The 576716-nt window shown below is 38.3% G+C and overlaps 1 protein-coding gene and 2 non-coding genes across 12 annotated transcripts; 1 reads left to right on the forward strand and 2 right to left on the reverse strand.

Moving 5' to 3' along the window:
* Nucleotides 1-40110: 40110 nt before the first annotated feature.
* On the reverse strand, nt 40111-380899 carry SLC8A1 (solute carrier family 8 member A1). 10 transcript variants are annotated; one of them, XM_053589065.1, is made up of 10 exons: nt 379316-379504; nt 358483-360310; nt 106471-106577; nt 103372-103392; nt 102933-102950; nt 98578-98646; nt 93681-93811; nt 89707-89806; nt 67795-68070; nt 40111-43566 (listed from the first exon to the last, which is right to left on the reverse strand). In XM_053589065.1, the coding sequence occupies exons 2-10, from the start codon at nt 360276-360278 to the stop codon at nt 43190-43192; spliced, it is 2895 nt and encodes a 964-aa protein (XP_053445040.1). In that variant the 5' UTR covers nt 360279-360310; nt 379316-379504; the 3' UTR covers nt 40111-43189. The 10 variants fall into 10 exon arrangements, with proteins under 10 accessions (XP_053445040.1, XP_053445036.1, XP_053445035.1 ...); XM_053589061.1 differs by having other exon boundaries at nt 358483-360307; nt 379316-379431; XM_053589060.1 differs by lacking the exon at nt 379316-379504 and adding an exon at nt 378914-379073.
* LOC128585067 (U6 spliceosomal RNA) lies at nt 52824-52930 on the forward strand. The gene has a single exon (XR_008379816.1). It is a non-coding gene; the product is annotated as a U6 spliceosomal RNA (small nuclear RNA).
* A 124828-nt stretch (nt 380900-505727) lies between the features above and the next one.
* On the reverse strand, nt 505728-505888 carry LOC128585225 (U1 spliceosomal RNA). Its single transcript, XR_008379949.1, has one exon. It is a non-coding gene; the product is annotated as a U1 spliceosomal RNA (small nuclear RNA).
* Nucleotides 505889-576716: the final 70828 nt, after the last annotated feature.

Genomic DNA, 576716 nt, shown 5'->3' on the forward strand with positions numbered 1-576716 from the left:
GCAAGGGCAGGGAGAGGAATTTGAGCAACAGGAGGGCCTGAAAGTGAGCATCTGCATTCCCCCAGCGCTGATTCCCCCTAGCTGTGAGGCAGTGTGAGGCTGCGTTCAGCAAGGCAAGATGTAAACGCATGCCTCTCACCATCAGGGCTTCTCCCAGAAACAGCAGGTCTGTAGTATTGAGGGTCTGTTTTCCTTCTGGAGAGTGAATTAGCTCCTTTATACAGTCTTGGTTTACATTGCCTTATTCTCCAAGAACTGCTTCCCCTGAATTTCTTCCCTCTACAATTTCTTTTATTCGCATGCAGTTTTTCTCCTTGAAATCTGGCTAGCATCAGATGGAGGCGTGACTGCTTGGGTGTGTGCCCACAGAGCCCTCGGAGCTGTGCTTGATCAGACTCACTCAGCATTCTTTGATTGTCCTCACTATTGTGGCTAACTGGTTTGTAATTCTGCTGTTTTCTCTCATTTTTTTTCCTCCCCTTCTCAAGATGTGCTATGGATTTTCTTCTGACTTTACTAATTAGCTCAATTCCACAAGCTAAATTTGATTTCCATTTTTATATCACAGATCACCCTTCTGATCAATCTTTCACACTGATATTAGCACATGACACATTTTCTCTGTTAGTCTCAGTAAATGAGAAGGAGCGCGGTCCTGAGACCTGAGGGACTGTGGGACTGTGTGTGGCTGACTCCTACCAATTGCAGCCCTGCCCAGGGTCATGAGGGCACGGGAGAGCTCAGGGAGTGAAGGCCACCTGCACCACCCAGGGACTGGAAGGCAAGGGAATGCTATTCAGGATTATTTCCGCTAGATAGCCTCCCTGTTACCTTCTGAGGCCTTCAAACCAGAGCCTCTTCTTAGTTATGGAGCTATGTTTACTAGCACACAGAGCGGTGTTGACAGGGCATCCATGTGTGTGCGCGCGCGCGTGTGTATGTGTGTGTGTGTGTGTGGTGGAGGTGGGGGCGTGGGAAATGATGGTGAGAATTCGAAACCAATCTTTTGTTTTACTTCCCTCATAAAGAATGATCTCCTGGCCACACACCTGCCTGGCTCTTGATGGCACTGCCCACCCCCCAGAGCTAACCTGGGAAAGCTGGCATTTGAACTGTGAGGAATTGACCATCTCCAAAGAAGAACATTGCTGCTATCTTTCTTCTTTTTCTCTCTGTCATTCATGTGGCTTTTTTTTTCTTTTTTTTTGAGACGGAGTCTTGTCTGTCCCCTGGGCTTACTGCCTGCTTCAAACTTCTGGGTCGAGCAATCTTCCTGCCTTAGCTTCTCAAGTATCTGGGAAGACTACAGTGCTGACCACCAAATCTAGCACCACATCCAGCTAATTTTAAGTGTTTTTGTTTGTATTTTAGAGACAGAGTCTTGCTATGTTGCCCAGGCTGGTCTCACACTCTGGACCTCACATAATCCTCTGACCTCAGCCTCCGGAAGCACCGGCATACAGGCCTGTGTAGCATTTTGATGAAAGCACACCTCTCCTTTCTTTGCCATAGCTGTTCATCTCAGACAAAGTGAAAAAAGAACTTCAGTCGTTGTCCTCAGAATTGCATGGTACAGGTTAGAAGAAGCGACCATTTAGAACTGCAGTTCTCAACCTGTGGGTCGCAACCCATAGGAACTGTATTAAATGGCCATGGCATTAGGAAGGTTGAGAACCACCAATTTAGATCAAATGTGGCTCCCAAATTCACTGCTTGTTTTCCACCTCCTCCTCAATGTATTGCATCCTTCACAATAGACCTCTAGCAAAAGTGTCAACAATTAGTCAAGATGAAACCATGAGTCATCAGCTGTGACAGACCCAGTCTGCAAGAATAATGAGTCTCTGTCCCTTCCCCCAGGAATTTCTCTGTTCTACTATGAAGGGCTTCAATTCTAGCTCTTCCACCTCCCATGTTACATTGTAACACAGAAGAGGAAAGAGGCCTCTCTGAACCACAGTTCATTCATAAAAAGACAATAACATTTACAGACCAGGTGGTTGCAATAATGAAATAGCACAGTGGAGACAGATGCCAAGCAGACTGCCTACACACTTAGAAAACACTGAAAAGATGGTTCTTTTTTCACTGTAAGTGGGAGCCATTTATGGTTTAGGGGACCTTACATCTCAGTCCCGGTGATGACCTGGAGACCAGGTGCACTAAAATACAGGAGCTGTCGCTTCCTTCAGCCTCTCATAGTCTCCTCCTCCTGCAGATTCCATTTGTAAAGAGGTTGCCAGGCTAATACATCACATTTAAAACCACTGGTCTCAGGTAATGACCAGGTAGCAGTTGAAAGGCTGAAGGGGGTGGAACATGAAAGGTTAACTCAAATGAAACCACCTGTTATTGGAAATGTGGCCTGTGACAAAGTAAAACCATGCCACCTTGGTTGTGGTGGGGATTTCAGCAGGGAACATGAGACCTCACGTGTCTGCACACCTGGGCTCTGTGTGTGGACCTGTCCTTCTCGGGTTGTATATTGTATCTAACAGCATCTACTAATTCCAGGAAGAGCTGTTAGAAATCATGTCCCTTTTACAGTAAAAAGGAGCAAATGCCTCACAACAGATAAATGGTTTTACTCATCTCCCACAGAGAGATTTGTTTTTTTTTAACTGAAGAGTCCCTTGTCGAGAGAGAATCCCTTCTCAGGTTTCTGGAATTCCCAGGAGTGATGAAGGTCTGTCTGTGTTCAACTTCTGCCTTCAGGCTGGGATCGCTGCCTGGCTGAACGGAAGGGGAATCACATTGAGAAAGGTCTGAAAGGAGCTCCGGATACAGGCTGTTACTAGATGAGAGGTGAGCTGAGGGGGAATCAGCTGGGGAGGAACGATCAATTTATATTTGGATTAAAGAGTAGGTTTAAATAAGAGCATGAACCTAAGGCCATGAAAGCTGAAGGAATAATGTGATTTCAAAACTTCTACTCTTCAGAGGCCAAGGCCACAACCTTTTATATAACAAGGCTAATTTTACATAATCGGACATAAGCAGGAAAATCTATGTAGCTGCAATATGTGTATATTGCTAGCAAAAATGCTTTTATTAAACAGTATATTTCCACCTGCAATTTGTGTGCAAGTGTTTGTGTGTATGTGTGTCCATTCCTGGTTGGTGACTTTGCTTGGTTTTTCTTCTTTGTGACTATCTGTATTGTCCCCAGTATATGTCTAAAACTTGGTTTAAATAAAATAGGAACTTAGGGGATCATGTGACTGGGACGTCTAGAGGCAGCAGTGGCTCCGTTTCATTAGTTTCCCAACCTGTTTCCCCCTGAGCATTGGCCTCTTTTTCTCTCACTGAAGATGAGCTTCAACCACCTGATCAAGAAACATGGCTGCTGACAACACCAGCTGTTATTTTCACTCACTACCCCCAGGAGAAAGAGGGTTTCTCGAGAATGATGCTAATTGGCTCCTTTGGATCACCTGACCCATGCATGTAGCTTCGTAACTGTGTTCAGAAGCGAGGGACATACCACACCAGGGTTCTCACTTGTTGCTGAGGGAACAACTCCAGAGTAGATGGCCCTGGTGATACTTTACAGAGTGTGTGAAGACCCCTCCACAAAAGAATGGAGACCAAGCCACCTTTCTATATGTACCATGTCTTAGTTTTTGAGGTAGAAAAATAGAATATAGTTATTTTTCTAGAGACTATAAGAAACAATAATCTTGTGACTTTTCTGGTCTCCTCCCACCATCTTACAGAGCCTCTCAATTTTCAGTCATCACTACTCTCTACTCCCACGACACTGAGTCCTGTCTCTATAATGTTGTTGGGATTTCTCTCTCTGATTACAATGGCATCCTTCTGTCTGAACAGAGACCTGAGTTCTAGTCCAACCTCTGCCATTAACTGCTTTGTGTTAATGTAACAGTCAGATGAATGTGACTGTAACATATTCTTGGGTTTCAGCTTTCTTCATTGTGTGAATTCTTGGTATGAAGAGGGACTGTAATAACTATTATATGACCCAAGTAGAAGGAGATTCCAAATAAAGTGTCTCCCATTTTCCCAGTGGGAAAGTACCATAAGCACACACAATAGTTAGAACGTGGAAACTTTTCAGCATGCAGATGAATGTCAAAAATATATTTATGTTTAATTTATTTGGTTATACAGATGTATTAAAATAGCATGTTTTATAAACTAATTAGCAGTACAGCATTTTCTACTCTTCTGTTTCATAAGTAATTTTATCTAAACACCTAAAATAGTCAGCATTAGCACCGTTTTCAATGAGGCCACTTTTGAATCATCTAATAGCTTTCCAGAGTATGTCATCTTCATTTCTGTCTACATATATTGAGCAACAATCCATGCTGATCTCTATGTGAAACTGCTCTCACTGGCATTTATTACCCTGGTCACAAATACCCAGTCAGAAAGCATTAATAGACTTGATTTTCATTTCTTTTGTGAATGTGTGCTTATGATCAGCACAATGTAACTTATCATTATGTTGATCTTCAAGTGATCTTTAAAAGGCATCCGGCACCCAGTTATGAGCTCATGCCCCACGGATAATTACTACTTCTTTATAGCTTTCTTATTTCCTTACTGTCCACAACCTAATTCTCATGTTAGCTCTCTCTATAAGCAACCAAGCTAATAGTGACTGTGTGTGTTTCATGCTAACCTGTCACCCCAAAAGGTATTTTGTTGTTTAAATAAAGTTATGTAGATTGTACCCACTCTTTTGAGACTTTCCAAGCATGTGAATAAATGTGATTCCCCATTTACTGATAGATAATTTTGGGGGAAACCTTCATTTTAATATTTGTGATGTCAAGAGACACAAGAGGAACAACTGATTGAAGGCAACTTTTTAAACTGTGCACACAGGAGAGGAAGAGCAGGGCATTGGAGGACTTGTGGTGGGGAATTAATTGATGTCCTGCTACAGAGGCAGGGCTGGCTTGCATCGAGCCAGCAGAAGCCTAAGAGGGACCACTGGCATCTGGAAGGGTCACTTGGCATGAGTTAAAGAAAAGGAAGATGAGGGATGTTTTAGAAGTAAATTTCTGTAGTGAGTGAGCAGAAACAGAAATAAATCACTGGTTGGACTTCAATTTACTTTAGTATTAAAACTATGAATTAGGGCAGTGAGGTGATGGTTCAAGATAGTTGCCAAAATAATTGAAGAGAACAAGAGCAAGGAAAGTTCTAGCAAGAAAGGCAAAGTTTGTTCTAATGGTTTGGGCAGCAGATCAGACTCTACTTTAGCAGCTGTAGACCTTAAAGAAAGCACAGTGTCTAGATTTTACACACAGTTTTTGAGAGTATCAGCATTTCTTGGAAATTTCCCATGGTCTTGATCAACTCCATTCCCATAAGAATTCATATGTATCTGTCCATATCAGAAAGTCTCAGGAACATGAATCAGTCTGCCAAAACAAGCAGTTCCCCAAGACAACCCACCTGCAAGATCCTGCATCTGCAAGGTCCTCTGTAGCCATTAGTCCCATTCCCACAGTAGCCCCGTCAGCCTGACCCATGTCAGTCCTAAGTAGCCACACCCCATCCACCACCCACCCTGCTCCTGTCTAACTAACTGCCTAACTAACAACATGTTACAGGATCTTTTCTCTAGTATACTTTGTGGTTCAAAAAATGTCGTATTTTAAGTCTAAAAGGATCTAAAAAATGTTGACAAAAAATGTTTCCTATCACTGGGAAAAACTGAAAGGTAGATAAATAGTGAAGACAGGAATATGGTGAACCATCTACTTAATTTTCTGCGAGGTTATGTAAAATTCTTCACTGGTATAGGGGCGAGACATGCTGATGACTGCCGTATGTGAAAGTTAAGACTGTTGAAATTCATATACTTAACATAAAATGAGAGAACATTAATCTGTACTCATCTTGGTTTATTTGTGTAATGATAGAAAGTACTTCTGTGACATCTCTGTCAGAAAATGTATTACTGATATATACAACTAAACTAATGTTTTTGACAAGTGGGTTTCAAATGAATAATAAATGAATAATAAACATGATAATAATTGGTTGATGAAGCACTTTCAGGAGCATGATTTCATTTGATTACACAAAACTGTGAAGTAGGTAGGCATTATCCTAATTTATATTTTGTAGATAGATGCAAAACAGAGGTGTGGAGTGGTTAAGTGTTTAAATCTATCCCTGTGAGAAAAGCTCAGAGAGTACTTGACTTCCCTGGTGCTATGACCTCTCAGGCTGACAGTTCTAGAACGATTACTTGGCATGGTGTTGAGGGGGGGGGGAAGACAGTGACATTTTCCCCACCTTTTTTGCCAAGAAGACTTGAGGCAGTCTAGCTGCTGGGAAGAATACCTTCCTCTGCTTATGAAAAAAATGTCCAGGTGATAATTCATCCATATTCAAAGATAAGAGAGTTATTTTGATTTAATGTTTTCTTTTTTTGTTGTTGGTGGTGGTTTAGTGGCAAAATTTCAAACAGTGCAAAAGGTTACAGTTAAAAAATATGTTATAGTTAAAAATATGTTCCTTATCCTTTATCTGTCAGTTCTAATCCCAAGAGATATTTCTCAAAACATGTTCTAGTGAATGCTTCCACAGAAAATCTCTGTATATCCAAGCACATCACTGTTTATTACTACTACCTACCACATACACACGCACACATAGAAAAAGGATGAACAATTAAGTTCGTGAACTTGCCACTCTGTGCTCATATTGGCAGCACTGTACAAACAACTCAGTAAGGCTTCATAACCTTGTATATCAATGTCTCACTGTTGTTCTGGTGTTAACGTGTAGTGGAGTCGTGCTGAGTGGAGTTCTTTTTCTTTGGTATGTGTTTTTGTGTCCTGACATGAGAGAATATTGGAGCTTGAATTAGAACAATGAACAAACATTACATTTCTTGTCAAACTGGGCAAGAGGGGAAGTGAAATCAGGAAGATATTAATCCAAGTGTATGGGAGCAATGCCATGAAAAAACATCAGAGTACAAACGGGTTAAACATTTTTCTGAGGGAAGAGAAAGTGTCACTGATGAAGAGAAGATAATGCTGCCAGTGATGAGTAGAACTGGTGAAGAATTGCACGAATTCTTCAAATTGTGCATTAAAATCGACAGCTGACTGTGAGAAGCATAGCAGAGCATGTAAATATCAATAGGAAAACTTGAACTGAAAATGTTGGCATGACAGAGGTGTGTGCAAAAGTGATCCCCAAGGAGCTTGCTGATGAACTCTGGGAGGGAGTTATTAGCCAGTAAACAAACAACTGTATTGGAACACCCTCCCCACTCACCTCATCTGGCCCCCAGTGATTTTTTTCTCTACCCAGAGATAAAGACATAAAGGAAATAGAAATTGTCTGAAAGGAAGACTTTTTTTTTTTTTGTAGAGACAGAGTCTTACTTTATTGCCCTTGGTTGAGTGCCATGGCGTCACATAGTTCACAGCAACCTCCAACTCCTGGGCTTAGTCAATTCTCTTGCTTCAGCCTCCTGACTAGCTGGGACTACAGGCACCCGCCACAATGCCTGGTTCTTTTTTTGTTGCAGTTTGGCTGGGGTCGGGTTTGAACCTGCCACCCTTGGCATATGGGGCCGGTACCCTACCCACTGAGCCACAGGCACTGCCCAAAAGGAAGACATTTTAATGGCATTCAAGACATCAAAGACAACAGCTTGATGGCCATTCCAGAAAAAGAGTTCCAAAATTGCTTTGAAAGGTAGACTAGGTACTGGAGCTGAAGTTGGTGCATAGCTTCCCAAGGGGAGTATTTCCAAGGTCACCACCACAGGGACATTCAACAATGAGGTAGGTAGCACTTTTTCTAGGATAAGTTCACAAACTTAATTGTCAGACTTCATATCATACACACACTTTTTTTTTTTAACACAGAAATGTTAGCATTGAATTATGAACCTTCTAATTTATCTCTAAAGTCATTACAGATCTTTACACAAAAATAACCTTATAATTTTTAGGGGCTGCTCAAGTCTTTTATTAAATATATACAAGATAATTTATTTATGGACATTTCATTTCCATAGCATTACCAAACCAGATATATTTTATAAGTCCATATACATAAGTGAACATATCTTTTCAGAAAAAAGAATATCAGCGAAAATGCTGTATCAAAAAATCAATGCTTTTAAAATTTGGAAGATCATACGAAGTTGCCAAAGAGCATAATCTAAGTTTCCCTTGCCATTGAGGTATATAAGCAAATATTTGACCATGGCCAATTCATTGGGTAAAAAATTTGCAGTTTTAATTTTGTATTCTATAAATTAGGAGTCTGTATGTGTGGAGATATGTTTCATAACAATGTGAATATACTTAACATTATCACACTTAACCCTTAAAAATAGTTAAGATGCTTTTCTACAGTCACTATAAATTTATGTATCTTTATATATTTAAGCCCTATTTATATTATTTGTTCCTGTCTTTTGGTCACTTTTCTCTTAGCTTGGTGCCTTTTTCCTTAGTAATTTGCAAGAGCCCATTCTATAGGAAGGGAAATAGTCCTTTACCATCTCCTACCAATATTTCTCCAAGTTTTCATTTTTACATAATTATGTTATTTTTTCCACACAGATCTAAAATTTTTTGTGTGTATAATTCAAGCTACCAATTTATATTTTAAGGACAGTTGATGGTCTGTTTATGTAATCCTTTTTTGTAATTATTTACAGTATCTTGTTTTAGGGAGTGAGATAAATTTAATATTTTTTCCAGATGAATATACAGTTGGTCCCATGAGCTCTATTAAATAATCAATTTCTTTCACTTAGAATGCTACCAATTTTTCATATAGTCATTAAGTCTATTTCTGGACTTTCAATTCCATTCAGCTTTTTATATCAGCCTCTCTATGTGTATCCAAGTCCTAAACTGTTTTTATTATTGCGATTTTATAAAAAATTTTCTTTTTTCTTTTGAGAGAGAGCGTTCCACTCCATCCCCCACGCTAGAGTACAGTGACATCATCATAGCTCACTTCAAGCTCCAACTCCTGAGCTCAAGCAATCTTCCTATCTTAGTCTCCCAAGTAGTTGGGACTATAGGTGGGTGCCACCAAACCCAGCTTTTTTTTTTTTTTTTTTTTGATATAGATAGGCTCTTCCTGGTTTCAGGTTGTTCTCAAAACTCCTGACTTACCAAACCTCCTGCCTCTGCCTCCCAGAGTGCTTGGATAAAAGACATGAGCCATTGCGCCCATCCTATAACATATGAACATCTTATATACTTAGAAATTTGTTTAGTAAAACTTTTTTTACTTGTTTTACTAAGAAATGTTTTCTACCCATCTTCATTCTTCATATTTTAAATACCCTGAGTTAGTCTATTCTGTAGTTTTTTAATGTGAACATAGGTATCATCTTCTGACCTTACCCTTACTCTAAAAAAAGCTGTCGGTATTTTGATTCAGATTACATTACAGTTATAGATTATTTAATGCTATAATCTGAATGTTTGTGTCCCCCTTCGAAATCCATATTTTGGAACTTAACTCCTAAGGAGATGAAATTTAGGGTGGGGCCTTTGGGAGGGGATTAGATCATGAGGGCCCCATCCACACCAATGGGATTAATGCCATTACAAAGGGCTTTGGGGGCAGGGAGTGCTCTGCCTCTTCCACTGTATAAAGATAGCTACAAGGTGCCATTATGAAGCACAGAGTGAGCCATATAAGACTCTAAATCTGAGAGAATGATCCGGTTTTGCTCTCCATTTCTCTTCCTCTTTGAGAGTTTGAGAGTGTTCAAGGGCTTTTTCTTCAATGTCAGAGATCCTTTCTTCTGCTTGCTCCACTCTGTTACTGAGGGATTCTACTGTATTTTTCAGATCTTTGAGGGCTGCAAATTCTTGCTTCAGTGTGTCTAAGTCTTTGGTGGTTTTGTCTTTAAATTCGTTGAATTCTTGAGACGACTTTCAAATTTCTCCTCGAATTCCTAATTCCGACTTTTGAATTGCTGCTTGAAGTTTTAATTCCAAATTTTCCTCCACTTTGTTAATCTTGTTTGCAATCCAAATTCTGAATTCGATTTCTGAAACTTGGACCTCTCAGCCTCAAAAACTATAAGAAATAAATTTTTATTATTTATAAATTACCGAATCTAGGTTATTTTGTTACAGCAGCAAGAATGGACTAAGACATTTAAGATTTGTCATCTTTGTAAAAAGTTTTTCTATACCCAAAGAGGACATTTAAATTTATGCAAATATTCTTTTGCATTCCAAATTAACTATTTTTTAAAAGCTTTTTATTAAAATATGGCATAAATAGAGAAAAGTAAAATGATCAAAAATTTATCCCAAAGTTCACATACCCATATAATTAATACCAGGACAATAAGTAAAGCATTACCAGAATTCCTGATATTTCTGTCATAAATCTTCACAGTTGCCACTCCGTGCTTTTTTTTTTAATTAATATTCTATCATAGCTGTGTACATTAATGTGATCATGGGGCACCATACATTGGTTTTATAAAAGTTTGACACATTTTCATCACACTGGTTAACATAGCCTTCCTGGCATTTTCTTAGTTATTGTGTTAAGACAATTATATTCTACATTTACTAAGTTTCACATGTATCCTTGTAAGATGCACCGCAGGTGTAATCCCACCAATCACCCTCCCTCCGCCCATCCTCCCCCCTCCCTCCCCCTCCCCATTCCCCATATTCTTAGGTTATAATTGGGTTATAGCTTTCATATGAAAGCCAAAAATTAGTTTCATATTAGGGCTGAGTACATTGGATATTCTTTCTTCCATTCTTGAGATACTTTACTAAGAAGAATATGTTCCAGCTCCATCCATGTAAACATGAAAGAGGTAAAATCTTTCTTTAAGGCTGCATAATATTCCATGGTGTACATATACCACAATTTATTTATCTATTCATGCATCGATGGGCACTTGGGCTTTTTCCATGACTTAGCAATTATGAATTGGGCTGCAATAAACATTCTGGTGCAAATATCTTTTATAATGTGATTTGTGGTCTTCTGGGTATATAGCTAGTAGAGGAATTATAGGATTGAATGGCAGGTCTATTTTTAGATCTCTAAGTGTTCTCCAAACATCTTTCCAAAAGGAATGTATTAATTTGCATTCCCACCAGCAGTGTAGAAGTGTTCCCTTTTCTCCACATCCAGACCAACATCTCTGGTCTTGGGATTTTGTGATATAGGCTAATCTTACTGGAGTTAGATGGTATCTCAAAGTAGTTTTGTTTTGCATTTCTCTGATGATTAAAGATGATGAGCATTTTTTCATATGTCTGTAGGCCACGTGCCTGTCTTCAGAGAAGTTTCTCTTCAAGTCTCTTGCCCAGATTGCGATGCGATCACTTGTTCTCTTGCTTATACGTTTGAGTTCTCTGTGGATTCTGGTTATTAAATCTTTGGTGGAGACATAACCTACAATATCTTCTCCCATTCTGAGGCCTGTCTGCTTGCTTTACTTACTGTGTTCTTGGCTGTGCAGAAGCTTTTTAGTTTGATCAGGTCCCAGTAGTGTATTTTTGAAGCTGCTTCAATTGCCCGGGGGATCTTCTTCATAAAATACTCGCCCAGACCAATTTCTTCAAGGGATTTCCCTGCACTCTCTTCTAGTATTTTTATAGTCTCATGTCTTAAGTTTAAATCTTTAATCCAGTGAGAGTCTATCTTAGTTAATGGGAAAGGTGTGGGTCCAGTTTCAGTCTTCTGCAGGTTGCCAATCAGTTCACCCAGCACCATTTGTTAAATAGGGAATCTTTTCCCCACTGAATGTTTTTAATTGGCTTGTCAAAGATCAGATAACAGTAAGTAGCTGGATTCATCTCTTGGTTCTCTATTCTGTTCCAGACATCTACTTCTCTGTTTTTGTGCCAATACCATGCTGTGCTTTTTCATATTCAGCCTTATGTTTGTGAGTTCATAAAATGATTGTAAATAGTTGTAGTTTATTCATTTTCATCTCTACATTGTGTCCGTTGTATAAATATTCCACAATTTATTGAACCACTCTATTGCTGTACAGTTGAGTTTTTCTAGCTTGGGTTAATATGCATGCATATGAGTTTTTGTGCATTTTGCACCCATTTGTGTTGAGTATGTAGGAGTGAAATTGATGAACCATAGGATATGTATCTTTATAAATTTATCAGGTAATGTCAAATGATTTTTTAAAGTGATTGAACTAATCCCCACTCTTCAAGGCATGGGTTCCAATTACTCATATTCTCACCAACACTTGAAATTGTTGGATTTTTCATTTTAGCTAATTTGGTGTGTATGCAGTGTTATTACTGAGTGGTTAGGTAACAGTAATAGTCACTCCATCTAAGAATGAACAAATAACACTTTCCTTTTTAATGCCTAACAGAGTGCTTGCATAAGAATTCTCAGGATTTGGCCTTGACAGCTGACTGAAATCAAGATTGCAGGACTCCCTCAACTCCCACCACCAAAGAAAAGTGCTGAGAAATTAACCAATTCTCAATGGCCACTACTCAAGATAGCTATCAGAACAAGATATTCTGACCTTCAGGTAGCCAACCTCTATACATACTTTCCCGCAACTTCCTCCCTATGACTACTTCTCCTTTAAAATCTCCCTGACAGCCTACAAAAATATTGAGACTGCCTTTGCAACCACAAGTCACCAATTCCTTCATGTCTCAGGTTGTGGTACTTTGGGTAATGGGCAGCTGAACTTGGGTTCAGTTACAGTTTTAATATGTATTTTCCTGCCTCTTAGAGTGGTTACATTCCTTTTCTTACTTTTTGGAAACTCTTGTGCAAGTGTGTGTTCAATTCTCTTGCCCATTTTTCTGCTAACATCTTTTTTTCTATTTATATATGAAATTAATTGGGAGTTTTAAAATAGACTTTATATATTTCTTGTGAAGATTGTTCCTATATTTTTTCACTGCCATTTCAAATAAGATATATTCTATCCTTATATTTTCTAATGAGTTTTGCCAGAATACCGTTGGATTTTTTCAAAGTGAGAAAGACTCCTTAAATCTTTTCTTCTTTGATACTTCCATTACTGTCAAAAATCTACTTTCATTTTGCCATTTTCAGTTCACAAAAGAAAATTCTTACAGATAGTGACTGGCATTTATTTTGTTCAAGGGTTAACTTCTTAACAGTGTATTCATCTGGGATACTGCCTTGATGTGAATACTGGTCAGTAGAGATACTTTTAAGGGTTATCAATATCAATGCTGGATTGCTAGCTGTTTCTGCCACAGTGAGATGTCTGTCTCTCACTGTATACCCCCAAAGACTTCCGATGACAAAACTAATGTCACTTCAGAACTATCTTGTAATTACACACCCCAGACTCTGGGATGACTTCATTCATTGGTAAAGAAAGCATTGGGCTTCTGGATCCAGAATTGGGTGATGAAGTGAAGGCTCTTGCCTATTTGTGAATTTGGTTCTCACCTTTTAACTTAGCTTTCACAACAGTGTTCTGGCCATTAAAACTGATAGTGTATATAAAATATTATATACCCATGATAATTGACAAAAAAATTTTTTTTAAACCCCATAGTACATCATAGTAAAGAGTTAGGTCTTGTTCCCTTAAACCTGAGTTTCTTTTAGGCTTCTTATCTAATGATACAATTTTGATTTACTTTGACCACATTTGTCTTTCCAGAACCTATTGTGCTTCTGAACTTGTGTCCTCACCATTGGCTTACAAATGCTGGGTGTCCTGGACATCCTGGTTTGCTTACATCACATTTTTTTAATGTCACACTCTCTACACTTGTCTCAACTTAGTAACATTCAATGGTTCTCAATACTGTTAGAATCATTAGAATCAGTTGGATAATAATGTGGCCAGATAGAATAAGGAGTCCTAGTTAAACCTGAATTTCAGAAATGCAACAAATAATTTTATAGTATATGTATGTCCCATGCAATATTCGGGATATATTAGAATTATTTATTTTTATTATTTTACCATGTACGTTTATTATTTATCCTGTAGTTTTCTTTGCAGAATCTAGAAACTCTGCTTGAGAAACTTTTTTTTTTTTTTTATTAAATCATAGCTGTGTACAATAATGCAATCATGAGGTACAATGTGCTGGTTCCATATACAGTCTGAAATATTTTCACCGAACTGGTTAACATAGCCTTCATGGCATTTTCTTAATTATTGTGTTCAAACCCTTATACTCTACACTTACTAAACTTCACCTGCACCCTTCTAAGATGCACCCTAGATGTGGACCCACCAATCACCCTCCCTCCACCCTTCCTTCCCCTCCCGTCCCCTCCCATACCCCCTTCCCCATATTCTTATACTGAGATTGGGTTATAGCCTTCGTATGAATGCTATAAATTAGTTTCATATTAGGGCTGAGTACATTGGGTACTTTTTCTTCCACTCTTGGGAAGAAGAATATTTTCTTGCTAAGAAGAATATTTTCCAGCTCCATCCATGTAAACATGAAAGAGGTATAGTCTCCATCTTTCTTTACGGCTGCATAATATCCCATGGTGTACATATACCACAATTTATTAATTCATTCATGAGTCGATGGGCACTTGGGTTTTTTCCATGACTTAGCAATTATGAATTGGCCTGCAATAAACATTTTGGTACAAATATCTTTGTTATAGTGCGATTTTTGGTCTTCTGAGGATATATACCTAGTAGAAGAATTATAGGATTGAATGGCAGATCTACTTTTAGATCTCTAAGTATTCTCCAAACATCTTTCCAAAAGGACCGTATTAGTTTGCATTCCCACCAGCAGTGCAGAAGTGTTCCCTTTTCTCCACATCCGCGCCAACATCTCTGGTTTTGGGATTTTGTGATGTAGGCTAACCTTACTGGAGTTAGATGATATCTCAAAGTAGTTTTGATTTGCATTTCTCTGATGGTTAAGGACGATGAGCATTTTTTCATGTGTCTGTAGGCCGTGCGCCTGTCTTCTTGCCCCAATTTTCACATTCAACAAGAACAAAGGGGAACGGGGGATGACGGCTGATTGGAGCCAGCTCTCAATAGAAGCTCCAGTCCGGAGGGAGAGATAACAACCAGAAAGAACCCAACAAAGCTGAAGGAGGGGAGCCGAGCTGAGAAATGAGATAGATAATTGCTTGTCTTCCCTGCTGAGGCAAGCTTTGACTCCAAAGAAACTATTTTCAGGTATAGACCTCATCCCAAAGAGGTTGTGTGGCTGTCCCCTCCCCTAAAAGAGTTGCTTGCTTGCTGTGGGATCTCTACTAGTGAGCGATAAACTGAGGCTCTCCTTCCTCACCCCACTGAAGGGAATTGCTGGAAGTTGGGACTCCTTCTCAAGAGAGCCCCTGAGGTGAGTCTAGGAATTCCCTTGTCTGGCAGGAAATTTGAACAAATATTTTCCTTGCCACCTTGACCCTTCAGTCTACCCCATCCCCACCTTGGCCTGGCAGTCTAGAAGTCCAACTCCTCCAGAATCCAGAATGTCTGCATTTCTTGGCTGGGATTGGGCATTGCATAGATGGTGGCAGTACAGCTGTGCTGTACCTGTGAATCCAGTAACTGCACAGAAAGACATAGAGGGAAAGGTGACTGACCTGGCCCCGCAAAAGAGTATCTCAGCAGCAGACGGAGGCTTGGGTTCCTGCACTGCAGATGGAGGCTCAGAAACTGCTGAGGTGCATGAACCCAAGAGGAAGCATCTCCCATCCAACTTCAGCATTAGTAGAGTGATCCTGCTGGGGTCTAACTCTGGAGAGTCATATCCCCAACTCTGTGGCCTGCCAGAGGGAACCAGACCTCACCCTATAGGGATTCCAGAGCTCCAGAACAGCAGCAACAAAGGTGCAGTGGCTGAGGGAGAAATTCTTTTGCTGTCTGGATATCCTCAGGTTTGGACTGAGCTCAGGTGGAACTTTCTTCACCTGCCATTGAGCACCTGAGGCAGGAAGACCTCAGCTTCCCCTGATGGATGGTAGTAGACTGTGGTAACCATGAGGAGGAGGCAACGACCTCACTTTGACTCTGGCAGGCACATAGCCCTGGCACATTTGCTTATTGGACAGAACAGGGCCACAGAGACTGGGTTAACAGAGACTGTGGGTGGGAATACTAGAGACTGGGGCAACCGAAGTTCCGTAGTGAAGGACAACCAAGGTGGGGTAAGAGGCATCAACCCCCTGGCTCTAAACCTCGTACTGGACGGGCCTCTCTAACCCCTAAGAGCACCAGAGGTGCTCAAATCACACTTGAGCTGGCAACAGAGCTCTAACATCTAGTTGCTGGAGTCCTCTTGAACTCTCTAGCTAGAGAAACTTTTGAAAAATACTCATGCTTAAGTGCTACTACTACTTACTTCCATGTGAAAGATTTTGATTTAATTTGTCTGTGGTGGGTCCTTTGTATTAAACATGCCTTAGGACAGGTGCTATTAATGTGTGGCCAGGGCTAAAACCAGTACTCCAACTGCTTGGGACTGTAATCTTCCCTAATAATTTGAGCAATCACCATTGGTCCCATCTAGTCTTCAGACCCTCAATAAGCCTGAGCTTTCTATTTATCTATTCATCCATTCAACGCATGAGTGCCAATCCTAAGTTAAGCAGATGTTGAGGCTTTGAGTTAATTTTCTGAACATATGCATTTTGTATATGTAGTAACAAATATAATAATTTAGTAAAAATGAAACCCCCCAAAAGAAGTCAAGAAAGACTTCTATACTCTGGTAGATGAGAAAAAAAGTAAATCATGTCTGTATGGGTTCTAAAACTTTCTAACTCATCTTTAATTCCGTTTAGTCAATCACATAAAGACAGTAGTTTATTAAATGCTTCTAATTATGAGTAGATCAAAAGAAAATGCTCTATCTTGGTCATAGTAGGTTTAGTCTTAAATTATTCTAGGCAGTCTTTAATGTAAAGTAATTACCCTTAAAGCACTTTGCCTATTAAGCATATGTTATTCCTAAGAGATTCTCCTATGCAGCGTGTAAGTGATCATTTGTCATCTTGCCAGCTGGAAGGAATTAATCTCAACTTTTAACAATGACTTGTACTTTTATGCCTACCCTGAAGATAGTACTACAATATCATTACAACAGATGAAGATGACAATGTATATATTTACTTAAACAATTAAGCAACTCTGCATCTTTCCCAGGGACTCTTCACAGATTTAGGTGAAATTTTTCACCTAAATGACACAATTAATATTTTATTCACCTTCTGACATGTTGCAATATAATATATTGAAAGAACTGTGAAAGAATTTGTAAGATATGAATTTCATCAAGCATACTACAATGCAATGTCAACTTCAATATAGTTTTCTGCAATTAAATAGTTGGTTTAGTTGTGAAAAGGTTTATATGCATCTTAGAAAACTTTATGCATTAATTTAGAAAGTGTGATTTCAGTCTTCTGGAATGTAATGGTTTACCAAGTGTATGTGTTTATGAACCTAATCTCCCTGTTTTTTTTTTTTTTACACTTTTTTCATCCTTGTGAAAAAATTAGGCTTGATTTATAATATTTTGATACATATACAGGGTGGCCATAAGGTTTGTGTGCAATTTAAAATAGTGTGCAATTTGAACTTTATGGACACGAGGTATATGGAGCTTTTTATAAAATAGAACCATAATGTAAAAATTACTTTTCTTCTGCCCATGCCAGAGGTCTTGTCCTCCAATTATGCAATTTTCTGTAGCAGTATACTGCTCTTTTCCTACATAAATACCATAGTGCAAATAATAAATGTAGAGATTCATTGAGACTCTCATCAAGTAAGAAGCTATTGCTAGTGGTGGAGTTATACAACATGAAACCATTAATACAGTACAAAAAAATTCTGCAAGGTGAAGAACAGAAGAGAAAATTTCAGGGACAGGTCTCTGTATAGCTGGTACTAATTTCATACATTCAACATTTGGATTTTTCTAGACTTACACCCCTGTGTCCTCCTATCTGTGTGGGAGGGGGTGATCCCAGGTGATGAATGTGGAGCCTCTCATTCCACACTGGTCCTGGAGCTGGCTCTGCATTTATTGGCCATGTAAGCCAATACTGACCTCTTTAATTCTCAAGTGTTTTCATTTGAAATGTGGGGATAATATTTGACTCACAGGCTTTTTTGGTGAAGGCTGAATGAGATAACGTGTGTCAGGCACATACGGTGGTACTTAGTAAAGGTGAACTTTTGATGCTATTATTGTTTATAATACAACAATAAAGCAGAAGTCACTGGCGTCCTTTAGTGGGCATTGTTTATACCAGCACTTTAACCCTTTAAATTTCCTTAGTTGTTCCCCCTTTTAAGAAAAGTCTTCTTTTCTCATTTTGCATTAAAGTGAATCGCTTCCGTGAGCATTTCCAGGTCCTCTCTTTCTTTTACTTTTGTATCTTCCCAGTTGTGTCTCAGTGGCTCCTGTCAGTCTTGGTTTCTGTCCGTTTTCTTAGACATGCAGTAAGAATCAAGTCGCACTTCCCTATTGCAGCTCCGTATCTTTTGCGCAGTGGTCATAGTGTATAGCACTTACATGAAACTGACTAGGTGCCAGGCACTATCTAAGGGCTTTGAGCCTATGACCCATTTCATCTTTACAAGAACTCCATGAGATAGATGCTATTTTTCTTCTTCCCACTTTACTGATGAGGAAACTGAGGCTCAGAGATAGTAAATTATTTGACCCTGATCCCACAGCTTGGTGGGGCCAGGATGTGAATTAAGGTAGTCTGGCTCCAGAATTTAGCTCTTAACCATTACTCTACAGGGCTCCTTTGGAGAAATATTAGAAGTTGGGAAACTATAGCACAGTGACGCTTAGACTCACAAGATTACAGACTGAAAACTCAGGGCTGGGTGATTTTTTCAAAGGTCACAGTAGGTGGAGCACCAGGGCCTCCTATGACTATATAACATGCTGTTCCATCCAGGCTTTCTTCACCTCAAGTCAAATAGTGTCCTGGTCAATTGACCTTTAAGGGTCTGATATTTTACCTATTTTTTTTTTTTTTCTGTAATCCTTCATCAATTCTAAAAGGCCCTGATACTGTCTTTGTTATTTTAGCCTATGTGTGTGTGTGTGTTTAAATCATTTTTGACACTGGTGAATTTCTTGATAAACAGAGCCACTGTGTGAGCTTTGCTTAAAATTGGATTCAGAAAGACGTAGGCATTCTGGTAATTTGTTTTTATTAAACTGAAAAGCTTTTCAGAAAAAATGTTTGAGAGAAAGGATGTTAAGAGAAATCTCTATGTTCTGGTTTGTCAACTGAAGATTCCTTAGGAGTTTTGAGTTAATCTGTCCTTTGGAATTTATGAAACCCTGGCTTGGAGGAATCCACACTCATGTCAGACGTGGAAGGATGAGGCATTATGGTGACTTCAGTTACGAAAATACAGATTTTCTAGTCACTAATGGCAGGGACCATGATTTTTGGCTCCTTTCTCGTCACATTGTACCCTGATACAAGTGCCTTCAGGTTAATTAAGAAAAAGATTGTTTTCATTTGTATCTTTGGGTCCCAGCTTCTTCAGGGCTAGGACTTACATACACTTGGAATTTGTTGGCTGGAGTTTTAAAGCAGATGGACACAGGCTTTTCCCCTCTAGTAAATTTGCTTAGTTGTTTGTCCTCTAGTTCTCATGGTAACGTTTTTTTCTCACTGAGTGAAATCAGCATAGTGGTCAGACCTTTGCAGCTGTTTGAGGAAGGCCTGCCTTTTCGTTTTGTTTTTCTAGTTTGTGTTAATGGAGTCTTATATATTACATGCTGTTTTTGGTGACAAATAGTAAGGAAAATAACCTAAAAGGAATATGTTTTTGCCTTAGCCTATTTAAAAATGTGGCATTGCTATAAGAAAATAAAAATTATCCTGCTGTATCAAGTCCTTGATAATGAAAGCCAATGTTATATGTGGCTCAGATAGATAGAACATGCCTGGGACTGTTATAGATCACGTCATGGATTTATCAGCTCGGGGTTTTGAAAATATTTCATTGTATTCTATTTTCACCCAGTATATGAGATGTGGAGACAGAACCCCTTAAAAAGATCTGGGGCTGGGCATGGTGGCTCAAACCTATAATCCTAGCATCTGAGGAGGCCAATGCAGGAGCATAGCTTGAGGTCAGAAATTCCAGACCAGCCTGGGTAACATAGTGAGACCTCATCTCTACAAAAAGTAAAGAAATCAGTCAGGCTTATTGGCTTATGCTTGTAATCTCAGAGCTTTGGGAGGTGGAGACAAGAGAATCACTTAAGCTAAGGAGTCTGAGACAGCAATGACCACTGCAATTCAGCCTGGGAGACAGAACAAGACCTTATCTCTTTTAAAAAAAAAATGAAGGAAAAGGATCTGAGTAAGATGCCAATCAATGGTTGAATGTGACATTTTACTAATTGTATATTTCCAGTGTGTCCAGCATTTTTCCTTGAAATGGGCGAAATTTCATCTGCCACTAAATGGCTGAGCACAGATCCTAGAAAGAGCTCCTTATGGTTCCACATAAATAAAGAACCTGGGAGCCTACAAGTCAATGTGTTCAATTATAGGAATCTAAATAAAAAGAAAATCAAGAATTTCCTGGCAAATCCCTGGATTTCATTATATTATTTTTCCCTGTAGCCAATAAGTACAGAAAGTAGGCACAATTAGAGAATCACAGTGGTTCCTAGATGATGAAAATAGTGTTGCAACATAGCTAATGTTATGGGCAAATCTTAAAACAAATAAGTCATTTTCAATAAGAGAAAATTCCTAGCATCCCCAAGCCCAGTTTGGAGCTGGTAATTATTATCACTCATGAATTATCTACCACAGTCAACATCCCTTTTGTCATTGCTGTTGTTCTACATAATCTTGTAGCTTGCTTTGTAAAAAGAAAAGAATTATATTGCAAATTTGTGAGTGAAATTAGATGTGTTTTTGTTCCCAAATCAGATGTCTATAGATAAGCCAGGCCAAAACAGCAAGAATAAATATATCCATTCTCCATGGTTATCTGAAAAAATTGAAAGTGACGTTGGATAAGCTGTTTCCAAGGTGACTTTGATGAAGCATGAACACTTTAGTGTGCTTTCCTTGCATCTAGGGGATATTACCTAAAAATTTCTTAGTGACAGTGTCATGTGATCTCATAAATCATAAGAGCTATGATAATGACAATGTAGGATGATTTTTACTATGGAGTTGTTCATCAAATCCAGGTAGATATTTTTGATCTGATGTATATGGTCATTGCATCGGCTATACATGTTGGAGGACTTTTGCTATCATTGTATGCCACCTTGAAAGTTTGCTCAAACCAAGTGGATAAAGTTTTTAGGTTTGATAAAGTGAGCAGAATAATATAATGATTGTAGGCTTGAGCTTTTGAGTCATAATTCAAATTCTGGTTCTGCCACTTAGTGGGATTTTGAGCAAGTACTTAACTTGTCTAAGCTTCCAGTTCTCAGAAGTAGACAGGAGTGGAAGTTGTTCTTCTTTTAGAGGGTTCTTGCTGAAATCAGGGTTGTAACCCAAGTAAAGTGCTTAGTAAGTTGCCTGGTTGTTAGCAAACACTCAATCAATATTGGCTAAAGCTACCACAGGGAACAGAGTTAGAATTTAGCTCACCTGGTCTTTTCCTCTTTCAGCATGGAAAATATTTCTGATGTAAATAGAAAAATGTATTGAGACTTCTTAAAGGTAGTAAGCAAGACTTTATTCCAGAAGAGGACTACTGCAATGGGGTTGTGCAGTAGAGGAAAGACACTGAGCTGAACTCCAAATAAGAACAAGCACAAGTAAATTTACAGCCAAGGAGTAGGGGGGTGGGGTGGGCTCAATGGATGGAAAATCACCAAGAAAAAACTTTAAATCTGGGGATATTCTCTTTAGAGCAATTTAAGAGTATTTTTGCTGAAGGCAAAATAGGCTAGTAAGATATGAAGCACAGGGAATGAAGAATTCAATTAGATGTCAAGGATGAGAGATTCTTGCTAAATTGACCAGAAGGATTCTTGCTAAAACTGGATAAAGCTGGCTAAGAACAGAGCCCAAGTTTGAGCCTGACTCAAGTTCATTCAAGGAGAGAGTCTTTGTCACCAACGTAAGGGACATATGTGCTACATAGGGCATAAACACCAACTAACATTTATTGAATGTCTCACGGATATTAGGCACTGTGTCAGGCACTTAGCAAATGTTGATTGTTTTAGTCAATCTTTATGCCAACACTGAAGAGTAGGTACTGTTAGTTTCATCCTATAAGCAAAGAAATTGAGGTTCAGCATGGTGAAGAAACTTTCCAAAGATGACTCACGTAGACTGACAGAGCTGGAGTTTGAATCCAGTTTTCTGACTTGGAACAGCCAGCAGTGATGGGCAGCAGTCTTCTATCTCGTGTGAGTATGGCTGTAGGGACAGACGTAATCTCACTTGCAGTGTTTTGCACATACTTACAGGGAATGAATTAAAGAAGGCCCATAAGAATGGCAAGTTACAATTGCTTTCAGTAGGTTCAGAGGAATTTCAAATATTGCAAAAATTAATTTATGATACCAGGATCATTGTATAGACCAGTTGCCCATTACATTACCCTAAGGGCCATCATGGCAGAAACCACCAGGCTTCATTTTTTTTTCAGAATATCCAATTGTCCTGGGGCTCAGAGCTTCGATCTTTTAGGGTACTGACCAGGCATTTTGCCCGGGATGAATCTGACACACACTTATCTCTGTTATGATCACAACTCACCTCGAAAGGCAGTGGAGGCATCTCTTTGAATAAGGGAAATAGGAATGTGGTGGGAGATGCAAATCCAGCTGTGAGTGTTACATGTGTATATGTGTGCACAAGCAGTTAAAAAAACTGTTACACAGAGGCAAAGGCAGGAGGGTCACTTGAGCTCAGGACTTTGAAATCATCTTGGGCAACATACCAAGAGTCCATCTCAAAAAAAAAAAAAGTGTGATACACAGATATAGTTCCTATAAGGAAAGGCATCATTGAGAAAATATTCTGGAGTGTTTCTCTCCTCTTTTCTGAACTTATGTATTTATTCTCCCATCAACCATTTTTTTTCTTCTTCTTTTACAGACTTCCTTGATTGACGATAGGAGCACTGTTTTAGGAAATTGGATCTGGTGCTAAGTTTTATGTGCAGCATGGAACATTAGGACAATATTTTGAAACAGATGAGATACATAATGATTCAAAAGGGAGTCTTTAAAGTATTTCTCCCAGATTAGGGTCAGATCTCTTTAACTGTTTTTTTTTTTTTTTTTTTCTAATTTATTTTAAAATTTGACTTTAAGACTCAATACCTCTATAAATGATCGTTGTATTTTCCTGGACCAAATGTATTATATTTGAATCCAAGGCTCTTTTGTGGATAATTTCAATCTTTGTTATAGGAAAAATTTAAAAAAAAAATCATTTCTAAACTCCACGTAAGTCACAGAAAAATGGTTTAAAAATCCTCCCTGAGGGATAGAGGTCTGTGATGTCTTGCTTTTTAAGAATTTTTGCAAAAATTTAACTTCTTCTTAGTAAAGTATCACAAGAATGGAAAAGCAAGTATCCAGTGTCCTCAATACTAATATGAAGTCAATAGATGACCAACTACATACCCACAGGAGAGGAAAACACAGTTAAGTTTAAGTGGGAGGGACAGGAGAGGGAAAAGAGAGATGGGAGGAGGGAGAGGGATTGGTAAACTCTCACCTAATGGGTTCAGTGTAAGGGTACATAGCACACCCCTGGGTGAAGGGCTCTACTATTACTTGAACTTTACCTAACAAACACAGATAATGTAACCTACTCATTTGTAACCCCACATTAATAAGGAATTCTTGCAAAATGTTGTATAGGGCCTGATTCACAGCGTATGCTCAATAAATATTTGTTGACTGAATGAAAGAATGAAGTCTGGCCATAAGCTAAGATGTCCTTGAGTCTGTGACAAGAACAGCTTTGATTTTGTCAGGTTAGTGAATGGAGTCACACTACCCATAGATAAAAGAATATGGATGGCTCATTTACAAACATTTATATTTCAGTGTTAGGAAATATGGTAAGATTAGGAAAACAGTTAAGACAATGATTTGTACAGAATTGACCAGTCCAGGCAATGAAAACTTCACAGATTACAGTTTAACAAGATTAAACATCACACAGAACATACGTGTATGACAGACAATGCTTCTGATTTTGATATTAACATACCATCAATTGTATATATGAGAAATATTGCCAGTTCAATTTTGAGTTGTGAAATATATAGTATTCTGATGTGACATTTCAAATTACACATATCTCAGGCAGCATGCAGGAAAAGTCATTTATTCTATATGTTGGGACATACCTTACCACAAGCTTCCAGTTTTTGGTATTTAGATCAAGAATATAGAAACCATTCAAATGATAGTATATTTGAAACCAGCAGTTGTATTTGCTGGCTGAGAGCATTTCTGGTAAAAATAAAACTCTCTGAATTCATTCGTTAACAAAATGCACAGTGATCCTAAACTCAATTCTTTAAAAATCGTTTTTCACAATTAATTCTCATTTATTGGTCATACAGCAGCTGCAGGAAATCTGAATTCTGAGAGTTGGTTGTATACAACAGTGGGAATTTTTTTCTCCTGAAGACTCCCATGATTACAACAAAGATGCTTACTCTTTGAAATCACATATTATAACAACAGTGCTATATAAAGATCACAAATATTTGGTGTTTTCGAGTCTTAACAAATATTGTACTGTGGTTTTTTCACAAAGAGACTAAATTAACAGGCAGTGTAAATCACATATATCTTAAGATTTAAAAAATACATTTTATACAATAGGTTTCTAATTTTTTCACTAACATTTCATTTTGGTGGGTTTTTTGTTGTTGTTGTTTTTTCATGTGTTTGTTTTTCATCTTCATACTTACAAGTCCTTAAATAAACTATGAATCTCTGGCTCATGCCAAGAAAGTCAATAGGATTGATATTTTCCCACAGGAATATGGCTGAGTGTACATTGAATCACATAGTCAACAAAGCAACATCTCATTTATAACATTATTTCAAATAAAATCTAATTATTTTAAAAGATACCATTTGAACAAAACCATAAGAAACTTTATTTACAAGACATTTGAATATATTTTTAAATGGCTAGTTCTTTCTAACTGCACAACTTATATATCCTTGGTGCACATAGTCTGTGCAACATTGCTAGACCTCTGAGTTAACTTACGTGAAATGATTATGTGGGAAAATTAGACGGTCATTTCTGTTCACTCAGGGTACTTGAAAGGAAGTATTTTAACACCTTTCCTGTTAGACAAGATCTGTCATTAATGTTGGTGCCTTTAATTTGAAAAGATTAGTTGAAATTCTCAAAATGTAATTTAGTCCAGTATAAGAATTATAGGAAAGGTTGATAAATTTACCATTAAATGTTGGAATTCTAATTTAGTATTATGCAGTTGATCCAAGTCTTTGTACCTCTCATTTACAAGGCTTCTGTGTATTACATTGGCTTAAAAAATATTTTTCTTGGTCCTTAGAAATACAAAATATTGATTTTTTGAAAGACAGGGGAAGATAGGGCGAGCATTTCTTAACAATCACATTCATAATAAAAGAAGTGATCTACACTTTATAGGTCATTAAACAATGGTCTTTGGCAGAAGACTTTATAAATAACTTCCTCCACTTTTAACCTTTCATTTAAGCCATTTTCCTTTTTAATGGTATCAGGTACATGGTCACCTTCTTCACTAATATAGCGTAATAGGAAACACCACAGATATAAAAATATTTAAGTTTAACACGTATTATTTTTTGACATTAAATTCAAAGCATATCGATTCATTGATACTAGAGAAGATATTTTACACAAGCATTTCTAAGAGTGTCGCTTAAGATCATAATTTTGACAATACAATCGGCAAAGAGGGTATGTGTACTTTTACTCCCCACAAAATTTTTTTCACTGGAACACATGGAAACAATGTGTTGGAATCTTTTGATTATTATACATGTGTTTCCCATAGAAGAGTAATATATGATGCATATATCATTGTAAGTGTGTGTGTGTGTGTGTGTGTGTGTGTACTCCAATGGCAAGTTTTAGAGATTACATTCATTGACACAAAAGACTAAAAACTGAAAAAATCAGTTAAGTATCCAAACGTGTCACTGACATACCACCACTCAGGAATTTCAAAGTGTAGTGAAGTTATTTAAAAAAGAGCTTTCCCCCTGCGAACAGTCTTCGGGATCAACTAGAGGAACACGCGGGTTGCTTACTTCGTTTTTCGCAGTAAGCCCTCCTCTCCACGTGGCCTCTCTTCCCTGTACTCCCTCTCTGTCTTTGGAGGCTCTCTGCGATGGGTCCGTTAAACTGGGAATGTGGAATATGAACAGGCTTCCCTTTCCTTTTTGCCCTGCATAGGGAATTCGTGATCACTTTTTAGAGAGAGAGGAGGCTTCTGCCTGTGATCTGCCATCCTTTTCTTTATCGAGTGCTTGTTGTTCTGGCTCAGTATGAGTTCAGTTTGTGATGAAATTTACCCACCAAGCTTATTCAATGGGAAAGTGCCATCAAAGGTGAGAGAGACAGTCTGGAGTTGTTTCCTGCCTGGATTCTCCCTTCTCGCCGGCCCCTCTGAGAACTCCCCCAGAGGCACAGATCAGTGCTGTGTGTGCGCCTAATGTATGTGCAACATGCAGTGTCTTCCTCAGTCCGGGTCTAGGAGGCTACGATTGTCTCCTCAGTGTGAGCTTCCTACTGTCCACAGAAATTAATGGATGAAACCCAGGGAAGTCCTGTTGTGATAACAGTTGTGCCGACAGTTACTATTATGGCTTATTGAAATAGTGTTGAATTGCACCACCGACCTACAAAAATCACAAGGAGTGACGTTGAGAGGCAAAGCTTTGGGGGAGTAGAGACAGGAATTCGTTACCTTCTGATATCAAAGTCGTCTTAACAGACAACGTACATGAAGAACTCAAGACTACGTAACTTTTTCCCTAAGCTTTCTGAGAGAAATTTCTAATCTAGGCTTGTTTAAAGATTTTAGTACAAAAGCCAGTAACATCAACTCTGGATTGTGGACGACAGCAAGCTGCCAGTGTAATCTAACCTTGGGTTTAACGGCTTCTGTAAGAAACAAAACAAAACAAAAACAAAACCCCACTATGGATCACAAAGTTCAGGAAGGAGGTGGAGGCTCTGGTTCTTTGTGGATCTGAACGAATCCCAGTTAGTCTGATCCAACTCCTCCCCCTGCAATAAAGGTGTATTTCCCATGACTATAGCCCCCAGATACACGCACTGGTGGTTATCCTAAGAAGTATCTTTTTGGTGAGGCTTTGTGTCCAAGACGGGGGGAGCAGATGGAGATGTGCACAATGCTGGGAATGGAGGAAGGCGGGACTGTGCTGTAGTCTGGAGCTATTTGGTGATCAGGTGTGTGAGAGAGGGATGATGGTCAATGGAAAAGAACCGGTGAGCAAACAGCCCTGGTGACGGAACACGGACATTCAAACACGTAAGCTTTGAAAAGCAACAGAGAGGAACACAGATTTCAGAGAAGCGGGTAGAAGATAAAATGACATGCCAGTTAGTCTAGTTCCTGAAAAAAAGCAGCATTCCAAAATATCTGACAAGTTTGGCTTGGCGTGTCCTGAGGGAGGCTTAGAGTGACAGTCGTAGTATTTCTTTCTAGACTATCACTGTTGAGCTTACATTTTAGGCCTCCTTTTGCGTGTTTTGTATTACTTTTCTGTATCAAAATGAAGGGTCACATATATAGGTGACCCTTTTAAGTGCCTATTGATGTGATTTTTTCAGGATATATTTAAGGAAACATACACATAGGTGCACACGTGGGTGCGTAACTCATAAGCTTAAGCTCCTCTGCCATTTTTAGGACCAAGTTCACTTTCTGACTCTCCCATCCAGTTATGCACCAATTCAAATGAGAGACCCTAGGAAGACCCTCCCAAGGGACTCGGGGTAACGGCTACATCCTGTACTGTTTTCAAGCATTATCAGCCATATGTGTTTTTGAAAATGTCTTCTAAAACTAAAACTCATAACTACTAGTCCTCTGAGGGCCGTCAGTACCCACTTTTTAAACCAGTGGGCTGCAGCATTAAGTATAACTCAGTACTTTCACACAATGGCTTAACAGGAAGGCAAATGAACCTAGAACATCAGTTAGGAAAAAGGAGTCTAAGGCCATTTTCTAGGCTCTGGGGCAGTCAGGCAAAACAGAGCAGTTGTTGGTTTTTAAAAGAACTAGAAAAGCTGATTAGAAAACTCTCTGGTTGGAAAAGCTGCTTGAAGCTCAGTTATACCATAAAATAATATATTTGTAGAGATTAATTTTCATTAAAATTATATTTTAAGTCTGAATGGTGGAAATTTCTGCTCATGTATCTGAATGTGTTGTGTTTAGGCGGACTCTACCAATTAGGCTTTTAGGGTCTCTGCCTAAGAGACAGCAGCATTAAGTGGTGGGCGACTCTTCTTGGCCACGCCGAGCCCTGGTTCTCAAACTTGAGCATGTGTGAGAATTTTCCGAAGGGCTTGGTTAAAACACATATTGCTGGACCGTACCCACTCCCAGAATTTCTGATTCACAGATCTGGGTGGGACTGATAATCTATATATCTAGCAGATTTGCAAGTTGTTGCTGATCCTGCTTTTGTTTGGGGACCAAAGTTTAAGAAATCACAATAGTAGCTTATTTTAAGTCACCTTAATTGCATTCCTAGGACAAAGCTTTTCCGTGTGGAATGTGAAGATCAATATTGGATTCCGCCCCCCCACCTCCAGACATTCTTATAATACATGTAAGGACAGATTCTATTGGTACTAGTTTAATTATAGAGAATTTTCAAGTTCAGAAGTTTATCAACATGTAGAACAAACATATTAAGTAAAATATGATTCAAGCTCAAGACCTTCCTATAAAGAGAATATCATTTTTCTGTATTATCATGTATGAGTGCCTAGAAGGCTATTTGTAGGAAATTTTGGGGATCTCTTTATAGACTATTATTTTAGTAATAGCATTGAAATTCTCTCTTACTCCATGGGTAGTATTCTATCATCTCAGAATGACTACATAACAGCTAAATTTGTTCACCATTTGCTGAGTGAACATGAACAAGGGCTTGTTGACTTTATTTTTTTCTTATAAGATCCTTTTAAAGTATATCAAGTGCAAGGACCTATACAAAAAAGTACACAGAGGGGAATAACATTGGGGGTAATCTACGCAATTCAGTAGGTGAAGAATTAAGTTGAACAAACTATTGGCACACATAATTAAAAAGCACAGTTTATTTGGCCGATGGGTGCACTTGAGTCAATTCAAGACTCAGGATTGGTGCAAGGGGTCGAGGGAGAAGCAAGATGAGAGTTTGTGTGAATGAGCATCTGTCTGTGTGGGGGAAGGAAGGGCAAATGTATTCCCAGGCTCGCAGCCTTCCACAAACGCCTGCTGTTCGTTGACAGCTCCACCAGGATTGCTTAAGGCGGTTAGCAAAAAATGCTTACAGTGCATATTTGCTTTAAAAAAAAGATGAAAAAAAGCTGTCTTCGATGTAATATTTCCTAATCAAATTTGAAATGGGGGTCAAATTTAATGTGAGGGGCTTATTGAAATACGGAAATACAACGCCTACTGCAACTGAACAGAGGCTTTATATAGAAATTTATAATGAGAGAAGGAAAAGGAGTTTTATCCATAGGCAGAAGTCATAGAAATTACTATAGTGATAACAAAAATATCTATGTCAATTCTCTGTCTCACCATTGAGGCTCGAAAGATCACCTTTTTTGTAGCAATGTCAGTAATTTTTGTTTACCTCTCCCCTGGACAAATTTAGCTCTGTGTCTCAGTGCTAACAAAGCTGGAATATGTTACTGCTATGATGTTGAAATGATTTTTGCCATCTCTGATGACGATCTAATGGGGATTCCTTCAAGAGGAAGCTTACATTCATTCATTCCACTCAAACCATTCTTTGTTTACATAAGCAGAGTTCACCAGGGTTGATTTTTCTTTATTTCCTTTCCCCATGGAAATGTCTACATTCTCTTGCTATATTTTATCTGTGCACAATTTCATATTGCTAATGAGGCATTTGGGCTGTGGCAGACCAGTTGATTGGTAGGGGCAGGATTTAAGTCTATTTGCTATCTTTTTGAGTAGTCATTTTCTCTGTACCAAGGGAGGCATTTAAAAGACAGTCAACTCTGTAGCAAATGAATTTTTCCCCCCTAATATTCCTTTGGAATACTTGCATCTGTAACTATCTTTCTGGTTGGTTGTTGCACATCCTGTTTGTAATTCACATACTTTAGTAAAAAATAACTGTTGTCAGTCTATTTCACTTAAAAGGTGAAGCACAAAGTAGAATTATAATGGGAAACTGAACTTAAAGTTTGCATTTAGAAGACTAGTGGCTTCAGCTTTAAGAAGGTCACTGATACAGAATCTATTTTAATCTCATTACATTTTCTATTTTATGCCTCTTGCAAAGGAGAAAGCTTCTCACTTCCTTTGGGGTATGGAGACATTTTTCCAGCAATGCATGTAGAATTATTTTAAAATAAACATCTGGCTAAATTTCTATCAGATTTCATGTTATTTTATTGGTTTGAAACTTGCACTGGCAATCACATACTTTGGGGAATGAAAGGCTAACAACTTAAAGCACCTTTAACTCATACCCACAAGCAGGTGATATCAGGGAAGTACTGATCATGCTGGGCTTACTGCATTCTGGAAAATCAAGCTCATGGCAAAGCCCTTTCATTTAATGATGAGGAAACTCAAATCTAGAAAGATCTGAAGATTCATAACCCTGTGAAACAAACACCTATTTTCAAAAGAGAAAATCCCCTGGGTCTCCTCTCTGGTGATTATTTGATGTTAAAATGAAGAGAACATTGTGTACTCAGATATAGGGACTGAGTCTATTTAGCCATTAAAAGATGAGCACTGGAGTAGTAACTCACTGAGATAAAGCCAGATGCCTCCAAGTTAAAAGAGCATAGGAAGAGTTAAGAAAATCCAGTGACGAACTCTTATCAACACCCAATAAAAAATTCAGCAATGGTGAGACAAATGATCTTTGTAAGAAGCTTTTCCTAACCTGAAATGTTAAATAAAAGACCATGTGTCAACCTTATACAAGGCTTGGCTCATGGTAGACTGTAGCCATGTTAGTTGAGTCTGAATCCATTTATCTCATTAGAGAAAGACAGAAAGTGAAATTAAGAAAATTAATATTTCTATTTCTATTAAAAGTTTTCTAGATAGGTTCACAATGGCCCCATTAAGCAGTCTCAAATTGATAAAATGCCTTTTAGCCAAAAATGGAAGGTTAATTTAATTAGAATGCCATAGTGGGCCTCTTCCTGTCTAAATCCAAGACTAGTGTTAATTTTCTTAAATCACTCTGTCTTGAATGCTTCACACCATTTTAGGATGCCTAATACAATAATTTGCACAATATAAATGCTTGGGATTTATGGAATTGCATGTATGTCTGAAAAAATATAATAAACTCTGACTTTTGATTTTAAAATTGCTCCACTGTCTTAACTGTATGTTTTTTTCTTGTGTGTTGGGTTTTTTAAAAATTTTTAATTGAATATAAAGTCAGTCAATGATCTGGGAAGACAGGCTTGCTAGGCTGATTAATTTAATGCTTTTTATTCAGTAAACTTCTTTGTGATTCTCCTTCCTTGGGTGATTATCCAGTTGATTTTCATCTAGCTCCAATAACTTTAAGAATGCTGTTTGGTGAGTACAGTGTGGAAATAGAGACAATCAGAAAGGTTTGTGCTTTTGTGCAAATTCCTGGATCAATAGAACACCTGCCATTTTTTTCTTTTTTTTGTTCTATACATTACAAGTTCTGGAATGGCTGTTCTGATTCTCCTGGGAGAATTAGAAAATACAAGACAGAGTCTCCAGGTATCCTCTTGGTATCTTCCCACAGAGTAAGTTTGTGGAATATTCCAGCTGGGAACAATGATAGGTAAAAACTTAACCAGGAAAAGCAAAGCATCAAGAGAGTGTGACAAAGTCTCTGCCTTCCTCTGTACCCCAGCAGGCTGTGCAGAACCTCTTTCTATTCTTTATTGTTTTCAGTTGTTCAAATGTCTTGTCTGTTGCTTTAAAGGGACCCATACCAATTCAGATTTCTTCACAAAACAAATCCAGTCTTTGGGTTAAAGTATAATAATATTATCTATGGATCCGATGTGGGTTAGTGGAGGCTTCAAAATGTGAAGGTGTGAAGAGGTTTGAATTAATTCTAAACAGTGATAAAGAGATTATTATTTTCACTTTACGAATGGCATGACTTCTAAAGTTGGAATGTCAGAAGGTTGTCTAGGAGGAAAAAAATGCAAGGTTAGACTCCTTGTTGATAGGTTCAATTTACTTTGTGCTGGTCTGAGTGTTTTTAAAAATTGGTCCATGGCAACACATTTGAAATGACAGGTTTGGTCTCCATGCAGGCAAAGCGGCAACAAGCATGTGACTGAACTACATGACTCTGGAAAGGTTTGAGTCATGCAAAACAGTCTGGTTCAGAGCAGAAAGGAGTCACTGTCGGGAATGTTCGTGTCAAGAGGAAAAAAAATACTTCTGGCATTGATCTAATGGTCGGTCGTAAGCCACATCCAACAAGGGGGTGAGCTGAGGTGGTGGCATGGCTTGAGGACTGAGTTGGACCATCTACTCTGCCTCGTTCCTGACCCCATCTAGTAATCCACCGTGGTGTGGCTATGACATTAACAGTGCTGTGTCTCCCCTGTGTAGCTGCTTGCTCTAGATACTGAATGAATGTGATAGAAGAGGCAGAAGTTGGGCACTGATGCACTGCTAAATCCCAGGTCTTCATTTTCTGGATAGCTTTGCAAAAATGCAATCTTCTGCTTCAGATTTGACATTTAAAAGCATCTCTCTTTGCTTTGTGTTTATACAGTCACACACCAATAGGGGAGGGCAGTCAGGGACATGTAAAAACAAATAGTCCCTGACCCCCCACGTGCCTGACATCACCTTGATATGCAACTGTGAAAGCATAATGATTTGTTCAAAATGTTAGAGGTGATAAGCAAATTTAGTTCATTTTACAAGGAAGGACAACTCTGCTTTTGACTTTTCTCCCACATTTGCAGTGATTTCTGAAGAATGTACACGGGGATTAAGAGTGGGAAGTAGGACGGGGCAAAGAAGAGCTGCGATGCAACAGCTGCTCACAGCCCCTTTGGGTGCTAACCTCGCTTTGCAACAGTTATGGAAAAATTTCTAAACCATTTGGATGAGAAAGGCAACCTTTTTTTTTTTTTTAAGTAAATCTATGTAGAATTTATGAGCACAATTTGAGAATATCAAGAATATTGTATGCCTCATACATACACTTACCAGAGCATTATCTGTCTCAAAGAAGTTATGTAGTTTCAAATTGCCTTTAGAATTATTGCTGGCAGTAGAAATCTTGTTCTCTTTACAGTTTTGGATTGAAACTACAAATTTAATAGCAGTTGCAGCTAATAAAAACAACTTTTGGTTTTCATCTGATGTTATCCTATGCTTAGAGTCAATGCCACAGAAGTTGTATTGATGAAATAGTGATAAAACAGTCTTTCCACTTTCCAAGGGTCAGTGTCCCAAACAGGATTCAAAATGTAATGAAGCAGTCGGTTAAATAGGTTCCAGTGACTTGGGATTGACATTGCTGCCCTTTCTGCAACCTCACTCCTTGGAAAAGGACTAGACTCCTTGGAAATCTCAGGTACAAACTGCCTGAAAGGGCCAGTTTGCTAGTAAGACCTTGCAGGGAAAATGTTAGGGGCAAAATGGTCAGTGTATGTGAAAGTCAAGGGTTGGTTCAGCTGAGAAAGTGTAAGCTAAACTTCAGCCAGCATGGAATACTCATGGCGGTAGATGATTGGGTCTCTAAGGCAGGACTGAGTGGAGCTCCTATTCCTTTTCTCCCAATTTGCCAAAACACATTTTTAGAAAATGCTGACTGGCTGCAGGCATGGGAATCTGCCTTCTCAGTGCCATGTTTCAAGGGAAATTATAAAATCTCAATCCCCTAGGATTAGACTTTGACCAGGATGGTGTTTTTAAGAGCTGTTTCTAGCAATCCCCCAAAGGCAGAGGGTAATTGGAAAAGTCAGAAAGAAACCCTGATCAATCCTAAAGATGTTCTATCAGAAATCCTTGCTAAATAAAGTAACATGAGTTTTTTTTTTTAAATTTACTTCTGCTTCATATAATTAATATTATCCTAAGCAGTTTTCAAACACCTTTGAATTTGCATCTTTAGCTGAAAAGGGAAAAGAATCAGGAATGGGCTTTCTTCTTTGCCTCTTCTCCTTTTTCTATGTCTAAAAGAAATCTGATGAAAAGGAATACGAATCTGACATGAGCTTTTCAATCAATCCTAGACATCCAAAAATGCAGTTCAAGATATTTGACAAACATCTTCTATTTCTGTGTTTGTGTGTCCATCTCTATGCTCTTGGGAGATAGAGAGGATTTAATGCTGAATGTCTGATCCCCATGAAATTCCTTTTCTAACTACCATTCCAACCTTTTCTGTTATTTTTGCTTTGGTTGAAAAGGAAGTTTATGATAGAAAGAACACTGGAAATAACAGTGTTATTTGCTATTCCATTAGTATTTGCTATGCATTAAAAAGCCAGTGTTTCAGAGGCATTTAATTAATTACTGATAGATTTGTCTGGGCCTTGAATTTTTTGGGGTAGACTCAAGCTTAATATCTCATCTCAAGTATCAATTAAATATTAAAATTAATTCTGAAATGCAAATGACAACATCAAAATGGAATCAACATTTTTATGGATGAAAATGTTAAATTATCAAGCCATAAAGCTTTATGGCTTAAACATATCTTGAGAGCCTAAGAAAAGGAAAAAGGAAAAGTTACTGAAGGCTTCTTTCATGAGATATCCACAGAGGTCCAGGTTATTCTATAGAATTACTCCATAATATGGAAACGTGCACCAAAAGCGTACTTTGGTTGCCAAAGCTAACAATTATGTATACCCAGTTTGATTTTCATATAAAACCTGAGAATGAAAGTTGAAATGGTACCATTGTTTCTGTAAAATGGGAATCTATCTCACTTGTGTATAACTGAAATATCTCAGACAAGGGTAATCTATGATTAAATCCTACTTAATATATTTCCTTTGTGCCAATTCTTTCAATTTTAAATACGTTCTTGTCAACAACATAGGTAATTTGCATCCCAAATGCTAGCTTACTCAATTATATGAGCATTATTTGAATATAAGATCTTTCCAGATTTTTCCCTTGGAGTATTTTTCAAACTTTAATGTTAAAATGAGTATAGAAAGGTAGAGAAATGAACTTATAGAGAACATTATTTTTTTCTCAAAATTAGCCATCTGGATCACATTATTTTAATCTTTAATATTTATATAATTTAGTTTATTCTTTGTCTTGTAGGTAAAATGTTTCAAAAAGTGGTTTCATGCTTCGTTATTTAATGTGTGTAGAATTGTTCTTTCTATTAAGAAAGAATGGTTGTGGTATATTTACACCATGGAATATTATGCAGCCTTAAAGAAAGATGGAGACTTTACCGCTTTCATATTTACATGGATGGAGCTGGAACATATTCTTCTTAGTAAAGTATCTCAAGAATGGAAGAAAAAGTATCCAATGTACTCAGCCCTACTATGAAACTAATTTATGGCTTTCATATGAAAGCTATAACCCAGTTATAACCTAAGAATGGGGGGAAGGAGGGGAGGCAGGAGAGGGAGTGGGGAGGATGGACGGAGGGAGGGTAATAGGTGGGATTACACCTGCGGTGCATCTTACAAGGGTACATGTGAAATTTAGTAAATGTAGAATGTAAATGTCTTAACACAAGAACTAAGAAAATGCCAGGAAGGCTATGTTAACCACTATGATGAAAATGTGTCAAACAGTCTATAAAACCAGTGTATGGTGCCCCATGATTGCATTAATGTACTATGGTTTAGTAAAAAACAAAGCTATGATTTAATAAAAAAAAAAAAAAGAAAGAAAGAATGGAATATAGAGTCAAGTATTTGAGCTTCACACCAGAAGGTGGGTCAAAAGTTCTTAGATAATTTATCTGTTATGCTACTACATGACTTCAAGGGGCCTAATAAAAATTTCTGTAAATTAAAAAAGTATATTAGGAATGGAGGGAAAGGGCTCCAAAAATCTCTGGGCTGGATCTTTCCAGGTGAATAAATAATTTCCAGTATACAGGGATGTATAATCATTCTAGTAAATTAATTCCCCCTCCCTTGAGCTGAATTCCTTCTTGAATTTCTCCAGGTATATCTGTCTTTGCAGTCAATAAATGAGGAGGGGAGGGCTATGTATTCTCTCAAAATTGACAGAGTGATATTTAAGTTAGCTAATTTATCTCTTGGTATGTTTTGGGTTATCAAAATGTGAACTTTCTTACTAATTATGAATCAGGAATGTAATACCCACAAAAATGCATTTGACCCACTCATATTTCTTAGATGCATGGAAACTATGTTTTTGATGTTTACATATTACAGCTTTGTAGAAACTCTCATGGGAATTGGGGCTGTGTCTGGTGTCTTCATTCCCAATCCATACCTACATAAATTTTGATAGAATAAAAAGCGGATGAGTATTGAAGCATGATAAATGTGATTCAAGGGGTATAATCAAGAGGGTTACCGTGTTAACTGGCGTTATTGTAGTACGTAACTGTTGGGTGTAATCTGTCCTACACATTGATGGAGGTACCATACTATGTTCTAATGTTTTCTAGGTGGAATATCATCATATTTTTTTTTTGTGTGTGTGATAAGTTTACTTTCAGAAAAACATGCCCCAAATAATGAGCTTTTTTCCCATGCTGAGAGGTAATAGCATCACTAAAGGTAATTGAGGATAATGAAATTAATCATAGAAGAACTACAAATTTTGAAATTAGGGAAAGGAAAGATTAAGGTTGCGATTCCCAAGGGAACAACTCTTTAACTCTTTGAAAATCCTTAGGGCAGCATGTTTCTAAAGAATGAGAAAAAGCCACAGGCAGTGCCCTGGCCAAACTGCAACAACAACAGCAAGATAGCCGGGTGTTGTGGCGGGCACTGGTAGTCCCAGCTACTTGGGAGACTGAGGCAAGAGAATCGCCTAAGCCCAAGAGCTGGAGGTTGCTGTGAGCTGTGACGCCATGGCACTCTACCCAGGGTGACAAAATAAGACTCTGTCTCAAAAAAACAAACAAACAAAAAAAAATGAGAAACAGCCAAGCATCTGAAATGCTAACACAGATAGACAAGGCAATTTCAGGCAAGTAAGTCTTCCTGAAAAGATATGAATTACACATTTAACAACTCAAAGTCATTAAGTGACAAAGTAATGCTCTTTCCTCAAAATAAATAAATCAAAAGAAACAATTTATATGACCACTGTTTTAAATGTCCCTTAGGAGATTAAGGCAGAGGACCTTGGACAAAACTGAAAATTTGGAGACCCCATGAGTGCATCTTTTTGGCTTGTTGGCAGGCAGGGAGAAAGTCACAGAACGCTAGATGCTTATCATGTCTTGTGGGCTGGAAGGCTGCAGCACTCTTTCAGTTGGGGGTACCAAATCTCATTGGTTGTTCTTTCTTTCTTTAAGATACTGCTTTGTGAGATGATTACCCAGGGCTTGAATAAGATCCAAAATTGAAATATCTAACTATCAGGTGGCCATAAAGTTCATGTACAATTTAAAATAGACAAGTATTTTAAATTACGCACGAACTTTATAGACGGCCTGTATTTCAATTGTTTATCCTTCCTATGCTATCCTTGTACATGTAATACCATTAGGATCACCCAACACTTGAGATACTGTGGGTGATTTGAAGACAATGATATGGCCAGAAATGATAAGTACATAATGATAAAAAAAAAAAAAAAGCAGAAATGCAATCCATTGACAAAAGTCTGCAGGTAGCTCTGAAGAAAATTGAATGAATACACTCAAAACAGCATGTTTCTTTTTCTGTAAGATAAACATGATTTTTTTTATGTATTTTGTATTTGTTGATTAAAATTTGCATTTATCTGTGCTCAGTTTTACTGGCAGCTAGAATGCCTTAGCCAAGTGAAATGATTACCAGATGAGTAGAGTGCCAGTTGTAGGTTGGGGTGAGATCCAATATTAGCCATCGGTAATCATAAAATGGCCAAATGTTCTTGAATTAGGAAGCTACATTTAAGACTTGCTCTGGATGCAATTGTCCAGAATCAGAATCAAAAGAGAGACTCTGCATCTCAACCCCAGAAACATTGAAATAAGCTTTCAAGGGGATGACTTAGGTTCTTAAGAAGGTGAAGTTTTGTCACTATAGTATTACAGAATGGAGGGCTTCAACATCTACCAGTGGAATTTCCTAATTGCTTCCATAGAGCTTATCAAACACCTGCAGAGAAAACTAGTTACTCTCACTTTACTTTGGCAGGCTAGAATCAGGTGCCTTGGGCTGTGGAGAAAGGCAGTAGGGATGGCGAGCTTCATTAACGGTGAGGCCACCTGGGAAAGGGGCTGCGTCAAGGATTCTCACAGGGGGCCAATACCACCTACCAGAATCTCTGCAGGGTCATTTACAACAGAAAATTTTGTAATTTAATTTTCTAATTGATAAAACAACAAAAAGTAGTGGAATTATGCTTTGACCCACAGAGAGCAAAGAAGGGTGGAATTAGAAAATCTGAACAGAATAAAATTTACTTAGAGCAGGTTGAGAATCATTGGGCCACACCCTTTTGCAGAAGGAATGTTAGACAGTCAAGGACTTTCTGGTCATTGAATTACTCCTTTTTCTGTTTAAAGAAATATATTTTGGCTGCTCATTTTGTGATAAGACAGAGGTTGGTACCTAGGAGATTTATCAATTGTTTAATATAATAAAATATTTAGTGCTGGGCTCCGTGCTGCGTGCCTATAATCTCAGCACTCTGGGAGGCTGAAGTGGATAGATTGCTTGAATTTTGGAGTTTGAGACAGGCCTGAGCAAGAGCGAGACATGGTTTCTAAAAAATAGCTAGGCGCTATAGCGGGTGCCTGTAGTCCCAGCTACTCAGGAGGCTGAGGCAAGAGGATCACTTGAGCCTAAGAGTTTGAGGTTGCTGTGAGCCATGACACTACAGCACTCTACCAAGGGCAACAAAGTGAGACTCTGTCTCAAAAAAATGAAAAGAAAACACTATTTAAATTGTACCTGATTTTTTTCTCACATGACAGTGTGCCAAATATGACCACATAAGTATATGAGGAATTTTAAAGAAAACTTTAAAGATGATAAGATGAATAAAGCATCATTTGCACATACATAGTGGACAGATTCTATTTATTGTAGTAAGAACTAAATCCACTGTCATCAACATAAACTTGTAAATAAGTACCTGAACTTTAGAAGTCATAGTCTTTCCCCGGAAATGGTTATTCTATTTCTGACGCCCACTCTTCTACTACTTTGCACGATACATGAATTCAATAACTTACATGATTAGACATTATTGATGTAAGGCAGAAGTTCTACTGGGAATTAAGAGGAATATAGTATATCAAATTAGCAATTTACTTAAGTATCCCTGGGAAAGCAACTATACTTCCCATGCTCAGTTTTGGGGAGATTGATTTGACAGACTACTCTGCATGCTGAACAGTTGTACAACATGGATCTCTTTGTGGGTTCATGTTCTTGGATGCAGAAAGGATGTAAGGAGAATCATACTCAACAATGTCAAAAAAGAACGGTGAAATGGAGGCATGCCCAACATTGATCTTAGACCTAAAGAATAGACCAATATTCTGACACCATGTTCTCTTGGGACGTCCTAAAGAGAACCTCACATAACCAAAGGGGTCATTCACAAAGAGTGTGAACACTGGGGGTCTGCTGTCTTTCTTTCGGATGAGGATACCAACTGCACGATAATACCTTTTTGATCTTTATTTCTTCAAAACATGAAAACAAACAAAAAAAAAATGAAGTAGATGACAATGAGAAGAGGGAAAACATTCCATACAGAAAATGCTGTATTACTAGTGATTAAATCAGAAACAATTAGAAACTTTATTTGTCTGTGTCAATGATGTGTACCATTTATAAGGAACAGCACAATGAGTGCACTTTCCCCCCTAAAGCTGTGCACAACACACACAAAATAAAATAGTCAAACAAATCAATGAAATAATTTTACAGAACTATCATAATTAATAACAACCCTGAACATCCAGAATCATATTCTTCTACAGCATGAAAATTTAAAAAGCTTTGAAGTTGAAATTGACCGACAGAAAGAATTTCTTAAAGTCCTCTGTGAAAATTTGCTACGGTATTATTGACATTCCTAATATGGCTAAAAAATGAGTGCAAAATCTTTCTAATGTTTCAACAACTTATATCCCTTGGTGTTTACTTGGTGTTTCTAGGCTAGCTTTCCACTTAGTAAATCTCTCCCCCCCCCAAAAAAAATGCCTGGGTTAAAAAAAAATAAGGTCACCAATGTTGGTGGGCCGTGACAGGTTAGTGATAGATCTCTAAGACAGATAAGGAGTCATAAAGGTGTGGGTCATAGAGAAGCACTTGGCCAACAACTATAAAAACTGTGATTAACTGGACGCAGGAGTTGTTATGTGATAAGTATCCCCATCACCAACATGATTGCCTTTCTTGGTTTAAAAGTGGGAAATGTACTTACCTGCAAGTTGGCCAGTGGTAGAGAGGGTGCTTTTACAAACCTATGCTTTATACTTTCTTAGTTAAGAAATCTTGATGATATATGGACAATTGTATTTGTATACTTTCAGTGTGTTTATGTTAAAAAGGTTTTGTAAGTGTGTTTTTCCTTGTAAGATAAAACTGTTTCCATATGGCTTAATGTTTACTCGTAAAAATGGCAATCACATGAACTGTCATCCCCTGAAGGGCAGTGATCTGGGCTGTCTTGTTCATGATTTTAGTCCCTGGAAATATCATATCACCTGGCATATTGAGTGGGTAAACAGCATTTAATTATTCATTCTGTTATCAAATGATGTTTACTAAATGTTGGATGATTGTGATTACTGAGTGGAAGAAGGAAAAATAAACCTCAACAGCTTCAATTTCTCAAGTATCTTTGAATCAATCTACAGTGCCAGGGATGTCTCCAGCCTGAGATTCCTTATAAATAGAGACATCTCTGGGAGGTGACCCAAGTCATTCTATTTTTTCTCATTAGTGGACTCACTACTTTGGAATGTTGGGTTTTTCCATATTCTTTGGTATTCTGCAATAGAAAGAGCCATTCCTTTTAAAGAGCTAAACCTTCCCAGTGCAATCCTCCTGAGAGGCACTAAGAACATCTACTTGCCGTCTCTTCCATCACAAGTAGAAAATACACACTTCCAAAGGCCCACTGGTTACCCTGGCTTCTTTCTGAGTCAGGAACTACCAATATAATCAGAGGGGTCTAGACTGGACAGTGAAATAAACAGGGATGGAAATAGCCTTTTATATATTAAAAAAAAAAAAAAAGAACAAACCATCACTATCTACAATCTGTGCCAGACAGAGCAGATGTGAAATAAATACTTCGGAGGGAAGGGTGTCCAGGAAAGGGTGGCTCTGAAAGCCCAGGCACATCTAATGCAGCCACTTTTCTACAAGGCCTTTCCCTGTGACTTTCCCAAACTAATGGGTGATTCTTAGAGGCCTCTGATGTGCTCTACATGGCTAATTTTCCATGAAGATCTTTGTACAGTTTGCCTGTTATCCTCTCAATAACTTTAATTTCTCCCCACCTGACAGTTATTGCTACTTAGAAATGCATGTGTGGATTCATACACAATAAGCCATTTTTTCCCTCCTTTGTCCCTAGTAATAATCAAAGTCAATAACAACACAAAAGTAACAACTCAGGTGAAAAGAAAACTCGCTTATGTCTTCAATGTCCAATCAACATCGCTGAATGGGAGAACAGTATATGCTCTACTCTACTATGTACAGATATGCTTTGTTTTATTTGTTTTTCATCCATGCACTGTGTAACAGGTATCACAACAACATTTCCAAACAGGCACATGAAGAAGGAGCCAAGGTTCGGTTATGGCTGGGACGGGATTGTGCAAGCCATGGATGCCTTTGAAAAGAAAACCGATGGGCAATCCCAGGCGACAGCAACATGGGACTGGGACACATATTAATGCAAATGGAGAAGGATGGTTGTTTTTTTTTGAATGGGATGATTCTTCCTGTTTTCATGGGGGATGGCAGGTGGCCAGGAGGAAGAGGATGGGAATGGGACACTTAGGGGCTTAGCTGGTCTGGAATGCTGGAATAAGGGCCTTGCTAATCAGAGTCCAGAGCTAAAGAGATAAGAAATAAAGGATTTTGCATGTTCCTGGGAATCTAGGCTCATTATCCCTATACCTGTTGAACAAGAGTGCCAGGCATATACCCTTAAATGTCAAACTGTATCTAGAGCCATCACATTTCCCGGCTCTATTCTAGGTCCTATGTTTCTTCTTGGAGGCAGTTTCACTTCTGCTCACATTCCGGAGATAAGCACGAAATTTGGTAATATGGTGAAGACATGCTTCTTTCTTCTTCCATGCCCAGATCCTTTCTTAATCCAAAATAATGCTTTAAAGTGTTTGAAGGAGGTGAGGGGAATCTTAACAAGTTAAATTTTTTATCAAAAAACCATTTACATTTGGATGGTTCATCACTTCCCACAAAGAGAAGCAACAGCCTTGACCCTCCCAACAAAACAAAACAAAACAACAGAACAAAATAAAACAAAACTATCAACAAAAGCCAAAGATCAACCACCTCCCCAATCCCATGGAAACAAAATCGAAAACAAGAAAATAAATCAAAGCCTTCACAATTTGTGAACCTGGAGAGAGTGTGCCCCTCCCAGGCCTTTGTAAGGAGGACCCTGCCTCCGCGCTGTAGGACGATGCCCCTGGGGGTGGGAGGTGATGGTTTCTTACTTCAGCCCTAGTACAGAGTATGCTCTTGAAGCTGGATTCCATCAGCAGGTAGGTGAACATGACAAATGTCAGTTTCCTCTGTTCGTTATACATAATTTTTTATGTATATATATGTATATATATATATAAATTTACTATATCTGGTTGTTCCTTTAGAAGCCTTTTATGTGGCAGTAGGCCTCCAGGGAGGAGAAGAAAATGTACAAGAGCCACAGGAGCACAAAGAGGGAGGATGTGAGGAGCTTGGCAGTCCGGGGCCCACCCAGCTCACCTCCAATTTCTGGCCTCCGCCGATACAGCAGCACCCCCACATTGATGAAAGCAAAAATAGTGAAGAGAGTGACAGAGAAAGCTAGCGTGCCAGGGGACACTTTGAACTGTTCCCCGTTGGCTGCGTGGTAGATGGCAGCAATGGACCAGGCCACGCCGATTCCCAGAAAGACATTCACCGCGTTGCTGCCCGTGACGTTACCTATGGACGCATCTGCATACTGGTCCTGGGTGGCCGCCACTTTGCTGGCAAATGTGTCTGCAGAGGAAGAAGAAAAAGGCAATGACATTCAATTAAACTTTCAGAGATGTCTGTGGAGGGCTGGAAGCTTCAACTGGGTACTGTTGATCTGTGGTTCCCAACGCTGGGGCTACAGACACATCCTGGCCCACAGAGTATTAGGAAGCTGGTGGCACAGCTGGTGAGTGGTGGGTGAGTGAGTGAAGCTTCATCTGTATCTACAGCCGCTCCGCATTGCTCACATCCCTGCTTGAGCTCTGCCTCTTGTCACGCCAGGGGCAGCATTAGATTCTCTTGAGAGCACGAATCCTACTGTAAACTGCTCATGCCAGGGATCGAGGCTGCACGCTCCTTATGAGAATCTAATGCCTGCTTATCTGAGGTGGAGAGGTAATGCGCTTGTATCATCCTCAAACTATTCCCTCTACCCCCCTCAGGATATGAAAAAATTACCTTCCATGAAATGGTCTCTGGTGCCAAAAATGTTGAGGACCACTGCTGTTGTTCAGATTAAACTAAATATAAACACAGTGACCAAGAGTGGGGTTTGATGCTCCTTTGAGACAGAGTCATGTGGTCAAAAGAACAGGATCTAGATACTGGGAGTTATGGATTTGGTGCTGGCTGTGTTATAGACTGAGAAAGGGATCCACAGATACCACAGTTTTTTGTAATATTGAGCCCGCCAGGCATTATTTTTCAGAGAGTAATCACAGCTGACCTACATCAGAATCAAGTGGGATTGTTTAGAAGAGTGACAATTACAAGGCTTCATCCAGCTGTGCAAGGTCGTAATAACTGGGGCCCAGGAATCTATTTTAACAGCATCCCAAAAGATTCTAGGTCACTGAAAATGTCTGCTGCAGGATATTACTAAAAGATGCTGTAACAGCAGCTCTGGTTGACAAATAAGAAAGGTAAGGTTTTCGGAGAGATTTCCAAAGATTCAAGAGCAAGTCAACAGTGGAATTGAAAAGAACTGAACTGTGATAACAGCTGATGTTTGCTTAGCACCTTACAAATTTGCCTATATTCTGCATTGATTGTGATGATTCTGAAGGTGAGGGAGTCAGGCTTAGAGACGATTAGTCATGGGAGCAACGTCCCACAACTGGGAAGGAGCCACGTGAGGGCCTGAGCTCTGGCCGCCGTCTTCAAGGCCAACGCCTGCTCATTGAGCCATCTCTCCTTTTGCTGTGTCTCAGGTAGCAGAGACCATCGTCACTATTTAACCCTCTGCACTAGATGTTATTATTCCCCCTTTATAATTTTGGAAGCTACGATGTTGTGATATCACGCCTGTTGGACAGGCTTTTAGTCCGGATTGAATGAGAATTTTTAAACCAAGACTGTTTGATTTCAGATCCCATTCTCAGTTTACACCACACTGTCCTTCCCAGGAAGGCTAAAGTTTTCCATTCCTTCCACTCAGAAACTCCGAATTCTCTTTCCTATAGCAGGGGAACAAAAACTATAGGCGGTCCGGTACCATACTGACATACCCTCATGGATTTCTGCTGATCACACATCCATGCAGCCCAGTCAGGACTATTCCAGAGACTGATGAGTATAAGCAAAACGAGACAAATTGTAATGGTCTCTAACTTCATTATTAAGAGTTAATAGGAGCTGCTGCAGCTGCAGCATCAAAAAGAAAAAAAATTACTTATTTTTCTTCTATTTTTCAAGGGCAGGCAGCAGAGCAAGGAAGGTCAGGAAGTGAGCCTGAGTTGGGAGGAAGCAGCTTCCAGCTCAGCTGCTGCTGAGGAACACCTGGAATGTTATTCTGAGGGGAAATGGCTGCTAACCGGCCGGGGAGAACAGATGGCCAGGGTGGGTGGGTCACTCGGGGAGGGAGTAGTCCCTCCTGCTGCTGCGGGGCCGGGTGACCTGGAGCTGTTCTGTATTACACACCTGCTTACTTCTCCTGGCACCTGCAGCGTGGCACACTGGTCTTCCTTTGTAGATGATACCTCTGCCACTTCATCAGAAGGGAAGGAGATACAGAAAGAAAGATTTCTGGGCTGGGGATTGTGAACATCCAAACCAGTCCCAAGGCAGGGGACAGACTTGGGTCTGCAGCCATTTCCTCTTTCCTAAGACATTTTTCAATAGCATATTACTATGTATGTGAACATTGCGTGTGAAAATTTGTATTTGTAATAATAGGGTCCTCTTTTCGAATGTCTCTCTTTGGATTCCCTAAGAAATAGTAGCCAAAGTGACTACCTTGTCACATAAATGAAACAAGTTTGGGGTCTCTTTGAGTTGGGTAGGTTTTCTATACCTGGTTAGCCTTCGGGCCTTATGTCTTCTTTTATTTCCAATTCAAAAGCTGTGTTTGGAAAGTACTCTGAAGATACCTCAAAGAACTAAAGGTGGGACTACCATTTGATACAGTAATCCTATTAACAGGTATTTACCCAAAGGAAAAAAAAGACATTTTATCAAAAAGATGCTTGCACTCAATTGTTTATAGCAGCAAAATTTATAATCCCAAAGATGTGGAAAAACCCTAGTGCCCATCAATCTCTTAATGGATTAATGAAGTGTGGTCCATGTATATGACGTCACTAAAAATGATGACCTTGGATCTTTTGTACCAATGTGGATGGAAATGGAGACCATTCTTCTAAGTGAAGTATCGGAAGAATGGAAAGACAAACATCACATGTACTCAGTACCAAATTGGAACTAGTTGATCAACCTGTGTGCACATCTGGACACAAAACTCAACAGAATTCCAGTAGGTAGGAGGAAGGAAGAGGGGATGGGTCAATTCACATCTGACGGTGTATTACACACTTTCTGAGTAAAGGGCACACTTATAGCTTTCACTTAAAATATACAAAAGCAAACTATGTGAGTAAAATATATGTAATCCCATAATATTCTGAAATAAAAAAAAATCTTAAAAGCTATATAAAAAAATTATAGGAACACACACAAAATCTAAATGATTAACCTTTGCCCTGACAGAGATAACTACTTTCCAAAGGAAATCCGATGGCTCCTCTCAAAATTTCCTTTTTTTCTGCTTTGTTGCTTTGTGCATAGAACACACATCACATATGATATGTTAGCTCCTTCCAAGCCCAACCCTGAATACTACGCCTATAAGGTGCCTGTGGTTGAACAAGGAAAATACCATTCCTTAAAGTAAAACTCAAGAAGTAACTACTGGCTCGGTGCCCGTAGCACAGTGGGTACGGTGCCAGCCACATACACCGAGGCTGGCGGGTTCAGATCCTGCCTGGGCCGGCTAAACAATGACTTCTGCAACAAAAAATAGCTGGGCATGTGGCGGGCGCCTGTAGGCCCAGCTACTTGGGAGGCTGAGGCAAGAGAATTGCTTACGCCCAATAGTTTGAGGTTGCCGTGAGCTGTGACACCACAGCACTCTACTGAGGGTGACATAGTGAGACTCTGTCTCAAAAAAAAAAAAAAGTAACTACAGTCTTGGTCTCAGAAGGGATACAATCATATTCAGAAGTTGGCCCATTAAGTACAAACATAAGCATTTCTTCAATGCGATTGGGATAAACTGAGACATATTAGCAATAATATATATGCGTTTTTCCTATGTATATACCTTGGGGCAGGTTTCTAATAGGGATCTTTGCTATTAACTTCCACCGTGAATTCTAATGAATTTTAAATCAGTTGCATAGACTCAGATTTTTGGTCCTGTCTCCTTAATACATATGACTATAAATCAAGAAGAGTGATGATTTTGGGGGGAGAGAGAGCATGGCTGGAATTAAACTACACATCACAAATCAGGATATAATTTTCTCTGCAGATTGCTGTTAACAACCTTGCCCAAGTCATCTAATCAATATGCAAGAAAAGGTTAACACTCTCCCCTTTCCTTCAGACATTATTTTTTACCTGAGTTTCTACAACTTAACATATAGACTAAGCCTCAAACTTTACATATAGACTAACATCCCTTCTGTCAAAGGTGTTGTTCTTATAGACCTGCAGGCTGGACATAAGGTTTATGTATGATCTAGAGTGAGAATTTTACCCCAGATGGTTCATCTTATTTTCGATTCTTAGCACACTTTGGGGACCAGCTGTTCAGCTCTAAATTGATTTGTGCCCAGGAACTGACATGGCAGTGATTTTAACTGGAGTCCAGCATGGTTGTGAAGGTATGGTTATTTCCCCCAACACCTGCGAATTACTCACAATTAATGACACAGTCTGGTGTACAGAGCTTCAGGAGCAGCAGTGGGAAAAGCCCCGTCAAAGAGACATTCTTGCCCCTTCCAACTATCTATATGGTTTTGGGCAAGTCACGTCACGTTTTTAGATTCCAGGGTCCTCATTCAAAATGAGGAATTGAGTTGAGAATATCTCTAAGAGTCTAACTTTCCTACCTGAGTGCATGGGATATACCAAAATGCTAACTTTATGTACAGTATGTAATTTTTTTTTTGTAGGAGTTTGTACATGATCACGCTTCTTTATAAAAATTGACTAATGATCATAATTATCTTCCCATGTGAAATAATAAATGACCCAAATGAAATATTTGAAGATCCAAGGAAAAAAGATCTTAAGATCTGAAGATATTGCCATTGACCAAACATTGGCAACATTTATGAAATTGAACTATACAGCGCAGTCATTTATGTTTCAAAATCAGATAAGCAATGTTGGCAAAATTCTTAGCTTCAGGTCACACTGACCAGCCATCCATTCATATAAATGAGCCATGGTATAAATGGTGACAGAGATTACTATGTTTCCAAGGCTGTATCTGATGCCAATGTAGTCTGCACATCGCTGGCATCAGAAGTACCTGGGGACAGTGGTGCCTGTGGCTCAGTCGGTAGGGTGCCGGCCCCATATACCGAGGGTGGCGGGTTCAGGCCTGGCCCCAGCTGAACTGCAACCAAAAATAGCTGGGCATTGTGGCGGGCGCCTGTAGTCCCAGCTACTCGGGAGGCTGAGGCAAGAGAATCGCTTAAGCCCAGGAGTTGGAGGTTGCTGTGAGCTGTGTGAGGCCACGGCACTCTACCGAGGGCCAAAAAGTGAGACTGTGTCTCTACAAAAAAAAAAAAAGAAATACCTGGGGAACGTTGTTTAAAAAATATGTAGATCTGGGGATAAAATATGTAGATTCTACCCTAGACCATTTAGTCATATTCTCTGAGGAAGGAATACAAGAATATGCATCTTAACAAGTGCTTTCTGTTACTCTTGTTTACAACAAGGTTTGAGAACCGCAGTGCTCAGACCGGAAAATGGGAGCTATTGCTCCAAGTGCCCGCAGTCTGTGAGGGGCTTCCTGGGAGTAATACATACCTGTTTAGGGAAGCAGCTACCTGGGAAGAGGTTAGAAGCAGCTTGTTTCTTTTAGAAACATTGATGCCCTCAGAGATCAGCGGTCATTTGCTTGTAAAACTACTTGGGTGGGCTCGGTGGGGATGCTGGGTCTATTTAATTGTAACTCCTTCCTCGTTCAAATTATGAGATGCTCCTATTTTTTTTTTTTTTTTTAACCCAGCACAGTTACCTTAAAAAGCTAAGGGAGAGAGGGAATCTGCCTAAATTCACTGGATTAGGGCTGCTCTACTTGCCAGATTGGAAGCTTCTGTACTTTCTAGGAGTTTGAAGGGAATGAGTTTACATGAATGGCATTCAGAATAGGGCCTGGCACTTAATGAGTGCTAAAGTATTATTAGCTATCTTTATACCATAACGGAGCCCGATCCCAAGAGAATCCATATATGGTAGGGAATTCTTACTTATGTTAATGATTCTAAACTTTTAAGGAAATATAACATCCTTTAAAAAGAATTATTAACTTTATAATCCTTTGCATTTAAAGTACAATACAACATAAAATTATTCTTAAAATCAAAAAAATGCTTACTTATGTTACTTTGAAAATTTCATATAACCATACTTTACAGAAAGACGTTAGAGAGCTGCTTGTTTAAGGCCCTCATCTTCCCAGTGGCGGTAAAGCAGGTGTCTTTGCTAAACAAGGCATATTCTCCTGTCTATCTGTCCCCCGTGTATGCACACTTCAGTTTTACTCTTCTAGAATTAAAACAGAGATGCTGGTTTTTTTATGTGCTAATTCTGCTGCCACTGAGGACCTTGAATAAACTTTTGTCTTGAGTTGTGATTATTTATTTTCTGAGTAAATATGAAGACCACATTCCCTCGCTCACATGCATGCATTTCACTGGTTCATGTGAAAAAAAAGTCTTGCTCGGCTTCCAAGGAAAGTGATAGAGATAAGGGAGTTGCTGTTGTTTGGTTGATTAATAACCAGGTAGGAGAGGAGTTGAAAAAATTGAAAGAGGAAAACACATGAAATTTCTGCCCATAAAAGTTGTCCCTGGAGAGAGTGAAAAAGAAATGGGGAAAGTGACATAACCTAGTTTTGGAAGAGAAGGAAACAAAGTAAAAAAACTCAAGAGGATCTGTGTTGGCAGGATCGAAGAACCTACTTCCAGTCATTTTTATCCTCAGCTACAAATCAGCATCAGCAAGATGACTTGAAATTACTGACTTCCTAGTCCACCCTGAGTTTCCATTTTCTTGGTCTGAGATGTGGCTGAAGCATTGTTTTTTCTGTTTGTTTTGTTTTTGTTATTTTGAGGCAGAGTCTCACTCTGTGCCCTAGGTAGAGTGTTGTGGCATCATAGCTCACAGCAACCTCTAACTCTTGGGTTCAAGTGATCCCCTTGCCTCAGCCTCCTGAGTAGCTGGAACCATGGGCACCCACCACTACACCCAGCTAGTTTTTTTCTATTTTTAGTAGAGATTGGGGTCTCACTCAGGCTGGTCTCAAACCCCTGAGCTCAAGCAATCCACACACTTGAGCCTCTTGGAGTGCTGAGATTACAGATGTGAGTCACCATGCCTGGCTTCGTTGGTGTTTTTAAAGCTCCCCCAACCAGACTGAGGTCCCACTCACTAACAATTTGTAGGCGTGGTTTCTTCACACCTGGGGAAGATTGTGGCTCTCCCCTGGATTAACAGCGGTGATGATGTGTAGACTGGTGTTCACACATAGACTAAAAGAAGCAGGCCATTCTGTTATCAAACAATGAATTAATTATTTTTGCTTTTTTACTTGTTAACTGGAAGGTTTGCACTTTGCAGAGGGTACCCCTAGGGGTTGGTTTTCCTATTATGTACCTGAAATCCTGCTATTTTAAGTTCAAAAAGAGATTAATTCTAATTAAAAGAGAAAAATAATGTGGATTTATTTTACAGGGGATGTAAGACAGAGAAGAGAGAGAGCATAAACCGGCAGTCCTACTTATTTGATTTCCAAACTGTGATTCGATACATGTCTCAAAAGAAAATGATAATACTCTACTCTCCAACACACCTAGAATAGGATTATTTTCCAGTGCAATGTTCACAAATGTCCAGGAGAGATCCAAGGAGTGTTGACAAGGACTAGAGAATGGACAGTTTTGAAAATGGACAAAAGGTTTAAAGAAAATTTCAAGAAACTTTATTATGTTCAACTCTGTCACTGTACGATGGCAAAGTGGTTGATCATTTGTAAAAGAAATGAATAAATTTGTTCTCTATAAAAACATCAGCCTGACTCCTTTAGAAAAGTATTATATTGACATGGATCTGAAAGATATTAAAAAGGAGCTATTTTTATGAAAGACACCTCATTCTTTAAGAACAATAAGAAAGATCATTGACTGATAAGGAAATTGTTTTATTCCTTATGTTCTTGGCCTCTCCTGACATTACGTTTTCACTATCTTCAGAGGACTTAAAAATGGACTTGAATAAATGTACTTTTAAAAATAGCATCACGTTTTTTATCTTTGCAATTTTGATCTATGATTCTATCACTTTTATCACAACTCTTTATTTTAATAATGCCAGGCCTATGGGGGCAAAAAGATTTAGTCAAGCAATAATGGCTTAATTTTGAAAAGGAAAAAGGCAAGAGTAGATTTGAGGTTAAAACAAAGAGCTGCATTAATTGTCATTTTCCCAAGCCAGATTGTTATTACATTGATGTAATTGGAACTAACTGCCTGCCTCAAACACAACTTAGGGTAAACTTGTACAGGACAGTGTCCTTGGGTTTCCTTCTCCTCCCTTCCCAATAACCTTTCTCTTTTTCTCTCTCAACCTCCTTGCATTTTAAGATTCTCTTTCTTCAATGCTTTGGGCTATTTCTCGAAAATCTATCTTCTATGTGAACCTTCTCAAATTCTCTTCTCTTCTTTCCTACTGTAGAGATGGTTGAACTATAGGTAACCAAGGTTGTGCTAGAGCTAGAGATAGCTGAGATGGACCAGAAAAAAAAAGTGCACTTTAACTTTGAAAAAAAATAAAGAAAACCAAAACCCTCATTGTAGCAGGTACTCTTAATGGGTTATGAAGGAAGGTCATTGTCAGATGGATTATACGAGTATGAATGGGATCCTGAGTCTGTGGATCCAGATAATACACTGATGACACCTGACACATACACTTGCCCTCTGGATATCCCCCCAGTTATTTATTCCAGATAGAATTCTCTTTTTGAAGGCAGTGCTTTCTGCAGCATAAGTTCGTAAGAGCACAGAAACTATTAAAAGCAGGCAAATGGAGGCAACTCAACACACAGAAAATGTCCCTGCATACAACTCCAATCTGGCACTGAAGGCAGCAGGTAGTACTTGAGGACAGGGGAGTCTTGAGGGACTTTTTTTTTTTTTTTGTAGAGACAGAGTCTCACTTTATCGCCCTTGGTAGAGTGCCGTGGCGTCACACAGCTCACAGCAACCTCCAACTCCTAGGCTTAGGCGATTCTCTTGCCTCAGCCTCCCAAGTAGCTAGGATTATAGGCGCCTGCCACAACACCGGCTATTTTTTTTGTTGTTGTTGCAGTTTGGCCGGGGCCGGGTTTGAACCCACCACCCTCGGCATGTGGGGCCGGCGCCCTACCCGCTGAGCCACAGGCGCCGCCCTTGAGGGACTTTTGAACAATTCTGATAATTCATCCATTTTGGCTCCAATCTTGTTGTTATTTGGTATGAAATTTTCCCCATTGACTGGTACCTATGGATTAATCATATTTTACAAAACAGCATATGTGTCTATCCAAAGTTTGAAAAGTCCTCAGACTCCTTGGTCCAGCAATTCTACTTCTGAGGATTTAGAAATAATTTTACAAGTGTATATACAAATTAATGTAAGTAAGCGATTAGTCCAAGTACAGTTTTTACATAAGAAAAAGTAGAAACACTGAATTATCCATTATTTTTGATAAAAGAAATTGTAACGTGCTCGCTTCGGCAGCACATATACTAAAATTGGAACGATACAGAGAAGATTAGCATGGCCCCTGCGCAAGGATGACACGCAAATTCGTGAAGCGTTCCATATTTAAAAAAAAAAAAAAAAAGAAATTGTAACTTCATATAATATTATACAACTGTTAAAATCATGATGTACAGGTACACTAACAAAAACGTCCATGACAATCTGCTAAGTAAGAAGGAAGGTGACTTAACCAGGCCTAGCATCACTCCGTTAAAAATATGAACCTCTGTGCAATTTATATAAATGTCCTAGGATTTTAAAATTTGAAAGATAGATATAAGAATGAAAATAGATAGCCTTATCCCAGAATTCCTTTTTCACTGTTTGGTTATTAGTATTTCCTATTTTATTCACAAGAAGAATGTATTGTGTATTATGCTATCAAAAGACGTATCTATATATGTATATGTATATGTACACTAATACACCATATTATACACTAATATAAATAATAGGGTTTGTCTAGGAATGAGTAGAGGGTTGAATTTCAGACTTTTCATGATACTTTGGATATGTCATTAGTCATGGTTCTGCTAGCTGAATCCTTAGATGGAAAGCATCCTGCATCCTACACACAGAGCTGGTGCATCTTAAGGGATGTGGAGAGTGAGGAGGGGTGAGTGGAAGGGAAGAAGAGGAGCTATCATAGTCCTCAAGGGCTGCCCTGGAGGATAGGACCAGGAAGATGCCCAGGACAGGCCACAAAGTGGAACAAGAATCCTATAAAACATCTTCACCTACAATGAAAGTTTGCCCAACTTCAGTTGTGTCTTACTTTCTTTTTAACTACTCATGTTAAGCAATGATGGACTGCAGAGCAACACCAAAATCCTCTCTTTATGTTCTATTTTGTGTTACACTTATAAGTTATTTGCTAACAGTATGTTTTATTGACTTCAACCACCAAATTGCTTTGCATATTAACATGAAAAATATTTTTACAAGCTTGTTAAGATATTCATGTCCTTGAGATTTCTGGGAAGGGAATATAATGCCCAAGTTTTTTTTATCATTTGTACTTGGGTTCTTACTAGATATGTAATTTGTAATGCGAAGACTAGAAAATAAGGCAGGCAGCCCGCTATCCAAGCTGCTAAGCATATGCGACAAGGCTGAGCTCTTATGTAAGAGTATAGGCGAAAAGCCTATAAGTAAACCTTTAAATGGTTCCATTTTGTGAAAGGAAAAAATCCTGGATAGAACTCCATATGTGGCTTAGAACCTAATCATGTAAAAGTGATTTAGGGCGGAGCTTCGTGGAAGCAGGGCTGCAGGCAGTTACCTGTATATTTCAGGATTTTCCAGACTACTCCCTAAGATGATGAACAGCCTTCAGATGGTCAAGCATTCAAACAGCTTATTTCCCCAGAATCTTGTTTTGTTTTTGATTACTTAGCATAAGAATAACTTCAGTGAAGTAGTTATCAGTTAAACTGTTTAAACTTTAGCCCATAAGGATAGCTTTAGATAATGTTAGTAAAATGGTTATCAGTTAATCTGATTTATCCATAGGCCCATAAGTACCAGGCAGTAAAAGGCCTGGGGCCAAGGTTTAAGTCATGTGTTTATTGATTAAGTTATGTGCCTATATAAGCTTTGGTGGAAGAAATAAAGATTGCCACTTGCCATGAGAGTGTAAGTGGTCCTCCTTGTTACTCAGACTATTTCACTGTGCGACTCATGCTCTGCGTCGTTGGCCAATTGGGAGACAGTCACGCAACTTAAGAGTTCCTCCTTGTCTGTCTCATTGGCACCTGACATAGCTCCTTGTAGCTAATACATCATTTTTGGCAGATATCTCTTACAAAGTTGTATAATTTTCAGAGCACTTCCATGGATGTGACGCTACTTGCTATTCCTTACAATTCTGAGGTGAGAGGTGGCTGGGACCAGCTACCCTCAGGACTATATTTTTTTCAAGGAAAGAAACTGAAGCTCCTTAGGGGTTTGACGGAATGTGAATGCAGGGCGTGGGACTAGGACCCACGTCCTGTGATTCCCAGGGTCCAGGTTATGCTGCTGGCTCGTTTCCAGGGTCCTTCATCAACTTGCCAGATATTACCCCCGATACTCTGAACCCGAAAACACATCTCTACTACCTCCCAGGCCTGCTGTCAGTGTTCACGAGATCGAAACACTGAAGCTGTGCACATACAGTTAGTATTGAACTGATTAAATGCACAGACTCTGCCTTCATGGAACCCTCGCTAATCACTGGTGGCTTAGCATGATCTTTGTCAGCTATGTGAAAGACATCACTAATCCAGAATATTTAGATTGGGGAGAGACAGGGTGTTGGGGAGAACTCCAGGGTACTGTGTACTGTCATTGAGAAGACGTGGTGGAGATGACCTGAGAATACCAGCTGCCAGAGACAGTCGGAAAAATAATTCAAAGGCTCTTTCAGAGTTTGTAAGACCTGCCTGAGTGAGTCTTCATGGGTCTGAGTTGTGGTAAGAACCAGAGGTTTGAAGTATAATTTTATAAAGTTTAGCAGTGCATGGAATCAAGCCTCCCTGTTAAAATACTCTCTCTCCCAGATAAACACTCTCTGTTCCATGACTCCAAGGTCTTGTTTTATTTTCTCCTTAACAATGTTCATCATCATTGCTATCTGCAAGTTCACCATATTTTTGATGCTGTTCATCCCTCTACCTCCGCCAGGCAGAACAGTACAGTGTGTAGAGGGTGCTCAGGAAATAAGTGTGGTGGATGGATGAGAAGTACTGCAGCATGGCTGGAAGCCTGTGCTTTGACCACTAGATCATGCTACTTCCTTTTTCAAAACGGTCTTCTCTCTTGCTCTCTGTCTCTTTAATTTTTTTAGAGATAGGTTTTTACTCTGTTACCTTGGCTGAAGTACACTGGTAAATCATACTTCGCGGCAGTCTCCAACTTCCTAGACTCAAGTCACCCTCCCCTCTTGACCTCCCAAAGGTCTGGGTTTATAAGTGAGAGCAATTGTACCAACCTCGTCTTCTTTCTAATGCCTTTGTGACTTGTGGAGAGGGAAAACTATGTGAGAATTTGATAATCAAGAATGTCTCATTGCTTCAGAGACCCAGTTCGGGATTCCTAGTTAGCTATGAGCATTGTCAAAATATAGATTTTTTTTTTTTATTCTGAATATTTCTTGTCACTAATATTCTACTGTAGAATCAATTCAGGTAAAGAAGCTACAGAACATAAAGCTTCATTCTTCCTCAAAGGACAACAATACTTCATATGGCAGAAGTTACTGATGTGGGGTTCTTCTGTGAGGACAATTAAGTTCATGAACTCGTCCAAAAAAATGTGCTGCATACCCCATTGCTGAGTACCACAATGGTCATCTCTGAAGTCCTCCCCTTGGGAAGCTGTGCACCAACGCCAGCACTGAGTCCACGCTTTAAATCACTTTTTCCAGGAGGAGTTTGTGAACTTAATTGTCAGACTTAATTGTTGTACAGTGACAGCCTTCATGGCTGTTCCAGATAAAGAGTTTCAAAATTGCTTGGAGGGTGGGCTAGGCACTGGTGTCAGTGCACAGCTTAGGCAAACCTAGTGATATTTGGCACTGAGGTGTGTAGCACTTTTTCTAGGATGAGTTTGTGGGCTTCATTATCTGACTTTGTTTGTGGTTTGTCCCCTTTTCCCCTAAAACACAGACTAAAAGGCAGACAGCACCCCAACAATTTCCAGTGCAGCCTCATACCAAGTGCCAGCTTCCCTTGAGCAACCTGAGCTGCGGTCCTCTGGTTTGACACATGGGCCAGTTTGGGGGTTCTGGTTTTCCATTTTCAGCTATCTGAAGCCTCACCACATAGCATCCTCCAGAGAAGGACATTTCATGATCATTTGGCACTTCTGTGTTTAGTTGTCATTTTGCAGCTGTAACTCAGGATTGACAGACTATGATTAATCCTTTGCTGGGCCCATTTGCAGACCCCATTGGGGATTATTTTAGCTTGGAGCCATAGTCAGTTTTGCTTGTTGTCTTGACCCGTGATTTTTTCACAGTGATGACCTAATAATAACTTATAATTCATGGAGGGCCATGCCAAAAAGCCCCCTGGGCTCCAGAGGGGATGGGGAGGGGAGGGCTAACAGAACACATAATTTCACGGTTGTAAATAATAAAGCCAAAATAAGCTATTTTCTCCTTGTCCACAAAATATCGAGTTTATGTGTGCTGCGTTAAACAAGGGTTATCAAATATGGTCACTAATAAAGTTAGCATTTTGGGATCATGTGCTAGAAAAGGTAGCTGACCAGTGCAAGACATTTTATGAATTTAAATCCTTCCCTGGAATGAAGTGGAGTATAAACAAGTAATACAGAGCTTATGTTTTGTTCCTGAGAAAAGGCAGGATGTGAGGTCTGTATGCTGAGGAGTGGGGATGGCCTTCCAGCTGGCATTCTGCATAAATGCCAAGCACCATGATTTCACAGCTATAATATGCAGTATCCCAAACAGATACTAAAATTCTCTTTTGGCCACACATAAGATTTTCCTTTTAAATTGAGTTAGCATTTTATTTGCCCTCTCTTCTAAAAATACCAATTGGCTTACATTCATTTTATTGTCTGTGCAGGACCCATGACATAATAATTAAGTTATGCCCACATTTCCTTCCCTCAGATTTAGCAACAATGTGTCTTTCTTGTGCAGGGTGCCCATAGCCCCTGATTAATAGGTCTTGATCTCTGTGCTCTCTTCCTAATGGTTGGAATGGATTTGTATTGATCCAGGGGCCAACAGCCAGCATCTACAGGATGATACTCCAGGATCATGGATGAGAGTTAAGGAGCTGAATTTATGAGAGCTGCCTCATTAGCACTGGGTTGTGTTCAGCTGACTGGTCAATGCTGTAAACATGTATGTTCCCCTATGATTCTGTAGTCCTAACATGAAGTGCTATTGTGTGATTTCCACATCTAGTGATCTGTAATCTGGGAACCAAGACTGCTCTTGAGGGGAGGGAAGTGGGACTGTTTTTAAAAAGATATACAAATCCATCTCTGCACAAATTAAGACCAAAAAATATGTGTAGTTTATAAATGTCTACAGAGATTTTATGACAAAACAATTTTAACATTTTATAGAACCCTGAGTTTTGACATATAAGAGTAAGTACAAGTACTATCCTGTAAAGGACCCATGACATTGTATATCAAAATTGTCTTGAGAAAAGACAAGTCTATTGAGTCACAAGGTATAGCAGTGGTTGCCTGGGGCTGGAGGTGTGAACGGGGATTACCTGTAAATGGCCATGAGAGGTTTGACTGAGGTTATCTGATCAAATGTTCTCAAACTGGATTAGGGTAATGGCAGCAAGACTTAGTGAATTTTTTTTTTTAATTCCAAGTTGTTTTTTTTTAATTAAATCATAGCTGTGTACATTAACGCAATCATGGGGTACAATGTGCTGGTTTTATATACAGTTTGAAATGTTTTCATCAAACTGGTTAACATAGCCTTCACGGCATTTTCTTAGTTATTGTGTTAAGACATTTATATTCTACCCCTAGTAAATTGCACATGTACCCTTGTAAGATGCACCGTGAAGGCATACATTTCAAATTGTATATAAAACCCAGCACATTGTACCCCATGATTGCATTAATATACACAGCTATGATTTAATAAAAAAAAAATAGAATAGCTTGGAACATTTTTAGCTCTTTTTTCTCATCCTGTGACTTTTATGGGACAGAGCGGAGTTGGCTGGTGTGGGGTTGAGGCACTCATCCAAAGACTCTGCAGATCCAGATAGGGCACACCACATGCTGAGCACCCCGCTCCCTGGAGCACCTCCTGGGCAATGACGTCAGTGCTGTCATCCTGGTCCCCTTCCAGCCTGGCACTCAATGCCAGGTGCCATGCAGTACTGCCCTCTGAGAAAAAGAAATGGAGCCTAGCTGCCAGCAAAAAAAACCCTTAAAAGTATTTAATGCAAACTCTTCTTTTGAGTAGAAAGAATAAAGGATGGAAATAATTTCGAAATGGATCTTCCCCAGCGTCTTACAAATGCTCTGCACGTAGCCCGTTCTCCAGTGTTTTTAGCATGGGCTAACAGGCAGTCACGGTGCCAATTATGGAGCAACTCTTGTGAAATATGGTGTCTAGCCTTCCTTGGTTTCTCTCGCTCCTTGTAACTTTTTGCTTTTATAGGCTTCCTGCAACTCTAATCACATCACTTATTTGTGGGAAAGGGTGTCGGCAGGCACAGAACATTTTACCTACAGACAGATCCCTGCTGGGGTGAGGTTAAGATAAGGTCCTATGGAAAGACATTTGAGTTATTAGGGCTGTCTAGCACTGCTCCCCTGGCGTGTCCCCGGCTGGCCTTGCCTCTTGGCCTGACTATAGTTTGGAGGGTCCATTTTCAGTAGTGTCCAACTTCAGTGGCAGTGAAGAAAATGGTCACTTATTAGATTATCCGAAAACAAAATATGCCTGCCTTTGGGATCCTCTTTGGCTCAGGGTAAAGAAATTCTGTTTTCATTTCCATTTAAGCTGATGTGAAATGTTAATCGCCCAACTAAACATCTATGCGCAATGTAGCGACGGCACTTCTGTGGCTGGCTGACGTGAAATGCCAGTGATCAGGGGGTAAAGCTCATAGATAGTGAAACTGCAGGGAACAGAAAGGGTGATGATGGAGAGAGGCTGAAAATTCACTTGGTTTTCTATTTTTCAACTGCTGTGATATAGCCGAGCTAAGAACCTCCAGAGGCTTAACCAGTTTATCACTGTGTTGAAATAGAAGGAAAAAGAGAGCTAACATTTTTTTCCAGGGTCTACGAGATACCAGCCTATGTGCTGGGTACTTTATAAATACACTCTCACTGCAACTCTGTGAGGTAGAGTTCTGTGTTCCCATCATTCATGCTAAGAAACTAAGGCTTCGAGGAGTGAAGCAATTTACCTCTCAGGAGTGTCACACATCTCTAAGCAGAGGAGGGAGGACTGGGTTTGAACTCAGGTGCACCTGACTCTGAAGCTCCTGTTCTCTGATACCCTCTCGGCGTTTAGTGGTTGCACTAAGACTCTGCATAATATTTCTGAGACTGACTCTGTTAACTGTGAATCTATCTGTGAGCTCTGCACTGGAACACCAAATCTATCTGAAGTGGGATGGATGAGAAGAAAGGACCGAGTTAATCAAAATCCCTGCTGTTTCCCCAGGGAGCTGAGATGACACTGAGATTTCAGAATGACTGCATTTAATTTCCCACTGGGAAGAGTGTTTGTTTCAGTGGGGATGCTGGGGTTCCCTCTTGATGGAATTTCTATAGTTATGCCAAGAGTAGGTTAAGCATGTTTTCTGATGCGGCCTTGGACGGCAACCTCTAGCTGTCCTACTCCCAGCCTCCAAAATCCGCTCAGAGACCTAGAATGCTGGAACTTGATTCCCAAAGTTACCTGTAAGCCTCTGCAGAAGGGGACTGCTAGGAGAGCATCCTGTGTGCCCTGCCTGGGCCCCTCTGACCCATGCCAGGTGGCCGTGTATCACAGGCGGTGAGGTCTGGCCCAAGGTGACATTCACTGTGCCGATGAGCATTGCTTTGGGATTCTGGGTTTTGCCAGCTGGGTCAGGGCTAAACATGTTTAAAAGAGTTTCCAGTTGTCTTAGTGTTTAAATGTTTACATATACGAAATGCTAAGAGTTTATGAGTGTAGAATTGGACCTTTATTCATTTCTGAAACTTTTGAAGCATGGACTCTACGAGGTGTTTTCCATACCTGTGGGAATAATAATAGGTGCACGGCCTCAAGGAGCTTAACTATAATCCCATTGCTGCATGCTTTAAAAGTGTGAAATACTAAACTTGAAGCAAAGAGAGAAATTAGTAATTTCCAAAAACCTGTAAGGCATATGGGAAAGAGCATATGTAATATTTTAAAAACAAACCCAAGGTGGCATGATAGAGTAGCTAAGTACCAGATCATAAAAATGAGAGATAATATGGATTCCACAATTGCAAACCATTTAAACTTTGGCTTAATATGCACACATCAGTTATTCTCGTTGAACCTTTATTTCCTCATGTAACATGAGGGGACACTGGTGCTCACTATCCTACGGGCTATTCCATGACTTTGAACAGGGCTATCACTGTCATACCCATGGATGTGGCACCCCATAAATATGTAGGGGTGTCATTCAGATTAGGGGGCTGCCTTGAGATTGTAGTATACAACCGTACAAGTTAGTTTAGGTTCCACTGATAAACAACAGGACAAAGCAAATTGTAAAGTACTTGCTACTTAAGTATTAAAAGCTAGGAAATTAAAAACAGCAAAATTGAAACCACCAATCACTAGTAATTTTTTCCATTAAAAAATAATATAGTGTTTTCTAGCGCAGTGCTGAACAAATAGAAAAAAAAAATCTCAAGTTTTCAGGGGAAGAACCTAAGGGACCAAAATAATAAAGGCTGAAAGGAGGCAAAATCTATTCCTGTCACTTAATGATATAACTAAAATGAGCAGATAATGTGTATCCTGCGCTTATGTCTAGCACACACCGGAGCTTGGTGGTAGATTTTAAACATTTCTTCTTTGGTCAAAATAGTTCCCATTTATTCTTCCTTTCTGATGGTTTTCATTTCTTTTCATGTTTTTAAAAATTGATCCCAGTTTAAATAATGATAACTGCCTCCTGCATTTGATACCAACTTGGGGCTGACGAAGTGTTCTGAGATCTGTGATATCACTTCAATCTTTCATCAGCTCTGTTTGAACTGCCGTATATAATTTCTCTCCAGATAGTGAAACTGAGGCTCAGAGAGTCAAGAAGTTGGTTGAAGCAGTACAGTAAACGATGGTTAGAAGTCCACCTCTTGAATTCAGTTCCAAAGCTCCTGTTCCTCCCTTTCCTGGTACGTATCAGCACTGCGCTGAGAGAACGTATGGAACAAGCAATCCAGTTTTACATCAAATTCTTCTTATGGTATCTATAAGTTTTAAAATATTGTAACTTTAAAAATGACATACATTTTCCCTCAGATAGTTTTTTTTTTTTAAAAAAAACATTTCTGTATACAAAATGGGGGGAAACTTCCCCAAATTGACAATTTTTTCCCTCTTATGCCTTAAAATCTCTAGAGGGAAATAATTCCTGCTTGACAGAATTCAAAAGATAAAAGGATAGTCAAAACATAGGAAGGAAACAGAAATCTTACAGTGCCAGGCACTCAGGGGACAGCCTGGCCTATGTAATTTTTTAATTTTTTGGAACTAGAGGGGTGGTAGGCAAATATCAGTCACAAACCCAATCAAGATGTGTGCAGGAAGACCAAGGCAAGACTCACACAAAAATGTCTCCAACTCTGTCATTAAAGAAGAAAACTTATTTCTATTTGAACCCCACAGGAGCAAGAGTTGAAAGGAAAGTCCCTATTGTGAATCTGGATATAAGCTGGAATTTCTTGGCCCAACATACCTAAGGCTTATCCAGTAAAAAAGTATAAGCTAAAAGAATGTGCAATTACAGGTGGTCCCCACTACAAAAAAGGCTGAGTTCCAAATGCTCCCTCTTACATCTTTTAAAATTTTGAACCTGAATTTTTTCCATAGAAACTATAACATAACATGCTTACGGACTCACGTCAAGCTACTTCAGAATGCCTTAGCACTCTACAAAGTGTCTCCAAAGTTTTTAAAGAACTGGCCTCAGATCTGAGTCTTAGAAACAGAGATCACAGGAAGAGAAATGAATCAAGAAGAGATCAACAAGTATCTTGCTACTCATCACAGTTTCTCGCATAGTCAAAATTATGGAAGAGGAAAACCTCCCTGGTCTTGATTTTTGCCCCTTCTCACTGTAATAACTTTCTCAGATATGTCCTAGTCCTCAAGAACAAGCCACACTATAAAAATATCTACTATTTATCTCCCCCACTAATCATAACTTTAATTCTTAGCTGTCTCTAGACAACTGATATGTACCTTATATATGTATGAATACAACACATATGTGCACACACACATACACACACACAGAATTGCAGTACGTATGTGTCTAAGCAGCATTCTAAGAGCTGGTGATGGAGCATGGAGAAAAAAAGAACAAGGCTTCTGCTCCCATGAAGCTTACATTTTAAGTGGGGAGGGTGAGACAATAATAGAATCCAAAAATGAATAAACCAAAAAAAAAAATCCAAAAGGTAATAAATACTCTACAAAAATAGAGTGAGATATTACAAGATAATTGCAGGACCACTTCACATTTGGTGGTTAGAAAAGACCTCTTTGAAGGTGTCATTTCAGAAGAGATAGAAATGAAGACAAACAGCCAGTCTTGTGTAAGTGAAGGGAAAAAGCATGCTAGATAGCTAGTGAAACCCTGAGCAAGGAGCCAACTTGGTTCATGGAGGATAGAAATTAGGCTGGTAGGTGCAAAAACCAGTGGGCCAGGAGGAAAACAGAATGGAAATACAGATAGGAGCCCAATCACATAGATCTTTTGGAAGTCAGAATAATGCTTTTGCAGTTTATCTTAAGTGAAATAAGATTGTGGTCATATTTACATCTTAAAGTGATCTTTAGCTGGGAGACTGGTAGGAGGCTACTGTAGGAGTCTGGGTGGGAGAGAATGAATGGCTGTGTAGACCAGGGTGGTGGCTGCGGAAAGACAGCTAAGTGGGCCTGATCGTGCTTTATAGGAAGGATCTGAAGGACTTGCAAATGGATAGATTGGGGGGAGGAGGAAAAAGCAGCCAAGGATACCAGGGTGGATTATGATACTGTTTTCCGGAGAAAGGCCAGATCTGGAAAGAATAGGTTAGATGGAATAGGGCCTTTGGCCAGTAGGAATCGGCAGTTCTGTTTTGAATATAGTAACTCTGAGCTGCAGATTACACATCCAGCATCAATATAGGAAAGGCAGTTACTATATGGATCTAGCACTCAGGGGAAAGTTGAGGCTGGAGCTATACATCTGGCTATCATTGGCACACAGGTGACAATTAAACCATGGGGACTGATGTCCAGGAAGTGAGTATGGACCAGAAGGAAAAGAGGGATGGAGACCAGTCTCCGGCTTACTCCAATATTTAAAAGTAGGAATAGGTTGTTAGAGAAGCCTCTTCCTCCAGACAGATAGGTTTGAAGAATGATGATTCAGGATAAAAAGGCCCTTCCCGTACTGATAGATATGTCTTCAAGCTCCTGAAGGTGTCGAAGATGGAGGGTGAGAGATGACCTTTATGAGGAGATGAACTTTATGAGTCCTTCTCTGCCAGTTGATCACAATGAGAATTTTAAACCAGCTGGTAAGAGAAAGAAGCTCCATCTCACTCAAAAAATCTTAAGCCTTTTCCCATACATTTTGAACAGTGTGCTAAAAAATACTTTTAATGGGATATGCAGATATTAAATCCTGCCTTGCGGCACGAGGGCTAGCAGGTGGGGGTGGGGGGAGGTGCATCGCCCATCTGGCCACACAGTCTAAGGAGCTAAGAGTCTTATGGAGAAGGAGGCAGCAGCACATCAGACACCAGGCAGGAGCCCTTCTATTTTAGGAAAGGTGCCAAGATATCAGCTGAGAGAAGCTGGACCCCAGGACCAATGCTGATTGATGGTAGGCTGCAAGTGAAGACAATCAGTTTTCTTTCTTCTTCTTCTGCCTATAGCAACTGGGCTTTGTCATCCAGAAACAATAGCATCATTTTCATTTTTAGAAGTCAAAGGCTGTAATAAAGCATGCTCTGAATCTTCAGGGTGGAAGAACAAAGTCAGAAATATTATGTTCATCTAGCATATTGTTCAATTCTCAGAGCTTTGTTTGGAAAAAAATAGTCTTTTTATATAGAGATGATTATCTGAGATTACCTGAGAATATATTGGTTGGGGAGCATGCTGCACAGTTAATATTGCAGCAATTACAGAATTCTTCCAATAATAGAGCAAAGAAATCTGTACCCCAATGGGAAGCATTTCCGGCAGTGTAGGGAAACCATTTCTAAAACGAATGATTCTGCTGTATTCTTCCCAAAGTGGTTTTCTTACCTCTTGACGTCTCCACCTGGGTTCTGCATTGGCTTTAAGTGTCAGAGCAAGTGACTCCCCTAACATTAAGGTCTGCTATAATCCACATTTCACGTAACAGGGGAAAAAGTGGATTTTAATCATATGGGTGCCACAATTTTCTTTTTTTTTTTTTTTTTTTTTTTGTAGAGACAGAGTCCCACTTTATGGCCCTCGGTAGAGTGCCGTGGCCTCACGCAGCTCACAGCAATCTCCAACTCCTGGGCTTAAGCGATTCTCTTGCCTCAGCCTCCCGAGCAGCTGGGACTACAGGCGCCCGCCACAACGCCCGGCTATTTTTTGGTTGCAGTTTGGCCGGGGCCGGGTTTGAACCCGCCACCCTCGGTATATGGGGCCGGCGCCTTACCGACTGAGCCACAGGCGCCGCCCGGGTGCCACAATTTTCAAGAGCTTATTAAAACAAGAGATACCAAGATACATTTGGACAGACTCGCAGTTAGATAAAGGAGTCAGTTGGTGTTTTTTGCAGAAGAGGCATTGGGGAATAAGAAAATACTTCCAGGAATGAGAAATTTGATCTCTTCAGAGAATTTCCTACATCAAATGAGGATTTAATGCAGGAAAAGTATCTTTTATCCTTTTGAAAAGAAGAAATGCATTTGATAGGATAAACTTCTGCCTTTCCAGAATGACAGGCTGATGTTGGATAACTGTCAGAAGAGGCCTACTTTTGCCTTTATTATCATAATTTGCACATATTCTCCTTAGGGGTTAAACCCACGGCCAAGAGTGTGTGCCAACTTGAACACCATTTGATACAGTGACTTAAGCCTTAGGAAAAGTGGACCCCAAAATATAATTTCCTGTGCTGATCTCAGATAGAAGCAATGGACAGCCATGATATTTAGTTCCTTTGGTTTTATATATATTCTCTAAACAAAACAATTTAAGATACGGATTTTTTTTTTTTTTTAAAATAAAACAGGGTCTTGCTATGTCTCCCTAGTAGGATGCAATGGCATGAGCTTAACTCACAGCAACCTCAAACTCCTGGGCTCAAGTGACCCTCCTGCCTCAGTCTCCTAAGTAGCCAGTAGTTTTCTTTTTTTTTTTTTAATTTTTCTATTTTTAGTAGAGAAAAGTTCTCACTCTTGCTCAGGCTGGTCTTGAACTCCTGACTTCAAGCAATTCTCCTGCTTCAGACTCCCCAAGTGCTAGGATTACAGGAGTGAGCCACCATGCCTGGCCCTAAGATATGAATATTTTAACTTTTTCCTCCTCTCTTATAAATTTCTGTTAAATTTTGGAAAAAAATTCAGAGCAAAGACCAAACATGGAACTGTTGGGACACAGGTGGGCTTGAGGGGGGGCCTGCTGTCTGCTGAGGATCAACTGGGGACTTGGAATAGCTTGCTCACTGAGGTGGGAGGAAAGGTGCTCTCTGAGATTGCTGCCCCTGCCCCCATTTCCTCAGCAGGACACTAAAACCACACAGGGCCTCTAACTTGGAGCCCCCTAGTGGGTGGATAACACCATGTGACCAGTATAAATCTGGACACTTGTTCATGGTCACTCAGGGTAACTCAGGGTAAGGGATAAAGTATTCAGATGTATACTGGTCACCTAATCCTAAATTATTCAACATAAACGATAATCATGAGAGCTACTGTTTAATTAAATTCCTTCTGTGTCCCGGATGCTTTACTAGATGCACCATTTATGGGTGTTTTGTCCAAGCCTTTCCACAATTATGCATGTTAAGGATCGTTGTCCCTGTTTGACAAATGAAGAAATTAAGACTTGGGAAGGTGAAGTAATGACCACACTCACCAAGGTGGTGGCTGTCTGAAGAACAGCTTGTGAATCCCAGTGGAAAGAAGTACATGACTTAAACTGTAATTGCTCTCAGCTTAAATGGAAAGCCAAGGCTGCCAAGGATGGCAAGTTTTCATAGAAACCATGGTGTCCATCTGAGGGCTAAGGTAAGGCAGGACAATGGGCAGTGAATCGCACAGTGTCAGAGCTACGTTTGCTCCAAGTCCTGGCTTTTTTGCAATGCTTGTCCTTGGCCTGCTATGCCGTAGAGAACACTAGCCTTCTTGCTCAAAGTTAAGGCTGCATGTCTTCCAAGATGCCAACTAGAACTGGGAGTAGGTCCAGAATTTCATGTACAGAAAAGTCTGGCACGCACCAGAACAACTTGTGAGCCATAACCCACATTTCTGGTCCCTCTCCCTAGATCTTCCTAATGTTGATGGTGGGTCTCAGGCTTTTGCATTTTTTAACAAGCTCCTAGGTAATGCAGGTAACCACCAAAGTTTAAAAATTACAGCTGTCAATATTATGTTTGGGGAGATGACGCCTTACTCAGGAATCCGAGTAAACATAATAAACTCCTGTTGCAGCTGGGGAGAATAATTCACTTTATACAGAAAGCATCAAGGGATGTGTCCGTGAAATGTATACTCCATCCACTCACTTTTATCAGCATTACTTTTTTCTGTCCTGACCAATGTTTTTTTCTATTTACTTCCATTAATATTGGGGTCAAGAGAATATTTTATCACGTTTCTAGTAAGCATATTATCTCAGCTACCCAAATGCTACAAGCTTCCTGGAAATCATGTGAAACTTATGACTACAAAGACAATTCCGTATTTTTGTTTTGTCTTTTTGAAAGTGCTTATTGTAATGGGAAGCTGATCTGAAAATCTGTCCATCAAACCCATCTGCTCCCTCCATACAGGCCACAGAGACCCCCTGGGAATGCTTTCTGCCATCACAGTGAGACTGACCAGCTTTCTAAACTTGAGACATGACATGACAATGTTCTGGCGGTGACATTATCTGTGTCTTTGGGCTATGAGCCTTACACAGCCCTGTAGGAAAGAAAAAGTCAAGAAGGCAAACGAACGTCAGCTTCTGGGGGGGTCAGATAGGGACACATTAACTACCTGGCACTGACGTTCCCAGTGCGACGAACACGACTGCGGTCACAGAATCTTTCAGGCCAATGGTGCAGCCAAAGTGCGAAGCCAGGTCTCCGATGAAAGCTGTCAGGACGCCGATCATGAGGATGGAGACGATGAAACACGCCCAGCCGTTCCAGTACTCTGTAGGGGGCACGAAGGCGAAGAGAACCTTCCAGAACACCGTCAGAAAGTGCATCACGTAATCGAAACAGGAGGGCAGCTTTTCCTCCCCACATTCATCATCATCGTCATCTTCCCCTAAAGAGAAAAGTATGAAGCACATTTCATTAACATCTGTGCGGCCAGGGTCGTCTTCTCTCCCAATCTCTCCTTCCCAGACCTGTCATCCCTCCACTCCGAGTGACGGGCAGCTGCCAAAGGTGAGTGAAGCTTAGAGCTTTCCAATTTGTTCTAAAGCTACTGAGATACTTCCTCACTGTGGCCCAGGGGCCGGTGGTAAAAACCTAACTCCTACCCAGTCTGTGGACATGCAATCAACACCCCCCTTTTACGTTCATATCACCTCTCCTGAGATTTGTCACTTCAGATAAATGGAAAGGATTTCTTCCGAAAGGCAGGAAATTCCTGGGCTAGGCTGAGAAAGAAGCCTCTTTTGAAGGACAACTATAAACTGAGTTCTACCAGGGCTCTCTCCTTCCAGCTTAACGTCCAGCTCTGGGGTTCACAGTTACATAATCACCTATAGGACAACATTCAAACAAAGTCTGTAATCACAGGTCTGGGTCTTGTATCTTTCATCAGCTTCATCACCTTCCTGCAACTATTTCAAACTCAAACTTTAGAATTATTTGCAAAATACTTATATATGCTCAATGAAATTATTTGCATTTTTCCAACTGTACCATTTTCTCCTAGTTTTGTATGTCCGAACTAAGTCTACTTGCTATGTCCCAATCCTTCCATCCTTATATCCTCCACTTGTCTTTTTTTGTAATTTCAGATTAAAATGAGGGTACATTTTAATTTTTGCATTTGTTAGGTGAAGTCCAAGTTGTACTTGAGTCCTTCACCCAGGGAGTGGGCTGTAAACCCTAACATCGTCCCCACTCCGTGAGAGTTAACCAACCCCCTCTCTCCTCTCTCTGTTCTCTCTCCTGTCCCTTCTTTCCCAGTTGAAATGAATTATGTTTTTCTCTCCTATGGGCATGTGGGTAACATATTAGTATTGAGCACGTTGCTTTTTCATTCATGTGATACTTTATTAAGGAGAATGTGAACATTTGCACTAGAATGTTCATCATAGCCCACTTGTCTTTTAAAACTTGCTCCCTCTGTAAGCTCTCTCTGCCTTCCCCAAACAGAGCTGGGAACTCCTTCTCAGGGCTTCCACAGCCCCCAACCCTTATAATTCTCCATCAGCCCTTCTCAAAGTATGCTTCCTGCACCAGCAGTACAGGAAACTTGTTAGAAATGCAAGTTCTTAGCCTCACTGAATCAGCGCTGAAGAGGGGAAGGGCAGCAGTCTGGATATGCTATGCTTGAGACTGAGAACCACGAATCTAAATTCTATCTGGGTATCCATTCACTTCTCGCTCCTCTCGAGTTGACTGAGTGATTCTAGGGCAGAGATTCATTTCTTTTTATGTCCCTAGTGTGTGGTACTGTAGACAATCTCTGTTTGCTGAGTTCTTGGTCTCAGAGTTGAAGAATGAACCCACAGACCACATAAATAAGTGACAGGACAGGATTTATTGAAAGATAAAAGATAGATAGCTAAGGAAGCCTCCATGTGGTGAAGGGGGCACCCGAGTGGGTTTAGGGGTTTATCTACTTCTTTTCTGATCCTGTGAGCAGGAGATTTTGGGGAGATGGAATGTATGTCTGGAATATGTCAGAACACTTGGCACCAAGGCTTTGGGACTAAGTTAATATCAAAACTGCCATAGTGTGGAGGGAAGACGTTAATTTCAAAACTGCCACAATGCAGAGCAATGCAGTTGGTGCTTTAGGCTAGCTCTTCTCTGCCCTGGGAGAGGCCGCAGGGTGTTCCCTGCTCTGGAAGGGGCAGCCCAGATGAGATACTGGTCACGGTGCTTTTTATGAGCTTGTTTGTGTCCAGAGAATGTGGCCTACAAAGGGCCTGTTTGTGCTTAGCGATGGGGTCTGTGATGAGATTGATTTCCAAGCTCACCCAGGCCTAGAAAATGTAGGGCCCCTGTGCAAGTCTGAGTGGGGGAACACGGTATCAGTACCATCTCCAGTATGTGTGTTAAAGTGCTTAAGTGCTCATTAAATGAAAGTATGCATGCTGCATACATTTCTACTGACTTCACAGAGCAATGTAATTACAGGATAAATATATATATTACAGATAACAATTTCTATCAGTGCACAAAGAAATGCCCACAGCTTGCACAAGGAAAGGCACAAAGCTTGCTATTAGGAACCAGGAAATCAATACTATTATTCTATTATTTTAAAATGGAGATTTCACTTATGATGTGACAATAATTCTCATTCATATGTTTTAAAATCAGGATATTCAATGTCCACTTTTCTTGAAGTGGAAGTGAATTCACGTGCTTTGTCACCACTTTGGAAAGAAGAACATCTCCTTGAAGATGCTGCTCACCCACTCCAACCTTGTCGCCAGCATCTACTCGGCTTGGCCGACTCAGTGCAGCTGGAAGCAGCTGGGGCTGTGACTTTCCAGCTGACGATGTGATCTGGTATTGCCACATGGAGAGGCAGTGTGTGCTTCCCCGGAGATACTACCTGGTGGGGAGGTCATCTGGTGCAGATCATCATTGGAAAAACCCTCCCTAAGCACAGGATATTTGCAGGAAAAGTGCCTCTCACAAAATGCAAAAAGAGGAATTTCTGGATTTGTCATCTATGGTTTTAGAGAAAGAGAAGAAATAGCCTGCTCTTCCATGAACACATGCTCAGAATTATTATGAAAATAGACTTTGGGGATATGCACAGAAAAAGCCCCATCTTGGAAGCTTTGGATACACTGTTGTGAGAAGCCCCCAGCAGATGAAGGGACTTGCCTTTGGGGACCACCTTGGTGCCAGGTCACCTGATCCAACTCAAACTTGTTTGAGTTTCCTTCAGTGTTCAGACCGTAGGTTTATTACATCTTTATAATATCAACCTTTCTTTGCAGAAGATAATTTTTAATAAAAGCACCTGTTACAATGAATGGACAACAAACACATGGAAAATGCTCAGTTTCTAACCATCAGAGAAATGCAAATCAAAACCACTCTGAGGCTCAGTACCTGTGGCTCAAGTGGTTAAGACGCCAGCTATATACACTGAGCTAGCAGGTTCGCGTCTAGCCTCGCCCGGGGCCCGCCAAACAACAGTGATGGCTGCAACCAAAAAATAGCTGGGTGTGGTGGCAGGCGCCTGTAGTCCCAGCTACTTGGGAGGCGGAGGCAGGAGAATCGCTTGAGCCCAGGAGTTGGAGGTTGCTGTGATACCACAGCACTCTACCCAGGGCAACAGCTTGAGGCTCTGTCTCAAAATAAACAAACAAGCAAGCAAACAAACAAACAAAAAAACCACTCTGAGATGTCACCTAATTCCAGTGAGATTAGCAACATCACAAAATTCCAAATGTGCAGATGCTGGTGTGGATGTGGAGAGAAGGGAACACTTCTACACTGCTGGGGGGATTGAAAACTAATACAACCTTCATGGAAAGAAGTATGGAGAATTCTTAAAGATCTAAAAGTCCACCTTCCATTTGATCCTGCAATTCTATTACTAGGTATCTACCCAGAAGAACAAAAATCAAAAAGATAACAAGGAAGATTTGCACCAGAACATTTACTGCAGCTCAATTCATAGTTGCTATGTCATGGAAACAACCCAAGTGCCCATCAACCCATGAATAGATTAACAAACTGTGGTGTATGTACATCATGGAGTATTACTCAGCTATAAGAAAAGATGGAGACTTTATATCTTCTGTATTTACCTGGACAGATTTGAAACACATTCTTCTTAGTAAAATATCTCAAGAATGGGAAAAAAAATCCAATGTACTCAATTCTAATTTGAAACCAATATATAAACAACTACATACTCACATGAATAACAAAACACAAATATTGTCTAGTAAGGGGAAGGGGAGGGAAGGGGGGAGGACGGTGGGCAAGTGGTGACATCTCTCCTAATGTGGTGCATAATGTGGGGGTGTTCAGCACCCCTCCTGGGTGAGGGGCTCAACTGCAACTTGAACTTTACCTTAGAATCAAAGACAGTGTAATCTAAAAATTTGTACCCTCATATTATTTTGAAAGAAAAAAAGCACCTGTTATAAGCTGCTTTGTGTCTCCCCCCCCAATTCATATGTTGAAGGCCTAAGCTCAGACTGTGACCTTATTTGGACATAGAACCTGTGAAAAGGTAATTAAGGTAAATGAGGTCAGTAGGGTGGGCCTCAGTCCAGTAGGCCTGGTGTCCTTTTAAAAAGAGGCAATGAGAACACAGAGAGACACCATGGATGTGTGTTCACAAAGCACAGACCACGTGATGACCCAAGGAAAAGACAGACATTTGCAAGTCAAGGAGATAGAGGCCTCAGAGAAACAAGACCTGTCAACACCTTAGACTTCCAACATCCAGAATGGTGAGAAAATAAATTTCTGTTGTTTAGGCTGCCCAGTCTGTAGTAGTTGTTTTGGCAGCCCTGGCTATTGAACATAGCAGCCCTTTGGAGTCTCCTGTGTCATGGCATGTAGACGTGGGAACCACCATTCAACGTTTCCACTGTTTCCTTCTTACTTGTTTCCTTATACTACATTTCTTCTTTTTCCTTCTTGGATTTTTCTCCCCACTTGTCTTTTGCCCTTTCGCTTTAGTTCCAGGTAGAACGTAATGTGAGAGCTACAATATTCCAGGCTATTTAAGGAGAGAGGGAGAAGCCTGCTAGTTCTTCAGCACCTCCTCAGCCTCCTCTCCTCCCCACCCCCCATTCCAAGGGGGACTGTGTGCATGGACCCAGGAAAGTTCAGAAAAAGCACCGCAATTTCTGGTGAATTTCTAATTTTGTATCAGATCCTTTTTAGTTTCCGTATTTGTGGATATTTTATAACTTCACAGAGCATATGATTAAAATAGTTTAGAAAACATTAAATTTTAATTAGTTATTCATAGAAACCGACTATTCTGCCTCTGATTCTCCACAAAATTACTTAATAGGGGGTGTCTAATCTCATATTTTCAAGATGAACAAGAAAACAAATAAGGAAGCTTCTCAGAAGAAACGACACACCAATCCAGAGTAGATATATTTGTCTTCAAGATGGAAATAATAATACCTTTCCCACGAGAGTTATGTGCAGGAATAATGAGATCATCTTTGCAAAATGTCTGAGACTATTTCAAGATAATATTATCATGGTTCATCATTATTTCCCTTCACTTAGGATTGTTACTGGGTTTCCCTCTTATTATTTAATTGCTTATGCAAAATGCTGGGTCCTCAGGTTACACTCGAGTTTTTAAAAACACAATTTAATCTTGCCTTCTGAAACTAGCTTTATGATCACATGATCAGTTAAGGCAAAACAAGTGTGTGTGGTGGGGAGAGACAGAGAAATAAAAAGAGAGATGGAGAGAGAGAGACTGAAGATTCCTCCTGTCATAGGCTTCTAGCATCACAAACAATCTTAAGCATTTAATGCTTAAGTCTGGAATGGGAGGCCCATCTGTTTTATAGCATTTGAAAGTAGAAGTGGCTCCATCCTTTTCCTTGGAATCTCACTGCTCCTTATAAATTTTAATCCCCAACTCAGATGTCATTTAAATATTAAAAATGGCCACAGCCTGCCATGCATGATGCACAATTTTCCTGAGCTGGGGAAGGACAAAGAAATGTTATGTTCATCCATCACCATCTGCACCCTACTTAAAAGTCAGCTCCTTGCAAAAAACATTGGAATATTAAAAAAAAAAGAAAAACTTAGGAACATATTTTATGTGACACCAAGATGATAGTAATCTGCCGGTTCCGTGGTTCTGGATGTGTGCCAGCTCTGGGTTACTGGAGGCTGTGTAATTCTTTCAAGTCAGTCCTTGTGTTAGCAAAGAAACTGGTTGGTGGGTTTGCTTTTATAGGATCCCAAGTAAATTGCTTTTATCTCAGAATCCTTCTTTTGAGCTTTATGGATTCTACTAATGGAAAAATAGCAAAGAAGCTATATTCAATTAATCCCCCCCACAGCTTTTTAAATGGCTTTCTAGATACATTTTGGACTTCCTAAATGTAACTTACAAAAAAAAAAAAAAGACAAACCATTACGAGTGCAGGTAGTGGAGAGGGCGTCCTTTCATCTATTGAGGAGCAGAATTTGCACTGCCCCTGCCCCAGAGCAGGAGAACAACGGCATCACCAGCACAACTGACCCTTAAAGGCGACATCTGGGCTTGGCACTTGCAGATAACCTATGTTATAAAGTAAACCAGTGTTTGCTTACAGCCTTCGCTAGGTGTTCACAGTTTGGCCCCAGGGAGAGCTTTGAGAGCCATGAAAAGAAACTGCTGGGTTGTGATGGACTCTCAGGTTAGAAGACTAAAGCCAATTTCTAGTTCTGACAACTTGTTTTGGAGCAAGACACTTCAACTTCCTGAGTCTCAGTTCCTTACTTTTCAAATGGGTTTCCTAACTCCCACGTGGCAGCTGCTGTGAGGACCAGAAGAGGAAATAAAGTCCTTAGAAAACCGTAACCCCCTTAACAGATAAATGTGCCATATTTCATTATTGTTATTTGTCACACATAACCTGAATATCCTGATTCACTGAATTGATATTCTATTCCAATGAGCCATTATCACTAGTTTCCCCGAGGAGCATAATTTTAAGAAAAGAAAGGAAGACAGAGGGAGGGACCATGGTGTGCTGTCTACCCAGTGACAAGCACGGAGCTAAGTTCTTCCACACTCCTGACCTTATTGCATCCTTACAATGACCCTGCAAGGTAGGCATTATTAATCCTGTTGTACATATTAAGAACCTGAAGTTCAGAGTTTTAAATGACTTTAAAAAATAACCATACAGTTGGTAAGTTGGGATTTGCTGAGTTGGGATTTGCTCCAACTGCCCAGGGAATGTTTTACTACATCTGATGCCTTATTGAGGGAAGTTGAAGAGTTTAGCCTCTATCATACTGATTTAAAGTTTGAATCTCAGAATTCTTTTAATTCCTGGTGCTATATAGTTATGATGCTGCCCTTCTTAGGAATATGAAAAGACATACCATCAGTATATTCATATTCTAATACTTTCTAAATAAATATATATATATATATTTTTTTTTCCAGAACCACCTATTTTCTTTTTGAAACCCGAAAGACTAAGTAAACATGGGAAACAGGACAGTCAGGTAAAGGGAACACATCATAGTTGTGATCACTTTGGTATAGTCATTTTTTTTGAGACCGAGTCTTGCTGTGTTGCCTGGGCTTGAGTGTGGTGGTGTGACCACAGCTCACTGCAGCCTCAAACTCCTGGGTTCAAGTGATCTCCTGGCTCAGCCTCTAGCATACCTGGAACTTCAGGTACGCACTGCCATAGCCAGTTATTTTTATTACTATTTTTAAGAGCCAGGCTCTTGCTGTGTTGCCCAGGCTGGTCTTGAACTCCCAAGGCCAAGTGATTCTCTTACATCAACCTCCCAAAATTCTAGGATTATAGGCATGAGCCACTGTACCTGTGCTAATTTAAACATTTTTTAAAATAAATTTTATTGTGCATATTTGAACTTCACGACATGATATTATGATATTCACACAGATAGTAAAATGGTTATTACAGTAAAACAGATTCACATATCTGTTGTCTCACATACGTACTTTTTCTGTGACAAGAGCAGCTATAAACGATTTTTAAAAATCTCTAATATAATAGAATACAATTTTATTAACTTTAATCCTCTTGTTGCAAATATGATCTCTAAAGTCGTCCATCCTACATATCTGCTATTTTGTGTCCTTTGACCCTTTATCTCTCCATGTACTTCCTCCCTGACGGTGTAACACAGTGACTACTGTCTATTCTCCACCTTTGGGTATTGGAGCTCTTTTACGAGAGTCCTTATACATACGTATATATAAATAAAACATCGTCAAAATTATCATTTCTTTGCAACTTGCTATACAGTAATTACAAATCAAGTTCTACTCTCCTGTTGTTCATCTTTCCATTTTGTTTTCAAAGGTTCTGACAGAATCATAAAATGCAAACGATGAAAGAAACCTTAGTAATCAGCTAATTCAGCTCTTCTCTTTTTAAGAAAAACTCCCCCTGAGAACTGTGATTCAAAAGCGCAATTTTTATTCCCTGGTTTCTTCTGCCTGTGTCTGTCTATGGGTGTGTTTTTGTGGGGAGGAGGTGGCTAACCTGTAAGGGCTCGAGTTAAACACAGTGGCTTTATCGCGTTGCTCAGTAATCTAAACTTCTTTCTTTCTCTTTCCTCTCTTATGTGACTGTTATCTTATTTCTAGTAAGACAGTATCATCTCTTCCCACTCTTAATGGTTTCTATATGCCACTAAATTTAGTAACCCTAAGATTTATTCTCAAACACAAATTTATTTCTTGTTCTGGATTTTGGAGAAGTGCAATAAACACTTTCCTATAATCTAGTTGGTGGGAAGTACATACTCTCTGATGCAAAGTAGTTAATGTCAACCACTTTCTTCCAAATATACTGAAAGACACTTCCTTGTCTGAGATGTCTCAAAACACAATTTCCTCAAATTTCTAGATCTCTGAGTTTCCAAAGCATGTGCACACACACACACACATACACACACCCCACAAGCATTTGCTTCCATCAGCTGAAAAACAAGTAGATATTAGAATATATCTGAACTTAAGGCTTTAGGAGGGTCTCAGAGCTTACTAAGCTCAACCCCCTGCTTAAGGTGAATGCCTTTAAATTTTCTCTGCCAAATGTTCACCTGTGTAATTTGGGTACTCATGAGCTAACATGTAGGTTCAGCAGCTCTGGTGGTCGGCTTAGGAGGTGAGGTCCCACTCACTTGTCCACATCCTGTCCCCTAGGCCATAAGGGAGTAAGTCTGACCCTGCTCCACAGACATTCCTGCAGGCATGCGAGGCTGGCAACTTTCACAGAACCCTCAGTGTTTGCTCCAAGTTCCTTGGTCAGGCAGGTCATGCTCCCCCTGGTCCCCTCTTAGCTGGCCACATCCATGTCCTTTAAAATACGGTGCTTAGAGCTGAATACAACTCCAAAGGGCACCTAATTCATTTGCAGAAGGAAGGTCTTTCCCCTTTCTATTCCAGACACATGAACCTGCACTGTGGGTTTCTAGTGGCCACAGAGCACAGTGGCACACATTACCTTACTCACACCTGCACATCAACAACAACTCAGTGTCAAATCCACTTCTAGGGCACGGCTTCCACTTCTCATGCTAGTATAACTGATTATTAGGGTTACAAAACTATGATCTTTCTCATCCGTCATTATCAGGCTCTTTAAGAGAAATAATGACTCACTTTCTTTACAGTCCATGACAACTTTGTCATTAAAAAACTCCAAAATCTATACCTTGACATAATTCCAGCTTTTCTAAGAACTTGTCTTTTTGAATCCTTCTTATGTATTTGAACTGTTTAAAAGTCCTTTGGTGTGGCCAGTTGCCCTTGGGAAACTGTCCTGCTGTTGGAAGCTGGTCTTGCTGCCCTAGCCCCATGCAGCCCAAGGCACGAGACAAGGCCTAGTGTTATACTAAGAGGCCTTTCTTCACTAGCTAGTAAAGATCAGAATCGGTGGAGAGACGCCATGCCTAGAATCTACTGTACCTGGGCACCCACACACATAGTAAGCTCTGATTTACTCCTAGAGACCCCACTGGTCTCTGGTTTTCATTCTTCTGCTCTTGATCAATGCATTGGATATTAATACCATTGTGCATGCAATTTAAATTCCAGATTGCTACAGATTTGTCACTTGAACTACTGACCTGTTCTTGGAATGGAGAGGACAATATAGAGGCCCTATTAACCTTCCCCACCTCCTAGTCCCTCCTACTCACCACCCTGTCCTGTAGGGCCAGTGCTCATTCTTGGGGGAGGGAGGTTGAGCTGGGCGATGTGTAACAATATTGAAAAGGGACTGAAGAGGGCAACTCTGTCTCTATGAATAACTCTCATTCCTGTCTGATAAATAAACCTCTAGATGACATTACCCACAGAGAACAGAATGCTTACCAGTCTAAGCAATTATGGACTTTGTTAGGGTGGTTAACATAGCACAAGAGATATTCAGTGTGACAGAAATATTTCTCAGGAAATGTAGCCACTGTCAAAATGAGAAAGAGATTCACTAAGGAGTTATAGCGCCACACAGGTTTGATTATTAGCAAAATGAGTCAGTTTAAAGCTGAAAATTGACTGTCTTAGCCTCTCTCTCTTTTAAAGACTTCTTCTATGTGAATTGAGGACTTCTAAATAATTACATCTTGACATAATTAGTCACGTGTATTTTTGCTCCAAGCTTTTTTTTTTTTAATTAACTCGATGTCACAGAAAGCATCTTGAAATTCAGAGTGTTCTCTTACTTTTTATTAATTGTCAGATTGAAAGAATTCCAGGCTTCTGAAATACAGAAACATATTCCCCGCAGACTTGAGCACCTAAGAAATGAAACTTCATCAAGTAGAACTGATACTCAGCAAGTGCAGATGCCTCCTGCTAGTTTAGAGGGTTTAGTTACAGTGGGTAGTAAGTAGGTGGGCACACCAGGTTCCAAGACTGGCCTGAGGGCTCTAATAACACTTTGTAAATATCAGCAGCTGTGTCTAAATTAGCCTCCTGCAGTGTGGGAAGCTGAGCCTTAGAGGAACTGTTTGGGCAGTGCAAACTCTGTAATTTTCAACAAATAAATCAATGTTGTGTCCTAGAAAATGTTAAAATTTATAGAAAGGGTGGATATGTACCACATGCAGGGGGCATAAACACTGCCCTAGAATCCCTTAAGATAACATTGTGGGGAAGGTATAAATTCAGGGTCGCTCACTGAGCATTACCTTCAAGTATATGGGTGAACATGGACATATCACTTATTTGTCATCTTCCCTGGAGCCTGCTGAAGTCAGTTTTTCTTTCCTCCATTTTAGAGATGAAGAATCCAAGGCTCAGGGAATTTATGTGATGTACTTATGAGATCTACAACTCTTTCCACCACTTCACGATACTTACTAGACCACCTGTTTCCATAGAGAAAAATCTCTGTGGTTTGTGTAGCAAAAATGCATTCAGCTAAAACCTGAGCTCACTTGGTACTGTTTTGTGAAAAGGGTAATAGGGAAATAACCATCTTCTTTAAATTAACCCTCTGTGTATGACATATAAAATATTGAATTGTTCTTTCAGAGTATGAGTATCTGGCTCTACTTTATTCCCTAGAATTTGATTTCTTTTAAATTTTTTTGGGGAAAATCTTCAGTTAGTGGTTTTTTCAGGCTCTGTTGGGATTTTCCTCATTTGGATGGCAAACATCTATTTCTCTGGATAGCAAATAGGAACGGGTGTGGCCCTTCATTCAGCAAAGACAACAGGCCTCTCCTGTGGCTGTTGGCCTCATCCCAGGAGCACCTAAAGGAGCTTTGGTCATGAAGTTTTTAGGCTGATTGGCCAGCAAAGTGGTTATACACGTCGAGTAAGACTCTATCACAGCCTCGGTTTGCATAATCCAAAGGAGATGCAAACCTTGCTTGTTCAGTGCCACCCTCAATTGCCGACCCTGCTGGGGTTTTTAATAAAATCCCAGTGAACAGGGCCCTTCTCTGATAACAAGGAAACGCCCATGATCTAACTGGTTCTTGGGCACCTTACAGATTCGCTGTGTGCCTCAATTCCTCTTATGGGAAAAGGGCAGAGCTAAGTTAGCCAAACCAATGCACTCTTCTGTGCTATTGAAAAGATAATTGAGATTTTAAAAGAGAAGATATGTGAACAAATATGATAATTTCATACACAGCTATGGCCCATGAAGTCGGATGACTGAGTGGTTGAGAAACCCCTCTGAGGAGGTGACGTGTGAACTATGACCTTCCTGAGGAGATGCAGGCAGACAGGGAAGACACAGCTTGTGCGTGACAGTGTGAGGAGGAGGAGTAAGTCTGGGAGGCACCAGTGTGACAAGATGGAGAGAGATGAACCCAGGTGGAATCTGAGCCCAGGGCTCGGAGTGTCATCCCCATTTTGTTCCCTCATTTCTGGTAAATGGGTTCACGAACATGCACGGGGTGGCTGTGAGGCTTGTGTGCACCTAAGCACCCGCTCCCCAGAGCTGAGCTCCCTCACCCATTCAGCTCCGCCCAGGAGTTGGCCTAGGGAAGGTTCAGTCTTTCCTCTGCCTAATCCTCAACCATCCCTGAGAAGCCCACTGGTCATTACATAACACCAGGGGGCAGACACAGAACTTCTGGGGGTTAAGGAACCATTTCTACAACTGCAAAAGAAAAGTGGAGCCGTGCTGTGGGGAGCTCTCACACAGGCTCTGTGTGACCTTGGAGGAAACTTCCCCTTTCTGGTCTTAGGTTCTTACCTATGAAAAAATAAAAGGGGGAAGGCTGGAAGAGCTGATTGGTAAGCTCCATTCTAGCTGTGCCAGGATTCTATGCTCTAACACACTGGTTCTCAACCTGTGGGTTGCGACCCCTTTCTAACAATGAAACTACATTGCAGCATTAGGAAGGTTGAGAACCACTGCTTCAACAGGACACCAGACATAACACCCAGGCAGACCTGCCCAGGCCAATGCAATGCAGGGGTGAAACATAGGTGGGGTGTGTGTATCAAAGCTGATCCAGGCAACTAGCTTTTCATGGCAGCAGCTGCAAGGACAAGGTCTTTATCAACTGAACAGTGAGAATTAATGCTGCAAGTCACTTTTACATGGCTCCACTCTGTCTGTGGGGAGTGTGTGGGCGTGTGTGGGGGATGGGTGGCTATTTTCCTATCCTTCCACTCCGGATTACACTAAGATATCCCTCCCACCCCCATCGCAGTATACAAAGGCTCCTGGCTGGGGATGAAAAGTCCCCCTGCCCTATGCATTGATTTGTAAGCAACCACTAAAAACTGTATCCACACGGCAGCAGCCCACACCAACAAAAGAGCTCCTGGATTCGGGGCTAGTGCATTGTCTGCAGAGCTCAGCCACTGCCTCTCCAGACAAAGCTGCATTCGAGACGTGACTCCAGCCTTACAAACAAGAGCGCTGAATCATTCCGGAACCCTTGAAGCTGGTGTTTTCCTCAAGATTTTGTAATAAGCAATTTAAGAGGAAAAACAGCCCAACAAGCCAATATTCTTTTCAGAAATATCAGCTAAGCATATCCAGGGGTGAAAAAATAATTGCTCTTTTCTCCTGCCCTCTGACACCCGCACTCCCGTGTGACTGGCCTTCCTCCTTTTGGAACTAGGGGCTGAGCAGACCTGATTCCACATTTTATTCTGCTGCCACGGACATGTTAAAATTGATAGATATCCTAGATTTGCTTTGCCTATTTACTAGTACGGCCTTAAAATATTGCCCATAAATAGTTTCTCTCTGGAACATACTCCCAGTCTCTTTTTCACCCATGCCCTGTACTTTTCCTCTTAGGAACACAATTAAATAAAAGTATAAAGTTCCAGTAAGACTATTTAAGAACCCTGACATACAATATTTAAAATGTGTATTTCATGCTCACAGATATATTTGTTTTATGTGTACAAATACATGAACGTACCTAGGTATGTGTCACCTGTATATACGGGTTTTTATATAGGAATTGCATGACTCAAGCTCCCTTTGAAACACGGCGTGTGTCTGTGTGAGAGTATGTATGTATTTGCATAGATAATTTTTCTAGATCAGACACAGAAGTATGATGGAGTGAAAACAGGTTTTGAATCCAGTTACATGTGGATGAGAAAACATTAATTCACACATACATGGATTCATTCTGTATTCAACCTAGACTTAGCATTGCCAAGCACCGTCTCAGGTGTTAGAGAGATAGTAATGACCAAGACAGAGTCGCTGTTTAAAATATATATTTCTTGAATTTAGAGTCTCCTACTTCTAAGAGGGCTTGAGCAGATCTATACCTATTAATAGAGCATAAGATAGTTTAAGATAAAATAGGGCAAAAATGTCTGAAGAAAGCAGAAATACAGGATACTTTTAAACACTGGTGTTGAGTGAATTTTGTACATTTAGACAAAAGACTTCACTAAGCTTTCTAATCGCCAAAGCAAATTAGAAAACATTGCATTACATGGTTATAATTTTCTAATTACAGAGGTAATAGAAACTAATTTTCTGGGGGGGATAAACCTCTTTTCTTTGAGATTAAGTAGAAATTTATCATGGTTTCTTTAAAGTATAACGAGTGACATCATGAATAATAACAAAGGTTTTTTTCAAAAGATAGAAAACTACTTTTTAAATGTTATACTTTAAAGTTAAAATTACAACTAAATTATCCTCCAGTAAGGGTGGTTTTGAAAGAGGCTCTGATAAGTCAGATTTACATTCTGATATCCTATTCAAAGCAAGTAAGAACAGCTACTGAATTTACTTGATGTGACCATTCAACAGTGTAGCTTAATCATCACATATCTTAAATGAGGTTTCGCCAAGTCAGTGATGTAATTACACAGGGTTCTATCACGTATTTGAATGCAGATATTCCATCTTGATTAAAGTAAGAACCCCAAATCTCAAATAGCAATATGGTGGAAAGCAAGTTGACCTTTTATCTATTAAAATGAAGGGTCCTTTAAGGGACAGGGATGCTTTAGTATTTCCATGCCCCAAAGACGACTCACAGGGTCATCTTTCCCTGGTGAGGTAAGAGGACTTGTCCAGAGCCACACAATCAGCTGGTAGCTCTTTGACCATTTGACTCAACTATCCAGAGAAACCAGAGATGCCAACATGCAGTGTTTAAAAAAAAATTAAACACATTGTCAACATATTATATTTACTCTCTATCGCAAACAACGCGATATCTTAGTTATAAAATGAAAGAAGGAATAGGAGGAGCCAAGTTGCTGAGCAACAGCATTGCTCATGTTTTCTGTCCAAGTTTCACATAATTACTATGCAGCCTTTGTTCCTATTTGCTCAGACATGCCAGTAATTCTTGTAAGTATGAAAAAGATCTACCTAGACAACTAATAATATTACAGGGAAAGATCAGGAGCTTGGGTGAAAGGCTGGGCATTGATTCCATTTTGTTTCAGAGGACCTCATGCAATTTTTAGCAGCAGATATAAAAACAATTCCTAGATCACAAAAACTATTTGGAAGTCCTTCTGGGTTCTTAATGATGGGATCTAACCTCAACTTTCTAGGAAATCCAGTGACTGATCCTGCCCTGACCTTTCAGGATTGACTCTTTTCTTTCTGCTCTTTCCGCACCTCTGTTCTAGGCTTGTACACTCACGCTCAAACCCTCAGCTTTCCCATGTATAACCAACATTAACAAACTTGTTAACGTCATACCTTTGTCCTGTATTAACCAATCTGACATGTGACTATTTAAGACCTGAAAGAAAGTCGTAGGTGGTACATCTAAGATTAAGCTGAAAGCTTGCTGGCGTTAGACTCACAGAGATGGGGTTCCTATTCCAGGTAGCCCCTTGCTAAATGTGTGACTCTAGACAACTCTGGGCTTCAGTGGCTGCAGTTGCAAACTTAGGACAAAAACTACATAGGTCAGAGTATAGCTGTGAGGAACAGAAATAATGCAGGCAAAATACTGCCCAAGTAGCAGACAGCCCCAAAATGCTAACATTATTTAAGCAAAAAGTGGGCCTAAATTTCATACATAAGCCTTTGACAAACTTTCTGAAAGGTCATTGTATCCACTTTTTCTCATGAAACTAGCACCCTTTTTTTTCATAACTCTCAGTCAGTTTGTGATTTTAGGCAAAGGATGGTTAAGAATCTTTATAGAATCTTGAATGGATTCTATCTTTATAGAATGGTTAAGAATCTTTATATGAGAACCCCCAATCCTTAACACTCTCTCCATTTCTGGTAGTCTTATAGTCCCACTGAGGTTGTATCAAGCCTGAACCTAGAAAGGTATTTTTTAACTGCTGAAATGGGATTTTCAGATGACCCAGGGTTAACAAATTAAATCATGAGAATGTTCCATGGTAATAACGCTAAATAACAGAGGAGATGCTAGAAAGATTCCTGCTTAGACCAGGTCGACCAGATTGCATAGCAATCCCTTAAAACTCATTCAAGGCACCATTTTTATTGGTTAGGACTTTTGGAGTGGCTCAGTCTTCAGGCTGACATTTATTTATTTCTTATTTTTTTCGTAGAGACAAAGTCTCACTTTCTCGCCCTCAGTAGATGCCATGGCATCACACAGCTCACAGCAACCTCCAACTCTTGAGCTTAGGGGATTCTCTTGCCTCAGCCTCCCAAGTAGCTGGGACTACAGGCGCCCGCCACAACGCCTGGCTATTTTTTGTTTTGTTGTTGTTGTTGTAATTTGGCCGGGGCTGGGTTTGAACCCGCCACCCTTGGTATATGGGGTTGGCACCCTACCCAGAGCACTAATCTACAGAGCACGCATGGATGAAGGACCCAAACTGAACCAGTCTCCGTACTGGTCGGGTATGATTGGCAGACCACGCCTTCCACTTCTTTACGCAGTGGAAGTTGGCTCATTGTAATTAACTGTGATCTGTATTGAGTATGGACAGGCGGCCTGTGTGCACCAGCCTGCCTCAGGTTGAACGTTGTCTCTTGTACTGTGGAAGATTCCACCGGCACTCCTGAGGTCCAATTATGGAACAGGAAGAAAACTAGATACTTACAAATCTTTATAATTTTACTTATTTTTCTTTGAGGCTATATTTTGACTGTCCACTCATTGCTGTCTTATAGGAACACAGATGTGGTATGCATGCTTTTTCTGCTGACTATTTTATTTAGACAAGCCAGGTGCATGGGAGGGGGATGCTTTTCCATCAGGTGGCCATGAAGCATGTCACCAGGGATGCTGTAGGACCATAATGGTCCTTGACAAAGCTCCCAAATTTCAATGTCGGATGGTATCTTAAAGCTAGCCTAGTCCGACTCTTTCATTCTCCGGATGATGAAATTAAAATTCAGAAAAGTTACTTTGCCAAGGTTATACAGTTGATAAGAGACAGAACCAAGGCAACAAGGTGTTTTTTTCTGGTCACTCTCGAGTGTTCCTTCATTCTGAAGATGTGAATGGGTGCTACATCTGACATGCACATGAATATCTACATCACAATAAACAAGATTTTTCAGCATCATCTTTAGTGCTGGGTATAAAATTATGATGTAAAGGAGAGTGTAGTGTGCAGACTTTCTTCAAAGAATGTTACAGGTTGGTATGCAGGAGAAGCCCAGGGCTGCACCTAGGAAAACAAACACTTCCCGCTCTTCTCTGGGGAACTGACTATTATCCTCCCCAAGGAACAATGAACTAGGCTGTGAAGAGACTTCACAAATATTAAGGGAAAAAAACCTTCTTATTTCAAGCTGCAGCTCAAATATCCAAACAAATCCGGGCCTTATCGTGTGCATGTTGCTATCTGCAGGCGTTCTGTGTGCCTGGGCCTCTGTGTGTCGACGTGGCTGTCCTAATAGGTGTTTGTGTGCATTCGTATGTTCACACATGTCTGCACACATGCATACATGTCTGTATGCGCTTCATCTGGGTGTATGTTCTACCGGTGTGTTTGCGTGTGTGTGTCTCTGAGTATACTCACATCCCAGACACAGCAAAGTGTCCCCTTCCTACTGGAGAAAATCTTGGGCCCATTTGGAGCTTGCCACTGCCCCTTACTGTTTTGCTTCTTGAGCAAGTAACATTATTTTTCTAAATCTCAGTATTCTTATCCAAAAAATGGCACGTGTGATACTCACTATGAAAGAAAAAGTACAGCCAGTGTGTTTTTATTCACTCAGCCATTTTAGTAATTAAACTGAATTAATGGCATCTGAACAAAGTTTGGTTCTATTTTATTGTACAATCTCAGTAGATTTGCCTCTCAAACCAATTTTGGTATCCAAATGTACAGATGGTCTTTATGAAAACATACATCGTTTTAATTAATCCTTACAGCAACTCCATGAGTGAAGTGCAGTTATCTCCACTTTCTGTGTGAGCAACTAAATTGCCACAGCGCCATGATCTGCCTAGAGTCACCCTGGGAGCGAGTCACCCAGCCTTGCAATTCTTCTCTCCTTCACCTCACATGGGTGCAAGGCTGTTGTGAAGAACAACAATATGGTGGTTTGGAACTGGCACCGGCATCCCGATCGTCTGTATCCAGCCAATGTTTGCCCCATTTCTCTGATACACATGTTGTCCTTTGTATCCCAGCTGGCACACAATTCCCTAATGTCCACCCACCATCCTGCCCACTGGAGATACTGAGAAGAAGAGGGAATTGGGGGGAAATTCAAACTGGACACTACGTGGCACCTGCGTTTCGAAGTGCATGTGCTAACCCATTTTAAAGGCACCTGGGGGTACAAGACTTGTTTTGCAAGTTTTGACAGTCATTTAACTACTGTCCGCCACAGCTTCTGGTATTCATCTCAGGACGCAACAGAAGGAGAACCGCTGGGACATGACTGTGAAATCCCTTCCTAATCTCTGGATTCTCATAAGTACTTTAACTCTTCAAATATTGAACTATAAGAATTTAGTTCATAGAAAACATTATGGTCATAGGAGGCCCAGATACTGAGCTTTGAAAACTAGGAAAAGCAGCGGAGCCAAAAGGCTGCCGGAGGGGGTTGAAACTTTGAAACTAGTTAGTGAGAAAGAGCAAAATCCTATTTACAAAATTATTATTTTGGTTTAGCAAGGTACATAGAATCAATATTGCACAGAAAATTGCATAGGAAAAAACTCTCAGTTGAGCCCTTTAAAAGCAATTTAATATTTTTAATTAGGCAAATCTTTCTGATTGTCAAGCATTTAGCCATGAAATTTTAAAATCCAATGAAAGTCGGTCTTCAATGAATGCTGCTCTGTAAATTTTATTGTCCATTTAACAACCTAAGAATATTAACATTCTTTAGACACTTAAATTTAATCATAATGACAAATGCTGCGCTTTTAAAACTGCCTTTCATGTAATTTTGTATAATTCGGTGCCTTTAACACATGGGTTTACTTTTCTGGTATGTTGTCTCTCCAAATTGTAAATAAGGCCAATTCACCCAGGAGCCTGCAAATTTCTAAGCAACTGTGCCTTATTCCCAAGCAGTCATTTAGAAACATAAGCACGATATATTGCATGGAAAATATTAACACTTGAGAGGTTTTGCACTTCACTTATTTTTATTTTTATTTTTATTTTTTTTGTAGAGACAGAGTCTCACTGTACCATCCTTGGATAGAGTGCCGTGGCGTCACACGGCTCACAGCAACCTCTAACTCTCGGGCTTACGCGATTCTCTTGCCTCAGCCTCCCGAGCAGCTGGGACTACAGGCGCCCGCCACAACACCCGGCTATTTTTTTGTTGCAGTTTGGCCGGGGCTGGGTTTGAACCCGCCACCCTCGGCATATGGGGCCCGTGCCCTACTCACTGAGCCACAGGTGCCGCCCTGCACTTCACTTATTGACAGTTCTTCGACGTTCAAGCAGGAGTTAGTCCCATTTCGAAATGATGACAATATGACACCAGAAGTCAGGACAAGGCCAGACACTCCATCCATGAGACACAAGTGGAGAGAAATTTTCCTCTTTTTGCAATTTCTCTTTCTCTTAAGGGCAGCTGAGGGCACTTTGGACTAGAATTCAGTAGATGAGGGCTCCGAGCTATCCTTCAAATCATGTTGCCTCCCTGAGACTCGGATTTTTCCTCAATAAGATGAGAACAATCATAATAGAAAAGGATTTAATTCAGCACAATGTGTGAAAGTGTTTGCAAACTGAAATCCATCATGTTCAAGTAGGGCACTCTTACCATGTTTTTAATTATTTCTCCGTATTCCTGTTCTCACCAAAACCAAATCAAATAAAATGACTTTGGCCTTGTTGGTGGCATAATCTCGCTCACTGTTTAAAGAGGCTGTTTTCCATTACCATAGACTGGGCATGAAACAGCTCCAGCATCCTTGAGAGTTAGAAACATATGTGAATGAATGCACACAAAACCATTTCACTGCTAGAAAAGCAAATTTGGCCTTAATGCATCTCTTGAGGGGGTCATCTCGACCATCTGTCTGAAATTGCAGCCTCTCCACATACTTCTTGCCTCCCTCCACAGCCAAATATTTTCCATGACAAGCTTACAATCATGTATACACTTTACTTTTATTCATTTCTCATATTTGCTTGTCCCCCATTTGACTGTAAGCTCCACTTGGGCAGGGGTATTTGTTTCATTCACCGTCATTTACTTTGTACCCAGAGCAATGACTGACATAGAAAAATGAATGAGTAATGACCAGCCTTTGACCATAACACTAACGTTCACGTATCTGCAGCTAAAGAAAACCTAGAAACTATTAGGAGTGGTTTACTATAAGGCTAATGTTACTTTTAAGGTTTCAATTTGGATATCGCAAAGTCCGTAAAATAATTTGTTCATTTTAAATGTTTTCTATGATTGGTTTCATCGGCAGTGTCTCATTCAAGCTACGTTCATCTGTTTGTTCTTCTCTTTGTTAAGACAGAGTATGGCTCATGCCTCAGATGCTAATCTTAGACTTATAGAAAAGCACGATGTATAAGATTTAGAGGGAGTTTCCCCACCCTCATTGGAACGTACGTGCAAATTTCAAATCTACTCTCCTAAGCAGTTACCAACCATTCAATGTTCATAAATTCTCACTGTATACTCAAATTCAAGAAATCAAAGCATGATTATAAATAGCACTACTAATAAACAGACCTAACATTTTTTTTCCACCCTCTGCTCCCACAGTGCTTGGGAAAATCTGTGAAATTATCCTGTAGCAGATTAGAAAGAGGGAGTTGCCTTAGAAGTCATGGTCTCACTGCTAGTGACGCTGTTTCCATATTTTACAGCTTGGGAATCACTGTGTACTTAGAAAACTCTAGTTTGCTCATTAGGTGTAAACTGTAGAAGGGGAGCCTATAGGGATCGTTCAGAGAAAGAACCAGTGTAGATGGGACAGGAGAACTGGGGGAAAACACCTCAAGACAATGCTGATTCTGTGACTCTTTAAGAGGGACTTTCCTCTGTTTTTATATAATTGCACAGAGAGTTGACAACGGCTGACAATAAAGGAAGAGGATACTGTTTTCTATATTTAATTTCCTCAGGTTTCTGACACCTTGAGTTTGAAAAACACTTCATTTTGTAGGATTTTCCTAAATAATACTCCACATTTTGCCTGTACACTAAGAAACAGAGTGTGATTCTATTTCCATGTCTAGAGCCAGTGCAGCCACTTATTTGTTAAATGTTGTTGAGGAAAGTGTAAAACGGTGCAGATGGTGGTGGTGAAATGCCTCCTGTCTTCCTTTCCCTCCCCTGATGCTGCTGCTTTCTTTCTGACCTTCACTTGGGCCCCTCTGTGCTGCTTTCAGGGAATTTTCCAGACAAAGCCTTGTGATTGGCTGCCAGCAAATGAGAGACACGAAAGGCTTTAAATTTCTTCATTTCTATTTCTGGAGAGAAAGATGCAATGTAGATGGAGAAAAAAATGCCATGTTTGAAGACATTTGTTTCATCTAGACGTCTAATTTAGTCTCCAAACTGTGCATGCATGTGATCAATGCATTTATGTCCCTTTTAATTTTTACCACAGAAGCCCTTGGATATTTTGCCACAAACCAAGGAGTCACAGCAGGAAAAGTGAGCTCAGACTGGGCCGTTTTAATTTGTGACACGCTGAGAAAGGCACTCACCCGCACTGACGGTGATAGCTTCGATGAACTGTTCCCTCCAGCTGTTTGTCCCAACCACGAGGGCCAGGTTTGTCTTCTTAATGAGTTTGTCCACAGTATTCTAGAAAGGTTGAAAACAATAATATAATAACTGTCAGGTTAGTTAAGGCCTCGGGAAATCTAAGACCTTGTTGATTTTGAAACCCCAGAGTTATAGAAAGGATAGCAGATGTTAGGCTCAGAACAACAGGATTGACATCAAACACTGTTATGATTATGCAAACAAGCATGGTTCTTAGTTGGAAACATTTTGAAATGGAAACTTCTCTGTAGCAAATATAAGCCTCCTTCACTGACTAAAGGCCGATGAATAGCCTCAGTGTTTAGAATAGCAGATGTTGCAAAAGCCCATCCATTGTCCTTGAAAGCTTTCCCAACTTCATTTATCTGTAGTGTGCAGTCTGCAAGTGAATTAATGTATCTTCTGCTCAGCACTACCTGTGAATAGCCGGAAGGAACAGACAGATTATGAAACCAAAAGCTGTTATTTTTGGTTTTTGTTTATCAATGAAATGCAGCCAGATAGCAGAGTCTCATGGCTGCTTGTCTCATCATCACCAGACTTTTTCTGGCTACCAGTTTGGTCAGCCTGCTGGCTGTTAAGAGAATCCCACTCTTACCCTACTTGTGTTACAAACAAGAACAGACAAGGTAAGGCAAGACAAGTTGATTGTTATGGGTTAAGGGACACTGCAATTTTCCTTGTTCTGCATCTCCCCTGGTTTACTGGCACTGTGGTGCATACCCCTTATTTTTCCTTAGAACTTTTAAAGCAATTTTTTTTGAGTACAATTAGCGTTCTCTAGCTTTCTAAATTCAGTTAATGTAACAGCACAAGTGGCCAAGCATTTGCAAGAAAACTAAGTAAGCAGATGCACCCAAAGCACTACCACAAATCAGGGCAACTGCAGGAAAAGGGGTCATGTCCGAGACACCGAGGTTGCTCCTCCCAGAGAAAGTACCATGTCAACTAGTCTACTAAACGTCCACACTTACTGTCAGAGCATCCTCGTATTTCCACTAATTGCAAAGAGGCAGAAAACACATATTATTTGTCTTAGATAAAATTCTTTATATGTTTAACGCAGTGTACCTGAACTGTCTACAGTTTGAGAGAGAGCACATTATCAGTGAGCTGGGAGTAAGGAAAAATGTAATTTGTGGGGCTTGTAGGAAAGGCCAAAACCAGATCATAATATCAAGCATGTTAGCTTAGGAAGAGTCATTAGAACTGACTTAAAACATTGAGAAGAGAACAAACATGAAATGGCCCATCTCCAACTGGCTCATTCTGTATTTTAAACATTATTCTTGGCTGGATTGTCTGTCCTTAGGGTGGTGACCTTTCAGCTGCTAGCCTTCTGTCTAGAACTGCTGGTGCCCCCGATAAAAGCTCTAGCAGTCTCTGCTCTTGGCCGTCATAACTTGAAGCACATGACAGGCGTCTGCCTTTCCTCTCTTGACTTAGCTACATCTCATCCAGCAGTCTTAGCATCATGGTTGATACAAATTCAAAGGGCTTGTGTGGAACGTAACAAGAAATGACCTCAGTGTTTCCTAATGTAATGGAAACTTAGGACAGCTCTTTCCAAAGGGGAACTCTCTCTTGTGCTGAAGCCAACTCAGAGAGAACTCTATGACCTGGGAGATAAACAGCTGCACAGATAAATAGTTGAACAAGGACTTTCCTCAAGAAATATATGCTAATGAACAAATTTTTAGGAAAATGTAAACATTTCTTTATATGTGTAAAAACTTAAGGTAGATTTTAAACGTTAATCTTAACTCTGGGGTACTGTGGGAGAGCCAGGGTTGTTCCTAGGACTTAATTCACATAGGAATCCTTTCTTGACCTATAGGAGAAGGAGAGTGAATTGAAGATGAATTTGAAGTTCAGACACCCCAACTCAGACATTGCTGTGTGTGTTTCCTGGAGGGTTCTTAGATGCCAATGATCAGCTCTTCACTGCTCTAGACTTTCAAGAGATTGCAAAGCTTCGGTCTTGGCCGTAGGTGTGAGTAAAGCATTGTCCTCAGTCACAACACAGTAAGCAAGAACTCAGCTGATAAAATAGAGTGGGACATCGGGAAGCGTCACCCAGGCGTGGGTTTCTAATGCAGTTCTGGGGACTTTGAACGAGTTCTTTAAAATAAATATGTTCTAGAAAAAGAAATTTCTTGGACAAATAATATAAAATCAAAATTGAGACTTGAGGGCATTTGGGAAACAAGTCCCCAAGGGTGCCCCTTAGCTACTAACAGTAACTGTACTGATGAACTTCGAGACAATGAGAAGAAATAGTCCATAGAAGCTGTTGTAAGGGGGTAAGTACTCCAAACATCTGGACTTACATAAAGAAAACGGGAGACTTTCACATGTTCAGATCATTGGACTGGTTACTAGAGTTTTGGATCTAAGAAAGCTTTGCTGCCTTGAAGTGTGAGCTAACTCATACTTTCCTAACTCAATACTTCTTGAAAGATGTCATCATGATTTCTCTGCCTATTAAGGGGACATGGAAAGAGAAGTTTATAGATTGTTCCATAAGGGTGAAGAACAAGGGAAGGGTCGGGGGAGAGCTTGCTTTATAGATGCCAACTCATATTAATAGAATCTTTATTGTAGCAAGAGGCACCAGGCCCTTTAATTCCAAATAAAAAGAGGAAGAGTGAGGCTGGACATGCCTGAACCAAAGATAAACAGACTGGTTCACAGAAATGGACAATCCGAGATTCCTGCCCTTCTGGAATTACAGGGAACAAGCCAGATTCCATATCATACTACAAGTGGGATCTTGCAATCAGGATCTCCCTCGGAAGCTTTGGTTTCAGTGTTGAGCCCTGCTCTCTCTTTCCATGGGAAAGAGTCAAAGGAAGCATTATCAGATTCTCAGTGGCCTGAAAAGGACAGTTTAATTGCATTTTTATCTTTTAAAAATTCCACTATAATTGCAAAGACATTTTGCTTTCTACCTGCCTCTTATCAGGCACCTCAATTTGTGAACTAAATTAAAAAAATAATTAACAAACCACTATTATTATCAAATGCAAATAAAATACTGAGGTCTTTTTGGGTCCGTCATCTGGTTCTCCCTTTTTTGGAATCTTCACTCTAGTTTTTCAAACAGGAGCAGAGTCAGCTTTAGGAAAAATAAATTGAGAAAACAGTGCTGTGCTCTGGGTTTGTAGTTCTAGAAAGAAAGCAGGAGAAGGGATGTACTTTCCCACGTCCCACTGCAGAACTGAGGTGTGGCTCTGTTCCCTGTCTTCACAGGTGTCAGGACTGTGTGGCTGAGAAGGGGTGGGGGAGCAGGGCTGAGGGGGCAGCTAAGGTCCCATAGGAAGTTTCATCTCAAAGTCTTGAGCTTCACCCCAAGGCCCAGGTACTCAACTTCTAGAAAAAATGGTGACTCATTATCTAGAGAATTGGGAATCCAGTTTCATCAGCTCAGCTATAAACTCTCTGGTTGAAGGCCGGATGGCTGGTCAATAGAATGCCCTGGAGAGAGATTGCCAGCCTCTCCTCCAGACAGAAGAGTCCTAATTTTCAGCAGTGTGAATGCTTTGCTTCCGACAGACTTAGTAACTTTTCCACATAGAGCCTGGTTTCTTTCACACATAACAATCTCCTGGATGTACCTTTACATCTCCCGTGTTATCCCCCTGGGTAGTGGCGTCCTTTGGGGGCACCTCTGACCTCATGCAGGGACAGATGCCTCTTGCTGGGTCTGATGCTGTTTAGTTTACAAGACCTGTTTGTTCCCTACTAACTCTGTAAGTCCCATTTGTCTCTGAAGGCTCTCCATTGATAAGCCCCTTCCTGAACTTACACCTGCCTCTCTTTCCACGGGGATCTTATATCTTAGCCCAACACTATAAACAGTTTTGGCCCAAGGTGGGCCTGGCTCCCTGGTGGGCGGTGTTGTTGGGTATACCTTGAATTCATAGGATTCCTCAATGATCACTTCCAGCTTGGTGTGCTCTCCCAGGACGGGGCGCCCCATTTCTGCAATGCGTCTCTCCTCTTCCTCTTTGCTGGTCAGGGGCTGCTTGTCATCATACTCCTCTGTGAAAGGGAAAGGCAAGAGAGTGAGCAACGCACTGTTTCATTCGGAAATCCCTAGATCTTGCCGCAAGGAAACCAAGGAGGAAGGAAGCCCCAAGGACCTACTAAAAAGTCCCTTGGGTGAGATTATGAGGCTGGAGTGGAGAACTGGACAGACACTTGTCACTCTGTGCAGTATGTCACTGTGACAGCAGGTGATTACAATGCCCCCAGACCCAAGCTCATGCAAAAGTAGTTGAGGAGAAGGAATGGCCAGTGCCTAGGACTGGGAAAGACCCTTCCTGCACATCATGTCGGAGGAATCCCCCATCCGGCCCTGCAAGGTGGGCTCTGCTGGCTGTTTGTACACATTCCTTCAGCACATGACCAAAGGGAAACACAATTAAAAGTGCCAGAGTGACCCTGAGGGGAGAAGAGTTTGGCCTCTTCCTCTCCATTTTCTAAGGACAAAAGAAAATGCCCCAGGACCAAAAAGATGGAAATGAGAATTCCTGATCTTAGCCTCTCACTTGCCAAGAGCCCTCCCTGCAAGTTAAGCAGCAAAACATCCCTTCCATGTTTCTGTAAGATGCCTGGGCTCCAGGGCTTCCTCTCTCTGGTGCACAGCCCAGTAATGTTAGGGAAACCTTGACCATGTTAATCTTAAAGTAAACAGCCAGCGGGAGGGTGCGTCCTCTGGAGAGTTAACACTCACTCACCATGTGAGCATGATTATTTCCAGACCCACCATGTAGCTCGCGCTCCAGGAGAGGCTGGTGGGTGCTGAGAAAATGTTAATGGATCCAAAGTCCATTAATGAGGGGAAGCTCACAGTTGGCTCTCTCTGCGTGAAGGTCATTAGGCTATGTCCCAGGCTGAAAAGGCCATGCACATAAGGACAAACACAAGCTCTGTAATTACCCTTATCCTTCAGGCCCAGGATGCTGGAACAAGACAGACTGCTTCCTCCCAGAGCCTAGTGGTATGAACATCACTTCTAAAGAAACAGTCTCAGTGATGCGGAAAGACCTCAGCCCTAATTCCTTCACCTCTCGGACTTCTGCACAGACGCCTGTCCTAAGAGTTTGTGATGGCAGAGCCATCCAAAATGGAGGGTCTTCTTGCCCAGGCTTCCTGCCTTTTGCCTCTAGACATCAGCTCTGCAGAAGTCCACACCTCCCGTTCCCTCCAAAGACCCCTGGCTTCCTCTCTGCTGGGGGACTGGGCTGTGATGGCTTCAGGGAATGATTCCTAGGCCAGTTGCTCACTGCATGGGCAGTGGGGCAGATGAGCTAGAGGCACTGGCAGCATTTTATATACTAAGTGTCAAAACCAACAAAAGGAAAAAGCAGAATGGAGCGTTTGGATGAATTGAATGGTGTCTTCCTTAAAGTCTATTTTAAAATTTGCTTTTCTATCCCCAGTGATCACAGGCACCAAGGAAATGAGACGAACACGAAACATAGGTGATTATGGACTGGCCAGAAGCTGCGGAACGTTAGCAGAGCCAAATGAGAGGGGCAAGGAGACTAGTATTAACTCGAATGGTGGCAATATTTTTAATAGTAGAATTGGGAAGTTATAGCCCTAAGGAAGTCAAAGCGTTTCTGGTTGGAGCCTCTAAGATTTGCCTTTGTGAAATTATGTCTCTAGTCAATGTATCTGTCTGAGATACTTGAAGTCCGATTTATCCAGCACTCTCATCAATCAAACTTTGACCGCCACTGCTTCCTAATCCCTGAACCCAGGATAACACTTTTCATTGTGGCAAGTGATACACGTATTAGTGTCTTTGTTCAGAGCTTTGGCTGCTGGGGATGTCTTGAAGACTTACATCAAATAAGAATTACTTTCCCAAAAGAAGAAATATTACAACGTGGATATCTATTTAAATTGTAAAGCCACTGGGGGAGGATATTTATTATAGCCTTCTTTTCTGAAGTTTGCTTCTAAATGATAAGTTTTCTTTAATGGGATTTAAGGCAATTTAAGTAGAAAAAAATGGAGAAATTATGAAAGAAAGGTGATGTGGTAGCATTGGTTAATGTAGTATTTCACAAAATGAAATTGCTTTGGCACACGAAATTAAATAAATGGAATTGGAAGGTTTTGACTATTTTAAGATAGAGAATAAAGTTCTTAGGTATACAGGATTTGACAGTATCTAGCTATTAATAGAATTTAATAACTTTTTTCCATTTAAAAAAATTTTCAGTTTTACTTATGTTCATGGCTTAAAAGTTTTCTTTTAAAAATGAACATAGTAAGTAAAAATATGAGGCAATTTCACAAATAATTACGTGAATAATATGGTTGGCATGCAACCAAAGCAAAAATCATAAAGAAGGTACATGAATGACAAATATCACTGTTTTAATAGTTTTCACAGAAACCTAAATAAAAATAAGGTACCTCGTTTCTGTCACTTGCTACACTCTTGCTCCAAACTGACCTGAATTTCTTAATTACACGTTTATCCCTTTGTGTCTCCACCTGGAAAAGCTTTGTTATCAACATCTGGTTAAATTCTCCTTTAAAAACCTTTCCTCTTTTTGCATTAAATATCTCCTGATTAATGATTAGGGATTTAGAAACTACCACTCTAACCTAAAATTAATTTCTAAATTTTAATTGTGTGTATCGAACATGGACACTCTCCTATACTGTTTTTATTTTATTTATTTTGTCTCAGTAAATTACCTTGACATACTAATACCCAACGTGAACTTGCTGAGATAGACTGGTATGCCTCCTTGTACTTGGAACTGCCCTCACATGCCCTAGGGCCTGTTAGAACATTTGGAATATACTAAGTGCCTGGTGTTTGTTGTGTGACTCTCCAACTCACTGTTAGCAAAGCCTCTTATTTGCTCTATCAATAAAAAAGGATCATTTATTCACTGAGAATGTGTCTACTCCATGTCAGCAGAGCCATTATCCTCTAGGGCTATCCTCCACTTTCTAGGAACTCAAGGTCTAATGGCAAGAGAGGCACTTAGACAAACAGAGACAGGGCAAGGGCTGAGGGACCAGGGTGAGGGGAGCAACTGACTCCACCTGAGCAAGTCGGGGAAGGCTTCAGCAAGGAGGAGCTACTTGAAATGGGCCTTGAAGAATGTATAAAAGCTTACCGGGTGAGGGTGATGGTAAGGATGGCTAGCAGGTGGTGGGGTGAACAGGAGGATTCCAGGCTGAAAGGTGCCAAATACAATGGCACAGAGTCATAGGAGGGGCAGGGCTATTTTTACTTAGTTAAGGTCATGAACTTAAATGTAACTGAGAGATGGCAACTGGACAGACCCTGTTATTGCTCTACAATGATATTAATGAATTAGGATTTGTGATCTAGATTTTTTATACTGCCGAAAATGAGAGCTGAGCGTATAATATATGTATATTTGAGTGTCCCCTCTTTGAACACATTTTACTGAATAGGGAAATAGTTGTAACACATTTTTAAAAAATTTTCGATCATCTACTATTTGTTTCCACTGTGAGCGTTATTTCCTTACTTATACAGAGTGACAACCTGTTGTTTTAGTTTGATTTCTCAGATAGATTTCTCTTTCTATATGCATGCACATATGTGTGTGTGTATACTTTTAAACCTCACAATATTTTATTGAGAAGTTAGAAACAAAATTACGTAACATCATAGTCATAACCAAGCAAAGCATCTTAAAGAGCAAATGCATGATTAACAGCCGCTGTTAAAATCAGTCTTGACAGGACATAAAACAATCCTGTGAGAAAACCTCTAGTGGGCAATCTCTCTTCTCCTGAGTAATTGATTTTTCAGCCAGCAACAAATGATAAAAGCTAAAAGGTACCCGGAGTCTGGGAAAAACAGAATCTTGAAGAAGCTGTTTCTAATGCTGTCTGGTTCAGGCTGCAGGTTAAAGCAGCATCTCTGGAAGAGACGAAGGGCTGAGAGTGGGAACTCTTTGCATTAGAAAACAGTGCTGGCTATCTCAGCATTGAGATTTGTCCCGAAGGAGCTACTGCTGGTATTCTTTAACGTGGTCACAACTTTTTAATCCAAGCCAAAAGGTCTGAGGCCAGCGGTGGGACAATTTGTCAAGATTCTTTTGATCCTTCCGTGGGAACTGTGCTGACACATCTGAAAGCAGAGATCTCTTAGACAGTTTTCAGCACCTGGGTGACCTCTCCGATTGGAGCCTAAGGAAACTGGTACGTTTATTTCTATGAGGAATATTCAGGAACAACTCTAGAGTCAGGCCTGAGTATCGTGATTATTGAACAGGGGTAGTAGGTGTGAGGATGAGGAAAGTTCCACTGGGTCAGGCAGAAGTGTTCAGACTGCCATCGCCAGAGACGAGCAATGGGATTAAAGAGAAAATCTCATCTTCCTGGGCATCTCTGGTTAACATCATGGTTCCTGGAGGCGGGACGTGCAGGCTTTGGGAGAAAGGAAGCTCAACTTTTAAAGAAACTTCATTATACGTGAATGACAAATTCATAAGTGAGAAGATACACTTGCAAGAAATCTGGAATGTATTGAAACGTGTGAGGGAGAAGCCATTGGATCAATTTTCTCTTTAGTCCATGCACCCCCCTTCCCTTCCACAGGGCCTCCTGTTCTGCCCCGATGAGGTTATGTTTGTTGCCGTCCACCACACCGCACCCCCAGCTGCCAGAGAAGCCACAGCATTATTTAGCAATGTTTTAGAGGAGACAAAGCGAAAATGCACAACTTTAATGTCTTTAAGAGTTAAAGAATATATTTGAAGGCTGTGATTTTTCAAGGAGCATGAGGAAATGAGTACCTGAAAAGGTGATTATAGTAGAGGGAATCGGATGTTCTCTAGCGTGAACTTTCCTGAAGACAGGTTGGCCTAGCAAAAGGACAGGAAGAAAATCAGTAGAATGGATTGCACTGGTTTGCTGTCAGAGCTCTGTGGGGTTAGCATGGTAAACATCACACCCAGAGGCACACATCACAAGCAATGTTAGTTGAGGGATTGAGAGCATATAGGTCACCCCTATATTAGGTCACAGGTTACAGAAGGGAACTCTGGTGGAGGTGACAATGGAGGTCACTTCCCAGAGATGGGGCAGGTGTTCCATGAGCCAGATCACACTATGTTGTTGAACCCCATGACTTATGGTAGGAAGTACAGCCAAATTGTTCAGGTGTCTGAAATGGGATATCCAGGTTCTGCAAGTTATTTCCTCCAGAGGCATCATGGAACAACAGAAAGCCCTTGGTGTAGTGACAAATGTCCCAGTTTTGAACCTATTAATGCCAAGAACATAACCTTGAGTGGGCTATTTCTCCAGTTTTTCCACATGTATTGAATCTTGAGAGGGAGAAGCCCACAAGGAAAATGAGGATTATAGTATCTGTTCTACATCGTAGGTATGTCTGCAGGTCAAATAACATAACATCTGAGAACTGTTTACATTTATTTATTCTTTGGGCGGTCAAAAGGGGAGAATGCTACATACACTTGCAGGTTTTGCAAGGATAAGCCATCATCACAACAATTGTTTGGATTAACCAGGCCTAGGGTTTCACTGAACTCCTAGTTCAATTGACTTCCAGCTTCAATTGCTGTTTGCTTCTACCAAGAGCTACCCATTACTGGCCTAGGAATCGTGAAACGTGGGACTCAGTGCCAACTCTGCCATATGTCTAAACTTGGTCAAGGCCTCTTTTTGTTCTCTGAGTCTCATTTTTCCCAACTGTAAAGTGAAATTGAATGTAAAGGGGCTTTGCTCCTCTAATCTATGTTTTCAACTCTCAGAATGGTTATGGTTTGGATTCCTTGAAAAGCCATGTGCTTTACTGAGTCCACTACATGATGAAAATAATATGATTGGAGGAGTGATATTAAAGAAGTATATTGACTGTTATGTAATTTTATTTCATTGGAGAACTCTATAGCTGCATGTCTTAGAAATCTGGGGAATCAAACATACTTTTTCCTCTCCATATTGAGCTACAATACTTAATTTATTCAAATATCCATTTACTTTATTTTACTTTCTTTACAGATAAGTCCTTATCACCTGGGCTGGAGTGCAGTGGTGTGATCATTGTTTACCACAGCCTGGAACTTCTGGCCTCAAGTGATCCCCCTACCTCAGCCTCTAAAAGTACTAGGATTATAGGCAAAGCCACCACACCCAGCCAAAATGATCACTTTTACATGCTTTATTTTCCTTTTTTTTCAGCATCCTTCTCATTTTTCATTTGTCTAGACTCCACAGTGATGGCATTTCTGAGACATACTAGGCTTTGGATTGAAAAGGGGTTCAGTGTGAACTTTCATGATATAGTTTAAAAAGGGGGATTGAGGGGAGGAAATCAGACAGTGTTGGGGTACAATCATCATCCTGTGGCCATGGACTTAAAAGCAGAGGGTCTGGCTGAGTCCTTGGATGGGTGATCTGGGTTAGACTGATTAATTCCTTTGAACCTATATTTCCTCCCCCTTCTAAGTGAGACCAATAAAGTCTTACTCCATAAAATTGGTAATAAAATGATATAATGAATAAGAAATCTTTTACAAACTCTTAATGAGCTATAATATATAGGGTGTGACCATGTCATATGACTGGAAGGTCAAGGGGAAATGAGATCATAGGTCCTCCTTTCAGTGAGGCAAGGTCTAGGAACAGCAGATAAAGATTTGCAAATTCTGAAAGCACCTTTAGAACTTAATGTCCATCACTAATGAGATCTCTGAAATACTGGTATTAGGCTGTGGATCAAATGGCTTTTCAATTTCCATATACCCTACTTCAAATTTAGATTTTCACACTCAGCCGCACAGGTTAATGTAAATGAAAGCTGCAGGCAGAGTCCAAGGGCTAGATTAATTCTTCTCTGCTGCCCCTGCATCTCAAAGCCTTGAATTCAAAGCCTCAAACTGACTTCAAAGGAAAGCTCTTTAGGGCTTAAAGATGCTTTTCACTGTGCAGACCTAAGTTTTAGAACTTTCCTCGGGAGCATCAGTAGAGGATAGATCCTGGGCCTTGTAGACTTATTCAGGAGAAGGGTCAATAAAGTGAGACAGCTTTTAGGAAAGTAGACAGGCCAATGTAGAAATTCCCAGAGAGTTCTGGAACATCCTCGTGTTTCTAACTGCATCAATTTCAAGTCTTGAGAAGAGGTGGTAACAATAGAAAAATTTCTATTTCAGATCAAAGTTTCATCCATAAGGAAGAACTTTGAACTACACGAAATGATAGAAACTTTGGAGGAAATGATTCTGTTATCTTGGAAGCAAGATATATAGCCAAGGTCAGAAATGTGACACGTTACTAATTGGATTCTATAGAACTTGATACGAAGAATTTCTGAGAAAAGAAAACTAGGATCCCATTACCTGAGATAATAAAAGGGAAGAAAGAAGGAAGGACTTAAAAAAAATCTAGACATATGCAGTGGTAACAAAAATAGAAAGATATCCAAACCCATTGGTATATGTTAATAAGGCATTCTACCGACAAATATCCTTTTTTAAGGTTTAATTATCAGGCTCCACAGGTGCTGCTAGGTAGTATACTATTCCTATGATAGTTGACTTTAAATTAATAATGACTTCAATGAATTCATAAAGGCTGGCTTGCCAAGTTCCAACCTTTCTGAAATCTCTCAAGGATAACTTATTGATCCTTGGGTGAGAGAATCAGAATTTCACAATAAGACTTCATTGAGTTAAAATGATGGAATGAAAAAAAGAAGTTGAAAGTTGTATTTTAAATGTATTTTCTTGCATGTTTTTGTATTAAAAAATAATCTTCCATGGTTTGGTGCAGAATTGGGCAGATATGGTCCGAGAAAGCTTCAGATATATCAGATTTTAAAAATCCATTCTAAGGGCTTGTTCCCTTTAACATTTTTATCTTTTTCCATTTCTGTGTCTCTGAGAGTCTATTAGTCATTTTGTCATTAAATGTTGTGTCTTGAGAGAAGCAGTAGATAGCAGCCCAAATGCAATTGCCCATATTTAGAAAATTCCACTTTGGACGGAATTATGTTGGAACTATTTGTTCGTGAGTTTACACTAATGGGTTTAAGTTAGCCCCAACTCCTGCCATGGCATTTTCACTAATGGAAATTTAAGAAATATTTTCTTCTAGATATTTTTGTTCAGATCTCAGACTTTAAAATTTTGATATCTGCACAATATATTGGAAAATTTTGATACTGGCACAATGTATTGGAAAATGCTGTATAGCAGCCTAGAACGTAGGCCATTAGAGGCATCTTCCACCTGCAGCTCAGGCCAATTAAAGCAACTGTTTGAATGTTTATTTCCCTGTTTAAACCTGCACAGATGACTCTGAAAAGGTGAGAAGACATATGTGGTTAAAGAGGGTACTGTAAGGAAGTATCTTCATTTTGTACACAAGAAAATAGCTTTAGAGTTGTGCTAAATAACACAATTCTCATCAACACAAACCGAGTACCACTGTGAATTTAGGGGTTTTAAACTATTTTATTGGCATCTTGAATTTTTATAGAGCACAATGAAATGCACGTCAAGTGGCAGAAATATTACTCATTACCATGGTATTAATACTAAACCCAAGTCTCCAAATATGGCTCAGACTGGAGTGGAGGGATGAGGGAGAGAGACTTGTCTGCGCTCTCCCAACATGGCATTATCTGTTCCTGGGATCCTGAGCATGGGCCATAGAGCAGTTTGGGATGGTAGCTCCTGTGTTTCTTTGAGGCCAGCAATTGTGTCTTATTTACTCTGGTAGCATCTATCAGGGTGCTGAATATCATCAGTGTCATATAAACATTCATAAATTGATCAGTGTTAAAATGTGAACAATTACAGTTTCTCCACATGAATTGCTTCCTACTAAACACAACACGCACACACTGTTAATTTGTAAAACGTTAAATGTGTAAAACCAGCAACAACATAGCATTGCTGAAGTTAAATGTGAATGAAGATTATAAGACGTGCATTTGGTTTGATTTTATAGGATATTTGGGGAAAAATAAAGAAAAAGTTTCAAAAACTGTCTTACCATACAGGCATTTTCCTTCATTAAAAGCAAATAAAAATGAGAAATGATTTTTAAGTATGTAACAACATATGGTGAGTGAGAACAGATAGCAAAACTAAAATTAGCACTAGACTTTAAAAATTCATACCTGTTATTGTGAAGCCACCTAAAAAAGAAAAAGAAAAACAATTGTTATAATTTAACTTACACTCTAACAAATACCAGTGACATCAGCTACCCACCCAAGGTACAAAAGCTTGCCCAATTCTATTTACAGTTCAGAAGAACAGGGAAGCATACCCATTCATGACTGAATCTCTAATCGCTCTTTTAAGATTACAGGATTTAGTGCACAAAGAACTCCCGTGCATACCTGAGAAAGCCCTGATATTTTAAAAGGTTATACTAAATTCAAAAAACGTAATAGAAACTGTGTGACCTTAACAAAAAATGAGGCCAATGGCCCTCAACGACAATTGTGCTAGCCAATCAATAGATATAAAAGTCAGAGAGCTACTGTATCACCTGACAGAAATGGAAAATAACCTAGAAAAATGGAAAGGAAATGCAAGAAATGAAATGCTTACCAAGCTCATTCAATAACAGGGCTGTGAAGGAAACAGACAAAGACAAACACAGAATAAGAGACCAGATGAATAATGAAAGTTAGAGGAATATCAGCAGAAAGAAATCCAGGCAGATCTGATCAGAGCGCTAGGGAGCCGCTGCTGTAAGAATTGGTGCACCCCAAGGAAATGTGGCATTGGGAATATTTCAAAATCAGCGATTCCAGCAGGTATTTCTGCAAATGTGTGTGATTGAGTACATACACATACATGTAACCATGTATCTCATTTCTTTATATTTAATAAGACATTTCACTATGTATGTTTACACATGGCGTATTTATCTAGTTTGCCAAATGCAGGAAAAACACTGTATGAAATTAATTCTTAACTGGATTTAAGTGAGTCTTCCTCTCTAAATATCGCCCTGATTTATTCAATCCAACATGTGGAAGTCTTAAATCACCCGGGATCGTAGGTATTGTACATTGGATTCAATGTGAACTGATGAAACATCCTGGGAATTCTATTTTGGCTGCCTTGTATGGGAGGGGACTTCGGCCCGTGGTAAATCTTTCTCTCGGAATGTTCTATTTGGATGATTTTTGGCCACCAAGAATGGATGTTTTTTAAATCCTTCGCATTTAATAGTCCCAGGAATTAATGCTTATTTGTGTTCTTACTTGAGACTTCTGCATATCATCAGATAACCGGAATCTTGTGGATGTGTAAGTCCATTTAACTGACAGGGGCGAGGGGGAGGGAGATGTACATAATTTGTCTTCCAGGTTATGGCTTTAAACCCAGACTGTCTGCAGCACTTGATTCTAGTAAAAGTGACTTGGCTAACTGCATCAAATAAATTACCTCCTGAGTTGTAGATGGGAGTGCTATAGTCACTGTTTTAGGCCTAGTTTTCTTTCTAATAATAGTGGCCTTAAAGGATACTTTTAAAAACAAGTCAGTAATTTACTTTCAGTGACAAGAGCCCCCTTGGTGGGTACCAGACTGGATAGTGCTATTAAGGAATTTTAATTTATTCTTACATAAGGGCATACTTTACTAAAAGGACAAATGTAAGAGCTGTATCCAAGATTCTTTTCCTTGAGTTAAAAGAGAATATATTTAGAAGTAAATGCTTTCTCCTGTATGTTAATGAGGCATTTTTGATCCCATCTTTGTACAAAATCAGTGCAATTTTCTGGTCTCTTTTCCTTCTGTCTGCTGTCTATGGAGCATATTAAATAGCCTGCATTAAAATGGGTCCCCCCCCCAAAAAAAAAGAAAAAAAAGAAAAGAAAATGGGTCCCCAGTATTCCTTTCATCATCATTCCTAAGGCTCTTGTTGTCATTTTGAACTTGATTAAGTCAGGGACATTCTTTTTTATCTTTTAATGGATTACGAGGCCAGTGAGTTCTCATAAATGTGGGATTAAATTTTCCCAAATGTTGGGTCTATGTAGGAATTTGTCCTATAAAAATTGTATTTCCTGCCCCACATATAAAAGTATAAATTTCTTTCATAGTGGTACATGTCACCACTTTCACCACCCTATCCCGCTTTCGCCAATTGTCCATATGCACATAGTAAAAGCAATTATTATATAGGCCATATAAAATAGATTAGAAATTAAAGATAGGAAGGAAAATTGGCTTATTTGTCCTAATATTCTAAAAACATAAGTATAAATCAACAAAATCTAGTTGTGAGGATACTGCTTTTATTTTTTTCTTTTTACTGTGTGTGTTAAAAATTTACTTCTATCAGGATCAAAAGATTTTGAAGCATGAGGCTGAAAAGGCTTTCAATATGGGTTAATGTCTTACTGAATAGCTTTCTGACTATAGAAAATTGTTATGGTTTCACATAAAGGGGACCATTTTAAAAAATGCCATGTTTGATAGTATGAAAAACATCATACCAATGTGAGTGCTGGACTATTGAGCATACTTGTTAAGGATTTTTATTCTTATTAATTTGTTTAACTGGATAAAGAAGCCTAATTATTGACTGCCTTGAAATTCCCTAGCAGTTGCTATCAGACTCATCTCCTACTGCGAATAAGTACTAAGTAGATGTTTTCCTTCCAGCTTTATCGATGAATGTTTGAAAAGATATTAAGTAGTCTTTATCACTAACGTTTTAGGGGAAATTTAACAATTGGAGCAACATTTTAGAATGAACCCTGAGCAGTGAAAGACTATATTATCATTTCTGAATTGCCAAGTATCTTCCTCATATTATGAAATTGGGTTGCAATCAAGGTTAGTTGGCATTTCTGAGGAGAATGGGCGTTGCTTGGTGCACTTGTCAATCAGGGAAGGGAAGGAAAGGCTAAAGCTTTGAAGGCAGTGGAGTGTAGTACTGGGAAGCTGAGGAAGAGGAGAGAGCTAAGTGTGAGAGTAAGGAGACACGGAGAGAGAAGAGCACAATTTCTCGCTGGTATGTCTTTGTATACTCTCACACCTTTCATTCCTCTTCTTATCCATATGGGTTCCTCAAGCACAAGGGAGAAACTGCACTCTTTCTCATATTCCTCATGGTCAAATATTCTAATGGTAATGATCTTCCTGTGGGAACACAAGACAAAGGCAAAACAATGGTTGGAGTCACATGCTCATGCTCTGGGTGTCCACCACGCTGAATGTTACTGTGATGTTATGGAGGGAGAACTGGCAGCACATGGGCCTCCTGAAGTATGTAAAAGGGCATCTTGGCTACTCTCGGCTGGCCACCTTTACATTTTCTTTGCTGATTTGCCACTTTCACCAATTCTCCCTGCTTTGGCTAGCAGTCAGGAAGTACCCCCCACATTAGGAAGAAAAATCAAAATGTTTGCTTCTTTTGGGCATTGCATGGTGTCTGCACCAACTTTTCCAGAAATTAGGGTTTGATTGACTGCCCAGAAAATCAAGCTCTCAGACTCTAATGTGCAGTGTGGCCAGAACTGGCCAAGGCAGCTACTGCCCTGCCTGCTGTAACCTAGCACGAGACTGATGCCCTGTTACACAGGTGGAGGGATGTGTGCATCCTAAGTCATGTTCTGAAGACTGCAGGCTTCCAGGGGTGGCACCGGCCAGCAGAAGCTGTTGGGCTCAGCCCTGGAGCAGCTCCCCCACCTTTCTTCTCACTCATCTCCACCAGGCGGGGCTCTCCAATCTCAAGGAAGAAGGTCTTGTTTTTCTCATACTCCTCATCATCAATTACCTTGACAGATATTGTTTTGCTGAAACAGAGAAGAATAGAAATTGACGAACAAGGGGAAGAGGAAAGAGAAGAGAAGGAACAGAGAAGAGGAAAGCGAGGTTAACGAGTTGCACTTAAAGACAAACAGCAATTGAGAAACTTCTGTACTGTGAGTTTTTTCCCTTCCAGAATGAGTATCAGATAGGACGGAAAGGTTGAAGAGATCACCCAAATAAGGCATAGCTCCCCTGCCCAAGGCTGTGGAATTATTTTGGACAAAATATAGCATTCAGTACTAATAGGTTTATAATCATCATCAGAAGGAAAAGCCGGAAAACACAGATCGCAATAGTAAGAAAAGAAAAATGTATTCATTTAGTGAATGCCTTAACCTTCCGATTGTCTAAGCTGTGCCCTGGACCTTAACTCTTTTAGAACAAATCAAGAAATCATAGCAAAATGTCAACAGAGGTTATCTCTGAGAGATTGGCTTATGGGTTATTCTTTTCTTTTATTGTTCTTTATTGAATTTCCAAACATAGTATTTGATCATAAAATTTTGTTGAAGCAATAAATGTATAAAACACCACAAAGAAAATAGGAAGTCTTTGATCTCACCCCACCCAGTGTCCTAGAATCACACTCTTATTTGGGTTAGTCAGATTTTCTTCCTAGGCCACAACAGGAAGTTGTTCCTGTTTTGTTTGCGTTTCTAAAGATGGGAGCTGTGGCCTCGCCACAGCTGTTTTGAAAGTGGGGTGGCGGCAGGTGGGAGTCGTGATGTCATGGTTATTTTTATCCCTTCCAAAGTTGAGTTTTAACTTTCACTAAATATGCCACTCACACTGCTTTCAGAGTCCGCTGATGCGACAAGGTGTAATCTAACCTTTCTCAGTTCTTGCACTGTAGTCCTGTGAGTGCAAATGACTGACAGGCAGGTAGGACAAATGCAAATATTATGCAAATTCAAACTTCCCATAATGATTCAAATTCAAACTTCCTTAATGATTCTGAAAATAAATCAATCTAATGTTACTTCAGTTAATAAGGGCTGAAACATTTCATGTATTACAACTTCCTCAGAGCTCCCATACACTGATTTGTCCTTGAAAAAAATTTTTTTTCAATAATTTTGGCCAAGAACATTTCTGATGAAAGTTTATGAAACAATCAGTTGGTACAGACACAAAGTTTTAATGACATACCATAGATATTCTTTAATTTTTGTGGCGTTCTCTAAGTCTTCTGGAAGGAAATTGGCTTACAATTTTGTTTTTATTTTATTGATCAAAGCCATCAAGTTTCACTTAGGGCTGAGCGTGCTGAGGAACATCAGTCTTTTTTCTTAGCATTGAAGGAGTGATAGGTGGAAGTTGCCTTTAGTTCTCTGCATTTCCCAGCCCTTAATGCCAATGCTTTAGTCTTACTTTCTTGGCGTGGCATTGTAGAAGTGAGACCAAGTGATCCGTACAGTCCCCTGCAGTCCCGTGAGTCCTCCCTACTCCTCAGCAAAAGCCCATCCCTGCATGAAGCTTAAATCCTACGTTCTCACTCCTGAGAAGTTGGAGCTCATGAAACTACCTTTCCTATCTCAGCTCTGCCCTTATGCTGAAATACTTATTCTTTTTTTTCATTATTATTAAATCATAGCTGTGTACATTAATGTGATCATGGGGCACCATACACTGGTTTTATAGACCGTTTGACACATTTTCATCACGCTGGTTAACATAGCTTTCCTGGCATTTTCTTAGTTATTGTGTTAAGACATTTACCTTCTACATTTACTAAGTTTCACATGTACCCTTGTAGGATGCACCACAGGTGTAATCCCACCAATCACCCTGAAATACTTATTCTTGATGAGTCATTTTAGTTATAAATGACTAAAGCAGCCATCATTTTTAGAGTAGTTTTAGAGTACTTAGATATTTACAAAACTGCCAACAGTATGACACAGTCCAGTTACATGGACACTATACCTAACTTTTAAAAGTATGTTTTTGGAATTCACCTATTTTTTTTAGTCTGCCATGAATGAAATGGGTTAATCATTCCCCAATTTTTTAAAAATATAAAATGTTAGGAAAAACATAAGAGGATGGATGTAAAGAATGATGATATTTAAACTTTTAATTTCAGAACTGGGTTTGATGTTGTTAAGATTGACCTTATCAATTTACTCTACGAGAATCTACTCAATGCTTCTTCTCCTTGACATCAAAACATACACATTTTAGGAATTTAATTTCCATCTTTTGATCTTCAAACTGTAAACTATAGTTGTACATTTCTACTAAAACCATGAGTATCAGGTGACTAAAGGTGGGAAAATATTGATGGACATTCAAACTCAGTTCGGCTGGACCTGATGGCCCCACATCCATTATCAACGCACTTCGTTGGAGGGCACATCAAACTGAAACCACTCTTGTTGAGACAAGCTGCAATATTCTTGCTTGTATTATTACAAATATTTGATGTTATAGTTCTCCATCTTGTATTCCCAGCCCAACCTGCATCTCATCACAGAATTATTGCATTGAAGAGATAAGGTGGAATGGTAGAAGTTACCTTATTAAGAGGGTGTTTGTGCAGGAAAGGTACCAGTTTCATGTCCACAGAACAATATGACAACATATTCACAAACAGATATAAACAACCAAACATCATTTTGTTTCTTATCTTTGCTGAATATCATAGATTTTAATTTATTGTGGCAATGACTTTATTTCCTATACTACAAGGAGCTTATGAGTGTGAGAAGTATAATTATATAGCCCCACACAATTTGTTTGTGTAATAAAATAAACATTTACCATTTATCATTAGAGTATCCATATTCACTAGGATAACAATTCTTAGAAAATATGTAAGTCTTAGATAACTGTGATTCTGCAAAATCAAAAATAAAGAGAAAGAAAAAACATACTTCCACAGGTGCCTAGCAAAAATTTCTAAAGTAGATGGAGTTTGCATAATGGCATATCATTTCAAAATCATTAGTAATAGAATCAATAATGGCCCTGACGGGAGGAGTCATTAAATTATATATCGATTTAGCTCTTCTTGCACAGTAAAGCTATTAATAGGAAACTCGATTATTTAAGGACATTTCAGTGTGTCTAAAGAGGCAGGATGAAGTTAGTCCTTATCAATTAGTACTTTGAATCAACAGAGTCAAAAAGCAGAAGGCATTGGTCATGTTCACCTTTTCTTTCAGAGCAGAACTATTCCTCCCCTTAGCAAAGGTAGCAAAGGTGAAATAAACCAATGTAACTATTGAAAGAACATATCCTTGGGAGGGCTTCTTCTCACTTTCCAGAGCACAATGCATACAGGATACTGTGGCTGGGTTTTCTACCACAGGGGCTAGTGCATGGGATGGGGTTGGGTTGGTGAAAATATGGCTTGATCATCAGCAGAAGCGTGGTGCTGCTCCTCACTGTTCTGGGGCGGAACCAGACTGTCAAGGATGGAACGGGGACCTCTTGTGTTTTCCAGTCTGCCCCATTGTCACACTTATCCCATGTCAACAGGCCTTCTGCATTGTCACAGGAACTGCATCTCCCTGAGGACACAGATCCATGTTGGCTATTCTGTTCTGTTTACCAAGGAAAGCAGTCAGACGGCTGTTGTTACTTCTTTAAATTGACAGGTTAACGAAAACAAAGACTGCAACAGTTGGGTACATGTAGCCCTTCATCCAAATATAATCTTACATTATTGTACTTAGGAGGAATGAATAGAAACACTGCTGTCATACAATTTTCAACTGCCATAATCATTATGAAGAAGGTTAGGAGAACTCACATTTTTTACATCTTTTTAAGTTTGAACAGTAGACTATAAAATTGTATGTTCTGGAAACTAGCAAAGCAGTTACAAATCTTATGATAATATTAAAGTATTTCTCAACATGGACAAGATTTTTATGGAGGTACATTTTGATTCTATTTCTTAAAATAAAATTTGGTTAAGGAAGATCAATTTATTCAGTGGAAAAATACAGATCATTTCTTTTGATTTTTGTAGTGCCTTTCATATGATGATAGCAAACCAACATCTACACTCTATTTCTCAGCCTCTTTCATATCTGATGAGTCTCAAAGGACCTGGGCACCTTCAAACAGACTAACAATGAGTCCTGTATCTGGTAGTGACTCAGGCAGATAGTCGGTAAAGAAATAAAGAGGTGGCTTTATTAGTGGTTGAAAAGGAAAATTTCTTCAAAATATATTTTAGTCTCATATTGTTAAGCTGAAGTGGTATCACAGTCTCTTTTCCAATTTAAGCCTCACTTGTCCTTCTATGGATTTCCCCCCCTAAGGATTCCCTTGATGTTGAGGGAAGATGAGAAGAAGATAAGTTGGAGGATGAGAGAGAAGAGACGCCTTTCTAAATCCTCATGCAAAAGATTTTAGTGAAGATTTCACATGTTCAGGTACAGTCATGACTTTTATTTTTAAAGATTCATCCTCTCCTTTGGCATACTCAGAGGTCAATAGAATGATGAGCTCTTAGCATTTCTTAATTTATAAATTTCCAAAACAGCCCTAGAAGTAATTCCTAGTACCTAAAATTATCAGAGAAAACAGTGACTCTTAGAGAAAGTTAGCAACTTCCAAGGTCACAACATGAATCTCCTGTGACTATCTCCAAGGACCAATACCTTTTAATTATAAGACTCACAGTCAACCACCAAGTCCTCTATTCATTCAACTGTGCTTTATTTTATGACCCCTTTAAAGGGTCTGGATCATTATTTTAAGTCAATATAGAGGTTTATTGTTTCACCTTTACATTAACAAAGACTGCAGATATGAATAATGATGGAATTTCAATTCTGTTTTTTTTTTTTAAAAAAACTGCAGCACATATTATACTCTGTGATGGCCGCCTCAAAAAGTTAAATGACATACAGGTTTAATTGAAAGGGGCCCTGAACATGTAGGGGGCTCACCAGCTCTGAGGACTTAGAATAGTTAACCAGCAGCATCAGTCTCAGCCTTGCCAGGTGCAGGAGACTTGTTAGAAATGCAGAATCTCAGGTTTATCCAGACCCAGTGGATCCAAATCTGCATTTTAACGAGATCTTCAGATGTCTCTTATGCATGTTGAAGTCTGACAAGCACCAATCTAGAGTGGAAAATGGGTTTCTCTACTCAAGGTGGATAACAAATTAAAAGGCTGATAATAGTTGGGCTTGTGTTTTGGACATGACTGCATATTAAAATCACAGACTTTCCAAACTATAAATGTCTAAACCCACTCCAGATCAGTTAAATCAAACTCTGTGATTGTAAGACCCCCAGCCTCAATATGGTTTTTAAAAGTTTTTTAAGTCATTCTAATATGCAACCAGGGCTGGGAACTGGATAAAGGAAAGTCAGAATGTATGTCCTGATCTTTACAAGGATACATAAGTGCCAAAGAAGATGAAATATTTGGAAATCTATCTAACAAAGGATGTGAAAGATCTCTATAAAGAGAACTATGAAACTCTAAGAAAAGAAATAGCTGAAAATATTAACAAATGGAAAAACATACCATGCTCATGGCTGGGAAGAATCAACATTGTTAAAATGTCCATACTACTCAAAGCAATATATAATTTCAATGTAATCCCTATTAAACCTCCACCATCATACTTTAAAGATCTTGAAAAAACAATACTTCATTTTATATGGAATCAGAAAAAATCTCATATAGCCAAGACATTACTCAGAAATAAAAACAAAACAGGAGGAATTACACAACCAGACCTCAGACTATACTACAAATCAATAGTGATCAAAACAGCATGGTTTGGCACAAAAACATAGAAGTAGATGTCTGGAACAGAATAGAGAACCAAGAGATGAATCCAGCTACTTACCATCATTTAATCTTTGACAAGCCAATTAAAAACATTCAGTGGGGAAAAGATTCCCTATTTAATAAATGGTGCTGGGTGAACTGGCTGGCAACCTGTAGAAGACTGAAAGTGGACCCACACCTTTCACCATTAACTAAGATAGACTCTCACTGGATTAAAGATTTAAACTTAAGACATGAAACTATAAAAATATTAGAGGAGAGTGTAGGGAAAACCCTTGAAGAAATTGGTCTGGGCGAGTATTTTATGAGGAGGACCCCCCAGGCTATTGAAGCAGCTTCAAAAATACACTACTGGGACTTGATCAAACTAAAAAGCTTCTGCACAGCCAAGAACACAGTAAGTAAAGCAAGCAAACAGCCCTCAGAATGGGAGAAGATATTTGCAGGTTATGTCTCCAACAAAGGTTTAATAACCAGAATCCACAGAGAATTCAAAACGCATTAGCAAGAATAGAACAAGGGATCCCATCGCAGGCTGGGCAAGGGACTTGAAGAGAAACTTCTCTGAAGAAGACAGGCGCACGGCCTTCAGACATACGAAAAAATGCTCATCATCTTTAATCATCAGAGAAATGCAAATCAAAACTACTTTGAGATATCATCTAACTCCAGTGAGACTAGCCTATATCACAAAATCCCAAGACCAGAGATGTTGGCGTGGATGTGGAGAAAAGGGAACACTTTTGCACTGCTGGTGGGAATGCAAATTAATACATTCCTTTTGGAAAGAGATATGGAGAACACTCAGAGATCTAAAAATAGATCTGCCATTCAATCCTGTAATCCCTCTACTGGGCATATACCCAGAAGACCAAAAATCACATCATAACAAAGATATTTGTACCAGAATGTTTATTGCAGCCCAATTCATAATTGCTAAGTCATGGAAAATGCCCAAGTGCCCATCGATCCACGAATGGATTAATAAATTGTGGTATATATACACCATGGAATATTATGCAGCCTTAAAGAAAGATGGAGACTTTACCTCTTTCATGTTTACATGGATGGAGCTGGAACATATTCTTCTTAGTAAAGTATCTCAAGAATGGAAGATACAGTACCCAATGTACTCAGCCCTACTATGAAACTAATTTATGGCTTTCACATGAAAGCTATAACCCAGTTACAACCTAAGAATAGGGGGAAGGGGGAAAGGGAGGGAAGGGAGGGGAGAGGTGGATAGAGGGAAGGGGATTGGTGGGATTACACCAGCGGTGCGTCTTACAAGGGTATATGTGAAACTTGGTAAATGTGGAATGTAAGTGTTTGGCACAGTAACTGAGAGAATGCCAGGAAGGCTATGTTAACCAGTGTGATGAAAGTGTGTCAAATGGTCTGTGAAGCTAGTGAATAATGCCCCATGATCATATCAATGTACACAGCTGTGATTTAATAAAAAAAAAAAAAGAAAAAAAAAGAATGGATAGAAATATGAGAAAAATCGTAGTCAAAACTGAATGATAAATCTAGCTAGCAATCTGGGTGGAAACAGGAGATAAACGTTTGGCTTTGTCCTCCACAAAGCTTTTCTTGATTATACAGTGTACTTAAAGTTGTCGTTTTCCCCTCTCAGGAAATGTTGGTTCCTGTAGGCAACTTTAATAGCATAGGTGAGAAAACACCTTTAGCATTCAGGCAGCAGAGTTTACACTCTTGCAGAGTAATTTCCTCTCAACAAAGTGATAGGAACTCTTGGTGATAAGTTTTTACACTAGAGTGGTTACATCTGGAGAGTAGACAAACTAAGAGTTTTAACTGTCACAGAAGACAGCAATGCCTCGTGTCTCCCACTCAGAGAGCCTCTGAGCTGTGTCAGTGAGAGAACATGTCTTGGAACTGGAACCTTGCACATGTCAGCCACCACACTCTCAGACTCAAGGAAGAAGTGACCCAGGCCTGACCACACATGGATCCAGCAACCTCTCTGACCACAGCGCAATGTCATCTGGTAAAATAAGCTTGAAAAGTGATCCACAGTATACCCAATGTCAAAAGCTTCAGAACGAATGCCTACAACTCAAGAAAGATAAACCAACCAAAAAATGGGCAAAAGATCTGATTCAGAACTTCTCCAAAGAAGATAAATAAATGGTTAACAATTACAAGAAAAGATTCTCTGCATCATTAGCTGCCAGAAAAATGTAATGAGATACCGTGTCACACCCCTAGGATGACTATAATCAAAAAGACAGACGGGGGAGACTGCAGAGAAATTAGAGCCCTCATCACACTGCTGGTAGCAATGTACACTGGTGCAGCCACTTTGGAGAAGTCCTCAAAAGTTTAAAAATAAGAGTTACCATATGACCCAGAAACCCCACTTTTAGGTATATGCCAATGAGAATTTAAAAACACATGTTTACATAAAATCTTCTACATGAAAACTCATAGCAACATTATTTATAAAAGCCAAAAATCTGGAGCAACTTAACATCCATCAACTGATGAATGGATAAGTCAAATGTGGTACATCCACATAATGGATTATTATTCAGCACTGAAAAAGGAATAGAACAGTGATGTGTGACAACATGGATGAACCATGAAAACATTGTTCTAAGTCAAAGAAACCAGACAAAATAGGCCACATGCTGTGTGATTCCGCGTATATGAAAAGTCCAGAATAGGCAAATCCAGAGACAGAAAGTAGATTAGTGGTTGCCTCGAGCTGGGCCCTTGAGGATAAAAGGATGGGGGTGGGGGCGGAGTGATTGCTAATGGGTATGGGATTTCATTTGAGGGTATTGAAAATGTTCTAAAATCGACTGCGTTGCTAGCTGCACAGTTCTAAGAACATGCTAAAACTTACTGAATTATATATTTTAAGATGAATTCTATGGGAGGTGAATTATGTCTTAATAAAGCCGTTACTTTACAAAAAACAGACTTTGGGCTGAATTTTAGTCTTTGGAAAGGCTGTTTCTTTGGGTGAGAAAAGGTTGTGAGAATATTTGATGTTTTCAATAAGGAGTTTCAAATTTTGCTAGCACTGCTAAATAGAAAACTCAGGTACTGTGTGCCACGTGACAGTGAAACCATTTACACCCTGGGTCTGTCAGCTCCGCTACCTCCATGCCATTCCTGGGGACTTCCCATGGAATGCTGGCTGCCTCCTCCGGGATCAGGGCCGTTGATAGCGGACCTTGACAGCTAAGTATTTCTGGTGGCTGTTACCCCAAGCTGGCTTCCGTGGCTTCTTTCTTTTCCCCAAAGTATAAAAGATATATAGCTGCGGTATCAACAGCTCTCATCTCACCTGGGCATTCCCCAGCTCCTTTGCTGGCTTTTATTTTCTCTACCTACCAGGAATGATAAGGTTGGCATGGGTTGCCTTTGTATCACTGGTGCATTTTAAGCCTTTTTTTTTTTTGTCCTTTAAAAAATGGATTAGTGAGTTGCTTAGTGATTTGGGGTTAGGAAAAGAAAGGGGCAAAGAAGATCCATGATCTATTCTTGTTATTTTTCTGTAAGGGACCCAAATCAACTCCCCCCTCTAGGAAACATTCCAAATAGGAAAAGAGCACACTGCTATTCACATTATGTCTGCTAATATTTTTATACCTTTTCTGGATTATCGGTGAGGAACACTGGGCATGGATTCACTTGGGAATTTGCTCAGTACCCATCTAGGATACTTATAGAAAAAGGAGACCATTGTTTCCTTTCTTGACATGTGAAACCGTTAAACTAGGACACAGATTACCCAGGTAATAACCTGGCTGTGCCCCATTTTAGCTGAGGTATTTGGGTCAGTTCTTGCATCTTTCTAAATACCACCATTATAATCTACCAAATAGGGATAATAAAACTCACATCACAGCAATTGCGGTGATCACCGTGTTGTGATGATCAAATGTGGGTGTCATCATTTATCAAATATAATAAAACTTCACAGGTTGTTGCAAAAATCAAATAATATAATGTATCCAAAAATTATTTACTAAAGGGCTATCAAATGTTAGGCACTGTTGTTATCATTAGATCAGAAGGAGTGTCTTATTTTGTGGTTCTTATTTGCCCTCCTTCCCCAGTCACCACAAGGAGCCATTGGCAGATGGGGAGGCAGGGGTCAGGAAATGGTCCACAGAGTAAATGAGCAATACCTTTAAGTCCATTAAAATAATTTTGGATTGAATACTGTATAGGGGGGTATCCAAGTACCAAACTCTAAATTCAAAGAAACGAGGAGCATAAGAGGTAGGTCTTTAGTTCCCCAGCTCCACCTCTGTCAGGTCCTTAGAATTTACCACTAGCTGGATGTGCACAGGTGTCTAAAGTCATCATTTTCCCACCATTCTTGCTACTGAAGCAGAGCATGACAAACAGTGATGGCGCTATTCTACAATTTAAATAGACTCCCAAGATGAGGGTTGCTAAAGTAGCCAAATCTCCAGGAGGTCTTCTCATCCACGCCCTGATCTCTTGACATTGCCAAGTAGTTATTGAAATCATTGTTACAAGCAGAGCAAGAGGCAGGGATAGTTGAAGTCCTACTGTTCCAGAGAGACCAGGGGAGTTTTAGAGAGCACCGGAGTGGGGGTTTTCAATATAACCTTGCTCTATTTTATTTTCCTCTGCTCACTTTTAAAACTGAATGACAAGGAATCCATTTTTTCAGATGCAAAATAGGAATAAATGTAATTCTGCTTTGTTTTTTCTCCTTTTATCAATCTATTGTCAGCTGTAGCCACAAAAGAACTTCTCTGACGAAATTTCAGGAACTTTCTTCTTCCATGAAAGGGGCACTTTGAAGAAAAAAGTGATGGAGGATTCTCAATTATTCTTAGCACTGAATCTTTGTCTATAATTTGAAATCTTAACTACTCCATGAATGGAGATTCTCTTGAAAAGAACTGTTTTAACAAATTGTTCAACTTGAAGGTTAAGGTTAAGAATGCTTTCTGGGCTGTAATAAACAATGTGGTGCAAATATCTTAATTGCTAAGTCATGGAAGAAGCCCAAGTGTCCATTGACACATGAATGGGTTAATAAATTGTGGTATATGTACATCATGGAATATTATGCAGCCTTAAAAAGATGGAGACTTTACCTCTTTTATGTTTACATGGATGGAGCTGGAACATATTCTTCTTAGCAAAGTATCTCAAGAACAGAAGAAAAAGTATCCAATGTACTCAGCTCTACTATGAAACCAATATATTAGCACCCACACTTCCATATGAAAGCTATAACCCAACTACAGCCCAAGATGAAGGGGTAAGAGGAAGGGGGGATGGGTGGAGGGAAGGTAATGGGTCAGACCACACCTATGGTGCATTTTACATGGGTACGTGTCAAATCTACCAAGTGTAGAATATTAATGTCTTAACACAATAATTAAGAAATTGTAGTAAAGGCTATGTTAAGCAGTTTGATGCAAGTATTTCAAATTGTATATAAAACCAGCACAATGTACCCCATAAATATTAATGTACACAGCTATGATTTAATAAAGAAAAGAATGCTTTCTGGCAAAGAACATTTTTTCTATAAATTGAAAACATAAACATCTTTGGTTCCATTTGAGAGACCACTTTCATTTCTCAATTCACCAGTGCCCCTTGTAAGAATTCAAATGATGATGAAATTGATGCTGTTGGATTTCAAAGAGACAGTTGGTTTCCCTTCTTCGTCAAAAATTTTCTTCTTCCTGAGCATTTTAAACATTCCTGGGTTGTCCATTACTCCCTTTCCAAAGATTATTTTGACCATTGGTCCTGCCTCCTTTGTTGAGTTTTTGTATTCAAAGTAGAGTTTTGTGGAAAACAAGGGAAGGATTTCAATTCTGCAAGGTTACAGGACAGCATCCTAGAATCCACTGAAAGCATCTCCGTCAGAAAGAGGCCAGAAACAACACCAGGAGGCAAGCTGGGCTTTCTTAAGTTTTTAAACTTATACTCTTCTCTCTTCTTTTTCCTTTCCCCTCCCTGTGTCCATGGCCATAAAATACACAGGGACAAATCAATCTTCCTCTGCTTGCATCTGTATAAAATACAGGGTGTCCCCAAATTTCTGTACCTAGGAAGATGGATATCTTGGGACATGTTCACCATGAGCAGGAAAGAAGACTTTGTCTGTGTGTGTGTAGAAAGAGGTGGCCAACACGTACAGAATATTTTGTAAAAATTTTTAATGAATATTTTGTAAATAAAGGTACATTTAGCTATAATTTCCCATTTTCCCTATGCATGGCAACTTTGAGGACAACCTATATTCTTAAAGAGGGAGGCCAGATATTTTCTCAAATTTAGCTAAAACAAATCAATTAGTGAACTGACACTTATTCTTTTTAATTTCACATTTTTACTCCATGTCTAATATTTTGTTGCTAGTTTACATTCGGTGAAGCAATCAACACGTGTGTCTTAATAGTATGAATTCTATAAATATGTCTGGATTTTAGGTTTGCATTTAACAATGGAGACCTATGATTTATAAAAAGTTAAATGATCAGAATATTTATCTACTGGGCTAAAAGGCTGGAAAGGCAGGTTGGGCTGAGTTTTTGTTACCCTAAATGTGTTCTATAGGAAGATCTCGCCAGGAAGTCCATTAAACTGCAGTCAGTCTATAGGCAACTGTAACACGGTGGTATTCGTTTATCTCTACCCACCTCAATATAAAAAAGTACAGTAAAAATACGGAATTATAATCTTATGGGATCAATGTCATACATGAGCTCTGTCACTGGCTGAAATGTCATGTCCTTATGTGGCACATAACGGTATTCCAGTCTTAATCTGTTTCCATAAATAACATAATTATTTAATCATGTCAATGTGACCAGAGGGATTTCATAGCACTGGTGAGTTACAATGACCTGAAACACTTCCTTAGAAAAGGGACTCAGGGTGCAGAATTCTTCCTCTGCCATTCACTATCTGCAGCTACCTATGCCTTCTAAGGCTATATTCCTGCTCTGCAAAATGGTTATAATAACAGTGGTTCCTTCATTTTATTTATGCAAGGATGAATTGTGATAATACACATAAAATGTTTAACACAGAGCTGACACGTATTAGGTGCTAAAGGAATATTATTTATTTCTATTATGACCATAAACCATGTTATGTCAAGTTGACAACTGGGAATTTTCGAATGGGACTGCCTGTGACCTCATGCGGGTGACCTTATGTCTTAGTTTTCTCATCTGTGAAAGTGGAATAATTATATTACAAGGTTGTAAATATACAAAGGGATAAGGGTGTTACATGGGAAAACAGAACAGGACCTAGAACATAGTAAGCGCTAGGGAGGGATGGTTATCATCAGAATAATTACTATCATTACAGAGAGCGAGGAGAAAAGAAAATAGTACTAAAGTATATCAGTAAAGCTAATGCACTGATATCATGGGGTAGGCCAATAAAAATCAATGACAGATTTTTTTTTTTTTTTAACCAAGTTGTCAGTGTATCCCTTTGGCTCTTGCCTTTCCTGATAACCTAGACAAAACTAAACTTGCTTCTAAATAGACTTTTGGCCTTGACTATGTGAAACATAATGAGTTGCCAGAATAAACAATAGTTTGTATTGGTAAGTTTGTATTTCATGGATTCCTTCTCACTAAATACAAATAAAATAATGTGGCTTGCTGTAGGATAATGTGTGCCCTTTTTCTTAAAGTATTTTTCTGCTTATTAAAGTGATACTTGTTCATTGTTGAGTACCTGGCAAATGGGGAAAAGAAGAAAAACTTCATCATAATCCAATCCCACAGCTAGAGATCAACATTTCACAATTAAAATTTTAAATTAAATTTCTCCAAATATTATAAACTTTTGTCTGGGTGTGGTGGCTCACGCCTATAATCCTAACACTCTCGGAGGCTGAGGCAGGAAGATAGCTTGAATTCAGGAGTTTGAGACTAGTCTGAGCAAGAACAAGACCCCTGAAAAATTAGCAAGGTGTGGTAGCACCTGCCTGTAGTCCTAGTAACTTGGGAGGACAAGGCAGGAGGATTGCTCGAACCCAGGAGTTTGAGGTTGCTGTGAGCTAGGCTTAGGCCATGGCACTGTAGCCCAGAGCAAGACTCCATCTAAAAAAAAAAAAAAAATTATGAACTTTTGACATTTTTCTTTGGATGAGCTACTTAGGATTAGTTTTAGAGGTGAATGTTTATTTTCCCTACAATCCTGTTTACATGCTTGAGCCTCTGCCTGGATTTTTATGTAGATGGTAACCTTCCCCATTTCCTTTCTCTATTGGCCTTTCTGGAAGTTCTTGTCTGAATTCTGCCATATGGAAAATTTGTATATCTTTTTTTTAAAAGGAGAAATTCTCTTCTCGATCATTACCAAACTTTTGGCTAGTTTTGCTGGAAATTTTTTCAGGATTCATCTGCCAATGTTGCTTCCCTAGAAGGCCATTCTGGCTACCTCACTAAGCCTCCTGTTTGTTCTGTAACAAATAATTCCTCCTGCTAAATCACTCACAAATACCAATGTTTAGTGCCCTTCCACTAACCACCCATTCCCATGTTTTTCATTAAAAGACCATTAGTCATTTTCCACTCAGATTCAGCCTTTGCCTTCCCAAACACACTTTTAAACCTAGAAGCATAATTCCCCAATATGTGCTCATAGTAATCTCCCTGTCCACCTCTCATTGTATAGATAAGCAAATGGAGACTGAATGAATTTAGTCAATGCTTCAAAGCTAGCGGATACCAGGCTCAGGATTAAAACTCCTATCCACTTTATGGGGGCAAGACATGATTGCAAGAGGGACTTTACGTAACAATTGCAATCAGTGTAACCTGGCTTATTGTACCCTCAATGAATCCCCAACAATAAAAAAAAACAAAAAACAAAAAACAAAACTCCTATCCAGACTGTAAATCTGCATCTGGTAATCATTTACTCTACCATTATCCTAGGGTTTTTCTTGTCTGGTGCTGCTGAAGTCTAATTCACCACTCTTCATAGAAAATCTTTACTCCACATCCACGCCAACACCTCTGGTCAAAGGGAACACTTCTACACCACTGTTGGGAATGCAAATTAATACATTCCTTTTGGAAAGAGATATGGAGAACACATAGAGATCTAAAAATAGATCTGCCATTCAATCCTATAATTCCTCTACTAGGTATACCCAGAAGACCAAAAATCACATTATAACAAAGATATTTGTACCAGAATGTTTATTGCAGCCCAATTCATAATTGCTAATTCATGGAAAAAGCCCAAGTGCCCATCGATCCACGAACGGATTAATAAATTGTGGTGTATGTACACCATGGAATATTATTCAGCCTTAAAGAAAGATGGAGACTTTACCTCTTTCATGTTTACATGGATGGAGCTGGAACATATTCTTCTTAGTAAAGTAATTCAAGAATGGAAGAAAAAGTATCCAATGTACTCAGCCTTACTATGAAACTAATTTATGGCTTTCATATGAAAGCTATAACCCAATTATAGCCTAAGAATATGGGGAAAAGGAGGGGAGAGGGAGGGGGAAGATGGGCAGAGGGAGGGTGATTGGTGGGATTACACCTGCCGTGCATCTTACAAGGGTACATGTGAAACTTAGTAAATATAGAATATAAATGTCTTAACATAATAACTAAGAAAATGCCAGGAAGGCTATGTTAACCAGTGTGATGAAAATATGTCAAACGGTCTATAAAACCAGTGTATAGTGCCCCATGATCGCATTAATGTACACAGTTATGATTTAAACAATAAAATGAAATTAAAATTAAAAAAAGAAAATCTTTACTTTCTTCTTCTCTTTTTAATTAAGAAAAAATGAATGCTAACAACAGAAGAAAATGCATAATTTTCTTTGCCTTTTCATCATTGACTCTCACGCAGAGGGGTGCTTTGTAAATTTCATGGCTCACACAGAGGAAACACACACCTTTAGTAAGATGGCTGTGCAGAATGGCCTCAAGAATCTTTGACCAGAAACAGTGAATGAAGAGTAAGGTAAAAAGCACCCAAGCCAAATCAAGCTTTCATCTTACTAGTTGCCCTTCCTCACACTTTTCTTTCTTTCTTTTTAAACCAGAGTCATTGTATACAGCTGCTGATTTATTTGTACCGAGGCGGGGCGGAAATGGTCAATAATTGTGTGTGGGTTTCCATTTAGAAAAATATTCTTCCACTTTTAAAAGAATCTCCATTTTCTTAATTCGAAGGGAATAATTATGAAAAGAGTTGGCTTTGCAGCAATCTGGCAAACCTCTTACGGTCAAATACTTCCTGAATGTCTAATCACAAGTAGGTAAGAATTAAAACTAGTATAAACTACGAATTAAAAATTACTAACAGAGTATCAATGGCCTCAACATGCACACTGCTTTCTACAGCTGCCTTCCACTCTGCATAGCACAGTAATTCCCTGACTGCGGGCTCTCACTGAACTTCTCACAACAGCACTCATTTCAATGATTAGATCTTTTTTGGATCTTCCACTTAGTTTAAAATCACAACAAACAGTTATCATTTTGGACATCGTATTCTTGGTAGAAAGTACCCAAGGCATTTTATCGGTAAGCACCACAAGGTAACATAAGCAAGAAGACAAATTATCTATTCCTTGACACCAGCAATTCAAAGCTTAGAATCAAAATTAACCAAAACCGAAAAGGATTTTATTGGCTTTAAACTGAAAATGGGTTTTGCTTTTTTCTCTCTTTTATGTTTCTTGTTCATAATGGAAGTTTTCCTCACTTAGATTTTATAGATCCAGAACAGGTTTACAGAATGCAAATAATGACATTGTTTAACAAAATGAATCCCTGGACCAAACACAGTAAAAAAAGGCTTAATTCTTGGATGAATTACAGGCTTCTGACAAGCTACGTTTACAGTGCATATTCATTGTAGGAGAAATTCTGTTAAGTAGGTTTTTAAAATTATTTTTTTAAATTTTACTACAGATTTTCTATAGTTCAGCAAGTGCTCAGAAAGCACATCTTCACCATTATTTCAGTTTTTGACCCAGGCGTAATCTTCCAGGAAAAGGTTATTATTTTTAGGATTTGGGTTATTTTGCAAATTTTGTAGAAAGTCTAATCTCACTTTTGTTCAGAGAAACATGTAGGTAGACGGGACCTTTGGGATCTAAACTTGCATTTGCAATACAGATTAATAGCTCTTAGCAGTATGACTCTGTCAAGCTACTTCCCCAAATTTCATTTTCATTAAAATAAGAAAAAAAGTCTATGTATCTCACAAGTTTCATATGAAAACACATGACATAATTCAGACACAAAGACTTTTCACACATTAAGCATTTTCAGATATAAAGTACTTTCATCATTATTATCTAACTTAATCTTCTCATTTTTGTAACCAAGCAAACTTAGGTTTCTTTATTCAGGCAATCTTTTCAGTAAACTGAAGCTTCCTCAGCTCCATTCTAAAATACGTATGGGGCAGAATATAAATATTAATATATTTATTTGGGAAAGTAACAGTTTTCTGTGTGAATGGGAAGGCAATGATATATGACGCCAATCATTAGGTCTCCTTTCAAGTTGTTGTTATGTTTATTGATAAAGGCTTTAGAAACTGTAGCAATAGGTGAGGTTCACTGCTAGCACATTAATAACACTTTATTAAATATTTATTATGATACTGTCCTATTGGATTTTAACATTTCTATTCATTTTAATCATGTACAATTGGACTTAATTCATATTAATTATGATATATGGTCCCCCTAAGTAAATGGAGAACTCAGGGAAAGCCTTGCAGTGGATCTCAAGGTTAGGTTTACGCATCCTGAATACATCCTATCAATTCAAGATGAATATGACTTTTTTCAGTTGTTGTGTTACTTAGACCAGAAAGTCCTTAGAAGGTTATTTATAGATTTCTCCCCACTTATTAACTTACTTTCTTGGTGTAACATTTAGAGTCCTGAATATGTTTCTATGGAATTATCTCTGAGTTTGCAGAATAATCAAAATCCTCTTTATAGTTTAATTAAATTTTGTTCACGAAGTCAGACTGCCTGAGATAGACAGTCATAGGTTGGTGAGACTGGTAACGGCATTAAAGAGAATCTATAAACATACAGTTCTGTGTCTTCAGGCCTCCTAATAATGTGAACTCTTTGGGCAGGGCTGTCTGTACTCAGCGGTAGCCATGCTGCCCTGGCAGAGGACACTTTTTGTGCGTTCTCCATGACAGGGAGCACAGTGTGGGCACACAGCCTTTGCCTTATAGATGTTTGTGATTGACACAGCTGAGCTCACTGTCACAAGTTTGGACTTGAGCGTGTGCTCATCCATCAAGGTCTCTTAGACATCTTAGAAAAGGTAACTCACATATTTTTTAAGATTAAAAGATAGGATTCTGAATGTGGATTTCCCCATGAGAGTGAGCAAAATGAATGGTATGTTGGTGATCTGGATAGCATCAGGGCGGCCCCATGAATTTATCAGCAACATGTTGGATTCCTACCCTGTATTTTCCCATCTAGCCATTCCACACACCTTTATTGAGTACCTATCTAATTGTGTGTCGGGCCCACAGTAGGAGTCAGAGATAAAAAGGGACTATGAATTCACGGCTCAGGAGGGACAGTTTTGTGAACCAGAGATTACCTGACCTCCATGCGCATTCATTGTACATATGGGCTCTCTGTGCGGTATAAGCACAGTGAGTACAGAACTTCACAAAAGCCATGAATAATTGGGCTGGGTTTTGAAGAAAGAATAGAGTTTTGCCAGGCAGAAATATGCTTAAGGCTCAGAGAAAATAAAGGAGGTAATCAAAACAAAAAATTTGTTGCAAATGAACAGAGGACTGGAAAGGCATGACTTATTGAAGAAGCATCAATTTCGACGTGACTTATGTTTATGGTGTGCACATGTGTGGTGCAAAATAGAGCTTGAGGTCAGAAGAGATGCTAAGTCAGGTGGGGCACAATTTTGTAAGAAGGAACCACAGGCCTTTTTGATGGACCCCCATGACTGATTCTGACTTACAGTACAATCACTCTAACTCTGGGATGAAGTTGGCATTGCAGCAGACTAGAAAGAAAGTGAAGGAGAAGGGCCAGGAACTCAGATATGGAGAAGATGCCATCTCCTGGACTGGCAAAGCCTAAGGTCCGCACTAGGTACCCCTCTAGTGGCATGTTTTCAAGAAGTATTTGGCTCTCATCTGCAGTCTGCCAAAGTGAAAGAAACAGAAAAGTTGCTTCAATTTCTGTTCAGCAATTTCTCTTTTCTGAAAACATGTCTATGGACTGGATAAAACAAATCGAAATTGCTTGAAATGTTCTCCCTGAGATCCTCTTTTAGCCTGCCAAGATCAATTTCTTACAGCAAGATGGAGGTAGTAAAATACAAATCTGCTGGAGAAAACATCATCAGATTGTAAAACTGACCTGATTTCCATGAACAGAAAATCTAATTATGTACCATAAATTCAGGTCTGAGCCCATATTCCATTTTATTTTTATCGGCCGTGAGTGGTGCTGGCAAGTTTTATGGCAAAATGATATCTTGTCATATATGTTCAGTTTTTAAATGAAATTATCACAAACTGAAGTCTTAGGTTGATAAATTACATGGCAAGTTGCTATCACATTACATTATCTTATACGGTATTGGCAAGAGGACTGATGAGAGAATTACAACCAAAATGATGTAATGAAATGGAAATTTACTAGTTGAAGTCTGAGGAAGGGTAAAAAGAAAATCATATCATTCTTTTTTGCATTGAATTTCTTTTTATTTTATTTTATTTATTTTTTTTTGTTGTTGGGGATTCACTGAGGGTACAGTAAGCCAGGTTACACTGATTGCAATTGTTAGGTAAAGTCCCTCTTGCAATCATGTCTTGTCTCCATAAAGTGTGACACACACCAAGGCCCCACCCACCTCCCTCCTTCCCTCTTTCTGTTCCCCCCCCATAACCATAATTGTCATTAATTGTCCTCATATCAAAATTGAGTACATAGGATTCATGCTTCTCCATTCTTGTGATGCTTTACTAAGAATAATGTCTTCCACGTCCATCCAGGTTAATACGAAGGATGTAAAGTCTCTATTTTTTTTAATGACTGAATAGTATTCCATGGTATACATATACCAAAGCTTGTTAATCCAGTCCTGGGTTGGTGGGCATTTAGGCTGTTTCCATATTTTGGCGATTGTAAATTGAGCTGCAATAAACAGTCTAGTACAAGTGTCCTTATGATAAAAGGATTTCTTTCCTTCTGGGTAGATGCCCAGTAATGGGATTGCAGGATCAAATGGGAGGTCTAGCTTGAGTGCTTTGAGGTTTCTCCATACTTCCTTCCAGAAAGGTCGTACTAGTCTGCAGTCCCACCAGCAGTGTAAAAGTGTTCCCTTCTCTCCACATCCACGCCAGCATCTGCAGTTTTGAGATTTTGTGATGTGGGCCATTCTCACTGGGGTTAGATGATATCTCAGGGTTGTTTTGATTTGCATTTCTCTAATATATAGAGATGATGAACATTTTTTCATGTGTTTGTTAGCCATTCGTCTGTCGTCTTTAGAGAAAGTTCTATTCATGTCTCTTGCCCATTGATATAAGGGATTGTTGGCTTTTTTCATGTGGATTAATTTGAGTTCTCTATAGATCCTAGTTATCAAGCTTTTGTCTGATTGAAAATATGCAAATATCCTTTCCCATTGTGTAGGTTGTCTCTTTGCTTTGGTTATTGTCTCCTTAGCTGTACAGAAGCTTTTCAGTTTAATGAAGTCCCATTTGTTTATTTTTGTTGTTGTTGCAATTGCCATGGCAGTCTTCTTCATGAAGTCTTTCCCCAGGCCAATCTCTTCCAGTGTTTTTCCTATGCTTTCTTGGAGGATTTTTATTGTTTCATGCCTTAAGTTTAAGTCCTTTATCCATCTTGAATCAATTTTTGTGAGTGGAGAAAGGTGTGGGTCCAGTTTCAGTCTTTTACATGTAGACATCCAGTTCTCCCAACACCATTTATTGAATAGGGAGTCTTTCCCCCAAGGTATGTTCTTGTTTGGTTTATCAAAGATTAGGTGGTTGTAAAATGTTAGTTTCATTTCTTGGTTTTCAATTCGATTCCAAGTGTCTATGTCTCTGTTTTTGTGCCAGTACCATGCTGTCTTGAGCACTATGGCTTTGTAGTACAGACTAAAATCTGGTATGCTGATGCCCCCAGCTTTATTTTTGTTACAGACAACTGCCTTAGCTATACGGGGGTTTTTCCGGTTCCATACAAAATGCAGAATCATTTTTTCCAAATCTTGAAAGTACAATGTTGGTATTCTGATAGGAATGGCATTGAATAGGTAGATTGCTTTGGGAAGTATAGACATTTTAACAATGTTGATTCTTCCCATCCATGAGCATGGTATGTTCTTCCATTTGTTAATATCCTCTGCTATTTCCTTTCTGAGGATTTCATAGTTTTCTTTATAGAGGTCCTTCACCTCCTTCGTTAGGTATATTCCTAGGTATTTCATTTTCTTTGAGACTATGGTGAAGGGAGTTGTGTCCTTAATTAGCTTCTCATCTTGACTGTTATTGGTGTACACAAAGGCTACTGACTTGTGGACATTGATTTTATATCCTGAAACATTACTGTATTTTTTGATGACTTCTAGGAGTCTTGTGGTTGAGTCTTTGGGGTTCTCTAAGTATAAGATCATGTCGTCAGCAAAGAGGGAGAGTTTGACCTCCTCTGCTCCCATTTGGATTCCCTTTATTTCCTTGTCTTGCCTAATTGTATTGGCTAGAACTTCCAGCACTATGTTGAATAGTAAAGGTGACAGAGGACAACCTTGTCTGGTTCCGGTTCTAAGAGGAAAAGCTTTCAGTTTTACTCCATTCAGTAAAATATTGGCTGTGGGTTTGTCATAGACAGCTTCAGTCAGTTTTAGAAATGTGCCACCTATGCCTATACTCTTCAGAGTTCTAATTAGAAAAGGATGCTGGATTTTATCAAATGCTTTTTCTGCATCTATTGAGAGGATCATGTGATCTTTATTTTTGCCTCTGTTAATATGGTGGATAATGTTTATAGACTTGCGTATGTTAAACCAGCCTTGCATCCCTGGGATGAAGCCTACTTGATCATGATGAATGACTTTTTTGATGATAAGCTGTAATCTATTGGCTAGGATTTTGTTGAGAATTTTTGCATCTATGTTCATGAGTGAGATTGGTCTGAAATTCTCCTTTTTGTTTGGGTCTTTTCCTGGTTTTGGTATCAGGGTGATGTTTGCTTCATAGAATGTGTTGGGGAAGATTCCTTCTTCCTCAGTTTTTTGGAATAAATTCTGCAGTACAGGAATAAGCTCTTCCTTGAAGGTTTGATAGAATTCTGGAGTGAAGCCATCTGGACCAGGGCATTTTTTGGTTGGAAGATTTTTTTATTGTTTCTTTGATCTCAGTGCTTGAAATTGGTCTGTTCAGGAGCTCTATTTCTTCCTGGCTGAGTCTAGGGAGAGGGTGTGATTCCAAATATTGATCCATTTCTTTCACATTGTCAAATTTCTGGACATAGAGTTTCTGGTAGTATTCAGAGATGATCTCTTGTATCTCTGTGGGATCAGTTGTTATTTCCCCTTTATCATTTCTGATTGAGGTTACTAGAGATTTTACTTTTCTATTTCTCATTAGTCTGGCCAATGGTTTATCTATTTTATTTATTTTTTCAAAAAACCAACTCCTTGTTTCATTAATTTTCTGAATGATTCTTTTGTTTTTAATTTCATTGATCTCTGATTTGATTTTGGATATTTCTTTTCTTCTACTGAGTTTAGGCTTAGATTGTTCTTCTTTTTCCAATTCCATAAGATCGCTTGTGAGATTGTTGATGTGCTCTCTTTCTGTTTTTCGAATGTAGGCATCTAAAGCGATGAATTTTCCTCTCAAAACTGCTTTTGCAGTATCCCACAGGTTTTGGTAGCTTGTGTCTTCATTGTTGTTATGCTCAAGGAAGTTAATGATTTCCTGTTTTATTTCTTCCTGCACCCATCTGTTATTCAACAGAAGATTGTTTAGTTTCCATGCCTTTGGGTGGGGTCGAGCATTTTTGTTAGAGTTGAGTTCCACCTTTAGTGCCTTATGGTCTGAGAAGATACAAGGTAAAATTTCAATTCTTTTGATTCTGTTGATATTTGTTTTGTGTCCCAGGATATGATCAATTTTGGAGAATGTTCCATGGGGCGATGAGAAGAATGTATTTTCTTTATCTTTGGGATGGAGTGTTCTATATCCGTCTATCAAGCGCAGTTGTTCTAGGGTCTCATTTAAGTCTCTTATATCCTTGTTTAATTTCTGTTTAGAGGATCTGTCCAGCTCTGTAAGAGGAGTGTTAAGGTCCCCTGTTATTATGGTGTTATCAGATATCACATTGCTCAGACTGAGTAAGGTCTGTTTCAAGAATCTGGGAGCTGGGCGGCACCTGTGGCTCAGCGGGTAGGGTGCCGGTCCCACATGCCGGAGGTGGCGGGTTCAAACCCAGCCCTGGCCAAATTAAAAAAAAAAAAAAAAAAAAAAAAAAGAATCTGGGAGCATTTAAATTGGGTGCATAGATATTTAGAATTGAAATGTCTTCTTGTTGTATTTTTCCCTTGACCAATATAAAGTGACCATCTTTGTCTTTTTTGACTTTAGTTGCTTTAAATCCACATGTATCTGAAAATAAGATTGCAACTCCTCTTTTCTTCTGAATTCCATTTGCCTGAAAAATTGTCTTCCAACCCTTGACTCGGAGCTTTAATTTGTCTTTTGAAGCCAGGTGTGTTTCTTGCAGACAGCAAATGGATGGCTTGTGTTTTTTAATCCAGTCAACCAATCTATGTCTCTTCAGTGGGGAATTCAAGCCATTAACATTTATTGAGATAATTGATAAGTGTGGTAGTATTCTATTCGTCTTATTTGGTGAGAGTCCATTGCTTAGTTTTATCTTTTGCATCAGTGTGGAGGTTTGGTTCTGTCCTTTAATTTCTGAGTTCTTACTTTGCTGCCGATCCATTGTGGTGGTCAGTGTGCAGAACAGGTTGAAGTGTTTCCTGTAGAGCTGGTCTTGTTGTGGCGAATTTCCTCAATGTTTGTATATCCGTAAATGATTTGATTTCTCCGTCAATTTTGAAGCTTAGCTTAGCAGGGTACAGAATTCTGGGCTGGAAATTGTTCTCTTTAAGTAGATTAAAGGTAGATGACCATTGTCTTCTTGCTTGGAAAGTTTCATTAGAGAAGTCTGCGGTCACTCTGATGGATTTGCCCCTGTAGGTCAACTGGCGCTTACTCCTGGCAGCTTGCAGAATCTTTTCTTTTGTCTTGACTTTGGACAGGTTCATCACAATGTGTCTTGGAGAAGCTCCGTTAGAGTTGAGGCGACCTGGGGTCTGATAGCCCTCTGAAAGCAGTGTGTCAGAATCTTTGGTGATATTTGGGAAATTTTTTTTTTATTATATTCTCTAGTATGGGTTCCATTCCTCTGGGGCATTCTTCTTCCCCTTCTGGAATTCCTATAACTCGTAGGTTGGAACGCTTCATAAAGTGCCATAATTCTGACAGTGAACGTTCTGCTTTCTCTCACTTTTTTTCTGCCTCTTTTACTATCTGAGTTATCTCAAGAACTTTGTCTTCTACCTCTGAAATTCTTTCTTCTGCATGGTCTAACCTGTTGCTGATACTTTCCATTGCATCTTTAAGTTCCCTGATTGACTGTTTCATTTCCTTCAGCTCTGCTATATCCTTTTTATATTCTTCATATTGTTCGTCTCTTATTTGATTCTGTTTTTGAATTTCCTTTTAGTTATTTTCCACTTTATTAGCAGTTTCCTTCATTGTTTCCATCATTTCTTTCATTGTTTTCAACATGTGTATTCTAAATCCCTTTCTGTCATCCTAACATTTCTGTATAGGTGGAATCCTCTGCAGTAGCTACCTCATGGTCCCTTGGCGGGGTTGTTGTGGACTGGTTCTTCATGTTGCCTGGAGTTTTCTGCTGATTCTTCCTCATGGGTGATTTCTTTTATCTGTTTCCTTGCCCTAATTTTCCTTTCACTTCCTCCTGCTCTTTAAGTTCTCGTGCCTGTGGAAGTTGCGGGCGGGTTTAGACGGATTGAACACACGCAACCACTTGCAGGTTTTCCACTGTTTTAGTCCTCCTCTTGGTGTCCAGAAGTCTCTCGCTTACTCCCTGTATCCTCTCAGGGGTGATGATAGGCAAATCCCACCAGCCAGAGATGCCTGGAGTCCTATATCCCCAGACTCATGGTGTCCAGATACAAGGAAGCTGTTACTCGGCTGCCATCTTGCTCCGCCTCCCCTATCAGATCATTCTTATGATATGGTGAATAGTCACTGAGAAAATGGCTCAGGTTTACTCGGCAGGCTGTGTGTATGTGTGTGTGTGTGCAGAAAGAGAACCGGAAAGAGAAATCGAAAGATAGAGAAGAGAAAGAATAAAATGTCTGGCATTTATGATAAGAAACAGTCATTTAATATTGAAGGCATGTGAAGTTTAAAAGGATTGGAGGTATGAATAAGATGATGCCCGTTCCTTGCTCTTCTTTGTGTTAGGCAGACCGAAGCAGTGAGAGGGTGGAGGTAAAGGATACAGTGGGGTTCAGTAGCAGCCACTGTCTTCCCGTCCGAGGGCCAGTCCTGGTTCATCGCATTAGGACGAGACAGACTAGAAGACTGGAACTTGACCTGCCCACCTGCAGTACAGCAGGGAGCTAGATATCAGGGTGTCTGTACAAAGGCATCAAAGGTGAAGGTCCACTCCAAAGACACAAAACACAGTCCCCAGAAAGTATGGAAATATACAATAAATGAAAACCAACTTACTCTCTGGGTTATGTAGGCAAGAAAGCTGAGTGCTGTGGAGCGGGGGAGAAAGCAGGACAAAGGGCTAGTGATCCCATCAAGGAGCAGAGCCCTGTCAGCACCTGTGCCAGCCGCCAGTTCCCTAGGGGATTTCTCCCAGGAAGAATGTGTCTTCCCTTAGGATGACTGAGTCTTGACATCAAGACGGGAGGCAGAAACCAGGTGGGAAATCAATCCTGATTTTCAGGTAGATTTCAAAAAGTGATTTAGTGCCTTTTTTTTTTTTTTTCCTTTAGTGCCTAGAAGAACACCTGGGATGTAGAAATTTGGTAGTACAGTATCTGGCATTGCATGATTCGACTTCTGGAACTGGAGAACATGTCAGAATCTGATGATGAGAAGCTATTGTGATGCTGAGGCCCAGAGGGCCGGGTCGGTGCTTCTGAAGTCCCTTCTGCTTAAGGTTAGGGTGGGGTGGGGCTGAGAAAACTGGTTGGGATCAGTGCAGGGTGTGTGGAGAACGAGAGTAAAGGAATAAAGCTGGAAAAAAAAAAAAAAACCTTGGAGAAAAATTTCAGCCACTACAGTGCCTTTTCTCTGGACTTTTTCTGCTTGCTTCCTTCCAAATCTCTTCCACACACTTAAGTCTTCCTACATGATCATCTATTTAGTTAGCTAAGTAAACGAGTGTCCACATGTCCAAACACTGGAGATAGATAAGATTACAATATGGGGTGCTAAGGAATTTTGTGGTGAGAAGATAAATTCTTATCTTGATATTTAATTCAATGTTTTAAAGAACGTATGGAATATTCCTGCATAATAGATGTGCAAAGATGAAGTATTTAGATGGGAGATCTCTATATATCTGTCGTGCACTTTGAGATAGTAATCAAAGACATTCATGTGAGCCGATACTTTTTCCAAAGGACTGACCTTAGAAGAAAAACAGAAGGACTGTGAAATCCAATCCTGCAATAATATCACTGGTAACATTGTAAAAGGATAAAGGGGCAGGAGAGAGAGAAAGAAAAAGAAGAGAGAGACAGACAAGTTATAGGAAGGCTGAGAAACCGTAGGATCCTTGAAGCTTAAGGTGGGATGTTTTTCAACTTGAAGGAAGACGCTCTAATATGTCAAAATCAGTGAAAGCGCCGACTTGTGTAGTGATTTCAAGAGGGATAAGGAAAGAATTTGAGTTGGTGGTGGTGTACTTGGAGTTTTTAAAACAAGAAAGAAGGGGAATGAGAAGGCATATGGTCGAGGCAGTTGTAGTGAATGGTGACTTTCCAAAGGAGATGTCATGAGAAAACTCAAATGCACAGATTAAGACTCAAGAAAAGGATTCCCAGGGAAAACAAGGCTCATTTCATCTTGAGAACGCAGCCTCTGACCCGTAAGGTCCTGAGGTTTATGGAAGGAATATAATATTAGGCCAGCAAGTTGTCAGATCTAGCTAGCCACTAGAATTTCCTATGGAGCTTTAAGAACAAACATAAATTTCTTGTCCTTAGCATTGATCAGAATCTCTGGCTGTATTCCATCAGAGTAAATAGATGGTGCTAGAAAGCTTCCTTAATAAATCTAATGCAATGAACCATCCATGGGCATTAGGAAAATATTTTACTAGCCCAAGTTAAGAGGCTCAACAGGAAATATCATTAAGAGCCTTAAATATCAGTCTTCATATCTATCTCACTCCCAACATCTAAAAATCTCATGAAATTTGTCATTTTTCATAACACTTTCTTAGACTGACCATGTATCAGATTCAGGGGCTGAAAGCAAAAGGCAGTTCTTCATGGCTGTTTGGAGTCTTCCCATTCAAATTTAAAAGGTAAATTTTCTATCACGTCTACCCTTAGTACATTGATTAGTGGTAAAAGTCTATTTATTATCTCATGAAATTACTAAGTATCTAGAGTATTCTGCAGAGGAGGTGTTCTTTATGGTAGATCAATTTGTTTTGTAACCTGTATAATTTTCCATTAGAGGATGTCATGAATGTGGTCCTGCACAGATCACACACATCAGTGGCTGCAAATGAAAGGAAGTCTGGCATTTATTAATGTGGAATTGGACCAGGTTTTTCTGACACTATTCCATGCAAAGCCATTTGCCCCAGTTCCCATTTGGGAGCCAGATGAAATAATTTTGAGTGCATTTCAACAGTGATAATCCCTCCTGATAAATTTAGCATTTACTGAGGGATCCACTTTCCATGCATGCATGTAACTGCTATTTTCTCTGAGCCCAGAGATCACTGGCAGAAGTGACAGCTGGTGCCTTGGGATGGAGCTATAATTTTATGGTGCAACGTCTAAGGCTGGAAATGGAGCTAGCAAACCACAAATGCCAAAGACATCACAAAGAAAAATGTTTCTTAGGAAGTACTTGCCAATTTCTGTGCAATTAATTATTCCCTAATGTACACATTGACTTTTATGAATAAAACAGCCTAGGAAATTAAATTGTAACAGTTTAATTAAGCAAACTGTTACAATAAAATAAGGTGCTTTCCCGCTTTAGCAGGAGCTCTCTCTGTTACATGCTCCTCTGGCTCGTATCCTCAGTCTCCAGGGGGTATATTCTTGGGTCCATTTTCATTTTCCAAATGTTGCTAAACAAAGACTCTTCAGTAAAATTCAGGGTTCTTAGGATGGGAAAGAACTGGTTATTCAGAGTGAAACTGATTGCCTTCAAAACTTTTTCCTGTTTGGAATTTTTTTTGCCTTGCTACACTTTTCTTCCCTCTCTGTGGGCCCCCCAAAATGGTGTTATCTATGAAGTTCAAGATTGGATCTGTTGCCAAAGCTCCAGGAGAGAATGGCTCTCCAAGAAGGCTCCTTGGGGGTGGCTTTGCAAAGGGAAAGCAGTGCCTCCCTCGCACATCTTTAGTTCTGTCAACTGCCTATAACACCAAGGTGCATGTTTGACAGAAGGACTCCAGTGAGTGAGAGACTCCAGGTGGGGATCAGCAGAGGAACATAAGATTTAGTCAGGTCCAAACATCTAGAAGGATTTGCTCACTCTGGTAGGGCCTTTGGAAGAAGGAAATATTGAAAGATCTTTGAGACTCTTTCTCTGAAAATACAAGATTAAATTATATAACTAAAATTTATTTCTTCCTTAATAATTAAAAAAAAACTCATTGAGTGCATATTGCAGTTCCTTCTTCTCTACTGAATGTGTGGAAAAAAATAAAAGCTATAGATACAATGGAACCAGGTAAACGTGGGTAAAAGGTAGGAATTAGAATAAAAAAGGGGCTAGTGTTAGAGAAGATAATGGTGGCAAAAAAATTCTTTGCGTGGGAAACAACTGTGTTTAAAACGAAGTATTAGTCATGTACACATCAGCTTAATTAAGTGGACAGTCTATGCCAGACGGCCACTGACCAATATTCTTATTTGCATTCCTCTCGCCTAGAAAAATGATATAAATGTCTACATGTGTATTTACATAGTATCCTTTCTGAAGGGTCCAAAATACTTTGTGGCATTATCTCATTAATTCATGTCAGTTCTACAAAACATTTTAGGTATTATTAATTTCATTTGTTTGAAAAAAATTACTTACTGACCAGAGTATAAGACCATGTCCTACAAGCTCCATCCAACTCAAGGCGGTGACTGCAAAGTGAAAAGTTGCCATTTCTACCACTATAATGGATCTGGGCAACACATATTTTCTTTTTCTTTTTCTTTTTTGAGAAAGAATCTCACTTTGTTGCCTTTGATAGAGTGCCATGGCATCACAGCTTACAGTAACCTCAAACTCTTGGGCTCAAGTGATCCTCCTCTCAGCCGAGGAAGGAGGATCACTTGAGCCCAAGAGTTTGAGGTTACTGTAAGCTGTGATGCCATGGCACTCTATAAATATAGAATGTAACTGGGTGGTGCCTGCGGCTTAAGGAGTAGGGCGCTGGCCCCATGCGCTGGAGGTGGTGGGTTCAAACCTGGCCCTGGCCAAAAACTGCAACAACAATAAATAAATAAATAAATATAGAGAATGTAACTGCAGTGAGAAATGGATTCATAGAGAATATGGCTAATATAGAGAATAAAACGCAAAGTCAGAGGCCCCAGTATGTGATCTATCCTGCAGTTGTATGGAAAGGGTGTTTTGGGCATGTTCATGTGAACACTAGCATGATACAGGGCGGGTGCCCTCTTCAAGGACCTAACTGTTCTGGGGAGTGACTCCAGAGTTTAGTCCCCAGAGTCCTCATTACTGCGTTAAAGTTCACACCAACTCAGGTGTCAATCTCCTTCCCTGCTGATACAGGGTTGAAGGGCTCATTGTGGCCAATTCTTTGAGCTTCCAGAGAGATCTTACAACTTTATGGAAAGTCCATTGAAGGAAAAATCAAAAAAGTTCAACTAGGATTTGCACAAGGCTGCGAACATGATTTTCCTTTGTAAAATTTCTGATGGAAGGCATTATATTTTATAATTCTTTTGTAATATAATTAAGAAATATAGAAATTGGCTGTGAATATAAATTTGTTCAATGTAAGACTCCAAAGATTAATTTGACCCCATTTTAGAATTAAGACATAAGAGTCAGGCACAGTGGCTCCTACCTATAATCCTAGCACTTTGGGAAACTTAGGTGGATGGATTACCTGAGCTCAGGAGTTCGAGACCTGCCTGTAAAAGAGTGAGGCTCTGTCTCTACCAAAAATAGACCTGGTGTCATGGTTGGGCACCTGTAGTCCCAGCTACTTGGCAGGCTGAGGAAGGAGGATCACTTGAGCCCAAGAGTTTGAGGTTACTGTAAGCTGTGATGCCATGGCACTCTATCAAAGGCAACAAAGTGAGATTCTTTCTCAAAAAAGAAAAAGAAAAAGAAAATATGTGTTGCCCAGATCCATTATAGTGGTAGAAATGGCAACTTTTCACTTTGCAGTCACCGCCTTGAGTTGGATGGAGCTTGTAGGACATGGTCTTCCCGCTGTCCTGAAGCAGCGCTACTCCTGACCCACACCTGATTCTCTTAATCCACCATGGTCACACTACAGAGGACTGACCTCAATGAGGACCATAAAGACAGCTTGCACGATACTGCAGGTGATCCAGACCCTGGCAGTCAGAAGGATTTATTTTTGAGAGCATAGATTCCAGAACAATAATAGACCACATAGGAAGGTGTTAAAATTTATGCAAAAATTTTCCTGGTGAGAATCCCTCTTTGTATTTCTAGGACTGTATGAGTTAAGATTCTGGAAGCAAGCAGGACAAATTTTCCTATACTATTTGCCAGGAAACTATGTCCTCAAAATTCCTCTCCTGATTTCGAAAAACACAACTATGAAAACTTAGCCACAGAGTTTGGGCGTTTTACTCATGTTGCTGATTCTACATGATAATCGATCACTTCTGAATTGACAGGACTTAACAATAGGCTCTTGTTCTTAGTTTTGGTTTGAACAGAGGAGCTAGGAAAGGAATAAAGAATTACTCATCAGTGGCCATGTTTGGCAAAGGCAAGTCTCTCTTCCCCCCACTATCATTCATTCTGACAGAGCTGTGACACAGACCAGATGTGATTCCAATGTTAAAATTACATTGTTTTCATAACAAAGTCAGCTTATATCACTTCTAAATAGATCACACCAATGTTCCTCTGTATACTGTCATGGAGAGGGTGAGTGAGATCTTTCCCGAGGGCCTGCCGAGCACAAACTATAGGAGGTATGAAGATTCCCTCAAGGCATTTACTAACTGGTTAACAACCTACGCATCCATGCATCTTTTTGCAGCACACAGAAAATTTTAAGTAACTGAGAAATAAAATTCCCTTTCTAGTAATTTCTTTTATTCCTGGACGAAATTATAGGTTCTTGTTGTAGGTAGAAGGCCTGAAATTTCATTGGCTGGAACTTAATTTGTTCCTTGTTTTCTTTGCCCTTCCTTCCTGGTTCATGGTGATCTTAATTTACTTTATGATTCCTGCACCTGAGAGTTTGATGTGCACTAGTTTCGCATTTAACATCTGGAACTTGGAAGGTAAGGATTCTAAATCGAGGGCCAGAATCCATGTGGCCTCAGCACCTGTCAAACACAATTCTGGAAGCTTAGTCCCTTCCTTTCCCCTTGTCTCAACTGTACCCCATTTGCTTTATCACCTCTGTGGCCTGGATGGTAGATGTGGGGACCAAGAACCACCCCCCTGCAAGCACTAACTGCAAGTCCTTGTCAGCCGACGGTCATGGGAAAGTGCCAGATGAGGATACTCCTTGCTGAGCAAGTTACTTGACTCTTCAAACTATTGCAGTGGGCCAGAAGCGAGAATTCTTTTTTTTGTTTTAAAGATTGTGCCTTTAATTGACCCCATGCTTCTAATTATCTACAACATCCATTTTTATACCATAGATTTATATTAAGAAAAAAGCCTACTTAAATTTACATATGATAAAGTAAGCAGGGTTAGTAAAACAAGGTAGGATGTTTAATATTACAAGAACTAGCATTTATTTATTTCTATAAAATACTTTCTTTTTTGTCCTTTGAGCAAAATATAAAAGGAAAGACTCAAAGTAGGGAATGAATTATATAAACAAAATGCTCAGGAATATTATTCCATTCTTAAATGTAGACTTCATTCCTTAAAAAAAAAAATAAGAAAAGATTATCCATAAATAATCCATGAATAATGTACTTCTCTTTCAAGATGACTAGCTTATGTAAGATAAATGCCACCTTGGTGTCTCATACTTCTTAGCCAAGAAGTTTAGTGATTTTCTATTTTTCAATCTCTTAAGACTTGGCTAAGGCATGATAAATTGTGATCTAAGTAGTGTTTTCTACTCAATGATCTTTGGCTCTATAACCAACACAAAACTGAATTTGCAAATTTATTTTATGTGTTTATTTTAGATTGTCTATTATTCCAACCAGAGATTGTAAGGTAGGTGTCCTATTTCTGGGGAGAAAATAAAATTAAGCTTGATCTAAATGATCAACTTCGGCAAAATTATCCCCAGCTGAGAACCACTGGTCTGGTTATGTTCCCACTTTCCTTGAATAACTGGGTGGTATTTTACTATGCTTTGGCTCTGTAAGTACAAACTTAAAGGTTCTTGAATATCTGCCTTGAAGAAACTTATGCAGATCTGAGTCATGTAAACCAAGGCCAAGAGTCATATAACCTGACACATGGAAAGCCGTTTGGTCATAGAACAAGATGGATGTTTTATATAGAAGAGAGTGTGTGTGTCTGTACATACATGTGTGCTTCAGACCTTTTTCTTGTTGTACTATTTTTAGAGGATGAGTTTCCAGAGATTAGATTAGCACCACGGGGCAAAGTGCCAGAAATGAAAATGAATCCAATATTGTCAATTCAGAAGAACATAGTCAGAAGAACAGGTCAAAGTGTTTAAAGTTCTCATTGGGATCGGACCATGACCAATTTTAGATGCCGCTCCTCCCAGATTAAACGTTCTTCTTTCACATCTCTGCATGTCCCAAACCTACTCAATCCTTTGAGTTACCACTATCAGGATACCCCCACCCCATCATTCAGAATTATCTCTTTTCTGAATTTACCATCCCACTTTTCCTCCAAATTCACATGGCATGTGCTGCATAGGACTTTATGACTTGCATAAAGGTGATTGTGTTGCTACCTTGAGAAAAAAATACCTGTCTGCTTCAACGTGGAGTTTCTGAAGAGAGGGGGAAACAAGAAATATTTAATGAACCAAATATACAATACAAGTTGTCTCGAAGGTCACGCCTAAAGTTGCCACACATTGAGAAAATGGAAAATTGTAGCTCAATGTATTTTATTTACAAAATATTCATTATAAAATTTTACAAAGAAGTGGCCAAAAAGAGAATATTCTGTAGATATCTTATAAAATTTTATAAAAAACAATTTGTATATAACAGTATATTTAGCCACAGTTTCCCATTTTCCCTATGGATAGTGACTTTGGGGTAACCCTATACTGGCCTTACATTTTAATTGTCTTTTAAGCTAATATCATTCCCTGACTCTAAAAAAAAAAGAACTTGCAGAAATCACCAAGACGCACAGCATAACCTTAGCAAGGCTTAAATGTGCAGGAAAACTGAGCTGTGGCTGCCCTTAGCAGGGAGAAACTCCTCTCATGGAGTCAGTGGAGTTGAGGCTCTGGAGAGCCAATATGTCATTTAATTAAAAAGTTACCGTTCCTGACTGCAATTACCCTTTGGTCTGAAACCATGTGTTCATGACTAAGACATTGTCTCTAGGCCCAGATAGAGTATTTTACTGGCTTTCCCAGAGAAAGCTAATGCCAACCAGAACAGCATCTACATAAGCAACTTTAGCCAGGCTTTAAAAAGTGCCCATGTGATGAGCCACGAGAAACGACACAGTGTTAAAGAACCCGGTGACTCTATCACTGTGCTATGCTTGGAGCCCACTCAGACGACGCAATGGGAATGCTGCTTGCGAGCCAAGTGCTCACAGTCGATAAAACAAATGGCTAAACTTTACACAGCCTTTCCCTCTTGTCACCAATTGGCAATGTTAGTGCTGCTTTGCTCAAGTCCTCCTTTGGGACGTTTATTTGCAATTTCTTCCAAATGTCACTTACTAGAAACTCTGCATTCCTGATCCTGGAGGTAATAAACCTGGAGACACTGCTTTCATCAACAAATGGAAAGAGGCTCAGAGTATATCCAAAGATAAAGAAATTAAAGGGCCTAGGAGATTGGAGCAGTTTACTGCTCAAGAACTTTACTGTAGCATCTTTAGAAATCAGGCATTCTGTTCCCCTGTAACATTGAGCTACTATTGATGTTTTCCATGTATTGGATTTGGTTGCTAGCAAAACCTAAACAGAAAATGTTCCACATCATGAACTATTCACAAATCATTGGTCTGAAAAAGTGTGATGCTGTAGTATGCCTACTGTTAGAGTTTCCAGTAGTTGCCCACAAAAGCTGTAAGAAGAGTCTTAGCCAAAAACTGTAATTCCAACATATGGAAAAAGAACTAATAGAATAATAAACGAAAAAAAGATTAACTGATAAAGTGCTTCTAGGGTTGGGGGATTATTTTATCTACACTTGAACACTGTGAGGTTTTAATACAATTTTACAAACCAAATTCCAAAGAGGAAGAAAAAACATGAAGAAAGATCTGTGTGTTCTTTAGATGACATTTGAAACACACACACGCTTTTCAAAGCCATTTGTTGAAGTTACTATCCAGGCAGTATGGTTGAACTTCTGTTCAGAAATCATCTTAAAATTTGTGGTACATTGTTCTATCTTGTAAGATTCATTGAGGCTGCTACTTTCTTGATAAGGATTGTGAAATTATTTCAGGTGCAATGTTTATCTAATATTTAAAGATCACATGATTCCTATAAGTGCATTTTAATGTATCATTTTTCCCTATGATTCTTTAAGAAAATTACAGATTTTCAGATTGTTTCTCCATCTGATGTGAGAGTAATCACAATAACAACTACGTACCTCAGTTTCTAACAGAAGCAACTGCAAATTTCTGCCTTTAGCTGCAGGAAAAACAACCATATGGACTCTATTCTTAGCCAGTGCTCCATTAACTAATTACATTTACAAAGCCCAACCAGTGACAAGCCATGGATTAGCCCTATTTCAACGATTCTATCCCTTTGGCAGAGCTAATCTTGTCTTCTTTCAGACAGGACTAGAGAAGCTTGACTCATTTTGAATAGGTCAGACAGGTTAGTCCAACAGAAATAAAATGCAAGTCACGTACATAATTTTTTAAAGTAAAAGGATAAAGGTGAAATTTATTTAAATAATATATTTCATTTACCCAATATACCCCAAATATTACCATCTTAACATAGAATTAATATAAAATTTGTTAATGAGATTTTTACATATTTTTCATAATTCTTTGACATCTGTTGTGTGTTTTATAGTTACAAGTGTAGATCAGCCACATTTTAATTATTTAGTAGCCATGTGTCACATATGACTTGGGATATGAGTGGTGAGATCTGCCATTTCATTTCTTTTCCATACTTCATACTAGTAGTCTATTTCAAAAGTTCAGCATTCACTTTCTACATCTGGATGTCAGCTGGGCATACAGCCATTCATAATTGTGAATTAACCTAAAGATAAAAGGATAACAGCCAGCCTACTTTGTATTAAGGAAAACTCTCTTTAGTTAAAAGCATAGCAGGCCTGCTAAGTATGTGAGGTAATACACATGTAATTAACTCAATTTAGCCATTCTACATTGTAATATGTATACATATTTCAAAATATCATGGTTGTATACCACAAATATATACAGTTTTTTATCTGTCAATTAAAAATAAAAACATTACTTTTAGGCCTAAAATGAGCCAGGGGCAAAAAATGGCTTGTTGAGTCATTGTGAAGTGATTAAAGCTTTGAAATGCTTTAAGAAGCTTCAAGGACAATGAGAAATTTTGAGTTTGAGTAAGTCTTCTCCTAAATTTAGGCAACTTTCTATTTCAGTTGTACTGTGTACAACTGGCCCGTGGATACAATGATTACACTTTCCTACCTTGAAATATGGAAACATGATCTTACAAAGGAGTTATGTGTGATTGTATGTTTTAGTGACACAACATGCTTGTTGAGACATGAACATATATTTGCAAATATTTAATGAAAATATTTGATTGGAAAATATAAAATTACAGAAATTCAGGTCATTTCCAGAGAATCCACCAAACATTGAGTAAATAAATAACTAAGGCTCTACCTCACCTCTGTAATAACACAAACAAAAGGATCTGGGCTATAAAGAACCAATTAAGTTGTACCTTCATATAACTTCCAGAATGGCAGTATGAACAAGCCTGTGTCATGACAAATATTGGAATTGTGGACAATTATTGAATATCAGTCTTAAAATCAGGACAACATTGACTTCTAGAATCAAAAGATGTTACTTCTCCACTTAGATCAGGAACTAGGCAAGGTTGCCCATTGTCTCCATTGCTCTTTAACATTGTAATGGAAGTTTTAGACATTGCAATTAGGGAAGAAAAGGCGATCAAGGGTATCCGCATAGGGTCAGAAGAGATCAAACTTTCACTCTTCGCAGATGATATGATTGCATATCTGGAAAACACTAGGGATTCTACTACAAGACTTTAGAAGTGATCAAGGAATACAGCAATGTCTCAGGCTACAAAATCAACACCCATAAATCTATAGCTTTTATATATAACAACAATAACCAAGCCGAAAAAACAGTCAAGGACTCTATTCCTTTCACAGTAGTGCCAAAGAAGATAAAATATTTGGGAGTATACCTAACAAAGGATGTGAAAGATCTCTACAAAGAGAACTATGAAACTTTAAGAAAAGAAATAGCTGAAGATGTTAACAAATGGAAAAACATACCATGCTCGTGGCTAGGAAGAATCAACATTGTTAAAATGTCTATACTACCCAAAGCAATATATAATTTTAATGCAATTCCTATTAAAGCTCCATTGTCATATTTTAAAGATCTTGAAAAAATAATACTTCATTTTATATGCAATCAGAAAAAACTTTGAATAGCCAAAACATTACCCAGCAATAAAAACACAGCAGAGGAATCACGCTACCAGACCTCAGACTATACTATAAATCGATAGTGATCAAAACAGCATGGTATTGGCACAAACACAGAAAAGTAGATGTCTGGAACAGAATAGAGAACCAGGAGATGAATCCAGCTACTTACCATTATTTGATCTTTGACAAGCCAATTAAAAACATTCAATGGGGAAAAGATTCCCTATTTAACAAATGGTGCTGGGTGAACTTGATGGCAACCTGTAGAAGATTGAAACTGGACCCACACCTTTCACCATTAACTAAGATAGACTCTCACTGGATTAAAGATTTAAACTTAAGACATTAAACTATAAAAATACTTGAAGAAAGTGCAGGGAAAACTCTTGAAGGAATCGGCCTGTGTGAATATTTTATGAGGAGGACTCCCCAGGCAATTGAAGCAGTATCAAAAATACACTACTGGGACCTGATCAAACTGAAAAGCTTCTGCACACCCAAGAACACAGTAAGTAAAGCAAGCAGACAGCCCTCAGACTGGGAGAAAATATTTGCAGGTTATACCTCCGATAAAGGTCTAATAACTAGAATCCACAGAGAACTCAAACATATTAGCAAGAAAAGAACACGTGATCCCATCTCAGGGTGGGCAAGGGACTTGAAGAGAAACTTCTCTAAAGAAGACAGACACACAATCTATAAACACATGAAAAAAAGCTCATCATCCTTAATCATCAGAGAAATGCAAATCAAAACTACTTTGAGATATCACCTAACCCTAGTAAGAGTAGCCCACATAACAAAATCCCCAAACCAGAGATGTTGGTGTGGATGTGGAGAAAAGGGAACACTTCTACACTGCTGGTGGGAATGCACACTAATACGTTCCCGCTGGAAGGATGTTTGGAGAATACTTAGAGACCTAAAAATAGACCTGCCATTCAATCCTATAGTTACTTTACTAGGTTTATACCCAGAAGACCAAAAATCACAATATAACAAAGACATCTGTACCAGAATGTTTATTTCAGCCCAATTCATAATTACTAAGTCATGGAAGAAGCCCAAATGCCCATCGACCCAGGAATGGACTAGCAAATTGTGGTACATGTATACCATGGAATACTATGCAGCCTTAAAGAAAGATGGAGACTTTACCTCTTTCATGTTTACATGGATGGAGCTGGAACATATTCTTCTTAGCAAAGTATCTCAGGAATGGAAGAAAAAGTATCCAATGTACTCAGCCCTACTATGAAGCTAAATTATAGCTTTCACATGAACTATAGCACAAGACTATGGGGAAAGGGCCAAGGAAGGGAAAGGGATGGGGAAGGGTAATGGGTGGGGCCATATCTATGGTGCATCTTAGAATGGGTACAGGCGAAACTTACTAAAGGCAGAATACAAATGTCTACATACAATCACTAAGAAAATGTCATGAAGGCTACGTTGAACAGTTTGATGAGAATATTCCAGATTGTATATTTATATACAGATTGCACATTATACCCCTTGATTTCACTAATGTACATAGCTATAATTTAACAATAAAAATAAAAAATAATAATAATTAAAAAAGATGTTACTTCATCACCTTGGAAAATTTATTTTAATTTGTCCTAAATGTAATTATTTGATGAAGCTATTGTCACAAAATCCTGTTAACTCAAAGAGTGATTGCATTATTCACTCCTTACTCATTCCTTGATTTCAGTGCTTATTAAATGCAGGTTTTCAGGCAGCCAAACTGAAGGATAACTTTAAGCATTCTTATTTCTTTTTTGATTTTAGGAATTATATGTTGTAGTTTATCATAACAATAAATACAGGCTGCAGAAATTCAGGCAAAGCCTGAGGTTTTGATAAAAGGTAAAAAATAAGACCCGTCAAATGACCCAAATACTTTCTTTGCTTATCTTAAAAGACAAACATCAGAAACAGGAGTATTAGAACCAGAAAATGAGATTTAGGGCTTGGAACACAATGTGCAGGATAAAATTGAAGTGCTCTTTTCACCCCTAAAAACCAAAGGGTTGAGAAAAGGGTTGAAGGAAGTGGAGAATCAGACCTGTTTATAAAGCAGTAACCAAAAGGAAGATAGTGTTAGATAACTCCAAAGTCTTCCTAAGAGCTCGGCACCAAGATTTTCATTCTTTTCACATAATTCTTTTAAGTGCTGGATCATCAGCGCTCGTGGTGGTACAAAATGTGAATTCATATCGAAAAACACAAGTATTAATGATTGTGAATTTCAAAGTGATGAAGAGGAACTGAATTCTGAAGGGAAGAAGTATAATGCAACTAATTTATTTTAAATATATTTTCCCTATTACATGTGAAAAAGAATGATGTAAGATAAAAATCTATTTAGTTAAGGCTAAAAACATCTTAGTAAGTATAAAATAAAATCCTTACATGATAAAAAAAGCATTGTGCCAGAATTACTTATGGGTGTTTTTTTTCTTGGTTAGTGATACATAAAATAATGGTATAAATGATCAATGCTGTCTTAAGTTCAACTAAAGATGATATTGACTCCTATATCTCCTTTATTTCCTAGGTCTTCCTCCCCTCATGATTTGTTCCATCTACTGGAAGCATTTTTTCAGCTGACCAATTTCCCATTATGCTTCAAGCTGTGGGATTTACCTTTTTACATGATGGGGATGCTAGCTCTCTGAATTTACAAGACATTGGATGTTCTCGTCTAAACTCTCTTATTTTCCCCACACAAAAGTGGGGTTATACTTCTTGTATATTTTCTACAGAAATCATGATTACAGTTTCTTAAATCAAAAGAATTGATCCAAGTTATAACAAAAGCATTGAAATCTTGGTTTTCTAATATTGAAATGGTTTTGAACTTGAAATGATTTTAAATGCTGCACGCATAAATTATATTTATGCACTTAACAAATCTATTTTATTAAGAAGATGAAAATAATATAAAATAATTGCTCAAGCAAATATAAAGCATTAGGTCACCATTTTACACATGCTCATTCCAAGTTTCTAAATCCAAAGATGAAAATCATGTCTACCATAATGTTTGCTGTACCCGTCCATAAGGCCAGCCCTAGAAAATCTGTTAAGTTGGTGAAACATAACCACTTCCCCCTTTTATTGTCTTTAGAGTGTTACCCTTTGGGGCTTCCACCAACTGAAACCTATTTCATTTGGAAGGTTTCCTAAAACATGGCACCAAAATACGTTTAAGGCTCCTTTGTCAGTTGTTGGAAGTTGACCAAATTGAAGTAACCTGAAGGCTGACTATGAATCAGACTCCTTCAGTCACAACACAACACTGTCCCTGTAACACAAGCTCATTACGGGAACAGTTACATACATGTCTATTTACGTCCAATACCAACAGGATCAGAAAGAGATGACAATATGGAGGAAGGGGTGAGGGGCATGGATAGTACAGGGTAATAGGCCTATCTAGCTTGTAGAGAGAATTCAAGTGATGCCTCAATTCAGACAGGACTGAAGCAAATTTCCTGAAGTTTACCTCTTGTTTTCCAGCTTCAGGCCTCTTTCCACGGTGGGTGAAGTTTCTGAAGGTCCACCTTTGCTTGCTTATCAAATCCAGTTTGCAAGAACAGATTCACATCTTGTTTATACAACACAGAACAGACAACTGCTCAAATTTCTCCAAAGAATCACTGAAGAGTCAACTTGAAGTCAAAGGAATACTTCTAGAATGTTGGTCTTTCAAGAACCACTGCACAGGAGAGGGGGGAAGTGGAGAGAAATGCTTGGCCTTGTGTGTCAGAGGGAGGGCAGCTCGTCTGGGAATGCAACAGGAACCCCCTTTTTCTTTTAGGCATCATTTTGGGGTTTTGGTTACAATACTTGGAATTAAAATTATAGAGGACAACAGTTTGTCTTTGGCATTCTATCAATCAACTCTGCTCTAACAGTCTATAAATAGGAAAGAGTTGACAAATTTGGGTAGCAGAGGAATCCTGGGGGCCCTCAGCCGTCTCCTCTTCTTACCATGATGCAAAGCAAACAAGCATTGAAATGCAAAACCAGAGGGCAATGAGGGTCCCCCCCCCCCTTTTTCTCCTCTCATATATCCATTTAGGCTTTAAATGTGCTTTAAAGAATTCAGTACTCTAAGTATTCAATAAACACTTCCTTTAGAGGAGAAAAGAGTCAGAGAATGTCACATTTAGAGGCCTGTGAGAGGGTTCATGTACAGGTGAATGCATCCAGTCTCCCCTTCCACACCTATGCTAGATCACTCATTTATTCATCATTTAGAAATTATCTCAAGAGTCCAATTATGTGCCAGACACCGTTCTGAGAGCTGGCTATAGATCAGTGAGACAAAAGAGGGAAAAAAATCCTTGTCTTCTCCTTGAGGAGAGACAGATGTGTACAATACATATAAATAAAGCATGTAGTATGCTATTATTAGAAGGGCTGCGGAAAATGTGAAGGGGGACAGGGAGGTGAGGGGTGAAGAGAGGAAGGATGGCCATTGTGAGTTTAGATAGGACTAAACTCAGGGTAGGCCTTTTTGAGAATGTGACATGTGAGAAAGGACTTTAGGGAAAGGAGGAAGTTAGACATCCAAATTTCGGGGTGCAGAAGAAAGCAAGGGTGAAAGACTGGTCCAGCAAGGGCACATCTTCTAAGGAAGAAGCATGCCTCTCCTGTTTAAGGTTTAAGACATTACTGTGAGAAGCAGTGACCAGGGAAGGTGAGAGGTAAGAGAATTGCGGCAGGGGGCTGGTGGTAGGCAAGGCCAGATCACGCTGCTGTTAGACTCTTGAAAGTACTTTGATTCTGGGTGAGATGGGGAGCCGTGGGAGAGTTTGAAGGAGACAAGAGATATCAGTTGACTTAAGTTTTAAGGGATCCCACTGGCCACTCTGTTGAGAACAGTCTGTAGAGATAAAGGCGGCACCAGGCAGGCTGCTATGGTTCCAGGCAGCAGGTGGTGGAGCCTCAGGACGGAGTAGCAACATGGGAAGGCAACAGGTGGAGCTATCGATGCTGGCTGGCGTGCACACGTGGAGGTGGGAGGCTGCACAATGTCTTTTCTGGTTGTTTCTATTTTCTCGGCGAGAGAGGAAGTAGAGCAAGATCTTCAGCCGAGAACAAGACAGAGGAGGGGAGATGCTGGGTATTTGAAGGGAGAAAAGAAGGATTGATTGGAAGAGTGAGGCCAGTGGGAAAGGGAATGGACTAGGGAAATAGAGATGAATGGACGGCATCATCCACTCCCTACTGCTCAGTACTGCCTTCGTTCCCACAGGCCTCAAGCCTTCCTGTACCTAGAGCTCCAGGCAGCCTCTATCGATTGATCTGATCGGCAGATGAGAGAACATATGTTTTTAGCTCTGACCTCATCTAACCTATTGCTTCGGTAATCTGAGGCCTAGAAAGTGCCTTTTAAACTCCTGTCTTTGGGGAGAGTTTAAATTACCAATTACCAATCAGCTATGACTCCAGGAAGAAAATCAATAACAATACCTATTTAAATATCATGCTCCAAGAGGGACTGATAAGTGGGGCTCTTGGGGATTTGTGCTGTAAGATAAGGACTGCAGCTGACTGCCTGAAACAAGAGCCTTGTCAGGTGCAGCAGCAAGAAGATACCTGCTCCCTGGACTTTCACTTAACCCATCCCTCTCTGCATTCTGGCTCATGGTTTTAATCTTCTATAAGTACTGGGCTCATTTTTCAAAAGATTCAAAGAGATCATCCAGGCTTGTCTTCTGAATACATTGGCATGACTTTTAACGAGGACCCAACCAAATCACATCTAATTTCAAGAAAGTGAGGGGATAATTAAGAAAATGTTAGTCACTACTGACTGTGGTGTGTATGCATGCTTCTGAAATTTAAAGAACAAAAAAAGACCCATTAAGTCATCTTAAAAGGGCTCTTGTAAAGTGAAAGTTGGAAGAGGGGTAAATCTGAAATGCAAATGATTTTCACCAGCAATTTAGTGTCATCTAATGAATGCTGAATAATCAGAGCATTTATCGTCATCTCTGCACTCACACTGGGAATTGGTTTCATGACCTTTAGAACTCCTTACTCTTCCAAATTATTTCTCATCAGCTCTGTCTTTACTCTCACTCCCACTCCCATTTACTACTTGGAAGGCCTGTTGACCTTTACCTTTTTGTCATGTACAGTTTCTTAGAATGGTTAGGTTTATATAAGTCATCATTAACACTATAAGGCCAGATGCAATTATAAGCAGACAGCAATGGATAGCTTACCTGGGGCAGAATCCTAGCTAGATATCATCAGGGCCTTCATTTTCCAGTGGTATATAACCTTTGGAAAAGGGTCATTCTTAAGTAAATCTTTTCTTTGTCTCTCCAGTGTAGAAATAATTGTTATGCCAAGTTCAGTAAGGAAATGAATGGCTGCCACTGGCTGAAAGGCTACTGTGGAGCAGGGAGCTAGTGGGCTTCTCCCTAATCATCTTACAACCCCATGCTACTGTCTTCCTTTTTTGTTTAATTTCAAATTAATACGAGGCTACAAATGTTTAGGTTTCATTGTTTTTAATTATAAGTTAAAGTTTAAGTTGTAGTTGAACCTTTCACCTGGGGTGTGCTGAACACCCTCTTCCTCTCTTCCTTGTTTTGTTTGTTTGTTTACTGTGCGTACTTATCAACTCTAAAATGTATATCAGTGAACACCTTTAAAATCACCACAGTATTTCTTGCTATAGCATTTTCTAATGAAGCGGGGCTTTTGAATTCAGTTTTTGACATTTCGTTTGTCCTTTTGAGTATCCAAAAGTTGACAACAAAGACCGGGGCTAATAATGTTGATAGAAAATCACTGATGCTGATGCTATATACAGACTTAGCACAGAAGTGGCTGACAGGAGCATCTTGGAAGATTTAGGCAGTGGGAAGAGAAATATGAGTAAAGGATCCATCAGGGCACAGAAAAAGCCAAAAAGAAGACTCGTGGAAGTGTGAGAAAGTCAAAGGCATAGCTCTTCAAGGGACTTCAAATGGCTAGTGCTTCAGATCTGGACCTTGGACAAAGTGGGTCATCCTCATGAGAGTGGATTCAGCAAAGATTTGGGTGGAAAAAGCCAGCTTGTAAGGGACTACTGGTCCTCTTTTTCTTCATGAGAGTGATAGAGAATCTTGGTCATAGGCAGAGGAGCATTTGAAAGAAAGCAAGGGATTTTTCTGAAGAAGAGAAGGGTGAAGTGATATGTGAGTAAAACACAAAAACATAAAACTGACACATGGACAAAATATGAAATAGCATCACCAGCCAGCTACTGCCCACATCACACCATGACTCTATATAATCAAAATCTGATGGACATATATTCATAACATAAAAGGAATTACATGAGTCAAATATATTCTCCAATGCATTGTATTTGTCTTGGTTTTTAAAATCTATAAAGATTTATTTAAATAAGCAACAAAAAGAAGAAGAGGAGGAAAAGAAAGAATTTCAGTCTGGCCCAGAAAGAGATAGAGAGAGGATGTGAATCCTAGGTACCTAAGACACAGAAGGGATCGTTCCTTATTCTGATGACTGTGTGATGTTTATTGCAATGAGCTAAACAGAAGAGACGCAGTCATCTCGAAGGCATCAGGGATATTCTAGTTTCTGTTCAGATTGTGTAAATATTTTGCCTTTTGAAGGCATCAGAAGCACCTCAAAGAAGGAAGGATGGAGCATGAAAGAGTGAAGACTTTCTGGCTCCTTTCTTTTTTTTTTTTTTTCCTTTTTTTTCTTTTTTTTTATTGTTGGGGATTCATTGAGGGTACAATAAGCCAGTTACACTGATTGCAATTGTTAGGTAAAGTCCCTCTTGCAATCATGTCTTGCCCCCATAAAGTGTGACACACACTAAGGCCCCACTCTCCTCCCTCCATCCCTCTTTCTGCTTCCCCCCCCATAACCTTAATTGTCATTAATTGTCCTCATATCAAGATTGAGTACATAGGATTCATGCTTCTCCATTTTTGTGATGCTTTACTAAGAATAATGTCTTCCACTTCCATCCAGGTTAATACGAAGGATGTAAAGTCTCCATTTTTTTTAATGGCTGAATAGTATTCCATGGTATACATATACCACAGCTTGTTAATCCATTCCTGGGTTGGTGGGCATTTAGGCTATTTCCACATTTTGGCAATGGTAAATTGTGGCTCCTTTCTTTTTAATGTTTGAGGAAACATAAAAAAAATTTCAAATTCTTAGACTCGGTGGCTTAAACTCAGAGCTCCTCTTTATGAGATAGTGGTGCCTTCTGCCAGCAGCTCCCTGGAGACATAGCTGAAGAGTTCTAGGTATGCATCTATAAATCTAGAACAATAAAGTATAAGTGTCAGACGGGAGGTGAGCAAGAAAGCTAAGTCAGGGCCAGAAGCTGCCTACAAGCAACTCATTAGAACAACCATATCTGTTTTATGGAAGTGACATCATCATTACTTGCAGACCAATACTGACAGAATTTAAATGGCATGCCAGAGCTTTATGTCTCCATAATCTAAAGGAGATGACTCAGGTATGTCTTCCCCACACGTCCCCGCTTTGAATTTGATGATTTCAGAAATGACGACACATTTTTCAAGTCAAATTTCCAGGCCACAAATTCTAATTCCTGGTGATATCAGCATCCATAGATAATTTGCTGGAAAGATCACAAAGTGACCCAGGAATGAAACCTACCATTCTAGATGTTTATTTAAAGTTGCATCCCTGGGTTCACTGCCAAGAGAAGCAGCCTTTTCTAGACTGGATGTATTTGACCAGGAGCTGGAGTCAGGGGAGCCCAGAACCTTGTACCTGCTAATTCATGTGGTAGTCATTTGGTGTTCTTTCAAAAAGGGACAACACCATCCTCAACAACTAACTATGGAGGTTAATGTGCACCTGCAGTGGGTGAAGGTAGCGGATGCCACTTTTTCATGGACATAAGAATAACTGAGCAGGAACACTGCAGTAGGTAAACAGTAGGGCAAAGAGGGAACTTGGGGCAATTAGCATCTGACAAACAATCCCAACTGCCATTTTCCCCTTCATCTCAAATGTTTTTCAGAAGTAATCATTTTGTTCTGTGGTTTTATGGGAGGGCAGGATGGGGGAAGTCCACTTTGCAGCTGGTAGAGAAAAGAAATGCATCAATTCTTTCAGGCTGCCAAGCCTTGCTTTTGGCAGAGGTGCTGGGAATATTACACTAGGGATACTTTGTCACGCTTGCTTTGGGTGTTCCAAATTTGTAAGTTGTGGCTAATTTCCAGAGACAGCAGGGCAATGAACTTCACTTTCCTAAAAGAAAAATACTGACCACACCACCTTTCAACGAAATGACTAATGGAAAATGAACAACTACAGATGATCAAGGATACTAAGAAATCCTCAGAAAACCTCAGCCTGTCAGCCAGTGGTAGACATGATGACTATGTGGCTTGAGAAGCCTGGATTGATGGGTGTTAGGAATCTGGCATCTGTAGCTCCATCTGCATCTGTTTCTCTCTGTACATTTTCATATCTGAAAATGCCCACACATGCTCACGTGAAGCCTCGTCTGTTCAAGCCTTGTATGTTCACATTACTGATGGATGTTAACAGAAGGGACTATAGCCTCTCCAGTTATAAACCAGGTGAAGTATTCCTCAGAGTCTCTACAGTTTGCTTTTCCTCGTGGCTTCCTCATGCCCCAGGGTGCCCTTGGGATGCCTCCGTGACCATTCAAGTCCCCTGTGGCAGGGCCCGAACAGCACTTCATTCTAGATCATTAAGCCATATTGAGGACTTGCCCTCTATCCCTCCAATCTTCCTAACTATAACTGCTGTCTTTTTTTTTTCAATCTCCTGTCTTTTATGCTTTTCAGGCCTGGCGTTCAGAAGCTGTTTATCAGATCATCCGCTATACATCATCTAAACTCATACAATGCATTGTTATTTTATAGAAGATTTCCAGGCCAACTTTCAATGGAATAACACATGGTGGGCACTTTAAGCAGAAAATTAGTGAGTGAAAGGAAGGATATTTGGAGTCTGAGATTCTCATCCCAAGCTGCTACCTTAGTTTTTTTCTTTCCCGATTTTCCTTTCTATGGATATATTAACGATTTTATAGGATCAATTCCCATGCAGGCACATCAAACCAGTCTCTGTTTTCAAAGTTGTGAACTCTGTAGTATCAGTTTGATAATACACTAGAAATATTTTCCTAATTATTTTTGTGCTATGTGTTTATTATATGTATAATTTAATAGTTTCTATCTTTTTCTCTGCTAGAGCGTTTATGAGGGTTATAGCACATAGGAAGAGCTCAGTATGTGTTACCTATTATTATCACCCTATAATTTAGGAAGCAATCTCCCTCAAAACCACAGTTCTTAGCTTCAGAACCAAAGGCAATTTCCTTTTGTCTGTCATGATACTACCAGAGTCTTCGGCGTTGGTCTGGTACCTGGCACAGTAAGCTGAGTGTGGGTGTTCACGGAGGATGAAGGGCTGACATACAAGCATCCTGAGTGCACGATATTTCTTGGCCTGCATCTTTTCTTTGGGCTTCAGTTTTCATCAAGTATTACTCTGTCCTGTATGGTTTCTTAGGTCTCTTTTCTGTACTCAAGATTTTTATATTTAGGTAGTCAGAGGTCATCTTTGGGGAGGCTTCTTAATGCTGCTTTTGGTGAGTTTAGAGGATTTCTGCTTTAGAGTGAACTGTCGTCTCAACCTCTATCCTAGACTACAGGCAGGAACCAAATTAAATAGAAAAACAAAGTGAGGCTTTGCTAAAATTATCCCACCTGTCAATCCATGAAACCACTAGTTTTAATGTTTTAATCATAACATTGACACGCACAATGCTAATTTCAACCTGTTACATAACTTAACTGATAAGCCCATCTGAGCTATACTTGCATAGCAACAGCACTGGGATAAAAAAGTAAAAAATACTGTTAAAAGTAACCACGTACTTAACTTAGATTTTGTCTAGCAGAAACATTTATACGGTCTAAAATAAAATAGCTGGTGGTGAATGGTTTACGTGAAGGTAGGTCTTTGCATGCATGCATGCAGGACTGATAAGAAGAGAAAGGAACAGTTAATTTGTCTCAGTGGAATAGTAAAGAGACACAAACTTCAGAGTATCACATGAGGCTGCATTTTCACTTCCTGCAATTAAAATACAAATACGGTTCCTACGACTCTATTTCAGTCTGGCATTGTAATTAATGAAAATTTTAAATAAGAGCTACTTTAGTTCAAAAGTTTCACTCTATCTGTATTTCTTCCCTCTGCTACCTATTAGAATACCTGAACTCTGAGGCTTACATAGAAATGTCCTATTTGCTGTTTCTAACTGTACTTGGCTTTGATAAACGCATTACCAGTTGTGTGTCATTACTGCGTTGTGGACAAGGGAATGACCATACATTCAACACAGCATGTTTTTTTAAAAGAACCACCTAAAAAAATTTCTAAATGACAACACATTTGGTATGACTAGGTAGGTTAAAATTACTCTTATACATTCTTATCTATTGAATTTTATGCATATAGAGCAAAAAGAAAAAAAAAAGGAGTATACCTTAGGCCTCAGCTTATATACATTTCTGATTATGGATAGTTGCACTTACCTAGAAACTAGATGCCATATAAAAAATGAAAACATTGTTCTGGGAGGAAAATCTAACTTCCTTGCTTGCACAGATCAGTAGACCTATTTCTTCTAGTTTAGATTTTGGGAGGACACCCCCGTCTTGGGTTGAAAAATGCTGACTGGTGTGTTCTGGGAATGTTGCTTCACCCTGAGGCTAATAAGCATCGTGCCCTGGCTGTGTGCCCAGCTCTTGTGGCAGGGAGTTACCCTTGCGTGCTTTTTTAAAGCTTACATTAAAGTTTTGACTTAGAAAGCAAGATCTCCCAGTGCATTTATAGGAAATTGGGGTGAAATCTTTAACTGGTCTCTTAGGTCCAATATAATCATCAAAATCTTTGCTGGCAAAGTTAAAGGGGGAAGAGTGTATGCAGGATTCTCCAAGCATGGGGGAGCCCAATATATGTACCAACATAAGGTACATGGGGAGAAGGATTGGGTCCCAGAGATTTGTCTTTAGATGCGTACACAGAGGAGGAACGGTGGGGTACAAGGAGAAAGGGAGAGGGAGGAAGTGCAGCTCCCCCTTGACCTTGAAGGCTTTCTGCATGGAATTCACATTCAGAAACTGGCTGAGCTTACAAGGAGTGAATGTGACAATTGCTTCATCCCTACTGTCAGCACATTAGAAAGTTTGCTGTGGTCAGGATAGCAAGGAGTTCTTTCAAAACATTTCAAACTATTGGTAAGGTTTTCGTCAATTTCTCATCAACCCGTAAATGCTCATTGAAGATGTGAGACATTTTCTGTCCAATTCCATGTTGGTGAAGAATTCAAAGAAGAAGAAATGGAGAGGGAGTCAAAATATCTTCTTGTCGTCTCCTTCAGGGATCTGATACAGAAGGAGACTTACCAACGTTTTAAAAAAGGTCTCAAACTTCTTCACAATTACAACATTCCTCCCCTTTCAGACTTTTATTCTACTAAATTGTTAGCCTACCTAACAAACAAAAGTCTTCAGTTACTACAGCTTTTAGCAATTATGTTTTTATTTTTCAGGTTTCAGAAACAGTCAGAAAGGAGTCAAACTGGTGTTTTAATGAGCATTAACAAGTTCATAAGAGAGATGTGATTTGAATTCTGTTTCTCACCCATAAGATGGCTTGAAAAATCTGATTTAGCTTCACTAAGATCTACAAAAACCCTCTCTACTACACAATAGTTTTTAAAATCAATATATATTTCTGGGGCGGTGCCTGTGACTCAGTGGGTAGGGTGCTGGCCCCATATACCGAGGGTGGTGGGTTTGAACCTGGTACCGGCCAAACTGCAGCAAGGAATAGACGGGCGTTGTGGTGGGTGCCTGTGGTCCCAGCTACTCGGGAGGCTGAGGCAAGCCCAGGAGTTGGAGATTGCTGTGAGCTGTGACACCATGGCGCTCTACCGAGGATGACAAAGTGAGACTCTGTCTCTAAAACATTTCTGTCAAAATTCAGTTAAGGCAAAATTTGACTGAAATAGTACCAAGTCAATAAGATTATTTTTTCTTATCTGAGATAGATGGATCACTATTTCTTATGTCTAATTTTTTTTTTTTTTCCATTTCAGGCAAATACATCCAAAGTTTCTTGGCTTTTCTTCTGTCATTGAACCTGTGGCCTCGCAACTGGCTGACACCCGGCCTGAAAAGGAGACTGTGTGTGGTCATGAATAAACAGGCTTTTCTTTTGAAGGAAAAGGAGAGAAAGAAAAGACAAGGGAGGAGGAAGAAGAAAAAAACAGTGAACCAAAAAATGGAAAGAAAAAGGGAATAAGAAAGAAGAGAGGTTAAGAAGGAGAAAAACTAATTTTAGCTCTCTGGGCTTCCATGGGAGTGCCAACTCTGACAGCTTCGCCTCTTTGAGCAAGGGAAGAACTGCACTATTTTTAAAGGAGGTCATTGGCAAGTCAAGGTTAAGCTCCATGTTCCGCCTGCAGCACCATTTGGGTGCTCACTGGGAAGGTCCCGAGAGGAGCAGCCCTCGGGCACAGATCTCTGTACATCCTGTTTGCGGATTGCTGCCCAGGTAGCCAGCTGATCCAAAGACTGGTTTAATCTTGCAGCTTTTCTGTTTTATTTTCCTGACCCAGCAGTAGTTCCATTAAGAAAAAAGCTCTCAGCTATTCATTTCTGCTAACTCTTAACCTGGCCAATGAAATATAAGCATGTGCGATTTTGTGTCTATTTTAGGGCATGGATGTGGGGGAGGTTAAAACTCTCTCTGCTTGGCTTAGAGCTCTCTGCATTCATCTCACTCTTCCCAGCTCTATCTTTTTTGTTCATCCTTTTCCTGACAGGCTGCTTGATGGTTACAAGAATGGTGCAGAATTGTAACAAGCTCTGACTTGATGAAGAAAAGGAAGAGCGCTAATGGTTCAAAAAAAATTTCTTTTCTTAAAAGAAAGTCTGATTACTCTGAAGTATTAGTCATTTCAATTTGAATGATTTGTTTTCCCAGAGGAAATATTAAAACTCTCTTGTATCCCTCTGTACCTTTTCTTTCTCCCTAGGTTTTGCAAATGACTGAGGAATAAAAAATAAGACCCATTTGCACAGTGTCTGGTACTCTGTTACACGCGCATTAAATCCTTATCTCCCAGTATCTACTGTACTGGATGTTGGTCGGCCCTAAGAAGCAACCCCGAGCAATGAGTTACATATACAAATGATGATGAAATAGGTTTGTTTCATTTCAATTAAGAACTGGCTTTCCCATAACCTCTTAGATGATCAGCTATTAGAAGTGAACATGCTCTAATTTATAATTGGAGAAGTGGGGGAAAATGAACAAGAGGTCTGGCTTCTCCCCGTAATTATCAGAGACAAAGCCGGAGGGAGCTCTCGAGACACAGGGCAGGTCTTGACCCGAAATGACATAGGTAGCCACCTAAGCGATGGTGTGTAACCATGAATATGTCCACAACAGCCATTTGAAATGACTCTATTAAAGGGCCTGGAATTTTCACTTTGTAGGGACTCAAACCTGACATTATTTGGGAGGGAAATGATAGCCATTCGTTCCACTAGACAAATTCCTTTAGCTGATAATTTAGTGCCTTCCTCTTTTAACTGAACAGCAGAGATGTAGCCTTGGAATGAGAGAAGGCTGTCTACGAGGGGCTCCTTGGGGTAGCAGGGAGGTTGAGAAGACTAAGCTTCCATTGACGGAACGCTTCAGGAGGCAGAGTCAGGGAAGCCAATGATGTACTTCATCTCTCTTACGGATTTGCTATGGGTCAGGTTGTCCTTAATCACTACACTATTTAGAACTGGAAGTTTCCAGGAGATACATTTTTATCATTTTATAAGAAAAGATGCAAAGTCCCAGGGAGATGTCAAAAAGTCACAGCTGTTGAATAAGAATGTTTCAGTGTGTACTTGGCACGCTGCTCAGTGGTTTTAGAGGTTCACATACCTCATCTAATCCAGTGGTTAATACTGCCTTCATCTCAATCCCCATGGGAATGAAAAAGCACTTAGTTGCCTACCTGTTCTAACCTGCCACCCACTAGAGAGCCTGATCTCTTAAGCTTTGGTTAGGGCTAGGTAAGGGTCGTTTTTAAAGCTGCACAAATGATTCTGAGTCACTTCCAGGGTTCAGAACTCTCTGTTTAATTCTCAAAAGTCAATAATGCCGAGATATTGTCCCATGTTCCTCAGAGGGTGAATGTAAAACTTGTGTTTGACCAACATCAGGGGACTAGAACTTGGATCAGTCATTTTTGGTTTTCTGTTTGAACACAACAGCTTCCCTGGTGGGTTGAGTCTTAGGTTTGGGGTAGATGACCATAGGACTTCTAATTATATCCCATTTATTCTTTGAGTGATTGTCCTAAGAGAAACTGAAAAATATACTTGCTGGCAGAAGAGTGTATAGAAATGAAGCATAGGAATTTGCATTCCAGAATTAAATGCCAGTTGTGTGACTTGGGCATGCTACTTTGCTAAGCCTCAGTTTCCCCATTTGTGTAGTGAAAATGATAAACAATATCTCAAATTGCCTTTAAATATTAAATGAGAAAATACATGTAAAGTACTTAAAATAGTGCCTGACACAGTGCCTGGTACTCGTACAAGTACAAGTTCTTCCTGCTATGTTTGTGGCTACTGTTTGCTCTTGGCCAGATAATGGCATTTGCTCCATTCTTCTCTTTCCCTCCCCCTTTTATTTTTTAAAAAAGAATGTGATAATTGGATAAAAGGCACCAGAGATGGGATAGAGTGAAAGACTATTCATTACAGTATAATGCATCCTGAATTTCTCTTATGCCTGGTCAAGGTGTCTATCTGAGGGTCCCAGGATAGAAAGCAGGTTAGGACAAGGAATTTATCTTGAAGCTGAATTTTGCCTATGCCTACTAAACCCTTATGTTTTCTTAGCTGTCTAGTATCTTCATCCCAGATTCCGCTGGTGTTCTAAGAGCTGCTAGACGCAGACAAGTATGTTTATCACTTGAATGGTGAGCTTCAGTGTTAGAGTTGCTCTATTTATACTCCCCTGTGCAAACAATCCTGATGCTTTTTACATAACTGGTGAGCTCCCCTCACTTAGTAAACTAGTAAACAAGATAACAAACAATACCCTCCTTTCCACACAAGTTTATAATGAATTCATACGCCAGCTCTGCTTCCAATTATCTTGGCTAACTTACCTGTTTTACATTACATGAGATGACATTTAATTTCATTGTTTCCCATATAAAAGTAGAAGCTTGATAAGACAGCTATTCCACAAGCACAGGGGAGCCTCCAGGGTGACGGCAAGGGCAAGGATGGCAAATTTGGGCTGGTTCAACTCTCACAGTATAATTACTCAGACTTAGCCTTGCTGAATCTATTCAAATCCTTTGAAATTACATAATGCTCCAAGGCTCAGGGAGGATGGAGCTTTGGAAGCCTTATGTACCACGTGTATTCATTGTCCTGCAAACTTGTGTGACTTTTGAGGGTCAGCTTTGTGGGCTATACGAAATTGAAACAGAGGCTTGGGAAATCCTAGACCAGTGGTTCTAGGGTCGCAACTCACAGGAACTGTATTAAAGGGCCGTGGCACTAGGAAGGTTGAGAACCACTGCCCTAGACTGTATGCAGAAATCACACATCTGCTGAGGCACAAAGAGAGGCAAGAATCCTAAGACACAGGAGAACAGTCTGGTTTCTGGACACAGATCCCACCTCTAGATCCTTCCCCTATGGAAGAGTCAGCTACAGTGTCTTAGGCTTCTGGAAAGGGCCTGGATTCCCCTACCCTCCTCTCCTCTCCTCTAGTGGGGAGGGGAGAACCAACAGTGTAGGTATTAGACTGACTGAAATTTGTTTCCTTCTGAGATGAAGGGGAAGGATCCTTGACTAACGTGTCCACACGTGAGTGTCCGTCAGAGTGGCAAAAGCAGGCCCCCAACTGCTAATGAATGATCTAAAAGATTACTTGCTAGCTTTCAGTATAATCCTGAAATTAATTAAGGGCAATACCACTAACGAGCATCTATTAATAGAAGGCAAGCAAAGTTCACGCTGCTGATGTGTTGTCCAGGACGTGCAACAAAACCTGTAGACAAAGCAAACCTAATGCTGTTCCGTATCAAAACAGGTCATTAGAAAAAAAAATAGAGCTAGAAAGTGATCACAACCAAGAGAAATTCTAGGACCAGAGATGTTGCTTGGTGGGGCTCACCATGAAGGGTTAGATGGGGAAGGAGACAGCTGTATTTTAAGACCCTCTTTCTCCATAAAGCTTTTCTTGCTTGTTCTGAGTTTCAAAAGCCCTGATGTTTTCTTCGAATTCATTATATATAACAAGGGGGACCCCATATTATTCAAGATTTAAGTTTGTGTTTATGATTCTTTTTTAAATGAATGTTTATAAAGTCTCCACAGCAAAATTTTCATCAACTAGAAATCAGGGACCCTGTTTTTAATAGGCTTTCCCCCTTCTGTTCTTTCTCAGCCTCCAGCTTGAAGCTGAATGAATATAATATTCTGTGATTTCATAGAATGTTCTGTTTTCCTTTTGTTAATACCCTAATACTACCATATGCAAATAATCACTTTATCCCCTTGATGAAGTGTTTTGGAATTAGGGATTGTGTTTTTCATCTCCTGATTCCCTATACTCAGCTGTAGATTCTACACAATGCTAGGGCAGCGTTATAGGTTGTAACAAACAAGTTAGTTGAGTTGTTTAGATTCAGTGCGTTTCTGTGTCTTAGGAGAAACTTAGAGAAAATGAGCTGCTCCCTGTCTTCAAAGGACTTTGAGCCTAGAAACAGTTGTTACCTACACATTAGGTGTGTAGAATTCAGACTGATCATGCAGGTGAATGGATATCCCATCAGGATATTTATTAGAATATTCATAATATGTGGTAGCTTAAAATTACTTTTCTCTTTCTTAATGTAATCATTTATCTAACTAAAAAATATACTTGTTTGCCTTGATTACTCCTTTTGATAAGTAAAAGTGTTGACAAAGCCCTGCTTCCTGCTAAGAAATACAAAACCATGAAGGTCATTGGACATATTTTCATCTCTGTGCAAAGGTTATTCAAAGGTTTAGCATAGTATCCTTAATATATGGCCTAGGTAAAGACCACTTACACCCCAAACAAGCTCCAAAGATGCCTACACGAGAATTCACATACTTAAAGCAGCAGAGACAGATGTAGTTTTCGTTTTTAGGGCCTGGTGATCGTGGCAGAGGCTGCGGAAATGCTGCTGTCTACTTTGGCGTGACGCTGGAGTTACAGCCAAGGGGAAGCAGCTGTAGCCGCCTGAGAAACAAAGCTGGGGAATTCAACAGCAGAAGCAAACGGCTGCAGCCAGAATCCCCCAGTGTCAGAGGCCCTGCTCGGGAACCTGGCACAGGCAGCCGTGGATTAGCATCACTGAACTTCATTTAATGAAAGGACCCCTAGGTCTTCGTCCTGTGCCAATTACATTATTGCCACATTTTAGTCCTTTTTAAAGGTTTGGATGGCAGGGAGCTCTTCACATACAGATATCTGCTACCATCTAAGTAAAATGCAGAAATGGTGGGCGACGTTAGAAGCAGTTTAAACGCAACCTATTTTGAGGCATAAATAGTCAGGGCGTGCGGGTGGGATTACATTAAAGACATTACCTGCAGCATGTTTTGATTATGTGGAAGGTACTATATACTCACTCGTCATCTCCCCTTACAAATATGGCATTTTGCTAAATTGCTTCTGATTTATGAACCATAAGGAAGGAAAAGCAAATGTTCTTTTTACATACTCAAGCCATCATTCATCAAAAGGTTAGTCATTATGATTAATTTCATAGTGGTTATATGTAATAACATAGTGCATGTATTTTTGCATGTTTTTAAATCATGCTAACAAACTGTATATATTTTTATACATAACCTAATAACCATGACCAGAAAGCTAAATTGCTTTCTACCTTTTGTCTTTATGATGTCCCTAAAAGCTGTTTACCTAGCTGCTGAGCACAGCTAAATTGAATTGCTTCCTCGTGCAATTATCAGGGATAAAACTTTGAGTAGAAAAGGTGACAAATAGAGACAGTGGATGACTTGTGAGCCCACTAAGTTGCATGAATACTATTCCATAATTTCAATTATAAAAAATAGAAAAAGATGGCTTTAAGAAAAATACATTTTCCTACCAATAAAGATATTTGTAATTATAGATATAAATCACAACTTTGGAATTAATTAAATGGAGAAGACATTTCTTATTTTTGTTTGAGAATCTCCTTAGTTCTATTCAAAATTGCATAGAACTTGTCCTGGCACTAATCTCTCTTCAGCATTATCTATGCAACTGCAAAATTCATTTGTTCAATCAATCAAGAGGTGATATTGTTTGCAACACTACCCAATGACGAGTTGTCCAAACAAATCCTTGCAGCTCTTCCTATGTTCACAGCGCCACATCAATGTTGTCAATTGGCTTCATCTCCACATCCTTTCATGGAAAGTTTCATTATGAACTTCTGGGCATAACACTTTTCTAGAAAATCTCCTGGCACCAGCCTGGGAATATCTGTGCTCTGTGTCTCATACATTGTCTGTTGCCCCCTTGTATTCTGTGTTTGGTTCTTTAAAGACAAGTTATGCATGTGTAAAAAAGAAAGAGCATCAGGAAAAAGTATGTAAATTGAAGTTATAAAAAGGAGTCTAGTTACTGATGAATCAGTACCCAAAGCTAAGTAAGTTCAAGTCTTATTTGATAGAAATATATACCTTTCGTATTGCTCTTGACAATCTGGCGAAGATCTTAAGGAATCACCTGAACAAAAATTCTTATTATTCAAATTTGGAAAGGAGGTCCGGAAAGATGAATTGATCAGCCATGAGTGTCAGAATTGGCATCAGAGCTGGGGCTATCATCCGTTATCTCCACATCCCCACTTTAGAGCTCCTTCTTGGACTCCAGGTTCAACGCCAAGCCTTCGTACGATGAGGAGAGTACTGGCTTGTGGTGAGCTCCAGCCAGTCCAGAAACGTGACAGACCCTCTGAAGATTTTACCTTCGTTAGTCGCGCCTTGTGTTCCTCTCCTTTTGTGTACGCGCATCCTTGGCTGCAAACAAACCCAAGGACACATATGCCTTCTGTTGTGAATTTTTTCATGTCTTTCCCACTTCCTAGACCCTCGCTGCCTCAGTCCACTTCCATCCATGCTTCTCTTTAAGCAGCCTAGAGAGTGGCTTTCACCCTGACAGCCACACACTGCACCTCGGCTCAAGTGAGAAGCACTACTTAGATGCACAAGTTAAAACAAAATAAACACCTGCCTTCACCTGTTCCACAATCTTTATTTGCCAAATGTGACAATTATGACTTTCCACATCAACTTTTACTTGATCACACTATAAAGGATATACACAACAGGAAAGAGCAAGTTATAAATGGTACAAAGAATGGAAAATATGATGTGATTTTGCAATTTTTCTTTAAAACTATAATTAATTGAATGCTGTGTAGAACTAATGAACATATGTAGATATTTACATAACATTTAATGCAAATTTGTGTATGCAAATGAATTTCTGCTCTGTATTATATTTACTTAGCCTACAGGGACAAGAAATAACTATACTTTCATACACAGATTAAAATGATGGCTCTGCTTATTCTACATTTTCTAAAAGGGCTACTTTATCAATTTTTGAAAACTTGGCTTGCATGGGAGGGAATTTTCCTCACGTAGACATCTGCTGCCATCTATGCAGACTGCAGAAACAGTGGGTGTGGTTTCAGACAAACCTGTTTGATGATTGATAGTCAAGTGTCCAGATGTCATCACCAAACAAAGAGAGAGAGACTAGGAATCAAGCTCAACCTTAACAATCAGTCTCCTCTCTCAAGCCTCGCTTTATTCTCTAAACTGGACCTACCGGTTGCTGACATTTTCCTGCCCTGCCTGTCTTAGGATATGAGATAAATTCAACATTTCCAGAAGACTGATAAATGCCATTTCTGAAAGAGAAATGCTGGTTCATAATTATTTCTGAACCGAAAGGGGAGCTATGACAAGTCTAAAACTAAAATGGAGTTGAAATCTGGAGTCCACTATATGTATGTATGAGAAGTATGGAAAATATCCATTGTACTTTTGGTATTGACGTCTAATTGTTTGGCGATATACCTGATATACCCATCTGTAGATTGTTATGGTTGCTCAGGATTTCAGATCTTCCCATTTAATCATCATATGTGACATTGCTTTCAAAACGGCTGTGTCAATCCTCTATTTGCAACTCCTTTTATTTTTCTTGAGTTTAGGTCAAACTATTCATTCTTGTACGACTCACTTCAAATGAGTTTTCCCAGCTATTGTGAATCTGGTGTTCTTTGTGTCTTAAAATTCATTCTCTGCAGAGCTCCTTATGCTGGTCTCCTCCCCTGAGCTTTGGGTAATTATGTTCTCTCATCTCTCCCATAAATCTCACTCGGAAGACAAACCCCTCTGGTTATGCTGCTGCCTGGTGCGAGCATTTCTCATCAAGGGCTAGCAAAACGGACATCAACGGCATCCACATCGCCATCACCTGTGAACGCAACTTACCTTGGGAACCTATTTTCTTTTTCACCATTCCTGTTTGGATGTGACTCTAGCTCAGGACTGAGACCCTGGCACCAATCTTGGCTGGCCGAGGGTACCTATGATAAAGGCACTCAGGCAGGGGTGGTAACAAATAGGAATAAGATAAAGTTCCGCATGAAGAAGCTCAAGTCTAATAGAAATGAGGTTTGTATCCTAAGACAAAGAAGGCCGGGAAGACTTTAGCAGGCAATGGGTCCAGTTCAGTGGATCAATCAAGGCCTGATAAAGTGGTAGATCATTAAAGGTCAAGGTAGACAAAGGGTCTGAATCTAATTAGGGGCTTGCAGAAACAGAATACCCCCAAGACCTTGGGCATTTCTAAGACATTTGTGTTCTGCCTTCTTTTGAACCATAACTTTGGGTACCTAGGTTGTAGGAATGTACTGGAAGGCAGAAGAATTCAGGGCATATAAATGAGTGTGTCATATTTTTGGCACGTAGATATTCTGATTACAAACGGACTGTATCATTTTAAGAATAATGGAGTGACCTGAACATTGGCCAGGTTACTACTATGGGGGAGGGGCAGTCTCTAGCTACTTTTTTTCAGGGGCTAACAATGTTTAGACAGAGTGGTGTTCCTGGTAGAAGGTATCAATCTACACAAAGAGACTGAGGATTATGGGATACCATTTCAAAGGGGATATAATCCATGTCCTCAAATTGAATGGCCTTTGTGGGAGCAGTCTTTAATAACTTTATGTTATTGTACAACTTTTTCTTTTTTTTTTTTTTTTTTTTGTAGAGACATAGAGTCTCACTGTACCACCCTCGGGTAGAGTGCCGTGGCATCACACGGCTCACAGCAACCTCTAACTCTCGGGCTTACGCGATTCTCTTGCCTCAGCCTCCCGAGCAGCTGGGACTATAGGCGCCCGCCACAATGCCCGGCTATTTTTTTGTTGCAGTTTGGCTGGGGCTGGGTTTGAACCCGCCACCCTCGGCATATGGGGCCGGTGCCCTACTCACTGAGCCACAGGCGCTGCCCAACTTTTTCTTTCTTACTGGAAATATTACCCAAGTTAGAGCTTATGACCCCAAATTATAAGTCTTGTAAATTCCTTACATAGTCCATAAAGTGAGTTTCTATTACATTAATTAACTCAAGTATTATTCAAAGGTTTTCTTTTATGAAAAAGGATTTTATAAAAATTTTTTTCCTCCTGGAGCAGGTTCATATATATCATTATGTACAGAAGAAACTAGTTTCTAAAACTAACTATGTAGGGACTTAGATGTTATTTGCAGTGAAACTTACCTTCATAGTGATAATTACAGTAACCTTTTAAATGAACATACACAGGCACCAGAACTTGCACCTGTCACTGCTGTCATGGAAACATTTCCAAAACATAAGATACAATTCTATTATTGAGTGGTATAATTTCCCAAATGAATTTTAATGAAATTGTAGCAGGGAAAAGAAAACATTTTATAGAAGCTCCTAAATTATTTATTGAAGTTTGCCAAGTAGAATCTAACACCATACAGCGGTCATCTTCATCTGAAAGGGAAAGAAGAGTCAGCAAATGCCAAGCAGGAAGGACATAAAGTCGGGTTATTTTTAATGGTGAATGAAGAGCCCAAAAGCTAGTTCTTTAATAGATATCTTTAACATTGTCTATTTTCACTCACTATCAGTGTTGGTAGAAGCCTATTTGAGTGTTAGCTGTCCAAGTGAAACATACCCAAATCACTGAGTTTTCTGGAATTTTTCCTAATTTCTATTGTCTTTGGGCTTTCTATTGATATAAGGTAAGAAGATTTAATGCCACGTGTTTTCAGAGCTATAAGACCTAAAGGAAATCTACTCCAATGCATTACATTACAGATGAGGGAACCACTACCTAAAAATGTCTAAGGAAACGTGGTGGAGCTGGTGGACTAGAGCTTGTGTCCCTGCCGTCCTTGTGCTGTCACTGTGCCACCTTGGAAAATACAGCCTGCCCAGTTTCTGGCTAACGTTGGTGTATTGTTTTCATGGAAGAAGGAAATCAAGTTCTGAATTTGAATATCTTGATTTTTAATGTCCACTTACCTCTTCACAAGAGTTAAGTCAATTTGCCAAAAGAAATAAAATTTTAACATCCCTCTTAAAGTACGTCTCCCTTCACAAAACATATTGATCGCACATGTATTGCTGCTTCTGATCTTAGAAACCTAACTAATATCTTAATGTAGTAAGAGGAGGGCAAGTTTTCCTGATTTGTAACCATGGTTTACCATCACTTCTCCTCCCCTGTAGCTGTGTTAATCAGATGCCCCAGGCTCACAATGAAGCCACCTGTGAAGTTAGTGTCTCCTCTAAGTCAAGAGGGAGACTTAGTCAAATTCCCTTGGTCAACAGCCTGGGGGACACATCTATGGAACTTAACCTAAAGCTATCTGATGATGAATTGGGACTACAGTATATTATTGGGGGCACATGGTTGCAGCATCATATTAAGGGAAGGAAAGTCTTCTTGGTCATAAAGTGTGACTGGGAAACAGTTATCCCTGAATACAGAGAGTACTGACTATGTAACTCTTGCTGCGGGTTGACGACATGCTGGGCCGTGTGCCGAGTTGTGCCGAGGGAAGGCTCCAACACAGCCGAGGACTCCTCAAGCTCTAGAAGGCCCCTGAGACAGTGTGTCATACAGTGACGATGGGTAGAAAATATTCTCGCTGTTCAAGACGTGGTTGCTTTGGCTTCTTGGGCACTTGAAATGGACCCCAATGCAACACCAAAGCTGGGAAAGGACGTTATTTGGATTGGTTAAGAGGAGTTTCTGAAATGGACTCCACTGTAGTATTATTACAGAAAGAAGAAAGTTCCCTGCCACATATGGCAGTTCCAGCAGGGAGGTCTCTCTGCAGGGCACATGTGTGCACACGCATGCCCATTCTAAACACTTTTTAGTATAAATGTATAGGTATATAAGATATGCAAAGTTATATAATTATGCATCGCTAGAGTAATTCATTCCATAAATATTTATTGAGCACTATGTACTAGGAACAGTGATATATTTTAAAAGTGACACAGAGGTACATGCCACTTTTTGAATAGAGATAACGAATTCTTCCTCACAGTTCTTACGAACCATAGCATGAGTAAAGTACTTGGTGCGTACTGGCTTATCGTAAATATGTGCTCCCCTAGGACCTCTGCTCTGCTCTCCCCCAGCCTTGAGATGTCGGGAACCTTTCTGTTCTTCCAAATTCTAGAGTAGGGACGGAAGGGTGTGCAGGTGGTCCATCTAAGCCCAGTTCAGAGCCTGTGACAGACCCCCAAGCTGAATCTTCCACTTTATAGCAGAGCGCCTCAGACTCCTGAGTGATGTCACCTTTCATAGACAGGGAGGACTATGAGCTTTCACCATAAGCATTTGCAAATATGTCCAAATTTAGTGAGAATAGACAAGTATGTTTGTTCTGATTCTAAAAGTAATATATTTATGTTGAATATTGGAATAAAATGTTTAAAAATGAAAAATATTAATTATGTATCATTCCCAGTCCAAGTAATGTCTCCATTCAACAGTTTGGTCAATTCTCTATAGCTTACTATTGACTTTGGAGCATACGCCCAAGGAATAAATATAATGAAACTAGGATGTCTCGATCTTGAACTATATATATCGTTATACACATACATAAGCGCAATACCTTCCAAGTTCTTTAAGCAGTGAAAAGGATGCATAGTATGTGTGCCTGTGTGTGTGTGTCTGAGAGAGAGAGACAGAGAGAGAAAGAAAGAGAGAATAAATATGAATATGAGAATAAGCGTCTACTAGAATTTTATTGCCAGCCAGCCAGAGAACATCAAAGATATTTAAGTAGGCCCGTCTAGTTCTTTGTAAATATAATTTTGGAAAATAAACAAAACATAAAGATAAAAGGCCTACACTCCATCTCATATTTGCAAATAAACCTTATTTCATCAAGTAAAATTGCTTCGTGTGATTTATAACCTCACTGTTGTCCTTCATCCCCCTGCCATGTTGGCTGTGTTTATGTATCTTCTCACTGTGGCATGTGCTCTGTGTAGTAAAGGGTGTAATTATAAATCTCCATCCACAAACAAGAACAATAGTCGCACCCAGCATCTCTACTCTCTTTGTGAAGCTCCACAGAGATTCCGTGTTGAATGCCAAAGGTCTACGAATGTTAGGAAAACAGCTGTCACTGGTTTTCTGCATTAAGAATCTCTTTCAAAATTTACTTGTGGTTTTTCTTTATCCTTTCTGGCAGAAGCAAATCAGACACCAGAGATTTTAAGGTTATGTGTCTACAATTACCCAATAATAGCAAGAAACCAAAGAGGAATACAACCATAATTTGTGTTTAAGACTTTCTAGGTTTGCTTAGAAACAAAAAAGAAAGGGAGCACAAAATTTGTGTCATTTGTATCTTTGGACGAACTTAGCTGGACTAGAAAGAGATACGTGACATGCAAACTATCCCATCTCCAATTGTAGAAAAGCAAAGCTAATGAGGATCTGATCTTTATTCCATTGTTATTAAGATTATTCTCCTAAATCTGAGATCCTTGCATGGATATGTAATATAATTACACAAAATCATTCATTCATTCCATCCGCAGAGGTGGATACATGTGCCTATCGAATTTCAAGTAACAGCAGGCCTAGCAACAGTGAACTCAGTCACTGCCCTTAGTTTTCACATAACGTAGCTGTGATGCATTGTGTATCTATATTTTTTAGACTAAGTTAATTCAGCATTCATCTGAGTTATTTTCAATTGATGAAAATAAAGTAAAAAAAGTTCTCAAGTTTAAATTCAATATTAAGAACATAGGAGCATCTGGCTTTCATGATACTAGGGTTTTGGACCAAGAGAGCCATTCAAAGGGGGCCTGTAGCCCAGTAATCCAGCTCTGGGAAAACAGAACAGAGGAATGTAATATTACATGAGCACCATATATTTCTGGAAGGGCATTGCAATTCCCCTCTGTGATGGATTGGTCCAAGCACTTGAAAAACACATTCACGGAAGGGCACCAACTCCGCTGCACATTTGTAGCTGAATCTCTTTTTCTCCTGACAAATATTCAAGTGGGGGAAGAATTCCATGTGAATGCCCTAAGGCCTCCCGCCCTCTGATGAGTTTAAGTGCTGGATAAGCAAACATTATTTCTAAAAACAAACATTATTTCTAAAGTCTCAGGGGGAACAGTTGAAATGGGAGCAATGTAAAAGGAAAGTGGGAAGAATGAGAGAAGTTGTAGGCAGCTTGTGACATTTCTGAGTAATTACTGAGGGTTCTAGGTTTGGGGGCCAACTCTCCATCAGCAGCCCTCCTTCCCTGACATAAAAAATGAACATTTGAGCAATTTAATGGAAAGTGCTGGGAAAACACAGCTGCAAGCCTTACATTCCAACTAGATCGCTTCCTCTAAGCTTTCTTCTGTAGAAATGTTGAAGCTTTCCAGATTTCCTCATTGGGCAGTTAGAAAGTCAGTAAGCTCCTTGGGCTCTTTCTCTGATTTAGCTATGGGAGGTGAATCAGGAAAGAGTCAAGGCAAAAGAAGAGTCCCCCAGGTGAACTACCATCAGTTACCGAGCAACCACTGTGCTAAGTTCTCTGAATTTCCCAATTACTAAGGTAATGACAGCCTTTCCTGCCAACCTCCGAAGCTCAGGCTGGGAGATGTCCAATAACTTTTCCAGTATAATCTCACCCTAAGGGAAGACGTTACTCTGATTTTTCCACCTCATGGTTTTCCCTGGCAATTGCTGTGAGAGAATGTTGTTTTTGGAGTTGAGTAGGCAAGTGTTATATATGATATGAAAGAATAAAACCCACAAAAAAACTAAATCCTCCCCCCCAAAAGATCCCTGAAATCCCATAAACTTTTCGACACAAAGCGGTAGTCAATTTTAACCTATTTATGAACTGATCAAAACCTTTTCCTACTGCTAGAGATTTCTAAATGAGCAGACCCCACCTCAATTTTCAGTTGGACTTTAGCTCTGTGATGAATGGCACCCCAGTTAGCCTTGGGGGAAGCAGTCAGGCTGCACAGCGGCCACAGGAGGGCACTCTGGAAATTCAGAGGCCTCTTCCTCCCCAGGAGAGAGCTGCCAGAGTCACAGCACCAGCCTGTGGGTTTTAGGGAAGGAGAGTCTGAGGGACAAGTCCCAGTGGGCTCATTCTCTGGAAAATGTCTGCTGTACATATTTTCTAAGTGATAAGGAACCATCTGACAATTTATAGTGTTCAAAGGTAGCTTCCTGACTCTTGAAAGAGTTATATGTTATATAAAGGGCTATGTGGCTATGTTGTAAATAGGCAATCAATACAACTAGGCAACCTGAAATGGGCTATGATTTGTACCATATGGGATAGCCAAAAAAAAAAAAAATCAAAAAGAAGAGGAATTTAATGTAAATTGAGAACCCTTCTCGCTCCAACTGACTCAGTCTTGTGGAAGTGGCACGGAGGAGGGTGTGGGCATTCTGTACCTCACGCTGTTCTCTGTACAGTGTCTCTCCTCGGTAGGACACTCAGGGCTTTAGTTTGAAGAGTCTATGCCTGACTCCTCTGACCTCCTTCTCCAGCTCCCCACATACACTGTGTAGTCACATTGTCTGTTAAGAAATATGTTCAAGACATTTTTCCTTATGATGAAATTCACAGTGAAAGGCCAAATGTCTACCTGGGAAGAAAAATGTGCAAATCTAAGGTGGATTAGTATATTTTTCTCAGGACAGTGTGCTTGATAGAACAATTTAGAAAGCATGGAATTTGACAAGGTAAAATTTTTCAGGCTTTGACTTTATACTGTACTGCACCTGTTTACGTCTGCATTGAAAAGAACCATGAAGGCCAGGTGTGGTGGCTCACGCCCGTAATCCCAGCATTTGAGAGGCTGAGGCAGGAGGATTGCCTGAGATCACAGGTTTGAGACCAGCCATCTCTAAAAATAGCCGGGTGTTGTGGTGGGCACCTGTAGCCCTAGCTACTTGGGAGGCTAAGACAAGAGAATCGCTAAGCCCAGGAGTTTGAGGTTGTTATGAGCTATGACACCAAGACACTAGTGAGACTCTGCCTCAAAAAAAAAAAAAAAAAGAACGATTAATGTACAAAACTCGCTTGAACCACCTAATGTAGCAGAAGAAACCAAACCAAATCACCATGTCTTTGCAGTTATACTTTTATTTGGTTTTATATTACTTACAAAGTCATCTTAAAAAGAAATCACTCTTTTCCTGGACTATTTGCTGCTCTCTCATGATGTATATTGAAAAACTTTAAAAATCATGCCAAATATCCTCATTAGACATCAAGTCCAGTTTCTAAGCTACAACTATGTCTCACACAACTATATTACGCATCAGAGGCCTGTTGAATGATTATGTACATGACCTCATTGTATTCCTCAAAAACCATTTTATAGATGAGGAAATTGATGCTTACACAGGACAAGAAACTTTTCCAATGTTACACAATTAGTAAGTCCCTATAGGTTGGCCTTAACGGCCTATGATTCTAATCATTGTCATCGGACCTGTCTTGAAGGAGTTTGCAAAGTAGCTATTCAATTAACCTCTCTTCTTTTAAATATGCTATTAGGTTTTAATTACTTCTTTTCCTGCTTGGGCAATACTTACTATTTAAGCTGTACACACACAAATTCAAATGAAAAAAATATGCTCCAGATATAAGTTTTATAGTTGCACTTTTTGGTTATGGGTAGTTACATACGCCACAAGCTCATGCTACACATCCATCCAGATTTTACTTTAGAAACTCATTCTCAACAGAGGAAACTCGTAAATAGACTCCATTTACAAATGCCTGCTTTTATTGTGTTTACCCTGTAATCATACATCTTTTAGCCACTAATAGGGTAATTCAATTTTCTTCTTGGGTTTTACTTGGTGTGGCTTATTGTAGATGCTTCCAACTAGTTTTGGAGACAGATTTTATTCCTTGTAGTTATTCCTTGATTTCATTTGGTAAAATCTTGGGTGAGATGATAGCAGCTGAGCCAGACACCGGGCTAGCCAGTTTGCTCAGGAGTCAGTCCCTCTGTACATCCTGCCTCAAGACCTGCCGGCTGAACGCAGTGTTTTCCCACTCCACCTCTCCACTCATTCCAGAGGTGCGGGGCAAGCAGAGAATGCTTTGAATGGCTTTCAGACTGAGGCTATTCATGAGAGGTCTGCATTCTCTTGAATAGACACCTTTAAACATTCTGGCTATATTTTCATAAGCTTCTATCATGGCACCTCAGAAGAGTTTTTTAATTTGTCACTTTTAAGAAAAATGGTCAGATGAGGCTATGGCTGTGCAGACACAGTCTTGCTGCCAGGACCTACCAAATTTCAGCCTGGCAAATCTAAAGATTTTTGCTTTAAAAAAAGAAAAAAGAAAAAGAATATTTTCCACATTTGCCTCTCATTCTTTCATCTTTCCCTACACGTTCTGAAACATAATACCCAAAGGGCAGGGAAGGCTCACAGTTTAGTATGAAACCATGCAGGAGTGGAAAGGCTTGCACGTTTCCTGCAGATTCAAGCTATAGGAGAGTTTGGTCATTTTTCTGGGCAGAGTGCGGAGTTGGTACTTTGCAGTCAATTCATACCCATGCTAAAGCTTTGAGCTTTGGTGAGTTTTCCAGGGCATTAGCTTTCTGCAGCTTGGAATGGAGCGGTCACTGTGCCCAGGAGCCGTGACAGAGCCATTAAAGCTGCAGACAAGGGGAACTGTTTAGCTCAGGCCCACCATGATTGTGACCACTCAGACTCTACATTAAACCATATCCAGGAAGGCCCTGTTTCATTTCACGTGCCACGTGTTTGAAAAGGCGTATCTCAGAATATGAAAGAAGCTTGACCAGAACTTCAGAACAGAGCAAAGGGTGTGTGTGTGTGTGTGTGTGTGTGTGTGTAAGGAGATGGGTCCCAGGCGTGGATTTTCCTAACATGATTATTTAAATAAACTCTCTCTTATGGTAGAGCACCAGATGGTGCTAGAAAAATGAGGAAAAAAGCTCAGGGCATATGTCACATGTCACATTAGCTGTATTGGCTTTCCTTTTTAATTACTCCAGTTTATAGCTATTTTAAACTTTTTGTTAATAGGTGAAAAGCAACTGCAAATTTCTGTATGGGATGATAATAAAAATGCATAAATAATTTCCAAGAGAAAAGGAACCTAGGGAGTATCTCTTCCCACCCTTATTTTAAAGGTGAGGCCCAGTACAAACTCAATATGCACAGAAGTAGAGTGACTTTCTACAGGCCTTGCAGGTAATTAATGGTAGGATATGACTCCATGTTAAATGCTATGCCCACTATCACCTGAAATAGGCTTGGAGGCAAAAATAAATGTGTGTCAGCTATGCTCAGTGCTCAGTAAAATGGTGGAACAATATTTTACGAGTTTGGCTTCCCTAAACTCAAATATGATGTTAGGTAGTGATTCTGAGTCCATTAAAATAGATTGCTGAATTTTCCTAAGGTTTGTTCTTTATTACACCAATAATTATTTTATAGTATTTCAAAACATTGCATTTTTTGGTGACATTAATATATATTAAGAGGCTTGAATGTTCTCAGTTGTGGATTAAAAACAAAGTACCAACTAAAGGGCTCAGTTTTCCATAGTCATTCGAAATTGACTTTAATGCTTCCCTACTGCAATGGACTGAATACTGTGCCCTACCTCAAAGTTTGTATGTTGAAATCCTGAGCCCCACGGTGATGGAATTAGAAAGTGAGAGAACCGTAGGAGGCGCTTAGATCATGAGGGCAGAGCCCTGAGTGAGATCAGTGTTCTTACGATAAAGGCCCCAAGAACTCCCTGCCCTTCCACCTGTAAGGGCACAGGGAAAAGTTCTGCTGAAAACCAGGAAGCAAGACTCAAATCTACCAGTCCATTGACCTCGGATTTTCCAGCCTCTAGAACTGTGAGAAATACATTTCTGTTGTTATAAAGCACCCAGTCTGTACTTTATTACAGCAGCCTGAATGGACTAAGATGTTTATTGAGTTCTTATCTGGCTAGGTAAAAAAAAAAATACATAACGATTTGACTACTTTTAATAATCTACATTCAACTCTCTTGAGTGATACATAGTGTGGGTGTAAATGAATTTGCTTATGTATCCAAATTAAGATGATGGTGGCCAGGAAGAAGACTGAAGTGGGACTACCAATTATTATAGTTGAGATCTGAATCTAATCTTCAAAATTCAGGTCATTTCTGGTTTGGAAGGAGTTGTATTATTTATCTATACATTGTAAAATGACTTTGTGGTCATAAGCAATTTCAAAACAAACCAAAAAGTCTACACCTGGTACTGTCTTTTCATTTGATCCCACATGACCAGGAACAAACAGACTTTTATCTGTAGGAACATTCAATATGAGCAGGTTGACTAGCAGAGGTGAAGGTGTGGTCAGTCTGCCAATTGTCCCTGGGTCCTTTGTGTAGTGCTGCATGACCTTCCAGGAAACAAACACAGGTGAAAAACCAACTCTCCATTGCTCTGGAGAGAGAATTATTCTGTCTCTAACTTTCCTCAAGATGATATAAGCAGTTAAATTTTTTCTGTTGTTTTAAAGAAAATGATGATTTTAGAAGAGATCCAGGTAAGCTCTTCACTACCTGCTAAAAACTTAAGCAGACCAAAGAAACACATGGTGTTGTAACCCCAGGGCTGACATTCATTCAGATTCATTAAAATCTCTGTTATGATACGTGGTCTCTATCAAATAAAAAGAATCTTTTGATCCAGAAATGCACATCTACTTTGTGATGCTCAAAACTTTTTGCAATAAAGAGAAACACTTGTTGCAAAATGAGTAACTTTACTTGGAATAAAGGCTAAAAACAAAGCAATGTGTTTCATTACGTCAATGGTTTTTAAAATCTTCAAAATTCAGGTCATTTCTGGTTTGGAAGGAGTTGTATTATTTATCTAAACATAGTAAAATGACATAGTAAAATGTCATGGAGAACTATTTCTTAAGTGTAATCTTATTATTTGAGGGGAAGAATTTAATAAAAGGTAGGAAAAATAGAACTTTGGAATTAGGCTGAGTTAAGATTCATGCTCTAGACAAAAGACAAATTACTTAACATGTTCAAGGTTTTTTAATCTACAAATTATGAATGATATATGCAATACAAAGAGATTACAACTAGTAACTGGAGAAAACTGGTTTTTAAAATTCAGTCTCTGCATTGTTCATCTGCATAATTCTCAACTTTCTGCAATATTTTCATAACCCTTAGTGCTTCTCAAATGGGTGGAGAGGCCTGTGCCACAGTCTCCAACAAGGTGTGGTAGGGAGCAGAGGTGTTTCCCCTTTCCCAACACACGCAGTATTCAAATCTACAATCGTATGGGGTTCCTCCAAAAATACTCAAGCTTTTAGAAATTTGGCTTTGTTTATTATTTTAATTCTACTTAAAGTCAGTGTAACTATTACCCATTGTTTTGAATAACATCCATGTGTTTCTCATGTTGTAAGTAGCAAAAATTGTCAAGGAATCATTTAAATACTGAAAGTATTGACAGACTACAATATATTATTTGGCTTAAAATGTATCCCCATTCTGTATTATCAACCTAGATCTTATGTAAGACAAGGAAGGGTGGAAACTTCACTGGAAATGACTCATTGAGGTTCAGTTTGGAGACCTGAATTGGAAAAAAATGTATTTTCATAAGTAGCAGTACTTGTTTCAAAGAAAGATGTTGAGGTTATATTAAGAAAACATGCAAATCTGTTGGTCTAAGTCTATTCTCAAAACCTTTAGGGTGTGTATGTGTATGAGAAATTTTAAAAGTAATTCTAATTAAGCCATTGTTCTATACCTTGACTTATGACTTACAAAACAATTTCTTAACTAAAATTGTTAAATGGACAAGGTGATTAATATTAAAACATGTTAGCAAGATAAAAGTTTTAGGAAATATGGAGAACTATTTCTTAAGTGTAACCTTACTATTTGAGGGGAAGAATTTAATAAAGGGTAAGAAAAATAGAACTTTGGAATTAGGCTAAGTTAAGATTCATGCCCCAGACAATAAACAAATTACTTAACATGTTCAAGGTTTCTTAATCTACAAATTATGAATGATATATGCAATACAAAGAGATTACAACTAGTAACTGGAGAAAACAATCTATGACCTTGGCAAATAACCAGTGCTCAGTCTTATTACCAATATTATTAAAATCAGGGATTATTAACTGGTACTTTCTAAATAAAATGATCTGACTAAATTCTCAATATACACATGCTCTGGAAACGTGATAGGAGACTCCAAGTCCACAGTGAAACTTGTGCATTTGGGGAAGCTCCTCAGATATTCTGATATACATTTGTGTTAAGAATAACTCCTCTACTGGTGGGAATGCAAATTAATACATTCCTTTTGGAAAGATGTTTGGAGAACACTTAGATATCTAAAAATAGATCTGCCATTCAATCCTATAATTCCTCTACTAGGTATATACCCAGAAGACCAAAAATCACATCGTAACAAAGATATTTGTAACAGAATGTTTATTGCAGCCCAATTCATAATTGCTAAGTCATGGAAAAAGCCCAAGTGTCCATCAATCCACGAATGGATTAATAAATTGTGGTATATGTACACCATGGAATATTATGCAGCCTTAAAGAAAGATGGAGACTTCACCTCTTTCATGTTTACATGGATGGAGCTGGAACATATTCTTAGTAAAGTATCTCAAGAATGGAAGAAAAAGTATCCAATGTACTCAGCCCTACTATGAAACTAATTTATGGCTTTCATATGAAAGCTATAACCCAGTTATAACCTAAGAATATGGGGAAGGGGAAGAGGGAGGGGAGGGAGGGGGGAGGATGGGCGGAGGGAGGATGATTGATGGGATTACACCTGCGGTGCATCTTAAAAGGGTACATGTGAAACTTAGTCAATGTAGAATATAAATGTCTTAACACAATGACTAAGAAAATGCCAGGAAATCTATGTTAACCAGTGTGATGAAAATGTGTCAAATGGTCTATAAAACCAGTGTATGGTGCCCCATGATTGCATTAATGTGCACAGCTATGATTTAATAAAAAAAAGAAAGAATAACTCCTCTAGTTAATTTTAATATTTTTTTAAATAAATGTACTTATGGAATATGATTTGGTCATCATCGCAGTGACCTGTGATTTTCTCCCTGTCACGTGTACCAGTATGGTTCTCTGTGTGGCACACATATGTCACAAGTTATGTTAAAGGTGCCTTGTGTTTGATGAGTTTAGAATTTTGGATTTGGGGAAAGACAAATGGGATGTTTTCCAAGTATCCTTCAGCACAATATAGCAGAAGTAAATATATCTGTATATAAAAAAGGGCCTATTACTATTCGGCAGGTCCACTGATAGGATCACAGAACTAAGGAAGGTCAGAATTTGATTCTCATTTAGACTTTTTTTCAACTATTGAATGAAGGCATCATAGTGGGAGGGGTTGTTCAGTCTATAGAACCTACTGGAATTACTGCAAAGAGTTAAATATTAGCAAGTTTACTCAAGAAGAAATGTTTTATTCAATAATCATTTTTAAAGCTTTTCTTTTTTAAGAAGGGTCTAAAATATTGGATGTCTAGATAGGATATTGCTAAAATACTAGGGTGTGAAAATTATTCTTTTTAAAAACATTAACAAAAATTCACTAGAAATAAGTGTGTGTGAAGTGGACAAACTTCAGACAAAGGGAAAACCAAACTTGCTAGTCAAAGATATAAAAAAACCCCCAACTTCTACCTTATGTTGCCAAGGAGACTGAGTAAACAGACTTAAACAAAGAGAAGTGGCTGGCTGACAATACTGCTAATGTGGAAAATCTCTTCATTGTTGTGTGGCATGCTTCATTTCAGAAGAGCAGGAAGAGGTGGTAGGCAGGGATGGAGAAAAACAAGAATGGAGGAGTCTTTCTTCCAAAGCGGGTCATCTGAGTCCCTGAAAGATGGACCCAGCAGAATAGGGCCCACATCTTGGTAAGTCACCTGTAATAAACCTCAGAAGGCCTACGCATTGTCTCCTGATTCTATTAATACTTTAATCCCTGCACTATGATAAACTGTGTGAGGGAGGCTTATGGGAGATCTTTTCATCCGAGCATTCAACCTATGCTTGCTTTGTGCTTTCCAGGCAGGGGTGGTGCCTGAAATTCAGGCAAGAAGCTGAATGTCGGCCTTATGGAGGCCACCATTTAATAAGTAAATATACACACAGTAAACCTAATTTGACTTTCAGCTCTATTCTTTTGGAAACATATCTAATGCAACCATCTATCCAAATACAATTATTTCCCCTTTATCAGTTTTATCCTCTCAGGGCATAAGGGCATTATGGATAAATGCAGTGGAGTTATAAATAGTCCGAGTTCCTCAACATGTTTACAGCATCTCACGATATTTTTATTATAACGTGTAGTGAGAAGAAGTTGATGTTTTTACCCCAGCATGTCTGCAGGGTGATTATAAGTCTGTAAAACCATTGAGCAAACAATAAATAAAAAGTCAATGGGTATTAGTGATGGATAAGAAAGCCACAGATTATTATTTTTTCCTTCTTTTAGTTTTTATCTCCAAATTTTCTATAATGCAGCTGTAAGAATTTATTCATGCAGAGAATTTGTAGTTTATTGATGTAAATCTGGTTTTAGATGTTGGGCTTTGTGGTTACTTATTTTACAGAGTTTAAATAAGCACAATTAAATTTGATAAAACCAAGATCTAAAATAGCTCTTTCTACATTTGCAAGTATGTTTGCAGGGATTTTCAAAATGCCTCTTTCAATGTTTCTCCTCAAATCTTTCATCATAGAAGATGCTTTCTTTGAAGGGTGGGAAAAATAGATTGCAAACCAGCTCTTATTTCATTGGCGAGTTTCCATTTAATCACAAGGTGAATGTTTAGCAGTGGTAGTTATATATTAAAATAAAAAAATCCATGAATGGATGAATGGATAAACAAAACATATTTTGGTATATATACATAATGGAATATTATAAAATGAAATCTTGCCATTTGCAGCAACATGGATGGAAAGGAAGGGCATTGTATGAAGTGAAATAAAGCAGGCACAAAGAATCACATGTTCTCATTCATATGTAGGAACTAGAATCTTTGATCTCATGAATACAGAGAGTAGAACAGTGGTTATCAGAGACTGGGAAGCCTAGGAAGAAAGAGGGATAACAAATGGGTTAATGGGTACAAAGGTACAGTTAAAAAGAAGGATCTAAGTTCTAGTTTTGAACAGCATAGTAGGGTAACTGTAGTTAACACTTCTTTATTGTATATTTTAAAATAACTAGGAGAAAGTTTAGGATGGTCCCCAAGCAAAGAAATGGTAAATGTTCAAGGCAAAGAATATGCCAATTTTCCTGATTTGATCATCACATATTGTATACCTGTATCAAAACATCCTATGTACCCCAGAGATGTGCAAATCATTACATAAAAATAAAAACATTAGCAAGTACAATAAAAGCTAAAATGTATTTCTAATCGCTAAGTCATTGATACATAGATTGAAAATAAAAATGAGATTGGGATCTTAAGTCATTTCTTTACATTGCTAAAGGTCAAAAAGAATGCCACATTTTGTAAGAAGGCAGCCAGAATTCACTGCTTACAGCTGGCATGTTGAATTAGTAACTTACCCTTTTTCTATCAAACTACTCCTAAGCTGAGTTGTTGAACAAACTTTTATCTTTGCAGGCCTTTAAAATCCTGCATCAAATAGCCTCTTCAGAAAGGTCATCAGAAACCATGAAGCTAAGGTAGTAAAGAGGTACCTTCTTGAACTCTTGAAATTATGATTTTCTTATAGAAATGGGTTAAAAAACTGTTTATTATTTCAAATTTCCCTTCAGAATAATTTCAGTTTTAACCTATAAGATACACCATGCTCCAGCATAATGCCACCCACTGTTTAGTTGATGCAAATAACTGGTAAATAAATTCTCAGATCCACCCAACTCCCTGTATATTAACTTCTACCAGCATATTGGTTTGTGTTCATTTTCACGAGATTGACAGGCTCATTAAGGCAATATTAACATCTTCCTTTGAGAGCTCATACTGTGCAATTGTAATTTTGCATATGTTAATGAGAAAGCAATTATATCAAAGAGTGAACATTTGGGTTGATGTGCAAGGCGCTATTTAATTATAAGAATGTATGGGATTGAGCCCTGTCATTGAGTCTTCCATCTTGCCTCTTTCTAATGTCTTTCTTTTTTGGACTTTTCTGCTTTTGATTTTTTCTCCCTTCTCCTTTTCCCTGGCCACAAATGACAAATGTTTTCATAGATGCCATTTCTCTATGTCTGTGCTTAAAGCAAGCATTTTATTTTTCTTCCTAGTTGTTGGTTAACATTTGCAAATGTGAGAGAATGTTAACAGGACAAATGACAAAGAATTTGAAATAAACTTAAATGAAAGTGTGTCTATTTATTCCCCTCACCCCTCACATGGTGGACATGATGACATCCTCACTATCTGCTCTCCTAGGCTGGGAGTGGGCAGAAAACCAGCTGCAGATGCCACCCATGACAGAGGTCAAGATCCTCAGGTTCTGGGAGGTCCTGGAAGCTCATGATGCCACTCAACTATTGGACTGTCTCTTGTTGTGTGCAAGGGAACAAGTGAAACCTTTTCCCAAGCTATTTTGTACAAGGTAGAACTCCACTACCAAAGAAGGTCAGTGTGGAGCAGGGCCAAAGTATTCAGGACAGAGTGTCAGGAAACCTTAGGGCTCCAGGTTCTCTCTCTGCAGCTGTGGGATCTTGGTTCTGTCACTTCACCACTCTGGAGTTTGTTTTTGTCATTTGTACAGGGAGGGTCTGCAGCTTTAGAATCCCATGGTTGTGTTATGGAAAGTATTTGCAGAATTAAGAGAAGATGGAAAGAGTTTGGGGACAGCTCTGTAGCCTTGACTGACATATGTTAAGAATAGAATATCATTGCATCCCCCAAACATGTCTATGAGGCAAGGCTTGTGGCATCAAAGTAAGCAAGATGCCCTGCTTTTCCCATCACTTGATTGGGGAAATGTGTTTTCCCTGAGCCCAAGAGACTTCTGCTATAAAGATGGAGGCAATGACTCCATTTGGTGCCTTTTCTGGCACTACCTTTGTGTACACGTTTGTATCAGAACCAAGTTTAGAAGCATTGTACAGTAATTCCAGTTTGCAAACTTGAAGAGCAATGCTGATGGATGCTGGGACTGTACCTAGAGCTATATGGGAAGGGAACTCTGAAATCCAATAGAAAGCCTGGGATAGGTAACCACAGTAGAATAGTGATGGGCGAATATTTGCATAAAAAGCCAGTTTATAAACTTGTAAGAAATTTCTAAAACCATAAGATACACAATATTTTTATTTGACCACTTAAAGGCACATTGGACAAGACTGGTCTCTCCTACTCCTAACTGAATGACATGTTCACAAAGACTTACAAACACATCTCAAACTCTGCAAAAGAGGCTAAGAGAGGCATGGAATTACAATGATCCACACTTTTTGAGGTGGCTGCCTAGGTTCTAATGGGCTTACTCTAACATGTTTTAAAGTAAAGGCTCATTGGCTAAGATACATTTTCATGAATTCAAGAATGCATGACCTGATATTTTAGGCTGAAGGACTAATAAAAAATGTGTGATAGTTATGATATGGCTCCTATACATGTATGTGCATTCACATGACAAAACGTCAAAATGAATGTAAATGACGTTCCTCTTTTCAAGGGCTCCCTAAAGGAAGTGATTCTATCTTTATCATAATAGAGTGTTCTATTGGATATAGTCAATATTCTCATATTCTCTGTCTTAAATTATTCCTTCCCTTTGGGGCATGTCATTGCTCTACAAATGGACTTCGTAGGAATTTTGGTTTTTGTTTTTGTTTTTTAAAGCACCCAACCCTTCTCTATGCTAGACCAGGCAGTCTGAGTCTGGCAGAAAAAGTCCTGTAGTGAAGCCCAAAGGCCCATCTCCAGATTCTGAGCCAGGCTTTCTCCAGAACACACCCTAAGGCTGCAGGATTCCTGGAAGCCAAAGGCACGTTCAGTGTGGGTCTATCTCTCCAGTCTTCCACCTGGGGCAGTCTTTCACAGCACCATCTGTCTGCCTGTCCATCTCTGAAGCCTGTCAGGGTGAAGTGGGGGTGGGAGGTCAGCACTGCTGCCCTTTAGAACAGCAGGTGAGTCCATCAGCAAGTCAGTTCCAAAATCTCCAGTGTTATCTGCCTGAAATAAGACTGAGTCCATTAAGCAAATTAAATAAAATAATATATACACAAATATCTAATATGTTATATGTAGTAATAATTATCAGCCTGGTTCTAAATATATGATGTACTACAATCTTTTTAGTTGTGCTTTTAAAATGTGTGATGAACATTATTTTCAAAACTTGGCTCATTTTAAATGAACTCTGGTGCCTTCCTAACATTCCAATACACTTCCATATATTTCAAAAATATGCTGCAGGGAAATCGCTTTTAAGCAAGTTCTCAGCCTAAAGCTTTTAAGCAGGTGATGATATTAGACCCACTATGTCCTATTTATTTGCTATCAGCTACTCATGGAAAATCAGATGGGGCTAAAGCAGAGGAAACCCAAGAAATCATAATGAACTCCCAGCAAAAAATCAATGACAATTATGGAAATGAGCTCTTTAGCACCCTTTCGTTGACCTTTTCTTCTTTTTTTGACCTTCTTCCTAGGCAGCCTAGTTTATGGCAGGAGCATCACCAGTGAGGTCCTGGAGAAAGGTCAATGATTCCAGAGATGGTCACTATTTCCAAGAGTGTATCAGATTATGCAAAGCACGCTATGCTGCTATGCCAACACTCCCTTTGCGACAATCTAGTCTTTACTGGAGTTAATTAAAGCAATTAATTCCCCTCCCTTCCAAAGCAGTGTGATTACATAAATAGATAATTTCCCAATGCAAACCCACAAGGCAAATGATTTCCCTACACTTCTCTCAATGTGTCAAAGAACCTCAGTGAACTAAACTGTTCTTTGTCTTTATACGACCTTTCTGAAATTCTCCAACATTTTTCTGCTTTGTCTTCCTATCTGGTTGAATGGCAGAACCAAACCTCCACATAGATGCAGGACTGCGAGATTAATTCAGCCTTTCCAACGGCAAAGACTGGCAAAGCCTCAAGTGTAATCCCTGTGACAGGAGCAGAGAGAGAGGAGAGAAGGAGGATGGCGGGCATCTTCTCTGACAGGCACTACAGTTCTCTTCAACAATTTACCAGCGAGGGTGATGCTGACAATAATTAGGCAAACGGAATGCCAAACAATTGTAAGCTGTCAAGCATTTTGTGTTGTTATCCCCTGCTCAGGCTTGTGATTTATCATCGCAGAAAAAGCACATTAAAAAAAATCTCTAAATAGTGACATTTTGTTCAAATTACAACCTTCGGCTTCCCCGAGTGCCTGCAGACTGACATCTCCAATTCGGATGTAATGTTCAGCGATTTGTTCCCTCATTAAGCAAGTCTGTCTCCTGAGATCACCGTCGGTAAGTGCTGCTATGCCAGAACCAAGGCCCTCTCAACACAGGGAAAGCCACTTGCCTTCAGACACCAAAGGGAAAGAAAGTAACTGACATCCATTTTTCCAACTTAGATTTATTGAAATATGATCTTCTGCACCAAGGCTTCCACCTGTTATCTCTTCTTTCCTCTCTCCCACGACCCTATTTGGGGTTCCGGGCTTGGCTAAAGTATATTTTAAGGGCATTGCTCTTTTCAGCATAAAATCACATTTCCCTGATGGCTGTAACTAAACCAGAAAGAAAAATGAAAACAACACATTTCTCATTCATTTTCTTTAGAGATTGGCATAGTTCTACAGATAAATTGAGAGAATACAAAGAAACCTCCTTTCAGTGATGCTGAGCCAATGAGATGGATGTGAGGCATTAATATTATTACTTTGGAGAAAATAAGTGGTGTCTAACTTAGCTTCTGGACTGTTGAGAGTTTGAAATAAACGCTAGAGATAACATAGCTGACCTTCTCAAGTAATGAGAGAAATCCTGCCTGTGAGATTCCTTGCTGATGTTCTGAGCTGGAATACTTCCAAGTATGGAGAAAAAGCAACTGGCTGTTACAAGTGCCTGGCTCCTTAGACTCTTCAGATTTGAGTTTTCACTGTTTCCAACACACCTGTCCAACATAGAGATCTGCCTAATAGTGGGAGCCCCACTCTCTTGGGAGTGCCCAGCCTAGAGCCTGAAGGCTGCATGCTGATGCTGATTTAGTGAGGACATTTGTATTTAGAGGCAGGGCTGGGGGTCAGGTTGGTTTCGAACTCCTGAGCTCAAGAGGACCTCCTGTTTGAGCCTCTCAGATTGCTAGGATTATAAGTGTGAGCCACGGTGCCATTTTGCTTATCTGTGGTGTCTGATACCACAAAATATATGCATGGACCTCTTTTTGCTAATCAACTTTCATTAGTGTTTTTGTGTATTTAATGGGTGGCCCAAGACAACTTTTATCTTCCAAAGTGTGGTAGAGAAAATAAAAGGTTATATTCCCTGGGCGTCTAGATATTGCTTTGTTTGAAAACTCATTTCTTTCTATTCCATTGCCACAGCTATTCCCCACTCCTTTGATCCACTCCTCAATCTTTATACTCGCAAGAAAACCTTTTCTTCTCATGATCCTGTTACATCAGAGTTTGGACAGTGATTGAGTATCTATCAATATAGCAAATCTTGATTTTGATTTTTAAAAACAGCCAATAGTCTTTTAAATAAAAATTTGACAAATAATTTATACTAGTATACAGAGTAAAAGAGCTTTAATCTCCCCTTGACCATGCAACTTCCATTGATCTTTTCACAAGGTATTCAATAACTTAATGTTTACTCCTGGCTGCCTGGGGACCTCTTACCAGACTAAGTCCAATTGGATGACACTTATGATGTTTTGCAACCATCTTTCCTCCCAAAATGCACATGTTCTATGTTTCATTCCTAATAAAGTCGATAATGAACTCGATGGACTAATTTGAACTCCACTGTTAACAACTCATATCTGAACATTTTAACATACTGCAACTCAACTAACACTTGCATTTAACAATGACTCGTTTCCTTAGTCCGAGAATGTGAGCAAAGGTTTGATTCCGCGGTTCTCTCCCTTCTTCTCCTTCCTTTCTGTTTCAATCCTCTTCATAGACAAATGTGAATTATTCCCCCAACTTATTCATCTAACTCTGGAAAACTATTTCACCAGGGTAGATCATTGAAGGGAACCCAGCAAGGGCTTACCAGAGCTCACTGAAACCCCACATCTCATACAGAACAAACAACTTAAGAGTGGATAGCCTGGAGAAGGGACATCTGTTAGTGTCAACTTGGAAGATAAAGAATAGCTTCTTGATCAAGTACATGCAATCAATTTTAACACCTTTTTGTCTCATGGACCTATTCTGATGGATCTAAGTTGATCCAAAACAAAAGCTTTAGCAGTAAAGATGAAAATTAGTGAATTGTCTTTTAGAAGTCTTTTCTCTTGCCAAAGTTGATGACAGAATAAATTCAAAGATGTATAAATTAATTTTAGTTATATTCACAGTCCCTAAGGAAGAAGTAATATAAATTCACACTTCTAATAAATAGAAGATAAACTATCACTCTGAATTTTTTTCAATCCCAATTGTGATACAGCTACTGAAAAATAGACCTTTCCTCTCTCAGATGAGAAAATAATTATTTTTTCAATGTAGTTCCCCCCCATGTCACCATAATGTCTGCAGTAAAAGGGCTCTTTTTACATATCTGAACTCTTGAGACAGGAAAGTGAGATATGCAGCTTTCTCTTGCTCATAGTCAGGCCTAAGAGTATATGGCAAACATCACAGAATTCTAAGTTTCCTTCAAGAACGTTTCATATTGTTTCCATCCACAAATGATAAGGGAGTGGAGTGATTTAATGTAGCCACAGCTGGGAACAAGGTTTGGTGAAGACACAGGAAGGGAGAGGGATGGAAGGATTCCTAGAAGTTTTTCTTTATAATCTGGATATATTGAGCACATCATGAAAGCAATGGAACCAGGTCATAATGGCCCTTGCTGTGTTTTGGGAAATCTTGACCACAGAGGACCTTCTGTAGTGGAAAGGCAGGCCACTTGGTAGCCACAGAAAGGCTGGTTGGGGGCATGCTCACTGGATGTGTGGAGGTCAGCTAACCATGGGTCCCTGCGGTGTCTCTCTTCTGTAGGAAACTAGGGATGCCCAGGCCATCAGTATGCTGCACACACACTAACAGCTTGTGCTGGCAGAGGCAATCATTTTTCAGATCCTTTCAGATTCTATTTATTGGTTATTTTTCCCTCTTGGTTGAAAATGTTTCTCCTTTGTACTAAGCAGGGGCACCAATCTAACAATTATTTTTTCAATGTAGTTCCCCCCCATGTCACCATAATGTCTGCAGTAAAAGGGCTCTTTTTACATATCTGAACTCTTGAGACAGGAAAGTGAGATATGCAGCTTTCTCTTGCTCATAGTCAGGCCTAAGAGTATATGGCAAACATCACAGAATTCTAAGTTTCCTTCAAGAACGTTTCATATTGTTTCCATCCACAAATGATAAGGGAGTGGAGTGATTTAATGTAGCCACAGCTGGGAACAAGGTTTGGTGAAAGTTTTAGGCTGTTTTGGGTGACTTCAGTCCCAAGGTCTCCTTTGGCTGACTTGATCTCCTTCTTTCAGAGATTTCGACAATGCTCGTTTTAGATAGAAAGTATTGTAGACCCTAAAAATGAGGCTGCTCTTATGTTAGTCCTTCCGTGGAGAAAGATTCATGCTACTGTATATATATAGATACCATGCCTTCATTTATAGGTAGGTGTGCATGAATTATTTAAAGAGGAGACTGTGTGAGTGGGCACTGGGTAAGAATGCAATGCATGGGCTTTGCACTTCATTCTTCCATAACTACAAACATTTTCCTTCTTGTATCTTCCTAAGACAAAGAGAAAATGATGATGGGAAGGATGTAAAGGAGGTTTGTGGTTACCTAAGAGAAAGTCATTTTCTACTGCTTTTATCAAAACGTAAAACAATTTTATCTTCCTTTGTGTAATACCTGCTGAATGCTTGCTGTACAAATAAGAGGCATGCTCCATGAAGACAGAGAATGTGTCTCCTGGGAAATACTTACTGCATTTTTTTGTGCACTTCAAGAAAGGATGAGGGAGTAGTTTGTCTCCTTTAAACCAATGGTCCAATTTTTCTCCAAGTGAGAAGTAGGTATAATTTTTTTTTAAGGATATAGGAGGCCCAAAGTCATTGGTAAATTGAAGAAGCTTGGCTGGTAAATACGGTCTTTGATCCATGGGGAATTCCAGCAATATCTGACTTGAATTTAAAAAATGAATAAAATCGGGGGCAGAGACAAGATGGCTGACTGAAGCTAGCTTTCCACAGAAGCTCCCGTCCAGAAGGAGAGTTAAAGGACAGAAATTTAGCAAGTAACTTGGTGGATTAGAGCTGCACCAAGAGAGAAGGTTGAAGAACGCACATCAACCCCGCTGAAGCGAGCTGTGACCCCAAGGATACAAACAAAAGGTACAAAATGCATCACCAAGTGAATGGGAGTCCCCTCCCCCATGAGAACGGCTCAGAGTGCCACACAAACAAACGAGCAGAGTTCAAAGGTTCTCCCACTACACTCCATGGGAAAGACCCTCTATAAACTGGACCTACCTCCCCTACTAGGGTGCCATGGCCTTCTCCCGCCAGGCATAAAACTGTATAAAACTGTATATATTCTCTACCTGCAATTCTGAGCTCCCAGCACTCCCTTCCACCCTCACTCTGAGATCTGGAGGCCTGTTCCCCAGGAGTCCAGATTCTTGGGTGATTTCTCGAGGGGTGTGGACAGGGCCTAGACTGCAGCTGGTCAGTGCTGATTCTGCGGCACAGGAGTGGGGAGAGGATGGTCGGCTGAGAGGGAACCACACCCAAGTGGTGGTGCCCCAAGGCGCAGAGCAGTAGCTGTTTTTGGCAATAATAGGGCTCACTCCTGGATATTCTGAAGCCACACCCCCTGTCTACCTGGGCAACCAGAGGAGGCTGAGCATCTTCTCAGGTGGCAACCACCACAGAACAGATCTGGGACAGAAACGCAGACTCCATGAGTAAAGGGTTTGCCTGAGGTGGTACCAGCCTGAGGTGGTACTGGCCTGGGTGGAACGCGGGGACTAGAAAACACATGCGCAGAGCCGGGAAATTCCCAGGGTGGGGCTTACACAGAGGACCACTTTACTGAGACTAGATGCACCCAGCCCTCAGGGGATCATCAGCCTATAGACAAAGGAAGGCAGGAGGCTAGAACTGACAGCTAACAGAATACAAACCTGCAGGAGCAAAGACAGGGCCTGAGGCCCAGGCTCTGGGAAATCAAAACAGCTTCTCTTCTGCAGGGGAATATAGCAGGAACAGAAACAAATTCCCGCAAAGTTGTTCTGTTCTGTTCTGTCGGTAACATCAATCAGGGGTGGGGCTGGAACTGAGTGAACACCCCCCAGCCACCAACAAGCACCCGAGGTTGTCAGGCCTCAACTCTCCCTGATGGATAGAGGCAGAGCACAGCGGCCTGGCTGAGCAGATAAAAATTTCCTAGTGATTCAGGCAGGTGTAAACCCCTAGAGTATCTGTTCACTAGAGGCAACTGGGTCACAGCCCTGCGGGGCTATCAGTGACTGGGTGTGACAGAGGTGCAAGGTGGGGAAGAAGGCATCAACCTTCCCAGACTGATCTGTTAGCTGGGTGGGTTCTCCTGACTTCACGGAGCCAGACCAAGTCATATCTGAGTTGTCATCAGACCCCGTGATCCAGTTGCCAGAGACCTTTTAAACTCTCCCACTTGAGACAGGTGCTGCCTGAGACAATTGATTTGGACCTTTTGAACTGAGCCAATCGCTCAGTTCAACTGGTGCCCTGGGTGTGTGGTTGTAGGAAAGTTTGACTTTCCTTTTCCAATTTTTGCCTGTGGTGGGTGGGGTGACTTAATTGCTGGTATTTCTCCCCAGATGAGACTTCAACCCAGGGTAACTGTTTCACTAGGGTCAGTCAGAGACCAGCTGAAAAGAAGACAGAACCACTTAGCCCCACCATACCAAACAGGTCCCCAGTTCCTCAGGCCATAGCACTGTATGAGTCCTTGACAAAGATCCAGGGGAAAAATCAAATGGTGTAAAATAATCATGGGGTGGAATCAGCGGAAAAACTCTGGTAACAAGAATAATCAGAAGAGGGTGGTCATCGACTTTTAATCTCCCAAAGGAAAATAACTTTCAACCCTGGATCCTGTATCCAGCTAAACTGAGTTTCATTTATGATGGAGAAATTAAATACTTTAATAACATTCATATGTTGAAGAAATTTGCCATAACCAAACCAGCTCTTCAGGATATTCTCAGACCTATCCTCCACAATGACCAACCCAATCCTTTACCACAAAAGTAAATTCACTCAGAAACTTTTGATTAAACTCCAACTTCCACAGGGGCAAAAGGATTAAAAATGTCCAGTGGACTTTCAAAACACTCGATACCCAAAATTTTACCAGACTTATCAATATTCTCCGTTAATGTGAACGGCTTAAACTGTCCTCTAAAGAGGCACAGGTTAGATGAATGGATACAAAAACTCAGGCCAGATATTTGCTGCATACAAGAGTCACATCTTATCTTAAAAAATAAATATAGACTCAGGGTGAAAGGATGGTCGTCCATATTTCAGGCAAATGGTAATCAGAAAAAGCAGGTGTTGCAATTCTATTTGCAGACACAATAGGCTTTAAACCAACAAAAGTAAGGAAGGATAAGAACGGTCACTTCATATTTGTTAAGTGTAATACTCAATATGATGAGATTTCAATTATTAATATCTATGCACCCAACCAGAATGCACCTCAATTTATAAGAGAAACTCTAACAGACATGAGCAACTTGATTTCCTTCAGCTCCATAATAGTCAGAGATTTCAACCCTCCTTTGGCAGTGTTGGATAGATCCTCCAATAAGAAACTGAGCAAAGAAATTTTAGATTTAAACCTAACCATCCAACATTTGGATTTGGCAGACATCTACAGAACATTTCGCCCCAACAAAACTGAATATACATACTTCTCATCAGCCCATGGAACACACTCAAAAATTGATCACATCTTAGGTCACAAGTCTAACCTCAGTAAATTTAAAGAAATAGAAATTATTCCTTGCATCTTCTCGGACTACCATGGAATAAAAGTTGAACTCAGTAACAACAGGAATCTGCATACTCATACAAAAATATGGAAATTAAATAACCTTATGCTGAATGATAGCTGGGTCATAGATGAGATTAAGAAAAAAATTGCCAAATTTTTGGAACAAAACGACAATTTTGGAACAAAAAGACACGAATTATCAGAGTCTCTGGTAATTTTGATACCGCAAAGGCAGTCCTAAGAGGGAAATTTATAGCACTGCAAGCCTTCCTCAAGAGAACGGAAAGAGAGGAAGTTAACAACTTAATGGGACATCTCAAGCAACTGGAAAAGGAAGAACATTCCAACCCCAAACCAAGTAGAAGAAAAGAAATAACCAAAATTAGAGCAGAATTAAATGAAATTGAAAACAAAAGAATTATACAACAGATCAATAAATCAAAAAGTTGGTTTTTTGAAAAGATCAATAAAATAGATAAACCTTTGGCTAACCTAACCAGGAAAAATAGAGTAAAATCTCTAATCTCATCAATCAGAAATGACAAAGACAAAATAACAACAGGCTCCTCAGAAATTCAAAAAATCCTTAATGAATATTACAAGAAACTTTATTCTCAGAAATATGAAAATCTGAAGGAAATTGACCGATACTTGGAAGCACGTCACCTTCCAAGACTTAGCTAAATGAAGTGGAAATGTTGAACAGGCCAATTTCAAGTTCTGAAATAGCATCAACCATACAAAATCTCCCTAAAAAGAAAAGCTCAGGACCAGATGGCTTCGTGTCAGAATTCTACCAAACCTTTAAAGAGGAATTAGTACCTGTATTACTCAACCTGTTCCAAAAGGTAGAAAAAGAAGGAAGACTACCCAACACGTTCTGTGAAGCAAACATCGCTCTGATCCCCAAACCATGAAACGACCCAACAAGAAAAGAAAATTATAAACCAACATCACTAATGAATATAGATCCAAAAATATTCAACAAGATCCTAACAAACAGAATCCAGCAAGACATCAAACAAATTATACATCATGACCAAGTCAGTTTTATCCCAGGGTCTCAAGGCTGGTTCAATATACGTAAATCTATAAGTATAATTCAGCACATACACAAATTAAAAAACAAAGACCACATGATTCTCTCAATTCATGCAGAAAAAGCTTTTGATAATATCCAGCATCCCTTCATGATCAGAACACTTAAGAAAATTGGTATAGAAGGGACATTTCTTAAACTGATAGAGGCCATCTACAGCAAACCTACAGCCAATATTGTATTAAATGGAGTTAAATTGAAATCATCTCCACTCAGATCAGGAACCAGACAAGGCTGCCCATTGTCTCCACTGCTCTTTAACATTGTAATGGAAGTTTTAGCCATCACAATTAGGGAACAAAAGGCAATCAAGGGTATTCATATAAGGTCAGAAGAGATCAAACTTTCGCTCTTCACAGATGATATGATTGTATATCTGGAAACACCATGGATTCTTCTACAAAACTCTTAGAAGTGATCAAGGAATACGGCAGCATCTCAGATTACAAAATCAACATTCATAAATCAGTAGCCTTTATATATACCAACAATAGTCAAGCTGAAAAGACAGTTAAGGACTCTATTCCTTTCACAGTAGTGCCAAAGAAGATGAAATATTTGGGAGTTTATCTAACAAAGGACGTGAAAGATCTCTATAAGGAGAACTATGAAACTCTAAGAAAAGAAATAGCTGAAAATGTTAACAAATGGAAAAACATACCATGCTTGTGGCTGGGAAGAATCAACATTGTTAAAATGTCCATACTACCCAATGCAATATACAATTGTAATGCAATCCCTATTAAACCTCCACTGTCATACTTTAAAGATCTTGAAAAAATAATACTTCATTTTATATGGAATCAGATAAAACCTGGAATAGCCAAGACATTACTCAGAAATAAAAACAAAGCAGGAGGAATCATGCTACCAGACCTCAGACTATACTATAAATCAATAGTGATCAAAACAGCATTGTACTGGCACAAAAACAGAGAAGTAGATGTCTGGGACAGAATACAGAACCAAGAGATGAACCCATATCCTTACCGTTATTTGATCTTTGACAAGCCAGTTAAAAACATTCAGTTGGGAAAAGATTCCCTATTTAACAAATGGTGCTGGGTGAACTGGCTGGCAACCTGTAGAAGACTGAAACTGAACCCACACCTTTCATCATTAACTAAGATAGTCTCTTACTTGATTAAAGATTTAAACTTAAGGCATGAAACTATAAAAATACTAGAAGAGAGTGCAGGGAAAACCCTTTAAGAAATGGGTCTGGGCAAGTATTTTATGAGGAGGACGCCCCTCCCCCCAACCCCTCCCCACCCAGGCAATTGACGCAGTTTCAAAAATACACTACTGGGACCTGATCAAACTGAAAAGCTTCTGCACAGCCAAAAACACAGTAAGTAAAGCAAGCAGACAGCCCTCAGATTGGAAAAAGATATTTGCAGGTTATGTCTCCGACAAAGGTTTAATAACCAGAATCCACACAGAACTCAAATATATAAGGAGGAGTGAACAAGTGATCCCATTGCAGGGTGGGTAAGAAACTTGAAGAGAAACTTCTCTGAAGAAGACAGGCGCATGGCCTACAGATACATGAAAAAATGCTCATCATCCTTAATCATCAGAGAAATGCAGATCAAAACTACATTTAGATACCATCTAACTCCAGTAAGATTAGCCTATATCACAAAATCCCAAGACCAGAGATGTTGGTGTGGATGTGCAGAAAAGGGAACACTTCTACACTGCTGGTGGGAATGCAAATTAATGCATTCCTTTTGGAAAGATGTTTTGAGAACACTTAGAGTTCTAAAAATAGTTCTACCATTCAATCCTATAATTCCTCTAGTAGGTATATACCCAGAAGACCAAAAATCACATCATAACAAAGATATTTGTGCCAGAATGTTTATTGCAGCCCAATTCATAATTGCTAAGTCATGGAAGAAGCCCAAGTGCCCATCGATCCACAAATGGAATAATAAATTGTGGTATGTGTATACCATGGAATATTATGCAGCCTTAAAAAAGATGGAGACTTTACCTCTTTCATGTTTACATGGATGGAGCTGGAACATATTCTTCTTAGTAAAGTATCTCAAGAATGGAAGAAAAAGTATCCAATGTACTCAGCCCTATTATGTAACTAATCTATGGCTTTCACATGAAAGCTATAACCCAGTTATAACCTAAGAATATGGGGAAGGGGGAGAGAGAGGGAAGAGAGGGAGGGTGATTGGTGGGATTACACCTGCGGTGCATCTTACAACGGTATATGTGAAACTTAGTAAATGTAGAATATAAATGTCTTAACACAATAACTAAGAAAATGCCAGGAAGCCTTTGTTAACCAGTGTGATGGAAATGTGTGAAACGGTCTATAAAACCAGTGTATGGTGCCCCATGATCACAATAATGTACATAGCTATGATTTAAATATAAAAAGATAAAATAAAAAAAGAAAAAAAAAAGAATAAAATACTTACCATGCCAGTACGTTTTGGTCTATTGGTTTGCAAACTATTTTTAATGTGTAATGTAGAAACATTTATAGTGTATTTTTTTTTTTTTTCCCTGCAGTTTTTGACCGGGGCCAGGTTTGAACCCACCACCTCCGGTAAATGGGACCAGTGCCCTACTCCTTTGAGCCACAGGGGCCACCCATACGGTGTATTTTTATAAAAAATAAAACATAATGGCACACATTTATCCATTCAAGAAATACTTCTTGAGCCCCTAATTTCACCAGGACCTGTTCTTGATTCATGGTGAATAGGACAGACAGGTTGTTCACAGAGCTTTCACTCTAGTAATGCGTATATGGTTGGAACTAGTTGGTCTGGAATCCAAAATAGTAATTTTAGCCCTATGTTCTTAAACAAATGATGCAAAGACCTTATGAGAGATTGACTAAAACATTAAAATAATATTTTAAAATTGAATCGGGGGAGGAACATGAAGGCATAAGATGAAGGGGCCATAGAGGTGTCCGGGGATCAGTACAGCAACACTGCCCTTAGCAAATGGCCCTGTTGTAATTCCCAATGAGCTATGATGCTTATGCATAGAAATAACTTCATGATAGTGCCATGCTAAGTCTAAAGTGCAGAGTATGCCTGCAGTAGGCAGAGTCCGTAATGTAAACATCCTTTCAGCAAATTATTTAAAGTTTGCACAACCTACAGAGCAGAGTCCAAGGCATAGATTGGGGAGTTAGTTGAAAAGGATAATTTAAGTCATGGCTCCACTATTTGCTGATTGATTGATGAGAAAGTCGCTTCACCTTTATGTTTCATCTGTAGAGCAGCAATAATAATGCCCAGCTTGCAGAGTTGTTGTGAATACGAGATAAAACAACTTAGCGCATCATTAGTATGGCCAGTGATACAACAGCAGCTTAGTAAACAGTAGCTGTTATTCCTTACAGATAAAGCACACATTTCATTCTAATGACCCTTAATCACAGCAATACAGAGGAGAGCAGTATTGCATTAGCTGGCTGATGAAAAAATTGAGGTTAGAGGGTGTTTTGGGGCACATTGGAGGATACATTTCACTTTCCCCTTGACGTCAGGTGTGGCCACGTGACTTGCTCTGGCTAATGAAATATAAATGAGAGAGGTAGATGTTGTTTCTATGTGTAAGCCTCTAAAACCATTTTCTCTTCCCTGCACCACTGTAGATGGTGCTGTTTCAGGAGGATTGTCCAGCATCCCGTATCCTGAAGTAAGGACAATGTAGAAGAGATTCTCTGCTAATGACGGATGACATACAGCATGAACAAGAAATACACCTTGGTTGCTTTAAGCCATTGGAATTTTTACAGTTACTGGTTACTGCAGCATATTCTCCCCTTGCTCAAGACTAAAAACCAAGAACTAGAGTTCAAACTCAGGTCTTATGATGGGAAACCCATTGGCTTTTTGTACTACTTTACAGACATCTTCACTGCTTATTAGAAATAAAATACCCAGTGAATCTACATTCTTCTTTAAGAGAAAATGGACTTTTCGATTGCTCTCATTCTCGACTTGGAAAAAATATAAAAAATTCTCTGGGCAAAAATCAATGGGAAGGTAACGAAAATGTTGGAGAGAGGTAGGCAGACGATAAAAATGATTGAAAAGATACATCAGTTTTCCAGAACCCTTTAGTTCTCAAAGGTTCACGACCTGAAGATTACATAGGGTGGAAGGAGGCTCTTATTAAAAGCCTGCTACTCTGTGACTTTAAAATCATTTTAAAATGATTTATGTGATATTCTCTGGGACCAAAGGCAGTAACTCATGCCCCATATGGTGCTCAGGGCTGCTGCTTAGACGTTGAAAATGATTAATTTTTATTTACAGTGTGCTTTCCCTCATACATTACTGGAAACGAGACTGAGAGCACAACATTTCTATAGTATGCAATTATTTGCTCAGGGAAGTCCCAGGCAAATTGAAAAAAAAAACAAAACAAAAAACTCTATTAGAAGTCAAGGATTTGAACACACACTTAAATAACCATTGTGGAAACCTTCCAAGGCCAAGTACTTCCAATCTATTCAGTTTGACCCACTTAACATGAAGGAGCCAAATTGGTACATAAGGGGAGACATACTTCTATAAAACCATACTGACTACTAACTTCAACAAGACGATAAAGAATTTAGAATTCTTATAGTTTTTATTCTACCAGAAGATTGAGTTTAAAGTTTTTCTAGCAATTGGTGTACATAGTTTACTTCAACTTAAGTTGAAACATATGTGCATTTTTAAAAATTGCTATAAGGATTTCTGGGTTATTATACTCAGGTATTTCTCCTTTTCAAAACTCCAGAAGAACTATGTTCCCAAGCTTCCTACTCTTCAACTTGCCAGCCTAAGTCCAACATATCCAAACACAGCTGAGGACCAGCTTCACCTAGAGCAAAGTGTACATTTTTCTCACCAGCCATATTACCCTAAAACCCTTAGCCCAGGGCCTACAATAATCTGGAAAGAAAGAGTTATTTTTTAATGTTCCTTGAGAGCATTAAAGTTGGGATGAACATTAAATACCAAGCAGGCTGAGTAGGAACTATTTCAGACCCCTGGAAGGAGGCCGTCCCATTGCTTTTACACTGGACTATCCGAGGACCATGCAGAATGGTCCCACAGTGTCTGCCACTTTGCCTTTTGCCATTTTCTAGGACAAATTTTCCCACAGGAACAGTTAGGAGAGCCTGACTTACCAATTCCCAACTCTGTACGGAAGACTATTTGTATACTCTAATGCACCCTTTGTATCACATCCTTCCTCTTGGATAATTGCACACTTTCCCCTTACCAGCTTCATGTTGTTGATGACTATGGACCACTATTTCCTGTATCATTAAACATGGCCCTATCCCTCCAGCGAGCTGTGAATGGAAAGAGCACTCTGCTTCTATGCGCACCAACTGGGATTGCTTAATAGGCATGGAAAGCTGATCTGGAAATAGCTGAGACTGATAGTGACTAGGGATAAAACATCCTGTCAATACAGGTTGTTTGTTAAATCCTATAGACGTAGATGCAGAGGTGAATGAAAGGGAGAAGGCTTTCCTTCTCGGCTGTTGTTTGCTTTGCATATGGGATTCATCACTCTCAGCAAACTTTGTGAAGCCTAGTTCCTTAAGCTAGCTGGGCAAAAAGGTGGTCAAACTTGTTTAAAATAGAGTGGAAGAAAAGGGAAGACTCTTGTACAACTAATTCTGTTGAAACAAGTTCATTGACAGGAGTACAAAACAGGAAAACAAAATGACAAGGGCTTTGATGACGTATTGGCAAGACCGTGGACCCATCATTCCCTTAAAGGAGTAAACACTACATTTGCTTATGCCACCTGGATGAGTCTTGGGTCTCTGGACAACTTTGGCTGCAACCCTTATCATTTATAAGTAACACAGTTAAAGGATCTAGGGAAGGAAAAGATGAGGACCACGATCCTGGGAACTTAGTAATAACATATACTTAGTAGCTAGGCTTATAACACATAACATGACCAATTTTTTCAAACCTATTTTTCTGTCTTGCCACTATTCTGTGTGCTATGCTTATCTTCTTCCTGAGTCCTATAGTTGCCTTCAAGTGTATCAGTCCAGAGAAAGATACTAATTACTCAACACCTACAATCGCCCACATGACCCAACTCAGTTGTAATCTTTGTGAAAGCATGAAACATAAATTGACTATCTATCCCAACAGACTTGCAGCTGATATGCAAGAGGCATTCGATAACTATTCATTAAATGAATGAATGAGAAAAGAATTTAGAATCTGTCATTTATTCAGCACTTAGTATAATGGACAGGGGCTTTGTGGCAGGAACTTCACTAACCATCAATTGAATTCTAACAACTCTGCAAGGTAGATGTTATTTTTCACAGGATCTGAAACATCTTTACCAAGTTTCAGATATGCATCCAGCAGGCGGGGAGCTGTTTTGCAGTGATTCTCTTCTCTGTGTCAGTCAAGGCCTTCCCCACATGTTTTCCTATAAGGCTCCCTCATGATGACATGAGAGAGATTCGATAATGACAACTTGCCTGTTCTGCTGAGCACTTGTTCTTGGCTAATGGGATGGAGGGAAAAGGAAGACACAATTATTGAATTATGACAGGCATTCTCTTGCCAGCGTCCTTTGAGTGCGGAATACTAAAATATTTAGAATGGGGGCCAAGGATGAAAGTTCTTGAGCCCTGCTCTAGACTCACTCATATGTCAATTCCTGAAAATGGTTCCCAGAAATTTCCATTTGCAATAATTCACTAGGTGGTTCTGATGCAATCTAAACTTTGAGAAGCATTGAACAAGGTCCAACTGCCTCTGAATTCATATACTTAGGGCAAAAAAAAAATTTTCATGCACTTGGATAATACAAGGAGTCAGATGGTTTATAAATGTTAGAAATGTCCCTTTAGCAAGCATTAGGAATGCATCTGCAGTTAAGAATACAGGGAATGCCTTGGTGCCCCCCCACCCCCATTAATGTGAATAGGAGTCATGTGGCTCATTCTCTATACGCCATGCTGACAAGCGGTCCATTCAGAATCAGGAGAGGCTATATTTAATCAAACCATCTGGATTCCTATGCACATGTATAAGGGCAGTAAATAGGTCACAGTTGGTAAGCCACTTTCTGGGAATGATCCCATTGTATCAGCAAACTCTAAAGTCTGGAAAGAGCGCCTGCCTTCCTGCCTCCCTCAGCGAGCGACAGGCTTAGAACTGAGAGAGGTCAGGAAAAAAGTCCAACATTTAAGGAGAAAGAATTTGCATACCAAGAAAATGCATAAAGTAAATTCCCCTCCAAAGATACAATGTGGAATAAGCTTGTTAAAAGTGATTAACCTCCCCAAATAACACATTTCTACTCTAGAATAACCTCACTTGGATTTTGGTGAGAGGTAGGAAATTAAGGAGCACGATCCAGAGAACACAAGGACTCCAGATAGGAACCCACGAGGTCTAAGAGGTTTACAGGCACCCATGCACCCCCAAACCAAAAGGAACAGATGGGCCTATGAGAGTTGAGAGAGCCAGGTAATCTGGTGTAAGAAACTAGTGACCACTATTAAGGCTTCGAGAACTCAACTCTATTACTAAGAACTTTACTCAGTCTGTCAGTTCTGGGCTTTTGTCTTTATCATAGAAGAGAAGTTACAAAAGTGCAAGATGAATTTTAAAGCCAGAAGAGGATCTGTCAGGCGGAGCCTCGGTAGGAGGCTCAGTCAAGTCTTGGAGGAGAAGCCATTGATTATAATGGAACCAGAAGGCTCCACACAGAGGTGGGTTCCTCCATGTTGCTGTTTCTCAACACCGTTTCCTTTCACTAACTCCTCATGGGTCACTTTGATCCTTGTTTTTATATCACCAAATAACCAGAGGCACAAAAAGGTGGAGAACTGAAGTCTTCCAGGCCCTGTGGCAGGAAGGAAAATGGCATATTTTACACTACCTGCTTTTTGTTATGTCTGACAGCTTTGATGGCTCCCTAACTAATGCAGATCATGAAAATTCCCAGTCTACAGTTTGCAACTGTGGAAAACTCTCATGATAAATGGTCGGTTCCTCCTCACACTGGCAGCCATGTGCACGACACTAACCCTAAGGCACGGTGAAGGGTGCACAGTCACAGGATTGTCACCGCTGTGTCTACGAGAGGATTCCGAGCCCATGTTTTCATGGTAGGATGCTTTCAAATCCTCCACCAGAGGATCAGGGATTTTCTAGCTCTGACTTCAGATCCACAGTGGTGCCAAGAGCTCTACAGAGGGGGACAGTGTAGGACCATGTATTTATCCCTTTTCTATTGCATTTGTTCTATCATAAGCAAATCCCACAATTTCATGGTTTAAAACGATGCAAATTTATTATCTTCTTGTTCCGTCAGTCAGATGTCTGATACAGATCAAGCTGCTGGCAGGGCTGTGTTCCTTCCGGGAGATTCTGGAGAATCTGTTTCCTTGGCTTCTCTACCTTTTAGCATTCACCCACATTCTTTGGCTCATGGTCCCTTCTTCTGACTTCAAAGCCATCAACATCACATCTCTCTGACCCCCTTCCATAGTAACACTCCTCCAGTAACTGTGGGATGAATGAATTTGACATACTTCAGTGAGCATTCGTTATGTGGAAGGCATTGGCATAACAGTGTTGGCCTTTCTTCCCCAAGTGTCCCACTGATTGACTGGTTTTCCTGCCCAGAGTCAACTTGTACTGATGACCTCAGTTTATTTTTAGATCCCATTCCCCTCTCGCTCTCTCCCCTGCTCTTATTCATTTATTCCTTCATCTACTCAACATGTACTTACTGAGCACTTAAGACAGACACCTAATAGATCCCTGTTCCTGAAATAAGAACATACATTCACTTGCAGAGAAAGATAAAGTAATAACAGAAGCTCCTTAGGTAAACAAAAGATTTCAGGAATGTAGAAGTCAATAACCGCGGCCACGGTACCAACAGGGCGGAGCCTGTGCCCTGAGGACTCGGTCAGGCATCACGTGTCTGCAGACCCTGGCCTGTATGCCCAGAAGGTCCTGCTAGCTGACCGCTGGTCAGATCAAGAAGCAGTCCTGATTAATCCCCAGCCAGGCCTGGGTGGCAGTCTAGCAGGCAGCACCCTCATAACATTTTTCACTTCTTATTCACCACTGTGCTTGCAGTTTTATGTTTTACCTTGTGAACATATGCTCAATAAATGGTTCTAAATCAGCCTGAGCTAATTTCAGCCTTGAGCTCACTCTGATGCCATGGACTATGGCAAATCTGATTTGGAACATTGACATATGCCCTGTGTACACTACAAGGTGTGCTATGCAGATTTAGTTTAGACTATTTGTGGGAAGAAGCACAGGTCCCAAATACTCTTGATGATTAAGAAGTCTGAAGAGATGCTTCCTGTGAAAGGATGAGCCAGAAGAAGCTCATCCTTCACATCCTAGGATGTGTAAGAACAAGGCTTACACATCCTAGTTCTGCTCACTAGTTTGGGAGGGAAAAGCCTGATGCCAGGAGCTTCATTTCAAGGATAAGAAATATGGCAGAACCCCAGAGTACTTTTATAGGAACTCCAGAATTCGATGCTATTTATCAGCTATAATCAGGCCTATTATTGTTGAGACCCAGACCTCTCCACACTTTGTAAGTGAGGCTTAGTGATCAGGAATTAATTAAATAAGACTGTTACTGACACTATAGAAATTTTAGGTCAGTCTGAAGTTTTCCTCTCTCTTGTTCAGTGCCTCAGGATGAAGAGAATTCCTGTTAAGCCTTTCACTAAGAAGCACTTGCACAGCAGACAGGAGGAGGAAAACATAGTTAATATGCCACATCCCTTTCTTCTTTTAGTTGAAAAGGGCCATCAGTCTCTGTCTTGGCCAGAGCATGGAGAGGTGGCACTACTTCTCTGGTGACTCTGTCTCCCGAGGCTGTGTGTCAGCGATTATGCAGGAAACTCTGCACCTCTCTGCCCCTTTGTAAAGAAGTCATCAAGCACCATTAGTAGGTCATTCCATCCCACTTGCTCACTTCCTTGGCTAAACAGTCTGGAGGGAGAGGGCCACAGGAAGGCGTGGAACAGCCCTCTGGGTGAAACAGACTGTGCACGGCTGCTTTTCTAGCCGTCTCCTGTGATAACGCTTACATCCAAGATTTCAACCAAGAGATTGTGGGCACAGCACCTTATCACATTTTGGCCACACCTGTTATGTATTGATTAATCCAAATGTGCTTATTTTAAACAAAGCACATGATTCCTAGGATGAAAAATAAGCTAGTTACCAGGAGACTGGGCTGCCCAGCCTAATATTGAGGGGCATGAAATCTGAGACATCCCAACTACAGCCAGGTAAAAACCATGGAATGGGGCTGTTCCTGAAAGTGAGAATCTCAGAGCAGCTGTTTGATCCTTGCTGGGAGGAAGATGGACATGTGTATACTTACAGAACTCTCCTGATCACGTACCCCGAATGCTCATTAATAGACACTTTGCAAAAGATTAGATAATGATATATGCATGTCATACCAACAGGCCTCTATTTGTGCTACAGGACATCCAGATATGGGGGTTGTGGTTATTTTCATTAGAAAACTAATTGAATCACTGATGGTAAATCAAAATGCTACATGGCCACCTCGATTAGCATAAATGATAAAAATGTATACATCCCCACTGAAAAAAAACACTCAACACTTATAAGAATTTAAAGTTCTCCCACATAGAATCTGTCTGTTAGAATGGGGGCTGGCACATCAAAAGGTCTCTCTGTAAATGAAGAAGAACCTGAAGGTGTGTTGTGCATCACCCATTGGGTTTTGCCTTTACATAAATTGCAGCTATATATAGATATGGCATTACAATGGCACAAAGTTTCTGTCTGCCACAAGGGGCAGGTAGACTATGGAAAAAGGAATTCATTTCTTCCTCTACTGCAAAAAATGTGCATCAAACTTGAAGCATATTCCATATACAAAGATAAATCAAGTAAGTAGTAAAGTAATTGGCAAATGGTTGAAATTTCCTATATTGATTGCCCAATTTTAAGTGAATAGCACAGGAATTGTACACTCATGTTTAATAATTAGAGAACTTTAAAATTGAGTTGAGGCTATTGTGTTATAATTTTTATTATCCTAGAACAAGCAAAAGTAGTGTAGATAGATGGCTGAGGAATTTGTACATATTACTGCAGGTAAATAACTAACTATGACCATGAGTTACCTACAAAGCAGAGAGGGAAAATCATTCTTATCTGACCAAAGGGGAGAACTGTTTTATGGGAATGATCTGTAGAGTAGCTCTTTGCTCTAAGTGTCACTCAGACCTTACATATAATAAGTACCTTCATTTTGAAAATGAATCACTCTACCTATGGAGACAAATTTTGAGGTTAATCTCCAAAAGCAACACATTCTGGAATACTTAGGGCAGAGCCTGATTCAGCCACAGCAGCAGGTTGTCTGGAAGGAGCCCAGGAGGAAAAGCCAGAAGGCCTGGGCTTGAGGCATTTTTCTCCTTGGCCTTTGTGTAAGCTTGAGTAACCCACAATCCTCTGCAGCCTGAGTTTCCCTGGCTTTAAAATGAAGATAATGATCCTGCCCAGTCTACTTTGTAGGCTGTTGTATCACCTGGGATAATTATGTTCAAGGTGCTTTGTAAATGAAAAATGCTGCAACGAGGCAGAGCACCTAGGCAGTCCAGCCCCCTGAGCTGAATGTTCTGCTGGGAAGTCAGCCTGGGGGGATATCAGAGAGAGTGCGGGGCCTGTAAGACTCAGTAACTTCTCTGCATGAAGGCTTTTTACTTGAGGTCTGAGGGCAGGATCCCCTGCAGCTGGGATCCCTGCATACGTCAGGGGGCAGTTACACTATTTGCAAGATTCGCTTATGGGGTAAAAGGTACAATGATGGGTAATAGGGACTCCTAGCAAGTTGGCTCTTCATCTTCTACATGAACACTAAGGGTGTTTACATTCTAACTTTTGAAAAGATGAATGTTTGTAAAAACTGAACATGTGAAATGTTCTGGTCTGTCTAAATTTTGCCAGTTTGAGCGGCGTATTTGGCAAACATCTGGGGAAATTGGAAATTGTCCATATACTTAGGAAGACTGAGTTTGAGAGCTAATTACGAGCTGTCTTGCCTTGACTTCATGTTCTCTCACCTGTTACGAAGCCAGAGCAAGAAGACAGGACAGGGAACCCTCAGACTTGCCGTCTGATCTCCACTGGCCTCACTTTGTGACCACATGTTCCTTGAACGGATTTCTTTATAAGGGAAGTTGTTGAAGTTATTTCAGTATGTGGTGACTGGCTTAGGAAACAACACTAGATTATGTTACTATTCAGATCTCACAGGTTCAGTGAGAACGATCGCAGAAATAAAAAAGCAAAACAAAAAGGCCTTGAGCAGATTTGGTACATTTTCCTCATTTCAGAGAATATCTATTCCATATGTATTATTCTGCAGACATTAGAAGGAAAGCGCCCAGCTCACTGCTTCCTCATGGAAACTATGGTCTTCAGGGCAGAGGCTCTCAGCTATCAAAGCAGTTGTAGTGATTTCTACCCCTATTGAGATCAGCAAAGGGGATTATATAAATATTCATGGAGGGGTGCAGTAAAGCAAAGTACTTTTCTTTCTTTGTCTTGTTTGGCGTCTTGATAGTTCAGGAAAGTATCACTTCTTCAATCTTTCAAAATGCCTTTTAAAGAGGCCACTATTTTTATTGGACATTTTTATTCTAGGCTGCAAGAACTTTTTATTTCTCTGCTTTAAAAAATTGACCTAGACACAATCCCTGGTTAAAATGATTTACTTTACAGCATTTATTTTGGGCACTGACAATGCACAACTTACACTTTATGAGGATGTTATAGAAAAAAAAAAAAAAACTTACCTTTTTTGGTGGTTCAACATACAAAGGCTACCTTGAGCCAAATGACTTATGTTAGGAAGTTTAAATAGAAGGACAATGAGATTACATGCATCGACCTAAAGTTATTTGAGTAAAAATAGTGCCATTTATAAATGAAAAACCAGTGCTGGAGCTCTGCTGCATATATACCACAGTATGGGATGCTAATCTCACAACACTGTGGATCACGCTCAGAATGACAATGAGACCTGCTTGAATCCTCTCCTTCTTGTACTTGCTTTGCCACTCTGTCACCCTGACCTGTTACTTACTTACTCTCTCTGGGTCTCAGTTTTTTCATTTAAAACAGGCTTAGCAATAGTAGCAACCTTATAAGTTCATCACAAAAATTAAATGAATCACTTGGAAAGTACTTAGCACAGAACTAAAGTATCACAAACACTTAACAAAAAATGGTTGCAATAATATCAGTAATAGTTCTCTTTTGACCACATAAACATACAAAACCTTAGAAGAAGGAGGACAGCAACGATAAAGACAGACTCATGCACAGCTGCTGACTATGTGCTGGGCACTGTCCTAGGGACATAAAAACATGACACCTAAAATGGACGTAATTCCAAATATCCATCAACAAAATAAGGTAGATAGGTTATTATCCCCATTGTACAGTCAGGGAAACCAAGGAGCAGAAAGGCAAAGTTATTTATCTAACTCTACATGACCGAGCTTGGTTTCGGCCTGGCCACACACAAGTATCTCAGTACTTCCTGAAGTAATTCAACAAATTTTTGTTTTTCTAATTTTATTACAGCACTGTTGTTTTTTTTTTTTTTTTAAATATCCAGTGGTTATTTCGTAGTAGCCATTGATTCTAATTTAGTTTACTTGTACTTCTGAAAACAAAGGCATCACAAAATGATGATGGCCAGACTAGAGTAATTTTGTGTATCATTCATTCACACACAAAGTATCTGATGTCAAATTTGGAAAAGCAATCTGCTTCACTGTGAGAGAGTGAGTGCTGGAGGGGAAGGGCCTTCTGCTCCCTCCTCCCTCTTTTCCTCTAAGGCACACTCATGGGGTATCCAGAATTTTACCAAGCTGGGTCTTCTTCTCTTTTCTTACTACATGTCTTACTCTTATTATCTTAATAATATCAGAATAAGGGAACAGCAACCCCCCTATGTGACATATGAACTCAAAAAAAAACAAAACAAAAAAACAAAACCTTATAACATTCAATCAAAACTTCCCTTTCAACAGCTTTCCCCCCATTATTTTATAATGATTTACCCTAAATTTTTGACCTGTCTTCAAAGCCCAGATGCTTAAATATTGGTTGCTTTGGGTCTTAATGGTTACTCCAGAGCCATGGAATTTTAAATTTGATCTCAGATTTTTAAGATGTGACAGCTTGATTATTTTACAAGGCCAAAACCCAGATTCAAGTCTGTAATTTTAAGAATCAAAACTGTTTTCCCATTGATGTAGACATTTTGAAATGTGTGGTCCACAGCTATTTATGAGTGGTTTACAGCTGTGGTCTCTTTGTGCCCAAGATCACAGCGGGTCCAGGAGCTGCAGCGGGTCCAGGAGCTGATCCTTCTGGGACTGCTATTAATATCTTTCTCATTTTAGACAGCTTTTCCTTCAACTAGCAATTTTCTGGCTCCCTTATACTACATTGTAGCCTCACAGCATCCAGCCAGTCACAGGGCATTTGGACAATTCAGCAATGATCTCTAATGCAGGTTTTTAAAACAAGTGATTTATTCAAATGCTGGTAAAAAGAAAATGGCTCTTGAATTAAAACAGAAAATGCTAGAAACTGAAATAAAAGACTTAAAGTAGGATCAAGGATAGCTAATTAGTTTGATAGAGGGTGAAATGATTAATACAATATTAATTTTGGGCATTGTGACGTCTGAAACTCAATAGAACAATTCCTAACGTATTCTGGAAGAAAGCAAGACCCTTTTGAGCAAATCAACTAACTTTCGTTGCATGTGGACATGATTTTGGAAGCGCTATATCTGATTCCATGTTTGATAGGTCCTGACACGTCTCTTCCCAAGTGTGCTCTGGAAATCCCATCTCAGCCTTTTCCAGAGGAAGAAGGCATTATATCAACTTTGTAAAGCACACCACCACACATAATAAAATCTAGGTGAAAAGTGGGTACGTTCTGGCTTTTGTTTTTCCTTGTATTTATTTTTTTAGTTCTAGCACACCCCCAGTGGACAGACTGAACTAAAAACCTCTAGCTCACTAATTCTCCTATTGTGCGTGTTTGTTATTTAGTCTTTGACTCTCCTACATTAACATTTTATTTATTTCCTTATCTATTAAATGAGGATATTAATACTAATAGCATTATAACATTATTAAGTACATTCATATTTGTTAAAATTTCAAATTATGTTTGGCACTCAGAAAGTGCTATATAGATATATGAATTTAAAAAGAGTTCCTTGTAGGCGGCACCTGTGGCTCAAAGAAGTAGGGTGCCAGCCCCATATGCTGGAGGTGGTGGGTTCAAGCCCAGCCCCGGCCAAAAACTACAAAAAAAAAAAAAGAGTTCTTGCCTCTTTCCATTCTGATTTTTAAAACTCTGGTCAATACATAATTGCATCTGCATTTGCTGGACCATGTTGTATGGTCTACAACAAAGTCATGGACCCTATTTTTATAAGACCGTAGCACCTCTGATTTGCAGCCCCGGGGAACACCTCGTGCCATCCGAGGGACTAGTCAGATGGCATCAGCAAAGAAGCGGAAGACCTCACTTCTCACGCAGCTTTTTACGGATTATCTCTGGACTGCAAAAGCAGACACGAAGATTGACAGTGTAAACCTGACTAAAATATGATTCCAAAACATGAATGTCTGCATTATAAAAGAATTTAATGAACATAAAACTTAAGGAAATAGATACTAGAAAAATAGCAGTTTATCTTCTCTTCCTTAAAAGTCCTGAAATTTAATTTCACCAATTCATAGTCATAGGATAAAACATCTGTTCTAATGGAATAACAAGAAATCCATTTTCTGAAAAGTCCTACAGAGAACTTTTCACATGAGTAGATGGAAATATGTATTCCGTTTTCAGATAGCTACTCTTTCTTGATGTAATAAAGCTGGTAGTCAAAGTACACAAATATCCCACTGGCCTTCAGCCATAAAATTCTGATAAGCGCAAAAGTCATGACACCATCAAACTTAATTAAGCCATTCACGTATTCATCCTTCCCTTTGAAAGCAGAGTGATCTGCAGACTCGCAGACTCTGTGAATGCTAAATTTAAAGATTCAATCTCTGCCTTCCGGGATTTCACACTTTAGCCAGGAAGTCAGATATCAACCATTAAGATATGATGTCACAGAGATACGTACAGGGGTGAACTGAGGAGGGACAGCAAATCCGCATCAACAGTTTCAGGAAAGGCTCCTAGGGAAGAGGTGACATCTGAAGGGTGTTTTTAAAGATCCTATAATAATGGTTAGTCAGAGATCTAACTCACGGCAGGGAGAACAGTTTGTGCAAAAGCAGAAATGGGTAAAATAGCACTTCCATTTTTGTTTTCAGCTAGAGTTGATCAATTTCTACATACGCCACGTCAGCACTGTCCAGTGTTTCTGTTAGCATGCAAGGAACGCCTGTTTTGATTTGTCCATGTCCTTCTCTCTCATGGTGGACGCTGACCCATCTGTGTACTTCCCACCCTGCCTTTCACCTATAATTTCCCCGCAATTGTTTTGATAGAATGAAGGAGTGAATTAGAGTGAAATATATGCTTCACAAACCCCCACCCGGTACCACTCATTAATAGTAGCAGAACCAACCAAGGATGATGTCGGGAAAGGCCTTCTAGCTTTTTCAAAGAATCTCATCCCCAAGGTATTTTTGGGGTCTTGTGAAAAAAGGGTCTGAGAAATGTGCTCTCAGATGGCATGACTGGAATGAGAAATGGGAACTGGTTTTCTTTTTATATAGTTTCTGAAAAGGGCAATAAGAACAAAAAAAACAAAAACAAAAAATAAAGAGGGAGAGAGAGAGAGAAAGGAAAAAGCAACAGTGCTGGTTAGCTTTCCCAGTGCTTGAGTTGAAAGGTGCTATAAACAGGAAAAAGTCTCACAGGCCAACTCCAGGCAGGACCCCTGCCAAGAATAGCTACAAAGTGGCACGTCAAATCAGCCTGGGCTTGCCAGCTGCCTCAGGACTTTGGAATCCCAAAGGGCATTTGTGAAAGTCGCCCTGGACAGGGAGTTAGCTTTTCCCCAGAACTGCCTAGGGCCTTGGCATGGTGGAAGGAAGACAGTTTGAGTTCAGCAGCCCAGAAAGGGCTCTGCTCCCTTCAGGCAACTTACAAAGTGAAGCTGTAGGTCTGTGGAGCTGAGGATGTCTGGAAAGAGTGAAGACCCATTATTTAAAACTGATTTCTTTTTAAAGAGGTAGAACAGGAGAGCAGTGATTATTTCAGTATCAGTTCTCAGGGGACCTCCTGTAAGCTAGAATCAACTGCTAACCCATGATGGTCAACAGAGGAAAATGCTCCCTGGTTCTCAGGAATAATGCTGCATCCTATGGTTTCGAGGCCTTGTTTCAACTTCAACTTTGGGTGGAATAAATCTCTCCTGGATTTAGCCTCATCTAATATTCAGATGTGGTGACTCATTGGAGTCAGATCTCTTCTCTGTGCGGCTGGCCTCTGTCCCTTCAGTGCTGCTACCAGACAAGAGCGTAGCTTTGACAACTAAAACAGGTACATCAAGTTTAGCCCTCTCTCCTCCTCCTAGCAATGAAATAATAGAATGCAGCAAAATGCCACTTTTATGATGTTTTCTTCTTCTAGGACATTCATGTTTCTCATCTAATTCAGAGGCACACTGGGAAATCTAACTAAATCTGAAAGGAAAACTTTGGAAATCCTTAAGGCTAGAGCAGCAGTAAGGAATAATCTCTGATCTGGGATAAGCTCCAAAATTCAGCTTTCTCACCCTACTTACAAAAACAAAATAAAAAGACCGATTGTTACAGTGACCGAGTGAAGTCTTTTTCCTAGTCAGCAGCAGGTAAAGACTACATCTTCCGTCTCTGTATGGCACCCAGGATGCTGAGGGTCTCGTGGGGAGAATGCAAAGGGCTTACTGACGCACAAGACGGCCGGTTTTGAAGTCTGTGCCTGTATGTTTCTTCAGACACTCAGGCACATTCAGACTGCTGACTTATTGTTGTTATTGCCCAGGATGAAAAATAAAAATTAGACTTTATCCTCAAGAGACCTTCCTTCCACTAACTGCAAGTCTAGGTGAGATGCCTCCCACAATTTTCATTTTCACACAATTCTTTGTTTGGTAAGGGCTAGAACCAAAAGAAAAACACACTGTAGCTTTTTATTGGTGGGGGGGATCCTGTTCCTGCTGGAATTAATTGCAAGGAATTTTAAAGAGGACCGTCATCTTCTCTATGGACAGTCCTGCCCAACAACAGAGAATAGCTTTTGTAAGTATCTAAACACTGGCTCCAAGGGGAACTTGACCTCTGATCCGGTATAAGCCCAAAATATCTGACATCCTTCCCATTCTCATTGGATCTTGAAGACCCTGGAGTTAGCCTTACCATTTACTTGTCTATATTGTGATGGCCCGTGTTGATGTCTAATTGGTCTGCCTCATTAAAGATTCTTCTTGGAAAAATACGAATTTCATTAGTTTTCTTTTTTCATTCACCACTGCCTTTCCTCAAAAAGGCCTTTATTCTTTATCAAGCTGCACATTTTATTTTATTAAGTTAACTCTGCCACTAAATTCCAAGGCAATTCAGCAGCTACTGAGGCTGTAACATAGTATCAGAACAACTGGTCCGCTCAGTTAAAACAAAACAAAATAAAATGCAAAAACTTTGAACTTTTTCTTTTTCTAATGGGAGGAAGAGGATGTGAAAGTGAAAAACATAGTAAAGCTGGTGTCCTCAATGATTTTGCAACTTCTCATCCAGCTGTACTGACACTGTGGTAAGAGCCCTGATGCTATTAATATTTTGAGTTTTCGATAAACCTGAAAAACTAGCTCAACAAATGGTAAAACATCTGGATCTTTGACAGGCAATAACTTATAAAAGAAAATAACAACAGTTATTTGGAGAGTGTTAAGACCCAGATGGTTCATAGGGGACCACCGTAAAGGTGTTTGTTTGGAGCATCTCTCTCTAAAACACCTACACGGTGCCATCAGCTGCCAGTAACACCAAGGAAGATTTACACTTTCCCAAAACTCTGTCTTTGACAGCTCTTGCACAAAGAGGAAAAATAAATGTTGCTTCATTTTCTTCCATACCCGGTCCTCGAGAACATTAAAGACAGAGTTCGCATGCTCTTTACCTGGGCTTTGCTTCAGCTGGCCTTTTGCCACATGCAAAGCAACTCCCTAGAAGAATCTGAATGTCCCCAGACTCTTGACAGCCTTGCTACACTTCACAGAGAGTAGAGTTAGACTTTCATTGACAAGGAAGGCTTTGAGAAGAGAGAGCTGTGATCACGCAGGGGTAAAGAACCGGAGTAGTCTTGGCGTATTCGTCTACCAACCTCCCCACCCCCATCCATTTTTTTTTCTTTTTTTCTGAAAAGCAAAGCTGTATTTTGGCAGAGGCCAGGAAAAACAGGCTTATAATTGTTAACATAGTTGTAGTAGTTTAGAAGAGGCAGTGATCTTGACCATATTATGGAATTACTCTCTGCAAATACAGCCCAGACCCTAAAGAAATTCATTTGGAAAATAAATTTCTCATCTGCATAAAGTCTTGCACATGAACCTTATCATTTTCATTTTCCAAAACTCTTTTTTCTCTGTCTTATATATACAGACATATACATGCACATGTGTAAAATTGAAAGTTTGGGGGAAATTTTTCGCTTATACTGTTTCTCCTTTTTTCTTGCTTGGTCTTATTCTAATTTGCTGCCTCAGTCTTCATGTTCCTGAAGTTTGGCTTGTGAAGGTCAGCCATGCAGACAACTCCTTACCAGCGATAAGCGCTGGTTTATGCAGAGGATACTGTCTCTACTTCTAAAGGAGGGAAAGGGCTGAGCCCTGGACTCCCAGAGATAAGCGAGCCTCGTGCTCGTCTGGACAGTGTCTGGGAAGGCTCCAGACTTTCCTCACTTCTTGTTCTTGTGCATTGTGATACTTTAGTTTTGAAACCAGAGAATATCAGAGTCAGTAACCTTATAATTCATACAGTCAACCTCCCACAAAACCATTTTAGGGAAACAGTCAACCAGACTCCAGGAACAAGGAGACAGCACCATGTTATCCTTCCTGAAATACTTATTAAGGTCCAGGTAACAACACTGAAGTGGGTGTTACTGTCCCCAACTTCACAATGAGGAAATGGAAACTCAAGAAGGTGCCAGTTAGTGAGAAAGACGGAATCTTGAACCCAGGGCTGATACCAACATTTTTTTTTTAACCACTAATATATATCTGACAAACATTCTTTCTAATTTTTTTCAAAACTATAAGATGAAGATTCTTTCTAATGGCAGAGCAATGCTTTCAGTAGCACTGTGTATGTCTAAAAGAGAAGAGCATTACAGACCCCGAGGCTGGGTGGGAAGCCAATGTTTAGTGTGTTTTGTTTTGTTAGTACACAGATCATCTGTTATTTCACATTCCGTTTCTCTCAAGTAACATATAATAAAAATTAATTTTTTCTACCCACTCCCCCATGTGCTGAGCGAGATTTGTCCAAGTCTAGGGAACAGCAGGTCTAAAGCGGCCCCCCATTAGACACACCAGGGGAAAAGCAGTGTTTACATACGTGATAACGTGGCTTTTCCACTGAGCATGAGTGCCAAGTTCAATAATTACTTTCTTGGTTAGCCAAAGTATATTATTTTGCCCTTACAAGATAAAGGACTTTACAATGCTATTGGTTTTGTTCATTTCTATTCACGAGACATTGATAATGTTTCTACAGGAAAATAACTTGTTAATTAATGGAGTTAGAAATGAAAACTCATCACATGGTTTCTTGCACATAAAAGAGAAAGAGAGAGAGAATATATTACAATTATTATTATTTTTTTGAGACAGAGTTTATGTTGCCCTCGATAGAGTGCCGTGGTGTCAGAGCTCACAGCAACCTCAAACTCCTGGGCTTAAGCGATTCTCATGCCTCAGCCTCTTGAGTAGCTGGGACTACAGGTGCCTGCCACAACACCTGGCTATTTTTTTCTCTTGGTTGCAGTTGTCCTTGTTGTTCAGCTGGGTTCCAACCTGCTGGCCTGGGTATATGTGGCTGGCGCCCTACTCACTGAGCTATAGGCAAACCTATAAATAGAATTTTAATTTGCATTTGTTTTTTGCTTCTCTCATAGTGTTTAATAACAGAATATTCTGCTTGAAGTTCCTTACAAGATCTTCTGATTACAGAATAGCTGCCAAAATAATGTTTGAAACATGAATAGTATTGCAGAAAACCCCTCCGAGGAAAATGTTAGAACCATGAGACATACTCCCTAAGAGCCAGAGTTCACAACTCTGGGCTGATTCTTGGCACTGTTCACCACTCAATCCTCAGAGCCTAGAATAATGTCTGGTCCATCGCAGACAGCAGTATTCCACGATGTCCAATGAATGAATGGAATTTCCTACCATGGTGTTTTCTGCAGCTTCTGGGGGAAGAATTTTTCATTCTATTTTTTATTTTACTACATCTTATCTTCACAGAAAAGCAGCTTCATTATATGGATATCCCCAGGTTCATGGAGGGCAGCTTATGTTGAGTTGTGTCTGGTCCAAGCTTCCATACCATAATCTACGTCATCTATACCATAATCTCAGACAGGAACACACAAGGCAACAGTATAGTTGTTTAGTTTCAACTGAAATTCCTTTCAGAATGGCTTTGAACAGTGTCTATGAATATAACTGTCTCTCAGCTCAAGTGCATTATTTCTGAGAAATAACCATGCAAGGAACATGCTTCTGTGAGGATTCCTACGTGAGCTTTCTTTAAAATGCGATCATTGATTGTAGAAGAGAGTTTAGTGACCAGCGAACCCCTAGAGGAATGGCCTTTAATGGCCCTAGAGAAGAGACCTGGCCCCACCTTAGTGACTCCATCAGATGGGAAGTTTAACTAAGTCCTAAGGTAACCGGGCTCAGGACCAATCTAGTAAACCTTTTACCAGGGGTTTCTGTTCCATGGATGACTATGAAGCTCCTGAGCTAAGACAGACAATTATATTCATAGATATCGCTCAAAGCCATTCTGAAAGGAGCTTCAGTTGAAACCAAACCACCATAGACCTGACACATGGAGCTGGTGACACCAATGCTCTCTGGATTATGTCTTAGGAGTCAGGTGTGACCAAAGTTAGACCAATTAAATCAGCTCTGCACATGCTCTGTTCTTCCTTGTATTTTCAAATGAAAGGTGATACAAATTGGAGACATAGAGTTGGGCTTTAAGAAGTGACTCCCCGGGACCTTAAGGAAAGTCTGCCCTCTTGCAGAGGAGTAATCGGTCGTCAGCCTACTCCCCATCAGCTCTAGTACTGAGGTCCCTGGAGCTCAATACGTGATGCTATACTGAGCTTCCAAATCCTGTTTTTTTCTAGCAAAGAATACTAAGAAAGAAGTAAGACTCACCATCTTACCAGCCTATTAGTCTATATAGTATTTATTGAACAATCCCACCTGGGACAAGAGTATGCAGTGTTAGGGCATCTGGGTAAGAAGAAAAGACAAAAGCAAATGTAATAACTATTGACGAATGCAAGCCAGTTTAGATATAGAATTGAGCTGCCTGAGACATCAGTGAGTCAAGAGCTTACAAAACAGCCATGTTTCCAAAATACAAGTTGGCAGAGCAGTCTATACATGTTCTCAGAGATATAAAGGGGGTTAGGCGCTCACAAAGGCTTACATAATCCTTGCTGTCTCAGTCATAGACTTAGAAATAAAATCGCATGATATTTTATCATTGCAGTAAGAACAATATCCAGGATGCCAGAGCTATACACCTGCTCAAAAGCTTCCTGCGGAAGGCAGTCCTATTCCTGATTCTCTCAGCCAAGCATGCAGGGGAAGGGGTGTGTGTGTGTCCGTGTGCAGGGAGGACGAGGTGGGAAGTTCCAACTCATTACACCAGGAGGACGAGGTCATGAAGCCTGGGAGGAGGGAGGAAAGAGGAGGATGAGGTGTGGGGATGTGAGGATGGAAAACTGGCATGGGACTCTGCGGACAGGGATAGTGTGGGCCATGCTCGCTGCAGAGGGCAGAGGAAGCAAGGAGACAGAAGGCGCTTTACTCTTGGCACCACCGCTCTCCTCTGACATCTCTCTGCCTCGCCATGCCCCAGCTCTGATCAGGGCTGCTGCAGGGAGTCTGGACGGGGCAGGGAACATACAACAGATTAGACTTTAATGGGTGGTAGCCTGAAGCAAAACAGAAAAGAAAAAGAAGTGAATTCTAACGTGAAAGTCCTTGCAGGTTTTTTGGCTTAGAAACCACTTCTGCTTTCTCTTTCTGCGGCCCGTCCTCCCAAACTCTGCAAACCTCACAGACTGCTGAGGGCAAGGTGCTCTGTTACTGTAGGACTCTGCCTTGAGGGGATGGGTTCCCAAGGTATTTTCACCTAAAACCCAAAGACCCCTGGAGAATTGTTCCTAAGGGCTTCACACACAGGATGTGGAAACTTGATTTTAAACTTCTTACCTGCTTTGTTTTTACTTCACAGTATCACAATTTAAGAAAGCTAACGGTTAGTCATTTAAAAAATCTGAAATGGAGATGAACGTTTTGTAAGAGCCCTCAAAGGAAATGTGTGTTCAGCTGAAGGAAAGGAGCAAACGACAAGAGTTGCTGGGGAAGAGCTGTGTTCAGGGTGGTCTCATGAGTGTGAGATTCTCATCAGGAGGTGGACGAAGTTCTCCCCAGCTCCTGCTGCCTTCGCCTCCACTTCTACCCCAGCCAAAGCGCTTCGAGAGTAACAGCACAGCGAGAATAATGCACGTGTCACGCTGGGCCAGCCCCTCTTAGCTTTTAGTCACGCACCTGCCTCTCACCCGGTGTGCAGTGATTTCAGGAACTCCTCCAGGTAGTATTTAAATCACGGGACAGGCAAAGGCTACAAATCACAAATCAAAATTACCCTGTAAGTGCGGGGCTGCAAAGCTAGTTTACCAGTACACCACTGGGCAAAAGTACCAAGCACATTAACCGACTCTACCCCTCTGCATCTTAGAAAGTAATTTGCTTCTAAAAAGTCTCTACTAAGTGACCATATCTTTTGACTGGAAAACAATATTATATATTCTATTGAGAGAGGATAGCTGAGAAGGGTGAGGTCTAGAAGAACAGGTCTTCTCAAGGAGACCACCAGGATACACCTGCAGGGTCCTCTCCATGGTGACTCAGCTCTTGGGATTTCTAAACTTAACTTCCTGAAACATGAAAATTTCCAACTTCTGTGAAATCCTGTAATTCTGTGGGGGTGGGAATAGCATCTCCCGCTTGATTCAAACTGGCCAATGAGCGGGGTACCTGTGGGGTGGAACTTTTGGACTTTCAATAAAAAGGGAAAGACCAAGGCAGTTGGGGAGCACGGCCATTTGGAATTTTTCTATGCCGTAAGCTCCCGGCTGGTGAATAAAACCCTTCCTCTTATAAACGAAGTGTTTGGGTGCTCTTTCTCTCCATTGGGCCTTGTCTTCCTGCAACACTATAATAATGCATTAGTTTCAGACCTAAATATAATTCCCAAATAGAATGATCAATTCTTTTTTGTCACTCAAGCATGTTACAAAATTTTTAATCAGCATCATTTTTCACCCTGGGGCAAAGTATAGGAATATAAACTACTACAGAATAAAATAATAAGTAGATTACTCAAATCCTCACTTTCAAAACAATAAGTCTCTTTGATAGAGTTTGTGGAAATATATTGTTGAACCATTTGTCAGAGCGTTTCTGTTTAGAAAATTGATCCGTATGATTTATATTACAATGAAAGGGCAAACGTTTTCCTTTTCACTTTACACACATGATTTCATACTTGAGGGTTGTTAGGCTATCTCAAATGACCTTTAGCCTCAAGGCCTCATTTTATAGCTTTGAAATTAAGCTACTGACTCGAGAAAATAACATTAACAGACAAACGGGCTCCCTAAAACGGTACCATAGAAATGAAAGACCAGCACAAACAGAAAAAGATTAGAAGGCAGGAGGAGGGTATGCCATAGGAGGATAAGAGGACAAACATTATTTTGACAGGTGATTGGGGCTAGGGGAAGAATTCCTGAGCAAATGCTCTACTGAAGAAGAGGTCTGTAATGGTGAATCCGGGATGACACAAGGGGACTGGGAGAGATTTTGAGGAAGAATTTTTGCCCATGATTTGACCTCAGAATTGACTGCTGGAGAGTGACAATGGGCTCCATTACTGTGTAAAGTGCCTGGTTCAGGACAAAGTGAATGAATGGGGAATATGGGATAAAAGGGAAAGAACTGAAGCTTCTTTGTTTTTATCTTAGTATAGGAGTGGGGAAACTTTGGAAGACTGAATTTCACATTCAAGAAACTTCGATTATATATACTTAAAAATGCATAGTATTTGTTAATTTTTAAATTGACTAGCCTTTCCATGACTTTGTTGTGTTTGCTTTTTGTTAGGAAGTATTAAAACGTTGGGTTACAGCATGGAGCTCCAGGTTCAGTTGATCTTCATTTGTGAACGTAAGTGCATCTGGATTTAGGTTTGGTAGGAGAATGTAGATTTACAATAAGTAGTTGAAATGCAAGAACGTATTTTGGGGGGCAAATTGCCGAGGGCATGGGTAGTCTATCACATTTTTCCATACTTCACTTGGATCTTTCTTAGCAGTAAATGATGACTTACAATGTCATCTGCCAAGAGCTCAATCAATTCCATCTGTAGCTGTTTAGGTGCCTTGGTGATATCAGTTAGGTAAAGCTGAAATGCTAATTTGAGTGTGATGTCATGATTCTCAAAGTCAGTGAATTTTTAATTGTATTATCCAACCAATAGGTCCCCCACACCTGCATTTTCTTCAAATAATTTGTATATATTATCCTGAACATCAGTGATCTTAACGCTGGAAAAGGTTCATCCAAAATGTCCTCGTAAAGAAGTGTTTTGAAAAAAGATAACTAGGATTTTTTGCCATATACCATATATAGACTAGTTTTACCTTGTAAAGAAATATTCGAGGCATTTTTATTTGATATGATAGACACAGAAATACTTCATTCCCATAGAAATCTTCTTTCAATAATTCACATTTCTGATTCTGATCTTCATAAAATTTAACCATCTGTCCTCACAGAGATAAAATTTTGGCTAACGCCTGTCCTTGCAATAGCCAATGCACTTTAGAATGATATAGCAAGTCCACACTGAGTACCTCCAAATCCAACTCTAGCATGTTACGATGCTGATAATGCCATGCTGCATTTGTATGAATATTGTTAATGATACTCGTAACTTGTTGCAAAGTGTCACTTAAAATGGTAACTTTAGCACAAAGATTTTGCTGATATAAGATACAATGAAAAAAAATGAGAGCATCTGGATATGTTAATAATGTTTTTATGGATATGTTAATAATATTTTTATGTATACAATAAACCTTTCATGTTTTTCTCCTAGGGAAGATACACCATCTGTACATACACTCATTAAATTTATCAAGTTCAGTCCAACTCCACGACGTTTATCTTGGAAGTTGTTATGATGTCTAGTCTTTGTGTTGTGTTCACAAAAGTATCCAAAGTGAGTACCTCTTTGTAGCCAAGAAAATCTTCTATTGTGACTCAAATGAAGTATAAGACCTGTGTCTGAATAAGTAGTATCAGTTAATTCATGCGAAGTGATGGAATAATATACTTTCCTTCTGAAGTATTTGCATGAAGTTGTTCTATTAAGTTGAAGGCTTATTCATACCGCTGTTCAGGTATGGTTCTCCCTGAAAGAGGCTATTATTTGTACTTCGAAATGTTATTGGCATCTAAGCATCCTACGACTTCAACAATGCATTCTTTCACAATTTCTACATCACTGAATGGCTCTCCTTTTCCTCTGAATAAATCAGCTACTTTATAAGTTGCTTCACTGGCATTATTTCCAGGTCTTATTGATGCTTGAAAGAATTGCCTTGGCTTTTGCTTTACGTCTTTCAAATTCTGCAATACAACCTTTCAACCTTTCATGCCTTGCCCTTTAACTTAAAACATTGGTGATCCTTATGAGTGTCATAACACTGAAGAGCACAGTGTTGTTTAATGTTGATGTTCCAGTGTTACAAAGCAAGAAAATCACCTTATCTTTAGCAGAAAGAAGATAATATTGCAATCCTGAATCCTCATTAACAAATCTGTTTTCTTCCTTCAGTGCTCTCTTGGTTTTCTTTGACATGATGGGCTTATTAAGCCGACATATATAAAAAATACTGCAGAGCTATGCAATTATTCAAAAGTTCTACTTCAAACAGAAACACAGTACGCTGCTGTCAAAAGATGATCACAGACTGGCATACTCAACCCCCACAAACTCTCACCTACCAGCCTGGTGTGGCAGTGGCACCAGTCATGTGGGGGAAGTTAGAACTCAAGTATGGAGCACAGCAGCTGTCAACTGAGACCTATGGCTTACTAATGTTCTAATTGTGCTGGTCAATCTGGCACTTATTTTCTTCTTTAGTACTTTCAATACTGTACATTCACTTTTAAAATAAAATAGACATAAAAAGATGAACAAAAGTGTATTAATAAAAATCAATAGATTTGTTCCTCAAAATTTTGGTTCAGTCAGAGATCACAATTAAGGAACTAGAAGGCCACCACTGGCCTTACAGCTGCAAGTTCTTTACCCCTGGTTTATTTCTATTTGACCCACATATAGCATTGATTCTCACAAAGTGTGGGTGATAACATTAAATTTTAAGCATCATGTTCTTTATACAATTACTTCATGCCCTTCTATAGATGAGGAAGCTAAGCAAACTAATAAACAAAGAAAAAGACAGGCAGAGTCAGGGCCAGATTTATAATAATGTATTTACCAAGTAATATTGCTGCTTTCATATTATCTAGTTTAACTGTCCACACCAGTCTTTGTTAGAAACTCAAAAATAAGAGAGTTACAGCAAAGAGAAATTGGATGTTTCAAAACCAACAATGCCTTCTTTTGAGCCCATAAAACAAAGAATATTTTAGCTACAAGAGGTAATTTGATGTGTCAGTCAACAGGATTTAAAGGGCTCTAAAAATCCCATTACTATTGCTAATAATAAATAATAACAACTTTCCTCCCTTTTTTCTTAGACATTTTAAAGTCATGTATGTAGTTTCCAGTCCGTATAGGGATCCCTCGGTTTTGACTTTGGATACACGTGCAGTTATAAAACAAAACAAAACGTTTCAAGCAACTTGATTAAACTGTCATTGAATCTCCTGGAAACTTTGGTGAAAAGGATTCACCCAGAACCCCTACCCCACCCTGGTTTATCTCTGTGACAAAAATGCAGACTCAGTGGGCATTCTTTCTAGACATAGAATTTCAATATAATCTATACCAGGGAAAGTTTGTGTTAATTAAACATCCTGATTGGGATTTATAGTAAGTGTCATGTGATGACTTATAAAGTAATTATATTTATAAGGAATTGGATATAGGCAACTTCTTTCAGTCTCTTTATCACAATCTTTCCAAGAAAAACCATTCTTCTTCCCCATCACAAAGCAGCTTTGTGTTCTTAATTATTAGAAATGTTCTCTCAAATGGATTTGCCAGCCCAATTCGTAAAGCCACAGATGTATATAGGGAAGCCATGTCCATGGTGTTGAATCAGTGACTTTCAGGGTGTACTAAAGACACGGGTATGGTCCCACAGTTTTATATCTGAGTTTCTTACTATGTTCAATATAATTTTTTTTAGAAAATAAAAACATCAGGAGGAGAATAAGTTTCCCTGCTCAAATTCTAAGCTACCTTGACCCCAACCTGGGAGTCCTTGGATAAAACCCAGGGCTCAGTGGCACAACATGACACACTCCCAGTTGTAGATGAGTCACTAGGATAGTTTTTTCTCAAAGAAGCTGAGGTTTGTGGAAAGAGAGATACTCTGCTATGAAAGGCATAATGAGAATTTGCATTTTGAAAACACTTCATGGACGACTCAACCCATCTTCCAGACACCTCTGAAAGAACCCCAGGACAGCAAATATTTGAAGAATAATTTCCCATGTGCCTCAAACACCCTTTATTATTTTATATTAATGTGTTTATCCACTGTATTTTTCAGTTAATGTAAACTTTATTAAAATCATATTTCATAAAGTGAGCTTAAAGTAGATTCACTCTTAATTTTTACTGTGGGATTGAAGTCAAACTCGGTCACAATACACTGATTACTGGAAAAGGCACCTTTACCTCTTTTGCTGTGCACCAGCTGATTTTTAAGTTCAAATTATTAAAAACATCTTTACAAATGACATATGTCAGAGATCTAACATCACATTAACTTCTGCTACCACAAGGCTACCTCTATTTTAATTTTAGTCTTTATATTTACATGGTGAGTTCAATAGAAATCACATGAAGAGTTTTACATGTAGTGTAATGGGAAAAAACTAAGAAAAAAATGGAGAAAAAAACTCAGCTGTGAGATCAATATATAGGATTTTCTCTTTCTATGACATGTGTGCTCTCATTAGGACAAAAGAAAATAAAGTTTTCAAAACATTTCTGCCTTATTGTGCTAACATACATTGGAGGAACCTTCAAAAACATACTGCCATCATGAGCCTACGGCTGAAAAGTCAATCGATCCATCCTTTCTCTCATTGCTGAGTCTCAGACATCATAATCTGATGGCCCTCTGGAGGGTTAGGCAACGAAACTGACAAACAAGGAGTGACTCTCACAGGTGCTTTGGGCTTGTCTCTAGTGTCTAAGCTGCATTTGGGGTCATGCTGCTATGAAACAGCTGCTTCCAGTGACATTCCTCTAGAATAGACCTGTATTTGGTTACTGGCCAGAATTTACATGATTTCCATCATGGGGACAAATCTATCCTGGGAAGGCTCATTTCAGTTTTTTTGGTTTTTTGGCCATGGCCGGGTTTGAACCCGCCACCTCCGGTATATGGGGCTGGCACCCTATTCCTTGAGCCACAGGCACCACCCCTGAAGGCTCACTTCAGAGTGTAATATGTTGTGGATTCAAGACCTAATAAGAAGAGTGAGCCCGGAGCAGTGCTTGTGATTTTTTAAATCAATAAAACCTTGGAATCTTCTGTCAATTGACTTTAGAAAATAATAGTTCCTTTCTCAACAAACATACCACTGTACTTTTTGATTTATCTTTTGTTAAGTCATTCTGACAAAAAAGGGCTGCTGGACCAGGGAATTTTAGACCTTGTGTAGTGATAACAGAATATAAAAAGACACTTGTATTATCTTGTTTATTATCTCAAACTCTGTGATATCCCCTTCATCCAATGAACTTTCAGGTAGAACAGAGAGAATAGGTATTTGGAAACTGATCTCAACTGATTTTGAGAGACCGCAAATCACGTAAGCGGATGGCCTATTTATATTTCCATCTTAGTTCTGGGTTATCTGTCACTTGTTTTGTGGGGCGGGGAGAGGCTTTCTTTCCCTTCTTTGAGTAAATGTTTTTTCCTGCCACAAAATCTTAACACATGCTATTTCTTCTGCCTGGATTGGTTTTTCACCATTCATTTCCCTGATCCCTTAACCTAAATCAGTTCAATCTTTTATACATTCTTTTAATTTTGTATAGCATTTTCTCATAATCTGAGTCTGTAATTTTGGTTTGCTTGCAAGTCTTGCAAAGACTTAAAGGTAGAGAATATGTATGATAACATGAAGCAGGAGCTAAATAAATATTTGTCATACTAAAAATTTTTTAAATAAAGAGTAAATGGACGAATGGAGGCCCTGCTAAAAGTTGACAGCCATTATCTTGCATGTTAAATAAAATACTACTGATGGTGTTGTTTTGCATGTTAAATAATTATCTTGCATGTTAAATAAAATTGTACTGATGGTGTTGTTTTCAATTAAATAAACCTTAACTTAAACTTGGAATTTCAGAGTTTGTATACAAGTTAGCGGAAGTTTCAATCACTCATAATTTATAAGCACAGTTTTTCTCAATGAAAGCATATCCTCTGGGTGAAATTCAGACATTGGTATCTTCTTTTACTATAAGAAACTTAATATCTAGCTTAAAAGGGCTTTGTAAGGACAGCAAAAATCACTGCATTGATGCTAAATGGAGGGCAGAGAAAGCAATTCTGTGAAGCTTTTGAGCTTGTTTCTCTTTGGTTACCTCAAGGCAACCGAAAACTTAGGTACAGTTTGTGAGTTACTATTCCACTGTCATCAACTCAGAGGCATATAGAAGTAGTAGGTTCTGTAGACTTACATAACATTCATTTTCATAATTTCTGTCATCAAAAAAAGAAGCCAAACTCGTAATATTATTGAGTCAGTTGTAAAGAAGAGTATCCAGGATCAGCTGTGAAACAGTATCGATATAGTTATTTTAGGAACAGTATTGACTGGTGTCCAGATCAAGGCGTTTTTTATGAGTTTTTTATGATCACACAAAGGTTTACGTAGCAGCAGCTTTAGTAAGTCTTGAGTGCAGGTAGTGTTGGGATCAAGGAAATCCATGGCATCCTGTTTACAGTTTTGAATAAGGCACAGACTTGTCAGCAGGAAATACACTAGAATTTGCTGTTCTTTCCTCTCAAACTATAGTGAGAAAGTTTAAGTCAAAACTGGCCATGAGATCTTTGTATGCATACATTTCACCAACAATTCTACTTCTAAGTGTTTATCTTACAGGTAAAGTTTCAAAAGTACATCAAGATCCTGACAGTTGGTGAAGGACACAACTTCACTTTGTACTTTAATCTTACAAAAGCAAACTGTGTGACCTAATCATATGCACCTCCTTATTAATCTGAAACACCCCCCACCAAAAAAAAGTTGGAAACAAATGTCCATCAATAAGGGATTTCCCTCTTAACGCATTGATTGATTGCTATCCATCAGAAATTGTTTGAAAGCACTTTTCCCATAACTCCACTTGTCTTCGTAACAACACCAATCTTCAGGGTTGTTCCCACTTCAACCATGAGGCGCCCTTTCCACCTATAGAACTTATGAGTCTTGGGTTTTGCATAGATAATCTAACAATTTATTCAGTTTATCAAAGAAATAAGAAAGGGGCCTCAATTCACTCTCCTAATCATTTAGTCAGAACTGGTTTGCATGTACGTTCCTATTCCCTACGTAGCAAATGAAACATATTAAAAGTTATTTTAGGAAAAAATACATGCTAGAAAGTGCTTCAGGTATATTTCTCTCATAACTAGGAGAGCTCAAGGGCAGAAATACTAGGTCCCAAAATTTCTAGGAATGACATATCCTAAAATAAGCAGATGCTTCTGCCCAACAGACTATAAAGGATTCATTATTTACTATAAAAAAATTCAGACTGTTGCTTTCAAGCAAGGAAAAAAAAAAGTAAAAATTTGCCTGTATACAGAATGCTGAAAAGAATTTAAAGAAATAAAGTCTGGAACTGGGAAAATTTACAGACCCCAAAGTCAATATTTTCACCTTCTTATTTGTATTAATAATAAAATGTTAGTATAATTTTCTTTAATCTGACTTTTTATTATTTCTTTTTACAGAGAGAAATAAATAAAATTAAAAACAGAATTCCACTAAAATTTTCAATGTAAATAAAAAACTAAATGGTTTTTAATCATATTTGTTGTCATGCCAGACAGTTCCATGTAATATTTTATATTTATTCCTATTGTATTTCATTATTTTATTTTGACTCATCTCTTGTGGGAAATGTTTACTAATGATGAAATTGCCATGTTCTGTCTTGGCTCTATCTCTTTCCTTTGTGTCATTCTCAAGTTCATTAATCACTCCACATTTTCACCCATGTCGTTGACTGTTCTATCCTCTCCATTAGAAACTCCCTCTAGGCCAAGCGGACATCAAGAAACACACTTTGGTATGTTGTTACGTAACGGTTGCATATTCTAACCTTCCTTGGCCTCATATCTCCATCTTGGTCATTTCACTATAATGCGAGTGTTTCTTGCACGTCTTGCTCCACTGAAGGCACCTGATATGCACAGTATTCTCCTGGTCTTACCGCTAGGAACTATGTCAAAAGACATACAAATAGAAAGTGGATTCCCGGAAGACAGATATTATATCCTACTCTTGTTAATTCCTAGTTTCAGAACTAGTGACTGCATGACATATAAATACATGCTCAATAATAAATACATAATACATCAACACATGTTTAACAACTGATGACTCGGAAAGTCTCAAGGTTTTTAAAAGGTTGTTTTGCAATCCTATCTATGCTACTTTCTTGTCATATGACACCTTTCTCTAGTCGCCAATATACTAAGTTCTAAATCTGAAACAAAAACAAAAACACCCTAAGATCCCTTTCAGGTATAAAATTCTACATAGATTGACCATTTCCTAGCTTATAAAAAAATGGGATGATAACCCTTTCTTCGATGTCTAGATAGTTTTCTGCAAGAAATATAAAATATTTTTTTTCAGTGCATCAATTCATCCTAAGATAAAAATGTTGCATATTCTCTACTTTGTGTAAAGCAAATATTTCATCACATATCAAAAGACTTCATCTTCTTGATATAAATCATCTGTAAGTTTGGGAAAATAATGCAAGTGGATTTTCATCCAGCTGTTTACCATATGTAAACTCAGAAATCCTAAAACATGTTACTGGAAGGGTGATGATGTTAGCATTGCTAGATTAACAATTCCAGGAAATAAATAAATATCTAATGACTCAGCTTCAAACTAAGAGGAGAGGCGACTATTTTAAAATGTTAAACTGAAAAATTCTGAATACAACTAAGAAAGAGATGTATGATTAAAATGTCAGTTGCATATAGGCTGAAAGAATTAGGAAATACATACTCTAAAAACCTCAGTGTGTCTCTGTTTACTGGGGCTATTAGTATTCGGGTAGTATAAATGGGACACACACATCACACTCAAATTGGCTATGTTGTCCAGCTTGCTACTTTCATCTGAATTTCTACTTGGCTATTTTCTTCTCCTAAATAGATTTAGTCATAGAATTAGGAAACTGGGTAGACTGTGTTTTCAACAGCTCTAACTTAATGGGATTTATAAACAGAATCTTTCCATTTTCATATAAAAAGAGTAATTTGCTAAGGAATTGAACAGAGAGGATAAGACACCCAGGGACAAATGGAGGTGTTAGGTTCAAGGGACAAATGTGCAGCACAATATTCAACATTTTGCTGTCCCCCAAGCCGATGAATTTGCTTCATCTTTTCAGATTAGTTCCAGATAAGTCCTACCACTTACTCTGTTTTGAAAGAATAGGTATGGTTTCAAGATTGTATTTATCATTTGCTAACTGATAAAATGGCAATAACTTACATGCTCTGGAGTAGTGTGGTAAAGATGATGTGGGAGTACAGGAAAGTATGCGGAAAACTGTTGAAGTTTACATAAATTTTGATTATAATTGTGTAGTATTATTATTGATGGTTAAATGAAATAGATGATCCTTTATTTAGAACTTAAAAATGTTTCTCAATACACAGAATAAATAATTTAGATGTTCACAGCAGATATCCAGTTAGTGCACACTCCCCGCTTGGCCTCGTCGCTCCTCCAGCTTCCCTTTACTCTCCCAGCCAGCCCTGCCTCCACCTGCCACTTACCAGGACTAAAGAACATGCAATGAACACCTGGATCCACTCGGGGAAGAGGTGTAGGCTACTCAAAGAGGAAGAAAAACACGAAGTTCCAGATTCCTGATTCTCCAGGATCCAGGAGGAAGAAAAACACGAATTTCCAGATTCCTGATTCTCTAGCAAGGCAGTTATTCTGGGCACTTCTCAACATGTGACCTGGATTTAAGGCTAGTGAGCATTGCACAACCCACCTCTCTGGGCAGCACAGCCATGGAGGTTGTTGTGATGCACCTGGTTCTAATGTCTCTGCAGCTCTGTGTCACAGTTTGTTCCTACACCTGCCATTAGGATTCTGGAAAAGATGTTCACACTCATTATCTGTGAAAGCTGTTGACTGCATAAGTGATTTTGTGATTTCTACAGGCTGGTGGAAAACTTATGAAAGATATGTTTATTACCATCTGATCTCTGATTAACTAAACCAAAGCATGCACTGGGGAAAAAGTCCCTATTCAATAAATGGTGCTGTGAGAACTGGTTAGCCTTGTGTAGAAAACTGAAACTGGACCCATACCTCTTACCATTGACAACAATTAACTCTCCTGTTAGACCTGCCATTCAATCCTATAATTCCTTTACTAGGTTTATACCCAGAAGACCAAAAGTCACAATATAACAAAGACATCTGTACCAGAATGTTTATTGCAGCCCAATTCATAATTGCTAAGTCATGGAAGAAGCCCAAGTGTCCATCGACCCACGAATGGACTAGTAAATTGTGGTACATGTATACCATGGAATACTATGCAGCCTTAAAGAAAGATGGAGACTTTACCTCTTTCATGTTTACATGGATGGAGCTGGAACATATTCTTCTTAGCAAAGTATCTCAGGAATGGAAGAAAAAGTATCCAATGTACTCAGCCCTACTATGAAGCTAAATTATAGCTTTCACATGAAGACTATAACCCAACTATAGCACAAGACTATGGGAAAAGGGCCAAGGAAGGGGAAGGGAGGGGGGAGGCTTTGGTGGAGGGAGGGTAATGGGTTGGGCCACATTTATGGTGCATCTTAGAATGGGTACAGGCGATTGCACTAATGTACACAGCTATGATTTAACAATAAAAAAAAGACATGAAACAACAAAAATTCTAGAACAGAGTGTGGGGAAAATGCTTGACAAAATTGGCCTGGGAAAAGATTTTATGAGAAGGCCCCCCCTTGGCAACTGCAGCAACACCAACATAAATGAAAGGGATGTCATCCAGCTAAAAAGCTTGTGTATAACTGAGAATACCACAATTAAAGGAAATAGACACCCTTCAGAATGGGAGAAGAGTTTGCATGCTATGAATCGGACAAAGGGCTAATAGGCTCTACAGAGAACTCAAATTAGTTCACAAGAAAAGAGCAAACAATCCCATTTATAACTGGGCAAGAGAGTGGAACAGAACCTCTCTGAAGATGACAAATGGCCAATAAACACATGAAAAAATTCTCATCATCCCTAATCATCAGAGAAGTGTAAATCAAAACCACCCTGAGATATCCCCTAACTCCAGTGAGAACAGCCCACATCACAAAGTCCCAAAGCTGCAGATGCTGGTGCAGATGCTGGCGTGGATGTGGAGAGAAGAGAACGCCTCTACACTGCTGGTGGGACTGCAAACTAATACAGCCTTTATGGAAAGAAGTATGGAGAATTCTTACAGAACTAAAAGTCAACCTTTCATTTGATCCCACCATTCCATTACTAGGTATCTGCTCAGAAGAACAAAAATCATTTTACCACAAAGACATTTGCACCAGAATATTTAGTGCAGCTCAATTCACAATTGCCAAGATGTGGAAGCAACCTAGGTGCCCATCAACCCACGAATGGATTAACAAACTGTGGTATGTGTATACCATAGAGTTCTATTCAGCCACAAGAAAAAATGGGTGGAATACCTTTGACATCTTTTGTGTTTTCCTGCATGCAATTGAAACACGTTCTTCTTAGTGCAGTATCTCAAAAATGGAAAAAATAAATCCAATGTACTCAATACTGAAATGAAACCAATATATAAACAACTACATGCCCACAAAGAAAAAACACAAATATAGTCTAGCAAAGAGGAGGAGAGAGGAGGGAGAGGGGAGAGGGAAGAGGGAAGGGGAGAAGGAGGAGAGAGGCCATTGGAGGGATCTCACCTGAGGTGCACAATGTGAGGGTGCTCAGCATGCTCCCTGGGTAAAGGGCTCAACTACAACCTGATCTTCACCTCGGAATTGAAAACATTACAAGCTAATCATCTGTACCCTCATATTAATTTATAATAAAAAATTAAACAAATACATTTTTAAAAAGGATTGCACTGTCATCAGTCAGGCTTTCCTTCCTTCCTTCCTTCTCTTTCTTCTGTTCATTTCTAATAGAAATTGTGGATAAATTCCTCCTCTCCTTGCATTGTTCATCTCTCACTCAAAGAGCCCTGGAGGTTGTTAGTTCCGTCCTGAAATTGACTGCAACACGGGGAAGAGAAAGAAGATGCAAAAAAGCCATAAATCAGCGGCTCAGTTCCCAGGAAGAGGGGATTTGGAAACACATGGATTTGTGAGGGAGATGATCCACACCCTCAGATTGGGGACTGGGTCAACACTGTCCCTGCCTTCAGTTCCATTTCTCTCCCCTGACCCCGTGACAGCTTTCCATTCGCCTCTGCTCAAACATCCTCCAAAGAGGAAATGCAGCTGGGCAGAAGAGGGTTTGGGCATCGTGAAGCTTGGACTTTATTCTATGCTTCTGAGAAAAATAGAGTGACTTGCCAAGAAGTAGATATCTCTCTATACTATCCCACTTGGGGCAGTTTTGAAAAATAATGGCCTAGTATCCCAAATACTCTCCATCTGAGCGTCCCTGAGCTTCCTGAACGCCTGCAGGCCATCTGCGTGCATCCCTGCATCATAATCCCAGCGTTGGAGAAGGGCAGTGAGCCCCACAACACTTATACTTCCAAAGCAGAAAGCCCAATGCCTATTTCTTGCTTTGATGACAAACATTAAAACAAATGAAGTGGAACTTGGTTTTAAATTCCTTATGAACTAATTGCTCTCTTAATGAAATCTAAGGCCCTTAAGTTCTTCTAGGATCAGGCAGGAATGCACAAAGTATATGCCGAGCACTGTATCATTTTATCCTCAGAGCAATCCTATGAAGGTTTGTTAATGCATCCATTTTACAGATTAAAAAACCGATGTAGAGAATCATGTCCCTATCACAAGACCATGAAACTAGTAAATTGTGGGGCCAAAATTTGTAACCAGCTCTGCATGAATCTGAAGTCCCTGCGCTTAAAATCTCGAATGTTCCATTCCATAGAAAAGACAGTCTACATTTCCTATTTGTTTTCTAGGAGGGCCTATAATAACAAAGTATTGCTTAGCTCCTCAGAATAAGGTTGAAACAAGAGTGCACTGTGGGCCAGAATTGTTCTGCATACCCACTGTGCCCTGCTGAGCCCATGTATTCTCTGCAGTTCAAACCTCACACCAAAGCTCTGAGCTGCAGCTCCCTAAGCCTTGAATTTTGCCATAGCCTAGAACTTGAGCTCAGGCACCAGAAGCCTAGTCTTTCTGATCTTGAGAAATACAAATGAAGACTCTCCTGGAGCAAAGTGGACCAAGTAGCCTATTCCAGGAGGGGCTGAAGATACCAGCAACTTTTGAGAAATTAACCCAGTTGCAGTGATGTTCATTCTTTCTTTTGCCTTTTAGGGAATCTTTTTGTCAATGATCTTAAAAAGCCATATGAGAAAGTATTTAACCAAATACGTAGAACAAAGTACTGGGATGAGGGTACCCAACACATTCCTCACACTGGCAGGTTAAAGCAACTCAACTCATGTTTAGGAAAAATCTATATTTAATCATCCTTTTTTTAGGATAAGGATTTTTCAAGGTGAGCCCTACAATTTTGTGGGAACAGAAGAAAAGAGGTCAAGGAAGTTTGCATGGCTGGGAATCAGGTGGTCCAGCTCTGCGTCCTCACTCTCACACCATCTGGCTCTATTACCTTGGATAATAACAACAATAAAAAATAGTCATTACAGCCTTTTGTTCATTGGATTCCATGTGCAGAGAATTTGTTAAGTTCTCTCAATTGATTATTTCATTTAGGATTTTGGACAATTAGAGATAAACTAAAGATGAAAGAGTTTGGGTAGCTCATCCAAGGCCACAAAGCTGGTTAGTGGCTAAGTTACCAGTGGTATACAGATAGGAATACAGATAGGAATCCAAGCTGATAACCTGGCCTTCACAGCTTCAGTTTTCTGATCCATAAAATTCTGAAATTGTGCCTCACGATCTAAAAATCCTGCCAACAAGCCCTGGGGACCCTCAGAAATGTAAACATCCAAATGAGGTAAGAATCAATGAGGCATTTTCCAATTCTTTCTTTCCTGTAGACTATAAACTCTAGCAAAGTGAATGGAGTCTGTATGCTGTTACTACACCCTGCCAAATCTGATTTATTTTGGACAAATTACTATTTCTAGAAGTACAGTTTTCAGCTGACCATACGCTGCTATGCTCATTCAGTTTAAAGACTTTCTACCAGTCTAAGTTTTGGTGTCTCCCACCTCATTCTCCACAGCAGGAAAGAGTATTTCCCAAGAGAAGAAAATTTTACTTCTAGAAATATTACCCGCTTAATTGCAAACATACTTATCACACTCAGAGTCTTATTGGTGGCCAGCCAGAATTCTCATGCAGCTGATGGCTGACCTTGGGCGGGAGAAGTGGAAGGAGGAGATATATACGTATTTTTTTACCTTTAAAAAAAAAAAATATATATATATATAATTTATTTATTGTTTCAGGCTCATTGAAGGTACAAAGAATTAAGTGACACTGTTTGCATAAGTCGTAAGGCAAAGTCCTTCTTATAGTTGTGCCCTGCCCCCAAGGGATGTGCCATACACTATGACCCTCCATTCCTCTCCCTCCTCCCCTCTCACCCCTCCGCCCCCCACCTTGAATTGATTCGAGTTTTTCTCTTAGGTGAGTATTTATTAGATCATCTACTGGCTTCTTCATATTAGAATTGAGTACATTGAATTCTTGAGTCTCCATTCTTGTGGTACTTCACTAAGAAGAATGAAGAGGGGATATATTGTGGCTCCCACTGATGTCTTTGGGTATAGCACACTGAGTCCACAAAATACTCTACTAACTTGACTTTGCCTTTCTTGGACTATCTCAAATTTGGAAGACCTCTAGGAATCTCACTGCATATATTTCTGTGTGTTCTTGAAGGTGCTGGAGGAAGGAAAAAACATACTTGGCAATGAGTTGAGTTGCAAGGCTGGTCATAAGCTGATATAGTTTTGGACACAATCCAAAAGTATAATTTGTTATAAAAACATACTCAGAGGACCCATTGGTGATCTTCCGGAAGATACAGCAACTTGTCCTATGCCGTATGGCAGGGATTCTGGGTGTTCCAGACCTTACTTTTTTCAGGTCTGAGATAAATCTGAGACATATAAAATTGTTGAAGCCTACTCAGGGCAGGGAAAGGAAGGAAGGCCATGCACCTGAGTCATCATCAACCACAATCTGGGTGGCTGACAGCTCCCCCTTGTCTTTCAAAGCTGGTTAAGTTGTGACAAGTACACTGATGAACAAGATGTCATTTACAGGATAACTTAAGTCAATCTCTCCTTAAGAAAGGACTTCGGTGGCATTTGAATAATAAGTATAAAGAATTGAATAAGAAGCACAATATTTAAGTATTTTTAATAAATCTCATAAACTTGAATAACATCCAAATATTCAAACACAATGGTAGTATTTTATCCAGAGGCAAATATGGAAGGCTAATGGAAAATCTGACAAATGTTATCAGAACTGGCCCCTCAGAGATGCCCTTTCACTTATTCACATCTGCCTCTTTGCTCAGATGTTTAGTCCACTTGATCCTTGAGGAGGAAATAAGGAGGACATTGGAAAAGCAGTTTTCAATACCCAGATTCCAGACATATCAGGCTGCTACAGACAGAACTCAAATCCAAGGCATTCCTGGAATCCCCATGCTAATTACCACATTATCAAGTCCTGGAAGGACTGCGAGCTATTGTATAAGGATTCTGAGTAACTGGATTCCCCTGATGAACCCGAGCCACCCAGACGATGGAATGAAGGGCCTGTAGCCAGTCTAGGCTGCTGCCTCTCACCCCCGCAGTCTCGCAGCCTTGCCTCTCCTGGGGTTGGCTCCTGGCCTGTCCTTTCCCACTGCCTTTTTAGTGCAGCCTGGCAGGCTTCCTCTTCAACATTGACCGCCTGGAGTCTCATCCTGCCCCTTCCCTTGACCCAGCACTGCCAACTTGCGCTGCGGTATCTGCTCATTCATCACCTACACTGCCTTCTAATCTGTCAGGACTGCATCGTTCTACCTGGGTGAGCAACTGTGGCTCTGAGGTCACCAACTCCACCTGTTCTCTGGGCCACAGCTACAGTCACCCAGACCTTCTGCTCCAGAGATGAATCTAGGTGGAACATGTTTGCTCACTGCTGCCAGGTGAACACAGATCTCAGCTGTGGAAAATCTTCAGCCCACCCTCCCCGCTGTTTGACTCTAAAACCTACTGGTCAGTGCTTCTGAACTTTAATGCATGCCAATATCACCAGAGAATTTTGTCTAAAATGAAGACTCTTATTCAGTAGGCCTGGGTGGGCCTTCCAATTCTGCATGTCTAACAATTTCCCAGGTGATGGCAACTCTGCTGGTCTATGGATCACATTTAAGCAGCGAGGTTGTAGGAAAGGGAATTTTTCTTTTCTTTTCTTTTTTTTTTTGTAGAGACAGAGTCTCACTTTATTGCCCTCGGTAGAGTGCCGTGGCATCACACAGCTCAGAGCAACCTCCAACTCCTGGGCTTAGGCGATTCTCCTGCCTCAGCCTCCCGAGTAGCTGGGACTACAGGCGCCCGCCACAACACCCGGCTATTTTTTTGTTGCAGTTTGGCCTGGGCTGGGTTTGAACCCGCTACCCTCGGCATATGGGGCCAGCGCCCTGCTCACTGAGCCACAGGCGCCGCCCGGAAAGGGAATTTTTCTTATTCATCTTTGCAGGCCTGGAACTTGGACTGTCCTCTCACTGCCACCACTGCTTGGGGAGCTCCTTGTGTGTAGGAAGTGGTGAAGAGAAAAGGATGACGGTGGCTCAGCTCCTGCTCTCAAGGGCCTCCAGTCTGGCTGGCTCTGTCCTCCTTAGCACTTGATGTTTGGTGCTTATAGCTGTTTGTATGGAGAGCTGTCCTGTGGATTTTAGGATATTTACTAGCATCCCTGGCCTCCACCCATGAGATATCAGTAAAACCTCCCAATTTTGACAATCAAAAATTGTCCAGCCATAGCCAAATATCCCGCAGGGGACAAAATTGCCCCTAGTTAAGAAACACTGGTCTAGGGAGAAGGGCAGACATGTAAACTAATAACTAAAATCATGGATCAAGTTACAACAGCTGTGTATACACTGTTCAGGGGAAGGGATGATTAACATTTCAGAGCATGTAAGGACCATTTGGCACATAGTAAGTGTTCAACAAATTTGTTAGATAAACCACTGCACTGTGACATACTCACATTCCCTGGTAACTATAACCGTTTATCTTCCTGGCTGCATCTAACAGAAAAGATAGTTACATATTCCAAAGATGAACATCTACTTCATTGACATAACGCACTTGCATGGATGTATTCACCAAATGCACTGTAAAGGAAGGAAGTGGGCTTATTTTTCAAGATAATTCAGACAGATTATGGACATCTGTAAGAAAATTAGGCTCTTACAATAATACTTTTGCTTAAAAAGAGGCAGTTTGTGTTTTTGCCACTAACTACACACTCAGACAATGACACGAGCAGCAGGTCGTGTACGTGTTACTCTGTAAATGAATTCAAGTGGATTTTGCTGCTTGGTTCATCTTCAATGCATGGTCCTGAGCAGCTGTGTCTTTTCTCCTGCATGTTTTGCAAGCACAAATGCATTTCCAAGGAACTGTCTATTCTGGGATGCTTGTGCTCTACACGGATGCATCTGACATCTGACCGTGCGTAAAGAGGGCAGCAAGCCCGCAAGGAGATAAGCATGGGGCACATAAGAGGAAAGCCAGGGGGTATCCACATTCAGGTAATGGAAAATAGATGAGTAGCAGAGCAATAGCTCATAATGGTAGCATCAAATGGGGGGCAAAGACAAAAAAAAAAAACAAACAATGTCAAGCATTTGGACTTGCATAACGTGATGGCAAGCTGAAGGCTTTTGGTTATTTCTCCTAATATGAAAGTATGAATAGACAAGGGCCTGACATTGAGGCAGAACAAAAGCACTGAGAAGGGAGAATGCTGAAGATAAAAGAGCTTTTGAGGGTCAATAAAAAGAAGAAGAATGGTGAAGGGGAGTGGATAGTGTGGAAAATTTCAATGCAAACATTTTAGCTGTGTACCTGGTAAATGTTATTATCCCTTAACATTATTTAAATGGAATCCAAAATAGGCCCATCAGGAACATTCTTGGAAATATATCCCCACTGGACAAGAATACCCACAGTTGCCAAGGGAAAGTGTGACACTTGGTTCTGTTGCCAAAGTCAGTAGGCTTTGCCCAAGGAATGGCAAATCTTTCCTTTCAGAATATGGTTTCTTAATTAAGCCCCAGTGTCAATTACTGCCCATAAGTGGAAATCAGCAGATCTAAAAGCAAGGCCAGGCCCCATGGCGGTTGGCTTCGTGAAGGAACACGTTGGCTCCAATTTTCCTATCTGGAGAATGAAGAAGGTAATACTTTCCACCAATCTATGCTGAAGGAATATTGCAGAGAGTCAGAGGATAGATCTCTGATTTTTTTGTTTGTTTAGTGAAGAGTATTACTATATGTACTATAGCAAGGGCTTGCTCTGTTTTAGTCTATAAATTGGAAAAAAGATTAATATACAAAGAATTCACAGAATCAAAAGAATCAAAAGCAAGGTCTTCAAGAGGATGTGCACACTCATGTCCACAGCATCAGTGTTCATAACACCCAGTAGGAGAAAGCAAACAAGTGTCTATCAACAGGTGAATGGGTAAACAAAATGCAAAATAAACCTAGACTAGAATATTACTCAGCCTTAAGAAAGGAAGGGCATTCAGTCACGTGTTACAACGTGGATAAACTTTGAGGATATTAGGCTAAGTTAGATAAGGTAGTCGCAAAGACATAAACATGATTTAATTCTGTGAGGCATCCTAAGTAGTCAAATTCTTAGAAATGGAAAGTAGAAGTTTGGTTACTAGGGCCTGAAAGGAGTGGGAAAGGGGGAGTGGCTTATGGATATAGAGTTTTACTTTTGCAAGGTGAAAGAGTTCTGGAGATTGTTTTATTACAATACGGAAACTTGCCACTACTGGACTATATACTTGAAATGGGTAAGATGGGTAAATTTATGGTATGTGGGGTTTTTTACTACAATAACTTTTTAAAAAAGATGTAAAGAATTCAATCAAAGGAAACAATAGTCTCTTGAATAATGCAGGTATCTTCTTTTGGTTTTGGCTTAGAGAGGTATAGTCTCCAGTTAGATTTCTTGGCACCAGTCACCAAAGCTCCTGCTCACCAGAGGTATCTGATCAGTAACACACTTTGTTCCCAGAAAGGAAACAAAACTGCAGATATCAACTTAGGGCTATTGTGCCATGTTTTTTCTTGTTCAATGGTGTGGGATAACAGCAAAGGCATCAGAACCCTCCAGAGGCGGAGAATCGACAGTTAATATTCAACTGGATATTGGCTGCCACTGTCAGCAAAGTTTGTGATAATGTAACATTCCAAATGCATAGTTGCCAGTTCTCCATCATTAAGAGCAAGGGAAGCATACTAAAAGATTCAGAGAAAAGTAACTAAACACAATGAAGTAAAACGACACAGACTGAAAGAAAATAAAATGAATTAAAACAAACGCTATTAAAGTTTTGCTTCTCCAGCCTAAAAATTCCCACTTTGGACCAATAACTAGACGACTAAAGAATTCCTGGCCCCGACTAAGCCCTGGCCACCTTACTGATGTCGCATCTGGGTGTCGGTAGTTTCTGTGGAGAAAGAGCTGAGGGATGGGCTGCAGGGACCTTACCTGACACATTTTTTCCTACCGTCAAAGAAGTGTGAATCTTCTTGGAACGGCATGGACCTAATGCAATGCAGCACAGCATGCTAGGAGTGCGGGAATTGCCAAAACAGAACCCCTAGACATGGATTCTGTCCACACCTTTCTGTGTCAACCTAAGCAAGTCTGTGCTTCATCTCATTTTTTTTTAACCTGCAAAGTGACAGAACAAGCTAGACACCATTCAGATCCACCATTCCCAGATACTACAGAAGAGTCACAGAATATGTTGATACAACATTTGATGAGAAACAATCACAGATTCCTTCATTTGAGAGAACCCGGGCCATTCTTGCCAGGCAGCAAAGGATAAGAAGCAGCTTGGAAGATTTTCTCTTAAGTGATGCTCTAAGTAAGGCTTTGATCCACCAGGACCTCTGGGAATCCCCCCCCAGTAGCTAGCACTGTAATTTACACAGAAAGCAGAAGGAATTTCTCTGTTGGAAAAAAAAAATCAAAACAAAATAAAAACAAACCTCTGAAAGGGTATTGGGCTTATAATTATTTCCGATAGAGGCTCACTCCTGTGGGGGAGGAGGGAGTCAGGTAGACGCCATGGAGATCAGACACCTGGCTGATTAGCTCCACTGGGACAGTTGCACAGGGCTAAGCTTTGTCATCCATCTCTTTGAAGAAGCATCTCTCTGGAGGCCTTTTAAAATAGGACATGCTCTCAGCAGTCAGAGAAGACAGAACATGAGTTTGGGCTAGTGGCAGGAGAGTAGATTAGGAAGATAATCGTCCAAAATATTGGGGGCACTAGGTCCTGTGGGCAACTGGGCTCCATAGCTAACTGGAGATACTGAAATTGTAGTTAGTCAATCGAAAACTCTTAGATATGTGCAACAGCTAGTTGAATCTATCATTTTGCAGGAAAAAGAAATTCTACTAGTGAAATCCTACCTGTTTTTGTTATTATTGATGATGAATTATATTTATTGCACTTAGCTTTGGGGCAACAGATGGCAAGGGGACAGTGCTTCTGGTAAAATCTCCTTTTTTCCCTTTACCTTCTTAGTCAAGAGGCATTTTTAATGTTTTGGACAAGAGCTACATTTGCAACATAGAAATAAAGTTTGCAGGTATGTGCTGAAGCTCCCTGTTGTTGCTCTCTCCACAGCAATCAACAGAATTTCTCCCCAAGGGAAAACGTACTCCAGGCTTTGGAAGGCACACAGATATAAAACACCTGTGAATTTGGCTATACCTACATGATTCCAATTATCTCCCTACCCTGAAATTAGCTACTAAAATATTCCCAAACGCCTAAGCAGGTCATATTGTATAAATAAATCATTGTCTGAATATTTTACTTAATTTTTATAAAGATAGAATTCCCATACAATGCAAACCACTTTATCAATAAAAGTATATAATTTAGTGTTTTTATTATATTAATAAGGTTGTACAACCATTACCACTCTCTAATTCCAAAACATTTCAATAACTCCAGAAAGGGAACCTGTATGAAAAACCATTCACTCTGATTTTTCCCTAAGCCCCTGGCAATCAGTAATCTACATTCCATGTCTATGGATTTGCCCATTCTGACTATTTCATGTGGCATTTATGCAATAGGTGGCTTTTGTGTCTTGTTCTTTCACGTCACATAATTATTTTCAAGGTCATTAATGTCAGGGCACGTATCACTGCTAACATCTTTTAAGCAATTACTATGTACAAGGCAGTCAGGTGTTGAAAAGCCAAGAAGCTTTCTGCACAACATAAGGAATTGGTGCTGAGTCAGTTCACCCTTATGACCTAACTTGGGTGTGATGGCTCCAGGCTGCATACAGATAGTGTAGCCTAAAGGTTACTGGGACCAAAAATAATTGTTAACTCAGCGAGACACCACAAATCACAGGGAACACTGGCAAGAAACAGGTCGTAAATGAGAACTGAGGAAAGAAAGTGTAAGAGAAAGGAGGTGTCCAGGGGCACAGTAGAGATTTCAGTCCTAGGTCACAGCCCAGAGAAGAGAGAAAGACAAGCCAAGCCGGTGAGATGGGGTCCGTGGCCGGGAATGTGGGCCACGCAGCCAGGGAGCTGCATATTTGGGTCTGCAGCAGCAGCCCTGGCTCAGAGATCTCCATCACAGAACTGTAGAATATTTGCACTGGAGGGAAACTTAGAGCTATCTTCTCTAACTCCATCATTCTGAAGATGAAAAGACGGAGCCCCGGAGAGGCCAAGAGACCTCCTCCAAGCTCACAGCCTTACTGATTACCTCCATAGTCTCCTTCCTCTTGGTGGAGTTTATTTTCCACAATAGCTGACTGCTCATGGCAGATGCATTTGGCCACATGTTAGTACCAAAGTGCAGCTTAGCAGCCATTTACCCACACACACTCATGCTACTCTTGAGCCAGCTGAAAGTCTTAGGATATTTTTACATTACTTAGCAGTTTGATGTCCTTTGATTTAATTTTTATTGGTTAATTGTGTAAACACCTGGCATTCCTTTACATTTTTAACAAATGAAATAGATTAGTATCAACCCATAGCTTTAGAAACTGAAGTAATACCTGAGGTCAGTCAAGGGAAAAGGTCTCTTTTTATGTGGTGCTTAGAACAGTGATGCCCAGAAAATGCACATAAATATCAGGTAGTGACCGCTAAAAAGTGCTGGGCATTTAACAGCACCGCAAAATAACAGTTCTGGAGCGTGACTCCAAAAGCCTTTCAAAGCACACAGCTATAGATTTTAAATCTATTCTAGTTCTGCTAGAATAATACAAGAAAAAAATTCTAGTTCCTTCAGAAAAAAAAAAAGAAAATTAAAAATGAACAGACTTTAAGAGCTTTAAGATTAGTTAAAAATGTTGGCACCTTTTCATGGGAAGATCAAGGCATTAAGATGGTAACATGATGCCTATTTATTGACATTCAGAATTTGGTAACATGTTGTGAGAAATAAAAGTTATAGAAGAGGATTTAAAGTTTGTTGTTTTTACATACCTCATATATATTTATTTTTGGATATATATACAAAGAAAACATGTGGAAGAACATCTATCAACTACTGTGAATGTATCCTCAAGGAGTGGCATTGTGTAGGAATTTAGTTTCTGGGCTTTTCTTGTTGTTATCCTTGTCTTCTGATTTTTTCCACAATGAACCAGGATTACTTGAATAATTAAAAATGTTAAAAATAGACTTTGTTTTGAAGATTGTGTTGGCATGACCGGTTCATTATTATTTGGTTCTACAGCAAATATCTTTTTAGAATCTGTAACAAAAATAAAACCGAGCTGTCCTTATCATCTTCAGAAACTCAGAAAACACCCCATTCTTCTCCCTCACGCTTACAGTGCAAAGGAGGCTCAGGAGGTGAAAAGCAGGGCACTTGTGGGGCTTCAGCCCATTCCATCCACCTCCTTTGCATCTCAAAGAGCTTCTTTTCATGCCTTTTGATTTCTTAAATCTCTCCCTTCTCCCTAAACTAAACACAAAATTCATGGTTTCAGAGTCTTCTCCCAGCTTTAGACTTCCTCCTGCTTTATATCTGAGATAAGCACGTCTTCCTGGCCTTCCTGCCACCATTCACACGAACATCACAACAGGCACATTTACGGCGCTTGTTACTCACCTTCACCTCATCGGAAAGTGCTATACGTAGGGGTCTTTGAATCACCCCCTTTGCTTATTCATTAAGTGGAAAGCTACAAGAATACATCATGTTTATTTTCCAAGGGCCAAACCGCCAGGGTCATTATGATGTACAATTGTGAAGGGCACTATTTTCATCACAGATTGTATTAATGGAGCTCTGGTGTTGTGGAGAACACGTTTCTAATGGTGGTCCTGGAAACCGTGCCCTCTAATATTTTAATCTAATTCTGTCTTATGTCCAGTGTTTGACTCTGAAGGGCATTTTCTCTACAACACAGAAAAGCATGTACCCTAAGATGCATCTTACAAGGGCATATGTGAAACTTAGTAAATGTGGAATGTAAATGTCTTAACACAATAACTAAGAAAATGCCAGGAAGGCTATGTTAACCAGTGTGATGAAAATGTGTCAAACTGTTTATAAAACCAGTGTATGGTGCCCCATGATAGCATTAATGTACACAGCTATGATTTAATATTAATAAAAAAACCCAGAAAAGCAGAAAGGATTTTTGCAAAGTATGTGTATAAATATGAACATATAGACGGTGCCAGAAAAAGTGTAGACATTTAAAGAAAAGGAAAAAACTATTATTAAATGGTGTAATACTCAAGTTGCATTTGACTTCTGCAATTACAAAAGACAGAACAAACAAGATAACTGACATTATCCTTCTATATTGAATATTACAATTTTAATAGTTTTTTCCTTTCTTAAAATGTGTATACACTTTTTCTATGTACGTATACATACGTATAAGAAAACACATTCTCCTTATGTTTCCTGTAAATTTCGCAACTATTTTTAAGGATGGACTTCTAATTCTAAAATAAATGGATCCCACACATTGAAAAATACAAGCTAGGATGAGATACCAAGCCTATCACATTAACAGAAACAGAAGCTCCTACTTTCAGATTTGGAATCATGGCTTGTCAGAAGTGATGGTGAGTTTTGTCAACAATAGTAAATTGTAGGTTCGTTTTACATTTTTCCCCAAATTACGCTCAAGTTCTCAAGGTTTATTGTGCCAGTTTTCAAAACACCTTCATTGATGTATCATTGATCTACACGTACAATAAAATGAACATACTTAAAGTGTTACAATTTATAAATTTGATAGGTTTTGAAATATACAAGGTTGAACATCCTAGAAAAAAGTGCTTTGAAGGTGGATGAGGGCGGCACCTGTGGTCAAGTGGGTAGGGCGCTGGCCCCATATGCCAGAGGTGGCAGGTTCAAACCCAGCCCTGGCCAAAAAAAAAGAAGGTGGATGAGACGCTGGCATCAGTGCACAGCTTACCAAGGGGATACCTTGAAGGGACCTCAGTGATTGATGTTCAGCAATGAGGTAGGTAACACTGAGTTTGCAAACTCAGTCGCCCCACCTTGTGTATATACCATTGCCACAGTCAGTCATGGATTAAACTGAATTTTCTCCTTTGCAGTTCAAAGACACAAAGAGAATGAGAAGAGTTGGATTGCCACTTGGGTGTTAGGCAAAAAGAAATTTATTTTATTTATTTTTTCAGTAAAAGGAACATAGCTGGAATAAGTTTTTGTACCTCCACAAAGCAGTATGTTTTTTCTATTGGAAAAGACCTAAATACATATAAAGAGTTTACTGGAGGATATTTTTCCTATTAAATTGAGTGTTGCATAGACAAAAATTGGTTAAATACTTATAAGTTTCACACAAGTCCAATTAGTTCATTATAAATATTAAAATTAGGGAGCGATTTATTTTGGTTAAACATAAAACTTTAGCTGAGATCATACATTTTTACAAAATAACTTTCTCTTCATGATTTTGTTTCTCTCTTTTAAAATACTCATAGTATGAATTCAAGGACATCAACTCGTGAAGAATAGTTCTCCACCATCATCAATGATTAAACAATATTTCTGAATTAACTTATGAGTAAGAGTCTGAATTGTTCCATAAGTGATATAAGAATTACAAATAGGCGCAGTGGCTTATGCCTATAATCCTAGCACTCTGGAAAGCTGAGGTGGGAGGATTGCTTGAGCTCAGGAGTTCAAGACCAGCCTGAGCAAGAGTGAGACCCTGTTTCTACTAAAAATAGAAAAATTAGCTGGGCATTGTGATGGGTGCCCCTCGTCCCAGCTACTCGGCAGTCTGAGAAAGGAGGATGGCCTAAACCCAGGAGTTTGAGGTTGCTGTGAGCTAGGCTGATGCTATGGCACTCTAGCCTGGGCAACAGAGTGAGACTTTGTCTTTAAAAATTTACAAATAATAGTATCACACACAATACACAATATAAACTGAATGTTCCAGGACTGCATATATCCATTTAAATGTTCATTGACATTAAATTATTCAATAAAAATGGAATGCTTATAGAGATCAGCTTGTACTTTTACAGAATTGTAGAGGCCAACATTTTACCCAAGTGATCATTGATTCAAATAAAATGCTCACTAATAAAGTAACAAGTTGGACAGATATTCCTGCAAACTGAACTGGTTGTTGGTGATACATAGGCTCAAGAGGTCTCACTCTGCCTGAGAGATTACATGGATGTAGGTAAAATGTACTGCAATCACAGATGTTAATCAATGTAATTGTTACAAGGGCCAAATAAAATGATTCCAAAGTCAATATAAGGCTACAGATCGACATGAAGATCTAAATCATTAGGTGAACTTATTTCCACTTAATTCTTTGAGAAAAAGTATGCCTTCCTTTAGAATTTGGCAAAAGACTCTTCGAAGCTGAATACTTCCACATACCACCCTACACTGCTGGCGAACTTCACTGAGTTCAGTCAATCTGAACAAAACCTCAAAGTCCAGGAAAAAGTGGGTGCTCCTTAAAGACTTTTGAATAAACAAGAATAATATAAAATAAATCTAGAAAATGAAATCTAGAATACCAGATAGGGAATATCAGAGATAATAAACCACTCACTCAGCTTGGTCATATAATCTCCCAGGCACTGAATTAGATTTTCCTCAGAATCTGCTCCAATGCACCTTCCAAATATATTTATAAATGGAAGGGCATTGTGTTGAGAAGGTTTGCTTGGAATCTCAAGGCTATTGATTCTATTGATTCTCGAGAATCTAGCAGATTCCCATGTAACATAAAAGGTTAACTTTTATGTTACAATTTTATGTTAACAACAATTAGCACAAATTTTATGTTACAATAATTAGCACATTTCCTGACTTCAGATCCTACCCTGCCACCTGGCCAGCCAACATTTGGGAATGCCATTTGGGGAAGACATAATAACATATGGCTTTATTTTTCTGGTTTTTACACCTTAATTCAATGAAAAATCTGGAAAATTCTTCTTAAAGATATTACAGTGAAAAACCAAACATAAAGATAACCAGCGTAAAGGAAGGTGACAAACATACTTGCAGGGTGAAAACATAACGCTAAAAGCCCCAGGACAATAATGGGCTCTCAGAAAATACCATTTGTTGGCATTTTGGAAAGTCTTTTAGGAAGTGCCATTGAGATCCTCTGTCAAATGGTTCCATCTGCCGCACACACAGCACATGTGTGTTAATTCCCATTATGACAAGTTACTTGCACTAATTATGATAAATATAACCCTTAGTGACGGGCACCAAGGCCAAGATACACAGATGTGGCAGTAAGAAAGAGGGGACTACGCCGCAGGCACAGCAGGACGAGCTAGAGATAGACGAGTAGGTGAGACACCTCTCCCAGGGTCCCTCATTCCACTGGTCACAGGGGGACTCATAGTGCCCGAAGCCAGTGAAGAGGAACTCCCAGGGAAGAGTCGGGAGAGCACTTAACAGAGCAGTGTTGAAGTTGTACCTGGAAAAAGGAGAAGGAGTTTGCCAGATAGACAGTTCAGAGGTCATTGATATTTGACTTTGAGATGCGTCTCTGTACTGCCTTTGAATGATGATGGTGGCTCTAGAATTAGAATAGTCATACTATCATGTTACGGTGTAGTCATAGTTAAGCCAGACTAACTGGTCTGTATAAAGGTCCTTCTACCAAACTGGCAGTGTGGTGGGCAAGTCATTTAATTTTCTTGGGCCTTAGTTTCCTTATCTGAAAAATGGAGACGGACGAAAAGGCATATATATGTAAAGTGATTAGTATAGTGCCTGGTCCTTAGAAAGCACTCACTATCATTAACATTCACCCCATTTTACAGATCATAAAACAGAGCCAGAGTGCCCCATTTCCTAAACTGTGACATAGATTTGTAAAACTGCTAACTTCCAAGTGCTGCTGTGGAAAAACGATTTGAGCCTGGGTGATGTGAGGCTAGAGCATGTAGGAGAGAGGGCCACACTCTAACATGTCCTCAACACATCTGGTCACACAAGCTTTATGGACACAACCACACTGATGTGACCTATGAGTGAGCTAACAAGCTGTACCATCCCTGAACTTCAACCTGGCTTTCACTCTGCTGGTGCTTTTATACGTAGTATTAGCTCATGTGTTTGCTAGCCATTTTTTATTCTTATTTTTTAAACTCTAGGCTCCCTTAACATAATGAATTAATTTTATTAACATTGGAGTAAGGTTTGTTATACACTGGCTGGTACTGAGGCTCCAAGCAAGAGAGACTTAACGCACTGTCAGATTCCCAAAGATCCCACAGACTACTTCAAAGAGAATTCTACCTTACAGGGAGTCCTTGGGAGCTGTCCAACAGCCCAGCTGATGAAATCCTTCCTAGAGGAGTGGGAACACAGGCTACCAGGTTGAAGATTTACCTGTGGGTCTTGTTAGTACAGACTGCAGTCTAGAGTTCGGGCTTTAGCAGGTTTGGGGTGGGGCCTGAGAATTGGCCTTTCTAACAAGTTTCCCACGGGATGCTTTAAAGAAAGAAAAAGCTACTAAAAAATGAACACAATAATATGTTATATTGGTGTCAATTGATTCCCCTCAAGTAGATTTGGCCTATAGTACTTTTTTTTTTATTGTTGGGGATTCATTGAGGGTACAATAAGCCAGGTTACAATGATTGCATTTGTTAGGTAAAGTCCCTCTTGCAATCCTGTCTTGCCCCCAGAAGGTGTGGCACACACCAAGGCCCCACCCTCTCCCTCCTTCCCTCTCTCTGCTCTTCCTTTCCCCACCCCTCCCTCCTTCTTTCTCTACTTTTAAACAAACCACATCTTTTCGGATCTTCTGGGAGCTTATCTCCAAAAAGATTCTTGTTTAATATGCAGGGTCCTAACACAGATGCCACCCAAAATACCTCCCTGCCCCATTTTGTGTTTTCTTTCTGTATATTACCCGGTGATGATAACACCTTGGAGAGGGCAACATCTAACACCAATCTCATCGGGATAAGGGAAAACAGCCGGTTTCAGGGCATCTGTCATCCTGAAAATCTCTACACCACTCTTACCCTGCTTGTATTAATCACCTGGCTCATTTATTTATTTATGTCACCTTCCATACAAATAAGGCTCTAGGAGGGCAGAGAAGTTTTCTTCTTTGTTCCTTTGTGTGCAGTAAGTGCTCAAAAATATGTTTAAAGTAATATCCTTCAATATCAGTAGTATTAGTAGCACTGAGAGTAAATCTCCTAAAATTAAAGTCGCACAACTTAAAAGTTCAACTTCTCTGAAGGCAGCATTAGTAGAGATAAAGTTAGTTCTCCCTGACTCATGTAGAAATACTGTTTTCTAATTTCTCTTGTTCAATTTCTCCCTGATACTTATTCCAGGCTGGAGTCAGACAGAATCCATCACTTCTCAGATTGATGCAAAGCAGTGTAATAAAATAAGCCACATACATCATGTAATCATATTGGTTTTATGAATCATATTTTTCTGAGTTTGGGAAAATAGTTGTTTTGGTTTGGGCTGGAGTAGAATTCTGACTCACGTCAACAAATCACTGACAAAGCAGGCAGGGACAGAAATAAAAAACCGAAAGCAAGTTTTATTAGAGAAGACCTACAACAGCTCCACACAAACCATTGGTTAATTATAGGTTTGACTCAATAGCCCTTAAAATAAAAACACACATGGGTATATGCCAACAATTAAAGAACAGAATATATAATTGGAGAAAAAGGAATATTTATTTAAAATTTTGTACTGGCCGAGTGCTGTGGATCATATCTGTAAGCCTAGCACTCCGGAGGCCAAGGCAGGAGAATCATTTGAAGCCAGGAGTTTGAGACCAGCCAGAGCAAGAGTAAGACCCCATCTTTACAAAAAAAAAAAAAAAAAACCTCAGAAAATATAGCTGGGTGTGGTGGCATGTACCTGTAGTCCCAGCTACTTGGGAGGCTGACGGAGGAGGATTGCTTAGATTCAGGAGTTTGAGGTTGCAGTGAGTGATGGAGTGATGATGAGGCTGCTGAACTCCAGCCTGAGCAATAAAGCAAGATCATGTCTCAAAAAAAAAAAAAAAAAAAAGTTGTACTACATTCTGCTTTTGTAAAAATAGAAGCTATTTGAAAATGAAATGAGTTCAATTTGTAATTAGGGCATAAAATTCCTCAAACTCTGTGAATCTGTTACCTTAAGTGACCCTTATTTAAGACAACTATTTTTGCTTAAAAATCATACAACACGTTAATAAAACCGTAGATTCATGGCATTTCCCCAATTTTTTTTGCAAATTTCATTTTATTTTCGTTTTACTGAAAAGGTGATAGTGACCTTTGCTTCACTCCTTGTGGCACATGAGGCTGGGACACCTCTACTGTGGATATTCAGTGTGCATGGACAGGACAGGGCCCTGGTGGGGCAGGGCTGAGAAAATTGAAAGCAGCACCCAAGAGTGCAGGAGGTTGAAGCAGAGTTTAACTGTAAAGTAGGGGCTAAATATGGATTCGTGGCAATGAGGACCAGTGCATAGAATACCTAATTATTTGTCTTTCTTTCATTAAATCTTAAGCAGGCCAAATACACTTTCTGGAAATGGGAACAGTTTGGAAAGGCTTAAAAAAAATAAAATCAGCAAGTAATATTAAAATTCTGGTCTGCACCAGAATTTCCTGAAGAAATGATATAAAATATGATTGTCTGAACCTCGTCTGAGAACTACCTAAATGGAGTCTCTCCTGGGGTGAGGGCAGAGTGGTTATCTGTATTTAAAAAATGCATTCCCGGATGTTGTGATACTCAGTCCAACATTAGCTAATTTAATAATCCTGACAATTCTTCAAGTCAAGTATTATTTTTATCCTTATTTTACAAAAAAAAAGGAAAAGGACTTGATAACTTTTCTAAAATCACGAGTAGTAGGGAATCCAGAATCACCTGGTCCCAGATCTCACACACATGTAACTATGACATAAAACTTCCTCCAGCCATATAGAGTCATAAATGCATATCCCTCTAAGTAAAACTTAGAGATATTTATGAAATTCAGTCCAAAATAATGCAAGTATATTTATACACTAAGTGCAAGTGGTGAGTAAAAAATATATACATTGAAATTCAGTCACTAGGACTCCTGGAGTTGTATAAGGATCTTTCAGACAAAAACCTTTCTGTTCTATCAAATACCCACTGTGTGCCACACTTGGGAATGTCATCTCTGGGAGTTGTTCATTTTATCTTTAATCTTTTAATGTGGATGTTTGATTGTAAAATTGGTGTTGGGGTAAAGAGGCCCTATAGTTGTTACAGTCACTAGAATTTGAACAATAGTTCCATGGGTTTGGCACTACTATAAATAAATTGGCCACTACTACTGGAAAATTTTTAGCTCCCAGGATTTGGAAAGTAAGACATGAATGCCTAGCTAAGTAGATCATATAGGTAGACCCCACGCGAAGGCCTTACTTCCTTGCACACTCCTGCTAATAGACATTGTGAAAATGGCTTTGTTTCACCTCCGAGAGAAATCAAAGTGGCAGATTATTTTGCATGTGAGCACAATAAGACTTACCAATTTCCTAGGCAGAGTACTTAGCAAGTGCTCATGAAGCTTCCAGCAGGTCATACCATTTGGAAAACAACACAGATCGTTTCCCATTGACTCTATTTCATTTTGCTTTCCTTCGCTCTGCTCAAAGGCAGTGGACCCAAAGACCCACCGAGCCTCCCTTAATGTCATGGGGTTTTTCTTCTTCTCTTTGGCTCTCTGCAGCATGGACTTTTACCGTTGCTATTCAATTAATTCTTGGAGCTTCCTTTGTCACCTGGCTGATCCGGCTTTGGCAGTATTGATTCCTCTCTAGGCCATATGTTCTTTATCGGGGTTGTTCAATGCATGCTTCCTGAACAAACGATTAGACGCATGAACTAGCACACGCCTCACCAGGCAGCAATTTTATAATCCCGCAGGCGAGCGCTGCTGCCTACCAAGGCTCCTTCCTTTGTTAGGCGAAACACGTGAAATCTCCTCCGTCCTACTTTCCTCCATCAGCCATCGTCTGCCTTTCTGCAGCTACACACAATTCTTCCCAAGGCAACCCCTTTACTATAGGAAAGAATTTACCGTAAAGGTCTATGTCCTAACTCTTCTTTCGCATTCTTGTCCATTTTTCGTTTATAATACGACTTCCAGATATTTCACAATGTTGATCCTCATTCTCTGGAGGGAGTTTCTTGGTGTCTCTATTAAAAAGTGGGGGTGAGCACTGAAGGCAGTTAAGTATTGCTGGTGTGAGCGAAACACTGCAGCTTCCTTTGACTCTCTAACTTCCTTCTCGTCAGCACCACCACTTCTTCCAAAAATAACCTACGTCTTACAAACGTAGAGTTTAATAATTCATGAGTTATTTTAGGTGGGCAATGGTTTGCAATTGATTAAAATAGCCTAGTATTTTCCCCACAGGCTGCACTTCAAAGACACGGAAGGTACATACTACTTTTTAACACCTATCACGTACCAGGTACCGTGAACCACACTTCCCAACAGGAATGAAGAGAAACGGTGTCGTAGAACAAACAAGTATAGTTTTAGGAGCTAGAAAAACTGTCTCTATTCTTTACCTTTGATAATCTCCTATTTGTGACATTCGAGCAAATAAAAAGGATTTGATAAACATTTCTTGAATGAGTAGATGATTTTCTCTATCTGTTAAGTAGAGATTAGGGCACCTTCCTCATACGCTGTTGTGAGAACACAGGGTGAAGGTCACTCACCAACTATAGAACAGTGCAAGAGATGGGACTCAATAAATATTAGTATGTATCCCAATTAGCATGATCATCACCAACACCACTACTACCGCACCACCACCTTCACGTCATCTAAGCCTCTCACAGCCTGTATAGTTGAAGGGTGTTTTTTTTTCTTTTTTTCAAACTTAAAAGTGCCACCTATTACATTTGTATATACACTTACATATCAGGGGTTTTACTCATCAGAAAAAAGGCATTTGAGTACTTAATCTGTTTTCAGTGCAAATATAATATTATCCGATGTCTCCATCAAAATACTAATTAAAATGTTGACCAGGCTGAACAACATTAACTACTTGCTAGACCAGTATGTTTCACTATACATAACTGACTATTCCCAGGTAAAGGTCCAGTTCGCCTGGAATTAGCTGATGGCTTTCTGAACATAGAGTCTGCTTTCTTGGATTTTGGGTATGTTTTATGCTATGGATAAGCCTAAACAAAGCCATGTCAAATACAAGTTGATGTTAAAAATAAGGAAGAATGGGATTTGCTCAAGATCAGAGGTGTATTAATAAAGAAACAGCTTTCAGCTATTTCAGGTCTCTTTAAACCCAACAGCTCTTTGAATTCCCTTTGATGTGTTTCTCATTGTTAAGAAGAGTGAAGAACAGCTTGATGTTAAATGGATCATGTAACATAGGAGATCATATTTAAAAGGGAGATTTTCTTCCACTTTCAATATTTTCTAAACTTGATCTTTTAAGAGTTTTCTCAAAAGAGTATTTTCTGAACTGATAAAAATGCTTTAAAGTAAAAGGTGGCTGACCTCTGCTTTCCTCCTATCTTCAGAACACTCTCTCAGTCACCACTCAGAACAATCAGCCAGTATGGCGGTCCATTAGCAACAACTTCTTTTCTTTTGAGACAGAGTTTCACTTATTAACCCTCGGTAGAGTGCTGTGTTGTCATAGCTCACAGCAAACTCCAAATCCTTGGGTTTAGGCGATTCTCTTGCCTCAGCCTACCGAGTAGCTGGGATTACAGGCGCCTGCCACGATGCCCAGCTATTTTTTTGTTGTAATTTGCCGGAGCTGGATTTGAACCCACCCACCACCCTCGGTATATGGGGCCCGCGCCTTACCCACTGAGCCACAGGTGCCACCGTTAGCAACAACTTCTATCTCTGCAGCTCTAATAGCCTGGCCCTGGGACGGTCCATTTTAAGCAGACAGGTGGCAGAATTGTGTCCCCAGTGTAGCCATAGAAACTAGAGGTGAAAAGCTGTAAAATCCCTGACTTGTGAGTTGGAAACCCTGTGCTGTATTTGGTTCTATGTTTTTTATGGTTCTATACCTACTTATAGTGTCAATGAATCAATTTCCTCATCTACAAATTAAAAGGAATATAAGACTTCATTATTTCCAAAGATTTTCTGTCATACAAATCTAATGGCTGTACTTTTCCCTTTCTAAATAATGACTTTAACATCTCATGGAAAATGTCTCTTAAGGGACGTAATTGTGTTTTATGAAATTTTGATGTATGGTTTGCACTAGTCAATTTTATCTGAGACATTCATAATCCATATAACTATTGATATCATTTCTAATTGGGATTCTATTTTTCAGAAAAGAAATTGAACCTCAAGATTCCTATTTTGATAGTGATCCAAAAATAGATGAGAAGACTCTTACTAAGGTCTAGGGCTGTTACTGTCCATATAATGAATCACCTGAGATACTAGTATGTAATGTATTCTTCACTCATTTAATCAATTCACAAGCATTTATTAAACCTCTAACTTATACTGTCTGACTCAACTAAGACATTCTGTCACTCATTAATCATCTTACAACCTTCCTGCTGAATCTCTGAGAAAATAGAAAGGCCCAGAATGCCTGCCACCAGAATTGATAGAGCATCTGTTCATAAAGTTCATATATTCTTAGAAGTAAGTCAGTTTCTTTGACTTTTCTTACCCCTGTCATGTTTCACTGGGTAAGCTTAAGATTATATCAGTAATGATGTCAACAAGACTTCTCTGTAGCTTTGTATAATGTAAAAAAGGGTTTTCTGCTTATCCCTGGGTTCATTAGTTAAACTTCTTGAGTCAGAAAATTAATTCACTGTTTTTTGTCCTAGGGAGCTACCCCAGTCCCTGCAACTTAGTGAGTAATCCATAAATATGCGTTAAAGAAAAATGATGCTAAAATTTTCTCACATTTAATGCCTTTAAAGTATCTATTAGGGCAAGTATGAATACTACTAATGGAGCGTGAAAAAGTAACAAGGATGATCATTACATACCTGCTACCAGTACCAGCTACACACACACACACACATATAATCTCATTTAATCCTTAGAACAACCCCCTAAGGCAAGTTTTATAATTCATATTTACAATAAATAAATTGAGACATGGATAGCATTGCTCAGAAAGGAGCAGTCACATTCCATTTCATTGCTACTAAAATTTTAATTCAAGATATTCAATAATTTACAATTCAGTTGATTATATAACACTTAAACTAATGATGGGCAGACTTAGAGGTTATTGACAGAAGATAGAAGTATTTACAGAAATATTTTAACTCTTTATAAAGGACCATCCTATGGGCATCTATAATGATTTGGGTCACAAGAGCTGCTAGGGTCTTTATCACAGACAAATTACAAGGCTGATAATCATTTTTCATGCATAGTTGGCAAGACTGCAGTCCAGCACCTGATGTCTCCTTAACAAACAATCATCCTGGATTTTACCAATGTTTTCTTTTCAGAATATGAAATACAAACAGAAGTAACTTAAGACTTTGAGAAACTGCTGCCCATAAAAACCTCACTGGTCTCACAAATAGAATTGTCATTTCTCAATCTCAAATTATTTCTTCACCTCATTTTTTTTTTTTTTGAGACAGAGTCTCACTTTGTTGCCCTTGGTAGAGTGCTGTGGCATCACAGCTCACAGCAACCTCTGGTTCTTGGGCTTAGGCAATTCTCTTGCCTCAGCTTCCCAACTAGCTGGGACTACAGGCACCCGCCACAGTGCCCAGCTATTTTTTTTTTTTATTGCAGTTTGGCCAAGGCTGGGTTTGAACCCGCCACCCTTGGTATATGAGGCCGGCGCCCTACTCACTGAGCCATAGGTGCAAGGATCAATTTCCTGGGCTAAAAATAACTCTCAAGTGATTAATCTATTCACATAAATAAATCTGGATTTCTGATGTGGTTGCCTGTCATAATCCTCTTTTTAAAAGCCCCAATTTAAAATTCTATTAACACTCATTCCGTAAGTATTTGAATGGCAAAATTCAAATACCAGGAAACGGCATAATGTAAAATTAACAGAGTGGCATCACGCAGGAGCATATAACCCAAACAGCTGCACTCCACGATTATTTGTCCCCTTGCCCAGTTTTGAGAGGGGGAAACACAGCAAAAATAAATCCTCCTATTTAAATAGCTTCTGGAAGTGTTTAAGTAGATTCTAGATACATTGCGCAGATTTAGAAATATTTTAAGATATTGAAGTGATGTGTAATGATGGCAGGAAACTAGATATCTTAACAAGGTGCTTATTTCATCCTTGACTAGATATGGGGAAAGGAAGAGAGGTGTTTCATGAGTTTAATTTTTTTAAAAATGCATTAGCATAAAAAGAAGTCTATAAAAATATTTTGCTCATTTCCATGCATTCTTGACTTATAAATAGAGTTCCATGCAATTCATATTCCAAACTGGGACACTTGGTGAGTGAAAGGGACACTATTAAAAATGACAATATATGTAAACCAAGATTATCTCATGAAAACTGGGACGTATAGTCACCCTATTTATAAATAAATGTATGTAACGAGGAGATGAAGAAATCCTAAACAGAAATTCACAGGACTGAAATATGGTAAGCTAAAAAGAATTAGTAAAGAGCTTTTACCTTTCAGATCGATATTGGGTTGAAAGTGGAGCAGGGGCATCATTTGATGCTGTAAGCGAGAAGGGAAGACGGGCTTACATTTTTAAAGAGGAGATGCTCAGGAAAAAATCAAGATGTGGGGATTACATCTGGTTTTGAACAAACAACTATAAAACGGGGTTCAAATATAAGATGAGGCTATTTCAGAGGCATTTCCTAAACCTGCATCATAAGATTACTTAAATTTCCTGCTGGACCATTAAATAGGATCAAGCAGTCAGGTTTTTTTCCCCCAACTTTGAAAAAGTATTCTTTCTTTTTTGCTGTCACGATGAGGGGAAATGTGGTACTTTCCCTACTCTAAATATGATCCAAAGGGAAGGAGGTGATTTATTTATTAGGGAAGTAAGATCTTAGTCCCTGCAAAGGAGGGATTTTATTCACTCACTGGGGAGAATTATTGGACAGTTGCCTGCCGTCCGTCCCTCCCTCCTTGCCTAAGTCTCTCCCTTCCATTCTTTCTTCCTCTTTCTCTCTCTCTCTATTTTAATTAGAAGCATAAATGTCTCAAATCTAAAGTTTATCAGGAACATGCCCCTTTCGATCCCCCACCAAGGTTGTAAGTATCTTGCCAAGTTTGTGGTTTAACTACTAACGTTGGAGTAGAACGTTCTGAAAGCACGTCTAGGATAAAAAGCATCTTCTGAGGGTGCAGTTGTTTTCAGGTGACCTTGACCTTGGAGGACAGAATGGCTGCACAGATGATGTGGGAAAGACATGGCCTTGAATCTCTCCTTCCCATCTGCCCCCCATCCTGACAGCCTGCTCAGCGTCCTGCTCCCCTACCCTTCCCCACTCCATCTTCATCCCCAAGGAATCCCCACCACTTCCCTGCTCACTTTTTCCTTAATAAATAATGACCCAATTTATTTATTTAAAGGCCTGCTTTCTCCCGACAGACAGACTTGGTGGAGAAAAGTTGCAATTAATTCCTTTATGGAGAAAATGACTTTTCTATTTTCTTTTTGACGACCAGAGAAAAGCAGACACTTCTCTGGGGAGGCTCCTGTTGATGCTCAGTGATGTGAGGAAAGCACAGCTCTGCCTCTTCTAGTAAGCGTGTGTGTGGGGGAGGAGACTTTGACCTTCTGTGACAGGTCAGGAAGAGAACATTTCTTGAGAGGATGGTCAAGCTCCTAGAACTAGGGAGTAGCCTGTCCTAGCCCAGCTCAAGGCTGCTGCTGTCCCTTGCAAACTAGTGGAGAGAGCAGATCAATAATTTGGCCAATGGTATTCCTGAGAAAGGATAAGTACAATGACTACTTTCTCCAGAAATCTATTTATTGAGAGCAGACCAAGCATATAAGAAGAACGATTGCCATTTAATATTTTATATTTCATTGTTCCATCTCATGTTATATTTATCATATTATAATTCTATTATATTATGTTGCTATTAAAAAAAATCTTGAGTCAATTCCTTTCAGATTCGGTCCTGCACCTTGACTCAGTCTAACAGATGTTCGATTTATCACAAAAAACAAGCACCTGTTCACTTGGACATCTCTTTAAGTTTCACTGCCCTTTATGGGGTACCTAGCAAGGGTAACAAGGTGCAATGTGCATTAACGTCTGCCTTAGCGTTCCCTGCTAGGCCTGCGGCACGTCCAGAAGCATGAGCTGCCTTCTTCATTTGCTGCAATGCTCAGCGGTCCAGGGCTGATTCACAGGCAGATGTGCTGCACCTTCTACCAGCGACCATGTGGCCTGCGTGGTGGTGGGACTGAGGGTCTAGGTCGGGATGTTTTAGGCAGGCCCAGGTAGCAGTGCTATAGAATGCACTCGTCTGCACCAGCCTTCCACACTCAGAGCTGGGGACCGCCATGCGGTGCCTGCTGCCTGCTCATGCCCCTTCCTAACACCTGTATTCTGCCTACCCATTCTGCCTGTATGCTAAGACCCCCACTTTGGTATAGTATACTGTGAATCAGGAGAGTAGGTCTCCTTCTTACCAAGACCACCTCAGAATATTGATTAGAGGAAAGATCAAAAATAGCCATAGCTTTTGAAACTACAGTGCTTCTGTTTGAAAGGCTCCAATGAGCAGCAGGGAAGAGATTAAAAAAAAAAAAAAGGTGAAGAAGAAAGGGGAAGATCAGAGAGAGACAGACACGCTGATCTCACTGCTACAAACCTTTGTTCTCTGCCTTGGTCTTTTTTGGTCACAGCCCACTCATTTTACTTCCTCCTGTTTCCCGGATTTCCAGCCTCTTAACTCTCCTCTTCCTCTTTCTTTCTAACTCTGAACTGTCCCCAGATAGGATAAGGTGGTCCCCTTCTCCAAGCGACAAGCTGGAGCAAGCGGCTGGTATTGATCAGTGGTGGGGACCATCTCTGCTTCAGGTCACTCCTGGACTCCTGGCTGGGCTTCTGACAGCTAGGTGAAGACTTGCATATTTGAAGGGGTCGCCTTTCAAATATACTGCACTTCCGGGAGGGCCTGTGCTTCAAATGTCTTAACCTAATCTGTCTGGTTCACTTGGATTAACAATGCAAATTTAAGGATGACTGTATGGAAACAAGAGAACGATCATAACCAGACCACAGAGGTATTGATCCCAAGGTCAAGGCTCACTAGAAAGCTCTAATTGTCCAAATAATCTTCCAAGTTCACTGCACAGTATAAGGTCCTTTGTAGGAAACAACATACTACTTTTGTGTTAAATGACTTATAAATATATCAAATTTTTAAAAGGAAAGAATCTACCTGAAATTCTGTCTTTCTGCCATAAAATTAATTTAGCTTTCTTTCAATATTTCCCATATGCACATCTTATGAATCTTAAACCATAGTGCACAAATCAATTTTTATCCTGTCTTTTAGATAATAATTACATTTCTACATTGGTAAACAGTCTTCCTCGTTGGTTTTTTTAAAGTTGCATGATTGCGCTAAATGAAATATTTATGCCATTCATATAAACATTCCATTATTGCAATATGGGACCTATGAACTGTTTTGAAAGAACACTTGTAAGTACATCGTGCATATTACATCTTAACATTTCAGTTTATTCCTGAAGAGGGAGTCCCAGAAGAGGTATTAATGTGTCAAAGTAATTAATCGTTTTATGACACTTCATACATGTTGCCAAATTTCACTTGAATGAAATTTGCTTTTTTCCCTTGAATGAAATTTTGAGCATCTTCTTTGTGCAAAGCATTTTGCTAGACTTTGAGGCAAAAATGAATGAGTTGAAAATGCCTGCCCTGAAAATCATACAATCCAGTTGGGGAAAAAAGACATAAACATATGAAAAGAAGGCTAGTTATACCAACTGCAGTGATTCAGGGAAGAAAGAACGACATGTAAGGCAGGAGAGGACGAAGAGTTGTATTTTGGGGATGTTCTTAGTTCTGGATGAATTGAGGTGAGGCCTATCTAGATTGATAAGACAGGAAATTACTCATTCTGAGGAATTACCTGTGACTCAAAAGTACCATGTGAATAAATTTGACATATTAGCCTGGTCCACATTGATCCCAAACTTCCCAAGGGTAGTTCCATGATCTGTAACAATTATTCACCCTTGAATTAAAATTATTAAAATTAAAATATCCTCTTCCCTTGTTATATTTGTTCTGATACTGTAGAGGTTTACCTCATCTGCCTTTAAACAGTCCTTCTCTTCTTTCAAGCCCTCTGCCTCCAAACACCACTTTGAGAAAATTCTCTTCCAGTTCTCTTATTTCTCTATAACTTTTCTATAGTCAATGTCACCTGATTTCTTGGCTCCAGCCATTACTTCTTGGAGTATCCCCTCAATGTCTAGGTTCAGCTCTAAATTCTCATTTCCTGCTCTCATACCTATATTTCCAACTGCTTCTGCTTCTGACAGCATTTTAAAACCAACATGTCCCAAACTGTACTTTTTCTGTGTTTTCTAGGTCATGTGGAAGCACCACAGTTTGCAAGCCTGTCATCTCTAAGCTCACACTAAACCAGTTCCGAAATTTGGTCCCAGCTCACAGTGACTCCCAGTTTCCTCCCACTGCAAGTGAACAAATCTCTCACTTAGGTTAGTGTAAGGACCCCCATCTAATCTGCCCGTCTCTAGCTTCACCCCCTTCAATCTGTGCTCCGCACCATTACCAGCTTCCCTCCCAAAGCTCAGAGTAGTTGATGCCACTTGTCTAACTAACGCCTTCCAATCTAGTCAACTGGCAGAGTCCAATCCAGACACATTAATGTGTCTCCCTCGGTCCTTTATAGTTTGAACACAAACTCCTTCTGTATTTTCTTCTCCTTACACTATAACCTTCTATAGTCTGTAGTCTCTCTCTCTCTTTTCAGACTATTTAAAATTAAAAACAGATATGAATTTTCACCTAGATGAACCTTTATTCCTACAATTTCCCTTGATGTAAATACTCTCACATGCTCTGGCCTGTTGAAACCTTGTAGTTTCAATATGTCTAATCAAGCATTATCACTTCCAAAAAGCCTTCCCAGACCTCTGTCTCCTCAATTTGAACTCCAATTAACTTCCCGTATCCTACAGCACATTTCTTCTTGCAAAACTAGAATGTTCCCTTTCTGAAAGACAAGTGAATAAATTCGATATACCCAAGTATGTTTAAAGGTTTTAATCTCTTTGTCCAAAGGCTGAGCTTCCTCTCACTGCTTGATAAATGGTTATTAAAAGACCTCCTGCTAAACTTGAAAGCCTTCAAAAAGAGTTCAGCAGAATCCCCATGAATGGGTGTGAAAAAGAGAAGAGGAAGGATGGAGAAAAGGTTTTTCTTTCAAATCAGCCCTATGTCGTATCTTCAAAATTAGGCCAAGGACTCTAATGACTTGCCATCATGGACTCTTTAGCAATAAGATGGTCTCACACCTCCAAGTTCTTATTCTAGGGTATTCTTCTCTTCGTTCTAGATCTGTGCTTAGAGCTTAAGGAGAGAAAACTCCCAGCGGCAAGTATTCCCCAATCCCATAGCACTGCATGTGGTGTGGCCTGGAGTCCTGGTGCACTGTGGTGCATACCAGTCTAAAAATAAACTAAGGTAGGAAAGAGCAGAGAGAGAGGAAGGGAATTTACAACCAACCTTCAAGCTTTATTTATCACTTACCCTGGGAAAGTGCTGTGCTAATAACAAGGGGAAAAAAGAAACAAGCTATTTAAAGAACAAGAGCTGAACCTTCAAAAACATAAACTCATGTTCCCAAATAAAACAGGGTGTGGAGCATAAAACTTTAAAAACATAGACACTATATTTAATGAAAACTTAATTTTAAATTACATATTTGAATGGCCCATACAGCCCTCTTTCTTAAGACTAAGAGTTACTCCCAAGATCTGTTTCTGACTTTATGCCTTTAGACAGGACCATATTTTTCCATTGACATAGAAGAGGCAGGATGATAGGATGTGCTTTTGCCTGGAATGAAACTATTAGAGGAAACACATCAAAATGATGGGGTAAGTGGTTATGTCTCATCAAGGTCAGTTCTTCCAGCCATTCTTTAGCCTAAGTTTGCAGGAAATGGGAATTTTAAAGTCAATTACTTCATTTGATAAATTAAAATGAAATGGAAAACCAGAAAATACAAGAATGGGATTCTTAATTAGATAGTTTTCATACTTTCCTTGATTTAACCCATCAGCCAGTTATTCTAAGTTGGCTCACATGTATATACCAATAAATTAAATTTCTAAAAATAGATAATTGTCTGTACACAATATACAACATTATCTTAGTTGCTTATACTTAAAAAAGTGAATGTGGACATTGTCATCATTTTTTATTAATTACTGGTTCAGAAAAGAAAAAAGTTAAATTATATTATCCTTTATACATGGACTACTGAATAATTGACTGATTATGATAAAAAAAAAAATTGAGGGATTCAGGACAAATGACAAGCAATGGGATTTACTGACTTTGGATTCTAATGAATGCACTTGCTAAATATAGACCTATAAGATAAATATTTGATCGAATACCTCCAAGCTACCTGCAAACCAGAGCCACACATAAAATACAAAAAATAAGACTGCCTCAAAAGATAATACTTTCTTTTTTCCAAGGAAAGTATAGAGCTAATGATATGGTTCTGATCAGTACATGCATAGGCTGGAGGTACTGGCTTTGCAGGTCCTCACACAGGACCTTCCCAGGACAATGAGGGTGATATTATCCATGGTATAAGACTGTTGTAAGAATTAATTGAGAAAATTGCTAGTGTGCTAAGCTGAGTGTCTGACACATAATGAATTCTCAATACCAGTGACTTTTCTTAATATTATCATTATCACTAGTGAACAGTCTACATAGTGCTTTTAATTTCATTTTCTGCAAGAAATTCATAGAATAACCTATTTAAACACATACATATAGTACCCCACAGTGCATCGTATTTCTCTGCTTCACTTCATTCCTCACATTAGTATATGTACACCTCACTCCACAGCACGTCACAGAAGAATAAAATAATGTCCTTATTATTAGAAGAATTTTGTGTGCGTTAAATCCATTGAATTGATGGGTTTTGTACAAAAACTCATCATTTTTCTTTAGGATGGCTTTTCTAAATATGCTAAATATCTATGGTGATTTTTCTAAGTAGAGATTTATTAAAAGATTTTTGTAGTGACTTGGCAAACCTATAGGTAATTTATTTCTAAATGACTTATGGCTTTCTAAGGGTCATGGGCTACGTCTATGTAATTCCCTTTGCAGCACCACATGCACTTGCCTGCTTAGAAAATGCTTTTGAAGATGGTGAAGAGCTCTGTTTTTCATTAAGTGTCTTTCAGCTTTGTGACTGCCAAGTCCTGACTCTGGATTTACCCTTCCCTTTGCCACATAATTTGATTCAAATAGCAGAGTGATTATCTTCTCTCCCCAATAAGCCCATGGGGGCAGGTGTTTCCCCTGTGTCTTCTTATATATCCTTATCAAGTTAGTCAATTTTAATGAAAGGGTTCTAGTCTTCTTTAAACTTCCTTATTCTGACCTTTTGGCCCAACACTATGTGGTGATCTTAGGGGAGAAAAAAGACTGGCAAGTTAAAAATGGGTTCAAAAATAATTCTCTACCAAGCTGCAGAAAAGAATAGCAGAGTTGTTGTAAATCAGTGGTTCTCAACCTTCCTAATGCCACGGCCCTTTAATACAGTTCCTGTGGGTCGTGACCCACAGGTTGAGAACCACTGGAAATACAAAGCCTGTAACATATACAGGCTTTCTTATGGGAAAGGAATGTTAAAACCTGTCCAAAGTCCCTTGAAGTGAGTTTGTAATCCCAGATTTCCAAAATTAACCACCCAGCTCCATCATTCTGATATTTCCATAAATAAAATAAGATTGATAGGTTGATTAGTTTTTCCAGGGTTATGTATTTTCAGATAAACAAAGCAATATATTTAAAATAAATACTTTTGACCCAAATGGCAGGGTGGAGCACAAAAATCTTAAAAGATGCCCTCAAGACCTCTTGAGGTTTTTTTATTGACAGAAAAAGTAAATTAGCTCCTCTATTTACTTTCCTGCACAGTACAATCTAAGCTGAAACAAACACATAGCCCTCGCTACTCTTCAGACTTCTTTTTGAATTATGTTGGAATTTCAGAGCTTCCAAGCAGATTAAAGGTTGGCTCAGCAAGATAGAAAATCATAAAAAAAAAAAAATCTCTTATCAAAAATGTGTGCTGTACTCAGTTTAAAAAGTGCCTTTTATTTGTGAGGTAACCAGTGTTACAGGGGAAAAATCTCAAGTTTATTTATTTTATTCTGTTCAAGAACTAGTTCTCCCATCAAGCTTCTTCTGCTTTATGGTGGAGGATGGTTAGATAGATAGATAGATAGATAGATAGATAGATAGATAGATAGATAGATAGATAGATAGATAATTTTATATTCTGTACCTTTCCAATAGGTAAAGAAGAATGAATAAAACAGTTGTGGGTTTTAAAGGCCTCCTTAACTTAGCATCATTTTGGCAGATAATCATTCGTCCCCTATTAACTTACAAGCAATACTTGTCACATAAAAATATCAATATGCCCAGGAAGAATATCCCATTTTCTTGTGCCATAGAAACATCATATTCATAGAAACACATTCATAGAAATATCGTGTTAGTTGAAAGGAACCTTAGGGATTGTACAACTGCCTTGTTTCAAAAGTAAATAAAATGAGCTTCCGAGAGATTGATGATTTCTCCCAAGTTCCAGTCCAAAGTGATGCTGTGGATGGAGGAAAGAAAAACTACTGTGCATTGAATATTGTATCAGGCTTTTGACACTTTTAGCCCATTCAAATACGCTCAACAATTTAATGAGCATTGCCATTTCATTTTATATAAATGACTTACATGTAGGTTAAGGTCAACAACACTTTTTATAGCCATTGTGCATTTTCTTTTTTTAGAGACAGAGTCTCACATTATTGCCCTCGGTAGAGTGCTGTGGTGTCACAGTTCACAGAAACCTCCAGCTCCTGGGATTAGGTGATTCTCTTGCCTCAGCCTCCCGAGTAGCTGGGACTACAGGCGCCCACCCAGCTATTTTCTTGCTGTGGTTTAGCTGGGCCGGGTTCAAACCTGCCACCCTCTGAATATGGGCCGGTGCCCTACCCACTGAGCCATAGGCACCTCCCCATTGTGCATAGTTTTTATATTATACTGGAAAATAAGGTTTATTAATATACTACGTATGCATTGAAATTCTCAAAAGCTTATTTCATTGTTACCACTAATTTTATTGTCACAATTAATTGTATTATTTGTGACTCTAAACAGAGAAAGAAGGGTAAGCCCTGCAATGCCCTCAAGAGGCCGGAATCAAGCCCTTAAAACGTCCCCCAAGCGCTTTTCATAAATATGAATAAACAGAGTTGAGGGTTATACACTAACAGAAAAATTCTCAAGCCATTGATCAAATGATGTCCAATTTTCAGGCGGGTAACAGCATAACAGCAAAGAGAAGAGTGATCCAATTTGTATCTGGGATATGAGGCATTTGAAATGAATATAATAAGAAAGAACTATTGAGGCAGTCCTCAACCATGCCGCTCTCTAATTCTGAGCCAAACTCATCCCTCAACCTGCTGGGGGCAGGGGAAGGTGAGAAGCAGGCTTCCTGTCACCTGGCACCGCCCTTGTCTCCCCTCACTTGTACCAAGGGCTTCAGTAAAATGTACTCATCCCTCCTTTAGTCAAAAAGCTGAAAACACAATTGATACCAAATCAGGAATCTCAACTTCCAGTGGGGGTCATTGGGGCTCCCACTTTGTAAATAGACATATTCTGAACCTCAAATGCGTTTCCTGCTAAGATGACTGTTAGATAGACATAGTTAGATTGGCTTGGCCATAGGTATGATATAGATCCGTATCTATATCATCATTATCCTGCAGGTGGCTTTTAATCCTATTGATTTAGAAATTTAAATATTGTAAAGACCAAACAAATAGACAGATGCCCAGAACGTTTAGCAACATGTTCCTGTATTTTTTCAATTTCCTAGAATGCCAGGGCATAAATAGGCACTGAAATAACTAACATCTATGTATATTTTACTTACTCCAAATTCAGATGTGGTCTCATCTGAACAGCATAAATGGTTAGTCTATACTGATGATTAAATTTAAATCTGTGAAGAATACTGTGTACAACCAAGAAAATGGGATAGGAATGACTGAGTTGTTTCTTTTAGGAAATATGATGAAATAGCTTTCTTCACCTTACTTGTGAAGTCACCTTAGCTTAATCATGTGACTAATACAAAATCTCCTCTCCAAACTTAGAACTATGACTACACTAAAAGAAGGTGCTTTCCATGGCAGCTTAGGGCCAGTCCAGAAACAGCTCCCTCTTATGAACAACATGGCTCACAAACTGACAAGTGATTGGCAATAAGGTGATCCTTTTCTCAACCGGAAATGGAAGTGTTTTGAAGTTCTTTTTCATGATTAGCTGGCTTTGGGTGAATATAGGCTCTTTGGGAATATGACCTTATTGGTGTAAGTGAAGTGGGCCTCTGGATAAAAGTCAAGAAAGACCTAAGTGAATGAGATTTAGAAAACATTAAGGGTTAGTATATGAACTAACTACTTGCAAGTGAGTAGGAAGACAGGAAAGATGGGGAACAGGCCTGCCAGAAGAAGCCAGATCTGATTTTGAAATACATCAATTATGCAGCAAGATGTTCGTTCTCTCTGTGCTTATTTATGCTTTGATATTCTGGCAAATTGAAAAAAAAAACATATGAACATATTGCTAAACTTTCTGGACATATGTTTATTTGTTTCGTAGCAAAGTAAAATCTCTAGTAACCTCAATCAGAAATGACAAAGGGGAAATAACAACTGATCCCACAGAGATACAAGAGATCATCTCTGAATACTACCAGAATCTCTATGCCCAGAAATTTGACAATGTGAAGGAAACGGATCAATATTTGGAATCACACCCTCTCCCTAGACTTAGCCAGGAAGAAATAGAGCTCCTGAACAGATCAATTTCAAGCACTGAGATTAAAGAAACAATAAAAAAGCTTCCAACCAAAAAATGCCCTGGTCCAGATGGCTTCACTCCAGAATTCTATCAAACCTTCAAGGAAGAGCTTATTCCTGTACTGCAGAAATTATTCCAAAAAATTGAGGAAGAAGGAATCTTCCCCAACACATTCTATGAAGCAAACATCACCCTGGTACCAAAACCAGGAAAAGATCCAACCAAAAAGGAGAATTTCAGACCAATCTCACTCATGAATATAGATGCAAAAATTCTCAACAAAATCCTAGCTAATAGATTACAGCTTATCATCAAAAAAGTCATACATCATGATCAAGTAGGTTTCATCCCAGGGATGCAAGGCTGGTTTAACATACACAAATCCATAAAGATTCAAAATTTCTAAAATAATAGGATTGGAGAGGGTGATGCTAAAGCTACATCTCAAACAAGTTGGAATTTAAAAATCGGACAAGATAAGGCAACACAGCTCCCTATGATCCCACGCCATGGCTTCCAAAGTAAACCTCTGCCTGTGGTTAACAGCAAGTGACCGTTCTTTATGAAGCTCTAGTCTCCCCAGTCTCCAGGATGACTTTGGTCACCTTAAGAACACTTTGTGTGGAACCTCAAAGACATATAAGCATCTCTAATACAGTAATATCATATTGCATTGTAATTATGTTTATAAATGTCCTCCACTTGACCGCAGGGGCCATGCTAATACCACACTGCACCAGTGTTCAAGATATTTTATACACTCAAATGGCTGAACAAATCAATACATGAATAAGGATTTAACCAAGACAACAAAGGGGTCTCTCTTGCCTGCAGTTCATAATAATATTCACTAAAAAAAGCTCCAAAAGTCCCATTTTATACATGGTCAATTCTGGGTGCCCCTGAGAGGTCTAAACTAGTTCAGAGGGCTCCTCTGAGTTCCAGATTTATCTTATTTACCCATTCCTCTCTTCTCTAAAAACTAGCTTCACGTCCCTTGGGGAGGTTGTCTGAACTGATCCTTTTTATTGGAAATCCTCCAACCAGTGGTCTAGGCTCCATTTCTGGAGATGCTACCATAGATATGTTCGGACTGTTGGGTTCACTTTAGTGCACCGCAAGGAAAAGCACAACCCTCTGTGTCCTGCTAGTATGTTCCATTTTAGCATGCCTTAATATTTTAATTCCTATTTCCCTTTTTAATGAAAAAAAAAAAAAGTCATGGGCTTTGCTGTCAGAGATGCCAGACTGAACCTTGGTTCAGTCACTTTCTGCTTCTCCCTGGGTGAACGGACTCTCTGAGTCTCAATTTCCTTACCTGAAAAGTGTGGATAACACTTAACACTTAACTTTGTAGGGGTGTGTAAACATCAAGTAACAAGAATTTGAATGTACCAAATAGGTATTCAATAAATAGCAGGGTTAAAGATGCCTAAGAAAATGTAAATATTTTGTAATGCACAGAAACCAACCAATTTTTCTCAAGACGGCTGGAAAGAAGGCAAATGTTGTTTCTATTCAAATATGAAACACGGTAATTGGGTTAGTGATAAATTGATGTGCTGGGCATATCTTCTAGCTGCTGGATAACTTCAAAAATATAAAATAAATTTCCTCTTCCTTTAAGAATGAGAGGAAAGGAAACAAATTAACTGTCTCAAAATGATATTTTGATATTTATACCTCATTCTAGTATTTTCTTAGTGATTTTTTTTCTTTTTTAGGAAAAGGTGATCATTATGAACAGTTGATACTGTTTTGTAAATATCGGAACACTCATTCACAGAGAATGGTTTTATTTTCTCAGTTCAGGATTCTAAATTGTACAAGTTTTAAGAAAGTACCTAATTCTAAAGAGAATCCATCAAAGAAGTCACATAAAAAAGCAAGAGGAACACAATCTAATCATTCCCATTGCATTCCCAGTGGCATTCAGTGGTATTATTCAGTTTGAATTAATCTCTTAATTCTTCTTTTTTTTTTTCCTCTCTCTCTCTAGATACTTTGACCTCAACTCCTATACTATTTTTCTCTTAGTTTCCATTCCATTTATTTTTCTTGTTAGTTTCTATTTTTGTACTCCTACTTATAGGAAAATGTGAAATTATTCCATCTGTTTATGGAGAAATATATTATCCTGATAATTCTTGAAAGTCTTACTTCAGTTATTATAAGTTTTCCAAAGTATGGCATAAACATTAAATTCTTTGATTCTGCTTTTTAATTGGCAGTTTTATCTACCATTTAATAATCCAAACTCATCTACACTGGATCTGTATTATTAATATTTGTGTTAAAAAATCATGCCTTATTTTGAGGTGAGCACGTAGAGGACAGGAGCCTGAAAGAAAGCAACGCGAGCCACGTTCCTAGCTCGGAAGCAAGGCCAGCATTTCAACTTAGGACACAAGGGGGTCCAGGTGCTCTGCTCTGTCTCAACTTCTCTCTCCACCTGCAGTGAGAATAATATGCAGCAAATGGGTTTTCAGTGGGGTGTCATCTGATATTTTTCCAGGCGAAACAGACTTTGAGGATTCATAGTAGGAGAAGCATGAACACCCTGCCAGTCTTCATATACATCGAGTAACTCTGGCACCTATCTTTATTAATCTGCAAACATCAACCAAGCCACCAGAGCATGTGTGTGTATACATGTGTGTGAGTGGGGGTGTGTATGTATTTAAGTCTCTTTTCTGTAAACTGGGTAACCTGGAATGAACACCAGCTCTTTTGAGAACACTAAGCTTTCTGATTAGAGATTACTCTGAGATAAACTGCACACAGGACAGGTCGAAGCTCTGGCCTGCCAGCCATGGTCTTTTATTCCACTATAGCTCTGTAAACTTCCTCAGATGGCATCAGATTCTACCGGTAACATCCAGTAAAGATATGTGAACGGTTATTAAGGGTAAGAAAAATGACAAGACTGCTGGCAGGTTTTTCACCACTAAGGCACTGTGTATATCCATTAAGAATAAACAATTGTGGTGCCTGTGGCTCAAAGGGGTAGGGCACCGGCCCCATGTGCTGGAGGTGGCGGGTTCAAACCCAGCCCTGGCCAAAAACTGCAAAAAAAAAAAAAAAAAAAAGAGTAAACAATTGTATAAAGAAGAATAAAAATTTTCATATGCAGAGAAAAAGTTATTCCTAGTGATCATTTTGGTTTTTACCCCTGGTTAGTTTTGGCCAATCTGCTTTTAAGTCAAGATACACATATATTGGGTAGTCTTTGGATACTTAGACTTATTTTCATCACAAATAGGTTATTAGTGATAATTTTTATTTTGATATTAGATGACAATTGGCTTTAGTAATTGAATATACTATAACTGAATAAAAGGCAGGCATTAAAATTTAGTTACAAATTAACAAGTGATCTTCTGATAGAGCCACCTCTAAGCCAGAGACGGTGACTTTCCTGAAAGCAAACTGTTGGCCTCACACAATGACTGATCCTGTTCTCCCGAGTCAACAAGAATGAGAGAATTCACAGTACAGGTAACACGAACACAGGATGAGATCATTTATATTGCTAAACAAATACCTACTATGTGCCTCTGGCATGTTCTTTCTTGTTTCCTTGTTTGGTTCCCAGGAAACACTGTAATCAGAAACGTTCATTCCTCAGATGACATCATCTGCAGCAACAGCTGCCTTGCAGGCTCCACCTGCCGCATGTCACATCAGAGTATTCTGTTTAGAGATGACCAGTGATTAGATAAAGGCACAGCTCATCTGGACAGTGACAGGAGAAATGGACCCTGGAAGGCAGCAGCATCGTAAGCCTCTCTCAAAAGCTGTGGCAATCCAGTTCCAAAGAAGTTGGGAGCTCTCCAACATAAGGCAGAGCCAGAATTTATGCCATCATTTTTATATACACAATGGATTTAAAATTTGTTTCAGAAATATACATTCCACTATTTTCACTGCATAAAGTAGGGAAAAGAAAGTAATTGAACTACATGATATGCATGCATTTGTACCAATAACTGCCCAGTAATATTACTAAGTATATAATGTAGGTTTTGGAATGGAATGCCATCTATGATTCCATTTTGCATATCACCAAGGAAGGTTTCACACATGCATAGGGAGATTTTGATAAGTTCTCAATTATTAGCAATGAATTGGGGTAAAATAGTAGGAATTGGGTATTGTGGAATATTTTCAATTTCTTTTTTTTTTTTTTAATTTGGCCGGGGCTGGGTTTGAACCCGCCACCTCCGGCATATGGGACCGGCACCCTACCCGCTGAGCCACAGGCGCCGCCCAATATTTTCAATTTCTAAGACACATCTAAATAGATGGATGGATAAACAGACAAATAGGTAAATAGATGGCTACTTTGTTATTAGAAAAAACAGGAACCCACATAATTATGCAGAAAAATATTCAAGATTCAGTGTATCCTGTTGCATTCCTATTGTGCGGACTCTCGCATTCAGTCAACAATGCTGATCAATAAAGCGAAATACAGAGGAAATCAAGAAATGTACACACACTGGAGGAAAGGAAAAAGCTCTAATAAATTATAACAGTCAAGTCTTGTGTGAGCATCTAATCTAACTGCAGAAATCAAATGTGATGTATTACAATTTTAATACAGTTTTTTTCCTTTCTTAAAATGGGTACCCATTTTTGGCTCCCTTTGTATATTTCTTCACTACATGACTTTTCAGAGCTTTTAATGTGCGCTGTGTCTAACCATTAAAAATAAACAATTGTATAAAGGAGAATAAAAATGTTCATATGCAGAGAAAAAGTAATTCCTAGGGATCATTTTAATTTTTACCCCTGTTTAGTTTTAGCCAATCTGCTTTTAAGTCAAGATACACTTACATGGGGTACTCTTTGGATACTGAAAATGGTGATCTGGGAATATAATAACCGTGATCTGTGCATATAACATACAGCCTCTGAAAACCAGGAAGAACCTGTCTATTTCAAACTTTCTGTCCTATTTCTGTGGGTCCTTTTGGCAAGATGGTTAAGAGGGGAGTTGTCCAACATGGCTCCAGTCTTCTTTCTGTTCTTCATTTTAGGGTTATGATTTTTGATAAAGAATCTGCTACCCAGAACGACAGGCCTGCAGTGCTCAAGATTTTCAGACTTCAATTCTAAAACTGGAAGGGGCTATTTTCATTTCTTGCTAAATTATAATACTTCATTAACAACAGTGCTTTGTTTATATAAAGTACCCTACAAAAGCTTTTTGCTTTTTGTTTGTTTTTGTTTTTGAGACAGTCTCTCTGTTGTCTAGGCTAGAGTGCCATGGCCATCAGCCTAGCTCACAGCAATCTCAAACTCCTAGGTTCAAACAATCTTCCTGCCTCAACCTCCCAAGTAGCTGGGACATAGGTGCCCACCACAACACCCAGCTAATTTTTATATTTTTATTAGAGATGGGGTTTTTTGAACTCCTAAGCTCAAGCAATCTTCCTGCCTCAGCCTCTCAGAGTGCTAGGATTATAAGCTAGAACCACCATGCCCAGACTTTCTCATTTTTATAAAGGAAATGTTAGTGACTATAACATACAAATTCATTCAATACCAACTAAGGGTCAACTCAGTACTTCGGTCAGGTGCAGGGATAGAGGCCCTAGAAAGCTCATAGTCTTACAAGAAAGGGTGAGTATGGTGGCAATATAAGTGATGGTCAAGGAAAGCTTCCAGGGAAGGCATCTGAGTGAGGCGGTAAGGAGTCATTTGGGGAGAAAGAAGGGGTCAGCTAAGGGCACAGCACAAAAAACATATTCCAGTAGAGCTGTTTAAATTACTAACATATTAGCAGCAGAGGATTGAAACTGATTCCCTTTTCCTGGGGCAAAATATGAAATAGGCTCTGCTGATTCAACAGATGATTTGAGATTGTTTCCAATATTCTTTTAAGGTGTCAAGGATTGAGTCCATGTCAATGTAGGCCAAGGAAGATGTACAGGAGAGAGAGATTCAGTCTGAACTTGAAAAGAATTTCTGCCCAATCCTCCCCATTTTCACAGACGTGAAAAAAGAGACAAGAAACCGCATCACTCCAGGTGTGCATTACAAACCTGCAATGATGGTTTTGGCTCCAATAAAGATCACCTTTGAGCAAGACCACCAGATTTACTGTTTATTTTAATGTAAACTATTAGAGAAAACTGCCCAGGAGAAATGCCCTCAAAATAGTGTCTTTTGAGAATAACCAGTCTTATGAAACAATATTTAAATGCTGTGAGGGAAAAAAAATCACAAATGTCAGGTCTTCTGTCAGCCTTAGACTTCATCAGTCTAGTCCAATGTATTCAAATTTAAAATCGTGAGGCTCAGCCTCCTAGGAATCCCTTATTCAAACCTGGCCTACAGTTATACACCTAGGAGGACCTACATTCCCTGACTCAACCCAAGACTTGTTGGACATGATCCCTAAAACTAAGCACTCAGGGGAGGCGGAGCAAGATGGCAGCCGAGTAACAGCTTCCTTGCATCTGGGCACCGTGAGTCTGGGGAGATAGGACTCCAGGCATCTCTGGCTGGTGGGATCTGCCATCATCACCCCTGAGAGGATACAGGGAGTCACCGAGAGACTTCGAGACCCCAAGAGCAGGACTAAAACAGTGGAAAACCGGCAAGTGGTCGCATGTGTTCAATCCGTCTAAACCCGCCCGCAACTGTAAGTTCAGTAGCAGCGAGACTGCAAACCAGAAAGGCCTTACCTGTGAACTGTTTTGGTGTCTTTGTACTTGGCACTCAACTGAACTGCCTTGGGGAGAGCCTGAGCGGGAGTGCTGAGAACTTTGGCCTTTGTCTAGGGCCCCAATCTGAGCCGCTGAGCCAGACGGAGCTAATAGTGTTTGGCTCTGGGTCACAGGCAGCCATTGAGAGCGATCTGCCCCGGCAAGCTCCGCCCTCAGGGTCGCAGAGCTGGAATTGGGTGGGAGCTGGTAACCCACCGACCAAGTAGCGTAAGGGCGGGGTCTGAGCCACCTTGCAGCCCTAACCCTCGGGGGCAGAGGGAGACCAGTTTTGGCACACAGGGTAAGTGGATAGCCACTTCAGCAGTGATTCCAGCGACAAGCACTTCCCTGGGAAAGCTTCTGCTCAGCAAGTGAACAAGCGCAAAGTGCCTTTTAAGTGGGCTGAAGAGAGATTTAGGGTGTCTACCTGCTGGGGTTTGAGAAACTAGCAGCCTCCAGTCGTATCAGAACTGTGATTAACATCTCATACCCCAGAAGACCACGTATTGCCCAGACAATATTCAATAACATATACATACTGCTTTGTTTTTGGTTGTGTTTTTTTTTTTTTTTGGTTTCGTTGGTTTTTTTTGTTTATTTTGATGTTGTTGATTGTTGCTTTGTTTTTTAAGTTCAACCTTTTCCATACACATCCTTTTTCTTTCTCAATTTTTCTAGTTTAATTATAATTTCCCATGCTGCCTATTTCAATAATTATAACTTCATTTTTGTTAGTGTTTCTACCACTATTATTTGGTTTTTCCAGCCAATTTTATCCTGTAAAGTTTTCTGTTTGCTTGTTTTGGTTTGATTTATAGCATTTTTGTCTTTCCTCTCTACTTGGTGGAGGTGGGGTACTGTGTCTGATCAGGTTAGCAAAGAGCTGCTGACCTCAAGGGAACCACCCAACTGGGCACCCCAAGAAAGTGTTTTGTTTTTTTTTAAGGTTGTATCAAAGTACCCTACTGTATACCTATATTGCTCTGTCTCCCTCTTTCTGTGCCTCTCTTCTTTTTGTCAATATTCCTTTTACCCACCCCCTCTCCTTTCTCTATTTTTCTTTTTTTTTTTTTCTTATCACTCGGTCCTCCTTTCTTTCATCCCTTTTTTGCTCTTCAACCTTCTCACCCTTCTGGTCCTGTAACCCTTAGTCCACAGGCACGAGAACTTAAAGAGCAAGAGGAAGTGAAAGGAAAATTAGGTCAAGGAAACAGATAAAAGAAATCACTCATGAGGAAGAATCAGCAGAAAACTCCAGGCAACATGAAGAACCAGTCCAGAACAACCCTGCCAAGGGACCATGAGGTAGCTACTGCAGATGATTCCACCTATACAGAAATGTTAGGAATGACACAAAGGGAATTTAGAATACACATGTTGAAAACAATGAAAGAAATTATGGAAACAATGAAGGAAACTGCTAATAAAGTGGAAAATAACCAAAAGGAAATTCAAAAACAGAATCAAATAAGAGATGAACGATATGAAGAATATAAAAAGGATATAGCAGAGCTGAAGGAAATGAAACAGTCAATTAGGGAACTTAAAGATGCAATGGAAAGTATCAGCAACAGCTTACACCATGCAGAAGAAAGAATTTCAGAGGTAGAAGACAAAGTTTTTGAGATAACTCAGATAATAAAAGAGGCAGAAAAGAAGAGAGAGAAAGCAGAATGTTCACTGTCAGAATTATGGGACTTTATGAAGCGTTCCAACATACGAGTTATAGGAATTCCAGAAGGGGAAGAAGAATGCCCCAGAGGAATGGAAGCCATACTAGAGAACATTATAAAACAAAATTTCCCAAATATCACCAAAGATTCTGACACACTGCTTTCAGAGGGCTATCGGACCCCGGGTCGCCTCAACTCTAACCGAGCTTCTCCAAGACACATTGTGATGAACCTGTCCAAAGTCAAGACAAAAGAAAAGATTCTGCAAGCTGCCAGGAGTAAGCGCCAGATGACCTACAGGGGAAAATCCATCAGAGTGACCGCAGACTTCTCTAATGAAACTTTCCAAGCAAGAAGACAATGGTCATCTACCTTTAATCTACTTAAACAGAACAATTTCCAGCCCAGAATTCTGTACCCTGCTAAGCTAAGCTTCAAAATTGACGGAGAAATCAAATCATTTACAGATATACAAACATTGAGGAAATTCGCCACAACAAGACCAGCTCTACAGGAAATACTTCAACCTGTTCTGCACACTGACCACCACAATGGATCAGCATCAAAGTAAGAACTCAGAAATTAAAGGACAGAACCTAACCTCCACACTGATGCAAAAGATAAAACTAAGCAATGGAATCTCACAAAATAAGTCGAATAGAATACTACCACACTTATCAATTATCTCAATAAATGTTAATGGTTTGAATTCCCCACTGAAGAGACATAGATTGGTTGACTGGATTAAAAAACACAAGCCATCCATTGGCTGTCTGCAAGAAACACACCTGGCTTCAAAAGACGAATTAAAGCTCCAAGTCAAGGGTTGGAAGACAATTTTTTCAGGCAAATGGAATTCAGAAGAAAAGAGGAGTTGCAATCTTATTTTCAGATACATGTGGATTTAGAGCAACTAAAGTCAAAAAAGACAAAGATGGTCACTTTATATTGGTCAAGGGAAAAATACAACAAGAAGACATTTCAATTCTAAATATCTATGCACCCAATTTAAATGCTCCCAGATTCTTGAAACAGCCCTTACTCAGTCTGAGCAATATGATATCTGATAATACCATAATAACAGGGGACTTTAACACTCCTCTTACAGAGCTGGACAGATCCTCTAAACAGAAATTAAACAAGGATATAAGAGATTTAAATGAGACCCTAGAACAACTGTGCTTTATAGACGCATATAGAACACTCCATCCCAAAGATAAAGAATATACATTCTTCTCATCACCCCATGGAACATTCTCCAAAATTGATCATATCCTGGGTCACAAAACAAATATCAACAAAATCAAAAGAATTGAAATTTTACCTTGTATCTTCTCAGACCATAAGGCACTAAAGGTGGAACTCAACTCTAACAAAAATGCTCGACCCCACCCAAAGGCATGGAAATTAAACAATCTTCTGTTGAATAACAGATGGGTGCAGGAAGAAATAAAACAGGAAATCATTAACTTCCTTGAGCATAACAACAATGAAGACACAAGCTACCAAATCCTGTGGGATACTGCAAAGCAGTTTTGAGAGGAAAATTCATCGCTTTAGATGCCTACATTCGAAAAACAGAAAGAGAGCACATCAACAATCTCACAAGAGATCTTATGGAATTGGAAAAAGAAGAACAATCTAAGCCTAAACTCAGTAGAAGAAAAGAAATATCCAAAATCAAATCAGAGATCAATGAAATTGAAAACAAAAGAATCATTCAGAAAATTAATGAAACAAGGAGTTGGTTTTTTGAAAAAATAAATAAAATAGATAAACCATTGGCCAGACTAATGAGGAATAGAAAAGTAAAATCTCTAGTAACCTCAATCAGAAATGATAAAGGGGAAATAACAACTGATCCCACAGAGATACAAGAGATCATCTCTGAATACTACCAGAAACTCTATGCCCAGAAATTTGACAATGTGAAGGAAATGGATCAATATTTGTAATCACACCTTCTCCCTAGACTCAGCCAGGAATAAATAGAGCTCCTGAACAGACCAATTTCAAGCACTGAGATCAAAGAAACAATAAAAAATCTTCCAACCAAAAAATGCCCTGGTCCAGATGGCTTCACTCCAGAATTCTATCAAACCTTCAAGGAAGAGCTTATTCCTGTACTGCAGAAATTATTCCAAAAAATTGAGGAAGAAGGAATCTTCCCCAACACATTCTATGAAGCAAACATCACCCTGATACCAAAACCAGGAAAAGACCCAAACAAAAAGGAGAATTTCAGACCAATCTCACTCATGAATATAGACGCAAAAATTGTCAACAAAATCCTAGCCAATAGATTACAGCTTATCATCAAAAAAGTCATTCATCATGATCAAGTAGGCTTCATCCCAGTGATGCAAGGCTGGTTTAACATACGCAAGTCTATAAATGTTATCCACCATACTAACAGAGGCAAAAATAAAGATCACATGATCCTCTCAATAGATGCAGAAAAAGCATTTGATAAAATCCAGCATCCTTTTCTAATTAGAACACTGAAGAGTATAGGCATAGGTGGCACATTTCTAAAACTGATTGAAGCTATCTATGACAAACCCACAGCCAATATTTTACTGAATGGAGTAAAACTGAAAGCTTTTCCTCTTAGAACTGGAACCAGACAAGGTTGTCCTCTGTCACCTTTACTATTCAACGTAGTGCTGGAAGTTCTAGCCAATACAATTAGGCAAGACAAGGAAATCAAGGGAATCCAAATGGGAGCAGAGGAGGTCAAACTCTCCCTCTTTGCTGACGACATGATCTTATACTTAGAGAACCCCAAAGACTCAACCACAAGACTCCTAGAAGTCATCAAAAAATACAGTAATGTTTCAGGATATAAAATCAATGTCCACAAGTCAGTAGCCTTTGTATACACCAATAACAGTCAAGATGAGAAGCTAATTAAGGACACAACTCCCTTCACCATGGTTTCAAAGAAAATGAAATACCTAGGAGTATACCTAACGAAGGAGGTGAAGGACCTCTATAAAGAAAACTATGAAATCCTCAGAAAGGAAATAGCAGAGGATATTAACAAATGGAAGAACATACCATGCTCATGGATGGGAAGAATCAACATTGTTAAAATGTCTATACTTCCCAAAGCAATCTACCTATTCAATGCCATTCCTATCAAAATACCAACATCATACTTTCAAGATTTGGAAAAAATGATTCTGCATTTTGTATGTAACCGGAAAAAAACCCGTATAGCTAAGGCAGTTCTCTGTAACAAAAATAAAGCTGGGGGCATCAGTATACCAGTTTTAGTCTGTACTACAAAGCCATAGTGCTCAAGGCAGCATGGTACTTGCACAAAAACAGAGACATAGACACTTGGAATCGAATTGAAAACCAAGAAATGGAACTAACATTTTACAACCACCTAATCTTTGATAAACCAAACAAGAACATACCTTGGGGGAAAGACCCCCTATTCAATAAATGGTGTTGGGAGAACTGGATGTCTACATGTAAAAGACTGAAACTGGACCCACACCTTTCCCCACTCACAAAAATTGATTCAAGATGGATAAAGGACTTAAACTTAAGGCATGAAACAATAAAAATCCTCCAAGAAAGCATAGGAAAACCACTGGAAGATATTGGCCTGGGGAAAGACTTCATGAAGAAGACTGCCATGGCAATTGCAACAACAACAAAAATAAACAAATGGGACTTCATTAAACTGAAAAGCTTCTGTACAGCTAAGGAGACAATAACCAAAGCAAAGGACAACCTACACAATGGGAAAGGATATTTGCATATTTTCAATCAGACAAAAGCTTGATAACTAGGATCTATACAGAACTCAAATTAATCCACATGAAAAAAGCCAACAATCCCTTATATCAATGGGCAAGAGACATGAATAGAACTTTCTCTAAAGACGACAGACGAATGGCTAACAAACACATGAAAAAATGTTCATCATCTCTATATATTAGAGAAATGCAAATTAAAACAACCCTGAGATATCATCTAACCCCAGTGAGAATGGGCCCACATCACAAAATCTCAAAACTGCAGATGCTGGCGTGGATGTGGAGAGAAGGGAACACTTTTACACTGCTGGTGGGACTGCAAACTAGTACAACCTTTCTGGAAGGAAGTATGGAGAAACCTCAAAGCACTCAAGCTAGACCTCCCATTTGATCCTGCAATCCCATTACTGGGCATCTACCCAGAAGGAAAGAAATCCTTTTATCATAAGGACACTTGTACTAGACTGTTTATTGCAGCTCAGTAAACAGCTGTGGAAAGAGCCTAAATGCCCACCAACCCAGGAATGGATTAACAAGCTGTGGTATATGTATACCATGGAATACTATTCAGCCATTAAAAAAAATGGAGACTTTACATCCTTCGTATTAACCTGAATGGACGTGGAAGACATTATTCTTAGTAAAGCATCACAAGAATGGAGAAGCATGAATCCTATGTACTCAATTTTGATATGAGGACAATTAATGACAATTATGGTTATGGGGGGGGAACAGAAAGAGGGAAGGAGGGAGGTGGGTGGGGCCTTGGTGTGTGTTACACTTTATGGGGGCAAGACATGATTGCAAGAGGGACTTTACCTAACAATTGCAATCAGTGTAACCTGGCTTATTGTACCCTCAATGAATCCCCAACAATAAAAAAAAATATATATATATATATATATCTATCTTTCACACATCAAAAAAAAAAAAAACTAAGCACTCAGCACAGCGGTAAGTGTGTGAGGTCACAGGGTACATACGCTTCCCACCTTGTCACTCTCCCTCTGACACTCACATCATGGAAGAATCACACCGCCAGGGTGAACAAACTGTCGGGAACCCCGGAAATCATCTTCAGTAGTTTGTTTGTTGGTTTTCAAAAAGGGACAAAATGTTATAAGCCCTGGATTTCAAATTTTACAACTGGTTGGCTTTGAGTCGGCCAAGCCTGGAATGTGAAGATGCCGTCGTTCCCACGTCCCTGACCTGTTTCTCCCCCAGAGCACAGGATCTCAGTACACGGCTGCCGCTATGTTTCATGGTGACAAGGGTGGAGGTCAGACGTTTTTACATGTCCTGCTCCTGCTGTCGCTGCTCCCCTACCTCAGTAATGACAATATGTACTTAGAATAAACACATCTGTGAAGCGTTCCAGTACTTCATACATTATACTTCTACTTACTTATAAAGGAAATTGGGGTGTGATAGGAAAGAAAACAAGACCACCATGTAGGGAAGCAGTTGGAAGATGGCTGTGAGCAACACGGGCCAAGAAGAATGTCAGGGGGAAATAAAATCACACTTTTAAGAACGTAAAAGATGCTACCGTTCAATTTAGAGATCAACAAGGCCACTAATTTATTCCCAGAGTTATTAATCATAAATAAGCAAAATAAACAAAACAAACTCTTGTTCAACTGTGCCCAACTTTAAGCCTATATATATATTCCCCCACGCCCCCCCTTTGGACACAGAATCTCACTTTCTTGCACTGAATACAGTGTCGTGGCATCATCATAGCTCATAGCAACTTCAGTCTTTGGGGCTCAAGAGATCCTCTTGCTTCAGCCTCCCCAGTGGCTGAGGTGCTTGGCACGACACCTGGCTAGTTTTTCTATTTCAGTAGAGGTTTCACTTTTGCTCAGGCTGGTCTCAAACTCCTGAGCTCAAGCAATCCACTGGCCTTGGCCTCCCAGAGTGCTGGGGGTATAGGCATGAGCCACTGCATCCGGCCTAAGCCAAAATGCTTTATAATGACCACAAAACCTGCATTTTGAAAACTGTAGTCCTCAACTATCCTGTTCAGAACTATTATAGAAAGAATGTTAAGACTTTGAATGGATTCATTTCTCAGAAAGCCTGTTTGGCTTCCCTTATTTCAAACAGTGCAAAACTGACAGAGCGGGTGACAGGATAGCTGAGACTCCCCTTTCCTGAGTTTTTCTTTCCTTTGTAAAGTTGCAGGGAGTAGTTTCTGGCCATGTCATGAGAAAACGCACTTTACACTGTGCAACTCAAAGCAGATTGACATCCCTGGGAACTTGTTACAAATACAAATCCTAAGGCTGTGCCTCAGACTTACCAGATTAGAATCTCTGGGCACGGGGCCCAGCACTCGGTTGTCATCAGAACTGGTGACTAGACAAAGCCTCATTCCTTCTAGAACCACAGCCTGCCTTCAGAACGATTTTGACCCTTTCTGGGAAGTGAGCAAGCTTGAGTCAACGTTGCACTTTGTTCTACAAGAACTTGCTCTCTGATGGAATTTACAAGTCTGGCCTTTCAAGCACAGTCCCTAAAATGGAATACAAGAGAGGGGAAAAAAAATCCAAGTGCCAAATAGAGAAGAATGACCTCGATGGCTAAATTGTTTCGTCTGCGTCCTGTCTACAGGCACCAAAATTTACGGAGAATAAACTAAGGGAAGGAAAAAAAAATCATGTGGCTCAATGATCTTACAAGTTTGGAATAATTTTAAATTGAGCAATCATCTCGGCATATCTTTAGCCAGCATCTGTCTGCGTTCCACTACGGTTCAGCCTGCGTCTTACTCCCCCGAGGAATCAGCCCACCTACACGCAGGTTAGGGATGGGAAAAACATTTATTTCATCTTCTATTTCTGACATCTCGTTTCGTATGTCCCTCATATTACAGAATGTGATAGCACTGAAGCAACAGGCAGCTTCTTGGGGAGAAGGTAGGGTTGTCTTCTGTGCTTGGATTCAAATTCTGGTTCTGATAATTACTAGCTATTTGAAAGGTGGCAACTTTGCAGGACTCCTTCATTTATTGATTCATTCACTTGTTCAACAATTATGTTTTCAGTACCTATTAGTAGAAAAACTGTTGCAAATATTGCAAACACAGTAAGAAAGACAGACTCTCTGATCTCAAACTTTCCAGCAGAATGTGGAAAACAATCAAATAAAAAATTATGTGTGTGTATATATACACATATATATGTAGTATATATATTTACATATATATAGGGTTTCCACAAAGTTCAGGTGCAATTTAAAATAGTCACCTATTTCGTGGACACCCTGTATGTGTGTATATATATAGAGAGAGAGGAAGAGAGAAGAGAGGAATACACACAATTTCAATTCTATGAAGGAAAATAAAGCAGGGTTGTGGGGGTAGAAAATGTGGGGGTCAAAAGTGCTGTCTTAATCATAATGGGTGGTAAAGGCCCCTTTACTATTTATGCATAGAGCTGAATAAAATGAGAGATGTGTGGAATATGGGGGGATAACTTACTACAAGAAATAGCAAGTGCACAGGTCTTTAAGCAGAATGAGTCTGGGGTGCCTGGAGCATGAAGAAGGCCAGAGAGAAACAAGGGAGGAAGAGAGTAGAAGAGATAGCTTGAAGATGTAACCAGAAGCTGGATTATATGGGCCAGCAGCCCACGGTATGAATTTGTATTTTTAGGTATGACAGGAACCCACTGGAGACGTTTAAGCTGGAGAATGCTGTTTCTAAACTGTAAACCTAACCATGTAAAAGGCAGAATCCCTTTGAGAGTCTCAGACACCATGCTTCTTCCCACCACAAGGCCTTTGCATGTACCATCAAGAAGTCAGCATGGAACAGTGAGGTGAGTCTAGGCATCAGAGCCAGACAGCTTGGGTTCCACGTACAGCTTCACTCTTTGCTATATACATGGTGTATGACAGACAAGTAACTTAGTTAACCTCCCTGACCCTCAGTTTCATATAAAATGAACACGATACACACTTCACTGAACTAAGGATACATGTCGATTCTATTAGTGTAGAGTATAAATGTCTTAACACAATAATTAAGTAAATATGAGGTATATATTAACCAGTGTGATGTAAGCATTCCTAATTCTATATGAAATCAGCACATTGTACCCCATACATGCATTAATGTATACATATGTTTATGACTTAATAAAAAATAAAAAAGGAAAATATATAATTTACTACTAGTGATACTGACTTTGTTCTAATTGTATATAAACTCTACACTAATAATTTCTAAATAAAGAAAAGCAATTTGAAGATACTTTGCACTGATTTAATTTATGACACTTCAAAAAAGGAAGCCATACTTTATTGACCAAAAAGAGAGATCTTTAGTGATCCATTCTGAATTTAAACCAAAATTTCTCTAATTTCAAAGTCCATGTGTTTTCACCATCAAATCAACCACATCACTAACAACAAAGACATCAAAATGAAATAAAAAGACAGTGGCTTACAGTACATACATTCTTTTTTGTCTAAGAAGGCATACTTGAATTTATAAGTAATTTAGATTAGAATTTTTAAACACATAATCGAAGGTTTCAGAAAATAAGCCGTATTTGCTCTAGGGTTTCTATATTTACTAAGAAAGCAGGTCAGTAGCTTGGGAGTCCCAGAGATGCCGGGCAGATCTGTTTTCTTCTTGTTTTTCAGATGGGCCTGAATGTTCTCAAGGGCTAGAAGATGGTGCAGTGGCAGAAAGTGCCGCGGACCACCCAGTCGGTGGGCTTCAGTCCGAGGGAGAGCAGGGAGAAGGAGCGAGGAAGGTTGAGAGGTCGGCGCAGGAATGACAGTCTGAAACTCCGTGGAGCACAAGCCTCCTTACCGACGCTCTAAACGCGGTCAGCGCCGCCTCGCTTCGGCATGCAATGCCCAGGGCGCGGCAAGAAAGTAAACTGAACTGCAAATGATCTGAGTTCAAACTGCAGTTCCTACCAGCCAGAATCCACAAGACAAGTCCTTTAGTCTGTCTGAAGACACAGTCACCTCCTATAAAAATGAGGGGCTGGCTTAGATGGCTGGATGGGCTTTTTCCAGCTTTATAATTTGCTGGTCTAGAGAATCATTAGGGATGGTCACTATGACTCCCAAAGGAAAAGATCCTATCTCCCATCCCATCAAAGAACCTATTTCAGAAACTCTGTATGCTATATCAGGGCATGTAATAAAAAAAAGCTGTTTTTTTCCTCCAGTTTTTAAAATTTCTAACTTCAAGAAAAAATGAATCTGCCCAAGAAACACACCCCGCAAAGGTACTTTGGATGTTCCATCCTCAGTGGTCACTGTTACCAGAGAACTCAGCTGAGCCAGGATTGGGGTGTTCCCTTGCCGGTGCTCTGTACCCAGGGGGTCACAGGGCCAGATGCTCATGAAGACCAGGAAGAGCGAGGCCTGAACCGAACCATATGTCCTCCTCAATGACTCAGGGTGGTTTCCCCAGAAAAGCAAGTAGGGTAGTGTCCAGTCTGAACAGGACTTGGTGAGTCTCCCCCACTAGCGTAGGTATCACTCTACTGCTGTGCTTACATCTGTCAGGGATAGGCCTTCACGTCACACATGCCCCTAATGGAGGGGAAAATGACTTGGGTGGAATGAATCCCCCCACTGATAGTGAATTCTTAATTTTGTGGAGCAAGGGACTGTTTTTGAGAATCTGATTTACCTGTCTCTTCCTTCACAAAATGCACGTGAGTATAAAGTTTTGCATACAATTTAAAGGGCTTCAGAGAATCCTTCAAATCGATTCTGGTTCTTCACAGACTGACAAGATAAGAACTCCTCATCTAAGGAGAAAAAATTAAGGGTTTATGACAAAAGGCAAAATTCAGGCAGAAGACACTGGTGCCTATTTTTCCATCAAATAGTCTGAAAGGGCTAGAGCCAAGCCTCGACTGTGTTCGGCCCCTCAGCAGCACTGTGTCCTGACCACTGAATGAAGTGAACAACTTTAGTCAGCGTCCTGGCGGAAGGGGAGGGAAAGCGGGAGGGAAACAGGAGGAGGAGAGGTGTACAGGGAGGGCAAAAGGGAGGAGAAAGGCAGAGGGTGAGAGGGGAAGAATGAAGGATTTGAGGATTTTGTAGTGAATGTACTTAGAAAAAAATACTGTTGAGGTTATAGGGAGGTAGAATAAAAGATTTTGTGCTCACAAGTAAAGTCAGAGAGACACAAATCTGAATGCTGTTCCTTCCCCGTAGTAGTTAATGGACTGTGGGTAAGTTCCTCTCTGCCCCTCAGCTGCCTGCTTGGTGAAAGCGGAGATGGTGGGGATGCCTGCCTTGCAGGGTGATCCTGAGGACAGAAGGAGCTCACAGACGAAAAACACTTGGCACAGTGTCTGGCAGGGAAGGAGTGTCAATCAGGGAGGTATTTATCAACAACAGGAAGATGTGACCTAAATAGGATGGCACTGTCTGCAAAAGTTACAGCCTAAAATATAATTTGAAAAATAAAGTAAATTAGGAAAGAAAAAAAATCATTTTTTTAGTATTAGAATCATATATAGTTCAAAAAACCTGAAGATTAATTTATAAATCAAAAAATCTGGAAGAAAGACAAAAAAGAAATGAAACATTTTCCATCAATAGCTAGTTGTTTCCATTTCTCTAAGAAGGGAGTATTAATACGAATGGTAACATTAAAGCAGAGTTATAATTAATGGAAATACTCACTTTCAGAGATTATCAAAAATCAGAAATTAGAATTGTGGGCTTTGTTCTTGGCCGTGCATTTTCCATAAATTCATAGCTTAGCAATCCTTTTTTATTAGTTAATGTTTAATTTTTTCTCACTAGAATGTTTGTCTTTCTATAGCACATATTTCCTATTTATCTGAGTGTTTTAAAAGTGATTTCATTCACTCAACTCCAAATTCTTTTAAAATCGTGTTATCAATAATGTCCTTTATCTATTTTCAATCATTATTTGTGTTTAATCTAACTCCCCACCAAACACTAGTCTCCAACCACCTAAGTCTAAGGGTTCTCAACCTGTGGGTCATGACCCACAGGAACTGTATTAAAGGGCCATGGCATTAGGAAGGCTGAGAACCAGTGACCTAGACGGACAAATCCAAGCATTTCTATGTGTGGTTGAACTATTACTATACACGTACATTTGGCATAATATTCACCTTATGTAAGTATTATTTTGATCACACTATATATTATCTCATTATATAAAGCTGCATGATGTTATAACTTATAAAAGTATAGAAGCTGACTGGCAGTTGACTAATCTATAGGGTATTTTTTTTTTTTTTTTTTTTTTTGCAGTTTTTGGCCAGGGCTGGGCTTGAACCCACCATCCCCATTATATGAGGCCAGCCCCCTACTCCCTGAACCACAGGTGCTGCCCTATCTATAGGGTATTAACTATTATTTTTCGAGTACCTGAATGAGCCACACTGTTTGGCAGATACTTTATATAAATTATTATTAATATTGCTTATCTTTAAAATACTCCTATAAAAAGATATTATTACTGTTGCCATTTTATAGATGATTAAATAGGGGCTTCGAGAAGACACATACTTTGTCAAAGGGCACAGAGCTATTATACGAGGAAGCTGAGAAGCAGCACGTCTACCTAAACCTGCATTCCCTTGTCTATGGTGCACAAGTTCAAGGTTATTCTCAGTAATTTTTAATACAATAAGAAAATTTAGACACTCTCAGGTAAAGTATGATAAGTGAATTTTGGCTGGGAATGGAACTTCTCACCGTACTTTATATCTTATTTTATAACATTTGCATGACAGTTATTTATATCAGGGACCATATCTTCCTCACGTAAGGCAGAGACTGAGTCTAAATTTTATTTCTGTGCTGAGTAGACATCCAAACTCTCATTGAATGAATGGTTTTAAAATGAGCCCTGGAAACAGCTAAGAGATCAGCCATGGCCCAGACTGACCCGCTCACCCCTCCACTCCTCACCCACGTCCCCCCCTCCCTGGTGGGGAGTAGAAGTGACAGAGAACATGGCTGCAAAGAGAGATTCTGAAGGAGGCAGGAAGCGCCAGTGACACAGGCTTCCCCACACCGCTTCCTCTTCCACACTGACTTTCTGGGGTGGCCATGACTTTTCTCCTGAGACGTCTCCAGTGTCTTAATCTCCTAATCTAGCACCTGTTCTTAGGAATGTTAGTGCTGAAGGAATTGGCCTACTGAACACTGCATTCGACAAATAGCGTGGAAACCCATATTCCAGCCTGGTTTTCCCCAGGACCGACCAAGTACTCACAACTCTGCACACATTATAATGTGCCCCCTTCTCCCTTAAACTTAAGAAAAGTGGTGGGGCAGGGCAGGGTGTGTGGGAGCTCTGACCAGGGACAGGGAAGAGCTCTTTTTATTAGCTGATAGGTTGGTTTGCTTGAGTATTTGAGGAGTTGGAGATCATAAAATCGAAAAATTCAAGCCAGCAAATTGAAGGAACACTCCTACATCCTAGAAAAAGAAGCAGTGCTGATCCTAAGGTGATATATAACAAATTTAAATCAAGTGGTTTTCTGAGCAGAGCTCCCCTACACCATGTAAAATAGGATGTATATGTGCTCATAAAGAAATCAAGCCTTATCCCAAAGAAGCAAAAAGCCAACACAAGGAAAAATAGAAAGGTTTTTTTAAATGAATGCTGTCGAAGTCAATCTAACAAATAACTACACCTAGCAATTGTGACAAGTTATTCTTTTAGAAATAGATTGGTGGTTTTTATTTTCCAGAAGTTTACTTGTTTCTTTTCTTTTTAATTTATTCATAGGAGGACTTCACAGAGAAAAAACGTGTAGTTGTATTGGAGTTTGGAGTAGTGCATCATATAAACAATTCAATTTAAGAACATATTCATGTAGAGAATAGAAGTAGCAGAAGCTAAATTTAGCCCAGAAAATTAAGAACATTATCTCCGAAATAATATTCTCCAGAGCTAAGAATAGTCCCTTCTGTTTATTGAGGAGGGTTAGATTCTAATGACTGTCTCCAATGTCTACCTGATGCTTCCCACGTTATTCCTTCTACTGGGGAAGGACTGTTTTCCCGTTGTCCAAAAGCTGGTTGAATTCTCTTTCTATAATCTTTGGGAATTCAAAGAAGCCTGTGAGTCATCAGAACTCATTACAATGAGTGTGGAGTTTCATTTCCTAGAGATCATGAAGACTGTAGCGCACATCTGTGGTCTGTTGAACTCAGGATATAATTATGGCTATAGGCAAAGGACGGCTTCAGTGGCCTTCTGAGATGTCCTTTATGTGTACTTAGGATTTAAGCCTTCGGGATTCGGCCTGCTCAGCCACCTTTGAAAAGCATTACAGATGTGTTCACATTTTAGACAGAAAAACAGAAATGTTTGCAAACATTATGACTACATTAGGAAGTAGAGCCTTGCTTTAAATTAGCACAAGGATTTCAAATTATTAAAAATAGGCATCAGTGTCCGTCTGCTGGGGCCTGGTGGGCTAGTCCCCATTCTCCAAACCCATACATATTAAGTCAAAGCTTTCCAACTCTTTGTGGCTTATCTGGCATATTTATGAGAAACCGGGGAGGGCCTTACAAGCTGGCAGAGTGTGAAGCTCATTTACAGAAAGTCCGCGCCCTGGCCTTGTTTTTAAGGCCTTATCTTTGACTTCCTGAAGGGGTGGAGCCCCCCAGCCAAGCTTTTGTGTTCAATATCTGACTTACTCCTTGTTCACTTATAATTTTCTGATGTCAATTCAAAAATTATTTGGGAAAAAGGGGCGTAAATTGTTTTCAGTAATGAATAAAAAAAAATGGGTTGATTTTCTTTTCTTTCTTTTTTTTAGAAAAAATTCTCTTTCCTGCTCAAACTTTCCCTTTCTCAAATACATGGTTGCCATCATATATCAATAGCCACATCACGGAGTCTCCGTGGGGCCAACTCTTGACAGCGGAAGAAAAATACAAGGCAGTGATCTTCCCACAGCCCTGGCTGCCTGTGTCCCACCCACCTTTCTCTCAGTCACTGAAGGTTAAAAACTTGGCTTCCTCTGTGACCCTCGCCTGCTCTTCACCCACTCTACAAGGCCTGTTGATTTGTCATTAAGGAAAATGGCTCCCACTCCTCTCCCGCCTCCTTTCAACATCGCTAACATCAAGGAGTCAAACGTTCTAGTGTTATGACTAAAACAACATTGTGTGGAACTGCACCCTGGGAGAAGGCCTCCCCCCACTGTGGTAGAGTTAAGCATGTTGTGATACTGGGCTTGAGAGCCAGGAGACCACTAACAAAGTGTCATCCACAGATGTGTCTTTATTCCTGAACACTGCCCGTGTGACTTTCCACTTCCTCTTCCAAAGTCCCCTTCTGCTCAACCTTTTGAAAATTTTGTTCCATTTTCATTTTCCAAATCTGTGCATGAGGGTGGGACATGGCTCTATCACAGGTGCCATCCTGCTAAATGCACACCCTTCACTAGAGATAAAAAACCTTTGGAGGGTTGTGCTAACTCTTTTCCTCGGAGAAGGGAAAGGGAGCTAGAGTTTTAATAAGCATATGGTTTTACTGATGGTAAATGGTTAATTAAATTTAAAACAATGCCAAGTTGGATAGTCTCATACACCAGTCATTTCATTCTTGTGCAGATGTTTTTATAGGACAGAGTCCCAGCCAGGGGATTGCTAAGCCAAAGGATAAATGCATCTCTGATTCTGTTAAATATTTTCAAATCTCCCCCCACACCTTAAAGATTATCCCACTTGACAACCCCTTAGAAATACATGAGCGTGATTTGTTTCACTCAACTTTGCAATGGAGTGTGATATCAAACTGCTGGGTTTTAGAAAGTCCTCTTAGTACAGTTCGAATTTATGTTGTTATGAGTGAGGTGACCATGTGTTTAGGGGCCATTTGTATACTCTCTTCAATTTCTGCATTTGGCAAAAGGCGTTTTGTAATCCAAAGCACAGTTCCTTTACCTTCAAGTCACACCCTGTGGGCAGCCCACCCATCACCTATATACAAAATCAGTAATACTGGTGCATTTTCTGGGATTGAATGGGGGTGGATGTGGCATACGTGTCAGTAGAAAAAAGGTCCTGGGAGGCTCCATACCTCCCAGTCAGTCTCTAGTTACTGGTTTGGCAGGAACTGAATGGAATATGTGAAGGTGACTCTCCAAAGAGTAAGAAGGGGCTGCTCGGTCTGCAGATTTACATCCTGTGCTATTTTGAGATACTGCTTGAATGATCTGTCTTCTCTTCTTTCTAACATGTAGTATTCACAGTTGTATAAGTTGTGTTAATATTAATAAAAGAAAAAGGCGAGAGAGAAGAAAGGAGGGGAAATATTAAGAACAATTTCCACACCCAGGTGTGTGGTTTAAGGAGCTTCATCTCCAGACATATCCCATGACCTAAAAATAGTACTGTGTATATTTTTGACAAACAAGGCATACTGAGAGGCCTGCTGGCACACCTCCCCTCAGATTGCCCTTGGAAAGACTCCCCCACACATTTAAGATTAGGAATTGTGGCACAGAGAAGTGCTCTTAATGGGTGAACAGTTAATATAACTTCTGTTAACTATTAATTAAAAAAAATTCTGTTTTTTCAAATCTATGTGGGAAATGCTGAGCTAAATAAAAATAAACAGGCAAGAGCTTTCAAAGCCTTTACCGCGCAGTCGAGTTAAAGTGCTCAGTGTCTCCTACTATAATTTGGCTGCGAAATCCCCTTCTCCCCTCACCCCCAAATCATCAAGGGCCCAGTACTATGGTAATGTTGGAAAAAGTTGGTGTTGGGGGAGAAAACATCTAACTTGCCAATCCAGATGAGTTTGAATTCTGATCATAGCCGGGATAATGTTCCTAGTCTCGGGTGGGGCCTCTCTGCTTAAGTTGCTCTTCTCTAAAGCTGGGTAGTCCCTAGGTCTCTTTCAGTTCTTGCTTTGACCTACAAGGTGGGACTTACTACAGAAGAAATCCTGGCAGTCTTGATTTGGGCTCGATCATGGCTCCCTTGGTTCATTTCAAGGGCACTCTCAGAGGATGTGAGAGATGACACTTCTCTAATGGCATGAGAAAGAGCCTAAGAAAGACTGCAGATTTCCTCTTACAAGACGTCACAGAGACCTTCATGCTAATCCCCAGATGCCCACAGATGGAGAACCCACTCGCTTACTAATTGTCATGAACTTGCCCCTCTAGGTAGTGGTCTGGGCTGCGGTCAGGGCACTAAGATGCTTTCACTTTAATTTGCATGGCACACACATAACAAACGCCTTTCTGCTGCTCCAGGCCATCGTGTAAATGTCAAAATAAACTCACTCATGGTGCCAATAGTTCTGCTTCTATGGCATTTGCTTTAGAATGGTATTATATGCCATTTTATTACAATAAAGATTCTGATCTATCAATGTCGCTAAATTATTAACATTTCTTGGGTTTTATAAACCCCACAAAGTGGGATTTGTTGGAAAAGCTCGATGCTCTGCTTGGCCTTTTGCTTCTTCATTTGCAAACATGTCCTGAGCTTGCACCCTGCTCTGCTTGCAGTCACTCTGCTCAGGCCTCCAGAGTCAGAGCCATTGATAGCAGCAAACATGCTGTTTTTTCTAAATGCTCCACCACACTCCCTGAAAGAAGCGGCCAAGATGCCTCTTCTTCCAGGAAGCCTCACTGACCTCAGTCTGGATTAGGTGTTCCCTACCTCACCCTGCCCCATCCCAATCCCCCAAGAGCTCCTTCTACAGAAATCCAACTTTACACGGAGATACTGCTGCACACCTGCCTCCCCCCTCGAGGAGAAAGACTAATTCCTTAATCTCCATGCCCTCGGCATCCACTGCAGAGACGCACTCACGAGGCACTCGGATTCATGACTGAGTGATTGAAACAACAACCCCTGTTCTCTAAGACCACATTCATCTACTTCAGCTTTTCTAAGGGACTTAAAAAACCCACAATGCATTCACGATGCTTTAAATAAAAATTATACAAGTATCTCTAAAAACTTTTCAAAATAAAAAGACATTTCAAATTGCCTTTCAAAACTGATTTGGATAATATTAAAATAATCTGATGTTGATCTCCAAGCCAGTCATGGTCCTGTGTAGTGAGGGGCCCAAAGGTTGGGCGAGACTGACACACAGCAAGGAGAGGTTGCAGCACTTTCCTCTGCTGGAGACCACCTGCTGTCGTAGGCTGTCACCTCTCTCTTCTCTCCACCTTCCACACACCTTATGAATGTGGCCAGAAACCACTGGGAGGCAACAGCAGCCATCTTTCTAATTTAATTACACAAACGCTGACTCCTACATCTCCTCAAGCCACAATTATATAAGAAAAAAGAAGAGGTACATGCCATGCTTCTCATCACCAAACATCTTGCCTTCTTGTAAACAAGGACAGTCCCCAAGTATTTAGATTATTGTTATAATAAACCCCAGGTTTATTTCCAGCTGCACCTGCAGAATGCAAGCAGGAGAACTTCTATGAACATAGGTATATTGAAGTAGGAGGCATAGAAAAGGGACTTCCTGCTTCATCCAAGCCCATAGACTTCAAAGCATATTTTCATGATGATCACGTACCCCAGAAAAGACATTCTAAAATATCTTTAAATGTTTTTAAAGAGAGGATATAAACAGCCATGTTTCTGTGCTCAGCGTAGAAGTAACCCTTTCATATCATTCATAACCAGCACACAAAATGCCAAGCTACAGCCCTGGGTGCCAATCACTGGCTTATGCAGCAATCTTTCGGTGGGCATCACTTGCTGTCTTTAAGGAAAGTCAGCTGATGGTTCCTCTCCTCCCTTTTCCTCTCCTCTTTGTCTTCTAACTTCAGGGAGACTTAAGATGCTTGGAAGACAGATCTTTGTTTTTGACTCATATGGTTTCTCTCTGCTGCCAGATATTTTATCCCAATGTTTGTATAAAAAGGAATAAAGGGAAATCCATCGGAACATAATTTTCACTCAGTCAATGAACGCCAAAAAATACATGCGACTGTGGCAAAAAAATTAAATAAATAAAAGGTCTGATTTTGACCCAGCCTTCATTCCTGTTATGAATGGGGAAACTAGAAGAAGGCTGAGGAAAGCATTCTTCCATCCACACATGCACTCATTCATCCATTGTTTATTCAAGAAAAATGCAGTGACTGTTGGAGGTTTTGAAATAATTCCTCAAATGCATATAATTTTTAAAACTAGAACTGGGGCAGATTAAAAAAAAAAAAAACAAAGCCCAACCTACCACATTGTGCTTACATTTAAATATATCCTAAGAATGTTGTTGCAGAAACATCTGCAGCCCCCTCAGACATTTTCATAGACATCTTGACAGCAAAAAACAGTGCTATAGTTTAAGGCACTTGGGAACATAAAAGACAATGCATGTAGCATACATCTCCCAAAGTTTGTTTTTTATTTTCTTTATCAAAGCATTAAGAAAAACACCAAGAGATTTAGAATAAGAAAATCCTAATGTTGGTCAAAGTTTGGGACTTAGCTCTATACATTTCTAAAACTACTTGAGGATCAACTAAATGAAATGATGTAATAACCATTTGGTCCATTCATGTGGTCATTCACTCACTCAACACATCATTCATTCACTCGACAATGGCCCAAGACCTATCCTAATTGCAGCCATGAATATAACAAGAAAATAAAAAAATTCCCCTGTACTCATGGGCATAAAATGCTAATAAAATGACTATACTTGTGGATTTATAATGACAAACTGAAGTGTGTTCTCAAGGCAGGCCATGCTTCTACAAGCTTAACTAAGGAACCCCGCAAAGACAGTGAACAGAGAGGCCAGGGATGATGGCTCATGCCTATAATCTTAGCACTTTTGGAAGCTGAGAGAAAAGGATTACTTTTGAGGCCAGAAGTTTGAATTGGGCCTGAGTAGAGTAACAAGACCCCTTCTCTACAATATCTTTAAAATTTAGCTGTGCTTGGTGTCTTGTGCTTGAGGTTCCAGCTACTCAGGAGATTGAGGCAGGAGGATTGCTTCAGCCCAGGAACTGGAGGCTTCAGTGAGCTACAATGACACCATGGACTAGGCAACAGAGTGAGACTTGTACAAAAATAATAAAAGAAAGACAAGGACATGGGGAGGGCTTTACAGAACACGAGACACTTTATATCAGAGAGACAAATGAGAGATGGGCAAAAGCTAAGGGTGGATGGGGGTGGAACATCTCGCTTGTGCAAAAGCCTTAGAACAGGAGACAGCACATCTGTTGGGAGGAACTGAGAGAAGGCCAATGTATGAAGCTGGGGCTGGGCAGGAAGGAAGCGAAAGTGAAGCTCGAGGTGCATAAGGGTTGGTAATACATGCGGTGCCTTCCAAGCTGGGCACGATGGGAAGCAGCATTGGACAGCCTGATGAAGAGGGATGAGGGCATCTTTTTCAGCTTCTGGGAGAATAAAAGGCCACTGAAGGAGAGGGGAGACAGCCAGCTGCATATACAGGGTGTCCATAAAGTTCATGTGCAATTGCACACAAATTTTAGGGACACCCTGTATGTTACAATGGTTTGGTTTGGGGACAGAAAGTTGAGTTATGAAAAGTAGGAGGACGGGGAAGATATGTAGGAGGAAACCATCGATGGGCCCAATCGTAGTCAACTGGATGTTGTATTGAGATCCTTTGAGATGGCAGAAATGAAACTAAACAGTGCAGCACTGTAAGTCCTATACTGGACCTGTGGATTCAATGCAATGGAATACAAGTAAAAAGCAAAGATGTGCTTTACATCATATCACTGCTGTTGCTGCTTATGTGTCAAGGTGGACTTCATTAAAAATCAGGTTCTAACAACACATGAAGTAACTGAATTCAGGTTGGAATGTTAAACATCTTTTAACCAGAGTTGAACTTAAATAAACAAATGCATAACGAGTACTGACTATGTACAAGAGTCTGTAGAAGGCCTGCTCTTGAGAAGGAAGAGAAAGGAAACTAACATTTACTCAGTGCCCGCTCTCACGTGGCAGGAGTTTTATTGTTGAATTTATTAAATCATCTCAAAAACCTTACAAGGTCGTATGATTTTCCCATTTTAAAGATAAGTAAAACGATGCTCAAAGAAGTTAAAAAATGAATTGAAGTTCCAAGAAGACCAGGAACTATTTTGATTTTGCTCCCTACTCTATCCCTAAAACCCAATACTGCCAAACATATACTAGTTAGTTGATCTGTGGTGGAATTAATGAAAGGGCTATACAGCTCGCAAAACAGACAAGTTCCAACCCTGCTGCTGCACATGGTATTGAAGTTGAAGTTTTAAAGCAATAAACAGAATTAGGACTAGCTAACATATTTATGTGTAGTTAGACTAACAGGTACTCATGTAAGAGCTCATTATCTGACAGGTGGTTATCCTGCACCTGGTTGAATAATAACAATAGTCATTTTCTGAGAACTTGCTGTGAGCCAGCCACTTTTCTAAGCACTTTACTTGTATTATTCATGCCTCATTCTCAGCAACCCTTTAGGGTAGGCACTACTATTTCTCTCATTTTATAGATTGGGAAACTGAGGCACACAAAAGTTCAGTCACTTGCTGAAGATCACACAGCTGGTAAGGTATTAGACCCAAGGAACTCTAACTCTAGACTCCAATCACACTCTTAGGTGCTATAAGACTGAGCCCTCTCACTCTAGCTCTTACAAAGACCCCATGACACTCTAGCTCTTACAAAGACCCCCACCCCAAATTAGCGCAAGGTCTGCTTTCCTGACATTGGACCAGCGCCCCAGAGGGTGATGGTTTATCAGGGCACTCCCTTGTAAATCTAGGAAATCATTCAAGGTTAACCAGCTAGTCAGACATTTGAAGAGTCACAATCAGATGAAGACAAAAATGGCCTGTGACCTTGTGTTGATCTCATCCAATGAAAAGAGCAAATTTATTTGGGGGTCTTTACACTGGCAGGTGGCTGTTATTTGTCTATGATGACATCACATAGAGGAGAGAAAAGAGGTACAACAAAAAGAGTTTGAGTAAGTTGAAGACTTCCCAACAGCAGAAAAGCAGAAACCATCTCAGTAAGGTGTTCACAGTGAATTCAAGAGACCCTTGTTCACTAATGGAACTTGACAGTTAAGATACTCTCCAAACGCACTAGGCATTAAGTGCTTGCTAGCAGTTCAGATCATGAACTGGACAGTTAGGGCCAGCCATCCAGGCATTTGACGTGTGCTGGCTACTTTAAGTGTTAAATTACAGTTTTTGGCTATGATGTAAAAGGGCCTTGTGCTCTAATATGGGATCTGTAGAGCACATATGGGTCTATATATGAACACTTCACTTGTTTCAATACTTTAAAGTTGTCAAGCACATAGTAGAATTCTTGAACAGACTTTTTTTTTTAGAGAAATAGTCTTAGCATTACTGAAAAAATTTAAAATAAGATTCAGGGCCTGGCAGTTTACTGAAGGGACTTCGTATGGTGCCTCATCGAGACAGTCTGAAGTGCAATCAAGACCTCTATATGAAGTGGTCTCATCTATAAGGTGCCTCACTGCCCATAGACTCAGAGCAGCGTGATGTTTCTCTACTTAACACTGTGACCTGCAGTCCCTGGGAATCAGGAAAGTAGACCGGATGCCCTCTGAGTTAAGTGGCCATACATAAGGGGTAGGGAGGACTGCTCCAGCCCACTCAGCAACCCGACAAGTAACCCTGTCTCAGTGCTATCATAAATCTTACCACACAATATTATAATTGCTTGTCTAATTGTTCTCTCTATTGGACTAAAAACTACAAGGAGACAAATCCTACATCTCTCTTTTTTATTACGGCACACCTAGAGTCTAGTGCAGTGCCTGGCACTTAGGAGGCACTGGACACAGTTGCATGAACGAACAAAACTACTTTAATACATTACATTAAACATGGTCAGTAAATAAACACTTGTAGAAAACTGTATGAAAGCAGCGTTCTAGAATAGTATTCTTCACAACCATCTCTGATGGCCTTTCAAAGGATATTAACATACAGATGGCAATTCCGAAGACCAAAAAATAAGGATGATATTAATAATAAATATTAAGGGAAAGGGTGGAGGAGTAAGTAGGAGAATGGTAACAGAAGGATTTACTTGAGAAGGTCAGAAATGAACAAATTTAAAAAGGCATTCAACAAAATTTGGTCAGATAGACATATTTCATTTGAGGAGAAAAGATTAGAAATCAATATGGTGCAGAAAGGTGTTACTTCTTCACGTGTTTTATGTTTTGCAATATAAAACAAAGAAAAAACGCACATTTTCTCTTGAAAATCACCTGAAAAAAGATACTTTGAAACACATATTGCTTTTTCTTTGAAAATGATCTCCTTCTTTTAAGTGCTACCTCAATTTTTTATATTTTCTATAATACTTTACTTGATTTCATTCAAACTAAATGTAGCAGTAACTTAAGGCATCCTTCATGAATCTGTATGAATGGGCTCCCTGAGATGGAAGGAGGCTAAGATGAAGGTGGTTGGAACCTGGCCCACTTCCACATTGCACCCAGTTAAAGGACAGCCAGGGACAAAACCAATGACAGGAATCCATTCTTTGTTCACATGGGAAATGTTAAAGAAACTAAAAATCCTTCTAGTAGATTGTGTTTCTTACACATTCTTTTCTCTTAGAAGATAAAAGTATTTGGAAAACTGGATTAACTTCACAATATATGTAATGGGATTTTTTAAATGTTATTTTTTTAATTAAATCATAGCTGTGTACATTAACGCAATCATAGGGTACAATATGCTGGTTTTATATTTTTTGAGCCTTTTAAGGCATCTGCTCTCTCTCCCTTCCTGCCTTTCACCTAATATGGGAGTAGTTAATGCCTCTCTGTGGGTTTCACACAGGTATTGGAAGTTTAATGGCCCTCACGCCTGGCTCCAGAGGACTCCATATTTTCCATCTTGATGAGTGTGCATTTACTCAGGTGGTGACCTTAGAATCAGTTAACTTTCAGGTCTTCCTCCCACTTCCTTCTGTTACCTGACCATAGCCTGACAGATACCAAGTCTAGTCCAAATATAAATATGCCTTAAATCTACGTACACCTTTCTACAGCCATTTCTACTTTGTTCAATTTATATTAATAACTCCCTACACTTTTTCTTTCCCTCCAGTTCCTCCATAATCCTTCACATTATGCCATAATTATCTTTCTGAAATAAATGCCCAGTAATGTTACGTTCCTGTTTACAAAGCTGTGTGGTTCTCTGTTGCTCAGTCACAACTCCATTATTCAGGTGGCCACTACTTTTCCACATTGTGTCCTATCCATCTTGCAATTTACCTTTAACAAGTGTTTGCCCAACCACACAAGTCTGTAAGTAAAACCAGGTTCCATGACAGCAGGAACAAACAGTATTTCTGTGGCTTTGTTTCTGTTGAATCTGCAGGAATGGCAACCCCTTCAAACTTCCCATAGCCAGTTCTTGGATATTTCAAAGAGAACTTCCTTTGTTCCCCTGTCTAATTTAATAATCTTTTAAAAGTCACATGCAATGCCAGATACATAGTATTACTTCATGAGAAATTTTACCTTAAAAATGAGTAAAACATGAATGTTTAAGGGATGGTTTCTAAATTAGTGGACGTGGTATAGTTTTTCTTAGAATGGTGTCTACTAGTCCCATCAGTCCTATAAATCCCTCTTTACAATGAATATTTTATAAAATACTTCTTTAACATCCTGAAATGATATTCCCAATATCCCTAAAGATGAATATACACAAATAATGCCCAGATTGTAATATGCATGAGAAGTAAAGGAAATTAGTTTATAATAAAATATCATGTGTTTAAATATATCATTTTCCAATAATGATCACCCTAGATAGGTATTTATATTTTCTTATCATGAATAATTCTGGACGTAAGAGAAAAGATGAGAAGCCATTCTGTCTAGGAGGTTTTGGGAAATGAAAAAGACATGTACAGTTGTGTCCCCGAAAAACAAAAACAAAGCCAGCATTAGTGTAATTAATGACAGCCCAGATTTATTTGAATATGAAAAACCAAAGGGCAAAAAATCTTAAAGTAAGAATAGCACAACCAACACAAATTACCAGCTATCACACGGGGAGGAAAAGAAAAAACAGATTATTGTTGTGCTACCAATTGTTTTTTAAAATGTGTAGTATATATATGGGGTGGCAAATACAAAATATTCAAATGCTATAGAACTTAATATTTAATTATTAATCATATGTTAACAAAATTACATACCTTCATGTGATAGTTATCGTTGCATATCAGTACAGACTTGTTGTCCTGGTGACTAAGATACCACAATAGGTGTTGCCTTGGGTAACTTTCCAAAATTGCGAGCAATTCTTGGCAAAGTTGTAAACCAGTAAAGTACAATGTTCTTTGATTTACCTTATACTTGCCTTCCTTAAACATTCAGTATATATCAAAACACTGTCAAAACTGAATTTTTTGTGGACATTAAATTCTATTGCCCCCATAATTATAAACTGGATTTGTACCTCACGCAATGTCTTGGGAGACACTCAGTGATCAAGAAACTGAGACTGTCCTATGCCACACAGTGTATCCAGCACCCTGTCCCCACTCACTCAACTGTCATTCTGGTCTCTCCCAAGTCAAAAAACAACCGTAAAACACCTCACAAATATACAAAATCATCCCCCCCGGAGGCACTGCTTTCCCTCAGGACGCTACAGGCTTAGAACTCTTCTGTATCAAATTTACACACCTGATCTAGGAGAATGAGATAGATTTTACTGGGAAAGATTGGTATATGATGAGTGTCACAATCATTCTTTTCCATATAAGTAAATATCAGAAATGCAAAGCTCTACTTTTAGTCAACGACATAAGTCATTCATTCAACATGCTTTCTTTTGTGGTTAAAAGTGAAAGCTTGTTTCCAAAAAGACAAGAAACAACTGGTAAAAAAATTACCCTGCCTCGTTTGATGATGATGATAGCTGCTAACATTTACTCAGCCATTTGTTTTGTGCCACTACTAAACCACATGCTTTAAATGCAAGTTAGCTTAACAACAGCCCTCTGAGTTTGTGTGTGGAGTCCTTGGGAAAATCAGAAATAATCCATAAGAAGTTAACTGGCACAGGGTAAATGATCAAAAGACAAAACTAGTATTATGACATCCCAAACCACCTGAAGCAACACTTTATGGGGGCAAGACATGATTGCAAGAGGGACTTTACCTAACAATTGCAATCAGTGTAACCTGACTTATTGTACCCTCAATGAATCCCCAACAATAAAAATAAATAAATAAATAAAAGAAAAAAAAAGCATGTCTTACCTCCATGTTGATTGTTCAGGAGTTTTTATTTACACTATAGACAATATGTTTCTTAAAATATGTAAGGAAACAAGCTCAGGAAAGCAAGAAACTTCCTTCAGACCTGTACCTTGGTGGCAGGTGATACTCCTGGTTTACATTATTTATAACTGTTTATAACTGGCTGTTCTTACAACTGTGTCTACCACAGAAAATATGGCTCTGAGTTTGGGTCCTGAGTTGTAACCTTCATCTCAGTTGCGATTGATTGAGAACAGTCACATTATTTGCCTGTTCAGTCAGGCAAGAAATTCTCCAAGGGAAATTTATTATGATATTTTTTTCTCTGCAGCATTTATATGTGCTGATGAATTTGAGGAGGAAAATAATGAAAGCACAATTTAAGTGATTTAACAAAATTACTAATTCGAATTACCCTGGACTTTTTCACTTTTTTACCTCTGTGCCTATAACGCCAAAGACAGTCTTCATTAAGAAGGTTTTTACTTTCCTTTTAATAGGATAATAAAAGCGTGCAACTTCTTGATAATATAGTTTGTTCTTAATATAGCAAACTTGTTAATCTCCGCAGCCTTAAAGAAAGATGGAGACTTCACCTCTTTCATGTTTACATGGATGGAGCTGGAACATATTCTTCTCAGTAAAGTATCTCAAGAATGGAAGAAAAAGTATCCAATGTACTCAGCCCTACTATGAAACTAATTTATGGCTTTCACATGAAAGGTATAACCCAGTTACAACCTAAGAATAGGGGGAAGGGGGAAAGGGAGGGGAGGGAGGGGGGAGGTGGGCGGAGGGAGGGTGATTGGTAGGATTACACCTGCGGTGCATCTTACAAGGGTATATGTAAAACTTAGTAAATGTAGAATGTAAATGTCTTAACACAGTAACTAAGAAAATGCCAGGAAGGCTATGTTAACCAGTGTGATGAAAATGTGTCAAACGGTCTATAAAACCAGCGTATGGTGCTCCATGATTGCATTAATGTACACAGCTATGATTTAATAATAAAAACAACCTGTCAGATCTAAAACTTGTCAGATTTAAACAAAATATGTCAGTTGACGTTATTTCTATCAATAATCAACATATGAGTTAAGAGATGGGAGCGTAAAGAAACAAAACAATTTAGAAAATATAGCTCTTAAATCATCAAGTCTCAAATATTTCAAACTCAGGGGAATTACCTAATTACTAAGAATTTTTGTTTTGGTAGGGTAGTAGATTTTATGGATTCATTTAAAAAATGTAAATACAAGAAGCTGAAGAACACAGCAAGTAGGAAAAAAATAGAAGATTTTCATCTAAAAATCTCAACCTAATGAAATTGAAAACCTTGTTGTTCATATGTCCACCGAATATTTTCAATTTTATTTCTGTGCTCAAATAAACATAGATTACTTTTGTATGACAGATGACAAATGTACCATCTGTCCTTCCCACTATCCCCATTCACTTAGAAAAAAATAATTTAAAAACTTAACGAGATTCCCATAGCCTTTTCTTTTCCTTTGCCCATTCAAGAGGAGCTTGCCCTCCAAGGAAGCCCTTACCTGCTATGCCATTTATTGAGTCATTTTTACAGGAAAAATTAGGAGAAAAGAATAAGGTGATGAGGATAGAAAAAAGGGAAAGAGAGGTGTCTTTTTTGTTTATTTTATTATTTTTTTGGTGGTGTTGTTGGGAGAGGGAGCATTTTCAGGATATGTGCAGCTAACTGATGAGAGAAGAAAAGAAGGATTGTAAGATTTCTGCTGGGGCACATGTCTTTCTAATCAAGCCATCAAATAAAGGACTGGGTTATTTTATGGTATTATTTTATTGCATGGAATTTATTCTTTCCACCTTAACCCCACACTGGGATTGGCCCGCACTGGCCGTGTTCTCCATGAGTTGTTGAGGGTACACGTACTTCACCAATTTTAGAGTGTATTTAAACGCTTCACCATAGTTGAACCTCAGAAAACTATAGAGCAGGCAGGGAAGGCACCATACCCACATTTTACATGCGACTAAACAAAAATGATAAACATGGGACAAGAATTCAGATTTTCTACCACCCAGTTGGGTGGGCCTTCTTCCAGCTATATATTGATGTATCCTATTTTACACTTGACGTGGGTTTGTTTCATTTATAAAGCTATGTCTTTATAAATTCTAACATCTAAACAACCTGTGGAAAATAAAAAAACAGGGATTTCTATGTTTGGATTTATCCAAATACTTACCATTCACATATACCAGAGAAATGATTAGTTTTTTTTATTTTGACCTATATATTTGTGGCTAAACAATTTTTTTCCCTACTCTCAGGCATAGACACAACAGTGGGGAGTCTCTGAGTCTGCTCTAGAAGATCCCTTCTGCTTTATTCCTTCCCATGCATAAAGCTTGGGTCAGGTTTTCCATTGGGCTGATGACCTGTCTATAACTACATTTGCACACATAAATACAGCCTTTATTTGCATTAAAATTTAGAGTCTAAAAATTGTGTTATTTTGGCTTTAATAAAAAAAGATTCTGGAGCCAGAAACCCAGGGCTTCATTCCTCCTCAGTACAAATTTTCTGAAAACTGGTGATGACTATGCCTCCTGTATCTCCATATTCCCTATCTGTAAAATTCGCACACGTATAATTAGAATACCTACCTTACGATGGCCCTGTTCAATGAGCTGATACACATAATTACTTAGAGCAACAGATAGTGTTAGCTTGTACTCTTGTCTCCATTATAGTTGCTAGCACTTCCTAAAATAGTGCTGACACAGAGTCACAAAATAAATGTTTACGGGGTACATGTTACATGAAGCTAAGTTTTGCCTATGGGCGATCCTGGAAGAAGTTACTTCATCAGAAAAACAAGACTATAAAACCAACGATAATGAAATCTGTCTCATGAGGCTGTCATGAGAAATAAATGAAATCATGTATGTCTGAATTGCTTTATAAAGTGTGAAGTAAATGTTAATTATCCTGTTTATTCTCTAAGTTTATCCTCACACATACACTGTTCTGAAGATGTGATTATCCTCATTTTATAGATCAGGAAACAAGCTTACAGGGGATTATGCAATTCACTCACAGTCTTTTAGATGGCAGGGAAGAATACTCAAGAGCAAAAAGTAGGTCTTTTTTTTTGTTCCTCTAATTCCAGTACCTTCTTTACTACTTCTGTTCTATCCAGAACTATGATCTCTTTACAACATTATTTCTGTGCATTATCATACTTGCTTTTTTCTTTTCTTAAGTGGCATTTGAAACTGTTGATGAAAAGATAGTTTAAATTTTAGGGGTATTTTGTCATTGCTAAGGAATTTAAAAAAACGTATGTGGCAGCAATCCAAGGACAGTCATTAACAAGTGTAGTCTATCTTACGTCCTCTTACCAGGGCGTCATCTTTCAGTCTTATGCTACAGATCTTTTTTTTTTTTATTTATTTTTTTTTTAATTTTTTTTATTAAATCATAACTGTATACAATGATATGATTATGGGGCATCATACACTCACTTCATAAACCATTTGACACATTTTTATCACAGTGGTTAACATAGCCTTTCCGGCGTTATCTCAGTTACTGTGCCAAAACATTTATATTCTACATTTACCAAGTTTCGCAAATACCCCTGTAATATGCACCACAGGTGTGATCCCACCGATTCCCCTCCCTCTACCCACCCACCCCCCTTTCCCACTTCCCCCTATTGTTAAGTTGTAGCTGGGTTATAGCTTTCATGTGAGAGTCCCAAATTAGTTTCATAGTAGGGCTGTGTACATTAGGTATTTTTTCTTCCATTCTTGGGATACTTTACTAAGAAGAATATGTTCCAGCTCCATCCATGTAAACATGAAAGAGGTAAAGTCTCCATCTTTCTTTAAGGCTGCATAGTATTCCATGGTATACATATACCACAATTTATTAATCCATTCGTGGATCGATGGGCACTTGGGCTTTTTCCATGACTTAGCTATTATGAATTGGGCTGCAATAAACATTCTGGTACAAATATCTTTGTTATGTTGTGATTTTTGGTCTTCTGGGTATATGCCCAGCAGAGGAATTACAGGATTGAATGGCAGATCTATTTTTAGATCTCTGAGTGTTCTCCATATATCTTTCCAAAAGGAATGTATTAATTTGCATTCCCACCAGCAGTGCAGAAGTGTTCCCTTTTCTCCGCATCCACGCCAACATCTCTGGTCTTGAGATTTTATGCTACAGATCTTAAAAGTAAACATCTTAAAATTCCACCTGAGATTATCCTTTGGCCTCTGATTCTAAGGGTTGAAAGTAAGTTGTCAAAAAAGAGAACTGAATTACTGAGGTTCTGGGTGATTTCATAGGGATTTTTCACAAAACCAAATGATCCTTGAGGTCTTACCAGAGAGCCCAGCCCCCTGCCAATATGCTGATTCCCCAAGACAAGCTTTCCCTTTGCAAAGAGCCAGACAGATGGTGTCACCTGAGACAGCAGGACTAGCTCTCTCCCCTGTGCTAGAATCAGCCACCACTTCTGGTCCCCTGGCGCTATCTCCTGGTTTCTGTTTCCGTTTATTTCCTGGACATTGAACTCTAGAGTCTAGAGTTCCAAATCTGCTTCTGCCTACGTCCCCCAGCCAACCTGGAATTTCCTGTCGCTGAGAGGCACTTGCCTTCTCAGACACTGTACTATAACTATCCTGACACCCAGCTCTGACCCTTGCTTCACCTCTGTATTCCGAAGCCCACAAGTCCCTTTCCCCCTGACTGAGTTATCTATTTCTGCTCCTCTAGTCCTTTTTGATAAATACTGGCAAGCTATTTCTTTTAATGGAAACGCGGTTTATCAAGTCATTCAGTTGAGTCTTTTCCTTACCGTACTGAAAACCAACAACCCACTCTAAAGCGAGACAAGGGTGCACATATCACCAGCACATGCTGCTCTGCCAGCATTGCCGGCCATCTCGTCGAGAGGCCTTCAGACTGCCAGACACCTAAACATGAGGTCCCAGATGGAATCAGATACTCAGGCTGTGTCAACACAGCACAAAGTGGAGTGAGACGATAATATCTCAGGATCTGGATCCACTGCTTCTGTTAAAATGCAGTCTAAGATTACACCAGCTTTTGTTCACAGCCACATCATGTCACTGACTCACATGCAGCTTGATGACAACAAAACCCCCCATATCTTGTTCACAGGAACTGGGGTCGGGCCAGGTCTTCCGGACCCTTACTGGGTACCTGGTAATTTTTTTAAAAAAACTAAAATTTAGGTCTATCTACTTACCCCTGTCAAATCTTAAATCCTTAGTTTAGGTGAAGTGTTTCAGTCTATCAAGAATACTTCTAATTTTTAATCTATTTACATATTCCTCTTAACTTTTTTGTTATCTGTACTTCTCATTACTTATTTAACCTGTCACTTCTTTTAATCATTGACAAAAGTGTGGACGTTACTAGAGCTATGGACAAATCCCTAACACTTGTACCAGGGACTACTCATGGTCTGATGTCGAACTGATTATGGGAATTTCTGTGTATGACAACCACAGATAATTCATTTTTATATCCAGGCCATGTGCACCCTTAATATCATTCATATTATAATATCATGAACAATTTTTGCATCTATTTTGCTAAATTCGTAAACTATGTCTATTTTTTCAATTTACTGACCTTGCCAAAAAATAAAAATAAATTTATTTTGATGTGTAGTTTTAAAGGAATCTATTTTAGCTTCTCTTGAACATCAATTTTTTTTAGCAATCTGTTTGATAGTTTGTATTTAAATTTATTGGAAAGCATTGGGATTTGCTAGTTTTATTGAAAAGAATGGGAATTCTCTTCTTGTTTTTAAAATTGAGAAACATTTTGCATTATCGCTCTTCTTAACCCCTTTCACATAGTCCGAGTGGAAGCCGGGTTGTTTCTGGGGGGATCTGCCACCTCGTGCTGAGGGATATAACAACTACATGTTGTCCCCCTACAGACCAGGATATGAAGCACTGAACGAGGATCTGAAATAGCCGCACATCATCTCTCAATTGTTCACATGCATGGACGTCTACAAATCCACACTAAGAAAAATGATACATTCAGCAATGCGAATGTTGGGAGTTTTATGTTGTCTTCCACCCCTCAGATGTCTGGGGATATTCCACTGCTCTTTGTCAAATCCTAGCTGTGTAAGGAACGCCTACTGGGCTGTGGATGAGCAGTGCCCAGTGCCCTGTCCACCGACCTACGGAGGAAGCCACTTTAGCACTTGTTAGCACCAATACCACGCAGTGTGCAGGGAACAAAGTGCTGGCAAGTCAGTGTGGATTTTTTTTTAGAAGATCTCATCAATGTCTTTCCAGTTAAATTGTTGAACGTTTGGCCAGAGCCAATTTGAGGAATCATCTGTGAGTTGAACCCGGCAGCCAATTTTGAGAGCTGCACATCCTGAGAAAGAATCGGATATCACCACTGCTGATGGAAAACATAAAGGAGACCAAAAACCACTCAGAAACACCCAGGAAATAATTCCAAATTTATCTTTTGGTTTGAGACTTTTGCGATAGTTCTATAAGAATAAAGGCCTATGATACAAAGACCACAGAAGATGTAGGGAAGTTGAGACAACTGTAAGACCTTGGAGGCTGCTGCGGGTTTTAGAACATATGGCATTGTAATAGCTGTACATTTATAAATGTGGGGTATTGGCCAGATAGTTACAGGGTGCCAGTGAAAATCCAGGACAAAGTTCTTTTTTCTCTGTGCTTGTCACTGAGTCACTTTATGGGCAGGAGTGATAACACTTTCAGAGTTCCTTCTAGGATCATAATGCAAATTGGTGAGTTCTGAGGGCTCAGACACTTTTTTGTAGCAGTCAGACAGGAGAAAGGACACAGATCCGTAAGGAATCAATTGACATTTCCAAACTTTTCTCCAGTGCCCACCCCACCCCCAACTTCTTGTATGGCAAAGGCTTTCAAATGCCTCTTTTCTTTCCTCTTCACTTGGCCTCAAACTTGGGTGTGGGCCACACTTGCCTCATGTTGTTTTCTAGGTTGACTTTGCTTTTTCCTGTGTAATTGACAGGCTGACCAATCCTTGGGTCTAATACAATATCTTGGTGAACATTTTATTTCTTAGATATCTTCTTTTATCAGGCAGACTTCACCTTCTTGCTAAAAGTGCGTTTAACGAATAATGAATTATAAAATAAGCTGAATTTACAAACTACACTAACTCAGTAAATATATTGCAATGAAAACAAAGAAAGCCTCTACCATATTCTTGGAACAGCAGCTTATGAGGCTAATACCAACTCTCTATATTTTATAATTTGCAAGCACTTTCACACCTGTGTTCTTAATTATAATTGCAGTATTACTAATACTATATTACTATTACCATTTCCATTTTACAAGTAAAGAAACTAAAAGTCAGAAAACCTAAGTGGGGATACTGAGAACCTAAACTCCAAAGCTTATGATCCCAAGTTTCATTCATTTTATCTAGCACAACTTAGCACACTCGTTGTCCTCTGAAGCCAAGCCCTAGAAATCCACAGATATAAAAACCAGCCACGTTTCATTTTCTGAGTTGGGAGACCTCCGAGGCTTTCCCTGTGCCTTGTAGAAAGGTTTGTTTTATGGAGATGCAATACTAGAAGTGATCTCTTATTTGCAAAATTATGCCCAAGGTTCGGAGATTTCTCAAAATGACACAGGTGCCCCTTGCCCAGCCTCTGAAATAATCCCATTCACATTCATTTCAAGTCTTCACACACAAAAGCCCAGATTTCAGGTATAGACTCACATTATCTTTCCCATCTAGAGGTCAGCTTTTGAATAAAGTAGGAGAAAATGTCTCACGTTAAATTCCTTCATCTTCACCTTTCATATCACCTTCAGAAATAAGGTAAGAGAAATAAGAGAAAAAAGATGGCGATAGGCGGAGGTCCAGAGCAATCCTGCTATCATGGTTCTGACTGGGAAGGTCACATAGTATCTGATGACTGTGAACTTGGGCTTTGGAGCTGGCAAAGTTAACTACAGGGTTACCAAGCCTCAATTTCCTCATTCCTAACATATAGAAGGGAAAAAGATCTACTTCCTATTACGGTTTTTGTGAGGCCTGAATGAGATAATGAAAGTAAAGCACTATGCACCATGAACTTGCAACATAGTCAATGCTCAATAAACTTAGCTCTTGTTATTATCATGAGATTTTGTGTGATTCTCAAGAGGGAACAAACACAGGCAAATATAGTTCAAGTGGGAACATGAAAGAATTAAAGGTCAAACTGTATTTCCTTGGAATGAGAAATGTAAAATTGTCTCTGAGCAGAGTGAATTGATTCTGTGCTCTGGAAACACTTTCTCCTTCTCCGGCAGGCAGATTCTGAGCCTGTGACGTCGCTGATTCCTCGTTGCTGTAGCAGCGGCCCGGCAGCCAGACAACAGTTTTATAACAGACCCAAGTCCCAAGTTGGTCTCCTGGGCCCAGGCATTGAGAACCAAGAGCAGGGCTATATTCGTACATGAAATCAGGATGTAATGTCCTACCCACGTCTTAATTTATAAGCATTGTTTATTCCCTTCAGAGAAAATGAAATGCTTTTCCAAGGCACAGCTGTAAAGGCCAAGTAATTTAAAAAGAAGAAAATTATGGTAAGCCCCTCTTAAGGAAGGGAGGATTAGACAGCTTGCTACCAGAAATCAAGAAATATGTATAATAATCACATTCAACTCCAGACTTTCATCTATTCATCTAAACAGAAAATTCTAATTCTACAAACTGTAAACTGATACCATGTCTATATATGGTCACAGAACTCCTAAGGGGAAGAAAAAGAAAAAAAAAAAGGGAAAAGAAACTTCAGATGCTGTACTCGTATAACTTGCGTGTATGTTCTACCTCAGGGATCTGTTAAGCTTGGCGAAATTTACAAGTAAGTATCATTAATCAGCTTTACTCAAGTACATGTAACACTTTCCATTTTAAGAAGCCAAATACTCTGTCCCTTTGGGAAACCTCAGTGTTTGTCCCGCTGGAGCTCTTCTTCACAGATAATACTGCTATGACAAACATCAAAGATAGCTGGGTTCCACATTCAGTGGTCTTGACAGCCCCAGAGAAGGCCAGAGATATTAATTTTTCTTGAGCTTGACTTCAAGAGCGTCCTGTGTCTGCTCTTGGTTTGCTTCCTCTCTCTACCTCTTTTGGCTTTTAGGCTGGAAAGACTGTGTCTTGAAAATATTCAACTGTTCTTAGAAATTCCGACATTTGTCCTGTATTCTTTCTAGGTTGAAGACACTTCCAGAATGAGTTTAGGTTCTAGGGAATCTTGCCGAAGAAGATACTTCCTCCCCTGTAGTTCATAAGCCTCATCTGTTACAGGATGCTATGTTGTTGTTTCATTCATTCCCCCAGTGTAACAGCGGAAAGTCATTATCTCTGGCTTTAATCTTAACACAGGAAGGGAAAGCAAATTGCCTCACCTAACAAGTGAATGGAAGGAGAATCCCTGGTGATTTATCAAGAGACTGTGCTGTGGGAATACAACGGAAAAAAAGGAATTCTTACAAAATACCACCATTAGCCTTACAGTCCCTATTGAAACTTACCAACCAAGTTGGGAGAGGGGGGATCGAATTACGTTACTAAATACAAATTGAAGAAGGAATTCCAGAAATGCTAAAATGTTTATTGTCATCAACATTATTAGTTTTTGCCTTGACAAAATGTCTCCTTCCAAGGCTGTTATTTTTGTTTTGGGGCTGTTGTAACTTTCAGAGTGTGCTTATTTGCCGTTGGTAAAGGCCAACTGCAAAATTAAATTTCTATCAGCCTATGTGGTTCCATCCCTTTACTGATATACAAAGCTGTCTTGACTGATTTACACCTACCTTCCACCCACAGGTCCTTTCCCTGGGTCAATCCAAGCAAAAGCATGACTCTTCAATAATAGATAATCACAGCTGAGACTGAATCTCCCAAGTTCACAATTTATAACTTATAACTCAGTGTCAGAATGAATGATATCCTAAATAAAAAGTTGTAACCACTCTCCTTCCCCTTTCTTCTAAAATGACCCTAAGACCAATTTACAGTTAGTAAGGGGGATTACAATCTTTTGAGTATCTATTTTAAGCTATGCATTTTGCAAGTTGTTGTATTCCCGTTACCCTATTTAGCCTGCTCAGCAATCAAATGGAATAGGTATTAATTTATTAAATTTCGAAGTGAAAGCTCAGAAGACATGAGTAACTTAACCAAAATTGCACAGTAAAATCTGGAGCCCAGAAATCCCATCTTTCCTTCCCACAGACAAACAAATAGTAGACAAACAAAACATTAGGGTTTAAGGATCAGGGGCCAGTGGCGAGGGAATATAGGATTTCACTGTTATTCTGCACTTTCCTTTCCTCCATCCTTTGCTACCTGCACTCCACATGGCCAGACAGTGACCTTAAGACAGAAAGTTTAAGCATTCTCTTTCATATATCTTCACATGGGTATGCAGAAAATGGATTAGAGGGAAGCTTCACAGAGCAAATAAATTCTTGGGTTCTCCACAAAAAAAGTCTGAGGTAATTGGTCTGTTTATAAATATACTCCTTGTCTGACCCAATGTGAAACACAGGGCACATGGAAAAGTCTGGTTTTCCACCCTCAGGGCACCCACAATTTCATTGAAGATTAAAAATAAACATACAGAAGAGCGGCGCCTGTGGCTCAGTCGGTAAGGCGCCAGCCCCATATACCGAGGGTGTCAGGTTCAAACCCGGCCCCGGCCAAACTGCAACCAAAAAATAGCCGGGCGTTGTGGCAGGCGCCTGTAGTCCCAGCTACTCGGGAGGCTGAGGCAGGAGAATCGCTTAAGCCCAGGAGTTGGAGGTTGCTGTGATGCCACGGCACTCTACCGAGGGCAATAAAGTGAAACTCTGTCTCTAAAAAAAAAAATAAATAAATAAATAAACATACAGAAAAATGTGAAGTTATAGAAAATGACCTCCAAAGCCAAGAGGCATGTAGATGGTAAGAAGGAGGGAGTCACTGCGGGCTTAGGTGGATAGTAAAACTTTAGAGAAAGGATAGAATAAATGAATAGCATTTGCATATGAACAAAGCATATTCTGGTTTCTATATGTGTGTGTGTATAAGAATTCTGAATTATAGACTAAATTTTGCACAAAAGAGATCTGATCACAGAAGGAAGCTTACTCAGCTCTGGAGGGGCTTATAAAGGGGAAAACTAGGTAAATAAATCATTTATAAAATTATTAACCAAATCCACCTTTGCTGGTGAAAAGGTGAACCAAGGCGGTGGCAGAGAGAATTAAAACAATAATCTTCACCCCTTTGTCATGTTTCACACACAAGATTCTTATAGAGACCAATCATTCCATAATGGTGATAATAATCATTTCAACGGCCTTATAAATGACCAAAGATGACATACGTTTAAAGAGGCTTTTCTTTTTTTAGAGTAAAGCATTGAAAATAAACCTAGCCATTTTCAAAAGAACGGATCACCATCCTTTAGAAAGGAGCCTCCGATATTTTCATCTTTCTTATTTACCAAATCTAGCTCCATCTGTATCAGCGAAAAAGGTAATTCCAGAGCAATAAATCTTCCACGGAGAGTGCTCTACCTCTGGCTGCTTGATAATGAATTTAATCAGTCAGGAGAACAGCCCTGTCATTATGGATTAATCACCAAAGACTCTGTTTTGGTAAGTTAATTGATGCTGCGTTTGCAGCTGATGGTGGTCGCAAGATACACTTGACATTTTAAAGATATTTAGAGATTGAAGGCATGCTCAATCAGTTAATTAACAACAATAAAACACAGGAAACAAACAAAAAAACAGAAGGCCTAAGAGAGTTACTGAACAGCAAATACTCAAAAATTAGTACCTTTGGCCTTGATGAGTTAAAGGCAGAACTGACTATAAAGACTGGGAGCATTTCTCTTCATAGTCATTTGTTTGGATTCTTTGTCAGTTTAGCTAGGAAATTTTAAAACTGCAGAGTTGGGAGCAAGGTGAACTTTTCCAACACACTGATAATATCCAGTTAGCAAAGTGCAGCTCTCTTTTAAAAGGATTATCTTAATTGGACATTTGATTAGAAAACTTTTACAGGTTTCATTTTCAATGTTATATCCAAAACTGTAACATCCTCATTAAAGGTTTATATATCACATGTGACTCCAGGATCATTACCATCAACAGAATTAAATAGAATTTAGTGGCCAGGAGTGCTCTATTCTAGTCAATTAGTCTCTTAAAAGGTGTTACCGATTCTAGATAATTTAAGAGCTACTCCCCAAGAAACTGAAGCAATGGAAAGATTTAGCAGCTATATCAAGTCATACATTTAGGTTTGTAGGTTGACCTTTCCAGCAGCATATTTAGAACTCTGAATAAACAGGCAGACTTTCAAACCTACAAGTTTTCCCAGAGCACAAAGCACACTTTTTCCAAAATCATTCTTCTTCTTAGAAGTTTTGCTGATTGCTGCACACGTTTGCCATTTAACTGTTAACCTGCTAGTATACCTGGGCAATCTCAAGCGTGTGACAATGTATGATGTGAGAATCATACATGATTTCTCTCTTATGTAGACTGACCTAACCCAATTTTGCTTTTCAATATTTTGGCAAATAATCATGGGCATTGGAAATTAGAGGTAGATAGTAAGTATGTTCACTTGTCCTGCAAGTTCATGATCAAGTGGTCTATGAGAGCAAGTCTCAGACTAAATTCTGCTAAACCTTAAACCTTGTTGATAAGCAGACACAAAATAGGCTTTTTCAACTTGGGTAAGTCCCACTCTCTGTTACCAGACGCTCTGATATGTGCCCCATAAGAAATGTTCATGCTGTCCCACCAGCAGTGTAAAAGTAGTACAACCTTTCCGGAAGGAAGTATGGAGAAACCTCAAAGCACTCAAGCTGGACCTCCCATTTGATCTGGCAATCCCATTACTGGGCATCTACCCAGAAGGAAAAAAATCCTTTTATCATAAGGACACTTGTACTAGACTGTTTATTGCAGCTCAATTTACAATCACCAAAATGTGGAAACAGCCTAAATGCCCACCAACCCAGGAAAGGATTAACAAGCTGTGGTATATGTACACCATGGAATACTATTCAGCTATTTTAAAAAATGGAGACTTTACATCCTTTGTATTAACGTGGATGGAAGTGGAAGACATTATTCTTAGTAAAGCATCACAAGAATGGAGAAGCATGAATCCTATGTACTCAATTTTGATATGAGGACAATTAACGACAATTAAGGTTATGGGGGGGAAGGAAAAGCAGAGAGAGGGAAGAAGGGAGGGGGACGGGGCCTTGGTGCGTGCCACACCTTCTGGGGGCAAGACACGATTGCAAGAGGGACTTTACCTAAGAAATGCAATCAGTGTAACCTGGCTTATTGTACCCTCAATGAATCCCCAACAATAAAAAAAAAAAGAAATATTCATGCTAGCCCAGGTACAGTGGCTCATCCCCATGATCCCAGCACTTGGTGGCCAAGGAGGGAGCATCAATTGAGGCTAGGAGTTTGAGAGCAGCCTGAACACAAGTGTGTTCTCTATCTATCTTCCCCCTCCCCAAACAGAAAGAGATATCAGTGGGCATGGTGGTGTCCCCCTATAGTCTCAGCTGCTTGGGGAGGCTGAGGCAGAATTGGTGGATCCCAGGTGTTTGAAGTTGCAGTGACTATGATGATGCTACTGTACTCAGCCCAGGTATATGAGACCTGTCTCAAAGAATTAAAAAAAGAAAAAGAGAGAGAGATAAGAAAGAAAGAGGAGGGATAGAAGGAGGGAAGGAGGAAGAATAAAAGAAAGAAAAATAAAAATGTTTATGCTGAGGCAGATGCAACCATCTGCAGCCATACAGTTGAGCCAGGCAGCAAGTCCTGGAGGCCCCCATGGAATATAAGACAAGGATTAATGGCATTCTGACCATAAGTACTAATTTCTTCAAAGATGTTGGGCAGCTGGGCCAACAGCTTCTATATGCCTTTAATTCAGGGGCAATGAATCTCTCCAGTCAATTAAATTATCTGAATACTTCTCATTTCCAAAATGAAAGATTTATACAACTCTTACAATAGTTGCTATGCCTTCTATTATACTGTGATTGGTAGATTTCTAAGAGGGCCCCCTCTGACCTACAACCATATATACTTCCCTTCTCTTGAGCGTGAATGATACCCATAACTTGCTTTTAAATAAGAAAATACAGCAAAAGTGATGATATTTCATTCCTGAGAATAGTCATAATGCATATAGCAAAGGTCCAGAGAGTGTGTAGATGTAATTATGGTCCTTCATCATTCAACTTTGAGTTAATCTTTGGGGTAAGCCTTTACTACAGGAGGAAATTGAGTTTCTCCTGATGGTCTTGAATAAACAAGCCACCATGATGTCTATGGATGCAAGAAACTAAATTCTGGCAACAATTTCAACATGAGTTTTAAAGAGGACCCCAAGCATCAGGTAAGACCTGGGGCTTGACATGTTGTAGGCTGGCGACATCTCAAGTGGACGGCCCACTTAAACGGTGCATGGTCTTCTGACTCATGGAAACTGAGATAACAAATGTGTGTTGTTTTAATCCACTATGTTTCTGATAATTTGTTGTGTTTCAACAGAAAACTAATACATATGGATTATGATAAAGTTATTTGAAATGCTTTAAGTACCACTCTGAAATGTATGCTTCAGATGCCAACTAATAGCCCTAGAAGCAGAATTCAAAGTGAATCCACACACACAGAGTTTTTTCTTGGGTATTTGACAGTAACTTTCACACAGACTATAAAACCCTCTGTCCTCTGTTCCACATGTCTGGTGTACACGTCTATATACCCCATCACAGAGTATGAAAACTGGAGACATCTGCAGATACTGCTCAGCCTACTCCTTCAGCTTTATTTCTACCACTTTCTTCCTACTAATATGATAAAACAGAGGCCAACTAAGTTCCCATGTCTTCCTCAAGGTCACTCAGTTGAAGACTAAAACTAACATCTCATGTCTTATAATCACCAATTCAAAAATGTTTTACTCCACCCTGTTATAACTCTTCTTACTCCCTTATGATTTCTATCCTACACAGACTTTATATAAAATCACCCCATACTCTTTGGCATCCATTCATTCATCCAAAATTTATTAATCATCTACTATGTATAAGACATATTTCTAGGGGCTGGTGATAAATTAGAGAACAGAACCAACAAAAATCCATGTCCTCATAAAGCATAAATTCTGATGAAAGGGAAACATACAATAAACAAAATCAGCAAAATACCTAGTACATTTGGTGCTGGTAAGAGTGAAAGGGGAAAGGTAGTATGGGGAAGGACAAGGGAGCTGTACTTTCCTATAGACTCTTAAAAGACCTGTCAGGGCAAGTGCCATTGGAGTAGCAGCCCAAAGGCAAGAAGGGAGTGAGTTCGGGTCATGAATATTTGGGAGGAAAGTATTCCAGACGGAATAACAAATGCAAACTTTTGTGTGGGTAGAAGACTTTGGAGGGGGGCGCGCGGGGTAGGTGGCTGCAGTAAGGTATGTGATGAGAAGGATGGATCTGAGAGGGAGAAGAAGGCTGGGCTCATGGAGCTCTTACTCTCCACGTGAGCTGGGAAGGGGAGTGGAGGGTTCTGAGCAGAGAAGTATCTGGGAAAATCAGCACTCTTTCTTAGGAGATTTGAATTGGACGCAAGTCAGAGTGTTCATGTAGCTGATAATATGCTCTATCCACCTTGTGGAAGAGGAAGCAGAGGCCCATCTGCAGAGAAAGAGGAATGAGTTAGACACAGAGAGAGAAGCCCAAGTCAGAGGCTGCAAAGAATTCCCCCTTCTGGCCCCCAGATGCCCCTGTTCTTAAATTCTGGCTCAGCTAACCCATTGCCCTTTTGTAAATGGATTTGCCCCTCATTTCACTGAAGCCAGGCTCAAATACCACCTCCCAAGCTCTAATACCACCTCCCACGCTCAAATATCTCCTCCCCCAGCTCAAATATCTCTGAGACGTAAGAATGTGAATTTCTAAGTTTCCAGGTGATGCCAGGGCCTCTGAACCACAGAACCCAGTTTGATAACTACTGTTCTATCATGTATCTAGCTAGTTTAATTTACAAGGAAGAAGTTTTACCCAATAAAGATGTCTTGACTTTGATTTTAACCTGTTAAATTCCTCAAGTTATATTTAATGGAAAACACATACCCACTGTAAAAAACTTAACAGTTCATCAAATATTTTGCCAATTTGGAGCCATTAGGAAAGAACACTAGCAGGTCCAATACTGCTTAGGATATAAAAATTAATAAAATATTTCAAATCTGGTTTGAAAGTACACACCAGTACTTTTTGTGACACTCCAATGGCATGGAAGGGTCTACGATGAATGTCATGCAAAATTTATATTTAATACTTTCAGAGTGGTTCGTGCTTTGCCATTTACAAAGCATTCTCTGCTGCTCCATCTCAACGGTAATGCTGCATCGTAAGCTGCGTGAGTATCCTTCTGCTCATTTTCCACATCACAAAGCTGAGACTTGAAGAGGTCAAGAGCAGGGCTTTCCCCGAGGCCAGCTGGAGTTAGATTCGAATATATGCCAATGTGTCAAACGGTCTATGAACCAAGTGTATGGTGCCCCATGATAATACTAATGTACACAGCTATGATTTAATAAAAATTAATAAATAAATAAAATAAAATAAAATTCAATATATAAACAGAAAAAAACAAAAACAAGGCCCTTGCCTTCAGTCTATTTACAAAATAGCCTTGGAAAAGAATAAATCAATCTTGAGAATTGCTATGAAATGCCACAAGTGCAGTCACTAACATGCAATGGACAGATGTGCTGTTCAAAGTCACCACAACACACCGTAGTCGTCACAGGAACTTTCACCGAGAAAAAGAAAAACTTAAATGTGTCATCCCATGTTTTTTTTAAACTAAAGGCTATGAGAGAGATGCTTAGATAATTTTTGATTTGCTGGGCATGGATTAACTGAAATTATTGCTAATTATTCAGGGAAAGTGGGTTCTGCCACTGCACGTGACACACCCTTCATCACCCTAAAGGAAAATACAGCAACTTACAACAACTGATGAGCACCTTTATTATTTTATTGCTACACTTACTAGCATTTCAATGATTAAACATCATGCAATTTCATGGGTAATGAGGGTCCACACGGCTTTTGAGGGGACTTTTCACAACTGCAGGCAAGTCGAAATTACTTACTAATCTGGCTCCAGCTCGATCTGGCCTCTCTCCTAAAATGAGGGTTACCAGGTGTCCTACTTCTTTAGGGAATGTGCTACTTTTCAGCAAATCTCCCTGCATTTGGGACCCGAAGTAGGGCAGTAAAAATGTCTCTTTTTCTGTGACATGCCAGATGCTTCTCTCTCAGTTTGACGCATTTGAGTTCACACAGCTTTCAGTATCTGAATCTGAAGTTTTTCTCAGGATGGGGAAACCCAGAATCTGTCAATCCCATGAACCTCTTCTTTTCTTATAAGTGAATGTGATCACAGGGAGAAAAACGTCCATCAAGTAGGCTAGCCCAGTGCTCTAGGCTGTGTATCTGCATCAACAATCTTGGCTGGTCATGTCTGACATCAGGATCAAGCCAGCTCTGCGCTGTGGTAACACCAGTTCTGCGTGGAATGGTTTATGAATGATGAACGCTCAAATGCCACTTCTTCCAGGAAGCCCTTTCCAATCTACCACATTCTCCACCTGCCCATCAATATTGCCTGGGTTGAAATTAACCTTTTCATTTCTCTATCCATCCACAACACTTCTTGTCTATGTCTCTTAAAGTGATCAGAACAGGGTGCCTAATATCGTAAAGACTCCAGTGAGACAAACTTCATGACTCTTCCTTTTCTTACATCTTTCCATGAATTTGTGAGCCTTCAAACTCATATTTCTAGGATAGATGTCTCCCTTTTCAGTTCAGCAAAATTCTGTTCATCTCAAAAACTTCAGGCTAAATTTCCTCAGTCTGGTCCAGTTCCTCCTGCCTCTGCACAGTTGTCCGGCCTTCCTTCACCATCTCAGATACTTACACGTTTCTCTACTGGAGCACTTATATTGTGGCTAGTACAATTATTACTTTACATATCTATCTTTTTTCACTAGACTGAATTCATCAAGAAAGGCTAAAGTGTCAGTATGTTTATTCCCAAACCTATTTATGACTTTTTTGTTGCTGTTATTCCATAATTTGATGAACTACTATATGAACCAATGAAATGTGAAATGTTTCATTCCTGTAAAAACTAAGCAGAATGCTGAGCAGCGCCTGTGGCTCAAAGGAGTAGGGCACCAGCCCCATATACTGGAGGTGGTGGGTTCAAACCTGGCCCCAGCCAAATTGCAAAAAAAAAAAAAAACTAAGCAGAATGCTTTGTAAATGCCAATAAACACTTTGTAATGACTAGCATATTTTTTAACTACTTACTTGGATATGAGAAAGATAGTTACAAAGTTTGGGAGGCCAGGTACAGTGACTAATGCCTGTAATTCCAGGACTTTGGGAGGCGAAGGTGGGAGGTCACTTGAGGGCAGAAGTTTGAGGCCAGCCTGGGCAACACAGGGAAATCTTGTCTCAGAAAATATTGGGAGAAAATATGAATAAATTCTGCAATTAGATTGCCTTGCAACAATCAGAAACAAACCAACAAAAACTGAAACTGAAAGTCATACAGTTATGGGAGTGATTTAAACAAATGAAACACAAATTTACAATTGGTGGATACTTAAAGAGAAACTTTAATTGTTCTCTTAAAATACTAGTGAATGACAGTATCTGCTTTAGTTAAAATAGAATGTTTATTTATTTTAAAATTATTTACAATTCCTGTTCTAATTGAGATTTTGATTCACTAACTACCAGGCATATAATAAAAGGAGTTGTGTTATAATTATTTTATATTTTCCTTGATTGATTGATTTATTAGTTCATTTGAACATACACTTGATGTATATTATGCTTTGCTTTTTATACTATTTAATGAACAATCTATGTGTTTTTGGCCTTCACTGTTGGCATATAAATGTGGGACACAGTGCTTGACAGTAAAGGTAACCAGTGATTGAAAAATTAATGAATGTGGGCCTATTAGCCTTTACTTTACTGTTTTTTGGGGGGAAGGTTGTTTGTTTGTTTTTGTTTTTCAGACAGAGTCTCTCAAGCTGTTGCCTTGGGTAGAGCACTGTGGCATCACAGCTCACAGCAACCTCCAACTCTTGGGCTTGAGTGATTCTCTTGCCTCAGCCTCCCAAGTAGCTGGAAGTACAGGCGCCCGCCACAACCAACGCCTGGCTATTTTTAGGTTGTAGTTGTCATTGTTGTTTGGCGGGTCCTGGCTGGATTCGAACCCACCAGCTCTGATGTATGAGGCTGGCGCCCTAGCCGCTGAGCCACAGGCACCAAGCCTACTTTCCTGTTTTTAAGAACCGTGTCCTCTTCTGATACATCCTTTTGCTCAGAAAAATGAAAACTTACAGCTCATAGACAGACATATGCGGTATTGTAGTTAATAAATATAAGTCATACAGGTACATAAATTTTACACATTCTTTTTGCATTCTGGAGTAGGTTTTGTTTGTACATATCATTTGTCACTAGGTAAATCTTTTATTTCCAGATAAACTTGTATGTTTTTGTCCTCAGCCAAACAAAAAAATAACAAAGAATGTGTTTTAGAGTTACTGGTATCTTTCACCATGTTTAAAGAAACTCCTGCCCCTAGTTAGTAACCATTGCAAAGAAATTTGGTGATTGTCATTCTGTTTCATATTCTGGTAGAGTAGAGAACATGGTTCAGGTTCACTAATAAAAACAATAATGACAACATGACCGTATTTGCCATACGACAAGGCCTGTGTTAAATACTTACATTATTTCCCTCATTTTAGACCCACATGTATGACAGTACTTCCCGTGGACGTAGGTAATAATATTAATAGATAAGAAAACGAAATCGCAGAGAGATAAAAATAATTTCTCCAACCTAATACCAACTAAGAACACAAACAAGCAGTTGGTACTTAATAAATGTATTTGCGGGATTTTGTCAATCTATTTAGCAAGAGTATTCAACAAGAGTACAGATCCACTGAAATCACAGGCTGTGCTATAGGAGATGCATACATGAGAGAGATGGTCGTAACAAACTGCATCATCACAAATCATTCTCAATAAAAATTTTAAAGACACAAACAAAATTCTTATATCAGAGTCAACTTTATATAACGTATACACCTGGTGATAGGGCATCTGTGACCTTACTGTTCACCAATCTGTTACATACCATATCACTTGTTATTTGATGTACTATTTACAAATGTTTAGCATTATTAACCTGTTTCTTTTTTATTGCACGAACCAGAAAGTTTCGTGATTCATTCTGTATTTTATTGAGCACAGTCCTCTGTAAATAGTTGAAATTTGATGAAAATACAATGAGACAGTCTGAAGTAGAATAGAACCTTGAATCACAAATACAGAAGGCAACAATCTCTAATAATTTTTGAAAGAAAGTACACTATGCATCAACATCATTATCATTCAAACAGAATATAGAAGACATCACTTAATTCTTCCATAAATAAAATATATTCATGTGGCCACCATTTTACCACCTAAAAGGCGTCTATTATGTATATTTATTCATGATAGTATGGTTGTATTTTGTGGTAATCTTTTGTGGAGTATTTCATATTTTAAAATCCTGAAGCAGAGTAAAGTAAAACCAGAAATTCAAGGACTTATTAAAAACCTTTGAAACCAAGAAGTATTTAAAAACCCAATTTCTTATTGATTTAACATTTATGCATTTTTTTTAAAAACAGTATTAGGTTTGACATTTTTCCTAGCATTATGTTTCTTGTGCAATTGTTGTCTTTTTTGTGGTCAGATTAGTCAAGGTCTTATTTCTGTAGCTTGCTATTATTTCACATGGGTTGTATAATCAAGGTCAAATCTCTTTCCCAATGCCTGTCTCCAGTTCTCCTATGTTTATCTAGCTCTCGTGAATCTAAGTGTTATAGTACTTTCCTGCAAAAGGTATTTTATGATAAAAAGAGTTATAAATGGCATGTTCAATTCCTGTAGAATTCTAAAGGTCATTGCAAATAGTATTGTCTTTAATTATCATCACCTTCTTAGGGATGAGTATACTCTTAACTATTTCTACAGAGGAGGCAATTGCAGTAATCCTGGGTTTTACAACTAACAGTTTTTGAGACAGACTACCATAATTCTAGGATTTTCTTCTCTTCCTCCAATGATCAGACACCCTTAAAGAAAGTTGTCTTGAATAATAGATCTAAAACATTTATTTAGTTTTTCCTACCTTCCTCTTTTAATTTCTCTTAACATTCTTTAAAATATCTGTTATTTTGGGATAACCCATGTCAATTACTAAGGAAATACAGAAGTAAAATAATATAGGTGAAGAGATTTGTAACAGAAACACAATAAGGGATAATGCCATGGATACAACATAAAAGCTGATATGTCAATGAGAAAAAAAAATTGCTATAGGGAGGTAAGTCAAATAAAAAGCTTAACTTTGTCAATTGAAGCCAAAGAACCTTCTGAAGACTTTTTTTTTAATTAAAAAATATTCTGGAAAAAATGAAATGCCTCCAAGTAGGAAAATTGGACCAAAACATGATAATCCACTTTAAGATAGAATATTATCCTGCCACTGAAAAGATTTGAGAAGTAAAAAGACATTCACAAAAATGTAAACATTCCAAATTATAATATAATCGGCTATTTTCATTTTCTTTTCTATACATTTCTAAATTCTCCAAGATTTTTAAATTGAATTTGTATTGTATTTGAGCTCCAAATAAACATTACCATATGTTTTAAAAGAATGTTTAATAATATACTATTCAGATATATAAGATATTCATAATATATTAGATATTCATAATATAAAAACAAGATACAAAGTACGGTTTTCATTTTGGGAAAAAAGTGTACTTGTGTCCAGAAATAGACTGCAAGGAAATAACACAAAAATCTCAAGTTGTTACCTAGTATTAATACAATCGGAGGTGATTTTTATTATATTATCTTAGTTTGTATATCTTCCAGATTTTTACAATGAATACAGGTATATTTTATTTTTAAATGAGTAATATATATATATATATTTTTTTTTTTAAGGCAGAAAAGTCAATATACCTCCCTAGAGTATATGTATTCTTTTTCTTAGCTCAATCCTAAGGCCTCTAAAGCAAACCTGCCCTTGATCAAAGGTCTGAAAAGCAATCTAAGGCTTCTAAGTTATTTAATCTCATCAAAGAATGAATGCATACATTTCAGTAAAATATTTTAGATTACCGTTTAAAATAATAGAAGAGATACTGATCAATGGCATTATCTTTACATAATATACAAAACAACATGTTAGGTCTAACTAGTTCATGTAATTAAAAAATAGAAAAAGGGAAATAATGTAGTTAAGCTTATATTTATAGCATTAATAATTGCAGAATAAGTCAATAAGCCCATATATTCCTGTATGGAAACTGAACCCAGGATTCATGAGCACAGTTTATTCTCCACTGTTGAAAATTTAACAACCAAGCAGGCTAATTTTCTTCTTTTGTTGCTTTGTGATCGTTTCCATCTGACATGAATAACGCATTACTAAAATGTCATGAATTTCGACAAACTGCTATAGTGGTGTCTTCCTTGTCTGTCATCAATGTGCAGTGGCTGTCCTATAGCAGATCACTTCAACTCAAGTAACAATCACTAAATTCAGCTATAGTGTACACTGTCGGGGAAGGGAAGATATTTAAATCCTTAAGGAACTTGGATCCTAGCATCCACAGGGGCCAAATTGTGCATGAACTCATAGGGTACAGCAACCTTTACAAACATCCAAAAACAGACCGACTCACTGGAAACAAAAAGTGTTCCAAAAGCCAACCTTACAGAGCGTTAGACTTCAGGATCCAACCTTGATCTCTCTTTTTCCTCATAGTATGTTTAGGTTTATGGTATAGAAATAATATTTCTAAGGTGTACCACATTACTCAACGATTCTGTTTCTCTGTGTCTGCCTTCTCTCTACAAAAGTTGGATCACCACCTTTATTTCAGCTTCCCATTACTACAGCAGGTGGTAACAAAAGGAGATGACTATGGGATTGATATATTCAATTCACAGAGGGATAGGAAAGAAACAAGCTTTTAATGAATTGGCTGAAGTGTTCAAAGTTCAAAATTTTTTCCACACTTTTGCAAAGCTAATTGAAACTAGACACCAAACTTCCTATCAAACTATCTTCGGGCCTTTGATAGATCCTTCTCAGTTGTTTCCGACTTTCACTGCTACTTATCTGAATAAAGGGGCATCATAGAACTTAGAGTTACATTTTTATAATACAATCAGCTATGCTAATTACGGTGAACAACACCATTACCAGAAGGATATTAACACAGGGTTCTTAAGAATTAGTTGAGACTGATGAGGCGTTAATGAGGGGCACTCTCTCACACTAGTTAATCAATTTAGCAAAATTAATGTATGTGTGTAGGTAAAAGCACAATCCCAGAAAGCAGTTCAGTTTGACACTTCTAAATTTTAGCTGAAAACTACATGATCCCTTGTCAAAGAAAGTCACTGTGAAAAATGTTCCCTCGTAAGCCAAATAAATAAATGTTTATGCCACTGATGAGTACAGCCACTTGGAAATCATCATAACTTGATTTACGGGTTTAGAATCCTGCATTGGAGAGTGTAATTAAATGGATAAAAGTGCTTAAACTTGAATTGCAACAAAAATATAGAAGCCATTTGGAAATGTTCCATAAATCATAAATGGGGATCACACATTAATGTGTGTGTGTGTTCCCAGCAGATATAAGGTATATATTTGTTGTTGTTGAGTAATGTGTTCTGACTGCTCACTTTCTGGAAGATGAAATTTACCTAAACAGTATATTAGTTCTCATTCTAGGGTATTGTAAAAAAATGACTAGTGATAGAGAAAATACTGAAAATCACCTCTTTCAGTATTTTAAGTTTAGGAGTAAAGGAGAGTTTAAATTATGAGAAATTTGTTTTGCATTAAGAAACTAATTTTAAGTTTCTAGATTATGAGAAGGATTTATCTAAAACATTTAGACTCATTCACTTATAAGAATGGGCAAAACAAAATCACTCTGCATCTAAGCAATGCTATGGAGTTTACGTCATCCTGGCAGATTATTTTTGTTAAACCCACTGACTCCTAATTTATTTTCAACTATTTTGTTAGATATTTTCCTTTTCTAAATTTTCTAGTTTATTCAGACGCTTGGACCAAATAAAATGATAACCCAAGTGAACAATGTTCTTTTGGTGAGAAACAAGAACGAGAAAGCGCTAACATTTTGTTAGTTTTAATAAGCAACATGACAGAGAAAAATAAATCCATGAAATTGTGAAGCACCTAGAATCCAAATATCCAAATTATGGATATATTTTATAAAGCTATTAAATAAGAAAAAAATCAGATAGGAAAACTGTTTAAGACCTTTAACTTATTGTTAAGTATATAGGAACTGAGGGGTGAAAACGATGGAGCCAAAGTTTAGGAAACATGAGTATCTACCAATCACATCATGGTACAATAGTGGATGTACGTATGTGTGTTATATAAGACATCTACGCACATGTAACATTTACCTTACAATGTCATATATGTAATTATGCAGGTTTTCATATTTTTGCTAGTTTGATGTATATTTGTGCACTTGTATGTGTGCATAAATACTGTTTATGGGAATGGCCTGAAGCTTTGCTTAGAATATTCCTATTTCATATCTGACACTGTTTATGGGATTACGGACAATTTGTGGAGATCAATAATTGGCTAGTGTAGAAAGGATTTTTACCCTATATGTCATAGTTGCCCCCAAGTGTTCTGAATCCCTTACTCTTAAATCCCCTAGGGAGTGCCCTTTATACTAAGAGGTTATACAAACGCCCAATTCCTAAACCCTTTGGTGCCAACATTAGACCATCCATTCACAGTATTTACTGCCTACAATCTAACCTAAGCTTCTAGAATTTCCCTTATTCTGACAAATACCACAGACAATTTACACATATTTGTCATTAATTGTTAGTTTTAGCAAATAAAATTGTTATCCTATGTTGGGATTAAATATGGTTACAAAAGCCTGTGTCAGTTGCCAAAAATCTTCCCCTTAGACTATTTTTATCTTCCACTAGTAAAGACTTATGCTTATGGCCCCATCCCTTCCAACTGAAGAAACAACCAGATCCCCCTGGAGTTGCCCTTTTTGCTAATCCCCGGGTCAGTGATGGGTCTCAAAACCAGGTTCAGAGGAGTAAAGGAGAGTTTAAATTATGAGAAATTCGTTTTGCATAAATTTTTATTATAGAAACTTTTACAGCTTAGGAAATAGGAGATATAAAAATATAATGAAGAAAATTAATTGTAATAATCCAGGTTGCCAAAGATCACCAAAGCAAATAAGCTATTACTTTCTTCCAATGTACACACACACACACAATTTGGCATTCTAGCAATTAACATGTCATGATCATTTTCCGCTTTTCATTCAAATCTCTGAAAATCATGCTTTCAGGTGGCTATATAGAATTCTACAATAAGAATCAACTGTAGTTTAATGTTAGTCAATTGTAATAGAAGAAACATTTTACAGGAAGATCTGGATCACACAGTCTAGTGATAGTAAAATAAGAGCAGTCGTAGAAAATGTAATATTTTTGAACAGTTTAAGTGACAGATTTAACTTACTTTCCCTGTCCCCCTCACTGGCATTCTCTAAAGGGAAGGTTTCATCTATTGCTGGGCTTGGAATAATATAATCAGTCCCTATTTTTTTTAACTTTTTGGTTGTGAACAAGGTGTCATATTAAATGGTGGTGACTCACCTTAGCTCCAAAATCTGTGGCAGTTTCTTACATACTCCTGCTAATTATTCTAAATCATTATAGGAATACAATTATGACCCAAGTGGTTCTTCAAGTGTATAGTTTCTGGATCACCACCATCAGAGATACCCAAGAATTTGCTAGAATATCAATTCTTGGGCACGTTTCCAATCCCATTACATTATATGCTCTGAGGATGAGGCTCAGCTCTCTGTGTTTTAATAGAACTCCAGATCTTCAATGCCCACTCAAGTTGGAGAACCACCTGCCCACCTAGAGACAGACCACACTGTTCAGCGACACCGTTGTTACACAAGCACAACCCACCTAAATGTCTACCTCCTATTTTTTTTAACAGCCTGATGCACAATTTTCATTTCAGAAACATTTTAATACCAGTGATTTGTATCAATTTTAATCTGAACGCTTTAGTGCAATCACTCCAAATCAGCTTCTAAAAATAATGAGTGAATTTCTTAAAAGATCTGAAACCAATCTGATACAAGTTTTATCTGATCCTGGCATTTTTATTCTCAAGTAAGCAAACTTCCTGAAAGGGCAAACAGTAAATATGGAAACTACCAAATGGCTCTCTGAAGATTTATTTTGAGGTAGGTTTAGCATGCTGCAAAGCTGTTTCTAGACAGATTACTGACAAGATAGACCACTTCCTGGAAGTTGTTTATTTCCTTTTGACTTTTTCCTAACTTGAAAAATATTGCTCTCAGAGACTACTTCTCTACTAACCTTTCCTGCCAAGCATTCTGTTCTCCTGAATATCCATATATATGAACACACACATATTTTTTAAACTCCTTTTGGGGGGGAAGGCTTTGAAGAAAAGGAAGGTAATATTGGTGGAACACTAAGTGATTTGAATAAAGAAATGTGTGTCCTTCTACAAAAGCAGCATATGAAATTAGAAATACTTTCTGCAAGCTCTGATCTCCTATTTTAAGAAAACCTGGTTGTTCTGGCTAATGGTAAACTAGAACTTACAGCCCAATTTCCTCCCCTCCATTCGATGTGGGGCAGTCGAGAGCCATGATGGAATTTGACACTGACTTTAAACTGTCTCTAAACCCCCAAGGACTGAGAAGGGAACTACGTCCTTCACACTCTTTCTTTTCCTACGTCCTTCACACTCTTTCTTTCCCAGAGTCTCTACTTCTAAGTCTTCTGGGGCTGGGACTGCCCATAAGCCATCCTCTTGCCTCCATCCTACTGCAGAACTGTTAGTACCGGATGCTTAAATTATAGAACCTTAGAAAAAATTAGGGGGCACTGAAATCAATGGCCGCACTTGTTGGATGACAAAAATTAAGTCAGGTATCCAAGAAGTTTCATGCATATCGTACAGTGACAGAGAGCCAGAGCTCCACATGTTACCAGGCTCCATTTCTACCAATATCATCCCAGCAACTAAATGCCCTTGGTACTAGAATGTGTTCACACAAAGCCACACTAAGATCAGTTCAACTTTATTTCTTCTCATTTAGTCATTAACTCCTTGAGACAAAAAAAAAAAAAAGTGCTAGTTGTCCTCTCTAAAAAGTATATCCACGTACCTAAAAATGTGTTGTCACAGAATGTCTGACAAAAATCAATCTGAAGAGGTCCTCTTACCTATCCCTTGCAGGTGGGCATTACCCAACAGAAAACAAAACAGCGAGGGACCCTCCACTACTAAAGATTTCCAGGAAGGGAAAATTTAGGGCACATAAATGTTTAGGGTCATTTCTGGTGGAAGTGGGCAAAACGAAATCACCTGTTGAATGTTAGTAACAGGATGTGGTGTCACAGTGCCTTGACGGAACAGAATGGCATCCGTTGTGCTAAGTGCTAATTGCTGATGAGCTGCCAAATTTGCTTTGTACTTTTGCCAAAAATCTTTGAAGTTTTCCCAGATGTCTAAGATTTTGTGTTTCTCCCATACAACATTTACCTCCTTCACATTCCCACTTCTATATCATTAATGAAATGCTGTTGATCAGAGTATCGGAGGAAAAGAAAATTGAATAGGAAGACAAGGTAAACATCACAGTTAAGTGTTGACATTGGTTTTTGCATCACAGGGGGACAAATCACACTACTTTTTGCTGGGCTGGCTTATTCTCACCCTGCGTAGAGTTAAATACTTGTTTGCCTTTTGAGAACTCTAAAGATGATAGCGTCCTGGTAAATGCATACAATTTGGTAGCATGAGTCACTAACCAAACCCGGGCAGGAGAAATCAGATCGATGCCAATAATGACTGAATTGTATCAGTCTTTCATCTTCAGCCAACCTGCATAAACTTATTCCTTGTATGCAAACTCTCTAATCTTTTACAACATTTGATAACTTTTTTTTTACAGCATTGTATCACATCAAAGTTGCAAATTCTAAATCATAAAAGTTAGCCTCACCTCTATTTTTTTTTCTGAAAATTCAGGAAGTATAATGATTAGAACATACTTCCAACCTCACATCGCTGTGCTCTTTAGTTAGGAAAAAATCCCAACCACCACCAAAGAGAGTCCCGTTGTGCTTTGGGGTCATTTCTCATACCGTGTACATCTCAGAGCATGTACATGAAGAAACCTAGAAATCTTTTCTTGTCATCACTTTATCCAACATGATACTATAAAGAATCTTGCAAATAAATTTATAATATGTATATTTACAGGATCAAGGGAGAAACTGATATGCTTTAAACTTTTTCTGTCATATTTTAAATCAATGATTTTTCAGTCCATGAAAATAACAATCTGTACAGCCAGTTGCAGTAAAAGATTATTACATTCTTATTTTCATTGTGAAGTCATAATTTTGGATGGACTCTCTAATTTATCTAAGCCATTTCCAATTCTACTCTTTTCCAATGTACTCTCACCCATATGAGGGTGCTCCCAGCAACAATAATTAGGGAAATAACTATGTAATATGAAGGAATAAAGATTTGAAATATTATCCCTATGTTTTTTGGTTTTTTTTTTTGATGTGTTAAAATTCATCTTGCAACACTTAGATACCACAGCTGGAAAAATAGGATTTGTCATAAAAGAAAAAAATATAACCCAAAATGGTCAAATCGCTGATAGTCATAACTTAAATCAGTCAGTCATTAAAAAAATTAAAAAGCTCAGCTTTTATATTTATGAGCCTGACCCCACGTTGGTAATGGGTTATTTCAGCTATCTCACTACAAGAGAACACAACTAGGTTACTCTAAACTCTAAACCCGTGTTTCTAAATAAGTGGTGATTTGCCCCCCAAGTAACGTGTGGCAATGGAGACATTTTTGGCTGTTAGAATTTGGGGGTTGCAACTGGCACTTAGTGAGTAGGGCTTAGGAATGGTGCTAAACATCCTGTAAGGCTCAGGACAGCCCTCTCACTACAAAAAATTATCTGGGGTACAATGTCAATATATTCCATTAAGAGACCATGCCCTAACTTTGAAGACACAGTTGCACTGCTTTATGCAAATACCTACAGTGCAGAGGGTTTGGAGAGAATAGTGGCATTCTAGGGAGAGCAATTTGTTCCAGCCTGGGTGTTTCTGCCCACTAAGCTAGTGAGATGTTTGCCTTCTCTAACATGGAATTCACCATGGCAGTGAAATTTAACTACTTTTTAAAAATATGGCGTATATTCTTTCTTTGTGAAATTTTTGGTGATGTCCTGAAATAGAATTGTAGCAAGCAAAGGATAGATTTAATTTTATCATCAAGTTTCTGCTACATTCTTTGATAAGACTATACAGAGCTTACAGTGGATGCCTACTACATATTTATTGGCTTTTAAGGAAGGAAAAGTTTGTGAACAGATTTCTACTATCCTTCTCTTTAAAGAACTGTGATTGCATTTTTTTCTAACATGTATAAAATGCCTGTTGCCATAGTGATCACTAATTTAGCCCAAATATTTTTTAATTCCTTTGAAAAAAATTAGTTTTCATTCCTGCCAAGAAGGAACATATTAATCTATCCTTTATGCTAGCTTAGGGAAGTTGAAGGCCACAAAAATTGCCCTTTATGCAAAAACTCTTAGTAAGTCAATTGTTAGTATCTTCTGTGCAAAAAAACTCTTTCCAATCCCAGAGAAGAAAGAGGGCGTTGAAGTAAGACCTGCTGCTGCTAAGGAAGTAAGGCGTCTTTTCTTTTCCATGAAATCCCCCAACGGAGAGGGAAGCCTCAAACTCCCTGGTAGGATATCATGTCTGCCTAAACAAACTGTCCTACTCAGTTTAGATTCATTATTATCATTATTTTGTTTTTGAGAGGCAGAGCCTCACTTTGTTGCCCTCGGTAGAGTGCCATGGTGTCACAGCTCACAGCAACCTCCAGCTCTTGAGCTTAGGCGATTCTCTTGCCTCAGCCTCCCAAGTAGCTGGAACTACAGGCACCCGCCACAACGCCTGGCTATTTTTTTGTTGTTGTTGCAGTTTGGCTGGGGCTGGGTTCGAACCTGCCACCCTCAGTATGTGGTATGTGGGGCCCGTGCCGTACTCACTGAACCACAGGCACTGCCCAGTTTTGATTTATTATAAAGACCATCGATGTCCAGAAAACTAGAGAAATATTCTTTAAGACAAAACATTTCCTTAATTTATGACCTCTAATGGTAGGGTAAAAACAGCAGCAAAAATTAGCAAACAACTCTGGAAGAAGTCTAGCAGAAATAGGGAAATCTTGCTGAAGAAATCAAAATAAATGGTTTCTATTATCTGCAAAACAGTTAAGTCCTGCTCAAATCTCCTGACCTAACACTTGAATCTTTCTAGTATTAGGTAAATGAGATTTCAAATCTGATCTAGCCCCACTATTCAGACCATAAATTGCCTACAAACATCCCTATCCAGAACTGTGTGCAGGCCGGGCTCATGACAATGGCCTGTGCTAGCCTGAATTTTTATAATAGACACTCTAAAGTGGAAGGGCCAGATTCTTCTTCATTTATCAAGTCAAATTCACCAGCTGCCTTGCCTGTGTGCTCCCTAATTCTGTCCAACCCCTAATGGAAACTATCACCTACTTGGGTGAGAGCATTTGAGTCTGAGGAGGAAAGGACAGAGGTTGACTTCAAGCTCCTGTCTGACATGTTTACTACCCTACGAGAAGAGAGGCAGTGCAAGAGAGAGAAAAAGAGAAGTGGAACTGTGGGATTTTCAATTTTTAGAAGTGCCTGCTTATTATCAGAGTGATGAGAACTCAAAATTATGACACAGGAAAGAAAAGGATGGAGATGTGGAGTTAAAGCTGTTCCTTATCCGAGAGGCTTTAAAGAATTAGAACACTGCTTACCTAGGAACTCAAACCACAGTGTGGATGGGAATTTCAATGCAAGAAAGTCCTGCAGATGAGGGGAAGGTCCATTCTTTTTTACTAACAGTACGCATGGAGAATGAACCAACTCCCCCTTATAACTGTCCATAGTGTTCTATAAATTCAGCGTATTCCCTATTATTTTCTATTAGGAACAAAGACGTGGCTATGCATTTTCTTTTAACTTCATGGAAGTGGGCAAGGGGTTAAACAGAAGAAACCTTGAATGCTGTGAGGAAAACACCATTAAACCCTTAAAGGAATGTATCTTTGCTAGAATAAGAAACTTAATAAAAAATGTGAGAAACATGTAATTGGTAGCAAATATATATTCAACTGTACCAAACATGACCATTCTTCCCCTTCACATCCTCAACCCACAGAGTACATTTGTTTATTAGGAAGCAACTTAGGGGGCACCACTTTTCCCATTGAAGTCAGGTGTTCAAACACGCAACCATGAATCTCCAAAGTCTTCAAACCACTTATACTCTAGATCACAATTCTGTTGCCAATAACAATACCACCATTCTCTTCTCGAAGCCGAAAGTACATTTAAGATAATGAGAAGATGATGATAGAAATTTGAAAGCCATGGGTTACAAAACAAGACCACATCAAAGAATAATGGGCAGAGTGCCACCTTTTCCGTTAAGTACACCGTCTAGAATAACCAGTTGACAGTGAAAAACTGTGTTGAGAATTCTTTATTGACTCATTGAATTTTTCTAGAAAGTGATGTTTCCTTAAAAAGAAAAAAGACGTTACTGATGTAAATGAGATTTTTATCTCTGTTACAAACAGTATCATTTTAATCACCATTATCGGTAACAAAGAAATCAAACACACACAAGGAAAGAAATAAAAGAAACAAACCTGAAAGAGAAACACCTGTTCCAGGGATGAGGACTCTTCTGGGTGGGTGGGTCTTCTAGCTAATGTACAGGAACTTATGCTCAGGATGGTTTTGGGTAAAGTGGGCATTCTCAGTCTGCATAAGGTTTGACAGGTTCGAGGCAAGATGACCAGTGTTTAAATCTGCAAGTACTATGAGCCTGAGAAAATACCATTTAAATAGTGCTTCTCTAAGTGAAAGATAGTGATGAGAATATTTCAGTAGTTCGTGTAGAGACTGGATCAGTGAATTTAATTGAACCGAAGAAAAGTTAAATATTATTTTACGATTTGGATGAGAACAGATATACAGTGCTCAGCGTAATTCCCGGCTCTGAGTAGATACCTGAGAATGTGTCTGGCCTCACCCTTTCCCTTTCTCTCTTTCTGAACTGTGCTCCTCATGGTCTATAAACATTATGAGCTAATATGCCCATTGATGGGTCAGTTTATAACTTTCAGGTCAGCTTTCTCAGTTGACAACAAGTAAGTATTGTGGACAATAAAAATAGGGCTCAGTTTCAACAAGGCATAATTGGCTTGTCTTATTTTATCATCAAAGCCTACCTCAACCAAGCCTTCATTGCTTATAATGAGGGATAGGAAGAGAACTAGTTGCAATCTACTGTCACAGGTAGAAGATCAGTGCAGGAAGTATCAGTAACAGATCATGGGCATAACTGCCACCTCCGCACCTGGAGGCTTTCATATTATCATTATTATTTATTTGGATAATGATTTGCTGAGCCTGGTCAGTCCAGACCAGTCTTCCTAACATTGGCCACATATGAGAACACTTGTGTACAGCCTCATATGCATGACAGTGATCAGGCCCTGCCCCAAACAAGGGGAATAAGGCACTCTGGAATAGAAAGCAGTCTCACCAGGAGGACCACTCTGTGAATCAATGGACACAGAAATGGAGGTCAAAGGAAAACATCCTTTCTCCCCTGGGAATCACCAGCATTTGCACAGATTTCTACAGCTGGCTACATGACCCAGGGCACTTTCTTAAAGTGGGACACAGTGTACTCTGAATCCGGACCTGACACTAAATTTATTATGGTTGGGTAGCTGCGCCTTACGGAGAATAGCCCGTGGGACACTGAACTTACACATTAAACCGCTGAGCCAAAGGAAGTTTCAACTGCCAGGGAAATCACAGAATGTGGAATGCGGAGACCCTCTGTTCATCTGACACCGGTGCCAGCCTGGCAAAATGGAATTTTTTTCCTGCAATCACTGAAAGAAAATAGTCTTGCGACACCCTAACCTTTTGTCTCTTAAAAGTTGGAGCTGTGTTTTTCCTTTCTAGCTTCTTTTCTATATAATTTGGTTCCTGGATCAAGAGAAACCCAATGAGATTTTGGTGTCTCTCCCTAGTCTCACTCTGCTTCTTCAACTCCTCTGCCTGACCTGCCCTTTAACCTGGCTGGCTTTCTACATAAATCCATCAGCACCATCAGCAGAGTAGCCTTTCGAGCTATGTTACTAACGAATGCATCACATCTAGATCCATTCCCCACCACTAGGTCATATTAGTGGTAGTGTCCTGGTTTTTCTACTGCACCTTGTTAAATTTTAAATAACTGACAAAATTACAATAGTAATACAAGTTCACTATAAAAAAATAGCAGAGAAAAAAGAAAAAAATAGAAGATATATGTAAATAGAAAAAATCCATTGTCACACTATGAAAGGTTAATGCCTAACACAATTTCCAAACACTTTTATACACACATATTCATATATATATATATGCAATCACAGAATACTTAATATGTAAAAACCTTCCCTTTTCATGAAATTAAAATATGGATGTCCATCTTCTTTTCAATAATTATTCATTTAGAATACTCTTTTCAAATGGCTATATAATATCTCCTTATAATTTCCATAACTATCTCCACACTGATAAATACAAGGTGCTATAAAGTTTGTGTGCGTTAAAACCTGAACTATTTTAAATTGAAGACAAAGTTTATGGCCACCTGTATTTAGCTTGTTTTTAATATTCTGCTGTTATTAACTTTGCCAGAATCTCTTCTGCCATGGCTTCTACCCCAGCTTGATTGATTAATGACATACCTCAGTAGGCTTAGGAAGAAATAATAGATACTGACCTTGGCAAAGTCTGTTCAACATATTTTAGAAACAGGCCAATATGTATTACTGTCACATCCACATGCCTCAAAATAGAAAAACCACTGTTCACTGAAAGACTGTATATGTATATGTGTGTATGCATATTATCTATACATATATGACAAAATATTTTGAAAACGGACTTTTAACAATGAAATGAGGAATATGGAGTTACAAATGGCCCAAGGCCTCGAGTGGAAGCACCTGCCAAAGATTTATCAATTATGAATTAGCTATTATTTTAAAAGTCCTCTTCTCTTTGCTAGCATTTCCATGGCCATAAAAGAGGAAAGGCCAATTAAGGCAGCTAAGGTATCACCTCATTCCCTTTGACTCAGCTGAACCAAAACTGCAGAAAGCTGAAAGATTTCTCTACTAGATTTAGTTTGCCAACATCAAGCCTACACAAAGCAATCTGTAGCTAATCAGACACCTTGGGGAAATCAAATGTGAAACTCGCTGACACTGTTTGGTGAAGCCCTCCCTCACCTCACCTTCTGCATGTACCCCACACTAGGATCAGAACAGTTGGGGGATAAATTAGCCAAAACACATGCCAGTTTTCACGTGGTTTCACATAGTTTGTAGACAGTAAGACCTTGCTCCATGTTAGGGCCATCCTAGCATAACTTCTGCAGAACTCTTAAATGGGAAGAGGACTGAAGGAGTTTTATGCAGGTCGAGAATGAGCCCGTCTCTAGAGGTCTGAATCTGAAAAATAAAAACACTGCAAATTTTAATCTGACTCTCACCAGAATGAAAAACCATCTAAATGCTCCCTAGGGGCTTTAAATAGTTATGTTTCCAAAAATGCTATGCTGTGGGAAACACTAATATTCAATAAATAGCCCTTCTCTTTTTCTCCAAGAACATCTGAAAAAAAAAATTGCCTATGCAGAGCTGTGAGTCTGTTTGAAGTTGCTGAAACTGACATAATCAAAACCACAACTTTTCCACATTCCTTAGCAAATTAACAATGTTTATCATTAGTCACTACATTCAATTCCACTTAATAAACAGGTGCCTTAAGTTTAAGAACAAGGTCAGAGGTTGAAGGCAGTTCCTAGAACAGAAGGATGAGGGTACATAACTGAGGGGAAGACTCATCCAGGAAAGAAAGGGGGTTGGGGTCAGACTGGGCTATCTGAGAATTCACAAAGGAAAGCCGAAGCCTTGCCAGTGGAAACGTCCCTGGCAGTACAGCAAATTTGTTTCAAATCAAACCATGAATTCATCAGATCCTTCTTTTCCAATCTTTTGTTTTCTCTTGGCCTGAGCAAAAGTCCTTTGTAAAACTTTCACAGGTCAGATGGGGAGGAGAGGGGAGATTGAGAAGCAGGCAGGGAGGAGGAGATTAGAGGGAGTCCCGGCTGGCAAAGTCAGCAGAGACTGACTGCCCGCCTCAGAGAGACAGTGAGGGGGGAGGGACAGAGAGCCACGGAGAGAAAGGTGCCAGTTCCCTTGCAAGCTGGGGGCAGGGGAGGCCCCTTCTCAGAAAACTGGGAGAGATTTTGGTGGTGATGTCAGAAATGGAGCATCTGCCTTCTAAGGACTTTGCCTGCCAACTGGCATAGGGAGCACAGTCCTGAGTGCCAATTCTCTTTGTAATAAGGAAAGGCAGGAAATGGGCAGGGAGCAGTAAACTCAGTGGGAAAAGCCACATTAAGGACTTGGGAGAGATGCAAAAAGGGAAACCATGCGGAATCTTGGTACCCTCAGAGGGTAAGTCATCCCTGTCTCATATTGGCAAAACAAAGACATTGAAACCCCACAGTTCTGTGAGGTTTCTGTGAGGTGGCCCTGGTGATCACCATTTTCCAGTTGAAGACATTATCACTCAAAAATAAGTAATGCACTTGATTTCCAGTCACCTCATATTGTACCAATGATTTTTTTCTGCCACAACCGAGCAGCTTCTCTGGGGCATGTCTGCACTTTCCTATATTACCCTGCTAAGGTCAATTACTTTCAGAACCTGATACATACTTCAGGGAAAGGCATACCAATCCCCAAACACCCTCCATGTTTTCCTGACTCTGAGTCTTTGCTCACGCCTCTTCTACCCCTTCTAAACTCTTTGGCCCAACGTGGACTGTTGGAATGTTGCCCACATCTTTCAAGGTCTAAAGCCCTATGTTGTCTGTATTTCTTCTAAGATCATCTTATCATGATTCTTTGTATGACAGATTATTTTGCATACATTTCTTCTCCCACACTAAATAACTCTGAATTCGTTTTACTGTCTAGTATAACTCTTTGGAAAGTAAGGAAATTAGTTTTGAATTAATAGTGTATTCCAAAAAAAATTCTGTGAGTTCTTAATATGCATTTTCTTGTCATATTAAGTGAAAAAAAATTCCCTAAGCCACAAAGACAACGAAGATTCTCTTTACATTTAGTGTGAGATTTTACTAACTGAATACTATATTCCATTTGCATGGAAAACTTTATCTATTTTACACAAATTGCTGTAACATTTTGTATGCATGGTTATAAGGCTGTTGAATTCATTGAAATTATTATTTTCTTTCTTTTTGATACAGAGTCTCACTCTTTCACCCTGGGGTTGAGTGCCCCGAGTGCCATCAGAGCTCACAGCAACTTCAAACTCTTTGGGCTCAAGTCATCCTCATGCCTCAGCTTCCTGAGTAGTTGGGACTATAGTCAACTGCCATAACATTGAGCTAATTTTTCTATTTTTAGTAGACATGGGGTCTTGCTCTTGCTCAGGCTGGTCTCCCAACTCCTGAGCTCAAGCAATCCTTCCATCTTGGCCCCTCAGAATGCTAGGATTACAGGTGTGCACCACCATGCTGACCTGATTAAATTTTTAATCATCCTATCTTTATTGAATTTATAAGTTATATGTCTAAATACAGAAGTTAGTACTCATTAAAAAAAACAGTTAGGTAATAAAAAAAATACATGTCAAGATTGTCCCATATCTAGTTTTACAACTTTACACAATTATAGGATTTTATTGATTAAAACAAAGCTTCAAGTTTCCTTTGATTTGGGTCATGATTTGGACTAGTATCCATATTTCCCTTACTTATGGATATCGTGTGCTCAGTGGGAGGGAATAACTCTTCACCACAGTTGATAGAAGCTTCCATCCAAATCCTTTCCACCATAGGGAAGTGGGGAAAACACTTGCAAGAGTCATCATTTGACTACTCAGCTTGACTTCACTATCACTGTTCTCCCTTTTAACTTCATGCTCAGTAAATTAGGTCTTAATCTAATGACACAATTATGCCATTTCATTTTTATTTGTGACTTATTGCTTTAGAATTGAGCCAAAATTAAAAAAAATCAAAGATATTAATTTCTCTGCTACCTAGGCCTGTGTGCCTTCCATAAATGACATTCAAATAAATAAGACGTAGGTTCTATACACAAGACACAGCAATAGTACCACATGAAAACATTTTGGAACTTAAATTTAGATTTAAATTGGTATTTAGAGTTAATCCTCACTGAATAGGAAACACTAAAAATAAGACGAGCCTAAAAAATACCAAGCAATTTGGCCTTATTCAGTATAGCAGGCCTACTCTTTTTATTCACAAGCAAACATTTTGCAACACAAAAATTCTCCCTTCAAATCCAAACACTAAGAAGAAAGAGATGTAATTACTCAAGGAGGAAATGCGCTTTCTCCTGGGTTAGTAGGTTATCAATGCACACAGCTCAGGAAACTTCCTTAATCGCTCCCCTTTCAAAAGCCCCAGCCTCCAACCTCTGTTCCCTTCTCCCTCTCCATCCTCTTCCCAGCTCTCAGATGACAAGAGCAAACAACTTTGCCAATTGTATTAAAATCTGTTTTCCACCTTGGGAAAGCCAATTATTGGCCACCATGGTAGAGTTCAGGGCTTTGGCCTCACTTTCCTACGGGAGTGAATTCAGTAGAACTCTTTCATTCAAGTCCTTGGCCATCTGACTAAGTACCTTAGGCAGTCTGCAGTCTTCTTAGTAACCTGGAAAACCTTTCCACTAATATCCTTCTCTCTGTCACCCCCCCTGTTCATGCACAGTAAACTTGAAATTCAACATTCGCTATACACTAGTAAGAGAACATTTACTGTGGAAGATTCAAAAAGTACAGAACCTATTCATAGAAAGCACTCTGGCATTCAAAACAAATGTGTAATAATGAATAATAATAGCATTGTCCCTGAAAGCAAGACCATGAAAATACAGCTATGAATTAAAAATAATCCAGTGCCATATGTGCCCTAAAGGAAATAAATGAAGTTTTATGTTGTTTCTGAATATTAGGTGTTACTAGTTCACTTCATTATTTTTAAATGGAATTTTTCGTAAATTTAAGATTATTATGGATTTGAAGATCCACTAGTATGTAATAGAGAATATTAACCTTAGACTATTAAGATAAAATAGATCCAAGAATTTTAACATATTTCTCTGTAGCTTTCTCACTTGTCAATCACCAGTGAAAGAAAGGCTTTTGTGTATATCTGACAACAGAGCTTTCTCTTCTGTTTGTGCGTGCCTATGATCCCTAAACTTTGGACTATTTTTATTTTCACTTGCAAATACTAAGACCACTTCCACACTTCTTTATAATACACTACTTTTTTGGTTTTTTTGGCTGGGGCTGGGTTTGAACCCACCACCTCTGGCATATGGGGCCGGCGCCCCAGTCCTTTGAGCTATAGGTGCCGCCCACAATGCACTGCTTTTGATGATGTCTTCAGGAATTACAGAGATACCTTTTCTTATTTTTTATTTTATTTTTTTGCTGTAGATACATAAATGGTATTTTGAAAAAACATACTTAATATGTGATTTTATGGAACCGCTATGAAGTTTGTAAAATTCAGTATCCCAAGAGTTTGTGTGTGTCGAGGGAACAAATCTTAGAAATACTTAACCAAATTAATGAATCATCGGATCCTCACGGGCTTCCATGTGCTGTGTTCTTTAAAAAACAGAACATGGGCTCTAAGGACCATTGGTCTGACTTTGTGTGACATTTTTTACATTTTCATGATCTAAAAGCAGAACTAAAGTATTTTAGCAGTTATAAGCTGGTCCAAATCCATATCCAAATGCATAATTAACCAGAAAGCTAGGGGCTGAGCAGCTAAACAGACAATCCATAAAGGGTCCCAATGCTGTTCAAAGGAATGCTGAGAAGTAACATGCCACGGAGATTTTTTGTTTAATAGACAAGTCGTACCTAAGCAATTGAAAAAGACTCATTTTTCCTTTTTCAAACCCAATGAAAGCTTATGTGTAACAGCAATTATCTCTGTTTGTCAGATACTTGAATCCAGAAGTGGATTTATAATCCCATGAAAATTCTTTAATTTACTGAACCACTCCCTGCTCCATCCCAAGCCCCAGAGGCTACACCTCATTTTAGCAGAGAATTGGAATCAGGATATACAAGAAGTAGTGCTCATAGGGCAGAATGGGAAAAGTGCCAGGAAAACATGCCTCTCAATTTCCATAAGAAATACCCCAATTACTGGACAGAATGTGAAATTTCAGGGCACAAATGAATTCCATTCTTATTACCCAGTGGAGAAGATCTTGGGGCCGTATTAATAGCTTACACTTAGGATAGGCTGTATACCCACATTTGCTAAAGCAATATCTGCAAGAAAAATTAAAATCAATATGGGAAACCTTGTGGATCAACTTCAAGGAATATCTTAAATATACACTGCTTAAGAAAAGTGCATGTTTCCATATCTTGTAAATGGCAGATTTTAAGAGTTTTTTTTTTTTTTTTTAATACAATGGGTAAGTCCTGACATAAGAGTTGCCTCCTTTTCAATCACATTCTACTAACTAAACACTTGAGAGATTCTGTGCCCCCAGTCCATGGTCCAATTTCTGACAAAGAGAAGATGCTTTGCCTTTAACTTTCGTAGCACTTCCATGATGGTTTATGGTTGACTTGGGTGTGTTTCTGTTTTAGAAATGTTAGACTGATGTAATTCTTCGACTCTCTCAATCTTTACTGATTTTAGTGAGGTGCATTGTTTACACTTGAGCTAACAGGTGTTTTATTTCTTCCTTATCCATTCTTTCTTTCCTTTTCCTCTTATTCTGGTCAACCCATGAACAGTCCAGTTGTAAATTACTCTGTATTAATAAAATTTTACCTGATATCTAATTTACATTTCCACAAATTTGCCTGTTCCTTGAAAATAATTAGCATGAGTTTGAAAGCTGAGTCCTCAAAGACTACTACAATCTTGATAAAATCATTTTCTATGTCTCTCATCACTGTATTCTATACAAACATCATCGTCATTCTATAATACCAGGTATCAAAATGTTTTGCCAACTTCATAAGAAACATGCAGTTAATGTTGGATTCACCCGTTGTAAGTTACCTTTATAAAATATGCACAAACTTAAATGCACACACACACACATATGCACATACACACAGAGACTCTGGTTTTAAAATTCTGCCTAACCTCAAAAATGTATCCATTTAAGCCAGAGATTATGTGAAATATGATCTCCCTTTAGAGAATTTTCTTCTTGATGGGCAATGTAAAAAAATAGAAGATATTACCACTTTTGGAGCTTTCCTGGACTTTCCAAATACTTCATGAATTCATAAGTTATTTTTCCAGGATTCTAGAAGGTCCCCCAGGCAATTTTAATAGAACACTGGCTATGTAAATGCTATACAGGAGATCTTAAAACTTCTAAACAGGTTGTAGAGTTATCAAGGTAGACAGATGTTCCTACTGGACAGATGAAGATTAGACACGTGGTCTGGGGTGAGGTCTGAGCACCACAGTATGCTAGTATACTAGAGGAGCAGAATGTCTTCCTAGACCAAGAAGACCAGTGAGCGGGATCTGGGGGAAGCCAAGGCTCTCTACTACTGTATGTGAAGTGCTGAGGATTTGGCTGCAAAGATAGAAGAAGGGTTCTGCATTTCTACCTAACCCTATAATCTAACCATTGTCAGCTCATCCCCTGTTAGTTTCAAGCCAAAGAATTCTGTGGGCCACTTCTCTGAAGCTTTGAGATATCCGCAGAAGGATTTATCTTCTCACACCACCACAGGAGGTTTAAATAGTACACACACACACACACACACACACACACAAGGTGGCTATAAAGTCCATGTGCTATTTAAAATTGCATTTGAACTTTATAGACATCTTGTATATACACATATATATACATATGTACACATATAAGCATATGTTATATGCTGGCTGTATACACATAATACAGTGATAAGACAATCCTCTCTTGGCTGTGTTCTCCAAATTTCTTCCCCACAGTTTTCTTACTTCATGTGACAATACAAAGGGTATACTGAAGGGTTTAGGCTCGGTGGGTTTAGGCCCAGTTCTGCCCCTTCCTAACTGTGTGATCGTAGTAAGCCACTCCCCAAATTTCTCAAGAACGAGTTCCTCATCAGTGAAATAAGATGCTGAAATAGATGCAATCTAAGTTTCCTTTACTTCTTCAGATTTCAATAGTTTCTTCTTTGTCAGTAGTTTTCTCTCTCTCTGCCTTGCTTATATGTATTTTTCCATTTTTATTTTGTAAATTTGGAATCCTCTCCCTAAGTGAAGACTTTTCCTCCCACATCTATGGGTCCTCTGCTCTGGGAGACTATTATCACCGTGTAATTGGGGCTCCCACAGCATTCTGTGTTTGGTCCCTTTGCCTGTATAAACGGTTAGTTTCTTTCAACAAAGACCTTCAGGAGATTTGTAAAATCCATGTTCCCAACTTCCCGCATTCACTCAGTGAACAGCTTTGGAATCAATGACCTTCCTAACCTTTTCTTGGAGGCTCCCTTCAGAAGAAAGGGACTTTCAAGAAGAGGTGCACTTTCCTTTTTCTGGCCAATTCTCTTCACAAGGAGCCAGGCTTATATTCAGTCCCTTCTGAAGTGACTTTTCTGGGTCGTGGTCTTCACTGGTGACCATGATTACTAAGCAGTTTACATTTATCCACTCACAAATGCAGGTACTCACACACAACCACATCAGGCATGAAGGGCTACATTCTATAAGCAATGAAGTCACAAGTATGTTATATCCATAACAATGCAATAATTTTTTATATTATCATACTAAACTATGAGTTTGGCTATGAAAAGGGCCCTATTTTCTTCAGCCATTTATTGTTCCCTTCTGTCATTTTCCTCCCTGTCACTCAACTCCTAATGCAGTCCGGGGCACGAATATCAATCAATACATTTTTGCCAAAAGTTTCTTTGGAGCTGGACCAGAGTATATCCAATCTAAACTCATACCTTCACATATCTTTATTTTATGCCGTCTCTGTAAGAGGACATGTATTCAGATAACCCTCGTATCCTTAATTCATCAACATTTTCTTTTAGACTCCGGATATCTTCACTGCTGCAGCTCACCTCTGTGGATTCACATGAACGAAGGCCAATTTGGAAGTACTTAGCCGAGAGGTTGTCTCCTGTTTTATTTCCTACATTTGCTTTCTAAAACCACAGGAACTTTTGGCACTTTGGGATTTTGGCATTATACAAGAGACACGGTAAAACATAGTTCAACTGCTTGAATCTGGGTGAAGGGAGCCAGCAATTAGGATAGCTCTGGGACATATGGGAGTGACAAGTAGGTGGCCCAACTGGGGGTGCTGAAGCTACAATGACATAGCTTCTAATTAACAAGCTTCTGCACACTTAAACCAGTGGTAAACAGCATGAAAGTCCTGCATTTTGGAAGTGCCCTAGTTAGATATTTAGCATTCATAGGTTTGAGCAAAGTTTAGTGATACAAATTACTTATCCCTTGGGCTTGACCATTCTACTATGCTGAAAGATGTAGCACTGAAGTGAATTTTAATTGCAGTTTTGAGTTGAAAGGTATTAAAATAGAAAATAATTAATAGCCCTAAGAATAACATAAAAGGAACAAAGAAAAATAAAGAATCATAGGTAATTTAACCAAAACTATACAGGAATGAAAAAAATGTTTTAATTATATAAAATGCTACGTGAAAGCTATAACCCAGTTACAACCTAAGAATAAGGGGAAAGGGGAATGGGAGGGGAGGGAGGGCGGCGGGAGGGTAGAGGGAAGGGGATTGGTGGGATTACACCAGCGGTGCACCTTACAAGGGTATATGTGAAACTTGGTAAATGGTCTGTGAAGCTAGTGAATGATGCCCCATGATTATATCAATGTACACAGCTATGATTTAATAAAAAAAAAGTTAATAAAAAAATAAAATGCTTTAAGTTAGAGTCAATGATTATGTTTAAGCATCATTTTTTATATTATTACAAATAGATCAATTTGAGAAGAGCCTGGAAAATGCCATTTTTCTGTGAGCTAAGAATGCAAGATTTCCCTGAAATAGTCACAATGGTACAGTTTCTGGTCCTCACTTGAAAGAACCTACTAGTTCAGTGGTTCTCAACCTTCCTAATGTTGCGGCCCTTTAATACAGTTCCTGTGGGTCATGACCCACAGGCTGAGAACTGCTGTATTAGTTGAACAAAACACACCCTATAAGTTCCTAATCATAGTTTGTTACTGGGGTTAACTCCAATTTTTTTTTTTCTCTTGGGAAAACAAATCGGCAGATTCGGGCTTCAGAAATACATGTGGAGAGAGAGCTCAGGGTTTCTGCCTTGCTTGATAGCTAAAAGACAATGGATTGTTAGGATCATTGTCAAGAACTTCCTACCTCAGAACTGTCCAGAGCAAGTTGCTGGACCAATAATTTTTAAATTCACCAATCTTCAGAAACAAACACACAGAACAGAGATCTGTGCATTTGTTTATCAAGGGCAAGTATGTAGTCATGTTCTAGGAGTACTCTACTTCTTAGAATGTAATCTCCATCTACTATTCAACTTACTGAACAGCAAAGTTGGAGGTGGTGGCACAGAGAGAGGCCAGAGAGTGGAAAGGAAAAAGAGCGATGACATACTCAGAGTTTTGGAAATAACCATGAAAGAAATCATTATGTTCAGAATATAGTGAAAATTCTGCATTCCAGTGCCGTGGCATCCACCATTATCCATTGAAAAGGCAAACACTATACAGAGAATGTACAGGGTGCCCCCAAAGTCACCATACATAGGGAAAATGGGAAGCTGTAGCTAAATGTATTTTTATTTACAAAAATATTCAATGTAAAATTTTACAAAGAGGTCACCAACACACAGAGAATGTTTTGTAAATTTTGTAAAAATTTATAATAAATATTTTGAAAATCAAAGTACGTTTAGCTACACTTTCGCATTTTTCCTACGTATGGCAACTTCGTGGGCGACTTTTGGGACACCTTGAATCACACGTCATAGGTATTCGGCCCCCTTGTTCCCGGGTGGCCTTCGATTTCACAAGCGCATGTTAAACAACCGATTACTCTGCTAAGTCACTAATGCTGCTATTCCATATCTGCCACCCCTAGGTGGCCCAAAATGGAATTCTGTGAGCTGTTTAAAAATAGCCTAGTGAATGGGAGCCACTGTGGACTGAGAGGGAAGAAGAAAAATAAGAGCAGGGGAGAGGTTGAGAGGACATAGAAAACGGGAAAAGAGGCAACGAGTGGAAGCAAATGCCAGAGAAGATCTGGATAAGAACTTTCTGATTTCACTTTTCAATAAATCATGGGCCAAGGGAGAGAACGTAAGCCTCCTTTCACTAACGTGTAGTGAAATAAACATCTCAATAACTCTTCGAGATTTTTGTTAAGATTATTATAGTACCCCTCTGAGGGCAATGAAAGGATGTAATGAACATCAGGCCATCAGAACACTAAATTTTCCAGGCTTACAGAAATAACAGAAAAATCTTTCCATTTAACCTGTTATGGGCTGAATCAGGAGGAAAACACATCTAATACGAGGCATCGCACTGAACGTAAATTTGGGTGGTTTGCATTAAAAGCTTTCTATGTGGTGACCAGTAAAAGAGGCCTACAAAGTCTACCCGCAGGTAGTTTAATGTAGATGACTATTACAGTAAAGAAGAAAACTTGCCAGCTATCTATTTGCACATATTGCCGTGGGAAATTGTAAGATTTTCCTACTATAAAAATATAGTCATCATTATAATTCTTCTTTTTCATATTTATTTTTATATATATTTATTTATTAAAATTGGCATATAAAATTATGTGTATTTACCATGCATTACATGATGTTTTGGAGTATATACATTTATATATATATAATGAAATAATTAAATCTAGCTAATTAGCATAGGAATTACCTCACATAGATGTCTTGTTTTTGGTGAAATGCCATTTTTAACATGTCTTCCCATTCTGTGAGCTGACCTATAAATTATCTTCAATATTTGATGATAATACATGCTCACCACTTTTTTATTAATAACTCATTTTCAAATACCTTATCTTATGTAACTCATCACAGGAGCTTGAGAATTTTTTGCCATTTTTCAGAAAAGAAAACTGAGTTTAAGAACATATAAATAAATTAGCTATGACTATAAAGCCAGGAAATGGGATTTCAAATGAGATTTTTCCACCCCAAGAATTATTGGGGTATTATTTATGCAATACTATCATACAGCTGCAAGCTTGATAAATGATTTTTAAACATAATAAATTATTTTGAGATTGAATTTTGGGGGGATCAGTCTAATGTTGTGTGTTGTTAAGACTTTTGGATGAAAAAAAAGAAGACTTTTGGATGAAATCAATGATCAGACAAGATAATGCCACTGAAATGTTAAAAAATAGGTACTATCTATGGCTCCGAAGACAATTTCAAAAGAGCATTTTAAGATGAGTTTTGAATAATAATAGTTATTACTGGTATCCAGAAACAACTTCAAGGTAACATATTTAAATATAGTAATAGCGGGCATAACACTTTGCAGAAATAATAGTAGAAAAATTTTAAAGAAGTACTTCCATATGTAAGCACACGTAAGTTTTCTAACAAACCATTTCATTAGAAAATTATACACACATACACACAAAAAGAAAATTATACACAGGCATTATGAAGGTAAATCGGTACAGATTCTCTTCATATAGCTTCATTAAAGTTAGTAAGAGTCTTAATGGACCATACCTGTTGGTCCATTTATTACAATTTGAGAATTTAGCCTAAAAAATAAATCTACAATGTGCACCAAGATTTTTTTCTTTCTCAAAAATTTACTATGACATATATTATTTATGTATAATTATGTAAAAAAATAAACCAGTAATAGGGGCCTCTTAAATAAATTATATTCCTATATAGTAGTCATATTCAGATATTAAGATTTTACTTTAAAGAATAGTATTTATATAACGAATACCTTCAACACAGACCTCCATGGCAAAAGCAAGAGCAAAATAAAGATTGTATCTTTACATTCTAAAATATAAAAGGTAACTCTCTCTGGTTTGTGAGATTAATTATAATTCTCTCCTTATCTTCTAAAAATATTTTTTATTGGGCAAACTATTTTTATACAGACATCTACATTATTTTAAAATCAGTAACTTAAGAAAAGGCGAAATGAATTGAGATTTTACTATGCTTTTTGGGCATGGTTCTAACCTTTTTACACATATTATCTCATTTACTTCTCAGAAAAACCATTAATATAGAACTATTTATATTTTTTAGATGACTAAACTGGGGCAAAGAGATGTTAAGTTACTGGATCAATATCACTTTTCAAGTAAATATTTGAGCTGGTTTTTGAACCAGATAATCCGATTCCAGAACGCACGCTCTTCGTGAACATGCTACACTGTTGGTATCATACAGAATGTTTAGTAACATGTCAGAATCTATTAATCTCACGGAGAAAGTGATCATGGACAACTGTGATCATGCCAATGACGTTTTATAACGTTGTTGGTGACGGTCTGTCACTCTGGAGGTTTCTTAAGTGTACCTAACTTAACCATATTTGTAATTAGTTTTCCTGAACTTCTTAATGCTCAAAACACAAAAGTGTTTTGCATAGAGGGATATTACATTTATTTTGTAATCATCCATTTACAGTGTATCAGGCATTGGATGAAAGCTGGACATAGTTATATTATAGTTTTCATTAGCATAAATGTAACACTACCTTGGAGGGGGTGTGCACTCTGAATTGAAACTGATTCTTGACCCTAGCAATGAAGCAGTGTAATAGTAAAGAGACTCAGACTGTTTCTTTGATAGAATATGCCTCTCAGGCACTACTGCCTGCAGAGACCAAAGGCAGATAGTTTCATTGGTTTCAGAAATTCCTGCTAAATTAACCTAGTTAATATTATGTCCACAACACCACAGCTGCTGAAATTGCAAAGGCATAAGTCACTATAAGAAAAAGTAAGAGTACTCTCATGATAAGCTCAACTAGGAAGATACAAACATAGTTTTACTGTGGATGAAATCTGTTGATGAATACTGCTATTACTGATTCTATTTAAATGTCTTCTGAAATGTTAGAGTCTAGGTAGGTTTTCTAATTATTATTGCTGATTTTTAAAATGATCTATTTTGAGAATATTTATAAGCTGATCTATTTTTTCTTAACAAAGAAAAAGTTAGGAAGAATTCAGAAGTTCATAACAGGGGTCTGCTTAACATTGTAGATTTGTTTTTTTCTTTCCAAATACTATATGTCTCATTTTAAATCCAAGTAGAACAACTCATGTTCTGTAGCTTGAGGTCTCACTGTACAGCATGATATAAATTATTGTCCTTTATGTGAGAACTCAAAGGCATACAAAGGTATAATATGTATCAAGAAGTTTCCTTGAATCTTCTTTGTTCATAAGTCAATGTTTAATATTCACTAATCTCTGGATAAATGGATAGGAGTATAACAGATATATATATAGAACAAGTTGCATTATGTGCTCATGAAATGTGATTTGACCCACTGTTGTAAGCACATGAAAAGTTATTTCACTAACTGTTGGATGTAATAATACAAATTGATTTACTTCCTAACAGCTGCTAAGAAAGTTCATTTCTTGAATGCCATAGTTTATTCTGACCGAAAAAAATTGTGACAATTATGCAACAGCAATAAGCTAACGTTTAAATGACATCTTAATTGTATAAACAATTTAGAAACAGAAAGTTAGTACCTTGATTTCTCTAATATAAAAATATTGCTCAGGCCCCTCAAGGATTTTATAAAATGAAATGCAAATCAAAGTGATTACTAATGACTAAAATTGCATTTTTGCTGTTTCTTACTTTCTGTGCTGATTTTGTTAGAAAAACCACCTTATATTAAAGAGCAAAACTCTGGGACAGTTGAGATTCTCCACTGAGAAAGCTAAACTATGGATAAGCAAATATCTTCATATAGGCTTTATGGAATTATTATTATAATAATAGAGGGAAAATAACTATTTTGGTTTATCTATTTATATTACCTATGTTCTTATCTTGCTGTAAAGAATTCCAAGGAATAAAGAGACATTTAACAAGGTGTGTTTTAGTAGGACAGTGTGCCTGATCTGTGCTTAGCACACTTGATCAGTACACAGTGTTGTCCATACATTCTGCTCAGTAACATTGAACTTGTAGGCAATTAAAGCTCTCAGAAATTACATTACTTAAGAATATTTTCAGGTCTAATGATGGCAATTCTATACTTGCATGACTAATTTTTCCTTGTGCTAAAGTTTGTATTGTTCTTGCCTTGACTATCATTACCTATTATTTAATTTACTGGAATACTTAGTTCTTTAATTATTTTTCTGTTCCATCTGCATTCACATTTAAATGAGGACTTATTTTAGTCTCTTGGAGGATTATTCACAGCTCATGTGATATTGCAGTACCTCTTCCATTATTTAACAACAATAAGTAAGCTTAATATGTCATATCTTTATGATAGGCTAAAATATTTATTATAGAAAACATAAAGCTAACTCAATTTGAATTGCATGAGCTTACGTCTAAAGATCAATATTGTTCTTTCTACTCCTCAATAGCCACATCCTGAAACAAACACTATTGGTTAAATAAAGACAATGACGTCTATTTATAATAAGATAAAAGGTATCGGTTGTAGAAAACCCTGTGCAGATGGCAATATTGGAAAAGAAGGGACACAGACAGATTCGTGGCATTTGAATACGAAAGAGCATGGATGATACGGCACAGTTACTTGCTTTAAAAGGGAATGAAAAGAGGATTTAAGGACAGGTCCTTGAAGAGTGTCTATGGAACACATGAAGAAAGCTGATGATGACGGCTTAGGAAGCACGGTGGCTTCCGAGGCCCCCACACATTTCTCTAGAGTGGACAACCAAACCGAAGAGGAAGATGACACAGCTCAGAGGATCTCAGGAGTGTATCATTCTATTGAAAATTGCCTTTTAGAGCTGGAAAGGACTTCAGAGATTCTCTTATTAAAAAAAAAGAAATAATTGATAAATTTTTTGAGTGTTTTAGAGATAACACTATACTCACAATCCCACAGATCTACTTCAGCTGCAACTATACAATTTCCCTGAAGATACAGAAGAAAAATCAATTATTTTAATCTATATAGAGAAAAAAAAGAAAGAAAAAAAGAAAAAGGAAACTGCCAATGCGGTTTAACTAGCAAACCATTTGAGTTGTGGTTTAGGCATAATGGATTCTGTCTTCACTGCCACTAATCTAATTAATTTCCCATATCTGTCTCCATTCCAGCAAAATGTTTACTAGCCATGTTGTATTAAGATAACTTTTGCATAACAGCAATAATAAAAAAGGATAGGACTTAGGTAAGCAAAACAAACAAACAGAAACATTAAATGCAATTCCTGTCATTTCTGATAACTATTTCTCTCTTATTACAAATGTTTTCAACAGAAATCTCTTTACTTTTCTGAGACAGCAAGCTCAAATTAAGGTGACTATGCCAAGCTTTCTAATATTGTGCCTGCATCACTGTTAATGCCCCTTTCACTCACAAAGTGTCCTTTTTGAACAATAAATTATATTGTTATCCTAAGTACACTGTGACAGAAATGTCAAATTACATAAAATGCTGAAACCAATTTGACAAAATTGGACTTTAAGCAGATCAATCCAGTGAGCATATATGATTCTGCAAGTTCATAACTTACCAACTCATTAAGAAACAAGGATTTCAGCTTCTCTTATCTGAATTTTAACATAAAAATAATGCATTTGTTATATTTCAGTATTTCTCCTTTTGACAAGTAACTACATAAAGAATACTAAGGCATGGAGTAGATTCATAAAGCAAAAAGATACAGAAATCAAGTTTCCTCATACTCAACTGTAAATCTTATTCAGTGCCACGTCATCCCTGTTACGCTTTCTCTAAGGAAAAGAGACATTTTTTAGATGAAAGAAAACCCATAGGTCATTTACTTCAATGCCTTGAAGTCTTTACTATCAAGACAACTGAAGTTTAGAGAGGGGAAATGACCTGTCCAAAGCAACTGGTCTAGTTAGGAGCACACGAATCAGACCAGCAGTTTAATGAGATGATTTTGTTTGTTTTAATTTTTATCTCTGCTTACATATTTATATTTAAGTATGATTAGATTGTTATTACCATCCTATTAATTATGTCATCTATTCTACTAGACCATGTGCAGGTTAGAAAAAAATCACTTTATATATCAGCTTGTATCATCCCACAACTCATCCACAAAGAACTCTTTTTTTAATATTAACAATATCTTAAGATCCTCCACCTCTGTTTCTTTTTCCCTGGTAGTCTGTCTGGCCTTCTGCAGCACCATGTTGGGATATCCTGAGATGCTAGAAACCCTGTGCCTGAGAGCGTGAAGGCACCGAGCCCACATCAACATCCTGGCTAAGCAGTTCCAATGTAGGTAATAGTCTTATTTGCTTAGGCTCAATAAAATCACACCATTTAGGAACAGGACTCAGAACTCAGATGAAAGTGATAAATGCTTCCGTTGGAATGCACAGGATTTGGAACAAAGTAGAAGACGAAACCTTTCCTATGTCATATTCTCCTGAGTTCATTACTGCTTCGAAAAATGAATCAGAATTGAATCTCTCCCAATCTCTACTCTTCTGGTCTCCATTAGAGAGGGCAGCCAAACTGTCACAGAAACCGTCTGGAATGGGGTCACGGCAGGAGAAGAAGCCACGAGGTTCTCTTCTGGGGAAAAGCAAACCCAGAGAGTAGGCTGAGGCTGCCAGAGTGAGCCAGCAGTGACATGGACAGCTCATCACGGTCATCCCTCCAGGCCTGAGCACTAGGGGCAAGGGTCACGTCAGAGGCCTTGAGAGGGAATGAAGCCAAGAAAGGCGCAGAGAACCTTCGGGGGCGACTCAACATCCACTCTGTCCTAGGGCTGAGCATGTGTACATTTATCTCCCTGGCAGAGCATGGGGTTCTCTACTGCAGGGGCCATGTTGTAAACACCACCACTGTCCCAGCATCCTGCGAGGGACGGGGCACAGGACAGTGTCCACAGAACACCTCCGGAATGAAGGAATCCATAAATAGGGTCCCAGGCCTACTGGATTCCACAAACCTACTTCTGGCTTGTCAAACATACTCAGGCACATACCTACATTTGATTTCCAGGGCAAGGTTCTTATTCATTTTTAATAAAGAAGCAGTTTGAGTGAATCCCAATTCTATTTCCTTTCTCTCATACTGTCTTCAGTCTGTTTGAGCAAGAATCTGGGCTAAGTGCAGGCTTCTCTTCATTTTAGTAACAGCTGAAATCTGATCAGGGCCTACAGTCTTTCTCTCTGTCTCCGTGTGTGCTCTCTGTCCCTGCCTCCCTTCTTGTCTCATCCCTCTTTCTCTGCCTCTCCTCTCTTCCTTCTTACTCCCTCTACCTCGACCCCTTTCTCCGGCTCTCTCACCCGACCTCCTCTCTCTTTCGCTATCAGCTGATACACAAACCCCAGACAATACGGCCAAGACCCGTTTAAACGAACAGCGCACTTGGAAAAACTGTGTCAGGTTAAGATGGCATTGCTTACTGTTCAAGAAGGCAAGTGGTCCTTCTAATTTTAGGAATATTTTTATTTTATTGTCCTCTAAAAGTTAAATTCTATGTAAGTAGGACTTAATTTTACTTTCCCACTTGCTTCTTGATAAATAAGAAATGTGTGTGTGTGTTTAAGAGAAATGTTCTTTGTTGAAAAACAGCTGCAGTTTCTCTTAAAGGTTATATTGAATTATATTTATAGACATATTGCCATTGCATTACTCTAAATAGAGCGATAATTTGCTATAAAAGTTAAAAAATAAAATAAAACAACCTTGCCCCCAAACAAATGTGTTATAAACACCCCTGAACACTGATTTTCCATAAAGCATATACAAGATATCATTGGTCAGTCATCTGATTTTAGGCAGAAGTTTTTTTCTTCATTCTTGTCCCCTAGATAGAATGTAATTCAGAATCAAGAAAGACTTGAAATTAGACTTTTAAAAACATATGTAAAAATTCCATTTACCATGGAGGTTGGAATTGTAGCTTTGTATCAGATAAATTGCCATTAGGGTCACTTATTCTAGGAAAGTCTCCTAATCAATAATTCTTAATCACCTTTAGGATCAGAGAATATAATTTTTTAAACTTTTTTTTAGTGCTGATAGAAGGTTCACAAACATCCTCTGATACTAATTCTCTGCTGTCATTACTATGCATTGTCTGGTAACATACACAGAAAAAACAAACCAAGAAACTATCTTTTGAATATGGAAAAAGGGTACATTCATTATTTAGCCATAGAAAGGAGTTAAATGCTACAGGGCTAGTGCAGGCAATGACAGAAAACTAATTAATAAAGATGTTTCTTTTTTAAATTTAAGAACAAAGGAAAATAAATAGAAAGAACTTGATGGCAGAAATAGTCCCTAATGAGACAGCATAGGGTTACAGTCAGGCACTGTATACCTCTAAATTCTATATCTACCCTTTATTAGCTGTGTGACCTGACGAACGTTAGTTACTCTCTAAGCCTCTACTTCTTCATCTGTTAAATGAGTACAATAGTAGCTACTTAATATAGTTGTGAGGATTAAAACAAATGTGTAATGTAAGCAAAATAGCATGAAACCTGATCTCAATAAAAATTAATACCATGATCATCACCACTATCACCTCCACCACCAGCATGACCATCACCATCACCACCACCACCACCACACTATCACTTTCTTTACCACCACAATCACTATCACCAACAAGACCATCTCCACCACCATCATCGCCCCACCCCTACCTCTACCACCACCACCACTACCACCATCATTACAACAATTATCACCTCTATCACCACCACCACTGTCAACAACATGACCATCACTACTACCATCTCCACCACCCTTATCACACCACCACCACAACCACCATCACTAACAGTACCACTGCCTCCCCCACAACCAGCACTACCACAATCAACACCACCACCTCCACCACCTCCACCACCACCACTACCACTTCGTCCACCACCACCTCTACCACCTCTATCATCTTCATTTTATAGATGAAAACAATGACTCAGAACTTAAATGACTTACTGAAAGGCTCAAAGCTAACAAGGGGCAGAAACAGAGCCCAAGCATAGGTGTGCAATACAATTTGAGGAATCCCTCTAAATCCATCTTCTTCTCAGAAAGCTAACATACACAACTGGGGTGATCTTGGCTTCAAGGGTCACCACAAAGCTTCAGAATACCTAAGATTCCAGATCTCTCATACCTGAACATTAAAAACAAAAATGAAAGCAGAAAACTATATATGGAAAATGTTCTAGGCTATTTTATAAATATTTGAATTGCCAGGTATGCTGAAATCTGCCCAGTTGCCCTGTTGTTATAAACATCCTTCTGAAAAGCAAGGGACCCAAGTTCTGCTTTTGGCTCTGCTTTTGCCCCTTGCTTCCAAGTCTTCAAGTGTCACCCAAGAACACAATGCCTATTCCCACAGCTGACCCTGTGGAGACATTGTAAGAAGGAAAGAAAATGTCACCTAGAGCACTGAGTCCTCGGGATAAAGGCAGGAAATGAAAGGAATTGTTTATTTAGCCTGGCTTTATAGTGAGACAGCTCTATATGCCTGTGAAAAGAAAGAGCCCTGGCTGGCTCAATCTTTGGCAAATAGATGGGTATTACGTAGGTGGTGTGTTAAGCCAGGAGAGGAAGCAATGGAGGAGATTTCTTATAATTCTGCCCATATTGTTGACAGCTTGCTTTCCCTCTTAGGACCTTCTGGATTCCCCACAAGCAGGGCAGAAACCACAAGGCACTGTGAGAAGCCAGTGGTTCAAGTCCTGTCTGCTCTCTTAGGACCTTCCACACGCACACAGCCCCAGCCAGCTTTCCCAAAGAAGTTAGTTACAGGATTATCTCTAGTGCCATTGACCCACGTTACATTCTGCTATCTTCTCATCCTTCCCTGCCCACTATCATTGCAAGGCTAGTATTTAGAGTTGCATCACTTCAAAGAAGGAAGCTCCAATGATCCGTTTTCAGTAGCCATGATGGAACATGATGAGAATGTTTGTAGGAAAAATTCTACACTTGCCCTGATATTATAATATTGATCACAGGCAATTTCACACACCTTAACTAACCCAACAGCAGCACCACCCCCCCAAATAATCCTACTGGAAATGTTAATGTTTTGCTCCATTCAAAAGAATGACAGGTAATTCAATCTCCTTCCATGAGCTACCAATATCCTCAGAAGAAAGTCAAAGAAGAAATCTTTTTTCACTTTACAATTTAATATAAAATCCACTCAGATTTTACAACATGATGACAGAGTAGTAAATCTGAGAAAACGAGGTAACAGAATGGGTGGGATTATGGTCAATCAAATCATTTCTAGAAACACAAGGACTAACTCACGAGAAAAATAAAATACCAACAACATTTTACTAGAAATCTTCTAAATGTCTTTAGAAACTACAAAAAGCAATGTGGTACAAAAGGATAAGCACCCAAGCTTTTAAGTCAAATAGACAAGGGTTCAAATCCTAGATCCGTAATTCACAAACACTTGGAAGAAATTATTTAATCTCTCTGAGTTTCAGTTTTTTTTCACCTGCAATGCCACTTACTTCTTTGGGTTGTTATAATGTTAAATATGTAAAAAACATTTGAGAAAGTTCTTGGAATATGGTATGTTATCTAATTGCCATGGTCTTCTAAATTTAATTTCTATGCAATCCACCACAAAAGGGTTTCATAAACATTAATTCTTTAAGAAACACATTCAGATCTATTTAAACACCCTCATAATTATATAAAATTCCTTAAAACAAAAGAACTTACACCGAGTCTTTCACTAATTTTGATAATGATCCTGTCTATTTATTGAAATTGCCCATACTCTCAGGTTTATCAACCTATGACTCCATCTTAAAACACACATCCTATTTTACTTTCCAGTTATGCTTCTGTTCTCCAAAAGCAAATGCAAATATTTTGTCCAAAATGAATGCTTCCCTTAGCACTTACCCAAAGTCTTTGTAACAAGGTTTGTACTTACATCAGAATATACACTATCTTATTATCTCCATTTCAGACTATAAGAAGCCTATGTGGCATTTCTTCTATTTCCTTCATAATTATTAGCCCAATGCCAGGCACAAATTAGCAGCTTATTAAGTATGTGTTGATTAATTGATAAGTAAATCTACCTCTAAACTAGTGAAGCAATCAGCCTCCTAGGTAATGGCCTTCAATGATGGCTAAGAAGAGAGCATGTAATTTCAACACTCCAGTGAATCTAAACTATTCTAATTTGCTAAGACAAAAATTCCTTTATATAATGATATTATAAGCTCAAACTTTAATTCGCACTGGAAAAAATGAGACTACAATAGCAAATATGGCAATCTGGTTGACACAGTAAATAACCTTTCTGCACATAATCAACTTAGAGTTCTGGCAGTACTGAAATACAACTCACAAGTTTTGGCTCTCAGCTTGCCTTATTTTTATGATAGTTATGCATTCATAAAACATATGCATTTATAAAAACATCTTGTAGTTACAATTTAGGTTTGCAGTTGCTATTTTTTGGCTCTAAAAGGTAAATATTCTGGTCTGAAAAGATAATCCACTAAAGCAGAAATCCATTAAAATGTTAAAGTTATTCCAACCAAATATCTTAAATTAGCACATTAGCTGGGAAAATTTTATGTCAGTGTAAAATATCATGTGTCCATCATTTTAATAGTCTAGATGTACCCGCTAAAATTCTCGTGCCATAAAGTTAATCTTGAAAAACGTGGGATTCAAGGTAATAGATGCTAATAGTCTTTCTGGTCTAGCCATATATTCTCTATGGTGGTTCTCAACCTTACTAGCAACGAAAATAACTTTATGGTTGGGGGTCACCACAACCTGAGGAACTGTATTAAAGGGTCACGGCATTAGGAAGGTTAAGAACCACTGCTCTAGTATTTTCCATCATTTCTAATTTCCCCACACAATTACTCTCCTGCTCTTATCACTTCAAGCTTTCTAAATATCTTTGTTTCTCCATTTTTACATCTGGTATCTTCTTGCATTACACATTTTGCTCTGCTCTCAGAATTGAATTACCTTCTTACATAGCTAGGTCTTTATTCCTTGGAATTCTTCATAGCAAGAAGAATAAGGGTAATATAAATAGGAAAACCTATTTATAAGCTTTATTTTAAGCATAAAAAAGGAAAACCAAAATATTTCTTTCCCTTGAAATATTATACTTATAATAATTCTGTAGAACCTATATAATACTGAAATTTTATTTCCTTTCTAGTACTTTTTCCAAAAGAAGAAAACGTGATATAAATGTTGGGTACCAGAGAGCTACACTTGTTGAGATATCTTCCTCATCGTATTTCCTAGATTTAACAAAATTACAATTATATCTGAAAATGTAATAATGTTTAAAACAAAATTAATTTTGAATAGACCCATTGTTTAATATATTATTTTGTGGCTCAGAACCCCTGGTAAACTGATTTTATAAGCAATATATTAAAATTTTCCAACTTTACATACATTGTTTTTTCAACTCTGCATTTTAGATATACATGCTCATGATCTTTTTGTCTTATTTTCTGGGCTATAACTATGTAATTAAATTTTGTTTGTACCTACATTAGTTAATTAACCTTAACATTTCCCAGAACACTTAAGCTAATGTTAGACCTTGGAAGACCAAACAATATTATGTAATAATTATTATCACTAAACTAGCACCATTAAAGAATAATCATTAACAGCACTTCAAATTTGTGGATATAATCTACCAGACCACAAATCAAATTAGCATATTCTTCATTTATTTTTTATTAGCTGTTAACATTAGACAGAATTCTCTGTTGAAATCAAGATTACTTGGCATGGGTTTTGTATTTGTCATTGATTGAGCTTATACAAAAACATGTGCTCATTGTTAATTGTATTTCTTTAATAGGCTTTTGCTTTGTAATTTAAATTTTTTTTTCTGAGAATATGTTTTATTAGAGATTACAAGCACCACTTATCTTTTATCAGTATTTTTCCTTCAAAGACATTTTGACCTTAGAAAAGGTCAAGATGAAATAATCAACTCATTTATGTAAGAATATGAATGAACGGGTACAGACATTCTCATATTACAAATTTAAATGACTTCTATATTAAAAATAAGATCAAAAACAAGAAATGCATCTTGATTTTGGAATCAAAGAATCAATAAAGCCATAGCTTGTCTAGAGCATCAAGATAAATATGCTTTAAAAATAAAATTCTAGAAAAAAGAAAGATGCAGAGCTATAATTTCCTTCCATGTATAATTAAAATGCTTTCCCCTTTCTAAAATTTCACAATAAACTTAACAAATGAAATACAGTAAGAGTTTTATGAAACGAGGAGCTAGAATACTCCTAAGAACATATATACAGATGTGGCACCAATTCTTAAAATTTTCACCAATTTCACCACTTCTTTCAAGAAATCTAAGTCTCTTGAGGGTGTAGTTTGGCAATATTCCTCCCTCAGCAAGAATAAAACCAATTTAATTGCACAGGATGAATTTTTTAAATGGAGTGTTGCAGAAGAAATTATTCCATCAATCACTGTCAATCTTTTCTTTAAATTATTTTTGTTCTTCTTCTACATTGTGCCACCAGAGAAAGGTGATTTATTTATGATTGGGTCCTGGATAGCAGAGTAGATAGGGAAAGCTGCTTTTCAAATAAACAAATACAGAGTCATTAGTCTTAAACAAAAGACAAAATTTTCAAGAGAAAACGTCCTTTGCCAAGCAAACAAAACACTCGTTTAAGGTGTTTTAAGGACTACCTTTGTGAGTTCATTTGACATGAAATACACCTTTAACAACAGGCAATTACAACCGCTATCTAATACTGGAGGATTAAGTAACTAAGATGATTATTAAATGTAAGGGGAAAGAATTTTTAGCAAAGGAATAAAGTTTATGTGTGTTAACCTAGGCAAGACCATGACCTTTGAAAAAATCCTTTCTTGGGTATAAAGGATATTAATTTGCTATTGTATCACTACCTTTCAGTAAAATAAGCGTCCCAAGAAAATATACCTTAATATGTAACAACATTAACTATATGAGAACCAACATAAAATTGATGGTAATCAACACACCACCCCCCACACACACACATCAGAAGATGGATATTATAATCTGTGCTTTGCTTGCTTCCGTTGTGATATTGTACTCCATAACCGTCCATCCCTACAAGACTACGTCAGATGTAAAGTCGTGGGATGGCTCTTCTCAGGGAAAATGTTCTTCCTGCCCACAACCTCGCCCTGCCCCTTTTTGGTTTGTTTTCTTTAAATTTTCTTTGCTTTCTTTTCTTTTTTTTTTTGGAGGAGGGGAGAATTCTTATGTGATCCTTACACTTTTAGCTGGAGAAATTTATTTCATAGTTAGCATCTATTTAACATTTGACATATCACATGCCATTAGCACAAGACTTAACCAGTTTTGGAACTGACTGAATTTAATACAGTATATATATTTTTTCCTGAAATTTTTAAATTGCCCATGCTTCAACCAATATAATCATTCATTCTGATGTTCTTTATTGCACTGCAGATATCATAAATAGTTTCCTCTCTTTCTTCTTTCTTTCCAGTTTGGACATTGCTCATTGAGTCCAATTTTTTAGTTTGATTTTGGTGAGTTGAATCCAAAGCCCTCTCCTAAGTCATAAAGGAGGAACAGTTCTCTAGACAATAACCCTCAGTGGAGAAAAAAATCACTGTAAAACTTGTCACTTCGTGTTATAACATAGGCACAGTTATAACCGTAAGTACCAAAATGAGGAGTAAATTGTTCCTCATGCTTATCTCTGACCTGCTCCCTGACAAGTAGGATGCTTGGACAGAGCATCTCTCTCCATCTCTATATAAATAAGGTAAAGGGGTTTGTTAAATCGCATAAAGTAAAACTAGGTGGAACTACGAAAAAGTTGTACAGTTCCTCCCATCTTAGCATAAACCAAAGAAGCAAGGTTTGTCATTAAGTCATAATAAAGCATTAGCATTTAAGCAGAAACCTTAACATATTGTCACAGAACACAATGTCAAATAAAATCCACAAAAACATTTCAGCCAGCTCTGGTAGCCAGGAAATTCTTTACAAAAGTGTTTCCTTCTTGGGTTTTCCCAATTTGTACTCAGCAAACTTCGAGACCTATTCTTATGGCTTATATATTCCTTTTCTGAGTATATACCATGTGATTCAAAACAGAATACAAATTTTTCAACCCACCTTAAGCGATTGAATAAATTGTAGATTCATTTTATCACGGTTCATGATATACTAAAAATATGGGAACATGCAAAAGTAAAAACAAAATCTTGACGTCAAATAGTATTTCTGTGTATACTGATGAGTGGCACCTAAATGAGGACTGGTATTTGGAAAGTCTTGTATCATAACAGAACAACTTCATTCATCGTATGCCATTTAGTTTAAAAAATGATGCATGCACCCTTGCATTCTTAAATACACTCAAGCACACACACATATACACACAAAGAACTTACACAATTTCATCGTTCTGGAATTCAAGCTGTCCACAAGTGTCCTCGAAGTCCTCCCCTCCACCTCTGGCAGTCCCTTCAATGGTTTTATAGGGAACGATAACATTTCCTCGAGCTCCAGATGTTCTCAACACTTTCACCTCCATGATGCCAATGCTCTCACTCACATGAGTCACAGGTTCCTCAAAAGTAAAGATGCCTGCGTGGTCATCATCAAAAATAGTTACAGTGGCAGTGGAGGGAGATCCCAGGCAAGCAAGGGTAGAAACGTGATTGGCTTCCAGGATGCCATCTTCTGAAGCTTCAGAAGACACTTTGACATTGCTGAGATGCACAAGGAAATTTTCATCCTCTTCAAAGATGTCATCATCTATAATGCCCACTCTGATTTCTTTCTGAGTCTCACCAGGCTTAAAGACCACAGTCCCTTCAGTAAATTCATAGTCAGACCCAGCATTGGCGGTGCCATCCTCTGTTCTAAAGTCAACAAACACAGTGTTGGTCAAATCGCCACCTCTGCGGAGAATGGTTAGGGCCACAGTGCCACAGTTCTCCAGACACTGATATGTCCCTTGTTCAAAGAAGATCTTACTGACAGGGTCATTTTCAGCCACTTCCGTGTTGACCTCATGCATGCTAACAGCTTTCCTGGCTTGGTCAGCTGCATGTCTCTTTAAAATGTTGCCAGCTCCAGTCATCAGGCGAGTAGCTTGAATTCGGTAAAATGCTCTGCTTTTTTGCTGCTGACTTAGGACTTGGTAGTTTGCTAACTCTATTAATTGCTCGATTTCTTTGTCTGGATGCTTCTGCTTAAGTTCTTTCAGAATCCTAGCCATTTCTCGCCTAGCCTCTTCATCATCTTGGTCCCTCTCATCCACTTCCAGAACCAGAGCGCCATCCAAGAAATTTTCAACATGGGAGTTGACCACTTTGCCATCCATTTCAATCTCAGTCTTGGAAGATGGCCTGTCTCCTTCATGTTCAATAATCATTCCCCTTTGCTTGCCAGCCCGATACCTCTTGTAGACATACTTGTAAAAGAGAAGCCTCCTGTCTGCTACCCAAGCAAACACAACACAGATGGGAAAGAAGAAGAAAGTAAGCAAACCTTCCCAGACCTCCACAACACCAGGAGAGATCACAGACAAAATAATGTAGAGCCAGGTGTAGGCAAAGATGCTCCAGGCTGCCGTCACAAAGAACACGCGCAAATGCTTAATCTTCCTGGTCTCTCCATCAGGAACCACGTAAACACACAGCGCAATGATGATGAACATGTTGAAGGCGGCACTGCCCACGATGGTGCTGGGACCCAGATCTCCTGCAGTGAAGTTATGGCCACACACTTCAATTACTGACAGGAGAATCTCAGGAGCAGAAGAGCCCAGAGCCATCAAGGTCAAGTTAGACACCGTCTCATTCCAGATCCTCACAGTTGTCTTGGTGGTCTCTCCATTGGGTTTCTTGATGGTTATTTCTTTTTCTTGAGATGTGATGACTTCTATAGAGGACATGAACCGATCGGCTATGATAGAGACTCCAAGAAACATGTAGACCATAGCCACAAAATACACAGTCGCTCTGGCAATTTTGTCCCCAAAAGAAGGGTCTTGGGGCTCCCAAATGGGTAAAATCACCCCTTTCTTACAGTAATAGGAGCCAGTACATTCACCGGTTCCATTTCCTTCTTCCATTTCTGCCTCAGCACTGACATGGTCCACAGGGGAAAACAAGAGAGCCGTGACGACTAACAGGTGAAATCCCATTGAAAAGGTGGGTGGGAGACTTAACCGCAGCATGCTGTAATGCGACTTCCAACTGTCACAACCTACTGGCAAAAATAAGATAGGGGAAGAGGGTAGGGGAAAAAAAATCACAGCATTAGAGCCACATCCAAAGCATGACTGACTATTTTCATTAATCTTACCAATAACTTGTTTATATTTGACCATCACAAAATCTATGGTGAATGATTATTCTAAAACTTCATCAGTAATTAAGCAATCCTTTGTAAAATTTACAACTCATTTTCTCTGTGAATTTTCTATGTATAGTCCCCATTCACTGAGCAAGATACACAGTTGACTTATTAGAAATGAAAGGTTCAATTATAGCCTTGCCTTATTAAATACACATTTATGCACACTAATAGCCAAGAAGAAAAAGAAACCAAAACTTCTCAAGCATTAAATAATTTCCTCCTTATGGCTAAAGCACATTTTCTTTTTAAATTTTCGTTAATACAACATCTTCCAGAAACTGTTTCTTTGCCAAAAGCACCTTAATAGCATCGATGCTTTGAAATTCAGACTCTGAAAAATCCTACCAACACAAGGCCCGATGATTATCTTAAGTTCTGAAGTATACCTTACACTGTATTTCACGAAATCATGTCCTATTCCTCCACATTCACTTGGAAACAGAACTCTTCAAGCTTGGCTGCAATCAAAGCTCCATGGTATCTGTTCTAGAGGGGGAAAATTTCTGCTGTAATGCACGATTTCCACACATTAAGTACAGCTTTTAAAGCATGTTTTGATGAAGAGCACATTTCCTCCTAATTTTCAGGCAGCCCAGGTCTCCTGACACATTAACAGCTGAGCATCTGGCTCTGCAAGCAGAGCTCCTCACATCTGTGTACAGAGGTTGCTTTGGAACCTGCAGACCAGTCACACGGGAGAGGGAGATAACCAGGCCTGGGCCCAGAATGGGCAGGAGCCTTGGAGGCTGTGAAATCAGTGTTGCCAGCCTTGAAATGTTCCTATTCAGCATCGATGTCATAGTAGTTACATAGAAGGTTCAAGTGACCAAAAAACACAGGACAATAATTCCATTTACATCAGCTGGGGTGGCGTAACAGCAATGACCACAAAGTATGCTCCCGATAAAGGAGCACGGGAACTGGGGAATATGGCAACAGAGCCACGGAACAACACGAAGCCTGAGGAGCAGAGCAGGGGGCTGAGCTGCTGCGGCCTGACCCCCAGCTCAAGCAAAGCTCAACTCAGACCTCACAATCCCTCTGCCTCCAGAACCCTGCGCAGGGCTGGGGGAACTGAAGTAGCAGACGGTCTACTCCAAGTCAGGGTAACTCACATCTGCAAGGCCTTGCAGGAGGGACCAGTTATGACATCAGACACTGCGGAGATAAGAAGCTCTCCTGTCTCAGAACACAGCCTGATGGCTTGGAAGATATTAAAAGAGGAGCTGGATTACAGGCGTTCACAGCTTCAGGCTGGCTGGCAGCCACCGCATGTTCGCCTACACTCTCTGGCTCATGTTTGCTGCTGATGACGAAGGTTCATGCTGAAAACTACACCAGGGCCTGGGAGATACCCCCTGCCTCGCACCTCCTGGCCCTCAGACATCCCACCACAGCTTAAAGTCCCTTTTAGCGCATTACTATTGAGAGATAAGCTTCTTTGACATTTTTCCCCATATCAAAGAAGACTAGTGGAGAATTAACAGCAGTAGAGGGTTTACTTTCAACCTAAGTAAATAACTGAGAAATAGAAGAGACGCATTTTCAAAATACGCAGAAGTTCACAGTCAGGCCGTCTGCCTGTGCGGTCACTGCATGGCTTTATTGGGTCCTGGGATTTCTGCTTAAAGCAAGTGAGGGTCAATCAGGCTGTATGAATAGTGGAAGACCTAGACTCAACTCCCTCATGCATTCATTTATTCCACAAATATTTATGCATGCTTAATATGCATTTTAGAGTGACTGGCTAGTCTCTGTTCCGGGTTCTGAAAATTCACCAGTGAATAAAACGAAGTCTCTGTTCTAACTGAGTTTATATTCTAAAGAGGAGGAAACAAACAAATAACTGTCTGATGGTAAAAGGGGCTCTGGTGTACAGAGGGGAGCGTGTGTGTCTGTACGTACATGTGTGTGTTAGCGTGTCCACACCCGTGGCATGCATGATTTTCTATCAGATGGTTAGGGAAGCTCTCTCTGATATGATAAAATCCTGAAGAAAACAAGGAGTCAAAAGTGCAAGCATGTGCAAAAATCCTTATGGGTGGCAGCGTGCATAGCTCAGGGAGTAGGGCGCCAGCCACATACACCGAGGTTGGCCAGTTTGAACCCGTCCCAGGCCTGCTAAACAACAATGACAACTGCAACCAAAAAACAGCTGGGCATTGTGGCAGGTGCCTGTAGTCCCAGCTACTTGGGAGGCTAAGGCAAGAGAATCGCTTAAGCCCCAGAGTTTAAGGTTGCTATGAGCTGTGACGCCACAGCACTCTACCAAGGGTGACATAGTGAGACTCTGTATCAAAAAAAATCCTATGGGAATTGTGCCTGACATGGTCCCTAACCATGGAGAAACCAGCATGAGGAGAGGGGGACAGGGATCCAAGTGAGGACACGGAGGGCCCTGCATGGCAGTGGCTTTGATGGGGATGGAGACAGAATCATGGAGGAGGGTTTAGCCAGAGTGTGATTGGTCTTTCAGAAAGATCTCTCTGCTGGTTGAGTGCAGAATAGACTGCAGGGGCAAGGGTGGAAACAAAGAGACCAGCTTTTGCTTACTATAATACCATCTGACTTACAAATGATCCCAATGCCTGGTGGGTACAAATGGTACGGTAGAGATATAACATTTAAAAAGAAGAAAGAGGCACGTGTAGTGATCCTTTTGGAACATCAACTTAAATTGCTTTGGGAGCCTATAAGGATCAGAAAGTGTAAATATTTGTAAACAACAGTAGTAATGAACATGGATAGTAAATGCTGAAGAGTGATTCAAACCCACGCCTGTCTCCAAGACTGATAGAATTAACCACTCCCTTCACGTTACGGCCAAATATCACCACTCCGTTCTGCACATTGCAGCCAAAACAAAATTCTTGAAGTGCAGATCTGACATTCTCACCTCCATTAAAACTACTGCCCTGAGGACAGGGCCCAAATCCTTCATCAGACCATTCAAGACTTTTATGATCTGGTCTCTGAGTGCCAGAATGTAGAAATAATCCTTTCCATCCCTGAATAAAACAGTACTTTCTCACTTTCAGGCCTCGGTAAATCGTGTTTTCTGTACCCCAAACTAATTTTTCTTTTTTCCTCTTTAAGCAAGTTTCAAAATCACAGAATAGCAAATTATAGGCAATTTCCTAAGAGCATGGTAACACTGGATCCCATTCTCAAACACTCGGATAGACACTATGTTAATGTCTTATCTAATATTTCTAATAGCCAGAGTTGTGTTCCACAATTGCTAGTGTTACTTCCATTCTAGTCTGTGTGAACAGTGCCCTGTGGAGTGGTGCAAAGCACAGTGCCCTAGCAACACCTTAGATAGTCTATATAATTGGCCCATTTTGGAGGTGGGATAACAGAGACTTAGACAGATCCAATACTTCTTGAAAGCCATACAGCTAGTAAACTCATGAACTAAGATGCAAACTCCAGTCTGCTTCCAAGACTGAGAAATTAACCACTTCCTTATGTCATCCCTGATAGAGAGTAAAGTAATCTTTGAGGACTACTGGGTTTGGGCTCAGACTAGCCCACTGAAAAGCTTCTTGGCCTCAATGCAGGGTAATAGTTAGCAAAAGTCTCGTGGAAAGTGTCCAGTGGTCTGGCTTTTTTTTACAGATCAGAGACTCAAACAGAGAAGCCTCAGTAACTCTGGTCCGGCACGTGGGCCGGCATGTTCCTAGAGACACTATCCCTCTCCCTCTCTGGCCTTTTAGCAATCGCCTGGCAACCTCTCCCCACATGCACAGTCACGGCAATCTCTTAGGTCAGCCAAGAAAAAGCCCTGCCCTTTATCCCATCCATAAACCATCTCTCTCAATAGGTTCTTAGCCAAAAGTGTAAAGGTAGATGGATCAGTAAAAATCCATCATCGCTATCAGAGAAAAAGGACAGGCTTCCGAAGTTAACTAAAAGCATCACGTTTATATTCAAAAGATGGCATCATTATAATTTATGAAGTCAGTGGACACAAGACACTGCTGTAGCTTATTGACCTTGAAGCAACTGGTCTAAACTTCAGTCTCTTTTTAAAATTTAAATTAATATAAAATCAAAATGCTCATGAAGATGTGGGGTAGGAATTATCTAAGTGTGAGTCCTTCATCCTTTTTTCTCCCTCTTTTCAGGATCTTTTTTCTATCATCAGACTCAAATATCTATTTCTATTAATGTTAAGCAGGGAGGAAAGAAGAGAGGGTACAGATATGCAGATATGTTGGTTTGCGGCCTCGCTTTTTTTTTTTTTTCTTCAAGCCATAGTCTCGCTGTGTTGCCCTTGGTAGACTGCCATGGCATCACAGCTCACAAAAACCTCAAATTCTTGGGCTAAAGTGATTTTCTTGCCTCAGCCTCCCAAGTAGCTTGGACTACAGGCGCATGCCACAACACCCAGCTATTTTTTTTGTTGTAGTTGTTTAGTTGGCCCAGGCTGGGTTCAAACTCGCCACTCTTGGTGTATGTGGCTGGTGCCATAACCACTTTACTATGGGTACCAAGCCTCCCTGGCTTTCTTATACTCTGCCTTGATTTACTGATACAAGTGCTAGGCTGGATTTTATGGTGGATTCCCATCACCTCTTTGTCTACGGCCAGTGCTCCTTGTGGAATATCCATGGAATCATCTAAATGAGAGTTCAGCATAGTAAGTACCAAGTATGCATAAGTTATCTTCTGCTCACTATTTTTTTTTTAAACAAACAGCCTCATCACCTACAGATTACAGGCCTGAATGGCACTGACACAGGATGGTAAAAAAATATCCAGCTGTGAGTAATCCAGCCACAGCAGTGAAGGGAGAGGTCATAGCCACAAGGAGTAGAAACTTGTTTGCAAGTCAGATCTTTGCCAAACTCCCTGCATAAAGGCTGAGGAAGAACCTTTGCAGAGAAGAGTTGTAAAGAGTAGTTAGGCAGCCGAGTACCTATTCCCTGCAGGAAGCTGTAGACAATCTTGACTACCAAAGAGGACCTGACTCAGAGCAAAGGAATATGCTGGAGATCCCACCAGCCCAGTGTTTGAGATGAATGGCCTAATAGCATCTGTTGATTGGCATCTGGAGTTATTCCAAGGAACTCCTTGACTCTTTCATCAGGACCTGAAATTCTTTTCTATGTAATTCTTGCTGACTGAAAGCCTTAAAGCTAAGCAATTAATCTGTTTCTAAGGAAACATAAAAGCAACCTTAAATCCCTCCACACTACCAAGGCAAACACTTATAAATGCTTCTAGACAAAAAAAAAAAAAAAAATGATCCCATAAGATGAAGACTTTTCTCATTTGTCTGTTCCATCAAGAATGAAAATTACTGCCCTGGCTCTCAACCTCAGGCTACCAGACTGAAGCCGGATTTCAGGAAGGAACTTTGTTTATGCAGAGATTCTCTGTATCTTCACCACCCCCCACCCCAAAGAGTTTCCTATCTGCTGCTTGACAAATTGGGACAGATCCTAAAGGGACCAGGCCGTGAGAAGTCATGTGAGGGGCTCAAGCCCTTCTGCCTAAATATACAAAACTCATATGTCAGGACCCTGTCCTCTGTCAGAAAACACCCACCTAAATAGTTCAGCAAAGGAAAATAAGTGTGGTCAGGGTCAGGCAATGTGGCCAAAAAAAGAAAGATGGACTGGGGATCTAGGACAATGAAGAAGTGATTAAAAAGTTATGAGATGTACCCTTTGGTCCTTTGCTCCCTTTTATTTTTGTACATAGCTCTTATTATTTTTTCTATGCTATATAACTTATTCAATGGTTCTGTTTATTGTCTTTCTCTTTCTAAAAGATGTAAACTCTATAAGGGGTGGGAATTTTGTTTCTTTTTTTTTCACTGATACGTCCCCGGTTCCTGGAGCAGAGCCTGGCACACAGAAGAGGCACAGCATATGCTTACTGAATGAATCAAATAATTATCACAGGGTCCTGTGCTGATTCACCAGATCCCTGGTGGTGAATCAGAATATGGGAGTTGGGCCTAGGCATCTGCACTTAAAAATGCTTTCTTTGTGAAATGGTTGCAACCAAGCGTGAGCAGAGGTCAGTATCAGACTGACAATCAATGTCAGTGGTAGCTGGGGGAAAGGATATATGTGAGTCAGGCTGATAAATAAACAATTTCAGGCTGGAGAAAATGAAATTCAGATTAAAGAGAGGCTCTGGGGACCTGTCATTTTTCTCAGCACCTGAGTATGGGTTTTCCTACACCAGCTCAGGCTTGCTGATTTTATCTGCTTGTTAAGAGGGTCCTAAGACTTCGGATATACTCAAGAGTTTGTATCTTCCCCTTTCAGTACAATTAAAAAAGCATCAAACACCAACCAAAAATCACCTCCATCACAGAGGCCCTATAGAAAGGAAAGAGCACCAGGAATTTAAATTTATATATACTATATGCATGCTAACACAGACACATGGCTAGAAGGAAGAAAAGTGGGAATGAGAAAGAGAGCCTTCCAATATAAAATAAATGAAGAAGAATTCAGAGGGAAGATGCTCTGATAGCAGAGGGCTCCGTGTTTGTTTTGTTCGGTGGTCAGTCTAGTCCTCAGATTCATTATGCCAGGACCACAGGGCAGGACGTAGGGACCCTACTGTGGCATGGATGGCAGGAAAGACGGAAATCACTGGCTGAGCATTTGCTTTGTCCCAGGTGCTAATTACTCCGCATTCACTATCCCTAACTTTCTGACAATACTGCAAAAAGGGATTAACATTGAGGTAAATAAAGAGTTATTTTACAAATGAAAAAAGAAATAAATGGTTCATAAGAGTAAATTGGCTTAAATCATACAGACTTGAGTGACAGAACCAGGATTTTGACCCAGGCACTTTGCATTACACAGCAATGATTTCCAAAATGGCAGGACCTTTTTTGCTTATTTTTACTACATAGTAAACAATGCTGCTCTTTGGAGACAAAGAGCTTCATATTTAAGTATCTTCCCTCCTAGGATGTCCTTCCTTCCCACCTGAAGGCATGTGTGTAAGTTGACTTATCTCATTAAGGACTTTGTGTGTTTTCCACTCCTGTCTCAGGCCTCCCCATCCCTCAAGTAACAGTTTTGTAAACACTCATATTCATCACGTAGCAAGAGAAAGACGATCCACGTGGGGCATCATCAGCTGAAGTCTGAGGTCTGAAATCACTCCAAAGCCATGTAACCAACTCAAGGTTTTTCCACTTGGTCAGGAGAAAAGAAAATTGAGAAAAAACTTTAGTGGCCAGCAGGCAAAGCTGCCCCCGATGGTGCTCACAAACTGACTGCCTTGGGGTCAAGCTTTTCTTTATGTTATTAAATTTAATTTTAAACTGGTAAGTCATCCAAAGTAATGCAAGAACAACACATTCATTCATGGTTCCATCAGCCAAGCTTTGCTCAGCTACTCATATGTGCCAGACATTGTGTCACAAAGACGAGTAAGAAACATTTCTAAAGAAGCTTGTATTCTAGAAGGGCATTGCCAGAGTTGAGAAGTGAGTACCCTTGGTAGAAGACAGAATTCTTCCATTATTAGAGAATTGTAGAGGAGACTTCTTGGAATTTGAACAGTGGCACTGAACGCTCAAGTATACCATCTATTCCAAGGTTGATGTACCTGAGCTCTTGGGTTAACACAACCAGGGCTCTAGAAACCTCAGACTATTCAGCCAATGGGCCTGTAATGAAGACATTTCAAGTACAATGAAATTCTGGAGTCAGGGCCTTGGAGCAGCTTCCCTGTAATCAGGAATCTTTCATGGTCCTCTTGATGGACAATGGTAACTAGGTAAGATAAAAATTTGTTCACCATCAACCAGGAAGAGAAAGAGCAGCCATCCTTTGATATTTGATCTTATACACTAAAAAAGAATGAGGTCATATGCATGCTTTTGTATCTAGGTCACCAGAAAAGATTACCTACCTAAAAATATTTTCCCCACTATTCAGTTGACATTTAACTTTGAGAAATGTGTACATATAGAAAATTTTGAGCCTTCTCTAGATTTCTGGTTCTGGTGGGTGTGGACCCTTCATTTTTTAATCCCTTGGAATGGCCTTTATGTGCAAAGCACCCGTAACAGACGCTACAGTCTCCAAATGAAAGTTATTCAAATGACCATTAATACTTGGAAGAATATGAGAAATTCAATAAAAGGTGTGAATTATAAGGATGACAAAAGGTGGAGAGAGTGAGAGAACATTCCAGAAGGAACTAATGATGCAAATAGAGGCACAGAGCTGTGCTTCTCCGACTTAATTCACCTAAGAATCATCTGGCAAACTCACTGAAACAGTTAATGGTGCCCTACCATATATATTGTTGAGGATCTCCTAAATTTGAACGTTAACAAGGACTAGGTGATTCTGATGTAGGTGCTCTTGGCGCCGCCCTTTGAGAAGTATGGGGCAGAAAGGCAAAAGGGGGGAAACTGAGGAGAGGGGTAAAACTGGCACCAGGTAGAGGCATGTTGAGCAAACAGGCTGGAGCGCAGAGCACCTAAAGGAGGTGTTTGAGGAAAGGCAGTGCCTCTACCACCAGGAACAGGCTGGTCAGACAGGCTTCCTTCCCACAGACTGGGACTCGAAGAAGGAAGAAAATACGACACCCCTAAGTGGGTGTGTATCTGAGAGACGGGAGAATGGAGAGAAGCCAAGGATGGACCCTCATAAGAGGTTGCAGGAGCTCCAAAAGAGGAGACTGGACTGCTGCCAGTCATTGATGAAGCCCTTACTTGATGACATTGAGGCAGGTTAGTTCCGCCTTCTGAAGCAGAAGCAGGCACGGTTGGCCAGGACACTACACTGGCAGGCGGCAAGGACTCAGGATAAACCGACATCGTCAGAGACCTATCCAGTTTCCATACCGAAGCCCTAAGTAGCAGAAGAAAATATGCAGAAATATGAACCCCCAACTGGAAGGCTCACGTGGTGAGGAAAGCTGTGCTCTTTAAATTTTTCTTTAGAAGGCATCACCGACTCTCCCTCCTCCCTTCAGGTCTAGAGTAAATCTTCATGGTTACTCCTTCTGCTGTCTAATCTGCCTCTTGTCAGTGGGGCTGTTTAGTATAGAACCCAATCGCAAGTTGTCCGATACGAACATCCAGAATGATTTTTTTTCTTTTTTAACAAGGAAAATGCTGGTTATGTGAGCAGAGGCTGGTCAATTTCATCAGCTTTTTTCCCCCTGAGTCATGAAGCGTCATCTTCAAGTAGGTAGTTTTTCAAGAGATGAAGGGAACCCTTTCAACTTGAGACCTACAAGTCTTTTACATTTTCCCACATAGTCTCAAATTAGAGTCCTTGAAAGAATAAGATGCTCTGGAGAAGAGCAGAAGTAGGAAGTGAAAAGAAATATGAAAACAAAAGTCAAGTTGATAGATGTCTGTGTAATAGTGACCCTCCATCAGTATTCTGTACTACAATTTTCTAAAGTCCAGACACCTGCTCAGTGACATGGCTCTAACACCAAGTGTCTATGTACATGAAACCAATACATTTTAGAATGGAAGTCAGCCTAGAAAAAAACTAGTCAAATTCTACATTTTGAGGAATAAATGGAGTGTTGGAGGAATAAACGGGAAAACAAAATCTTTACAAACTTGGGAGCAGAGTTTATAAAATATACAGTTTCTCTATTAGGTTATCCAGTGAGTATATGAATATGTTCTTTAAACCAACTCTATATACCTATATTTGAAGAATTATTTAAATATTGAATGTTATGGCTTTAATGTTACTAGCTAGGCTGAAACTACTCTATTATTGTCTTTTTATAAAAGGTGAGGATTGTGACAGGTGCAGATTCATCTATCACTAGGTAATCCTGAGAGGGGACATTGAAAAAGGTAGAGAAAATGAAGTCTATGGAAAAACAAATACTATTTAATTATTTAAAAGAACAAGTGAAGATAATCTCTGTTATTAAACCTTTGCTTACACAAGGATTGTATTCGTCAATATCAGTGAGAAGGCATTCATTCACCCATTCATCCTACAAATCCTAAATGTCTGTGATGTGTCTGGCAATGTAGGAGCTAGAACCATGAGATAGCCTGGGTCTCATTCCTCTTGAAATGTATCATCTAATTGGGAAGACAGACAACAGATGTTAATTTAAATTATTACAAAAAATCATAAGTATTAACTATGTAAAATGTTATGAAGGAAAAACAGCCCTATGAGAGTAACTAACAGAGGACCTGCCCCATAGGGTGTTAGGGAAGGCTCTGCCGAAAAAAATAACTTCTGCACTGAAATTTAAGACACTTAGCAGGAAACCAGGCAAAAGGTCATTAGAGTGCAAGGCCTTAGGCTGACACGTTTTTATCCTTCTCTGCTTTAGGATTATTCACAGACCTACCTTCCTAGATACGCGGGGCTATGAGATCAGTATCTGAGAGAGACTGCAAGAAGCTGCTGTAATTTATAGGAGGCTTTTCCCCTCTGAGGTCAGAGCCATGCAACCACAGTTAATTGCATTCTACACACTGCTGGGGTCACTGTGGTGGATGGAAACATCACTGGTCCAGGGGCTTAAAGAAGTAAGTGCTGCTTTCAGCTCTGTTGATCAGGTGTACGTCCTTGGAGTAGTCACTTTCCTTCTCTCACCCTCACCTGTGAAATTGGGAAATTCTGCCAACCATTTGCATCAGTGATATTCTAAACCCACATTTTGGCATCAAGGTCATCCATAACAGCACCTTTCTATCTTCACCTGTTTACTGTCGGTCACCCTATTAGCTGGTAGTCACATGAGGTGCTACGTGAAAAGGACCAAATGTACACTACATTTTCCTGCAATGCTTTTACTCCTGTCTTCCATGATCCATCTCAATTGTGAAATTTCCCCCTATGGCAGTGGTTCTCAACCTTCCTAATGCCGTGGCCCTTTAATACAGTTCCTGTGGGTCGCGACCCACAGGTTGAAAAGTGCTGCTCTATGGCAATGTTTTTGTTTCAAGGAAGGTCCTTAAAAATCATCTAACTTTGCTTCCCTTCACCCTTTTGCCAACAAAAAAACTCAGGCCCCGATAACTTAAAAGACCTTTCAAAGCCACACATCTCAGAAATGATAGAGCTAGTCTCCAAACAGCGGTTCTCAACCTATGAGTCACGACCCCTTTGAAGGTCAAACGACCCTTTCACAGGGGTCGCCTAATATCAGATATTTACATTATGATTCATAAAAGTAGCAAAAATTACAGTTATGAAGTAGCAATGAAAATAATTGTATGGTTGGGGTCACCACAACATGAGGAACTGTTTTAAAGGGTCGCAGCAATAGGAAGGTTGACAACCACTGCTCTGAAACAAGATCTCTGAGTTTCTAGACCATCTCTCTTCATACTACACTAACTCCAAGTTCTAGGACTCCCCACCCCCAATGATGTTGCATTTGTGTCTCTCACAATCTCTGCTGTGCCCTCAGGACTTGGCAAACTGTGATCAGTGGCCTAAATTCAGCCTATCATCTGTTCTTGTAAGGGCCACAAAATTAAAATGTTTTTATATTTTTAAATGATTGGGAAAATAGAACATTTAATGACATGAAAATTACGTGATGTTCGAGTTCAGTGCCTATAAATAACATTTTATGGAACACAGCCCTGCCCATTCATTTACATATTGTCTGTGGCCGCTTTCTCATTACAATAGCGGAGTTGGATAGCTGTGACAAGCCCTGTGGTCCACAAAGCCAAAAATATTCACTACACGGCCATTCAAAAAACAGTTTCCTGATCTTTGGTATATGTCATTACCAGTGTGCCTTCCTTCACCTTCCAATAACAATCCCCTGCCTCACAAACAAGTAGCATTTTCATGCATAGGTTGACAGGCAGGGAGAAGGTGCGCTCTGTCACTGTTCATCTCCCCAGTGACAAGTCAACTCTGTTGAGCACTCATGTGCCAGAAATTGTTCCAAAAGTTTTACTAGTATTAATTTATTATTCCTCACAAAACCTCATAAGGCTTTTTACTATTATTATTACCACTTAATAGATGAGGAAGTGAGCACAGAGAAGTTAAGTAACTTGCACAATGTCAACTACACCATCTGTTGAATTCCACCAAAGGTTATAACTGTCATGAATATGTCTGCTGACCTCAGAGAAATTTGGTCTGAGAACCTAAGGTTTCTTCAAGAAGGAACCTTAGAAGAAAAGTCATAATTCTCTTACCATCCTAAAGAATCTTACCAGACATCAAGGGATTCATGAGGTCAAAAAACACAGACACGGGCAGCGCCTGTGGCTCAGTCGGTAAGGTGCAGGCCCCATATACCGAGGGTGGTGGGTTCAAACCCGGCCCCGGCCAAACTGCAAGCAAAAAATAGCCAGGTGTTGTGGTGGGCGCCTGTAGTCCCAGCTATTTGGGAGGCTGAGGCAAGAGAATCGCTTAAGCCCAGGAGTTGGAGGTTGCTGTGAGCTGTGTGAGGCCACGGCACTCTACAGAGGGCCATAAAGTGAGACTCTGTCTCTACAAAAAACAAAAAAACAAAAAAACACAGACACATTTCTGGAGGTCTTCTACACAATCAAAAGAAAAAAGGAGGTGTGACTTTGGCAGAATGACCCCAGAGTCAGAGATCTGGATTCTTCTACCTCCTATCTTACTCTCAGAAAATTATCTAATTTGATATGGCCTCCTTTTGCATATCTGTAAAAAGCAAAAATAAAAACAAAACTAGATGAAGCCTGATGTTTCCTCTTTTGCTAATCATGGTAGTAAGCAGCAACACCACTGATAGAGAGAGCCTCTTTGAAAGAGCCACTGACAGCTGCATGTCCAGGGGAGAAAGCCAGGAAGGAGTTAGGGGGAAAGAGCCAGGGACTCTACCTTACACCAACTCACAAATTTCAACTAGGGAGGGCCTACATTCCATTTGAATAATCCATTTGAAAGATTATTTTAGAAGAGTGACTTGGAATTTCTGAAAAACGTTGATGGAGACACCTCTCACAGTTGGGGCTCTAACACAGTCTACAACAGAAATTTAGGTTCATGTAAGGAGTAAGCAATCTGAGCCTGCCAGGACTGGATGCCCAGACGTGGAGCAGAGAAGAGAGCGCAAGGGTAGCCCTGGATCCTGTGCCTCAAGGAGAAGCGGAAGAATGAGAATTTAGAGAACTTCAGGAAGCTCCAGAGCCGTTTGGTGCTAAACAAATGAACAAAAACCACCTGTAATGGGGAATAATCATCATCAAATTCAAGGGAGGAGCAAGCTGGCAGGTGGTTTATACCTGAATCACTATAGCTTCTCTCCTTCAAGGCTGTGCTGAAATTCATCCGAAACGTTCGTTTCAACTTTAAACTACATTTTTGCAATGACTTGTGCTATCATGTGTTCCAGATCCACAGTTCCTGTGGCATGGTCCTGACTGGGACACAGAGTGGATTTGAAGGGTCTGGAAATGGCCCTTACACTGCTCCAGGGCTGTCCTTGTCATACATTAGCTAGGGCTGGTTGACATGTTTCAGAAGAGGCTAGGCCTTTGTTTTCAAAATCCTTTTCACTCTTTGTGAGTAAATTAAAATGTAAGCCATGAAGCCATGCCCAATGTTCTCTTCTTTCTTTCAATGCTGGCAGCACTTTGTTCAGTTGGTGGTAGGTCATCTACCTCAGTTACCCTGTATTTCAAGCAGGTATTCTAGTTCACAAAATCCCCCAAAGCAGCATACACAGAGCATGGCTTTGGACGCCTCTCTTACTAGCCATCATTCACTGATCCTTGGATGAGTTATTTAACTGAACCATCGTCTTTATCCTTAAATCAGGATAATGATAATTCCTTGTAGGACAATACTCACGGCATTTAATGAAGAAATATACGTAAAGCATCCAGACTATTCCCTAGCACATAATGAGCACTCAACAAATGTCAAATAACTTTTCTTCATCACCTGCATTCTCTGAAACGCTTAGCACTGGGCCTTGCCTACACAATACGTATCCTGGGTGGGTTGAAGTAAATTGCTGAATCACTGCCATGTCTGTTTGACTTCCTCTCATATTACATTCAACCTAAAAATTATTAATTATTCTGATTTCACATGCAGTAACATCTACAAAGGGATTACTCTTTCTGTATTTCTTTCAAAAAATTAAATAACTCTGATATTTACATTTATTTTCCTAGATGTATTGCATATACAAAAAAACATTTGCTCAAATTGATATCACACTAGCATTTTCTAGGTTACTGGTCCAAATACGTATCCCAACATGGCATCCAAAATTTCAAGGCTATCATTTCATGCTAGAGGAAATATTTTGCCCATTTTTCAGAAGACTACATTTCAAGAAAGCGCATATTTTCAAGAAAGTATCAAAGTTTTGTTACCTTCACTGCCCCAGAAATAAAATTTCTAAGAGTTTATCTTTGCCTCTGTCTGGCTAGTCTACTCCCACTCACCAACAGCCCCTGTTCCCAGCCACACACGCCTCTCCCTCTCTCCACCTGAAGGGCTCTGTGAAGACACTGACTGGGCAGCAACCTAGTCTTGAACTTCTTTTTTTTTTTTTTTTTGTGGTTTTTGGCCGGGGCTGGGTTTGAACCCGCCACCTCCGGCATATGGAACTGGCGCCCTACTCCTTGAGCCACAGGCGCCGCCCTGAACTTCTTTTACTTCCTTTACAACTTCCTGTGTTCCAGGCCCTCAGAATTTCAATCTGTCAGCTGATCCGGTAAACCAACCCAAGTTAAAAAATAAACATCTGCTAATGGTTTGTGAGAAATAGTGGTAGCTCCTTCTTAGGTTATATCATTGTTATTTCATTTGGGACTACCAGACAGAATTTCTTTATTCAAATGAATGGCTCTAATAGCGAGAATTCCAGATCCTCACTATTGGGCAGCGGGCAAATGCTTTAAACCTGGGAATGTTTTGCCCATCCTCAGATCACTTTTTTAGACTGCTGCTTACCATGCACTTGCCCTTGATCACAAAAACATTTTTTTTGCTTCAGCTACTACTCAGGGCTTTTCTCCTGCCATCTGTTCTCCTCTTTCTCCTGAAATTGGCTAGAAAGTCACAGTTAAGGTAAAAAATGTAATTCCCTTAAACCTCTGCATGTCTTGTTACTGTCTATCCTCTTGGCTGGGCAGATCAAAGGGCAGCTGTAAATGCAGATATAAAACAGAGTTCAATATGGAATTGCCCGCAAATAGTACCCACAAAAAAACACTTGAGTCACCAAGAGCTGCTAGCAACTGTTGAGTCAACACCCTGGAAAAAGGTAGCAGGTCTCATTTACTTGATAAAAACTTACCAGTAAAAGTTTACCCTAGGAGCCCCAGTTTGGAAAATGGGTTGTTAAATTTACAAATATCATCAAGAATCTGATAATTCATTAGTTTAGGTCTTCAAAATATGTGTAAAATGCAAATTTATGATGTATGTGTGTGCATAAGAGGCAAGGGAAGGAGAGAGACAGAGAGAGAGAAAGAAATGAGAGAGAGAGAGAAGTCCCACGGCATATCCCTGAGTCCAAATCACAATCTCCAAGGCAGACCTTGAAAGCTCACGTTCCCAGAATGTAGTCCATCCCAATGGGTGGACTGACATTTACTTCCACTAAATTTCAACTATTATCTCCAAAAGAAGGAAATTATTTTGTTGACAGAGAAAAGTGTATACAGCTAGTTCTGCACCCCACTGGCTTGGTTAGCCATAGAATTAGAGCCAAATGATAGACAGCTAAGGGAGTTATGAGGATGGTAGACAGGATTCTGGACTCTAGAGAAGTCAGGGAGAATATCTGCCACAAGAGGGAGCAGTAGAATATGGTCAGAGGGGAGATTACTTGGTAGAGGTTATGATGAGGGGTCTAGGACATAATAGGACCTCTAACTATGAGATATGGAGGATACTGGATGGTGATTTAGCAAGGGACATTTATTCTTGGAGGTGAAAAAAAAAAAGGATTTAGCACCAGGAAGAAGAGAGAAGTAACAGTACTTTGACTCCTAAATTCTTGGCAAATATAGTGACAATTTAATTTTTATTTGAAAGCAATATACATTCTGAATAAAAAACACATAACAAATGTGATCTAAGATCCTCTTTTACTCATGTATTCACTTTTCTAGACTTGATTTCAATTTCAGTTTGGATCTACTTTATTTCCATGCTGATAGGGCAGACTGCTTCCTACAAAAGGCTTGTTTCACTGAATCGCAACATGAAACTCAGACATTAATGTCCCCAAAACGCACTTACTTTGAGGCCACTACATCCATGAGTTAAAGGAATGCCTTTGCTTGCTTGTTAAAGGGGGAATGCAACTTCATTGGCTCTGCAGAGCTTTTCTCATCATTTATTTTGTCAAAGAAATAGATTAAGTACTAAGAGGGAAGGGATCATGCATTTACTTTGCAAGATAAATAAAAGTCTATTTTTGTCTGGTAAAAAACATGTTAAATATAGCTGGTTAACAAATGCTGAAGCTCTCTTGGAATATTTTTTATTTTTTCAAAATATAGTAAGCTTAAAAGAGCAATTAAATGATTCCTGCAAATAGTCCTGTAGGTGTTACTGACTATGCTTCACCTTCCTTTTGTAATTTCATATTGGAGTTACAGCACTGTGACTGCTAGGCATTTTCTTCCCCTTCAGGGCTGGCAAAAGGGTTATCTACTTAATCTTAACCCTAAATGATACAGTAGAAACCATTAAAGAGTAATAATAAAGTAAACAGATAGGGAGCTAAATAGCACAGCCTTCACATTCTTTTAGTTCATTACTCTCCTCTTACAGCCCTGATAAGCTTACAAGACAGAGTAGATTCAGTCTGATTGCTATGGACACTCTCACATCCTTTGTAGCCCTGTGCAGCTCAACAGTGAATAATGGTTTACTTCTGTCTGGTCCTTTTTGCTATTGTTCTTCTAGGAATTAATCATTCCATTTTCAATAAAAGACAACAGCCATTTTGTGGGGGGGGGGGACAGGGGTCCTTTTATAGTGGGGGAAATCTTAGTCGGAGAGCTCTGACATCTGAATGGAACCCTTCCAGCAGGGAGAATTTGTAGAACGAAATCATTTAAGAACACACATCTTGCCTCTTGATGAAATAAGTGGGTCCTCCCCCACCTTCTCACTCACAAGGCCCAAAGATGGAGCTAGCTCTCCCTTCCTTCCTCCTGCTTTTATACCCGCCTAACCTCCCAATGAAGCAAGTTTGGCAAACCCAGAGAGCTCAATCCAAGTGACACAGGATTTGAAAGAGGAACCTAAAAACCTATCAACCCCCTCCCAGCTTTGTCTTCTTATCTGAAATGAATGAAACATCTAGATTCATTTTCCTCCTTCCCTTCCTGACTTGCTGCAGGAGTAGCTGTGGGAGAGAAAGAGAAAGCGTGTGCGTGTGCGTGTGTGTGTGTGTGTGTGGTGTGTGGTGTGGTGTGTGGCGTGTGCATGCGTGCCCGGGTACATGAAGAGGGGGAGATATACCCTCAGATTCGTGTCTGGTTGCTCCTCCTGTCCCTTGGGAATTCTTCACACAAGTCCCTGATAGTGGATGTTCAATGCTCCCATCTGAAGTCACTCAAGCAACGCCTTTAACCAGATCTGACCAGAAATCTCCACCTCCTCAGCTAGAGGCTCCTCCATGATCAGGACGGCTGTACTGTCTTCACCACATCTGTCATCTTTTAAAAAGCTACACCACTACACCTCCCACTGATATCCTTTTTTTCTCTTTTTAGTCTTTACACCTCCAGCAGGACAAAGTTTGTATTGTCATATTCACAACCACTAGTAGCTGACTAGCAGGAGAGGCAGAGAGCGCCTTCGAGGGAGGCGGGCTCCGGGGGTAACAAGATGCCTAGTTTCTTTCCAGGGACTGCGGAAGACATGCACATTGCTCTCTTTCAAAAAAAAATTCTTTTTTCTTCTTTGTTAAATTTGATCACCCCTGCTGTCAACCCATCCATTGTCACTGGGTCTGGAGAGGGAAATACGAATTGCCAGCCCAAGCCATTCATCAAACAGCAACAGAATCCATGGGGGGGGAGGGAGAGGGGGACTTAAAGAATCAAGGATGCACATTTACTGTCTTTTCAAAAGCATCGCCTGGGCGGATTCGGTTTCTTTTAGTCCGACAGCCCAACTATAAGACCTCCCTCTTCTTCATTAAGGAGGAGCCAAAAAGGCTATCTTCACATCTCAGAACACAGACCATTTCCCCAAGAGCCAGCAGAGCTCCAGAGGTTGATAATGCAGCGGCAAAGTTCCCTTCAGATCTCTCGGGTAAAGACGCCCGTGTGCAGGATCCCCACCGCGCACCACCGCACAGCGCCCACAAGCGTGGACCCTCCAGCCCACTCCCTCCCCACACAGTTCTTCCTTCCGTCTCCCCTGGGCCCCGACCACACCTCCCTCCTCACCGCAGTTCTCGGTGAAAGAGCACCCGGTGCCCGCTGGAAAAGAGGGGGCTCACAAGCGTGGCCTTGGGGAAGACCCCAGGGATTACCGGGAGCAAGAATGACCGCAGAGAGGGGCCCGTGGGTGGGGACGCCTGGATCCCCAGCAAGGCTGCATTCCGGGTGGACTTAGCTCTTCGCGCCCCGAATCCTCCCAGCCGGGCGCAGCATCCCTCCTGGGCAGCCCTTGTCTTTCTCCAGCAGGCTGCACCGTCAGGCAGACAGGCAGGCACCCTCACGCCCAGACGCACCAGCCCGAGCAATTTCACTCTGCGAGAAGCGCGGACACCCAGAAAAATGTGCAGGCGCGCACACACCACACAAACACACACACGCAATTCAGAGCGGTCGTTGGCCAAAGCGGAGGGACGCGCAGCATTATGTACCCCATAAGGAAAACAGTTCGCGCTATCTGACCCAATCCCTTCTGCCTGTCCATCCTGAGATCCTACCTGGCGTGGGGAGTGTGAATGGATTCTTCCCCCCGTTCCTCCGCGCTAGTAGGAAATACACTGCACTTCCTCCTTTTAAATAGACCCGATCAGGAAGAGGTCGCTCCCATCTTCGGGGGAAGCACAGAGCAGGCGGCGGGCAGACTCCCGTGCAGCGCCGGCGCGAGCGGGAGCGGCGGCGGGCAGCGGAGCGCGCGGGCGGGCGGCGGGCGGGAGGCGGGAGGCAGGCGCGGAGGCCGGGAGGCTGGGAGGGCCGGGGCCCGGGCGGCGCGCGCTCCCTCCCTCCCGCGCACACCCGCCCGCCGCCCGCCCGCCGCCCGCAGCTCCGCGCTCGCTCGCTCGCACGCGCGCTCGGCCCCCTGCGCGCCCCCCGGTCTCCCTCGGCAATCGCGCGGGGGGCAGCCGGCGCCTTTCGGGATCTGGGAGCGCGGAGCGGGCTGGTGGGGAGCCCTCGCAGCCTCGCAGCCTCTGCAGCTGAGAAGCGTTTCCGATTCCTCCGGCTCTTGGCCCCGCAGTGCGTCCTGGCCGCGCGCTAGCGCTCTCTCCCGCACCCAGCCGCGCGGTGACACGCGCGCACAGGCGCGGCAACTTTTCTTTTGAACCCTCCTGGCCTCACCGGCTGGCAGGGCCGGGACCCCAACTCTCCTACCGGCTTCTCACTCCTGACTTTGTGACTCTAGCTATTGTTCTTCCCTCACTTTCTATCTCTCTGCTAAGGGAAGCTTTCTTTTAGCAAAGGGATTTAGAGATATATCAACGATTGAAAAAAAAAACAAAAACCCTCACTCGGTGGTTTTCCTACATAGCACTATGCACGACCACGGGACAGCTACTAGATGCTGACACAAGCAGATAAAGGTATTGGGAGCCGGGGAGAGAGCGATTCCTCAGCCAAGAACTCTGAAAGATACTGCGCGTTGGCATTTCCCTCTAAGCGTGTGGCTCGCCTGGGAATAATCAGGCTGACCAAGAGGCTGTTCAGTGCGAAAGCCTTGCTGCTTTTTAACTACAGAGAGCAGGAAAAGCTGAGCATTGGGTTGAGTTGGGAACGACCTAATGCAGCAATCGACGAACCATTCATTGCCCTTTCCAAGAGAAGCATACTCGTTGCCAATACATCACTTCCCGATAATTAATAAGGGAGCATTGCACCAGGCCCTTGCTCTGTTGACAGCTCATTCATTCTTACAAATCCTTAATGACTTGGCCTGATGAAAGGCTGGACCTACTGTGGAGTTCACTGACTCCCAAACCGGGCTGCACAACAACACACCTGGAAGCCGGGCCCTGATGTTGCAGTTCACAGTGGGGCTCCAGATCTGTATTTGAAAGCACCAGTTGCTAGTGGCCACTGATTTGCCCAGGCATGGAGAAGGTCAGGAGCAGCTACCCTGGAAGGGGAGGAAAGGAGGGAGTTGCAGAGCACCAGGGAGAAGGTTGGGCTTTGGGGGCAAGTCTTCCACCAGTACAGTACTTACGTGCAGCTCTGGGGTTGTCAGGCCTTAGGAAAAGAGATTCTGACTCCAGGAACCCTGTTGCCCAACTCTGCAACAAAAAGAAGGGAATGGAGGCGAAGTAGCCCTCTTCTGCCTCTATGCAGTGGCTCTCAATCCTCTCTGTACCCCAGAATCCCCAGGCAGCTTTTAACAGTCCCAGTGATTAGGCCACACCCAAAAATGGTTAACTTGGACTCTCCAGGGGTGAGACCCAGGCATCAGTAATTTGTTTTTACATTGCTTGCTTGATTCCTATGTCCAACAAAGGTTGAGAAACACTGATCTAGGCTGATACATCTCAAACACGAATATGGATTTGCATCAACTGGGCCTGCATTTTCATATTCGGTAAGACCTGGAGTGGGCCCTGGGTCTGTATCTCTAGCAACTGTGCAAGTGACCTTGATACTGTCAGAATGAGGACTGCACTTTTAACTAGCAAGGGTCTGTTGCATTCGTCTAGTGTTCAGGGACACTCGCTTCTTGCCTTTTAAATTTGCAAAAAGTGTTCTTCCCTAAGAACATTTTTCTCTCCTTCCCGTAAGTCAAATTTTCTTGGAAGTCACGCTCCACACAAACTTACTGTTCAGACTGCACTGACTAGTGAGTGTGCACAGAACAACAGGCGGGGAGACACGGAAGGTCACCCTCTCTCTTTTGGAATAGTTCTCTGCCAAAAATTACTTAGAGTCCTGACTTTGGGGGAGCGGGAGAGGCAGATATCTGGCTCACATTCAATGAGAGGGGCTTGGAGAGAAGTGGCTTCCTTCGAAATGACACTTAGAAAAAGGCATAACTTAAGACTTTGTTCATAGCAAATAAGACACAGTTGAATGAAAAAAACAAGTGAAAGAGCTAAATGAAAATGTGAGTGGACTACTATCTCATCAGAATAGATTTCGTGGAAAGGGCGTGGCCTGTTAGTGCTCTTACCGGCCATTTCATGAAAACTCAGATTTTCCAGAAGGTATAAGCGTGCTTGTGACATGGAATGACAAGAGCTCTGTTCTTTAAATGCCTCTGTGCCTGTATTCCCCAAAGTCCACCTGGTCGGTAGCTAAGTAGCTATTAAGGCTACCTCTTAGTCATCTTCATTCATTCCTCCTCTTTTCCAATATAAACTAATATTTAAGTTAATTTGGAATCTTAGAGAGGGGAAATATATGCTAAGTATTCTTCTCTTTATGTGGAACCACTCAGAGGCATGCTCATTCCTAGTGATTTGATACCCTTTTTGATTTGGCTCAATTTCTGAGTCCATAATTTTCTTTGCCTTTTTTTTTTTTTTCTCTCATTACAGGCATTTTTATAATGTTTCCAAGGCCCCAGGGGCAAGTCAAACCTTTTTCTCCCTCCTGAATGTCATACATGACCAAATTTTTACTGCAAAAATTATCAAAGTCTACATCACCAGCAGTGGTCCATTGGAGACTATGGCTCTAGGGAAAGAAAATGTGAGGCTGCTGCAGTCTATGGCTTTGGAAAGAAGAAATCCTGTATGGAAAAAAGTGATGGTTTACATTCCAAGAGCAGTATTATTTCTTAATTGCAGTTATCCTGTGCTGATTGCTGTTCCTTCCTCTGGACTTAGAATTCAGACTCCCATGTCTTCATTGTTACCTAACCAAAGCAGTTTGGCACAGTCATTTCCAGAATGACTGTGAATTTGGTATATTCAAGGACGTTCATATAGTCATGAATTATTTTCCAGAAAACTCATTTTCAGATGAAGTATAAAAGTTGTCAATTAGGCTTTGTTCTTAATTTATCCAATCTACAAAAAAATTAGATGTGCGATCAGTAGTACCAACATTTTTTTGAAGTATTCTATAATTTACTGAAACACCCAGTAATTTTTCATCCCAGGAAAAGGCTGCACGGCACTTTGTTGTAATTCCTTTCTTTTTTACTTTGAATTACATGGGCAATAGGGGTACCACTGTAGTTATTTTTTCCAATGCCCAGAGCTTATTAAGTGTGTTAATAACATCCTAATCATCCTCTGCCTCATTTCTTCTTTGCCAGCCTTCATTACTCACTATCTGCTCATCAAAAAGCCAGTCTTAGATAAGAAACATGTCATAGCACTCCCAGCCTGGCCGGCGAGTAGAGTTTCATATCACTAAAACTAAGCATTTCTCCATACCTAAGATCTTTGGGTGGACAACTGGGCCCCCGCTGTGTCCTTTCTTTGCCACTGTTGGGATCCAGGGTTCTTTGCTGTAGGGGTGGTTATGAGGATTCTTTGTTGACTTCTAAGTGCTAGTCTTCCTCTTTTCCTGGGTCTTGTTCCTGCAGTTAAACTTTTACTTCTCAGTTTTGTTTTGACTAGCGGCATACCACTCTTGTCCCTCACCCAGTAATGGGCTTGGACTATACAGCAATCCACACAGTGGGAACAGCCTTCCTGTTAGATGCACAGTCTCAAAGCTTCTCCCCTGTGCTCCATTACCATGGCTTTGGCCACTTCCTCTGAGTCGCCAATGAGTTTAGAGACCTGCAAGTCTATGTTTGAGCAGCTTATATTAAAGTATTGGGTTGTACCAAATCCTGACACTGTTTGTTTTCCATTTCTGTCCCTTCTTATGTTCAGGAAGTATCTAACCCATATCCCACAACTTTACCTGTTTACTCAATGGCACCGTCATTAGCTATGACAATTAGTGGGTTACAGAAGAATAGCACACTGATAAAGAAACATGGGGATGGTGCTTGTGGCTCAAAGGAGTAGGGTGCTGGCCTCTTATGCCGGAGGTGGTGGGTTCAAACCCAGCCCTGGCCAAAAACAAAAAAACAAAACAAACAACAACAACAAAAAAACATGGCATTAGAATTATAATACCTGAGTAGGACTCTCAGCTCTGACTGGGTGACCTTGGAGAAGCTTCGTAACCACTTGAATCTCAGTATCCGTGTCTGAAAAAAATGGATCATAAAATCTCTTTTAAGGAGGGGTGGGAAAGACAAAATATATACTAGGTGCTTGGTATAGCTTCTGATCATCATAGTTACTCAGTAACTGATGTTTTTAGCTTACTGGTAGAGTTCTATGAAAAATGATATCCATATAAACAAAACAACTATATAATTAGATTATATAAACCATATTATCTCATTATGATAATGATTTTGCTATTATTTTTGTTATACAGAGTTCTATACAATGATTAATAAAAAAATATGCGTTTCTACATTAGAAGACTATATTTCCTCTCTGTAAAGAGAGAAGCTGCTTGTGCTCTTTCTGATTTTGTAATTACAGAGTGTGGTTAGTGTCAACTTGATCCTACCTCTATTATAAACTGAGGGTAGAATTTCAAAGACAGCCATTTTTAAACGAATCCCACTACAACTAAAATTCTGGTGGTCACGTTAATTTTATTAACAGGGTGAAATCCGTAGGCTATAAACTTCTTCACTAAGTTTGGAAAAACTTTCCTCAACAATGATTCAAGGACTCTCCATCAATAGAGATTGCAGAGGACCCCTGGGGTACTGTGTACCAGGCAGCTGTTCCTCATAATCCAGTTCTTGAAATAACATCCCTGAGAGATTGCACTTCGGCTTTTTCAATAAATCTCTTTTCTGAGGCATCATGTATGATATACAACTTCTTCACTGCATCTTCAATTGCTGGTCACTGATTAGACTCTTCTAAGAACAGCTAGTGTTTTACTGGTTACCGCAATGCTCAGATAGTAGCCCTTGAACATGGCCATAACAAAGATACCTGAGGGGGAAATAAACTGAACTTACTGGTGTCTTACTCCGTGATTTTAATGATGCTGATTCTGCTACTACTGGAAGTGTCTGGAAATAATGAAACTATAGGCCCTCATCTCTTTAAAACTTCAGACTCATCCAGTGTGACCTGAAGAGTCCTTAGTAATCATTAGCAAGTGATGTCCAGAAACTGCATTCTATTTTCCCTTCCTTTAAAAATATTATCCCATCACCTAAAAAACTCAGGTATCTTTGGATTTGCTTCAGCATTTCTAAGAGTATATATCAAAATAAAGGGTAAGTTATTTGTGTAGACTTTAACATTATCCTCTACAATTTAGTTTTGATCTAAGGAATCTTTATGAACTAGTTGGAGGAGCTGTGATTATTCTCATTTTATAAGCTGAGAAGGAAAGTAAAGAAAGATCTGCCCAATCCTAGCTGTACATGTGTATTAGCTGGGTTGTTTAAAAAAAAAAATGCTGAAGCCTGTGCCCCACCCTTGAAGATTCTGTTCCTACTGGTCAAAAGTTGAGTCTATTTTTTCTGTTTCTGAGTTTTCTGAATGGTTTTCAGGTTCAGCCAGAAGGAAAACCCCCTGACTTAAGGTCAAGTAGCTAATATGTTGGAAAGACAAATGAAAACACACAATGTGGTTTCTGCCCTGGTGCTGTTGATATTTAACATAGTGCAAAAATGGGGACTTTTCTTGGAAATTCAAGAAAAGTCACAAATGTTTTAGAGCCCTTCCGAGTCTTTTAATAACAGAAGTGGAACCATGTCATATTGTATAAAAAAATCAATACATTCTACCCCACATATGCATAAATATATTCATGATCAATGTGTATTTGACTTAATAAAAAAAAAGAAGTGGATATTACAGACAAAGATAGGTGAGAAGATTGTAGGACATGATCAAGAAAGTCCATTCCATTACTCTGTGGCCTCTGTCTATCCTGTTGAACATTTAATCTTCAGCATCTAGAGTAGGTTTTGGTACATGGTCAATGAATTAATAAACATGTATTGTTCCCTGTAAGGGATCTGGCATGTGTGAAAAGAAGATGGATTTTGGTTATAGGTTAAAGTAAACTCTTTGGCTCCTATCCAGTGCAAATTGCAACTTAATAGCCATTGCCTCCTTGAGGCTGCAGTGCAGGCCCTGGTTATTAGCAACTGACCTTGTCACCATATCCACATCCACAGTCCTGCCTGGCCACCTGCTCTGCGATGACAGACAGATTGTCTGTGACATTGCAGGAGGAGGAACCACACAGAGATGGCAATCTGACCAAGCCTTGGGCTTGAGCATGTAAACTGACCCTTTGTCAGTATCTCGGGAATTACTTATAAGTCCTCATCTTGCCCAATTTACAGACAAGTCAGAGAGTCTCAATGTCTTCTATTAAGAAAGATTCATTAAGTATGTATTTTATGAGTACGATTCTGATGTTTTTAGCTGTTCTTTTTCAAGAATCGAGGAAACTGAGTTTCCTGATTAAGTTCTCAGTTCAAGCATCTCTTATTAAAGGCAAAAGTTGGACAGAGTAGAGAAAAATAAAACACAGCTGAGAGTAGTCATTAATTCATTTCTTTTTTTTTTTTTTTTTGTAGAGACAGAGTCTCACTGTACCGCCCTCGGGTAGAGTGCCGTGGCATCACACGGCTCACAGCAACCTCTTAACTCTTGGGCTTACGCGATTCTCTTGCCTCAGCCTCCCGAGCAGCTGGGACTACAGGCGCCCGCCACAACGCCCGGCTTATTTTTTGGTTGCAGTTTGGCCGGGGCTGGGTTTGAACCCGCCACCCTCGGCATATGGGGCCGGCGCCCCACTCACTGAGCCACAGGCGCTGCCCCCATTAATTCATTTCTTTCATTCGTTCTTTCATGCATTCATTGAACAAATATTTTTGAGGATCTACTTAAGCACTGTCCCAGACACTGGAGAGAAAGCAGTGAAAACCTTAGTAGAAGCTCCTCTCCTCCTGTTGCCTGTTGTTTTTCAACGGGCAACAAGCAAAATAGTGAATTAACAACTTGTAGAGTGTCATTTGGAGATAATGCTAAAAGAGCAATAAAACAGGGAAAGTAGTATAGGGAGTCTGGAGGGAAAGTACTAGATCAGGAGGTCAGTTTTGCAGAGACTTGAAGTTAGATTTCCTGTTGACAATGTCATCCCTTTTCTGAGGGTCCCAAACAGATTTTACACACACACACAAACAGACAGGGAGTGCCAAAAACTACATATGCATTTTAAGAAAGGCAAACTCTATATTAAAATTGTAACACTCAATATACACCAGTAACATTTGTTATCTTATATATTGTATCTTGTACCTCTTGTTATTGCAGAAGTCCAACATGACTTGAGTACTACAATTCTAATACTTTTCCTTTCTTAAAATGTGCATACTTTTTCCTGGCATCCTGTGTGTGTGTGTGTGTGCACGGGCCTGTGTGCGTGTGTATCTCACAGTATTTTGTTTATTTGAAAATTCGTTCCTGCCCCGCATGGAGGTTCTTTCAGGAATTCTCAACTCAGAGCTGTCAGACTTCAGCAGGGTTAGCAGCAGAGGCATGACCATGTGACTTGCACCTCTGAATTCAGGAGCACATTCACTTTATATAAATTCAGGAGTTGTTCCAAAAAGACAGACGCCCCCAGGGGTTGCACATAAAATGACAATGTTCTTCTAAGGCAAAGTTGCTACAAGAATTCTGAGTGCCCTTTTGGTTTTATTTAAATTATAGCATCTTATTAATGCACTTCGATGGCCACCTTACATAAGCAAGCTCTGACAGGTGAACTTCTTACCACAAAGTCAACAACATCGGTGAGGAGGGAGGGAGGTCACACATGTGTAACTTAATGATGGTGCCCGTGTTTCTTTCTTTGAGTTGGTCACAGCTTTTTTTTTTTCTTTTTCCTCCTGCATTCTTACACAAAATTACAAAATATACAACACACGTACACTGGCAGCACACTCATTGATACACACACACACTTATACAGACTCACATACGTAGTTCTTAACTATGGTGAAATAATTATTAAAAAATTATCCATAGCAAATCTGCAAATATTCATTGAAGTAATAACTGACCTCTTGCTTTGTTTAAGTTTTTATTTAACCTTCATAGTTTTCTTTTTTCAGGGTCTGTCATGTACTTAGTTTCAAGTCTACATAGAAACTCACAGACTAAAGCAGATGTGCTTTTTTTGAAAGGAATGATATTAGATTGGAAACCCCCAAAAGATATGTGAATTATGTGTCTTATAGATGTTAAGAGAAATTTAATTTTTTTTCCTTTTACTCTTATAAAAACAAGCAAGCAAACAACAACAACAAAAAAATCAATATAGCAATTACTCAGGAAAAGCAGGGCTTGGATAGAAAAATATTCAAAGGACCTATAATTCATGATAAATGAGCAATAAATATGTGTTGAATAAATGATGCAAATGAATAGAACATGCTTTATTATAGGGCAATAATTTAATTTGTAGTATAAGTTTTGCAGCAGTATTCCTGGCTAAAATTTTAAATCATCCAGGCAGCAAATACTGAGTGACTAATCCATGCACAGCTAAGTTCTGTGGGGATTAAAAAAATAATTAGACACCATTCATGACTTTTAGAAATTGAGTCTTATATGTAGAATGAGACTCCAAAGATTTTGGAAGAAGTGAGCGCTATAGCCAGGTATGTGCTTTAGGAAGATAAATCTTGACAGCGTGTCTGAGATGTGTTACAGTGGGCACAACCAGGGATAAAGAGATTGGTGAGGAGATGATTAAGATCATCACAAAGTAGGCCCAAGGAAAAGGACTCCAAACAATCACTGGAAAGAAAAGGAAAAATGTAGCTATTTTTCTCTTTGGCTCAATTCTTGGCAGAATCCCATTACCATGCCCAATAATTTTAAAAAATACTGAGTTTTCATGTTGAGGGGAATCATTCTGGATGGTTTCAACTAGAACACATATAATTTCTATAAAGCTGTTACTATTCTAGGAAAAAAAAAAAGTCTGTTTTAAGACTGGCATGGCAAGTTAGGATGGGGGTGGGAGTCTGCTCCAGCAGGCAGAGAGAGTATTTCGTCCTTGGCGTGATGAACGGTGACAGCAGAGAGCAGGCAGACCCTCAGTTGATTTTATTATTGTGTCTAAATTCTCTCTCGACAATGCCCTGTCCACCTTACCTTTTGCATGGTCGATTTACTGCTCCCCTGCCTATCTCCCTTGGTGAGCTGTCTTTTAAACAGGTTACAGTAATCTGAGAATATCTGCTCTCCTTTCTATGACATAGACCTGACTTGTAACTAGGGAGCAGGTGGAAAGATCCCCACCTCACCCTGTGTACCCACAGACATTTAAATCTACTGTATAGAAAAGCCAAGTTTGATGAAGTATGGACTTTATAAAAAGGCCCTTGCTTCCCCTAACTGGACATGACCTTATTATTATATTTAGAAATACACAAAATCAGTGAAAGAAATCTAAACATTGACTGAAAGTTGAATTTTTAATTTTTCTCCCCCCCCCCTTTTTTTTTTTTGGATCATTTTAAGTTCAGGAGAATGTTTTTTGTTTTTCATTAAAAGCAGTCTTACTGTTATTGGATAACAGGTCCAAAGTGACAATAAATAGTCTTGGTTTTTCATGTGTATTTCTGACATCTCTTCTGATACAATCACCCTGGTAATCATCCTTACCAGAAATCTACTATTAACAATACTGGAAATTATAAGGTAACTTTTATATGGAAGCATGCTAGATTTTTAGATGTTTATTCTCTTGTGTTAAGGTAAAGTGTTATTTTTTATTTAAATACATTGAATACATTTAATTATGTTTCAATTATATGAAATAAGTTTAAGAAAACTTACTTAAAGAAAGATTAATAAAATTTTATTTATATGTCGATCCTAATGTTAGGAAAAAACCCTACAGAATTTCCTGACAAGTTTGGAAACTTTCTTCCTGTGAGAGGCAGTGTTTCCTATTAGAAAGGATCAGTGCAGCGATCAGCCTGAATTTTGTGGGAATGGATACTTGCCAGCTGTATAAACACAGATAAAACTCACCCATTCATTCACTTGCTGATCAAGTAATTTTTGAATGACTATTAGGGAAGGCACTGTGTTAGACACAGGGGAATCATCAGAGAAGAAACAGGTCTTTCATCCGGGGAAGGGTATAGAAATTAACCAACTTACACAATTCATTATTTTATTAATATTGTAAGTGGCCACAAGGAAACACAATCAACTTTAACATTTTCTAACAGAGGGAATTGAACTTTTTGAAAAGGTAACTAAGAACTGGCTAGGAGGAGGGGGAGTGTGTTCAGTACAGTCCTGGGCAGAAGAAGTTTCTTTTTTTTTTTTTTTTTTGCTTAGTTCTTTTATTTCTTTTTTATTTTTTAATTTTTTTTATTTTTTAAATTTATTTTTATTAAATCATAGCTGTGTACATTAGTATGATCATGGGGCACCATACACTTGGTTCATAGATCGTTTGACACATTTTCATCACACTAGTTAACATAGCTTTTGTAGCATTTTCTTAGTTATTTTGCTAAGACCTTTACATTCCACATTTACTAGGATTCACATATACCCTTGTAAGATGCACCGCAGGTGTAATCCCATTAATCCCCCTCCCTCCACCTCCCTCCCCCCTCCCTCCCCAATCACACCATAATAAAGATATTTGTATCAGAATATTTATTGCAGCCCTATTCATAATTGCTAAGTCATGGAAAAAGCCCAAGTGCCCATCGATCCACAAATGGATTAATAAATTATGGTATATGTACACCATGGAATATTATGCAGCCTTAAAAAAAGATGGAGACTTTACCTCTTTCATGTTTACATGGATGGAGCTGGAACTCAGAAGAAGTTTCTGAAGCAAAGGCCCTGAGGTGAGACAGCACGGTTGAGGAAATGGAATAAGCTTAGAGGGTGTCAGGCACAGCTAAGGAGGGAGAGAGGCGTGAGCCAGGGTGGAGAGATAAGCAGAGGCCATGTAGAATGCGTAGAGCTTGCTTTTTTTTTTTTTTTTTTCTCACCATCATGATGGCTTATCTGCTTCAGATTAAGGACTTTTCTTAGTTTCATTATAAAAGAGTTAGCCTTACAATAACCAAACTTTTCTGCTGTTTTTTCACCTCTCCTTCTCCCGCATGATTAAGCAGGATTCCTTCTATGTTTGGTATTAAGGGGAGACTTGACCACTGGAAAATTAAAAACAAATGAAGTGTTATTTTTAGACATATTTTTACTTCCACTGCTGTGCCTTGTCAGAGGTCTCCTGTGTGATTATCAATGGTCAATAACCCCCAGAATAACCACAATTTTCCACATATTGCTTTTCAGATTGTTTGGTGGAATCCTGTTCTTTCTACACCTATCTCCCCTCCAGAAATATTCTTCTAGATTACTTTCTTGGATTTGCTCATAAATAAAGGAGTATGAAAAAATAACGGCAGCCAATGTGAACAAAAATAGCACTGGCTCAATTCTGGAACAGGGAAAACTCACTTCATAACGTTCAAAAGATTCCTACATTTTTCTACCTATTTATTTGAAGTTAAGATTTCTCCATTGTAGCCTATAAACAAAACAGTGATGAGCCTCGGTCTCCTACCATTCTGTTAGGAGTTGGGGAGGAGAAGACCCACCAGCTCCTCCTCTTCGGGGTGAAGAGAGGAGCCTCCAGAAGAACAGATTTAAAGATTATAAGAAGAAACTGATGTGTGACTTCCAGCTTACTTCTGCGTCATAAACTGCTGCACTTGCAGAAATACCATTGTAGAGTAACAGGACTGGGTGAGGCTTGTTATTGGAGAGGTATTTGAATTAGGCTAGGAAGTAGGGCTGTTGTGAGGAGATGAGATTGAAGGACAGACCTGCCAAAGGCTCCACCATAGGACATGAGATGAATTTTGGGCGAGGCCACCAGTTGGGAAGGGCTCAGCCTATAAGACTAGTCCACTCACATGGCAAGCTCTTCCAAAGCCTGGAGGAAATGCTGAGGAGTTGCTCCTCCTGGGGACAGGTGAATAGGCATATAATAAATAGGAATATAATCAATGAGCTCTACTAGCAGCAGGAAGCAGTATGGAGCTGTGATCTTATCGCAAGAGGGGTTCTCTTTCCCTCTCTGCCAGGGAGTGTAGAGGGGAAACATGGGCAAGAAGGCAGACACTGTCCCTTTCTTCTCTAGGTTTCTAGAGCATAAGTTCTCAACTGGGGTGATCCAATCCCTAGGAGGAAATTTCAAAATTCATGAGTTGTTCCATAGTTGTCACAAAAGTATGGAAGTTGTTGTGAGCCTTTACTGGGCAGAGTCAAGGCTATAACATATCCTGCAATGTGTGGGACAGTCTCATTCAACAGATCATTTCCCTTCATTTCATATGTTTTCAAGTATTCTGCAAAGAATTCATGTAAGTGAGAAACCTATTACTTGAACCTATAGCCTTACTTTGGTTTTTAAATAAAATGAAGTATTTTTTGCATACTTTTTATTGATTTTTCTAGGAATACAACTAAGGTGTATGTTGCAGAAAAATATACTTTGTTTCATTTTGAATTTACCCATTGTTTGTTGTTTACCATTTTGGAAAATTGGATGGCGATACTGTTAGTCAGCATTTATAATCATTACCCTTGGGATAGTTCTACATAATGCGACAAGGATCTGACTACTATGTCTTCCAGTGTCATTGTATTTCAGTGTTCACACATTGAATAACATATTAACTTATTATAAAATATTACCATCTATTCCCATTTTATGTTATGGTGAGATCATTATATAGAACTTTAAAATATATGTGTATCTGGAATCAATTATATTATTAATTTTATTTCATAATAGTTTGGTATATAAATAAATATACCCATAAATATTTGTTATAAAAGACATGCTGTAGTCTGAACATGTTCCCCCAAATTCATGTGTTGGAAACTTAAACTCCAGTGCAGCAGTGTTGGGAGGTAGGGCTGAAGGGGAGATATTTGGGTCATGAGAACTCCACCCTCGAGAATGGATTAGTGCTGCTCTAAAGGGTTTCTGGGTTCACTCTCCTTTGTCTTTCTGCCATGTGAGAACACAGCATCTTTCCTCACTTGCCAATCTGCCTTCCACTGTGTAAGGACACAGAAAGAAGGTCCACTTCAGGTGCTAGCACCTTGATCATGGACTTCCCAACCACCCCAACTGTGAGAGAATAATGGTGCACTGTTTGCAAATTACCCATTGTCAAGTATTTTGTCACGGCAGCACAAAATGAACTAAGAAAAAGGGCAAACTGAGACTGAAGGAATTGGTAACCTCTTCAAGTTTTTAACTCTCCAAGTGTTACAAGTGTAGTCTGCTGGAGAAGGGGTTGAGAGAGAAATTTGAATCAATTATGAGATTGATATTTAATAGTAAATAGGAAGTAGTTAAATACTGGGATGAGGCTCTTTTGTAGCTAAAAGTGACTGAGAATTTTCTGGACTGATATGCCCTTCAGGGAACTATGGCAGGAAAGAGGCTTCCCCAAAGCATCACTGGAGGCTATCGTTGGGAAATGACTTAGGGCCCTCTACAGCTTTGACATCCCAGAGAGTGGCCAGCTACCTGCCATACCTCTGGAAAGTGGGAAGCATATGTTGCTACTGTTCTGCTACTGACTAAGTTGCTGGTAAACCCACAACTGCTCTGAGATTTGCTTCCCTTGCAAATTTAGGGTGCTATGATCTGCTTCCTTCATTATAATTGTGAGAATCTTGTAGTGCCATAACTATAAAGGGCTCTGTAATGACAGGAGCTATGATTCTGTACCTTCATACATTCCACAGAACCCAGGCTCAGGCTGTGCCTGTATTAATGCCTAATAATTCAAGTTGGCTAGTTGTGACCTCTTTTCTTCATTCTTTGGAACATGCATGAGGGAAATTATGATTTGTATTCCGATGTATGCTGCTTAATTTTTTTCATTCACATGTATGTTGTAGCTAAAAACTACACGTGATTGCTTGACATCATTAACTCAATATGAATGGCCAAGAGAGTACTAAATGCGCTGGTGCCTAGATAGCGCCATGAGAAAATCAGGCATCTTACAGGAACTGGTAATCCAAAAACAAAATGTGCAGAGAAAGGACAAGAAGTCACACCCCAGCTTTAGAAGATACGCTAATTTGAGAGTAAACCCCCCCCTGGTGCACACCAGGGGGAGAGTTAATTAAAGCTTCTGTGAAAAGGACAGGAGGGGATCCCTAAGGCTGGCCGGAGGCTAAGCTAGGTAGAGCACAGTGCTCATCGAGCCCCTGAATGGATGCATCTGAGTCCCACGAGGGTTGCTCAGCTTCAATTTTTACCTGTCCAAAGACTCCAGTGTTAACCCCCAACTGCCTGTCTTGAAAATGTCATTTTTTTTTTTTTTTTTACACAGAGCTGGGAGTGTGTTGGAGCATCACTGCACACTCAATTGCAATCCTAAAGGAATCCCTCAGAGTGAAAGGACCTGTTCTGTAGAGTGCTACCCTACAGAGCTGCTTCTGATGGGAATAAGGGGGGGAGGGGTATTGGCAGCGTTTACTGCTATGCCATACAGATGGAGAGGGGACAGAAGTCAAAACTGTTTTATTCACTTCTCTAAATTATCTTTCTCTCAGTTAAAAACATTGGTGGCTGCTATTGTTGGCTTTTATTTTCCTTTTGCAGAATAATGATTTGCTGCATTTTCACTCCTTTTAGAGACAATTCCTTCCTTAATTAAAGGTCACATAGTGCGTTTTTCCATATGACATTCACATAAACAACTTCATAAGCTCTTGGTCTTCCCTTCAGAACTCCGTACACTTTAATTCCATCTTGATTGATTTCCTCTTTTCCCAAACAAAATCGGGGTGGTTTTCTGTACCACTTTGAACTCACTATTATATTCACCATCTTGATCTATTACGCTCATGATCCTGACTTTTATGATTATCACTTTGGCTATCTAGACAAAGTGATTTTTGATAACAAAATTGGAATAAAGAAATTTTTCATCTATGACTGCATAAATCAACCAAATTTAGCCACTACTGACTGTGAAAATCACTTCAGCTCTTGGATCTCAGTTAGATCTTCTGTAAAATGGACACATGGAACTGATTTTAGTCTCTTTCACCCCCTAAAATACTGAAACACCATGATAGAACATCTCGGTGTTTATGGTTTTACTTTCAAAGCTTTAATTTGTTCTACAGTATTCCTTTCAAGCAGGATGGAATGGAAATATTAATACTAGCAATTATTTTATCATGTGTAAAGTATCATCATTCATTTTCTCTGGAAAGATAATTTTGAGATACTACTAACTTTAGTAGCATTTACTTATTTAAAAATAAGTGGTGTTTAGTGGCGTTTATGTATCTTTCACTTATTATAATTATTGGCTTTGACATAAATACGCTCTTTTCTGTCCATTTAAACAGTTTGTTCTGTAGTCACCCGGTTTATTTTGATTATGAAGACTTTTCATGTTTTTCCACTAGATCTTAGCACTGCTCATTAAATTTAAGTAAGCACTTTCCGAAACAGAAATAATTTTTAGATTATTATAATTTTCTATTTTAAATTTCTTCTTAATTAAAAGTAGCTTTTTCTTTCTGTGCATTCCCAGCATGCATAAATCTCATTATATAGTAATATATGTTTGAATGCTATTTTCCTTTTTTATCATAGTAAATTTCAAACATATACAAAGTAGAGGGAACAGTGGAACAAATCCCATGAACTTATTTATAGCTTCACGAACTGTCTACTGACAGTCATTTTTGTTACATCTACATTTTCCCTTATCCTTCACATTATATGATTTCAAATTCAATCCTGGATGTAATATTATTTCATCAGTAAATATTTCAATATATACTTTTAAAAGAAGACTATATTTCATAACTGTGACAATAGTATCACATGTAAAAAATTGACAGTGACTTCCTGATCTCATCAAAGATCCCTGATTGTCTTATCGATACGTCTGCAGTTGGTTGGAGAGAAAAATGATCCAAGTAACATTAAAATATTAACTATGTTTGAAATGTCTTTTCATATATACATATCAATGTTTCTAAATTCACCATGTCGTTTCTTCCTACAATTCTGACGCTCCATCAGGTCCCACACGTTCTGGAATTTACTGATTTCATTCCTGTGTTATCTTTTAAGGAAACTTTCTCTGTCCTCTGTCTTTCCTATAGACATTAAGTACTTTTCTACCATGACTTCATTATAGTCTTGCATATATATCTTGTATTTTTTCATAACAGGAGGACAATAATATCTGCCTGCCCACTTTTCATGTTGAATTGTCTGTGTGTTCAGGTATTGTCACCTCGATTCATTTCATTACAAAGCTCCCCATGTAATGTTTTCAGCAGCCAATGACAATTATTGCCTAGATTCTTTATTTCACTGGTGATTTAATATTACTAATTATCCTATTACTAAATATAAGTAGTATTCTACTATATGGTAGTAATATTCTAAAACCACACTTTATTATTTATTAGTTAGACTTTTTAAAAGAACTTTCTCTCATTAACTATTTGATTACCCTGCCATTCGGTTTGAACATTGTTTTAATACATTCACTAAATCCTACTTGTGCTTTCTCTTTCTTTCTTTTCTCTTTTTTGAACTAATCCTAAATTTTATGTATCTTTCTCCCTTTAGAAAATAATATCAAAAATTGATGTCTTTCAAGTAAACCTTCATACCTCGGATGGACTTTTAAAAGTTTATTTATTTTTGAGACAGAGTCTCACTTTCTTACCCCTAGTAGAGTGACATAGTGTCATAGCTCACAGCAACCTCAAACCCTTGGGCTCAGGCAATCCTCTTGCCTCAGCCTCCCAAGTAGCTGAAACAACAGGCACCTGCCACAACACCTGGTTATGTTTTATTTTATTTTATTTTATTTCTTACAGATGGGTCTGGCTCTTACTCAGGCTGGTCTGGAACTTGTAAGCTCAAGGGAGCTATGTCTCCCCGAGTGCTGGGATTACAGGCATGAACCACTGTGTCCTGCCCTCCCATTGGGTTTAAATCAAAACACTTTTGTTCTGGAGCACAATCTGACAAAATTCATAAAAATTTTTAATATGCTTAATCTTAGTCAGAGTAACTCACTTTAATTAACTTATCCTAAAAAATAATTAAAAAGTATACACAAACAAAAAGCCTCAGAAGTTAAAAATAGTATTGTTTATGATAACAAAAAAATCATTGTAAACAGTCTTAGTGTCTAATAACAGGGTATATAACATATCATACTATCCATGGGCCACCAATAAAATGAGTTTGTAGCTCTATGTTGATGTGAACAGAATGACGTATTGAGTAATATGTCTATATTGGCATAACCATATATTGTACTAAGAGCAAGTTACAAAACATTATAACTGGGTCCTATATTTATAAAAAGAATAATTTCATATACATCTATAAACACATGCATAGAAAAAAATTCTGAAAGACTACTCTTTCAAATGTTACCTATGAGCACTAACTTCTGCATGGTGGCAGTAATTTTCTCCTTCTATTTATCATCACTAAAACATAATTTTTTCATAATAACAATAAAAATAAAATGGAAATTTATTTTTTATGACTAAAAAAAATGTTTTTAAACAACACTAAAGACATTTCCTTGAATACAAAAAGGAAAAACCCAATCAATCAATTTTTAACTGGAAAAGAAGATCCTGGTCATTTACCACTGTTTCTTCTTCCCATAAAGCTCGTGGTGCAGATCTTAAAGACAGAAGTGGTTTTGCTACTACTGTGGGTTCTACAACCCAACTTTTAAAATGTTCTATGAAGACTTGCTGCTACTTATCACCTGTAAAACTGCTGATTTTATACTCTGGTGGTTGCTGGACGCTTTATAGCAAAGACTTAGTTTCTCAAACAGAAAGCTCTGCACTGCTAACGTTCTGTGGTTCACGGAGACTCTATACATATTATGTTATAAGTATTCATAACTTATGTTATGGGACAGAGAAAAGCCCATGTTCCCTCCGCTCCTAAGCCCTTATGCAGGGACTTAGTCCCGGGATTTTTCCCTCCGAGATCTATTCTTTGCACTGCATTCCCACATTAGTTTCCTTCACTTCTTTTCTACCTTGAAAGTCCTACCTGACAAGCTTTCACCACACAGAGAATATCTTACTTTAATTCTCTGTCACCACATTTCTGTTGGAATAGATTACCTCATCCATCAATGTCTAAGCTCTCACGGCATTAGCGCAATTTTAGCCCCTGCGAAACAGAGGAACATTACTTCTCCCCCACCCCGTGTACTGAGAGAGTAATAAATTGTAAGCTAAGCATACTCAATTGTGTTTGCTGCCTTAAAATAATGTTTCTCCATCAATCACAGAGAGGAAGCACACCCTTCATTAGAATAAGACGTTACTGACCTCAGGCATCTATCTGGAAATACCCTATTCATATACCTCAAGGCAATAAAGTTGACAGGAAATCTGAAATGATTACTGCAATTGTCAGATACTGAAATGAATTTTGTTTTTAAATTTCAAGTAGTAAAAATACTAGATAACTTTGGCAAGATAGGGCAAGGCCCATTTTTTTAATCAAAAACTTTTAAGACAAATTTTCAGTTCTTGGATTTCTATATCATACCAGCAAATATTAAAAAATAAGCATTTTCAAATATGTTTGAAATAGAAACATCTATCTAATAGATGCAAGAGGCAGAGCATGCAGCCCAAGAGGATACAGGTCTCTCTCGGACTGAGAAAGGATTAGACTGTGATTGACTATGAACAAACTTGATTCATGTTTGAACCAGGAAATTATAAACAGGGGATGGAACTGGAGGAACTAATATGGGATGGAAGGCCAAGTGCTGTCACAGGTGACTGTCAGACTTTAATACGACAAGGAAGTCTCCATTTTACATGACAACCTTTCAATATACTTATACATGCAGTAAACTTATGCATGTTGTGGAGTAAAGAGAATAAGAACTTGAACTTGAATATGTGGGTTCAAACTGACAACTTCCATCACACAAATTGTTCCTTTAATCTCTGTGAACTTCATAAAATCACTTCTTTTAAAAAATGGAAATAAAGCATTCCATCCTTGCCCCAAAATAATATGCCCTGGGAAGACAAAAATTATAAATGTTTTGGTTTTTGCTATAGTTCAAGTAGCTTAGTGACTTGTTTAAAGATGCTCACTCTGAGCACACTGTGGAAAATCACCCTTGGGGCCAGAAAGAAGCAGGGAAATCAGTGGAGAACGAAGTGCCAGTGGCTGTCATTGGCATGTTAGCAGCGGGAGGAGTAGTCCAATTAGTGATCTATTTGGATGGTAGAAAAATAAGATTAACTGACGGATCAAATTGTCTATATGACAAAGAAAGCAAACAAGAGTGAGATTTATCTTCTGAGCACTTGGGTGGATGTGATTGCCATTAACTAAGGTTGGGAATCAACGGGAATCAAATTAAGTTTTGTGTTGTATATATCAAGTTTGAGATGCCCATTAGTTAGGCAAGTAGGGATATTGATGGCTAAGTTGGGTAAATTAATCTGGAATAAAGGGAATGAGATAAAATTTTGAGTGCTATTGATATGTGTATATGTGGTCATTAAATCCATATGGTATGGGGTGGAATCAAATAAGGGAGAATAGAAAGAAAATGAGATGGGATTTGAGCTCTGAGTCTCAGGCTACTCCTACATTTAAAGATTGAGAATAAGAAGGGGACATAGCAGAGGAAATCAGAAGAAATGGAGATTGACTGGAGAAGAACAAGGAGAGAGTATTGCCCTGGAAGCCAAGAGATGCAAAAGTTTAAAAAATTAGGTAGCACTCTCACTAGCTGATAGGTCCTCTGTGGGTTCTGGACTTTACCATGCCACCTGAGTCCTGTTACTGAGTCCTTTCTACATGCTTTTCTTCATCACAGTGGCTTCTATATAAGGATCACCATCAAGTTGTTCTTTATTTTTATTTTATCCACTTCCTATGCTTTCCCTATCCTGTGCTGCAGCATATTTTAGGTATGATAGATCAAGATCCTTGCTCCTTAACCATTCAAAGTCCATCCCTTCTCCAGCATGATATTTCACAAAGAGATATGATAATGAGCAGGCACTATAAAGATTTATCAACTGGAAACAGATTGATTTGCTTTAGTCAGCTAAAACCCCACATTACCAGGAAGAGTAGTGTTCAGTAGTTGTTTTTTAGACCATTTGATTAACTGGACCCTCTACATATTCACAGGAAAACAATTGATATTAATAATGACTTAATATATGGTCTGCAAAGTTTTTTGAATCATTAAAGGAAAAAAATTACCATTAGTGTCCTTTAGGGTTAAATATAATGCCGCATGTTCTAGTTCTTGTAGAATTAGAAATGAATGCATGGCAGTATAGTTAAACTTTACTAGCTAGGATAATACATTGAACAAAGTATGCTATTTTTTTAAGTGGAGTTGAAGGAAGTGTTTACTGGGAATTAAGTCAGCAGAAAGGAAGGACAGGTCAGATTTCTGTTCTGGGCTGTATGTTGCTATGGATTATAAATGAATGAGGCTTCAGATCATAGTTGAAGCAGGAAAATAGAGTCAGAGTTGGCCTGAATAATACCTGTTACAAGGCAGGAGCTGTAAGAACAGTCCACAAGCAGTTGAAGAAAGGAAGGGGTTAGGTGAGTGGTGCGGGCAGTACGTGGTGGTTTGGACCCAATTTGTGGGTCAACCCTGAGACCCTGGGAAGCTAATGGAATATAAAATAACTGACAGCACAAGAATTGGTTCTGAGGTTTGATACCAAACTCAGAAAGCGTAGTTGTGAGTGATTTAAACCTCCATGATGCTGTCCTTAGGTGTAGAGAACTAACTCTGGGCAACTGACACAGGAAAATGGAGACGTCCCCAAGCAACTCATTTGAATAGCCGGATCTCTGGCTCTAGAGACTGAAAGAGAGAGGTAGAGGAAAAGTGGATCCTCAATTTCTTTGTTTGTAAATCCAGCCATTCAGTCAACTGATACTTACTGCAATCCTACCAGCCAGGTTTTGAAGGGAGGCAGAGGTGATTAAATCAGAATCTTTGCCCTTCAGGACTCTCCAGTGTGGTGTAGGAGAGGATAGTGGAAAAGCAGAGTGAAGAATAATGGTATGGTTTGGGTGTTAGGGGAGAAGGGAGAAAGGAAGTGAGGATCAAGTAGAGATTGAACAGGCTTTCTAGATAACTTCATAGGAATCTGAGTCTTAAAGAACCACCACTACAGGTGCTTCAGGAAGAGGCTGCAGAAAGAGGCAGTGACATGCAAAACCACAATGGTGTGAGAGATCCGGTTACTTCCTGAAACACACAAGAAGTTTCCAGAATCTAGAATGCTTAATGTCTTTGGAAAAGTAGTAAGAAATAAAGCTTAAGAAATAAGGGTCTCTGTATGCCATCCCCACAAATATGGGATTTTTATTGAAGAGTTGAAACACACATACACACAAAAGTCAAAATAATTTAGACTGTCACTAATTTTATGTGACAGTTTTGGTAAGAACCAAAGCCCCAATTTAGCTGTATCATGAATTCTGGAGTTTGAACATAAAACCTTAAATCTTGGACAGATTTTCATTTACACACAATTTGGCCTCTTACAGGGTCACTCTAGTAGCTACTAAAACAGCTTTCAGAGTTTGGATGTGGAATGGAAGCTCTTTACCTTCAGTGGTTCAATAATTTCTTTAACAAAGTTTACTGACCACTTCCTGTGTAAAAAGACTTGACTGTCTTTTCCAAGCCCAGGCATGAAAATCTCCAAAACGTGGGGAGCACAAGTGAAAGCTGGTACCAATAGTAACTTTCGTCTTGGTGGCATGACTATATTAAGAAGAGTGGCCTTCTCGTGGGAAATGTACTTTTTCATTCTCTCTAGGAATATTCATTGAGCTATAGGATATGCCAAGTTATCTTGACTTCTGGGTATGTAGGAATAGTGCTCACCCACTTCAGACTCTTTAATATATTCATCTTTCAATAATTTGTCTCGTTTACTACTTTATTTATAGCATCCAAACTAATAAAGCCTACTGCCTATTTTTGAAGGATGAGACAATCAGTAATCAGTGAATAAAAGTTATCAGACTATTTTATCTCTGATTTTTTTTATTTTTTTATTTGGAAAATATGGTGATGATTGTTCTGTGAGTGCATTTTTCCTATAGCAATCACAGCACTGGTCACGATAATGTCACACATTAGTTGATGCATTAGATGTAAAGTTTAATGCTCAAAAACATTTAATGCTATTCTCTGAGAACAGAAACATGGGGCCCCACACATAATGAATTTCTTGGGCAACATGGACTTTTTTTTTTTTTTTTTTTTTTTTTTTGTAGAGACAGAGTCTCACTGTACTGCCCTTGGGTAGAGTGCCGTGGCGTCACAAGGCTCACAGCAACCTCTAACTCTTGGGCTTACGCGATTCTCTTGCCTCAGCCTCCCGAGCAGCTGGGACTACAGGCGCCCGCCACAACGCCCGGCTATTTTTTTTGTTGCAGTTTGGCCGGGGCTGGGTTTGAACCCGCCACCCTCGGCATATGGGGCCGGCGCCCTACTCACTGAGCCACAGGCGCCGCCCGGCAACATGGACTTTTAAGGTTTATTCTTAGTAAGATGGATTACCGGAGCATCTGAAGAAAACATTCACATTTTCTTAAAAGAGAGACAACCTTGGGAGATAGTCGTGGGTGGAGAACTGAGGTTTTATAGTTCCCTATTCCTGGAACCCTAAATACATGTGAGTAAATCAATTCCATCCTCTCTGCTTCTAGTTGTTTATCTGTAAAAGGATCCCCCTACTCCTTCCCTCAGCCCCTCCCATTTCTTTGTTCTACATTATTAAAAAGAAGATAATGTCTTATCACCTAATGTTTTAAAAATGATCCCTTATCTTTTCAAGAACCCCTGAAATGGAAAAGACTCTTGAACTTCTGCTGTAGGAAGAGTAGGGGTCTGTTGGCCTGGAATGTTTTCTTTCCTCTGGCTAAATATGATCTTTGCTGCATTTTTCTCTATTCCATACACTAAAATCACATGAGTAATTTTCTCTTGAGTTGAACTGCTGAGTTTCAATAAAGATGAGTGAGAGTGTATGAGAGTGTGAGTATGTGTGTGTGTGTGCGCCCACACACGTGTTTAGGGGGAGATTTGGCCAACATGGGGAAATGAATGCAAAGACGGTGGTTAATAAAATTTCCAACTGCCCAGAAAATGCTCAGCCAATGTGCATTTCTGAGTTAGCATAGTTTGATATGATATAGTTTCCAGAGGAGTTGTGACTCAGTATTCTTAGGAGCTATTTGGACTGCAGCTCAGGAAAAGACCAGATGACCACAATGTATCAAAAACTTCTCAGAAGAAGGTGCTATCTAAACACATGGCGTTTTTATTATTCTATCTTCTATCTTATTTTATTATTCTGTCTTCCTTGGCCTCAGGTTTTGGCATCAAACCATAAAAATTGAGTGATATCGTTGCTGGAGAGCTGTTTTACTTTCCCTCTTCTATTTGTTTTCTCTGTTTACTACTTTCTTTATCCTGCTTTTAAATATTTTGCTATGCCTTGGCTGGAGACGATATATGTGCTTTGCTTCTCCCAGTTTTCCTGATCAATCTCTGCACAATGTTGACACACTCACCCACAATCTATCACCATTTTTTTTCGAAAACAAGTTACCTGTTGAAGGCAGTTCTACCTGTCACAGTGAGGACACCTGCTAATTAGCCGTAATCAGCAGCGTACCAGGAACCCAGTGTGTTTTGTGCCCTTTTACACATATTTCTCAGGTCGACTAAACTCAGTATGACCTTTATGGATCTAAAGTTCTCAGTAAAGTGCAATACATAATCATTTTTATGTCTGCAAATCCAAACATTAAAAAAGAAAAAAACTATTTAATGCGACATGACTTAACTAATCAAATATGCTGTCCGTTTAAAAGTCAATGATTTTCTTTCAGTGGTAAAATGCTCATGTGGTTTTGGTTCACTGAGATTTTTTTCATTAAAAACCTTCCTAAAAACATAGAGTGTACTTCTCTCTCCCCTATCAAAAATCAGTCTCAGTCTGATGAGTTCCAAAGGATCTTGGAAATAGCAAGTTTTCAGTATGATTCATATAGTTGGATAGACTCTCTGAAGGAAATTTACATCAATGCCACCAGCCATTAATTTTCATTAATCATTTCATTAATTTTAATGAAATACAAATGTATAAACTTCACTAATTCAGACCATTAGTTTAGAATGTGCAAACTGGCTGTTGTTGAGTAAACGGTTAAAATATTATTTTTTACTAAATTTTGGGGTCTATTTTGGTGGAAATTAAATTCTAAATCAGTATCTTTTCAAAGCAATTGTTTAAAAGCATTCAGACTTAGTAAAGCATCACAAGAATGGAGAAGCATGAATCCTATGTACTCAATTTTGATATGAGGACAATGACAATTAAGGTTATGGGGGGGAAAGCAGAAAGAGGGACGGAGGAAGGGGGGTGGGGCCTTGGTGTCTGTCACACTTTATGGGGGCAAGTCATGATTGCAAGAGGGACTTTACCTAACAATTGCGATCAGTGTAACCTGGCTTACTGTACCCTCAATGAATCCCCAACAATAAAAAAAAAAAAAAAGCATTCAGAATTCGTATCCTTTTGTACATAACTTTAACTTCTGAATTTAAAATTGCTGTCTGGGTCTAAATATTTTATATTTTTAGCCTATAGTCACAATGAAGTAATTGTTCCACGAACTCCAAATTATTGATAAGTGGTTTATCATCCGATCAGGAATTTTCTCAGTATTAGGGAAAGAATAATTTTTCTTTAAACTCATAGCACTTGTATCTTGGTCGCAGACGGAATACCACTTTCTCTTTAAGTTATTCTGATTTGGAGATAATAGTGATAAGATTCCATATATTCTATAGATGAGGAAGGGTGAAATTTTCATGCCTGGGTTAGAAAGAAAAAGTATTCCAATGCCAGTAAGTAAGCTTTTCCTGTTTTTACCTCTCATAATACTGGTTTTACTTTTACCTGGGAAAATCACTAGCAAAATATTAACAATGAATGTTCCATTTCAGCTTTGATCAAGAGGTGTTTTGACATTCTGAATTTGTAGACAAAATTTTAAAAAACATTAGTATTGGGAGTAAAACATAAGCCCATTCCATATCCATGCCTTTTCTCCTCATCGTGACCCATTTTGTAGCTGTGTAATTGCTTACTGCCCTCAGTTTCCATTCCACAGGCCAGTAATTAATGTAGTTGGGCAATTTCTTCCTGACGCCACAATCTGTTGATATAGCTATGAGAACTGGCTGAGGACCCGTGATAAGGTTGCCCCAGTGACTCCATCTGACTGCAGGATGGAGCAACACAGGACGAAGGAAAACTGTCAGATAAAAATGCACATTTTTATTTTGAGTTTTTCCAAATTAGATTCTGATTTTCTCTGGTGCCAGTAGAGAGGCCAGAAACATTTATTTAATCTTTAGAAGTAAAACAAAAAACCTCATGAAATAGCAAAAGAGGAAGCCACAGTCACTCTCTTCCCCAAATGTGAGCTACTCACTGCCACCGAAGGTTAAGCTGCCTGCTACGTTCTGAACTTTTGTTTCCCTCTGAAATTCTCATGTTGAAATCTGAACCCCCAAGGGAATGATGTTAGGAGGTGGAGACTTTGAGAGATGATTAGGTCATGAGGATTCTGCTTTCACTAACGGGATTAGTGTCTTAATGGAAAAGATTCTGGAGAGACAGAGACTCTCACTCCTTCCGCTTTCAGAAGGCGCTGTTTATGTACAACAAGACAGAGGGTGGGTTCTTACTAGCCACAGACTCTATTGGCAGTTTGATCTTGCATGTCCACCCATTAGAAGTTTGAGAAACACATTTCTATTGTTTATAAGACACCTACTTAATGTTTTCTTTGTTGTTGTCGAAGTACCCTCAATGGACTGAGATATTGCCCTAAACCTGGCTTAGATTAGGGAAGTTGAATGTATCTTTTGAATCCTAACCAAAAAGTCTCATTGGAATGGAAAGGTTTAAAGATATGATTTTTAAAGTCATGTTGGGTGCATTGAGCCCTCTAAAAACATCTCTTTTCCCAGCCCACATTTCGTCAAGAATGGATGAGCTCATTGATGTGCTATAAGACTAATATCAAGACATGGTGCAGACTAATTCTGAGTCCCTGCAGCATCAGAGACCAGCAGCCACTGATGACAGACACTGTCCAACATGATCTCCTGAGAGACTGGTACTGTCTGCAACTGCACCGATGCTTAAACACAAATGCCTAAAATTACAAGAGATTGCAACCACAATCTTTTAATTATAGTGCTACCTTTTAATGTGAGAGAAGAGAGGAGTACATTCTTTGCCCTTAGATATAACTGAATAGAAAAACAGTGCACCGTTTACAGAGTCATTTTAGAGGAAGCCATTATTCTCCTGCATTTGAGAGAGGGAGGGAGAGAAAGAGAGAAAGAGAAAGAGAGAGAGAACAAGAGAGAACGCGTGCGAGCACAAGTGTGTGTGTTTCTGTGTGTGCAGGTGCCCATTAGCACACAGACTTCAGTATTTTAAAGAACATAGGTTACCATGGTGAGGAATGGATATGCAAACAGAGGACAATTAATGGTTCCGAAGCATTTCATCTCATATCTATTTAAGGTTCAAGCTTTGAAAATCACCTCACACACAAATTAATGCCATGTTTATCTGAAAGCAGGATGGTGTCAGGGAACACAAAATAGAATCCAGCCATACCTGGATTTAAATCCCCTGTCATACTTTAGCTGTGATATTCTATGCTAAATTACTTAATCTGTTTGATCTTCAGTTTTCTCATTTATAAAAACAGGAATGCCACCTTTCTTTCAGGATTGTTGTAACAATTCAAACAGAATTGTGGGGCATCTAGCAAAGACTGGCAAAGAGTAGCTGTCCAGAGACCCCTCTTCTTTTTCCATTGGAGCCATAGTTTAGTTTGGACTAATAAAATCATACTGCAGGGAATTATAATCTTTACCACTAGGCTCATGGCTGGGAAAAGGAAATGGAATAATTTGTTTACTCTTGAAAATATGCGAAGGGAAACTAATGGTTACTAAGTCTGAACCCTTTCTGACAGGTTGTTTTTGTGCACTGAAGAGCAGGACCTCAATTCTCCAGGTCGACACTCCTTTCTCTTTCTCCCCCAAATCAGAGCATTCCTTGCCCTGGAAAAATACCGCAAAAGGCGAAGTTTCTAATTCTTCCGTAGCCTTTGGATCGGCAATTTCAGAATCAGGACTGTGTAGATTAAAACTAGCATTTCAGAGCTGGAAGAGATTTGATAGAGCATAGTTTAAATTGTAAGGCACATTAAAATAACTTGAAAAACCTGGTAAAAATGGAGATTTGCAGAACCTTTGCCAAAAGATTCAGATTCTGAAAGTATAGATTGCTGCATTAAAAAAATTATATTTTACTATAGTAAGAGCATAACACAAAATCTACCATCCTAACACTATTTTAAGTGTGTAATACAATACTTTTGACTATAGCTACACCAAGTTTCTACAATTTTTTTTTTTTTTTTTGAGATAGGGTCTCACTCTGTTGCCCAGGCTGGAGTGCAGTGGAGTGATCCTCGCTCACTGTAACCTCAAACTGCCGGGCTCAAATGATTCTTCCACTTAGCCTCCCCAAATTCTGGAATTACAGGTGTGAACCACCACACCCAGCCAGAAGTGTATAAACTAGTAAGCAAAGGGTATATGTACAGTGAAAGGTGGGTGAGACAGTTATAAACTCACAGCGGCATGAGGGAATTACGTGGAAAGCTTTGGCATTTAGAGGAGGGAGAACCTACTAACCTCCTCAAGAGAATAGCTCCTCTCAGCAAAGCCAAAACAAAACAAAACAGAGAAACTAATTACAGAGACAGCTGATTGTCTAGGCCAGGCGTCCTCAAACATGTGGGCCACATGAAGTGGGGCACAGTGAATTGGCCCCCTGTTTAAAAAGTTTGAGGATGCCTGGTCTAGACCAATGCTCTGTTGATAACAGACTCTTTAATTTTTATCTGCTTAGAATAAAGACTATATATTGCAATAAAGTGTGGTCACATGACATAGTCCCACCTGATGAGAAGTTAAAACAGAAATGTCATGTAGCAATTTCCAGAACACCTTCTTAAAAAATCGCTCACCTTCTTAATCCCTTTGTCTCTGTCTCTTCCCTCTTTTCTTTCTGTTGGATGGAATGCAGACTGTTGGCAGGAACTTGAGCAGCCATGATGGCCCATGAGAAGCACACAAGGGTGGCAAAGAAACAAGATAAAAGAAGTCCTAGTGATCATATGCCACTGTAACAGCTCTGAATTGCTCATCTCCAGATTGTGCTCAGCACAGAAAGACCATTATTGAAGTTAAGAAACATTTAGTTTGGGTTTCTGTTATTTGCCACTGAACTTAGTCCTAACTGATAAAAACCTGTATTGAGAATAGTTACCTCATTATCACTCTGTTTAAAAAGTGTCATTGCATAGAGCAGGTATAACTATTAACAAATGTGATATGATCTCATATTTTAAAACTAATGCATTATTAGTATGCATGCAAATATATGTATAATTATGCCTCGCAAACTGACTTTAGGAGAAAATATTATTATTCCAATTGTACTACTATTAGTCAGAGTAGTGTTAATAGCTTTTCCTTTGGAACTGTGTTGATGATGGTCATGGGAGCAGCAGTAATACCCAGTTTCCAAATACAGCAATGATCATCATGTCATTTGGAAGAATTGGTATTATCAAATACCTGAGGAACCGTGGTGCGAGCTTGGCACCTCAGGATCTGTGGTGGATGGGATCTGATCATCCACCCTTCTCTGGTTTCTACCCATCTTCCAAGCCTGCTGCTCCACTCTTCCCAAGGATGCTCTGAGCTTCCCAGCATCCTCACAATAGATTATTTTTATGTAACCTTCTCTGAGAGGCCTTCCATGATGATTCTACATAAATAAAACCCTCTAAAACTCCCTGTCCTTATCACTCACTTTTAGTAAGAAGGGGTTTGAACTTTGAAAGATTGAAATATGTTTCCTAGAATTTGGAGAAATAATGTCAAACATACTTTCAAAAGAAGGGAAGGTGAGAATCAGTAATGTCGTCAGAGTTAACAGAGCAGAGGGAGAGGAGGGCTGGGGCCCAAATTTAGGACTAAAGTGAAAAACCCACAGGCAGCTTTCCAAGGAAAGCTTTTCTTGGCCTAGATGTAGACCACTAACATGCAGAGCTGGTGTAAGGTCATGTTAGGATCCTTACAATAAGACCGTGTGAGTAATGGAATCTCAGCAGAGGGAGGCTGGAGAGAAATTCATTGCTTGCATCTTGGTAATTACATATAATTATTTAATGTTCTCTGCTGGGATAGCTAAATAATTCAATAAAGTTTGCATAAGAAAAAGAGACATCCTTCTCTCCACATCCACGGCAGCATCTGCAGTTTTGAGATTTTGTGATGTGGGCCATTCTCGCTGGGGTTAGATGGTATCTTAGGGTGGTTTTGATTTGCATTTCTCTAATATATAGAGATGATGAACATTTTTTCATATGTTTATTAGCAATTCATCTGTTTTCTTTAGAGAAGGTTCTATTCATGTCTCTTGGCCATTGATATATGGGATTGTTGGCTTTTCTCATGTGGATTAATTTGAGTTCTCTATAGATCCTAGTTATCAAGCTTTTGTCTGATTCAAAATATGCAAATATCCTTTCCCATTGTGTAGGTTGTCTCTTTGCTTTGGTTGTTGTCTCCTTAGCTGTACAGAAGCTTTTCAGTTTAATTAAGTCCCATTTGTTTATTTTTGTTGTTGCAATTGCCATGGCAGTCTTCTTCATGAAGTCTTTCCCCAGGCCAATATCTTCCAGTGTTTTTCCTATGCTTTCTTTGAGGATTTTTATTGTTTCATGCCTTAAATTTAAGTCTTTTATCCATCTTGAATCAATTTTTGTGAGTGGGGAAAGGTGTGGGTCCTGCTGGTGGGACTGCAAACTAGTACAACCTTTCTGGAAGGAAGTATGGAGAAACCTCAAAGCCTTCAAGCTAGACCTCCCATTTGATCTGGCAATCCCATTACTGGGCATCTACCCAGAAGGAAAAAAATCCTTTTATTATAAGGACACTTGTACTAGACTGTTTATTGCAGCTCAATTTACAATCGCCAAAATGTGGAAACAGCCTAAATGCCCACCAACCCAGGAATGGATTAACAAGCTGTGGTATATGTATACCATGGAATACTATTCAGCTATTAAAAAAAATGGAGACTTTACATCCTTTGTATTAACTTGGATGGAAGTGGAAGACATTATTCTTAGTAAAGCATCACAAGAATGGAGAAGCATGAATCCTATGTACTCAATTTTAATATGAGGACAATTAATGACAATTACGGTTATGGGGGGTGGAAAGAAAAGCAGAGGGAGGGAAGGAGGGAGAGGGGTGGGCCCTTGGTGCATGCCACACCTTCTGGGGGCAAGACATGATTGCAAGAGGGACTTTACCTAACAAATGCAATCAGTGTAACTTGGCTTATTGTACCCTCAATGAATCCCCAACAATAAAAATAAATAAATAAATAAATAAGAAAAAAAAAAGAGACATCCTACGAAAGAATGAGAGTTTTCTTGTGTTTTCCTATTTCCACTCTTACAATATTCAATCAGAATCAGTTAACAAAAAATAAGAGACAGGAGTGGGAACAGACAGGCGAGGGGAGCATAGCCATCCTGTTTGCCTCCCTCTAACCCAGTGGTTCTCAACCTTCCTAAGGCTGCGACCCTTTAATACAGTTCCTCATGTTGTGGTGACCCCCAACCATAAAATTATTTTTGTTGCTACTTCATAATTGTAATTTTGATACTGTTATGAATTGTGATGTAAATATCCGATATGCAGGATGTATTTGAGCAACCCCTGTGAAAGGGTCCTTCAACCCCCAAAGGGGTCGTGACCAGCAAGTTGAGAACTGCTGCTCTAACCTTTACCCTGAAGCCATCCTCAACAGGGCCAAGGGAAAAGAATTTAACTTTATATAAAATTAATGTGATTATTAAACATAACCAGCCATTCTGCTTTCCGAATTGGGGCTATGTTAATGTCTTAAAGAGGTTGTAGAACTTCTACCAACAACTACTTTTGACAACTTACCGTCCAGGTTTATATCCAGGTGAAAGAGTAGAAGGAAGAAAACATGCTACCTTCATGATTATTCCTTGTGGGTACCACTGGTTCAAGTTCTCAGTACTTTTAAATGACTGCGAACATTGAGCACCCAGTGAAGCAGGTGGTGTGTTCTTCCTCATTTGCCGTTTTTCTGTGATTCATCTTTATCTGAGGGATCTTTGTGGTCATTTTGTTCTGATTTTTTTTTCCATCAGATGAAAATACATACTAAAAATTTAACACTCTCGGCTACTTTATTGGGGGATAAAAACTGTTGCACTCTGTAGAATTGTTACCTCTTCAAAGAGATCCTCTGAAAGACAACTTTAATGACAAGGAATTTTGCCAAGGTAGGAATTTCTGGCAAAAGAGAGAAGGTGTTTTACATGTGTGACCTTTCTGGTAATAATCCTTCAAAAATGCTATATAGGACATTTCATATATGATTTGGCCACATCAGGAACTCAGAATTTGTTTATAAATTCATAAATAATTGGCCCTGGACCTAGCTACATTGGCAGGAAACCCTATGCCTTCTCCAGTGAATTTAAACATCCACGTTCACCTGTTTCTCATTGAAGCTCTTCCTGGATATTTCACCATACTGGTCATTTATATTTTACCAACTTTTTAAAAATGTGGTGTCTGGAGTGAAAACAAGTATTCCCCAGATGATCAATTTGGTTCTTTGAACAGTGAAAATTGTGCTTTACATAAGCTTCATAAAGATCTCAGGTTTCAATATTAACTCATTGGCAGTTCATCTTAAAATCACAGGGTGTGATAAAAACAGTATTTTGTTAGTTGAACTGAACCCAATGCCACGGGAGGAAAAATGAATACCATAATAATTGGCTGAGGCAATACTTTATCAATTTATTTTCTTCACAAATATCAATGAACCAGTTAACTATTGCTTTGGCTTGATCTAAGTGGTCCACATCCTCCACCTTGAAATGCTAATGATACGAAGCAATGGGATTATTTACATATAGATCTTTAATCAGATGATCAACAAATTTATTAAAGGAATATCTGCTGAAAAAGTACATTCATGATATAAGAAAAATAATATATATTGGGAAAGAGAAGGTTGATATACCCTTTGCTTCAGTCTGAGTATCAAACATGGTTGAACTTATTGTAATATGTTCCTAAATCCAAATTCTCAATCTGATCACGTACCCTAAACACCACCTGCCATTAGATAATATATCTCTTTCTGACAAATCAATCTCCTACTCCATAATGTGGTTTATATATATGTCATTCTGTGCTTGATTTTTGAAAGTGTCACGTTTTTGGAAAACACACAGGATAACATGTTAACGAGTAAAAGTTAGAAAGAATGGGTAGAAAAAAGAAAATATGTCCTCCCAGTATGCCAGTACTAATCTATTTTATATAAGGTTGGGGGGGGGTGAAAGCAGAAAGAGGGACGGAGGGAGGGGCGTGGGGCCTTGGTGTGTGTCACACTTTATGGGGGCAAGACATGACTGCAAGAGGGACTTTACCTAACAATTGCAATCAGTGTAACCTGGCTTATTGTACCCTCAATGAATCCCCAACAATAAAAAAAAAAAAAAAGAAAGTTGCATCAAGTCCTTTCTAAGAAGAAGTTGGTATTAATAAAACAAGTATGGTTTAAATATTCACTTCATTTTTCATGCATACCAATTGTATTTTGTGCAGAAAATAGGGTTGGTTACCATGTTGCCAATGGTTAAAAAAAAAAGCTAAGCTTCCCAGAGGAGGTGGCATTTGAGATAAAATACATATGATGCAGAAATCCCTACTATTAAATATTGGTTTACGATTCCTTAGAATTTTTCCTCTTAATGTTTTACAATTTCAACCCCTTTGATCCCTAATGTGCATCTTTTTCCTAAGTATCCTAGAAATTGTATTAGTTACAGAAGACAACTGATGGCGAAGAATATTTTGCATCTCTCTCTTTCTTTTTTAAAAAATATCTTCAATTAAGATAGAGTCTAGTTTCATTTTTCTTTATAAAATTATTGCCTCAGAGCTATCACCTTTTTAAAAAGTTGCTTTTATCAAGAAAATTTTATAAAAGCAGCATCGGGAACCTTGGCTATTCTTACAGTTTTGGAGAGGATAACTGGGCATGTTGAGACAAAAGGGGCAAAAAGTCAATTCCTACTCAAAAGAAAACCAGCAGTTCAGCCGAGGCACTTCCCTGAAATAAGCAAAAGTGCCAACTAGCGCTCCTTTGGTGTTTACTCTGACTTGAGAGAGGGGACTAGGAGTAAAAGAAGCAGTGCCTGCTGACTCAGTCTGGTTTTCCCTCTGCTGCTGGAGATGCCCGGCAGGGCTGCGTCACTGAGGGGGTTTAATGGTCAGCCAGCAGACGCTTGTGCTTTATCACTTTATCGTGCTCCAGTAAGTAAATTGTTAATGAGCAGATAACACCATCTTGATCTCTGATCCTACTTCATGGAAAAATGATACTACCAGGCCCAGGGAAGGAGAACATCAAAAATAATCATAAGTGAAGTTCAAAAGTTTAAAACCAGCTGACTGCATGTCTGACTTTAAGTTTAACATTAACTTTCGGAAAGGAACGAGTCTGAATGAAAGTTCACCCTTTGAAAAGCAAGAGCAGTTAAAGGGTGAAAGACAAGAAAACTAAAGGTCCTTTCGTCCATCTGCGAAATCCTAGGAGATGAGATGAAATGCCAGTTTGGCTTTTGCTGTTACCACAAGGGGGACACCTTCTGTAGACTGAAAAAAAAGAAAAAAATAGACTGAAAGAAAGTGAAGGCTTTTTATGCATAATCCTCTTCTCTCCCCTTCCCCAAGCACACGGAGAAGTCTGGTGAAAGACCATAAATAGCAGGGAATTGTCATGTGATGGGATTTAAGACACTCAGGGCATTAATATGCCCCCAGGATTGATTCTTGGCCCTCTTATTCCGTAGATGTATAGGCAGATTCTCTTGAAACATGATTCTTAAGCTACTCACTCTCTAGTTATGCTTTTTTTTTAAAGCCTGTTCAGAACATGTTCCTTTTTAACGTCAAAAGGGAAGTCTCACATGGCAATGTAGTTTTGAGCAAAACCAACTTTCTTCCTCTCTTCCTTCCTTCCTCTCTCTCTCATTTTGTTTTCTTTTTTAAGTAAAATGAACAAAGGGATGGAGGAGGAAAAAAAAAAAATCTTCGTATTAAGCCATTAATCTCCTATTCATATTTTGTTTTCCTCTGACCCCAAATCATCTTCAGTTTTGAAGGTCACGTAAGTTCATGAGTTCTTTCTGCATGTCAATTTGGTATTAGGTGCAATTTGTCTGAGATTTGTGAGGCCTGTGCTCATGTGTTAGAATTGTCAATATCTGCACAAAGTATTTACATGTTGTTATAGTTCAGTAAGAGCAGATGAAATGCTCTGGGATTGAGCTGACCTTCGGCAGTGAGGGTGATTGCAGTGGTGTAAGTGTGACTACAGCTCTGGGTCAGGGCAAAGTATGTTGGATTTGGAAATGAAAAATCTGTTTGAGATTATAATGACAATTGTCTAATTATAATAGTCATTTGTTGACTGTGTCAGGAACTGCATTAAGGACTTGGGAAACATTATCTCATCTAACTGTGATATCAACCTTAGGAACTTATTAGAGTTTCTGTTTTACAGACAGGAGACTGAGGGTTAGAGATCTAGAGGAACCTGCCTGAGGTGTCACAGCGCTGGTCATTTATAACAGAAACATAATTAGAAATCACATCTTTCTACTCTGTTTCACTATCAGCAAAACAAAGATGAAATCAACCTTAGATTTTGCTGTGCTTAAATGGAGTAACATAAGCTGGTGTAAATCAAAAGGTACATACGCAAAAGTATGTATATTATGTGGGCATGCCATATTGACCAGGCACAAAACTGAAACTGCACTTCTCACAGAGCAGAGAGCAAAGGCAGAAGGAAGGACGAATTTGTTCTCCCATGACCCTGGTTCTGTGCCTTTTCACCCATCTAAAAATCTCTTCTTACTTTTCTTTCTTTTTTTTTTTTTTTATTAAATCTAATGTTCGGCCTTACTCCTTAAAGACGACAGGAAAGCTTTCTCCATGCTGGTGTAAGAGGACTGTACAGTCCTCTTGTTGGAAGGGGAAGCAGGGTAGAGATTCACTTCCACTTTGGGATTAGAATTATTATTATTATTATTTTTTTTTTTTGAGACAAGGTCCATCTGTCACTCAGGCTGCAGTGCAGTGGTGTGATCATAGCTCATAGCTCACTGCAGCCTTGTACTTCCGGGTCAAGTGATTCTCCCACCTAAGTGCCCTGAATAGGTGGGACTACAACTGAATTACACCAAGCCTGGCTAATGTTTTAAATTTTTTTAGAGATAGGGGTCTTGCTGTATTGTCCAGGATGATCTCAAAGTATTCCTCCCACCTCATCCTCCCAAAGTGCTGGGATTACAGGTATGAGCCACTGTGCCTGGCCTTGGATTAGAAGATTTAGAATGAAGGAGAGAATGTAGATGGAAATCTGAAGACAAAAAGACAGACTCAGTCCTCTCCCTTGATACAGAAGAAGGGAAGGAATCAGAAGGTTCTTTGGCATAATTCTCCCACAGGAGCAATCCCTAAACATTAGCACATTTATGAATTCTTAAAAAGCATATGGCATTACCTTATTAAAAAGCCATTCCTTAGATTTTTACAGCCCCATGTGAAGTGGGAGCACCTACTCATCTTCATATGACAATACCCTCCCAATATCTTTACATCGTGTCTTTCAGTCTGCGTTAAACATACAAAAGAAAAAATCTCTTCCATGCCATATCAACAAATACTCCTGAGAATTCTGACAACATTAAATATTTTTAGGATTCTCTTCCACCAAGAAACTGGTGTTATTGTGTGAGTATTTTACTCATCTTGAAGAAAAATATGCATCATCTAAACAACATCACTTAAAATATGCAATTATATTTATGAGGGCAGAGGCAATGTGCTCAACTTTAAAACATATGGCTCATGAGAAAACAGGGAAAGCTGGTTTCTTGTCATGGTTTTAACCTTTGATTATTGATGTGGATTATAAACAGTAACTTTACTGTTTCAAAATGTAAGAAGCACAGAAGGATTTTGCTGTGAAACTTCCAGATTTTGGTCCTAATTTCTCATGCTCCAATTATTTGTTCCTCTAAATCGTTCACTCCTACATGGAATGCGTAAACTGTGTTTCTTTTTATTAATATGTTAATTTATTCAAGACTGATTAGGATCTGCTAGGTACCTAGCATTTCAATAAGTTTTGAGGAAACAAAAATGGGTGTCCTTGAGGTCCTTACTGAATCTTATGTAAATTAAGGATTCTATGTATATGTTAAAGATGTGAAGTTGCATAGCACACGGTAATGTTTTGAGGGAATTTGTAGGGAATGGTGAAAAGCGGTGGATTACCAAGTATCTATTCAGATAACTTGGGATATCCATGAATAAAACTCAAAATGCAAGACATCTGATGTCTGTTTGGCAAAGTTCTTGAACACAAGGTTTTAATAGCATCTGTGAAAAGAAGCAAGAATTACAAAGCACAGTAAAGCTTTATGATGACTGACATCTAGTTGGAACACATGAGCAAAAGTACGATCGTATTATAGAGAAACACATGTATTATACTTTATGTAGAATAAAAAACATGCACAAATCAGGAACAATAACATAGTAAGCAATGTGTTCTCAAAGCTCTACTTGAAAACCCTTTTCTTCACTATCTCCTACAAAATTTATATTCCTTCAATATAATAATGTGAAAAAAATCATTACGAAAGAGGGTTTCTATGTGTAAAAAGATAGTATTTCCTGATAGTATCTGTGTTTCTCCCATGAAGAAAATTTATCAGTTGTGAAGGCCTTAGGAAGTCCTCTAATTCAAGATGTTATTTTATAGTCAAAGGAGCTTAGGTTCAGAAAATGTAAATAAATTTCCCGAGATCACAGAGCTTGGGAGTTGAGAAGCGAAGTCTACACCTCAGTTCTCTCTGTGTTACCACCAGCTGTCCTTCCCCATGTTATCTATGTCAATGGGTAACCAGTCAGTGAATGGGACATCCCTGTAAGGGGCTTCCTCCTCCCTGGTTATTTTCTCTCTCCCTGATCTTTATTTATTCATTTATGATACTTGATACTATTTCCTTTCAAACATTATTGCAGCCGTGAGAAACTTAAGGCCCTTAAGTCTAGACGTCATCTTCCTGGCTGTGTGTGCCTTCTGCTCTGTGGAGGTCTCTGTAATTACTACAAGCAAATACTTGAATCAGAGAACTACATTTAATAACAAAAAGCTGACAGATCTGGATGTCCTACCAACACTTGGTGACTCTACCACAGAACTTGTCATTTCTTTTAGGTACCTGGACATTTTCCCCTCAATCTTATAACTTTTTCAAAAACGAAAAAAACAAAAACAAACAAAAAAATCTTTTTAATGCAACCACTAAAACTAAGCTCCTGTTTCCAAGGAGGAAAGACAAGTATGAGAAATTGCTTTTGAGATTATATAAATGATAAACATATTTTTTATTATTTTTTATTTAAAAAAATTTCAGATTAATATGAGGGTACAAATGTTTAGGTTACCTTGTTTTCATTTCTAAGGTAAAGTTCACATTGCCCCTTTACCCAGAGGCGAGCTGAACACCCTCACCTTGTGCACATTAGCTGAGATCTCACCAATTGCCCTCCCTCCTCCCCTCGGCCCCTCTATCTTCTCCCTTCCCTCCTGCTACACTATACTTGTGTTTTACCTTCCTGCGGGCATGTTGTTGTTTATATATTGATTTCATCTTAGTATGGAGTACATTGGATAAACATTTAAAGCCAACAGGAATCTAGAGATTATTATAGTCCCATCTTTCCTTTCCATGGGCTGATGTTCAGAAAGTTCATGTCATTCATTCAAGGGATGATTGGTGTTAGCTACTGGCAGAGCTATTATTTGAAGCAAGTGCATCTTCCTGTTTGACGATCTTAGTGTTATTTCTACAAAACTGAGGAACAATTCTTTGTCATGTGTTATGTTTATATGCCTTCTCAACCATTCTTTCTTTGGCCCACATAACCTCCAAACCTAGAAAATGTCTGTATTATTATTGTTAATTTACAAATGAGAAAAAGGAAGCTAAAACTGGAGTAAAAAGTAATACTATTGAGAGGTTAGTTTTGGAACTGGATTTGTCAAATTGGGACTCTGTGTACTTTTTAACATAAACACTGGACATAAATAAAGCTTTAAAGCTATGTCTGAATTGAAACTTAATTTCTTCAGTGTTCTTGATGATAAATGCCACCATTATAAATGATGGTTATTTGACTCAGAAGATATTGTGGAAAGAGTACAGATTTCAGGGTCAGAGAGACACACAATCAAACTCAGGCTTATCTGCTTATAATGTGGTAGCTCAACAAATGTAACCATAGTAATAAATATTATTATTTTTTCTGTATCTTAAAAGTTTTTTTCTGAGAAATAGCATATCCTTTTAAGAGTTGGTACTGAAATTCAATCCTCCTCTTTTCTCCTACATGTTTTGTTTTTCTTCCCCAATTATGCCTCCCTTTTTTTTTTTCATCAGATGAGAATGACTAGGACAATTTATGTAAAAATGATAAGCAATTATCAGGAAAAATAGTGAGTGCAGGAGCAAATCACAGAGGTGTCTGTTAGTGAGTTAAAAATGAACATATACCATGAAAATCTTCTTACAAAGTCTGGCACCCCATTATCTGGCACTACTTTTGACAGTGAACTTTACACGAAGTCATTCTGGGGCTTTTGAAACCCAACCTTCTCATCTCACAGGGAACACGGAGATCTGAAGAACATTTGTGACTTGCCTCCTATCTACCTCATGATAGAATTAGAACTTACAGCCAGGACTTGGGATTTTGAGTATATTAGCTCTCCTTTTAATATGCAGGTATTGAAATTCAGGGGCTGCATTTGAAGAGCTTTCAGGAAAATTCTTTCTGCAGCTACGGGGCACCTACTCATTGCTAGTATCGCTGCCTCCTCAGTGGCAGAAAACACTTGGACTCTACAAGTGGAAGAGTAACAAACCCAAGCCTAACTTTAGAAGCTCTCTGAGCATATGTCTCTGAGACATTTGCGTTGTCCACACTGCTCTATAAACAGATCCCCTGGCTAGGTTCACTTGGCAGATCTGCCTGTACATGCTGGTAAACTGACATAAGTTTCCAGATCCAAAAGGGTGCAGTAATCAAGCATTACCTGGAATTGTCTGATTAAAGTCCATTTGTAAGATTGCTATTCACAAGGATTTCAGGCCTGTCTGAAGAGAGACAGGACTGCTGTCTGTCAAGTATTTTAAATAGTAGGATCAAGATCTGGATGAGATGACTAAAAATGTTAAGGGTAGCATTTCACTACCACCATATGTTAATTTTGCCTTTGATAAGCAGATAAACCAATGATTGAATTTTAAAGTTATTATAAGAATATTTGTTACTGTTGGAGAGAAAATCATTAAAAAGAGGATATTCACTTGAAAGAAAAAGATTCCACTTCCTCTCTCTTTCACATGCATCTTCCCTCTTTGGGGCTGGTGAGATTGGTGAGTTTGGATAGTCTCCAATAAAAAGACTGTACCTTTTGGAATCAAACAGTCAAATCTAACACAATGAGTTATGTTACAATAATCTGTTTAAATTTAGTCAGCTGGATTTTAGAATGTAAAGAACCAACAGGATTTGTATGGAGTTAAATAAGGAAGGACAAACCTCTTCCTTGGGGCATGTGAAAGGCAAAAAACCAAAAAAACTCCTTAGTATCCATTTTCTTCTAGTTTCTCATGCAATGAGAATTAATTTGGCTTATTAGTTTCACAAGTCAATAGATATTTATCAAGTGTACCTTCTGTATTCAGGCATTGTAGCAAGACCTGTGCATATAAAGATGAGTAAGATAAATACAGTAGAACCTCTCTAAGTTGACCACTCAAAGGACTGTAACAAACTGATCAACACATGGTAGTGGTTACCATAAGGAACTAGACTAACTGTATTGGTATGTACACTAACACCTCTCTAGTCTATGAAAATTAAGATAACTTGAGGAGTTGGCCAACTGTGGAGTTTCTATTGTACACATTCTCCAGGAGCTAAGAGTCTAATGAAGAGGCAGAAAAATACATGTTGACAGTGCTAAGGATACAGAGGTCTCCTCAGGGTTCAGTGGGGACATAAAGGGAGAGTTTAAATCCCAATTGGATAGTGAAGTACCCAGCATCTCAGGGAAAATGGTTCTTTAAACACTGATTAAGTTTTAAAGCATGAGCAGAGTTTGTTAGGTGAAAAGGCGGGGAAAAGACACTCAGGAAAGAAGGATTTAAACATGTGAACAAATCAAAATCTAAGTCACTCTGACTGTTTTAGTGAGTCATAAGTAATTTGGGATAGATAGGACAAAGGATGTTTATCAAGATACAGGGAGAGACAAACTTAAGCCCCCTGGCAACTGACAATAATTATTTGGACTACAATTTCAAGGTTCTTTGATATTAAGATATTTAGCATTTTCTACCAGTGTTATAGGGATTCATCAAACAATTTCACATATGGGTGTGCCTGTGAAAATTGTGTTCACTTTGGAAGCAATGTAGAGAATAGTGGAAAATGGCCAGCTTGAGGCAGGACAACTCTTAGCATCATCTTGCAGTAACTCATGTCTTATTATAAAAGACAGATTGTAACGGATATGAGACTATGAGAGTATGAACCATAGGATTTGGGGACTGATTTGATGCAGTGTGGACACATTAACTAAAAGAAGGGAGTTTAAACTGATTTTTAGTTTATGGTTAATCTAAAACCTACGTAAGCCAGAAAGGTTACTCATATGGATAATAAAGATGATAATCTCAACTATGAACCTGTTAGATTTGAGTCAGTAGGGTCCATCAACTTGGGTTGAATAGACAGTTGTACATATGGGTTGGAGGACAGATGGTGAACATCAATAAGGGGAAATAGAGCCAAAGATGATAATGATACTATAACAGTACCAGGATTCTATAAATTTTTTCAGATTCTTTGCACAATAAATTTAATCCCATATATGAAGTATTTTTAAGCGGAATATTGAACCAATCATTAGTCTTCGGGAATTCTGCAGCTTGGAAGAGAACTATAAAATGACAAATAAGCAGGTATAGTTTCAATGTCCAAATTCAAGTCCATCTAATTTTATAAACTTTAGGGGTCTAAAACCTGTCAGACCAAGAAATATTATTAACAAATATTTTCTAATCTTTACCAGGATATTTGAAAAACAATTACCCCAAAGTACTTTGGACCTAATGGAGACTGAATGATAATTCAACTGAGTGAAATCCTTACTAACAACTGTGCTCAAAGATTGCCGACTCTGAATGGACAGTCAGTGAGTGGTGTGGCGCATGGCCCTGTCCTTGGCTTTGTTCAAATACTTTTTCAAGTATTGAATGAAGATATAAAGTCATTTTTACTATGTTTGCTATAGATACCAAACTCCCAACATCATATTGAATGCAGAAAATTGAAAGCATTCTTGTTCAGAACTGGAACCAGACAGGTTGCTGAAAGCTCTCACCAGAGCAATTAGGCAACAGAAGGAAATCATGGGGTCCAAATGGGTTCTTAATAGATCAAACTATCACTCTTTGCTGATGATATGTTCTCATATATAGGAAACCACAAAGATTCAAATAAGAGACTCCTGGAATTGATAAATAAATTTGGCAAAGTCTTGGTTGCAAAATCAATATACACAAACTAGCAGCTTCCATATACACCAAGTCAAGCTGAGGAATGCTTGACTCAAATGAAGCAAATAAAATATCTAAGAATATATTTAACAAAGAAAGACAAAGACTGAGGAAAGAAATTGCAGGAGATATAAACAGATGGAAAAATATACCATGCTCAGAGATTAGTAGAATCAATGTTGTTAAAATGGCTATACTACTCAAAGTATTTACAAGGACAATGGAATTCTCATTAAAATACCAATGACATATTTTGCAACTCTAGAAAAAAAAAATTCCATGCTTTTTACAGAACCAGAAAAGACCCTAAATAGCCAATGCAACCTTATGTAACAAGAACAAAGTGGGAGGTATTGCTTTACCACACTTCAAGCTATACCAAGACTATAGCAACCAAAACTGTTTGGTATTGGCACAAAAACATACATAGACCTGTGACTCAGAACAGAGAACCTAGAGATGAAATTATCCTCATATTCTCATCTTATTTTTGACAAAACAGATAAACATATACACTGGGGATAAGAATCCCTATTCAATAAATGGTGCTGGGAAACTGGATAGCCAAATTTAAAAGACTGGAACAAGAACCACAACTCTTACCATCACAAAAATTAACAGTGGATAAAAGACTTAAACCTAAGGTAGGAAAATATATGAATTTTAGATGAAATGTTAGAAAAACTCTTATAAATATTGGCCTAGGCAAAGAATTCACGAAGAAGACCCATAAGCAATCACAGTGACAACAAAAATAAATAAATGAGACCCAATTAAATTAAAAGCTTCTGCATAGCCAAGGACACAATCAAAAGAGCAAATAGACAATCCAAAGAATGGGATACAGGTGGTGCCTGTGGCTCAAAGGAGTAGGGCGCCAGTCCCATATGCTGGAGGTGGCGGGTTCAAACCCAGCCCCGGCCAAAAACTGCAAAGAATGGGATACAATATTCATATGCTATACATTTGATAAAGGACTAATAACCGGAATCTACATGGAACTCAAGCAAATCAGCAAGAAATAACTGAACAACCCCATTAAAAAGTGGGCAAAAAAAAAATGTGTAGGAAAAATATATGAGCAGAAACTTGTCAAATAAAGATATACTAATGTTCAAGAAATTCATGAAAAAGTGCTTAATATCTCTAATCATCAGGGAAATCAAATCAGAAATACAATGAGATACCACCTAACTACAATGAGAATGGCTGGTATTACAAAGTCCCAAAACAACAGACGCTGGCATGAATACAGAGGAAAAGGAATTCTCATACACTGTTGGTGAGATTGCAAAGTAGGACAACCTCTGTGGAAAACTGTATACCTCAAAGAACTTAAAGGAGACCCATCATTTGATCCAGCAATACCACGGCTGGGTATACACCCAAAGGAAAAACACCATTTTATTAAAAGGACAACTGCACTGAAACATTTACAGCAGCACAATTCACAATTGCAAAGACATGAAAACAACCCAGGTGCCCATCAACACCTGAATGGATTAATAAAATGTAGTATATGCATAACATGGAGTACTACGCAGCTGCACAAATGGGGTCTATTATCTTCTGTGACACCCTGGATGGAATTGGAAATCATTCTTCTAAGTGAAAGATTACAATAATGGAGAAACATACACATGCACTCAGCACCAAGTTGAAACTAATCCATCAATCATATGGAAGTAAATCTCAATGAAAGTCAAGCTGATGGGGGGTGGTGGAAATGAAGGGATATAAAGCCACACCTGTTGAGTACAGTGCACACTACCTGGGTGAAGCCTACACTTATAACTTTGCCTCAATCTTTACAAAAACAAACTATGTAAACAGAACATGTGTACCCCCTAATATTCTGGGAAAAAAAAAATGAAGAGTAAAAACAGGCTGGATAACATTTAGGATCCAAAAACATTTTTAAATATGAGATTTAATGGGGACAGGTCTCAAGCTGCACATGCAGGTCTAAAAATTACCTAAAAGGTATCTCTTAGCACACAAAGTAATTACATAATAAAGTAGAAACTAGGGCCTGTTAAAAAAAGAATTTTAAGGTATTAATCTAAGCAGGAACTGACATGTACACATTAAGAGGATAGACCAAAGGAACTAGAGTCATGGAGAATATTTGAGAGAAACATCATAACTGCTGGTCATCAGAGACTTCAAGGGATATCCAATGGAAAAGAATCATGTTCTATATAATTGTAAGTATAACCAGAGGTACTGGACAAAAGAATGTGCAATGTATTTACCCACAGTGGAGTGTATATTAATGTTGAAACTGGAGCCAGACTTGTCCAACACTATTAATCATGTGTGTGACCTTTAACAGGTTTACTTAGCCTCTCCCTGTCTCATTTTTCTCATCTGAAAATAGGGATGATAATACGATCCAGATCTTATGGTTATTGTCAGGATTTAATGAGTTAATACATGTAGAAGCACTAAGAAAATTGCCCGGTACATAGAAATGATCTTTGGTGCTAGTTTCCATTGTTATTGATAGTTACAGAAGCATAAGGGCAGTTGTTCCTCAAGGAAATACTAGGTAGAAAAACAGATTTGGAGAGGGACTCTGTAAGTAGCTCATAAAAGTTTATGGGTCAGTTGTTTGCCAGGGCCCACAAGTTAGTGACGGTTCCCAAGAGATTTGGTTGCTGGTCAGTTGCCTACACAACCCACACCCGAGGTTATAGGGCAGCCAGCTTCTGACAACAGCTTCCACTGCAGGGGCTGGCATGAAGTTCCGCTGGTCTATCTAACAGGTTAGGCCCTTATTTCATTTCTGAGCTCATTTTCTTGCCTTCCGACTATAGTTTTTCTTACATGTTTTGCCTGGCCTCTGTGTCATTGACCAATTCAGAATCTGTTTTTATGGCTTATTGTCTTTGATTCCAAAGGATAAGGAACTAAGAAACTTTACTTTTATTTATTTATTTAGACAGGGTCTCGCTCTGTCACCCAGGTTGTTGTGCAGAGTGCAGTGGCTGGCCCAATCACGGCTCACTGCAGCCTGGAACCCCGAGGTTCAAGCCATCTTCCTGCTTTGGTTTCTGGAGTAGCTTGGACTACAAGCACATGCCACTGCACCTGGCCAAGTCTCTTTTGTGGAGATGGGGTCTCACTATATTCCCCAGGCTGATCTTAAATTACTCAAGTGTTCCTCCTGCTTCCGCTTTCAAAAATGCTGGGCTTATAGGCATGAGCCACTATGCCTGGCCTAACGCTTTACTTTTAAAAACTCACAGGCATAAACTAAAGTCAATAGAACCATACGCAGAAAGCAAATATTAGATTTTCATGAAAAATGGGAAAAGGCTTCTTTGCATCTGAAGGAGAGGAGAACAGTCTTGAGGTTTTGCTAGCAGCTGTATCAGTGGGACACTGATCTAAGCCGTGGTCTGTGTGCGTGTATCAACTTCCCATGTGGTGCACCTGAATCTATGTGATTTAATTTGTGAATTAAATTTTTGAAGTCATAGTTTATAGTGCTTCATACCTCTGTATTATCTATCCAGAAATCTACATAAAATTTGTAGATCAGATCTTTGAATCACATTCATCTCCCATTTTACTCTATGGACCATATCTTTTCACACTGAGTTCCATGGGAGGCTGGTGTCACAAAATATTAATTAGCTCCCTTGGGGCGGCGCCTGTGGCTCAGCGGGTAGGGCGCCAGTCCCATATGCCGGAGGTGGCGGGTTCAAACCCAGCCCCGGCCAAATTAAAAAAAAAAAAAAAAAAAAAAAAAAAGCTCCCTAAAAAAAATAAATCTCTGAACAAATGACTCTGAGAAACAGGGAATCACTATTAACAATATTTAGATATTCCCAAGGCAGATTAACCTCTGGAAAGCCTCAAGAATTCCTTTAATAAGGAATTAATTTATCTGCCTTTAACTTGGTAGTCGTAGTTTATTCTTTCATAAAATTATTTTTAGCCTATAGTCCATTAATAGCTTGTAAATCTAGTACTTGGTGAAAAAGTTCAAAAATGTTAATTTCATTTAATTTTTGAAAATATTAATTTTAGCTGCCTTTCTTTGGACACCTACTCAGTACTGATTTATTCTTGAAAACAGCCCTTTACTTAAGAAAAACATATACCAGTTTGCCTGGGATGGTCCCAGTTTTCTGATGTTGATTCAATATAATTATTAATAGTTCCCTTTTTCACTCTTAAAAAGATCTTTGCTCTGAAGACCAATTATATAGCCAATCGACCTCCAAAGGTATTTATTATACTTATCTTTTTTTTTTTTTTGCTTTTCTATGGTGTATTTTGCCTACTGCAGCCAGAAATAACTTTTAAAAATGCAAATCAGATCATTTTATTTTTCAACTCATAATCCTCCAATGACTTCCTAGCACCCTCAGCCAAATCTATGGGCCTCAAAGACATAATGAATGAGCTGCTGGCTGTATCTCTGATGTAATGTTTTTAAAATTTTCTTACTTTATTACTAGCCTCACTAGGCTGCTTCCTGCTCCTTGAACAAATCAAGCATGTTCCTGCCTTAAGGCCCTTACCTTGGGTGCTTTTTTTCACTTCATCTGGAAATCTTCTCCAAAATTATTCACATGACTTGCTTTTTCACTTCATTTAGTTTTCCACTCAAATTTCATTTTCTATGACGACCCTACCTCAAAGCATTTTCCTTTCTCTATCCGTCTCTATCTCTTTGTCCTGCTTTACATTGTATTTGGTTTGGGTACTGTTCAATTTAAATCTCTAACCACCAGTGACATTATACTCTGGTACTTCTATTAAAATGTGTATATATATCCTCTTTGTATAATATTTCCACTGTTTCAGTTCTTCAAACATAAATTAGCAAAACAGTTAAAAATAACTGCTCACTCTTGCTCACTTTAGAAGGCTGACATTTTTAATCATGTTGCCAAATTTCACATACTTCCTTCGGTTCTAGATGCTTTGATTGGCAAGCACTCTCTTTTGACCTATGTGCTTGTTTTCATGAATATAGATATGTTCTACCTTCTTCACTTTGGGAAATGGATCTGCCAACTCAATTAGACATGTAGAGGCAGGGAGCTTTCTAGAAATCATGCACCACCATCTCCACTTCCGTGGTGGATGGGATCTATTCTGGTTTATGCCTCATCATGCCTTTTCGGAAGTTGCCTGTTGCCTGCCCAGTAGGCATTTCAGTCCCAGGCTCCACCTGATCTTACTACTCAGGTGGGACCTGACCAAAGGAATTTTTTCTTTCTATCTTTCCACTCTGTTTTCCTCATTACCCTAGACTGAAATCTTGCCAGGAAGCAGCAAATATTCTCTGGGTCTATTCTAGACATCTTAATATTGTCCTCAGAAGAATTAAACTCCACCCCACAACCTGACCCAGCATACATATCAATCCCGCAATAGTTTTCTGCCTTGTTCTGTTAGTCCTTTCTAGATCAATAAATATAGATAGGAATGCAAAGAGACAAAATGCATGTAATCCTACACATGAAAATAAGAAAAGCATAAGCCTTCACCTTGGATTTGAGATACATGTATTGAACATAAGCTAAATAGATAAATGTTATTTAAATTTAGGGGGGTTTTGTAATGTAACTTTGGGATCTGCTTTTTAGCATACTTTTTCTTTATTTTGTTTTCCAATGTTTTAAATAGCCTAGGAGTATAAGCATATGATATCATATTATACATCATTATTTACTTTTAATACAGTTTTTGATTCTTGATGATTAAAAAATCATTAGTATCCATAGATTATGGGAATTGAAGGAACTTAAGTTTTGTTGAAGTCTCTAAACTTATTATTTAGTTTTCCTATTCCATGCCTATATCACAGTAGGTATCTTTTTATGGCAAAAGAATGCTTAAATATTAACAGTAGCAAAATCATCTCTGAGAAAACAATGTACTATGTGATCTTGAAAATGTGATAGAATGATAATAGGGTGTTACAAAGTGGCTCTGCCCTCTGTTCCTCTGTACACCCAGGATAGAAAGTAGGAGGGGGAATTAAGCTTTTATTATATTTCTTTTGTAAAAATAAAAAAGTAACCAATTTCTCTGGTAATTAATTTATATTACCAGAGTTAAAATATTATTACACGTGAACTTTATGGACACCTTGTATATTCCATTATAATGTTGTTTTTTTTTGAGACAGAGTCTCACTTTGTCACTTGCGGTAGAGTGTCATGGCATCATAGCTCATCACAACCTCAAACTCTTGGGCTCAAGAGATCCTTTTGCTTCAGCCTCCCAAGTAAATGGGACTCTAGGCACCTGCCACAATGCTCTGGTATTTTTAGAGATGGGGTCTCACTCTTGCTTAGGCTGGTCCCAAACTCTTGAACTCAAGCAATCCACCTGCCTCAGCCTCCCAGAGTGCTAGTATTACAGGAGTAAGCCACTGTGCCAGCCAGTTCCATTATGATTTTTATAAAACTAAATGTGCAACTCACAATATTGGTGAAAATTGTATGTTGAATTCCTAAAGTCCCTATGCTCATAAGCATAATCTAAAAAGTAATCTGAATGTTGTGCTCGCTTCGGCAGCACATATACTAAAAGTAATCTGAATGTCAAGTGTATTTCTTGTCCTTCATTTCAGATTTATTAATTGAAATGAAATGCAATTTAACATGTATGTGAGATGGGTACCTGAATACAATACTCACTTTCACTAAAGTAATTTTTAGCCCATTTTCTCATTTTATTGAACTTTTCTTTGTTACATAACGTTGAAGAGTGGAGGAACGGGTGCTGAGAATTTCAACATACATTCATTGAAACATGCAGAGAGCATATAAGGATGGAATAGTCACAGAATAACTTAACCTCTATCTCTGAAAAATATCTACTCAACAATTTGGATATGTTAGTTTATAAAGAGCAATTAATGTTATCTCTTATATAGTTGGTATTCATAAAAATGATTTCAAATGATTGGCTACTTCATTAAACATAAGAAATTAAATGGGTAATAACTTTAGAAGATTCCAAGAGGGACTTTACCTAACAATTGCAATCAGTGTAACCTGGCTTATTGTACCCTCAATGAATCCCCAACAATAAAAAAATAAATAAATAAAAATAAAAAAAATCATTTTTTGCTCTTACTTCTTACCAGCACCATACTGAATAGTTTTTGTACATTAATTTTGTTATTTGCTTCCAATTTTAAAAGGCCATGAAATAACTCTGGGACAGTGTCGCACAAAGGGTAAGCAGAAGCTTCCAACTCTGACTCCTCAGGTTATGAGCTGTGTAGCGTTGCCGTATTATCTAACCTTGCATGTGTCAGTGTCTCCAGCTACTGGATGGGTGACTACCTCAGAGGGCAATATCAACATTAATAAATTAATGCCCATAACCTGCTTAGAAGTTTTCTTGAGAAGTAGTTAAAAGCTCTACACATATCCAGTTAACTGCTGAGTTAACTGGCTATGTGGCATAGTTGGGATTTGAACATGGATTTGTCAGAATCTGGGACTCAGGCTTTTAACGAAAACATTCCAAAACTTTTTTTTTCCTAGAATGTATTTTATACATGTCAGTAAAGCAATCATAAAATTAATGCAGATTTAAAAATAGTTTGTTTGAATTATGTTTCTTCACATTAAATTCAACAATACCTTGTGATTAAGAATGGTTCACAAAGCCATTCATATATGATTACACCATGTCTCTTAGAGGGTGAGTTCCAAGGCAGATTAAGGTCTAGAGTTATGATTATTAACTTATATTATTATTAATTGAAATCTAGTACATTTATGTGAATATTAATTGGATTCTTCTATCATGTTTGCCTAAGACACATTTTGTTCAGGAAATGATGGAAGACATTCATTGTTAACTCTTGTCTTCTACTAAGATATGAGTTCATTTTTGAAAGTTCCTTTATGTCTCCTAATATTCATGAATGAATATATATCTGTATTTACTTATTTTATATCATAAATGATAGTTTTCAGGGTCACCTTTGTGTTCATATTTGAAATAGAAAAATAATTTAATGTTCATCATCAGCCGATCAAAAAGTGTTCAAGGCACTATCTCTGAGATACTTAGCATTAGTGCCAGATTTGATAAGACAGAGTCTAAAAGCATTGAAGAATTCATGTCTACTCTTCTGGAAATGAGATCATTCTTCTATTTAGCCTGTCTAGTGATAGGAGAATGAATCATTCTGGGGGAAATTCATTTTTATTTTAATACTGCTTACAAGGGTGATACCACCACTAAATGATCACTGTGCTAAATTCTTTACTTGCATTTTTCCATTTAATCCTTTCAACGTGGTCATTGATTTTATTGTCTATAATTTACAGATAAGGTTATAGAGGCTCATAAAAATTAGGTTACCTGTCCAAAGCCTTACTGTCATCAATACATTGAAAAGTCAGAATGAAACTCAGGCCGTCTAATTCCAGTCACCCTCAGCACTCACCACTCTGATCATTGCCTCTACCCACTGACTTGAACAGCCTTCTTTACCATAGGCTGAAATCTAAAGGCGTTGTTAATTTTGTCTCAGCATTCATCCCCGAATGTTATTAACAAGGCTCTGAGAGGTCAATCTTTATCTCCTACTTAAATGGAAAAAGTCTGTCATGGACTCTATATATCCTTAGTATTTTGGCTAGTATTACTTCCTTATTCATACTTTTTGATATGTGATAAATGAATATATATTCTGCATAAAATGAAGTACTCTCTCTCCAAAAAGTTTTTGGCACTTACCAAAAGGGTAAAAGGCAAAGAAAGAAAGAAAAAAAAAAGCATGACTTTTCGTTTTTAGAAGAAAAGTACCCATTTCTTAGAAAATTGTTGCTACCCAAAATTACATGCCCTTTCAAGATGTCTGCCTGATGATTTGTTAAAACAATACAAAATTGCAATTAGCAGCTGTAGTTAACAACCATAATGTCACATATGCACATTTTATACCTTTCAATAATTGTGGTCAGCATTCACATAGGATTCAGGCTAAATATAAGAGGAGATATGAAATAGATCCACTTCAATCCTTTATTAGAGAGAAAACCTCTTTTGAAATATGCTAACACTTTTAAATAGGAATTCCCCATCAACAAAGACTATGTCAGTAAAACTTCCAAAGAAATCGTCTTTCTAGGAAAGAGTGCTTTTCTTTTTTCAATCATCAGTTAGACTGTTTATCATTTATTTTATTACAAAAAGGAAGTGGTTCTCAATCTTGGCTGCATACTGGAATTTCATAGAATGGATTAAAAAATAAACTCCCACTGTCTGGCCCCCACGAGCATATCTAATTCATCAGGGTACCGTGCTGGCATCACCTCTCCTGAGTGATCTAACTCACAGTCAGTTAAGAACCATGGCTCATTTCAGAAGTCAATGGAATAGGAAGGGCCATTTTCTCTACTATGGCACTCAGTACCATTTGAATTTGTTTCCCTTTCATTACTTTATAGACCTTAAAACCACCTCAAATCTCTACCCTGTGCTATTTGGAATTATTTCAATGTTTTTTTGATACCCACTTGGCCACCATGAATTTACGTCATACCTCAGCTGACCATGCACAGAGCACTAAAACCTTACATTTTCACATAAGACTGTGACACTTCTAATTTTCCTCTTAAAATATGATCTCCTAAAGATTTCCTACATGTGTAATCAACACCAAATACTTAAGAAGTCGTGAGTCAAAAGGGCAAGTAATCCGATTGTCATTAAATTTCTTCCTTGAATGTTGACACACTATATATAAAAATAGCAGTAAGCAATACTCTATTACTTACATTACACTCTTTCAATTTGTTTGCAAAAGGAAAAAAACAAGAGCAGACATTTCTCGTGAGGCGTGCACACTTGAAATGTACTTGGCAGTGAGGAAATGAGAACGCAGTAGCTGAAGTCCTATATGCATTGCATCTGTTCACAAATACTAGTGGCATCATTTATGTGAACCTTTCCCATGTTGAAAATTGCAAAGACTCCTGCTGTGCTGTTCCTTTGGGGAAGCTGGCTGGTCTGTAGTGTTTAATTAAGTATTTTAAAACCATTTTTGTAGGCCTGTTCCACTTTAGCTAAAGTTATGACAGCTTGTCTCTTGGTTAAAAAAAAGAAGGCTTAGTTTATTCTCTCTCTCCTTTTTAATTACAGAATATTAGTATTCTTAAGTGAAGTAAAATAGCCTATTTTAGAGATGTAATAAGAGTAAGTTTAATTGTGTTGCTAATCTAATGTATGGACAATGTAAATAGACGTGTAAAAGAATAATTTGATGAAAAAAGTCCATCTTCTAGTATTATAAGTATTTAACAATGGCAATGTATTATTAGTGAAATAAAACCATGTTTTCTCTTTCTCTGCCACTTTTTTTTGGTGTGATGGAATGTATTTCTTCCATACCTTGGAAAAAATCACCACATAACTAGTCATTTCTTCCACATCTGTAAGTAAATTGCTTTCCCCAGATAGCTAAGTTATCCAAAGAATATTTCTTGGTCACTATTACTATTTTTATTATTTTCTTGCACATGTTTATGAATTATTTTCCATGCCTGTTATCAGGAAAGCAAAATCACATTCAATATGTCTTTCCCTGCCCCTCTCTCAAAAGACAGAAAACTTATCAAAATGAGAGTTGGTTCAAATTATACTTGAATTATGAACATAATATTCTCCACAATATAAATTTTGAGTTTAAATTCCATTATCTTGTATAAAAATTGTTAATTCAATCTTAGAAAAACATACATATCTTATAGATATGACCTGTAATTTTTTTTCTTTTCTCGACTTTTGTGAATGATTGGCCAGAGTTCACGTATGATGCTAACAATTTCAAACATCTGCTTTTACTTAATAACTAAGGTTCAATAATTTGGTGGAGTAGCATTTTAAAGTGCATTTGATATGATTTTACTGGTTAACTCACATTTTATTTTCCTGTCTTCACATTCACCCTTCCACTTTGGGACTACTGAGACAGACACTTTTTGATATTCTGCCTCACCCTACGATCCAAATATCACTGGTGACGAAATAATCATAATCTTTGGAAACATTTCTCAAGTATCTAAGTTTTCAGTCATTAACCAAAACAAACAAACAAAAAAGGACAGAAAGAAAGAAAATATTTTAAAGGTACTGAGAAATGTCTAGTGCTTACAGATGGTTTTCGCAACTTTAACTTGCGCAAGACCCCATGTTTGTGAAAATAACCCAAGAATCTTTGAACAGGATGTAATCAACCTCCTATCTGCTGAGAAACACTGCAAAAATGACTTCAGCTGCCAAAAATAATAATGCCGTTTACAAGCAGCTCTTCCTATGTCTAAGGAAGAGCTCGTCACACAGGCAAGTTTTGGCTTTCTTAGAAGAACAAACAAGGAAAAAGACAAATCCCACCTCCCCTCCCCTAAAATACACAGGGAGTATCAGAACCACGCAGAAGCTGTGGCCCCTTCCAAAGGTACTGGCAATGCTGAGGAAGGCTCGTATCCACAAAACACTGCCTGGTAAGTGACCCAGGGTGAAAAGATTTTATTTGGCAGTAAATCTGTGCTGTCACTTTCCCTCCGTAGCCAAGCTGTCCTGTCTCGTGAAGGCAGAGCTGTTAAATACATCTTAGTCGCCGGCCCCAACCCAGATCTTCCTTTTATTCAAAATATTATCTGACATCTTCTCCTGAAGAACATTAAGGGCTTTGTGGGGGGATGTTTGCAAATGATCCTTCTGACAAGTTTCATGACCGAAGCCCTGCACCTACCTCTGTCAAGCCTTGGCTGCTCGGTCCTCATGGGCTGGATGTGAAAAAAGATCCAGTATAATGGCTTCTCTAAATTTACCAGGAAGAAAGGACCTGGGATGCTTGTCCTTTAAGTGTCTCTAAACATGGTTTGCATAGCTGGATCTCAGCTTATCTGTGCCTTTCGGCGTTCGCTTCCATACATGGATCTGTTCCCAACAGTAACTCCAAGCTGTCGAAAAGAAGCTATCTGGCAGCTCTCCGCTTCATCCAACACATGGATGATAAAAATACACATATAGAGATCCTTTCAGCCAGGCCCATCTCCCACCCCGTGATCCTGCCACTATTCACTCTTTGCAAATGCACCTTCGAGACTGGCATTTCTACTTTCCAAATGCTCAGCACATAACAAGTTTTTACCTGATTCCCACGTAGAGCTTTGACGGGGTGGGTTTACTCAGCTGTATGAAAACAGAGACACATTTTAGGCTTCCTATCCGGGGTCTTCATCCTTAAAGCCTTTAGTGCTAGCATCTCTATGGAACCTGTGAAATGTTTAATGAATGAGTAAGAGACTATATTAGCGAAAGGCTGAACAAATGAATGGCATTGTGTGTGAAAGGGTAAGTACACATTTGTTTAATGGGGAATAGTTGTTAATATGCTGGATTATTTGTATTAAAGAAAAAGATAGCAGAGGGTCACAGTATTTGAAATCTTGAAGAGAGAAGGAACTGGTATTTTAAACAGATTCTCATTTATGGTATTGTGGCATTACTCACTAAGCTACTATCTAGCACATGGTTTGAGATTTGCAAAACTTTTTTTCTAACATTAAAGACTATAATTCTGAATAGTATGCTAATTGTTACATCTGTTAATTGTCAAGAATGATTTACACGACACATAACTGTGACCTAAATCTTCAAAGAGGGGGTATAAATTCTGCTCTGCATAGTAGAGGGGGGCTCCTGAGGGAGCTGCTGAAACTTGGCTTACCCCTCTCTTTTGAAATTGAACTTCTCATTTTTTAAAAACTTCTCTCTGTCCGTTTTTCAATTTGTTCTTTCTTTTGGGTAACAAGAGGTCAAAATGCCCAGAGGGGGGAAAAAAAAGGAATTTCCAAATAACCATTTTCTACTGATTTTTTCTTTTTTTAGAATCATGTTAAAGCTCTTGTAAGTTCTCCTATTTAAAGCAGTAAAAATAAATTTGAAGCATACAGAAATAATTCACTTTGGCATATCAAAAATGAAACGAGTTTTCTTAAAATATTCCAGAAGAAAAAGTGAGGGAATAGATAAAGCCAGATTAGCAAAATGATGCTTGTCGTAGGTGGTTGGTAGGTATTCGTTATGTACTCTCTCCATTTTGTGTATGTTGAAATTTTCTATTAAAAATTGAAGAGAAAGAGAAAAGAAGTATAAGACAGATGTATGAAAAAAGAAAGTACAAAATAGATGTTTTCAAGACAAGTTTGAGGAATCCTAGAATTAAATAATCACTGTTCTAACACACTATATCCAGAACAAGAAGGGACAAGGTTGTGTCACTGTTTTCTTTTTCCCCAAACATCTTGACATTCCAACCTCTTTCTCCCTATCTTCAATCAGAGGTACTCTAGGCAATGGTACTTTATACTTAATGAAAATTAAGATATGACTATTTAAAAAGTCAACCCAGGAGCCATTGCCTTTCCCCCTTGTCCTTTCTATTTCAGAAGTTCAAAAGGAAAACACTTTCTCCTGTTCTCCCTTGCACCGGGGATGACCATGCCACATAGTTCTGGCCAAACAGGTGTCAATGGGAGTACCCTGGGTGGGACCTTAGGAAAGCTGATATTTATCTGTTAGAAAGGAGCAGGCTCAGCTTTTGCCCCTCTGTACTCCTCCCACCAATATTTTTACCAGAGAGAAAACTTGAAGGTAAATTGCAGCATTCATTTGGTGACCAGGAGGGGACTAGTACCACCCTGCAGAAGGTAAGGTTGATGGAACAGGTAAACGAAAAGAATTTGAGTTCTTCCCGGTATTACTGAGTAGCTGTAGCAACCCTGAACTGCTCTGCTAGACTTTTTTTCACCTGAGAAACACGAAACCATAAGTAATACAAAAAGGTCATTCTACATTAGGAACTCAAGACTCCAGTTAAAACGTTGTCCTCTGGATTAGGCTATGTCACTTACTAGCTGTGTGATGGTGACCATGTCAAATGTCTTCTTAGTTAAGAAGCTCCTTAGCCTAGAATGTTCCTGTGAGCTAATGGATGTCATGTATCTTCATATATTGTGAGGGAGTACCGGAGCATAGGGTGTTGTTTCTTTCATGTTCAGGGTGATTGGTAGAGAAGACACGTGGTGCCTGTAGAGGAATCTGCTTTTTATGCCAAGAAGAACTTGCAGACACTTACTTTGACTGGCTTGATTTCAAACTTCTTTAGAATTCTTCTCTGAAGCTAGGAGTATCCAAGGTAGGGGACATTTATATATTCCAGAATGTGTCTGCCCACTTTGTGTCAGCCAGATTGAGTAGGCTTGTTGTTGGTGAGATTTGCTGTGGCAGTCGGCCAGTTTCCCGCTTCGCCTCAGGTAGTCAGTCCCCTAGGGAAAGGCGGGGTTCAGGGGACTACTGGTTTCTCTTCTGCTCTTTCCCAATTCTGAGGATGATGTGGGGTTCATGCCTAAGAAGTGGTCTTTTGATAAAGAAATTAAAGTCCTATCTTGTTTCCAAAACCAAAGAGGTTATTTGATGTCCTGTGAGCCTTGTGAATGTGGAAGTCGGCAGTTAATATATTGTTACCTATTTGCATAATTCTGTGGAGCAGGATGTAATACAGCAAGTTCTCGTTCACCTCACAGGGGCTACTTTGCACAGGCTGTTCCTTTCAATGGTTAGATCTACAATGCTTCCCTCCAAAAGTACATCCACAGCTACCTGTATACCCCAGCTTTGTCGCCTGTTGAACACATCCTCAGGCTTTTAAGATTCAGCTCAAGTCTCTTCCTCCCTGAAGTCTTACTGACCTCACCGTCAGGGCCAGCATGAAGCACAGATGGCATGTTGTCCTTCTTCCCCATCCCCTTATCTCTCTGCTTTTGGCCATTAGACTGTGAACTCCTGAAGGACAGGGGCTTTGGATATTTGTTTTTGTATCCCCAGCATCCTACAGAAAGGCAATCTGAACATTAATTCATTTGAGAACTGAATGCATTGCTAGATGATTAAGCAGTGGTTAAATGATAGTTACTTCTCAACTAGTGACCAGTAGTCTGGAAGCCTTCCCTGCGGTGTAAGGTATAATAACTTAACTGTCCATTTGAGTAAAGATTGTCAACTCAAAGGAGATAGAAAAAAAGATGGTTCAAAAATATGGCTAGCATCCTGACTTAGCAGGGCAGGTTATCTAAGGTTTCTGGTTCCCCCAGGCAGTGGGACGCCACATTATCCTGCATCATTTAGAGTGGATCTCTTACTCATAGTATTAGTATGAAAGAGGAGTGAGGTTTGTGAACTTTTAAAACACCACAAATACTTAATTCTCAATAATTTAGGGATTTTTTTTGGTTGTCTAATAACATAGGGGACTCTACTGTGAAAGACGTGTTAAGGCGTACAGCAAGTCTTCAAAGGCTCGAAGTCAAATAAATAGTGAAACATGTATTCTATCTCTCAAGATTAAAAGTAATTATATTTAACAAATAAGGAAAAGAAATCTAGGTAAATTATTCCTATGTATATTTTACATTTTGAATTTAATTCCTACCAATATTATACATCAGTGGCTGAATCCCAGAAAAAAATATATCACCGACGCTGAAATCTTGGTTATGTGTGGAGGGGAAATAAATTAAGTCTAGAAACGAGCAAAAGAGATTAAACAAGATGCCTACTTACCCTTGAAGAACCAGTCACTTTCTTAACCTGCCCCCAGCACTACCATAGATACAGTAATTAAATTTTGTTTCAGCAGGATTCCTGTAGCCTGAGGTCCAGACTTTTTTTTTTTTAATAGCTTTATTCACATACCTTAAAATTCATCAAGATAAGGTATAATGCAATGCTTTTTACATTCCCAGACAGGTAAAACCACTTTTAGAACATTTTAATCACCTTCCTAATCCCATCCTCCCCAGCACTAAGCAACCTCTGATCAACCTGATGTCTGTAGATTTCCACATTGTGGACTTGGATGTGAATGGCATCATGTCTGTGGCCCTTTGTGACTGGAGTCTATCACTTAGCATAATTCTATCAATGTTCATCCATGTCTAGCACGAATCAGTACTTCATTACTCTTTATGGTTGAATTACATCCCATTGTACAGACATACTACGTATTATTTGTCCATACATGTTAATGGACATTTGGCTATTGTTAATCACAGTGCCATATACATTTGTGTACATATTTTGGTGTGGACGTAAGTTTTCACTTATCTCATATATACAGGAAAGTAAGTAATTGCTGGATTATGTGGTAACTCTTATGTTTAACTATTTGAGAACTGTCAGATTGCCTTCTAAAGCATCTGCACCATTTCACGTTCATATCAGCAGTACATGAGAGTTCAATTTCTTCACATACTCACCGACACTTTCTGTTATCTGACTTTGGATTCTTGTGATCCTAGTGCCTCTAAAGTGCTATCTCTCTGTGGTGTTGATTGTATTTCCCTTATGAGTTAGCTGTGAAGCGCCATTCTGTGCTGACTGGAGGAATGTCTGTTAAGATCCTTAGCCCATTTTTAAATGTATTATTTACCTTTTTTATTTTGATTGAAAGTATTCTAGCCACAAGGAAGTCTTAGCTCAATTCTAGTCTTTGTACATTCTCTTTTTGCATTAATATTCTAGATACAAGACCTTTATCAGATATGTGCTTTGTGGATATATGTTTCCATTCATGGGTGGATCTTTCATTTTTTGATGGTGTTCTTTGAGAAACAAAAGCTTTAATTTTAATTAAATCCAATTTATCTTTTATTTTCTTCTTTTATTCACACTTTTGGTGTCATATCTAAAAAATAATATCTATTGCCAAAACTGAGGTCATAAAGATTTATTCCTGTGCTATCTTTTAAGAATTTTATGGTTTTTACTCTTACATTTAACACTTTGATCCATTTTGAGTTAATATTTGTATATGACGTGAGATAGGAGTTCAACTTTATTCTTTTGTAGGTGAATATTTAGTTGTTCCAATACCATTAATTGATGACTCTTCTCTCCATTTATTGAACTGGCCACCCTTATTTCTGGATGCTCAGTTCTATTCCACTGATATATCTTCAGGTGTATTTGTATGTTATTATTGCATGTTTAAATTACTGTAGTTGTGTAGTAAGTTTCAAAGTCAGGAAGTATGAATCCTTCAAATCTGGTCTTTTTCAATATAATTTGGCTGTATATCATCAAAATATTTGAGGTACTTTGCAATTTAATGAGTTTTAGAACTGTGTTGTCAATTTAAAAATAAAGGGATTCTAATAAGAAATGCATTGAATCTGTAGATCAGTTAGGAAGTATTGCCATTTTAACAATGTTAAGTCCTTCCATTTATGAGTAGGGGACTTTTCCCATTCATTCAGCTACTCCTTTATTTCTTTGAATAACATTTTATTGTCTTCGGAGATGCTTCTTTTATTGAATTTATTCCTAGATATTTTATTCTTTTCAATGTAATCATGAATGGAATTGCATTTTTTAATTTCCATTTTCAGACTGTTCTTGTAATTGTATACAAACACAATGATCTTGATTTATTGATCTTGAATTCTGAAACTTTAATGAATTCGTTTATTAGTGCTAATAGGTTTTAGTGAATTTCCTAGGATTTTTTAATATACAAAGTCATGCCATCTGCAAATAGTACTAGTTTTATCTCTTCCTTTCTAATCTCGAAGTCTTTTTTTTCTTTTTCTTTCTAAAGTGGCCTGTTAAGAACATCTAGTACAATGCTGAACAGAAATGTTGAAAGCAAACAATTTTGTCTTGTTCCTGATCTGAGGATGAAAACATACAGTCTTTATGTACTTATCCACCATGAAGTGTGATGTTAAATACGGGGTTTCCTAGATGACCTTTACCATGTTGAGGTATGCTTCTATTATTAGTCTCATTTTCCTTACTTCTCCTTTTTATAAATCATGAAAGAGTTTTCATATGGTATATTATATTTAATATTTGATGTCAAACCAAATTTGCATTTCTGGAATATATTCCACTTGGTCAAGGCATATCATTCTCTTTCTATATTTCAGGATTTAAATTACTAGTGTCTTTTCGGGGATGGAGTCCATATTTATAAAGATATTGGTCTGTAATTTTCATGAAATTTTGTTACTAATTTTTGTATTAAAGCAAAACTGTCCCCATGAAATGGATTGTGAAGCTTTTCTCTTACTCTGTCTTTTTGAAGAGTTTGGGAATAATTGCTAGTAATTCTTTAAATGTTTGGTAGAATTCCTTGGTAAAGTCATCAGGACCTTTTTTAAAATAGGTTTTTGAATACTAATTCAATTCATAGCTTGACATAGTGCTATCCAGACTATTTAGTTATTCTTGAGTCAGTTTATTTATTTGTATATTTTTAGAAATTTTCCCATTTCACGTATGTTATCTAACTTGGTGTATAATTGTTCATAGTACCCTTTAAAATCATTTTTATTTCTGTAAGTTCAGTAATAATGCTCTCTTTCTAATTTGTGAATTTTAAAATTTGAATCCTCTTTTTTTTCTTAGTCAGTCTAGCTAAGCATTTGTTAATTTGTGTTTAAAAATCACATTTTCTTTTTTTTTTTAATTTTTTTATTAAATCATAAGTGTATACAATGATATGATTATGGGGCATCATACACTCACTTCATAAACCATTTGACACATTTTTATCCCAGTGGTTAACATAGCCTTTAAAAATCACATTTTCTTAATGGGTTGGTTCCTTATTATTTCTAGTAATATTTTCTGTTTTAAAGTTTATTTATATATACTGATATAGCCATTCCAGTTTCCTTGTGGTTACTCTTGGCAAGATACATCATTTCCATAATTTTACTGTAAATCTATTTATATCTTTGAATCTAAACTATGTCTTCTGAACAACATACACATGCTTTATCTTTTTATAAAAATCTAATCTGACAATCTGTGTCTTCGGCTGGGATCGTTTAACTCATATTCAATGTTAATGTTGATACATAAGGCTTTACATCTTCCATTTTACTTTTGTTCTCTGTCTACTTTTTTTGTTCCTATGTTTCTCTTTACTGCTTTCTTTTACTTTAAGTGAATGTTTTTAATGTAGCATGCTAATTTTCTTTAATGATTTTGTTCACTGTATTTTGAGTTAATTTTTAGTGGTTGATTTTGAGTTTATTCTATACATCTTAAAATTATCAAAATCAGACCCCTATTTAAATTAACTTAATTCCAGTCATATATAGCTTTAGTTCTTTTGCTCATTTTTGTGGTATTATACGTATTACATATACCATGTATTACATATACATTGTATTACATGTTACAAATACATCATTATAATTATCATTTTACCATTTGTAGGCATTTTCTTAGTATATTACAGCTTTACTCTCCCTATTACCCTTACATCACACATATATTACATTTATTAAATTATAAATTACATATATGACATTTCATCATGATGTAGTTTATATGGTATTCTCATGTGCTCTCTCTCTATATACATACATATTTATATAAGTATAATATGCATTTTTATGCAACTGCTCTTTTTTATGGAGTCATCGGTTAACTTCTTCTTATTATTAGTTTTAAGTCTCAAAAAATAGACACCTAATATTTATAAATAAAAGTAACAGATAATTTTGATAAACAGATCATGCCAAATCTTATAGACAATGAAAAAGAAGAAATGCTTCAAAATCATTCTACTTGATTTGGGTATACCTGATATTAAAATTGAAGAAAATATATTATTAAAAAGGGGAAATCACAAACATATGTCACTTATAAGTGAGGATGAAATATCCTAAACAGCATGTTAACAAGTTGAATTAAAAATGAATGTTTAAATAATGTACTTTGGTCAAAATTAAATCCAATTTTTGTGAGAATTAGTCACTATTCTATTCACAGGGATCAATCCCTCAATCATTTCTGATTGAAGTTACTAGAGATTTTACTTTTTTATTTCTAGTTAGTCTAGCCAAAGGTTTATCTATTTTATTTATTTTTTTCAAAAAACCAACACCTTGTTTCATTAATTTTCTGAATGATTCTTTTTTTTTTTCAATTTAATTAATCTCTGATTTAATTTTCAATATTTCTTTTCTTCTGCTGGATTTAGACTTAGATTGTTCTTCTTTTTCCAGCTCCATCAGATGGCTTGTGAGTTTGTTGATATTGTCTCTTTCTGTTTTTAGAATATAGACTTCTAAAGAGTTCAGTTTTCCTCTCAGGACTGCTTTTGCTGTATCCCATAGGTTTTGGTAACTTGTGTCTTCATTGTTGTTATATTCAAGGAAGTTAATGATTTCCTTTTTTATTCTTCCTGCACCCAACTGTCATTCAGCATAAGGTTGTTTAACTTCCATGTCTTTGTGTGAGGTTGAGAGTTTTTGTTAGAGTTGAGTTCCATTTTTAGTGCCTTGTGGTCTGAGAAGATGCAAGGTAGAATTCCAATTCTTTTGATTCTGTTGATGTTTTGTGTCCTGGGATATGATCGATTTTGGAGAAAGTTCCATGGGATAATGAGAAGAATGTATATTCTTTATCTTTGGGATGGAGTGTTCTATATACGTCTATCGAGCATAGTTGTTCTAGGGTCTCATTTAAATCTCTAACATCTTTGTTTAATTTCTGTTTAGAGGATCTGTCCAGCTCTGTAAGAGGAGTGTTGAAGTCCCCTGTTACTATGGTGTTATAGGATATCATATTGCTCAAACTAAGCAAGGTCTGTTTCAAGAATCTGGGGGCACATTTAAATCAGGTGCATAAATCTTTAGAACTGAAATGTCTTCTTGTTGTATTTTTCCCTTGAACAATATGAAGTGACTATCATTGTATTTTTTGACATGAAATTCACATGTATCTGAAAACAGGATTGCAACCCCTCTTTTCTTCTGAATTCTGTTTGCCTGAAAAATTGACTTCCAACCTTTAACTCTGAGTTTTAATTTGTCTTTTTTTTTTTTTTATTGTTGGGGATTCATTGAGGGTACAATAAGCCAGGTTACACTGATTGCAATTGTTAGGTAAAGTCCCTCTTGCAATTATGTCTTGCCCCCATAAAGTGTGACACACACCAAAACCCTACCCCCCTCCCTCCGTCCCTCTTTCTGCTTCCCCCCCATAACCTTAATTGTCATTAATTGTCCTCATATCAAAATTGAGTACATAGGATTTATGCTTCTCCATTCTTGTGATGTTTTACTAAGACTAATGTCTTCCACTTCCATCCAGGTTGCTGTGGTATATGTATACCATGGAATACTATTCAGCCATTAAAAAAAATGGAGACTTTACATCCTTCGTATTAACCTGGATGGAAGTGGAAGACATTAATTTGTCTTTTGATGTGAAGTGTGTTTCCTGCAGATAGCAAATAGATGGCTTTTGTTTTTTAATCCAATCGGCCAATCTATGCCTCTTCAGTGAGGAATTCAAGCCATTGACATTTATTGAAATAATTGATAAGTGTGGTAGCATTCTATTCAACTTATTTTGTGAAAGTCCATTGCTTAGTTTTGTCTTTTGCATCATTGTGGAAACTAGGTCCTGTCCTTTAATTTCCGGGTATTTACTTTGCTGAAGGTCCATTGTGATGGTCAGTGTGTGGAACAGGTTGAAATATTTCCTGTAAAACTGATCTTGTTGTGGCAAATTTCCTCAATGTTTGCATATCAATAAAATATTTGATTTTTCTGTCAATTTTGAAGCTTGGTTTAGCGGGATATAGAATTCCGGGCTGGAAGTTGTTCTGGTTAAGTAGATTAAATACAGATGACCATTGTCTTCTGGCTTGAAAAGTTTCATTAGAGAAGTCCGCTGGCACCCTGATGGATTTGCCCCTGTAGGTCAGTTGGTGCTTACTCCTGGCAGCTTGCAAAATCTTTACTTTTGTCTTGATTTTAAATAGATTCATCACAATGTGCCTTGGAGAATCTCTATTGAATTGAGATGACAAGGGGATCTCTCTGAAAGGAGTATGTGAGAATCTTTGGTGGTATTTGAGAAATTTTCACTTATAATATTCTCTAGAATGGCTTCCATTCCTCTCGGGCATTCTTCTTCCCCTTCTGGGATTCCTATAACTCATATGTTTGAATGCTTCATTGAGTCCCATAATTCTGTCAGTGAATGTTCTGCGTTCTCTCTCTTCTTTTCTGCCTCTTTAACTATCTGAGTTATCTCATGAGCTTTATCCTCTACCTCTGAGATTCTTTCTTCTGCATGATCTAATCTGTTGTTGATACTTTCTAATGCATCCTTAAGTTCCTTAATTGACTGCTTCAGTTCCTCAGCTCTTCTATATCCTTTCTATATTTTTCGTATCATTCATCTCTTATTTGATTCTGTTTTTGGATTTCCTTTTGGTTATTTTCCACTTTCTCAGCAATTTCCTTCATTGTTTTCATCATCTGTATTTTAAATTCCCCTTCTGTCATTTCTAACATTTCCTTATAGGAGGAGTCCTCTGCTGTAGCTACCTCGTGATCCCTATAAGGGGTTACTCTGGACTGCTATTTCATGTTACCAGAATTTTTCTGTTGATTCTTCTTCATAAGTGCTTTCTTGTATCTGTTTTCTTACCCTAATTATCCTTTCCCTTCTTCTTGCTCTTTAAAATTTTAATGAGTTCTTTTGGTATGGGACCAGAAGAATGAGAAAATTGACAAACAAGAAGGGAAAAAAGATTTTAAAGAGAAAGAAGAGGGGTGAATAAAAGTAAATATTGACAAAAAGAAGAAAGGCACTGAAAGGAAGAAACAGAAGTAATATAGGGGTATAGAGGGTACTATGACCCAACATTAAAGACCCTCAACTTCTGGGGGTGCTGGGTTGGTGATTCCCTTGAGGTCAACAGCTCTTTGCCAGCCAGTTCAGACACAGTATCCCACCTCCACCAGGTAGAAAGGAAAGCCAAAAATACTATAAATGAAACCAAAACAAACAAGAACCCTTATAGGATAACATGGGGGGGGCAAATAATAGGGGCAGAAACACTGGCAAAAATGAAATTCTAATTGTTAAAGAAGGCAAAAATGGAAGATTGTATTTAAACTAGAATAGTGGGGGGGTGGGGGGAGAAAAAAACAACAACAAAAAATAAAAATGCCAAGGAAAAGTGTTGAAATTAAGAAAAAAACAGACAAACAAACAAACAACACCCCCCCCCCCAAAAAAAAAAAAACTCAAATCGAAGAACCAAACAGTATATATATCTTGCTGAATATTGTCTGGGCAACAGGTGACCTTCTGAGGCATAGCATGATAATCACAATGTTGATACAGCTGTAGGAGATGGAGAACTGGAGGCCTCTGCTAATCTCTCAGCTCCTGCAAGATTGGGAGCCCAAAAGTCTCCTCAGCCCACTTAAAAGACACTCCAAACTATGAACCTTGGCCAAGCAGAAGCTTTCCAAGGAAAGCACTTAACCCTGGGATTGCTCCTGGTGTAGCTGCCTGCTTATCCAGTGCGCCAAGTCCAAACTCCCACTATGCCCCTGAGGGCCAAGGTTGTTAATCTGCCACACTTGGAACTCCGCACTTTCCCAGCATCTCAGTCCCCACCTTAGGGCAACTCAGTCACTAGATTGCTCGCCCATAAGGTCTCCCAGCTGATCTCCGTGCTGCAACACACAGGGGCTGCTCTCCCACAGCAGCTGTACAATTGCTCTTTAAATCATGCCAGAAAAGAAAAATATATGCATTTTATTGTGTCTTTTACAATTACACAATTACATTGACTGGTATGCTTTGTGCACCTTCAGATTACAATCTAGTGTCAGTTACTTTCAGTCTGAAGAATTCATTATAGTATTTCTTGTGTGTGTGTGTGTGTGTGTGTGTGTGTGTGTGTGTGTGTGTGTGTGTGTTTTGTCTGGGGCTGGGTTTGAACCTGCCACCTCTGGCATATGGGATCGGCGCCCTACCCCATTTCGGTATTTTTTGTCAGGTAAGTCGTCTATAAACATATTTTCTCAGCTTTATTTATTTAATCATTTATTCATTTATTTTTAATTCAGAATATTACAGAAATGCACACATTTTATTTATATAATTTGCTTTTGTAACTTTCAGGTCAAATTTGCAAGTGTGCCACTACCCAGAATGTGTGCATTATACCCGTTAAGTATGAATTAACCCAACTCCTCCTTCCCCCTCCCACCAAATTGATTTTGTTGAGTTGCACTTCCATATGCATAGTGGTTTTTTTTTTTTTTTTTTTGAGACAGTCCCACTTTGTCACCCTCAGAAGAGTGCTATAGCGTCTTAGCTTATAGCAACTTTAAACTCTTGAGTTCAAGCGGCCCTCTTGCCTCAGCCTCCCAAGTAGTTGGGACGACAGGCACCCGCCACAATGTCTGGCTATTTTTTAGAGATGAGGTCTTGCTCTTGCTTAGGCTGGTCTCAAACTCGTTAGCTCAGGCAATCCACCCACCTCGGCCTCCCAAGTGCTGGGATTACAGGCATAACCACTGTGCCCAGCCTATGCACATAGTGTTAATAAAATAGTTCCAATTTAATTTCATTGAGTGCATGTCATATTTATTTTTCTATTCTTGCTATACTTACAATGGTCTCTGGGTCCATCTAGGCTGTTATAAAAGGTATTTTTCCCCCGTCTGATCATTGGCTTACATACTTTCTTTTCTTTTCCTTTTTTTTTGAGACAGAGTCTCACTGTCACCCTCAGTAGAGTGCCTGGTATTACAGCTCACAGCAACCTCAAACTCTTGGGCTTAAGTGATTCTCTTGCCTCAGACTCCCAAATTATCTGGGACTACAGGTGCCTGCCACAATGCCCCACTATTTTGTTGTTGTTGTTGTTGTAGTTGTCATTGTTGTTTAGCTGGCCCAGGCCGGATTCAAACCCGCCAGCCTTGGTGTATGTGGCTGATGCCATAACCACTGTGCTACAGGCCCTAATCCTGGCTTATTTACTTTCTATCAGTATATTTTTAAGTTTAGTAATTCTTTCTTCCTCCAGTTCAAATTTAATGTAATTACCCTCTATAAACCTTTAATTTTAGTTATTCTATTTTTCTGCTCAAGAATTTCCATTTGGCTCTTTTTTAACAATTTGTTTGATAGTTTTTGAACCCAGGAACATTCCTCCAAGGTGTATTATTTCCCAGTTCTCTCCTGAAAACCAGCTAGTCTACAGATAAGGTTGTATTTTCATTAGAACATGAAACTCCTCCCAATATCTTTTCATCATAATCTCCACTGCTCTTCAGAATTCTGTTAGGCTTAATTTTTTCGTGTTTTGAATGAACACAATTCCTGGCAAAGAATTTATGACATTTATTTTATGGATTGATTATCCTCCTATGCAAAATCTCTGAACCATGGTTCTGGATCCACGGATGGTGACATTAGTGATTTTCTCTCTGAGTGACACTCCTGTTCTAGCAAGTGAGAACTTGGGGGAGGAAGAAATGGCTTCAGCCTATGATAATTCAGCTTGCCTTTTCTGACATAGAATAATCATCACGTCAAGAGCTGGAGCAAGCATTGTCAGTGTTCAGTATTCTCAGCAAGTAGACCTTTCATTCCATGAGCGGGCATTGGGCAGAGGAAGAGAATACCCTGTTCTTGGTCATATTAGCCCAGGGCTTAACCCCTCAAATGGCACTTAGGAGCATGATGAGAAATGCTGAAGTCCTAATCCTCCTGACAAGAAATCTCTGTAGTTGGAGAATGGAAGAAACAGAAGCCCTACATCTTGGCTCCTGAAGCCTGGAGTGGAGGCTCCATTTCACTGAGCTGAGTATGGGGAGAGAGGCAGTTTTTTTGGATTAAGTGCCATAGCTGCTTGCTTTTCCTACTAAATTTTCAGAGATTTTTAAAATTCATGCTTCTTTATGTGCCATTTATCCTTAAAACAATTTAGGGAGGAATAATCATTGATACTATTTAATAATTTCTATTTCACTGAGGAATGACTCCGAGGATGTACAAATGTTGTCATGGTAGAAGGACATTTTTCCCAGACTTCTTTCATAACCTTTATCTGGCTGTATATATGGTGTGAGCTTCTCCAGGGAAGAAATCTTGTCTTCTTCCTCTTCAAATGGTAGAACCTAGGATAGTTCCTGGCATGCACTAGATGCTCAAATAAATTTTGTCGAATTCATTGACAAAAGCATGAATGTATCTTCATTGTTACATTTTGAACTTTCCAGAGTGGTCACATTTGCACTATTTAATTTCATAACCAAATTTTTATTTCATATTATAAATGAGAATATAGAGTCAGAGGAGTAAAATGATGACCTACCAATGCTTAGAAAGACAGTGAATTCTTCAAAAGACATTGCAGGCTCACTTTTCTTTTGTTATTGTTCAATTCCCCTCTTCTGTCCATTTATTCTTAAGATGACTTATGAGCTAAAGGAATCTGTCTCATAAACATCAGGAATCTCAAAACTTCTTATTGGTATCAAGAGCTAAAATGTGATCATTCTTAGTCCCAAAGTTAGAAGGAAGAGACGTTTTCTGTGTCTCTCAGCACAGCTGTTGCTTAGGTGGAAAGTGGACAACCCCTAAAATTAGAAGCAAAAGCTTTTTGTTAATCTAGGAGTGTTTTTTCCCTAGCCATTGACATATTTCTACAATTTCATTTGTCTATATTGCTCCAAAAATGTTTGGAGGATCTAATGAAAGGGAGTTGTGATTAGGAATGCCCATCAATGCAAGTAAAATGACTAAAGTATCAGGTGACAAGGACAATCTAAGTAAGGATCTGTTTGGGTCCAAAATTGTATTTGTTCACCTTGTAAGTGAAGTGAAGAAGCATATGGCTGTTTAAACTGAGCTAAAAGGACACAGATGTTAAGATCCCACAGCTGTCCCTGAGACTACCTGAGGAAATAATGCAACAAAGATTATTATCATATGAGCCTCCATCTTCACAATGGGCGATTAACTTTTAAGCCTTATCCTATGCAGAGTACAGTATACACTTCTGCCAGTTTAGGCTCCCAAAGACATGCTTTTTTCAAGCTCCTCTCTCTGTCCAGACTATAACTATTTCTTTATCTTTTGACTTTTAACTTTATTTTATTTGTAAATTAAAAAAGAACCATGTCCTGCTTTCTTATTATTTCTTTTTGTATCTCTTTTGTGATTTTAAGCTCTTTGTGGAAAGGATTTCATACTCACTTCCAAAACATTTACATATTTATCCTGATGTTTTCTAATATGATGATAGGTACACAATACTATGTCATGCATTGAATAAATATAATTTTAACAAAAAATGAATGGCATAGATAGAATTATAAGCTGCAAATTGGCTCTAAATATAGGAAATAGAGACAGATCTACCTTTGGGCAAACTGTGCAAGTGACTAGGCCTTTAATACAAAAATGTTCCTCTAGACCAAAATAAACACTCTCCTAGCCTACTTTGAGAATCCAAGCTGTCACTTGTTGCACGTGAATGTGTCTAATTTATTCAAATGAACTTGATTTATGTAAACTATAAAACAGAGAAAAATATATTTAGAATCATTTTCAAGAAGAAAAAATAGATGTAGAGTATCTTTTGTGGAATAAATTGGAACAAGTCTGTCTTGTTTATATGATATAGATGAAATAATTATACTCTATGTAAAACAACATTTACCGGGTTATAATACTTCAAATGAAGTCACCACAGCCTTTATTCCAATAATTAAGGCCCTCTGATTGCTGATCAGGCCAATGCTATTTTATGTTATTTATTTAACCAATCAGAATTCTATAACTTTAACATCTCATGTATTTCATATAGGAAGTTGTTTATAAAAGCAGATCTAAAGTTTAAACTAATTTAAGTTAGGGGTTGATTTGGTACCTTATCCTTTCACAAGTATATATGCTTGAAATAAATTCAATTAACAGAAGAAAGCTTGATAAGGATAGAAAAATATATATCTCAATATTTGTAACAGAAAAAACTAAGTGATTTTTGGAAGACTTTAGTCCTCTTTGTATATATAGTAAATGAGTAATCCAGTATTTCTACATCCTTGTAATCATTTGGTTACAAACTATTCTGATAGATGTATAGTTATATTTCATTGTGGTTTTAATTTGCATTCCCCTAATGGCTAAACGTTTGATTATATTTTAATGTACTTATTTACCATATCCTTTTGATGAAATGCCTATCTTGTTTTTGCTTATATTTTAATTGGATTTTTAAGCTGCTGGTTTTAAGAGATTCTAGATATTAGTTCTTTGTAATATATATCACTTGAAAATATTTTCTCTCTATGTACATTCTCTTTTTATCCATTTAAGAGTCTTTCACAGAGCACCAGTTTTTAATTTTGATGATGCATAATTTATCAATTTTATAGTTCATGAATCATACTTTGGTGTCAAGTTTAAAAACTCTTTTTCTAGTTTTAAATCTTGAAGAATATTCCTATTTTTTGCCAAAAAATTCTATAATTTTATGTTTCACAGGTGAGTTCATGGTTGATTTCGAATTAATTTTTGCAGAAGTTGTGTGACTTAGGGACAAATTACTTCATAAAATTAATAGGAAAGTGCTACATCACTTTCTATGGCATAAGTTGTGGAGAATTGATGTTAATTTTTCTTTAAACATTTTGTAGAATTCTCCAGTGAAACCATCTGTGCCTGGAAATATTTTGGATGGGAATCTTAAAATTATGTATTTAATTTCATTAGTAGATACAGAGCTATTCAAGTTACCTTCCTTGTGTTTTGCGAAGTGTGGTAATTTGTGTTTTCAAAGAAGCAATCCTATGTATTGGTTGGTGCTGTTGTTAAGTATTATCTCTTTACTGATTTCTGGTGTAGTTCTATCAGTTTTTGAGAGAGGTGTTGACATCTCCAACTGTTGTTATGGATTTGTCTAGTTCTCCTTTCAATTCTTTGAGTGAGTCTATGCTTTACATATATTTCTGGTCTATTATTAGTTGCATTCATATTTAGGATTGCAATATTTTCTTGGTTGATTGACCCTTTTATTATTATACAATGTCATTCTCTGTCTCTGATAATTATCTTTGAAGTCTACTTCATCTGAGATAATTATAAACACACATGGCTTTTTATTGATTAATGCTTGTTTGATGCATTTTTTCCCACTCTTATTTTCAGTCTGACTTGAACTTTCAAATATTATTACATTTAAAGTTAGTTTCTTGTACGCAGGATCATGTATTTAATTACCTCTGCCAATCTCTGGCTTTTATTTGGTGTATTAATAACATTTACTTACTTAGTGCAAGTATTGATATATTACAGGCTAAGTCTATTTTTTTTCCATTTTCTTTGTTTTTCATTTACTCTATTTTCTTTTTCCTGCCTTCCTTTGCATTGATGGGATTTTTAAGAATTTCATTTTGGTTTATCTTTAATATTTTGGTATTAAAAGATAATATAATACAAAGAGCATATCTCTTTGTATTGTTGTCATCTCCGTTGCTCTAGGACTTACATATAGATAACTTATAACAGTATACTGGTGTCACTGGTAAAGTGATGTGTGGAAGCCTTACCTTCATTTATATATTCTTACCCTCCACTATTTACCTTACAGTTATCGTAAGTATTTTCTCTACACACACTTAAAACATTAGGCAGTGTTATAATCTTAATATCAACTGTCAAATATAATCCAAAAACCAGAGAGGAGAAAAAAGTCCCATTCAATTTACCAATATTTTTGCTCACCATGTTCTTCCTTCTTTTCTGATGTTTGAAAGTTCCTTCTGTTTAATCACCTCCTTTCTATTGAGAGAACTTCATTGAGCTGTTCTTTTAGAAGAGGTCGGCTGCCAACAGTTTCCCCTCATTTTCTTTTATCTGAGAATGTATTTGTTTCCCCTTAATTTCTGAAAGACATTTTCACTGCACATAGGATCCTGGCTTAAGAATTTCCTACATTACTTAAAAAAATGATGTGTCACATTCTCTGTAGTTTTAGTGAGAAACCAGCTGTCATTCAAATTATTTTTCCCTTATAGTTAAGGTGTCATGCTGTCATTCAAATTATTTTTCCCTTATAGTTAAGGTGTCATTTCTCTCTCACTACTGTTGAGATTTTTTTTTCTTTCCCTTAGTTTTCAGAAATTTAATTACAAGGTAGCTTGCTTTTGTTTTTGTTTAGATTATCCCGTTTGGGATTCGTTCAGCTTCTTTAATCTGTATAATTATTTCTTTTGCCAAATTTGGGCAATTTTCAGCTGTAACTTCTCAGCCTCACCCTCTTTCTCTTTTCCTGCTGAGTCTATAACAACCCAAAGTTAGATTAGAATCCCATATTTCCCAGAAAGTTTGTTTTTCTTTTCTGGTCTATTTTCTCTCTGTTGTTTAGATTGGATAATTTTTATATTTCTATACTCCAGTTCCCTGTTCTTCTACTGTTGAGATCATCCATTGAACTTTTTATTTGATTGTATTTTTTAGCACTAAACTTTCCATGTTATATCTTCCATATTTTTCTGAGACTTCACATGTTTTTATTTTTTCAAGCATGCTTGTAATTGCTCATTGAAATGTTCTTATGATGGTTGCTTCAGATTATTTTTGTCATATTATTATGACAAATTTATTTTCTCATTTGTTTCTATTGATTTTATTTTTCAGTCATTTTGAGATTTTCCTGGTTATTGATATTACCAGTGATTTTTGATAGAAATCCAGACATTTTGGGGTTTGTATACGAGACTCTGAATCTTATTTCAATCATCATTTTAGCTTATTTTCTCTGACTTGATGCTAGAAGCATGGGAGGTTGCTGGCTCACTATTTCCAAGTAAAGACAAAAGACCAGGTTCCCCACTAGACCTTGAAAGAGCACTGGGCCTTCATTACTTTTGATTGTAGAAAGGAGATTTGGCTCTACACCAGGCTTCCACTGATAGTTCTCTGGTGCGAGACCTTGTAGTAACTCATTGTAGTAACTTCTTCCCACATGGTATATATGATTCCATGAGAGGGAAGTGGCATTGTTACCCTTGGGTAGCACTGAACGTTCTGCTTTTCCACTGCCTCTGCTGTCATGACCTTAGTTGAAATAAGTAGGAATGCCTCATTACGATGAGACAGGAATGGAAGTGCAGGCTTCCCAAATGGTCTTTCTCCACCGACCCCACTGAAGGGTCGGATAGTTACTGTATGTGAAGATTCGAGTCTCAGAATTTACTCAGTCTCTTCTGGAAAGCCCTGGCAGAGGTCGTGGGAGACCTCATGGTGGATTGGAGTGGATAAAGATATAATTTTCTTATTTGGCCTTTTGTTGACATAACTTGAGGTGGTATTCAGCTGAAGTAAGTAGTTATTATCTAAAACTTTTCTGATTTTCTAATTAACCCCTTTCTTCATCCTTTAGCTAAAGAGAGCAGACTTTTGTTAGGACTTTTTTTTTTTTTTTTTTTAAACTTCTAGTTCCAAATCTGGGATATAGGAAGCAAAAGAAGAACCTAGGAACTCATGATAATGTCATAAAGGGGTCTCGAGACTCCTCACTGGCCTGCCTTCTTCTGTCTCTCAGAATTTTATGTTTGTCTTATACATGATGTCCTGGATTTTTAGTTGTATTGACTGTGAGAAATAAGGAAAAATATGTCTACCCCATCTTCTAGAAAGAGAAGTTTGAGCCACCTATGTCTTACTCGTTTTCCTACTACAGGTACACCGATGACTAAAATTGGTTGTGTTTGACTTATGGTTGGGTAATCAAATGTCTCATCCCCTTCCTTAGCATCAGGTTTAATAAATACTTCCAGGAAGTAATAAATGTGAAAATGCAAACAAATAAACAAGCAAATAAAATAGAAAGACTGAAACTTTAGGGAAATATGTGAATTTTAACATAAGTGATATCTTTAAAAATTTAAGTTAAAATTTTATAAACATCTTAGCTTTTTTTCCTATGTTGTATTTTGATTTGGTTATTAATACAGAGTTTAAAAAATAATGAGAATTCTTCGGGTCACTGTTTGTGGAAGTGAGTTATACATGGTTACGAAAGCATCAGTAATATAACCCTATGGTAACTTACAATTTTAATTAACCTGGGGCTTGGTAATGTTTTTCACTGAAATACATTTTATTAATTTCCTTAAACTAAATAAAGTTTCAATGAATTTTTTTTATCAGCCAAAGCTTGAATGCTAACGTTCACATTTGAACTCGATATTCTGGAATAATTGCCAATTTATTTCAATTAGCTCCTTAGCTAATATTTTCATTAAATGTGGACAAATCTATCTTATTATTTAAAAATACAGTTAATCTACAAATTTAGGTTCATGAAGCTTTCTTCTACAAATTTAAATCTGCATCTTTATTTTGATATTTTGCTTGAAGGACAATTAGGCCTTATATATAAAACCCAGATGTCTATTCTGGCTTTTCTTCTTTGTTTCTTCTTCTTTTTCTTTTTGTATTTCCTGAACTATTTAATTAATTTTTACAATCAATCCTACAATGCGTAAGCTACTAATTTTCAAATCTCTGCCTCTCCGTATGACATTCTTACTTCTGCACCCTCTTCCTATTTCTTACCAAATTTGACCTTGTTGGATATACTGCAGTAACCTCCAATAAAACATGTTCCAAACTGAACTTCTTAGCTCTCTCCTACTCAAACCAGCTCTCCCTGTATTGATGTCTTCTTCGTAAATGGTGGTACCACACCTTCAGTCTTTCAGACTGGAAAGTTCACTGACATTTTCCACCCACCCCACACTTAAATCACCACAAATTCCTTAAAATAATCTCAAATATCTCTTGAATCCAGTATGTGGTTTTCAACAACAATGTCCCCTTGACTTCCATTGTTTCTTTCCTGAAAAGAGCTTTTGATCTGATCTTCCTGATGTCAGTCTCTTCCTTCATAGGTTCATTTCCCATTTGAGTCACATTCCTAAAACATAAATCTAAAATGATATCATCACCAACAATAGCAAAACTCCACATGTATTGTTCTGCTAAAACATCTCTAGCTTCTCTGTGATCATGAGGTAACCATTCATCTTCATTGATCTTCCATCCTGTTACATCTTCTGTCATTCTTTTTCCTAGTAATTTATTCACTAATTTTAATGAACTCTTCACTATGCTTCCCACATAAAATAATCTCTATGACTAAGCCTTTGAACATATTTTTATGGAATTTCTTCAAATTTCAAAGTATTGAAAATCCTTTAAGATCAATCTATAAACCACTATAAAGCCTTATTGAGATTGTCCATCCATTCACCAACTGAATTTTTTTAATTCTTCTCTGTACAGTTTGTGATATAATTTGTGACTTTTCAATTATACTGTGAGTTCCTTCAGTGCAGGACTGAGTCTTGTTTAATAGTGTATCTCCAGTAAGTGAACAATATTGGATGCTTAGCAAACTTTGTACAACATTTAGAAGGGCAGCAGTGGCAGATTAAGGGGATTAGAACTCACCAGGGCTGAGGGGGATAGCAGAGGGTCTTTATGAAATGGCAGATGAGCAATGTGGGGCAAAAGGGGGCTTGCTGTTGTTTTTTATGTTGATTTATAGGTCAATTAATATTTTAGTTACTTTATTATTAACCATCATTATCTTTCTTTTCAGGTTGGACCACCGACTTGTAAGTATGTGGTTTTTCACTGCTGCATTACTAGTTTTTGCTTTAATGGCAAAACTGTATGAGTTTAATATACTGTAGTTCTATGGCTAGTACTTCTCTGACTTATCTCAGCCTCTTAAAAATCCAAGCAAAGTATAGAGAGGAGGCTTCCCCTGCCCTTGGTATTCATGTTAAATATCAGCATTTATGGAGATAAACTTTCAAACTTCTCATTTGATTTTTCTTCTGACTTTCAGTTTTTCCTCTTGTCAACTTAAGTGGTTTCCATTCTGGCTGTTCTCCAGACTGAGTGAATGACTTTGAATCATATCCTTCTCTCCATTGTGATGTCACCACAGATTGAAGTCTGCATAATCACCTTCTAATTTTGTAAGTTTAGGCCAGGTGGCATGGCTCACACCTATAATCCCAATACTTTTAGAAGGCTGAGGCCGCAGGATCATTTGATGGCAAGAGTTTGAGACTAGTCTGACTCAACATAGTGAGTCAACATAGTTGAGAACTGTCTCTACAAAAAAATAAAAATTAAATTAAATTTGTTAGATATGGTACAGCTGTAGTTCCAGCTACTCAGGAGGCTGAGGCAGGAAAAGCCCAGGAATTTGCAGTGAGCTCTAATGATGCCACTGCATTCTAACCTAGGCAATAGAGGAAGACCCTGTATCAAAAAAACAAAACAAAGCAAAACAAAACACAGTCATGGTAGCTCCCTCCTGTGATCCCAGCAATTTTGGGAGCCTGAACTGAGTTGATCACTTGGGGCCAGGAGTTCAAGACCAGCTGTGGGAATATAAGGTAACCCCCATATCTACAAAAAGTTAAAAAAATAAAAATATCAATGTCTTTTTTTCATCCTTAAATATCTGAGAAATATTCTTTTTCAAGGCTACACAAAGACCTTTATCTGTGTAATACTCTTATAGACATCCCAAAGGCTGGGATAACCTCAAATACTGATGAAAAGCATCAGAGTTGGAGCTAGAAAGTAGGAAAAAATTGGCAAATGAAGTATCAGATCATAAGATACATATGTTATCATATGATCATAAGATCATATGGTCTGATATTTCATTTGCCAATTTTAGACTCATGATTGGGTCTAAAAATGTAGGTTCTTAGTAATATGTAGATTGTATTGTGTTCTTCCATGATGGTCTGCTCCAATTCTAATAAAATATCACATCTTCAATATGCATTCATTTTTAATGTTAATATTATAGGATATATTTTGATCAAGCACTGAAGTGTCTGAGAAGAAATAGAACTCTTAAGTTTTCAAATGGAAGTTTAGCACCACACATGTAAAAGCCTGAGTTGCTCATTCTACCCACTGGTGCTCCTGGATCTCTGGTCCTTCCGGAAGCCAGACCCATATCCCAGGAGATCGGCTGAAGAACTGCCTTGCTGACAGGCACTCTGCCATTCCTTTCTTAAAACTGCAGCCCAGCTTCGGTCTTTATGTCTCTTTATTGAAGTGAAATAACCAACTGATGATTAGTGTGTACCTAACTCTGGAAATTGCTTTTTCCTGTATTCTATCCTTCTATTTGCATTAGATATCTTGATTACGTACTGAAGTATACATAAATTTGAATGGGAATCTTGCTATACTCACTGTTCCAAGGGCTGACATTGTGCCTTTTATTATTATTTTATTTTACTTCTGTGCATATCCCTCATGTTGTGAATATCTTTCCCCAGAAGGACTTTTATTAATTACCTTCTTTAGTACTACATTAAATAAACCCTTTAAGCAGAGGTACAACATGACCGGATTTACATGTTTGGAAGATCATTCATATGGTTGTATGGATGACAGATATAGGAGAATAGTTAACATATTCTTGAAAAATTCTGAAGATACCTTGCTTGGTCCTTGTTTAAGATTGGAACAACAGAGGGGAAAATAATTTTATGGAACCTAGATATATTTACTAAAGTAATCCAGACATTGGCAGATCTAATGAGAGACATTGAAAGAGAAAGTGGTCATATGTTTACTTCTTAGATTTCTGGCTTAGATGTTTGTTAGATGATGGAGGCATTACTGGATTACAATCTTGCAATTTCCTGCTCAGCATTTTTCAATACTTCCCCAAATCTTTCAGTATAAAGTATAAATTTCTTAACTTAGTTCTCAACAATGTATCAAGATCTACTTTCTATCTACATCTTAATCTCATCTTTGCCCATTCACTCACCGTTGCCTATGCAATCTGGCCACCTAGGAATCTTTCTTTTTCTCATGTACATTATACTATATCCTCCATGCCTTTTCTTTCTTCACAGAATATCCTTTATTCTCTTCTCTACTTAACACTCCTTTAATTTCAAGGTGCAGGATGAATAATTGTGTAAGAACAAAAGGATACAGTGAGATTTCATGGAATAATTTCATTGCTTTGATTGACACTTCAAGCTCTTGAAACAAGAGTAGGATTTAGACTGGCACAGATATTGACATTGATCAGGTAACAAGTGCACACATTTTGAATTTCTGAGTAAATAAATGACAAATGGAAATGCAGGAATTCCAGGTGGACAGAAAAGCTCGAGCAATAGCCAAGAAGCAACATGGTACAAAATATGTTTGTCTATTGTGAGAAGTGCCCTTTGGCTGAAGCTTAAGAATATGGAAGGCGACAGTAGAAAATCAAAGTACTTCATGTAGCTAGCTCTGCATTTTTACTTTGGGTGCATTAAACGGAGCAGTTATAGCATTACCAAAATTGCTGTTCTCTATAAGATTTAATTTTCCTTTTTTTTTTTTTATTATTGTTGGGGATTCATCGAGGGTACAATAAGCCAGGTTACACTGATTGCAATTGTTAGGTAAAGTCCCTCTTGCAATCATGTCTTGCCCCCATAAACTGTGACACACACCAAGGCCCCACCCCCTCCCTCCGTCCCTCTTTCTACTTTTATAAGATTTAATTTTAATTTTCTTTCTTGATGAGATTTGATGGTAATATACTACTAGAACAATTGTAAAATCACATGTTTTCAGAAACTAGTAACTGTTTTTTGGTTTCTCAGTTGACACTGTCTGGGAGAAATTACTTAATGTTTTCCTTATTCCTAAAAGGGCATCTTGCTTTCTAAGTTAACTATTTAATCTAATATGAAACATGGTAGAGGAGAAGAAAGAGAAAGAAGAGAGATATAGCAATATGTAATCGCTGGTTGGAATGCAATGTTTAGGTTTCAGCTAGTTTGCATGCCGACATGACCACTCGCATTTTAAATTCTGCACAACCATTGGGGACCAGAAGCATTGTTTTTACTGTATGAGTTTGCATCCAGGAGTCCCTTAAACAATTCTAACAGACATAAACAACAAAAACACTTAATTCACTCACATTGGTATTGTTAAATATTGGATTATATGAGTCATATATTCTTATATTTCAGATTACATGATGATCGAGTCATCACTGGGAATGTGCGTCTAACTGAGCTGGCAGAATCCATAAAGCTAGCTTAGGTAATTGCCCCTCAGTTTTTATTTCTTCAGAGTTTGATTTGGCAATTGCAAAGGACAGCCTCTCTTGCCTCTACTTCTTCTTTTTTTTTTTTAATGTTTATTTATTTATTTATTTTATTAAATCATAGCTGTGTACATTGGTATAATCATGGGGCATCATTCACTAGCTTCACAGACCGTTTACCAAGTTTCACATATACCCTTGTAAGATGCACCGCTGGTGTAATCCCACCAATCCCCTTCCTTCTACCCACCTCTCCCCCTCCCCCCCCTTTCCCCCTTTCCCCCTTCCCTCTATTCTTAGGTTGACTGGGTTATAGCTTTCATGTGAAAACCCTAAATTAGTTTCATAGTAGGGCTGAGTACATTGGGTACTTTTTCTTCCATTCCTGAGATACTTTACTAAGAAGAATATGTTCCAGCTCCATCCATGTAAACATGAAAGAGGTAAAGTCTCTATCTTTCTTTAAGGCTGCATAATATTCCATGGTGTACATATACCACAATTTATTAATCCATTCATGGATCCATGGGCACTTGGGCTTCTTCCATGACTTAGCAATTATGAATTGGGCTGCAATAAACATTCTGGTACAAATACCTTTGTTATGATGTGATTTTTGGTCTTCTGGGTATATGCCCAGTAGAGGGATTACAGGATTGAATGGCACATCTATTTTTAGATCTCTAAGTGTTCTCCATATCTCTTTCCAAAAGGAATGTATTAATTTGCATTCCTTGCCTCTACTTCTCTCCAAATTCATGTCCCAAGATCTGTAAGAAATAGTTTCTCTTTCTTTGCAAGGATATTCCTGAAGCTTGTGAACCCCTGAATGACAGGCTAGAAAGCCCAAATGGGTCTTAAATTCCTTCTGTGCTCCAGGGTTTCTGGCTCATCATAGGAGCCCATTGAGCACACCTGGAACTTTTTCCAGGAGAACACCAAAAGGGCAGGGGTGGTATTGTACAATTATTCATAAAGTTAAGTCTGTATGTTTTATTAAAAAGCAAAACATGGCGAAACAAAACAATATTAAATTATTTCTATTGGGACTGGAAATCCTCCTTTTTAACTAGATTAGGATATTCTTGAGCTCAGGAACTGCACCTATTATGTACTTTATAATCTGTTTATGGTACCTAATAGTGTATTCTATTCTTAAATAAATTCATAAATAAATATATGCAAAATAATATTTCCCTTAATCCATTCAAATTGTAGTTATTCAGATTATTTTTCAACCAATACTAACTATAGAAATCAGTGCTGAAAAGCTTTCCTGGTTATTTATATGGGTGTTTCATTCAATTTGCACTCTAGCTTCCTGGGCAGACAGTCTAGTTAGGAATAATTGCATCCATAGGCTTATCTGTATATAAGAGAGATATTAATGCCAAATAAAATACAGTAAAGAAAAATGACTTTCCCCTCTTGTTTATTCTTTGTTTTGCATCTGTTTCATTGGCTCACCATTGAGATGAGCTACAACAAGGTAGGCAATTTCAACATATTTTGATTGGAATTGTCAGACAAATGAGTGGGGAGAAAAATGCAGAATGCCCACACCATTCTGTCTCAATGGCTTCTCTGGAACCCAGAGAACATCTTTTTTTCTGAGGGTGATTTAAAGACACAGATAAAGAAGGAGGCATCATGTGAAGCTGGTAGGAACCAGGCAGGGTAAGGTGGGCTAGCTCGGTACTAACTTAGGAGACTTGTGTAGTGATGCTCAGGCTGGTTCATGAGAGGAACTCTCACACACAGCTGACCATTGGTTCTAAAGGAAAGCCAAAAGATGGCTAAACGGCCCTGCCGCACCCACGGCATATAGCCGTAGTGAGGCAGTGCTGTCCGCGTTACAGAACGACGGGAAGGTGGTTTGTGCTCCCCGGAGCTTTGCCCCCAGCGCCCCCAGTATGCACAGCATCAGAAATGTTGCCTAGCATACTCAGTTACCCGCTTAAGTTTAAAGATTGTGGCGTCTACTCATGTGTTTGTCATCCTGTACCAGAAGTCTGTTTGTTCTGATAAATTGTCAATATGTACTTTCCTAAGAATGAGCACAATGCACTACTAATCCAGATAGAGCACAGCCTTGTGAGCTGCTAAACTCAGTGGCACCAACAATGAGCACATAAAGATGTTTTCCCACCAGTAAGCTAAGACGATAAGCTCAAGGACATGAAATACAAATTATCTACATAAGTTACAAAGTCACTGAAACACATCCACCCACCATAAAGTCCTGTTCAGAACATCTTGTTTCACCAATTGTCACGCATAATAAAAATCAATAGGAAAAATAATACTTGTCAAAGAATTTACTCTAAATCAAAATTATAATTATCAATAACAATAAGATCAAATAGTAAATGTAAAATTAGTCAAACATTAACATAAAGAAGATGTCAAGCTGTTCTAAAAAGATAATAAGAAACTGAGATAGGAGGAAGCGGGCAAAGTTGACTAATAACCGCCACCCTCCGGAAGCGGAACGTTAAAACATAACAATGCATGATAAATCACACTTGTAAACGCAAAGATAACCCGCACACGTAAGCAAAAAGATTGCATTATGTAAGCTCTGTAAAAATGTATAAATACCAACATGTGTACCCAATAAATTCACAGCTGCTTCCTTCATCACATACTATGTGGCAGTCTGTCATTTTTCCTGCGCCGACCTCTCAACTTTCCTCGTTCCTTCTCCCTGCACCCCCTCGGACTGAAGGCCACCGAAAAGGCTGACCGTTGCAGGTGGCGCCCGAACAGGGACCTGAAGGACAGGTAATCTTCTCTCTCTTTCTTTCTTTTTCAAGGTTGAGGGCGGCTCTCACCAGGGAGCTGCAGTCCCGCCGGTAAAGGCTGACCGGTTAAGTGTGAGCAATCAGCAGGTACCATGGGGCACGCATTAACCAAGGAAGAAAAAAATCTTGAGTACTATGTTGCAGCGTTTGTTGGCAAAGAACGGGTTCAATGTGTCCCTCAAACGGTTGGAGGAGCTTATACATTTTCTTATTAAGCAAGGTACGGAGGAGCCGTACCAAGACTTTATTTCAAGGCTGGAAGAAGCCATTAACAGAATGCTCCCCCCGTCTGAGGGCACATCACTGTTGCTCAAACAGTTAGAAGCATGCATGGATGCCTCACCAGCTATAGCCCAGGGTATGGCTTATGCTTATGCTGCAGCAATGCAAGGACAGAAATTCAGCGCCTATGTTAAAAATACCTTCAATAAGGGAGGTAAGGGGCCGAGAGCTCCTATTAACACTTGCTATAATTGTGGCAAGCCAGGACATATGCAGAAGGACTGTAAACAGTCCCATGCCAATAAGCCGAGGGGGGAACCGCCCGGCTTATGCCCTCGCTGTAAGAAGGGCAAACACTGGAAAAATGAATGCAAATCAAAATTTCATAAGGATGGAACCCCCTTGAATGGCAAGGGTGACACTGATCCTGAGGATCAGGACGTACAGAGATCAAAAAACTAGCAAAGGGGCATTCTCCCAGCCCGGACCCCAAGGGAGATCATGCTGCGGTGCAGGATGTGTAGCACTCATCTACTTTAAATCCTCAAGCCCCTGAATTTACTATTCATGACCTTTCACAGGGCACTCCTGAGAGCGCAGGTTTAGATCTTGCAAGTGAAAAGGATGTATTATTATCCAAATGGGACGGTGTTACTTTAATCCCCACTGCAGTAAAAGGGCAACTTTTGCCGGGGACAGTTGGAATTATTATTGGGAGAAGTTCAAATTATACTAAAAACTTTGAAGTTATTCCAGGAGTAGTTAACTCAGATTCGGAAAAAACAACGCAGAAGGAGGCGCCAGCAGCTGCTGCAAGATCTCACCCGCCGCTTGAAGAAAATGAAAGTACACTCGCCGATAGCAAACAAAACCACCGGGCGCATTTCCACTGGCTCCAAGACAGCTGAAAAAGCCCAGCAGAGAAGGAAGCTGGGGGCCCCCCTGCCCTTCGTGGGGCGGGCCTACCTCCCAAGTGTTACAGCCCCCAGACAGCAACACTGGCAAAATCCCAAGGGTGAGATTTAGAACCTTTATTATTGGCCCTTTGCCACTAGTAATTTGTATAAATAAGAAAAATATTTTTACAAACTGAATCTTTGTCAACGGATAAGATTCTTGCCTTTTAAACCTTCTAATTATCAGTTTAGCTGAGTGAATAGGTGACTTCATGGTAAACTGGGATCCTGTCTGGTGGAAAGTGAGCTTTTGAGAGTAAGAGAAATTAAACAGAAAGGAGAATGACATTGTGTAAAGAAAGAATCTTGTGTGATAAATTTTGTCCTGAAACAGAATAGTTATGTAAGAAAGTAAAAGGCAGGGCAAAAGTTCAAGAAAGTTTAGAATGTTTGTAGATGGTCTGTGCAGGTTAAATGAAACTCATAAAAGAGAATTTATGAAAGAATTTACATGTGATCCAGTTAACTATGTATTTCCTTTAAAATCTTTTAACTTGTAAAAATAACTAATTGTATTGCGTCCTTTAATATTCAACATGATAAACAAGTAAATGTTATGTTAATTATAAAAAAACCTTCTTATGTAATGTTACCTGTAAATCTACAAAGCAATCCATAGTATGATAATACAACATTACAAGTATTAAAAACACTTAATGAATTAATTAGACCTAAAAAATTTGTAACAGCTTTAATTTTAGGCATTGCAGCTTTAATTTCTATAATCACTACTTTTGCTGTAACTACTACAGCTTTAGTGCAACAAATACATACAACATACTATGTCAATAGTCTTGGCAATAATATAACTTTAACATTAATGACACAAGCTAATATGGATAATAAGCTTAAAACTAAATTAAATGTGTTAAAAAGGGTAGTCTTAACTTTAGGTCAAAACATTAAGTACATACAACAGAAACTACAAACAAAATGTCACTCAACATTTCAAGCCATTTGCATTACACCTTTACCATATAATGTATCTAACTCATGAAACAAAGTACAAACACATTTTCAAGGTGTCTAGAGAGACAATAATATAACACATAATTTACACAGCTTACAACAAGATATTACAGCCATGAGTCAAGCTCATTTACCAATAACTTCTCTTAACACATTGGCTCAATCTTTAACTAATGGGTTTAAAGCACTCAATCCTCTTAACTGGATCCAGTATATTGTGCTCATAACCATTATTAATTATTTGTTATTTTGTGTTATGTTGTTGTTACCATGTCTCATACGGTGTCTGTTTTCCTCTATTATCTCTATACGCCAAGAAGTCTTTGAACTGCGGTTTAAAAACAAAAAAGGGGGAAATGCCGCACCCACGGCATATAGCCGTAGTGAGGCAGTGCTGTCCGCGTTACAGAACGACGGGAAGGTGGTTTGTGCTCCCCGGAGCTTTGCCCCCAGCGCCCCCAGTATGCACAGCATCAGAAATGTTGCCTAGCATACTCAGTTACCCGCTTAAGTTTAAAGATTGTGGCGTCTACTCATGTGTTTGTCATCCTGTACCAGAAGTCTGTTTGTTCTGATAAATTGTCAATATGTACTTTCCTAAGAATGAGCACAATGCACTACTAATCCAGATAGAGCACAGCCTTGTGAGCTGCTAAACTCAGTGGCACCAACAATGAGCACATAAAGATGTTTTCCCACCAGTAAGCTAAGACGATAAGCTCAAGGACATGAAATACAAATTATCTACATAAGTTACAAAGTCACTGAAACACATCCACCCACCATAAAGTCCTGTTCAGAACATCTTGTTTCACCAATTGTCACGCATAATAAAAATCAATAGGAAAAATAATACTTGTCAAAGAATTTACTCTAAATCAAAATTATAATTATCAATAACAATAAGATCAAATAGTAAATGTAAAATTAGTCAAACATTAACATAAAGAAGATGTCAAGCTGTTCTAAAAAGATAATAAGAAACTGAGATAGGAGGAAGCGGGCAAAGTTGACTAATAACCGCCACCCTCCGGAAGCGGAACGTTAAAACATAACAATGCATGATAAATCACACTTGTAAACGCAAAGATAACCCGCACACGTAAGCAAAAAGATTGCATTATGTAAGCTCTGTAAAAATGTATAAATACCAACATGTGTACCCAATAAATTCACAGCTGCTTCCTTCATCACATACTATGTGGCAGTCTGTCATTTTTCCTGCGCCGACCTCTCAACTTTCCTCGTTCCTTCTCCCTGCACCCCCTCGGACTGAAGGCCACCGAAAAGGCTGACCGTTGCACGGCCCTAATACTGAACATGTTTTAGGAACTAAGCATGTCTGGAAGCTCATTAGAGTCATCTGCACACCCATAACTTAATACATATATTATCTATTCTATTTATAGGAAAAGAGCATAGTAAGTATAGAAAGACACACAGATATAGACAGACATAGAGGTAACATATTTTTCCAAACCAGTGCTTAGCTTGAGAGAGTGTAGAACTATTCACACACCACTCTAGTGAGACATTTCTGAGGAAAAGAAAGCTTGTAAACCACTCTGCTTTTCTGCAGTCTTTTCAGCTTGGATATAAAATTTGATGAAGGGAGGGAATCTCTGAGCCACAATACTCAACACATTAGTTATCCACAGATACAGGTAAAGGCTAACTACAGCTCTTCAGTGATTGTTTTAGTCATTGCAATTTGTTTTTAACTTGTTACAGTGCCTCCTAACACTGAGTTGGGTAGCAAGACACTTCCAAGTTCCTCTAAGTATGTCATCCCTGTGCTTATGCATTTGTTTATGGACATAAAGAAGCAAAACTCAAAGCAATGTGTTTTGATCAAGGAACAGCTGGAAATGGCAGCAACATAATGTGGAGCTGTCAAGAACTAAGTTTTATTTTGAATGAGAGGTGCTATCCAGCTGTGAGATGGAGTGACTGTAGCTGAGAATACATGGGAGCACAATCAATAGTGACTTCAGGTACGCAGTTACTGGGAGCTGCCTTGCTTAGGGCCTCTTTTGGCAGCCACATTCTCGCTGCGTTCATAGATTGCAATACTGTCTAGAGGGGGTAGAAACAGTCCTTCAGTTTATTCTTATTCTTTTTTTTGGCCAGGGCTGGGTTTGAACCCACCACCTCCGGCATATGGGGCCGGCACCCTATTCCTTTGAGCCACAGGTGCTGCCCCTATTCTTATTCTTGATGAAAACTTCTGAGCTGTTATGATTGGAAATTATAATAATAAAATGACTCTTTGAGAATAAAAGATACAATATATTCCTAAGTCAACTTTTGTGATGGATGGGTAAGAATGCCTTCTTATTAAATGAGCTTTAATATACATATTCTCTACAGCTAGTTGTCAATTTTTATATGAATTATTTTCTCTTTGCTGTATTGGTTTGGTTATGGGAAAGTTCATCTCATTCTTTCTGGTTTCTACCATGTGATTATTTTATAGAGACAATAGAAGCTGCTCGATAATATTATTGAGTTGAACAAACCACAATTGCAATATTTCATATTTGGATACCACTTAACAATTTGTAAAGCACTTTAGCATACCTTACTTAATTAAGCCTCACTATAGTACACATATACTGTCCAAAATGTGTGTTTCTTTAAGCCTCATTATTTTATAAGCATAACTCAGACTCAGAGACACATGAACACAGATTAATACATAACTCTATAAGCAATACTCCCTAAACCCATGCTTTGCGCTTTACTTAAGATTTCTTATCATTACAGTTTACTTTTACAAAAACTTTCCTCCTGTTTGTATTACAAAACAGACCACTTGATTCAGAAGACTTTTAATTTTTTTTTCCTTTCTTGGTTCCTATAACTAGGGTCACTGATGGGACCAGTCGCCACATGAACTACAACCATAAATAAGATGAAGTTCTTGACTTCAGGACGATTAAATTCACTTGCTTTCTTCACTCACTCCTCCCAACCAGCAGTCTCACCAGACGATGTCATTTTAAATGAAAAGGGACTTATTTTAGAACCTTGGGAGGCAAGTTGGAGCCTAAGGGGCTTACCACTTGTTGGAACTATTCTATGCTTAGATATACAACATTCCTTTTTATCTGGTTTTCTTTATAATGCGAAGGATGGAGGCAAATTATTCAGAGCACAATCAGTGGGTCCAGAGTATTGAAACACTCCTCTTAACGACAATGTCAAGTTACTTTATTTGTTCATGAAGCACTTGAAAAATGAGAAAGAACAGCAGGCCTTCAAGAGAGAACAGAGAAAGAGCTGGCTCTGAGAGCTTTTATTACCAAAAGAGGGTGTTAACATGCATAGAAATGTCAAATCCTTACTAAAAAAATCAATGAATGACACATCCAGTTGCAGCTCACTCAACCCTGATTTAACAATCATTTGAGATCTTACAAGGGAATAGTTTTGAAGTATAAAAAGTATTTCAATTTTACCCGCTGAGTGTTAATGCGTTTGAAACATTGAAGAGAGGCCGTCAAAAGGAAATAGGCCATCTGTATCACCACCTTCGCTCTTTCCAACAGAAAAACAGAATGCAGGCATGTGAAAGCACATCTGGGGAACACTTATTTTATTAAAATATGTGTAGTCCTGTAGGCTTGAAAAGTGTCAACTCGGACCATAAGATAAAATAACCAATACAATACTTACTATGCATACAGCATATTCTTTTGAGGACCCCAGAGCAATTTATGGGTGTAACTATTTTCTATTATGCCATTTGGAATTTTAGCCAATATGCTTTAACAAATGAAGAAGGCTGGAAAGTGTCCAGGTCTCACTGTAGATGAAGATTTTGGCCATTTGACTAACTTCAATTCTTGTTTCAAGCCAGGAAAACAAAAAAGTAAAAATCTCTAAACCTAGCAAGTCGGGCACCTGGGCTACGTCGCCATGGAGTGTTGGTTTCTGCATGTAGGGGCATCATTCAAAGCCACAATGTCACAGTCCATTTAATGCTCTGCTGAATAACAAATGGGACAACTTTAACTTAATCACTTCTTTGAAAGGTCTAGTGACTTTTGCCCAGAAATAGTAGGAGGTTTATTCTAAAACAAAAATTTGGTGAAGAGACTGCATAAGATTTTCTAGCATGATAGCATCATCTTATTTTAAAAAGTGTTCTATTTCAAGCATTTATATTTTACACCCAAAAGGTTATTTTAAAGTACAATAGAGTCCTTATGATATTAGGATTTATGCAAGATAAGGCACATTGTTGCTATGGTGATCAGTAAATTGTCCTAATCTGAGACACTAGTTCCCACTGCCAAGACATGGGTGGGAGAAGGTGGTTCCCATAGACTGTTTTTCCAGATAAAAATACAGTATGATTTGTATTAAGGGGCAATTAAAAAAATTCTTAGTGGTTTGTCCCACAGGAAACATACCCTATCATTTACAGAACAATTGAACAGTGAGCCTGTGATCTGATACTTGGGGATTATATTTGCATGCGATATTAATTATGCTCATGTTCTGTCATGCCGAAGGTGTTGCAACGGCAGATTTTGTTTAGTGCTGTTTCACATGGTCTTAAAAAAGAAATTGTTTATGGAGATTCATGCCTTATGGGCATAAAATGCTTGTTTTTAAGAGTTACAGTATAAACTTAGCACATTGAGGTTAACTCTTAAAAAATAAAAATTGTGTTGGCTTGTGAAGTATTGATTAAAATAGTTGTGATGGACCTGAATTCAATTAGTGCTACTTCTGTGGCTTCTAGTCAAGAAGGCCAAAGTATCACCCTTCTCTTGACATTCAATATTAAATAATGTGTCAAAATACGTGTCATTAACCCTTCCATTTTATAGGATTGCTATACACAGCAGAGCATTTAGATGCTATAAAATTTACAAAGCAATTTTACCAACCATAATTTTGCCTGACTTACTTTACGACCCTGTGAGATAAATAGCTGGCAATTACTTACTGGTTTCCTTTTGTATGAGGAGATTAAGGATTAAAAAGGCTAAAATTCTTGCCAAAGGCCACCTAGATAGGAAGTATATGATTGAGTACCATGCTCACAATGAAAATGCTCTTGCTACTGTGCAGTGGCCTTAGAAAAATGATACAGTTCTTATGCTTATACCCTCATAAGCTCTATCCTTATGTCATCAAGACTTTCGGATTTGATTCTTTGACAACATTCAAGCGTCATGTAAATTAATGCCTGCAATTTCTGTTAACTAAATAGCTGTTAAGTAAAATGATCCATTGGCTAGGGTTGAGTACTATCATGTTCCTGTAAAGAGGGTTTATTTTAATGAGATTTGACACCCATCAAGAGAGGTAATTTTGAGTTCATTATACCTGTGCCCACATCAAGTATAATTTTTCCACTTAGAAGCTAGATTTTCTTCTTTTTGTTTTCTTATTATTACTCCTCGTACTGCCTTACTTGAAGGTATGTTCCTTATATAGAATATTTATTGAACTTTTTCCAATTTTAAGTGAGTGTAATTCATCAAGGGATCAATGCTAAAGTACACACATGTTGATTGACTGTGCTTCAGAAGTTCTAAAGTACATATTGTATTTTCCCTTTCATCCACACTGTTCCATACAGGGTCATTTTTCTCAGAAACTTTTATAAAACTTGTCATTCTACTTTTTCTCACTGTCCCCCTAGAAAAACTTCTGTTTGTTTCTTGATATTCAGGTCCCCAGAGCTAAGCGTTTCATGTCTCAGCTTCCTCACAGTCTCACCCTTAATGCTACCCCGTGACTTTCCATAATTTTTGTTTCTGCTTAAACTGGAGTTGGCTTCTTATGCTGCAGCCAAAGAATCCTACTTGCTACAGAGGGAAAAAATTATTGTCATTGGTACTTTCCCCAGGTGAGCAACACTTTAAACTAACCAAACATTTTTCATCACTAGACATTGTTTATTGCAGCACTGAATGGTTTTCCTAGACTTGGGCCTCAATCATTTAGGTAATGCATCATTCACCACCAGGCTTCTTTAGGAGACAGAGGAAGTGAAGTAGTGATTGCCTAGATAATTTCTCTAGATTAAGGACAAAAGTCATTTATCCTTTTGTCCAGTTAAGGAATATGTTTGCTCTACCCTAATAGATTGATGTCCCTTATCTTAGGTAAAGCAGGAAAGAAATCCATTTCAAAGTGGTAGATGAGCTGCACTGCCCTTCTGCATGCCACCTGCCAACATGGATCTTGGCCTAACAGACACTACTTGGCAAAACTAAGCGTGCCCAAAAGGTAAGTAAAACACATAATTTCGGTGAGTTCATTTATTCTTGACAAAGTCTTAGGTCTTTTTCCCCTCAAATAGTATCACTAAGTGAGTGTGAAGAAGTGACCTCCAATGTCTGGAAATCATAGGGGATTGTGATTAGTGAGCAACAGCTGAGAGTGGGTCACTTTGAATACTCTTGTCTCCAAGGGCTAAAGCTCCCACTTCTGTACACGTATAGTAAATACAATTCCCTAGGAAACTTTTTGTTCAATTCAGAGCCAGAAAATAAACACAACTACAATTATATACACTATTTATTAATTATATATAATTTTCTCTCTCTTTATTAGCATGTTAAAGGAAGAATGATAAGAATTTATGGGAAAATAAATAGCTGAAAATTTTTATTTTCTCTAATCCAGTCTACTTCTCTTGTGCTCCCCATATCAGTTGATTATCACAATCACTTTTACAATCACCCAAGTTTGGAACCAAGCTGTCTAACCAGTCTCTGGGCCTCCTGCCTGGAGGCCTTCTTAGCTTACATTGCATGTAATGCGGTTTTTACTAAGCTTGGGTAGGATTTTATCACTCTGCTGATATAAATCTTTCAGAGACTCCCAGAGCTACATGGTTTCTGTTAGCTTTCTTAGCTTGGTATACAGACTACTTTATGATTTGGCACCTGCCTGCTTCTCTTGGCTTGTCTATCCCTGTCCCACAAACACCTTCTACTATACTCATGTCAAACTATTTCCCTCTGTTCTCAAGGCCCCGGAGGTGTCATTGTTCATATTTTAAACCTCTTAATTTTTTTCTCTTCCTACTCAATTTTCCTCCTTCAACACCAAGTTAATTCTCCTTCTGACCTCTGAATGGTAACTGTTGTTTTTCCTTTTTTCTGCATTTCCAAAGTATCTTTAGCAGGTATGTTAGCACCTGCCATATAGTATTACATTTGCTGGATCATGGCTCTGGTCTCCTACTAGATATAAAATCCTATGAGGGGAGAGAAGGTGTAATTTTATCTTTCTGTCTTCCAGAATCTAGAAGTGGGAGTGGGATGTGGAAAGCAATCAATTGTGCTTTAGAAATGAAGCAAGGAATTGAATGAGTAGGTAGACGATGGAAGGAAATATCTGGGATTTGCCAGGAAGGCAGACTTCCAAAGCACGCCTTCCTCCAATCTTTCCATTCTCCCCAAATCACACTTTCCAGCCCAGCCTGTTCTCCTCAGGACTCTAGGTGAGGTTCATTTTCCTCTGTAATAAACACCCACCGGGTATCATATACTCTTGCTTTATTATGCTATCTCATTTCCCTAAATCAATTAACTCAAAATTTTCCATTTCTTCTGATATGTTTTTTACCCAATGAATCAGAAAATTCCCATTGGTGCTGTTCAATTTAAACATGGACCTCACTGATGTCACTTCATTAGCTGGAACTATGGGCAGCTCTATCGCTTCCTCTGGCTGTGGCATACAAAAGAAAGACTGAGACCTGCAGTGTCACAGAACTGGTAGTGAACTCTGGCCTTCCCACTCTCTACCTGGAGGGTGTGTTACTTTGTTCTTTAAGCCAAAATCTCTCACTGGGCTTTGTTAACATTGTTCTTTGCCTGCATCTCTTTATGTTGCCGTAGTGTTAAATGTTTCCTAATAACAGTTCCTGAGTGTTTCATATATTCTTATTGGTCTCCAAATTCCATCCCAACATCTATAAAGTGTGTCTTAATTACATCCTTTTCAGTTAAAACTTTCTTGCTGGCATCTAATTTGGCTTCAGTGTACCCCAGTGCCAAGTTAATAATAGTCACTTGCCAAGATTTTGCTATGAGGGCTCCTAATGGATAAGGGGATGAGTTTAGTTATTAAGGATGACACTAAAGTCCATAGAGGTAGAATTATGGTCCCAAAATGACATGGTTGGCCAATTTATGAGCAGAGTCTAGTCCAATCACTAGCTGTTTTCACCAGATTGCCTACAGTAGCCTTCTAGAAAGCATTATATCATCCATACTTTTTATCATCTAATCTATTCTCCACATTGGGGTCAAATTAATCCTTTAAAATGCAAATATAAGAAAATTCTCTGCCTATATCCATTTATGATTCCTAATTTTTCTTAGTATAAAGAAAAACTAGAGCAAGTTTTACATGGACTGCCCATCTCACCAACTTTATCTCTTGCCACTCATTCCTTCTTTGTTTTTGTGTTAACCTATATAACCTGCTTTTAGTTCCTTAAAATGTCATTCTCCTTCTAACTCAAGATCTCTGTGCTTTCTGTTCCCTGTCTTTAATGTTCCGTGCATTAGGGGAATTTTCAAGTAATTTGGGGTGATGAAAAATGAGATTGGAAAGAACTGAAAAGGCAAATCTTAAAAGGTCCTTAATTTATCATAAGAAATTGGATTTTTTCTTGACTATAATTAGCAGTCTTTACTACTATTATTATTATTTTTAATTTAGACTTGTTATATTTGTTGACTAAATGGAGAATGAATTGGTACAGAAAGAAGCTATAACCAGACAGACCAACGAAGAAGAAAATTCAATTATTGGGAAGTATGATATTAGGAGCATACACCGCAGCCGTACTTCTCAAATTTGGTGCACATCATCCTCGCTTGTCCAGATAAGAAACTCCACAGAGGCCAGGCTCCTTGAAGTAGACTAGAGCCTGGACCTTTGTGTTTTAACCTAGTTCCTTGAGAAATCTGATGCCCATGCAAGTTTGACAAGCACAAAAGTCAAGTTAAGACAGTGAGATACTCTTGATCTAGCTAAATGATAAAAAGTGGGAGATCAGCAAGATAGAGGAGCACATATTAATTTTCAGGTTATAGACTACAATAACTAGTTGTGCATCTTGCTAGGTTGGAGAGGAATAGCTAACCCTGTAACTGTTACTGGAATAAAAGTCAATTGTATTCTCACTAACATCAGGATTCTGCAAATTCTATCCTAATTGGCCATTGAAAAGGTAAAGCCAGAATCCTTAAGACATGCTGCATAACAGATTGTAACAAAAGTGAGGTTTTCTAACTCCCAGTCTGTCTATGAGAAGGTCTAAAAAAACTCAAGAGTGATAAACATATAACATTTTAGAATATACAAATATATGTATTTTTCTAAGTGTGTCACTGCTCTATTGTTAACTGGGTTTATCCACAAAAGAAAATACATTATGTTCACTGCAGTGTTTTGATTTTGTTGGGAGAGTATTTGCCCATTTGTTGCCAAATCTCTTTGGATGTATAGAAGGTTACTATTGCCCCCAAACTCTGGATAATGTTAAATCTTGTGAAAGATAAACCTAAAACGTATTTACTCATTAACTAAATTAAAAAAGGTACCACCCACACACTGATCTTTAAGGGTACTTTCAGAAGTGCTTCTAAAATTTAAAAAGAAGACTGTATTGAAAGTTTAGTATTAGTTAAACATATGTTTAATGCCTAAGGAATGGTAGTATTTCCTGGCATTTGGACTTTAATATAACATTAGGCAGTATCCAGGAGCAGAAATCAGAAAAGATTCAGATAATGCTGTGCTCCATTTTGTTAATAATCCTGTATTTATTACTATCACAGAAAATAATTTACTCTAAATATATTATTTTTTTAGAAAATATTAAAATTTTTCTTCATTTGTTGTAAATAAGAGATAATCTAGGATAGTGAAAATACTTTGAGTTCTGATTTAGACACTGCCAAATGATTCTGTGACCTTGGGCTAATCACTTAATCTTATTTGAGTGTCAGTTTTTTCACCCTTAAAATGATGAGAATAATTAGTCTAAATATCTCCAATGCTTCTAACATTCTGTGATTCTAGGTTCTACTGGCTGAATCCTTCTATAGTTTTTTAATAGAAATATGATTTAATATGGGAACATCTGTTGTAGTCTGTAACAAATTTTGCCATGTCCTTGACCTTAATTTTCCTATAGATATCTGATCTTCCTTTACAGATTCCACTCTGAATTTCACTGAAGAAATACCAGTTATACGTGTATCTCAAGTAATGTCAGTCTGACTCAAAAATTTGCCATATTTGTTAAGATTATCACTAAGTGACTTCTCAATGAAGGTTGTAAATACCACTAATTATATATTTCAGTGCTACTTATTTTTTTACTTAGTGCAGAATAGATATGTTTTTGTTAAAGGCATCATACTTTCTTCAGAAAAATAGTATGGATTCAAAAGTAATTCTGTAACATACATTTTAATATATTAATTAATTAAACATGCTACTGTTTTATTTCTCCTAATAAATGAATAGTTCTATACTAACTGTAACTATTTCTCTCATTTACCTAAAATTTGCTTTTTTGCATTGGAAATTTTATTTTTATAATTTCCTACTATAATAAAAAGAGTTTATACCATAAAGATAATAAAATTCCCCTGATTTTAACTTACAAGAAAGTATGTACATGTGTGTATGTACAATACAGATGCATACGCACATACTTACATATAGAAAGGATGCATTTGACTTGTGCAATTACAAGAGAAACAAGGTACAATATACATATAACAAACATTATCAGTCTATATTGAGCATTACAATATGTATTAAAACAAACATAGGATTGCTTGGGCTTGGTGGACATCAGTGGTTTGTTTCCTTGAGTCATCAGTGGTTTCCCACCATTATCTGCATTATCTGCATTACTCTCCTGTCCTTTCCCTGCATTACCTACAGATAATGGCAGGAAAAGGGCAGGAGAGTAATCACCTTGTGAGGTGCAGTGAAAGCTATTTGAGATAATGGCAGTATAGCTCTTGCCCCATAGTTCTCAGTTAGTGGGCAATAACTACTATTTTATGACAATTTAATATTCAGAATACAGAATACAGCTCCCCATATGAAGGTTACCTGGACTCATACTTGCTGGAAGAATGGGGACTGTAGATCCCATTCTTGGCAAAGAAAAGCACCCCCAGAAAAAGAGGAAAAACTAAAAAGTAATCTGAGTGAGTTGGAACAAAGAAAAGTCAGCTAGTTTATGGTTAAGTTCATTTACAGCCATTGCTAGCAAGCTTCTTGCCTTTTCTGAAATTCTAGCCTGTTGGGGAAACAGATTACGAACATCCTGCTGGGTCTGTGAGCACACTGAGGAGAATAATGGTCATAGAAAAGAGTATGACAATGTCCTAAAAAAGATACATCTTCTAGTGCGTTTCCTGCCCATTAAACTGGTAAAGCAGATACCCATTGTGGAGATTTGCATTTGCCTGGGGCAGACAGAGACCAAGGGAGTAGTTCAGGCTCTGAGATACAGGCAGAAGAGCTTATATCCCTTATAGCAGAGGAAAATCCTCTGTGGTGGTGATGGGAGGGAAATGCCTCCCTCCCACTGAGCCCTCAGAAGAGATTAGCTCCAGTGGCATTTTACTCCACAGAGAACTGGCAGAGCTTAACACTTCCCTAAAAATCTCTGTGTGTGAGACCTCAAACAGGAGGCTCTCCCAATACAAAGCTCAAATTTCAGATTATTGAAGGCTACCTTTAAGGTTAATAAGTAATAATAGGAGCTGATATGATCAATCCAAAAAACTACTAATGTCTTTGTTCCCTCCCTCATCTTACTCTGTAGACAAATAGACTTCAATAAAATCAGAGTGGAACAAACACTCTGGGCCATTACAGGAATCCCACGATGGGCAATGGACCCCTGAGCTCCCACTTTTAATTCTACTCTATGTCTCTTGTCTTTCTTTACTGTTGCTCCTAACTTTACATTTCTTCAGTCGATTGCTGCCAGTTTCCCCATGTCTCAGCAGACGCTGCTCAAGGGGTGAGACCCCGACATGTACTGCTCTGTGATTGCATGTTAGAAAAGCATTCATGTTGTTTCTCCTCCTGCTCTGGCCTTTCGAGCTCACCAGGTAAGTATGCATGTGGGGCTGCCTGATTCGCTGTTCTCCTTACTTCTGTCTCCCATCTTACATGGCTGGTCATAAGCATCACCTGTTTTCAGCTTCTAGGAATCAAGTGGTGGTTTTCTCTCTTAATATAATTTAGCATTTTCACATTTGCTTTCTATTGTAGCCTGTTTAATAGTCTTGTCCTTATTTTTTTCTTAGAATACATTGATTACTCCACAATGAAAAGTTAAAAGCATCATTAATCACGTATCCTTATAAGAAATAAATAATTTAAACATTTTGAGAAAGAAATTCTAGAAAGCATGGTAGGGGGTGAGTGTTCATTTAACTTTCTCTGATTGTTGTGCCCTATTACGTCACTTTCTTCCCTGGTCCCTTTATCCTTGACTGTGATCTCTGGCCGCTCAGCCGGTGGGTGTTTGGTGCCTTGCTCGGCCACTTGGGGTCTTCTGTTCCATGGAGATTTGTCTGTGATGCTGGATCATGGGAAGTCCAGACAGGTACCTCATGTAGAGTGACAAAAGAAAGGGAAACAAAAATATACTATACTTTGCAAAAGTACAAAATATCCTTCTAAAGATGGCCTCTCCTGTACTCATTACACCCCTCTATGTTCTGGCTGGGGCAGGGACCACCATCTCCTTAGCAAAGACATAATGTTTAAATGATCTGTTCAAGGTCATGCAATTTGGAAACATTCCGAGCCAGTTTTATTCTATATCTTCTGAATGCAGCTCCAGAATTCTTTCCACTCGTTCATTCCAGCATCTCTATTCTGGGCCTGTTATCACTAGTGCCTGAACTTGTCTTTGGGAATTCTCATTCGCTCAAGGGCTTCATGAGATACTCTGAATATGAAAAAAGGAGAAATCTTAAAACTTTGCTGTGATGACAACTAAGAATCTTAACAGCCTATTAAAATAAGATGTAAGGATTTTGAGAAGATATATATATTCTCACTTCTCAAAAGCAGAGTGATTAATATTGTCAGAAGCTTCCTCTATAGCAGACGTAAGAAGAAAAATAGCAGTAGGCATTTCCGTTTCTGGAATAGGCAAGTTTTCTTCTGCTAATATAGAAGAAAGGATGATATTGGTATGGGCTCAATCCTGGCTGATTCATTCAGTACAAACAGCATAGTACCTATCGGTGGTGGGAGGCAAGGTATTAAAATGTCTTCTGGAATTTATAATGGGAGAATCATGAGCTTTGGATTCAGGCTGAGTTAAGCTCCTTGTAAGGCTGTCATTAAAATGAAATACAGTAACATATAAAAATTATTACATGGTGCCTTGAGCATGTGCTCAAAACAATTAAATAAATTGTTTTTATGTTGGCAAATGAATGAGACCAAAAGATTCAGAAAAAGCCTCTGGACTACAAGAAAATGATTGCTTAATAATCCACAACAGGCAAAGTTAGTTATTTTAAGAATACATAAGCTGGCAATATATTTTGAAAAATTTCCTTTTATAAAGGTGATTCTAAGCCCCACATCACATGATCATTATTTGGGGATTAAAAAATAAAAGAAAATATTGAGCCTTCTTTCTTTTGAGAAACAGTGGTTTATAACGCCAATAGTCTTGGTGTACGCTAAACACGAAAGCTTCTTTTGATGGCTGTAATTTATAGGAAGCTGCTTCAGGGTTGGTGATAATGTGCCTTCTTCTCCTTTTCAAGATGGCTCTACTCATAGTCCTTCAGTCTTCATTTTTTTTTTTTTTTTTGAGACAGACTCTCACTCTGTCACCCTGGGTAGAGTGCCCTGGCATCATCACTCACAACAACCTCAAACTCTTGGGCTCAAGAGATCCTCTTGCCTCAGTTTTTCCTATTTTTAGTAGAGATAGGCTTCACTCCTGCTTAGGCTGATCTTGAACTCCTGAGCTCAGGTGATCCACCTGCCTTGGCCTCCTAGAGTGCTAGGATTACAGGTGTGAGCCATCTGAAGAGAATCTGAGGTAGACACACCAGCCTGCAGTGTCCCTGCGATAGTAACTTACGCATAGGGAGAGTGAGGCAAGAGCTGAGCCACAGCCCAAGCCCTGCACAGGCTTCCTATTGCTTGATTTCAAGTTACCATGACTGTTTGTTTTGCCTTCCTTGTCTTTGATTCTTCTTCTCATCACTCATATTGTTCACTCCTCTGTGCTTCTCAGTTTCCTGTCTATGTTTTTCCTTCAATTTTTTTACTCAGAGAAAATACACTTGTTTGAGGAAAAGAGTTAAGGCAGTCTAAACCCATGTTAAAGTGCATCTGTGGTAATGCCAGCTAGTTCTATCATCTCTGTTTTGATTTTTGGAGTGGCTTAGGTATTTGTCTTATTCCAAGCAACTCTAGATGAGATCATGCCTGTCTCTCAACACAGCTTTCTCAGCTTTCATATTAAATGTCTTGTGTAAGGAATACTTATAAAATGTTAATTGATTAAAGGTTAGTGGTTATTGTAAAATAACCATTAATTAATTCTTAATTTTTGTTATGAATGGTTAATTTTTATTATCATCAATGAAGACCATTTCCTATTAATTTGGTTTTCTACAAATATGAATTGATCTGGAATTCTAAGAAAGAAAAACTTCTTAGAAGAGATGTCTGATCATCTTTAAAGTTTTTCTTTAGTTTTCCTTGTTCAAAAGCAAAGTAATATTGGAAAATAGTTTTTACAGGAGATTTTTCAGCTTTTCCCTTTTTTTTTGTAGAGACAGAGTCTCACTTTATGGCCCTCGGTAGAGTGCTGTGGCCTCACACAGCTCACAGCAACCTCCAACTCCTGGGCTTAAGCGATTCTCTTGCCTCAGCCTCCCGAGTAGCTGGGACTACAGGCACCTGCCACAACGCCCGGCTATTTTTTGGTTGCAGTTTGGCCGGGGCTGGGTTTGAACCCGCCACCCTCCGTATATGGGGCCGGTGCCCTACCGACTGAGCCACAGGTGCCGCCCTAGCTTTTCCCTTTGATTAAACATGTTCAAATTCAAAAACACAAACATTTTACACTAAAGATGGTCACACATAGCGTTTAACCACGCCTAACATTCTTCAGTGTATATGTTTGTGTCAATACCAGTGTCTGAAGAGCATTCAGTTTTATTTTCCTTTAACTCTGCAGTAAAATTGAAGAACATTTCTGGAAATTTCTTGGCTTTTCCGGATCATGTCGGAGCTATAGGTGGGAAGGAGAAAATATTTCTGCTTCAACAGAGATTTCCCAATCCATGATTGAAACATCCACTTGTCTGAAAGTTCATTTATCTATCTTTAGTCTGAGTTCCTGGTACAACTACAACTTTTTATGTTCCTCAGTACAATTTAACAAGTCCCAAATCTAATGAAATAACCTTTGACTAAACTACTCACCTGATCCTGTGTCAGGTAAAAGTTAAAAACATCAAGTAAGTTCTAAACTCTTGTCCTAACAAAGTCCTCAGATCATTGGATATGAAAGAAATACGTGATCAGTTTGTATTATAACAGAGTAAAATATATAATGGAGAATACAGAAGAGGAGAGGACTCATGGTGCAGGGAAGAATCAAGAAAAGACACCACAGAGAGATGTGGGAGCTCAGTCTTGAAAGATAATTAGCAGTTATCTAGGAAAAGATTATGCAACAGCTTGCAAAGGCACATTGGTACATTCAGAGGATGACGTGGAATTCAGGGCGACTGGATCAAGATATTCATAGGAAGAAGGGGTGGGTAGAGGGAAGATTCTGACATTTGATGGTAGCTAGATCTAGAAGGTTTACATACTCTGAGACTTTGGACTTGGTTCTGTAGATAACAGGACAGTTAAGGAATTTTAAAGCGGAGAATTATTTGTGAATATTTTCTTTTTTAGAAAGCTATTTCTGGCATATAGAGGATTAATTAGTAGCTAGGAGCAGGCAAAACAGTCCAAGAAAGAAATGCCTCTTGCCTTGGAGAGAAGATGGGGAAGAGAATTAGTGCTTGAGAGACATTCACAAAATGCAATCGATAGAAGAAGGCTAATTTTGAAGAGATCACCTGAGATCACTAGGGGTTATCTAACAGCACTATAAATTCATGCTTGATGTTCAAGAGAGAGTTGGAGTAATGTGAGACATTAGATAAAGCAGAATGTGGTTAGGATAGAAAGGTAAGTTAACTGAAGGCAAAACTCAATGGCAGGATTTCCTTCTCCATAATTCAACCAGGTGTTGTCTTTAGTACGTCTTCCACTTTCAGAGTTTAGTAGAATTTCTATGCTTTTGACCAAAGGAATTATCTTCTGAATCATCTAATATTATTTGTATTTTACATGGTCCTTGACTCTGAGAAAATAATGGACTTAACTGGTAGTATACAAGGTCTGATTTTAAGTTGGCAAAGTTGCCAGTGTGTACTTATGTTGGTGGCACTGTACAAACATCTCAGTCACGTTTCATAACCTTGCTACATCAGTGTTTCACAGCTGTGTTTGTTGTGTTGATGTGTGGTGGTGTCTTGCTGAGTGGCGTTCATTATTGTTGTTGTGTGCTGTCGTGAGAATGTTGGGGCTTAAATTAGAGCATGGAACAAACAAACATTAATAAATTTCTGTGCAAGAGTAGAAGTGAAATAAGAGACATGTTAGTCCAAGTTTATGGGAATAATGCCATGAAGAAAACAGAAGGGTACAAATGTATTAAACGTTTTTCAGAGGGGAGAGAAAGCATCACTGATGAAGAGAGATCAGAGTGGCCAGTAATGAGCAGAACTGAAGAAAACATGGCAAAAATTTGTCAAATTATATGTCAAAACCGTCAGCTGACTGTGAGCATAGAATACCAAGTAAACACTGATGGAGAAACAGTTAGGAAAATCTTGGCATGAGAAAAATGTGGCTCTTTCATCATGACAATGTACCAGCTCACGCAGCACTGCCCACAAGGAGTTTTTAGCCAGTCAACAAATAACTGGAACACCCTCTCTACTCACGCGAGCTGACCCCCAGTGCCTTTTTCTTTACTTGAAGATAAAGGAAATACTGAAAGAAGACATTTTGATGACTTTCAGGACACCAAGGGTAATATGACAACAGCTTTGATGGCCATTCCAGATAAACAGCTCCAAAATGGCTTTGATGGGTAAACTCGGTGCTGGCAACATAGCTTCCCAAGGGGTACCTTGAAGGTGACCCCTAGTGATTTTCAGCAATGAGGTATGCAGCACTCCTTCTAGGATAGTTAGTGAACTTAATTGTCAGGCTTTGTATTTTTCTTCCTTTTTTTTTTTAAACATTAAGCTATTAGGACAGCAGTGATGTTCTGTCACAATAACAACAATAATAATTATTTAAATAATCATTTAAAATGTTGATTAGAATTACAGTGGTAAATGTTGTAGTCACAATCCTGTAAAGCAAAAATTTCATAATCTGATTTTATTATAGACGGAGAAATAAAGCTTGGAGAGTTTAATAGCTAGGATTCAAATTCAAGTTCTGTGTCTTCAGATCCCATGCTTTAAGCCTGTGGTTTTAAAAAGTACTGCTGGCTACAACCACCCTCAGAGACTTTGACTTAATTTCCTCTAGTGAAACTCAGACATCGGTTCTAAAGGGTCCCCTGGCAGTTCTCATTGCAGCCAGAGAGGCAAACCACTGCTTTGAACCCTATCATTTCACCACCTTCTAGGTATTGTGGAAGCTGTCATCACATTGCACCATCTCAATGGCTCCTCCTGGAGCTCATTGCAGATAGTGCACTGTGGAGTTGTGCAGGGTTGGCAGCTATGCCTCAACTCAAATTCATCCCATGAAAAACCCTCAAATCCAAGAGTTTTACTAGGTATAATTAATCGGAATCTTTATTTATAGAAAAAAAATTCAAACTGAGGGGTAGGACAGAGCTAAGTTGGAAGTCTAGAGGGAGTCAGCTCTGTTGTGATCCTGGGAGCCCGCAGTGTGGTCCCAGATGCCCCTGGGGAGTTTCTGAATGAAGGCGGTGGGGGTAAAGCTACAGCAACAGCAACGTTGTTAGGGAAGAACAAGGGGCGGTGGAGACAAGCAGTCCGATCAAACCGATGCTTCACTAGCTGTGTGATGTTGGGTCAACTAATTAACCTCTTTGAATTTCAGTCTGTTTTTCTATAAAAGGAAGTGGTACTACTTCCCCCAGGTACCTGCTCAGACCCTGTTTACTGATCTTCCCTCCACAGTGGACTCCACTGAAAGATAGAAGTAGCAAAAGGAGAAAGTGCTGGGCAGTGGCCTATGTGGTGGTGGAAAGCCAAGAGAAGGTGAAAATGAAGTGGGCTGGACACAGAGCACAGTCGCAAGACTGGGAGCCTCCGTCTTGCCACAGTCACACACAATGCGGTTTGTTTGCAAAAAACGGAACCACCCCCTAAGACTGCAGCCTTACCCATGTGGGAATAATTCTAATTCGGCTTACCCTGCTTTTGACAGCATCAGCTAGATACTCTGAAGGGTCTCCTCAGAAAGAGCACAGGCTACAGGCACTTCATTTTCTAATGTTGCTGCCTGAGTTTTCATTTAATTAAGAAGGCTGACCTTTGGAAGGAGAGTTTATTATTTTTTTTTTCCTTAGCTTAGCTTACTAGGATCCAAATGGAAGCTGAAAATTTGATGGTAAAGACGACCAGGTTTCCTATAATAAGGCTAACAGAGTGTTCCCATCTTAACAAAAAAAAAAAAAATGAATGGGCGCAACTATACATGCATAAGTCAAAATCGCTTTCTACTGAGTCTGACCTCAGTATGTGGGACAATAGGAAGTGAAAGGTAAGCCCTGGGGAGCGGAAAGCAGAAATGGCACCCCACAGACCCAGTAACAGAGGCCCTGAGAATACACATCCTTGGGATTTAGCCTCAACGAGCGCAAATTAAATTTAGATTTTTACTCAATACTTTAAACCTCTGACTATAGAGACAGCTACTTAAAGCCTGTGCGTGCACAGCGTTTGTGGTGCTCTTTAGACAGAATGGCCAAATGAACCATTAAGAAAGGAGAGAGTGACCTGTCAGGCTGAGCGCTGTGGGAGCGGAGCCCTGCATATTCTGAGCTTGCTGATCACTGAAGCTGTTGTCCTTTATGTTACTGGCAAGCAGATGGGGACCCTCAAGCACTGGCAGAGTCAGGAGAATAATCGGCATTTGCTTTGTCCCTGATTCACCCACAAACTCCCATAAGCCATTCCCTGCATGCTGAGGACAGTTCACAAGGTCTGCCTTGACCCAATGTGTAACAGCCACTCCTGCTGGGTGCCTGTTCCTTCATTTCCGTGCCCTTGGTCTGTTCTTCACAGAGACTGCTCACTGGTAAGGACCGAGATTGTGTTACTCTCAACCATGCCCGACTGTGTTGATGACCGAGCACACCATTGTCACCAAGGGCTCAGCCTCTCACTATGATGATAAACTTTTATCACTGGGGCTAGCAAATAATCTGTTTCCAGCTTCAACCAATTACTGAGCAAGTTTTCTCTAATCTACGATTGCTGGTTTATTGACAGATTAAGCAAAATAAAGCTTAATCAATTAATTCTCCAAAATTCTGACGTTGTGTCCCCTACCTATCAGAACTTTTACTCCTGTAACCCGAGAGCAACAGGTGAATACTAAGGACAGAGTAACAGATTTCAATTCTCTTCTCTGAAAGGATTGCCAAATATTAAATACAAGGTAGAGCAAAAGACAAATACGTAAAATGTGGATGGGATCTTAGAATAAATGCTCCTAGGAGTATGCTACCCTACATCATTAGATTGCTTGGTTTGCTCTGTCAGTATTAGTGCAGATAGTAAATTAGCATAACTTTCCTATGTGCATTTCCACCGAGTGAAAAGAGAATATTTCTTATGTTGATAATTTTGTAGCCTTATCCAGGTATCAGCATCACTTTAAATGAAGAAAAGTTCAAAGAACTTAGAGACAATAAAGACTGCCTCACATTCAGCATCTCTTTCTATACTCCCAGCAATCTTCCCACCCTTGAATGTTTTCAGTCTGCTAGACATGAATTCATTGGAGGTCGCATAATTTGTCACATACCTAAATGAACTGTGGGAATAAAGTTCTGTGAACAAAATTGTTTTCATGTACCTATGTCTCAACAGACACACACACAGAAAATACTTTCACAAATGCATGCATATGCTTTTATTTTAACATATCTGAAATTTAAAAGTTATTTTTATCTTTAAGCTCTAATATATAATATATTCCTTCTCAGTTCAGCTCAATATGTATTTTATGCAAAATTCTGGGCCAAACGGCAATCCTTTCTTCTAACAGTAGTGTGAAAAAGTTCAAGTGTTTTTATTTGAGCTGGCATGGTGTGGACATGTGTTCTCATCCAGGATAATAACAGTCATTGTACACATTGCAGGAGAAATGAAATCCATCCCTAGAGAGGTTGCTAGGTGGAGAGCTGCGTGTCCTTTATAAAGGCCTGTATGAAGAACCTTGCATAGGCTTTAGCTTCTGTTTTCCATAGGAGAGCTACTCTCTGATAGAAGAATTTTTCCTTTTTCTTTAGTACCTATCATTTTTTCTCTATTACTAAAAACATCTGTAATATTGTCCCCAGTTGATATTATAATCCATGTGGCGATTTCACACAACATCTGTCAATTTCCAAATCCTCCTAGGGAAAAACATTTTGTACTCACCTCCTATGTGCCATTCTAGCACTTATTTTTCCCTCCAGATAACAGACCTGGGGAAGTGAAATGAAGCTGAAAGCGAAATGAAGCTGGAAGCTATCCTTGCTGTCCTGAGCTAGAGACACTGAACTCCACCCCAGGAAGAGCTGCGTCTACTTACAAAACTCTTTTAGGTGAATATTAGGAAATCTTCACTAATGGGAGGACTCTTGGTAGAATGCAGTGGTCTTCTAAGAATAGAATATTGTGACCTTGAATGTACAAGCAAACATTCAGGTTTATGCAGCCTTGTAAACAAGGGTATGGATGGTCTAATATGGAAATAGAGTAAAATTCTTTCTGCAGCAGCTAACCAGCTGCTAAACTAATAATTGGCATTGTTAGACAACAGCTAACGATGGTGGTATTTTTCCTCCTTGGTAATGGCTGCATGTGAAAATGAGTGTTTGTAGGTGGACACACAGCTGTGAAATGTGAGTCCATAATAATATTCCCTGATTTTTTATGAATTATAAATATAAATCATTAATTTATAAACATAAATATCCCATTTTCTGTTACCCTTTCTTCTTGCATTAAAAAGAAGAAACTGGATTTACCTTTTATTTATTTATTTTTATTTTTATTTATTTATTTATTTTATTTTGTTTTTTTCTTTTTGAATTTACCTTTTAACTTAATTCATGCCTGTTCCTCTTGAATCAGAGAAGAGACAGGATTAAAAATAATGTGAAATATCACAATTTGATATGATATGATATCTAATTCAGGGTGTAGTGACAAGGAGAAATAAAGGGCTGAAGTCAAAGGAAGATACAACCAAGAAAGACAATAGGATGGAACAGAGCAGAAAACACGTGGGTTCTTTTTTTCTGTCAAGTTTATATCACATGGCCGGCAGGTACTGTCTGTAACATTGTGCTATACAGAGTGGTAAAACCCACTAGTGGGCCTTGCAAAGGCAAGGAGCCTTTGTTTCTGCAGCACTCTGTTGGTTTTTCCACTGTACCCTGTAGGTAACATTGTGTGGTTTGGCTGCCTGTGTTTCCCAGGAGGCCACCAGAGTGAATGGTCTTTCGCTGGTTCATCTCTATTTTCCCAGAGCTAGCAGAGAGCCTGGCACATATAATCATCTTCAAAATGTTTATTAAGTGCTTATTTAAAAATGGGGTCAAACTGAGTTTTTCTAGAGCTTTAGAGGTAAGAGAGAATCATTCAAAACTTCAAGATTGCAAGGCCCAAGGCTAATTCCAAAAGGTGCTTTTCCCTTTGATGAGAATTGCTTTTGCAAACTTTGGCAAAAGTGGATGTGGGAAGGAATTACACTTGCTTTTCATTATAAAGAACTAAAAACAAAGCATCAACCAGAAAGTGCAAGAATTTGTTAGGAAAGAGAGGTGAGAAAAGAGGACATGTTGGAGAGCAGAAAAGTCATTTCTGGAGGGTGAAATTGGGAAAAGACAGCTTCAAGGGATGGATGATAGGAAGGGAGGTCCTGAGAAACTTCTATGAGACTCCTAAGTGAAAAGAAAATTTGGGGTGTAATTTACAAATGTGCAGCTGTCAACCTCGGAGTGCAAAAACACCTGTCTGCATATCCATAGCCACGTAATATGGCCATGTAAGAAAGGCACACAAAGCTTTAAAAAAAATTCATTCCTGAATTTCATTCCTAAAATTCTGATATAACAGAGCTCATAACAGTACACCAAGTTCAGCAGACATTGTGGGTAGAGTTAGAATCATGGGATCCGCTGTGACCCATGATGTGTTTACTTATGATCCCCAATGATCATGGAAACTATGATATTGTGATATTAAGAATTCAGAGACCACAGTTGTACAAATATCACACCTGATAATGTGAGTTCCATGTCTAATCAAATTTACATACCAATAAAGATAATTATAAGATTTAAAAAAATCATCATTTACAAAGGTTTACAAGGAATGTTTTAAAAGCTCATTTTATTTCATGACAAATAACTATAATCATATAAACAACTTAGAGCCGATAAATGGCCAAAGTTACACTTAAAGAAGTTGAAAGGCTTGGTAAAGACCACATTGTTAAGAAAAAATGAAATTTTTTAATCTCATGGAGGTAGAGAGTACAATGACAGTTACCAGAGTCTGGGAAGGGGGTGTATCAGGGAGGGCGAGGAATCAGAAAGGGTGATTGATGGGTACAAACATACAGTCAGTGAGAAGGAATAGGTTCTAATGTTTGATAGCAAAGTTGGGCAACAATCTTTGACCACAATGTATTGTGCATTCAAAGCAGCTAGAAGACAAGACTTGAAGCACAGACAGGCAGAAATGATAAATTCCCCAGGTGACGAATCGCCTAAATGCTCCAACTTGACATTACATATTTTATGAATGCAGCAAAATCTCACAAGTATACCATAAATATGTACAAATATTATGGATCCATACACATTTTTTAGAAGAAGCAGAACTTTTATTTTTCAATTTAAAGAAATAGAAATTTGACCGAATGTAAGAAAACAATGTTAATTTTAGAACCAATTCATTCACGGTTACATTTGTGTATTTGTGTTAACATTATTCTATAGAAAATTCTATTTCATTTCATACTTTGGGTTCAGATAGTCCATCCTTATCTTTTTTCCTCTTCATAGAGCCCTGAGTCAGAGATATAGGTTTTGCTGCACTCAGACTCGCTAGTCAGACTGAATGGACCATACTTGTGTATCGCAGTGAAGATTCTGATGTGCTGAGGAGCCAAACCAGCAGTCTCTACCTACGTCTTAAACAAAGTTGTTTTGGTCAAGACTATCACTTGTGTTTCTATCTTACATGACATTACACATCATTGTACTACTTTGTCAAATAAAAATATTAACAAATAATTTTAATCTATATAGCTGTATATACCTCACTTTGCAAAAAAAGAAAACTTTTCTTAGACCCACTTGTTTAAGAGCTCAGTTATATTTAGAGAAAAATACAAGCTGTAAGTGAATGCAATTGATTCTCTTTATACTCGGCTGTAACATTTTCAATTCCAAATACATTATGTAGAGAGTAGATAATGAATTTACATTTTACTTTGTAATAAATTTCCAAACTTGCGGGCCATGTGTTTAAAATCATATTTTTAAATCAAAATCTGTGAGTTCATAATATGATCAAGGTAAAAAAAAATCTCTAATAGATGAGAATTCCACGTACAAATATAAAATGAATGATAAAATTATAAAACTATTACTTGTGCAATTTCTAAGAAAAGAAAGAGTCAGCAATATGTTCTAAGTTGATGAAACTATTGGGTGAATGTTGATGGAAAAACTTTATAAAGGCATCAGGGTGTCACTAAATGAACAGAAAGGTCAAGCCTTGCCCCACCTGGGATAAAAAGTAAGCCGTAGGGCCACTTAAAGTCCTCTTTTCCAAATATTTGACTTTGAATTTAATAAAACTTTCACAGCCAATGTTAAGTTTAATGAAAATACAGGAGATAGAGAAACACATTATAGGATACCATAGGAGGAAAAAAATCTAGAATGTAGGTCTCTTTATAAAATGACTGAATTTATTCTTTTTTTTAACAAATTAAAGGCATGACAAAAAAGTAGAGGGACTCTCCTCTCAATTAAAGAAGATTGGAGAGATACAACACATAGTATTTATTTGGATCCTAATTTTAACAAATCAACTTCAAAAAATATTTTGCAAAAAAAAAAAAAGAACAGGGAAATTTGAATATGGATTTTGAATTAAACAATATCAAGGAATTACTGATAATTTTGTTGACTGTGATAATAGCAAGACACTTATATAAGAAAATGTTCCTGTATTTTAGGGAAACATATTAAGAAATATAGGAGTGAATGACATGGTATCTATTATAATATTTTTTTATAATATTTCAGGCTAAAGAAGAGAGAGAAAGAAAAACAAACAAACAAAAAAAAAAACAAAAGTAGCGATGTCTACATACTTTTATCACATATAGGTGATGGGTTTGTGGAATTTCTATATTGTTCTCTCTACTTTTGTGTCTATCAACTTTTTCTTTTAGTAAAAATGGAAAAACCTTTAACATATATTTTATTATGTTACCTGAGAACCCTCACATTTTTTGCAATCTGTTTACCACTGAATATGGACAGATGTACTTAAAATATACATCTATGTAATAAGTACAATATAATATGTTATATTTTCTTAAATCTTCTTCCAACTCAGGGAGTTTAAAGTACCTTTAAAATCAATTTGCTCTTGTGCTATCAAATAAAAACCGTGATTTGGCTGTAAATGTCAAAATTCAACTGCGTTCTACAATTGAAAAATTGATAAAAGAAAAATAATACATTCGTTTTTTTCTGGTAATTTAAGAAAATGTCTTTTTGAAGGGAATTTCAATGTATCAAAAGGCTCTGTGAGTTAATTCCTGAAAAATAAACGTTGCGACAAAGGTGAAATAATAATATATTTGTAGAATGGTTGACATAGTAGATGACAGCATATTTTAAGTTTATCTGAAATCCATAATCACAGAAGAGAAGGGACATGGGGACAGCTCCAGCAGATTCGGCCAATTCTGACATGGGAAGGGAAAGCCATAGATGAAGACATGAAGGAAGAGTTGCTGGAAGATGCTGAACAAAGTGTGTCACCCAGAGTTGTCTGGCCTGAATGGTCAAGGGGCTCGAGGAAAGCCAGGAATACAGAGAGAAAATCATGGCGACGAAGGTGTTAGAGAACGTGGTTGGCTGGGATACAAGTGCGGACGAAAGTAAAAAGAAAAAAAAGTAAAATTAGATTTTTCATTCCCACTTCCCACTTTTTCACTGAAAACAGTTCCAAAAAAATGTCTATATCAGGAAGTTCAAAGTAAAGGAAAATATGAATTGTATTTCTTAGACATAGTTCTGCATTTCCTGAAATGGTTATACAGAACTGGATCTCTGAAAGGCCCAGCGGTGCCCCCTGCATTGTCCCTGCACTATCACACTTCCTTCTTCCTCTTCACCTCCTAGGGCTTTGAGGAAGGACCCCTTGGGTGTTAATACCAACACATGAAGAGAAAAACTGAGTGGTTTCTGTGTTTCTAGACATCAGAAATATACTGATCCTTAGTCTCTAAAGAATTCATAAGGAAACAAAAATTAATTTTACTTTGTATAGAAATTGAATCCTCATGTCAAGTGACAGGTTTGAAATGAATGTTTCGGGTTTTGTAAGCTGTGTCTGGTTACGCTGCATAGGAGAGTAGGTCGAGGTGTTCAGAGAGGTGTTGGCAGAGGGAACGTTGAAGCTGGATCTGTGTATTTTAGCATGGAGGGCCACACCACTGAATTCTAATTTTTCTTCCAACTGCATTAGTATCTATGCATTTGCTTCTGTGTATATTCAGTAAAAATCCTTAGGCCAGTTTGCTATTTTATTTCTTTGCCATGTTAAACAAGTTCTTCCCTTCATTTCCTGAAACACTGATTTGAAGAAACATGAAACCATAAAACATCTTCATCTGAATCCTTCTAACATAAAGATATTTTAACTTGCTAATTTCACACAAGTTGTTTTGCTTTTTTTTTTTTTAAATAATGAAACAGGGGCCTGGGTCTGTCACCCAGGATGGGGAACAACGGTGGGATCCTAGCTGAATGCGGCTTTGCCCTACACTCCTGGCTCAAGGGAGCCTCCTGCCTCACCCTGGTGAGTAGCTGGGACTACAGTAACTTTCGGTTTTATTTCTTTGCTTTTAAGAAGTTCTATTTCCTTTTTTATGTAACTTTCATTACATTCTGTTCAATGATACAATTAAAAAGCTTTCACTCTGATTTAGAAAAACACAGCTCTACTGAAAGCAATCTAAACCTTATTAGCTCTGTGTAACAAATTTAGCTTTTGACATTATGGACTAGTGGAGGCCAAATGGCAAAATAAATTCTTCCTTTCTGTGAAGAAGTCAGTGGCATGCTTTGCCAACATTCACTCAGGATGGTAAAAGAATGCTAATGCTCTGTTCTGGATTAATTTTAGATCTTTTGAAAGGATTTTTCAAATTTTTGAAAGGGTCAAGTAATCTATATAAAGCATGTGGTAAGTCCCCCATCAGTTACCTTAGTTACTCTGTATCCTTCTCCTTCAGCTCTGCTAACTGTGTACATAAAAGTTTCACCTTTGGACAAAATCAAATGTCACCTGGCCCTCATCATTTTACCTTCAGTATATACTGTGAGGAACCCCTCGTGAATTTACCTGGTATTGCAGTAGCTTAGTTAATGACCATCTATCTGAAATTTCAGACGATGAGATTGCTACTAGTTTTATAATCTCAAATTCATTTTTTACCCTAATTCCATTTAATCAGGTTGTTCATTATCAATTGGTTTATGCTCCAAAAGAAAAACGTGAAAAATCTTAAGTGAAAGTGATTTTCTGCCTAATTTGAGCTATGTCCTGTTTTGTTTTTAGGAAATAAAATGTTTTAAAATTTGGTCAAGTTTGATGTTATTTATTTTTCAAAATAAAACAGAAAGTTATTCTATTTGGCTTAGGTCATGTTTTTAACATCTTAACCGTGGAATTTGGCCTTAGAAATAACATTTTGAATGAATGACTCTTGTCCCTAACTTCTCTAACAGTTCATAGTAGATGTCTTGAACATTTTCTAAAAACTCAACCTACTTTAGCATTTTATTTTTATACACCCCGCTCCTTTTTTAATACGTGTTACAGTACAATTCCTTTAAACAACCATTCTCACTCTTTCGGTATGTTCTAGTTGACACAAATCTTTTATTTCTTCCCTTACCTTCATTTGAAAAGTGATCACCATTATTACCACTACTATTTCAAATTCATTTCTGTGAATAGAAAAAAATTATTTTTTAATTCATTTTTTGTGAATAGTAGTATTGCCACTACTATTTTAATTAATTGTTTGTGAATAGTCCCATAGAATCTGTATTATGTTTTGTGAACAGAAATGAATGAACCTATCATATGCATTTATTCAATTCCATATTTTAAAAATTGTTGAGAACATCTAAGTGTCAACATCCCTGGTTTGTGTCAATTCACCACCAGAAAGCCATCATAGCCAATTTTTTTGGAATGAGAGAGATTAAAAAAAAATTACCTTGTATCTCTATAGTTAATTAGAACAAAGTTCATGCTAGTGTCTTATTTTTTTTGAATATTATTATGGTAATTAGAGATGATTTTTAAAAATTTTTAACTACCAAATTTATCTTGAGAGTCTTCTACCTTATCTGCTTATGGCCTCCAGAAATAATTCAAGCACATTCTGTGTTAAATTTAAATATGGAAAAGTAAACTAGTAGAAAGAAGAGCCCCTGCAAACAGCACGGAAGTCCCTAAAAAGCACATTAGGAGAAGTTATTCTCTTCTGATTCTATAACAAGTTTTTCTAGCATAGTATTTTATTCTTTAAGAAGACCTTTTAACTATTTGCTGTTGGTAGATACACAATCTGTGATATGTTGACATTCCCTCCAGCGTGAAGACTAAATGTCACAATTTGCAATAGAACAAAATATTTTAAAACTGATAATTTGAGAACTAACCAATACATTAAAGGAATTGTCAAAGTCCTTTGCCTAAAAAGCAGTTGTTTATTTGAAAAAAGAAAAGTATGTGTGCAATGCAACACAAAGAAAAATCAATAGCAATAATAAGACAGCTTTTAGGTACAGGGTGGAAGAATTCCATGTTGTGTCTGAAATGGTTAGGCTACTGGTGGGCTTGAGTTGCATCTGTAAAAAGGGCAACGTGAAAAACATTTAGTATGACCAAGGACAGGGTCATACGAATGTGGGCAACGGCTTTGGCAGGCTGGTAGGGTTTGTATCCTTGGAGCAGAGGATGTAAAGTGTATGTACACAGGGGAAGAGAGGGGTGCAGTGGAACATTGGAACGAAGTGCTGGCTGACTGGAAGCCAGGAAAGTAAGGGGACCTTGAACTTTATTCTGCAGATAGTGCTGAACCTCTACGGGATTTACAGATACAATTCAAGAGAGCACAGCCAGGAAAGTATTCCTTAATCTAAGTATAATGGCTACAAACCTAAAATAGCATGGTGGAATGGAAAAGATAAAAATTCTAAACCCTGTTAAAATGTTCAGTTCAAGACAAGGCAGAGCCTTACCATACGCGCTTTGTCAGCTGTTTGTAAAGGCTGTGCCCCTCTGCGGTCCATCCGTTTGTATTCTGACCTGTCATTCTGATAATGAATATATTTTGGGATTCTTCTCTATACCTTTCATCTTTATTACAAAGGATCGAACCAGTGATGTTTGTGATACTTGTAAAATCCTTAGCCAATCTGAGGACAAAAAACCTAGCTCAGATGATGAAAAATAAATCTGTTTATCTGGATGTGGCAAAATATTTTATTTTTAGTGGTCTTGGAACTTAATGGGATACCCACATTTTGTAATAATTTATCACCAAGGGGTTAGAAATTCAAGCATTCTAGAGTCAGGCTGCTGTGTTCAATCTCAGATTTATCCTATTTTGTAAGTGTCTTTAGATATTTTATTTTTAATTCTCCTAGCCTAGGTTATTTATCTTTAAATAAATAGTTTTATTTTTATCATAAATGAAAATATGTTATGAAAACTGAACGTATAATGAATGTATACACACATATGCAAGACATCACACAGCACCATGTACATATTGAGCACTAAATAAGTGTCAGCAATTCCTACTTTTCAAAGATGGTTTCTGTTTGGTTTTATGTAGGTATTTTGTTTTGTATGTAAAGGCAAGTATAGTTAGTGATGATTAATTATTGATAACCATATCTAGTTTGTTTCTGAATTACTTTTAAGTATGTATTCTGAATTACTTTTAAGTATGTAGCAGTAACTTCTCAATATCTCTTTATTTTGATTTAATGTTGATAGACTATGTATTGATATTAGTTAGTTCAAATTAACAATGGAATATGGAAGTATACTATTTGATTACATTCATTGAAAACTATGTACTAAGCATATATGTCATGGTCCCTGACCTCAAGGACACTTAATATGTACTACTTAATATGTACTACTTAATATGTACTACTTAATATGTACTACTTAATATGTACTAAATAAGTGTTAATAAGACACTACATAAGCGTCAGCCACAAAGGATGTTCAAATTCTAACCTACAGGACAATGTAAGTTTCCAGATGCATTTTTAAATGTTCAAAGAATCTGAGAATATTTCTTGGCTTCAGTTGATAAGAGAAGCATTATTATTTTTCTAAACTTTGCTTCACAAATGGTGTAGCATCCTGGTTGTGAGTTAGGAAGACGATATATCCTGTTTGGAGTGTGATAGTTCTAGTTCATGCCTCTTCCACCCCCAGCATCCTGTTTAATCTTGCATTTATCACATTTGAAAAATGAATATATTATTAGCATAACTTGCTTTGAAATAAGTCAGGATGGATTTATTCTTGCATTTTGTACTTCTAGCTTCTGTTATGTTCTTATCTCATAGGTCTTTTTTTTTTTTTTAATACCCACAAAATGAATAGAGTTCTTTCATTAACAGGTCATTAAATCTTAAGAAAAACCAGAGTTCACCCATCTTTCCTACCTCAGTTCTTTTCAGAATTGACCTAACATCTCTGTTTTAGGTATTACTCAGCAGGTACTTGTATATTAAGGGGAAAAACTAGAGAGTTACATCTCTTTGGGCTTAGCTAGTGTTGAAAAGAGTAGTCAATTCTGGTGCTTATTCAAAGCACTTGGTTCTAGAGCAGTGGTTCTCAACCTTCCTAATGCCATGGCCCTTTGATACAGTTCCTGTGGGTCATGACACACAGGTTGAGAACCACTGTTCTAGAACCACTGGGCCACAGCCTGGGTTGCTGGTTTCAGAATGCCTGGAGCCTCCAGGTAACCAGTTAGTAGGTCGATAGAAAATGCAGGAAATTACAGATTACTAGTCTGCGAAATATATATAGGAAATAGAGGCTATGTAGTTGTGCCATAGATTTATAAAGAATAGTCTGAAATCTCTTATTACAGCAGTTTTGTACCATAAATCTACAAAACTAATTTTTGTCCTTTTGAAAGATATCCTTTAATAGCAATGAGCTCAATAAATGGAACTGCATGTATAATAAGAAATAAGGACGATATTTGCATAAAATGAATCAATTCTCATGATAATTCAATTTTTAATCTAATTTATAGAATTAAGGTAATGCTTTTGAAGTTCCTCTGGTAAAAGTTGAAATATTTGACAATTACTGCAGATGCCACTGTTAATTTTTTTGAAAGAAAACTTTTAAATTGTGGTTATATTTGTTTTGAAATTAATTGAAAATATTTAACCAAAGGATTCAATGAATAGAGTGCCCAAACGATTAGCTTTTGAAGCTTTAGGAAGTGTTTATTGAAAATAAAGAAACAGGAAGATTATGAAATAAATCCCCACAAAATCAAGGAGGAATGAAATAAATTAAACACAGAGAATGAATAGTATTAAGATTTAATGTTAAAATTACATATTTATGCTTTGGTAGATCTTGACTTGTGGGGAAAAATATTTAAATAGAGCTCATAGATGTGGATTTATGTATCTTCTGAGAAGGCCTTTACTTTTGTGGCACCTACATTTTACTTAGTATACAAATGAATACACAACAAATAAAAATCATTTGATGAATTTTGACTCTTAAACACACTGGTGAAAAATGGTACTCTGGATGGAGGTAAAGGGAAAATATTTAGATTAAAATATTTGCACATTTTAATTTAAAACTGAATTGAGAATATTCTTCTTTTAGTACAGTTTTCTCTGAGCTTATCATAGATCTCAGCTTCTAAAGTGAGAGAATTTATAGTAAGAACTATTATGTTCTGCAGAGAGGAGATGAAGATGCCAACAATCTCAGATTTGTGAACTATAAAATGAAACACGGAAGAGATTGTACTGATTTTACAGAAAATTATAAATAACGAAATCCTATTAAAATGTATCCTTTCAAAAAATACCTCAATGGTATAGTCTAAGACAGAGATAAAACTAAGAAATTGAGTTAAAAGCATTATAACTAAGTGCTAATATCAATTATTTTGCTTACATATTTTAAATAACATCTTTGGATATATATATAATAAATAGTATTTGTTATAGTTGATTTTAGAAGGAATTTTGTCTTTGAACATGCTGTCAAATACATCATTTTATAAGTTTGTTGACATACAGAACTAATTTTCTGTCAAAATATTATGTAAACAATTGAGCAATTTTCCTATATCCTTTTATTCTCAAAATTTTCCTGGCTCAAAAGATAAAAGTAACAGCAGCTTCTGGAGCCCAGATTCCTGGGTCCAATGTCCTGCTCTGAAAACATTTGAAAGTTTAACCGTTATTTAAACTATCTGTGCCTCAGTTTCCTTGTCTGTACATGAAGATAGTAACAACACATACCTCCCAGGGACGATTAAATAAGCAACTAAGTAAATACTAGTTGTTGCTATCATTATCTTTATCTTCCTAAATGTTAACTTAGTTGTCACAATTTTATAAATTATTTAGAATTACTGAACATCAGCAATGAATGTAGTGTGTGTTGCAGAGAAACAGAAAGAAAAAAACAAGCTAAATGAAGAATAAACTATGTATAAAACCTAGAAAAAATCATTAGGCATTTTTATAACAGTTAAGTTAGTGTTTTCAATATATTAGTGGTTTTTATTTAATAAGATGTAAATGGAGCTGTTGGTTGTATCTTCCATATGTGTCAAATGAAATGTTTTTATACTAAAATAAACTATAACTATGATAAAAGATAAATCTACGATAAGACATTCAAATATTCTAATAACTGTTTTAAAGCACCACTTATAAAAAAAAAAAGAAAGAAAGAAATAGCTACTCAAACATGATACTTGATAGTTTTTGACTAAGGAAGGACTGCCTGAATAATAGAGATTTGGGGAAATAGTTACTAACTCTGAAAAGGGGCATAAAATCGTGAAAGTTACCATTTTTTCTTTGTACATGTAATAGTTCGATAAAATACCGTAGGTCACTGTTTGTAATCCAAAGGACAAATTGGCAAAATTATTTCTTGTGTAGATGCCTTTATTCAAAGTGATCACTTATTTATTTCTTGCTTAGAGTTTTGGTTTCTTCTTCTCCATTACTAAATGAAATGATATTTGCATTTTACAACTATAGTTGATACTAGTTTTCTATTTCATTTTAGAAATCAAAGATTCTTAAGCACTTTAATAATCTAATATTTTAAACTGAGGTCTCCATTAAATCTTTAAATAATTAAGTATTCAAAGCAAAGTGTGAACAGAATTATTGGTAACTAGATTTTGTATTTTTTTAGATGGTGATGCATGTTTGGCTCTTAGCCATAAATATTTACGGAAGATAAACAGATGTTAGAGAAACACAATAGAGATTATTTATAAATCTATAGTAAAATATAATTTTTCTGCTAGTATTACCAGATTTAGTGTGTGTATGTACATATATATTATATACACATGCGTATATATTATATATACATGTATGATACATGGTAAATTCATATTTTAGAAAACTAACTTGTAATTCTATTGTACAAATATTTTACAGGTATTGTACGGAAAAAAACTTACAATGGCAATCAAAGCAACAACAAAAATAAGCATATGGGACCTGATCAAATTAAAACCTTTCTACATAGCCAAGGATACAATCAAGAGAGTAAATAGACAACCTGCAGAATGGGAACACATACTTACATGCTATACAACTGGCAAAGGACTGATAATGAGAATCTACAAAGAATTCAATCAAATTAGCAAAAAATACCAAACGATCCCCTTAAAAAGTGGGCAAAAGATATGAACAGAAACTTTTCAAAAGAAGATAGTTTAATGATCAACAGACACATGAAAAAGTCCTCAACATCTCTAATCACAAGGGACATGTAAATCAAAACCACAATGAGATATCACCTAACTCCAATGAGAATGGCTGTTGTAAAAAAGTCTCAAAGCAACAGATGTTGGCCTGGATGTGGGGAAAGGCGCGCTCATTGACTACTGTTGGTGGGATTGCAAACTGGTACAACCTCTATGGAAAGTAGTGTGGCGGTATCTCAAAGAACTAAAAGTAGACCTATCTTTTGATCTAGCAATTCCACTGCTTGGTATTTGCTCAATAGGGGGAAAAATACATTTTATCAAAAACTCTTGCATTCGAATGTTTATAGCAGCACAATTCACAATTGTGGAATGTGTAAAAATGTGGAAAGAACCCAAGTGCCCATCAATACATGAATGGATTAATACAGTGTGGTATATGTACACCATTTGAGTATTCCTCAGCCATAAAAAAAAACCTGGATATCTAATATCTTTTTTACTTTTATTATTTTTTTAGAGACAGAGTCTCACTTTATTGCCCATGGTAGAGTGCCGTAGCATCACAGCTTGCAGCAACCTCCAGCTCTTGGGCTTAGGCGATTCTCTTGTCTGAGCCTACTGAGTAGCTGGGACTACAGGCACCAGCCATAATGCCCAGCTATTTTTTTTTTTATTGCAGTTTGGCTGGAGCCAGGTTCAAATTCGCCACCCTCAGTATATGGGGCCAGTGCCCTACTCACTGAGCCACAGGCACTGCTGCTATCTAATACCTTTGTAGCAATCTGGATGGAACTGGAGACCAATCGTCTAGGCAAAGTATCATAATGGAAAAACAAACACCCCAGTTACTCAAGTTGAGGGGAGTGGGGAGGAGAGGGAGTAGAGAGAGGATTGGTGTGCTCTCACCTAATAGGCACAATGTAAGGGGACAGGACACATCTCCTGGGTGAGGGACACAACTACGACAGGGACCTTAATTAACAGTTGTACCTAATTGTTTGTACCCTCCTGTTAATCTGAAATGAAAAATAAAAAATAATATAAAAACCCAGCCCCGGCCAAAATAATAATAATAATAATAATAATAATAATATAAATTGCTCAAACAATTAAAAATCTTTCATCTCATTTTCTAAATTCATGGTCTTAAAAATTTTAATAATACATTCTTTTATTTTAATAGATTCAGGATCTGTAATATTTCACATGTTGATTATTATATTATTTTTCCTAATTAAACCTCTCAAAGGTGTTTCAATTTTATTAGTCTTTATATCAGCTTTTGCCATTTTTTATATGTTCTCATTTCTTTAATTAGTTTCTGCTTTTTATATCCACCTTTCTCATACACTGTGCTGATTTCACTGAAATTTTAAAAGAATTTTATGACTTTAGAAAATTCTTTAACTGTTTAGTAGGTCTTTTTTACGTAGGTCTTCTTTGTAGGTCTTCTAAATGTAGGAAAGTTTGTAAATTTGTTCTATAATTTTTCTTTATAGATATGAATAACAAAGTCTAGAGATTTCTATTTTTTCATATAGCATCTATGAAATATTTACTAAAATGAATCATCTATTTTTTCAAATTTATACTCAGGGGCTAAGTGCAGATACAAATATGTATAAAATATGTACAAACATTTAAAGTTTTATCAGTCATGATCCTTGGTTGAAGCCTTATAAATTGATTATGGCTACATTGGGCAGAAAATGAATTTATTCAAAGGTTATTATGTGGCTCAATAGGAAGGCTGGAGCACCAGGCTCAGAAAATAGGCAGAAATCAAGGGAAGCTCTATGGCCAAAACCAAAGTCAGCATCATAGCCAAGAACCCATCTACTAATCATGCTGGTGCTAATCCCGTTAATAGAAATTGGAGGCCATCTTTGATCCTAATGCCACTGGATACCAGATTCCACCATCATCTTGTAGAATAAACCACATTCTATACCTGTTTCTTGTCCTTTATTGAATGTTCCAGGCAAAGACATAGAATTGGTTGAACATGGACACGTCCTGTCCCAAGTTGTTAAGGTATAAAGAAAACAAACATTTGGCTTTACAGATTCCTTGATGATTCACAGATTGTGAAATCCCTTTGTTTTATGGGGGGTTCAAATTCTGGGCAGTCATGTAATATTGTTAAATGAACATTTTAAAGATCCATTTCCTAGAATAATAAACATTTTAAAATATCAAACTGCCAAAGGAAAAAATATATATGTCACAAAGAAAGTTCAATTCAACATAAGACAAGAAAGGTGAAAATAAGAAGAAAATAAAAGAAACAAGATGTCATGATATAGTGGGCATGTACTGTTTTCGACTACATGAATCAAATTACGTCTCTGTTGATGGTACATGTAGCATCTGGATTCAACTTTGAGGATAACTCTCCTGGCCCAACTCTAGACTCTGTGACTCAGGTAGGGTTAACCCAACCTACTTGTTCATGGACCGAGGTCTGGGCTGGATGTGTCAGGACATTCCACCTCAGTGCAAATTAGAATTAGGTCAGGGTTGGCCATGTTACTTATTCAAGGTAAAGGAGACCGTGACAGACAATTTCAGAAACTATTGAATGAGATAAATGCACCCACTTCAGAAAGCTTGCGCACTTGTAATAGAATATTCAATCTGCTGGTTGCCATCCTGACCCTGTGAAAAGATCCTGACGGAGGAGAAACCCAGATAGGAACCCAGAGACCAGAGCTGGAGAGGCAGATCCCTGACCATATTCATTGCAGTTAGTTCCAGTCCTGCCTCAGGTGAATAGGAGTTTTAAGAAGAAAACTTTATTAACTTACTAAAAGATACAAAAGATGGCTTAAATTACCAACCGGCTTCCTCCCCCCCCTAAATGAAATCTTAAAAACAAATTCTAAAGTTGCTTCCAAAAAGAATTTGGATAAAAATAACCCCAAAGTAGGATTTGCTCGTTCCTCTTAGTTCAGAAAATTTGAAAACACATCTGATGATTAATAAATGTCAAAGCATAAAGTAATGCTCCAGGAATTAAAACAGTGTGGGCTTGGTGCTGGAACAAGTTAATTAATGGCAAAGAAGAAAGTCCAGGGTAATTCATGCATACATGGAATTAGCTGTTATAAAAAAAACTTGTTCAATAAATGAACAATTGATAGAAACAGAAAATTTGATGGAGTTAAAAGGACTAATAAATATAAGAAAAACTGCTTACGCTTATTAGTAATCAAAGTAATGCATAAAGAAATAATACCAAGAAAATATTTTTCTCATCAAATTATTAAAGTAAAGATGAGTAAGTGACAATATCTAGTGTTGGTCAGAATGCAAGAAAATAACTTTCTCATATAGCAAGATGTGTATAAAAGAAGCTCTAAGTTAATATAGCGCTTTCAGAGGGCAGTTTGGCAGTATCAATTACAATTTAAAATGTGCATCTCTTTTTCAGCAATGCTTTGTCCAGATTATATATTTAAGATCCCCTTACTATGAATAGACTGGTATACTTATTGTAGCATTGTTTGTACTAAAAAATATTTATAAACAACCTGAATATCGATAGAGAGGGTAGACCCAGACAAATTAGGGCACTATACGATATGTGCTACTTTGTAGGGACAAAAATAAAAAATGTATTTTCTTTGTATATGAAGGGAAGATTTAACAGAAATTTTAAGCATACAAGTAATTCACAAATATATGTAGCATATAATGCCTTTTACACATTTTAAAAATCATATGTGTATGCATGAGCATATGTGTGTGTGAATACATACAAACTTACAAAAAGAAAAAAGTCACAGAAAGATAAATATTTACCCTTAGAGAGGAAAATAATGTGGAAGAAATGTTTTCACTATTTTACTCTATATTGCTTCATTTTATTATAAGGAGTACTAATACAATTTAAAAAGAGTAGAGTTATCCTTATCCTGGAAAAAGATGGTAAAAATTAAAAAAAAAAAAGTTGCTATCATTATAAAATAATTCTCTTTGGAAATAATGCTTTACATCACAGGAACTGTTAACTTATTCATGAATATTATACAATAAAGATAACGGTTTTATAAATTCTGTTGTGGTACTCTATTGAACAATTGATTTTCAAAGTAGATTTGATTAGGGAAAACAGCTTATGCACAAACATTTTCTTCAGTGGTAAGCCAGGTCAGAGCAGTTTCCTTTAAATACCTTTTTAATTCGTTCCTCTTTTTCAACTACTATGAACTTGGTTCAAATGCTCTTTACTGGCCAAGTTTATCAGAACAGAGTCCTACATGACCTTTCCTCTTACAGGTTCATTTTTTTTTTTTTGGTCTATTCTCATTGATGTTATAATTGTCTTTTTTTACATTTTTTTTTTCTTTCAGTTTTTGGCCAGGGCTGCGTTTGAACCCACCACCTCCAGTATATGGAACCAGTGCCCTACTCCTTTGAGCCACAGGCGCTGCCCAGAATTGTCTTTTTGAAGCCTAAATCTTACAATTCATTTTTATTCAAGGGCCTTCAGTGATACCCATATGATTGGAAAATATTTACATTTAACGTGGCATTTACGCCCCTTTGCATCTTGTCCCCATCGGTCTCCTTGTCTTTACTCTCTGTCACCTGTCAGGAGAGACTGTAGGTGGGGGTGAAGGTGTAGAAGGGGCAGTCAACTGGGGGTTTCCAGCAGAGGTTCCCAGCCACAGCCACTCTGAGTTTCAGCTGGGAGGGAGCTGGGGCATGGAGAGTAAGCAGCCTCACCCCACGGTCCTCTCTTCCTTTAATCACCACCCTGTCACCCATTGGCAGAGTCCAAACTAGAAATTAGAGGGCAAGGAGAAAGCTTGATGCAATCTCCGTGGAAGCGCTGGCCACAGAGTTGGGGAGAAAGGAAGAGCTTGTAGATACGCTGTAGCACAAGGAGACAATCTCCCCAGACCCCAAATCGCCCTATACCCAACAGTGTCAGACAATCCATGCCTTTGGTATCTTTTCTCTTCCTGAATGCTCTTCACAGACCCACCGCTCTATCTGTCTGACTACTCATCTTTCAAAATTGAAATCAACACGTCTCTTAAATTATTAACGTGGGGGCTGGTGCTCCAAGCACAGAGATTCTGGCTACGTTCTGTTTTTCTTATTGTTTAGAAGGAACAGAAGGTGTTCTTTACAGCTCCGAAAGGCATGTGAATATCAAAGGAAAAACCTGGGATTCTTACTTTGGGGACTCTGAAACAGGAGAAACTTGTGGAATATTATGTGTCCTCAAAATTATAACTAAATAACTAACATTTATGTGTGGTCAAACCTGTTCATTTTTAGATAATTTTCCAGTTATTAAAGACAAGAAAGGGAATGCTGAGGATTACATTTAAACTCCTCAAATGTAATGTTTCTGATCCTCTTTTTTTTTTTTTTATTAATAACATGAGAAAGAAAAAAAAGAGACTTTTTCACGAGCATGTTCTCTGGAAAGCTTGAGTGTTTACATAGTTCTTGGCCTGGACTGTGGTTTTTCTCACGGGTCTGTCTTCTGCCACTGTCTTGCTGGTGATGCAGGTGATCTTGGCAAGTTGGCACAGTTTCCCTGCTTTGAAGAGAAGGACCCAGCATCCAAAAAGTGACTGACTTTATACTTAAATACTGAAGAAATAGTTCTGGGAATGTGGCAGACATTTCAGAGTGTTCTAAGTTTCTTTATATGCCATGATTTTATTTGCTAGGCTAATCAACAATTAATGAGGATAGTCAATGGAGGTATTGTTATGTAAGCAAGTAGAGCAAATCTTGATAGGTATAACGCCAGGCTACGGTGTTTACTACACAACGTGCCTCTCAATTAAATTTTCATGTGATATAGTGCATGCAGATTTTCTAGGATAACCAACAGTGTTTCACAAACTAAAGCCTGAATATATCATGCTAGTAAACCTTGAGACAGCAAATCAATGGAATACCAAAGTCAAACAAGAGTTTCAGACAAATACAGAATGTTAACCTTGAATGTGAATGTATTTGCATTTATAAATTTAGTTTAAATCAATTTGTGTCTACTATACTTGTAATTACATCCTACTATTTAGAAATCATAAATACATTTCAAAACCCAGTTATTGACATTGCAATGATCTAAATTCAATTCTCAGTGGCCTTTATTATATATATCCTTAATAATATAAATCTCATATGAAGATAGTGCCTACAATTTGTTCAAATGACAGTAGTAGGTGTCAGTATAGAAACTCTGATTATAAAATTTTGAACTCCCTGGATCCACATTTTCAGGTTTGGTTTTCTGGAGCAGCCTTCAATCATTTTTTTCTTAGTGAAGATGTAATTTACATATCATAACATTCAATTTTTAGTCATTTTTAGTATATTCATCTAATGTGCAACCATAACCACTACCTAATTTCAGGATATCTTTACCATCCCCTCTCAAAATTTCATACCCACTAGCAGTCACTCGCCATCCCCACTCTGCCCCAACCCCTAGCAAACACTAGTCAATATCCTCTCCAGTGATGTGTTTATTTTGGACATTTTATAAAAATGGGATCATTTATTTTATGGCCTTCCATGTCTGGCTTTTTCAAATCAGCATAATCTTTCCAAGGTTCATCCATGCCTTAGACTGACTCAATACTTTATAGCTTCTTTATGGCTTCATAATATTCCACTGAGTAGATACATCACATTTTCTTTAACCATCCACCAGTCAATGAATATTGAATTGTTTCCACTGTTTTGAATAATGATAAAGTTAACATTTATTCAGATGTATGTTGTTAATTATTATATATATATATATATAGAGAGAGAGAGAGAGAGAAAGAGAGAGAGAGAGAGAGAATGGACTTACAGACTCATGTAGTGATTCTATTTTTAGCTTCTGTGGAACTCCCAAAGAGTTTTCTAAAGTACGTCACCATTTTACATTCTGACCAGTAAGTATAAGTTTCTAACTTCTCCATTATCCAGCCAAGAATAGTTATTATGCCTTTTTTATTATATCCGTCCTATTCTTCATTATTAAAAGAAAATTCAATTAACCCAGTAGCATATCTTTTTGTACGAGCATTGACTATTTTAAATAAGTCTGTGATTGAAGTTTTTCTCTCAACTAAACTATTGTTTTCATTATTTTGAGCAACAAAAATAGTGTATCCTTATTTAATGTATATTTGAATTATTTCTTTTTTTAATTTTCTTTAGCTCACACACTGACTAAAAGGCACATGAAAACCCTACCATTCTGAAGGGACCACAAAATACCAAGGTTCTAGGTGCCAAGTCTGGAGCTGCAATGGGCTGTTTGTGTGGCCTTTGTTAAATCGGGGGTTGTGTAACTTGTTCTTTGCCTCATTTTTGGTGTCTCAAAACAGAGAAAATGTGACCCACTTGGAGTGGTTGTGGGAATTATGATGAGTATATTGGTTTCCTATTAATGTTCTAACAAGTTATGCAAAACCTGGGGGCTTAAACAATACAAATTTACCTTTATCTTATAGTTCTAGTGGTGAGTATTCTGATGAAAAACTCTCTCTGAGCTAAACCTAAGATGGGAGTGTAGCTGCCTAATTTTTTGCAGGTTATGAGTAAGATATGTTTCCGTGCTTTTTCTTGCTTCTAATGGCTTCCCACATTCCCTGGCTCATGGTCCTGTCTCCATTTTCAAACCCAGAAAGGAAATGCAGTACTTCCTTTCTCTTTTCATTTCCTTGGTTTTTGACCACAGCCAGGAAAGATTCTCTACTTGTAAGAATCCCTGATTAGAATGAGCTCATCCAGATAATATAGAATAATCTCTCCATCTTAAGGTTTTTAATCTTAATCACGTCTGCAAAGTCCCTTTTTCCATGTAAGGTAAATATATCACAGGGTCTGGGTATTGGGGCATGAAATGTTCTGTTGGGTCATTATTTTGCCTCTTACACTGAGATATGAGTGTCTCATGAGAGTAAAGATCTGAAAACAGTTAATACTGAATGAATAGGCATTGCATAATAAAATGACAAAGGAGATACCATGGTGCCAAGTAGATGGGTGAGTGGATCTGAGAAGCTATAGACTTAAAACACAAATACTATTTTTTCAGAATGATTTTTCTCACAGGATATTAGTACAGCCAAGTGGTACATCAGTACTGACTCCAATGTGCCAGATGACTATCTTGGTCTGAAGCAGTTTACTCCTAACCACCAGCCACAATCATTTCACCTTTCCTGTGGCTGGACAGCCAAGGCATCTCAGTGCCATTTGGATAGATTTAATTTGTGATCTAATCATCGCAGCCCTTTCCTGAAACCAAAGAGATATTGATAAAGGAAAATAATATTGCCCTATTCTATGAAGTGGATTATTGGCTCTATTCTCTGTGATGAATCATATTTTTTCTTTTGTTAATTTGCATAAATATCGGTAACTTTCAGATCTCTAAGGCTTGGTGTATTTTTTTTTTTTTAAACAGGGGAGAGCACAAACGCAGTCCCCCACTACCACAAATTATGCAGTCGAGTTTCCCACATTTGGGGAAATCGCAGGGGTCAGCACATCCAGAGTGCAATGGATAAGCCTTGCCCTGGGAAAACCTTCGTGATGATGGTATCTCCCCTGCCAGGTAAGTATTGGCTTGGTATATGTTTTTTGTTTTTGAAATAGGGATAGTGGGTGCAACAGTTTTTAGGGAGCAGAAACGTTATCTGCACAGTTGCTATGTTTCCTATCATAAGAAAACAAAGTATGGGGTCATTTCCAATTCCTCTCTTGCTTCTCTACCTGCACAGATATACACAGAGACACACAGACAGACACACACAGACACACACATAGACACACACAGACATACACAGACACACACATAGACACACACAGAAAAACACACAGACACACACAGACATACACAGAAACACACAGAGACACACACACAGACACACCCACAGACACACAGACACACACACACATAGACACACACAGACACACACATAAACACACAGACACACACACAGACGCACACATAGACACACACAGACATACACAGAAACACACCAGACACACACACACATAGACACACACAGACACACACAGAGACATACAGACACAAACACAGACACACACACATAGACACACACAGACACACACAGACACACATAGACACATACAGACACACACAGAGACACACAGACACACATAGACACACCCACAGACACACACAGATACACACAGAGACACACACAGACACACATAGACACACCCACAGACTCACACAGACACACAGACACAGACACACACAGAGACACACACACAGACACACACACACATAGACACACATAGACACAGACATACACAGAGACACACACAGACACACACTTAGACACACACAGACACAGACACACCCACAGACACACACAGACACAGACACACAGAGAAACACACACAGACACACATAGACACACACACAGACACACATAGAGACACACAGACACACACAGACACACATAGACACATACAGACACACACAGAGACACACAGACACACATAGACACACCCACAGACACACATAGACACACACAGATACACACAGAGACACACACAGACACACATAGACACACCTACAGACTCACACAGACACACAGACACAGACACACACAGAGACACACACACAGACACACACACACATAGACACACATAGACACAGACATACAGAGACACACACAGACACAGACACACCCACAGACACACACAGACACAGACACACAGAGAAATACACACAGACACACATAGACACACACACAGACACACATAGAGACACACAGACACACACAGACACACATAGACACACCCACACACACACACACAGACACACACAGAGACCTACACAGACACACACAGAGTCACACAGACACACACAGACACACATAGACACACAGAGACACACACAGACACACACAGATACACACATAGACACACACAGACACAGACACACACAGACACAGAGACACACATAGACACACACAGATACACACAGAGACACACACAGACACACACACAGACACACACAGAGACACACACACACAGACACACACAGATACACACAGAGACACACACAGACACACAGAGACACACACACGTGCACATGTTAATACTTTCTTCAAATTACCAGGTGCAATGGCAGGAATTCACTCCTTGACAACTTCTAGGATAAAGAAGACTGGGTGGAATTAATCTAGTAAATGTTAATTACCTCAAAAACAGTAATCACTGTCATGACCACCACCACAGTAAATAGGTCTCTGCCATAAAGTTTCATGCTCCACAGGAAAATGAAATGTCATCGTGTTGGTGGAGACCAGAGCCAGAGCGAATCACTTGATTAATGACACTGGAAATGTCAATTCCTACTTTAGTATTCTTTCTTCTTCTGTAGCCAGCATCACTTTTTCCCCCCAAGGAAATTAATTCTGAAATTAGGACTAGTCATTTTGTATCCTTTCTTTCTTCTTTGATCAAAAGAGTTCTACTGCAGACTTTTTGACTAGAAAGCAACTCATGAGTTTTTGAGCAATTTGACCCAGAATAAGCTAGGACTTTCAGTCCAATGCTGCCAAATTATTGGTAAAATAATTGCATTGTTGAAAACAGCTACAAAGAAGTGATGTCTGTCCCATTTTGTGGACATTTCTTAAATGGCTCTAAAATCTTCGTCAGTATTTGCCAGTTTCAAAATATGTTCTGGTGGAAATTCAGCCAGAGATATTTTAAGAAAATCTTGTTCAGGGACAATTTATATGTCAGTGATCAAAACATAGGAAGAGAACGTTGGTATTTTATGATGATGTGACAGATTTATATACTACCATTTCCCATGATGATCAAAACAGATAAGCATAAAGTATAAGAAGGTGTTAAAATTGAGACTTGGAATTGGGGATGTAGACTCGATATTTCTACCTGGGGGTCAGGAGGAGCTTTGTGTATTTACCTCGCACATGTGACAGCATAAGAACCAAGCTTGCTTAATTTTAGTGGGAAAAAAGTAGTATAGCCAGGGGTGGATTGACCTGGAGGAACAGACAGCCTCAGGCCAAAGTACTGTTGGCCTCTGTAATTATTGTTGTAGGACTTCTGTCTTTTGCCAGCAATCTGTAAATTAAGGATTTTGTTTCCTCAAAAAAAGAAAGCTATAGACCATGCTTCTTGTAAATTAACAAAAGAATTTCTGCCAAAGGCTCTTTCTGAAATATTTTGGTCAAAAGACATAAATCAAAGAACAAAGTAAAAACCCTTATATGTATTTGGCAACAACACATTTTCCTGTTGGAGTTTAGAGTTGAGGAAAGAGGCTCGTCCTCCGCTCTCCACTACTTTTGTCAGCTGGTTATTGACAACCTGCTTCTAATAGGTGATGTGAATAAAATAAGAGAAAGGAAAGCAAGTAAAAATGTTCTCCCCTCCCAAAAGAAAAACAAAGACCATTAGGATTTTGGTGTATGTATGTTTCTGTTTATCTGAAAATTGTTATTTGTCATGACTTATATTAATTATTATACTATATTTGCAGGTATTGATAATTATAATTTTTGTTTAATATTAATCAACCCCATTGATTCTATTTTCTTGTATTTTTTTCCATTTAATTTGCTTCATAACTTAAACCAAGTCTCTTCTAGTCTTAGGTGTTATTTCTCCATTTTGTGCTGATGGGCATGTATATAAGAATTGGACAGATAATTTATTGGAATGAACTAACTGATGTCCCCTGTCTCCCCTTCCTTTTTGACATGAATTTTACTACACAAATAAAGAATGATGCTGCAGAGTTACTGTGGTGAAGTTGACAAATACCACTTGAATGATTATGATTTAGAAGTAACTTCCTCTTCCTGCTCTAATCTGATAAATGGTTACTATATGATGTATTTTTTGTTAATTTTAATTTTTTAAAATTGAATCAAATTAAATTAAATCATTAAATTAAACTAAATTTTTAAAAATTAAAAGAAATTAAATTAAATCATGATTAATGCAATCATGGGGCACCATACACTGGCTTTATATACAATTTGACATATTTTCATCACACTGGTTAACATAGCCTTTCTGGCTTTTTCTTAGTTATTGTGTTAAAACATTTTTATTGTACATTTAGTAAGTTTCACATGTACCCTTGTAAGATGCACCGTAGATGTAATCCCACCAATTACCCTCCCTCCATAGAGCCTCCCCCCTCCCTACCTTCCCTCTCCCACTTCCCCCTATTCTTAGGTTATAACTGGGTTATAGCTTTCATGTGAAAGCCATAAATTAGTTTCATAGTAGGGCTGAGTACATTGGATACTTTTTCTTCCATTCTTGAGATACTTTACTAAGAAGAATATGTTCCAGCTCCATCCATGTAAACATGAAAGAGGTAAAGTCTCCATCTTTCTTTAAGGCTGCATAATATTCCATGGTGTACATAAACCACAATTTATTAATCCATTCATGGATCGATGGGCACTTGGGCTTTTTCCATGACTTAGCAATAATGAATTGGGCTTCAATAAACATTCTGGAACAAATATCTTTGTTATAATGTGATTTTTGGTCTTCAGGGTATATACCTAGTAGAGGAATTGTAGGATTGAATGGCAGGTCTATTTTTAGATCACACATGGTATTTGGTCTTGGGTATCTGTTGCTTTGGCACTATTCTTGATGGCCTCTTTTTATTTTTGCCAATGTACTATATCTCAGTCCTATTTGAAAGACCTTACCTAAAGTCATAAAAATAATAAGTAAAATGATTTGTTTTATAATTTATCCCCCATGTCCAGTTTGGTTAGCTTGTTATGCAAGCTTTTTATCATTAAAATTAACACAAAACATGAAAAAAAAAAAAGACATATCATGTCTTCACATCTGAATGTCTTTAAAAACCAAACACTCGAACATCATTACAATATAGTATTACTAACTCGTAGTTCATATTTAATTTTTTGCTGGTTGTCCCAGTGATGTATTTTATAGTTATTTTTCTCTGTAAAGCATCTAATATAGATCACAGGTTGCATTTACGTATTTTATTTTTCATCAATCTGATAAAGTTTCTTACGCTTTCTTTGTCTTTCTTGACCTTGACATTTCTTAGAACAGCTCTATTATTTTGTAGAATGTCTTTCAATTTGACTTTGGTCTTGTGTTTCATCATGGTTTGGTTCATGTTCAGAAATGCCACAGACATAATATTGTGCCCCTCCCTTCTCATCCCAAAAGGCACTCAGCGTCTATTTTTTCCAACTTCAATGCTATAAACTTTGGACATCTGGTCAGGTGATGTCTGCAAAGATTCTCTACTATAGGTTATTATTTGGTTGATAATTAATCTGTAATTCGTGGGTAGACACTTTTAGACCATTTTAATATCTTATTGCTCAACAAACTTTCACCCATTAATTTTAGCAAACATTGATAATAGTTTACTGCATCACTTTTTATAAAATAATAATATAAAAATCTATTGATGGAGATTGTCTTGTTTATTATAGATTCATTCATTTATTTACATGTATTCATATAGAATCATAGATTTCTCTTTTATTCAAAGAGTTATAATTCATTATTATTAATACTATTATTATTTTGATGTTCAAGATGCATTAGATGTGGCCTCTGGAAACCTTTATAATCTTTTCTACTCATTACCGTAATTTATTTTGCAGACTTTTAGTTTATGGTGTAAAAATGTTCTAGGCCCATGTTGAATTTTCTGTTCCCTACATTTGGCATCTATCTTTACTTCAGTGAATCCTGGTTTCCTATAGTAGAGTATGGCATTTTAAAAAGCACAGTCTAAAGGCTAAGTGTATTATATGTATTATTACTGGAGTGTCATCATTTCCTGTATGCCTACTTGGCAGACAGAAGTAAAAAATATATGCACATGTGTGTACTCCCTCTCAAACACACACACACACACACACACGCGTGCGCACACAAATACAAATATACCTATGTATCTATCTATGAAATAATAACTCTGAGTTCATACGAGGTCCAGTATAACACCACAGGAAACATGCTAGTCTTTTCTCTTTCCAAATTTTAACTCCCTTTTTAGTTGGTTATTTTCATTAACTGTAAAGAAAAAACAGAAAACGAGGAAAAATAAAAATAAATGTCATTATGTATGTTTGATTGCATTTACATACTTTGAAGTGTACAGTTCAGTGGTTTTTAGTATATTGACATCATTATGTCACCATCACTACCATCTAATTCCAGAACTTTTTTTTGATCCCACCTCCCCCAAATCCCAGAGCCATCAAGAACAAGTAGTCACTCCCTTGTTCTTCTTGGACAATCCCTGGGGACCATTACTCTAGTTTATGTTTCTATGTATTTTCCTGCTTTGATTTCATATAAATGAAATCACATAATATGTGGCCTGTGTGTCTCCCTTCTTTCACCCAGCATAATATTTTCAAGGTTCATCCACGTCGTGGTATCGTTTTATCTTAACAATGGAATAATAATTACATTTGTGCATATGCCACATTTTGTTTATCATTTTATCACTTCGTACCCATGTACATTGTTTCTGCCCCCTTTTCTTTGGATAATGCTTCTAGAAATGTTTGTGTACAAATTGTAGTGTTAATATATGTTTGGGTATTTCTTGTACATATACATAAAGGTGGCATAAATGGGTCACGTGGTAACCCTGCGGTTGACTTTTTGTAGAACTGACAGTTTTCCAAATGACCACACCATCTTAAAATCTCATCAGCAAGGGGTAACAATTCTAATTTCTTCACATAATGAACATTTGTTATTGTTTGTCTTTTCTATTAAATCCATGGTGGTATGGATGTGAGCTGGTATTTAATGGCTTTAACTTGTATTTCTCTAATTACTAATGATGTTGAAGATCATTTCATGCACTTTTTGACCATTTTTATATATTTATTGAAGAAATATCTATTCACATCTCATGCCCATTTTTCAATTGTTTTTTTTTTTATTATCGAGTTGTTTTTTAATATATTCTGAATACTGGACCTTTATTAGATATATTCGTAAATATTTTCTGCCATTTTGTGGGTTGCCCTTTCACTTTGTTGATATATACTTTCAAGCACACAAATTTTTAATTTTGAAGTCAAATTATCTATTTTTCTTTGGTTATTTGTGGTTTTTGTGTGATATATAAAAACCCACCACCTAATTCAATTTCCTAAATATACATCTGTTTTCAGCTACAAGTTTTAGAGTTTTAGCTCTGGCATTTAGAGTTTTGGTGATTTTTCAGGTAATTTTTAAAAAATAATATTAACTTGATTATTTTATCTCTGTATGTACATTTGTTCCAGTTTACAGTTGTTGAAAAGACTATTCCCTGCACATGGAATCACCTTGTCAAAAGTTAATTGACCATAGATGTATAAGTTTATTTCTGGACTTTCAATTCTATTCAGTTGGTTGTGAAATCAAGAAATGTTAGCTTCCAACCTTGTCTGTCTTTTTCAAAATTATTTTGGCTTTTGTGGTTCCCTGGAGTTTCTATATGAACTTTAAGATTAGCTTGTCAATTTCTGCAAAAACCAGCTGTAATATTTATAGGAATTGCATAGAATCTGTAGATGGACATAAGGACTATTACCATCTTAATAATGCTAAATGTTTAATGCATCAACAGAGATGTATTTCCATTCATTTAAGTCTTTGTTAATTTATTTAACCAATGTTTTAAAGTTTTTAATGTACAAGCATTACACTTTTTATTAAAAAGTGTCCTAAGGGTTTTATTGTTTTAGATGCTATTGTAAGTGAAATTGTTTTCTTAATTTCTCTTTAAGATTGTTCATTACTAGTGTATAGAAATACTCTTGATTTTTGCTTTAGTTGTTATTTTAACTGACACATAATATGTGGAGATATTTATTAAGTACAATGTGACATTTCCCTACATATGCACAGTGAGTCAAATTAGGGAACTTAGCATATAATCAAGCATTTATCGTTTCTTTCTTATACTTGATTTTTATAAATGAAATTTGTGTGTTGCAAATTTGCTATAATCTTTACTAGCTCAATATTTCTTTTGTAGATTTCTTAGGATTCTCTATATACAGCATATAATCATGTCATCTACACATAAACATAGTTATGTGATTTTGTATGATATAATTAACAATAATAATAAAACACCATTGTGTGAAACAACATATTCAAACATACAGCAATGTGATATGAGTCAGAATCTCTACCATAAACATTTCTTATTTTGAATATATATTAAGAACCTTAAAATAAACACAATGATCATTTCTGAAATGTTTAATATTTTAGAAAAGACTTCTTGCATAAATATTTTTATAATACACATTTATAATAATAATAAATGTAAAAACTGAGCTGTTTAGGATAATTGTGAAATAAATTTACTATATATGCTCGATAGAATATAATGGAGCTATTAAATTATATTGAAGTCCATTTTAACATGTAAGATTCATAAACTATAATAATAAAGGAGAGATGTATATTCATGTGAGAAAACAATGTAAAACTGAAAAAAATCCAAATCTATGAAATATAGAAATACTTAAAAGGAAATAATCATAAGGAAATCATCGATTATTTTGAATGAATGAATTATTTATTTATAGTGGCCATCTAGGATTGGTAATATAGTAGATAATATTTTTCTTCAATCTTTTATATATTTCAAAGGTAAGACCTACCATCTAATAATATTAAGAAGAAAAGTAAAAGTATTTAAATTGTTCTCATTTAAATAATAGTAAATGTATAGATTTCAAAATGACTATATATGCAATTGGGTGGACTCAGGTAATCCACAATGCCCTTTAGCAGAGTTGAATTTCCTTTAAAATATGGACATGGGGTGTGAGTACAATGGTATGAAAACTGAAAAAAAAAAACAAAAAACCCAGAGACACTGGACATCGTGAGTACTTATCTGATGCTTGTTTAGTAGCTGTTGCCCATAGGGTCAGGATATGAGCAGTATAAATTGATTTGCTTTATTATTACACGTGGACTTTTAAAAAATAGGCCAGATTCATGGCTCACACTTGCAATTCTAGCACTTTGGGAGGCCTAGGTGGGAGGATTGCTTAAGGTCAGGAGTTTGAGACTAGCTTGAGTACAACAAGATTATGGTTTCAACTAAAAATTATAGAAAAATGACCTGGGCACAGCAGTGTGCCTGTAGTCTGAGAGGCTGAGGTGGGAGGATCGTGTTAGCCCAAGAGGTAGAGGATGTGGTGAACTATGACACTATGGTACTCTAGCTGGGGAGACAAGGCAAGACTCTGTCTCAGAAACAAACAAACAAAAACCCCTGTGGAGCTCAGGGATCTTTCTGAGTTTTAAAAATTGAAAATTTTATTTGCCCTTTTACAAGGGTTTATCAGTTTTATTTGCCCTTTTACTTACAAAATTATCAGTTTTATTTGCCCTTTTACAAGGGGTTCATACCCTCTTTATTGTTAAACCCATTTTTTCAAAGACCCAATTAATCAGTGAGAGAAATTAAATAGTGAACAGGGTCATCTTGAGACAAAAAGAGGATAATTCACTTTCATAAGAATTATCTTCCCTACCATATATGGAGGTGAATGATAATTCTTCAGTGCTGTAACCCCTAAAGCACTGGCCACTACCTGATATATAGTTACAAAAAAAAAAATACTCTTTTGATGAGTAAATATTTCCAGGCCATCTCATTCTTTTTCTGATCTCTCTCTTTTTCTCTTTCTCTTGTGCACTCTCTCTCTCTGAGAGAGACCATATATTATGTTAAACCATATATTATGTCATATATGATCATTTTCTGTATGACCATGTATTAGGTAAGACTATTATATATAGTCATATATAATCTTCATTTATTTTGTTGATTTCAAAATAATAAATGTATATTTATTATGCAGGTAGAAATAATATAATAGGGTATAAAATGCTAAAGAAAACTCTATAGTCTCATATCCCAGAGATAATCTTTACATGATGTGGTCACCCTACATGACACGAATGTGTACGTATGCCCAGGTTGTGCATTATTCATTTCATTATAGTTAAATTGAAATATGAATAGTATTCTAATATACATGTTCTCTAAAACATTTTTATTAAATATTTCATTTTTTTCAAATTATTTACAGCAGCTTCACTCATCATCTTCAAAAATGATGAAGCTACCCAGAAAGTATTCAGCCATGTCATGTGAAAAACAGAGACACACATGGCTGGATATTTTCTGATAGCCTTGGTGTATTTGTTTTATTGTATAAATAAACTATAATTAGTTTCCTTGATTTTTCCTTGATGATCGTTTAGAACATTGGTAAACCATAGGTTTTTCTCTCTTATAAACAATTTTGAAATTTCTATCTTGGTATATATCTTTGCTCTGATTGTGTTTTCAAAGCAGAAACATTAGATATAATTGGAAGGTCATTATTGACTTAGGCCGGTACTACACAAGTAAAGAAAAGACAGTATACGAGGTGACAATAGAGATAGAGCAATAGACAGCATTCTGTCTTTAGAATTGTCCTTGTAGGGATTAGCTCATAAGAAAATCAGAGAACTAAGAGATTAATGGGGCTTGCATGGTGGCTACACTTGTAATCTCAGAACTTCGGGAGGCTGAAGTGGGAGGATCACTGGGAGTCAGTAACTCAAGAACTTAAGACCATTCTGGGCAGCAGAACAAGACCTTGTCTCTACCAAAAAAAAGCCAGGTGTTATGGCAGGTGCCTGTAGTCTCAGCTACCCAGGAGGCTGAGCTGGGAGGATTGCCTGAGCCTAGGAGTTTGAGGTTCAGTGAGTTATGATTGTGCCACAGCACTCTACCCTCGGTGACCAAATAACACTGTCTCAAAAAAAACAAAACAAAACAAAACAAAACCAAAACCAACTCCCTCCAAATGCTATAAAAAAGCATAATATAATGATTTAGATAGTAACTTTAACTGCAAGTTGATAATATGCCAGTCAGTGAATTCAACTGCCCGCCTATTTTCTATAAAAACTCTATTAAGTAAATGATATTATTTTGCCCATTTTGCAAATTAAGAAATTAAGGTGAATTAACTCAACCCCGGTCATGTAGTAGAATTCTTTCCAAGCAAGAATTCAATAGTTAAACATATGTCTTAAGAAGCAGAGCAATGTAAGTGGGAAGAGTATTGTGAAGAAATGTCTGCTCCCCATATCCTTGTTGAAGTTGATCTCTCATTGCTGAAGTGACTTTGGCCACCAAGATAATGAGTGACATTATGTGAAATGAAAATAGGTCAGGGCCACACAGCTTCTTCACCTCAGCAGACATCTAATTCAAGGCATTAGTTTGCTATTTAAATGACCATATATATGTTGACCCATTATAGTCTATTAAATAATACATTGAGAAAATAATAAGAGATTGTGATAATTATGTAAGACAGTTATTACAATTTTAATTTATCTCAGTTAGAAATTCATGAATGGCCAAGATGGTAAAGACCTATTGCAACCTCAGTTGGCCGATTACTTCTGTCAAACCCATCTTTAAGAAAGTCTCTTACTGATAACTCAGTATGTGAAACCTGAAATAGAAAAAGGTAGATGAAAACCTGTGCGGTAACTAAATCATTACTTAATGTTTATTTAATTTGCCATATACTATTAACATCTAATGATGGCTTACTTGGAATAGATCAAGTGCATTATTTCAGCCATTCAGAAAATTTTGCAACTGGCTAACAGTGACTGAAGTCATGTTTCAGAAACAATGAAATGCATGTAAAATTCCACAACCACCACTGAGATATTCGAGTCAAAACATTTAATTTTTTCCTTTTCCTTTCTCACCTCCTATAGTTATAGGGTCAAGTTTGATTGATTTTTTTTTTTTTTTTCCTCAGAAGACTCTCTGAATTATGTCCCTTCTCTTCTACTTTAATTAAGAATTCTATGCTGAAGACAGAAAGACCCTGGGAAAACAGATAATTTACTCTGAGGTAGAAACGAGGCAAAGATTGGGGTTTCGGATTAAGGAGCGCAGGGGTTGAGGCTGGTAGAAAGGGGATTTTAGAGCAGGTAACAGAGAAACTTCCCATCCCCACACCACTCCTGGGTTCCCAAGGTAAGGAAGATGCAAAGAACCTAAAAGATTAGGCCTGAACTTATGTGCAGTTTTGAATTCTAAGCATGTGTTTTTCATGACTTTTAATGATTTATATGGACTCTTTGAAAAAGTACATTTCAGGTAGGGGCTCTTAGAGTTGTCCTAAATTGTGAAGCAGCCTCTTCCCCTCCACATATATCTCTATATTTAAACCTCTTTATCTGTTTCTATCTGCTTGTTGGTTTGCCTTTTTCATGCTGCCATAGTAATAAATTTCTACTCTGAGCTGCAGTAACATTTTTGGGAGCTGAAGATCAGGGGGGCAACATCAAAGGAACTGATGATAGCAGACTAAGCATCACCCTTACGCGTTGGCATATTTCCCTGGTCTAAATACAGAATGCACGTCCTCTAAAGGACGAGAGGTAAAAACACGATGACGAGAGGAAACTTTCCATGGTCTCTCTTATCAGCCATATTTTATCAGTTGGCTATTTATACTTTTACTCTTTGTAGCCTCAAGAAGCAGCTTGGGAAAATGATTCCTGTCCAGTGCATTTGGGGCCCTGGGGAGCTCAAACCTGATTTTGCACATGGGAACATAGGGAAATTTATCAGGTAAGGACAAATTAATATGACTTACCAGTCACAAAAACAACAGCTTGCCACAACTGATGACATCTATTTCTTTCCCGTTTTTATAAAAGCATGGTATTACTTAAATCTTAGTTGTGTCTGGAAGGGAACATTGAGAATGACTCCTTGCATTTGCATTTTTCTCTGGTGGGAGATGTGAACCTTTTTTAACTGGTGGAGCTTCTCTGAGCCATTGTGTGCTTCTCTGAGCCAACAAAATAAGATCACTTCTTAAACTTGTGCCCAAAGGTGCATTTGCAAGGGCCTGATTACATTTTCCTGCAATGGAAGCAGCCATGGAAGCTTCTCTGCCATTCCTTACTGGGTCTGCTAAATTCTCTGTGAAGAGCTCAGAGGCAAGTGCTTGTCAGGAGAGTAAGCATAGGCGTGATGGAAAAGAAAGAAGAATTTAAAGGAAGAAGGGGAAAGGGTGGAGGACAAAACTCCGTCGCATACATTCTCAATGCTATTGACATACTGGAGTAAAATTTTTTCTATAAAAGTAGAACTATTCTCAATAAGTGTGGGCAAAAGGAAGGAAGATGGTTTTATTTTAGTATTTTTGGGTAATCTAAATTTTCCTGGAAGGAATTTTAAACACTTAATGAATACCGTCGATTATTTAAAATCTTTTTTTTTTTAAGATAGATATACAAAGGTACTATTTAAATAGACTAATTTTTCAGGTTGAGTTTACAGATCCTATTTATCTTCTATGTGTTTTCCTTTAGCAGAAGTATAGCTGTACCTTTTAAGTGAGCCAGCGCCAGTGTCTATTTACTCTTTTGTCCCCAGCAGGAAGGGTGTTCAGGTAGGTTGTCTTTGTTCTCGTCCACTGCCTTTAGAAACTGGCTGGAATTCCAGCAGAGGCATACCCATGGTTAAGAGATTCCTGGACAATGCTGTAGCTGCAGCTCTGGTGTACTCCAGGCTGGCTGTGCCATAACCATGCCTCATTCATTTAGAAACATAAGGGCTTGTAAGACTGACCAAGAGCATGTAGTATAAGGCATAGGTCATTCTGATTCCAGGAGAACCACTGTGATTTATTATGAGGAAATAAAATACATATAGGGCAATCTTTAGTTTTTATCTGTATAATAGCTATTAGGTCATCCTTATAGCACAAATGACAATAGAACAGGTAAGATTCTATGTCATCACTGTCAGTTGTCTTGTATATTAAAAATGAATAGCACTCTGGGAGGCTGAGGCAGGTAGATTGCCTGAGCCAGAGCGAGAACTCTCTCTAAAAATAGCTGGGCATTGGGGCGGGTGCCTGTAGTCCCAGCTACTTGGGAGGCTGAGGCAAGAGAATTGGTAGGGCCCAAGAGTTTGAGTTTGTTGTGAGCTTTGATGCCATGGCACTCTACTGAGGGCAACAAACTGAGACTCTGTCTCAATAAAAAACAATACAGATGTAAGGAAGAGAAACTGATGACCTCTGTCCATAAACCTTAATTCTAGACACTCTTCTGTAAGTATCTTTTATAATCAGAAGGTATGTCTTGTTTTGGTGATACAATTGAAAGAGTTAAAAAAGAGGAAGAGAGAGATAAGAAAAGAAAATGAGCTCTTGGACAGATAGCTGAAGAACATGAAAGAATAGTTTTTGTTAATTACTTAATTTTATGCTGTGTAGAAATAAAAGCATTTTACCTATTTTCTTTTTTGACTCATGCCTATTTCTTAGTGTTCTGAGGCTTTCACCTTTATTGCCTTAAAAAAAGAAACCACTAGTTAATGTGGGATCTAGTGAGGCCTAAACAATAGGCCGACCTGTATGCCTGCAGGAGAAGAGTGATCTTTCTCTCTTTGAGAAGACCATACCCACCATCTTTAGGATGTGAACATAAGGAAGAAAAAGGAATAATGAGAATAATTTTGTAAAGATTAGCTGAATGCTTGAAATGACTTTTGTTGCTAAGAGCCTACTTTAACATCCTCTCCTGTCTGTTATTTCTGCAAAATAACAAAAATCTTGTTTTCTGAAATGTGTACACCAGAGTTTTTAAAGTATAAAGGGAAAAGAATTGTCTAAAAAAAAATTTATCTTTACAAATATCTTTCAGAATATCCTAAAAGGAGTTAAACTTTTGAAGATAAAGGAGAAGCAATTTAAAAAACAAAACAAAACATTTTTTTCTTGATTGAAAGCAAGATATAAACAAGTACATTTTACTTCCTTGATGATTAAGAAACACTTGTTTTCTGGCATGCCAAAACTCCATTCGTGTCTGAATATATAATAAACTCAAATAACTATCAACAACTTATTAGAAAGGACTTCCTGCTTTTATGTTTTAAATATGAATTTGTACTTTCCATTGTTTCATTATCTCATAACCCAGATATTCAAATAATCATTTATGTTAGTTTTCTATCTTCTTTTATTTTTTAAAAATGTAATCGGTTATTTAGAGCAGCAGAACAAAACCCCTGTAACAGAAACAAAAACAAATAATTATAACACAATAGACACTGCAGTGCATTTTGAAATATGATCGTGAAAAATGGATGCACTCTGAAAAATAAACAGAAGACAATATGTGAAAAGGCTGGAAAAAGCAGACAGGCTTAGAAATCTTAGACAAGAGGAAATGTTTACCCTACTTGGGTGACACAGAAAGACTTAGGTTTTAATGACAGTTCTGACACCCAGGCGCCCAGTATACTAGCTGAAGATTCATGATCCTGTGACCCACTAATCAAACAGTTCTGAAATTCTCAAAAAGGTGCCTCTACAACGTGGGGTTGGCAGGTAAAAAGGTGAATGAAGAAATACAAAGAGAGTAAAGGCCAGTGTGTATTTTCACTAAAACTTATGTACAGCCCATTCTGAAGCAGATAATTTTTTTAAACATGTAGATTTTCTTGTATAGTTAAGGTCCTTGTTCAATCATTTGAAAGGAACTAGTTCTGAACTTCCTCTTGATTTCTTCATTGGGCTTTGTTGTCTTACTGGCAAGGTGGTTAGAGATCACCGTGAAAACAATGGAAACAGTCTCCTGGACCAGCCTTTCATGGATGGCTGCTTGTGTCTAAGTTCCAGGCCACGCCTGTACTATGGAAGGCCCACATTTTATAAAGTGCCTGATCAAACTTGTTTACCAGGGCAGCATCTTTGCAATGTTGAAAGGTATCATAAATTAGGCTTAAAGTAAATTAAAGACATTGCTGTGACCTTTAGTCAGAGGTAGTTTGTAGTAAGAAACATGTTAACTATGAATTGTCATTTATTTAAAATCCTTAAAATTTGATCTTTGTACTTCTTTCCTCAACAGATTTGTTAATCAACAGATTTGGTGATAAATCAATGAGCTTGTCTCAATTTAGGAGAAAAGGCAGTGGATACTTGCCAGAGATAAATGGAGAGAAATTAGCATTCAAAGTTTAGCTGGCATAGCACACCTGTGAAGAAAGGCAGGCATTGAGTTAATGACCACGTCCTCGTTCTTACCTAGTTTCCTCTCAGTCCTATGATTAATTCAAGGACCACAACCTGATGACCATTGGCAGACATTTTCTCTGACTGATTATTTAAACTTTTTAAATTTTAATAGGTTCTTTCCCATTTCTAATGCCATGAACATTACTGAATCTGCTTGAGAGTGGAAATATCTATTCATTACTAAATATGTTAAAGACTATCATAAAGATGAGTGAGAAAAGGAACAGCCTTCATTGTTTGAGAGTTGCAGTTGTCTTTAAGATTGGCAGATTTTCCTTTGAGAAAGAACTCCATTTTTATTTAGGAAAATGCCTTTTTGAGTATTAAAAGATTTATCTTAGGGAATTATAAAGGAGAAGGAAAAGAATAAAGAGAAGGAGGAGGATTAAAAAAGAGAGAAAAAATAATGAGAAAGAGAAAGAAAAAATAAAGGAAAAGAAAAGAGAAAGACAAAACAAGAATAAATAAAAAAGAGAGAGAAGACAAGAAAAGAAGAAAGAAAGACCTTGCTCGGCAGAAGTGGGAAATAGTTTGCAGGTTTTAGCTGACAGGCCAAAGGACTGGAGGATTTAGGAACTGTAAAGAGGGGGGTTGAATGAAAGGTCTAAAACAGTAATTTTCAGCGAGGTATAACATTGGATTAACAAGGGGAACGTCCCAAATTTTGTTTCTTGGTTTCATTTCTCAGTAATTCTAACTTATTTAGTCTGAGTGGAGCCTAGATGATGACATTTAAAAAAGCATCTCCAGTGACTTCACTTCTCAGCCAGGAGAGAGAGTCACTAGAGAAAAGGTGACCGCGTTCCTGGATGGGGTTTACGGGGAAGGATGGACATCAAGAAATTCCCAACAATGGGCTCAGACTTGATACTATTCAACAGTAAATCATTTGCTGGTCCTGCGATTCGACCATGTCCTATCTTTGGTGAATTACGTCACATGCAATGATCCCATATTGGTGGGATTTTCAGGGATGATAACGAAAGTGGTTCTGATTAGAAGTGGTTCTGTAAAAGAGTAGCAGCTACCAGGCAGGAAAAAATGAATTCTGCAGGGGTCAGTAGCTAGTAGGAACAAGAGCTAATCAAAAGAAGGCAGGGTGCTTGAGAGGCCTCAGAAATATTACCAGGGTTTTGAGCTTCCTGACAAATGTAACATGGGATCTTGTGATAACTCAACAATAATTTAAAAATTATTAACAATAATAATAAAAAAATTATCTCAACAGTAGAGGACTTGGAGTTAATCTCTTGAGAATATCAAGAGTCATGGTATTGTGCATTTCAGAAATTGTGAAGAGGACATGTTAAGTGTTCTTACCACACATATGCATACTCCAAAATCAAAAGCAAAGGAAGACAAATTTCAGAAAGTGATAGATATGTCTATTATTTTGATCGTGGTGATGGTATCATGCAAGTTTGCCTATGTCCATTTGCCTATGTCACCTAAATTAATGTTAAGTATTTACAGTTCTTTGTGTGTCAATTATACCACAATAAAGCTGTTAATATAATAGTTTATGTCTAATACAATTTTTATGTACCTATCAGATATGATCAGTAACCATCTTAACTAATCTTTGTTTGAATCTAGACTTCACCCTTTCAATGGCTGTGTCATCCTGAGTAGGTAAATTCTTGTTTTTTTCATATGTAACATGGGGAAAACTTTCAAAAGGTTAACCATGATGTGTGTAGGACAAGCATGTTTCTTAAATGGTCAGAATTTTCCCTTTTAGCAATTTATCTTGAGGAAATAAACACAAAGGTATACAAATGCATATATGTATTAAAGTTATTGGTGCATTGTTTTGTAAAAGCAACAAATAAGTATTTTAAATGTGTTCAATAAACTGAAGGTCAACCAAATGAAGAAATGATCTGTATTTTGGGGGCATAATTATGCATACCCATATTTACTGTCAAAATTTTCCATATGGTTTTCTGTTTTATTTTTACATGGAAATATTTATGAAATAGTTCAATCCCTTTGTGTGTATGTATGTGTGTACACATACATAAAAAAATTGAAGGGCTGGGACCCATGATTGGCCCTCCGGAAGAGCTGTGCATGCCCGACCCTGGTAAGAGCTGCGCCAGGACCGCTAACACACCGGCCAGGCCTCCCCACGCCCTGACCAGAAACTCCAGGAGCTGTGTAACCCAGCGTCCTCCATTCTGTACCCCCCCTGCCTCCACACCTGCCTGCTCATCTGGCCAGGGACTCTGGTAGCTGTGTGCCCTCCAGAGCCCTCCCTGCCTCTAGACAGAGCCCTTCTCCTGTCCAGAGACTGCTGGAGTCTTGGACCCTCTGTGCCAAAGTCACTAGGCACAAGGCACTCCCAAAACCGTGTGCACCACCCCCACCCTGTTGCTGGATCTGGGGTGTCACACTCTGGAGCTGCTCCCACAACCAGAACTCCCTGGCTGGGGAAACCCCAGAAGAGCTACACAGGGTCACTCCCTACAAAGATCCAGCAACAATAGAGTGATCCCCACAGGGTCTAATCTAGAAGAGAAACCACCCCAGCTCTGAGGATGGCTGGAGGCAACGGTGAAAAACAATCATGAGACGAAATCAAAGGAAAAACTCTGGCAATATGAATAATCAGAGTAGATCAACTCTCCCAAGGAACAATGGGGCAGACACAGCACAAGATCCCATGCACAAACAAATAGCTGAGATGTCATAAATTGAATTCAGAATTTATATAGCAAAAAAGATAGAATTAGAATTCCAACCCAAAATATGTCTCAAGAATTCAATGAATTCAAAGACCAAATGACCAAAGATTTTGACACATTGAGACAAGAAGTTGCAGCCCTCAAAGATCTGAGAAACACAGTAGAATGCCTCAGTAACAGAATGGAACAAGCAAAAGAAAGGATTTCTGACATTGAAGACAAAGCTTTCGAATGCTCCCAAACTCTCAGAGAGGAAGAGAAATGGAGGGCAAAAACAGATCACTCTCTCAGAGAGCTCTGGGATAATTTGAAGAATTATTCGTCTTATAGGGATCTCCGAAAGCAATGAAATAGCTTCACAAGGCACAGAGTCTCTTCTCCATGAGATTATGAAAGAGAAATTTCCAGACATGCCACGAGATTCTGAATTTCAGATAGCTGACCGTTTCAGAACTCCAGCATGACTCAACCCAAATAAGACATTCCCCAGACACATCATAATCAATTTCTCTACAGTTAATATGAAGGAGAAAATTCTGAAAGCAGCCAGATGAAAGAAAACCATTACCTACAAGGGGAAGAATATTAGAATAACTGCAGATCTCTCTACTGAAATGTTTCAAGCTAGAAGATGATGGTCATCGACTTTTAATCTCCTAAAACAAAATAACATTCAACCCAGGATACTGTACCCAGCTAAACTGAGTTCATTTATGATGGGAAATTAAATACTTTCATGACATTCACATGTTGAAGAAATTTGCCACAACTAAACCAGCTCTCCAGAATATTCTCAGACCTATCCTTCATAAAGAACAGCATAATCCTCCACCACAAAAGTAAATCCACCCAGAAAATTTTGATCAAATTCCAACTTCCACAGGCACAAAAGGATTAAAAATGTTCACTGGATGCTCAAAAAGCTTATCAATGTTCTCAATTAATGTGAATGGTTTAAATTGTCCTCTAAAGAGGCACAGGTTGGCTGACTGGATACAAAAACTCAAGCCAGATATCTGCTGCATACAAGAATTGCATTTTACATTAAAAGACAACTATAGACTCAAGGTGAAGGGTTGGTCATCTATACTCTAGGAAAATGGAAAGCAGAAAAAAGCAGGTGTTGCAATCCTATTCGCAGATGCAATAAACTTTAAACCAACCAAAATAAGGAAGGTAAGGATGGACACTTCATATTTGTTAAAGGTAATATTCAATATGATGAGATTTCAATTATTAATATTTATGCACCCAACCAGAACGCACCTCAATTTATAAGAGAAACTCTAACAGACATGAACAACTCGATTTCCTCCAGTTCCATAGTTGCCCATTGTCTCCATTGCTCTTTAACATTGTAATGGAAGTTTCAGCCACCACAATTAGGAAAGAAAAGGCGATCAAGGGTATCCACATAGGGTGAGAAGAGATCAAACTTTCACTCTTCACAAATGACATGATCGTATATCTGGAAAACACTAGGGATTCTACTACAAAACTTTTAGAAGTTATCAAGGGATACAGCAATGTTTGAGGCTACAAAATCAACACCCATAAATCTGTAGCCTTTATATATACCAACAATAGCCAAGCCGAAAAAACAGTCAAGGACTCTACTCCATTCACAGTAGTGCCAAAGAAGATGAAATATTTGAGAGTTTATCTAACAAAGGACGTGAAAGATCTCTAAAAGGATAACTATAAAACTTTAAGAAAAGAAATAGCTGAAGATGTTAACAAATGGCAAAAGATGCCATGCTCATGGCGGGGATGAATCAACATCGTTAAATGTCTATATTACCCAAAGCAATATATAATTTTAATGCAATTCCTATGAAATCTCCATTGTCATATTTTAAAGATCTTGAAAAAATAATACTTCAGTTTATATGGAATCAGAAAAAAAACTCAAATAGCCAAAACATTACTCAGAAATAAAAACACAGCAGGAGGAATCACTCTACCAGACCTGAAACTGTACTATAAATCAATAGTGATCAAAACAACATGGTATTGGCACAAAAGCAGAGAAGTAGATGTCTGGAACAGAATAGAGAACCAAGAGATGAACCCAGCTGCTTACTATTGTTTTATCTTTGACAAGCCAATTAAAAACATTCAGTGGGAAAAGATTCCCTATTTAACAAATGGTGCTGGGTGAACTGGCTGGTGATCTGTAAAAGACTGAAACTGAACCCACACCTTTCCCCATTAACTAAGATAGACTCTAACTGGATAAAATATTTAAACTTAAGACATGAAACTATAAAAATACTTGAAGAAAGTGCAGGGAAAACTCTTGAAGAAATTGGCCTGGGTGAATATTTTATGAGGAGGACTCCCCAGGCAATTGAAGCAGTATCAAAAATACACTACTGGGACCTGATCAAACTAAAAAGCCTCTGCACAGCCAAGACCATAGTAAGTAAAGTAAGCAGACAGCCCTCAGAATGGGAGAAAATATTTGCAGGTTATAACTCCAATAAAGGTTTAATAACCAGAATCCACAGAGAACTCAAATGTGTTAGCAAGAAAAGAACACGTGATCCCATCTCATCAGGGTGGGCAAAGGACATGAAGAGAAACTTCTCTAAAGAAGAAAGACGCACGATCTACAGACACATGAAAAAAAGCTCATCATCCTTAATCAGAGAAATGCAAATCAAAACTACTTTGAGATATCACCTAACCCCAGTAAGAGTAGCCCACATAACAAAATCCCAAAACCAGAGATGTTGGCGTGGATGTGGAGGAAAGGGCACACTTCTACCCTGCTGTTGGGAATGCACACTAATACATTCTTTTTGGAAGCATATTTGGCAAATACTTAGAGATCTAAAAGTAGACCTGCCATTTGATCCCATAATTCCTTTACTAGGTATATACCCAGAAGACCAAAAATCACAGTATAACAAAGACATCTGTACCAGACTGTTTATTGTAGCTCAGTTCATGGAAGAAGCCCAAGTGCCCATCGACCCACAAATGGACTAGCAAATTGTGGTACATGTATACCATGGAATATTATGCAGCCTTAAAGAAAGATGGAGACTTTACCTCTTTTGTGCTTACATGGATGGAGCTGGAACATATTCTTCTTAGCAAAGTATTTCAAGAATGGAAGAAAAAGTATCCAATGTACTTAGCCCTACTATGAAGCTAATTTATAGTTTTCATATGAAGGCTATAACCGAACTATAGCACAAGAATATGGGGAAAGGGCCAACGGAGGGAAAGGGAGGAGGAAGTTACAGTGAAGGTAGGGTAATGGGTGGGGCCACACCTATGGTGCATCTTAGAATGGGTACAGGTGAAACCTACTAAATGCAGAATACAAATGTCTACATACGATAACTAAGAATATGCCATGAAGGCTACATTGAACAGTTTGATGAGAATATTTCAGATTGTCTGTGGGATTTGCATGAGGCCAGATGCTTCTTGCTCAGGACCTCAAACCCCAAAAGGTGAGTTAGTCTTTGAAGGAAAGGATGTCTAACTTGTTTCAAATTCAGCTGCTTTGATTGAGCAAGCCACAAGAGATAAAAATAAAGATGTCAGAGAATGATTGGAATTTATCTACGTCTCTGAAGGAGAAACCATTGAGGAGGCTGATGAAAAAGATACGAATTGTCCAGCCACTGAAACAAGATGTTGCTTGATTCTGAAAATCCATTTGTGATATTTACTGATGCAGTAAAAGTTTTATATTGAAAAAAATGATAATTCACCATTACACGTGCTGCACACAGATCCTTAGTGCCTGTGTAGACTTTTCACATTCGACCTCCATGTATACTCCCTGAAGAACCAGCCTACTAGCAAATGGAGCCCTTCCCTGCCCATCAGATGGTTGCCACACACTTCAGATAATGCGTGGGAGAGGCAGTTAGGAGGCACTCTGGCCTTCTTAACTGTAAGGCTAGGGCTGAAGATGTATCCATCTCAGAGGAAGCTGCTGGCTGCTTCTCCATCTAAAAAGGTTTTTTTCAGATGACTGGTCTTGAAGTAGAGGCTCTGAGATCATAGTTCCCTTTTCCCAAAACTGCCTCTATGGGCAGGAGGCCCAATGGCTGATTCATCTTGCATTCATCAAAACAGTAGGGAACAAGAAACACACACACACACTCTGGAATCTGCTCTGAGCCCACATGGTATCGGGGGGTTCAGAGAACACATGGATTCCAGGCCTCTGTGTGGGAGCATGTATTCTGAGGTGGATGAGGCACTAATTTTTCATTTTCTTGGTTTTCTTGACTTGAAATAGCCAATTGAACGCAAACTAGGGTAATTCAAAGGGCATAAATGAGAAGTCTCCAAATTTGACTGCAAATAATTATCATATGGAAAGATTTCAAAAATACTGATTTTACAGCTGCTGATTTTTAGGGTTCAGTGAAGACTCCTGAATCAGATTCTCCTGGGATGGGACTCAGAAGGAATTGTTTTTTAATAAGATATTCTACTGATTTGGGTATACATTCAGGTTTGGAAATCATTTCTCAATCTCTTAGATAAGAGATAAATTAAACATAGTAAAAGAATAAGAAACAATGGGATGGGAAATGGAGAAAGCTGGTTTAAGGAGAACAGGAAAAAAATTGGAAAATAATAAGAAAATGAGTGAAAGACAACATTTTTAGGCAGAAGGAAATATTGAGTGCTGCAGCAAGCAGCTGCCAACTGTGATTTGTACTAGTCTGGAAGAAAAGAACCTGGAGAACAATATTCCTTAATCCGCAGGGGCTGCAATTACTTACCCTTGCATTTGTCATTTGTATACCAAAAGTAAATTAACTGTAATAAGACATTGTCACTGAACAAATGTCTCCTGCTTTGGGAAAAATCAGTACTTCTGCTTGGTTCCTCTCTTTATGTTCCTGCATTGAACATTACCATAGGCCAATGTTCTATTCTACCGATATTATGTTTTAATTATATCTCCATTACACACAACTTTCAAAGCTTTTAATGAAACAGTCCCTAAAAATGTTTGCCTTTAATAGGAACATGTAAACTTGAAGAACAGAAATGTTTCAAATACATGTGAGGCAAAACACCAGGGAGGTCCCCTATTTAACATAATCTGGTTACGGTACAAAAGTACTGGGGAAGAGGAAAGAAAGTGTTTTTGTGTAAAATATATAAGATATAGAAGTAAGGTACAGATGTATTCTCAGGTTAAATGTCAAATGAGAAAAAAATATACATGAAGCTAAAATTACTTTTCTAGATATGACTAGATAATTTACATGTAAGAAATAAAATGGACCTATTTTGACCTTTGATTGTTCATTTTGGCCACAGAGTTTTCTTTCCTCTTATATTAAAGCTCCAGTTTGAAGTTTAGGGCTGTCACTGCCAACAGCTCTGTCTTTATTTCTTTATAGAAAGTAAAACCTTCTACCCTCTTTCTTTAATGGTCTCTAGGACAAGACATCAGCGTAGACTTCCCTCATCTAGAAAATGAACAAATAACCTATCTACCTTGAGAGAGCTAAGTTAGTTAATATGTATAAAACATTTGAAATAATTTCTGGCTCATCTTAAATACTGTGTTTTCTATAACTATTATAGAGGATAAGATTCTCCTGAAGATTTTGGGGCTTCAAAAATGTTTTTTCTTTATATATTTCATATTTCTTCCTATAAAAGTGATTGCCTTGTATCAACACATTTGAAGTGACATATGGTCTGTATAGTAATATTTATCCATTTGTGTGTCAGGGGAAGCTCTAGAGATCAAGTCTCTGTGTTCTTAATGTCCCCTGGTTCATTTGTGCCAAAATTTATCAAGCAGAAATGCCGTCATGTCCTTCAGTATCAAAGATGATTAAAGATAACAGTGGAAAGCCAAGGGAAGGAGAAAATGGCTTGGGGAGGACAAAGGAATGTAACTCTTCTGAAAGAATGGCTCCCCTCTGCTCAGGCTGAGACATGAGAGAGTCTCACAGAGAGAGAAGAACGAGCCTGTCATCCTGGTCAGGGAAACTCACCAGGTCAGCAAGGCCACAACAGTGATAGGATTTTGCAACCAAACTACCTTCCTCTCTTAGAAGTTGGAGAATTTCTCTGGCTCTGCCTCCATTCTTCATCTGTGTATTTTTCTTCCTTATTCTCCTCTACACACTCCCCCAACACCACACTTTTTGACAATATTATTATTATTATTTTTTTTTTGACAATATTATTTTACCATCACTTTAGTATCCCTTGACTTTTCTCTTCTTAAGCTATTGATACATTGCTTAGGCTGAGCCCCTTCCCCTAATTCCTTAAACTTCTATTTAGTGACACCCCGGAGTGTAATATAGTTCTATTAAACTATGGCCAGGTTATCCATGATTGTGTTCCAAGTGCAATAGAAAAAATACTATGTTTCTAGATGACACCCAGTTGTTTTCAAATAATGTATGCCTAGCTTTTTGTGGTTTTATCTTTTTAAAAAGTTAAAATTCTATTGTGATTGATGCTCTGTCTCCCTTCCCATGTCTTCCTTCTCCCATTTGACTTGTAAAATTTATGTTAGTTGTATCTCTACCACTTTAAATGTCAATTGTCTTCTCGAAAGAGCATCCTCTTTACTTAATAGCATCAATTATAAAAAAGAAATCCCTTTATGGGGGCAAGACATGATTGCAAGAGGGACTTTACCTAACAATTGCAATCAGTGTAACCTGGCTTATTGTACCCTCAATGAATCCCCAACAATAAAAAAAAAAAAAAAGAAATCCCAGGGACAGTTACAGAATAAAAGGGAGATAATATATTATTTGCAACTGAACTGAAAGCTTGCTACATTTTGTTGAAAGAACAAGTTATTTTTTCACATCAAGAATAATGACAGTACCAAATATGACTGTTATTTTAGCATCTATTTGTTTGCCATTCTTTTTTATTATTAAATCATAGCTGTGTACATTAATGCATTCATGGGGCACCATGCGCTGGTTTTATATACAATTTGAAATATCTTTATCAAACTGATCAACATAGCCTTCCTGGTATTTTCCCAGTTATTGTGTTAAGACATTTATATTCTACATTTAGTAAGTTTCACATGTACCCTTGTAAGATGCACCTAGGTGTGGTCCCACCAATTACCCTCCCTCCGCACATCCTCCCCCCTCACCTCCCCGCCCTTTCCCCATATTCTTAGGCTATAATTAGTTTCAAAGTAGGGCTGAGTACATTGGATACTTTTTCTTCCATTCTTGAGATACTTTACTAAGAAGAATAAGTTTCAGCTCCATCCATGTAAAAATCAAAGAAGTAAAGTCTCCATCTTTCTTTAAGGCTGCATAATATTCCATGGTGTACATATACCACAATTTATTAATCCATTCATGGGTTGATGGGTACTTGGGCTTCTTCCATGACTTAGCAATTATGAATTGAGCTGCAGTAAACATTCTGGTACAAGTATCTTTGTTATAATGTTATTTTTGGTCTTCTGGATATATACCTAGTAGAGGAATTGTAGGATCAAATGGTGGTCTATTATTAGATCTCTAAGTGTTCTCCAAACATCTTTCCAAAAGGAATGTATTAATTTGCATTCCCACCAGCAGTGTAGAAGTGTTCCCTCTTCTCCACATTCATGCCAACATCTCTGGTTTGGGGATTTTGTGATATGGGCTAATCTTACTGGAGTTAGATGATATCACAAAGTGGTTCTGATTTGCATTTTTCTGATGATTAAGGATGATGAGCATTTTTTCATATGTCTGTAGGCCGTGTGCCTGTCTTCTTCAGAGAAGTTTCTCTTCAAGTACCTTGCCCAGCCTGAGATGGGATCACTTGTTCTTTTCTTGCTAATACGTTTGAGTTCTCTGTGGATTCTGGTTTTTAAACCTTTGTTGGAGACATAACCTGAAAATATCTTCTCCCATTCTGAGGGCTATCTGCTTGCTTTGCTTACTGTGTTCTTGGCTGTGCAGAAGATTTTTAGTTTGATCAGGTCCCAGTAGTTTATTTTTGGTGCTGCTTCAATTGGCCGGGGTGTCCTCCTCATAAAATATTTTCCCAGGCCGATTCCTTCAAGAGTTTTCCCTGCACTTTCTTCTAGTATATTATAGTTTCATGTTTTAAGTTTAAATCTTTAATCCAGTGAGAGTCTATCTTAGTTAATGGTGAAAGGTGTAGGTCCAGTTTCAGTCTTCTACAGGTCACCAGCCAGTTCACCCAGCACCATTTGTTAAATAGGGAATCTTTTCCCCATTGAATATTTTTAATTGGCTTATCAAGATTAAATAACAGTAAGTAGCTGGGTTCATCTCTTGGTTGTCTATTCTGTTCCATAGGTCTACCTGTCTTTTTTTTGTGCCAGTACCATGCTGTTTTGATCACTATCGATTTATTATACAGTCTCAGGTCTGGTAGTGTGATTCCTCCTGCTTTGTTTTTATTTCCGAGTAATGTCTTGGCTGTTCAAGGTTTTTTCTGATTCCATATAAAACGAAGTATTATTTTTTCAGGATCTTTAAAGTCTGACTGTGGTGCTTTAATAGGAATTGCATTACAATTGTATATTGCATTGGGTAGTATATACATTTGAACAATATTAATTCTTCTCAGCCATGAGTATGGTATGTTTTTCCATTTGTTAACATCTTCAGCTATTTCTTTTCTTAGAGTTTCATAGTTCTCTTTATAAAGATCTTTCCATCCTTTATTAGATAAACTCCCAAATATTTCATCTTCTGTGGCACTATTATGAACGGAATAGAGTCCTTGACTGTTTTTTCAGCTTGACTATTGTTGATATATATAAATGCTACCAATTTACGAGTGTTGATTTTGTAATCTGAGATGCTGCTGTATTCCTTGATCATTTCTAAGAGTTTTGTAGTAGATTCCCTGGTGTTTTCCAGATATACAATCATATCATCTGCGAAGAGCAGAAGTTCGATCTCTTCTGACCCTATATGGATACCCTTAATCACCTTTTCTTTCCTAATTGTGGCTGCTGAAACTTCCATTACAATGTTAAAGAGCAGTGGAGACAATGGGCAACCTTGCCTGGTTCCTGATCTGAGTGTAAATGATTTCCATTTAACTCCATTCAATACAATATTGGCTGTGGGTTTGCTGCAGATGGCCTCTATCAGTTTAAGAAATGTCCCTTCTATACCAATTTTTTAAAGTGTTCTGATCATGAAGGGATGCTGGATACTATCAAAAATTTCTTTGCATCAAGTGAATCATATGGTCTTTTATATTTTAATTTGTTTATGTGCTGAATTATATTTATAGATTTACGTACATTGAACAAGCCTTGCGATCCTGGGATAAAACCCACTTAGTCATGGTGTATAATTTGTTTGATGTGTTGCTGGATTCTGTTTGGATTCTGCTGGATTCTACCAAACCTTTAAAGAGGAACTAATACCTACATTACTCAACATTTTCCAAAATATAGAAAAAGAAGGAATACTACCCAACACCTTCTAGGAAGCAAATTTCACCTTGATCCCCAAACAGGAAAAGACCTAACAAGAAAAGAAAATTATAGACCAATATTACTAATGAATATTAATGCAAAGCTATAAACAAGATCCTAACATCTATATTTTTAAAGTCTCCATGTTCATTATAAGACAGAGAACTCCTTCCTTTAGTTTAATGAAACTAATAAAATGACCAAAGTTCTGCTCAGAGTATATAAGGAAAGAAGGATTGATGCTTTGTGAAGAAGTGGCCAAAGTGCTCAGTCTTTACCATAGAATTAAGGCCAGGATCCAGCTACAACAAATTGTATGATTCTCTAATTTGCCCCTATGTCCTACCACCTGATGATAAATAAGGTCAGGATGCTGCATATCCTGGATATATTTGCATATTATTTCCTTTACATCTATGTATTACTTAATATTTCAAACTTTCCACAATCCTTTTCTGTTTGAGGTCAATTGGGATGGACAAAGTCTCTCTGTTGTTAGTCAAAGTAAGAGGAAATTAATATAAGAAACAAAGAAATAAATGATTCTAAATAAAAATAATAATGAGCCAAAAATCTGGAGCTAAAATTCAGTTTTGACTCTGCAAAATTCCATGTTGTACACTGTCTAAACAACCTATTAAAAGGGGATTAAGCAGATAATCATTTGATTTCTTGGCCTACACAAATTTAATCTTGATATTGAGGCTGTCCTATTTGTGGCATTTCATAAACCCATGTTTTTTAATTATATATTAAATGTGGGTTTATGTACACAGCTGTTGATGAATCCCCTGTGTTATATGTTGTCCAAGGTTTATTATATAAAGAACCACATGATTAATATTTTAAGCCATTTATTCATTCATTATTCATTCAAGGAACAAATATTTGAAAACCTAGGTGGTCCCTAGCTAGTTATTGGAGGGTTGGAGGGTTTTAAGGAAAAAAAAATTACATGATCTTATTTTTACTCTAAAAATATTACCCTGGCTGCCATGTGACTTTAGATTATGGATTGAGGCAGAAGTCAGTTGGATTTTGGTAGTAGGGTGGTGGTGCTGTTCCTATGAATGATGAAGAAGAGAGAAGGGAAATACAGGGGTGTTGCATGACCAGAGATGTGAAAGAACAGCAGCTTTGCCATGGGTATGAGCTCGCTCCTGCAATTATTAAGGGTAAACAAGAAACAGACTACATAGTACAGGATGGCATATAGCAAAGTTCTTTATTTGGGGATCTGATTTTATACACTTCTAGTCATGTACACACTTAATCTAGCATCTATTAGTTTCACCATTACCTCCTGTTACCACATCGACACAATCACTTCTGCAGTAAACATCCTTTTCTAGACACTGACTAATCTCTTGGGCAGGTATCTAAATAAAGATCACAAAGAAGAAAGCAGCCACAGGGGAACAGAGTTAATGGAAGAGTACCTTCAAGCATTCACTCAGTTTACTCAGCATGAAGTAACTAACGACTGTGTCTCTCCTCAGGGCAGAGTACCTATAGACCTCTGACAATATGTTTTTAACATACATCAACCCTCTGGCCAGTGTCTCTGAGGAAGTGCGGCATACCCTTTGGCCTCAGGCTAACATGGTGCACAACTTCAGAGAATGGCTTGTGGAATTTTAACTCCAGGCAAGCTAACTCTGCACGTGCCTCAGGGGGCCCTGGGTCCCTTAAGCCTCTGTAAGAATAGCAAGCCGTTTTAAACTCACACTGAGTTCACTTTGTGTGCTTGATGTGGGATATGTTTACTTCTAAATATTATCCTACACAGAGGGCATTGTTGGTGTCTGGAATTGAATGGCAGATGGCAAGATAGAAGTGAACAGAATGTGAGTTATGTTTTAGGGGAAGAGTCAGCACGGGGATGTGGTCAGGTATGGGAATGAATGGAATGGTTGAAGTTTAAGTCTTAGACTTTTGACTTGGGTAAATGAGTAAATACTTGGCTTGGGAAAATGGTGTATTTAATGAGATTGAAAAGATTGGGAAAGGAGCACATGTTGGCATGTTAAGCTAAAGCTGTGTCTAAATAATGTGAGCAAAATAGTTGGCTGTAAGAACTACAGCTGAAGGTTATTCATAGAGGAAGGCTAAAGGTATAACTTTCAGAGTTCACCATCATGGATGGGGTTTAATGTCAAGGAAGTGACCAAAGAGTCACAGCATATATTTTAATGTTAATATTTCATTTGCTTTTTATCTTTTGCTCTCCAGTTCTTACTTTATTTCTGCTTTACTCTCCTAGTTTCTGTCTTCATGATGCATTTTTTTATTTTGACTTTTAAAAATTTATGAATAAGACTATTATGGTAAAACAAACATTTTCATAGCAGTAAAAATGTACATGGAGAAAAAACTAGGCCCCTCTCCTTATTCTGTCCCCTCATCACTTCCTATCAGGGAAAGCAACACATTCTCTAGCTTATGATTTACAGTAGGATTGTATTAAATATATTCTTCTATTCATTTTTTTCCTCCACTGGAAAGAGGACTGAAACATTTTCTGCCTAGTGCTCATTATGTGGCATGCCATAATCTATTTAACTAGTCAATTGAAGGACTTAGGGTTACTTGTATTCCTTTGGCATTCTTCCCCCTCTCTTACATTATCAGGTTTTTGCTTCTTTATTCTCTCTTTCTACCTCTTGCTCTAACTCCATTTTTTAATTCTATTTTATAGCAAAGTCCCTTGGAAGTACCGATCATGATCACTAAAATTCTTTTTCCTTTTCTATCTCTATCTTGCTATGCTTTATATGTTTTTGGTTTATTTTTGTAACAATTTTATTGCCAGCTTCAGTTTTTTTCCTGATCCCTATCATCTCAGTTGCCTTTGCTCTGCTATGTTCTTTTTCTCTTGTTCGCTTTACAACTCTGCATATCCTCCTTGATTTTCCTCCTGCAATCCTTCTTGAGCATTATTCATTCTCTTCTGGCCTGCTCTTGCACATGTAATGAATAGAAATAGTCAATAGTTTTTAATTGGGCATGTTTCATCTGAACATTTTCTAAATAGATAATCTTGGTCCTTGCCCTGGTGACACACACCTCCTCTGTATTTCCTCCTAAAAGAGCATATTCCCTAGATTCCAGGTCAACATGTGTTGGGCATGTCTTGTCTGGGTCTCTCATAGTGACTTGGTAGGAGGAGCCTTCAAATGGTTCTTAGAAAATGCATACTATGAGAAAACTTTGCATGGACTTCAAACATTTCTTTTTACACCAAAATTACCCCACACTAACTTTTTATATCATGTTTGAAGTGGATCTAATTTGAGACACTAAGAAGGATAAGACATCAATTTGAAAAAAGCTCCTACCAGAACAGCATGAATTCTGCTAAAATTGATTCAAGAGAAAACACCAAATTTATGATGAAGCTTGGGTGGAAGAAAGATGAACTCATCAATGCTTTATGAAAAGTGTATATAACAACAAATGCCCCTATGAAATCAGCAGTCTACGAATGGATAATTTGTTTTAAGAAGGAATGAGATGATGAAGATGAACCCTTCAGTCTCAGACCATCCATGTTGATTTATAAGTAAATAATCTTGTTTTTGCTCTCACTGGACAGGACAACAATTAATAACACAAACAGTAGGCAACATCATAGACTTCCCAATTTGCTCGGGTCACACAACTCTGACTGAAAAATTAAAGTTGAACAAACTTTATGTTCAGTGAGTGCCAAAACTGTTGCACGCAGATCAGCTGCAGACAAGTGGGATCAAAACCTGGTCTTGATTTCTTCAAAGGATTTCATAAGAGACGAAATGTGGCTTTGCAGTACAATCCTGAAGACCAAGCACAATCAAAGCAGTGGCTGCCTAAAGGTGGAAATGGTCCAGTCAAAGCAAAAGTGGACTACACAAGAGCAGAGGTCTTGATAACAGTTTGAGATGCTCAAGGTATTTCATTTAATGGTTTTTGGAAGTCCAAAGAATGACAGCATCTGCTTATTATGAGAATGTTTTGAAAAAGATAACCAAAGCTTCATCAGAAAAATTACCAGGAAATCTTCAGAGACAATTCTTTACCAGGACAATGCTTCTGCTCATTCATTCCTCTTATCAGACAAGAACAATTTTGCAAGAGTTTCAAATCATTAGGCATCTGCCTTTCTGTCTTCATTTGACTTTCTCTGACTCTCTTGTTTCTTAATCTTTAAAAGATATTTAAAGGGCTCACATTTTTCTGCAGCTAGTAAAGTAAAAAAGATTACATTGAGATGGCAAAATTCAAAAGGTCCCTCAATTATTTAGGGATGGACTAAATGGCTGGTATCATAATTTACAAAAGTGTCTTGAAGTTGATGAAAATAATGTTGAAAAATAAACATTTTTTAAAAACTTTTATCTTTTGCTTCTACTTTTCCACAAACTTTCTAAATTCCCCTCAAACTTAAATAGAGTGAATTGAATTTTGCTAATGGATGCAAGGTGAATTCTGCTTTATCTATGCTCATATTGATTTTGCCATACAAACTAATAGATTTTTTTTTTAACTTGGTAAACTGATAATGATACTTGGGATTTTAGTGTCATGAAGTAATAGAGCAGAAAATCCTAAAAACTTTACCCCATGTGGATTTGTCCCAAACACTACGGGTATATATAGAGATTTTGTAATTTGATAAAAGTACAATAGTAAAGAGATCTTCATAGGTACATATCTAAATGCCAATACATTTCACACACACACATGCACATATATATATATTAACTTAGCTAATAATTCAACAAAATTGTCCAATAAAGAAGTTTCTGAAAGCATTAGAGAAAAAGAAGATAGCATTAGAAATACTTTTCTAGAAAAATATAAAATTTACTTAAAACCTTTTAAAGAGGAAATATGAGAATGCTTATCAAAGGAAAGTCATTTCACTGCTTAAAGAATTTGTTATAAGTCTGGCCAATGAGAAATGAAAGGAAGTGTTAATACATATGGACTTGAAAGAAAACCTGGGAGATAAAGACCATTGCGATTTTTAATTTAATATTTAAGTGAGAATGATGTCATGTTCATAATCCTGGCATGAGGGAAATAATTTCTCAGCTAGTAAAGAACTCTTCAGTTTTTGGCTTTGCATTTATAAGTAGTTCAGATGAACCGTTCATGAGGCACAGAGCAACATCATTTAGTCTGCAGGTGTCCCAGTTCTCTCAGCACTCTGTCTCCAATATCCCACATGGATATTGGAGGAAATTCCTCCACTGGATCATCCTCACAGCTCCTACCATTTCTTCACTGGTATGCCCCTTTATGATCCACAGAGGGAAATAGTGTTGCATACAAAGAAAATTAGGACACTGAAGACATCCCTCATTAAGCAAAAATGCATTTTAATAGTATGTTAAACATCTTTCAATACCATGGATACACCTCTTGCTGGCGGGGGTCCTCCATCTGTGGGGTCCATAACATTTCCTACCAGACTCTTTCTTGCATGTGTCCACAGCTCGTCTCAAGCCTGGATGCTAGTATGCTCAGTCACATCCGTCTCCACTAATGCATCTGCACAGCTTCTGCCCCATCATTTCCTCCTACTCAACCTAAGTCCTCTTTCACCATCCCGAATGTCCAGAAATCCCTCTGAGTTATATATTAGAAAGAAAAATATTTAATATCTCTTCTGCCATCTGGCCAAGGATGTAGAGTTACTGAGAAGATCACTGGGCTTGGAAACCCAACACCTGTCTTGGAGTCCTGACTTTGCATTATGCTGCTATGTGGTCTTGTATGAAACAGTGTTTCTGAAACTGTTTCCTCATCTGAGAAAACTGTGTGATTATGCCTATGCTACAGAATGCTTATAAGGAATAAATAATACATATGAAAGCATTGTGACTTACATACTGTGATATGTAAGTCAGGTCTTAGGGTTATCATCAGTAGAGTTCTTTTAGTGGCTTGAGCCAGAAGATCCCATTCACTCATCAAGCATTTTGAAATGTGTCCTGTCTATTTATAATTGAGACACCACTGTACACATGAGATTTACTCACTCAAATTTTCTTTTCTTCAACACTTTTTGAACTCATAAGTGCCAACTATTAGTGGATAATGAGTGAGAAATTTTGCTCCAGCCTTCGGGTCTTGGTTACTTAATAGAAAAAATAGGAGCAAAGAACTCTTAATTGAATGACTCCTTCTGTATCTGAGTCAAACAATACTTCCTGGACATTTTCTCCACGTGACTCCTTATGGGTTCACATAGTTTCATTCCTTCATGCTGCTATGACATCTACTAAATATCTCTGTGAACAGTCCTTGTTAGACTGTTATTTATTAGCAGCTTATTATCCTATTGGTCTCTTTTTCTGAGAACTGGTTTGTGATATTACTTATCTTGGCCTTCCTAGTTCTTACTACAGTGCCTGGAAAAGAATAAATGATTAATGATGCTAAATAACAGTACTAAATAAAGACTAGATCATAGTTTTTTTTGTAAATTAATTAGCTTCATTTTATGCACCCATTTTGTTTTTAGAGACTAACAATTAAGGAGCTAGAACTAAAATTTCTTCAAATTAATTCATTTTTAAAGCTTCTAACTTAGTGTATGCATCTATTGTATCCATTCCTTTCATATTTAAGAAAGCACTCATTTACTCACAAACAATATTGCTATTTTTTAAATGTTGCGCTAACATAGGGAAGCTTAACAGAGCTGTGGTTATGAGAAAGTGGGTTGAATTCCAGCTCTATTCATTGCCAGTTGGGTGATCCCTGGCAAGTCAACAAATCTGTATGAATCTCTTGTCTTGCCTATAAAATGATTTTGTACCTATTTAGCACAGTAATTATATGAACTGACATGAGATAATGTACTAAAAGCCCTTGGCTTGCTTCCGGATCTTAGTGATAGGTTAATAAACTGTGGCTGTTCTAATAGTTGTTGTTATCTTCTTCATCAGCAGCAACCTCTTAGATAGTAGGTTCCAAGAGGGTAGGGACTATCTATCCACCCAGCCATTCATCTGACCATCCATCAGAAAACAATTGAGTTTGGCTATGTGTCAGGCACTCTGAGTGGCTTCTAGGGCTATGACGATGACTTTAAGCACAGTTTCTGTGAGCCATTAGATCATGATATTGCAGGAAATACACACAAGTACACATACACACACCAATGCTTAGATTACCAGGATATAAGTATAAAATAAATTCATAGAGGACTGTGAGAGTACATAGACATACATAAAATGAGCTTAGTGCTTCTAACATTGTAGTGGAAATGTCTGGGGTTTGGGGGGAGGATTTATTGAATTGGCAGTCAGAGAAGACATTATAAGACAATGAGGCTTCTATGAGGCTAAAAATGAGGAGGGATCAGCCAAACGAAAGGGGATAGGGGAGCTTAGCAAACAAGTCAGTCACCTCCAAAGTTATGATAAATGAAATTTGTTGGAATAATGCAAAAAAAAGCACAGAAAATATTTTTAAAATATATGTATATTTAAAATAGCAGCACCACTATAAGCATACATGTTTCTACTGCTCATGTAAAGAACATTAAGAAATAAGACATTATCAATAACACCAAAACTCTCTTGATTATTTTCCCAGTTTCATCCCCTCCTTCTGTCTCCCTCAGGACACATGTCATGTTATTAGAGCCTTGTTTTTCTTTACCAAATGAGTATCAACTCTATATGTTATTTATCTTTGCACTTTTTAAACATGGCATATATATAATCATGTAGCATAGATATGCCTATGAGTTGCTGTTTGCTCAATTTTTAATTTAGTAATCTGTGTTGAGTAGGGTAGACATAGTCCATTCAGTTTTGCTGCTAAGTATTCTATGCATCAAGGGCTCTCATGTTTATATCTATGTTTCTGTTTCCTATTTTTGTTAAGACAAAAAATGATGCTATGCCCAGTGTTTGGGCTTGGGTGAGTGTATGCTGAGGATATATGTGAGAAGTGTTATAAATGTTTTCCTCTCTGTGTAGCTTTAGATACATACCACAAGTATTGAGATGTGGAATTTTATTGTTATCTAGTTATACGTTATTTTGTAGTTTCTATTATGATTTCTTCTTTTGCCTTTCACTTATTTAAAGTGTGTATATAAACTTTAAATGAGTAATTTCTACATTTTCACTATTAATATCTGCTAACTGCATTTTTGAAAACATGGTTCATAAGATGCTAGTGTTTATTATGGAGTGGTTCAGAATGTTTCCAACATTCATTTGCCTGTCATGTTTGAAAAACCATGTATTTTTCCAACTGATACAAGGTTTATATGTATCTGTTATATTATATATATTAACTATGTAGTTCAAATATTATATATGCTTTATCTTTTTTGTTTGCTTTGTTTATAATCACTGGAAAAAATAATAAAATCTTTATTTTTAATTGTATTCTATTTTATTATTTGTTTATTTTTAATTATTTTATTTTTCTCTTAATTTTTTATTAAATCATAACTGTGTACGTTAATGCATTTATGTGGTACAATGCCGATTTTATATACAATTGGAATTTTACATTAACTGGTTAACATAACCTTCACCTCACTTACTTGATTATTGTATTAAGACATTTACACTCTACTCTTAAAAGATTTGACATGTCCCCTTGCAATATGCACCATAGGTGAGGTCCCACCTGTTACCCTCATAATAAAATCTGTAATTATACAGTTGCATTTAAAATGTTCATTATAATTTAGTATTTTATCACTCAGTGTTTTTAAATTTATTTTAAAAGGATTTTTATAAAACATATACCTATAGAAAAAAATCTAGTCTGATAATCTTAGTTTTTATTCACTAATCATTCATTTATTCATTCATTAATGTATGCTATTTTGTGTTTTTAGAATATGATATTGAATTTTTTCCCATTATCTTATTTTTCTCTTTTATGTTTCCTTCTATTTGAATTATTTCTTTTCTCAACCTATCTTCTTTTGATTGGCTGTGGTTTTCTTTCCATTTAACTCAAATGTTCCCCTCTACCACTTTGAAAATGTAACACTTTATTTCCATTTTTTAATGTTTATGCTTGGAAATTTATATGCATATTTTAATAAAGTTATTACAAAGATAGGGATTATATACAGTCCAAAATTTGTTAAACAAACTGACTTACTGTATATTAATTATTACCTATCCCCAGTAAGGCTCTAAAATGTCATTTGTCTTTTTAGATTTTTTTCTTTCCTTCTTTTCTTTTTTTTTTTTTAGCAAAGCAGAATTATTCACTTTTCCATTAATTTTAAATGAATGAGATCCAGCTTCTTTCACGAATATTTTCCTTAGCCAAAGTTATTATTAATAGCCTTAGTCCCTAGGTTGATGCATTAAAAAAATGTCCGGATGAATGAAAGGCATTGTTGAATACACGGTAGAACAATAACATGCTAGCACCAAAACCATGTTTCCTAATAAACATTTATGTAAGTTCTCAAATGTAAAACAAAAGTGTAGGTTCTCTGATAGATTGAGCTCCAGATAGAATTATTTGAAAAATCACAGGTTGATTTTACTACATATAAAAGTGCCTATTATAGGAAAAATTTGATTTTCTGATTTTTCCCTAACTTTCCCCTAACTTGATATAGAATCAAACTGAATGTTTTAAAAATTTCCACCTAAAAGGGATTTGTTTAAGTCTTAGGTTTTCTTCCTGGAAAATAAAAATTATATCTGTTTAACAAATAAATATGCCTTCAAAAATAAAAATTTCTCATGAAAGAGAGAGAGAGAAAAAAACAGGGTGGATTAGTAAGGTCAGGATGGAATTCTTGAAGGTAAAAAATAACAGGAAGAAAAAACTATCATAGTTATCTATCATAAAACTGTGAAACCGGATAACACATTTGATTGCCACTAATATCTATTGAAAACATATGGAAAACTTCTGTTATAACTTTCTGAGATCTATTAGTAGGCTTTCAAAATCCTCAGGATTACTGCAGGACACATCTGAATACCTCTTCAGTCTTATTTCTTCAGCACAAATTATTGCTCCAGTAAAGTAGATCGATGTCCTTCCAATTCACCTTTGATTAGTTGTTACGCATCTGGCATGTCCTTTTCTCTCTCCATTTAAATCAATTATTCCTACCTTCATGAGAATTTGCCTAAATCCCAATCTCTCCATACCAATCTCTTCATACTTTGAATTCTTATAACACTTTCAGTTGAATAAACAAGAGTATTTAATGATAGACTATCTTCTAAAGATCCCTACTGCTTTATTCACAGGGATAATGCTTTAAACAGAGATTATGAATGTTAAAATGTACCTTGGGAGATTTTCTAAAAAACGTGGCTTCAGTTTACACATATGTCAAATGGGTAGCTGGAAAATAACATTTACTATTTTTTACCTTTTCTGAAACTTTAAGAATCTTCTCTTTGCCAGTACATATCTTTTTAAAGAAATTTTAAATCTTTGACATACGTTATTATATTTTGCTTTTTAAGAGTTCCTCTCATTTATAGAACAAAGCAGACCATATGATAAATATGAACTATAACTAAGTGATTCTGGCATTTCATTAGGATAAATTGGTTTAGTCTGCCTAATGTATTTATTTCATATGAATACACACACAGCATTGGGAAATATAAAGCAACTGAAATGTCAGAATTATTTGTAATTGTCTATTAGAACACTGTGTTCTTGCTTACAGATGTGGCTAATAGTGGGGCTGGGACCACCTCTGGTGTTTAAAGCTGATGATTCAGAGCATAGACCTCTGAATTTCATTTACTGGATGCCCTCTGGGTTAGATTCTAGGTATCTTCATCAGTTTGTACTGCTATACTATGGACTGGATGGCTTAAATATCATTTATTTCTCGCAGTTCTGGAGCTTGGCAAGTCCAAGTTCTAGGTGTTGGAAGATGGTGTCAGGTGAGGGCTCCCTGACTGGTTTACAGATAGCCATCTTGTGGCTGTATCCTCGCATGGTAGATATAAAGAGGCTCACTCTCTCTCTCTATCTCTCTCTCTTCCTCTCTTTATTTCTTTCATTCTTGTCTCACTTTGTCACCCTTGGTAGAGTGCCATGGCATCATAGGTCATAGTACCTCAAACTCTTGGACTCAATTGATTCTCTTGCCTCAGCCTCCTGAGTAGCTGGATTACAGGTGCCCACCGCAATGCCTGCTACTTTTAGAGATGGGGTATCACTTTTGCTCTGGCTGGCCTCAAACACCTGAGCTCAGGTAATCCACCTGCCTTAACCTCCTAGAAAGCTAGGATTATAGGCGTGAGATATCACACCCAGCTCTCTCATGTATTTCTTCTCATAAGGGCATTTATCCCATTTATAAGGGCTCAATTATCCTGACCTAATTACCTTTCAAAGGCTCCACATCTTAATATCATCACATTGGGTGGTTAAGATTTAAGCATATAAATTTGGGGGGGACACAAACAATCAGACCATAACACTACGCCTACGCCATCAACAATGTTATATCAAATATCAACTAAATGTTCTAAGGCTTGGTGAAAGTCTGCTGAAGCCCCGTGACCTAGCACCCATCTCTGCTGACACATCTGATATACAATTTGAAGACTTCTGCACTAATTGTGTGACTTTGAGCAAGCTGTTTAATCTGCGCCTCAAAAATTCTTTCTCTCATAGTGTTTTTATGTGGATAAAATGAGATAATATATATATCAATTTGCTCAGCACATGGCTGGATCCATAATAAGAGCTCATAAGTTAACACATTCTCTAGATACATTTTAATTTTTATATATAAACTTGTATACCATTTGTAAAAACTTGAACATCTTCAAAAATATATTACACAGTAATAAAGGCATCGAGAACACATGAACATGCGATCAAAACCAATTTTTAACATGTTCACTGCCATGTGAATTGTATTTAACTTATGCTAGTTTTGAGCCCAGAGTATCTTGAAACACATATAACTCAAGTGTTTCTTGACCTATCTTGACCTAACAAAACACTATGGCTCCAAGAAAAAGCATTTTTTCCTAGTATGGCAGTCTATATCCTATCATCATCCCTTTCATATTCTTATAAATATGTACTGCTTACATCAGTGTATAAGATGGAACCAATTCTGTGGCTTAGAAACATTCAAGACAGAGGTGACACAAAATAAAACCATGTCATGGCTGGAAATCTGGGTGGCCGCCAATCACAAGGCATGTTCGTGTCCTCTATGTTTGGTCCAGGATGCTATTGTATAGTATTGTATTGGACAGAATGGTAAATATATTAAACATTTAGTTTTTAGGACCAGAACACTATCCAGTACAGAGGGAGACATTCACGAGGGCATCCTGGACCACGTGATGAGAATGAGGTGGTCTCGTTCTACTGGAAAATGAAACAGTGAGAGATGTCCTATATCACTCCACCATCAGGTTGAAATGTTATTATTGTAAATGTGCCCTAAAAAAGAAAACGAAAGAAGAGAAAAAAAAGAAGACCAAAGAGTTGTGTAAAAAATAAAAGCATTTTGCAAATCCCTATGTGTTTTGTAATCACAGAAAAAATATTCATAAACACCTTGAAAACAATAGAGAAAATTTAAATTCTTAGAGTATCTTGACATTTTGGTACTGACTGCAGATCCAAATGCAACATTAATTCTGAATAACACATTTTGAAAGAATTAATAAGTTTATAATGAACAACTATTTAGTTTAAAGTAAATAATTACTTCCTAGTCAAGGAGCATATTTTTGAGAGTTGTCATCTTTATATTTAAAAAAACTAATGAGGAAAAACAAAACAAAACAAAACAAAACAAACAAACAAACAAAAACTAATGAGAAGAAAGAGATCTTTAAACTCTTGTGAAGGTGCTGGTTCACATTTTAAATTCCGGACTTAATCCCTTCATGGTTGGGTAGGAATTAGGAAAGAAGGCTTCTGTTGATGAATAGAGATGTTTCTAGGAGTTACAACTTTATGGAAGATTCTAAACAAGAGAGGCCAGAGTTGAGGTAAGACAGTTTTAATGATGAAAGGAAAAATCCAGCTGAACTGGAAAGATTGAATACACGTATTCAAAGGTCAGTTGGCCAGATGAAAGTGGGAACAGGAGTTTGGGAGTCACTACACAAATACAGCCACAGCTAGGAAATAGTATATTTTCCTTCCTGTCTCATTCAATACATTTAGAATGCCAATGAATATGTAGGAAAGGAAAATTCTGGTTTTCATCAATGGATTAGAAAGACTATCTCTCCTTTCACTCTTGAGCATTGTTTGAAGAGGGAAACATTACATTTAAGCCCCATTTTTATTTTCACATCCAAAAATAAAACCTATATTGTTCTTTTATCTTCCCAAACAGATTAGCTTGTTATTATTTATTTTCTCAGTTTCCTAGTCACAATTCACATTTTCATGCTGTTATATTCCACATCATTGGATGGAATGAACTAACTTGGGGCTTTGATCTTGCCGGAGGGCTGGGAGAGTAATCCCAGTGCTTGCTCTCTGTCTGTTTAGAGTTCCTTGGGCCTGCTGCTTCAGCTCAGTTGTTTCTCATCATAGCCCTGAAGCCAATTCTCTGTCACTGAGATGTGAAAGGATTATTCAGATGCTTATGAAAACTTAAATATTGCTTGTTCTTCTCACCAATTACAACGTTCATAATCTCATCTGAAGAGCAATTAAATTTTGTGTAAACTCTGCGCTACAATTTTAGTAGCTGTCTTTGAGATGTTTTGTTTTCAATTCTGTTATTTTGCTTTCAAGAATTTCCAGGAGCCCTTGGTGCGCTGCTTCATTTCTGTTTTAGTTCACATATTAGGGTGTCAGCTGCAGAGGGATTACAATTGTATTAAACATTTAGTATTTTTCACACTTTTATGGCTTAACAGTTGTGCATTCTTCTCCACTTTCTGTTCCACATTATGGATCTATCAAGTCAATTTAGGAGAAGGAATTTTTTTCATTAGTCATCCAAATACATCTTAATTGGGAATAATTCCCTTTTCAACCATGGTTTAAATGGGCTGTAGTATTGGTTTATCACATCACATTTAAGCCCTTTTGTGTCCAGACCATAATATCATCAGACATTGATAAAGTCTTAAAACATCAGTTATCTTTGCTGGTTTTCTCCAAAGGCTGCTTTATGACCAGAAATGTTGCCCAAAAATCAAGAGTAAAGGCTATGGGAAAAATGCCCTCTCCCAAGAATCTCCGTCCTGCTCTCTCTTTTTTCAGTGACTGTGAGTGCATAGATTGTATATGAATCTTGGGGCTGCTGTATTATAGTAACAAGAATCTATTCTATGAGGATTGTAGAAGTTTGAGTACATCAAGAGAAGGAGGTCAATTGTCATTATCAGTTACCCCAGGAAAATAAGGAAAATGACGAAGCATGGAGATCTATGACTTTAATGCCACAGACTTGGATGTGGTAAAAGATAAACAGACCCTCTGCCTAGGGAAGTAGAAATGTGGTAGGAGGATGCCATCTATTAAACAATGACTGAACACATGTGAACAAAATACACATTACAAAGCATACATTCTAGATTGTGTTACTCTTTGTGTGTCTTTTGCTTTGGTTACCCCTTGTATTTCAGTAAAATCTTTAAATGAATGTCTATATAAATACTTTTTTGAGTTTAAGGCATCAGACATATTTAAACCTAGACTAACATGTTTAACAGAAAGAACAAGATCTGGATGTCTATAAAACAGAATCACTTTGGAATCAGAGCATTTACCTGAAAATGGTGAATCTTTAGTGTTCTGAATTAGTATTGAGTAGCTAAACCATCTGCACAGAAATTTTGCTTTTTTTAGGGGTTTCTGAGGCCCATTTGTACTAAGAAAATAATTTTGGTAGAAAAACAAAAATATGGAAAGGAGATCAGATTAGAGATAATGAGGTACAGCAGAAGGGAATCATAGCAGTCATATGAATTTCCTGAATTATTTTAGAGGACCGAGTACTTGTTACCTTCATCAGACACAAAGAAAAATGCTCCATAAATATTTGTTGGCTACTTCTGAAGGATCTTTATTGCATTTGATTCCTTACTGTGCTTCTTTTTATTTCACAGTATCTCTCTTCCCATAAAACTTGCCTAGGGATACCGGCCTCTGGATGGAACAAGACACTTACAGTCATTTCTTCAGGAATAAAGCTCATACAAGGTCAGACAAGAACTTGTTCAAGAACTCATCCTAGAAAAAGTGCTATGTACCTCATTGCTGACTATCACTACAGTCACCTGCGAAGTATTGCCTTTGGGAAGGTTTGCCCCAATGCCAGTGCCCAGACCACCATTAAAAACAATGTTTCCCTCTTATTGGCTCCCCCCCCACCCCAGATTCATGTAAGGGTACATATGGCTGGGTTATATGTTTTGCATTTATTAGGTAGTATCTGAGCTTACTGAGCCCTCCTCCCCTTTATTTGAATTTAATTTTTTTTTTCTCTTGTGAAGTCCTGTAGTTGTTCATTTACCAGTTTCATGTAAATATTGAGTACATGGAGTGCTTGCTTTTCCATTCTTGAGATACTTTACTAAGGAGAATGTTCTTTGATTTTACCGAGGTAAATACAAAAGATATAAAGTCTCCATCTTTTAATATGGCTGAATAGTATCCCATAGTGTGTGTGTGTGTGTGTGTGCATATTCCAATTTATTAATCCATGCATGTGTTGATGGGCACTTGAGTTGTTTCTACATCTTTGCAATTGTGAATTGAGCTGCTATAAACATTCAAGTGCAAATAAAGCAATTTTGGAACTCTGTTTCTGAATGACTGTCAGAGCTGTCATTGTATGAAGTCTGACAATTAGTTTGTAAACTTATCCTACAAAAAGTGCTACTTACCTCATTGCTGAGGATCACTACAGTCACCAGATGGCCGTAGGTTAAAGTTTTGTCTCTATCTTACACTGTCCTACATCAATGCCTATAAAATTGCTTGGTATATAATGGTATAGAAATAGGCATTGTGTAACGAATATGCAATATCATTAAGATGCCGTACAGAAAAGACTATCACTGGTTTTAAATCTGAGCCACAAATCAATGTCTTACCGTCAGATGCTCTGTTTTTGAAATCTGCTTCTCAAACGAGCAACTCTAAATATACCACATTCCAAGTGGAGTGGCAGTGGGTCCCAGAGACAATTGTTAAGTAATGTTTTACCCGAAAGCCACTATTTTTAGATGACATGACTCTAAAGAATATTTATCAGTGCCTTGATTTTTTTAGCAAGGTCAAGGAAGGAGAAAAACTCCTTTAAATCTAAGAAATATTTACAAGGAAGGAAATATGGATATTTTGAGACTGGAAAATAGGAATTCCAAATGGAGGGGTGCTTATGCCCAAAGAAGAAAAAGCAATCAAAGCAGGGGTGGGCAGTAGTGGGATTTTTCTGCTGCATGGCTGCCTTCTTTCAGCTTTTCTCCTCTGGTTTTCTGTTGTAGAAAAATAAAACTGAAGAAAATAAGAACCTTAAAAATGTTTCCACTCTATTCTCCTTAGGTATGCAAACAAAGGTACAAACAATCTTGGGCAGCAACATTTTATTAATACCTTGCTTATATATTTGTAAGTACTAATATTTCTTCTTCATCATCTTTTATTTTCCTTTTTCCTTCATGACCCAATTCAATCAATAATTAAATTTACCTTTTAGAAAAAAATTAAAGGATTAATAACCAACTTTTTACAGAGACCCCCCAAACATATTAAAAAAATCACTTTCACAAATAATAAATACATGAAAAAATCATGTCTTCTGATATAAAATTTACAAAGATTGAGGAAATATTTAATGTTAATGAAGAAATATGGAAATCATTGGAGGATATATATGAAAGTATGAAAAACTACCCTTCTTTTCATCAGTTCTTTTATATGTATTATTCATATACTAGGAAAATAATCAGGAATAAAATAAAATTTCTTACACAAAGATAACTATAATAACTTAATATTGGCAAACATTGGAACATAACCTATAAGATAGCAATTGAATGCTGTATTTAGTTATTAATATTTATTGCCCCATCATATTCTAGGAAGGGCATACTGCAAACGAATGACTAAAGGAAACATAGCTCATGATATGACAAAACTGTGTGTCTTGAAATTATATTCAAAGTTGTATGCACTTACCTTGAACAATGCTTTTGTTGTTAACTTGAAACACCAGGAATCAAAATTCAATGTATTATTCACTGCATAAAAAATAGAAAAAAACTGGTAGATGATAAATAAATTCTGAAATGTAAAATCTATTGCCTTGGGGTAATGAGATTAGGAATTATCACCAAAGGAACACCTGCCACACATAAAGCATAACATACATTATGTATAATGTTAACAGAATCTTGACTAAAATAGATCAGAGCCAATAAAATAAACCTAAATTTAAAATGATTTAAGTGGTACAGAAATAACATTAAAAATTGTTTAATAATAAAATGGAATAAAATTACAAATAAATAGTAGAAATATACCTAGAAAATTTAGAAATATTAGAAACAAATAACATATGTGTAAAAAATTATAGGTCTAAGTCAAACTACAAGGGAAAATTAGAAAACGTTTGGAACTAGATACAGAAACTCCATATTTTGTGTGTATAGGTAAAGCAGTTAAAGGGAAATTTATAAAAGACAATGTCAATACAAAAAACCAGAAATGTTTCAAGTCAATTATCTGAAGATCCACCTTAAGAAATTAAAGAAGCTAAATAAAATAGAACATAAGCAGAACGAAGGGTATAATTAAGCTCAGAGTGGAAATTAATGACCTCTAGACAGAAAAAAATAAAGAATATCTATGAAGCCAATTCTCTTTTTGCAAAGATCAATGAAATTAACAACCCACCAGCCAGATTAACCGTGAGGAAGAAAGAAGAGAGACATAAATTACCAAAATTAAGATGGAGGAAATGACAGAATTATAGATTTTACAGCTATTTTAAAGAAAGATCTAAACAAATGGAGAGATACAGTATGCTTGTGGATCACACAATTTAATTTTGGTAAGTTATCAAGTCTTCCCAAATGATGTTAGATTTAGTGCAATCTTAGTCAAATCAAAGCAAGATTTTTTTTGTATGAATTAATATGGTGATTCTAAAATTAATATGGAAATACAAAGGACTTGGGATTGTCAAACATCTTAGATAAAAAAAGAAAGTTTGGACGATTTACCTTAGCAATTTCAACCTTCATAATAAAAGTACAGCAATCAAGACAGTATGGTAAGTATTAAGATATACAAATAGATCAGTTGACATAAATAGAGAATTCAAAATCATCAACCAACAACTCAACAACTTATCATTTTTTTTTTTTTTTTTTAGAGCTAGAATCTTGCTCTGTCACCCAGGCTGGAGGAGTGTAGTAGCACAATCATAGTTTACTACAACCTCAAATACTTAAGTCATCCTCTTGCCTCAGCCTTCCAAGAAGTGCTGACTACAGGCATGTGCCACCAGGCCCAACTGATTTTAAAAATGTTTTTATAGAGATGTGGTCTTACTATGCTTCCCAGGCTATTTTTTTTTTTTTTTTTGCAATTTTTGGCCAGGGCTTTGAACCTGCCACCTCTGGCATATTGGGCCGGCGCCGTACCCCTTTGAGCCACAGGCACCACTCCCCAGGCTATGTTTTTAAAAATATTAATGGAAAGTCAATTGGTAGATAAAGGATAATCTGCATGTAAAGAAGTGAGCACTTTATATATTCTTTGTGCTACATACAAATATTAACTAAAATAAATCACAGACCTACTTGTAAAACTAAGATTATAAACATGTTGAAGAAAATATAGGATAAAATTATTTGTGACTTTGTGTTAGGCAAAGATTTGCTAGACACTAAAGACATAATCCATACAAGAACAAAAGTTATATATTAGATCTCATCAAAATTAAGAACTTCTGTTCTTCAAAATATTCTGCCAAAAGAAAGAAAGGCAAGCCACAGACCAGATGAAAAAAATTTATTCATTATATATCTGATAATTTGTTTAAAGAATATATTTTTCAAAATCTTAAACTGAGTAAGAAAATAAGCAATTTTGAAAATAAAAATTGTGAAAGATTTGAATGGACACTTTATCAAAGTTGTTACATGGATGGCAAATAAGCCAGTGAAAAAATATTCAGCATCATTAGCCGTTTGACAAATGCAAACTAAAACAACAATGAGATACCACCAATCTGAATGTCTAAGAAAGGTTGGCCAAATGTTTCTGAGAAAGTGAAGCAACTAGGACTCTATTTCATTTCTTGTGGGAATATGAAACAGCAAAACACTTGGGAAAACAATTGACGGAATTTTAAAAAGTTAAATGAAACCTCATTTTATTGCCCAGGTATTTCACTATTTTAGTATTTACTCAAGAGAACTTAAATATATGTCTATGCAAAAACTGATACTAGAATATTTATAGCAGCTTTAATGGTAATAGGCAAATACTCCAAACAATAAAAATGTCCATCAACAAATGAATGAATAGCAAATTGTGGAATACACATTAAAATAGTGTTCAACAATGAAAATAAATGACCCTTCACACATACACCAACATACATGAATCTCTATTGTTCAATCTCAATATGTTCAATCTACATATTGATTGAACAAAGCCAGGCAGAAATAATACATACTATATATATTCCATTCGTATAGAATTCTAGAAAATGCCAATTAACTGATACTGATTAAATACAGATTTCTGGTTGCCTATGGATGGAGAGTAAAGGGAGGGCAGATATGGATTACAGCTGGGCACAAAGAAACTATCTGGTGTGATGAATATATTCATTATCTTGATTTATAACATTTTTACAGCTGGTTATGTACGTCAATCTTATCTAGTTGCCACTTTAAATAGGAGCAGTATATTGTAATTGAATTATATCTCAATAAATCTATTTTTAAAAGAAGCCATAATATTCTTGGAGGGGGGGAAAACAGAGTGAACTTGTTCTATCCAGACTTTTTATAATGTTACTCTAAATAAGATAGTGTGATATTCCTGTAAAGATAGATAAATAGAGAAGTAGAATAAAATAGAGATCCCAGAAAAAGACCTGAGCATATGTGAAGTCTTCATTTATAAAAAGAGTGCTACTCCAAGCTGGGGAAGAAAGTATTATTCAAGAAATCATGCTGGAACATTTTATGTTCATAAAAATAAAAGTGAAATTTGGCTCCTACTTCATGTCATACAGAAAACTATCTTTAAAGGAGACCTTAAATCAAAATATGACAGACTGAGGTCTGGTAGTGTGATTCCGCCTGCTTTGTTTTTATTTCTGAGTAATGTCTTGGCTATTCGAGGTTTTTTCTGATTCCATATAAAACGAAGTATTATTTTTTCAAGACCTTTAAATTATGACAGTGGAGCTTTAATAGGGATGACATTAAAATTGTATATTGCTTTGGGTAGTATGGACATTTTAACAATGTTGATTCTTCCCAGCCATGAGCATGGTATGTTTTTCCATTTGTTAACTTTTTCAGCTATTTCTTTTCTTAGAGTTTCATAGTTCTCTTTATAGAAATCTTTCACATCCTTTGTTAGATAAACTCCCAAATATTTCATCTTCTTTGGCACTACTGTGAATGTAATAGAGTCCTTAACTGTTTTTTTCAGCTTGACTATTGTTGGTATAAATAAAGGCTACCAATTTATGAATGTTGATTTTGTAACCTGAGGCACTGCTGTATTCCTTGATCGCTTCTAAGAGCTTTTTAGTAGAATCCCTGGTGTTTTACCAGACCTCAGACTATACTACAAATCGATAGTGATCAAAAAAGGCATGGTACTGGCACAAAAACGGAGAAGTAGATGTCTGGAACAGAATAGAGAACCAAGAGATGAATCCAGCTACTTACCATTATTTGATCTTTGACAAGCCAATTAAAAACATTCAGTGGGGAAAAGATTCCCTATTTAACAAATGGTGCTGGGCGAACTGGCTGGCAACCTGCAGAAGACTGAAACTGGACCCGCACCTTTCACCATTAACGAAGATAGACTCTCACTGGATTAAGATTTAAACTTAAGACATGAAACTATAAAAATACTAGAAGAGACTGCAGGGAAAACCTCTGAAAAAATTGGTCTGGGCGAGTATTTTATGAGGAGGACCCCCGGGGCAATTGAAGCAGCTTCAAAACTACACTACTGGGACCTGATCAAACTAAAAAGCTTCTGCACAGCCAAGAACACAGTAAGTAAAGCAAGCAAACAGCCCTCAGAATGGGAGAAGATATTTGAAGGTTATGTTTCCGACAAAGGTTTAATAACCTGAATCCACAGAGAACTCAAACGTGTAAGCAAGAAAAGAACAAGTGATCCCATCGCAGTCTGGGCAAGGGACTTGAAGAGAAACTTCTCTGAAGAAGACAGGTGCACGGCCTACAGACATATGAAAAAATGCTCATCATCTTTAATCATCAGAGAAATGCAAATCAAAACTATTTTGAGATATCATCTAACTCCAGTAAGATTAGCCCATATCACAAAATCCCAAGACCAGAGATGTTGGCGTGAATGTGGAGAAAAGGGAACACTTCTACACTGCTGGTGGGAATGCAAATTAATACATTCCTTTTGGAAAGATGTTTGGAGAACACTTAGAGATCTAAAAATAGATCTGCCATTCAATCCTGTAATTCCTCTACTAGGCATATACCTAGAAGACCAAAAGTCACATCATAACAAAGATATTTATACCAGAATGTTTATTGAAGCCCAATTCATAATTGCTAGGTCATGGAAAAAGCCCTAGTGCCCATCGATCCACGAATGGATTAATAAATTGTGGTATACGTACCCCATGGAATATTATGCAGCCTTAAAAAAGATGGAGACTTTACCTCTTTCATGTTTACATGGATGGAGCTGGAACATATTCTTCTCAGTAAAGTATCTCAAGAATGGAAGAAAAAGTATCCAATGTACTCAGCCCTACTATGAAACTAATTTATGGCTTTCACATGAAAGCTATAACCCAGTTATAACCCAAGAATAGGGGTAAGGGTGAAAGGGAGGGGAGGGAGGGAGAGGTGGGCAGAGGGAGGTGATTGGTAGGATTACACCTGTGGTGCATCTTACAAGTGTATATGTGAAACTTAGTAAATGTAGGATGTAAATGTCTTAACACAGTAACTAAGAAAATGCCAGGAAAGCTATGTTAACCAGTGTGATGAAAATGTGTCCAACGGTCTATAAAATCAGTGTATGGTGCCCCATGATCTCATTAATGTACACAGCTATGATTTAATAAAAAAAAGAAAGAAAGAAAGACAAACCAATTAAGTATTTAGAGGACAACACAGGACAACAGCTTCATGACCTGGAACAAGTATGACAACTAACTACCAAATGAAACAAAAACACCAATCAAGTTGTTAAGATGAATGAGTTTGGCCATATTAAGGTTTTTCATTGAAGAACTCCATAAGACAGTGACATGGCAAGCTACAATCTTGGAAAATCAATTTTAGCACATAAGACACTGGTATGTCTAAAAATAGCTGAGATCATTAGGAAGAAATAGACAACTATGCCAAAGATGGGCAATGACCTGAAGAGGCAAAAGATTAATGAAGAGCTGGTCAAGCTCATTAATAAGGAGAGAAATGGGAAATAGAACCACAATGAGATACTGTAATATACTCCCTGGGATGACTGGAACTCAGCAGTCGGCAACACGAAGAAAACTCTCACGCTGCTGGAAAGGGTATAGACTGCAACTTTTACTTTAGAAAACTCATTGGCGTTATCTGCTAGAGTTGATTATGAACATACTCTATAATTTAGCAATTCCATTTCATAAGTATTTATACTCACATCATGGTATGCTCCAATCAACTAGTACTGGCTCATGAGAGCCAGATGTTAAATTTTCAGGAACCTTGCAACCTCTTGGAGTACCTCTCAAGTGGTAGCTTGAAACTGGTCCTACTCATAGAATTTACATTAGACTTTTGTTGACTTATAAATTGGCAAACCAGTTTTTATATGTGCACTGAAATACACCTAAAGTGATGTTTATACTAGTATTGTTTACAGTAGTATCAACTTGGAAACCACCCGAATGTACATCTAAGGCAGAACTGATAAGTAAATTATTGTATCTACACACACTGGAATACGTTCTGTGAATAATCTACATGTTGTGTTCATATTATATAAGAAAGAAAGCTGATACTAGTAGATATCTTAATGTGTGCCAGACTGTCTCTTTTCTCTCTCTCTCCCTCTCCTTTCTCTTTTTATTTTTAATGTCTAGTGATGTATGTGTATCTTTATAAAAAATAATGTAACACCACATACTAAAATGTTATCTTTGTGTGATTGCATTATATGTTATTTTTTATTTTATACTGAAAAAAATATTGCTTTGTAATCAGGAAATTTACTTCGTTTTAAAAATAAAGTAGTAAAGGGTGTTCATCGTGAGAAGAGATATGTAACTTTTTAAATTAATGATGGGATGGTCATGGTCGTAGGGGTGTGATTTTTCTAATTAATGATATTGATGTAGTTGCTTGATTCAGGTGGACTAGATTTGAAATCCGGTGTATGTCTTACAAAATGTGTGATTCTATACAAGTTATAGTACCTTGCTCAGGTGCATTTCCTAAAAAGAAATGATAATATCCCCTAATTCATAGTTTAAGTGTAAAGATCAAACAGAGATACACATGTACTGGAACCGTGACCAGCACAAAGGAGGATACGGTACGGTACATTTTATCAGCACCTTGGGGGGTTTTTACTCCCACTCTTTTAAAGAGTTTGAATCTACTGGAAGATGCTCTAAAATCTTTTTCAAGGGAGTTGTAATAAATATAGAAAGGCTTTGTAATTAAGACATTTAGTGAATGGACACTAGTGATGAAACTTCTGCTGTAGAATTTTGGGGTTACAAAAAGAAGGGGATTTATTTGATTAATCTGTAGTTGAGTTATCCAGAGCATTTTCTATTTTATTTGTGTTTTCAATTTATTCACCTGCTTTAAGTCCTTGGAATGTGGGACATTATGTTCACTGTAATGTAGAGCTCTTAGAGAAAAAAACTAAAACACGTTTTTCTTTCTTTCTTTTTTTTTTTTGTTTGTTTGTTTGGTTTTTTGTTTTTGAGACAGATTCTCACTATGTCACCCTAGCTAGAGTGCGTGGCATCACAGCTCACAGCAACCTCAAACTCTTGGGCTTAAGCGATTCTCTTGCCTCAGCCTCCCAAGTAGCTGGGACTACAGGCACCTGCCACAAAGCTTGACTATTGTTTGTTGCAATTGTCATTGGTTTTTAGCTGGCCCAAGCCAGGTTTGAACCCTCCACCCTTGGTGTATGTGGCTGTCACCACAACCACTGTGCTATGGGCTCCGAGCCAAAAAACTAAAACATGTTTTTCTATTAGTTTGGCCATGTTGAGTAGTTTTCTTCTTTTACCCTATTTTCTATAACATTCTATTTTGAACAGGCACAGCCTGTTGAGTGAGTTTACTATGAAGGGAAAGTAGCATGTGTGCAATTTAGGTTCTATAATCATTCAGTTCTGAGTCTTTAAATGCCACATCCATGTTTTAACTGAGAGAGTGCATTTAACTTTGATTTAGTAAAGCAGTTGTCAATTAAACCTCTGTGGTCTTTGTCAAAGACACATATCACCAACGGGTATAAATATTTTTATTGTTTTGAAGAATGTGCATTTCTTAAGAAATTATGTATAGCACTCCATTAATCACATTAAAAGGAAAAAACACGAATATCATATATGTTTACCTATCTGTGAATACTTGTCATTAAAAGGAATTTTGAATTGGAGGAATTAGGGCAGGAAATGTGGTTTGGGTTTTTGTTTTATTTTGATCTGGTTTCTGATAGTTTGTTTTTCCCCTTAAAAGCAATCTGGGTACACTCTAAAGAGTGCAAAATTCCAGGGGGTACTATGATAAAAAGTATGAAGTGAGAATGTAAAGCGATTGAAGAGCTCATATACTGTTGGTAGAATGTAAAATTGGTCAGCTGTTGTGGAAAACAGTTTGAGAATATATCAAAAGTTAAATAAAATGACCATGTGACCCTACAATTCTGCTCTCAGATACGTACCAAAAATAACTCAGAACAGATACTCCAAAAAGTACATATGTAAGTACCTTCATAGCAACACTCTTCAACCTAGGTGTCCATCATCAAATGACTAAAGAAAATGGGGATATGCCATGTATATACAATGGAATACTATTCTTCTAAAAAGAAGAAAATCCTGTCCCTTGCAACAAGATTGAAAAACCTGAAAGACACATTAAGTGAAACAAAACAGGTACAGAAAGTCAAAACAACTTGGCATTTAGCAGTTTAGATTTTTTAACCAGTTCACTGTTACATTGTTATACCTAAAGCAAGTGGACTAGAGAAACGCCAGCCCACTGAGTCCAAATTAAGCAAGAGTCCTTTATTCATTGGCTGGGCCACAAGCAGGCTCACACCTCGAAGTCTCTCCACCCCTACAAGCAGGGGTGGAAACTTTTTATAAGGGGTTTTTGGTAACGGAAGGGGAATCCTTAATGCAAGCCGAATTTGGCAAGAGTCAACACCTGGTAAAGGGAGGCCTTACAAGGGGAAGCTGGGGTTTTGCAGTTACTACTAAACTCTTTCAGCTAAGCTTCCTGTCTTAAAGCCCTTAGCAAGATGGAGTTTGGGCGTAGCGATTTATTATCTCAAGACTACCAAGGTATTATCATTTGTTTCATGAACCATTTTGTTTAAATTACTACTTGAAGAGTCATTTGTATACTGTGTAGACTATTTCTCTTTCCTTTGTTGTTTAAGTTATTTTATTTTACATTACTTTTAGAGGTAGAGATTCACTCTGTTGTTCCAGGCTAGAGTGTCTTGGCATCTGGCTAGCTCACAGCAACCTCCAACTCCTGAATTCAAACAAATCATAATTCTGGCTTAGAGTCCCAGATAGCTGTGACTACATCCACTCACCACAGTGCTAACTTTTTCTATTGCTAGTAGAGACAGAGTTGCTCTTGCTTAGGCTCCTGAGCTCGAGGGTTCCTTGAGCTCATGGTGTCCTCCCATCATAGCCTCCCAGAATACTAAGATTATAGATTTGAGCCATTGTGCCCAGCTATTTAACTTATTTTAATGTGGAGAATTAGTACACTTAATGATTATAAAGCTAGCCTAATATCCTGGAATATCTGTTCAAATCGCATTTCCACATCTTATAAGCAGAGTGACTTAGATCAAGTTATTTCATTTCTTTGTGCCTAAGTTACTTATGAATAAAATAACATAATAGGGTTGTTGTAATGATGGCATATATATGATGTGTTTAGCACAAACAAAAAAATACATAACAAATAATATATAAAGGTAAAAAGAACAAACATTTTCAAAAATAAATGAAAATATAGAGTATTTTTTTTCTTATTTTATTATTGTTAAATCATAGCTGTGTACATTAGTGCAATCAAGGGGTACAATGTGCTGGTTTCATATACAATCTGAAATATTCTCATCAACATAGCCTTCATGGCATTTTCTTAGTTATTGTATATAGACATTTGTATTCTGCATTTAGTAAGTTTTGCCTTTACCCATTCTAAGATGCACCATAGGTGTGGCCCTACCAGTTATCCTCCCTCCACCCAAACCTTCCCACTCCCTTCCCCTCCCTTGGCCCTTTCCCCATATTCTTGTGCTATAGTTGGGTTATAGCCTTCATATTAAAGCTACAATTTAGCTTCATAGTAGGGCTGAGGACATTGGATACTTTTCCTTCCATTCTTGAGTACTTTGCTAAGAAGAATATGTTCCAGCTCCATCCATGTAAACATGAAAGAGGTATAGTCTCCATCTTTCTTTTAGTCTGCGTAATATTCCATGGTATACATGTACCACAATTTGTTAGTCCATTCGTGGGTCGATGGGCACTTGGATTTCTTCCATGACTTAGCAATTATGAATTGGGCTGCAATAAAAATTCTGGTATAAATATCTTTGTTATGATGTGACTTTTGGTCTTCTAGGTATATGCCTAGTAGAGGAATTACAGGATTGAATGGCAGATCTATTTTTAGATCTCTAAGTGTTCTCCAAACATCTTTCCAAAAGGAATGTATTAATTTTCATTCCCACCAGCAGTGTAGAAGTGTGCCCCTTTCTCCACATCCATGCCAACATCTCTGGTTTTGGGATTTTGTTATGTACTCTTACTGGGGTTAGGTGATATCTCAAAGTAGTTTTGATTTGTATTTCTCTGATGATTAAGGATGATGAGCATTTTTTCATGTGTCTGTAGATCATGCATCTGTCTTCTTTAGAGAAGTTTCTCTTCAAGTCCTTTGCCAACCCTTACATGGGATCACTTGTTCTTTTCTTGCTAATACGTTTGAATTTTCTATGGATTCTGCTTATTAAACCTTTTTCGGAGGTATAACCTGCAAATGTTTTCTCCCATTCTGAGGGCTGTCTGCTTGCTATACTTACTATGTTCCTGGCTGTGCAGAAACTTTTTAGTTTGATCAGGTACCAGTAATGTATTTTTGATATTGCTTCAAATGCCTGGGGAGTCCTCCTCATAAAATATTCACCCAGGCCAATTCCTTCAAGAGTTTTCCCTGCACTTTCTTCTAGTATTTTTATAGTTTCATGTCTTAGGTTTAAATCTTTTATCCAGTGAGAGTCTATCTTGGTTAATGGTGAAAGGTGTGGGTCCAGTTTCAGTCTTCTACAGGTCACCAGCCAGTTCACCCAGAACCATTTGTTAAATAGGGAATCTTTTCCCCCACTGAATGTTTTTAATTGGCTTCTCAAAGATCAAATAATGGTAAGTAGGTGGATTCATCTCTTGGGTCTCCATTCTGTTCCAGACATCTCTCTGTTTTTGTGCCAATACCATGCTGTTTTGATCACTATGGATTTATAGTACAGTCTCAGGTCTGGTAGTGTAATTCCTCCTGCTTTGTTTTTATTTCTGAGTAATGTCTTGGCTATTTGAGTTTTTTCTGATTCCATATAAAACGAGGTATTATATTTTCGAGATCTTTAAAATATGACAATGGAGCTTTAATAGAACTTTCATTAAAATTATATATTGCTTTGGGTAGTATAGACATTTTAACAATGTTGATTCTTCCCAGCCAAGAGCATGGTATGTTTTTCCATTTGTTAACTTCTTCAGCTATTTCTTTTCTTAGAGTTTCATAGTTCTCTTTATAGAGATCTTTCATGTCCTTTGTTAGGTATACTCCAAAATATTTCTTTTTTTTTTTAGCTTCTTTTTTTATTTTTTTATTTTCTTTTTTTATTATTAAATCATAGCTGTGTACATTAGTGCAATCGCCTGTACTCATTCTAAGATGCACCATATATGTGGCCCCACCCATTACCCTCCGTCCACCAAAACCTGCCCCCTCCCTTCCCCTTCCTTGGCCCTTTCCCCATAGTCTTGTGCTATAGTTGGGTTATAGTCTTCATGTGAAAGCTATAATTTAGCTTCATAGTAGGGCTGAGTACATTGGATACTTTTTCTTCCATTCCTGAGATACTTTGCTAAGAAGAATATGTTCCAGCTCCATCCATGTAAACATGAAAGAGGTAAAGTCTCCATCTTTCTTTAAGGCTGCATAATATTCCATGGTATACATGTACCACAATTTGCTAGTCCATTCGTGGGTTGATTACTCCAAAATATTTCATCTTCTTTGGCACTACTGTGAGAGGAATAGAGTCCTTGACTGTTTCTTTGGCTTGCTTATTGTTGGTATATATAAAGGCTACAGACTTATGAGTGTTGATTTTGTAGCATGAGACATTGCTGCATTCCTTGATCACTTCTAAAAGTTTTGTAGTAGAATCCCTAGTGTTCTCCAGATATACAATCATATCATCTGTGAAGAGTGAAAGTTTGATCACTTCTGACTCTATGTGGATACCCTTGATCGCCTTTTCTTCCCTAATTGCAACAGCTAAAACTTTCATTACAATGTTAAAGAGCGGTGGAGACAATGGGCAACCTTGGCTTGTTCCTGATCTAAGTTTCTCATGGAAATAATTTCAATTTGATTCCATTCAATATGATATTAGCTGTGGGTTTGCTGTACATGGCCTCTATCAGTATAAGAAATGTCCCTTCTATACCAATTTTCTTAAGTGTTCTGATCATGAAGCGATGCTGGATATTATCAAAAGCTTTTTCTGAATCAATTGAGAGAATCATATGGTCTTTATTTTTTAATTTGTTTATGTGCTGAATTATGTTAATAAATTTATGTATATTGAACCAGCTTTGATACCCTGGGTTAAAGCTCACTTGGTCATGATGTATAATTTGTTTGATGTGTTGTTGGATTCTGTTTGTTAGGATCTTATTGAGTATTTTTGCATCAATATTCATTACTGATATTGTTCTATAATTTTCTTTTCCTTTTTTTTTTTCTTGTAGAGACGAGTCTCACTGTACCGCCCTCGGGTAGCGTGCTGTGGTGTCACACGGCTCACAGCAACTTCTAACTCTTGGGCTTATGCGATTCTTTTGCCTCAGCATCCCAAGCAGCTGGGACTATAGGCGCCCGCCACAACGTCCGGCTATTTTTTTGTTGCGGTTTGGCTGGGGCTGGGTTTGAACCCGCCACCCTTGGCATATGGGGCCGGTGCCCTACTCACTGAGCCACATGCACCTCCCGGTCTATAATTTTCTTTTCTTGTTGAGTCTTTCCTTGGTTTAGGGATCAAGGTGATGTTTGCTTCGTAGAATGTGTTGGGTAGTATTCCTTCTTTTTCTTTATTTTGGAAGAGGCTTAGTAATATAGGTACTAGTTCTTCTTTAAAGGTTTGATAGAATTCTGACGTAAAGCCATCTGGTCCTGGGCTTTTCTTTTTAGGGAGATTTTGTATAGTTGATACTATTTCAGAACTTGACATGGGCCTGTTCAACATTTCCGCTTTGTTCTGGCTAAGTCTTGGTAGGTGGTGTGCTTCCAAGTATAGGTCGATTTCCTTCTGGTTTTCATATTTCTGAGAGTAATGTTTCTTGTAATATTTGTTAAGGATTTTTTGAATTTCTGAGTGGTCTGTTGTTATTTTGTCTTTACCATTTTGATTGATGAAATTAGAGATTTTACTCTTTTTTTCCTGGTTAGGTTGGCCAAAGGTTTATGTATGTTATTGAACTTTTCAAAAAACCAACTTTTGGATTTATTGATCTGTTGTATAATTCTTTTGTTTTCAATTTCATTTAATTCTGCTCTGATTTTGGTTATTTCTTTTCTTCTACTGGATTTGGGATTGGAATGTTCTTCCTTCTCCAGTTGCTTGAGATTTCACCTTAAGTTATTAACTTCCTCTCTTTCTGTTTTCTTGAGGAAGGCTTGCAGTGCTATAAATTTCCCTTTTAGGACTGTCTTTGCAGTATCCCAGAGGTTCTGATAATTGTCTTCATTGTCGTTTTGTTCCAAGAATTTGGTAATTTCCTTTTTGTTCTCGTCTATAACCCATCTATCCTTCCGCATAAGGTTATTTAGCGTCCGTGTTTTTGTATGGGAATGCAGGTTCCTGTTGTTATTGAGTTCAACTTTTATTCCATGATAGTCTGAGAAGATGCAAGGAATAGTTTCTATTTTTTTTAAATTTGCTGAGGTTAGATTTGTGACCTAAGATGTGGTTGATTTTGGAGTATGTTCCGTGGGCTAATGAGAAGAATGTGTATTCAGTTTTTTGGGGATGTAATGTTCTGTAGATGTCTGTTAAGTCCAGATGTTGAATGGTTAAGTTTAAATCTAAAATTTCTTTGCTTAGCTTCTTTTTGGAGGATCTATCTAGCACTGCTAAAGGGGTGTTAAAACCTCCGACAACTATAGAACTGGAGGAAATCAAGTTGTTCGTGCCTGTTAGAGTTTCTCTTATAAATTGAGGTGTATTCTGGTAGGGTGCATAAATATTAATAATTGAAATCTCATCATATTGAGTATTACCTTTAACAAATATGAAGTGTCCATCCTTATCCTTCCTTATTTCTGTTGGTATAAAGCCTATTGCATCTGCGAATAGAATTGTGAATAGGATTGCAATGCCTGCTTTTTTCTGCTTTCCGTTTGCCTGGAACATAGATGACCATCCCTTTACCTTAAATCTATATTTATCTTTTAAGGTAATATGAGCTTCTTGTATGCAGCAGATATCTCGCTTGAGTTTTTGTGTCCAGTTTGCAACTTGTGCCTCTTCAGAGGACAATTTAAACCATTCACATTAATTGAGAATATTGATAAGCCTTTTGAGACTCCAGTGGACATTTTTATTCCTTTTGTGACTGTGGAAGTTGTAATATGATCAAAAGTTTCTGCTTGAGTTTACTTTTGTGGTGGAGGATTATGCTGGTTTTTATGACGGATAGGTCTGAGAATATCCTGGAGAGCTGGTTTAGTTATGGCAAATTTCTTCAATACGTGAATGTCATTAATGTATTTAATTTCTCCATCATAAATGAAACTCAGTTTAGCTGGATACAGGATCCTGGGTTGAAAGTTATTTTGTTTTAGGACATTAAAAGTCGATGACCATCCCCTTCTAGCTTGAAAGGTTTCAGCAGAGAGATCTGCAGTTATTCTAATATTCTTCCCCTTGTAGGTGATGGTTTTCTTTTGTCTGGTGCTTTCAGGATTTTCTCCTTCATATTAGCTTTAGTGAAATTGATTATGATGTGTCTGGGGGATGTCTTATTTGGGTTGAGTCGTGCTGGGGTTCTGAAACTGTCTGCTATCTGAATTTCAGAATCTTTTGGCATGTCTGGAAAGTTCTCTCCCATAATTTCATGAAGAATAGACTCTGTGCCTTGTGAAGCCACTTTGTTGCTGTCGGGGATCCCTATAAGATGAATATAGGTTTTCTTCCAATTATCCCAGAGCTCTCTGAGAGAGTGATCTTTTTTTTGCCCTATATTTCTCTTCCTCTTTGAGGGTTTGGGAGTGTTCAAAAGCTTTGTCTTCAATGTCAGAAATCCTTTCTTCTGCTTGCTCCATTCTGTTTTGAGGAATTGATTCTACTGTGTTTCTCAGATCTTTGAGGGCTGCAACTTGTCTGAATGAGTCAAAATCTTTGGTCATTTGGTCTTTGAATTCATTGAATTCTTGAGACATCTTTTGGGTTATTGTTTGGAATTCTAATTTGATCTTATTGGCTATATAGATTATGAATTCAATTTCTGGACATCTCATCTATTTGTTTGTGCATGGGATCTTGTGCTGTGTCTGCCCCATTGTTCCTTGGGGGAGTTGATCTACTCTGATTATTCATATTGCCAGAGTTTTTCCATTGATTCCACCTCATGATTGTTTTTCACCATTGCCTCTAGCCGTCCTCAGAGTTGGGGAGGTGTCTCTCCAAGATTAGACCCCAGCAGGATAACACTATTGTTGCTGGATCTTTGTAGGGAGTGACCCTGTGTAGTTCCTCTGTGGCTGCCCCAGCCAGGGAGTTCTGGTTGTGGGAGCAGCTCTGGAGTGTAATATACCCGTATCTAGCAACAGGGTGGGGGGTGGGGCACACGGTTCTGGGAGTGCCTGGTGCCTGGTGACTTTGGCACAGAGACACCAAGCTCCAGTAGTCTCTGGCCAGGAGAAGGGTTCCGCACAGAGGCAGGGAGGCCTCCGGAAGGCACGCAGCTACCAGAGTCCCTGGCCAGACGAGCGGGCCAGTGTGGAGCCAGGGAGGATACCGTAGGGAAGATGGGGTTGCACAGCTCCCAGAGTTCCTGGCCAGGGTGTGTAGAGGCCCTGTGGGTGCAGGGCGCAGGGCTGCATGGTTGCCAGTGAGTCCCTGCCCAGGGTGGGTGAACGGATGTCTGGGTGGGCGTGATTCGTGGGTCGCGGGGCCGCTCAGGTGCCGGCAAGTCCTTGGCCAGGGCAGGTGCATGGTGACCTGGTCTGGCATGGGGCATGGGGTACAAGGCCGCATGGCTGTGGGTGGAGATCCTGGTGTGCAGGAGTTCCCCCAGAGTCTCTTGCTGGGTGGGGCGCTTGGTCCAGCAGATGGGGAGGTCACTGCTCTAGATCCTCCTCCCTCAGTCTCGACAGGGGTTAGGCTTCTGGTTCATCAGGTAATGGGGGAAGGGTGTACTGGAAGTTCATAATGGCAGGGAAGACCTTAGTTTGATATTTCTGCCTAGCAAGAGAGTGTTCAGAGTCACAGCAGGGTCCCTCTGAGGAAGTAGTCCCCACTTCCCATAGCACTCACCTGTGGGGTGAGGCAAGAGATCCACAGTTCACCGCTTGTCCATAGAGAACCCACAGGAGCAAATGAAGAGAGAAAAGAAAAGAGACAGAAAAACAAAGAAAAACCACAGCTTTCTTGGGGGAGGGGACGGACACTCCTTCCAGATGAATTTTGTACCCGAAGCTTGGTTTCTTGGAGTCACAGCTTGCTTTAGCAGAGGTGACCTGCAGTTATCATCTGTCTCTTGGCCAAAATAGAGTATTATTAATTTAACATGCCCTATATTAATGTTGTCTCACTCTATCTCAAGTGCAACTCTAACCCAAATTCAAAGTTTTTCTTCATTGTCATTTTAATTTGGCTGAGAGGCTGTCACTTTAATGAATCTTTATTGTTTAGTTTATGTCTATATGAAATTTGTGTGTAAATGGAACACTTCTGTACATAGTCCTGTCTTAACTTTTGATGACCAGTAATACATTCTGATGTTCATTCATAGTGATGTATGTGGTAGAAAGTTCATTTTCATTATGTAGTATATCATTGTGGGTTTACACCAAAGCCTGTTTATCTATTCCCAAGTTTATGGCCATTTTGGGGTTTTGTAATTTTGTGTTCAGCCATTCATAAATGTTTTTACAAGTCTTCTGGCACACATGATTGGTCAAGAGTTCTCTGAGATGTTTACCTCGACATAGGTTGTAACTCTTGAATTTGCAGATACATAACCTGCACAAGATAATGGTAAATCCTTTTCCAAGTAATAATCACGTATTTATTTACTCTTCCACCAGTTCTTAGTCCAGTCTTATTGCTCCATATCTTAGATAACATGTGGTGTTATCAGATCTTCTTTTCCAAATTCTTTTATTTTAATATTGTTGGGTATAAAATGTCATTTCATGATGGCTGAAATTTGCATTTTCCAGATTACTAATGAGGCAGGACATTTTTTCCTCTCCATTTTCATTGCCTCTGAATGTCTCTTTCTCTGCCAAATTATTCTGCATGTGAAATCACCATGAAGTCTCTGTTATTCTTTCAGATTGTATTGATATGTTTTAATTTAAGAAGACCCAATGTAAGAATTTTCTAAGTCACAAAGCAAAGAAAATTCACAAATTTTGCTAAAAAGACATGTTGTGGATATTTTTGTTATTGAAGGATTTGTAGCAGTAGACATTAATAATTCTAGGCATCAGATTACAGTGTTCAGTTATGACTGCTTTACAGTAAGTTGATTATTTGCAGACAAGCTTCTTGAATTGATCACAGTTTTAATCAACTCTGAATTTTCACATGGACTGATATATAGCAGCAGCTTAATATAAATATTTTGAAATAAACCCATTGATTCTCTTAATGTAAAGCATGAAGAGCTGTAAAAGCATAAACATAAATGAGGTTAAAATTAAACATTCCTACACAACATTCATCAGTAGGACAGCATTTTTCAAGCTATGTAAACATAGATTTAGAGGAAAGAGCTAATTGTATGAGACCCTGATAAAATACCTTTGTTCAGGAATTTAGATGGATCATTTAACAATGAACAGAACACACAGCTTTTTTTTCTGGTTTCCTGTCATGCCCATTGTAGAAAATTAGACAAGAACTTGACTTTAAATAGTACTTTCTGTTTTATTTTATTGTTAAGGACACCCTGAGTGGTGATTTAATATGATGGGCTTAAAAATGACATGGTAAGCAATGGGAGAAGAAACTTTACTTACTTGGACACCGAAATTGTTTTATTGAAAGACAGAAAAACGTTATAATATCAAGATTCATATATATGGCATCTAATTCACATAGCCTCAATTTTTCTTTTTTGTAATATTCATTAATCAAAGCAAATAGCATTTAGTTATATTAAAGTCCATCTTTAAAATTTTCATATTGAAGTAGTATATTAATCAGTATATCATTTGATGAAACAAATTTGTTTATTCATCCTTTGATGTACCCTTCACTCAGAAAAGAGAGCTCAGTCATCTGCCTTAACAAATAGATTATAGTCATAAATTACAATTTTTTTCTACATCAATTGAAATAATTTTTTCCCAGTATGTTTTATTTCCAGTTTGACAATGAGAATTGTGTTTGGAGTTTGATTTAGCAAGACACCTCAGTTGAATTATCACTTTATATCCCTGAAATTCTGAATTATTATTTGATGAAGTAGCACTTCTGTCCTTTAGTTTCTATAAATGTATAATGGAAATAACATGAGTCATCTCATAACGTTTTTGAGATTTTTGGGGGATACACATATCAATATTCCTTAAGCATGTGGGAGCTAAGTGTGCAACGCGAGTTCGTTAAATAAGAGTAAGGTTATACTGGTAAATGCTACAACAAACTACAGGTGGCTTTTAAACTTGCTCTTTCTACTCAAAAAATTTGAAATGGGTGACAAAGAATTTCTTGGCCATTTATAAAGGGAAAACTAATCTTAATGTTTTTCTTCATGAAGGTAATATTCAATAATAAAAACTGAGCATTAACCAAACTTTTCCACCATGATCTAAATGCCAGGAAATAGCTTCAGTGAGGTTTTGCTCTGCTAGTTCTTTTAGATGTGAATTTACTTACAGTTCTGTGGAAACCTTTTGGAGTATAGCCTCTTGCCGGAAGCTCAAAATTATTTAGTGTTGACTGTAATTGCATCGTGGAGGAGGTAACTGACAGCATGTTGACTCGTATTGCCAAAAATAAAGCTTTTAGGTTTCCTGAGAGCACATTTAAATATCCTGGGTTTTGCTTGAAGATTATCTAGCCTGCCAAAAAATCCTTTGGTTTTTAAATAGAAAAATATATTTATACTTGTGAGGTGTTGAATTTCCTTAAGAAGATTTCCAATAACCTGGAAGCTAGAAAATTAGAAAAATAATAGTTTATCATAATTCAAAAAGTTTTGATAATTCCAAGATCTTAATTTCCTTTTAGCATCGTCTATGAAAGATTTTTGTGTAAACAAAAGTTGAAAATTATCAGGACATTCAGATCTATGCAAATATAAAAATTATGCTGGCCTGTTAATTTTGGCATATTATATTCCGTATTCTTTCTTGTTATATTAGTAAAAAATCACAATGATTTATTTTTCTGTAACCATTATGTTTTTGTCTCAGGAAATCTACTACTGCTTTATGTAAACTATCTCTTATGTTTTGAACTCATATAGGGAAAAATTAGCATAATTCTTCAGAGTGTAAAGCAATGATTTGGTTGTTTTTTATTTTTATTAACAAGGCCAATTGTACCACAGGAACTGGTAGGAAAATGAATCATCTGTCATCATCCCTTTAATGCAAATGAATGTATTTCTATCTTGAATTCATTTATTTTATCTAGCTCTGAGTCATTATAGGTAATTTTTTGGTTGAAGAAGTCACAGGGACAACCTAAGTTTGGAAGCACATTTTTTTCTGTAAAACCAGGTCCAGAGCTGGAAGATGATCATAAGAGAGCCATGCTGGGCTTCTGTACTTTGGAATTATATCAGAACTTTAAATTTTTAATTTTATTTTACTTTGTTGGCTCTTTCTACTAACATGATAGTGACATAATCCACTACCAGAAATAAATAGAAGACTTTGACATTATGGATTTCTATATTTTCTAAAAGTATTTCATGAAGTCATCACTAAGTTACTCATGGGTTATATACAAAATATTTTAATCCCATTTTATTTTGTTATTGTGTGTGTAACTATTCTTCCCTATTGCTATCAACTATTACTATTGTCCAGTTACATGGGCTTAGGAAATGGAGTAGCAGAAATACAGATCTGGTAGTGAGAAGAGCTACTGCAAATAAGTTAGTAATATAATGGTAAAGACAAAGGAAATGCTCTGTGTGTGCTGCTGGCTCTCATCATTTAAAGAATGTGTTGATAATTAAAAATTGAAATATTAATGGAAAATACCATATATGTACAGTCAAAGGAAACTCTATTTCTTGGCATCAAATCTTTACCAGAACTAATTTGGTAATTACTATTTCAGTGATAAAGACTCTAGACAAAAGTTTGCAAAAGAGCATCTGTTTTTTTCACTTGGAATTGGGATCATTTGGCATCAAAGTGACCATGTTAAATTTTGAGTCTGAGAAATCTGCTGTATGAGTATAAACCAATGATCCTTTACTAAAGCATAATTATAATAAAATGAAAAAAAATGTTTTCATGAATGCAAATAAAATTGACCCTCCATATGGAGGGATCTGCATCCACACATTGAACCATACATACATAGATTGAAATTATTAGGAAAAATAAACTAAAACAAAATAACAATACAGCAATAAAAGAAAACACATACATAGCAATATAGTATACCAACTGTTTAGATAGCATTTACTTGTATTAGGTATTCTATTGTATTACAAGTAATGTAGAGATGATATAAAGTATATAGGAAAATGAGTGTAGGTTATGTATACAGAGTAGGCCATTTTATTTTTGTTTGTTTATTTTATCATTATTATCATTTTGTTGTTGTTGTTGTTGTTGCAGTTTTTGGCCAGGGCTGGGTTTTAACCCTCCACCTCTGGCATATGGGGCCGGCACCCTACTCCTTTAAGCCACAGCACCACCTATTTGTTTATTTATTTATTTATTTATTTTGAAGTTTAGGCCAGGTTTATTGACAGGGGAGGGTGGGTAGGCCATTTTTAAATGAGAGACTTGAGTATCTCCAAGTCTCCATGAGAAGTGTGATTTAAATGATACTAGTATTATTTTCAATCCTTCCTGCTTTTCTAACTTGGTTTCCTACTAAGGATATGTAGCTCAGTGATATCAGTGCCAACTGGAGGTTATAATCTTCTCACTGAGGTGGATGATTCAAATTAAGAATATTATTAATTAAACTTATCCAATGTTTATTTGGTTCCAGTAATCTCCTAAACCTAGTTATTTATTTTTAAGGGCATTAATTAAAATGCTTCCAATAACATCAAAGAAATTGAAGGTATTAATACTAGAAAGAATCCTCCTTAAAGTTTTCAAGACAACAGGGTCATTACATGTCATGTTAATCTGGTTATTTTCCAGTATAATTGTATTATTTTCAGCCAAAAGTCATTTTTTATTAGGTATAAATGAAATAATCATTGGGATGTACCTTATTAGACTTATCTTTCTAGAAGAATTGTGAATGATGATATTTATGGTTCTAGACACCTAAGACTGATGAAGAAACTAACCACACTTAGCTGTTTATTGCCTTCTCTGCTCTAAACAGCGGAAACAGCATAGATTCTAAGTTCCTGATTAGCAGTTAGCATTGCATTTTTTAATTTTTGTAAAACATTTAAATTATATAACTTTAAGAAGTACATCAATATTACAAATAACATTATAATATTTTGGCCTGGCACAAAACTCAGCCTTCACTCATGAGATGAACACTGCTTGATATGATAACATTTCTTACTTCCTTTCAAAAAAAAAAAAAAGGTATCATTCTATACATATAAGTGGCTATATATACTTTTCACTGAAAAACATCTGTCAGATATTGCTATGTAAGAATAGGTAAATTTATCATTTTCTTTAAGTGCCAAACAGTATCCTATAAAATAATTTTACAATGTTTAACAATTGTTGTCTCTGTAGGCAATTTTATTTCTGGTAAAACAACAACATTACAATAGATATTCTTGTACACGAGTCATAAGATTTGTATATTGTTGGTTTTGTTTTTAAATACTACCAAATTGTCTGCTAATTCTACCTTCATCACGTATCTTGACCTCGGCAGTATATGACACGATTCTTTCTCCACATACTCACCAACACTATATATTACTTAACTTTTATGTTAACTTTTATGTTAAGTAATATGAAAATAGTAATATAAAAAGCACAATGTGGGAAAAATGGTAAGAAAAACTAATTTGTATTCCTGATTACTAATGCGATGGCGTTTTCCCACTTGTTCATGTTCATGCATTCCTAGTGTTCTGTGAATGGCATTGTCTTTTCTCTATTTTAACACGTGTCTTTGATGTTCTGCAGCCTCACTACCATGTGTCTAGTGAAGATTTACTTTATTTATCATCCTTTGTATTTGTGGTGCATTTTAAAAATGTAATGGCCTTTTTCTTACTGCCTTGAGTTCTGTACTGCTTCTAATGATTTTTGTCTTCAACACATTCCCACCTTTCTATTTTTCTAAAACCCTATTAATTTTGTAGCTTCCATCCACCTCCATGTTTCTCACATGCTATTACCAAATTTTTATCTCTGTGTTTTCCTATATAGGGTTTTGGATGACTTCCTCAAAACTACCTTCAAATTATTAATTCTCTCTTCAGCTGAGCTTAGTCTATTATTGAATTTAGAAGTGTGGTTTTAAAAATATTTTAAGGTCACAACCTCTCATTGGTTGTTAGAGGTTTTAATCAATCCTACTTTTTATTCATCTGTGCTTGCACCATATCTTCACCTACTTTGGGATTGAACATCCCTCCTTCAGTCATCTGTAATAGCACCTAAAAGAGACTTATTTTAAAATCTTTTTTTCCCACATTGTTCCATAAGTATACTTTAATCTCAAGTGGAATTGTGACTGATTTGATATATTTTTTGTATTTACTTTATTTATATACTTCTCTTAATTGTGAATTATATAACACATGAACTAATTAATATAGAAAATTGCATACGAACCAGATGTACAGTTTAAAGAATGCTTATGAAGCAAATACCCATAAAACCACCACTAAATGAATAGAAACAGAACCTTAATCTCTCTTCCTTTAAATCAGAATGTAAAAGAAATTTCTTCAAAGCATGTATAATCGTAGAAGTTACCGTCTATGTCGTTGGGATTTTTTCAAAGCCTGATACAGAATAATCTTGAAAAATCTCCTGTGCTTCAGAAACTCATGTTGTAGAGTTTTCTACGTCGTTTAATTAAACTTTATTCATCTTTCCCTGTTCTGCTTCTTGGACACTCACACTCTGGCTCTTCCTCTCCAGTTGCTGCTGGTTTTAATGTAAGCCTGCGAATACTTTAAGATATGTTGGCAGACCTAAAGGTTTAGGCAACATTTCTTGTTCTATAGATCGTAGCCACAGGTTGAAGAACAAGGGTGTGATAAGAAGGATATAAGCTAACTTACGAAGTGCTGACTGGACCTGCATCACAGATAATATCATAAGGAATAAACCTTGTTTCGTGTATCTGAGTGTGGCTTCGGACTTCAATCAGTTGCATCTGTTCATGATCCTCAAGTCCCTGGCTAGCGGAGGGTAGGGTGGTTGCTGAACGCATGTAGACCTGGGGTGCAGCAGGTCCCTTGTGATGTGTTTAGCTGAGCCACAAACCTCTAAGGCTTCTCTTACTTTGCACTGTTGCACTATCATACCTTTTATCCTACTGGTGATTAATATGAAAACTGCTCCACGACCATGAATTGCTTGTGAAGGAAAGATTTTCCTAGACTCCCTTCTCATTATCTCAGAGATCTGTTCACGTATTTGTTCATTTTCTAGAGCCTCAATTTGAAGGTTCTATTCATGTCTCTTGCCTGGTGATATATGGGATTGTTGAGGTTTGTTGTTGTTTTTGATTAATTTGAGCTCTCTGTAGATCCTAGTTATCAAGCTTTTGTCTGATTCATAATATGCAAATATATTTTTCCATTCTGAAGATTGTCTGTTTGCTTTGGTTGTTGTTTCCTTAGCTATACACAAGCCTTTCAGTTAAATTAAGTCCCATTTGTTTAGTTTAGATGTTGTTGCAATTGCCATAAAAGTCTTCTTCATAAAATCTTTCCCCAGGCTGATATCTTTAAGTGTTTTCCCCACACTTTCTTGAGGATTTTTGTTGTTTCATGCCTTAGATTTAAACCTTTTATCCATCTTGAATCAATTTTTGTAAGTGATGAGAGGTGCAGGTCCAGTTTCAGTCTTTTACATGTGGTTATCCAGTTCTCCCAGCACCATTTGTTGAAAAGGGATTCTTTTCTCCAGTGTATGTCCTTGTTTGGTTTATCAAATATCAGGTGGCTGTAAGATGTTAGTTTCATTTCCTTATTTCTATTTGATTCCAGATGTCTATGTCTCTAGTTTTTGTGCCAATACCATGCTGTTTTGATCACTATGGCCTTGTAGTATAGCCTAAAGTGTAGTAGAGTGATCCCCCCAGCCTTTGTTTTTATTAATAACAACTTCCTTAGTTGTATGGGTTTTTTTCTGGTTCCATATAAAATGAAGAATTATTTTTTCCAAATCTTGAAAGTATGATGATTATAGTTTAATGGGATGGCATTGAATCTGTAGATTGATTTGGGAAGTGTAGACATTTTGACAATGTTTATTCTTTCCAGCCATGAGCATGGTATATTTCTCCATTTGTTAATGTCTTCTGCTATTTCTTTTAGTAGGGTTTCATAATTTTCATTGTAGAGGTCCTTCACCTCTTTTGTTAGGTATATTCCTAGGTATTTCATTTTTCTTTTTGGAACTACTATGAAGGGAATTGTTTCCTTGATTAGCTTCTCATCTTAGCTGTTATTGGCATATACAAAGGCTACTGATTTGTGAACATTGATTTTATATCCTGAGACATTACTGTATTTTTTTTTATCACTTCCAGGAGTCTTGTTTTGAGTCTTTGAAGTTATCTAAGTATAGGATCATATTGCTGGCAAAGAGCAAGAGTATGACTTCCTCTGCACCCATTTGGATGCCCTTTATTTCCTTCTCTTACCTGATTGTATTGGTTAGAACTTCCACCACTGTGTTGAATAGTAGTGGTGATAGAGGAAAACAATGTCTGGTTCCAGTTCTATGTGGAAAAGCTCCAATTTTATTCCATTCAGTATAATATTAGTTATGGATTTATCATAGATGGCTTCAATTGGTTTAAAAAGTGTACCACCGATGCTTACATTCTTAAGAAGTGTTCTGATTAGAAAAGGATGCTGGATTTTATCAAATGCTTTTTCTGCATCTATTGAGAGGATCATATGGTCTTAGTTTTTCCTTTGTTGATATGGCAAATTACGTTATGGACTTGTGTATGTTAAAACAGCCTTGCACCCCTGGGATGAAACCTAATTGATTGTGATGAATGATTTCTTTAATGTGTAGCTATAATCTTTGGCTAGTTTTTATTGAGAATTTTGGCATCTATGTTCATTAGTGAAATTGGTCTGAAGTTCTTTTTAGTTGGGTCTTTTCTTGGTTTTGGTATCAGGGTGATGTTCCTTCAGAGAACTTGTTGGGGGAAGATTCCTTCCTTCTCAATTTTTTGAATAATTTCTGCAGTATGGGCATAAGCTCTTCTTTGAAGATTTGATAGAATTATGGTATGAAGCCATCTAGGCCAGGGCATTTTTTTTCAGGGGGCGGGGGGAGGAAGGATATTTTTTATTTCTTCAATCTCAGTTCTTGAAATTGGTCTGTTTAACAGATCTATTTCTTCTTGGGTAAGTCTAGGGAGAGGGTATGATTCCAGGCATTGATCCATTTTCTTCACATTGTCAAATTTCTGGACATAGAGTTTCTTATAGTACTCAGGGATGGACTCTTGTATCTCTGTGGCATCTGTTGTTATTTCCCCTTTATTTTTTCTGATTGAGGTTAAATAGAGACTTCGCTTTTGTGTTTCTGGTTAATCTGGCCAAACATTATTGATTTTATTAATTTTTTTGAAAAACTAACTTTTTCTTTTGTTAATTTTCTTTTTTTTATTTTATTTTATTTATTTTTTTTTTTGTAGAGACAGAGTGTCACTTTATGGCCCTCGGTAGAGTGCTGTGGCCTCACACAGCTCACAGCAACCTCCAACTCCTGGGCTTTAGCGATTCTCTTGCCTCAGCCTCCCGAGTAGCTGGGACTACAGGCGCCCGCCACAACGCCCAGCTATTT

Source organism: Nycticebus coucang, chromosome 4 (assembly GCF_027406575.1).
Source record: "Nycticebus coucang isolate mNycCou1 chromosome 4, mNycCou1.pri, whole genome shotgun sequence".
NCBI lineage: Eukaryota > Metazoa > Chordata > Mammalia > Primates > Lorisidae > Nycticebus > Nycticebus coucang.

Bases quoted from the DNA above. Each gene is read 5' to 3' on its own strand.
- SLC8A1 (XM_053589065.1), bottom strand. From the start codon at position 360,278: ATGCTGCGGTTAAGTCTCCCACCCACCTTTTCAATGGGATTTCACCTG. The intron at 103,393-106,470 runs GTGGGGGAGCTG...TTTCCTTCACAG, and splicing joins GGAGATGAGTGAGAAGAAAG to CCCTGTTATTGAATGAGCTT. The intron at 43,567-67,794 runs GTAGTTAATGTG...CTTCCTCTGCAG, and splicing joins ACTGGGAACGTCAGTGCCAG to ACACATTTGCCAGCAAAGTG.